The sequence below is a fragment of the Ambystoma mexicanum genome, chromosome 11 (assembly GCF_040938575.1).
Source record: "Ambystoma mexicanum isolate Mex_15411 chromosome 11, UKY_AmexF1_1, whole genome shotgun sequence".
NCBI classification, from domain to species: Eukaryota; Metazoa; Chordata; class Amphibia; order Caudata; family Ambystomatidae; genus Ambystoma; species Ambystoma mexicanum.
In genome coordinates, this window is record NC_090934.1 from 1055144225 (window position 1) to 1055720940 (window position 576716).

At 46.1% G+C, this 576716-nt stretch overlaps 1 protein-coding gene across 2 annotated transcripts; it reads right to left on the minus strand.

Moving 5' to 3' along the window:
• Positions 1–33930: 33930 nt before the first annotated feature.
• Positions 33931–420260, minus strand: MFGE8 (milk fat globule EGF and factor V/VIII domain containing). 2 transcript variants are annotated; one of them, XM_069624298.1, is made up of 10 exons: positions 419911–420260; positions 315318–315443; positions 290047–290178; positions 189872–189985; positions 168161–168342; positions 145525–145680; positions 112446–112590; positions 76706–76908; positions 39469–39624; positions 33931–35987 (listed from the first exon to the last, which is right to left on the minus strand). In XM_069624298.1, exons 1-10 carry the CDS (start codon positions 419987–419989, stop codon positions 35844–35846), a joined length of 1437 nt encoding a protein of 478 aa, XP_069480399.1. In that variant the 5' UTR covers positions 419990–420260; the 3' UTR covers positions 33931–35843. The 2 variants fall into 2 exon arrangements, with proteins under 2 accessions (XP_069480399.1, XP_069480400.1); XM_069624299.1 differs by having other exon boundaries at positions 76706–76890; positions 419911–420112.
• Positions 420261–576716: the final 156456 nt, after the last annotated feature.

Genomic DNA, 576716 nt, shown 5'->3' on the forward strand with positions numbered 1-576716 from the left:
AGAGCTCCCAGAGACAGACGTGAAGCTCACCTAAGGTATGCCGAAACAGGAGAGTGGGCAGGTTGCCGGAGTTCCACCGCAACAGCTGACCGTGACAAGGAGCTTCCGAAGAAAGCCAGTCAGTTGGCTACAGGCACACATTGACTCCAAGGAGCTCTGCATACAAAAATTGTTACAACTCTATAATTTTGAATACTGAACAATTAATGAAAAAGAGCAGAAAAGTCTTACATTTGAATACCAAACAATTAAAGAAACAGAGCAGAAGTGGCAAGAGTGTAAGTTCCCTTATAGGAGACTACAATTGGGGAAAGCTTATAACCAGCATTGCCAAGAGCCAAAGAGGCTGGGAGAAAGCCACAAGAAAACAACAAAGGCATACATTCCCATTTAGGATACGAACATTGGGGCGGGAGCTTATATCCCACATTGCAAACAGCCAAGAGACTGTGAAACCATACAGATGGGACAAGGGTGCAACTCTCCCTTTTTGGGATATCCACTGGGGGACACTTGTGCCCCAAACTGTCAATGGTCAAGAAACAGTCAAGAAAATGTGACGAGATACTTTGAGACTAATTCTTCTATATCAAGTGTTCACCTCAGGGTACCGGGAGCTACATCAGACTACATCAGGTATAGAAGGCAGAGTCCTCGTACCTCCAATATAGTCAAAAACCTTGGCTGCACTATGGACTTGGGACTATGGATTTGGGCTTAACGCTCTCCCATCAGATCAATAATGTATCAAAATCCTGTCACTATCACCTCAAACTCCTAAGACACATTTTCCCTTACCTCACCTACCCCAACAGACTTGCCACTATTATGTCCATTGTTGTGTTGAGACAGGACTATGCCAACTCCTTATACCTGGGTGCATCGGCATATGAACTTAAACTCCAATGAGACCAAAATGCTGCTGCCAGACTCCTTCTTGCTCTGGGATACAGGGGTCACATCTCCCCTGATCTCCGCACCCTTCACTGGCTCCCCGGTGGATGAAAGGCCTCTTTCAAAATCCTATGCATTACCCACTGAGCATTCCACATGACCGAACCAGCATACCTACAAGAGAAGATTACAACCTACCACCCATTATGCACCCTAAGGTCACGCACTGCCCTCCTACTAGTGATTCCAGCCTCCAACTCAGCCAGGATTGGAAGGTCTGCCTTCTCAGCCTTGGCTGCAAGGCTGTGGAAATCACCCCTCCGCATATTCAACACAACAAAGACTACATGGCCTTCCTCAAAGCTCTAAAACCTGGCTCTTCCCATAAACCATGATTAGGACCATCTAGGGCCACTGAAACCCACCAACATCAGGAATCATGACTTCAACGACATTACTTTGGAAAGTAATTACAGACAGAACAGTAGGCTCCTAAGAGTAAATCATCCACTCCAGACACTCAGCTCTCCTACCGCTATATTCACTCTCTACTTTACACCAAAACACAATAGAGCACAGCTATACACCACGATCAATTTCAGCCTAGCTGCACACATACGAACAATACCCCATGAACAGCTCAGCATCCTGCTAGAACGCAGCTATACCCCACGAAATAATCGGCCTAGCTGCACACATAAACGTCCTATACAGGCCGAATGCTGCCAGAATGCAGTGTCTGAGACCAACCACCAGACTGCACATATTCAACTGATCTCACACTACCACTGCACCTAATGTTACGATGCAGCTACCATCAGGTCAATCACACTAGCTGCACACATATTGAGTGCACCCAAGCACCTTATACTACCCTACTCTCTCGATTGACCTGGGCTACAGTCCCCAAGGGTGTTCAGCCCACAAGCGCTTTGAGATCATATCAATAATATATAGGGTGCATATAAATGGCAAATAACAATGTTGACATGCAATGGACAAGATAGGTGTGTGTCTGCAGACTGGCACAGCCTTACCTCATGGTGCGGGGGCTACATCTGGCATGCAAACAGGCAAGGGACAAGATAGGTGTGTGTCTACAGACTGGCAAAGCCTCACCCCATTGTACAGGGCTACATCAGGCATGCACACAGGCACATGAAAACAGGCATTTTCAGTCGAGAGAGGTTTCATGTATAGCTTCGGGTTGCCATGGTCAATAGCAGCAACTTTCGTGTGTGCACACCCCATAGGGCACCCTTGCCTCATGGTACAGGAGGGTTACTTCTGGTGCACGGTTGAGTTTTCAGGCAACATTAGGAGTAAACTCTTCATTTGCAGATAACATGATACAATGATCTGAAACTGTAGCAGATAGAAGGCAGTTCACCAGTAAATGGAGCCTTAAAGGCTTGGATTAAGTTAATGGTTTACATATATTGTGGCATGGCCATCTTGCAGAAGTTCAAGTTAATCCAGGCGGGGGAGAGAAGTGCAGTGGTAGTTGGCAACGCGCAATTGGGTAAGCCTGATCCCATGGGGCGAGGGGTCACGTTGAATGCGAAAGTAGTCATGAGGTGGAAATGGTTGAAAAATAAAGGCCCCGGGTACATTAAGGCTAAGCAGAAGGGAACAGTAGATGCGTGTGAAGAGGCCTGCCGCTGGAGACAAGGAGAGGATCAGGTGGGGGATTGGCTGCCCCCATAGGAGGTGGAAGGAGTGCTGTGCTTGCAGGCTGTCTGCGAGGCATCGTGCACAAGTGGGAAATACAATATGCAGCGTAGAGTATGTGGGATCGACTCTGTGGGTGAAGTGGGGAGCCAGTAGGTCTAGGAATTCCGAAGGAGTTGTGGCGAGGTGGAACGCATAAGGTAACATGTGCAAGTTGGAGGCAAAGAACTCCTTACTATGCTGTGCATAGAGTGACTCAGCGGGAGGGGCGCGTGTTATATGACAGCAACATCGTGGCAAGGAAGAGAATAACATGGGCAGGTGATGGTAAAGCTCCAGCACGCCCTCTGTGCCAGGGCCAGAGAGGGGAGGACATCCTTCAACAGTGTCCTTGGATGGGGGTGGGTTTGCCTGCCGGCTCCCTTCATAGTATATTGAAGTACAGCTAATGGCCAATCAGCTTCAGGCAGAGGCTGGTGCAGGGCTAAACAAAGCCCTAGGGTGGACTATGACGTCGATACTGCCATATTTGCATTTTGGTATGCACTCATGTAGGAAGGGGCCGATTCAAGGCACTTCTTGTAGCTGTTGTTGGTGAGCTAGCATGGAGGCTGGGGCCAAGATAGTCTGCCCCCTCGACGTGTGGAATCTTCTGGTCCAGTATCCTTATCAGTTGTTTTGCTATCCTGGAAAAGTAGTTCATTTGAAGGTGTGATATGCTAATAATTGTAGAACATTTTGAAAAGAACAATTGCTTTGGTTTTGAACTTGTGTTATGAAAGAAAGACATTTACCTTTCCAAGAAGCATACTGTGGAAAACACCAGTTGTTTTGCGGTGATATTACCCCATGGAATCTGCCCGGGACACCCTCACAACCCCCATATTTTTTTAAGGTATCGGGGGACACCCATGCAACTCCCGCTCCCATGTACCCCATAAATTATCCCCATGAATAATGTCACCTATGCCTTTTCCCGGCGACCATATATATGGCGACATTATTTATGGGGATAATATTACCTGATACCAGTTGAAGTGCTTCTTACAACCTATTCTAAAGCAGTGCATGCTGTACTGGTGTGCCGTCTGCACGCAGGAAACCCCTCCTTTTCAATCATAACAGTCCAGCGTGCACTGTTGACGACATAGGCGGAGTTGGAGTACACCGTTACCACAATTCTGTCACTTGTGCTCAGAAATACATGGGCAATCTCGCACTTGTTGCTGTCTCAAAGCAATCATTCTCTTTTGCCTTCATTACTGCTGTGCCACTGTGCCTTTCCCCAGTGCTCTGGTCTATTGAGAATTATCCCCCCTACTAAAGCATTTTCCTTGAGATGTTGTATTTCATCATGGCATTCAGTGTACTTAGCGCAATAATGCACGTTATCTCCTTCCTTTACTGGTTCTGCTATAAATCTGGCTGGATTTACCACTCAACACATGCCAATTGTAATCAATGGGTTTGATATAATTACTTCATAACCAGAGGCTCTTTGTGTAGTTAATGTTATTTTGGGCTTTTCAAGCAGGGCAAATAGAGCACCCTCAACATATAATGTAACTGTGCAGCCCATAGTCATACTGGCCCATTTCTTAATTGCAAAGGCCGCTGCCGTCAACGCTTGTTTGCAGGCATAATGACCTCTCATGATTAGATCTAAAATCCCACTATGGAATGCTAATGGTTTGTGTCCCATGGTAGATTTCTGTGCACGAACAGCCACTCCATTTGTATGGGAGAATAAAAATAATTCTTGATTGTATACGGGAATCCCTAACATGGGAGCTGTGCTAATTGCTAGCTTCAATTCATCAAAGGCATCTATCATCTTGCCTGTCCAGGCTACATTTTCTCTTTGTCAACTTTGTACCCTTTCTTGGTCAATACGGTCATCCACTTTTCCGAGTCTCTCCTGCACTCTTCCTCCATGTTGCTGCACACTAAAATGTTATATACATATTGTATTACTGTGCTGTCAAGTTGTAGATTTCCCAGGTCCATCTGCAGCACTCGGTTAGAGACTGAGGGGGATTCAGAGTACCCCTGGGGTAGCCAAGTATGTTTTAGTTTAAAACTGCAGTAAGTGAGCAAGGTCAAATATTGCTATTCGCCATGCAAGGGGATGGAAAAGAAAGCATTCTTTAAATCAATCACTGTAAAATATTTACCTTTGGATGGGATGTTACACAATATTGTGGCTGGGTTTGGAACCAATAGGAATGCTGCCTCAACAATATTATTCAGGGGGTGCAAGTCCTGGATAAATCGCCACTAAATCCCTGTCATTTTTTTCACCAGCTATACAGCAGTGTTAAATGGGGGCTCCGAAGGCCAAATTCCCATGTTGCACGAAGGCAACAATAGCCTCATAGATGCCTTTGTCATCTTATGACATGAGATATTGTCTTAATCGTGGCAAAATAGCACTGTGCTTCAATTTAATTTGGACTGCCCGCACTCCTTTCAATAGACCAAAATCCTATTGATTGCTCATCCACAATATGCTTGGTACGTATGCCAAATCTTCCTGGAGAAACGATGGTACCTTTTTTACTAGTGACATTCTCTGAGGTATCTCCCCATTTTGAATTTTCAACTGATATGTAAGACTTATATTAAACATCACTTTGTCATCTGAGTCGTCATCTGTAAACAAGCTTTCATCTGTTAAGTCAGTTAATCTATGCCCTTCGTGAAGAGCTATCACTGTTCTCCAGTTTGCCCATTCCTCATCGAACTCTGTGTAAAATGATTCTGTCTTCCCTCACAATTGCTGCTTCTAACTCAACTATAATAATTTGCCCTTCCTCCACATCCGTGGGTACTTCTGGTCAAAAAAGAAATTCTGTTGATAACCGCAATAGTCTATCCTGTATTCCTGAAAGCCATGCTAACAATATGTGTACCACGTAAAAGGAATACTTTGGGGTTTAATGGCACTCCTCTTCGTGCTTCCTGACCAGAAAATGCTGTTTCTTGTGCATTCACATAATTAATATCATGTTTTATTTGCTAATCAAGTCTCTCCCCAATATGTTCACTGGTGTCTTGCTGGGATATAATAATGGCATACACATGTTGTGTTCTCCTGTGGTGATGGGTAAAACATCTGTAAAACGAACCGTAGTTGTCCCAGAAAATCCTTGTACATTCAAGGTCATCCAGATGTGTGTGTATTTCGTGTATTGTATTAATGTATTTTCACAATTTGTTTGTATGTATGTCATTCTAGTAGATCTCTTTTGTGTGGACACAATCAGTAATGTTAGGATAGAGCTAATAACTATATACTTTTATTCATCATCATTAAAATATGTAATTAATCTTTTTTGTCCTCCAACTTATCAGACATGCTGACTAGGCTGGCCAGCATTAGGCAACTGTAAATTGTTTATACCTATTCAGGGTAACAGTACAAGTCATATTTATACTCAAGATCATTTTCGATTAGGTTTATCCATACATCTCTGTGTGGTTTATTATTCATGGCAATGCCTATCATTGCAAGCCTTCCCTCTAACACAAGATTGCATCGCCCCCCATATCTACTAAGAAAGAAAATGTGTTGTCACCTATGGTTAGTCCGACCTTTGGTTCCTCTTGTGGGTCTGGTGTAAAATGATAGGATGGGGCACATCAAGTCTGTCTGTCTGTCTGTAGGTTGTCCTATTGTGGATAAATATCCAGTCCTCTGCCAGTGAAAGGGTTCCCTCCCACTACTGTCACAACCCCTTTTCTAGGTGTAGGTGCCTGTGGCAATATGTTTGTGTTCCATGGTGTCACTGCATTCTGTGGTGCTAGTGGTTGTGTTTGCTGTTTTTACATCAGTGGTTGCTGTATTTGGGGTGGTATCCATTATTGCATCTGTTGTATTGATGGTGTTTGTTCCTGATACTGCGTGTGATCTTGGGCATAATATTCAGGTGGCTCTGCACTATATGGTGGGGGTATACTGGGGGCCTTTTGGATCTGCTGCTTGCCTGTTTTTTTTGCATCCCTATTATGCTTCTGCATACACGTGAAATGTGGCACATCTTCCCACATGTCCAACATTGCTAAGGCTGTCCTCCAAATCTAGGTTGCCCCCCATTAAACCCCATGACTTGTGGAGCTTGAAATCTAAACCCTCGGCCTATGGGTGCAAATCCTCACCCTCATGGAAAATATTTATACTCCCCCAGTCTCCCCTTCCTGAAAAATGTCTGTTTGATGCTGGCTGTACCTGCTGGGTACCTTATGGATTAGAATGTTCCACTCCACTTGTCAATACTGCTCCTTCCCCAGTCCTTCTCCAAAGGCCCCTAGTGACATTTTACGACCCATTGATCCCTTTGTGCTGAAACCAACTATCCATTAACTATTCTGATTAATTACTATACCGACTACCCTCCTGTCAGTATTCAGTGTGCATCCCTTTTCCTTCTTTGAAACGGTCTGTCCTCTGCATTGCTTTACAGGGTGGGTTGTAGTTTGTAGTGTGCTAGAATTGTCTGTTGATAATGAAGCAGATAGTTTTATACAACTTTGACTGGACAGTCCATTTTATCATTAGGTAATAATTGAATTTTCGATGTGTTGCAACTAACCAACAATCCACGACCTTTCGGAGATAAGCCTGCGGTTCTGTTCACATTACCATAATTGAACAAGGCGGTTTATAATTTGCTTGTGTTTCCAATCTGTTTGTATCCCTTCTGGTGTACTGGAGGTGAGGGTCTGGTTGAGGGTTTAGAAACCGATATTCAACCCTGGACCACTGGTTCCCCGGAAGTTGATAAGTCACACTTCCAAAAGGTGGTTGTTCTCTAATAAATCCTTAATCTGGTATCCTCCTTGCGTCCTCGGAATTGCTATCATTGCAAGTTTCGGACCCTCCCTTAATTCGCAGTAACATGGCTGTGGTTGCGACCTCCTGCCTGAGCTCTGCACGGATCTTTATTTTTATGATTCCAGAGTTTTGAGTTCTTGTGACGGCTTAAGTCCTTTTCTTTACTTAGAAGCAGATTGTGGCTTCCGTTTTGAAAAAGATGGCAGACAATTACTGTTGCATTTCTATGTTGATGAGCTATTTGTGTGCGTCTTTCATGTTGCATTCAGCTTATATATTGCTTATGTTAGTATTCTTCATGTCTTATGGATGCTGTTAGTATTTATAAATTCATGTTTTACCCAGGGTTTCCGTTATTCATTTTGCGTGCACATTTGCTTGTGTCTAATGCATGTACATGTATTGTCACAGTGTTAATTTTATTGCTTACGCCATCTTCGGGTTAGATTGTGTCCATCTCCTGCTGTACCTGCCTGGGTGTGAGGAATTCGACCATCCGCACAGGGAGATTGCACTCGCCTGGGCCATTTTGATTTTTTAATATATGACTATGAATGATGGGAGACCAACCTTTGAGAAATTAGTGCGCCGATTCCTCACCTATTTCATCTGCTTCCTGCACCAAACACATAGTCATGTGTACTCTGGGACGACACAGCTTACAGGCGCCGTCGTCATATTCACATGGAATGTGACAGCCCTGGGTACATCAAAGCATCCCAAGAAGGGGGAAGGCACACCTTCCTGCAGTCATGATCAACCTAATTAAAATATCAAAAGCTCCATGATCTGCATTCCTTTGTTTGCCGGCTGGTGGCAGTGCATACTAACGAGAGATAATTGAGGCAGGTCTGCAGAGTGGGCTTGATTGCCGGAGAGACAACAGGAAGGCAGGCCTTACCAAAAATGCAAAATGCTATTGTGGGCCAGTCAAAATGGGACACCTTTTTGGTCAATGATGATTGATGAGTTACTTCACTATGCAGTTAGTTATTTTGATCATTGTTGCTGAATAAATATTCTATAAATATTACAATTTCCTTACATTTTAACACATAGCACCCCCATGGGTACTATTCAAAGAGTCTGTGAATAAAGGAATGCATATCCATTTACAACTGCGAGCCACTTTTCCATTGGTGCCTGAGACAGTTTCATGCTTCAGCCCGACCATGCGAGCCACCGCTGCCCATCTCTTTCAATCTAAAAAAAGACTTTTTAAAAAAAAAATTACATTTCATGCTGGGCTCTCACAGAGCCCCAGTGATGCGGGGGCACGTCCCACAGTTTGAATGCCGCTGCTTTACAGGATGGGTTTTATTTTGTAGTGTGCTAGAACTGTCTGTTGTAGTAATAAAAGTAGATGTGTATACAACCTCGACTGGACAGTACCTTTTATCAATGGGTATTAATTGTATTTTTGCTGTGTTGCAACTAACCAACGATCCACGACCTTGCAGAGATAAGCCTGTCGTTCCGTCCACATTACCAACATTGGACAAGGAGATTTTATAATTCCCTTGTATTCCAATCTCTTCAGATCCCTTCTGTTGTACTAGAGGTGTGGGGTTGATTGAAGTGTTAGAAACTGATATTCATCCCTGGTCCACTGGTGCCCCGGAAGTTGATTTGTCACACTGGGATAAGGGTGGTATTGTTGTCTTAGTGAGTAACGCTTCTCACCTGTGCAGTATTGAGCTGGGTGAGGGGCAAACGCTATGGATGACGTATTCACCTGCCTCTCAACTGACTTGCCAATTCTATGGGGCTTTTTATCAGCTCAACTTCCGCGATATTTAATTACTCCCTAATTAATTGAATATTGCGGGAACTTGAGCCGATAAAAAGTCTGTCTGTCCTACTTGTTCTAACAGCGGCCATTTAACATCAGAGAAAGAGGTCGTCCCTTGGGAATTCATATTTTGATAGGAGACCTGTATTTCTCCCTATAATAGTGGGGCCAGACAGCAGACCATTAGATTTTCGTCCCAATAAAACTGGGCTGCTATCTTTTCAAAATGTATAAAGTACGCTCCCAGATCTTCTCCCTAATTATATGTTTGGAGTATGCCATGAGGTAGTACCCAGTGTTTTGGGCCTGCTGTTAATTGGTCGAGACTCTCTTGGAGATATTGTCATGATCTCTGCTTCCAAAAGGTCAGGGTTTTCCCAACTCCCTTGGAAGCAGATCCATAACCCAGGTTCCGAGTGCCAACCAGTCCCAATTGGGACCTTTTGGACCCAGTCCTGGCGCCAGTGGCACCAGGCTCATAAATATGCCCAGTCCCAGCGCTGGAAGCGCCGGGCTCATAATGCTTGGGTGGACTTACCTGCAGCAGACCATGCTGCTTACTTGCCTGCCAGTTGAGCCTCTGATCCTCTTCTGTTTGGAACTACTTTTCCTGTTGGGTTGGGCAGGAACCACTCCCTAGATTCAGAACACTGGAACTCTTCTGGAAAGCAGGAACTCTTTTCTTACCTAGGCGTGGCTGTGGAAGGAGACACCTAAGCACTACAGGAGGCTATTTAAACCACACCCGATGGATGAATCTTGCTTTGCGTTATTCTGCATCCTCTGCAGTAGAACGCTCATTGTGTCTTCTGCATCTGATCCTGGGCCTAAGGAAAAAGGCTTACCATCCTGAATCCAGTCTTCAGCAACACCTATAAAGACAAGAAAGAACAGGTTAGCATTACGGTCTTCAGTGACAGCTCTTCACTTACCTGGTCCATCGGCTGTCACCAACGCCTCGCGCTGCATTCCGGCATCTGAAAGACAAAAGCTTACCAACTCTTTGCACGCTCCGGAGGCCTTCGGCGCTGCATCCCGCATCTGAAAGACAAAACAAGGTGCGTTTAAAGACATTGGGGAACTTTAATACTCACGTGCCATTACTCCTTTCCACATCTAACCCAGTGGGTATTCCGGCACCCTGCAGCCGCTCCGAACTTGTACCTGCAAAATAAAAAGACAGTTAGAGCGCATCGTGAAGCAGGCAACAAGCGCTTACTTACGTGCTTCCAGGCGCTTCTATTCATCACACGGGCTCCATCTTCAACTCACTTCAGCCCGTCATCGCCGGAACCCTGCAAAACAAGAAACATCATTACTAAAGACTTTAAAGACATTAGAATTACTCGAAACTTACCGTTCGTGCAGTAAACGACGGACAGCAGTCCTCTGAAGTCAAGAGGCCTGCTCCCCTTATCCAGTGAAGAAACTGGTTACAGCACCCTGCCCCGAGGCAGATGGAGAGCACGGCGTTCACTTACCTAAGGTGAGAGCGTTAACCTTTGGGGTTCTACAGGAGAAGAGAAAGGGAAGAAGAGAGAGACATTCAATAACCCAGTTCCTTAATCCCATATTTTCTATCTACAGACATTTTACCCTTCAAGTCAGACATACAGTGCACAGAGGTCCAGCCCAAAGAGCCAGCCGTGTGTTACACATCACCTTTGCAGATACGGTATACGCCCAGTCAAGACCGGCGCCTCTACGGGAATCAGGTGAGCGTTACAGAACGCAAAGCCTACCACAAAACTCCCGTCCAGGCGCTATGGAAACCTCGGATACCGACCAGCTAGCCCAGTTACTTGGGGAACTAAGGGCAGAAGTGCATGCAGCCCGTCAGGAAACGAATGCTCTAAGAAGGGAACTGATTATTTCCAAGGAGCGAACAGATGATCTCGCTAGACAATTGCTACAGTCACAAGCCGGACAGACCCCGTTACCCGCATCTGGGGGAAATCTTCCTTCTACATCCTCTATGAATCCAGTGCAGATCAACCTACCTGGGAATGTACCTCTGGCTCCGCCCGAACGATTTTCTGGTGACCCAAAGAGGTTTGCAGTATTTATCAATCAGTGCCGGTTGCATTTCTTATGCCGGCCAGCAGCCTTTCCAACTGATCAAGCTAAAGTAGCTTTCGTGCTTTCGTACCTTAGTGGCAATGCGGCAGACTGGTCGATCCCTCTAGTAAATCAAGATGATCCGGTCCTCCATGATTTTCAAGCTTTTCAGCTCAGTATGGAAAAACTGTTCGCAAGACATTCACAGGGGCAGGCCTTGGACAATGAGCTTCTTTCGTTGCGACAAGGTAATCAAGACCTTTTGGCTTATATTGCGTCTTTCAACAGACTGATAGTGGAAACTCAATGGCCTGAGGACAAAAGGATTACGCTGTTTTATAGAGGTCTACGTGGAGAGCTCAAAGATGTGTTAGCCCAAGTAGTGAATCCCCCACAAGATTGTTCGGACTATATAGACTTAGTCGTTCAAATAGATCACAGACTGCAGAACAGGAAGGCCGATCGTTCCAAGTTTGATGCTCGAGTATTTTCCAAACCGCCAACTCCTTCCAAAGGAGTAGACTCCGGGGAACCCATGCAAATAGGGGGTCTGAAAGGTCCTCTAACACAAAAGGAGCGGGAAAGGAGAAAACAGTTGCAATTATGCCTCTATTGCGGAAACTCAGGGCACTTTCTTCGAGACTGTCCGGTGAAACCTGCCAAGAAGGCAGTAGGAGCTGCAGTTACCAAAGTTACAAACTCTGAGCAGGGAAACGACCTCGCCCGACAAGAATAGAGGTCCTCTTGCCGAGCGTGAAAACCAGTTCCGTGACCTCGCATTTCGTGATACCTATGGTCCTCATTAGCCCTGATAATCCGGATCGATTACATGCAATTGAAGCTTACGTCGACAGCGGTGCCATCGGCAATTATGTGGATCATGAAATGGTTTTGAGGATGAATCTAACTCTTTGTCCCAAGGCTGTAAAGGACGTCATTACTACGGTGGATGGTACGGAGATAGCCTCCGGGCCAGTAACGCATACCACTCAAGAGGTGACGCTAGTAAGTCAAGATGGACACCATGAGAAGATCGTGTTCGATGTGATCAAGGCCCCTCAGTTTCAGATTATTCTAGGAATACCTTGGTTAGAGAAACACAATCCTCTGATCGATTGGCGAGCAAGAACGGTCCAGTTTCCAGAATGTGTCTCTACTTGTCACCCTCCACCTGGTGTTGCACTGGCAGCAATTTCTTCAGAGACTCCCCAGTTACCTCCCGAATACCTAGAATACCAAGATGTTTTCCGGAAGGATCAGGCTAACTCTCTACCTCCTCATAGGTCTTATGACTGCCAGATAGACCTGATACCTGGATCTACTCCTCCTTGTAGTAGAATTTATGCCCTCACCGAGCCTGAGAACCTTCACCTTCGACAATACCTGGATCAATACCTGGCAAATGGGTTTATTCGTCCTTCCAAGTCCCCTGCTTCTTCAGCTTTGTTCTTCGTTCCAAAAAAGGAAGGAGACCTTAGAACTTGTATAGATTATCGCTCCCTGAACCAGATCACCGTTAAGAATAGATATCCGTTACCTTTGATCCCTGAACTCCTGGACCAAGTCAGAAAAGCATGCATATATACAAAGCTGGATCTTAGAGGAGCTTACCACTTGGTACGAGTAAAAGAGGGCGATGAATGGAAGACGGCCTTCCGCACCAAGTATGGGCTATTTGAATATCAGGTCATGCCCTTCGGACTTTGCAATGCCCCGGCCGCCTTTCAATATTTTATGAACGATGTCCTCAGAGAGCTCATAGATGTGTGTGTGGTTGTTTACATTGACGACATCCTCGTTTATTCTTCATCGGAATCTGAACATCGGAAACACGTGAAAATGGTCCTCGAAAGATTGCGTCAACACAAACTTTTCGCTAAGTTGGAAAAATGTGTTTTCAACGTGACTGAAGTTGAATTCTTGGGATTCATATTATCACCTGGCGGAGTGCGTATGGATTCAAAGAAGGTCGATGCAGTTCTCAAATGGCCATCACCATCCTCCGTAAAAGGTGTGCAAAGCATGTTAGGCTTCGCTAACTTTTACCGCAGGTTTATCCCCGAATTCTATCGAATAGTCCAGCCCATCACTGCCTTGTTAAAGAAAAACAAACGTTTTGAATGGTCTACCGAGGCGGAACAAGCTTTCCAGGATTTGAAGACTAAATTTATCTCTGCACCAATCTTAAAACACCCTCGCCCCGAACTCCCCTACATCGTGGAAACTGATGCTTCAAGCCTTGCCATGGGGGCAGTTCTATCACAAAAGGACCCGGTAACCAATCAGTTGCATCCCGTGGCATTTTGGTCCCGCAAATTCTCGCCTCCTGAAATCAATTACACGATTACTGACAAGGAACTTCTGGCTATCAAGTCTGCCTTTAAGGCTTGGCGGCATTATCTGCTGGGGGCCCGACACACCGTTACTGTGATTACGGATCACCGAAACCTGCAATATTTGAAAACCGCAAAAGCCCAATCCTCTAGACAACTCCGTTGGGCATTATTCTTTGCCGAGTTTGACTTCATAATTACCTATTGACCTGGTACAAAGAACGGTAAAGCTGATGCCCTTTCTCGGATGGGAGTGGAAGAACACTTGATCAACCCTAAACCTGTACCAATCATTCCCGAACAAAGAATTCTGGGTGTAATCGCCACAGAATCCATAGAGGAAGTTAAGGATAAAGCCAGGCAACTTGTAACTCCAGCAGACATACAGAATTGGCATCTGCAGGGAAAGGACTTTGCAGTAAAGGACAACTTATTGTATTTCCAAGAACGATTATTCCTACCCAGCACAGATTTACAGAAAAAAGTAATCTCTTGTTATCACGATTCTTTAATGGAAGGACATCCCGGTATGGCCAAGACCTCAGAAAAGATCAAGCGCTACTTCTGGTGGCCATCTTGGAAAAAAGATATCAGAGACTTTATAATGTCCTGTGGAGTATGCGCCCAAAACAAGAGTCAAAAGGAAAGACCAGCAGGCCTCTTACGCCCTATTGACATCCCACCTCGCCCTTGGCATACGCTTTCTATGGACTTCATCACCAATCTACCTCCATGCTCCGGATTCAATACGATTCTAGTAATCGTGGACTTATTCTCCAAGATGGCGCATTTCATTCCACTCAAAGGCTTGCCAACAGCAGCAACTCTGGCCCGAGAATTTCTCGAAAACATCGTCCGACTGCACGGTTTTCCTTCGGTTCTAATTTCAGATCGAGGTAGTCAATTTATTTCTCATTTTTGGCGAAGTTGCTGTCGGTCGGCTCAAATTGATGTGAGACTATCGACCAGTCACCACCCTCAGACCGACGGACAAACCGAGAGGACCAATCAAACTCTGGAACAGTATTTACGCTGCATGCTGCAACAAACTGAAAAAACTTGGAAAGACATCCTTTGGATAGCCGAATATGCCTACAATAACTCTGTCCATTCGGGAACTGGGAAAACCCCGTTTTTTCTTTTGTACGGCAGTCACCCTCGAACCTCGGAGTTGGATCCCCTCCAAGATCTTGAAACACCAGCAGTAGACTACCTGCATTCTACAATCACCCAAGCCTTTAAGGAAGCTGTTTCTCACCTTCAGAGGGCTAAAGAACAATACAAGAAAGGAGCAGATCAACATCGGAAGGAAGCCCCTCAATATCAAGTAGGGGATCAAGTCTGGTTATCCACCAAATATCTACCTCTAAAAGGACCACGCACATTCAACCCAAGATATCTTGGTCCCTATTCCATCACTACCATAGTAAACCCAGTAGCGGTCAAGCTGCACTTGCCCCCGCACATGAAGATACATCCGGTCTTCCACGTCCCTCTATTAAAACCCGTGCAACCTCAAACCCGACTAACTAAATCTCCAAAACCTATCCTAGTTGATGGAGAACTCGAGTTTGAAGTCAAAAGCATTCTGGACTCCAAGATCTCCAAATCTAAACTATTTTACCTAATTGACTGGAAAGGCTACGGCCCCCAAGAGAGATCCTGGGAACCTGCTGAATATGTCCACGCTCCTCGCCTAATCAAAAGATTTCACCGAACATTTCCTGACAAGCCAAAACCCCCGGAGAAGCCCGGTTTGGGAGGGGCCTTGAGGGGGGGTACTGTCATGATCTCTGCTTCCAAAAGGTCAGGGTTTTCCCAACTCCCTTGGAAGCAGATCCATAACCCAGGTTCCGAGTGCCAACCAGTCCCAATTGGGACCTTTTGGACCCAGTCCTGGCGCCAGTGGCACCAGGCTCATAAATATGCCCAGTCCCAGCGCTGGAAGCGCCGGGCTCATAATGCTTGGGTGGACTTACCTGCAGCAGACCATGCTGCTTACTTGCCTGCCAGTTGAGCCTCTGATCCTCTTCTGTTTGGAACTACTTTTCCTGTTGGGTGGGGCAGGAACCACTCCCTAGATTCAGAACACTGGAACTCTTCTGGAAAGCAGGAACTCTTTTCTTACCTAGGCGTGGCTGTGGAAGGAGAGACCTAAGCACTACAGGAGGCTATTTAAACCACACCCGATGGATGAATCTTGCTTTGCGTTATTCTGCATCCTCTGCAGCAGAACGCTCATCGTGTCTTCTGCATCTTATCCTGGGCCTAAGGAAAAAGGCTTACCATCCTGAATCCAGTCTTCAGCAACACCTATAAAGACAAGAAAGAACAGGTTAGCATTACGGTCTTCAGTGACAGCTCTTCACTTACCTGGTCCATCGGCTGTCACCAACACCTCGCGCTGCATTCCGGCATCTGAAAGACAAAAGCTTACCAACTCTTTGCACGCTCCGGAGGCCTTCGGCGCTGCATCCCGCATCTGAAAGACAAAACAAGGTGCGTTTAAAGACATTGGGGAACTTTAATACTCACGTGCCATTACTCCTTTCCACATCTAACCCAGTGGGTATTCCGGCACCCTGCAGCCGCTCCGAACTTGTACCTGCAAAATAAAAAGACAGTTAGAGCGCATCGTGAAGCAGGCAACAAGCGCTTACTTACGTGCTTCCAGGCGCTTCTATTCATCACACGGGCTCCATCTTCAACTCACTTCAGCCCGTCATCCGCCATCGCCGGAACCCTGCAAAACAAGAAACATCATTACTAAAGACTTTAAAGACATTAGAATTACTCGAAACTTACCGTTCGTACAGTAAACGACGGACAGCAGTCCTCTGAAGTCAAGAGGCCTGCTCCCCTTATCCAGTGAAGAAACTGGTTACAGCACCCTGCCCCGAGGCAGATGGAGAGCACGGCGTTCACTTACCTAAGGTGAGAGCGTTAACCTTTGGGGTTCTACAGGAGAAGAGAAAGGGAAGAAGAGAGAGACATTCAATAACCCAGTTCCTTAATCCCATATTTTCTATCTGCAGACATCTTACCCTTCAAGTCAGACATACAGTGCACAGAGGTCCAGCCCAAAGAGCCAGCCGTGTGTTACACATCACCTTTGAAGATACGGTATACGCCCAGTCAAGACCGGCGCCTCTACGGGAATCAGGTGAGCGTTACAGATATTGACGCACCTGCATCTGGTGGTCTATAATCCATTCCAGGAGGGCCTCGAGTGTATTCATTTTGACTTCTGGGATCTCAGATCTAAAGAATTTCAGAGGATGTGCTTCCAACTTCTTCCTCTTTGTCAGAATCTCTAGGGGGTTTCGAAGAGAAATCTGTAGGTGCCAAGTCCTCCAGACTGTGGCATTTGGGTTTCACGCCTAGTGATAGCTTTATACCCCTGCGGCCTACAGGTGGGAGTTTATCAAATGGGGCTTGCCATATGACTAACACATGGGTCTGACACTTGAGGGTCAGACATCTCACCTCTAAAACCATTTGTGGCGGACCAGAAAAAAAGGAGTCGGACTCACGTTGCACATTTCTTGGGCTTTTTATTGAAATAATAGCAAAATATATCTTGTCCTATCACTAAGGGAATTATCCTTACCTAGCCAAACTAACTAGGGGCGCTTGTCTGGTGTCAAAAGTCCAAATCAAATGCCCACAGTCCAAAGTCTTCTACCCGACCATACCACAACTAAAAATATGCCAGAATCTATAACTTCTGGCACCTTCCCTTTAGCCAGGCTTCTTTGGCTTTACTTCACAGTTTTCCAAATGTATACATTTCTGATCATTCCAACTGCTGGAAACAAGTCAATAGCGGATATTTATCTGGGTTTGCAGAATGTCTTTCAGGAGCTTCTGTAGCTCGTTTTGCAGATTTGTAGGTTGAGCCTCCTGGAGTTTGTGAGACCCATCAGTGTCCTCAATGCCGCTCTTACAGTTTTTCTAGAGGGAGACTTTAACACGTCTTCCTTTTCATTTTAACGGTTCAGACTCTTTATGTTGAACTCTTGTTGGGGGTTTTATTACCCTTTTCAATGGTGTGGATCACCACTCCTGATGCCTCTTCACTGGTTTCCTCTTTCATTCTCTTATATTTCTGGAATTGGTACTTGCACTTAATTCAAGTCTCTTGTAAATTATTTCTAGTGTACGTCAACAATTATATTTGGCAACTTTCTTTGATAGCTCAATTGATAAATATGTTTCTCAATATCTCACAGTAAATATTGCTGACAACCCTCTTTAGTATCTCCTAACCAGTAGGTTTGAGCTTTCTTAATGTCTCAGCCAATATTGTTGACATCTCTCCTTGGCATCTACCAATATGTATGCTCGGGTTTTCTCAATGTCCCACAATCAAGATTACGGTTTCGATCACCCGTTTTACTTAGGTCCTGTGGCCTCCCTTTTGCCTGATCCAACCTGGCACCTTCACTCGACATAGTTGGATTCCCAGGCTTTGGCTTCGGGACGGGTCTGCTTCTTCTGTCCACTATATCCGCTCTATTGACTCCACAGCGGAGTCGCTCTCGGCGTCTCGTTAGGTCCAAGCACTCTACGTAGGTCTGCCGACAGGAGATTTAATTTCTCCAATTCTTTCTGGTTTTTGCATTGTTCATTGGACCCCAGGCCCACCGCAGTTTCCCTGTGTTCACGCCATCACATGGGACGGTCTCCTGGACTCTGTCCTGAAAGCGGTTTCCACATTCCGTCATGGGCTGCATCAGGCTCAGTCTATTGCGGTTTTGCGAAAGTGGCATGAGGCCAGTGGTCAAAGTGAGCGGGAGCGGTGCTCCTCTACTTTTTTTAATTACCTTTTAAAGCTCCTATGCTTTTATTTTAAAAAGAAACCGTTCCGGAATGGTTTCTTTTTAAAATGAAAGTGTAGGAAGAAGTTGAAACATTCACTTTCAGTGGACTGCACTGAACGTCCCTTAAACAGCAGGTGCACGTGTTTGGGGGGTGTATTGTGTGTGGGAGGGGTCGTGGCAATCAGGGGTGGACTGTCCTATAGAGAACTCTGGAGATTTCCCGGTAGGCCTCTGTACCCTGGGCCTCTTTTGGGTGGTATTTCCAAATTCTCTCACAGGAAAATTATTGGGCTTGCTGAAAATGTGTCATATGGGGCCACTTTGAACATTATTTCCAGGGCCTCTTTTGGTCCCCAGTAATTATTTCCAGGGCCTCTTTTAGTTCCCAGTCCACCCCTGGTGGCAATGGGGTTTGTGGGGAGTGGGTGCAGGCCAGCAGGGAACATGGTTCCACTACTTCTTTTCATACACTTCAACCACTGCATGAAGCAACGCTGAGGCAAATGAGAAGCTGAGTTATCTTACTGTCTGGGCCAGAAAAAGGAGAGGTGAGAGAATGAGTCAAGGCCGTGGGACAGGCAAAGTACAGCTTGACTGGTCTGACTGCTGAGCATCTTCCCTGGAGAGGGTAAAGCTCACAACAGTGGCATCGGTGGCCATGCTAAAACCCCACACATCACACAGTAAAAAGCACACACACAAAACGTGGAGAAATAGCTACTGGTGCCCTGGGCCTGTAGGAAAGGTCGAGGTGGCATTCAATCCTGTCTCCGGATAATTTTTGCATTCCTAGAGATTTATGGGAAGCTGGCGCATGCAAAAGTTCGTGCTCCCCCTCCTCCCCCCTCTAAAATCTGAAGGCTGAAGATCGTGCTTTCTCATTACGACGTGAACATGACATTTCTCAACCGTAAGGCACACTGAGGGGCCTTTCAGCAATACTGGCTGCACCTCCTTTTAACATGTAAATATTGAAACTATGGTGCGCGAAGGTACAGACCCTTTCTAAAGGTTGTCAAAGACTGTAGAAGCCAGGTTCGCTAGAATACTAAATTAATAATAATAATGTATTTCTTATATAGCGCTACACACCCAAAGGTCTCAGAGCGCTCAAATTACATAACACATTATTATCCCACTGAGTGGTACTCATTTTATCACCCATGGAAGGATGAAAGGCTGAGTTGTCCCTGCGGGGATTCCACAGCAGGCTGCACACAGATATCAGGGGTGATCACTTAGCTCACTGTGCAATCTGACCAGCTAAATTGTCAGAAGTAGATTAGGTTTGTGTTCAGAAGAAGCCCCCCCCCACGCCCCCACATCACTGGCAGGCTGACAAAGAACCGTTTCCCCTGCTGCTATAAACTTCTTTGCGGAATGCCCATTTCACCCTCCCGCCGATCCTCCAAAGAGGAACTCGCTAACAGATGCGTTTTATTTTGGACTTTCCATCGTGGATGCTGACTGATAAGCTGTGGCATCGTTGCCTGGATGGTCACCTTGCCCAGAAGACAATGGACACCAGGATGAGCATCCTGGAAGGGGGGGGGGTAGTAGAGGAAACCGTCTGCTGTCCATCCGTGCACCCCCCGCACCGAGGACATCTGTGGACTCATCCTGCCAGTGGATCCTGGCAACACGTTGGGAAGAGAATACACTGAACCCAGACCCCACAGCGGCCCCAGCGACACACGGGAGTGCTGACAGGCGGGTGCCTGTTTGTTGTCAGGAATCTCCTGTGCTTGGCATGTGCATTTCCTGCGGAAAAAGCCAGAACATTTGAGCTGAAATGACACCTTTGTCTAGCCTTGGACAGTCCATCCCCGCTCACAGCACACATGAAATCTGGGAAGGAAGCAGATAGTGACAGTGGTAACCCCTTTTTACCTGTGCATTCACCTGGTTATAATGGTATGTCCGGGCGCAGTGGCACGGCATGCCGCATAGTGCAGTTGTGGTTACTCATCTTCTCAGACAGGCCAGAATCCACTCATGTAAATTGCCTTTTACTACACATTGTCACAATCTTCTCAATGATTTTGGGAAATACCTTTGAAAACACTATTAGCTGCTAATTAGCTGCCATAAACCACTTGCATGTGATGGGTTCAGTTTTGGCCTGAATCCTTTCATGGATTTCTTGAAACCATTCACCAGTTTCTGCAATTTCAATTAAACATAAATCCCCTATGGTTGGTGGATTGACTCAACTACCAGACATCAGTCTGCACCAGAGACCAGGGGTCAGGTCTTTAAAAAAAAAAGTGTGGGGGGGGGGGCATTAAAATACCAGTTGAATGTGGTGTCACCAGAAATTAGCATATCAAGGTGCCTTCTGAAAAAAGTGGGGACTCCGTCCAGCCTCGATTTGAGCCCGACCAGAGACACTGCTCACAGACCAGCTTAGCATGGAAGCTGGAACGTGCATGGCTACCACAGAAGTCCATGACAGGAGAACTTTCTCAAATATGTCGAAGGTAGATCTTTAGGTTAATGCTTAATTAGGTCCCCAAGGGTCTGAATCCAGCAGAGGAGTCGACCTCATGACCATCTTGAGCCAAAGAGTTCTTACCACCTTACTCTGCTCACACAATCACACCTCTTGCATGGCAGCCGGCGGACTACAAGCACACCACACCAGCATAGCCACAATATTGCGCGGTTCTCTCTTCTTAACACACCGCCCTCATCAGCAGTTAACCCATTAGTGCTGAGTTCCATTTGTTTGATACTGGTGTAGATACCCTGCAGATGAAACAAAAAACCGAGTGTACCCGCCACAAACCACACCGCCACCCAGTGCTGGCAAACTGTATGCACTAACACCTCAGGATTCACACCCACCTTGCCCTCTATCCTACCAGCATACACTCCCTATCTTTTCTTGCAGGACCGGATGCAAGGAGGCCACCAAAATGGTAAAAGTGTGCTATGCAATGGCACTGTCCAGTACTTCCACATTTAAGGGTATCAGACAAATCCATGCCACCAGGGACACATTATGCCAATCCTGAGCTTTGCTTTTACTTTAGTTCATTTTATTCAATTGAAGTGACCCAAGACTGCATCTCCCAGCATGCAACTGACCGTGAAATGAAAGCCATGAAACTAACATTGTGCCCCTATTGACATCAATGTATCTTGTAAACTTGTCCACCTTAGACTGGTGTTTTTTTTTTTTACAGAATCTACACTTTCCATTCATAGAGTTCTTTCCACGCTCCACTTCATATGCTCCCAAAACCATCCAAGTGCAACTATTCAGACTATTCTATTGTGCCAATGTGCATGTGTGGCCAAACAGATCTTTAATCTTCTTGGCTAACGAAAATCTAACCCTGCTTGCAAGACCCGTGTATCCATTTTGCATCAAATTAGAATCGTCCTGTTGCCCCTGCACTATAATAGAACATCAATAGTGCTTCCAAGGAAAGGGTTGCAGGTGACCACCTTAAAAAGGGGAGCATGATCATTTTTTGACCAATCCATGCAATCCATAGGCCACTATCCCACTCAAACACCCATTCACATTTCGGTAAACGGCATCTTGGTCTGCCCATCCTGGATGACCAAGTTGGTCGTGGTTTGTAGTGTTCTACTGCCTCTGTGTCATGACCTCGAACCCTGCCACCTAGTTTCAGCTTTTCACTGATACAGCAGAGCAATTTGCAGTTAGGACAGGTTCTGTGCAAAAGGGACTGCCCATGCGGACGGCGGGTACAGACCAAATTCTTGGCATAAATCCTTGCAGGCGTCACAGACTTTTTTTAAGAGACGGTTTCGGTGTTTTTTGTACAATGGTGGGGTTTCTCATTTTCTACCTATGTCGGCAATAATGAACTTTCCTCCGTTATCAAAACGTATCCTCCTTGCGAGTGGAGTCAGCAGAACCATTAAGGGTGGGTAGGGGTGTGCCCACCTTCCTTGATCACAAACATTCCATCTGGAATGTCCCTTCCCTCATCCCGTCCAGTTTTCCCCCACTTTTCCAAGTGAGCTAGCAGCTCCACTCTTAGCAGTGGCCCTAGGATGACAAATGGGAGCGGGGCCACACCTCACGGTTGACTTTGGAACACTCCCCTAGCAGTGGCCGAAGCAGAGTTTGTGGCTAAATGATCAATTGCGCCCCATGACAATCTACTCACCCTGAAAGGGCATCACAAAGAGCGAGATCCGGAAGTGCTTCACAGCAATTCAGCATTGCCCCTCTTGTTCCCTGGAGAGGGCGGTGCTCACTCCTTCTGTAGACCTTTTCCCAGTGAGTGGGTTGCTCGGCCCTGTCTTTGGTCCTTGACGTAGATCAGTAGACCAAACAATGCTGTGGCGATTCAACATTGCCCTTCTTGTCCCCTGGAGACCACGGTTCCATTGTGGTCCTCTGGAGAGCGTGGTGCCGGTGTTGTCCCCTGGAGAGGGCGGTTGTTGGCTGCGGAGTACGGCCTGAAATAACGAAGGAGCCAGCATAGTTTCTAATGTCTTTCTTTATTCAATCTCTTACAGGAAATGAACTGCTCCTCCCAACTCCCTCCCCACCATGTCCTTCCCTTAAGGGGACAGTACACAGTAACAATACCCCCAGACAAATGTCCTTACAACTGTAACATTGGATTGTCCTTGTATCGAAAGCTTCATTTGTTCATTAACTTTCAACACTCCTCCACTAACCTTGGAGATTTCTTGATTGTTCTTTGGGGTCATCCTCGCGACCCTTGACTGTGGTCGCTGTCAACCTCTGATGCAAGATTTGGTTGACGAAGAGCTTGTGGCATGAGGGGGACCCACTCTTCACCCCGAGTGTCACCTTCTTCTGGGTCTGGATCGATGGGTGGCGGCACTTCTTCCGCTCCTTTCACAACATGCTTCAATAGCGAGCTGTTCCTCATCACTTCCTTTCCGTCGTTCACTGCGGTTATCATTGTCCCCTTCACAGCTGTGACTTGCAGCGGCTCTGGCAAGAACAGAGGGTCTGTCTTCTTGCGTACTATTTGTTGCACCCAAACCTCATCTCCTACATGGAAGTCTTTTGGTTGAGCTCTTCTTCTTTGGCCAGTCTGTTCACGTGCCTTTTGTTTCCTTGCTTCATCCCGTCGAGCAACTTCTGGGTCTGGTTTTGGCCTCAGCGCGGAGTTGTTTACGACCCTGGGTCTGACTCTGTACTTCACCATGAGCTCCGCTGGGGTTTTGTTGGTGGCTTTATGGGGCGTGTTCTGATAATCCCTTAGCATTCTGCACAACACATGATGGGTTCAGACCCTTCGAGGCATGCTCTTTGCATGGTCTTTTTGATGGAGGCCATGAACCCTTCAGCCATGCCGTTTGCCTGGGGCCATCTCAGGGTTACCTTCTGGTGTCGAAACCCCATATGTCTAGCGAACACGCCAAACTCATGGCCACTGAACGGCGGCCTTTTGTCCGACTATCATGTCAGGGATCCCCCACTCACTGAGGACTTCATCAAACGTTGCTGCCACATGTGCGAACACTGTGGATTTCACTCGCTTCACTATGGGGAAGCAGGAGTGTTCATCGATCAGGAGCAGTAGGTAGTCTCCAGCTTCTGTCGGACCATAGAAATCTGTTGCGACTCTTTCCCACGGGTGGACCAGAATCGTTGTTATTCTGAGAGGGAGTGGTGGCTCTGGTCTGGTGGTGCATTGGTATGCTATGCAATTACATACCCACCGGTCAACCATATCGTCCATGAACGGGAACCAAACATGGCATCACAGCAGCCTCTTAGTGTTTTCTGCTCCTCTGTGGCCTTCGTGAGCTGTTTTGATGACTTCAGCTCGCAGTGTGTTGGGAATGACTATTTTGCCCCCTCTTAGTAGAATGATGTCATCCTGAAGCGCTAGTCCCGTGTGTACTCTTGCTAGTCTCTTGAGCTCGTCTCGACTAGCTCCAGGATGTGTCTGGACTGCTCTTCTGAAATCTTTCCACTTATCGTTACGTGTCAGACTGATGGCCAGGGCCATTGATGGGTCTGCTGCTGAGGCTGCGGCTACAGTTTCGATGGAGATGGCTGGAGGCAGGACATTTGCGGTGACGTAGCTGATGTATTCTGAGTCTCCATTTCTCTGGGCCGGGATGCCAACAGGGTGTCGCGAAAGATAATCTGCCGGGTTGTTCTCACCCCCCGGTCTGTGGATGATTTCGAAGTTGTATTCTTGTAGGTGTATTCCCCACCACTCAATCCTGGGGGGCATCTTGGTACGCGGGTTGCCAAACAGGGATAGGAGAGCCTGGTGGTCCGTGATGAGTGTAAACTTCTTGCCGATGACAAAGTGATGGAAATGTTTGCAGGCCCAGACCGCTGCCAGGCTCTTTTTCTCCACTTGGGAGTAGGCCGATTCAGGTGGAGCCAAAGCTTTGCTGGCATAGGCAACCACGTGCCGAGGGTGCGTGTCCTGGCCACGGTCTGGGCGAGGATCCCGCCCAATCCCACTGGGCTGGCATCAACCACGATTTCCGTGTGCCATTCTGGGTCGAAGTATGCTAGTTTCCTGGCTTCCACCAGTGAGTGTTTGATGTTGTCGAATGCTCCTTGGCACTCCTCCAGTGGAATGGGACATCCTTTTGCAACAAGCGTCTCAAGGGTTCTGTGATGGTTGCGAATTGTGGTATGTAGCGATCACAGTACCCCGCCATGCCCAGGAACGATGCGATGCCCACTGCTTGGTTGGGTTTTTCCAGATGGAGGATGGTCGCAACTTTCTCGGGGTCAGGGGCCATTCCCGTTGGCCGAGAAAATGTGTCAGAAAAACTTAAGTTTAGCTTTACCGAACCGGCATTTCTCTACATTGAGGGTCAGACCCGCTTTTTATAATGCGCCACAGGTAGCCCTTAGTGCCTCGTCATGTTCGCACCGAGTCTTCCCAAAAACGAGGATATTGTCGCTGTAATTTAATGTCCCTTTGATGGGTCGAATGATTTGGCGAACCATCTCGTGGAAAATTTCGGTGGCGGAGGTTATTCCAAAGTTGAGTCTTTTGTATCGAAATAGACCTTTGTGGGATGCAAATGTGGTGATTGGTCACAAGTCCAGGTGGAGAACCAACTCGTGGTACCCTTGATTGAGGTCCAACTTCGAGAATAGGACTGTCTTGTTTAGTTGGACTATCATGTACTCAATTTTTGGTCCACGGTGCTGTTCCCGTTGTATGGCAGTGCTGGCCACCCTCATGTCCACACACAACCTGAGCTGGCCGCCCTCCTTCGGTACGATTACAAGGGGAGACACCCATGGAGTGGGTCCAGTTGCCGGTTCAATAATGTCATCAATCAGGAGTTGATGTAGTTCTTTCCAGACGGCTTCTTGTAGTGAAATCCCACTCTCCGTGGGTGTTGTGGCTCCGGGCGAATTTCTGGATCTATGTGTAGCTTGATGGGCGGGCCGTTCAGTTTGCCTAGGCTATGGCAAATGTCTGGAAATTCTTTTATAATGTCATCTTTTGTGAGGATGGCGGACTTGGGAACCCCTTGATCTATGTGGCATATTTGAGCTTGTTGTGGGGTTTGCGGTTCGGCCGAGTTAATGATATCACCTTCAACATATTGGTCCACGATCAGGCCCAACTGTGATGCTGTTTTGTAGCTCAATAGGCACCACCCTTTTGTCGGGCTCCTGATAACATGGATTATGGTAGTAGTGGCCTTGCCACCGAATGTGAGGCGTCTTTTGAATGATCCAATGCAGCATAGAGGTGTGTCAGCACCCCATTGGTATATTTTGGAAGTGGTCCGAGTTAGTGAGGGCCTGTTAAATAACTAATGGAATTCCTTCTCACACATGTTAACCGTTGCTCCGGAGTCGGTTAGGAAGCAGAATTGTTGGTTGCAAATCTCGACTTGTATCCTGGGTGCTTCCTGCTCCGCTTCATCTAATATGAGGTTAACAAATTCATCGTGGTTGTGGGGGTCATATTGGCTGCCATCATAATCTGCATAGCCTTGAGGTGCTGTGTATGACACTTGTCTGGACGGGGGTGGTCCGTCATACTCGTCTTGTATGTGCGGTTCTGGTTCCAGTGTGTCGTATTGCTGATACTCCTCGCCAGTTGTTGGCCGCGGAGTACAGCCTGAAATAACGAAGGAGCCAGCGTAGTTTCTAACATCTTTCTTTATTCAATCTCTTACAGGAAGTGAGCTGCTCCTCCCAACTCCCTCCTCTAAACGTCACTTCCTGTGTGACGTTTTCCCCACCATGTCCTTCCCTTAAGGGGACAGTACACGGTAACAACGGTGCTCACTCCTGTAGACCTTTAGCTGGTGAGTGGGTTGATCGGGTCTGTCTTTGGGCCTTGACGTAGGTCAGCAGGCCAAACACTGCCGTGCAGCAAATGCATTGGAATCAGAGAAGTGCATGTACTCGCATGCACACAACATACACCACCCCTGCTGCAGGTAAGGCAACCACCAGAAACCATCCTACAGAAACCTTGCACTGGTGCAAGTGTGCAGTTCGCCCCGGTAATAGCACGCAGGCAAACAGTATCTAGTGGGGGGAAAAAGTGCAAAGCATTTCTGCATCAGAGCTATGTTTGTCATTGTTCGAATACCATTCTCAATTAATAATGCATCAAACTTTACCCTGGGGTGGAAATGTATTGAAAGAATGTAATTTGTACTAGGGCTTAAGTTTCTGTAACAGGGAGACACATAAGCACAAAAGACAACGCAGGTTTTTAATTTCACTGGTTTTTAATACTGTCAGAAAGTCGAGAAATGGCAGGGGGCGCCGCCCTTTGCTTATATTATCTAATGACATTTACAAGGTTTTTATTAAGTACATTAAAACACACCAAAACAGTTGATTCAGTCCAGAAGGTGGTCGTGCTATTAAGCCGGGGAAGAACGGGAGTAGACAGCCATGCGGGCACCAAGCGACAATTTATTGCAGCGGATCACGTTCAAGACAAAAAAAACTGAGGACTCCTCGGACAACCGGCCGTTCCAGTAGCGCCCGCCCCTGCCCCCATTAACCTGTCACGTTCACCTTCAGTAAGTGACTTGACGGAATTGGCGACCAACTTCAGGGCGGTGATAGTGAAACTGTACACCCGATCCAGACGCACTGCACTCAGCGAGGCTGTGCGTGACATTTGCCAGAGACTGAACCCATCACCCTATCTCCTTTCACTCCATTTCCTGTCTCCGTGTTTGCCAATGAGCCCTCGCTGAGATAGCCCCTCAACCCTCTGATGCTGAAGGAGGCGCAGGCAGAGATTAGGGGAAGTATCTCGTGCCCAACAAGTGTCCCCTTGATATCCGCACTTTGCTAAAATGCACATGGACAAAGTATGCTCGACATAGGTGCATGTGTGTGTATGCTTGGCGTGTGCAGTGTGTCTGGACGGGCACACGTGTGTGGTAAATGAGCCTAACGTGTGGCTTGTTCAAAACGCACAAGTGTTTGGTTGATGGATGCACTGTGTATAGAATTAGAGTCACTACTGTGTACTTGATGTGTGCTACGCGGGTGCACCATATTATTTCCAAGAAGGAGTTTCTGTAGATCAGTTTAATCAATAGCATTAAAGCTGAATGGCAAAATAATTATTATGACAGGGGCGGTCTTCCCAAATCATTTGGGGCAATTACTAATATTTCATGACAGAAACGAGGTCAGTTCATCCACACGGCCACCTCATTCCATGCTTTAGAATTGGGTGGCATGAGTCGCCACCACGCTGGTGCCAAAGTACAGTAGAGGAGATCTCCCAAAGTTATTAGAGAACCATTTACCCGAAGGGCTGTGGATGCAGGTCGCAGCCCATTCCAAGTCAACTTAGTGGAGGAAGTGATGAAACTGACCAGCGGGTGAAGGGCCGGGCAGCAGGGCATGGTGATCATGGAGAGGCATGGAAGAGGGCTGCGTGATGGGCAAGTCATCAATACGTCCCATTAAGCTGCTTTTTTGCTGAAAAGGATCTTATTACGGTGGCGATTGAGGAACATGACATGATGTGACTCGAGGGGAAATGTGGCTGCTCTTCTAACAGAAGGTTGACATTGGCCCTTTCATTTAAGACCCTTATCCAGCTAGACTAGCGCCCACACAGGATGAGAACTCCCGGCAGAGGAGTAACTTTGCTAAAATTGTTGGGAGGGGGGGACATGACATCTGAGGATAAAGGTGCCCCAGCCAAATGAATGGGGACAAATGGTGTGCCATGAAAGTTGGGGGGACAAACACCCCTGTCCCCCCCTAAAATTACACCCATGACTCCCGGCCCCATTGATGCGGCCCCTCCGATGGCTAAAGCTGGCCTGCTCGCTGGTCAAAATATATATTTGAACACTGTCAGTGCACAATCGAAATAAATCCAACAGATCAGAAACGAACCTGTGACTCCCATTACCTCATAAAAAGGACATCTTGTTTACTGCATGCGCAATACGAGTTTTGCATGTTATATTATAAGCATATGTATGACCCCGCAACGCGCGGGAAGTGGATTTCCCAGGGGAGCGGGAGTCTCCATGACACATAACAAAAACAAAGAATGTGTTTCTTGGGGTGTTTAGTAGATGCTGCAAGGCTAGAACAAGACACCCCAATTACATTGAGACTCACAACAGCAAAATCCCACAAAGAAGAGGAAACAACACATATAATGGCGAAAATATGCCGATATTTTTGCAGGGATATTAACACATGCAACCCTTTTCTGTATGTGCACTTCCTTGAGATTCCTTCAAATGGAAGCAGCCTTTAGACATCTAATACACACGTTTCTAAAAGCAGGCAAGACTCAGAGGGCCCCATGTTTCCATAGTTTACAAAGATTGTTTATAAAGTCATGGATATGGGGTGGAAATTCGTCTAATCGCAATAAATCTAGGGGTCTTGTGGAGCTCGGGGATGCCTCATCGGGATGGATTAAGCTTGCTGCACTTGGAGCGGAACCAGATCGGATTTACATCTCAGCGCTATCAGCCGGGTGCAGGAACGGCCCTACGTATCGCCTTTCCGTTCTCCAAGTCCAAATTCCAATGCGTGGCTCGTGGCCAGCAATCCCAGCTGATGTCTTGACCCCTGGGTCTCATGAGCCTGAACTTCAGGTGTGCTGGTCTTCTGGGAACCCTCCCGTGAAAGTGAAACAGCTGTTGTTTCGTCAATTACACCTCCCGCCACAAATTCTTCAAGATGTATTGAGTAAAACCGAGGGAACGCCCTAACGAGCCCTTGGACTACGTAAATAGCTTGTTTTTTTTCTGCTGACTTCGTCCATCTCTCGCCTCCTCGCCAAGTGTGGCCTGCACCGCCTAATCTGTGTAAGCCTTTAATGACCTCCCTGCGCCCCCACGGGAGTCTTAAACCTCGCTGTTTGTCACGCCGTCTTCCACTGGAGACCGTGCTCATTAAATAAAGGGTTACACCCAGACACATCCCAGATCTGTAAAAAGCTTAGTCTTCAGTAAATAGAGTTTCCCAGGTGCTTCCTTACACCATGGTACTTTCCTAGCTCGTGCACTGCCCTTAACTGAAAACCATTAGCTGTATTTGCGAGATCAAGTCGCACGCGCATTCTTGTGGAACAATTTCAGATTAAATGCTGCAGTGTTTGGACCCGTTCCCACACAGGGCATTTGGCACAGTGCATTAGCTAGAGGGTATAAACAGAATGATGCAGAGGTGTATTCATCACCATTGACAGAGAAGTATTGTTCACATTTCGCTTTCTTCCTGTTCCGGTGCCATGCATGCGCCACCGGACGCGCCACCAGAGTGTGCAGCCGCCCAAGCTTACAGGAGAAGGCCTGCAAGAGATCCTCCAAGGAGATGAATTGGAGAAGCGTGCATGATTAACCTCACAGCAAAGGAGAGATATCCAGGCTCAAAGCAATGCACTCCAGTGGGTTCCCACAATCTAGCAGAGTGGTCAAACTGGGTGGCGATCACTTACCACAAGTAGGATATGTTTCTTGAGCCTACATCGCTCTAATTGGGATTGTTGTCCATGCGATCATGCATAACGATTCAGATATAGCAGTGCTACAGCCGCAGAACCGCTAAAAAAAATCCAAGGCATATTGCCATGCCACAAAGAAAGCTGCAGTCTGTCTTCCCTTTCACTGCAACAGGAGAAAGCATGGCCGCACGCATGAAGCAGATCCACACTGCCTCCCAGAGTAGCACAGCGCTCAATCTAAGATTGCCTGCCATGTGAATGGCCTGCATTCAAAATTTCTCACAAAGTCAGCGGTTCGCTACTTTTGGCTCTCCAGGTGTTTTGAACTACAACTCCCACCTGCCCTACCCAGTTTAATAAATGGTGAAGGAGTCGTAGTCCAAACATATGGAGAGCCACAAGTCACAGACCCCTACACTAGGTGAACTAGGTTTTCAAAACGCTGCAGTGTGCAAACACCCTCAGACTCAGACCGCACACTGATGCTAAATTGGAGGGACCAATGCACGTGAAAAGTGGGTCTCAGTTTGGCTCTGCCGACTGGCAGCCCATTGACCAATCAGAGGATTTGCCTTCCCTTACCATGGCCCGGAAGAAGATCAGTCCGGCTCTGGCACAATGAAAAAAATCAGACCCGCTGCCAGAAAAATAGAGCAGAGACTGAGTGAAAGGGTAGTTGAATATTAGCTTTATCAATAGTCTTAACGTGTGTACTAAATGATTGATCTATGAATGGTTTGATTTTTTTTTTAGAAAACTTGTTTTAAAAGATGAAGTGTATTTTTTTTCTGTGTTTTCTATGTTTGTATATTTGGAAATCAATTGTATCATATGAATTTTTGGGTGACATGTTAATCTTAAAATTTAATATCAATTGTATGTGTATTGTGATATAATATTGTAAAGGTTGCATTTTTATTAAAAAAATTAAATCATACACAATACATATTAAAAAAACAAATAAAATTAGCTTTAAGCATGGATGTTGCCTTCATATCTTCCAATATGGCCCAAAACCATATACCGAAGTGTGGCCCAAAGTTTTGTATCCGGGATGGGATGATCTGGTTTGATCCCCTCTAAGAGACCCCGATTATATGGTGTGAGCGGAGGCATTCATTTTGCTCAATACTAAAATTACTGGTACTAAAATAAAGTGTTTCTATGAACAGGTAGTGAGGATGTAATATACTGTATGCCAAGTACAGCACATAATCCTGCAGACGCAGTCAGGTGATCGAGACCGGTCTGATCGATCGAGACCAGTCTGATATTGATAGATTGTAGGCTTACTAACGCAGAACTAGAGAAACCAACTCCTAAAACGAGATGAAAAGGCACATTTCCCCTGAGCCAGAACTGAAGAAAACTTGCAGCAAAACTAGGTCTTCAGTGTCCGAGGTCTAAATAGGCTCCTTTCCACGAGTAGGTTATTGGGTATTTTAACTCCCAACCTGCAACACCTTGCCATTGGCATGGAGAATGCCACCGACAGTGACCACACATCCTTCAGTTTCTGTCTGGCAAGCCTCCAAAAATGGGACTAGTCGAGTCTCAAAAAAAGGCTTCAAACTTATACATCTAAATGAATTCAATATGCAATGAGAATTTAAAGGGTCCTAATATCTAAAGGGACTATGGAACGTCCCGATAAACATGCCCGGTTCTTATCTCGCCTTGCCACGAATGCTAAACGCTTGCTCCATGTGTCTGCAATGCTATCAGATATAGTATCTGGGGTATTGAGTACTGCAATGCTATAGAATATAGTATCTGGGATATAGGATATAGTATCTGGGGTATTGAGTATTGCAATGCTATCAGATATAGTATCTGGTGTATTGAGTACTGCAATGCTATAGGATATAGTATCTGGGGGTATGGAGTATTGCAATGCTATAAGTTATAGTATCTGGGGTATTGAGTACTGCAATGCTATAGGATATAGTATATAGGATATAGTATCTGGGGTATGGAGTATTGCAATGCTATAAGTTATAGTATCTGGGGTTTTGAGTACTGCAATGCTATAGGATATAGTATCTGGGATATAGGATATAGTATCTGGGGTATGGAGTATTGCAATGCTATAAGTTATAGTATCTGGGGTATTGAGTACTGCAATGCTATAGGATATAGTATCTGGGATATAGGATATAGTATCTGGTGTATTGAGTACTGCAATGCTATAGGATACCGTATCTGGGGTATGGAGTATTACAATGTTATAGGATATAGTATCTAGGGTATTAAGTATTACAATGCTATAGGATTTACTGAAGTTGTCCCATTTGCTGCATGAGGGCAAGTCCTACAGGCATTAGAATGAGATTGCTACAATCAGCCTGAATGGGGTTCAACAAGGGATTCCAATTGTTGGGTTTCAGAAAACAAGCGTATTGAGCATCCGATATCCCCAAAGGAGTTAAATTGTGGTCAGTTTCTTGTCAAGTCACAACTCTTGTAGTCCCTCACTCACTGTATAGCTCTGCCTCACACACACACATACACAGACACACTTGCATACGGTCGAACGCGCTGCCACTATCTGCCCAATACACGAGGACTTGATAAATGGCAGACTAAGAAATGCCTACCACATCTAGCAGGAAATTGGCTATGCACGCCTTCGTACCAATCACCCGGACTAATAGCTCTCCCCGCGCAGAAGAATCCCACGAAATAAGATTTGCCTTTTTATTGTCTGTCTAGTATAGAAATGTAAGCAGCAAAAAGGGTTAATCTCTGCAGACTCTGTCATGCCAATAACATGTGAAAAATTGTTCTAGGTTTGTCCAGTGTGATTAGCTCCATTTACACATTTTGGGTGCCACTGCCTGTCTGGGAGTCGCGACTCCTGGAAAACCGAACAATTAAAGGATCTTACCACTGGAAGAGGAGGCAGTGTGATGGGCACACTGTCCCTCATCGTTCTTACTTCTCGTGATTTGCCCCAGTCAATGCCCAACGACTTAACTTCCCGTTGGCCTACTTGCTTTCTCCTTCCCCCCGCTCACTCGCAGACAAATAAATGGGAGACCATTTAAAACCAGGAATCCGATTGTTGCTCTGCTCCCTCTATCATCCATTCTCTTTCTGCCACAGCCGATTCCCCCTCACCCTTCATGGTATACCCATATTCCTCTATGCCAGGGGTCTGCAACCTTTGGCTCTCCACATGTTTTGGACTACAACTCCCATTCGCTATAGCCATTATAGTCAATGGTGAGGGATCCTGGGAATTGTAGTCCTGAATATCTGGAGGGTCGCAGACCTCTGCTCTCTGCCATGCCAGATGTTGTCACTCTACAGACTGCCCTCCCCTTCGCCTCTCTTTAGCCTACTTGAGGGCTACCTGCTTGTAGCCTTGTGCACTGTGGACCGGCTGCTCACCCTATTCAGTAGAACTATAATAACCAGAGAAACGTATAGCAAAGTGCACTGTACAAAACATGGTCTGTAGTAAAAAAAATATATATTCTGAAGCGATGGACAAAAGGCAACTATCCCCAATTAAAACAAACCCTTCCACCTGCTATCAGGTGAATTACATGTTTAGGGCATGCATCCAGACAAACTATTAAATGTGGAAGCGGAATCCTGCATATATTGTGGAAAGTGATTTATTTCAACATAAAAGAGCTGTGATAAATAGATTATACAGCGATAAATTAAACAGACTATTTCTATAAGGGCCTGTGAAGTGGATCTGCAGACGGGGACTACCTGAGAACCTCAACGTTCCGGGATCAAGCTCCATAAAGGATAGCACATATAGAATAGGCAGCATCTCAAATGTGTACGGTACCATGAATGTAGGATATTGTATGAAAACACTCGGCATAAAACCAGATTGCTATTCTGATAAAAAGCCCATCTATCACCGCAAAACAAAGCGAGCACTCTCTGCACTCTGCACTCTCTGTCAGAGGGAGGGCACTTATTGCAGTCGGCATTCTCATCAAGTGTCCACTGGATCAGTTCTCCGCCAACCATTTTTAAATGCTGCGGTAGGGTCACTGTTAAGGGTCTGCTCACAATGGTGGCCAGAATGCCAGCACAGTGTCCTGCCGGGATGCAACGGTGGGCAGAGGCAACCCCGAACACACCGTGTTGCCTCTTCGTGCACCTGGCCTGTATCTGCTTGAGTGCATGAGCAGCGGGAAAGTGTGGAATGCCATCTAGAGTGAGAATCTGGGGCTCCGGGTTCCATGAATGATTGCCGGGAACTTCAGGATGGGAGATGGAATGGGAAGGATGCCTTCACCCAACTCTCCTACCTATCCTTCATAAACTGTAACCTGCAGCCAATAAAGCGACTTCTTTCTGGGTCGGAGTGGTTCCTGCATGCTGGCTGATGATTCCTGCGACCCAGGTACTTCACATAACCTTTAACCGATGCTTGGCCAAATTTGGGCATCTTCTAAAAGTTCTTCAACCTTGACCTGGTCAAGCTGTATCCTGCAGTCCAGAAAGCTTACGCCTCACAAGCCCTCTTTCATCATTCAACTAAAGACTGTTCCCTACACTTGGGGACATGTACATTTCCAACAAGACAAGGACTATATGGAAAGGACACATGCAAAGAAATCTGTCTCCTTCCATGTCTCGCCAAGGCGGCAGCGCAGTAGAAGTGAAGACTCTCAATGTGGGCAGTAGGCAGTATGCAGCTTTCGTCGCTCACAGTGGAGACATCAACGCCATCTCTACCCATGTGGCAATCTCGCACTACGAAAGGATACTACATTCCAACATATCCACAGCAATCACCCAACCACAGAAAGTAAAATGTAATCCACCAGCCAATCAACAACGAGTTGCAATGACAGCAGATACTGGAACGTGTCGGAAGTTCATCAGTGGGACCGGGTCAGTATTCATATATAGGTAACCGCACGGGCCGGATGTAAAAAAAAAAAAAGGGAAATCACAGGGGCGTCCCCATGCAATAAGGCGAACCAGTGGCCCATGAACTAGCCCACAATGTATGCGAGGGGGGAGTAGAGCGATAGCCACGGAACGTGACGGGGAAACACATGACCTATGGACAATTGATCGCGAACCTCGTGAATAGCTCTTGTTGCCAAGGGACATAACAATAATGCAATCTAAATAGTCTAAGACTACACACAACAATTACAGTTCATATCCAGGGCATCCTCTCCCTGCTGCAATGGGCACAGTTTAATTCAAGGTAGTGCAACACACGCTAGTAAATATTATGTGGAACATGCCAAGCCCTGTCTGAATTCATATTACCAAAAGGGATAGTAGAGGCCAACCAAACCCAGCAATATCTCTACACGCTTCCAGCGAGAAAGCGCCACCCCTCCCACGCGCAGCAGTATGGTAGAATGGCAAGCTTCCCCACTATGTCAATGGCAAAGGAATTGCATGGCTTTGGAGTTACAGTAGCTTCAAAGACAGCTGTGGGCCCGGTGGAGGATGTGTTAGAAGTAGGATGGTCTCGTCAGTGCAGTCCTTCATCCCTTCCCCGGTCCCTTTTCTTCTGGTGGGAAGCTACTCGTCACAGCCCAGGAGCTCCACTCGCAGCGTGATGCGTCCGTGCCAAGAGTGCGGTAGAACGCGGACAAAGCGGGCATAGAATGGCGGGTCAAATATGTTCTTCTTGTGAGAGTCGTTGTCATTGTTCCCTGGAAAGATCTGCAGATGCAGTAGAAGGAAGAGAGAAGCAGAAGAACCTACGTTATAAAGTCAGCCAATATTCACAATACATTACACCGAGAAGGCAAAACTGTACCGGTACCGATTTACGAAGAAAACAGGCCCAAGTAATGCAATGTGATTTAACAACTATCATACATGCACTGAACAGCAGCAGCATTGCCAGAGGACCAACTTGGCAAAGGTGTACCCATGGAGCAAGCTTGCAGGTTTAAGGGCACAAAATAAGATCAGTGTCCTAACATCACATGCATTCAGCCTGGGAGCAACTTCAATTTGCACATAGCCATAGACGAGCAGGCAAGAACCTGTCTGCTCAGCCATCGCCTGCTATCACTGGGGACATGAGTGTCTTCATGAGGCCATGGACAGGGTGGATGGCGGGAAAGTCTTGCCATGTTCAGGCTTTTCTCCAGATCCTGGTCCCAGGAGGGAGCAGTCCAGGAGCGGGTTTAGAGGTTCGGAATCTTATTCCCCTATTCTATGAACAGATTCCAATTTATCAGCACCTTTTTCAAAAATAGCAGTTCAAATATTAGGTTTAATGTGATTGCTATCAAGTTACTGTTGCAAATACAGTTTTCTGCACGTTACATTTCCAACTTGCACCAACGTATGTTGGGATTTGACCTCTCTTTTACAAGTTCTACAGATAAAAATAAAACGTTTAAGTAATTAACAGTGCATTATATATGATCGACTCGGGGCCCGATTCTTGGAATGTTTAGTGTGGTGCAAAGTGACTTTGCACTGCCAACAAACCACCCGTTTCACTAGCGGTGCAAACAGAGCGGTGCAAAGTGTATTTTTGCAGTACAAAGTGACTTTGCACTGGTGCACAGAGACTTTGCACTGCCCTGCCAACAAACACCCAGTTCACAGAGCAGTGCAAACAGAGCGGTGCAAAGTGTATTTTTGCAGTGCAAACTGACTTTGCACTGCCAACAAATACCCCGTTTCACAGAGCGGGGCAAAGTGTATTTTTACAGTGCAAAGTTACTTTGCAATGCCCTGCCAACAAAGTGTATTTTTGCAGTGCAAAGTGACTTTACACTGGTGCACAGAAACTTTGCACTGCCCCGACAAAAAACACCCTGATTCACAGAGCGGTGCAAAGTGTATTTTTCCAGTGCAAAGTCACGCTGCGCTGCAAAAATACCCTTGGCACCATTCTGTGAATCAGAGTGTTTGTTGGCAGTGCAAATTCACCTTGGACCACACTAAAAATTCCATGAATCAGGCCCTCGATATCTTGTGGGAGGATGAACGCGCCATCCTCGTGGGTGTAGTGGTTCTCTGGAACAGAATGGCTTCCAGCAGCAGTCGGAGTCAGCTTCCGGGTTAGCTAAAGGTTAGCCTGGTAGCACTGCAACAAAATGACAAGGTAGAAATACTCTACGAACACATTCCTTCCCAATTGGAAAGGTCTTAATATTATAAGCATGGAATACATTTATTGACTTGGAATTCTTTTTTACACTATTACAACAGCACATTCTAAGGCTGCGTTACATTTATTGACTAATCACATTTTGATCCAGAGCTTTCCAATTAAGAATTCCTGAATGTCCTAAGAGCATAACCGCCCTGTGTCACAATGTTACATTGTACATTGTTCCATTGAATACTCAAAGGGCACAGTAGGTTCATCTTTCACTGTATTCATTGCTTTCAATCCAAGTTCCCTCCCTGTTGCCCTGTGGGCACTTTGAAACAGAATTGACTTACGGTATAAGCGCCCAATACAGAAATAAATGTTCTCTACCTATCACAGAACCTAAACTTTGACGGCTACCACTTGCATCCATCGTAGAAAAGCATAGCATGTAGGTGTCCATCGTCCCATTGGACGTTTACTTCGGTCAAACATGATGGATTGCTAGTTAATGAAATGTCATTTTCTTTTTTATATCAGTAGCACTTGAGAAAGGGATACAGAACCTCAAAAAGTGTCTAATGGGAAACTTTCACACGCACCACCATTTTCCCCCACAACTGGGATAAAAAGGCAAAAACAGCGACCGGGGTCCTATTGCGCTAAGTGCCCCGCCAGGCAGCCCTTTCCTATCCACTTAAATATATGTATACGTTCTTTTCTGGTTTCTTTCAATTGCATCACATGTCTGGGCCAATTCGGCGCCTCTTAGTTCAACCCACCACCTATTTCGCAAATCAAACATTTTAGGATTGAAGGGACAGGGATGTCATTTGGGGGTCGCCAGCGGTCGCCAGTACGACATCTGAGGTTTCCCTTGCTACCCCTGTGGTCTTCCTTGCTACCCCTAAAACAATTTTTTAGTTTTTTACATTAAAGATCCTGGGCTTTGGCCAGTGCTATGTGGATCTTTGTTTCTGGAGTGGCTGGAATTTATGTTGAGGCCTCTTAAAAAAAGACAGGGGGTTCCACAAGTCTAACACCCTGAACAGTGACCCTAAATAAGAAAGAATAGGAATAACAAACTGTCTCTTTCTGGATTTCTATACAATAATGGCTAGACTCATTAAACGGGTGAACGGTCATGTTCTATCGTTTCCCATGATGTCACTTCGGGGTGGGGTCAAATGACATTACTTCCTGTGATGTCATCAGAGGTCATGGGTCGTGTGATGCCACTTACGCTACTCCTGGCATTTTTGGTGAAATGACGTCCCTGTGAAGGGAGCAGGATGGGTTCTGATGGAAGCAGGGTTTGCGGGCAAGGGGGGGGGGGGGGCGCAGTGGCGCACTGAGGCTTAAACCGCATTGAACAGTGACAGCTGTGTGTTAAAAGGGCTCCTGGGCTCCACGGATAGACCCTCAGGAGATCATGGACTGGCACGTAGGCCAGTAAACCTACAATGCTTTACACCTCGAGGGGCACCTTTCTCTTGCAGGCTTCCAGCGCAGACAATGAAAGGCACCCACCCCTTACATAGGCAAATATTTGGAACTATTCACACACTCCGCTTTATCTACCTGGGCCCAGTGTAAACCAACTGCAACAGCTTTGTCCTTGGAAGGTCGCTCTGCATGGCGGCCCATGCACGAAGTACTAGTCACTAAAAAGACAAACGCCCAAATCTGCTGTGAACTAATGACTCAAACACAAGTCAAATGCTTGAATGCTCTGCAAGTCCCGGCTCCGTTAATCATTCACAAGTGATTATTAGTGCCTGGCTTTTTGTTTTGACCTTTTCTTTTACACTAATCAGTGTGACTGTAGCCATTTAACAAGCGAATGCATTATGGGAAATGTAGTTTTAGTAAATGGTTATTGAACTTAAGCATCTGATATCAACGCTGTGTTAAAGGAAAGCCCAGATTTGTAGACGTGGTGTCCAGATGGCTTCGGGGTATATGGTCAACCACGCTACACTCATCAGCATTTAACATGGCTGAGAGTGTGTCCCCAGTGATGGGCTCTCTGGAGTGATAGTGGCATCAGTTAAGCTTTCCCATCTTAGCCCATGCAGTACCCACCTTGTCTGCTTTGGTTCTGCTGTCTTGGTATATGGTCCACTCTGTGCCATTGTCGCTGTAGGCCACTTTAAACGCTGCCACATACTGAATATTGCCAAAATCCTTTGCTCCTTGTGTGACGATTCCGACGATTTTCCTGTGAGTTAAGAGGTCAATCTACAAAGCGTGGGAATAGGGCGGGAAAAGCAAAGAAAAGCGGGTGTTAGGAGGTCACCAGCGTTGGCAAAATACAGACCCTACATATACACAATAGCTGTCTAGAGCCAGGGACGAAGCCTCTTTCTGAATGCAAAACCAACCTCTGGCTGTGGTGTTCCTTTAAGAGAGACACGCGGCAGAGTGACGTAACGAGAGAAGGAGGGATGGAGGCCCCAGTCTCTCCTTTTGTTTCCGGGTAAAGAGTCATCACGCATCATGAAACCTCGTTTATAAGGCTTTGTGCTGCATAATGACTCTTTACTCAGAAACAAAATGCAATACTGGGCCCTTCAGCCCTTCACTCCGAAACAGGAGAAGCGTCATCTGGCAGTCGTGTAGCCATAGCCAAGGTTGAACTGGCTGTCTGCAGATGTCAGTACTTCCGAAGTGCAGGCAGTCTGTGTAACTGTGCAGCGCTTCAGCGACATGGCTGACTCAGGTGTTTGAATGGCTGGGGCTAGTCGGTGTAGGCCCCAGCAGAGCCCGGGCTCAGGAGCCCTTTCTGGAAACTGCTGAGACTTGGCACCAGCTAGCCCCGGCCCACTTAAAGCCCCGCCCTCGGTAGACATCATGAAGGATGTTAGGACTATCAAAGAAAATCAATCTAAAAAACTCTGTTCCAGTCACATGCTGTTGCAGGGTCATACAATTTTGCAACATGGAAATTATTTAATCCTAGTTCTAAAAGTTCTGTCTGACAAATGAAATATTTATGCAAAAGAAGCCCAATTATGCATTGGACCATTGCAAAAAAAAAATATATTTAATGCATCAGACTGGCACACACAATATTCTTTATTGCTCGATTAAATAAAGCCATTAGTTGTTTTGATTTTGTAAACATTATAATCTTGATTTAAATCTACACAGTACTTCATGGTAGATGTTTTTTAAGAATGGGCTACCTTTACCCCAAGCTCATTATCTATGCCCAAGGTAGATAAGGAACCACCCAGTTTCCGTCTTTCTGTTTCCAAGGCTTTCATTATAAACCTTTTCATTGGGTACACAGGCCCTTTTACTAACTCCAGGCCTCAAGGGCTGGATTCACTGGCTTTCCATCCCACACCGAATCTCCCTAAAAACCCTGGCTCTTACCCACAAATGCCTTCACAACCAATCTCCTTGTTACCTGCCCAACCGATTTGCCCTCCACAACTCCATCAGACCCCGCAGAACGGCTCAATCTAACTGCCTTGTCGTTCCGCGTTTCAATCTCCAAAGATCAGGTGGAATCAGCTTCCCTATTATGGCAGCTAAACTATGGAACACACTTCCCAATGAGCTTAGAGCAGAACCCTCCTTCTTGAGATTCAAACGCCTTACCAAAACTTGGTTGGCCGCCCAAGACATCTAGCTCTGGGTTCATTGCTTAACTTGTAAATCCTGTATTATACCTGCAATCTTTTGTAATTATTGCTCTGTCTGTTTTTCTTATGTTGTAACCAAGTTATGCGCCCGGTTGCCCCTGGGCCTGGTGCGCTATACAAATAAATAAAATACAAAATACAAATACAAATCCAGGTCAGGTTTTCAGGATGCCCCTCATTGATATTCATGAGATAAATCTGCATAGAATGATTCTAAATGTATGCAAATTTGTCCTCATGACTATTAATGAGAGATATCCTGAAAACCCATAAGGATCCAGGCCCTCGAGTTTAGCAACCCCGCAAGGTATATCAGGTAACATTCGAGCAGAAAGAAAATAGACATTTAAAGACCCAGCAGCATGGATTCATTATTTTTGGTGCAATGAACCACATGAGATTGTTAGGCTTGACCTGCATCTGGTGATATAGAAGCAATACACAGACCATGCGCCATACATCCATTTATGACCAGTTTTTAGCAGCGTAGTAATGACCTTCCAATCGGGTAGTATAGAAATGACCTTGAACAACCCCTGAACGGGTGTGGGAAAAACCCCCATGAGCAACTGTAGGAAGCACCCCACAATGCAGTACAAGAATTACTAAAACATGCTCAAGTGCATGTGCCCTAGCCAAACATATAGAAATGACCTACGTCCAGCTGGGTAAATGGGACAAGAGCTTCATTCAGACAGTATAGGCATGACACCTGCCCACAACAGGCAGTGTAGGTTTCACACCCCCACATCAAGTAGTATAGGTAGAACCCCAAAGAGACATTCTACATCAGACCCCTATCAATAACAGCTATCAGGCAGCATAGGAATGCCCCTCCATCAGGTAGCATGACCCATTACAAATATATCAATTGTCTCGGGAGGATAGCTCAGGGAAAACATGCTCGCCTTGGAAGCAAGACAACACGGAGCACCACGGGTTCGATCCCCGGGTCCGCGCTTAGAAACCTCTGGGTATTAAGCGCGTTATAAATAACCTATCACATACCGAAATAAAGTATAAGATTGACCCTCATTAGGCAGTTCAGCTGACAGTTACCAAATTAGACAGTACTGATAAGGTCGCATTAGGCAGTGTGGGTAATAGTTACCTATATTAGGCAGGCTAGGTAAGGCCCCATTCAGCAGCACAAGCAGTATTTACCATTTTCAGGTGGTACAGCGTGATGAGGCAGCACTACTGAGGGCGGGCGCATGTCATGCTAGCTCCGGGAGCTCCCATTGGCCTACTGCAAAGTGGTAAGCAGCAGGACATGGCATGCAAAGCCAACTCTCTAGAACTGAAAGGGAAGTTCCCTCGAGCCAGATCCAGTGGTGCAGCAGAAGTTGTACCCATCCGTGTGAAGCAAACAAGCTGGGAACAAAGTGTATACCCAAGCAATGTGTTTGTAACTTTGTTCTCTCTAATAACACGGCTGAGGAAAACAAAATGAAAAGTTTGCATGAGCTGCGAGTTTCACAGAATTAACATGGACCTCATTACAAGTATGGCGGTGTGAGAATTCTAAGAACATTCTCCCATTTACCTTCCATACGACCCGCTCTAACATGACTGAGAAAAGGTCATATCCCGTTGTTTTCCCTGAGGTCCCTGAGTACTGTGAAGAAAAAGAGGGTGCCAAGAGTATTGCATACTGCCTTTGGAAACCAGTACTATAGTACTATAGTACTGCGATGAAGAGGGAGGAATAGAGACTTCTTATGTGAAACGCTACTATGGTACTGGGACGAAGAAGATGCAGAGGCCCACCAACATACTCAATACTAACAAGGTCAGGCAATTCAAACTAAGTCACGGGTGTATGAAAAGTAGGGAAAAAGCCGCAAGAGCAGTAGCAGTAGCAGTCCTGGGAGTGACAGAAGCAGATGTGGTCGTGAAGCCAGAAGAGAAGCTAAAAGGAGGCGAGACTCTGAGGGGAGAAGTTGTGTGCATTGCTGTAGCCTGGATAGCACCCACATCCTGGGGACTAGGAAGGCTGTTGGTCCTGCCAGGTGTAGCTTATGAGCTGAAGCTCCTTGGGACAGAGACGAGGCAGATGAAGGAGGCCAGCTGAGGAGCCATTCTTCCAGCCACCAACAGAAGTGTTTATCCTCCTGGGGCACTGACAGAGTTGGAGTGCCTGAAGGGTAGAGGAAGAACCCCTACAGGCATTTCACAAATTAGAAATAAAAGGGGAGCCAGTGGGTGGGAGAGGCTGGAAAAATCCAGTGTGATTTCAAGTGCTAGAGGAAGAACTTGTATTCTAGCCAGTTTTAAAGTATAAATTGTATCTGAGTGGACGCATCCCTTGCTTTAAAGTAAACAGCCTCGAAGTCAAGAAGGAAGACCTTTAGAAAAGGGGAGCTGTGTGAAGCCGTGAAGTGTGAGCGAAAAGGCATTGACAGAAATGGGGAGCTACGCGAAGAGATGAAGTGTGGGCAAAATCCCCAAGAAAAACTATAAAGAATAACGAAGCATTGAGTGGCCACCAGGTGGAAGAGTGATCCAGGGGGGGCCACAGAAACCCCACCATAAAGAAATCTAAACTGAGAAGGTTTCCAGGCAGGGGAGGGACTCAGGAAAATCACAGAGGTCCTGCAAAAGATTAATTAAGCATCGCGGTGGCCCCCAGGCGGGAGAGTGATCCAAGAGGGCCGCAGGGACCCCACCATAAAAAAATAGTACCAAAATCATTCAAATCAGCATACATCAGACCCTTCCTAAAAGATGAGACAGGAAATACAGAAGACCCTACTAACTACAGACCTATAACAAATCTACCATACCAAATGGAAGTTCTGGGAAGCACGTCAACAAAGAACTACTCCATTATGTAGAAAGCAACAGAATACTTGACCATACTCAAGTTGGCTCAGGATCATGAGAGGAACTGAATCAGCACTCCTCTCCATATGGGACAACGTAAAAATAAAACGCGAACAAAACACAATCGGCCCTCATACTACTGAACATATCAGCCACCTTTCACACAATCAGACACACAATGCTAACAAAGAGACTGAAGTACTGTGGCATTAAAAGCTCTGCACTACAATGGCTGAAATCTTTCCTCACCAACCAAACCAAAATAACACACATACCACCATTTTCATCAAACACATAATCTGCAGTGTACCACAAGGATCAAGCCTCTCCCCGCTTCTTTTAAACATCTAAATAAACCCACAAATGAAACTCATTCAAACCAATGGATTGACAACCTACAACTATGCAGACAGCACCCAACTCATCTTCAAGATAACTTCCTACCAAGACCCTAACAACACCCTCAACAAATGCCTCACTGACAAAACACCTGGATGACAAAATAATCTCAAGCTAAATCCAACCAAAACGGAAATCATTATCTGGCTACCGAAAGACAACATAGGCATACCTAACTCGGCTACCGGGCATGAGGTCCCAAACAGAGATGTCGACACTGATCAAATATCGGCGAATGCTCCTGGACGACGGCGTGCCATTGGAACCGCAAGTTAACGCAATAGCAAAACAAAGTTCTACCTCCTGCCATTAATAAGAGGGATCCTTTTTACCTCACTTTCACACACACAACGCTTGCGATCATCTCCTGGGTATTATAAAGAATAGACTATGCACAATAGTATCTACCTCAGAATGTCAGAACATCTCACAAACAAATGCATCCAAAATACTGCGGCAAGACTACTCACAAGACTAAATAGAAGAGACCACATCACACCAGCCCTGAGAAGTCTGCCCTGGCTACCAGTAAAGAAACACTTTAGCGTCAAAACCCTCTGCATTGCCCAAGCGGTTTATGTAAATAAATTGGAGACGTTGGACATTTTCCACCTTATAGCTCCGTCTCTCTGTTCAGCGCCTGGATGCCCGAGTGCTTTGGCGTTTTATAAACAAAATAACATAACAAAATAAATCACTACACCGACAAGGAGCCAAAATACCCCAAGCCTAAATCACCCGTTATCAACCAGGAAGGGACTTGAGATGGAGCAACGACCTCCAAATAGAACAAGACACTATGAGAGAAGGAAATTCGGAGGAACTGGCTTCTCCTTTCTGATGGCCAAAATATGGAACTCAATACCAAAGCAATTAAGAATGACAGAAGACCACCTAACATTCAAACGACTAAAAACTGGCTCTTCAACTCACGGAGAAAGCAGACGCCCACCTCTACTAACCATACACCTAGACCAAAGGAAACATGGAACGATCCAGAATGAAGGATGACAATAAAACGACTCAACACCCAGAGATCCCCAGAAACCAACTAACCTAACCTCCCCCTTCTCTTTTCCACATACCCACAACTCTCACATACTACACACACCCAGAGGGCTAGTGAAATAACCCTCCAACACATGAAAACCACACACCTTTCTCCAATCATGCAACAGACCAAATATCTGCAGACACCAAGCAACTCAAACACTGGACGCCACCCTTACAGACACAACAAGCCCAGTGGCATAAAGCACACCACAGATGCCAGTTTCTCCTAGCTCGGCATGCACCAACAGATAAGCACAACCTCTCTCTGATCCCTCTCTCCCTCACTAACCAACCCTACCCAATTTTCTACATGGTCACGTGAGCACATGGAGACCATAGAAATGGCAGCGGAGTGCGATATTAGTCAACGTAACATAACAGGACATGATTGGTTTGGAAAGTTTGGCAGAGGAAGGAAAACAAGGAGGGTGGGAAGGGAAGGCAGGGGTGTGTTCACAATAGGTTATTGATGTAGGAACCCTTATTAGGGGGGTAAAAAAGGTGTGAGAAAAAAAATACCAAAAAAACAAAACAAAAAATAACAAAAAAAAAAAAAAAAAAAAAATCACATTTTGTTCTTTTTTCAAGGAGTCACAAAAAAAAGCAGGTCATGAAAGTAAAGTACAACTGGCAAGAATAGAAGCCAGGCAGCTTTTCCAACCATCATAGAGTAAAAGTGGCAAAAGCGACGGGGAAGCCTTTGGTGGGTTGAAAGGACTAACCAGGTGTGTTCACATATGAAACAAGACAAATCAGTAGCGCCCCAAAACATTAGTGGGGCACCAAGAACTACCATAGGTCTCCTCTTCCTAGCTGGATCTAATATTGTAACGCCTCCCCTTTAAGAGCAGTGGGGCACATTACAAGCAGGAAAGGGTGGAGCCCACTCATAGGAAGGACTTTAGGATTCCTCCCTGAACTGAAAATGCAGATCTTAGCCCCTTTGACACCCATCCTGGCTTTACAGGGGCCCTCTATGGAACTGTACCCCAAGCTATGTCCAGGATCCCCAGATTCCCTGGCCACCAAAAGCTATCTGCAAACGCTCTATCGCTTATGGGAGTCAGTGATAGGGGAACCTTTTTATGTGAGACCCTGAGGTGGCCAAACCATGCAATCAAGTAGCCACGCAAGCATACGCGTAAGACCATAGTCAAGGAAGGGTAAACACGGAGACTATGCTCGCACTCAACCGCAGGGGGAAGAGCATGTAGGGGTTCTTCTGACGTTTGCATGCCTCCTCTAGTTTGTACTTGCTGTCGCATCTCCCTGATGACTAGGGATAATGGGTAAGTCGTTTAAAGTAGTCCCTATGAACGCAAGCCAACCGCTGGCCACACCAGGATACAGTATGCAGCCTACACAGAATTCAGCAACGCTTTGGACACAGGAAACGAACCTGGGCATGCAGATCGTTCACTACCCCGATATCTCCTCCCCCCCAAACACCCCGCCGCCCCATTGGAATTGGAAAAATGCAACAGCTGCCTCGGGGGACACGCAGTGCACGCGTGGCCCCTGAATGCTCCCAGGGGCGCAGCTCCACTTGACAACAATGCCGTGGGAAAGACCCCGTGACCCTTTCCATCTTAATCAGTGCAGTTATATTTCAGTTTACGCATGCCTGCGTCATGACGTGCCTTCCAGTCCAAACTTGCCCGTTTACTCTCATGCAACCCCAACCCTCCCTTGTAGGGGGTAGGAGAGGGTTAATGAAAACCAACAGGTCAGAAAGCACGTTTTCTGCTTGGTCACTCGAATAAAAGTGTTACGTGCAAGTGCTTCGAGCGTAGATTCAGAACAAGGTATAAAACGTGCATTCTCGCCTTCACCCACTGAACGAGCTTCTTTCGATTTTGTACTGACTTCCGGGCACGCTTTGCCACATTACATTTTTGTTAGGCATGTCATTTTATAGGAGTTTTCGCAGTTACTGTTCAATGAATGCTTATGTTTTACTATTTTGTTTTCTTGTACAATTTCACACGTGCCTTATTTGGGCAAGATTCCTGCTTGAATGAGGCCAACAGCAGCAGACAGTGCTTTGAAGCCCTAATAATGGCAGTAGGCGCTACACAAATATCAAATAACATAACTTATGCAGCTCATGAGTGAACAATCGACCTCAAATTCATAGCTTATGTCAGAAATGTCACTGGCTCTGTTGTGGCACTTTCAGGGTGCCCAAGTAAAGACAACATGTGCACTCTCCTGACTCGACCACCGCAAGGCTCTGAACATGGCAGTCTGGGAGGCACCCCCATTGGTCAACAAGTTGTAGACGGCCCAACAGAAAGACTGCGGGGCGCCACCCTTCATAGAGTACGCACCTCTTGCATGGCCAGAAAGTACTGCACGTGAAATCCCAGTTTACCGAGCTAATATTACTGTATTGCTCTGATTAAGAGTTTGGAGGTGTAGTAACCAAATAGTGGTAACAGGTTTACCGCCACTTTTACCACCAAAGTCACCGTTTCAAGAAACCGCATGGTTTTTGGGTGGAGGAAATTTCCTCCACACAAAGCCATTACTGCATGCAGTCACTAGCGCATGCAGTCACTAGTGCATGCAGTCACTAGCGCATGCAGCAACGAATGCACCCCATGGAGTCCTAAATGGGGAAAAGCTGAAGGGCTTGCATGACTCTGCATCACGTGGCGCCTTCCCGTTACTGCATGCTTAACACAAGCGGTAACACTATTTCTATTTGGCAGTACTACCAATTTCAATGGGGCCTTATGTATTGAGGCTGTGTAGGAATCTTTCTGCTGTGCTTTCTACAACTTCTGAAACAAATGGAGGAAAGGACCAGCCCTGCTACTAAGAACTTGTTAACACACTCGCTCTGGTGACATTGATGCTTTTCTGTGAAACCTACTCCCATCAACCACTTCCCTCACTCCTCTGAGCAACTGTCAGACCTTAGGGGAATGCTGCAAAGATAGCCTATTAGTAACCTTCACTCTAAAAGCGCAGCCCAATGACGAGCTACAAATCCGGGGTGGAAAACCACCTGCAACAAGGCACCAAAGCTGAGCATTTTTTGGTTAGGACAGTAGTTTTCAGCAAATTTGGCACAAGGGAAGGACTATCAGATACTTCTGGAATTTTCAATACGCACGAGAGCCTGCCCGAGGTTTCTCAAATAGAAGCCCTGTCAGTAAGATAAATCACATCCCGGATTTACCTAGAATACCTCCCTAGAGACACCCTTTTCTAAAAAAGAAACTAAAAAAAAACATCCTAATTTCATCTCCCAAACCCTGAAACACAATTCAAGAAATGCATCCGAGAGGCAGGAATTTTATTGCTGTATTATTGTCCTATTAATGTGCCAAATCTTCAAGAAGTATGTGCCTCTTCCTAGCAACACCAGAGACAAAATTCACAGACCAACCACTGATGGACTAGGTGATCAGGTGTTGAGAGCGTGTGTCATCACTTCTGCTTTGTGGCTTAACTTACGGCCCGTTACATCACTTCCTGCGGTCATCTTGGATTAGTGACCGCTTCCTGTGGCCATCTGAGATCGGGCACATCACTTCCTGCGGCGTTCTTGACCTGACCAAAACACCACCTGAGGGCCATTAGAGACTCCTCTGCGAATAATAATGAAGAAATCGCCTAATCCCAGCAACACAGGTACAAAATCAGAGACCAGCCACTGAATGACAAGGCGATCAGGTGACCACAGCATGTGTCATCACTTCAGGACTCCATAGCCACGTCCCAGGTAAAGGTGGAATAGTGAAGGGTGAAGACCAGATGTTGACCAGCCTTGGCCTCTTCGCCCTATGAGCCTTTGCCTTTCTCCCCATTTCACCTGTGAGTATTCATAGCTTGCTAATTACGGTCCTCTTTCCACACTGCAGTACTCTCCTCCAATGCATTCGCTCCTGCTGCTCACCTCTCACTATGCTTTCTCTAAGCCTGCTGCAACTTGCTCCTTTCCTAGCTCTAGCATAAAACTCACATCGCGAAACCCCCACTGCTCCATCTCGCTTGCAGCTCATATTCCCCAACAAACAAAGCCAATGACGTAAACATACACCCCTATCACCTATCCACCTCGACTCTCTTTCTCCGAGACTCAACCTCTCTACTATTCATTACTGGATCAACTGAACATTGGACTCTGTAATGCTCAGTCTGTGTACAACAAAACTTCCTTTATCACAGACTACTTTCACACCAGATCTCCTCCCCTAGACCTCCTGGCTATCACTGAAACTTGGATTTCTCCATTTGACACTGCCGCCCTGGAAGACCCACACAACTCCAAACTATCCTTCATTCACTCTCCTCGTCTGACTGGCAGAGGTGGAAGTGTCGGACACCGAAATAGTCCAAAAGGCCAGTATAAAAAGCCTGAATGGGAGATTTGGGCGAATTTCGGCCGTTCGAAAAGTGTGAGCAGCCGAAAAGTTTGACCAAATTCCCCATTCGGTGGCAAAAGCTGCATGGGCTGCGGGGGTGTCCCGCACATCCTTGTTCACTATGTTGTGAGAGGGGTTGTCCCCCGCAGCCGATCCTAAAAAGTAAAAAAAAACAAAATAAAATGTAAAAAAAGGAAATAACCCTGCAGTGTCGGTTCCCAATCACTGAAGTGAAAGGGAACAGGCGTTACAGGGACACAGAGAGTCAGCGGCACACAGCAAAGTGTGCCGCCGCTAGGTAAGTAGGGCGTTGGGGGTCAGGGTGCTGGTGTGATTGGAAGCCCGTGGCTGCAATGTTCAGGGGAGAAAAGACTGAATGTTTTCAGAAAAATAACTTTCAGTCTTTTCTCCCTCGAACATTCCAGCCGCAGGCTTCCAACCCCAATCCTAAAACACCTACTCTCTTCATGCCTCATTGCCTCACAAGTCTCCAATGCCGCATCCTCTCCTACCTCTCTTGAATTTAGCATCTCTATTATTGTTCCACCTCACTTGGGTCACAATCTTCATCTATCGCCCTCCTGGTCCCACTGGACCATTCTTCGATGAACTTGGACAACTCCTTGATTCTCTTTTCACTCAACACCTAATTCTCTTAGGTGACTTTAACTTTCCCTCTCCAGCCACTTCTCAGAAATCTGAACTTCAGTCTGGTCTTAATGGCCACTCTAGACTCTATCCACAACCTACCTACCCACTGTGAGAAACCTGAGGGTATGCTCACACCTCCTCTTCTCAGATGGCCAGGGAAAGGCCATCACTCTTGGATCCGGACCATGGGGGTGGAGATGCGAGGGAGGATCACCTGGGTGGAGGGTCCTTGGAGATTGAGGAGAGGATATCCACAGGCAAGACATGGTATCCACCTTTTCTATTTGAGAACCAACATCACCCTCCGCCTGCCTTTATAGGCTATTGTATACCCACTCCCCTCAATTCCGTGAATTAATTTCACTATAGTACCGGGACAAATAAGAGGCAACCAGGAGTAATGCACACTAAAAGGTCCCTTCTCTATTCTAGGACTGAGATTAGGAAGAGGCCTAAAGACTGGTGTAAGGGTCAGGCATATCCAGAATGCTGCATTAATTGTGGTCAGGCAATTGAGCCTAAACTAAAATCTCACACCTGTAACCTGAAACAGTTGCAGGTGTATAAAAGGTGGATCCAGAGAAAATACAGGGAGACCAGCAGGGAGGCCTGCACACAGAGAAATCCTGCGGAATACAAGGCAGTCAAGGGAGGTCCTGTCGGGGAACCAGGACCCGGGAGAGAACCAAAAGTAACTGTGGCGCCGGGCCCAGGAGAGCCAGTGCGAAGGCCATAGTATTGGGAGCCTCGCAGGTCAGCGCCTGCGTCAGAAGCTGTGTTCCGGAGAAGAGATCCAGTCGTAAGGCACCAGCAGCATGCATGGGATACCAGCAGAGCTGGCAGCTACCCACAGAGCGAGCAAGAGGGAGAGAAAAGAAAACTGAGCGGGGCTCGCCAAAGACCGAAGACATGTATGCAGAGCCAAGCAGGAGATGACAGCTGCCCAGAGGAGGCACAGGAGACCAGGGAGTGAGGAAATGGGATCACTCGAACCAGGGCGCTCCTGGGTGTTGCGTGGCAAAAAGGAATGCTGAATGAACAAGAATTAGGGTGTAAAGCACAGTGAACCAAAGTAAATGGTTAAAGTTGATTCCTGCAAAGTATGAGCGAACAAGTACTGGAAACAATTGAATACCGAACTGAACAAAAGCTTCTGGTGAGCCTTTGAATAAACAAATGTGCAAACGGCAAGTTGGTGTGAAAAAACGAATGTGATGTATTGCAAGTTAAGAGAGAATCTGATGAAATGCAATATAAAGCAAGAATGGAACATTGCAAAGGAGTGTGGAAGCAATGTGGTGAAGGAAAAAGGAGCACTGCAAAGGGAACTGCATAATTGAACTCATGGTGGCAAAGTCCAGCGTGCAGTAGCACCTGGAGCATATCAAATGCTGGACGGGATTACCACAATAACCAATTTCAGGCCCAAAAAAACAGACAGACTCATAGAATATGGCAAAATACTACTTTATTATAGGTTCAATAAAGTAAGGAAATCTGGCAAGCATACCAAAACGCAGCTCATATACTCTCAAAAACATTTCAGTTACGCAAATGCTTTATACCTCAATATACGTCAGTTATGATGTCATCCTACATGGCAAATAGTTAAAGCCTATTGGGCAGAGGGAACATGTATACCTATAGCCTATTTAGGTGTTAGTAACACCATTGGCTGCCCCTTATCAAGTAGGCACGCCTGGAACAACCTCTAACTACGTATAATACAGATAATAGGAGAATAACAGCAGAGAATTGGCTTCTGCAACAATGTGCAGTCCATCATCACGTAGGCCATCCTGATTGGTTGGCACTTTCTTCCAACTGTTGACATTCAGCTCATTAGCAGCACATAAGTAAAACGAAAGCCAGGTGCAGGGAACATCATCAACTGGCCACTTTACCAATTAGCCTAACATCTCTCATCAGTTGGGACCTAAGCCAAGGCGTCTTTTTCTAGTTGACCTGGTTGACTGTTCTCTTCCTCAGAACTTTAAAGGGAGTGAAGGTACAGTGATTCCTTCCTCTGGAGCGCTGTGATTAGGTCTTGTTTTCCTGTCTTGCCCTACATGTGAGGAGACCATGATTTGTCCATTCTTATCCTTTTATTTAGTGTTATGTGATGATATGATGATAGGTTATTTATGATAGGTTATTTATAACACGCTTAATACCCAGAGGTTTCTAAACGCAGACCCAGGGATCGAACCTGTGTTGCTCCATGTCATCTTGTTTCCAAGTCGAGCACGCTGCCGCTGAGCTATCCCCGCTGATACAATTATAAAGGGTGCGATTACTCTCTCTGGCCTCTGAAGACTTGGTTACTCCGTCTTGCATATGCTTTCTGCATCTTTGATTGTCCAATGCTTGGCACTGGCAAATGTTCACTCCTTTACTTAATCTAAGAGAAATATGTTCTACGTCATGGCTTTTCCTCTTTGACTTCTTTCATGCCTTGCTTCTTGCTGCGGCATCCTTGATCCTGAGCCAAACAAATATTCTTTGTTCTTAAACAAATTTGTATTTCAGTGCCTGTCAGCTCTGCAGCCTTGATCTCTCTCCTTGGGGCTCTTAGTTTACTTTTATACAAAACCAACGTCCACCTTCGCAACATGGCTGCGTTACTCAATTCTTTAGGTAGGACACTCCCACCTTAGTATAGGGCAAGCTAGACCTTACACCATCCCGAGATTTAAGTAAATAAACCATTTTATTTAAACTTTGAATCTCTTGTCTGTGTCTTGCTTCATGATGCCTTCACACCACCCACACCAGGGGCGACTCTTTGGATCCCGTATTCATCTCCATCTCGCTCTAAGCCACTAATACTACTGTCACACCATCTCCTTCCCACCTTCTGTAATTCCTCCCTTTCTCAGATCTACAGTTCTCTCTCTCCTCCTTTTTACCAGAGGTCTCTTCCACGAACACTGCCTTCTCCAGCTTCCAATCACTACAATATGGCTCATTCGCCTCTCACTTCCCACTGCTTACTTTCACACTTAAGTCTCAGCATCCTCAACCATGGGTCACTCCATTTAAACACTCTCTGCACAGACAGGTGTCAGCTCCTGCGCAAATGTAGGCATACCCAATCGCACGAGGACCTGAAACTTCTCCTCTCTGCCCTGAACTCTCTGAAGTCCTCTCTTGGGAGGAAACATGGATATCTACTGCACCCTCATTGACTCGCACTCCAACCATCCTTGCTGTTACGCTCACCTGGTATCCACAGGGCCACCACCCAGCTGGGTTACTCGCTGGTATGCTTCTCAGCTTTGCCCTGATGTGGTCTGCGGGGAAGGTTCTGCCTGAAAATACAGGAGGACTCTGTTCAAGACTGACCGACTGGGGTAAGTATCCTCCCTCCACCCCCGTATGATTGTGTCCCTCTGGTGCCCTCTCCTCGCCTTGTGGTAGAATTAGGCGTGCTCTCCGTCCTGCCTTCTTTGCAGGGGCGCATTGTCTTTCATGGACGAGTGCGGTCCAGTTAATTCACAGACGCCGGCCCATTTTATATTGTTCAGGTAGGTCTTATTGCTGTTCTTTAGTTTTGTTGCTATTCTGCATGCCTTTCTTTGTTTAAAATGTCTTTTTCCTCCCTTAGGTATGCAGAGCTTCAGCGCGGCGAACTGGCTTGGTTGAGCCCCACTGGTAAATGATGGGGCATTAAGAGCGCTATGATACGGTAAGTAAGCGCGATGTGCAGCGCTGCGAAGTCCCTAGGCTACCACACCCAAAACACTAGACCACATAGCTTGGTTCTCAGGAACCAAGCTATGTGGATGACTCCATGTTGGCTGACAATACAATAAAGTAGTTCCCAAGCACATTGTTTTTCACTGTGTATGAGCCTGGTGCCATAGGCGCCAGGACTTGCCCCATGAGGGCTTTTGAAGAGGATGCCAGGCTCTAGAGGCTGAGTCCTGACTCCACCTGGCCAACGGGTTTGCAAGAGGGGGTTTTGGGTGAGGGTCGTGACAGCACTCCACCCTAAGGCCCCTCCCATGGTGTTCCTTCTGTCTGGCCCAGGTTTGGTTGGGAAGTTCCGATGGAATTTCCTGATTAGACGTGGTGCGTGGATATTCTCACTGGGCTCCCAGGATCTATCTTGAGGTCCAAATCCTTTCCAATAGACGAGATAATATACCTTGGTCCTAGAGTATTTAGAGTCCAAGATATCTTTGACTTCGAATTCTGGTTCTCCGTCAACAAGTATGGGCTTAGGTGGTGTCCCAATCCGTGTGCCGGGTTGCATTGGTTTCAGGAGGGACACATGGAATACCGGGTGGATGTGTAGATTAGGTGGTAAATCCAGTTTCACGCTGCTGGGTTGATAATTGCCTTAATGGTATAGGGTGCTAAGAATCTGGGATGAAAGGTCCAAGTTCCCTTGATGGGTACGAATTTAGCCGCTAACCAAACTTTGTCTCCTACTTGATAATCAGGGGCCTTTTTCCGGTATTGGTCAGCAAATTTCTTGTTTTTCTTTGGCATGAATAAGGTGTTCCTTTGCCCTTTTGAAAGCCTGAGTAATGGTTGTGTGTAGAGTCTTTACCGCTGGCATTTCCAAGCTGGCTGGAAGGTCTAATTCATAGGTACGTGGATGTCTGCCATAAAGGGTATAGAAGGGCGTTTGTCCCGTGCTTGAATGCAAAGAATTGTTATAATATATGCATATTCGGCTATCCATAGTAGGTCTTTCCAATTCCTTTGTTCGTGGTGCAGCATGCACTGTAAATATTGCTCGAGTGTCTGATTGGTTCTCTCGGTTTGGCCGTCCGTTTGGGGATGGTGACTGGTAGATAGCCGAAAGTCGATCTGCGCCATTGCACAACATTTTTTCCAGAAGTTTGAAACAAACTGGCTGCCTCGATCAGAGACCGGAACTGAAGGGAAGCCATGTAGCTTAACCACGCCCTCCAGGAAGACTTTTGCTAAAGTGGTTGCGTCTGGGAGGAATAAAATGGGCCATCTTCGAGAATAAGTCCACAACTACAAGGATGGTGTTGAACTCTTGGCTTGGAGGTAGATCAGTGATGAAGTCAAGGGAAAGAGTGTGCCATGGAACTGGACGAATGTCCAATGGTTGTAGGAGACCAGATGGTTTTTGTTTCTGTGATTTATTTTGTGCGCAGACACCGCAGGACTGAATATACTGAATGATGTCCTTACGCCAGGTAGGCCACCAAAAGTTCTCTTTCACCTTAGCTAGGGTTTTGTCGATCCCAGGATGCCCTTTGATCAGTGAATCGTGATAGTTTGAAATAATATGCTGTTGTAATTCCTTCTTGGGTACATATAGGCGATCCCTAAAAAAAGAGTAGATGGTCCTTGATGGTATATTGTTCTCCTTGAGTTTGCCATGCGAGTTATGCATCAGGATTGTCTGTTGGATTTCTTTTCATAGTTCTGCTTGTGTTAAGGCTGTCGTGATAACCAAGAGTTTGTCTTCAGGTATAATAGGGACTGGCTCTGGAGTTGTATATACTATTTCATCTATGCCCATGCGAGTTAAGGCTCCTCGAAGGTCCAATTTGGTATAAATCTGGGCATCTTTAACTTGGTCTAGCATCTCAGGGATAAGTGGCAAGGGGTAGCAGTTCTTCACGATCTGGTTCAATGCGCGGTAGTCAATATAGGTTCTCAAGTCTCCTCCTTTTTCGGTACAAAGAACAAAGGTCTGGCTGCGGGGGACTTCAAAGGACGGATAAATCTGTTTGCAAGGTACTGGTCTAAATAGGATTTCAAATGAAGGTTTTCTGGTTCTGTGAGAGCGTAGATCCTGCCGCAAAGGATTTGTGCACCAGGAACAAGGTTGATCTGACAGTCATAGGGCCTGTGCGGCGGCAATGTATTGGCTTGGTCCTTTCGGAAAACATTCTGGGAATCATGGTATTCACTTGGCAAGGTATTAGTTGCTCCCAGGGTTGATACTGTCGCTCCGGGAGTCATGGGGATACAGGCGTCGGGTTTCTCCTCTTGGTAATAGCAGGCAGGGGAGCAGTCACCGGGGAAGGTTCATTTTCACGCCCGTCAGTCTATCAAAGGGTTGTGGGCAACCAAGCATGGCATCCCTAGTATTAGCCTGAACTGAGGTGCCTTGAGATCAAATGAAATAGACTCCCAATGTCAGTCCTGGCACAGCAAGGTTACCCTGGCTGTGCACTGGGTTACTGGTCCGGAAGCGATTTCTGTCCCATCCACGGTGGTTACCTTGTCCATAGTTGGCTTAGAACAAAGGAAGCCCCATCTCTGCTGCCAGTTCTTGATCAATATAATTTCCAACTGCTCCGCTATCGATGTATGCTTCAACGGCATGCATTCTTGACGACTGTTGGGGGTTAATTAAGATCACTGGTATTGCAAAGTGCGAGGTCAGCAACTCTTTCTTCTCACTCGACAAACTGACCTCTACGTTTGTCGAGCTTGGTAGTTTTTCGATTCCTTAGCTTCATCCTTCTCTGTGGCCCCGACTGTTCTTCTTGGGGGTTTTACTGTACAGTCCTTCAGGAAATGTCCTGGTTTCCCACAATACAAACAGAGCTGCTGTTGTCTTCTTTTGTCCCACTCTGGTTTTGTTAATGGAGGCCGTATCCCTCCAATCTGCATGGGTTCTACAGCATTTTCAGGTACACGGGGTGTTTTTTCCCTTGGTCGAACATACACAGTCCGAGGGTCCGTCTTAGACCGGTCTGCCTTTCAGTCCTGCAACCGGTGGTCTAGCTGCATGACCAGATGAATTCTGTACAGTCTCTGGGTGGATCAACCACCTGGGCAAAGACGTCCTTTAATTCGCCTCGTAAGCCTCGATGGAATAATGTGGTTCTTTTGTTTTCTGGCCACCTAGCTTCGGAAACCAGTCTGTTGAAGCAAGCAATGTACATTAACAAGTCCCGATTCCCCTGTCGGAGGGACAAGAGTTGATAGTCTACTGCTTGTTCCTGGGTATGGCGAGCAAAACGTTTTTCCGTTTCTCTCTGGAACCCCCCAAAGTCATGTAATAGAGGATTGTCATGGGTTACCAACAGCACCGACCAATCTGCTGCACTACCACTCAGGTAGGATCAGACAAAAGCTACCCAAGCTTGGTCGTTTGGATATGCTCCAGGCCTACAAAGAAAATGAAGGCGGCACTGATTGATGAATGCCGTATACTTCCGTGGGTCACCTGAGAACCTTTCTGGTGGTGCCAGGTGCACTGTTCCAGGTAACGTGATCAGTACCGGAGTGAGTGGTATGGCCGGGTTTTGCATCGTTGGACTGCTTCCAGGCAGAGGCGTCTGTCCTGCCTGTGATTGCAAGTTTTGCCTGCTAATCACTTCAGTGCATTCTTTGGTCACTATTAGGTCTTTCCGGAGGGCATTAGTCTCTTGTCGGGCAGAATGAACCCCAGCACGAAGTTCTCCTAGTAACTGGGCCAATTGGTCCTTTTCTGATGTCTCCATGGTGCCCAGGTAGATTTGTTATGGTAGGCTTTGCGTTCTGTTACGCTCACCTGGTATCCACAGGGTCACCACCCAGCCGTGTTACTCACTGGTATGCTTCTCAGCTTTGCCCTGATGTGGTCTGCGGGGAAGGTTCTGCTTGAAAATACAGGAGGACTGTGTTCAAGACTGACCGACTGGGGTAAGTATCTTCCCTTCACCCCCGTATGATTTCAGTCCCTCTGGCACCCTCTCCTCACCTTGTGGTAGAATTAGGCATGCGCTCCATCCTGCCTTCTTTGCAGGGGTGCGTTGTCCTTCATGGGCGAGTGCGGTCCAGTTACTTCACTGACACCGGCCCGTTTGGTATTGTTCAGGTAGGTCTTATTGCTGTTCTTTAGTTTTGTTGCTATCCTGTATGCCTTTCCTTGTTTAAAATGTCTCTTTTTTAACCTTAGGTATGCGGAGCTACAGCGCGGCGAACTGGCTTGGTTGAGCCCCACTGGTAAATGATGGGGCATTAAGAGCGCTATGATGGGTTAAGTAAGCGCTGTGCGCAGCGCTGTGAAGTCTTGCCTTTGCTAACCTGCGTTTTCCTTCCTTGTAGGTTGCAGTGTTCTTCAGCGCGAGTGGAATTTTCGGAGTGGTGCCAGCTGAGAGGCGACCAGCCAGGTAAGCCTTTTGAGCAGTTCGTAATTTGTAAATGTCTCTACTGCTTTCTTTAATGTTGCCTCTATCTTCCTCTTTCAGGTCGTTCTGTCCGGGAGGCGTGCAGATTCGAGGAAGATGTTCTCAGTAGCTGCGAGTGTTTAAAGATCAAGACTACAGTTAAGATGCTGCTGCTAATGATGTTCCTTTTGACTCCTTGCAGGTTCTGCTTCTCCGAGGTTCGAGGGAATAGCTGGACACGGTGAGCATCACGTTGCAAGCTGCAAAGTAACGCAAAGCGTGTTGCCTTGCTCGGGTGTGGTTTAAATAGCCCCACAAAATAGTCCAGGTAAAGTAGTCCCTAGGCTACCACACTCAAAACACTAGACCACATAGCTTGGTTCTTAGGAACCAAGCTATGTGGATGCCTCCATGTTGGCTGACAATACAATAAAGTAGTTCCCAAGCACATTGTTTTTCATGGTGTATGAGCCTGGCGCCATAGGCGCCAGGACTGACCCCATGAGGGCTTTTGAAGAGGAGGCCAGGCTCTAGAGGCCCGAGTCCTGACTCCAGAGGGGGTTTTGGGCAAGGGTCGTGACACTTGCTGGCTACTGGGCACCCTAAACGCACTCTTCACTCTCCCAAACCTATGAATATCAACTCCACTCACAGCTAATGACCAAGCTGAATAATTTGCAGCAAAAATGCATAAAATTACAGACTCTCTCCCGACCTTGTCTCACTCCCTCCTTCCACATTCTACACTCTTGTCTACTCTACCATCATCCCCTCCTCCATCTTCTGCTTTAGTCACACTAATACTGAAGATAGCATTATCTCTACTGATGAAGGTCAACTGTGAGGAATTAAACCATCCGCATGGTGGATGAGCGCTCGTCAGGTTTTTATATTTTTTTAATTAAATTGAATGATGGTTGATCAACCTCTGGACAATGAGTAGGGATAATCTGCACACATTTGCCTATGCTCACCGCAAGACATATGCATAGACGTGTGTACTCAGGGTGGACACGGCCTACAGGCACAGTCCTCCTTGTCATATTAAGTTGGGATCTGAAAGGTGGATACTTGGTTTCAACACAAAGGTAGCAATGGGTCATAAAATGTTACTAGTGGCCTTCGGAGAAGGACCAGGGGGGCAGAACCACAATGTACCTTGTGCTGTAGGAGTCCTTGGTGCTCGATAGGGTCGAGTCGGTTTCAGGGTGCTTTGCAGCTTCTGCGACAGAGTTCAAGATGGGGGACAGCTGCGGGTATCAGGCAGCAGGCAGCTCAGTGACCAAACCTGGACGGACGACTGCAGGCTGGCCTACATGGCGGCTCGGTGTCAGGAATCATCTCAGTGCTTGTCAATGGTTCTGAAGCACTGGCCGAGGCGTCTGGGACGGCTTTAGCGACTGCGGCATAACAGTCAGCGGTGCAATCGGTGGTAGCTTGAGGGGCTTGACTGGCTCGAAAATGTCCTTCAAGGCAGACTTCGGTAGATGCCCGTCGATGCCCTCCTCCTAGTTTCTTTACTGGGCTTGTGTCATCCTTTCAGGCGGACGGCCTAAAGCTGCAGAGTGTGTTTCAGGGGCAGGTGCATTGTCTTTGGTTCAGAGACTCTGGCACTACCCACCTTGGAAGCTTGCTGCAGAGCCCAGCAGGGCATGCTGTGTGCTGGCTGGTACTGGTTCTGGAGCTGCTGGAAGGTCCTCTGGATTCGGTATCTTGCTCTGTTCCCTGGGAGATGTTTAGTGGAGGGATCTTGCTTCCCTCTTAGAGGCCCTGGCCCACCTTCACTATCGGAAGATGTAAGACAGACTACACCTTCAGCCAGGGTCCAATGAAGAGTTCTTCCTTCTGCTTCTGTTGAAGCTTTCAGATGACATGCCAAAAGAGGGGCTCAGCCCTCTTTTAAAGCCAAATGGACCACAGGGATTGGTGTAGGCTATGCATACCTTAATGAGCCAATCCTGCATCCCCCACCAACAATCTCCTGTATGCGCGAGATCATAACCAGAATGTTTTGCAACAGAAAAGGTAGTGGGGTGAAAACATGTAATAGTAGGTCCAACCCATCTTCTTGTCTGTTGTGGACCAAACGGTCCCCTCTGGTTAATGGAGCGCTCTGTGGCTCCTAATTAAAGTGCCAGATCTCCCTTGAAGCTGCAGCGAGACCAGACTTTCTGTCTCCATCGATCCACATACTTGTACCTTCTGAATGGGGTCACCCTTCAGGGAGGACTACTGTAAACACGCAGTCCAAGACATGACATTTCACTGTCAATTGATACTGGGGTCAGGAGCTGGCAGCAGGTTGACACAGTGCTTTAAAAGGGTGTTGGGGTTTCCTGTGTCCTTTGTTAGACACTGCAGCCAGGCTCCATGTGGGCCTGTTTGAATTAAACTCCGATTAGCATGTGAATACTGCCACCAGCTACATGGCTCAACAAAGGACAGGGTAGATCCATAGAGCCTTTGTTAGTTAACTAGGCTGGGTATGGCAGGGGGAGGATTGGGCCCTACCCCTTCTGAGATGACATGGTGTACTCCTGGCTTTCATATCCCAACTGTAGGCTCTATCCACCCAGAGTACACAGGTCTATGCATATGTCATGCAGTGAGCATAGGAAAATGTGTGCGAATTAGCCCCACACATTTTCCGGAGGTTGATCTACCATCATTCAATTTCATTTAAAATTTCAAAAAAGCCCAAATGAGTGTACACCCAGTGTGTGGATGGTAGATGTTCTCACAGCGGCCCGCCTCAACCTCCTAAGTATTAGGAAAATCGGGTACCTCCTTCCTTTCAACACTGCTAAGAATCTCTTAATCACTCTTGTATTCTCTAAACTGGACTACTGTGCCAGCATCCTCTTTGGTCTCCCAAACTATGCTTTCTGGGCTCGCGATAAGACCATTAACACTGCTAGCAGGACTCTTTGAACTACCTCACTTCACACCTACTTCCTCACCAGGGTGGATGGCTGACGATGCAAAATGGGGTCAGATTTAAATGTTTGCATTTGGTTCACAAGTCTATCCACGGAAAGACGCCACTGTATCTATCCTTATTTATCCAACTCTACAAGCCCTCTCGTAATCTCTGCACTGCTTCCTTGACTACACTTCTGGCACCTAGCACTCCCCAAGCGTCTTCTCGTTTCCGCTCATGCTCTCTTCTTGCTCCACTTGCATGGAATTTTCATCCCCCGTAACTTCAGAGAAACAGTCCACACCGATTTGTTCAAAACCAAACTAAAAGTCTACCTCCTTGCTGTGAGTTACCCTCTTACCCTACCTCTCATCTGCCTTCTAGCTAACATTTTTCCTTCACTTCTACCCTGTACCTCACTTTCTACTGCCTCCACTTTAGCACTTCATCCATCATCGTCACACCTACCTGAACTTGAAAATGTGTAATGGTGGTTGTCCTTAATCTATGTATGTCCACCACTGTATTGTTCCCTGGTGACAGTTCTGTTTATTCCCCTCCACAACCTGGTCAGAATGTCACCCGAACTCACTGCATTGTAAGAAGCTCACTCTTTCCTGTCAAATCGGATTTCTTATCTATTGTACGTTCTTTTGTAATCAAAAGAGCATTGTTCCTCCCTGTATGTATAAATAAATAAAGGCATATGGGATGCAGGACTTTTACTGCTGGGATGTCAGTGCTTTCTTATAGAAATTAGGACGTTTATTTAAACGCCCCAAGGACAGTGAAAGAGTTAATAGTGTCCTATATTTTTTATTTATCTGTGGCACAAAGCTTTATAAGAAACTTGAGAAGAGATAATGTACCTAGAAAGGAGCCAGGGAGAGGGCAAGTTTGCAGTGTTAGTGGACTGTTCACTCTATCCCCCCCTGCCCGTGCCCATCTTTCTTTAACTGTCAGCATGCTTCCCATCACCTTCCCGCAGTCACTGCACCCTTGTTAGGCCAAGGTAGTGCACTCCGAGGAATCTGCACGCTACGTCTATCTTTCTTGCTCTGTATTTAATGGTAAATATCCTCATGCAGGCTTGCAACATCACTCAGTAACAGAAGTCTGGGTGGGCCTCAAAATCCGATGCGTTGTGGCATTAGGGAGAGGGGGGCAATTTTCTTGTGTCCTGTGGTTGTCTGAATTTCATAAGACGATTTTAGGGCTTGTAGAAGACAGCAGGGAAGATCTCTGCAAGAAACGGACAGGGATTATGACCCCTCTACCTGGACCAACTTAAAAACACCTTGCACTGCCCCTGATGGGCAGAGGTGTTAGGAGGCCCCTGTGCACAGCACCGGAGCGTGAAAGAGTAACATTAGAGGCGTGTTTCAGCCTGCTAACCACCACCAAGAAAGGTGAAATGGATGTCTGAGGTCCTCCTATTGCAAACGGCCCTATCTGGCTAAAATGTTCTTGCCTCCCCTGACCCATAGCGTGTAGCTTATGGTCTCCAGACTGTCCTTTTCCCTCATCTACCAACACTCAGAGGCTGGTTTTGTTGTACATGGGGTGCAAGGTTTCTATTTGAGACAGAGACAGACAGAGACAGACAGAGGCAGAGAGGGAGAGAGACAGAGAGACAGAGAGACAGAGAGACAGAGAGACAGAGAGAACGTGATTGACAGCAGAAAGGTGAGCTGGTGAAATGGGGCCTGTCTGCAAGAGGCCAGTTGCAAGAGTGCAGGGTGGCAGGTTGCTTTTCCTTGTATGGCCAACTCCCCTCTTCTCTGATGAACTGATTTCTATAAGAGCTCCTACCCCCTAACATTACACACAGAAATCCTCCACATTAACACTAATCAAACCATGACTAAGCTCTACTACCTAGCCCTATCAACGCACCCCCTCATCAGTGGCTAGCTAGACACAAAGAGCTGTTGTCCATCAGATTGTGGGTTCTTTCTTTCCATGGATAACATGCTCTTATGTTTCTCATCCAAACACATAGAATGCAGATTGGCACACAGGAACCTGGTACTTCCTACCTGCACCCATCAACACCACAGGTTTTGCATCTACCACTACCCACTAACAAACCTCTTTACTTACAGAGCCATGCTGGATTCAGGATGCCAAAAGTGGTATAATGGTCCTATACAAGACTACTTACATTACATATCTGTATTTGAGAGTCAGAACTTAAACTGCTGTATTGTACCATTCTATTAATGACATCATATCTTTAGGTTCATATGAGATTCAGGATGTTTACTCGGGTATTTTATCATTAATGATGAATATAAGTATTGGCATGCAAGATGAAGGACTTGGTACAACAGTACTGTAGAGTTCCTTAATGCACATCTGTCCCTTGTACACTCAATTTTGAAGCTCAGACATTACATATTTTTGAGTAAGGTTGGTGTACGTTATGGGTTTATAAGTGTATAGTAGCACGCATTACTTTTTTCCTGTAACAAACGAGATTATATATTAGTGTGAAAGCCTGTATACACGGTCAAAGTGCGTGAGGAGAGACATTTTCAGAGAGTTCAAAGTTTATTCCTAAGGCAACGGCTCCCTGGTGATGACAGGTAACGAGGGCAGTCTCTACTGCGCATGACTGCATCAGACAAACATACATCTGGCCTTTTATAATATGTTATTAGTTACTGCACATAAAGGGAGAAAGGGACGGGACCCCTTGAAGAAGGGTCACACTATAATACCCGAAATGCATCAAGAACTTCATGCAACAGACCTTTTCATGAATTTAAATGCATAGACTTTTTGGAACATTTGTTGTTTTAGAAGAAGCCTTGTATGGATTATTTTACATTGCATGTCAATAGACCAGAAATACAAACAGCGCATTAATCAGCTAGAACGGTGTTGATTGTTTTGTTGGTTTTTGGATATAACTTTATTACTTGATTGTAAAATCTTTAAGAATTGACTCTTTGAAATGCCCACATAAATAATGAGTTGTCATTATAAACAATGGTTTGAAATTTGCTTTTTGGTGTTTAAATTGTACATTTGTTTGGAGAGAGTGCAGGTTTTTCCTTTTCATGGGATGTGTAGTGACAAGATTTGCTCTTGATTTAGGGACTGTGGACTGGAATCCCTTATAAACCCCAGATGTAAAGCATTAGTAATAATCCTTTAATATATTGAGTATGAGAGCGTGCAACCCGACTCCAGTGTGTAGACTGTTCCTTAATGGAGCCATATATGTTATGTCACAGCAGAATGCTTTTACTGACGTATTGGCCATTTCTATTAATGCGGTGCGATATCTGTAATGTCTCATACGATGCAGGACTTGTACTGCTGTACTGTTCTAGTAATGGTGACATACCTTCTATGCCATATTGGATTCTGGACTGCTACTGCCTTACGGTGCTATTCTGTTGATGCCATACTTGTAATATTTTAAAGAAACAATTAGGTCACACAGTTTACTGCATGACACTCCACTCAGGGTTGGAACCCCCATCTTTTATGCAACTGTGGCAATTTCAGGACATGCCCAAATCAAGACACTGAATGTACTTTCAAGGCAGATGTTTCACAAAGAAACTGCAATGATGAAATGTGCCAAACATTTACTTTAATCTGAGAAATGCACAGGTCACCTTATTCACAAAGCTGAGAAATTAATTTATCAGGGATCATTAAGTACATTAGGATCGGGCACACGTGCAAGACACTAATGTAGAAAAGGCTCGAAGCAACTGCGTGAGTGGAAACATGCTGGGAGCACATTCCCATGTGACAGACATGAGGGTCTGCAATGGTAATAAAAAGAAGGAAAAAAAGACGATGCATGAATGCAATCAGGACCGTTTCTGTCTACACCATTGCAGTCCAGTCCAAACAAATGCACAGAGGGGGCCAAAGCCGCATGCACCTGACCTAAATGTGCATGGGAAGATGAATAGCTTTTTCAAAAGAGCGCAACTAGTCTGTGATGCTGACTACATTTGAAACCTTTGCTACTCTGTTACAGATAGATCTGTCAATCCCAGATTTCTTTCTCTGGAGTCTTTCAGGTCATGGTAACACTTTACGGGAAAACAAAAAGCATCTGCACTTCAAGGGTAAGCTTGAGCGCATCTCAAAACCATCATGCATACTTCCAGGTAAGGACTGGAAATAGCCCACACGTGTATAAGCTCATTCGTAAGAGGACGTGCACTTTTCTGATCAGCATTCATGATTTTATAGTTCTACACCGACGCTACATGCGTGCACACTATCACAAATGCCAACCCTACCACCGTACCGGCCTCATCTCTGGGTTCATCCTGGAGTCTGCATTTTTACACTCTTGTCCGTCCGGGGTTACATCGAATGAAAAAACAAAGAATCAATTTTTAACGAACAAAAAACATCTATAAAAAAAAACGAATTTTGTTTTTTTGTTGTTTTTGTGGGGCGTTCCCTTAAAGTGCCCTTTTTTCTATTAATACTTTGTCTCGGGAGGATAGCTCAGGGGCAACGTCTTGGAAGCAAGATGATACGGAGCACCACATGTTCGAACCCCCGGGTCCGCACTTAGAAACCACTGGGTATGAAGCGCGTTATAAATAAACTGACATATCACCCCTTAAGCCACTATACCCAAACACATTTAATTAGTCCTCTTAAATTCGTAAGTTTTTTTCTCAATGTTTTGGGTTTGTCTTAAATTGCATTCTTTGTTATCTATTCAGTAACATCACTGCATACCCGTCTCCCGAGAACCGAGAAGACCATGAAGTCTCTGGGATTTCCGGCTATCCCAGCATCTCCACCCACACACCTCCATGTGCTTGGCTACAAGAAGACTATGGGCCTCATTACACGGTAGGCGGTGGACCAAGGTGCTATTAGCACCTTGGTCCATACCGGTAAAATACTGGCACCGCCTTGGTGGAAAGGGGAATTACCGCCCTATTCCAAGGTTGGCGGGGCGGTAATTCCCCCTTCCACCATTGCCCTTCCCCATTTTTGCCCCATAGGGCATAATGGGAATGGGGAAGGTGCTAATTACGGTGCCGCAAATTTGCGGTGCCGTAATTAGCACCAAGGTCCCTTAGCAGGTTGGTTTTTAACGCCTGCTAGAAGCAGGCGTTAAAGTACCAACCCGCTAAGGGACCTCGTAGTAAGGCGTCAAGGGTTAACGGTCACCGGTACCATTACCGGTGACCGTTAACCCTTACCGCCTACCGTGTAATGAGGCCCTATCAGTGGCAAATTCCATGGAGATGGTGGCGGAGACACTAAGGTGAGCAAATTCCACTCATGGTTTGCTTAAGTCATCAAGCAGTGTAACATTTCACAGTTTTTTTTTTTTAACTATGTGCGAGTGGCCTTGCACCAGTGCAGTGGCGTCGCCAGGAGGAGGGCTGGGGGACCGGGGCCCCCCCTGTGAAACCCTGTGCCCTCCTTTATCCCCCCCTACCTAAGACGAGCAGTGACCATGTTCTCCCCTACTTTTGTCTTTGGTCCCCTCTGTGCCCCTCCTAAATTTGATTCCTGGCGATGCCACTGCCTTGCACACATGTGGGTGTGGCATTCAGGTGAATTAGATCGCTGGGTTTTGCGTTTTGAATTGTAGGTAGGTATGCCTACCACCGATTTCCTTTCTTACCTCTAACGTTGAACCTTTCTTCCCTCTTCCCAGCTGTCCTTTTCGCTTTTTTTTCGCAGACAATGGTCTCCATACCCTCGGGAGGGGCACCAAAGGCCGCTCTCCGAGAAAGCCCCAGCGCGGTTAGATCATTATGGTCGGTACTGGCATAGTATAAAAACTCTTAACCTAACATATCGCTGTCAATGTAGTCTAATACAGATTTCCTATTCAGCATTTTAGAAACTAGAAATCATAGCTCTCAACTCACAAGCTTTTGGCAGGTAAAAGGCTGACTCACCCGTCGAGCCCCCTGCACGCCCATTCATTCCAATGGGCGTCTCACCCGCCAAAAACAAAATCGGGTGATTTCACCTGCCTTTGCAACACAAATGGTTTTGAGCTATGAGAAATTCCTTCCCCAAAACTCCGAGAAGCAGAAGGAAATGGGAGGGAGTATGTTCACGTGCCAAAAATCAAACAGGGGGCAGGGAACGAGTGCTGTTTGGAACAGAGTCCTATATCTCTGGCGCACATTGAACACGGAGGCAGCTTTCCAAGATGGCGGGACTTTCATGAGAGACTGACAGAACCGAGAGATAAATGCATGGCAACCGAGATTCTGGCAACTGGACTGGCAGCCGAGAGGCAGTGGCAGGCGTCAAGTTACAGACAGCAGAGTGGGATCAAAGGATCAGAGAGTGCAGCAGTAATGGAAAAGGCAGAGAGCTTTGCTAAGCCGCCGCAAGTGGAGAGAACCATTGAACGCAGAAAAGACAACAGCGTGTAGGTGGCAAAAGGGGAGACAGCCCGACAAAACAGGAAGTTGAACAAGAGTTCAGCGTGAATAGCACCCAGCCCACTCGAAAGAAAGAGCCCCTGTGTAATGGCACAATGGCCTGCAGGGGAAGCGCGAGAATTCCTGGCAGGTCAGTGCATGGGGATGCTGTAAGCGCTGGGGTAGAGTCAGTCACAAACTCACCATCTAGCCATGCAAACTCAGGTGATTTGCCGACAGAAAAGTAGCTATGAAGAGACGGCGGGAATGGAGAATCCCAGGCAAGCAAATGCATCCGATATGCTGGTAGGGCAGGGGCAGAGTCTAGCTGCCCCATGCAAAATTGATATAGAGACAGTGGGAGAATACCCGACAATCTTGTGTATTAGAAAGGCCACAGGATTGTCTGCTCTCCCCAAAAATGGCCAGAGGATTGTTGCTGGCCACCAAACATTTGGCCGTGTAAACCACTAAAATGTGCGGGGCACTGTCCAGTCCTACAGTGAAAGTTAAGAAGGGTTCAGTCACAGTCCGTCTTAGACGGGGCACAATACGCCACGGACAAGGTCAGTGCTCGGAAACTACTACAGTGGCGATTCGCAGCAGTACAAAAGCATAGTAACACAACATAGCATTCCTGTATGATATGGAGAGAAAGGAAAGGTCCCTTGCACCCGGTACCCCTGTAAATTACAGATAACTGGGGTAGAGTTTGCTCTTGCCAGGCCCTTCTGTTAATCATGAGAATTCCTGGCAGACCAGTACCCCCAAATATGGGTTGTGACTGTTGTGTGACCCTCCCAAGTGTGTTGCCCAGTGGTCAAACTGAACAGGAGCGGTGCTCCTCTACTTCTTTTAATTACGTTTTACTGTTCCTATACTTTTATTTTAAAAAGAAACCATTCCGGAATGGTTTAATTTGAAAATAAAAGTGTAGGAAGTAGTTGAAACGTGCACTTTCAGTGCAATGCACTGAGCGTTCCCTGAAACAGCAGGCACATCTGTTTTGGGGTTTGTATTGCGCGTGGGAGGGTGCCTGGTGATGGGGTTTGTGGGGAGCTGTGCAGGCCAGTAGGGAACATAGTTCTACTACTTCTTTCCGTACACTTCGACCACTGGTGTTGCCCTTTTAAGATGTTGTGTCCCTCCCTAGTGTATTGCCCTTTTAAGAGGCGCCATCCCGATCTAATTAAAGGAGCAACTGCAGGCACCATCACCGCAAAGACCCTGTGAAACCAGCCCTACTGTGACAAGTCCACACAGACCAAGAAGAATCCTAACACACGACTACACACTCAACCCGAGAAGATGGAGTAATGAGGCTCAAGCCTCGGTATCCAAAAAAATCACTGCTGATGGATAACAATCTATCAGTAAGAAGAAGGCGATGAGAGATGTGCAGCAGAACGGCTGCAGACTCCAAGCATGGGTCTGTTGTCTCTGTCTCTCACTTTTGGCCGGCAGGCCTTCACTGTGTGACCATGGTCCTGCAGGTCCTTGCTAGTCTGGGTCCCCGAGACCAGCCTAGTGCCCTGGGTCTAGCTCAGGCACCCTCCATCTAGGATGCTCCTGGCATCCATGGTGCCCCCCAGCACCCAGGCCGTATACCTATGGCCTCACAGGGTACCGCCCTGCCGTAACAGTAAGCCCGGGTGACCCCAGCAATCCCAACAGGGTGCTGGGCTCCCCAGCATCTGTCATTTCAGCCGTGTGCTCACAGCCGGCCCCAGAATAGTGACTGGCATGTGGGTGACAGTTCCATAGACCTGCCAGCCTTTCAGAGGCACTGCCCCTCAATCTTCAGATTTGATCACCGGTCTATTTTCCATGCAATGGTACATGAGTACCAATATGCAGGTGGCAACCTGGGCATTTGATCTCGCCTTTTGTAGTGGTGGGGATCCCTGATAAAGACATGTTGGGCATAAAAGCGATGTCAAAAGCAAAAGGAGACAGGGCTGGCCTGTAATCAAAGCACAACACAAGTCACACGGTTCCTACATGCTCCAGAGAAGTGTCAGTGGTGGGGGGGGTGGATGGGGGACTGGTGTGGTAGCCCGGCCACTCACACCCCTCAACTGCCCCCTTTAGGTTTCCAAACGCAATGCATTTTGGCATCCAGACAGCCCAGGCCAGCCAATGGAAAGAACTGAAAGAAAGCAAGCGAATTTGCCATGAAAGTGAATCCTGCTCCCACCACCCTCATTTTCCTTAGTTCACAATGAGATACCACCAAGGTAAAAGCAGGAAACGTCCGCCGTGCCCACCCCCCAGCAAACGATCTCATGAATGCCCATTGAGTACTTTCCGAAAGGGGGGCGCTGAGGGCTGGTCTGGTGATCTGGGGCGGATGGGACAACTCCCTACTCATGCAATAAAGAGAACAAGCAATTACACGGACTGCAGCTTCTATGCACTTCTATCTCCTAATCTAAGCTCTTATTAATGAGCTGCAGGAGGGATCCAGGAGAAATCCCCCGCCAGCATCTGCTGCTTCATTTCCAAACTGTTGATGGAAGCCTTCACTCTAAGGGGGCTGTTCCACCCCGCCATCAGCAGCCGGCGAATGCACGGTGTTCAGGCAGCTTGAATGGCAAAGAGCATCCACCTCATCAATGTAGGTCAAGAGGTCATCACTCTGCACCCCCCACAGGTAGAATTGGTGCTCCGAGAGACGGGGAGGAGTTGGAGCCCATCCCTGGGCTGCGGATTAGGGATCAGGGCTCTCTTGGTGGTCTCGCATTTGACCCACCAGCACCTTCCTCAGTGTTCTCTAGATGCCAGCAGGGCTGGGATGCGGCCAATGATCCTCAGGGCACAGGAGCAGTTTTGGTTTTGCTTTAATTTCCGTAATGGGTTAGATTGGATTTCGTTGGCGATTGCACATCTTTTCTCCCCTTATTGCTGACTCATATATAATACTAGTTGCCTGCCAGTCGCCCGTGGTACCCTATTGCTACTCTTGCCACCCTTGTGCTTCTGATCTTCAAGTCTCATAGCTTCGTGATCAGAGGAGATTGCGTCCATTCAGTAAACCACAAAGTAGTGGAGTGGAACGATGCTCTTGAAAGCTAATGCACACAAGGGTTTTGAGAATGGAAATAGGCAGGAAAATGTATTAGCAATTGATTGATGACTACACAATGGATGTTTTAAATAGTTTTTTAGATCTATAGTGTTGAATATAGTGATGAGTTAAATAGTACAGCGTTTGACAATTTCATTCAGGGTTATATATGAATGAGGAATAAGGAGAGGTTTAGTATAGGTCACCTGGACGTCGCGGACATCCCCCCTTTCCTCAGAAGTCGTTTCTGGGGGAAGGTGAATTGCTTGCAGACCAGAGTCTGGGAACAGATGATGCTGTAATTGTTACTTTCTGGACCAGAGAATCTCATGAGAATGATCTAGAGTCTCCCCATTAGTTGGGGCATGCAGTCATGATGACTCCTTTAGTTTTTATAGATCAAATATTGCATCAAATGAAACATCTAGCATATTTGAGCACAAAAAAATGACGAGCAGGGGCATTATCTGGTCAGGTAATGCCCCGGGGTCTAGTTACAGGCCCAAGAGAAGTGATGGTCATTACGTTGGCACCGGGGCTTATCAGATGCTAATTGTTTTTTTCTCCAAGTTGAGAAACAGCGTCTTTGCCATTTCTCAACTTAAAAAAAATTATAATCCAAAATGGCCACCACAGACAAGGGAACTACATGTAGTCCCTTCTCCCTTTCCGTGGCAGCCATTGCCGCAACACTATATTCCTGGCGTAGGGGAGGGACAAGGCTGCACTAGGTAAGTGGGGAGGGGGTAGGTTAGGGATGTGAAATTTAGGAGTGGGGCTGGGAGGAAAGGATCCTGTGGGAGAGCAGCGGCGCACTTTCCTTCGTCCCGGCGGGGAACATGGCGGCACCCGCTTCCCACGAGGCTCAGTGCAGGGTTTTTGATTGGCTGGGAGGCCGCCACAACCCACACCCACCCCCCCCTACCTGCCCCCAACCCTGATACGACCAGCTGGGTTAGTAATGTTTCAGAAAACAGCATTGCCAAAAAAGCTGTATAAAATCATTTTCGTATCAAAGGGTTTTCTTTTCAGTGATGGTGGGTCTGTTCCATTACGTGGGATTTCTACGGTGCACCAGTGCTGTTAACGTGACTGTGATAATAAGGCACGTGGTGAGGCTAGACCGTGCATAACGTTCTCTAGACCAGTCTCAGGTGTTTGCAGGTGGTGTCTGCGTGGAAACAGATTCTCTTTGGGAGACTAGAGCTCTGCTAGACTAGTTGAGATGTGTTCTCTGGATTTCCGCCGTGGCCATGGGTGGAAGGTTGGCTGACCTTCGACGTAGGCTGATGATGAAGATGGGAATGAAGGATACGCTCTTTTTATGCATCTGCTTCATAACCAGCAAGAAGAACCCTAGGGAATCCAAGTGCTGTGCAATTTAAAGCTGGTCGGAGATATAAATGGGCAGCAGGGTTTGGCACGGGCAGCAGAGTACACCGCAAGGAAGGTTCACACACCCATGAAAATGAAGGGTTACATGGCTATGCACGGTGTAACCACTATGCAAAGAGTGATGAAACGAAGTCGGACTCAGGGGTCCCTCACCACTTGCAGCAATGGATTTTTCCTCTGAAATAAGTCAGGCATCCCAACCTTCCTCTGTGGCGAGGGATGCAATCACACAGTGGTAAATAAGTGTCTTCCATAAGCTACGAGTCATAGACCAATAGCGATGAAAGGGGAAACTTACAAGGCAAGCTGTACAGGAGGAACACCGCTAACAAGTATTACCCAAATTGACCTTTTGCAATTGACCTTTTGCACAATTGACCTGATCATAGTGGTCCTAATTGACCTTTATATTATTTTAGTTATTTTATATATGTACTGGGTTGGTTTTGGATTATAAATAATATAAGGGGATTGGGTTGGGGGTTACATGGGGTTTTGGATTGGGTGGGGTTTGTGGGGGGTTTCCCCCCATATATATGTCCTAATAGACCTTCTAAATTAGGTCAATTCTCCCGAGGTCAATTGTGAAAAGGAAAATTAGTATACAACCCGCTAACACACACAGCAGCACTGAAAATTTTCCCTGGATTGCACCTCCCAATGCCATCCCTTCCCACCTATCTCCTTCCCGCCTGATCTTCTTGCTTACCCTCTCAAAGAGCACAACCTTGGGGTCGTCTTTGATAGCAATCTCCAACTGCAACAATTCATCTCTGCCTGTGTCACTACTGCCTGTAATACCCTACCCCAACAGTCAGAAAATGCATACATTCCTTACCAACCACTCTACGAAGAATCTAATCCCTCCGCAAACTTGGCGAATGCTCAAGCCTATGTATTGGCCTTCCTTTCTACTCTTTGCTGCCTCGAGACTCAGTCCGCACCATTGCTACCCGCACTCTCTACAATCTACCCAGATCTTCCGCCTACTTCTTCCGACTACGCAGCAACGGTCTTGCTCCTCAGTACCCGTCTGACTGTAGCCCAGGTTGCTCACCAGCTCGTTCCCTTCGATCCTCCTCCGCACTCAACCCTCACGTTCATTATTCTCCATGTGCCGCCTCCCACTTCTGCTCTTTCTCCCCATTTGCCCCACTCCAATGTGATGCGCTGCCAATCAAAGCCAGCCAAACTGTGGGTGATCTCTTCAATGCTAGGCTTACATTTCACTTACTTTCTACAGAGGGAGTTACCCTGCCCTCTCCCCATCCTCCCCTACCTGGCCCCACCACTGCTGCTAGGGAGGTTTATAAAGTAATTTTGTATATTTATACAGTACTCTTTTAAAAGTTTGAAGCACTTTTCCTTCCTGAGGTTAATGCTCCCATAGTAGATCATCTGCTTCTCAAATAATTTTATATCAATCAGTGAGTCCATTCAGTGGAGAGCGATCAAGGTTCACAATATATAATACAACCGTGCTAATTCATAAAATGTACATTTTAAGAAAATAGCACCCACATAAAAACAAATATCATATAAAAACTATACAGTGCCAAATGCAAAAAATAAAAAAATACTAATACATAAGAAGAAGAGGCAAAAAATACCTGATCAACATAAATAGCTCAGCTCTAATATTCGGCACAATGGTTCATTCTGGTGTATAATACGAGAGAGCATTCCCCCGATCAAGCAAAACATAAAACATTTAGTTACAGAACTCTCTTCAAAAGGGAAATTCAAACCAGAAATAAAATTTTATTGGGTTTATTTCACAAATGCCTTTCTTGCTTTGGTCGCCACTCGTAAGAAAGATGGTAACGGCCGTATAGCTTGTGTTGGCCATCAATAAATAGTAGAGGGCCGGGCAACATTGAGTAACAGAATGGTGCCTTAGCACCAGAATAATAGTCTGTTTCGGCATGCGTGAATGTGGGGCAGAAGAAGATGAAACATAATGGGGGTTCCCCCGCGGCATTCCATAAAGGGCAACTTGTCTCCACAGAAGAACCTTGACACTTCGCTATATCCGCCTTTAGGCACAGACTATCAAACCGTGCCCTGGTAATCAACCGGCGATCTTATTTTCTGTGGCTAAAAGTGAGATAAGATTGCAGCAAATCCATGCTACTAACATGCATGGGTTTTGCTAGGTCTGGGAAAAATCCGGGGCTATGCTAATTATGGGGCTGTCAGAACTGGGGGCCAGGTAGCCTTTTTGGTTGTAAACCCTGAGCTTCTATCTGGGGCTACAACTAAAAGAGCCGGGGCTGTAGCCCCCTCAGACCCCCCCCAGCAACACCTCTGCTAACATGGCATGTCTCCTGTTTGCAGCAATCATCATTTCGCTGGATTCTCTATTCCTTAATATAAACATTTAAAACGTTCCTTGTGAGAATTTTTGTCAATATTGGATAATAAAGTGCTAGCTGCTAAAAGTGCTTGAGCATTCAATTTGTGTATATAGATTGTTGTTCTTGTGTTGTTTTGTCCCACTTTCATTTTACACACTCAAGCTGGCTCACCAATTGTTCTCACCTTTGTACAGGCCCCCTTCAAGGGAATGCCTCGGTCATCTGTAAATGTGTTATTGTATGTCCTTTCTGATCAAAGCTGACATCCCTGTCCTTCAAATGAATCAATACACCGAAGAGTACCTCAAGGTTGCATTGTGCCAACAGTAATGCAGAGATATCGGTACGACGTCCTTTCATCGCCAGACATTTCAAAGCCTGCAATTTAAACGTGTACAAAATAACGTGAAAGTTCATCGAACTTTTTGGGGGGGGTGGAAAAGGGCAGATAAGTGGTTGGGGAGGTCGGGTATAGTCAAAAATAGGTGCAGGAGTGGGTGGGGCTCGCTCCCCCCCCCCTCCCCCCCACAAAAAACGTTTTCGATATTTCATACACGGTTAAATTGCGGGCTTTGAAATGCCCGTCTATGAAATGACATAGAACCGAGACATCTAGTCATGGTGGACACTGCGAGAGTGTCCAAGGAACCGCTTGGGCTTTATTTCGGGATAGGCCACTTCCTTGGGTGGTTACTTAGCTCATGGGAGGGAGTTAGACTAAAATACAGACTCAAACCTCTGCAATGTAGTGAGGCTGGGAGACATCTCACTTTACATGATCGGAAATGTCCAGTGAGGGGCGATGGCCTCTGGCTCGTTTGTTTGTATTGGTCATGTCAATACTTCGGACAAGTTTGAAACATGGTCCTTTACAGGAGCAGGGCCCAGTGCAAGAGTTATTCTGTTAATTGCGGCTGGGAGCCAGATCTTAGATGGAGTAACTTGTTAGGTTTTTGAGCATGTCGCGTCATCAAAGTCTCCAATTAGGAGAACACTTGCAGGGCCTTTCATATGTGAGAGAAAATTAAGCAGGGGCCAAAGTAATTACCTTGCATGGCCTGGATCCTGCTAGGAGGATAAAGAAGCAGCACATGTTTACCCCAGGAGAATCCCTTCAGGTAGATCCCAAGAAGCAGATGCTGAAAGGATTCTTCTCGTCAACAGAGGAAGGGAGGGATCAAAAGGCGTCCTGCGCTTGATCTAGAGCAGGAGAATCTGAACTGAAGTGATCCTTTCCAGAGAGCCACCACTTGTGCAGAAGGTGCTTCTCCCCAAGAGACCAAATGCATAGGATGAGGGATCACTTTCCAAGGCAAGGGAAGAATCTGGTCTGAAGTGAGCCCACCCTCCCCCAAAAACCGACCCATCAAAGGGAATAAAAACAAAGAAAGGTGGTCCATGGTGGATTCACCCGCAGTGTACCGGGTGCCGCCCCCAATTAAGGATCAGGCTGAGCTGAGTGTACGCTTACATTCGAAGAATTATCCAACAAATGCAGACATAAGTGCAAAAAACAAGGGGGGTCCTGGGAGTCCCTCTGCCGGACATTACTCCCCGTTACGAGAGACTTACCCAGAGTCTTTAGCTCACTATCTTTCACAGAGAAGAAATATCCCAAACATATCAGTCTGTGTCCTGCCCTAGGGCAGTCCAGCACCAAAATGCTAAGCAATTCTCTTCTAACAAGAGTACCAACAGCAACCTCAGACACGTGTTTCGCTCTGGTTGGACCTCATCAGTAGGGTGGAGCTGTGCCTCTTTAAGAATAGTGAACAATGGGTCCACGTCTGGATTCCTCTAGTATCTTAGGGTGGTAGCCAAAGTTACTTAAATATGCAAAAAACAAGGGGGGGAGTCCAGTTCTAAAAGGCATTTCCCTCACTTGAAGCAGAATTTATCACAATACAAATGGATTACATATTTGCCTATATGCAATGTCACTTGTACATCATTAATACAATGTGAGGTTTCAAAACCCCTTTAGTAAATGTTGTCCTATTATACCCATACTTTCCATGTTTTTGAAACAAAACACACCATGATTGCTTCTTAATGGGGTTCTGGATCATAAACTCCAGATATAATGTATCTCCACATCTTCTAGATTAGGGTGAGAAGAGATCATGGTAAGGAGACCCACCTGAAGCCACTCCGATGGGCGATTGCTTGCCGCCGTCCAGGCGTTGGTCTTCCCCAGCTTGTCCAGTCGGGCGTAGTGCGGGTACCAGGTGAAGGCGTCAATCCCCCAGGTCTTGAAGACACTGGACGCTGTGATCTGACTATCCGAAATCAGGTGGGATTTCATGCCCAGCGACTCCGAGCAACCTGCCGTGTTGAAATACACTGTAACACAACGGTTCACAGAGAATAGAGGTGGTGAAAGGGCAGAGTACAGAGTCTGGCTCCATTGCTACAGAGCAATGGAGAGGCAGCAGCATTGGTAACAATCGGTAGCGTAAGCTTGCATGCTAGGCAGCGCTCCCTCAAGCCAACCAGCAGCCTTAGGGAAGAACCAGAATAGGGAAGAAAAAGACCACATGGCGAGCGACAAAACAAGACTCTACTGCACTTTTTATACATTTTGCATTTCTAAGTCTGACTTCTCTGTCAATTAATTGAGTTGTACCATCCTCAATGTGCATGGGGAAAACCGTATTCTATATAGAGTTGATTCAAGTGGCATTTGGGGCAACCAGGCTGCATTTATTTATGCATTTACTTTTTGTCGTGTGGCACATGCATTTTTGCTTCGGGCACCATTATAAGGGTTGAGATGATGCAGAGAAGGGGAGGCAAAGAGGCGAGGGTGGGAGCAGCAAGGCAGACACACAGCGAGCCCCGAAGGCCACAATCCTGAACCAGAGTAGAGAGAAGGAAGGAGAAAGATGGGTCAGCAAAAAGGCCAGGAAAGAAAAGGAAGGAGAACGATGGGTGGGAGGAAAGGCCAGGGAAGAAAATGGAGGAGAAATATGGGTAGGAGGAAAGGCCAGGGAAGAAAATGAAGGAGAAAGATGGGTGGGAGTAAAGGCCAGGAAAAAGAAGGAAGGAGAAATATAGGTGGGAGAAAAGGACAGGATAGAAAAGGGAGGAAAAAGATGGGTGGGAGAAAAGGCCAGGGAAGGAAGGAGAAAGATGGGTGGGAGAAAAGGCCAGGGAAGGAAGGAGAAAGATGGGTGGGAGAAAAGGCCAGGCAAGGAAGGAGAAAGATGGGTGGGAGAAAATGCCTGGAAAGAAAAGGAAGCAGAAAGATGGGTGGGAGGAAAGGCAAGGAAAGAAAAGGAAGGAGAATGATGGGTGGGAGAAAAGGACAGGATAGAAAAGGGAGGAAAAAGATGGGTGGGAGAAAAGGCCAGGGAAGGAAGGAGAAAGATGGGTGGGAGAAAAGGCCAGGGAAGGAAGGAGAAAGATGAGTGGGAGAAAAGGCCAGGCAAAGAAGGAGAAATCTGGGTGGGAGAAAATGCCTGGAAAGAAAAGGAAGCAGAAAGATGGGTAGGAGAAAAGGCAAGGAAAGAAGGAAGGAGGTGATGGGTGGGAGGAAAGGCAAGGAAAGAAAAGGAAGGAGAAAGATGGGTGGGAGAAAAGGCCAGGGAAGGAAGGAGAAAGATGGGTGGGAGAAAAGGCCAGGGAAGGAAGGAGAAATCTGGGTGGGAGAAAAGGCCAGGGAAGAAAAGGAAGGAGAAAAATGAGTGGGAGCAAAGGCCAGGAAAGAGAAGGGAGGGGAAAGATGGGTGGGAGAAAAGGCCAGGGAAGGAAGGAGAAAGATGGGTGGGAGGAAAGGCCAGGGAAGAAAATGAAGGAGAAAGATGGGTGGGAGTAAAGGCCAGGAAAGAGAAGGAAGGAGAAATGTAGGTGGGAGAAAAGGACAGGATAGAACAGGGAGGAAAAAGATGGGTGGGAGAAAAGGCCAGGGAAGGAAGGAGAAAGATGGGTGGGAGAAAAGGCCAGGCAAGGAAGGAGAAAGATGGGTGGGATAAAATGCCTGGAAAGAAAAGGAAGCAGAAAGATGGGTGGGAGAAAAGGCAAGGAAAGAAGGAAGGAGGTGGTGGGTGGGAGGAAAGGCAAGGAAAGAAAAGGAAGGAGAATGATGGGTGGGAGAAAAGGACAGGATAGAAAAGGGAGGAAAAAGATGGGTGGGAGAAAAGGCCAGGGAAGGAAGGAGAAAGATGGGTGGGAGAAAAGGCCAGGGAAGGAAGGAGAAAGATGAGTGGGAGAAAAGGCCAGGCAAAGAAGGAGAAATCTAGGTGGGAGAAAATGCCTGGAAAGAAAAGGAAGCAGAAAGATGGGTAGGAGAAAAGGCAAGGAAAGAAGGAAGGAGGTGATGGGAGGGAGGAAAGGCAAGGAAAGAAAAGGAAGGAGAAAGATGGGTGGGAGAAAAGGCCAGGGAAGGAAGGAGAAAGATGGGTGGGAGAAAAGGCCAGGGAAGGAAGGAGAAATCTGGGTGGGAGAAAAGGCCAGGGAAGAAAAGGAAGGAGAAAAATGAGTGGGAGCAAAGGCCAGGAAAGAGAAGGGAGGGGAAAGATGGGTGGGAGAAAAGGCCAGGGAAGGAAGGAGAAAGATGGGTGGGAGAAAAGGCCAGGGAAGAAAAGGAAGGAGAAAGATGGATGGGAGCAAAGGCCAGGAAAGAGCAGGAAGGAGAAAGATGGGTGGAGAAAAGGCCAGAAATGAGAGGAAGGAGAACGGTGGGTGGGAGGAAAGGCCAGGAAAGAAAAGGAAGGAGAAATATTGCTCGGAGAAAAGGCCAGGGAAGAGAAGGAATGAGAAAGATGGGTGGAAGAAAAGGCCAGGAAAGAAAAGGAAGGAGACGATGGGTGAGAGGAAAGGCTAGGAAAGAAAAGGAAGGAGAAGCATGGGTGGGAGAAAGGCCAGGAAGGAGAAAGATGGGTGGGAGAAAAATGCCAGGAAAGAGAAGGAAGGAGAAAGATGGGTGGGAGAAAAGGCCAGGAAAGAAAAGGAAGGAGAAAGATGGGTGGGAGAAAAGGCCAGAAAAGAGAAAATGGGTGGGAGAAAAGGGCAGAAAAGAGAAGGAAGGAGAACGGTGGGTGGGAGGAAAGGCCAGGAAAGAGAAGGAAGGAGAAGGATGGGTTCGAGGAAAAGGCCAGAAAATAGAAGTAAGGAGAAAGATGGGTGGGAGGAAAACCCAGGAAAGGGGCTTTGGGTGTCGGGGTACATGCACAGGTAGACTCCTAGGGCGCATTCCCAATCCTGAGCTGCCGATGAAAAACTTCAGCATGAAGGGTTCGGGGAACATAGACATATAAATAAGGTAAGAAGGGCCCCAGCCCTCGGGTAACCGAGTCATCGCGTTTTTTCCAGCCCTCCATGTGTTGTATTCATTCTATTCTGTTGTGTGTGTTGTGCGACCATATTAGTTATGTGGGGTGATAGTGAGAAGGGCAAACTGACAGACCAGTGGTCCTAAGTCCTCTGGGGATCGGTTGAGTGATGCCTGGTCAAGTGGGTGGTCTTCATCCCCGATCCTGCCACGTCCTCCAGGTGCGGATTGGGGATGAGAGAGGCAGAATGCTCCAACATCAGCTAACTGATGCACCAGGATGGCTGAAGCAGCTGCCAGGTCTAGGCGAGCATGGCCTGAACAGCTGAATATGACAGGATGGCTGAAGCAGCTGCCAGGTCTAGGCGAGCATGGCCTGAACAGCTGAATATGACAGGATGGCTGAAGCAGGTGCCAGGTCTAGGCGAGCATGGCCTGAACAGCTCACTATGATAAGATGGCTGAAGCAGCTGCCAGGTCTAGGCGAGCATGGCCTGAACAGCTGAATGGCTGAATGGCTGAAGCAGGTGCCAGGTCTAGGCGAGCATGGCCTGAACAGCTGAATGGCTGAATGGCTGAAGCAGGTGCCAGGTCTAGGCGAGCATGGCCTGAACAGCTGAATGGCTGAAGCAGGTGCCAGGTCTAGGCGAGCATGGCCTGAACAGCTGAATGGCTGAATGGCTGAAGCAGGTGCCAGGTCTAGGCGAGCATGGCCTGAACAGCTCACTATGATAAGATGGCTGAAGCAGCTGCCAGGTCTAGGCGAGCATGGCCTGAACAGCTGAATATGACAGGATGGCTGAACCGGGTGCCAGGTCTAGGCGAGCATGGCCTGAACAGCTGAATATGACAGGATGGCTGAACCGGGTGCCAGGTCTAGGTGAGCATGGCTTGAACAGCTGAATATGACAGGATGGCTGAAGCAGGTGCCAGGTCTAGGCGAGCATGGCCTGAACAGCTGAATGGCTGAAGCAGGTGCCAGGTCTAGGCGAGCATGGCCTGAACCGCTGAATATGACAGGATGGCTGAAGCAGGTGCCAGGTCTAGGCGAGCATGGCCTGAACCGCTGAATATGACAGGATGGCTGAAGCAGGTGCCAGGTCTAGGCGAGCATGGCCTGAACAGCTGAATGGCTGAAGCAGGTGCCAGGTCTAGGCGAGCATGGCCTGAACAGCTCACTATGATAAGATGGCTGAAGCAACTGCCAGGTCTAGGCGAGCATGGCCTGAACCGCTGAATATGACAGGATGGCGGAAGCAGCTGCCAGGTCTAGGCGAGCATGGCCTGAACAGCTGAATATGACAGGATGGCTGAAGCAGCTGCCAGGTCTAGGCGAGCATGGCCTGAACAGCTGAATATGACAGGATGGCTGAAGCAGCTGCCAGGTCTAGGCGAGCATGGCCTGAACAGCTGAATATGACAGGATGGCTGAAGCAGCTGCCAGGTCTAGGCGAGCATGGCCTGAACAGCTGAATATGACAGGATGGCTGAAGCAGCTGCCAGGTCTAGGCGAGCATGGCCTGAACAGCTGAATATGACAGGATGGCTGAAGCAGCTGCCAGGTCTAGGCGAGCATGGCCTGAACAGCTGAATATGAGAGGATGGCTGAAGCAGCTGCCAGGTCTAGGCAAGCATGGCCTGAACCGCTGAATAGGACAGGATGGCTGAACCGGGTGCCAGGTCTAGGTGAGCATGGCCTGAACAGCTGAATATGAAAGGATGGCTGAAGCAGGTGCCAGGTCTAGGCGAGCATGGCCTGAACAGCTCACTATGATAAGATGGCTGAAGCAGCTGCCAGGTCTAGGTGAGCATGGCTTGAACAGCTGAATATGACAGGATGGCTGAAGCAGCTGCCAGGTCTAGGCAAGCATGGCCTGAACAGCTGAATAGCTGAATGGCTGAAGCAGGTGCCAGGTCTAGGCGAGCATGGCCTGAACAGCTGAATGGCTGAATGGCTGAATGGCTGAATGGCTGAAGCAGGTGCCAGGTCTAGGCGAGCATGGCCTGAACAGCTCACTATGATAAGATGGCTGAAGCAGCTGCCAGGTCTAGGCAAGCATGGCCTGAACAGCTGAATATGACAGGATGGCTGAAGCAGCTGCCAGGTCTAGGCAAGCATGGCCTGAACCGCTGAATATGAAAGGATGGCTGAACCGGGTGCCAGGTCTAGGCGAGCATGGCCTGAACAGCTGAATATGAAAGGATGGCTGAAGCAGGTGCCAGGTCTAGGCGAGCATGGCCTGAACAGCTCACTATGATAAGATGGCTAAAGCAGCTGCCAGGTCTAGGCGAGCATGGCCTGAACAGCTGAATGGCTGAATGGCTGAAGCAGGTGCCAGGTCTAGGCGAGCATGGCCTGAACAGCTCACTATGATAAGATGGCTGAAGCAGCTGCCAGGTCTAGGCGAGCATGGCCTGAACAGCTGAATGGCTGAATGGCTGAAGCAGGTGCCAGGTCTAGGCGAGCATGGCCTGAACAGCTCACTATGATAAGATGGCTGAAGCAGCTGCCAGGTCTAGGCGAGCATGGCCTGAACAGCTGAATGGCTGAATGGCTGAAGCAGGTGCCAGGTCTAGGCGAGCATGGCCTGAACAGCTGAATGGCTGAAGCAGGTGCCAGGTCTAGGCGAGCATGGCCTGAACAGCTCACTATGATAAGATGGCTGAAGCAGCTGCCAGGTATAGGCAAGCATGGCCTGAACCGCTGAATATGACAGGATGGCTGAACCGGGTGCCAGGTCTAGGTGAGCATGGCCTGAACAGCTGAATATGAAAGGATGGCTGAAGCAGCTGCCAGGTCTAGGTGAGCATGGACTGAACCGCTGAATATGACAGGATGGCTGAACCGGGTGCCAGGTCTAGGTGAGCATGGCCTGAACAGCTGAATATGACAGGATGGCTGAAGCAGGTGCCAGGTCTAGGTGAGCATGGACTGAACAGCTGAATGGCTGAATGGCTGAAGCAGGTGCCAGGTCTAGGCGAGCATGGCCTGAACAGCTCACTATGATAAGATGGCTGAAGCAGCTGCCAGGTCTAGGTGAGCATGGCTTGAACAGCTGAATATGAAAGAATGGCTGAAGCAGCTGCCAGGTCTAGGTGAGCATGGCCTGAACAGCTGAATATGACAGGATGGCTGAAGCAGCTGCCAGGTCTAGGCAAGCATGGTCTGAACCGCTGAATATGACAGGATGGCTGAACCGGGTGCCAGGTCTAGGTGAGCATGGCCTGAACAGCTGAATATGACAGGATGGCTGAACCGGGTGCCAGGTCTAGGCGAGCATGGCCTGAATAGCTCACTATGACATGATGGCTGAACGAGGTGCCAGGTCTAGGCGAGCATGGCCTGAACCACTGAATATGACAGGATGGCTGAACCGGGTGCCAGGTCTAGGTGAGCATGGCCTAACAGCTGAATATGACAGGATGGCTGAAGCAGGTGCCAGGTGTAGGCGAGCATGGCCTGAATAGCTGAATATGACAGGATGGCTGAAGCAGGTGCCAGGTCTAGGCGAGCATGGCCTGAACAGCTGAATGGCTGAAGCAGGTGCCAGGTATAGGCGAGCATGGCCTGCACCGCTGAATATGACAGGATGGCTGAACCGGGTGCCAGGTCTAGGCAAGCATGGCCTGAACCGCTGAATATGACAGGATGGCTGAACCGAGTGCCAGGTCTAGGCGAGCATGGCCTGAATAGCTCACTATGACATGATGGCTGAACCATGTGCCAGGTCTAGGTGAGCATGGCCTGAACAGCTGAATATGACAGGATGGCTGAAGCAGGTGCCAGGTCTGGGTGAGCATGGCCTGAACAGCTGAATATGACAGGATGGCTGAAGCAGGTGCCGGGTCTAGGAGAGCATGGCCTGCACCGCTGAATATGACAGGATGGCTGAACCGGGTGCCAGGTCTAGGCGAGCATGGCCTGAATACCTCACTATGACATGATGGCTGAACGAGGTGCCAGTTCTAGGTGAGCATGGCCTGAATAGCTGAATATGACAGGATGGCTGAAGCAGGTGCCAGGTCTAGGTGAGCATGGCCTGAACAGCTAAATATGACAGGATGGCTGAAGCAGGTGCCAGGTCTAGGCGAGCATGGCCTGCACCGCTGAATATGACAGGATGGCTGAACCGGGTGTAAGGTCTAAGCAAGCATGGCCTGAACCGCTGAATATGACAGGATGGCTGAACCGGCGCCAGGTCTAGGCGAGCATGGCCTGAATAGCTGAATATGACATGATGGCTGAACCGGGTGCCAGGTCTAGGCGAGCATGGCCTGAACAGCTGAATATGACAGGATGGCTGAAGCAGGTGCCAGGTCTAGGCGAGCATGGCCTGCACCGCTGAATATGACAGGATGGCTGAACCGGGTGCCAGGTCTAGGCGAGCATGGCCTTAACAGATGAATGGGTGAAGCAGGTGCCAGGTCTAGGCGAGCATGGCCTGAACATCTCACTATGATAGGATGGCTGAAGCTGGTGCCAGGATGGCTGAACCATGTGCCAGCTCTAGGTGAGCATGGCCTGAACAGCTGAATATGACAGGATGGCTGAACCTGTGCCAGGTCTAGGCGAGCGTGGCCTGAACCGCTGAATATGACAGGATGGCTGAACCGGCGCCAGGTCTAGGCGAGCATGGCCTGAACCGCTGAATATTGACAGGATGGCTGAACCAGATGCCAGCGCCTCGAAGCACGTTGGGTACTTGCTGAAAGCAACCCTGTGCGCTTAATGGTCAATGATATAGTGCAGGGACGTAATTTAGGGGGTTTCCAGGGGTAGCAGCTGCTATCCTTGGCTCCCGCTGCGCTATCCCTAGACCTGTCCTTGCCGCCACTGGACAGAGGCAGCGCCAAGAGAAGATGTCTGTGTTGCACCTGAAAAAGGGGGCTGTAAATGCAGCTACACTTGCCACAGCTTTTATCACCTGGAATCTCGATGTTAGCTGGAGAAATAACAGGGATGGAGGTAAAACAAAGAAGCCGCCATCACTAACAGGTTGGCAGTCCATTAGTGAAGAATGCCTGAATGGTTGGGTTCAGAGGAGGGGCTGTCTGTGCAGCTCATACCCAGTACTGTAGCAACAGGAAGGCTATGAGGGCTAGGTCTAGCTAGCTGGGAATGGGTAAGAGCAGCCTGCAGTACTCTGTGTCAACACGGCATGAACTCAAATCTCATCAGTGTTTGTTTTCTGCTTTGCACATTCAGTAAAACACTGGGTCTGTGATTAAAGGGGTGCGCCCCAGTGGCTTCTGCCACCAATCCTGCCTGGGCACTGTATGACCTGACCCAGATCTGTCAGCCCTGCATCACAGGCACACTGTAGATAGATGCAAGGTGAGATCAACTTGCCTCTGCCTTTGGAGTAAACCATCTGTTGCTTCCTCAAGCAAACACATATATTTGAAAGGATAGCTCAGGGGCAACACACTTGCTTAGGGAACAAGAGGATGCAGTGCAACAGGGATCCAGTGCTTAGAAGCTGGAATTAAGCAAGATATAAAGGACCTAAGAAAATACTCAACTGGGCCTTTTCTAGGGGTGATGTCATGGAGCTGCTGCTGCTGTGTACACTTACAAATAACAAAACATCTGCAATTACTGTGACCTGGCAACACATCCTTCCCCTCTATTTCCCATCTAACAAAAAAAACGGTGGGTTACTTACCAAATAAGCAAAACAGTAAGGTGGTGGCTGGAAGGTTTCAAGTTATTCATAACCACTGGCAAATTATTCATAACCACTGGCACAGTTCTGGGCAACCCTCGAGACCATTGTTTTTCTGGTTGGACTCGTGTTGGTCAGTTGCTGTTTCCAGTCTGTGGCCAGACACTTTGGCAGGCACTGGATGACTGCGCTTTGGGGGTTTAGGCCTCTTCAAGATGCCCTGTCTTTTTACAGTTTAGCCCGAGTGATGTACATGTTGTGTTGGACGTCTGCTTACACTCCCAGTAATTTGGTAATATGGGCCTATGCACACTGATATTCACACTACAAACCTCCAGACTGAACACATCCAACTGATTTCCTCAGCAACACACCCATCGCTATGAAGCAGCTATCATGCAACAGCCACACCAGCTCTCTACTGACTTGAACTGCGGTTCAACTACCAGCGCTTTGAGGTCATACCAATGATACATAAGGCGCTATATAAATGCCAAGTAACATAACATAACATATGGTGATCCATTCTTGTATTAAATGGTTATCATATTACAGGGATATCGTAACCATATTTTTCTTAGTGTACTGTGTAACAATGCTATGTGATGCCACTTACTGTTCTGTCAAGGGGTGAAAGATTGTGTGCCATCACTCCCCATGGGGATGGGATCAAATGACATCACTTCCTGTGATGTCATCAGAGGTAAAGCGTTGTGTGATGTCACTTCCGCTATTTCTGCCATTGTGCTGAAATGGCATCCCTGAAATAGTGTTCGATATTTGACTCTTTGCCCGTATGGAGAAAAAAAAGAAAGAAAGGTATTCATTTACCAGCAGCGGCTGCAGAGTAATTACTATAACGGAACTGCATACAGATGGCGTCAGGCAGTCAGTACACAGTGCTAGGCCAAGCAAAGCTACAGCCCCGGAAATGAATTCACGACTTGCGGGTGAATTCCTTCCTTTTTCAGTCTTAAGTGTAAGAGCGCTTTGTATTTGGCAATATATAAAAAAAATGACGCATTCGTAATTAAACGACGAAGGCAGAAATATTTCAGGATATTTGAAAGAGAAATATTTGGATTTTTTCATGAAGCCAACGAGGCCACACCCGTTCAGGGGGGTGAAGAGAAATGCAAGCACGTTATAACGTTTCTAGGCGCGTTAAAGGAACGGCTGCGTTGTACTCAAAAAGAAGAAGGGGCCATTGGCAGAGAAATAGGGCTAGCATCTCTGGAGACATTTGCACAATAGGTTGACTGTTTGTGCAACTTTATTTTGAAAAAACGTAAAACTTAAGCAGAATTTGCAGATCCTTTCTCCACATAGTGTGTAAAGGGCTTGTGTTCGTGTTCGGGATCGCCTACGGGTGGTTATTGCCTCGTTGAGGGATGTGCCCTTTGCTTCCTGCCACCGGTTGCATTTTCTGAATTCCACTGTGATTTACTATTTTTCCATCATTGTCTCGTGGTGTTCCCTAGGTTACCAACATCCTTGCCGAAATCGCAGGGGTGTTGCTAGGTCTGGAAAAGAACCAGGGATACGCCAATGTCTGTTCCCTAGGTTACCAACAGCCTTGCCGAAATCGCAGGGGTGTTGCTAGGTCTGGAAAAGAACCGGGGATACGCCAATGTCGGGACGAGTGGTACTTCTGGCCAGCTAGCCTTTTGGTTGTAGCCCGTAGCTTCTATCAGGGCTACAACCAAAAGACCCCTCAGCCACGCCTACGCCGAAATGCTTCCTTGGGCACTGCCCACCCTCCCCCACATGCCCGGTGGCCACCTCTCATTCACCTCCCCATCTAAGTTCCAACTGGACCATCCACCTCAGGGCTCCATACTTCTGACCTTCGCCGGCTCTGCCACAGAATTTCCCTCTCAGCTCGCTGAGACCCAGCCCCTGCTACACCTCGCCAGCTTACTAGGAGGCCCCTTGCCACCTGAGCATCATCTAAAAAATTCAGCACAGGGCCTGCTAACGCGGCTTGCCCCATTGCTCCCTACCGTTCCACCTCCCACTGCCTGCCAACCTCTCTTCCAGCGGATTGCCAACCAGATGCCGCTCGCAACCAACTAGCAAGCCAGAGCCCCAATGAAGAATGCCCAGGGGAATCAACTTGGCCGATTTGCTGCCTGCCTGCAAGGTCCCCTAAAGCAGTTTTGCATGCCACCTTACCATGTAGGGTCCCAACAAGTTGTCTCCCATTATATCAGATGGCGTGGCTTGTTAGATCTGCCAGCTGAACAGCGCTGCACCTTTGTGTTCTGGAAGGTACACCTAGACAGACATATGCCTCCACACCACTACCTTGGCCATAAATTACAAAGAAAACAGTAGGCCTTTTAAACACAGTTCATTAACGCAAGCAGTACAGACATACAAGACAACCAACCGAAGGCGCTACACCGAGGTTGAGCAGTGGTTCTATGCAGGGTTGCTATTTTCTCAAGAATGAGGGGAGGTTATCAGTGTCAGGGCCTCACACATCACGCCCCACTCATGCTAGAGGTAGATAAATGTATCTGTTGCCTTGATTTGAAGGCTCTGCTTGAGAAAATGGTGCAGTATTGTGGTCCGGTGGTGAGTGGAAGTGCGCTGGGGCTCTCTGCCCGATTTACCCTGAATGCAGGCTCTGACAAATAGACCTCTCTATCATCGCCACATGGACCCAGAGAGGACCTCCCCAAGCTGCGGAGACCAGCCATATCCGCTGACCAAGTCCCCCGGCCCCTTCAGGTGAGGCTAACAGACTAGCACTACAACTCCCAGAGGTCACCACTTGATCAGAATGAAAACCTGCACGGGATCAAGAATAGTAAAAATATATATATATATGGATCCGAAAGGAGAAGACGATTGGGAGACCCTAGCCGAGGCTCTGAAGCCTTGAAGGATGCCCAAGAAGATTTGCTTAACCCACGCTACCCCTGCTCTACCACCAGGGAAGAACTTCATCTCTGAAAACCTCGCTTTCCTACTGAAGGAAAACTTCTAACTTTCCCCACAGTTCCATAAATGGAGGCAGGAAGACTGTGGGGGAAAACCGACGCATCCCACCCCCCCCAAAATAAGACTGTCAAATAGAACTCACCCCTCTGATTTGTAGGACAAGAGTGGCAGATGGAAGCAACGCGCCTCCCTGCATTGAAACTGATGGGAGAACCATCTCCACCAAGCCACAGACCCGGGACGACTTTTTCAGCCTGCGTACCCCTTCACGGGGAATACTCTGCACACTCCCTGACCTGTGGCCTTTAGGAGCGAGTCAAAACCAACTCCAAGTGGGGGTGCACGGACTTACAGCAGCAGTGAGAGAGAAGGAGCAGCAGCTGCCACCCATCAAGTAGAGACTACTTTTCAGCATTAATTCAAGATGGCGGTCAGCCTATTTGAAGCATTTCTCTCCAGAATTCAAAATACAGGATATAAAAAGGGATTGGGCACACTCAGGCGCATCAGTTGACCCCCTGCGGGGCTAGAGGTATTTGTCTGAGTGTGACAGTATTAATCTCAGACCCATATAAAGGCCTGCTCCCAGCATAGCAGTAAGAGTGAGTTCCAGGGAGGCAGATAGTGTGTTTGGAGGTGGGGAAGGAGTGATGGAAGAAAAATGAAGCAAGAGAAGGCGGAATTGGAGTAGAAGGACTGAGGCTGGGGAGAGGTATTCGGCGAACAGAGTAAGAGGTTGGAGGTGGGGAAGAATTAGAAGGTAGTAAGGAGGGATATCAGGGAGTGGAGACGAGGTAAAGGGCATCAGGAGGCAGCAAGGAGGAAGATCAGAAAATGAGAGAAGAGGAAGACAGGAGTTTTGAGGATGGATGAAGGATTATCAGGTGAAGAGAGGAAGAAGGTAGTAGGAGGCAAGAGAATGTGTGTGGTCATTTTAAATTGAGAAGAGGAAAGGCAGATTCAGGGTGTGGTTGGAGGCAAAGTCATGCCAGGCCCTTTGAGGACCAAGGTGGTAGAGCTACTGGAGGCAAGCCCTAAGCAGAAAAAGGGTGACCATGGCAAGGGTCAAGGAAGTGGTTACAGAGCGGTGAGGAGGTGCAGGTGAAGCATAAATTGAATGAGGAGGGAGAGGAGGTGGGCGGCAATGAGCAGAGTTAATTGGTTGAGACAAATACACACCCTATGTCTGAGAGAAGTGTGTTGCTGGGAAGCGGTGGAGGTATGATCACATGGCCGAGCATTGAGGAGGTGGAAGAAGGAAGTTAAGGGAGAAAACAAGAGGTGCAAGAATGGTCCCTCGTTGAAGAGTTAGACCAGGAGGGTGTGTTTGGGAACTAGTTTTGGGGCTTCAATACTGGGAGCTTAGAATTACCCTCCAATTGCAACGTTAGGGAAGCTCAGGTGGCCAGCCTTTAACTTACTTGCATCTTACCCAACCCAGGCTCTTACCACTGCCCTGGACAAACATGCAGGTGCATGTAGGTCCCAGAAACCCAGGAAAAGGGGTCTCCGGGGAGACTAGGAAGAGAAGTAGAGGGCCTGAATTTATAGAAGGAGAACACTGGAGACTTGCAATGGAATAAACACACACTTGCCTTGGAATCAAGGGAGCTCTGCATTGGGATCCTGGAACTTTTGGGGGAATCCAGAGGGAATCTAGGAACTTTGCTTGAATCAAAAGATGATACTGTTGAACGCAAAGAGAAGCCATCCTTTACAGTGTTGGGAAGGACACCTAAATCCCCTTCACCATTCTGGGACTGTCCTTACAGTGTTGTGCAATATTTAGTGTTCATTACAAGGACCAAACAGGACCAGGCCAAAGGTTTGGGGGACACAGGGGCTGTCACCTACACCCTCCCTCCTCTGCAGCATCCCTTTTCCTTGGGGTCTTACAGGAACACCAAGGGGGGAGGCGGGGTTTCAAAGAAAGGAGAGCTCCCTTTCACATGTGACAGGAGGAAGAAGAACTTTTGAAGCTTGAAAAGGCAGGAATAAACTCGGAGCACCCCCAAGACCACACTTGCTTTCACAGTAATCCAAAAGTGAGAAATCACCAGCAAAGGACCAGAGCAGAAGCAAAGCAACTTTGTAGGGACGGGTTCATCCCTTGTACGGTCCACCATGGGAACTCCACTGCACTGTCAGAGGCAATACTGGAAGGTGGATGTAGATGGTGAAAGATGTGTTCAGGATGCTGCACATGCGGATTGCCCTTGGAAGGTTGCCATCACCTCCTGCTCCACGCCATGTTGATCGTTGTCTGGCAGAAGGGCGATCTCACCTCCACAAAGATAGTTATGATATGTTATTTATATAGCGCTTAATACCCAGAGGTTTCTAAGCGCGGACCCGGGATCAAACCTGTGTTGCTCCGGGTCCTCTTGCTTGCAAGGCGAGCATGTTGCCCCTGAGCTATCCTCCCAAGATGTCTAAGTGTGCCATGCCCTGGGGCTCTGGAGAGGACCTGCTGCTGGATCTTACCAGGTGAGGATTGCGGTTATCGAGGTAATGAATTACAGAGATTGCAGGAAACCACACACCCTTCTTGCAGTGCGCATCTGGTAAACATGTACCAAAGCAAGCCATCAATGATTTGACTAGCGCACATTTGCTTCAAACCTAGACCCAAAGGCAGGTTATCAACAAATAAGTTTGTACAGGGAACCCAGGCCAATAGCAACATTTCCCACTAATAATGTGCTCAGAAGTTATAAAACCTGAGGTCTCACAATAATGCCTTGTATGGAAGGTTTCCAGAATGCCACCGAGGGTGGACAAGCTGGTCTCAAGAGTGCCACGAATGTTAAGCGGGTTGAGGGCAGTGCTGAGGGGGCCAGTGGACTGTGGACTGGGAGAAACACTGGAATTATGCATGCACATCGTTCATAAATGGTGCACCAAGCCAGTCCCAAAGAAGGATAGCAATAACACCACACGCCATCCCAAAGTTAAGAATGTTTTTCTTTCAGAATGGTGGTTTATTGCGGGCAGTTCATCTCATGTTTAATCACAATCACCAAACCACTGAGAAATCAGACAGGAAAATCTACAAGACAGCAATAGACCAAGACACACCAGCAGGCATTCCAGTCAACGAAGGATGAACTTCCGCCACCATGATCATGCCATGGAGGAAACTGAAAGGAAACCCTGCGAAACTGGAACAGACCAAGTGAGAAAAGCATCCATTCCTCAAAATGAGGACACCACTGTCCACCACCACCACGGCCTAGTTTCACATGGGTAAAGACAAAAATGGTAGATGTAGCTCCACTTGGAGGGGTGGGTGTTCCCCCAAACATACAAAGAGGGCGGGAGCAGAATGGTGGTATATTATAGCTGGGTGTTGACTACCAGTCTCAGATCTAAAGAAGGCTATTTCAGTACTATGAGGGGTTGAAGTATTTTTACCCAGATTCTAAATTCATGGGGTAACTTAATTTGCTTTTCTTAAGTAACATAACAATCGTTTAGTTATGCACAAGAGATAGGGAAAAACATCTTCGGTTCCCTAGTCGGTCGACATATCGGCCCTTTCGACATGTACTACACCCTCTCACAGGCTGCCAATTGATATAGTTATTGGACCATCTCCAGGACAAAAGCAATATATTCATGAAGGTCAATTTCATTCCCCAGTGGTAGATTTTCTAATCTGTTGTCCATACATTATTTTGCGGGACGTCTGAGCGCACACTCTGATTTTATTTGTGTCTTCCAGTGTTTTTTTGACATTTTCACACTTTGTATAGCTATTTATTTAACTTCACCTCTCATTGGTTGTGGCACGTGTCTTTGTTCCGTGTTTTTTTCTCCCCACCTGGGAATACTGGTGTGGAAAAAGGGGGGTGCGTCGTGGAGAAGGCCACTTTCTTTCACCGCCGCTCGGTGTCTCCACAGTTTCTTGTGGCTTGTTCTATCGCTGCCAGTCCCGTTGTGTATGGTTCAACCCCTCTTTTCCCCATGTGGAACTAGGCCGAGGTAGGAAGCTCTTTTCTTAGGGGGCCAAAGTATGGAATTCTATGTCTCCCTCGACAGGCCACCTCTAGTCTTCAATTTCCAGATGATGCTGGAAACATGACTATCCATTTAACCTCCCAGCATCTCAGTTTCTGGGGGTGGAGGGAAGGGGGGGAGAGTTGAATTCATGGCAAAATCCAATTCAAGTACTATCTATCTTTAGGGTGGCCAACTCTTTGATAGTCTTACACGGAACACTTGCCCACAAGGCGGTGATGATGTCACGTCATTCACATTTGGCCAGCCCCTTTTTTAATGTACTTTTTTTTTAATCTCTCTTAATTCCTGGCTTAATTGAAATGCAAATGGTTTGTCCTTGGGAGGTGATGGTCACGTTTTTTAACTGCAAACAGGACCATCAGGACCCCAGGAACAAAGCATTAGCATTTCACTTAAGCCAGGTGTCTGAGCGTTAGCAGCTGGACCTGTAGGGTCAAAAGGAGCCAAGGCTGCAGATCCGCCTGGGGAAAGAAAGCAGTAGGCGGCAGTGCCGTGCTGTGTACATGCCCACTTCAGTTTGCAGAGTGGCTGTGCTGGAGGCAGGTTGTCCTGAAGAAAGTCGGGACAACCTGCGTCCCGCACAACCACTCTGCAAACTGCAGGACAGAGTCCCTAATTGCGGGACCATCCTGCCTGTCTTGTCGGCTACTAGGTTTCCTCACTTCTAAAGGTGTGCCGTGTCAAGATGACGAAAGATGAACGATGGAGCTTTCTAAACCGATGATAAATAAAATAAAGAACTGTACATTGAAAGACCCGATGAAAAATTGAAAACCGCCGCTCTGCACTACCATAAAAACTGAAGGCCGACTATTTGAATCACTAAAGTTGAAGCAGGGGCCAGGCCAACCATGTCATGTCCCCCCCACAACATTTTCAGCAAAGTTACTTCACCAACCCCACCCGCGGATCACAGATTCATAGCGGTATACCACTGTGTCAGTTGGTCCCCTTCCATCTGTGCAGTGCACGCCGCGCAACCCTCTTTTCACTACACAGTAAGCTATATGTAGCCAAGCCGAAGGCCGCTGCACACTATACAAACACCTGTAAGAGAAGGTATAAAAAACACGAATAAAACCACAAAAAACATCTGCACTGCCACGGAGTTACAAACTGGAGTGTTCCTAAAAGTGGACTTTCGTTTTGCCTTTGGTGTAAAAAAACAACTAATTTTGTTACGTAGTAGTCAAATTATTTTTTATTTTATGGATATATAGTTTGAACAATCGAAGCTTTACCACACATTTTACATTTATAAAAAAAAACCTTGGCCGGCATCTCCAAAATGGGACACAAGGCAAGTCAGAAATCTGCAGCAGCAACGCGGGCGGCGGAGCGATAAACAGCGGCCCTTTCAGTCGCCTGGAAAGCACCACTGGGACCCCCACTTCCGGGTGCCGAGAGCAGCGCCGCCATTAGGTCACGTATCTGCTGTTGCTTTAAGTCGGGTATGTTAAGTGCCGCGGGCGGCGCTTCAAGGCGACGCCTCTGCCCCCCCCCCCCCTCTACTCCCCCTCAGCCACTTCTATCAAACCCTTGACGTGTAGCATGGTGAGTCAGTTCCTTTGAAATTTAAAAACGACGGAATCAATGCTACAGCGTTAATTGACGACGATTGCACCAGACTTTACACTGCGGGGTCTACTTTTAAAAGCTGGCCGCCAGCGTTACTTTGAAATGTGTGTTTAGTGATCGCGAAGGAATTGGACAGCATGCGTGATGGTTACAGAGTAAACGTAATCTCGCGACATAATGTCATAAAAGAGATTGCTCAAAACTAGGCCCGCGATGAAATTCCAGTTGACAATGGACAGCTCTACTGGGCTAGTTGGTAGAATGTGGTTTTATGACGTCGACTAACAAAGTTACGTTTATTGGTTTTGTCACAGCACCTGTGTGCCACTTGTGTGACCTTGCAGCGCTCGCGGTGGCTAGCTCATTTGCCTCCAAGCACTGCTGCCGAATGCAACACTTGTATTTCCATTTGACCAGTACAAATGAGCTCATTTGTGCCCGCAAACCTTTCTATAAAATCCAAGGTCCAAAACCGCAAATACCCCAAAGAACATTTGCGACTCGTGAAATGAAAGCACTGCATACACAAATGGTATTTTAATACTGATAAAATCAACATACTTGTTGACAAATAATATCAGTTTACAGTTTAGAGTCTCGCTTCGGACAATGAAAAACAAATTGAAGGCACTTTAAAAGTTATCCATTTTAAAGTTTTTTTTTTTTTTAAACGTGTGCATATTTTACTCAGATTTTCCAAAGCTGGGTGCCTAAAATATTTCATCGTCACTGCAGTTCTTCGAGAAGCCAGCTAGTGTCGCTCGAGAGTCAGGATACGGATACCGAAGACATAGCGTCTGGACGAGACAATGGGGAGAGATAATGAGCGGCTCAACTCTTGCAACGTGAAAGTGTGTCGCTTTCAAACATTGTGAAATTCTGGACACATTTCTAATTTCTGCACCAACGAACCTATCGCCAAGATGCTATCAATTGTGCCTTTGCTTTGGGCGCCCTGGCCTCGGTCACCCTCGGCAAACAGTAGCTGTCCCTCTGATCCCAATTTAAGAAAAATTGAGTGGGAAAAACCGCTGCCCAGCGGTCAGTAATTTGTCATCTGTGCTTGGAATCACCTTCTAGAGGTGATACTAAGGGACTAAAGATCCAGCCTTGTAAGCAAACCTGATTCAGTGTCTCAGCACCAATTGGATGCATGCGACGTGCAGGTTAGATCACTGCAGTAGGTGCATGAACCCACTGCGCAGTCTCATCAGGTGTCAAACCTGGGACTTTCATGGTGCACACATGCAGGCATGCCAGCATGCATGCGAGAGGCCAGGAGGCTGAACATTGTTTTCGTTCGTCTCTTCGCACTGAAGGGGTGCTCAGCCAATCTGGTGGCTGGAACAGCAGGAGGAAACTGCCGGTATCCACCCATGTTCCACCAGCAATGCAAGCCCGTGCCCGGGTGGAGTCATCTGTGTTTTGGTGCTTCAGCGCTGTGCCACTTAGTCCCTCCACCACCATCCTCCTTGCTCCCACAACATCGCCAAAGCCCCTTCGACCCACAGTTACTTGCAGGCTTTTGAAGTTGCTGCTCTGCTTCCTGTCTGTGCTGGGCCACCACAATAAAATAAGACCGCGACCATACTATTTTCTTTTTTCCTATGGGAGACTGGGTATGCTTAAGTGCGCGCAGCCCATCTCCCCATCCAAAAAAACAACATTTTAAATATTCATAGCCCTGACGAAGAGCCACGGTGTGAATGGCTGTTACGAATCAACTTCTGTGCACCAATGCTCCAGGGATGAATATAGGTTTTTAAACCATCAGACAGGTTTAAAGAAGGAAAAGGGATGCACTCTGGATACTGACAGGAGGGTAGTCGATATAGTAAATAATCGCAACAGTTCAATGATACTTGGTTTCAGCTCAAAGGGAACAATGGGTGGTAAAAAGTCACTAGGGGCCTTCTGAGATTGACCAGGGTGACATAACCACAATGTACTTTGTGCTGTAGGAGTTCTTGGCGCTCGACATGGTCGAGTCGGTTTCAAGGCGCATTGCAGCTTCTGCGACAGAGTTCAAGATAGGAGACAGCTGCAGGTATCAGGCGGCAGGCACTTCGGTGAGAGAAACTGTACGGATGGCTGCAGGCTGGCCTACACGGTGGCTCCGGGTCAGGAATCAATGTCTCAGTGCTGGTTGGCGGTTCTGAAGCACTGGTTGAAGGGTGTCAGATGGCTTTAGCGACTGCTGCGAAACAACAGTCTTGCTCAAAAATGCCCTTTAAGGTGAATGGCAGTAGATGCTTGTCGATGCACTCTTTCTAGCTTCTTCACAGGGCTTGTGTTGTCCTGTAAGACAAATGGCCCAAAGCTTAGGAGAGTGTTGCAGGCAGCTGCCTTGTGCTTGGTTTAGTTTAGAGACTCAATTCCCACCTAGGAAGCTTGCTTGCAGAGCCTAGCAGGGCACGCTGTGTGTCAGAATTGAGGCTGGTGGGGGCTCTAGCAGTGTGGCAGGTGCCCTAATGGGGCGTAGGATTCATCCTACATTATTCCCCAGGCGTGTCCTTCATCCCTTTTTCAGGAAGCAGCTTCCGGGACGAAGGATAGCCCAGGAACTACGTTTCCCAGCAGGCCGAGCGTGGCACAGGCCTGCTGGGATGGAGTCAGCCACGCCCGCGCGAATGCGCATGCGCGAGCCGTGCCCGAAGCCCCACGCTTGCGATTCCGGCCAGCAGAGAGGAAGGACGTGTAGAGCCAGAGCTCCTGACGGCAAGCCTACGCGGGGCACCACGCCACCTGTTAGCCACCCCAGGCCCCGCGTGACTGATAAGATAAGTGCAGAGCAAAGCGCACACGTTCCAGCAGCATTCTTGAGACAGTTTATTTAGAGGAAGTCGCTCTTGGATTTCCGAACTGGAACCGCTCCCGAAGCGGTTTAGGAATGCATGGCGCTTCGTCTCATAGCTCAGCATGAGACACCATTAACACGCGATTGTGTTCCTAGACGAAGCATGCTTCCTATATGTGTTTAGACCGGAAAGACTGCAGAGCAGAATTGCTAATTCAGAACTATTAATCCCTAAACAGCGACTCCGCTTATATATACGCTTTCATTCTGACTTTATTCTTGCCTCTTGCAGTGCATGTGAGGTAGAGAACGTCATAGGGGTCTAGCAGCACGAAGAGACCAGAAGACTACACAGCAGTGCCGAAGCTAAGTGCAATTTCCATTGTTAAAGTAGGGTACGTTTAGAAACTGGGTATTGAATGTTTCATTCTGTATGATGTAAATGCAGACGGTGTTTTCATTCTGTATGGTGATAATGCAGACACAGCTTTCCTCCATGAAGTAATGGGTGGATAGAGATAGAACATTAAGTCCAGTAACTGGTTGAGGGCTCCAGTACAAAGGCCTAACTTCATCTGGCATACGTGAGCATTGTTGAATGTGAATAGAACATAGTAACTGGTCTGGGGCTCCAATACAAAGGCCCATTTCATCTGGCATTAGCAAGATGGCTAGTGAATGCAAAAGCGCCAGGGCGGAGAACTCCAGATACAGGAGCCGGAGCTGAGGAGCATGTTACCCTGTTCTTCCCCATCCCCATCCATAACCTCTCCCTTTCCCTCCTTCCGGTGTTCCCAATCAACCTTTACCGATCCAACCATCGGACCCTAACCCTCTTTCCCCCAAGGGTCAAGGCGGCCTGTGTTACTTGCTCCCAGGTACCAAGACCCGACGGGGAGGGAGGTGTTCTAGCCGCGTTTGTGCTGCCTCTGCGTTGAGAAGAAGGAAGTCTGACACTGTGTGCTGGCTGGGTACTAGTTCTGGAGCTGCTGGAGGGTCCTCTGGATTCAGAATCTGTTTCTGTTCCGTAAGAGATATTTAGGGGAGGGATCTTGCTCTCCTCTTGGAGATCCTGGCCTTCCTTCACTGGCGGAAGCGTAAGGCAGACTGTACCTTCAGCCAGAGTCCAGATGAGTTCTTCTTTTTGCTTCTGGTGAAGTCTTCAGATGATCTTCCAAAAGAGGAGCTCAGCCCTCTTTTAAAGCCAAGTGGGCCACAGGGATTGGTGTAGGCTGAGTCTACCTTAATGAATCAATCCTGGGCCCCCATCACCAATCTCATGTATGTGTAAGGTCATAACTAGAGTCCTTTGCAACAAAAAAGGTAAAGGGGTGAACACATGTAATACTAAGATTCACCAATCTTCCCGTCTGTTGTGGATCAAAGGATCCCTCTAGTTAATAGAGCGCTCTGTGGTTCCTGATTAAAGCGGAAGGTCTCCCTTAAAGCTTCTGCAAGACCAGACTTTCTGGCTCCGTCAATTCATACACTTGTGTCATCTGAATGGTGTCTCCTTGCTAGAAAGACTACTGTAAACATGCAGTCCCAGACATGCCATTTCACTGTCAATCGATACTGAGGGCAGGAGCTGGCATCAGGTTGACAGCGCATATGAAAAGGGTGTTGGGGTTTCCTGTCTCCTTTGTTAGCCTCTGCAGCCAGGCCCCACGTGGGTCTTTTTGACTTAAACTGTGAGTAGTATGAAAATGCTGCCACCAGCTACATGGTTCAACAAAAAGACAGGACAGATCCATGGGGCCTTTGTTACTTAATTAGGTTGGCCATGGCAGGGGGAAGGTTTGGCCCTCCCCCTTCTGAGATGACATGGTGTACTCCTGGCTGTTATATCCAAACTAGATATGACGGGGCACTGCACCTGTAGGTTGTGTCAAGCCAGAGTAGACAGGTTTATGGGATTGTCATGCAGTGAGCATAGGAAAATGTGTGCGGATTAGCCCCGCACATTTTCCGGAGGTTGATCTACCATAATTCAATTTCATTTAAAATGTAAAAAAATTCCAGGCAAGCACACACCCACCGTGCAGATGGTTGAATTCCTCACAATAGTTCTCACTCTTCATCTGTGGGCATACAGGATGTAAGAGAGGCTCGGGGGGCTGGCCATTACTGGCCCTGTACACACCCCTAACACAGGGGTGATTGCTTAATTATGCCTTCCATTAGCCTATTGGGATCCATCTTCCACCCCAACTTTCAGGGTATTTAGCTTCACAAATAGATGCTAATCATTGCGCAGAGTGAGTCATCTGAAAGCTGACCAGAGGAGTTAAGTATATGGCTTCATTGTTGAATGTATACTGACATGGACGGTGCATGACGTTAATTAATGTTTATACACCATCTCATCTGATAGGAGAGAGATGTGATGACCACTGCCGCAACTTCCTCAATATGGGGAGGATTCCGCCCTCTCACCACCACACATTACCTCCACGTCCACTCTTCCTCGTCACAGTACTTACTTCATGAGGCCCCTGCCTCCGACACAGGACCTTCTTCTATTTCTTTAAATTCCTATAACTCCTCCCCCACATCCACGTCACTCAGTTTAATTTTTCCTGCCTCCGGCAGGTTGGACTTTTTCTTCCCGGTGCGGGGCACTGGGGAGCACCGATTGCTGGCCCCCTGGGGGGGGCTGTGTGGCTGGGACCTTGGCTCCCTCAGGTGCGGCGCTGCTCCTGGGCCACCTGCGGGGCTTGGGGTCACAGTTGAGCGGGATTGCCTCGCTCGGTTCTTTGCTGGGCTCCGGAGCATTGTGTCCCGGGTCCTGCATGGCCCAGGGGAAGGTAAGGAGAGGGGAGGACTGGGCTTGATGTTTTTCCCCTCTCCTCCTGTTTTGGCCATCTTGATTCGACAGGCCTTTTCCTCGTGCTCTGTGTACACATCTTTATTGGAAATGATGGCAAGCACTTGGCAGTATGGGCTAGTCTTCCCTTTTGTTGTGTGGCCTCTCTGCTTCTTGTCGTGGGGCGACAGTGGCAGAGAGTCTTTGAAAGTGCGGGGGCTCTGTTCTGTCGCAGGCATGTCACATACAACCCGCTCCTCAGACACACACAGCACAGGATGCACCGGATGTTAGCTGCATTCTCTGGGGGAAGGTAAGGAGAGGGGAGGACTGTGCTTGATATTTTTCCCCTCTCCTGCTGGTATGGGCATCTTGACTCCTTCAACATGCCGTTTCCTCGTGCTCTGTATACACATCTTTATTGGAAATAATGGCAAGCACTTGGCAGTATGGCCTAGCCTTCCCTTTTTGTTGTGAGGCCTCTCTGTCGTGGGGTGACAGTGGCAGAGAGTTTTTGAAAGTGCTGGGGCTCTGTTCTGTCACAGGCATGTCACATACTACCCGCTCCTCAGACACACGCAGCCCAGGATGCACCGGATGTTGGCTGCATTCTTTGCGTGCAGCCTGTGAAAACGGCGCAGATTTGGACGTGTCTGCAACCGGCCTGAAGGGTACCGGCCTGGCATAGTCTACACTTTGGGTTCGAGTCTCTGCAGTGCTGACTCAGCATTTCATCCTTCCTAGACGGATGCATTGGAACCATTTAGAGCTTGGGGCTACCAGCTACTGGATACAGGGCTCAAGCCACCTCTCAGTAATGTGGCGAGTTAGTGGTGTGTTTGGGTCTGTGCTAGCTATGGACGCAGACTCCTTGTCCTGTCCTCTTCCTCTGAACTGCACGAGGGAAGGTCAAAGGAGATGATTTTCTTTTCCCTTGTCCGGCATGGAATTATAGAAAATGCATCATGGAAGTAATGGCCATTCAGACGGTTCCCAGTGTCTCTTCTTTTAGGGCCTAGGTCCTCCGGTGCTGACGTGTTGCTTTCACGCCTCCTCTCAGACTTGTGGGAAGTGATATGGCACATGGTGGCACATGTCTGTGCTTAGAGGGGTTCTCAGAGCCCCTGGTGCCGGTGGAGGGGGATGTCACTTCAGTGGGTTTTTCCAGTGTAGGAATACCACAGGTGGGGGGTTGCCTTTGATGTCTGCTATCCGGGATGGATTGCTTTGCCCTGCTTTGTGACAGTACTCTGCCCTTTTGACACCAGCCTGGTGGCTCCTCTGTCGGCTGGGGGGGCCCTGGTCTGCTGGACTTCTGGGCTGTCCTGTATCTTCCTTTTGATAAGTCGGATCTTTTTGTGGGCTGACAAGCATGCTGTTATATTGTTGCGCAGGCATGCTTCAACGTCCTGTGATTTTCCTCTGGTGCAAGTGCAGTGACTGGCGGTTTTCCCTGGCTCCTCGTCTCCATCTTCTCTGAGGTGTATGGGACCGGTGGGGTTCGGCTTCCTGGGTAATGGGCTCCTTCCGGAGGGGGGTATCGGTTGCAGTTCTTGTCTCCTCCTGTCCAGGTTTGCATGGTTAGGACTTTGGTACCCAGCTCACGGTCCAAGTAGTTACCGTCTTGCCCGTTCCTCTCCTTGTTCAGGGTCAAGTTTTCTACTTGCGGGTGTTCCTGGTCCCTATGCCTTCTAGGATGTGTCAACTGCTTATGGGTCTCAAGACCCTGCACTGCTTGTCCGGACGTCTGGGGAGAGTGTACTCTGGATGTTGTGCAGGGGGGGCGCTTGCTGGCTGGTCTGCGCTGGGTTCTCAGAAGGCAGTGTGTCTCGGCTCGCCTGTTGCTGAAGTTACGGGGCACGTGCCGTCTTGCGTTTTTCGGTTCCTTGAGCCTGTCTTCAGTTATGTCCCCTGGTGTCTTATACTCTCTCCCACTGGTTTCCGACGTCTCGGCTTTCGTAGTTGTGTTTTCGAAGTCCCCAGCGCTGCGAGTCTCCCCGCTGTGGTAGCAGGGGGTTTCAGGTCTACAGGCTGAGGTGTGCATGGTCCATCCTCCTGTGGCCTCTCTTACTACCAACGCCAGCAGAAAGGGTCTACATTGGGGGTCCTCTCAGCTCAAGGGTTGTGTGATCTGGGGAGAGCCGGCGATCATCCAATTGGCAAGAGTTGTGCCATTGTCCAAGCTCTGGTGTACTACAAGGAGTTGCTGGACGGTCGGCGGTTTTGATCTGATCTGACAATATGACGGCCTTGGCATATGTCAACTGCAAAAGGGGTTCCAGCTGTTCCTTGCATGCTCTGGCAGCGCTGATAGGCACCTGGGAGAAATCTCATCTGGTGTCTCTGGTGGCCTCACGTATCAGAAGGGTGGACAATGTTCAAGCGGATCTTCTCAGATGCTGGTTTTCACTCCTCAGCGGAACTGGTCCTGTTGGCCCAGGTCTTTGCAGTGACTTGTGTCAGATTAGGGTCCCCGGTTCTAGACCTGTTTGCATCCCCGGCCTCAGCAGAAGTTCGCCTCTTCTGCTCTCGGTTTCAGGCCGGGGGGATTGGGGAATGGACGCCCTCTCTGTACAGTGGCCTTGGGGTTTTCCTTTATGCCTTTCCACCTATTCCCCTTCTGCCCCGCATGGTTTGGCGCATCAGAGTGTCCAGGGTGACTGTGTTGTCGTTAGCTCAGTTCTGGTCCCGCCGGAGTTGGCTCCCCTCTCTGTTGGAGCTTCGGTCCTAGGAACCTTGGCTGATTCTGAGGTGGCCGTGTCCCCTTCAAGGGGATCTGCGGTTGGAATTCCACTGGATGCAATGGGCAGTGTGGCTATTGCTCAGTCTAGGTTGATATCTCGGGGGTTCTCAGATCCTGTAGTTGAGTACATAATGGATGCTCTTAGACCCTCCACTCTGAAGGTGTTCTGATAAAGGGCTTCCCCCTTGGGATCTCCCTCTTGTATTACGGTTCATTCAAGGGCCTCCTTTTGAGCCCTTTTCCGAGATTGATATCAAACATCTTACACTGAAATCTGCTTTTCTTATTGCCTTCGCTTCTGCCCGTAGGCTTGGGGAGATTGGGGCTCTCTTATGTCACCCTCCTTTCCTGAGGGTGCTGCCAGACTCGGTGCTGCTGAGGTGTGGCCCGAAGTTCCTCCCTTAAATTGTATCTCGGTTTTCATACCTCTCAGGATCTGGTTCTCCCTGACTTCTTTCATGATCCGAGAATGCATGAGGAGGTGGCTTGGCTTAACATTATGTCCGGCGGGACGTGTTGGAGTATTTGGCTAGGTTTGCTTTTTCCCACCAATCTGATAGTCTTCTGATTGCTTGTGGTCCGGCTGGGGCTGGGCAAAACGCATCTGTGGTTTTCCATTTTCCGATGGTTCCGGGTTGTGATGCCAGTGCCTATATGGCTTTTGGCCTGCCTGTGCCTGCGCACGATCAGGGGCGGACCGCCAGGGGTTTGGCGGCTTCCTGGGCCGATGCAAGGAGGGTTTTTCTCTGCAAGAGATTTGTATGGCTGCCGCCTTGGCTGGTCTAGGGATTTCCATCAACCGCTATGGGTTGAGTTTCTCCCACTCGAGGGGGGGTTAGTTCCTTCGTGGTTGGAGTTTTATCTGTGGGGATGTGAATTAAGAGTTATTGTGGGTGTGTTTGCTGCACTGTTTTTAGCTCTGTTTCTCATTGGGACCTTTTCCACGTTGCTGCTTTGGTATACCTCATGAAGTAAGTACTGGGACGAGGAAGAGTGGACGTGGAGGTAATGCTCTGATTACTTACCGGTAATCTTCATTACTCCTAGTCCTACTCTTCCTCGTCACAGTACTGACGACCCTCCTCACCCTCCCTGCGGGGAAGGTCCCATGCTCTGGCTTGGTAATATGAAACTGAGTGACGTGGATGTGGGGGAGGAGTTATAGGAATTTAAAGAAATAGAAGAAGGTCCTGTGTCGGAGGCAGGGGCCTCATGAAGTAAGTACTGTGACGAGGAAGAGTAGAACTAGGAGTAATGAAGATTACCGGTAAGTAATCAGAGCAGCGCCTGGCTTGCTCCGCCACTGCTCGCGTGTGGGCTCTGGCCTAGGCTTCGCATGACTTTTGCCTCCACTGCAAGGGGTGGTTTGTTTAAGTGCACCGAGACACACTCTCGGCAGTGGAGGAGAAGGAGTGGGAAATGGACGGGAAAGTGAATGCAGCTGGTCCTTGAGTGCACCTGGGCTAGAAATTCACTGTTCGATAAGGCTCAAGCCTACACCTTTTTCATTCAAGACACAAGCACGTTGCCGCCATCTTGACAAGAATGGCGCCCACCTGGACGAGGCTCATTAGTGAACGGTAGGTTGTGTTCTCATTCTCCAAGATTCTATTGACTCACCTGGAAAGGGGGTATGTTTGATAATTCTCTCTATTTTCATCACATTTTGGTTTCAGAGTGCTGGGACTATGTTAGCGAGGCAATACGTAGGTCAGCAAGACACGTGACCCCATTGTAACCCCATCCAGGTGCTCCTTATGGAAGTTTAATAGCCACTGTAAGCTCAACTAACTGCAAAACAGCGGCTATCACTGTGCTCGCATGCTGTTCAATATGTCTGTGGGCTGGCACCTGCTGCAGAGTTCTGTGTGTGTACCCTGCAAGTTCATAGGTTGCAATGCTGCTAGTTATCCGCCCGAGGTTCATAAAATGAGCGCCAGCAAAGGGGTTTCTATAAACGCCTATTTAAGCACTAACTGCAGGCGTGAGTTGTGCCTCCTAGCCTCTCGCCTTACGCCTCACCATCACGTATAGGGTTTGTTCAAATGAAAATCTGTAGACTGTGTGTAGGGACGCATCTCACAGCCGAACGAGCATAAAAGGCCAAAATGCCCCAAGATTTTCCGTGTCGAGATTAGTAACTCTGCCAGCCCTGGTCTTTCTTTGGCATTCTGGGAACTGTAGGCCTGTATTCATAAGGGTTAAGGAAAAAACTACAAGAACCAGAACTCAAAGAGCAGGATGAAATGATCTGCGCATGCCTCACATGGAACAACTTGGGAGTTTATTATCAACATGGCAAAAGACTGGAAGGTAAGAGTCCCTTACATTAACTTCGGGACACGTTTTGCTACAGGATACATGGAAAGTGCATCCAGCTCCATAAAAACTGGAAGTATTGTCCAGGTTTTCCCTCTCCCTAAAGTACATGTTTCCCAAAATGGAAAAATGAGCTTCTCGTCTAATAAACATGTATCCATTGTAATTGGCCATTTTAACTTATGTATTTACAGGATGTGAAAGGGATGTGTTTGGACAAAGCAGAAGGACAATCTTCCTTCCCTTGGGGGGTGCGATACATCTACCTTTACCCGGAGATTGGACAGCAGCAGAGCACCTGGCGGGGGCAAAGGGGGGAGCGCTTTTTTCCTTTACCATTCCAAGAGCAGAGACTCCAGATCGGGCACCTGGGGGCGCTCCAGCGGGAGCGTACGTCACTCAAATGTCCCAGCCTTCCCTTCGCGGCGCTGGGATTAGAACCTCTGACATGGTCATTGGCAGTCAATCAAGCTTAGGCCACAGGGGATGATGGACTGCGTCGCACCTGTGACGCCTTGAATACACACCTGGCCACTACTTTAGCAGTGAAACCAATAATGGGCAAAGTTCTGTGTCCCAGGTGAACCCCACTGATTACAGAATTGCTAGTAAGGCACACGCTTCCATTGCCAGCGCGGGCCTCTCTTACTAGGCTTCTAGAGATGAACTTGCCTGCAGGGAAACTGGAACTTTCTCATCTGCCCTGGGCTTCCGAAAGGCCTGTGGAAGACCCTCTTCCACATTAGGCAATCTCTGGCATATCAGACACCACTACCATTAAGAATCCACTACAATGAACCCCCCCCAAAAAATGATCTCGCAGGTGAAGACAACCTCCAAAAGGTTAGCGAAAATAGGCCTCAAATTCGAATTCCAATCAAAAACCTGCACTGGTTCAGAAAACTGCACTCGGGTGGACCAGTCGCCATCCTGCGTGTGGCACCCAATCTTTCTCGCTTTCTGGTCACTGGCGACCGGACCGCAGGAGGCCGCGCCCCTGGGTCACCCCTCCATGATGATTACCTTGCTTTTCAGGAGGTATGGGTCCCCTCTGCGTTGCAAGGCCATTCTCCCACTCTTAAGTAACAACAGTACATCAGAGGACCCCCAACAACGTAGCTAACGTGAACCAGTCATGTTCACCAAAGTGCGTGCAGAATTCTGGGATTAAACACTACAAAAATAAGCGACGAGAAATCTCTCAACTACAAAGAGGTGTTTTTTTGCTCATCCGAAAGGGTATGGCACTTTAGGACTCCATCACCATGCAGACTCTTAGGACTCACTGTGGTCCACTCCAATCTGCCGAGCTGCAGCCCATGCAGATCCTGTCACATCATCCTGGTGGGCTCATCCCTTTTACACGACAGAGTCAGTCGAAGGACATGCAGAGGGGGTGGGACATTTACTTTCTCTCTCCGGGGTAGGGTGGTCCACTGAATACTTTTGTACTGGCTTGGCTTACTTTATCGAGTAAATTAATATTTGGTGGCAAGTGCATGTACATGGACCTTCTCCAGACCCCGGGGCGCTGTGATGCCGCATCCTGCTGTTACCACTAAACTCCCCATCTCGGACCCCGCTAGCAGAGCTGTTGAAATTCAAGCGGAAGGGCCCGGGCAAACCAGAGCACCAAAACAGCATTTATTTGGCAACAACAGCCATAGCGGCCAACTGGCCCACCATTCACGGGTCTGACCTGAAACCGAGCTGCAAAACCCACGAGACAGGGTGAATGAATGCGTGTTTGACGGACAACATACTGAGTATTTGCAAAGTTTTTATTGTCCCTTTGGAAGCTCTTGTTGAGGGTTGGTGTCTTTATACGTTTCTAGTTCCTTGTCCCGGGAAGATAGCTCAGGGGCAATGCGCTTGGAAGCTCGATCCCCGGGTCCGCTCTCGGAAACCTCCGGGTATTAATCGCGTTATAAATAACCAATCATATCATATCATATCTAGCAGCCGAGGCTCTGCCGAGGAAACGGTTCAGGAAGGACAGATCATTGCAGGTGAAGACCTTTCAACGAAATGACAATTGCTGGAGGCTGCTTCCATTTCTCTTCACGTGTTCTTTCTCCAGACACACACTTTTCTCACTAGAGTCCTGCTAGAGCACTGGGGTAGACCTCTGGGAGAAACGACCAGGGAGTTTGGCCCCTGCCCAAATTGCCTGAGAAATCGGCATTGGCCCAACAGGCAAAAGTCCCAGCAGGCCCACTGGCCACAGCAGTGAGCAAGTTAGAGTGAGGTTTGAGACATCTCTGGTCCAGCCCGTCAAAATGCAACACAGGTGAAAGCTCACCTCAGCCAGTCCTTCGTTTGATCTAAAGCTTTATGTCTCACATAATCCCTAGCACTGTGCTTATGTAATGGGTGGAGACTCCAGACGGCCAGTCCCAAGATCCTTGTCCACCCAAAGCACAATGAGAGAGAGAGAGAGAGATTGGCAATGGCTCAAGTGAGAAAGCGAAATGGAAGCCACCTGTACAGGCCAGTGGCAGGAGCACAGAGAGGAGATGATGTTTTGCCTGGCTTGGCCTTTTTCATCCTTTACTAGGACTTATAATGCTTTGTCATGACCATCACGCCTTGCCCTGCCTGCTGTCCCGTTTTATGATTTGCTATTGCAAGACTGCTTGCGCCCCTCACCAACCGGCCCATCGAGCTAGCTACTGACTGTACCTGCACTAGCTTGCTCAAGTTCTATGTTCCAATACACAATTTACATGCCAACTAAGCCACGAACACATGGCAAGTGAACACCCCTCTCTACAGACATCAAACAGAATCATATACCATCATATACCGTCGTTTGCCGAAATACAATACTGTGTGGTATTTTACTTCAACAAAATCACTTCGTTGGTGAAGTATTCATTTATTTGGTTTAAGGGTTAGGGGTATAGCAGGTTTGGGGTGCTAGAGGGTTGGCATGGTACTGAGGGGGAGGGTGGTATGGGGAAGGGACCCCCCCATTGAAAAAATAATTGAACACTGATTTTGTCATAGTAAATTACCACAGAGTAATGTACTTCAGCAAAACGACATAGAACCAACAGACTACTACACCCCTCTAAACACCTTACAACCATAGCCCCGCTGAATGCATCCTGGTAGAACGGGCGCATGAGGTGGCCCCATCGATGCCTCTTTGCAATCAACACAGATCGATGCCTCTTTGCAATCAACACAGAACACCCAGAAACAGACCCACAGGCAGATTTCAGGGTCCTCCCGAAATGCATGCATCAACGTAACAGCCAATCTATTTTGGGTATCCCCCCCAACCCCCCCATCTCTTCAGAACCTACCAGCCCCTTTGCTTGCAGTCCCACCAGATGGGCCTGGTGAACATTCAAATGGCAGCAAAGCATCGTATAAATCCCAGGAACCAAGCGTAACTCAAACCAATAATCGTTCTGTGTGCCGTCTGATGAAAATCACCGATAGCTGGAACCACCATTCCGAGGAAAGCAGGAAACAACGGATCGGAACTTTAAAAACTTTTTTTAATGCGGGGTGAGATCCCCCATTGCGCCCCCCCTTGCCCCTCCCTACCCTCACCTTTACCCTTACCCCACAACCCAACTATTATGCACTATACATATACCACATTACCTACCATTTTCCGTCAAATAGATTCGGTCACTTCTCCTTAGGTAAAATTGCGTTCGGTTAAATCTACGGTATCGGTAAACAACGCATCCCTTACTCACCAACTGTTTTTTTCCCATAATGCTTCAACGTAGAAGCATTTCACTGGACTGGGAACACTCACATTTTCAACTGAATATTCCCAATTTTTATGAGAAAATGCTGGGCTTAGCTAAATAAAGGTGACACCAAGTACAACACATGGTGTGAAGATCTGTAAACTCACCCCTTTGGCATGTTAGTAACATGTCCTCAACGCTCTCAACCTTTCCACGCCGGTATGGCAGTCCTCAAAGGTGGAGGCGCTTGTGGGTTTTAACGTTTTCATTAGAATTCATTGGAGTGGGTGAACATTTTGCAGAGTGATCATGTGATCATGTTCGACTAAAATTGAAGTTCAAATTGTCCCTTTACAGATGTGCATGTGTTCAGTGCATTTTATTTGATCTAAATTAAACTCCTTGCATGCTCAGTGTGCACTGGCAGCGGAGACTGGCACCAGGTAATAATGAGTAGACGTTGCACGGGTATCGGTAGCAAAGACACCACTCACCTGGCTGGAAGGTGTGCAATGACATGCAATGAATTGTAAAGCTCCCTAGGGGGCATGGCATGTTGTGAGGCAGAGGAAGCGGTCTTTCAAGAATACTCAGGAGAAGGCCCTTGTGCCTCCAGAAGTTGCCATCTATGCGCCACAGCTCAGCATTTCATCATTCTAGAGGCAGAATAATGAGCAGCAGTTGTCTATGGAAGGCCAGAATTACTTTTTTATACACACCCATGGGTCACTGTGAATAAAAGTGCGGCAGAAGTATTGCCTCGTGGATTTGGCATCCCTGCTTGCAGACACTGTTCCGCTTGCTACCTGTCACTAAATTGAAGGAGATGTACACATCAAGGAGGGGATATGAAGTATGTGAGCGATATTCAAGAGGGAAACTCCGCCGTCTCTGATTGCATTAGGGTTAGACTTCGCCATTAGTAAACTGCATAAGCGCCGTGTTTCATTGCGTTTTCAGGCTTTATGGTCATCAAACACAATTAAGGCCTAGTTGCGGCCTAGTGCACACCACTGTCATGCCCGTCACTGAATTTGTTTTTTATTACTGCAGCAATCCAAGAGCCGTGGCTGGATGCGAGCAGAGCAAATGCGGGTTATTGTCCAAAGAATGTCATGGTTGTATTTTCCATGTAAAACCTCTCCACAGAAACTCACCCATATATTGGAATAGCAGGGCACAATGAGCTGATGGTTTTGTATGACAGCAGCAAGGCGTAGCTCCCACGGGCCAGAGAACGGGTGCAGAATACAAAGTGAAAGAAAGATAGCAAGATGCCTGGTCACACAGGACAGAGCTTTCACGGTTTCTGATTTGTTGGCATGGGGTAGGTTTCACTCTCACCACTATTTATTTAATTGGACATCTGGTGGGTTGCACATCTGACGACATGGGATAACGCACCAACTAATCTGCATGGGGAGATGTTCTCACCCAATCAGAGTAGGGAAAATGTACTAACCAATGATCGTAAAGTAATTTCTGCTGACTTGGAGTTTTTATATGCAGGAGCCAATAGGATGCTCAAAATAACAAATAATGTTTAGATCGTGCATATCAAATTATTCTAATTTTGTGTTTTTCATCTTTACATATTACTGTATGATATCGGCGTGAGGGGTTCTCAGCTTTTGGATGGTAGGCGACTGACTGGCCTCTCCCGGCCGTTAATTGTCTGTAATAAACCTGTGTTTTCTCGCAACTCATGCATCTCAACATTGTTTCCTGGAAAATACGAAGGGTCTTCCTTTTCAGAGGGAAGCAGCAAGACCAATAATAGGAGATATTTATGTTTGTATTTATTTGAAGAACAGGGCTGTGAATTTCGGACAGAAATGACTTACAATAACACATTTACCGATGCATATGGAGCAGGAACTACTAAATCACCACGGATCGTTGATGACACAAAGGTCCTGTAATAAGGTTGCGACAGCCAGGGAGACCGGCTCACCTAGGCTGTTTGTTTTCCCGGCCAGGACACAGTGAGCCCACATGGGAAAGGGCATGGAGGTTTCCTTGCCTTATCGCATTCCGTTGTTGGAAAAGTTAGAGTGGATTGGCTAGGGAAGACCAATCACAGGGATGAGAGGGAATTTTAAAGAAGGAAAGGGAATTAGAAGTGTGGGATGGAAGTGTGAGGCCAGAGGTGGTGAAGGAGGAGGACAGAGTGAAGGGATGTAGAGGCAGTTGCTCGAGAAATGGGTACTGAGTGAATGTGCATGCGTGGTAGTGAGAGGAGAAAGTGGGATATGGAGGGGATAATGGTATCGAGTAGTCGTGGAAGGAGAAGTGTGATAGTAGTAGAGAGATAGTAGTAAGGAGTTGTAAAGGGAGGAGAGGTGTAGAAGTGGACAGTGGAGAGGTAGTAGGAGCAGAGAGGTAGTAATGGTAAGTTGTAGTAATGGAAGGGCAGTAGGAGGGGTAAGAGGAGCGGTAGTAGTAGGTGGGAGAGAAAGTAACATACAAAGGTGAATTTGTGAAGGCGGAGTGAGACATAGGGGGGCAGAAGCATTGTAGGGAGGAGAATCAAGCAGGAAAATAGGAGAAAAGGGCAAGGAGCAATTGAGCATAATTGCCCTGGATGATTCTAACAGGGATTGTAAGGCACTGTCCCCAAAGCCTATAGAACACTAAGCGGGTCTAGAGCAGGGACTGTTAGAAAACCCCTAGGGACTCAGTGAGCCAACGTCTCAGGGAAACCATTGCAAAGAGAAAGATAGTAGGGTTCACTGAGCCTCAATACTAACCAGGATTATGGATGCCTGGGTAAGGGTGGGTAACCCAAGTGAAACAAGAGAGAGGGACGGTCCCAGTAGCAACTTCCAATGCCTTTCGTAACCAAATGAGCCCTCGATTTCCACCAAGCCTGGAAGATCTACAACAATGCACACCCTTAAACCATCTTAATGTGTCAGAGGCCGCTACCACCCACCCACCCACCCACCCACACACACACACACTCCCCTCCCCCCCAAGGATGTTTGTGAATGCTCCACCCTCACTACACCGCACACCTCTTACAAAGCATAGGGTATGAGGACGACGAGGGAAAGACCCTGCCCACCCGAGAAGGTAGGGAGAGTAGGAGGTCAAATCCAGAACAGAGAGGAAGAGGTCCATATCTGAAAGCATAGTGAGGGGAGCAGAAACAGAGGGCTCTGCGAGAAAAGGAGGAAATCTGCAGCGAGAGCCCTGAGAAGGACAGGGGGAAGGATGTGGGAGCAGTGCACAGCATTGGACACAGAGACAACCTCTATAGGTCAGGAGTGAGGATTCAACTGTGCACTGCAGGAAAACAGGCCACCCCCGGCTACAGTAGCGTATGTTCCACTGGGGCCGGCACAAAAGGTAAGAGTATGTGTGACCGGCAGCCTCACTGTGCACAATGCTTTCAAGGGGGGGGGATCTTAGCAAGAAAATTACCACTTGTTCACTCATTTGAAGCAATTTTAGCCAATTCAGTGATGTTTTTGAAAAAACTCTTCATGGATATTGTGTGCACTTATATCAATCAATTGTAAAGCTTTGCTGCCTCGTCGTGGTTTCGAGAGATCGCCATATCTCCTTTCCATCCCTCTATCAACTCATTCTACCCATTTGCCTATACCGCGTGCGTGTACATGCGCGTTCCATTGATGTCACCCCCTGAACATTCACCAGGATGAAAATACTGATAGATAAAACACACTGAAAAAACAATTATTCCCCTTCTATCACTGCATCCCTAGTTAGCAGGCTGGTAGTTTTAGCATCACTAAATCATAACAAGGCACTGAGACCACTCCAGTCTTCCTAAAACTACAGGAGTCAGTCTGACAGTTTCACTGTACGTTATGTTATGTTAAAGGTTCTTATACCACGCACTGTCACCACCTGCGTGGTCCCGTGGCGCTCCGTACGGCCCTTTCATGGTACAGTTGGATATCCGCGGGGAAGCCAGGCTTCTCATGCGCATGCAAGCAGGCAGATTAAGAATGGGCATGAAAGCCAAGAGCATGCAGCAGTGTTTACCATTCATTTCACAGCCCACAAGCTCGAACCGCAGAGTGCAGGCATGGCGGCACACCACCGGGTAGATGCGTATGAACTGGGCGGTTAACGGAGGGTCGAACATGTTGGCCTTCATGCTGTTGTTGTCCATATTTCCAGAGAAGACCTGCAAAGGGAAGCGCCATCTTGTTAATATGTGCAGAGTTCACAATGAAAGCTCGAGGTGCACCTAATGCCCTGTGGTGGTGATGCAGCTAGAGGCCACATCAATCCATGCCATTGTGTTTTCTTCAGAGTTCTAGTACATCCAAGGGTTTGTGCCATTTGTGGAGTTGTCCCAGGATTTCTGCCTGCATTGGTTTTCTAGACTACAGTTGAGGCAGACAAAGTAATGTGGCATGTGGTTTATTGCAGCAAGTGGTGTTTTTTTGTCTGGCCAAAATTACTTCTGAAATATATTTCCACATAGTTTCTTAATTTTGTGGAAAGAGTCTAGGTGTGCTGTATGTGTTTTCAGGGGAGGCCAATGGCCATGTAGAACATATTGCGAGCGTGAACATTTTTCAATAATAGTTTTATTTTTGCAACATTTTACAAATAAATATTGTTTCTGGGCAGATCTTTGAAATTGCATGCTTTTTCTAAATAAACAGTAACACAGACAACAAGTGAAAATATTTAGTGCAGTTCATTGTACTCAGTTTTTTATTTTAAGCATCACATAGAAGCAAACCCATGGAGGTTTTACTGGTGTTTGCGCACATTTGCTGTTTTTACATGTGAATCAATGTTTTTTTCTGCAGAACTTTGTTTAAAACCTTCTTTAGATGTTCCCAAAATGTATCAGAAAGTTGGTCCCCTTCTAGTGATAGCCACAGAACATGTGAGCGATGGAATGCTTATTGGGAATTCATGGTCGTTTGGCGGAGGATAGGTCAGGGGCAACGCGTTTGTCTTGGAAGCAAAATAACTCCTAGCAACATTGGTTCGAATCGGTTTATAGACAAAAAGTCGAAAACATAATGTCGAATAGCAAAAATGTCGAAAAAAAAATGTCGAATGTAAAAAAGTCGAAAACACATACATATAATAGGAAAAGTCATAATTTCGAAAAAAAATTGTCGAAAAAAAATCGAAAACCCAAAACACTTTTTTTTTTTTTACCCAGATAGTAACATTTATTATGGGGGGGGTCCCCCCCCCAACCCCCCATCCCAAACCCCTACCCCAACCCCCCCTCCTCCCCATCCCCCCCACCCCCCATAGATATACCTTTAATTATTTTAAAAAAATCTTTAATATAATATTAAATAATTAATTAATTATTAAAAAAAACATCCCAAACCCCTATCCCCATCCTCCCCATCACCCCCACCCCCCATGGAAATACCTTTAATAATTTTTAAAAAAAAGTTTAATAAAATATTTATTATTAACACATAAAATCGAAAAAAATCGAAAAAAAGTCGACATTTTTGTTTTTCGACATTTTTGTTTTTCGACTAAATATTTTCGACATTTTTACTTTCGAAAATATTGTATTCGACATTATGACTGGATACCGTTCGAATCCCAGACTCGCACTTAGAAACTGTTCTCTGGTATTAAGTGCATTATAAAAGAACAATTATAATTATAATAATGAGTGTAGTAGGGACTATAGGAGTGTAAAACCACATTCAGTTGGATCACACCATTTCACTGCCACTGAGTGTCACAGTCAGTGCAAACAGAGCCGGCTTTAGGGCCGGGCGGCCACCCAGGGTGCCCTGCCATTAGACCCCCGCCACGTCACCTTGGGGGAGTCTTTCAAAGTCTCCCTCGAGCTGGCGTGGTGGGAGAAGGCGCGGCAGGCGGCCTACTGAAATTAAATACGCTCCGTTGTCGGGAGCAGAGCGCATTTAACAACAATAGGGTGCATGCCGTGCCTAATTAAAAATGTGTCGCTCTTCCCCCCCCGTCGCATAAGTAGGGGCGCGCGGAGTGCCACATTTTTGATTTGCTGCCCGGGGCGCTGCGGCTTGTAAGGCCGGCCCTGAGTGCACAGCTATGTCACTGTTCCACCACTTCACTGCCAGCAGTTGAATCTGTGTGTAATGTATGGAAGTGCCACATTACTTCCCCAAGGGCACTTGTGTCAATGTTTGAATATACAGGAGGGCCCTGTCACTTGGTCAGCAGTACTCGAGTCTGCGTTTAAATCCACAGGAGTGGTTCATTCTGTAACCATCAGCAGGTAAGCCTGTGTGGGCTGCATTGCTCTGGAAACTTGTCTGCATGTCAAACTGCAATGCAAAGGCATGTCTTTTCACACTGAGCTTCTTACTCTATGTGTGTGGTGTGCACCAACCCTGCACTGTCCGAACCATCTTTTCACCATCGCGTTCACGCTTTCATCCTCTCTTTCACAGTAGTGAGCCCACAGAATGTCACTATTAGCATTCCCAGCCATGCTACACTGCACGTACCCACATTTCTTTCACAACTAGCACCACTCGTACTTTTCCTGCACATCATTAATTTTCATCAGCTCACATGAGAAGAAGCATTATTTCAATGGATTCTCGATTTAGCGTCTCACTTCTCACCAAGAGCAAAGTGTGTGCAATGCTGTTAACTGCCCCACTATACCGCAGGGCCAGGTGCCATAACAGACATTTACTATGCATGGCCAATCCTCCTCATTTGTTTAGTTTTCCATCCATATAGATGAACACTGGGTCAGGCTTTTCTTAGACCCAGTCCCTGTACCACTGTGCACCAACATTCATACTATATAGTGCATTGTATGGCAAACTCCTTATGTGTAAAACGTTTAGATAAACAGAGGGCAGGAGGTCGATCTCTTTTCTCAGCTGGCGCCCTTCTTTGAAACAGCCCCCCCTCCCTCTTTTTCTTGACTTTCCTCTTTACATCTGCACCCCCCCCACCCCGCTCTCCTCTGCTAATCTCACAGTTGCTTGTTTGGTGTTCAGGTCCCTTATGCATCCATGGGGCCCTGATCTCCCACATCAAATCCCCCCAGCTTCCGTCTATCCTCAGCACTTGCCTAGGCTCACCCTCCAACCTGGAGGCTTGCACTTACCTTACATTGCACTTCACCTGTTGCTCACCCATGAACACCCCAGCATCCATCCCATTCCCCCTCTTATCTGCACCTCTGAACATTCACAAGGCATAGTAGGTTTGTCTCCCCTCCCACTGTAGTAATATTTGTATGTATTTCAATCGTTTTTACATCCCCTTGTCCCCTCCCTGTTGATCTGTGGGCGCCTTGAAACAGTATTTACTTCCTGTATAAGCGCCTAACAAGCAAATAATAAATAGATAAATAAAATGCATACTACCCGTTCTAGCAGACCACTCTTCACCTTTGAATGCAGTTTTTAATTAAAATATGAAGTTAACCATTTACTCTCATTCGGCATTCCTCGAATAAACTTAAAAAAATTATTTCGATTGGCCATTTTTGCAACATCGCAGCTAGTTTTCATGGAGAAGCAACAAGGTCTGACTCCCACAAGCATTAACCCTAGACCGATTGGCTACTCACTATTTGTGCATTAGATCATTTCAATCTCTCACTAGGAAAAGCCTGCATCTCCCTCCACCTTTGATGACCAATGCATTTACGCATTTATACACTTTCCATTTTGGCTGAGTTGGCGCTGTACTGATCTTAAATTGCACAGACGCATAAGGTGCCAATCTCAACAAACACATCTCCATTTTATTTACTAGAGGGGGGGAAACCGTGAAATATGCTTTAATACATTTTATTACCCCTATGCTGTAATAGCAACACAAAGTCTCGCTAGTTTCTTCCCATAGTCTACTGTGTTGCTGTGCCTTGAATAGACCCAACCAAATGTGTGCGCATGCCCAAACCAAGGTATGTCCATGGGTAAGCGGCATGATGCAGCCCGCGTCTTTTGCCACTCGCTTCTTACGCATTTCCGTTCTGGCTCGGACAAGCAAGATTTTGTGAGAACTGTAGTCTGAACTAGGTACTGCCGACATGCTGAAACAGTATCAATATCATCATCATCATAATAACTTTATTTCGGCATTAAGCCATAAAAGTATGTCACAACAAATATAAAACATCACACATGAGTTTAACAAAAACATTTCATTCAAATTGTAGGGTTCATTAGACACAGTGTCCCTAGGGCCCAGTTATATCGCATGGGTGGCTGAGTTCATGACGAAAGCTACTCAGTGCGGGTCAAAATAAAGTCACAGTGGTATTAATGCACCATATACCGTAAAGGTCTATGCCAGAGGATGTCCCCTGGGGGCCTAATCCCCAGAAGAATAGCATTTGCTCCCGAGAGCACAGGCCACTGTTGCATGTTTTCCAGAGATGGAAAGCACTGTGCTCTATTGCACTGTTTGCCGGTGGATGACATCTCTTGTTGAAACTCAGTATGTCCTCAGCCATGCGGAGTCCCCCGGGGTCTAACCTCTCTCCCTGGCTGTTCAACGTACACCTGGCACTTCTTGCCCACCGCATTGCAACACTCTGTCCCAACCTCCAGTGCTATGCGGATGACACTCGGCTCATTTTCAGGCTGCCCAGGAATGGTGTGCTGCCAATGATCTCTACCTTAATGCCAGTAAGACAGAGATTCTCCTCATCGGCACACCCACCCCCTCCTTTTCTCTCGCTCTCGGACTGGCCTCTCTTGGCCCTCTTCCTGCTCCCACCTGTGAGGCAAAAAACCTCTGGGTCATCTTCGACTCCACACTCTCCTTTTCTCCCCACATCTCTGACGTCTCTAAGAAGTTACACTACCAGCTGCACCTTCTCAGAAGTATTCTTCCTTTCCTCTCCTTCTCCCAGAAGCTCACTGTCTCTATAGCTCTGGTTCTCTCTAGGCTTGACTATTGCAACAGCCTCTTTCTAAATCTGCCTGCTTCTACCCTCCGCCCTCTGCAACTAATCCAGAACAGGACTGCAAGACTTGTCCTTGGCCTCAAGACCAGGGATCGCATCTCTTCAGGACTGAAATCTCTGCACTGGCTCCCAGTGGCTGCGAGGATGAATTCAAAACCCTCTGCATTGTCCACCAGGCCTTCTGGGGCCTGGGGCCTCCATACTTTCAACTCTCTCTTCCTAAATGCCTTCCTTCTCGAGCTCTTCGCTCATCCACCTCCAACTCCCTTAGGGTCAGTTGCTTCTCCAAGCAACGAGTTGGTGGTAGATCTCCTTCTTCGGGTGGGGCCTCACCCTGGAACAGCCTCCCTGCCTCCCTGAAACTTGAGGAGAATCATCTCCAGTTCGGGAAGCACCTCAAAACCTTTCTCTCCTCCTCTCTCCTGCTGACTACCTGGCTGATATTGATACTGCACTGGTCACCTGGCCACCCTCTGATCTTGGGCCCAGGTCCCCTGCCCCGCCAGGCGCATACCTGCACTGCCTTCCCGGCAACCCTCGAATTTGGGGACTGTTTCTGTACCCCTTCAGTCCCACTACCAGCACTTGACACCTGATGTCTGCTCTTACCCTTGCACTTGCCACCTGCTGGCCGTACTTTACCTACTGTTATTTATTCTATTAACCCATGTACCGCACTGTAGCCCTTCCGATGCACTTGCACGATATGAATGACACTTGGCCTAGTAGAACAAGTTACTTTCTTACCTGGTAACGTTCTTTCGATGGGATGGTCCGACGACGTATTCCATATCTATGACATGTAATCACCACAGCTGTGCTGCTTCGGAAACTTTTTTCGGCGTCTGCGTCCTGCATCGATGACGTCGATGCGCCGTCGTCGAAGACCTTCTCCGACGTCCGACGTCATCCGATGTGATAAGTAGGACGCACGACGACGCCCATAGCCTCAGTTGTAGTTTTTTACCCCAGAACGTGTGACATTAGTCAACTGCCAGTCAGACACAAAGCCTTGCGGAACGTAAGCTGCAATCGCAAAAGAAATTCTGCAGCGGGGAAGGCAGGGCGGGAGCGATATGGAATACGTCGTTGGACCATCCCATCGAAAGAACGTTACCAGGTAAGAAAGTAACCTGTTCTTCGAGGGGATTGGGTCCTCCGACGTATTGCATATCTATGACAGACTCCCAAAGCAGTACCAGAGCAAGGAGGAGGGTAAGAATTTAGAAACAAAATTTAGAATAGCCAATCAAATAGCAGAGCAAAGGACCGCCTTGCCAAAGGCCAGATCCTGTCCTCGGATGGAATTGAGGGAATAGTGACGTACAAATGTATGTACTGAAGCCCAGGTGGCTGCATCACAGATGTTGCAAATACGAACACCCCTCTGCAGGGCAGTGGATGCAGCCATACCCCTGGTAGAATGGGCCCGCAAGCCAGCCGGTGGGTCCTTACCCGCCAAGCGGTAACACTCCGAGATGGCTAAAACAATCCAGCGAGACAAAGTCTGTTTCGTCACAGCTTGCCCCAAACGCTTACCAGCGTAACCAATAAAGAGATGATCATCCACTCTAACCCGGGACATGGGTGAAACATAAAAGCTTAAAGCTCTCCTAGGATCAAGCCTATGGAGACTCTCCTCTTCCTTACCAGGATGCGGAGGAGGATAGAATGCCGGAAGAACAACCTTCTGGGCCAAATTAAATTCCATCACTACCTTCGGAAGAAAAGAAGGACGAACTCTAAGGACAACCCTGTCCTTGTGAAATACAGTGAAGGGTGGCTTATCTGAAAGTGCCTGTAACTCACTCACTCAGCGAGCGGAAGTAACCGCAACTAAAAACATAGTTTTCAGAGTTAACAGCCTCAAAGGGCAAGAATGTAAAGGCTCAAACGGAGCACCCATAAGAAATTTAAGAACAAGGTTTAAATCCCAACCGGGCACCAGGAAAGGTGACGGAGGGAACACATTAGTGAGCCCTTTCAGAAACTGTGAAATTAAAGGGATTTTAAAGTAAGAACACTCTTCAGACGAGCGCTTAAAGATGGACAGCGCCGCCAGGTAACCTTTAATGGTACCCACTTGCAAGCCTCTGTGGGCCAAAGAAAGTAAAAAGGATAGAACCATGGGGATGTCACATGCAAAAGGATCCACATTCTGAACTCTGCACCAGTCGCAGAACTTACGTCTCCCGTGAGAGCAGATCGTCTCGGTAGGGAAGACGACATGGAGGGCAGATGGACAAGTCGAGAAGGTCCGGGTACCACGTCCTCCGAGCCCACGCCGGAGCAATGAGGATCATCCGGGAACCGAACTTCCGTAACCTCCGCAGCACTTGCGGGATGACGGGGACTGGAGGAAACGCGTACAGCAGCGGGAATGACCACTCCACCACAAACGCGTCTCCCAAGGATCCTTTTGTAGGAAATTCCCGCGAGCAAAACCTTTCGCACTTCCGGTTGACACTGGAGGCGAAGAGATCCACTTGAGGGGTCCCCCAAAGGGCGAAGATCTCCAGGAGAATCTCCTGAGCCAACTCCCACTCGTGAGAGATCGGGCTCTGCCTGCTCAGAGCGTCCGCCGTCACGTTTTCGTCTCCGGCCAGATGAACTGCCGAGATCGAAACTTCCTGCTGGATGGCCCAGAACTCGAGCTGCATCGCCTCCCTGCACAGAGGAAGTGACCCTGCCCCCCCTTTTTGTTGAGGTAGTGCATGGCCACTGTGTTGTCCGTCAGGATCAGGACACTCTTTCCTCGCACAGTCGGCAGAAAAGCCTTCAGGGCTAGCCTGACGGCCCTCAGCTCCAACAGATTGATATGGAGTCTGGACTCCGACGGAGACCAATGACCGCTGACTGTCAGCCCGTTGGCATGAGCTCCCCATCCCGTGAGGGATGCATCCGTCACGATCGTCACCTCCGGCCAGGGAAGCCAAAATGAAGCCCCCTTCATCAAGTTGCCTTCGACGGCCCACCACAGAAGGTCCCGGGCTCCCGAGGGCGGCACCTGAACCGGGTCAGACATCCTGCCAGAGGACTGCGACCATTGCGTCTTGAGTGCCCACTGCAAAGATCTCATCCGCAGGCGAGCCTCTGGCACCAGAAGAATGCAGGATGCCATGAGGCCGAGCAACCTCAAGAACTCGAACGCTGGGAGCGTCTGGGCATGCTGAAACTTGTGCACCATCTGCTGAATGTGAAGAGCCCTCACCTGGGGAGGAAAACACTGCCCAGGGAAGTGTCGAGCACTGCTCCGATGTACTGGAGCCGCTGTGTTGGCGTCAAATGGGACTTCTTTAAATTGAGGCAGAAGCCCAGCCTGTGAAGGGAGTGGCAGGTGACGGACAGATGATCCAGGACTTGCTCGGGAGAGCTCCCCCTGATCAACCAATTGTCTAGGTAGGGGTAGACGTGAATCCCCCCTTGCCTGAGATGCGCTGCCACCACCACCATGAGCTTGGTGAAAACCCTTGGGGCGGAGGTCAATCCGAACGGCAGGACCCGAAACTGAAAGTGCGAGTCGCCAACCGCGAACCTCAGATACTTCTTGTGCTTGGGATGGATCGGGACATGGAAGTAAGCATCCTTGAGGTCGAGTGACACCAACCAGTCCTGAAGCTGAAGGGCCTGGAGGACTTGAGAGAGAGTAACCATCTTGAACTTGTCCTTCCTGAGGAGTTTGTTCAAACCGCGCAAGTCCATGATGGGTCTCAATCCCCCGTCTTTCTTCGAAATCAAAAAATAAGGGGAATACTATCCCTTGTTCCTCTCCGCTACAGGCACCAGTGCTATGGCGCCTTTCTCCAGCAGGGCTTGAATTTCCTGCGCAAGGAGCGGATCCGGACTCTGCAAAGAGAGGTTCCCGGTGGATTGTCGCGAGGCCTGTGCCGAAAAGAAAGACAGTAGCCGTGGGTTATGATCTCCAGAACCCACACATCTGAAGTAATGGCTTGCTACTCTACAAGACGCTGCGCCAGCCTTCCCCCAACCGGCGAACCATGGGACATGGCCTCATGACTGAGTGGAAGCGGCTGCGGCGTTACCTGAGGGCAAAGAGGCAACTGCCCGAGCGGCCTTGGCACCACGGGTACCCTGTCGTCCACCTCTGGTACCCCTGCGTTGGCCTCTTTGACTGCCAGCTCCTCTCGCTTTACTGAAGGACGAGTAATAGCGAAAGGAACCACCCCTCCACTGCTGTCCCCTAGGACGAAAAGGCGGAGGTTGGCGAACTGCAGCGCCCAACGACTTCGCTGCAGCTTTTGAGGTCTGCAACCTCTCAAGGCTGTCTTCAGCCTTGCTGCCAAAAAGGTGTTCACCGTCAAAGGGCATGTTGAGGAGCCGGGACTGCACATCAGGAGCAAACCCTGACTTCCGCTACCACGCAAACCTGCGTATCACGGTGCTCGCTGCCATGGACCTACTGACGCATTCAGCTAAGTCCAAACCCGACTGAACGGACTCACATGGCATCCTTACCATCCTGGACCATAGCAAGGAAACCATCCCGTTCGTCCCCTTCGGGAATATGTTCAGCCGCTAACGCAACACAGTTCCACAGAGTGTGTGTGAAACGAGACAAGGCACAAATGGAGTTGGCCGCCTGAAGCGCCATACCACCGGAAGAAAACACTTTCTTCGCCCAGCCATCAAAACGTTTGTCGTCCCTATCAGGAGGGATGGTAGGGTACGACGCCTGCTTTGCCGGGGCCGTGGCCGCCTGCACCACCAAACTCTCCGGAGTGGGGTGCCTGGTCAAGTAGCAGGGGTCGCTACTGGCTGGACGGTATTTTTGCGACAAGGATCTGCCCACCGCTGGGAGACTCTCCGGAGCAGTCCAAGCCACCGCCACCCTTCTCTGTAAAGCCATATGGAACGGCAGTACCGGGTCAGTTGGGGGACCAACATCAAGGATGTCCGTTAGATCATCCTGCACAAACTCCCCTGGGGGAGCAGACCATCCCAAGTACTCAGAAACCCTTGCCATAAGGTGCCGGTATGAGGAATCGGCATCAGAGCCAGGCTCAGGCCTACAAAACTCCACCTCTGGAGAGGTGTCCAGTCCACTGTCATCATGCAGTGACTGCCTCAAATCGTCAAACTGACTATGGCCCGAGACAATTTCATCTGGAACCTGACTAGGAACCAGGCCATCAGAATCCTCATCCGCCTCTGAAATGTATTCCAGGTGGCGAAAAGAAGGCACCCGAGAGTGCTTGCTCTTAACCAGAGCCTTCCTAGGGGGTTCCCCCGTGCCACGGGGTACCTCCGACACGAAAGGCGTCGATGGCATAGAGCGAATCGGCGCCGGCGTCGAGAGAACAGGCATCGGCACCGAGAGGATCGGCGTCGACGTGGAGGAAATCAGCGTCGACGTCAGATGCAGCGCTGCCAGCATCGGCGGCGTCGACACAGCCCTCGAAGCCGGAGCCCCGAGCGTGTCATTCGACGACCTGAGCGTCGACGACTTCCTCGGAGCCGGAGCCTCGAGAAAGCCTGTCGACGCCTCAGACGTCGATGTCTTCCTCGAAGACCTCACAGGTGCACACGGTCTCGAACGCGTCGAGGACCGGGACCTGGAATGGGTACATCGAGAACGAGTCTCCTTGTCTGAACGGGACTCCTCCCGTGACTCGTGCCGACCACTCTTGCGAGCGGTGTCTCTCGACCTCTCACGACCGACCCCACTCGGGGGCGTGGACGGCTTAGTACCCTGCGACTCAAGAATCGCCAGCATTTTCTTCCCGAAGGAAGCCCATTCCTCTGGCATCGCACGGCTGGTGGGGTAAGCGACGTGCCGGGCAGAGTCCTCCGAAGAGGACCTGGGAGACGACCGGTGTCAGCGCTTCCGAGAATGCCACAAAGAGGCTGAGGAGTGGCGAGACCGACTCCTAGAAGGAGACCCACGAGACTTCCGAGGATGACGCGAAGAGTCACCCCTCGAATCATCCGTCGAAAGCCCCACAGACTTCGACTTCCGGGGCTTGGACACCCGACCTACCGACAACTTCTTCTTACGTTCGCGTAAGGCTTTGGACGTGAGCGACTGGCAGTCGATACAGTCATCCATGTCGTGGGCCTCCCTGAGGCACCAGAGGCAGGCGTTTTGCGAGTCCATCACCGACATCTTGGACCCACACTCCCCGCACTTCTTGAAACCCGGACGCGGGGTCGAAGACGAAGTAGAAGACATCTTCACATGAAGGATTTTCACAAAAACGAACAGGTTCGAAGAACCGAGAAGAACAGAACTCCAAAGAGTCGAGGCGTTAACCGAGATTCACGAAGCAACACGTTCGCGGAAAAAACGGAACTGAGGCTACGGGCGTCGTGCGTCCTACTTATCACATCGGATGACGTCGGACGTCGCAGGAGGTCCTCGACGACGGTGCATCGACGTCATCGACGCAGGACGCAGACGCCGAAAAAAGTTTCCGAAGCAGCACAGCTGTGGTGATTACATGTCATAGATATGGAATACGTCGGAGGACCCAATCCCCTCGAATGATCGTTGTCGGTCTTCCCTCTGTCGCCCCTCCCTTGCCTCATCACGCCTTGAACCACTTGTGTATAGGAGCGTTAAAAAATGCCATATCATGCCTGAATTTCTGAGGTCAATTCTGATAGAGTGAGGTGCATTTCCCCCATCCTGGTGGATCCTAGTGCAGCTTACAATTTGCTCCCGGGTTGTATCTCCTCACTAAATGGATCCAGTAAATACATTCATTTAAGAATGCTTCCCTGGGTTTGTTGATGACTTGGGGCCAGTTTGGGAACCCCATGTAAGTATATTGACCCTTCCCTGTCCGGGATACTATTGGCCGGCTAGTTTTAGCAATGGAGGTAAAAGGGACACGACCCAAACTACATATTGCATTGTCAGATGTGGTATTTGCCCTTCGTGCCCTGTCCACTATAAGGAAGACATGGTATCAAACAGTGAAGACAGACACACGTGATCACCGTTCAAGGGTGTTTATTGAACTGCAATTGGGTTTGAAAAACACCCATCTAATCCTAAATCTAGAGATCGGAGCAAGCTTCGACCAACAAATAATAACAGTCCTAATGGTGTCTTGTCAAAATAAAAAGGGCATATGCTAGTAAACCTATTGCCAATCCGTACTTCTAAATACAAATGGTGTGGGAAACAATGTTATACAAAAGAAAAGTGTTCAAGAAATGATATATCAGGATAGGTGAGCTGTGAGCTTCCCTTCCCCATTTGTTCAGCAACAAAGTGGCACACTTGAGCTTAACAGATACTCTGGATTTTCTAGCACAAGGATGCAGTTCAAAATCTTAGTATCAGGACGCTCTGTGCCATTCAAAGTCTTTTATCTCAGTGGGCCTGATGCAACAAGCAAGCATTCAAAGTTCCTTTCTCCTCAGCATGCTCATATACATAACTTCTCTGGTGATTCACTGTTCACTCTGGGCCCCCCTCTGCCGGGTTCACACCCACTTTACCACAAAACCTTCTATTGGTCTCCCTCTGTCGGTCTCAGAGCAAATTTATCTTATTTTACAAACTTTCTTTACTATATCAAAACCTAAGACATTCGACTGTGTGCAGGATTTTGTCTTGACCGGTCACAGGACCACTTTGATTCCCAATTCCTTGTTCTCTTTCTATCACAATCCGTTACCTTGTGTATTTGTCAGTTGAATTCCTTACAGAGACCTTTGAGTACCCACGTGGTGCTGGACCACTCGTGTCAAGGTGATCATATCTAAGTCTCTTCAAAGGTCAAACACTCATCAGCAGTTCAACTTTACTTGTGTCTTTTATCATACATGTTTTAACAATGTTCGTTCCAGCGCTCACCATAAAATGTTGCTGCTTACAACCTTGGCTGCAACACAGACTGGTCTTGTATCTGTCTCCCTAATTCATCGGCTGTGTGGATTTCACTGATGCTGCTTGGTTTTTGGAGCCAAGGACGGTACCACAACAGCTGATGCTTCTCCCCACCTTAATTATTGACGCGGGAGGGCCCTGCGTATCTTCGACACAATACAGGATTCTTTAGCCTGGTTTTTCTGATCTTATACTTTCTAATCTCGAGGAGTCGTGAAAGTGACGGTTTCCAGTCGAAAAGGTCAAAGGAACTTCCCTCCTTACGATCTCCTCCTGGTTTTCAGTCTTTCTTCTCTCGGTCAGTTACCCTCTTGAAACTGTTGTTTACTCGTGTGCTTTGCCTTGCTCAGAGTGTATTTGTGTGCTCTGCCTTTTATCCGTGTGGGGAAGTTTAATGGAAGTGAGGTGTGAGTAATTGTCAGTAATTGCCCGACATCGCCTGACCAATGCATTGGGACATGTCAGGTACACTGCTCGGGTGTTTCTGTTTTCTCCCATAGCGCGCTGTCCGTGTGAAAGTGTTTGTGTTGGATATAGTTCCTATGTATTCTATCTGATAGGATGTGTGAAAGGTATTACAGGGAAGGGGATACTGTGTCTGACCATCCGGCGTCCCACTCCCGAAGAACCCTCACCCAGGTGATCCTTCCGCACTGGTCCACCCCCAGGAACTGGATCCAAAAGTGATGGCCGTGTCCTGGTTACCTGGATGACAGATCCCCGGGGACAAGTGGGTGAGGCACCTTCTGGTTTCTCACACCACCTTCGGGCTGGGAGCCTGCATTAGTGGAAGGGGGCGAATCATTGAGTACTCCAACTGGGGTCACATCTATTTAATTCTACTTTAGATGGTGCCCAGTCACCCACTAGAAGATTTGGGGCTTAATGCTTGCTTGAATCCCATTGGAAGGCACTAATATTATTGTGGTAAATTTCAGGCAAGGATAATCTAGCTTCCACCGATGTGTCTAGGTCTGTTTTTCCTCCCTCTTTGCTATGCAGTAGTCCTCCTTTACTAGCTCCCTTTCCAAACGCTTCAACCAGAGATAAAACTCGTTTTTTTAACATCAAAATGTCTGCTACCACAGTGCTACATTGCCACTCTTTAGTCGCTGTAGCCCCCTCATTGGTCTGATTTAGAGTGAGCTTTGCCACTTGCTCACAGCAGGGGGGGGGCTGATGGGCTAGGTGTTCCGCTATCCGGCAGAATGTTACTGGTTACCACTGTTGGGATGACCTGCATCCACTCTGCACATTTCCCCCGTTTTCAGTTTGGGAATTTACCCCACCCAGCGAGGATCCTTTGTGTAACCCCCTGTGGGCAAGAAGTTACCTGGTCGGCCATGGGGGCTCATCGGGTATGACCATCTTGAGTTGCATTATATTCCCCGCGCCCCCCTGGCTGTGTGCAGCATTTTCAGTGGTGGCTGAGTGGCGATGAGACTCCAGCTGGGACTGGCTGGTGGATAAAGCAACTAGGGCTGTGGTGGTCACAATGGTGGTGGTCTGGGTGGAGATCACAATATCGTGACCAGTCATTCCCCTGTGGCCACAATCATATGGGCTCCAGCAGAGGTTGGGTGCAGCGCAGAACCCATGCCTTTGTAAGGTGAACATGTGGCCTTTTCAGTTTTGGTGGGGGCTTGATGGTATGTGCCTCATTCTCCCCTCCCCCCAAGGGGTCCAGACTGACTGGAGCACTAAATGATCCCAAGAACTGGTGGATATCACTAATGAGGGAGTGGGCTTCATCCAGGGGCCTTGCCGAGTTCACTGATCTGGTCTCTGTGGCATTTGCTGAGGATGGTAGGTCTGCTGCTAAGATTTTCCTTTTCACAATCAGCCTTTTCTGTTGGAATATGGGTGTAGGCACAGATGCAGATGTGGCTGGCATGTCAGGGGTGTCGAGGGTTGATATGACCGGTGAGCTGGTCAAAAACTAGCAGGGGATTAGCGAAGTGCTCTTGTTAGTGTTCTTTTTCGAGTTTAATATGAGTTTATGGGCCACAGGATCATATCCACCAAGTCACACAGAATCCCTCCAGCATGTCAGCCGATTCAGCAGCATGTTTATCTTTGTTAGTGGCCAGTCACCACACCCCTTGACTCTCACCTGGTCTGCTGCTTTACTTGGCCTACGCAATCACAGATCCCCCTGCCTTTTGTTTCCCTTGTGCAGATCCTCCAAGCCTTCAAAGCCCACTCGTGAGCCTCTTCTCGAGCCTTCGTCAGGTGTCGGCAGATGGCATTTGAGTGGGAGTTGCTCCTGGAGGACTGAGGAGACTTCAGGTGTTGCATCTACCTGCCGGACAGGAAACCCCAGGCCCTTACCCCCTTAGGCTTCGTCCTCGCAGAGATTTGCAGCAATTTTAAATATTCTGGAGGGTGCAGGGCTCCACAAGACAGCAGCAGTCGGCGATCAGAGCAGGGGCCCAGCTCCCCTGCAGGTGCTAACACCTGCACCCTTACCCCGTGGTATCAATATGTGTCTGCTTCATGTTCAAGGTGTTCACACCATGGTACAAGAAGGTAGTTAAAGCTTATGTGCATCCCTATGAGAAAAGCAGAGAGCTATGCTAGCAGCGAAGAGGCCAATTTGTCCCTTCTCAGGTGAACAAAAGCATGTTCAGATCTTTCTTAAAAGCCTGTAGAGAATTTTGGCCATGTATATAATCTGGCAGTTGATTCCAGAGTTTGGGCACTTTCAAGAAGCAAGCTCCATTCTCGGCTTTTGACGTTTTACATCTTGGTTGAACTAGGTCATTTTGAATGCCGGACCTCAATGCTCTTGTGTTGACTTTATCCTTAATATAGATCTGAAGATATGGTGGCATCAGTTGCATTTGAAGGTGATGACAAGTACCCTAAATTTAATCCTCGATTCAATGGGTAACCAATGGAGAGAGCGCCTGGCCTCTGATACATGGTCTTGCCTAGAGAGTCCAAGGACGACTCTAAGTGCCCAATTCTGTACCACCTGAAGCCTATGCATATCATGCATACTGACGCCCAACAATAGGCTGAAAAAATAATCCATTGTAGCTCCTATTGTTGCCTGAGCAATGGTTTCAGCACTTTCACAGGAAATAAGGGGTCTCAGATGGGATAGTAATTTAACATGATAGACTGCTGCTGAGACGACCGTAGTGACATGTGCCCTCATGTTTAGTGTCTGGTCGAATGTCACTCCCAAAATGTTTGTTTTGTGCAGAGGAGATATAATGTCATCTCCTAATTTGAACAAACTATACAATTGATTGAGTTTGCGCAGAGCATGTGGACTGCCCACGATCATAAATTCAGTATTACTCCCGTTAAGGGCTGGATAGTTCTCCAGTTATGTCTCGTTTGGTTGTCTCTCAATTCACCCATGGTTATATTCTGCAGAACGTGATTCTCTTGAATAATGTCTCTCTCCTCATATCTGTATTTAGTGCCTTCTCTTCGGTTCTTATACTCTTGGCTTTTGGGACCATATCCCTTCCTCTCAGGGTAGTTGTCTCGAGTTTCTCTCCATTGCCCTTTTAGGGGTTATTTGACACTCTCTCTAATAGCTCTTCACATTGCAAGTTGAATAGCTTTAGTCCTTGTGTCTCCTCTTTGGGACTAGGACGAGTTACTCTTCAAGCATGCTAGTCCCCTCAAAGGGCTGCTGGTTATTGGCTGTAAACACTGTTTGCACTGGTAGTTTATCAATTGCGTTTCTCTTGACTCATCTTAATGAATGGGATGAGTTGTACACTTCATATGTTCCATCCGCGGCCGCTTCTCACTTTTCATGTGTTTGACAGTACCTTCAGGTGAGCATGGGAACCTTGCAGGGGTTGGCCCTCACTCTGGTATTCTTCTCAATAGACGGTTTCTTCGCTCTTGGTTTTCCTCAGCACCCTGTCTTTGGCTTCGCCTCCGGCTGCTGCCAGCTACAGAAGCAGACGTCAGGGAGCTCTGCTCGCTCCCAGCAGTGATGGTCTCGACGTAGTTGCGTGGGCACTCTGCCCACCAAGATTAGCTCATGGCCATGCCTCCATCAGGTCCTGGACACCTCTTTTCTCGGGCAGCGGGTTCTCCATTGCCTTGTTCGCTAGCCTCCCAGCGTCTCACTTTGGTAAGCCTCTCTGCTTCGGAAGTTGTGGGCTTTGCAGCTTGTCTCGACTCTGACCCTTCTTGGTGCAATCACGTCAGAGGGCTTCCCCTGCACCCAATACGCCCTCGCCTCCTCTCCTTGTCTCAAGTGCAAGACTCTTAAAGAGAAATCCCCTTTAACGTTCTCTTTTAGTTTTGCTTCAGCATTGCCTGCAGCCACATATACAGATGTTGCATTCTTCTTCCCAGTGGGGAGTCCCATAGTGTGGCCGATACAGGAAGCTCCTCACAGGAACAGGAGTTCTTGTCCCCTAAGGGGGGGGGGGAGTGAGTCCCTCTTAGTGTGGTCCCACTTGTCCAGAACCCTAGGGAGGATCTTGCGAAGCAGGCCCACCTCCCTAGCCTCAAAGGGGGGTGGCTAGGGAGAAGAGACAAATGCCCTCAATTTGTCACACACCCAAAGATTGTACTCCAAAAATAGATCAGATGATATCAAAGTTTTACTGTTCCGCGAGTTACCATTGTGAACCTCCATCCGCCCATGTTTAGGTTTATTCAGCTGCCTAATGCCACCTCTCACCAGGCAAGAGGACCCTTAAATTCTAGCACTTGCTAAACGAACTGTCCCTACCCCCTCGGAGAGTCTTGCGGGCTGGTTAAAGGTCTTGTGTCCTGAAGTTGGGAAAAGTCGTTCAGCCCTATCCACTAACAGGGACACTGAATTCTGATGGTGCACTATCCTAGCAATGATATTCAATATTCTGCCCAAAGTTGAACCTCTGGTGGCGGGTGCAGCATTTACCCTTTGTATTTTGCAAAGCTTCCGTACGTTATCACCGTATCTGCACTTTATCGCCCCTTTACTGTAGGTTTTGCCCTCCCATCCATCCACCCACCCGTATTTCAGCTTCATTTCAGGGTTGGACTGGGGCATACAATTACCTCGGGCGCTAATGAAAGTGTCCCACAGTTGCAAATGGCAATTCACTCCTTTTGTGAATGACTCTTGAGTAGTACCCAAGGGGAAGCTTTTATTTAAAACGTGATTGCAAATTGTACATTTTAAAGAATATTCATTCAGTAACACTGGTCAGAACTAATAGCCGCATGGTGAAGTAACTTATCAAACTGGCCCACATGGGCAAACAAAGTGTTCTACTTTGACCATATAACTGGCCCACACTAGCATTTTGCGTTTCTGGTTTGGGCACTGCCCTATTGCCCTATAGGCCAGTCTGAGCCTGCTTATGTAATTGCGTTATCTGTGGTTACCCATCGCATGGTTTTGGAAGAGCAAGTATACGATAGAATGCCATCTCCGGGGATGAACTAGCTGAGTTTTTTTAATTAAAAATGATGCAGGTAATTCGGTTTCCGAGAGCGAGATCTACTAATCAGAACCCACTTTCATAATGCTAATTTCAAAAATCATATGAAACCCTTACATACTGAGCTCTACACAGGTTTATCCAAATAGGTTGAGCATCCTCGTTCTTAGCACTTTAACTTATGTACCTTTGCTGTGTCTATCTCCGGACATCCCCAAAAGCTGTCCTGCGGTGGCAAGAGGACTGTTTCAACAGCCACATGGCCATTCCTGTAAACAGCGGCTGGAACCCCAAGTTTCAACAGAAAAAGCTGCATTCTGAACTGTATGCATCTCTGGTTAAAATTATTATAATTGTGTATATAGCCCCCCTTTTGGTACCCCCTGTTGTCGCTGTGTACTCCCTGCCCTCTGGTTCACCGTGTTGTCGCTGTGTACCTCTCTCGTCCCCCGTACTGTCGCTGTATGCCCTGCCCCCTCTAGTCCTCGTGATGTTGATGTGTGCCCCTCTGGTCCCCTGTGATGTCGCTGCTTACACCCTGCCCTCTGGTCCCCTGTGATGTCGCTGCTTACACCCTGCCCTCTGGTTCCATGTGATGTCGCTGTGTAACCCTATGCCCCTGCCCCCTGCCCTGTATGCCCTGCCCCTCTAGACCCTGTGATGTCGCTATGTGCCCCTTGGTCCCCTGTGTTCGCTGTGTACCCCGTGCCCTCTGGTTCCCGTGATGTTGCTGTATTCCCAGCCCCCTCTAGACCCTACAATGTCCCTGTGTGGCCCGACCCCTCCGGTACCCCATGTTGTCACTGCGTACCCCCAGCCCCCTGCAGTCCCCCGTGATGTTTCTGTTTGCCCCCAGCCCCTCGTTTCCCCTTGATGTTGCTGTGTACCCACAACCCCTCAGGTCTCCATTTTTCACTGTGTGCCCAGACCCTCTGGTCCCCGTCTCATCACTACGCCCGACCCCCTGATGGCACTGTGCGTTATGTACCTCCAGCTCCCCCATGGTACTCTAAGATATCGCTGTGCCCTGCGAGCCTCTCGTATACAGTTTTGTCGCTGTGCACCCCCAGCCCCTGTGGTCCCCGGGATGTCTCTGTGTGCACCCAGCCCCCTCTGGCCCCTCCATGCTGTTGCTGCATAACCCAACCCCCTGGTCCCCCACGATGTACCCTGTGCCCCACCCCCACAGTCCTTGTGTACCGTTCCCTCCTGTCTGTGTCTTGGCACTCGCACTGTCTGGGTGTCGCTAGACAAGTGCTGTGGCTTGTCTTCACATTCTTGCTGTTAATGGCCTCTGGAAGTGTCCTTGCGTTTTCCCTTGTTCCCTCCCATTGTGTTTAGTCGCTGTGTGGATGAACTACCATATCATATCACTATGCTTTCTCGCTACTCTACACCCTCACGCAATTAGAGTGCAGCTGCACCCCTCGATCAATTCGGCCTAGCTGCTCACATACCAACACTATTCCATGAACACCTCATCATTCCAATAAAACGCAGCTATACCCCATGAGAAACCGGCCTAGCTGCACACATTAGCGTCCCACAGGCCTAACGCAGCCAGAACCCAGTCTTGGTGTCCACCCGCCAGACTGCACACATTGAACCGATACCAATTGCAACAAACCTAATGCTAGACTGCAGCTGCCATCAAGCAATTACATCAGCTGCACACTTAACTGATGCACCCAAGCACCCATCAACACCGTACTCTTTCAACTGACCTGCACTACGGTCCCCGAGGGCATTCAACCCACCAGCACTTTGAGATCATACCAATGATATATAGAGCGCTATATAACACAACATAACATAGTATGGTGGCAGTTCAAAAACGGAATATTCTTCATGTTGGGTCTTGACATGGTGGCTACTGACATTACACAGTGTACAACCAGAAGCATTTGAGGTCATTTCATTGTCAGCTTGGTGATCATGGACTCATTCACGATGGGGGATGGTGTGCATTAAAATGCACGTCCCACCCAGGAAGCCTTCAATTTAATCCTCCAGAGAAGGCTTGTTACATCTGCCAGAGAAAAGGTACACTTCCCGAGGACTCAGCTGGAAAATGGCACTTCAAAGGCAGACCCGTCATTACAATGGCTACCTTTCACTATGGTGCTAATTATTGGAGTCCCTTTGATGTCTGCAGATAGAGGAAAAAATGTGGAGTTAAAGTAGCCCAGGGGAGAACTTAATTTCATAGAGGGGTTTCAGCATCTTCTCTTTTGCCATTCCTCCTAAACTCCCTGTCCCACTTCCTGGAGACAAGGCACTCTGGGTATGCTAGATATAAATAGGCTTCCTGAGGTCCAACCTGCTTTCATGTTTTGTCAGACATTGCTTGAAGAAGGTATCAATGAAACCTGATTGGGAATACAGTCTACTCCAAGGTCCTCTGCAAGAGAGGTGAAGATCGTGACCTCCAAGTGAGAGGAAAACTCTCTCCCCAACCAAAACTCTCTCCCCAACCTTCCTAAGGCCCTATTTGGGATGACAATCTGGCAGGACAATGCCTACTGCATCTGAGACTCTGGTACCCTCACTGAAGGTGACAGAACCCTGAAAGTGCCCTATAGAGACATTCCTAGTTGGGGAAGGGCAAAAGAAAGGACTCAACTTGCCCCAGACATCCTGGACTGCAGTTCTCAGCACCCAGAAAACCAAGGAAGCAGCCGCTGGCTCTCCCTGTGTCTCCAGACCACCCTGAAGCAGATTGGAGCACGTTCAAATCTGTACAAGCTGCTGCAAGGTTACTGCCGGAGTCATCTATGAGTGTGACGCTCGATCACAAGCGTATCGCTGCGTTTTGCTCAATGTTGAAGCTCCGTTGTCTCCACATCGGACACTTGCTGAATCTCGTAGCGTCCTCAGCTGGACACCACCTGCCTGTTATCAGCTTCTCCGTGCTTCAAGCCATCACCTCCGCAGTACCATGACAGAATTTAACGCCAGTCTAGCCCACTCTCCACCAAAGGCAAGTCTCTGCTTCTACACACCCAAGACCAGCAAATCTTTCCATGCTGCCGGCCTGACAATGGCTGCCATTACCAGCGCCTTTGAGCCACAAGCCATCGCTGCTGCTGACCAGCACTGCATTATTGCAACCCGTTGTCATCCCTGACTCAACACAAGCTATGCGGCGAAAGTGCCCACAATTTCTGTTCAACACAAAAAAAACAGAAAGACAAGAACTAAAGTGGCTTGACGTGGCCCTGTCCCCACGTTCCACCTTAAAGGACCGTAATGGCATTAAAGCCTACTTCTCTACCTATGAGAAAGGCAATCAATAACTTACATTTTGCTGCTGACATCTTTCTCTGAGCATCCGCGACTACAAACCCAGAGGGCATTATTTTAAAGTACGCTTTCTCTGCATTTCCCCCTACAGGGGTGAGGCAACATTGTTAATAGTTGTGTGCATTTTTGATAGTTTACTAAAAGATCCTATTTTTATAGAACCTCGGTTAGACATTGTTTATTTTTGTAGCTCAGCACTACCGCCATATGGCTTGCTGCTGTCACAGTTCACACCCATCCAAAAGAATATAGCTTGACCGCAGCCTGCGATAGCCAAACCAATGAAGGGGTATTTCTGCCGGGCCGTTCCTGTGTCATCTTTATGATTGGGAACACTGCTTGTTTAGTAGTAGTGTGAGGCTGTCTAGGCGCTTTAGCCTGTACTCAATTCTGTTAAACTGCACAACAGTAGTCATTTCATCACAGGGTAGCACTAATGATCCAATAGAAATTGACGCTTGTTAAATGGGTTACACATTGCCATCCCCAAGATGGCAGACATGTTTTGGTCACATTTTCACTGCACTCAGGGCAAGTAGAGCGTTTATATTGTGATGGTGGTGGAATTGCCATGAGCTCTATTTCTGGTTGTAATTGTCCGTTACAGTGTACAGACTTGCAGACAACGGTAGCAAAAGTGCATTTTATTAAAATTATTTGATCAAGCTAAATTATAGCAGACTGGCACTTAATATCACGATGGAGCTTTTCACTGCTACCTCTCAAGTAAAGGATACAAGTCTTGATTTATTCATGCTGAGTAGTGGAATAACTTGGTTCTGCCAACAACGAGATCAATACTGAACCATAAAAAAGCACTGCCAAGCAAATTGTGTATGCATTTATCAAACTGTATATGGCAGGGGCCTACCTCGGAAGCTGTACAGCAAGAGGATACAGCAGAAGCATGCATTAATGCAGATCAATATTAACATACAGCATTAAGGTTACATTTGTTTGGATATGGGTGAGGGAGGTAAAGTGGGTCACAGGTTGCAGGTTATGGTAGGGAAATGACCGACCCACTCTGGCTCGGGACAGACCCAGATTTTGAAGACCATGACCTGGATTCTCACCTTAACAAATGAATCTAGGTATCACATCTCACTGTTACTGACAGTAAATACATTTGTGAATCTTAAAGCGAGAATGCAAATAAGTTTTTCTGTGAAAAGCTGCAAAGTGGGACTTTTACTTAAGCAATAGGCCCCGAGCAGTGGTAATGCCCCCCCTGTGAGGGGCCTATTGCTATTAGTACCCGGCCCGTAAGACTGGGGTACTAAGAACATTTTTTTTTCTCGAAATGCTACAGCGCTTCGGAACTGAAAATTATGATTGTTATTCAAAAAAATTGTCACCAGGGAACGGAAAACAGAGTCCGTTTTCTCTTTCCATGCCGGCCATTCAAAATAAATGGAAAAAGGTAAATAAATAAAATGGCCGCAGTGGAAAGGGAGAAGGGACTACACAAAGTCCCGTTTCCCTTTCCATTTTGGCCATTCAAGAATTAGGAAAATGTAAACAAAGAAAATGGCCGCCATGGAAAGGAGAGAAGGGACTACGTGCAACAAGATCATTGCCCCTCGCCAGGTACTAATAGGATTTACAAGTTCACCTTGGGAAAAATAATGTACAGCGTAGTGGCCGATCTTCTCCACAGGTGCAGACAAAGGCACTGGGCTAGCATATCTTCTCCCAGTAAAGCAGTAGGGCCTCCTTTCTCATAATCTGGATTGTTTGTTCAAGGAGCGTTGTGACAATGTCACATGCAAGCCGTTCAAGGAAAAGCCCCTAACCTGTCCCATAGAGAAATGTGCCGAATAAACAACAGGGGAGGGGAACCAAAGTTAAAATGTATTTGTATTTATTTATGTTTTATATAGCGCCTTAAGGTGCTGTACAGAGAACAGGGAACGGTACAATAAAATTAAATGAGCAAAACATTATAGGAAATCAAGCATGTTGCGAGAGGTGAGACTTCAATGACTTACGAAATAAAGAATAGACGGAGATAGAGAGAAGAGAGTAAGGGAGGGTGTTTCAGTGAAGTGGAGCTAAAATGAAAACAAGATTGAGCACAAAGGGGGCAAGGTGCCACCAAGAGAAATTAAGAGGAGGAGCAGATAGAACGAGAAGGGGTATAGAAAGATACCAGAACAGGGAGATAGTCTGGAGCAAGACCATAGAGGCATTTGAAGACAAGGCATAGGAAATTAAATTTACGTGTGAAAACCTAACCAGCCAAGATTAGCAAGAGTGGAAGAAATAGAGTCTCGGAATGGAAGGCGGCAAATAAGACCAACAGAACATTTAAAAACAGATTTGAGAGGCGCAAGATTAGAAATTAGGAGCCCAAAAAGAGCAGAGGAACAATAAAAAGCTCGAAAAATATCAAAGAGGAAATCAACAATTTAGAGGCTTGAAAAGTAAGAAATGGATGAGCTTTACGGATATTGTATAGGTGAAAGCGGCAAGTGTGTGAAGTTAGAGAAATGTGATGTGAGAAGAGTCAAGGTAGAGCCCAAGATTTCGGGCCGTAGACGAGATTGAAAGCTGGGAAGGGGGTGGGGGGAGGGGAAGGGTGCAAGCAGGGAAAAAGAGAACCTCAGTTTTCCCAGCATGAAGTGTAAGTTAGTGAGAAGACCTCCAAGATTTAATGGCCAAAAGACAAGCAGAACAAGTGTGGTGAATCTCAGAAGAAAAAGAAAAGGCGAGAAAAAGGTGAGTGTCATCAGCATTCTGGTGGTGTGACAAACCAAAGGGAGAAATAACGTCAGTAAAAGGGGAAGTGTAAAGAGGGAACAAAAAAGGCCCAAGACGGACCCTTGCATAACACCACGGGCAAGCAAACATGATTTAGATGATTTGCCAGCCCATGACACAGAAAGTTATTTGCGATACATCAGATTGAAACCAGAATAGGACGGAGCCCGCGAAACCAAAGGAAGAAGGATGCTAGTAGAAGAGAGTGATCGACAGTGTCTAACGCGGCATATAGACACAAAAAAATACGATGAGATGAGTGTTTCGAATATCGTGCAGTAAGGAGTGAGTCAAAACAGAAAGAAGAGCAGTTTCCGTGGAGTGAAGAGGGCAAAAGGCAGACTGGAATTGTGGGAGAATAGAAGAGTTAGAAATAAAAGGTAGAGGCCAACCATTCTAGCAGTTTAGAGAGATATAGGATAGTGGAGAAATAGGACAACAAATTTGAAACAATGAGTGGGTCGGCGGTAGGTTTCTTTAAAATTAGGATAATGGAAGCATGTATAAAAGACGTGGGTAAAGTGGAAGTTGAGAAACAGATCTTGAAGGAGGAGGTAAGGTAAGACAGTAATGAAGGGTAGACTTTAAGAATGAGTGCAGATGGGATTGAACCAGTAGGAGTGTCAGTGGGGTGAGATTTGGCCAATAGAAGAGAAGTGTCCGCATTGGAGATTGGTAGAAAACAGGAGATGGAGGTAGAAGAAGCAGGGGTAATATAAGTTGTGACTTCAGGTGAAATGGAAGCTTCAATATCACAGCGAAGAGAAGCTACCTTGGAGGGCAAGAATTGGGCAAAGTCAGAGGCTGACCGAGTAGAATTAGAAGAGTAGTCAAGAGTGGGAGAAGACAGAAGTTGAGAAAATTTTGAAAAAGACAGCTAGGCTGGGTAGACAGTGTGTGTGAGAACAGAAAAGTAGAGACGTTTATCAGAGAATAAAGAGTCGTCAGAGAGTATGATAAGAAAAGTATGAAGAATGATCCGCCATAGGTTTTGTCTTGAGCCAACGTCTTTCAAGACGACGGAGGAAACAGCACATGGAACAGAGATGGAGGGAAAGCCACGGTTCACAATGTTTGCCAGTGGGATGGAAAGGCGATAAGGGGTATAGTGAGTTAAGAGAGCAAGGCAGAGACAAAGAAATAGTGGAGGCAACCTCATCAGGTGTTAGGGATAGAAAAGAGGAATGGGGTGGAAGGACAGTGGTACAAGTGGAGATAAAGAGTGCAGAGTCAAAGTTATGTAAATCATGCCGGTAGATTGATGACATGGGAGAAAAGACAGAGGCACACAAAGAATCTTGAGGAAACAGTGTGACAGCAAGAAGATTGTGGTCGGAGAGATAGACTGGGAGAGACAAAACAGGGTAAGCAGAAAAGGAAAAAGCAAAAATAAGATTGAGACAGGAACCAGAAATAGGAGATGGCGGAGTAGAAAGAGGGTGGAGAAAATGAGAGTCAAGAATTGAGAGAAGAGGGAGAGTAGAGTGTGTCGACAAAAGGTGGCGATTGAAATCACCCAACAGTATTGAAGGGATGGAGGTAGGAAGAATATAGGAAAGAAGATTATCAATATCATCACAAAAAGAACCAATGGGGGCAGGAGGTCAGTAGATAAGCAGAAAGGAAATAGGATAGGGTTTGGGAAAGATATTGTAAGAAAATTCAAACAGAGTAAGTAGGGAGAACCAAAGATGAAGAAATGAGTGAGAAAAAGAATTGATGGAGAATGTCAATACCTCGTCCCCGAGCAATTGGACGAGGGACATGGCAAAAAGAGGTCTGCGAGGTGGTCAGAGCGACAGTGACCATGGTGCTGTATGGGCGAATCCATGTCTCTGGCAGGGTGGGCTTTGAGTCCCCAGGCACCAGAGGCATAGCCAGGGTAGGGACTGAGCGGACAAGGCCCACCTAAAATCTGTAAATGCCCACTCAGCAGCGCTCTATGGGCCTTTACAGATGTTAACACCACTGAGGTGGGCCCAACTACAATAGCTTCAGGCCCCACTTCGTAGACAATTCTGGCTACGCCGCTGCAAGTCACCATCATATGAATGAGCCACTTCCACATGAGCATAGCACGCCGAGTACTAGACTAGGAAGGAGCTATGACCCCGCCTGCCTGACCACAACATGGTGGGCCTGGACTGGTGCTGATCCAAAGGATTAGAGAACACACCAAAGTAAATGTAGGAGAGAGGCACATGGGCAGCAAGAGAAACATGAGGGCAAAGGCCAATCAAAACTCAAGAAGCTAGGAAGGAAAAACCCACGAATCAGAACACATGTTACTGTAATTAACTAATCAGCTCCTGGATGAAAGAAGGCAGATAGAGGTGGACAATCCATGATTAGGCCTCAAAATGTTCACACCCCACTAGCCACTGGAAAGTGATAAGAGGCACTCGGGTAGTAGGAAATGCTGTGTTGTGCACATGTGAAGAACTAAGGAAGCGAGGGATGCTTTAATCCTGGTTAGTAGCTTGAAACTGGAAAATGTTACCTCGGTCATGAGGTCCACAAAGACCTGACATCAAGCAAGTGCTATATCCCAAAGAGAGGAGAAGCAAGCAGGGCACAATAAAAGAAAGAGGAAAGAAGCAAGCGGGGCATTCTAGCAACAAGAGAGGAGAAGCAAGCAGGGCTCAATAAAAGAAAGAGGAAAGAAGTACGCAGGGCATTCTAGCAACAAGAGAGGGAAGCAAGCAGGGCACTAGTTTCTCAAAACTAAGACAGTCTGCGATTACAGCCACCTGGATACTTTAGCCCAGATCTTAATGGCAGCTGCAAGGTTTTCAACCCAAAATAAAAAATCTTGTATAGTCTCAAGAAAGCAGATGTTGAGGGTATCCTACCCATATGTACCCTGATGGGCAGAAAACCTATCCCCAACAAACCAAGAAAAGACACCACAGGCAAGCGGGGAAGTTCCAGGGCTTGCTCAGTAAAGCAGCAGAGAGCCCCTGAGGACACAAGGAGGACGGCAACTAGTACGAGACCAACCTGCCATTCAAAGGGTGCAGAAGATTACGACAAAGTCCCTGGAGGGCTGTACTAAGACGGACTGAAAACAAGCATACTTGGGCACTACACATACTCAGACAGAGTGACTTGGAGAGCACTGTCCTGGCTGTAGTTGTCCAGAGATTTGGGGATTTATATGCAGCAATGGGCTTCGTACTCAGACACTATGTCCTTTGGAATAGGTTTTATGTCATCCCATCTAGACATGTTTGCTTAGAACCTTCCCCTTTCCTTTGCATGTGGATCCATTAGGTATAGTAGGAGTTCACTTCATCCTGTCCTTGCCTAAGTTTGTGGAGGGGAACTACGAGTCTCCGGATCTTCAAGCCAGGGCAGCATAAGTACAAGGAGGAGACTTGTCCTACAGATAAGTGGTAACAAGGTGTAGTTCACTAGCCGCATTTAGTAAGACAGCCCCAAGGATATATCCTTGAGGTTTAAGAGAAGCTCTGTTGCCGATGTGGGGCATATCCTTGCCAGGAAAGCCCTCTTGTTTGCTCTTCACTAAACATGTATGGAATGTATCTTACAGAGCGGGGTGTTCTGTTCTTGCCTCCTGCTGACAGTGTCTATTCACTGGTGTGGAATTCCTTGATGAAGTCTCCAGCAAGATATGAAAAGTATGACAGAAAGGGAACCTGATTTTCAAAGCCATCTTCTGCTAAGTAAGAATAGGGACATTCTAGGGCCCACGAACATGTGCCGAGGAAGATGAAAGGTGGGAGGCCTTCTTCTGGTAGAATAAACACGTTCACTAAAAATCCCTGTCAGAGGGAGAGTATAGTTATGGGAAATGTGCCATCAGATGCCATCCCAATGGATTCTCCAAATCCCCCTGCCTGTTCCCATCCTTGTGTTTGTTTGTTTTATTATTTGTAATGCGCAAACATACCCGAGGGTATCAGGGCGCAGCCTTTACAAGAAAATACGAAGCTTGGTTACAGTTGTCATAGAATATACAGAAAGACAAGAAGGTACACCGATATTATATACATATCAACAATGAATTACACAGATATTATATACATATAGACAAGTGAGCGCACAAGGTTACAGTGTGTGCGGGTAGCACAAGAAGGGGATAGCCTGGCGCTTGAGTATCTTTGGCGTCCTAGGTTTTCAGGCATGCAACTACATTAGATCGGAAGTTCTGGTAGGGCAGGTCCGCTCTGAGATTTGGCAGTAAGGAGTTCCACAGTTTGGCTGCTTTCACTGGGCAGCTGTTGCCCCCTATGGTGGCACGTTTAAAGTTGGGGACAGAAAGGCAGTCTTTGTACGCAGTTCTGGTAGGTCTCACGGAGGGTTGTCTGTGGAATCTATTTATCAGGTAGGTAGGGGCAGCGTTATTAAGGGATTTGTGAGTGAGTGATGTGGTTTTTAAGAGAATTTTGTCATTGATAGATAGCCAGTTGTTCTGTTCACTAAATCCTGAGATATGCTCTCTTCTGGAGATGCCCAGAGCTGCTCTGAGGGCATTATTCTGGAGAATTTGTAGTTTGCTAGTGGTAGCCTTGGATGATCCCAGATAGAGGGCGTTACAGTAGTCTAGGCGGGATAGTATGAGGGCTCTAGCGAGGGTAAGGCAGCTAGTGTCAGACAGAAGTGGTTTAGCTGTGCAGATTAATTTACACGTATATGCCGTAGAGGAAGCCAATGAGCTCACCTGTCTTCTGAAGGAGAAATTAGAGTCCAGGTAAAAGCCCAGTGTTTTGACCTCTTGTCAGACCTTGAAGTTATTCCCATTGATCGTGAAGGAGTTGTAGGCAGGGCCAAGTTTCTTTAAGATGAATGTAGTGCCTAGGATGAGGAGTTCAGTTTTATCATCATTCAGGCATAGTCCATGTATGGCCATCCATGCCTGGATGATGATGTACACCCTATTTAGCAAGGCCAAATCCTTTCCATAATCTCCAGAAAGTGGAAGGAGGATCTGGGCATCATCTGCATAGTTGGTGTAGGCGATACCGAGATGATCCAAATCAGCAAAAAGGGGCTTAGTAAATATGTTGTATAATGTAGGGGAGACACAAAAACCTTGCGGGACGCCACAGGTGATGGGTATGGGATCAGCTGCCGCAGTAGGTGAGAAGACCCTCATGGTTCTACCATTGAGAAAAGAGGTAATCCAGGTGATGGCCTTGGCCGAGAAGTGAGCTGATGTGTGGAGGTGTGTGCATAGGACAGTGTGATCGACCAGGTCGAAAGCTGCAGACAGATCGAGGAGGAGGAGTAGGGCAACTTGGCCGTTGTCTCTGAGCGTATCGATCTGAGCTTTCAAATCGATGAGGGCTGTTTCAGTACTATGTTGAGGGCGGAACCCTGATTGTCTTGAGCTTAATAGATGGTGTTCTTATTTGTACATAGGCGACCTTGTCCAGAATTTTTAGTAAGAAGGGAACGGTCGTTATAGGTCTGTAGTTGGTGGGCATAGATGGGTCAAGTGTGTTTTTTTTTTAATAGTGGAAGTACCCAGGATTGTTTTAGATTGGTGGGGATGGAGCCAGTGGTGAAGGAGGCGTTAATCAGTTTTGTGATGAAGGGGGAAGACGTCGCGGGCGGCATCTTTAATTAGCTGTGCCGGGCACAGGTCTCCCTGACAGTTGGACGGTTTCAGAGACCAGATGATTTTTTTCTACTTCGAGAACCATAACTTTAGAGAAGTTAAAGTGAGGGAGATCTGTGAGCGTAACTGGTGTTTTGGAGGGAGGAGTGCCGTTGAGGGACACTTTTTTACGGGCGATTTTACTTTGAAGGATCGCGATTCTCTTGGCTAGGGCGCTTTGGATTTCTGAACACCAGTTTTTGTCTTTAGTACGGGTGTCCGGAGGTACTATGGGGGTTTCAACTTCTTTAAGGATGCAAAATAGTTCCTTCATGTTTGATTTCGCTTGGGATATGTGAGAGCCAAAAGAGGTTTGTTTAACCAGGTAGATTTCTTTTTTGTAGAGTGTGGCTAGTTTGGAGCGTTTCAGTTTATTAGCGGCTGAAGGGGATTTTTTCCAAGTGGCCTCACAGATCCTTTTTTGCTGCCTTACATTTTTAAGGAATAGAGTGTACCATTTGTTAAGGTGCGTATTCGGTTTAGTTGGTCTCAATTTGAGGGGGGCAATTAGGTCCAGCGAAGTGACCATGATCTTGTTATATTCTTCAACCAGGGTCTCTGGGTCCAGGTTGTCTGGGAGTGTGTTGAGTGTAGGGAGTAGGTTCGGGATGAGTCTTTCAGCTGTCACATTCTTCTTATTTCTTGTGAGGGTGGGCGGGGCCCTGATAATGGGTGGGGGTGGGGGTCTGTCAGTAGAGAGCAGGAACGAGACCAGGTGGTGGTCGGTCCAGGCTAGTGGTGAGATATTTGTAATGTTCGCTAGACAGTTGTAATCGGCCACCCAGTTGAGTGTTCTGCCTTTGGAGTGTGTAGGTGCCATACATCTTTGTGCAAAGTCTAGTTCCGAGAGATTGTTGACTATAGTGATGGCGGAATGGTCTTCAGGATCATTGTAGCCCATGTTGAAATCACCCAGGGTGAGGACTTGGGTAGAACTGGTAAGGTTGCTGGAGAGGATAGTATTAATGTCTTCATCAAAGGTGCCAATGGGGCCAGGCGGGCGGTAGAGAGTTTGGGTGTTGGTAAGTGGGATTTTGGCTGATAGTGTTTCGCATGATGGGACGTTGGTAGGTGTTGCTAGTCTCATGGCAAGACTGCATTTGTGGATAATGGCAACACCTCCTCCTCCTCTGGAATTGGGACGATCTTGTCTCAAGATAGAGTAATTGTCTGGGACTGCCAACATAAGCATGGGGCCTGCTGCTGGGTGCAGCCAGGTCTCAGCAATGGCAAGGAGGTCAAGGTCTTCGAGGATCAAGTCGGCTATTTCTGTAGTGTGAGCTACTAACGATCTAGCATTGATCAGGGCTCCCTTTATTTTGGGGCTGGTTATGTTTTTAGTGGTAGTAGTGTGGCGCTTGTCCTGTGTTGACTCAGGGGTAGCCTGAATAGTGGAGCTGGGTGAGGGTTTAGGATTAGAGTTTTGGGACAAGTTAGATTTTTTAGTGGAAGACCTAGGTGGTATTATGGAGTTCTGTAGGGTACGCAGTGAGCGGGCTAGGGGCTCGAAAATGTTGGCTAATCTGGCTCAGAGTCCTAGGTTCCTATCGATAGTGGAACGAGGGAGACTAGTAAATTGCAGTGGTTGGGGTCGGTTATATCTGGGTATGAGAGCTTGGTGTTGGGCATGGTTGAGTATCGCATGTTAGGTAGCTGAGGAGCCATACTGGGTCGTGATGCAATGTTAATGAGGATCGAAGTGCAGGCAAGCAAGTTGGTAATTAATGTACACATGCTCAGTTGTAAAGGCAAGAGTGTTAGGTGATCGGGGAGTTGATTAGGTTAACACTGGTTAGGCCGACGTGCGTTAATGTGACACCTGGTAAGGATAGTAAGGATAGCACAATTGGGCTGAGTTCCATTAAGATAACACCTAGGTAGGGCTGATCGAATTAGCTATGAAGCATTACGAAGCACTTCAATTTGGGATAAGACAATGTTACTAAGATGCACTATAGTAGCACCTAGATTTAAGCTAAAACATGGCTAGAGGCAATGAGTAACACCTAGATTTGACATCAGGCAGTGACAGTGAACATCAATTGCAAGCATAGCTCACAGGGCTTCCAATTGACAGCGACTACAGAAACAGGCAGTACTTGAAGCAAAGGGCAAGGGAAGTGGGGAGATGGGAGATCTAGACCTACAGAAAAAGTGGTCACATACAGTATTTCACCGCTCATGAAACCGCCAGAAATTCATTAAGCGTGAATACAAAGTGGATAAATCTTCTGACTGGAGCTTATTCAGCAACCTCCGAATTTGTCCTGCAGAAGAATATCTTAACCGAAGAGAAGGGCCACATTGCCCAGGTACAAGCGTCGCAGCCAGCAGAGACATTAACGAAAGCAAGAGGCGATACGTTGTACCACACCTATTTTCCATGTCTGGGTAACAAGAATGTGGCAATCAGAAATTGGGGTAGAAGGAATATGACAAGAATTCAGTTATCTGGATATCCAATAAAGGCAGCAGGAATTATATGTGCATGCTCTGAAAAGAAATAGGGCGTGGCAGAGACCTGCGTATGAATCATTAAAGTAGAAGAGAGTAATGTTAAATATAGACAAAAAGGCACATACAGTATTAAAGTGTGCAACAGATTGAATCAAATTTAGCTTCTGGGATCCATAAAGCTAATGTATAGACGCTAGTGCATAGTTTCACTGGAGGTGTGGCCTCTCGACTCTAGTGAACAAACGACTACTCAATCGGACAAGGTTGTGGTGCGTGTCAAGTGGCGTGATGGTGTCTCGTTGAATACTGGTGGCACCCATTGAGGTCGGGCGCAATATGACTTTCATGCAGGTATTGTGGGGCGGATCAAGCTACCAAAGCACTTGTCATTTCCCCAAAAACCCAGCCTCAACATGCACACAATGCAATGTGGACAGCAGCTAATGCCCCACAGAACCGAGCTTCCATGACTGGTTGCTGGGTCACACTCTGGATAGGCCGAATATAGCACAAGACAAGTCGGTATTCGCTCCTCTTAAGTGCTGAGGACGAGTATGCTCGTCCTATTTGCATAGAGATGCATAATAACCCAGCAGTTAAGGGGTTAGCATACCAAGCGTGAGATGGAAGGTCTTATTTAAGGAAGCATATGTACAGAGCAGACCTGTGAGCCTTCGCTCATAAAAGCTGTGCAGATGTGTAAATTCAGCCATCAACATTGAGGCAAATGCCGCCCTTGCTTAGTGGTGAGGACATGCACCTTGGAATATAAGGGTTGGGCTTACCTTGTCTTTGTCTTTTCCCTCCTCTTTGCAGAAGGTGAACAAATGCCCGTCGAGGCTGTATGCCACCTTGAAGCCTCTGATGTACTCTGCCGTGCCCACTCGGCTGGCACCCTGGGTGAGGATGCCCGAGACCCTCATCTTCCGCAGCAGGTTGACCTGTGTCATGAGCAATAAGAGGATGGTTAGTTTGGGCCAACTATCTTCCAAAGTAATCTACAAAGATAAGGCAATTCGGCATTTTGCTATTGATGCACAATATATTGTCAGCTATGTTCTGTATGAGGCAACTGGAATGCACACTTTAAGGCAAATCGGTTCCATGTGTTAAAATCACTGCAAAAATGGCAGTTTACACAAAACATCGCGGCAAAAAGGCTGTGCGTTTACCGCCACATTCCATGTAAGGTTGCGAGCGACACCCCCAGACCCATTATACCATTTAAGGGGAGCGGGGACACCCCCGCAACCACCGCTCCCCTTAAATAGTATAATGGGGTACACTTTTACCGGGTCAAACCATGGCATTATAGCCGCAATTTTTTGTAAAGGCGACATTTTTGCAGCGATTTTATTACTGCATACCGGCAAATCAATATAACACTGATCCTTTTTTGAAGTCCTACATAGGTTTCATGGGAATCAACACCTGTCAGGGTTCGAAACGCCTCTTGTTGAGCAGCGGCATATACATTTTTAAGGCCTGATGGAACCCAAGCCCATGCTGTTCTCCTTACTTCACGCGGAGCTTGCCTGCGAAACTGCCCTTGCATATGGCGGAGACCCTCTTGCTCCATCTAGAGCCCGAAACCGCTTCCAACTTCACCTTAGTTCTTTACTCACCCCTCATGTCCAATCACCCACCATTTTCAACATGTAACCACGGTCTTGCTTACTGTGATCCATTTGCCACAGTGCAAGGAATTTTCGGAACTATGTGAATACTGCGAAAACAAAAGGTGAATCCCAAAAATGCAATTTTTTCTGTTACCCTTTTTTTATCACATATATATGCAGGGGGAGACCCCCCATAAGCCCCCAATACCCCCTCACCTTTACTCCTTACTTACCCACCCCTCCCACATATATATGTGGCAAAATGGGTATCTCGAATTTTGGCATTTTGGGCTACAAAATGGCTGCCTTCTCTATTTTGGTATGATCACGAATGTTCCAATTGTTAAGGATCGTGACAGGGTCTTGAGGCAAATATCAGGCTCAGCAATTTAGTGTCGGGAGAGTCAGAGTTGCACTAGGTATTTCTAAGAAGAGTTACCTCAACAGTCCAGAATAGCATCATATGTACCTCTGGCATCCTTGATTCACCAGTTACACCCCCCCCCCGTGTGCTTTCATCTAAAAATCTTCTACGGCAGGTGCCTGCCCCCTTTGGCTCTCCAGAGGTCTTTCACTACAGTTTCCATTGACTGGATCCAGCATAATCAACGGTGAGGGATCAAGGGAATATCAGCCTAAAGCGAGATAGGACGAAAATGCTGAATACCATCACGTCAAACCCTAAAATGTAGGGTTTTTTTATCACATTTTTGCACTTTTCCTAGTACATATTGATAAGTGGGGTAGGGGTAAAAATTGGGCATGGGGGCTGTTGGGGGCTCCTCTGCATTTGTTTGCAAGAAAAAGCACAAAAACAAAATTAAAATAAAAAATAAAAGAATTGAACACTACATTTTAGGGATTTGCAGTGTAAAATGTGCAGTAATCACATAGATCTGTCTAAAAGATCTTGAAAGCCACAAACCCTTGCCCTAAATCATGTTTAAACACCGACTTCAGCACCTTACTAGTAGTATTACAACTTGGACTTCACTTCTAATGCAGCCGTCTAAAGGTAGAAAGCTTTCTTGGCTATTCGCACCTACGGAAGGGCACTCAGCCAATAAGGTGGCTGGAACAGCAGACGAGAATGCACAATCCCCACCCACTGTTCAAGCCACCCAATGCCCTTCCCTGGGTAGTGCCTTTTTTATTTTAATGTGGAGTGGCAAACATCCCCACTCCCCCAATCCCCCCCAAACCATCAAAAACCTCTCTCCACCCCTCCTCACTCCTGCAGGACCGCCCACCGCACCTCACGCTTCAGCCGCCGCCATAGACATGGAAGAGGGACTTAGTCCCTTTTCACTATGACAGCGGCCATCTTGGTTTCTTTTTTCCCCTTCAGAGATTGGCATGGCTTAATCTCCAGAGGAAAAAAAATGAAAGCCATTCGCACCCCGGATGTATCCCAGGGTGCGAATGGCTTCCATGCCTAGCCAGGAGGGCGGACATTGGCGCTACCATCCCACAGCCCATTTGCCAGGCATGAAAGCCATAGGATACAATGAGGAAAAACGCCACACAATGGCAGAATTTGTCTCTGCCACACCTGGCTTTCTTTGGCATGCCTCTGCCACGGCGAAACACTGCATGGTTGCGTTGAACACTGGATCTTTTTTTGGTTCAAAGCAGCTGGAAAGTAGTTGGGAAATTCGAGCACTTAGGGAAATGCTCATCTGTCAACCAAGTTTTTCAGAATCACATCACCACAGTAGTGACAGTGCCTGAAGCGAGTCATGCCAAAGGAATAGGATTAACGAAGTACATAGAAACTGGCAAATATGGAACACGTGTGGCACCTCTGCTGGTAATTAATTACAAAAGCCACAGAGAATAAATACCTGAGCTCCTTTACACCAAAGGGAATCTTTCCAGGTTAACATTTGCATTACCCAAGCTCCTGTTCTTCATTATATAGAACTGCTCCCGATTCACATTCCTTCCACTTGTATTTAAGTCCATCTATGGGGATGTCTGGTGGGAGAAAAGGGAATCTCTTGGAAGGAAAGGTAAAGAAATAAAGGGCATGAACGGAGAATATTGTTGCAGAAAGTTGTATAGGACTGGTCTGTTGGGTGAGAATTGAAAAGCAGGTACAGGTGGGGCATTATTATACTGCAGAGGGGGTGGCGGAGAGAATGGTAGCATGCACCAAAGAGGTGGCCAAACAATTGTCGTTTGACCCCTCCCTCCCAATCAGGGGTGAACCGGAAGCAATCAGTGCTGCATCGGGCATCAACTCCCCCCTTTCATCTATCTCCCTGTGGTGTTCCCCAGGGGTCTAACCTCTCACCCTGGCTTTTTAACCAATACCTGGCAACTCTTGCTCATCGCATTGCCATTTTCTGCTCCCACTTTCAGTGCTATGCTGACAACACAACTCATTTTCAGGCTTCCCTCGGCCACCTCCTCTCCTTCTCTCATCTCTGCCTATCTGTCATTCAGGATTGGTGTGCTGCCAACGATCTCTGCTCGAATGCCAGCAAGAAGGAGATCCTCCTCATCGGGACAACCTCACCCTCCTTTCCTCTCACTCTCTGGCCGGCCTCCCTTGCCCCTCCTCCTACCCCTACCTGCGAGGCTAAGAACCTCAGGGTCATCTTTGACTCCAGGCTTTCCTTCTCTGCCCACATCTCTGACTTCTCTAGAAAGTAAAAGTTCCTACTACACCTACTCAGAGGTATTCTGCCTTTCCTTTCCTTCCCCCAGAAGCTCACTGCCTCTCCAGACCTGGTTCGCTCTGGGTTGGACTATTGTAACAGCCTCTTTCTAAATCTACCTGCTTCTACTCTACGCCCTCTGCAACTTATCCAGAACAGGACTCCAAGACTTGTACTCGATCTCAAGCACTGGGCTCGTATCTCTCCAGCCCTGAAATCTCTCCACTGGCTCCCAGTGGCTGCAAGGATTAAATTCAAAATCCTTTGCATTGTCCACAAGGCTTTCTGCGGCCTGGGTCCACTTTACCTTCAGCTGTCCCTTCGTAAATACCTTCCCTCTCGAGCTCTACGCTCCTCTAACTCCCTCAGGGTCAGTCATTTCTCAAAGAAGCGAGATGGGGGTAGATCTTTGTCCTCGGCTGGGTCCTCCCTCTTGAACAGTCTCCCTGCCACTTTTAAACTTGAGGAAAACCATCTCTCGGTCCGGAAGCACCTCAAGACCTTCCTCTTTGCTTCTGCCTTCGCCCGTCCTCTCCCCTCCTGATCTGCTCTCTCTTGGCACCGTGCACCTGGCCTACCTTCTGACTTCTGGGCCCAGGTACCCACTCACCTTGCCACTCACCCGCACTGCCTCCTGGCAAACCCTTGCACTTGGGCCTGTATCTGTACCCGTAAAGTCCCCCTCACCCTTTATTCTCTCTGCACTTACCAGACTCACCCTCTCTGTTGCCTCAAACCTAGCACTTGCCACCAGCTGGCTGCACTACTATTGATTGTTGCTTGTTAAAATGTATTTATTATCTGTATTCCTTTGCTCTGCACTTTCCACTTCTCCCCCCTTCCATGCACTTTTCCCCTTTTTCCCTCTCCCATGCACTTGCGCGTTCTCAATGTCACTGGGCCTAGTAAGATGGTTGTTTTTGTTCTCCCTTGCCTTGTCGCGCTCTGAAACACCTGTGCGTGATATGAATAAACTATCAATCAAGCTGGCAATCAAAACAACAAAAAAGCCTTTACTCTCATTACCACGTTCAATATCCCATGGCAATTGATTATATTATGGAAAATAACAAAATGTGCTATTAATACGAGATGAATTATGGGATACCGTGCAGTGCAACAGTGCATAGCTCAAGATAAGTGGCTCATTTGGGGGGCGGGGTGTGTCACAGCACCTGACCCTTAAAAAAGTAATATGATGGGAGATCCAAAAAAGTTACAATCGCATCAGCTGAAGAGCAAAAATGTTAGTGCTGTACAACACTTCCGACGGGTCTGGCATTCCTCAAAGTCTCAGATGCTAGATGATAGCTAGAGGATCCTGGGAGGATAGCTCAGCAGCAACATGTTCGCCTTGGAAGCACGACGACACGAAGCAACACAGGTTCGATCCCCGGGGCTTAGAAACCTCAGGGTATTTAAGCGCATAATAAACACGCAACTAAGACCAAACAAAACACACAAAAAACTATTACGCAACTCAAAAAAACAATTCCTGTAACAGCGCCTCGATGCCCGCGTGCTCTGTGAGCGCTTTAAAAATGCAAAATAAATAAATAAATAGGAGCAGTGTCCACCATAGGCTCAGAACTAGAACTCTCATGCGCCCGAGCCCACACTGCAGTAATGAGGGGCCTGTGCATCACAGTGCAAAACATCCGGGGAGCTGCAAGTAGCAGACCCCTGTGGCAGAGCACTACACAAACAAGGGGTTTGGACAGAGAAACCGCTCCCTCTTCAAGAGCAGCACCAAATCTTCGAAACGGCTAACAGGGCCCGATGGGCTGAGCAGAGGGTCGGGAAGTAATATAAGGAGTCATCCGATATTTTGAGGGCATTCTGTAAAGCAGATTTCTCCACTTCCGTTTGGGTGAGGGATGCCCACAACCTAAAGACAGACAAGGGTTGCAACAAAAAGTGGTAGCTATGGCAGAGCAGTCAGGCGTAACTCAAAGGGGGGAGATAGGCTGGCAGTGAAGTACCCCCAGAGAATATACCACACTGGTATACAAAAAAAATACACCTCATTGCAAAATGACACATAGAATATATATATAGTAGTTGGAGTTAAACACAAAGTACTCCTTCTCAGCCCTGCGTAAAAGAGCCGCGAGCCACTGCAGGAATCAAGGCTTTTATGCTATCATGGGTGGATAGTCTCAGGAGGATATCTCAGCGGCAATGCCTTGGAAGCAAGACGACACGGAGCAACACAGGTTCGATCCCCGGGTCCGCGCTTAGAAACCTCTGGGTATTAAGCGCATTATAAATAACATATCAATTCCCGTCATGGCCCATTTTCGTTAACTTGTGTTGCCGCTCCCTTCCTTTCCGCCATGCAAATCCTTCAGCGTTTGCGCCTGCATGCTTTTTCATGCTAGTGCACAGGCTAGGCATCCCCATAGGGTCTGCCTGCTTTATGTGTCAGCAAAAGCAGGCAGACCCCATAGGGATCCATTGTAAAAGCTGCCTGCCATGTGTACATGGCAGTCAGCGTTTACCGCATTTGCGCGGCAGAGTGGAGAAGGCGAGAGCAAGAGGCAGTGTACACACTTGTACGCCACCTTTTTGGCCTGCACATGTATGCCTACACGTAACATGTCAGCCAAAGGAAGGGTGTTCCAAAGTTCTGGAGCAAAACATTGAAAGGAACGAAAGTGAGGAGGGGCACAAGGGGGGCGAGGGGAAGTAAGAAGGTAAGACAAAAAAGAAACCAAGTAATAAAGTAATCTGGAGAAAGGAGTATGAATAGCTTTAAAAATAGTACAAAGTGACAAAGAGCAGCAATAAGAAGTCAATCGAGTGGCTCAAGATATGAAGACATTCTGCAGAGAAATTAAGTTTAAAAAGAATTTGGGCAGCAGAGTGCAAATCCGAACGAAATGGGAACAAAGCATACTTAGGCTGGCCAACAGAAAGTGAACAGCAATAGTTCAAGTGAGAAATAACCAGTGTCTGCGGAAGTAGCTTAGTGAAAGAGAAAGGGTACAGGTGATGGATTTTTACAAATATTGAATAGCTGAAAAGTGCGCACAATAGAAAGTATGGGTTCTTGGCTGGAAAGATTATAATAACAAAATGAAGCCAAGATTATGAGTTTTTTTAGAAATTGGAAGCTCTAATGGAGGAAAGATAATTTAAAATGGAGGTTGAATTGTCACAGTAGCTGGAAATAAAAACATGTCCGGTTGGTTTATGGTTCAATCGAATAAAGTGCGAAAGCGCCCAGGAATTAATAGGCAGTAAACGAGAAGTTAGCTGTCGATACAAAAGAAATCAGAGAGAAGCAAAGGAAAGGGAAATCTGGGTATCATCAGCATCAAAACGAGCTTGAATCGCAAAGATAGTAATTAGAGAAGAAAGAGGAATAGTATAGAAGAAGTAAAAGATGGGCTCCCCTTCTCACCCATAGAAACACCACATAGAACGTCAGGCCCGCCCGCCTTGCTCTGCTTACGCAGGGATTGCAGGAGGAGGGTTCCTCGTTCCTGGTGTCTCCTGTGGAATGTCGCGGATGGAAGGTGACAAACGGGGTTCCGGACTCAGTACGCGATGTGTGTGCCAGTGGTCACATGACACGCCAAAGCACGTACATTGAACACAAAGGTTTTTCAATGCTGGGGCATTTATACGTGGCCGTTTCCCTGTTGCAGTGATCCTCAGCTGTTCTACGAGTGGTGCTCTCACCCGTTTGGATTTCGGGACCTTCTTGAAGACTCCTGAATTGTTTATATAGTCTTGCCTTTGGATTACTCCTTGGATTTGGTGATTTTGGACCCTTGGATTTATGGACTTTGATTTGGTTACCTGGAAATGCTTTTGGATTTGTTGTTGGTACTTGGTTTTGTTTGGATTTGGATTGGGGAGCAGTAGAAGCCGGATCAAATTCAAGGCCTTGTGTATTGTACACCGTTCCGACCAATCTGTAGGTCTCGTTTATCTTTGGCTAAAGCTCACTGCTTATGTACCAACACGCAGGTTGTGATCAGCTTGTAAAAATCTAGTGGTGTTGCGTTTTCGTAAAACAAGGTCCGGGGGACGCTCCCTTTCCGTCCTGACACCAATGCTGTGGAACCCTCCCACAGACCTTGCCTGATGTTCCGGATCGCATTTGCTTCCAAAAAGCTCTGAAGACATTTCCGTTTAGAGCTTCATTCTACTGTCCTCCCAATCCACTGCTAGCGCCCAGATCCCCCGGGCCTTGGTTTTGTTGCGCTTTACAAATTTAAATACATACATGAATACATACAAACTGATTGGATAGCTGCTTGCTTTTAGTTTCTCCAAATTACCTTCCCTAGCTGCACCCTCATGCCACCTGAGATTAGGACCCTTCTCCTGCTTGCCTTCACTAGCTGCGCCCCCGTGCCACCTGGGATTAGGACCCTTCTCCTGCATGCCTTCGCTAGCTGGGGCCCGTGCCACCTGGGATTAGGACCCTTTCACCGCCTCCTCCACACAACACAGGCAACTACTATTTGGGGAAAGGGGTGTGAGGTCTATTGTCTTATGTAGGTATTGATTGGTTGGCTTTTCTTCTCAGCTACGAAAGGAGCCTGGCGGTGCTTCCTCCCTTCTTGCTTGGTTTGCCAGGGAGCAACACTCGCTCTTCCTCTCTGGCTGATCCATAGCGAGGAAGGCCTTTTAGTCCACCTAGGACCCCAGTCAAGACAAAGAAGTGGTGATGGTGCAGGCATAGAACCTAGGTACATTCAGAAAGATAGGATGAAAACCAATGAAGGGCAGAATTAGCAATTCCCAGAGATGCCAAAGACTGAAACAAAATAGGATACTTGACAGTATTAAAAGAAGCACTGAGAACTAATAAGACAGAAAGTGGAGAAACTGTCTGGAGAGGAGTGTCAGTAGAAAACCAGATTGAAAAGGAGGAAGAAGTGAGCGAGTATTCAAGTATGAAGACATTCTAAATGTGCAATCCTTTCTAACACTTTAGATGAATAAGCAACCTGTGGGCCACCAAAAGTTAGGATTGAGTCAGTTTGCAGTCAGTACCAGAGCCATAACTCGCTCAGAAATTCAGCGATACAAAATAGCCAACGGAAACAGTAGCATCCCCTCTCCATAGGCAGTGTAATTCATCAATAAAGAAATGCACAACAAACCAGGGTTATAGGCTACAATTCCAGTCCTCTTTTGGAAACACTAGAGGCCTAAGGGGGACATAGAGGATATGCCAGCATACAGGTAAGTACCACCCAAAGTCGCTTAAAGGAGTTTGTAAATGTTACACATAGGAATGAACGGAATGCATCCGATAAGCGGATCCATGGTTATGGAGAAATAGGAGGCAGGTCTCACAGATAGAAGGCAGCTACCAGCCCTGGGTGATGCTATGAGACACCATCAAAGAGTTCCAGTTCTGAGGTTGAACCACAGGAGCCCTGGAAGAAAAGAAGCTGAGAAGGACTCGGACCAATGTAAGCAAATGGTGAACTGCGGTAGAAAGGGACCTGCAGAAACCCAGTGCCATGTGCCTACGTGACTCCTGAGGGCAAATCTGAAGAATAACCAAGCAGCCGATGCCAGTGATGGTGATCTTGGCTCAGGAACAGCAAAACAGCAAAAAAATCCAGTAAATACAAATCTTCTCCCGCAGGTCGAGTTACAGAATCCGGTCCTTCAGGGACTTGAATCTGAGAATGACAATTACCCAGAAAAGAACCACCATCCACCATCCACCTTCCCAGTAAGGAGACCCACCAGCCACGAGTGGAGACAACAGGAATATGAAAGTACCAGACCAAGTGGATTCAGGTGGCTCGGAGGGCAAAATGCAGTAGCCAGCCAGGAGAAAAAACAGTCCCACAATTAGAGCAACAGTTGAGGTGACCCAAAATGGCCCAAACAACAAGAAGAGGTATGTAGTTGTGTCCTACCCCCTCTAGATGACGGAGGCTTCCGACCATAATGTGCTACAACCAGGAGGGTAACACAGGAAGAACATGGATATAAAGACCCAGAAGCAGTCACAGCACAGGACATTCAGCCAGCCATGCAGTGAAGAGCAGCAGCAGGGGACAATGGCGGAAAGCCCACGAAGCACACATAGCAACCAAAAGAATAAACCGGAGCTAAGGTTGCCAGTCACAAACCCAGCAAGTTTGCCAGACATAGTTGTAGAGTTTCAGCAAAACAGCTTTGTTTAACATCCTCCAGAATGCAGGTAAGTAAACCTACAAAATCACAACATTTTGGATGGGTAAGGGTCTCCCCTAAATATACACACTCACACAGGGGCAAGCTTAAACCAGCACTCCAATCACAAAAAAGGCAGACACACAAAGGTTTTGGTAGCCAGACAATCAGGCTGGCCTTAAAAACCACCAAACACTGGTGTCCACCGACACTCTGTTTTAGCCTATGGGCCCATAGGCTAGCTCAGGGACAACATACTGGCCTTGGAAGCAATACACCACTGGGCAGCATGGGTCCGATATACCAATTCCAACCGTAGAGGCTGGACACCGGCATGAAGCGAAATATAAAAGTACACTTTTTTTTTTTAATCTAAGGCAAAGCACCTGTCTAATCTAGTCCAAATAACTGAAGAGGGTGCAGTGATAGGCTAAGCGCGAGTCCAGATTTGCACAACGGCCCTTTTAGGCTTGCATTGTGTTTTCCTTAAATAATGGAATGGCTGAAAACAAAACGGCCAAGAGTAGGACTTAAAAAAATTATATTATCCCCGTGGCTACCATAAAGGTAAATTGGGCTGCTGATGTGCTATAAACCGCTGCACCACTGGTGATGCCAAAACTAAATGACAGCTGCCACCAACCTTCTCTATAAAACCAATGGAGGCATGATATAGTGACCCTGTGGCCAAAACATAAAGCCAGGAGCCATATGGGTAGCCATAGAGCATGGTGAAAAGGGTTGCTGTGGCAAGTGGACTTGTTTTATTGTTCAACTTCACTTCTAATCAAGTCAAAGATCCTAGAAAACCAAAGCAGTAACCATAAAATGTTCAGGGGTCACCTACAATGGGATAGCAGAAGCCTCTAAAATTAAATTCTGCCTTAAAAACTGTTTTCATTTTGTTGGCCTTGTTTTTGCAGCCGCAAGGGTCCTTACTACAAGTGGATTTGAAATTGAACCTCCTTACATAGATTATTTCACTGTCCCAAGGAAGCTCCACTCCAATGGTCATATTCTGAATGAGGTTGTAGGGTGCACTCCAACTTTTTGTTTTGCCAACCATTACTCCTCGGAGGCTCAGAAAAGCCTGAACCCCCCTCACTTCAACCATGTGATGCGGCTATTCAGGCACCAGTATGGCTTGCATTAAGGCCTGTAGCGCCCCCACCCCCATCACATTAGACGTCTTGGTCTGGGGCAAACACGTTTGGGTATAAAGACATTTGGGTATAAAGACTGAAACCAAAAAGGTATCCAAATCGACGGTCAACCCCATATAAAGGGGATTTACAACCTTCCCGACACAAGCAAAAACATGAAGAGATTGCAAAGAAAGGTGGGGACAAGGCCTTAAACATTATTAGAATCCTTTTTTCAAATGGATTCATCAAGTTTGATGAAAGGGGGATGTTGGGTTAAATGTTTCCTTTTAGCGGTATCCTTTATATTAATTTACATTACCTGTGGGAGTGAAAGCCCATAACTGTTAATAATGAACACAAACACGGATGAGCCCCGAAAATGGCTGCATTCATCGATTTCTGATGCCAAGAAATGTAAGAGTGATTAAGGATCAGTGGCGGCTGGGGAATTTTTTAATTGGCAGGGTGTCAATATTTTTGCAAATGTGCAAGAGCGACCGAGCGCAGTCAGGGAGCCTAAACCATTCAAAAGTGGTTCAGAGGGAGGAGACATCCTTGAACTAAATGTTTTCCCTACCAAACACAAACTAACTAGGATGCTCGTCAGTCGTCGATTCCAAAAGGAAGATCTGCCCTCTGTCCAAAGCTAATCTATTCTGTCCCCAACACTATCCAAATAAACTAAGGGACAAGAGAATAACTCACTTCTCCTGTGCTCTGCTCTTCAGCACAGTCACTTTAGTAACTTATTCGTAGGTAGTTCTTGGCAACTACTTGATCAGTTCATACAGTTCAGAAAGAGTGCTCTTCAATTTCTCCATCGTGTCCTTAACACCGGGCTTTCCCCTTCTGAAGTTATCCTTCACTCTCTCTTTGTATATCACAATTGATGCTTTTTTTCTTTACAGAATGTCCACTCTTTTCCCTGGCTGGGCCAGCTAGAAAGACTCTGAAAAGAATTCTCACTTTCCTCCTTCACTTGACTGTTACTGGGACCAGTATGAAGGTTCCAGTAATGATTCACACTCGTTTCCACCGCTTTGGCTCTACTGGGACTAGTATGGAGTTACCAGTAATGGTTACCTTGGTTCTTTGCTGTTCTCTCCTTATTGGTATGAGTATCAGGATTTAAATAATAACTCTTAGTATTCTCTGTTATTGTGTCTTTACTGACACAAGTATAAGTGTTCCAGTGATGATCACTCTTATTTAATTCTTGACTATTACTGGGATGAGTATGATTCTTATGCTATTTATATCTGGAATCCCTCCCGGGTCTCACGCCTTCCCCGTTACCTATTTCTCTTGGGTTAGCATCACCTGGCCTGGGATCAGGATGGGACCCTTTATTCGGTTTGCCTGGTTGGCTTTTTCACTTGGTCTTTTCTTCAGTCTGCCTGCCCCGTGTGGCTCCCAGGTAAGTGGTGTGAGCAGTGGTAATGGACATCCTTGTCCACCGGTCTTCAGTCACGCCACCAACTTTCTCATGCTCGCTTTTCATCTGGTCTTCCCTATGCCTGTCCGTGGTCCTTCCAGGTAAGTGATCTTGATGTTAATTGATTCCATAGTCCACCTGTCTCTAGTCAGGCAATAACCTTTTTCTCGTGGCACGCTCCGTTGTCCTTCTGTCACTCTCTCAACTTCCCCTCTTGCTCTTATTCGCGAGGGTATATTAGCCGGTCCCACATGCCAGCTTCCTCTTCCTATCTGAAGTTGTGTGTCCATTTCATTCAGCTATGTCCTCGCAGCAAATTAAACTCTCCTGGGCTTCTCTCTCTCTACCTCTATGCCCACTCCATGCTGTGAAAGGGTCTGTGGTCTTGGCGTCATTGCTGGACTCAGCAGTCCACTAACTCTCAGTCACGCCACCACCTAGGACTCGGTAGCTTGTCTGAAGTTCCCTTCCCTCAGCTCTTCTCACGTGTCGCCTTTAACCGCCATGTTTCTTCCTCTCTTAGAACTGTGTGTGCCGGTCTTGCTCAGCTCTCCTTGCACAGCCGAGTCGAAACGCCTGGGCTTCTCTCACTGACAGGATTCCTTCTCCTCCATTTATTACATGTGGCTGGGTCTTCCCCGGCATAGTGTCACTGTCCTTTTTCCCTATTGTCCGAATACTCTTCATTACTCAGACAATCTTCTTCTCAGTATCGCATTCATATTCTTTATCTTGTTGATTTACGGTTTCTACACCACAATAACAAACATTAACTTGTTCTTTATGTCCTCTTTGGATACAGTTGTTGGTGGTGGGTTGTGGGCGAGTAACTTGGGAGTTACTCAAATATTCCCCCCTCGGGAGAAGCGATGAAACCCTGTGATTTGTCGCACCACATAATATTACTCATCATCCTTGCTTTACCATAGATGCCGAGTGAAATAAAATGCTGTACACCCTTCAGCCCATCCCGTCTCACTCAGTCAAAATGATGGCCCCAGCACAGCAAAAACAAGTGCACAAACACATTCACACAACATTCACTCGCTCATTCACACACAGCATTCAGTTGTGCATTTACATGCCCATTGATCACACAAGCAGACATGCACCCATACAGCCCTAGCATGCACGCTTTCAAAGATTCACTCTGATTAAAGAAAAAGAACATTAATCTGCATACATTCATATACTCATGCAATCAGCAGCATCAATTCAATCGCATACATTCCCCTAGTATACACTCAGTCAATTAGCAACATTCATGTATACACTCAGTCAATTAGCAACATTCATGCACTCCCACATTCCCCATTCATACACTCATGCAATCACAAGCATTCATTCACTCGCATCTTCAGCAATCACCTGCATTCATTTGCATATATATTCAGGCATTAAGGCACTGAAAACATAACTCTTCCACTAGATCCCGCCAACATCTTGGTATGCTCCACCCAGCTTAGTATCAGCTTGATCCATTATCTCCTACCGCCTAAATGCACCGGTTACCATGCTAATGTTTACATACTGTTGCCATTACTACTTTAATACACCATTGCAAGAGTGCCGTACCACTGTGTCACACTATGTAAACTGTTGCTCGCCTAAACAAGTATCCCGTAACAGCGCCAAGATGCCCCAGGGCCGCTGCACGCTTTATAAACTCAAATAAATAAAATAAATACATAAATGAACACTGTCACACACACATATACACAATCACTCACAAGCATGCACCAATGCATACTGTGAGGAGCCAGGAATGTGATGCGTACTGTGAGAAACCTGAAGGTGTCTCACCCAATAGTCCCTGGGGATCTGTTATCACAGGTGGCCAGGACACGGCTATCGCTTTTGAATCCAGTTCCTGGGGGTGGACAAGTACGGGAGGATCAACTGGATCAAGGGTTTTCAGGGAGTGGAAGTGGGACACCGGATGGTGAGATGTGGCATTTCCTTCCCTGTAACACCTTTACCACATCCTACCCAGCAGGATACTTAGGAATTCAACCCACCCCCTTTTCCAATGCGAACACTTTTCCACAGACAGCTCACTGTAAAAGAAAATGGACTAACACCTAAGCCGTATACCTGACATATCCAACTACAATGGTTAGGCAGGGTCAGGCAATTGCTGATCATTACACACACCCGACTTCCATCACACTTCCCCACACGGATAAAAGGCAGAGCACGAAAGCACACTCTGAGCAAGGCAAAACACACAAGGAAACAGCAGTTCCAAGATGGCAGTTTAATAAAAGATGGAAGACAGCAAGACCTAAGACGGTTGCAAGGAGGGAAGTGTCCTTGACCTTTTCACCAAAAGCCTTCATCTTTCCTGAGCCTTCGAGAATAAGAAACGCAAGACCTGGAATCAAAGCTGAAGAATCCTGCATTGTGTGTCAGAGGTACCCGGAGCTCTTCTGCATCGACAGTCAAGGCAGGGAGAATCGATTGCTGCTGTGGTACTCATTGATATTTTATTTCTATTGCGCTCGTACACAAGTGTTTCAGAGCGTGACAAGGCAAGGGAGGGGAGGGGAACAGGGGGGGGGGTCAAAACAACGATCTTACTAGGCCCAGTGACATTGAGAACACGTGAGTGCATGGGAGAGGGGGAGGGGAAAAGTGCATGGAAGGGGGGGAGAAGTGTAAAGTGCGAACCAGAGGGGAAACAGATAAATAACCATAAATAAATAAATAATAAAGGCAACAAACAGTGGTAGTGCAGCCAGCAATTTGCAAGTGCTAGGTTTAAGGCAGCAGACAGGGTAGGTCTGATAAGTGGAGGAAGAAAAAGGGGGGGCTGTATGGGTACAGATACAGACTGGGGTCTGTATCTGTACCCATACAGCCCCCCCCCCCCCTTGCAAGGGGTGGCCCGGAGGCAGTGCTGGAGGGTGGCAGGGTGAGCAGGTACCTGGGCCGGAGGACAGAGGGTAGCCAGGTGCACGGTGCCAAGAGAGAACGGATCAGCAGGGGAGAGGGGGAGCAAAGGCAGAAGAAAAGAGGAAGGTCTTGAGGTGCTTCCCGAACCGGAGAGGGTACTCCTCAAGATTTAGAGTGGCAGGGAGGCTGTTCCAGAGGGAGGCCCCAGCCAAAGACAGATCTACCCCCAGCTCGTTTCTTTGAAAAACGACTGACCCTGAGGGAGTTGGAGGTAGAGGAGCGAAGAGCTCGAGAGGGGAGGTATTCGCGTTGGGATAGTTGAATGTATTTTGGACCCAGAAAAGAACTCATTGTTTTTTTACTGCACCCTCAAGGTAGAGCCACCAGAGACTCTGGTATGCTCAAGTGAACCACCTTGTCCCGTGCTGAAAACATGGGGAAGTGAGGCCAGCGGCCTGAGCAACCTGCCATAGGCCCTTTTATTTTGACAAGACACCACAAGGACTGTGTTATTATTTGATGGTCATAGTTTGCTCCAATCGATAGATTTAGGCTTAGATAGGCGTTTATCAAACCTTTCTTTGAAGTTCAATAAACACCCTTAAACTGTGATAATTTGTGTCTGTCTTACTGTTGATGCCATGCCTTCCTTACAGTACACAGAGAACTCATAGTTTTGGTTATACACTTTTATTCAAAATAAAAGGGGTTGGAAAATGCCTCACTGCCTCAATTCTAGGAGCGGTTTCCCCATCTCATACAAAACTGAGGGTCTGTCCATTGTCAAGATGTCCAAAGCAAAAATGTCCTCCGTCTGCAATACTATTCTGGCCCTCACATTCTAAAATAAAACTCCAAGGTGAAAAAGATGTCTGTGGCCTTGAAAGTGCACAAATGTTCAAAAATGAAAGGGGTAACTTCAACACAAAGTTTCCAATGGATACAGTTCACAGTTCCAGGGGATTGCTCCCTTACCCAGGTTTTCTCTTCATGATACTTTAAACGCCTAATGGTATGAGTCTTCCTTGGAATTGTCAGATTAACAAAAAAACGACTTGTATATTGAACAACTTGGTGGTTAGTCCCAATTTTATAGAATACCTGGTGTACTCCCCTGCCGGGTTTCTTCTGCTCTTTAATGTAACATTTTCTCGTAGTCTTGGCTATGCCTGGTGTCTTCTCCTCCCAGGATGTCATGTAAGCCACTTTACACTCTTACCAACTTGACTTTGCCCAGTATACTCTCCTGCCAAGGCTTTCTTATGACTACCTTTGCACACTTGTAAATTTGTCTGTGCCTGGTATACTCTCCTGCCAGAACTTTACACATTTGCAAACTGGTATATTTCTCACATTCATTTTATTAGTCTTTTTCTGATAATATCGGGTTTCATATTCCATCTTCTTTGTTCAAGTTTCCTTTATCCTTCTTTGGTAGGGTTGCTGAAGCACCCTGGTACCCAGGAACTGCAGGACTCACCCGCTTCTCGTGGCATCTTCAGGTCTTCTGTGGTAAGAGGGAAGTGCTCTTGATGTCCCATCTCGACCTCGCTTTGTCCGGTGGCTTCCACGACCTTTGCAGCACCCGCTTGCCTCCTGAGCCTTTTCCAGTCTTTGGGCAGCATTGAGGCTGCTCCCAGGTTCCCATGTAAATGAGGAAGTCTGTTCTCTCCTTCCTCCATTGCGGTCTCCACACAGCAATTTGGCTTTCGCAGTCCTCTGCCTTCTCCTTGAGCGGGCTGGCTCCACAAACAGTTTGGCTCTGCAGTCCCTCAGTCAACACTGAGAGGGCAAAACTTCCCTAAGGAGCGTCTCTCCCCTGTCAGCTAGTTAGAATTGTTAATGTCCCAGCACCTATTATGCACTGCCCACCACTAGAGCGCATCTTGTTCTTCTCGCCTTTGCTTATCCTCATCACTCCATTCAGCTTTCCAGTTGCAGTATATTCACATGCATGTAAATGGTAGTCAATTCTTGGCAACTTATGTATAGACCACAGGAAGATATTCTCAGAAGCTTTCATGGGTGGTTGAAGGGATCCATGACAATAGGACATTAAGGCACGGGAATGGAAGGGGTATCCCTAAAAGGAAAAGGGGCCAACACGTCTCATCCAAGGTCATATCACCCCTCATAGGGTCACCTCGCTCCATGTGGTCTTCCCTCATAAAGCTGCCTCCAGATTCAGGATCAGGCAGAGGGTGCCGTGCCCTGACCACATGGGGAGAGGTTACCGCTGGGAAACGAGTGATGACATCATCAGATTACAATACATATAGACTTAAAATAAAAGAACACGCCCCAGACTTGCATGATTCATTGCCCATACACAGCTGGGTTACTGCACCCAAGGGGAGACCTTGTTTCCCCCGCAACATAGGCCATTCGAGGGGCTGTAGCAGAGGGAGCGCTCAGATTTTCACTGGGGCCTAGCTTCAGCTCCTCCAAAATGCAGGCGAGTTGGCACCTCCTCACCCATTATGAAGGAGCCATCTCTGAAGGATAGACAATTTTAGACATTCAGAGTAACGAGATCCACAGTGTTGCGTGGTAAAAGATTCCCTAGCATGAACGTCCCCTAGTCGTGGGTGTGCGTTTACAAGGTATACAAAATAGGCCAAATCTCACTGAAACTTCTTCCATTAGGGAATTTTTGTTGAGTGCACAACTGATTGCCGCAACATTTTTACTGTTAGATACTGGTGCAACTTAAAAAAGTGTGCCTGGTGCAAAAAAAGCATGCACATTTCTTCCATTTGGTCCACAATGGATTTGCGGGCTCAAATTTGAATTTAAATGCAGAAATGTGATTAGTGGATAGCAGGCTCAAAATCTTCAATTGGCAAACATCGTGGCTCTGCAAAGCCAAATTCGAGTCTGCAGAGCCCATGCTGGAAAAAACCCTGGTAAATTGACATATTTCAGCCCCATCAAGCATGCTGTAACCCGGTGTTAGGGAGAACTCTCTGTATAGGCTAATTTCCCAAGCCTAGTGAGTCCCCCAGCAGCTTTGCTGGATTTTTGGGGTTTATTTTTTTTTCCTGCTAAGAGTGAGACTCTTTTTCTCCCACTCTTAGGCATGATTTGAGAATGTCCTTTGACTTTGTAATGTGTTTTATGGGCTATGGGGTCTTTTACTCCATAGGGCTTCATGTGTTTTTTGGTAAGTGTGTTACACAGCACCCTCAGTGCAGTAACACAGGGGTGTCATAGTGACCCCCAAACATAGGCTCCATACCCTGGGACTGACTACTGTCTCCCAGGGCATGGAAAGTCACCATTGACTTTACTAGTCTTAAATTATGACCAGAACCAGTACAAACCCATCATATTGTGGAAGTACTGGTAGGGGTAATTAGATTGCCCCTGGGTCTGTTTTTCGAGGGGGCACTGTGCAGTCCCCCCTCGTCGAGTTTCTGGCTGGTGGCAGTGGTTACCACGCAAAATATTCCACCGGAATATTTCCTATGGGATTTTCCCATTCATTTTAAACGCACCACTTTTTTGGTGCAATGTTAAAGATACTGCTGGGTTATTTATTTAATATTTATTCCCCGGTTGGGTCTTTTTGCCAGGACTCTGTTTTGAAATGGCATTTGTGTTCGCCTCTGCAACTCCAACCCAAGTCAAGCCCTTTGTTCCACTTTTGGCGGGCTTCTACACAGAAGCCTCCAAAAGTGGTGCCACTCTGTCTGGGTCTACAGGATGTGTGGGAGGGGGAATAGGCACCCTGGACTGAGTTGCCTCTGCAACTCAAGTCGCACTCTTGTGTGATTGGCCCAGTGGTGAGACGCCCGGCTCACCACTTAGCATGTTTGAGTGACAGCTAGGACTGGTGAATGGGGGTTTTCTGCATAAAAGCAGGGCTTTGGGGACTGGAACTTCAGAAGTCGCCACAGGACCTAAAGAATCCGAAGAGGGAGAAGCTGAGCCGACCTGCAACGACGACACCACCGGTGGAGCCCTGCTGAACCGACTCACCACTTCCCAACGACAGAGAAGATCTTCTTCCTGGAGAGTCTTCTTCCTTTGAACTGGTGGGGTCAACCAGTTCGCCCTCTTTTCGCCTTCCTGGATCGTCTCATGGTCGAATCCAAGCACCCCGGCGGCCGGATAGCCACGCTTCACCACTACCGCGAATAAAAGGGTAGTACCTTTTAACCGGGAAACTCTGCGGCTGGTTTCTTCCCTGGCAGTGCAACGACCTCCAGCTTTCCTCGGTATACACGCATTTCACCGCAGTATTTTTCATCGTGTGTTTTTTCATCGCCGTTTTTATTTTGAAAAAAAAGTCACTTTTTTTTGGGGATTAAAAAATTAAATATATGGTTGTGGGTGTAAGGGAATAAAAAAAAAAACGGGGAGTTTGGGGGGTAACCCCCCCCAAATAAAAAAAAAAAAAAAACGAGTTTTTCGGAAAAAAAAAACGGCGATGAAAAAACCTGCGATGAAAAATACTGTGGCGAAATAACGTAGAACCCTTTCCTCCACGTCGAGATCTTCTCTTCCCCTGGACAAAGCACTGACTTGCACCCGCTGCCAGGAACAACTGTCCCCGTTGGAGCCTTCTCACCATTTCAGGTACTGTGTCCCGCCTGGTCTCCCTTGCAACAGACTGTTCAAGGTGTCCCGTAAATCCTTGACTCTCTATCCGGGGGTGACCTGGGACCTGTTAACTAACTTTTCTGAACTGATCCAACTCCTTTTGAACTATCTGCAAAGACTTTTAAAGTGTACTTCAACTGTTTGATCTTGGGCACATTCTGCCTTGCTCTCTCCAAGAGTGGGCCTGGCCTATAAAATGTTTGCTCTACAGTAGACTCTGCCTTTCTTGACTTGCTGTTGGTATTGTGTGCTTTACTATTTCTGCCTTTTCTCTCCCTTTTTAAATAATTATTGTAGTGCCATCTTGGTTAAGCGCTCACCTCTGTTGATAATAAGTGGTGTTCTTTTCCTAAGACTTGTCGAATAATTAATCAGGGAGGTGTATATATTTCTAGTGACTGTGTTTGAACTTGCTTGACATATTAGTGCCAGTGTATTTTTTACAAGTGTGTTTTTAAATAAATAATTATATACTTTGATACCAAAGCTCTGGTCAGTGTTTGCTTGTGCTACTGTATTTTTGTACCTAAAGTGTATACTCTATATACTGCCTAACTCTTCTTGAGAGAAGTCTGACTGCTCAGCCACAGCTACCAGGTAAATCTGGGTGGTGCAGACTGCTACCAATTGGATTTACTGCCAACACCTGTAGTCTTAAACTTTTTGCAGTGGTCCCTAAGGGAACTGCACAGGTTTCTGCCCAACACCCGGGAGAAGGCAAAGGCATGCCGCAAAATGGTGAAGTATGATGCTTTTAGGAAAACATGACCACATTTGGTCAAAGAGTCAGTGTGGGCAGGTGTGCAGACCCAGGGGGTGGCCGATGCACATGTATGCATGTCCTTCCATTGTTAGCATGAGAAAATTAACTCTCCTAGTCCACAGAGTTCACTGAACGCCCACAGGCCTGGGGAGCAGTGTCTGGCAACCCATGTTTAGTGACTGGCAGAACAGGCTGGGTCATGGGCCCATGCCACGCCTTTTGGCCACTTTAGAACTTCATTGTGCCTTCATGTGGCAGGCCATGTCCGGAAAAGAAGGACTACAGGATGCAGGCCTTCACATCATGAAAGCCCACTTTACTTCTGGACATGCCCTGGCACAGTGAACCAACCTACTTAAACACAGGCAATGCCCATCAAGACTGTGCTCTGGGTACACAGACTCTGCACCATTCATGCTATGGGCTGAGAAATCCTACCTTCAGTGTTCACTAGCCACGGTTTCTCGAGTATAGCCTTCTGCCATGGTCCACGCGCAGTGGTCCTACCTGAAAATCCACTGGGCATGGCCTGCGGCCAAACCCAGTAGACATCATACTTACGGCATGGCCCAGCACAGCGTCCCCATTTACTATGTCTGCTGGCCATGTCGTTTTAGAATACCCAGTGTCATGGTGCAGGCACAGTGCTCATCCAACAGTACCGACACACCTTGGCACCAGCGACACCAAATGCAGTGCCAGCTGGGCATGTCTTTCGCCCATGCCCATGGGACAGTGAACACAACTGTTGTGCTTACAGTGACCCTAACTACAATGCACAGAGGGCACTGTGATTGAAGCCTAGTGAAACATATCACAGGGCCCGGACATGGGATTCATGCCAGCCCCATTCACACTGACCTTACTTTCAGTGTCTGCTGGGCACTGCCTAGGACTATGCCCAGTGAACACGATTTCACTTACCATTCTCGCAATAGCACCCTTCTTTTGCTTGCTCGGACCTTCAAGGTACTTTTGGCAAGCAATGTGTGCCACTGGGGTAACCATGGTTGGCCTTTGGTGCCCACAGGTTTTGCCAAGTTTTGGATCCTTAGGCCACCTAATTTCACTTTTATTTTGGGTGAGGTAAGACTGCCCAACCGCATTTGTAGCTTTACTAACATTGTTGCTGTGCCAAGTTAACTTAACTGCACTTTCTGTAACCAGCGCCGCCTCTGGGTTTGGTGCACTCTTCAAATGACTGACAAATAAATAAATAAATTCGATCCCCTGGGCGTGCAGGAGCTTGAGTGGGAATGGATTTAGGTTTTAATATCCCCCTAGATCAACACTCTATAATGATAATAGCAGCAAAAGAACAATAGCAATACATATTAATAAGAATAAGAATGAGCAGTCTAATATTTGGGGGTCTTATCCAGACTGGTCATTAGGGGCCGTGCGTCTTAGAACTCTCTAACAATCTTAGAGTAACTTTGACCAACTGAAATCCAAGAATGATAAGGCCCGCTTCCAGTAGAGACCCCCCCACCGAACACTCCAATTGCCCCATTGTGTTGCACTTTCCGGCGAGGTACTTGCAACCATTACAGTGGCACGCATTGCATTACAAAATTAAACATGCGGAGTACCCACCGATTGCAAATTACTCGATATGATGTGCAATTTACACAACCACCAAATTATTTTTGAATATTACAATTAACATGTTTTTGTGTGTGCAGCGATCTACACGAGAATGCTGCATTTTTTTCTTGCAGCTGATCTATAACCAATGGGTATCCAGGCATTGCTTCGAATATATAGTTTTGAATGCCAAAATGGGTGTTAAGGGGTAACAAACCAGGGATTGGAGGGGGACCCCCCATTAAAAAAAAATAAAAATAAAAAATACATTTTTTCGATGCATGTTTTTTCTCAAAACTTTGACATTCGAAACTTTGACATTCGAAACAATCACTAGGAATGTCTCTCTTCATTCTCACTGTGTTCTCAAAACACTCGGCTTTCCTTTCCTTGTGTTTCCGGACTTTGAAATCCCAAACCCTATTTCATGGAGAACAACCCTGGTTACCAGCCCCAGTGCCCCACACTCGCAACAGGACTACTGCTAACAGCAGCAGCAGCAGGTGGTAAGGAGCAATGATACCAAGGGGCATGCGTTTCCGCCACTCCGCACCTGAATCCATGGGCTCTTGTCGTAGTTGCTGGATGTCCAGGCATTCACAATTCCTTGCTTGTTGAGTCTGGCCAGATCGGGCCCCCAGCGCTGCAGACCAAGGAACCCATAGTGTACGGACGAGGCCGAGATCTGGGAGTCTGAAATGGCCCCTCCTTCCATGCCCAGTGCAACAGCGCAACCTGGCAAAAAGAAATGGCACAGTAAACACACAACACGTGATGGTAGAGCAGAAGCCACGTGCATAATGTGCAGTATCGCTTGCAAGATCATCCTCCAGCGGCATTGCATCAACATGGTGGCGGTGGAACCACTACCAGCACGAGGACATTGACAACCCATCAAGAGGCTAGCTACCAAAACATCTGTACAACAACCAGTCGCTTGCTATCTGATGATCAACCACAGGGACCCGCAACCTGCTGCTCTCCAGATGTTCTGAACTATGACCCGGCTGAACTATGACCCCCATGGTCCGGCAGCATCGATTGTGCTTGCTGGAGCCAAGGACAGTTATAATCCAAAACATTTTATGTTATGTTATCGCTTATAACGCGAACCGAGCTCAAGCGCACTGGGGTGCTTCACAGCAGGTGCCAGAATTGGGGTTGGCATTTTATGCAATAAGACAGTACTGTTGCTGGTGGGAGGGATTTGTTTCCCTCCAGCAGGTATTGTTTTTGTGTTTTACGAAACTGGAGAATGGTAGGGGCCTTTTTAAAAATGTTATAATTATTTCTCATATACACCTGTGGCGATTATATGACATTTGTTCAAGTCCTTGTTGGGTTAAATCAACATTTTACAACATTCTATAACTTTGCTGGTCTCATGTTCCATTTAAATGTCTCATGTAATCTTGAAATTAGTTTTATATAGTTCAAATAACATTAACAACCGTCTCCCCCGCTCTACCCTCCCCCCGAACCGGTAGCAGCATTTTGAGCCTCTACTGGGACATCTGGAGAGCCAAAGTTTGCAGACCCCTGATCTACCCAGTAACATGACAACATATCAGGCTTCCACCTGGGCATATTTGGGTATATTGTTTTAAATATTTTTTTAAAATCTTTTATCATAAAAGAAGTTCAATCATTTTGTTAAAAGGAGGATGCAAACACAAACTAGAATATATTTGGAAAGGACAGCAGACCAAAAAAGGTTCTCTAGGACTACAATGCCAAAGTAAAGGAAGGATATCAAAGAAGGGTGACTGTTTCTCGCAGCCCCGCCCCAGCCCAATTGGTGTTTCCATTTCCCCTAGGATGCACAAACATTGCTGAACAAAGTTGATCACACATACTGACTTCCATATTTCAACATTAAAGAACTTATTCAAAAAGAGGTTAGGGCGTGGTTCTGCAAGAAAGAACACAGCATGATAACTTGCTCTGTGGGAATGTGTCCACTCTCAGTCTGCAGCCACATGTTTTAGCTCACTGAAACTTTCACAAAGGCGGAATGGCTATTTGCATATCAGTCTTTGTCCCGCCCACTTGAGCAGTCCAGCACCGAAATACTAGGCAATCCTCCTCTGAACAAGAGTACCAACAGCACTCCCAGCAGTGGCGTCGCTAGGGGGAGAACGGGGGGGGGGGCAGGCCCCCTGTGAAACCCTGTGCCCCCCTACCTAAAATGAGCAGGGACCATGTTCTTCCCCTACATTTGTCTGTGCCACCCCTGCTTTTGTCTTTGGCCCCCTCTGTGCCCCTCCTAAATTTGATTCCTGGCGATGCCACTGCCTCAGACACGTGTTTCGGTCTAGTCGGGCCTCATCAGTGAGGTGGAGCTGTGCCTCTCTGAGCACAGTGAGCAAGGGATCCACGTCTGGATCACCATAAGAAACTTAGGGTGACCAACCCCAAGTTTCTTTTACATTCAAAAAGAGGTCAGGGCGCCCCTCTGCAAGAAAGAACTTATGGCTGAAACACTTCGTTGTTAAACTTGTCTGGTCCTTTATTTTACTCCGTCATATGAACTTGTTAATCAGTTCCAGCTTTTACCATAAGGACATTTATGGGACATTAAGGAATTTATAGGTGGTGCTAATGTATTGCACTTTGAAGAATTAATGGGGGTAAACAATGTATTACACTATGACGAATTTTGATCCAATTTATTGTATTAGGCTATTGTGTGATAGTAGCCAATGTATTTGCACTCAGATGTGAGGGCAGTCAGTGGGGTACATCGGGGTGATCTTTTGCGGTGGCCATTTGGAGTGCATTCGAATGAATTTGAGGGGTGACTCATTTATTGCATGTCGTTGAATCGTGACACAGTACACAACACCCCGTCATTAGAATGCAGCTATCCCCCACGATAAAATGCGGTCTAGCTGTACACCCATCTCACCTGCTTCACATACTTTGCCAGCACTACTGCCATTAGAATGCAGCTCTCCCCACACAATAAAATGTGGTCTAGCTGCACACATACAATCTCTCTTATATACTCTCCATACTACCTCTCTGCACCCACCCACATGCCTACTCAGCAAGAGCTACTAGCAGGGACTTGGACAACACTACCTACTTTCACTCCAGCTAAAATGCACACACGCATTCTATAACCCTCTAATGAATTTCCCATACTTGGACTTCGGCCCCCCAAATGCGTTCAACCTATAGATCGTTGAAACCATACCAACAGGGAAAGGCACCATACAAATGCCCATTACATCACATCCTCTGCAAATGTCTTCACTTTCAGTCCCTAGCCAATCAATCCTTCCTTTATGACAGCCATCATTTCCTCCACGCTGGACTAGGTCAATGCCATCTATCTGGGTACTGGATCAAATGTCTGATAATGCAGAATGCAGCACCCATACTTCCGAACAGGATATGTCTGGGATCATGCTCCCGCGACACCTCTGACTGCTGGTCCAGCAGAAGAGCATCTTTAAGGACCTCTGAACCATGCACAGCGTCTTTTAGGTCATCTGCCCTCCATTAATCATGGAGAAATTGCACACTACACAGCTCCTCAAGTTGGTCTTCTCCAGATCTCCCTTTTCTGTAGGAGGTTTTTTGGGGTAGTGCCCTTTCCTGGATGCTTTGAGTCTTGTTACATAGACACCGTAAATAACCATTTCTCATCCAGTAGCGCGTTGGGGGTGTGGCTATTCCCTGAAAGAGATCCTTACTATGGCTGTGAATGCAACACCTAGATATCTCCAGGTACTGAGATGGTCTACAAATCAGATACACAATTTAATAAAATGACAATACATAGAGGGTTCTAAAGTCTGTCCCCATAGTTGGGTACAAATGGCTGACTCTTCATAGAGCCAATATTTCATAATCCTCCCTGGTATTGCACTTCTCTCTATTACTCTGGATCCTTTGACCAGAACAAGGGCCCTTCACTCACTCCAGTGTATCTGCGTTTTGTATTAATACTTTAATTCACCACTGGGGACAGCTTTACTGCTACTTGTGCATTTATGTCTCCAGAGAGTTGTTTCCTACTGTTGGCAGAGTGTTCTTGTGATTTGCTACAGTATTGTGCTAGCATCATTGATGAGTCGTTCTTTTGTCTTATTGGGGCGCTTTGCAACTAATTACTCTTCAGCATTTGTAATCATATTCTTATTGGATTGTACCTGTGTGTTGCTTCAGGTAAGGTGTGCTACGACAGTGCTGCTGAGTCCAGGTAAGAGATCTGCTGAATAGCTATTGTATGTGACTGCATCACTATTCACCTATGCTGAATGCAGTACTGTGCCCCATAGCATACAGCAGAGCCCGACGAACAATTTGGTACATCTGTCACAGTCTCTTCCATATGCATGGACACTGCATGTAAAGTATGGCAGATCCCTCCACTGTAGACAGTTGCCCTCGGGGCGTTGGCAAATCACTAGATGTCGTCACTTCTCCAAAGGGGTGGACCCCTCCCCATGAGGCCAGGGAGGTGAGGCTGCTACCCGATGGCCAACATGGGGGTAGTATAATGAGGGAGGGTCTCATGTGGAGGGACTCCCTCCCAGGACCCCAGGGAGAAGGATGACCATCTAAGGTGTAGCCCTTGCAGGAACATAACACCCACACCCATCCTGGCCTCTTCTTCCTCTGATAATCTCTTTGCAGAGACTAGGTCTATGTGTTGTTGTAAAGTAGATTATCTTAAAGTCCTGGAAACTGCTGAAACGAAAAATAACATCATAAACATAGCTAACTCAAACACTGAGCCGTGGTTGGACAAAGGAGCAATGAAGAACCATGCTAGGAAGGAACTGCAGCCGTATAGAATTCTGGGGAGGAGATGTCCTGCTTACATGGTAAAGACCAAAGATGGACTGGCTGAAGGGGAGACACAGCCAACCAGGACGGCAGACTGTGAAGCCCAGGAAGCACGAAGGAAACATGGAGAAGGACAAGAAGAAGCTGAGAGCAGTCTGCTCCCAGAGTCAAGAAGACAACGGGGCTCCTTTACCTGATGGCGTCCAGAGAGTACCAGGAGGCTGGCATGCAGTGAGACGAATGCAGGAAGCAGTATCCAAACCGTCAATCCAAGGGCAAGGCAATAGATTCACAAGGCATAGGAACCGAGTCATGGAGAAGCCAGCGCAACAGTGCTAGCAGAAGGACCCCAAGAAGAACCAGCCACGCATCCCGGGTGCAGACAAGGTTATGGGAGAGGCGCAGGACTGGTAGGAGCCAAAAGGTGTGGGAGGCACAAACCCTGTACCGGGATTACAAACAGGATCGTCTTCTCATGTCAGTACTTAGCACACGAGGCAGCCAAGGGGGGTGCAAAGAGAGGGGAAGAGAAACTAGGGTGGAATACCCAACACAATATAGTAATAAAAGTAATATTCCTCGTGGCAGTACTTGGCAGGGAAGTGAACTAAGTGGGCCAAGCCAAAGAAGAATAGAAACAAGGGTCGAGGAGCCAATCCAAGAGAGCAATACCAGTCATCTTCCTTGTGGCAGTATTTGGCAAGGGAGTGGACCGAGTGGGCCAAACCAAAGAAGAAGAGAGAAAGCAGGGTCGCGGACCCTCAACACTCGTGGGAGTTTTAATTGTTAAACCTAATGAAGAGAAGACCAGGGCAAGGGAGTAATTCCCCCTGATTGTAGGAGACTGTCTCATAACTACCAGGAGAAGGGAGTCATTCTCCTGGTAACATGTACCGGGAGGAAGGTCCAACCGGCCTGGGGAAGGCAGTCATTCCCCTGGGATAATTCGAGACTGAGACCCAATGCCAGGGTAAGGGAGGCATTCTCCTGGCTTATGAAGTTGCTGTTATTTTGGAACTTTGTGACCTGGGGAAGGGGATTGTCCCGCCAGGCCTATTATTTGGAAGTTTAATTTAAACCATGTTTAATTTGTGAGCTGGGAAGGGAGTCATTCCACCAGGTTTTTTAAGACTGAATGTCAGGAGAAGGGAGACATTCTCCTGGGATCAGCACTGTGCTTCGTTATTAAGGGCCAGAAGTAGGATTTTCTTGACACAGGACTCTGGAGACGTTCCCTTTAACAGACATCCTGACAGACACCTTAGATCTTTAGTTGAAGCAGGGAAACCACTCTTAGAAACAGGGAAAGATAGGTTTTTCTCTTGCTTTACCTTTAGTTTCTTCCTACAGTGCTTCAATGTCATTACATATGGCAGAAGGCACTATACAAATAATAGAAAACATAACTCTTACCAAAGGCACACTCTCGGCAAAATTGTACTTGCGGTAGGTAGAAGTAAATGGGTGGCCCAATGAAGATTTACTACTTAAATGATACTTTTATATGCCCGATATTCGATATGCTATTTCTTGGATAGATTCCGTCAGGTTCTTGATGCTCTAGCTTTCCCGGTTCCATGCATCTCATAAGAAAGTGATGGCCCTTTCCACCCTTGTTGGCATACAGAAGTGGACTGGATACTGTGAGAAACCAGAGGGTATCCTCCCATTGTGGTATCCTCCCATTGAGTGGAGGGGGAAATGCCTACAGAAGAGACCCAATACTTCCCCAAAAGTTGTTACCCAGCAGACTTCCCTCGCTCATGTGTAATGGGCTATTGCTGATTGCAACCATACATCTACCTTCCCCGCCCTGACAACATTTCACCTAATTTTTCTGCAATCACCATTTTAGCACCTTTTACATTCTGAAGGCGAAATAGTCATTTGCATATCCTTCTGGTCCATGCCACATTATAGCATTATCTTTTAATGGGAACAGGTTTTAAGATGAGATGACTTTATCCTTGCAGAGCCCCTGTACTGGGAATTAACAATGCCAAATAACCTGCTCTATGAGAGGGTGTACACTCTCAATGCCCCACATTTATGTTTCAGCTCTCTGTGTCATACCAGAGAGTGCATCAATCTGGTACCATCCATACAGACAGTCCAGCACTCCCCTCCTGAACAGGAGTACCAACAGTAACCCAGACACATGGATATTTATCTTCTGGGGAGATGCCTAAACTCTTGTACTGTCACTCTAAGTTGATAATCGAGAGGTGAACCATAAACTCACGGTGTCTACAGAGATCCTAAACCACAACCGCACCTCACTGAGGACACCAAAAAGATAGAACCACATGAGTAGGGTTGCTGGTTGAACTCCTATTTAGAAAATAATTGCCTGGCATTTCTGTGCGTGCCAGTCACTGTGGTATGGACCAGAAGGATATGTAAATGGCCATTTCTCCTACAGTTTGTAAAGAGTGCTAAAATGTGAGGTAGACCCTTGCAAGTGGGGTCCATCCCATAGAACTGTTTATTTGCCCTTGTTCATTCTCAGCAGAGGTGATCTAACATGTTTGTTAAATTCAGGAGCAAACAAAGCATGACTCCAAAAACCAAACCGTGCTCCTTTACTAAATGTTTCTTAATGGAACAGAGGATAGCACTCCATGATCTGCTAGCAATGGTTTCTTAACCGTAGCAAGAGAAGAAGCAGCTAGCCCTATCACCTGCTCTGGACCATGTCTAGTTAGAGCAAGGAGTCTTAGGCAATCTGCCTTCCAGCTAAACAAGGTACACATCTTAACACTGACAGAGCCCCTTAGCTATGACAAAGGCACATTGAGCAATATGTACACTGCGATAGGGTCAGGCCTTGACCATTTCGGAGGGGAACAAGCACCCCTCCTGTGTAGGTGGCCCGCCAGGGCCTATGCCACATCTGATCCTGCCTCAGAAGCATGTTGAGGGATTTGGGTGGGCCATAGTCCTTGAACCCCCTATGTGTACCTTGACTGTTTATTCTGGTATCACAAATCACCAAATGCCTTGAATCCTTAAATCTAGCCAGAGATATCTTTACTTTGTTATTGAACAATAAGACCCACCCTGCAATCCAATAATGGGAGAGCTGTGAGAAACCTGAAGGTGTCTCCCCAGCTAATCCCCAGGGATTTGTCATCTTGGTGGCCAGGACACGGCCATCGCTTTTGGATCCAGTTTCTGGGGTGGACCAGTGAGGGAGGATCACCTTGATGAGGGGTCCTTGGGGAGTGGAAGTGCGACATCGGAGGGTGAGACGCAGTATCCCCTTCGCAATAACACCTTTTCCCCATCCTACCAGGTAGGATATCTAGGAACTCAACCCCCCCCCCTCCCGTTTTCGAACACAAACACTTTCTCATGTACAGTTCTCCATGAGCAACAATGGACTAACACCAAAGCCATATACCTGACATGTCCCAACACAAGGGTCAGGCAATTACTGATAATTACACACCTGACTTCCATTACACTACCCAACACGGATAAAAGGCGGAGCATGAAAACACACTCTGAACGAGGCAAAACATCTAAGGAAGCAGCAGTTCCGAGATGGCAGTTTAATACGAGGAGAAAGACGGCGAGACAAGAAAGGGTTGCAAGGAGGGAATTGCCCTTGGCCTTTTCAGAGGAAGAAAACTGTTACTTTGACGAGCCCTCAAGGATAAGAAACACAAGAATGGGAATTGAAGCTGAAGAAAGGTGCATTGTGTGTTGAAGATGCCTGTGGCTTTCCCACATCGACGGCTGAGATGGGGTGGAGTGATTGCTGCCATGGTACTGTCCTTGACTCTGACAACAAAGTCACTCCAATAAAGTCATACAGCCGGTGAGTCGGGCAGACTGATAGCAGACTGGTCTGTGCTAGAGCCAAGGTTGCAAGCAGAAACATTGTATGAAGAAATCTGCAGAGAACAGAGTTAAAGGCATATGTGATGAGAGACGTGAATGTAATTGAATATCCAAGGAGTGACTGAACTTTTGGAACTATAGTGGATACCATATACAGATTGGTCCGGTGCCGCGTGGGTGCTCATTCGAAAGGTCTCTGTTGGTATCAACTGAGAGTGTAAAATTGTGAACTGGGAAATCGAAGTGGTCCTGCTACGGGTCAAGTCAAACCCTGTGCACATTCAAAAGTCTTCGATAACTAATACGAACTGTAATTGTGGAAATGGTGTCTGAGCCCAGAAGAGGGGGATACGGGATGAACCGTGAGTCACCCGCGAAAAGAAATTTCGGTGGCAAATGTGAATCCGACTGAGGGATGCCAATGAATTTAGCTGAGAATGGTCCGAGCCCGGCTGAGGGAGACAAGTTGTATAAAGAGGATCTGAGTCCGGAAGAGGGGGATCCAGGGTGAAGAGGGACTCACCTGACTTGTGTATTTGGGAAAGAACCTTTCTTTTGTTTTTGGTACATCAGGCCCTCTGAATCAAGAGACTTTGATAACATAAGAGACTTGGGCACAGAAGGACCCGATGTTGGTAATGGACCTGTGTCCTTGTGCCGAAGAAGCACAAGAGTGTGCTATGCTCCAGTAAACCGCCTTGTCCAGTGCTAAAAACGTGGGGAAAGGAGGCCAATGGACTGAACATCCTGACTTTCATTTTGTGAACACTTCTTCCTTTTTCATGAACATTTCCCGACACTATTTGTAAATGAACGGTAAGGATTGGCAAGTTTTTTTTAGTATAGGACTTTTTATTTTGATAATACTCCACTAGGACTGCATTATTATTATTATTCGATTTTCCTACCTTGCTCCATCTAAGATTTAGATTTGCGTTTATCACACCCTTGATAAGGTTCAATAAACACCCTTGAACTGTGATCACTTGTGTGTGTGTTACTTTGATACCATGCCTTCATTACAGACCTCAGTGGAGCATTCGAGAGAGGCAATGCCACCAATGCAGATTCTAACACCAAGGCACCTGTCAAACAAAAACAAAGGGAGCAATAAATACTCACCACAGCTGATACTGAGTGCGGGCGGGGGGTGTGAGAGAGAGAGAGAGAGAAAAGATGGGAGGGAGTAGGGGGTGAGCAGAGAGAGAGGGAGGGAAACCGGAATGAGAGAGGAAGTGGGAGAAAGGCGAAGGGTTGAGAAAATACAGGCACCATTTTTTACCAACATTGATACCATCCTTGTGGAGTACTAGAGTAGGGCACCCTTAGAAAACCCCAGAGGGAGTAAGCTAGATAAGGCCTTGGCCCCAAGGCCCTTTTTTGGTAGATAGGCTAGCATAGGCAGTAGGGGCCAGTTAGCTCCAGGAGGCACGCTAACCTGTGGTGCTAGGTAAGCCTGCGTCTGAGTGGAAGGTGCCCAGTGGAGGTTGAGGGACCAGTTAGAAGAACCTATTAGTCAAACTGATCTGCACATCGTCCATTCTAAAGAACTGTTAAATAAAAACCCTTAGACCATCTATCAGACTCCTGGCATGATTAAGGTCATCTGTGACAATGCCCTATGTTTTTTTTTATTTTATTGTGCATTTAATTTAGTTACAAAACATTAAGCACATATCTTTATATCAAAAACAAGAACAATTTAAAATTGATATGCTTTGTCATAAACAGTGCAAAATATAAAAAAATAATTGAACATATATAAACATACATTGCTTTGCAATAGGTAGTTCTTCAGGATTGCTGTGTAAATGCCCTATGTGCTTTAAGACTATGGAAATACTAACCTGCCAAAGCAACAGCAACTATAAGTGCCAAGTTTGGTAACAAAATGCCTCCATTCTGAGCAGGCATGCTTTATGGACAACAATTTGTGTACCAGCTGTGTAAGGGTGCAGAAGGAGGACTCTGACACAAAGATGACATGTTTGGGGCTAATAACATTAGGTAGAAAGGCAAAAGAAAACCATCTTTTCCTATTCCTAAGAGGGGGTACCCTGCCTCAATTAAAGATCTAAGGTGACGGTCAGGATGTCTGTCAGAGTAAAAATGTCCACCATCCAGTGTCAAAAAATCCCCAATTCTGCCCCTTAAACAGTAACCTAAAGAATAACGTAGTAGTCTTTTGTGCGAGAAACCTGAAGGTGTCTCCCTAGCTAGTCCCCAGGCATCTGTCAACCAGGTGGCCAGGTCACGGCCATCACTATTGCATCCAGTTCCTGGGGTGGACCAGTGAGGGAGTATCACCTGGATGGGGGGTCTCGGGGAGTGCGGTGTGGGGAGTGGAAACACCTTTTCCGCATCCTCTCACGTAGGACATTCCAAACCACTGCCCCCCCCTTTTCTAACTCTAACACTTGCGCACAACACAAAGGACAACAGACTAACACCAGAGCCGTTTACCTGACATGTCCCAATACAAGGGTCAGGCAAAGTCAGGCAATTGATCAGAATCACATACACCTGTCTGCCCTTTTCCTTCCCCACAGGGATAAAAGGTGGAGCCAGAGAGCTCAATACGAGCAAGGGGAGCATGGCAGACAGCATGACGAGACGGCTAAGCAGGCGCGACAGTTCAAGCGAAGGAGAAAGATGGCAGAATCAAGAGCATGACGAGGAGAAGTGACATTGCCCTTTTCGTCCCAGACCTGCCGAACCTTCGTGGAAGATAGCCTAAGACCACGAACAATAGCACCAGTGTCTTGTAGCAGATGTCAATGGTACACGGGGCAAGCCTATGCCTATAGGCAGGAGCGAGGGAAGCTCCCACGACTGTGGTACCGGCCTTGACTCAGATGAAGCAGAAAAGCCAAGAGGTTCATCACAGCCGGTGAGTCGAGGGGAGAAATCGGTAAGAACCGGGCTGTGTTGAATGAGAAGCGTAACGTGGAACATTTGAAAAAGTTCAATGAACTGTGTAAAGAACTATAACAAGTGTTAAGGGGAGGCCAGCAACAGAGGGAAATCGGCACCACATGGGTGCTATCTCAAGAGACTCTTCTCGATCCCCATCTGAGAAAAACTACATATACCAGAAGGCCGTAGGAGGACCAGCAAAATAGGTCAAAGTGGTCATACAGAGGATCAAGCAAAATCCCTGTACAATCTAAAGCCTTTGATATGCAAACTAAGTGAAAGAAAGGGAAGTGAATACCACAGTAAGAAGAAACAAGGGAAGCAAATCCCAAGAGGGGCAAAGTCTAAAGTCCCAAGAAACAGTATGTCTGAAACGGTTTAAAAATGTTAGACATTAAGATTTGTCGCATACGATACAAGAAGGTTCAGCGCTCAGAAGAGGGGGACCAAGGGTGAATTATTATCACCCTAACCAACTTTTCCATTTGTTAAAGGAACTTTTATTTTGTTATTTGAACACGTCGGGTCCTCGAAGGCAAGAGACTTTCAAGTGAAACGAGACTTGGACATCAACGGCATGACAGCTGAAAGCTCGAGAGTGTCCCAAGTGCTGCCAATAGAACTGTCGTCTCATGCTGGAGAAGCCCAAGACTGTACTGTGATCCAAGCTTCCATTTTACCCAGTGTCCAAAGCGTGGGGAAGGGAGACCCAGGCCGCCGCATGCTGACATATTATTTAAGAACACTTCTTTCTTTTTTTGAAAACCATCCCACACCATTTTTTTGAATTAGTTGTGAGGTTTGGCAATAGGTTTCTTAGTTTAGGCCCTTCTTAGTTTGACATGACGCCACTAGGACTGTCTTATTTTTCATTTGAAAGTCGACACTTGCTCCCATCTTAGATATAGGTGCAGATTAGGCATTTTTCCAACCTGCATACAGCATTCAGTGTACAATAAACACCCTTAAACACTGAACACTTATGTCTGTCTTACTTGCTGCGACCATGAGTTCCTCACATATGACACAAGGAGAATGTCTCCCGTCTCCTGGCAGTCAGTCTCAAACTGTGACTCCCATCCCAAGGTCAAAGTTTCAAAACCATATCAACCAATGTTCCCTTTTCGGTGGGCCAGGAGAATTTCTCCCTTCTCCTGGCGTTTGGTCTCAGTCTCATAAAGACCGAGTGGAATCACTACCTTGCCCAGACTGATTGAACCTTCCTCCTGGTCTGCATTACCAGGAGAATGCCTCCCTTCTGCTGGTATTTGCAAACACAAGCTCTTACAACCAGGGGGGGGGATGACTCCTTTCCACTACCCTTCTTCTCATGAAGTTACCACACTTACACCCAGTGTTAAGAGGGTCCACGACCCAGACTCCTTTCTTCTTCTTTGGTCTGGCCCACCTGGTCCACTTCACTGCCAAGCGGAAGATAACTCGTATTGCTCTCTTGGTTTGGGTCCTCGACCCTTGTTTCTCTTCTTTGGGCTGGCCCACTTCCCTGCCTGAGCACAAGGAAGGCGACTTGTATGGCTCTCTTGATTTGGGTCCTCAACCATTCTCTGGTAGCCAGTGGGCTTGAATCAGCCACTCTAATGATGGGCGTCGCCTCTAGGGTTTCTCCTATGCCGGGTGGAGTTTGACACATCCATGCTGGTCCGTGGGGTTAATCCTGCCACTGGAATGAGGTTTGTGGCACTCACAACTCTGGTAAGTCTTCCCTGCCCGGTGTCGGCAGAGAGACTCTGGTGAAATTGCTCTTGCCTGCATGCAGTTCTCTCCCGTGTCCCATCTGCATCTCCCGTCCTTCCCCTTACCACTCTCAGGGCCGTAGCACGTCGTCTGGACTTCCATGGACTGCAGAGGCACGGGGCATCTGGCTCTCACTGGCTCTGTGGGGGCGGTCTTCCCACCGATTGCCTTGGCTTGTTTCTCCTTCGGTTGCTTCAGTGTGTGGGACTGCTCCCGGGTGCCCACCAAAACGTGTTTTGGCCATCCACCAGCGTCTTCCTGATTCTTGCAGACCCTTTTGAAAATCCTGCCTCCTGCACGTTCGACAGCTGCAGCCCATCGAGGCTGGATTCGACCCGGGAGACAATGCCTTATCTATTTTTATACTTAGATTGCCGTTTGTAACAATATGCGTCCTTTTTGTTGGTTCCCCTTGGTAATCCTTGGATCTTCACGTGGCCTCCTCGTCTCAATACTGACATGGTTATTACTCCCATTCTTCTTCATCTCAGTCCGGACCATTGCTTTTAGAGATTCTGCTTTACAGCAATAGACAATCTTAGAGTCCAAGTAAAGACTGGAATCGGACAAAGGGGCTAAAGGAGGTAGGGGTGTGATGTGACATGGTATGCTACTGCGTAGGTAGTCGTCCTTCCTAGGGAGCGGGTAAATCCCTCCCCATAAAATCCTCCCTCATTATACTACCCCTAGCAGGACTATCAGATACCAGCCTCACCAAACTGGCATTATGAAAATGAACTCTCCGCTGGAAATAAGTGACGAGTGTAAGTAAATTGTCACACGGCACATCATAAATATGCGCACAAGAAGCAACAACAGTAGCCAAATAAATAAAAAAATGGATGCTCATCTTAATCATAGTCTAGAACCTGGAACGCAACCACTCCAACAGAGTGTTTCAAATATCTATCCAGGGCCACTGAGCTGAACATTGTAGAAAGGTGACAGGGTAGGAACAGAGAGCCTTCTGAAAAACTACTGAGAGTTGACAGGGATGACCATTTTAGAGAAGATGTCTGATTGATGGATGACATAACGGCCAGAGTTGGAAAATGATATGTTTTCTGTAGGAAGCTATAGGAGAAGTGGGATTGCAGAGGGAAGGCTTGAAAAGGAATAGAGAAAAAAAAGGAGGGGCTGTTGGAGAAAAGAAAAAAAGTCAGAGTTTGGGGTTGCTGGACTGTGCTGAGCCAAGCTGCCTGTGTGCTGTGCTCAGAGGGTGGAAGCAAGAGGAGACTGTTGAGTGGCTTCACTGGGCTGCAGTCAGCAGTGGCAGATTGAGAGAGAGAGTCTCTGTGCTTCAAAAGGGTGTTGCCGTCAGCGGCCCACAAACATCTTAAACCTTTGATAAGCATAAATGTGAAAATGAAGACAGATTTGTACACGTTTTAGATAAACTTTCACTGATTAGCGAAAAGTCAAATTAGACACCAGGAGAACCCTTTTGTTCTTCATCCACTGGAGAGCAAATGTGTTTTCTATATAAAGATAGCCGCTTGTAAAAGAGGGAGTTGCTGCGCCCAAAGCTGTAACAGCTCAAGGTTGATACAAACAAAATATGCGTCTCTTGTGCCAAGCTTGCAGAAGGAGCTCCATGTTGTGGTGTGCAGAGGAGAGCTCTTTGATTGGTGTGATAGAAGTCAGGAAATGGTTCTGAAATGGCTATTCATATAACCACATTGCATCATATTGTCAGATTGTCAAAACAGTATGTGCAGATAAGTCGGAATACATATTTTTCTTCTCAGTTTGTTTCCAATGTTGCATGTGTCCAATGGTCGCACATCGTGTTCCTATCTGTGTGTTTTTATTATGAACTGCAGACAATCTATAAAGTGAATTACAGAATAATTAAAGCTGCGCATGGCTGGTTATTATGTGGCATGTTTATTTTTGTAATGTGTAGAGGGTAGATTTTAGTAGAAACTAGAACTGCAAAAGCAGGATAACATTTGGAGTGCCCTGCACAATACGAAGCCTGGTAATGACCTTAGTCAGTACCCCAAATAAAAGGATACATTTTGCAAATGATTTGCAAAGAGTTTATCTCCACGCCAGAAATCAGAGAAACACATAAAACAGCGCATGAGATTGTAAGAGGCCTAGAGGTAAAAATATCTAACAAGGACATTTGTATAGAATGATGGCAATATTAGCAATATATCAGTGGACTTGCCAAATTAAACCGTAAAAACCTCAACTTCTATTTCTGAAATCCAATATTCAATAATTGCCAAGAAATTGGCAGAAAAAAAAAGATGAGCCGACTGAGAAGTCTAGATCGCACACAGGCGATGCCTCCCTATGCCACAAATGATGACACATTTGGTACTTGCTATTAGGCACTAGAAAGACCTTATGATTTAAAAGATTTACAAACCTCCCTGTATGCAGCAAGTCTTGACCTCACAAACGCCTTTGACCGGGCCAGCAGAAGTAAGCTTTGATTAACTTTGGACATGTGGGGGAATTTACTGAATATGAAAATTATGCTGTGTAAAGATACCCATTTGCAGGTCAGACTAAGTAATAAGGGAGATGTGTCGAAAAATATCTAAGTGCATTTTGCACTTGGGCAGGGATGTATTGTGTCCCTTACACTGCTGAACTGGCACATCTTTGACCTGGATAGGGCATTTGAGCAGGTTATTTTATTTCCACTCAGCTTGAGTAATAGTAAGATTCAATGTTTAGCATATGCTGACAACATCGTATTATTGGACAAAACGCCAATAGGGTTACAAAGACTTCTAAATGCATCAGCACAGTGTATAACACATAGCACCTTGATTATAAATACTCCACAATCTAAGATCACTAATTTTACACAATCCAACAAATATTTGGAAAGTTAGACAATGCTGTTCATTGGGAAATTAGATAAAATAGTAGTATTAAAACGATGCCATCTTGGGTTTTATATTTTTTTAATACAAATAGAGAGACTATTGTCACTTAAGGTGAATATTTTTACACTTTTAGAAGACATTTTATAAATATTATAAAATGGAGTATTGAGGCATTATTTAAATAAATAATGAGATTTTATGGTGATGATATTTTGTTCTATATTTTTCCTTGAAATTGTGTTAGGTTGGACTCATTTTGTGTAAGGCTAGTTTAAAACCGTATCACAATAACAAATAATTAAAAAAAGGATTTACAAGGCCATTGGCCTCAGAGTCCTGTATCTGAGCCCCCCAGCCCATGGCAAGTTTTCAGGGTAATCACCGACGATATAAAATGACTACCATTTAGAGTCACTGTCTTCAAATATTGTATCTAGAGCTAGAGATCATTAAAAGAGTAAGTGGATTTGGCTTTTCAGAACTGGGTTTGCAGGCATGTGCCGCAGATGGATAAACCCCCCCCCCCCACAACCCCCCCACAACCCCCCCCCGTCTTGCCCGATTACTTGCAGGTACAGATACCTCCTTTTTCCAAATCACAATGTGAATTGTATCCACCAGTCACACTGCTTTGCCCATGTTGCATTCCTGTGCACCCCTCAAGGTCCAGAATCAAGCCATGTGGAAGCATTTTCCAGTTCTCCACAAAGAAATTAACTTTAACATTGTCGTAAGTCCTATTCCTACAAAAATTCTACCGTAAGTGCGGGAGCTGTGCCATGGACAAGGGTTCAACAGTCCTCTGGACCAACTCATGCCTTCATCTTTCTGATGTGCACAATCTATGTATTAATGATGGTAATTAATAAACGCCTGTTGACAAGGGCTCTGAAAACGGAACCCCGAAGATATCAGTGCTATATTAAACCTTGCAATCGTTAAGCCTGCCTTGTTAACCGAGGGAAATATACATCACTTCCCAAGCACTCGTTAGTTAGAAGCTGCAATTCAACTTTGTTTCTAGGCTAAACATCCCATAGTACCACAATACGTGCATAATTTAAGTTGCTTCTCACATCCACTCGCCTTCTCGTACAGGGGACCTTGTAAAGGTAGACTCTGGACCGGTTACCTATCTCCTGGCAAATTTGGCAACCCCTGAGAGACCGACTTCCCTGCTGTTGCAGGTAGGGATACAGGTCTTCCTCAATTCATCCTCTCCCACCTTTCCCTTCTTCACACTTCCACGCGGTCATCAATCGAAACTTCTAGTTCAAGGAAGAGTCCCTCTAGCCAGTTCAACCTTGATCTGTCCCTCACAAGAACACTTCAAAATAAGGGATGCTGAGGCGTATCTACCTACCTGGTCTCTGAAAGCAAACTATTAAACTAAACATACAGTGTTCTGCTAGGAGTCACAAAGCGCTTCTTCGGCAGAAGACCACAAAAAGGCTCTATAGTTGTCCAATACAGAGTTAGAGCTGGCCAAACTTCTCATCATTTATTTTTGTTTTCAATAGCATTGTTTGAGTGCATTACGGGAATATTTGAATTGGTTTAGTTCATTGAATCACTTACAGGTTTAGTGCCAGACATACCCAGTGCAGCCCATCACACATAACATATCCATCTATTACGGACATGAATAGCCATTGATGAGAAGTAGGCGCAAGAAGGATCTGATAGGTACCGTTAGCGAGTGAGTGGGAGGAATGACAAACATATTTGTATCCTCCTTCAGCATTTGCCACCCAAAGGTGAGCCTGTTCATTCTGCCCATAGGGAGTCATGCTTGGCAATATAACCCAAGCATTTAAAAGCCAAAATCCAGCCTTCATTGTGTGGTATTCTGAAAATAGTCTTACCCATGTGACCGCACAGTTATTGGTGACCTGGCAGCTGTTTCCGTGTTTAAAATATGTACTTTTCAACAGCATCATCATCACAGCATTCTTTGGGATGCAACAGACTGCTTCAGAATCAAAGGGGGAAGAACAAGGTTAGGGAGCAGAGAAACAAGGGAGTGGGGATCCAATTGTATGTTATTCCAGGCCCACTGTTTATTTCTTTGCACCTAGATTAAGACGGTGGTTCCCTCGCAAAAGGGTGCTGATATTTTCTAATGTGTTAGCGGGCCAAGTCCAGGCTTGCAGGCCCAGCTTAGCCAGCCCCACTCGTTTGACATTTGCAGTGACATTTGGGGGGGATTATACATGGCCTGATTGTGTGCTGCAGGAATGCAACGCAAGCTCGCCCGCTGGCGAAACTTGCGGCACCTCCCGTTTCTTTTTTGTGTTTCTCAAACTAAATATTAAACCCCATAGGCAAAATCTAGAGGTCAACCGGGTTTGTATGTGGTAATGATCGACTACAAAGCCGCCTTTGGGAAATGAGACGGCATGGCTGCCCAAGGGATTTACTCCAAACTATCAGGGGCCTGCATGAGAACACCTCCGTCCAAATCAGGCTGGACAATGTGGGTACTATATCACCCCCCATCAGCACCAACCGAGGCGTAAAACAAGGATGTTCCCTTGAGCCGATTCTTTCCAATATCCAACTCAACAAGGAACTCAAAAGGGCAAATACTTGCCCTCCAAAGTTTATGGGGGTCGGTCTACCATGCCTATTTTACGCTCACAACCAAATAATTTTTTAATCACACTTTTGCCAGCTTAAAAAGAGCGCTTTGCCAGCTTAAAAAGAGCACTGGGCATTGTTTTGAAATTTTCCCGGGAACATGATTTGAAGTTGAACTAGAACAAGACTAAGATTAGGCACTTCTCATACAAACGGGTGAATATCCCCACATTGGTATGGGATGGTGAATTCATAGAACAAGTGCATAGTTACAAGTATCTGGGGTGGAATTATCCACAAAGACCGACTATGAAGAATTGAGAGACGCAAGGACTTCTAAGGCCATATCAAAAATGAATATGATCTTTCGGAGAGCGCGGGTGGCATCAGGTTATTCCTTCAAAGGCATCCTGACTTTATATCTGCAATGTTTCTATACCTCTCTGTATTATGGGCTGAAGGCACTCGGCATGAAAGACCTCTCATGGCTGAAAGCCTTGGAGGGTAGCTTTTGGTGGAAAATGCTGGGGTTGGGCCCAAGTGTTCCAATTGAAAAAATTTGCCTTGAGCTGGGCCCCACAACTCTCTCCACTATGGTCACCAAACAAACATGTGCTCTGTACCTGAAAGCACAGAAGTCCCCTAGTGGCCCACTGCTGAAACTATTGGGCAGGCAGCACCCATCTAATACTAACCCAAAAATTCGAGCTTCTCTGGTGTGTGAAGATTTTACAACGGTTGGCCAGAAGCCGGTTTTAGAGGGGAGTCTACCTGAGCTAACCAAGATCTCTGCACGTAAAATAGAACAATAGACTGGTGTAAGAACTATGCCCACTTAGCTACTCTTGCTAGTTATAGCACTACTCTGGATCAATTAGCACAAAACTATAAGGACCCCCAGGGCTATCTAATACTGTGCCAATCTCCAGAATTGCGTAGATTCTTTCTGTTCCCGAGGATTGGCAAACTCCTGGTGTTTTCGGTCCTTGGTAGAGAGCAAGGCATCCCTAGAGAGGTGAGGTATTGCCGTTGCTGTGGGCTGGTGAGCAAGTTGGAAATGGCCCAAAATGTTCTAACTGAGCGTAGGGAACATGGCCCTTTATATATGAGCAGGCTTGGGGCCTATGTGTTTAATCCCGACAGTATCAAGACAGAGTCTTTCTGGTGCTATTGCCTGAATTCAGGCCACAGATCGGTGCACATTGCCCTCTTTAATATTTGAAGGGAACTCTTGAAGAGGGGAAAGATAGCTGCAATTTCCTCCCAAGTGTCTGAACGTTTATCTGATCTGCCGCCAATGAACCATACATTAATGGGTGGACGTATCTGCTCTGCACAGTCTTTCGCCTTTGTGGAAGCACATTAGGTCTATTTTATTTGGTCAAATTGTGACCGTTCTAAGCACTATGTATATAGTACTGTTAATAATTGAAATTAAGGGACCTTATCTTATAGGTATTGTAATTTTTTAAATCATTTTAATGACTCTGTTGCATTAGGAAACCTTTGTCAGCCCATGGACTATTGACTATGGATAATCGACTACTGATTGTATGGGATCTGTACATTCATCATGACCGATGTAAATTATGAAGACTGTATATATCGATGACGATTGTGAATTTGTGTGCTTTTATGTGTTGTGTGTCACACGTTTTAAGTCGTTTGCGTCATTCTTTTATGAAATAGTTTTGTGTGATATTATGATAAAGCTCTTTGCACTATAACCATAATTAACAACAAATAAATACAATTAAACCCCATATGACTCAAACTAAGTCATTCATTGAGACGGGGTAAGGTTATTCACCCAGGGCTTTTTGTTGTTGCAAACATGATACCTAAAAGTATTTCAATGGGGTGAACAAATGTGCTTCGCTGTATGATTTCCAAATGTACCTCCACTACAATAGGACTCAGCTGCTGCAAAACCGCAATGGTGAATCAGGTTTTAAATGTCTGACACCAGCTCACTGTAGCCCAAAATGCAGGTTTGCTGGGCCTTTACTTAATGTATGCTTTTATAAGCAATTTATATTTTAAATTCGCAGTTACATTTCTTCTTAAATGTTTTCAACCCTAAGCTGTTCTATGATATTTTTCTATGTAAGATCTTCTGAGATATTCGTATTTGAATTTCAATTTTCCAAAAGTTAAGACAGATTTCAAAAGTCTCACAGGAAGAATAGAGGCTTTTCTCAAAAGGTCACCCCCCTCCTCATTGAGACAGAACTGGGAGGTTCTAAAGATATGTATATATTTTTATATAAAAAAGTACTAGCACTGTCAGCAGGAGCACCACACTTTCAACAGGGCAGTCCTGGCATTCTTACTTTGAAAGGAATATTATTGACACATGAGAGTAGTACTGGCAGACCACAGTAGAATAAAGAGAAAGGGTGTCCACGGTCTGTGCACACGCAGGATTATCGTCTATAAATCTCGTTTGAGGAAAGCACAGATTTAAGATACAATGGAATATCCACATTTGTTCTATGTTATTCTTAAGCATATGTGTAACAAATGTGGATATTCCATTGTGTCTTAAATCTGTGCTTTCCTCATACGAGATTTATAGATTTCTATGAATTTTCGTTTGTCTTTGGACAAAACCCTGCATGTGCATGGAACACGCGTGTTCCACAGACCGTGGACACCGTTTCTCTTTGTCCCATTTAACCACGATCTAGTGTTAGGGTCGATATACACTCCTGTGCCCCTCTATATCTATAAGATTAATTACAAACACTGAACATTTAGGCGTGCAGCGGTATAAACCATTTCTGCAGACCAGAGTAGAATTGCCATATCATAAACGAGAGACTAAAAGTACTTGGTGTGCTCTCTGTCCAATCTTTCCTATATTAGCAGGTTTATTTTACTAGTTGCAGAATTTATTCAGACATACATGTTCCCCAATAGTCAAAAATCTATTACATAGATAATGCCAAATATAAAGAGTATATGGATATATATTGCGGGCCCGCTTAATTTATGCGATGTCTAACATTTTAAACAGTACAATGACAGTATAAAACCAATATAAAGAAAGAAGCAAACACTCTGAGGCACCGAGCAAACCCGCTTCTACCTTTTAAATAAAGACGCTTTCCTTGACGGCATCCATTGTAAGGAGGACAAAATGGAGACCAGCATAAAACCTCAAGAGGAGTTGCCAGTTATTCCGGCAGTAAATCTGCCAGAATACTGCCCCACTGAATTACTGTTACCTCCACTCGGTCCGGAGGAATTGCCACCGAATTACAAGTGGTGGTGCCGGACTAAACCCCAATTTTTTCAGTCCATTGGTCTCTATGAGGCTTTTTCGGTGGAATTACCCCCACAGAAATTCTGCCGATTTTGCCAATTATTCAGTGGACAATGTGAGAATTTACCTCCTGGAGGTAAATCCTCCACTCCAGGGACACACTCGCAGTGCGGGAAAAGTGGCAGTAATGAGCCCCGATGTCTTTATGAAGGCAGTTTTATGCATAACCTTTTCTTCCTCATGTACTTACGGAGGTGGCAGGCTTTCCCGATGTACGGAGAGGGGCATTTGCAGGTGTAATCGGCATCGAGATCCATGCAGGTACCACCATTCCGACATGGTTGCGAGGTGCACTCATTCAAATCTGGTTAGAAGACAGGAACAAGAGGGTGAGACTGTGCTTGGTGCAGTATGCTAGTCTCAAAGAAGCATGCAGACACTGCATAGAAAGTGGACTAGTTCTCTTTCACACCCAACTGCTGTGGTTTAAGTTGCTTTAAATGTGCCTTCTACACTGTAAATACTTCCATAAGTGTAGCAGTCAGATGGCGGCTACTAATAGAAAAAAATCGATCCACTGGGGCTCGTGATGAATGAAGCGTAACATAAGAAAAAAACATAAAAGCCTGGCATAAGGATTTTACTCATGTTTATTATGTCACGCCTCATTTGCAAGTGTTTATGGAGCAGAGAGGAGAGGCGGAACGTAAATTATGATTCCATTGCTCACTTCTTCTCCACCATATAAATACTCCAGCATTTGCTTCAGGATGGATTTTCATGCTGCCGCAAAGACTGCAGATTCCTATGCAGTCCATCGGCTTCCTGCACTAGCAAAAAGCAGGAAGCAGACTCCAGAGGAGTCAACTGTTACAGCTGCCTGCCATGCGTACATGGCAGGCAGCGTATAAGCCATTAGTACGGCGAGTTCAAAAAGGTAGGTGTACAAGTTGAACACATTAGGGACATTTGGCACCAGGGACCAGTGGACAGGACAGTGTACACGTAAGGGGTCACTGTTGTCAAATTACAGTGAATTCCAAAATGAACCCCACCGTGACAGTCCGTGAGATCTTGACAAAATATGCACAGGTCAGAACACATAGGTTTACATCACTCACATCAGCCATACTTGCCAACATTCTGTGACCAAAAATCTGTAGGATTCTTGAAGGTTCAAAAATAGTAATTACTTAATAATGACATCAAAGGAAATTACATCACATGACCCCTAACCTCATGACATCACAGGAAATAACATAACCCGACATACGGTGCAGAAACAATGACAGTAAATGAGTGTCATGCGTGGTCTCTCCTAGACTTCTAAGCATCATTAGAAGTCAGATTGCTAAGTGAACAGCAGAGGCTGTGATATTTTATTTAGCGCAAGTAAATGTTTCCCACAAATACATAGGGTTTGCGTCTAGCGAGGGAGGCTGTACCAAGGAATTGGGAGTTTAGGGAAGTGGTGGGAGGGCATATTCTATCATTCCTGAAAGGTTTTAAAATAATGGGTGAAAATGTTGGCATTTTACAGCACACTGGGCCTCATTAGGACCCAGGCGGTAAGGGGTTTACGGCGGCGTAAACAGCGCCGACCCTTACCGCCTGATTCCGAGGTCCCTTAGCGCCATGGAGGATTTAACACCTGCTTTTAGCAGGTGTTAAAATCCATGGCGCTAAGGGACCTTGTTGTTAATTACGCCACCGTAATTTACGGTGGCGTAATTAACGCCTTCCCCACTCCCATTATGCCCTATGGGGCATAAATGGGAATGGGGAAGGGTAAATGGGGATTGGGGACTTACCGCCCCGCCAACCTCGGAATGGGGCGGTAAGTCCGCCAACCACCATGGCGTAAACGTAGTTTACGCCATGGTGGTAAAGGTACGACCCAGGTGGTAACTTACCGCCTGGGTCGTAATGAGGCCCACTGTCTTCAAAGAATGAGAAAAAGCCACACAGTGTTAGGTCAGTTGTATAGGTTAACACATGAAAAAATCAAATAGATATAAGTCACCACCAGGGCACAGAAGCATTTTCGCGATTCTTTTCCCACAATATATCTAGCACAAGAACCATGTTCATGTGGTTGTGCTCATACACGCCCATTATGGCTGCATCACTATATGCCATCACCACCTCTGACACTAAGACTGCCTGCTGTGCACAGGGCAGAGAGTGTCTGTTTCACCCTCTCTGTCATCAATCAAAATAATGACATGGTGGGCCATTAACACGCTCCTTGGAGATCCTGCGGTGCTCTGCAGCTCTCTGGGCCTCAGAGAGGCAGCCAGGCCTGTAAATACGTAGTTATTAGATGAAAATCGGGAGGCGGTCGGACAGCATAAAAAGCGGTATCCTACCGCCTAAATCCATAGAGTTGGCAAGTATGTCATCAGCCCCATAAAGACGTCTTGAAACAGTGGTAGATGACAAACAGTTGGTGTCCTGGCTAGAATGAGAGTTGGCAAATAGCCACATGTCTGTTACACATTTAGAAATTATTTTCATTTTGCTTTGTTTTAACTCCTGACCTTACTTCTTGGAGGTAAAGAAGGCCTTCTGCTTCAATTCCCTCGTCATTTTAGCTCTTTCATATTGGAAACAGATCAGTCCATAAGACTATCAGAACTGAGAGACAGTCCCTCTTAGTGAATTTGTTGTATTGTTACAATTGCACACATCACCCTAATTTGAAGTGCAGTAGGATACCTTGTATTCTTATAACTTGTTTCTGTAGTGGCTTTTTGGTTACATTTACAATGTGCCTCGCATGGGCTGGTGGCAGCAGATCGCTCAGCAGCAACGTGCTCGCCTTGGAAGCAAGACGACACGGAGCAACACAGGTTCGATCCCCGGGTCCGAACTTAGAAACCTCTGGGTATTAAGCATGTTATAAAAAAAACCTATCATATCATACTTTTTATTCATGTACCTTTGTATTCCCAGAAATGACTACAAAAGGTAGCGAGCACCCTAAGAGGGCCGTGCCACAAGGTTTTTGCCTGTCCTTTGGCCTTCTTCCCACCCTCTCAGGTCTGGAATTTCCATATATGGGAAGCCCTTTCCCACGAAAAGTGATGCTTTCCCAGGCAAGGAGGTGGTTTGTGTGATCCCAGATGTTGGGGCTGGGATGGTCAGGTCCTAATAAATATCCTGGTTCCTGAAGTCTTGACCCCTTCTTGAGGATCAGTGCCTCCTGAGGCTTCAAAGGTGACCATGGACCAACCAGTGGATGGACCAGCACGCTCATGGACTTCCTTGCTGCAGAGGTTGCCGTTCCAAGTGCATCCTTGGAACTTGGAAGATCTTCAACCTTTACTAAAACACCCGCTGCTACATTTTCAGCCTTCTTACATGAACAGAAACCATGCAGGACTGTCTCCTTTGTTCGTCCCTGGAAGATCGCCATTTGCTGCATGACCATGGTGATTCTCATTGCAATCCGTCTTCTTTGCATCCAAGCGGTATCCTGAGGTTGCCTGCTTTGCAGGAGTCCCCATCTTATCTTTTGTTTGGGTGTTCAGCTGGAAGGTGTCTGGAACTGAGATTCAAGCACTGCAACACACCAAAACTAAATACAGCGTCTACAATTGATCTCTGTATCAGTGACCCCCTGGGCCTTCCTTGACAGGACCAAACACAGAAGACTGTGTCCCTAACGCATTCTGGAACCTCACCACTGGTCTCTGGAGAAATCTGGGGGTTAACTAAAAATGCCTGTTCCATTACCCCCCCATTTTCACATAGGATTAAATGGGTGTAAAGATCTCTCCCTAAATCATTGGTTGGTGAGGTCTGGTCAAAGATCCCTTCCGAGGCCTATCCTGGTGTCAGGCATCGAGGGAGTTTACATACCTAAACTTTAACTACCTTTCTGAACTTTGTATTATAACCACTGGCATCATCCAATCTCTTAGTAAGATACCTGAGAAGTATACATTTGCAACGGATGACTTTAGAGCAGAAGGCCCCAAACTTTTTTAGGGCTGGACTCACTAAGTGTTAGGGAAACTGTTCAGTAATAACACTTTCGAATAACCACAGAATTCCGAATAACCACAGAATTTCATGCATCTGACTAGTTACCTATGTTATACATGTTATTGACCATATGCTTTTCTTTGCTCTCCTAAGCGTGAATGTATCTCTCTGTTTTATAGAATGTTTTACGTGCTTAATGTGCATTTTAACGGCCTAATAAATCATTGTATATTTTTGTACTTACCTGTCAAATAGGAATTATTGATGATGTTTTTGGACTTGTTGTAGCCCTAGGCCACTCTCACAGCCCTCCTGAGTCTAAGCATTGCCACTTTGCTACCTTGCCTTCATTGGTTTAGCTAAATCTCAATGTCCATCTCGCTAGAATAGCCTCCAAAAATCCACCCCATTGGTCGATTAGGAAATCCATCTCAACACAAATTATTAATCATCTGGTGTTTCTCATATCCTCCACAAGTCCAGCTGTGGTTGAAGCACAACTCAAGAACTTAACCTGAGCCCTCCGCTTCAGCATTGAGTCTGTACCACAGTGCCCATCAAACTCCTGGCTTACACATTTGTCTGAACCTTGCCCATAGGAGATGACTCGACATCCTCAGGTTTTACTCCACAGTCTGAAGCACTGAAGTCAACATATAACCCCAAATCCCCACCATTCACACATCTGAAGCACATCTGTAAGATGTAAGCACAAAATCCCAGCTTCACTCCAGGGCTACACTACACCAGCGGTCAATTACGTAATGGACAGTAGCAGTTCCTGCTGATGGCAATGAGCACAAGCAGGCTTCGGCCGGCATTTTCTCACTGGTGGGAGCCTGTGTACAGTACAATTGGCTTTACCAGCTGGGCTACTACTAGTTAAGTCCATACCACCCGTCACACAAAGCAGATAAGTAGAAAAGGAGGTCAATGTGCTACTCTGCGAGAAAGAATATGGCATGATAATCTGTTCTGTGGGAAAGTGCCCACTGAGTGTCTGCACATAAACTAAAGATGTTCCTGTTGGCCTATATTTAAATTTGAGTCATAACACATTCCGGATAAAAAACATGCATGGGACTTAATCCCATTATTCATGGTGTACATGATATATCTAACCATTGTAATGCAGACAATAGACCCCAGACTACGTGGTAGCTTTTTTAAAATTAATTCTTGAAAACAATATCTTCAATTGGTACTCACTAACAAAGTTGGAGTGTACATAACAAATTCATGCGTATATAATATCAGACTAAATTGATACAAACAAGTATATGTACATTAGAAAAGGGAAGCGATTGAAACCATATCTATACAAAGACTGGAAGACACAAAGCCAGTCTGGCAGGGGGAAAAAGATTTTTTTGTCAGTACACAAATGCAAGTGAGTGCATTTGGTCACGCACTGAATCTGACTGGCCCGGACTCAAAATAGTACAGTTCACAATAATTAGACTGTAACATATATTTATCAACACTAAATTATTCTGTGAAAAACCATTGTTTAAATTTTTGAAGGTGAAATATAATGAAACTTAGGTCTATGCCATCCACCTTTGCAGTAACTTGGATTGACAAGTGGTTCAGGCTAGGCGCGGACAGCAGACATTGTGTTTCGGCGGAATATTCAGTTGATAGCTGCCTTCCTCAGGACGGATTATTGCTTATCAGCCCCTAAGGAAATGCCCAAAATGCTTGCTAAGTGTCAAGGGGATAGGATCACCCTCCTGCGGGCAGGAAGAATTTCCATTTAAATTATCATGCACAGTACCTACATGAGGGGTGCACAATTCACCTCATGATAGCGAGCATACCAAAAGTGTGAGACACCCTCATGTGGCAACACTTGTGCTACTCCAAGTCCACCAAAGTATCTGAACCAGAAAAGAGTGATGGAAAATCAATGCATGTAGAATTCAAGACTGCATGGGGTAGCCCCAGAGAAAAAGAAAATTAATGTCTATAGACTACAAGATCGAGTAAAGTAATTCCAGAGGACAAGCAGAAAGGTATAGAAAAAAGTACAGAACTCGCACAATAAAGCTAATGGGCTAGGGTCCATGTCTATGAATAAACAGGGCGAATAGGGATCTTACCTATGGTGTCACTTATGATAATCACTTGATGGCGTAAACTGCCATCACAGCTGCGCCGTGTGATAGGCGGGTGTGGCTACATGCCGAAAGTTGGGCTGGTAAAGAAATGTGAAGGAGCAGTCAATGCACATATACAACGTGCCTGGTGTTAATAGTGAAGAGAGAACAAGACCAAAACTGCTAATATACAGCAGAATGCTCCAGGCAAATTGCAATAACAGATTTCTAGTGGCGAGGAACCGGATTTGGCACCCCGTGAAGCTAGTTGCTGTAGGAACGGAGGACGGACATGCAGCAAGTGCTAGTGGGGCAGCGGAATCATCGATACCATTGCAAAATTCGTGCTGTGACAAAAAACAGATGCAGCGCCTTGAAACACTTGTGTATAAGCGCGTTATTAATGCCATATCATATCAAAGCAAAAGCATAGAAGCCCCGTTAGATGGTGGCTCAGAGTCCGCAGCCACATGTTTTAGCTCACTGTACCTTTCACAAAGGAGGAATATCCATTTGCATATCAGTCTTTATTCCTCCTTTGTGAAAAGTACAGTGAGCAAAAAGTGATGGCTGTGGACTCTCAAAGTGGGAAAAAAAATAAATCACAGAACAGGTTACCATGCCATGTTCTTTCTATAGAGGGCACCCACTACCTTTTTTGTAATAAAGCAGAAAAGTACCAGGCAGATGGAGAGGTAGATTGCATCAGCGCTTCCCCCGTTTCGACTTTGGAGACGAGAACGGTGCACATCGCTCCTAGCGTCTATCGCTCCACCCCCACCATTGTACTGCTGGAGTGAGAAACACTACTAACTGAGGCAGCCCTACAGACCCTACACAGATGGCATCCCCCAGGCAATAAACTTGCAGATAATGGAGCAACTAAATGAACTGTGATCACAAAGAAGGTAAATGGCGTCACGCAGGAGGCCAGCACACATAAGTGCATTAGAACACGAAGCAGATAAACATCCAAACACGAAGATACACGAACACTACGTCAAATTGCACTTAGACACCAAGAACATGCTTGCATCCACTAGGTTAGAAAACATATACTCTCTTTTCTATGCTGAAACACAAAGTTTGCTCAATGCAAAACTCAACCAGAATGATTGGCCATGTAAACCAAGATCAAGGACGCAGCCACATTAGGTGAATGGGAGACATTGAGAAGCATCGAGACTGCAGAGAGACCCAGTCTTGATGAGCCAGCAAAAGAGCCAAGCTTGAATATCTCAGATAGCGAGTGCACAGTTTGCCAAGGATATCAGGGAAAGGTAGGTTTGAACCAGCATTGGAAATGTACAAACGACGAACAGGTCCCAGACGGTGGACATCATTCTATCAGGAGAAGCAAAGAAAGAACTGTTGCAGGAAGGTCAAGTTCCCACCAGCTCAGACCTGACACAGAGGAAAGTAGCTCGAACAAATGTCTAGAGGCCAATGGGTTCATGATACCCATAGCAAAAAGGGCTAAATTCCTCAAGTTACTAAGTAGAATAATTCAAAATGCGGCCCAGACACAAGTGACTTGCACCTGGCTGGGAATGCCTATTGATTAGACCCAGACAGTACAGTATGAAGTTGTAAGCTAAAATGTCCTGGCTTGCGGCCTGGGGAATTAGAGAGTGGCAACCTTGTTAAGACGGGCAGCACTCTGTGGACCTTCTCACCCTCCCCCGCCCCCATTGTGCTCATGTACTGGTAACCGTTCTAAGGAATGCATGGTATCAAAGTAAGACACAGAAGTGATCACAGTTCAAGGGTGTTTATTGAACTTTATCAGGGGTGTGAAAAACGCATACCTAATTCTAAGATGGGAGCAAGCTACGACCATCAAATAATTATACAGTCCTAGTAGAGTCTAGTCAAATAAAAAGGGCCTATACTAAAAAGAAAAAAACAATTGCCAATCCTTACCGCTATGCTACAAAATAGTGTGGGATAATGTTCACAAAAAGAAAGAAGTGTTCACCAAATGATAAGTCACGATGTTAGGCTGTTGGCCTCCCTTTTCCACGTTTTTAGCACGGGACAAGGTGGGTCACTCCAACACAGTACACTCCTGGGCTTCTGTGGCACGAGGTCACAGTTTCCTTTCACCAACATCAGGGCCTTCTGTTCCCAAGTTTCTTTTATGCAAAGTCTCTTGCCACAGAGGACCTGATGCACCATAAACAACAAGGAAAGTTCCTTTCTTAATATTCACGTCAGACTATTTACTCTTCACCCTGGATCTCCTCAGCCTGGCTCCGATCCTTCTTTCACCTTTAGTCTTCACAGTCGGGCTCAGCCCAACTTCAATGTTTAGACATGCCTCAGTCGGGTTCCCATTTGCCACAATAATCTTCTCGGTGTGTTACTTTTCAGCCAGGATCCCCCTCTTACAGGCTAAGACCCCTTTTCTACAATTAGTCCCCCTCTGCCAGGCTCAGACCAATTTCAGTTTACAGACAATCTAAAACTCTCAAACGTGCACAGGATTTAACGTAACCCGCTGCAGGACCACTTCGATTTCACACTTCAATAAGCATTTCCTGTTTAGGAGGGGCACCAAACAGACCTTCGAGTGAGCATTCACGTCACGCCAGACCACTCTGTATTTGGTACCCATCTTGCTTTCACAAAGTTCAATTGTAGTCAAGTTCTCTTTCTTCATACAATGTGGTTGCAATCTTACAATGTTGTCGCTTGCAACCCTGAGCGTAACAGTGCGGTCGGCTACCAGTTTCTCCAACTCACTAGCTGTGCTGAACTTGTTGGCGTTGCTTTGCTCTCGGAGTCAAGGACAGTACCACAGTGGCAATCGCTTCTCCCCGCCTTGGCTATCAATGCGGGAGGGCCCAGAGTACCTTTGACACACTCTGCACTGGTCATCAGCTGCAATCCTTGGTCTTCTTGAAAGTCGCAGTTCTGTGTTGGAAAGGGCAAGGGCATTTCCTTCCTTGTCGTCCTCTCCGAGCTCGCCGCCTTTCTCCTCGGTTTAAACTGCCATTCCTGAATTGCTGCTTCCTCATGCGTTTTGCCTTGCTCAGAGTGTGCTTTCGTGCTCCGCCTTTTATCTGTGTGGGGGAGTGTGATGGATGTCAGGTGTGTGTAATTATCAGTAATAGCCTGACTCTGCCTGACCCTTGTGTCCATTCCAGCTATACGGCTCTAGTGTTAGTCTGTTGTCGCACACGATGACCTGTCCGTGAGAAAGTGTTTGTGTCAAGAAAAGGGGGGTGGGGGCCTGAGTTTGTAAGTCCGGCCACTATTCCTGACTGCTTGGGCAGAGCAGGATTACTTTAGGTTGGTAATTTAAAACCTAGTGGGAAGAATTATCATCTACCTCGGGTGCATTGGGCCCTATAGTATCTAATTTCGAGAGCATTTAACCCAGAGTGGAAACACCCATTTCAGCTCTAACCTCACATCCTAGTTTTTCGCCCCACAGCTAAAGCACAGTTAGCACACCTGTAAAATGTAACCTTGCATAACAACATTTCACTTTAGGGATAAAGCACACCTATAGGATGTACACTTTCACTCCTGGATATCGGTTCTGGGGCTAGATCTTCCCCTTTCCAGAAACCTCTAGTAGCCCCTGAATTCTCAATAGAGGTTGGAGAACGCTTGTAGGCTGTAACCTCTGTCATGATGGCGGATCACCAGAGAACATGTAAAGTTCTATAAGAACAGGTTTTGTTTTAAAACACAAATATGCCAAGGGCTCGGTGTGAGCTGGATAAGGGAATATGGGACCACCAAAGAAAACCTATTCCAGCTGAAGGACTGAGTGTATGTCAAACCAGCCCTCCTAGTGTTTCTGTTCCTGCCCACCTGCCTCTGATAATGCCCTCTCAATTAATGCCTTCTCAACGCTATAAATGATTGTGTACCTCCTCTACCGTTGCACGGTCTTCTTTCTCCTTCCTCTGTGCCTCCCAATACCCCTTCGGAATGTTCTGCACAGGAGGTAGTGCACTATTTTCCTCTCCACCTGCTTTCCCTTCTTCCAAGGTCCTCCTCTTCTAGGAATTCTTGACATTAAGCATCTTTATCTTCACCAGTGTGTCTTTGCACCCTTTTTCCTTTAGCTGTGCACATCCCCACCCAACCTCCTCTATCTCCGTCTTTCTAACTGCTCCACTCTTTTCTTTGGACTCTCTCCTCTTCTCCTGGCCTGCAGTTTCTTCTCCAACCGCTGCCTCTTTATGTGTTGTGTTCCTACTTTTCCCAATCTCCTCTTCTTCGGTGGTTCACTTTCTTTTACCCCCCTTGACCCACTCCTGGTCTTTCCTTCATTCCTCTACTCTTACTTCTCCTTTCAATCCATCCTCAGATCTGGCTTTCCATTCTCCACCTCCTCCACCAACTTTACATCTCTTCAGATTTTTCTTTTCTTCTCCCCCTCCTTTCACTTTCTATTCTTTTCTCCTCTGCCATCGCCTTCTCTCTTGCTTGCTTTCTTCATTTTTTACTTTTATTTGGCATAAAACCATCAAAAGCATACAGCAGAAATACATTCATCAAAATATTGTTATTTGCAATTACATCTATTAAACAAGAATATAATACAATTAAAAAAACCAAAAAACCTTTCTGTTGTAAACACTTACAAAACACATTACCAATTCATGCTATAAGCTAAAAAGGAACAATTAGTGAAGGAACATATTTCTGTGGGGGAGAATACGCTCACAGCCCCATTACAATAATGATTTTGCATAAGCAACAAGGTGAATTTATAAAACAAATGGTCCAAAATGGAGTAATAAAAGAATCTTAGCCTAAAGGTATCTTAACTGTGTTTGATTCTGAGCAGCCATGCACAATGTATACATTTAGCCACTCTGTAGCCTGATCAAATCATCTGTATGCTTGCAGAACTCCAGCGCTACAGCAGTACATAGGATGATCCGATACTCTCAAGATTGGCTTAAGATAAGTATTTCTCAACATTTTAAGCCGCGGGCAGAAGGAAGGGAAATTAATTTTGGTTCTTACACTACTGCCACACAAAAGGCACATACCAGAGCCGTCTAGGCCCAGCGATCTTGTAAAAGATACCAACATAAGGTTGTCCACTGTAGAATTAATAAACAAGGCTTGCGCAAGGGGGTTAGTGACTTGGTCGAGATGAACTTCAAAACCAAATTCCAGCTTATTTCTAAGATGGTGCTCAACTTCAACCGGTCACAAGTGGCAACCACAGCTTTCCTTATACATCCTTGCTTTCTTCTCTCCTCTTTCTCTACTCCTTGCTGCTACTTAACACCACGCCTTCCTCCTGTACGCACTCACACACCAAGCAGAATGCGGTCTCGTTTTATAGCAGAACAGGCTCACCACTGGGGCCTGTGAATGCCAAACCATGCTTCGTAACATTGGTTCATAAGCTGAGCTTGGCTCCTGCGACAAGGCCAGTACCCTGGTGTTGTCTAGGAGGGGCAATAGACCCTCTCTGCAGGAGGCTGGAGAAGCTGGGTGGGTTCCAGAGCCAGTCCCCACCCTGAGGTGGACGGGGGCAGCTGAGAGGGCCCCAATTCCACCCCACTACTTGTGCTGAAAGGTTTTTGTGCAGACCGCTCTAAACTCTGGGTAGACCGCAGCCAGTCTTCTCGTTCTTTACAGGAATATCATACCTGACCGAGAGTACCGGAAAACCCAATTGTACGAATGAGAGCAAGAGAATAGCACCCAGAGGCGAACCTCTTACGCAGCAGCCATGCTGCAAGCAGCCACTACGTAGAGAAAGAGTGCAAGAGACTGCTTTCCCAAAAGCAGCAATGCCCCCAACCTCGCTGAGCTCATGAACAGGCTCACACAACACCCAAAAGGCCCCCCTACATCACTAAGGACGAGGGGTGTACCGAATAGTACATTTAAGTATTCGGCCAAATACCCAATAGTTCGACAAGTATACAATAGTTGCCTTTTTAATAAATAAGTTATGTAGAAAAGAAAAACACTTTGTAAATTAAAAACATACTTAAAAAATATACACATCCATTTATTATTGCATTTCTCTTTGTTGTCTACTGAGATGCTTGTGTAAACCATGAAAGGATTCAATCATCATAGCACAGTTCAATAACAGCACACTTTGTATTGTTTTTGCATCCATGGGTGTGTCTTGTTGGCCAGGACCCAAGTAACTAAGACTACCCCAAAATTATAGTATGCATGTCGGCAATCATTGAGCGGGGAGACTAGAATGTGTCAACTTGTACTTTCAAATGTTCCTTTTGGTTTTGACCATCTTTAGACATCTGGCTCAAGCAAGGCACTGAAACACAAAAGGAGTGATAACATCAACTAACATCCTGCTAACATCTGAAGTGCTACTGAATACAAACCTTTGGAATGCTAAAGCCATGGTTTCTACCTCTGGTAGTGAGAGCAGATGAGGCATTTGAAAAATGTATTGATTTATACATAGTATGTTTCTTTGTTTTTCGGGTGGGGTATGTGTGTGGCGTTTTGGGGGATGGTAAAAGATGGCAGGCAAAAATATATAGGGAATGCTGATGGTTCTCGTCTGACCCTACAGGGAAAGGACAATGCTGATTTTCAGATCTTTAATTGGCATGTGCATGCTTATTTTACTTATTTGCTTCACCTGTACATCCATTTGGTCCAATGTTTCTGAATTGTAAACTTGTATCTCCTTGTCATTATTACACAAATATCTCTAATGTTGGGAGGAATAGTTCTGCTGCCACAGACTGGGGCATTTTGGTTACACATTCTTTTTGTAGAACTCCCATTCATTTGGATAGCCACATACTTTAGGAACATCTGTCACTTTAACAGTTCAAGGGCAGGAATTGTAACCTATGTTCCGATATTACAAGCACATCTAAGCTGCAGGCGCATTTTCTACCGAGCCATCTTACTTGCTTCATAACCTTAACATGCAGGCTGAATAAAATTATTTGCTGCAGGCACACTACACCCAGAGCTATTTTACTCAAGGTATGACATTTTCTGGGATTTCTGCAGCCGTTATATTAATCTACTTAATTATGTTACTTGGATGGAAATTGGTGGATTGGAACCTGTAACTTTCAGATTACACAGAGGCTATCAGCAAATCAATAAGCCCCTAAAGAAAATACCATTTTCCAATAGCGACTTTGTAAACTATTGTTCCAGCTCAATGGTTTTCAACTGTAAAATACAAGGAGACCACAGATATTGCACGTTAAAAATATTGAAAGTTTTGCTTAAAGTCACCCCTCCCCAGCAGACCACCAGATTAAAGTCTGTTCAGCACATCGATGGCTGAGACATTGTTTGCACTTTCACACCCCTGCTCTGTCTGCAGTCAATCAAATAAATTGACAGCAGAATTTTTAAATGATCATTTTAAAGGATTAACATGACATGCTTGAATATTTCCAGGCACAGCTAAAGCATTACTTAATGTATTTCTTAGGGGAAACTATTCGGCTTCGAGTGAAAATTTATAAAGTATTCCGCCGAAACCGAATAGCTGATTTTCAGCCGGAATTTAGCCAAATACTTACTAAAAGCTGAATTTCGGTACATGCCTTACTAAGGGAGAAGGACCCACCCTCCTTCCAAAAACGTACTGGGAGATGCCACGGAACGGTGCTCCAAAACCAAAGCGTTGACACGTACATTGGCCTTCCCCGTCTACCATCCTCAGTATGTGGCAAGCACACGCAAAGAAAGTGGGCAGGGCTTAGCCACCTTCCTATGACTTTCCACTGAACATACACTTCCTGGTTATGAGAAACAGGGCCAGATTGGCCAGGAAGAGTCATCCAATCCCAGCACAGAGATTTAATTAGAGGACAGGAAGAAATAAGTGTTGTTTTTTTTGGGTGGAGTCAGAGGTGGGGGAATGACCAAGAGACCAGCAGGAGGAAGGACGGGAAAGCGTAGTGTGGAGGAGATTTGTTGAACAGATAAGGTATTGGCTAAGGAGTGAGTGGTTCTGCAGTTTGAGTGTGCATCTTTATGTGGCGTATATATCTACGTTAGGAAGTGTTAGGACTGGTTGGAAAGCAAATGGTACTGAGTGAAAGTAATGCGTTTGTGTAGTGATTTGAAGAGTGAGCAATAGGAGGGAAAGAGGTAGTAATAGTGTGAACGAAGTAGTGTGGAGAAAGGAGTAGAGGTAGAGTGGAGAAAGGAGTAGTGTTATTGGAGGAGTACTAGTAGAGTTGAGAAGTGAGTAGTGTGAGGAACTCATGGTGAGACAACAAGTAAGACAGACACACGTGATCAAAGTTCAAGGGTGTTTATTGAACAATGAAATGCTGTATGCAGGTTGGAAAAACACCTAATCTAAATCTAAGATGGGAGCAAGCGTCAACAATCAAATGAAAATAAGGCAGTCCTAGTAGTAGTGTTGTGTCAAAACAAAAAGGGCCTATACTAAGAAACCTTTTGCCAAACCTCACAACTAATACAAAAAGGGGTGTGTGATAGTTCTCAAGAAAAGAAAGAAGTGTTCTCAAATAACACGTCAGGATGTAGTAGCCTGGGTCTTCCGTCCCCATTTTTTGGACATAGGGTAAGATGGGAGCTTGAAGCACAGTACAGTCTTGGGTTTCCCCAGCACAAGTTCAGCTTTTAACCCTCAAGCTTTCAGTTATCAGGGCCGTCGATTGCCAAGTTTCGTTTCACTTGGAAGTCTCTTGCCTTCGAGGACCTGACGTGTTCAAAGAACAAAACAAAGGTTCCTTTAACAAATTAAAGTAATTTGCCAATGTTCGCTGGGTGATGGGTTCACCCCTGGGTCCCCCTCTTCTGGGTGGTGACCCTTCTCAATAATATTCCTAAATATATCACAGTTCCTGTATCAATCAACCTTGGGTGACAGCTTCACCCCCATGGATCTCCCTCAGTCAGGTTCGGACCCCTCTGTCTTTTGCGGGATTTCTTTTCCCTTGGTTTCTCAATGTGGGATTAACTTCCCTTTCTCTCACACTATTGGTAGATCAAAGTCTTTCGATTGTACAGGGATTTTGCTTGACCCTCTGTATGACAACTTTGACCTATTTCGCCGGCCCTCCCACGGCCTTCTGGTATCTGTAGTTTCTCTCATATGGGGCTTGATCAGTCTCTCTTGAGTTAGCACCCACGTGGTGCTGGATTCCCTCTGCAGTTGGTCTCCCCTTCACACTTTTTATAGTCGATTCACAGTTCATCAGCTTTGGGTCAAAAACTTGCTACTCTGCGATTCTCACTAAACACAGCCCGGCTCTTATTGGTCCCCCCCCTAGACTCACCGGCTGTGATGAACCACTGGGCTTTTGGCTTCTCTGGAGTCAAGGCCGGTATCACGGGCGCGGGAGCTTCCCTCGCACCTGCTTATCGGCATAGGCTTGCACCGTGTACCACTGACATCTGCTGCAGGACACTTGTACTATTATTCGCGGTCTTAGGCTCTCTTCTATGAAGGTTCAGTGTGTCTGGGACAAAAAGGGCAAGGTCCCTTCTCTCCTCGCCACCCTCTCGATTCCTGCAGCCTTCTCCTTCTATTGCACTGCCGCGTGATAGCTGTCCCGTTAAGCTGTCTGCTGTGCTCGCCTTGCTCGTAATTTTCTCTCTGGCTCCACCTTTTATCCCTGTGGGGAATGGAAAGGGCTGTCAGGTGTGTGTGACTCTGATCAATTGCCTGACTTTGCCTGACCCTTGTATTGGGACATGTCTGGTAAACGGCTCTGGTGTTAGTCCGTTGTCCTTTCGTTTGTGCGAAACCGTTAGAGTTAGAAAGGGGGGGCTGTGGTTTGGAATGTCCTAGGTGATAGGATGTGGAACAGTTGTTAAAGGAGGGGGGGAATACTGCGTCTCACCAGTCTGAGTCCCACTCCCACTCCCTGAGCACCACCCATCCAGGTGATCCTCCCTCACTGGTCCAACCCTAGGAACTGGATCCAATAGCAATGGCCGTGTCCTGGCCACCTGGATGACAGACCCTCGAGGTTTGGACAGGGAGACACCTTCAGGTTTCTCAAAGTAGTTGTAGTGTGTTAGTAGTAGTAGTAGTAGCAGCAGCAGAGATTGTGCCCTGATGCCTTCCAGTTGTTGCTGCATTATACATAAATAAATAAAATAAATAGTAGTAAGAACCGGAGGGGTGAAGTGGCCAATGGACGGAAGGGGGTTGGGAGGAGTGAGACAGACTGGGCAAGAGGAAAGAGTAGAGACGGGAGAGGCGTGCTAGAAGAAGCCTGAATCACAAAGAGTGGTTGTAAGGCACCATCCCATGCCCCCTATAAATCACTAACAAACAGATAAAGTAGGCACAATAATGAAGTATTTGAGATAGTTTAGACCGCCAGCATTTTAGCATAGCATCTTTAGCACAATACAGCACTTTAGGCAGTAGGGTTTAACATTCAGTAGCACTAACCTGAGGATTTAGGACACATGGGCTAGGGAGGAGGAAGGGTCATTATAAGATGAGAGAAAGAGGGACAGCCCATCAAAATGTCAATAAAAACCCTTCAACCACCTCAGGGTTGGAGTGTTTATTGTGCCATCTGTGAGAACGGTCAAATTTTAATGATGTTCTGCAACTGGTCCAGGTTGGTCCACCCGACCCTGGACAGATCCGGGACCAAATCCTTATGAGGGTTTTTCTGTTTTGGTGGCTAGCTGTCTTTTTCCCAGTGGCTGTTTATTAACTGACAACAAAAAACACAGTGATGGGTCAACTACCCTTCCTTTAGTCCCTGGCACACTAACAGGCTAAGTCCAAAGTAATCTAGTTAACTCAAAGATTAATCATCCCACAATTTCATCACTTAGAAAAAACGTATTCATTTATTTTTGTGCATCTTATGCAAAACTTAAAACGGACTATCACAAAGTCCTATACATGACAGAGTAAAACAACCAAATCTATGCTATCCACTTACAATCTAAATGGTGTGGTAGCACCAAACCTTTCATAATGAATAGGAACAAAACAGAGTAAACAGGAAATGATTTATAAAAAGGGAAAGGAGGTATAAGATACTGATGACACAATTATTTACCAATTCTGGGATCAATAGTCTTGATCCCTCCTGCATGCATGTATATCACAGAGGTCTAATAATCCCCTCCTTCACAATTCCCTTGCACACTGCAAGTGGCGAAGCACACAAATCAATCTCCAAAATCACCCACTTCCTTACCAGGGAAAAAGCGCATGTGTAGGACCTTATCAAAGGCGGCAAGACATATTGAAATGAGCATTGATCCAAATGATGGCCTTGCTCCCAAATAAATCACCACCAATACACAAATGCCCTTCCTTTTCCTTGATTAATACTGCATTTGACCGATTGGTTTTGGAGCAAATATTCATCACATTTGAACTTTAGAAGATCTGCAGCCTTTAACACCAAGATTGCGAACTGTGGCAGGTCGGAAGATGGAGGCGGAAACTTGAAGGACATTATCACTGGTGTTTATTACAATAAAGATACACCCTCTATTTCACTATTGCTAGAGCTGCATCCCTGCCTATACAAATACCCAAAGGTGCTCGTCTGGAATTCCCAAATGAATATGTCCATGGTCCAAAACTAGTTCTAACTGACCCTACCACTATTTTAACTAACAAATTATACTAGGAGATTATCTCCCCTCTCCTGATTATCTCTTATGCCAATGTCCCTTCTTTACTCCAAAGATCTTTTCAGTAAGAGGTCTTTAAATAGTCTCTTGCCAACTTCAGGAAAAGATCTTGTAACGCCTTCACAATGTACTTGGCTTTTGTCTTGCCTTTAGGTACAGTTTTTCAGACTCCTTTCTATCACTCTTTCTTCTACTTTGATCCAGGCTTATATGCCTTTCTGAGTCTCGTAACCCAGGCCTTCCTTAGGTTGGTTATCCTTTGCAGTGACTTCACCCTCCCCGGTCTCCTGGGGTAGCACAGTATGATTAGGTCTCCTCTCATCTGGTTCACTTGATTTTACTCATTCACCTTTATAGACTTCTCTCTCCGATTTCTTAAATCATGAGGTGTGTCCCCTATTCACACAGTGTTTGTGCCCAGGTCTTAATACCTTCTCTTTCAATCTCATTCGTTATTCTCCTTATTACAGTAACACAGTTCCACTTAAATGGCTCATCAATTTCACTGGGACGAGTTTCTCCTGCTCCATAACGATGCCCCGGCTACCTCCCGGTTCTCCCGTTCTTCCTGTTACATCTGTATCTGCAGGGGAACGGCTATTGGGCTTGGAACTCGATCAGGTTCTCTTCCTCTGCTCCCGGTCTCGTGCTTTTCCTTGTTGTCGGAGTCCCTTCCTCAGTCCCCTCTCCTGTTGCGACCGTGTATGGATGTGGGTTAAAAAGGTGTCTCATTGAAACCCTAGCTGGGTGGTTTTGACGTTGTCCCACAGGTCATTGTGATCACGCCACAACTGGGATAAGGACTACCTTCTCCTTGGCTTCTCTCTGTTCGGAAACAAACTCTGTTGCCGGGTCTCCAGAATTTCTCTGATGCTCAGGACTCCTCTGAAAATCAGGGCCTCCACAGCTCTGCTCTAGGCGTCACGGTGTTGTGGGCTTCCCCTGCTTACACTCTACTCTCCGGCTCTGTGCTTCACCTATCCTCAATGTGCTCTCCCTCTTCAGCCTACTCTTCTCAGCTAAATGTATGTCTCTTCTTAAAGAGACAGATCCTCCTCCTTGGGCATAATGGGGTATGTTAGTTTTGTCTTCAGCCAAGTCTCTGGATCGTATAATGTTCTTTATATCTGATAGTCCCCTATATGCTACCATGGGGGATAGTCTGGAGCGTTCCGAACAGGAACAAGAGTCCTTGTACCCAAGGGGGAGTCTCTCCCAGTGAGGTCCCACTTTTCCCAGACCCCTAAGGAAGGTCTTGCGGTGCAGGCTCGCCACCCTAGCCTCAAAGAGGGAGGCTCTCCCTTGGGGAGAATGCACATATACCCTTGATTCGTTACAGCACCTTGAACATTTTATTTAGTTACATGTTTTTGGACCAATTTCCTATAAAAACAAAAAGGTGGGCTTAAAGAGCCCCTGTTATCCAGGCCGTTTAAATTCCTCAACCAGTAGTAAACTTAAGTATACAGTGATGATGGAGATGACAAAGATATATACACTGTACAAAGGCCAAAGCAAAACGACTGACAATGCAAAACAGCATGAAGCAGGCACAGTTCAGCAACAAAATGCACTTTGACAATTTGGGTGCTAAAATGCTTCTGTAACTCTGCTACTTTAGTGAGGGGTAGCAAAGGGCATGTAAATAATCATGTGTGCTCGATGCACTATTGAAGGACAGAAGGGAACGGGTGGGTAGGATTAAAAAATAAAAACGACAGACGGCTGAAAGTGACGGATGAAGGTTGAAGGGGTAGGGTGAGGTGCTACAGGTTGAAGAGGGATGGTGTGTTCCAAAAGAACAGGCTACATAAAAAGGTTGAACTAAAGGATGTCACCAATAATACATTGGAATCGGTGTACTCAAACAATGGGAACGTCGACAGTGTCGCAGATAGACTTAGTAGTACCCTGGTTGTATTACCTAGTTCGATATAATTGGTTCATCTCATAATTTAGAGTATAATAAGCCAAGAGTGGCCCACCAGCCCTAAAGAATGGCTCGAGCAAAGCGAGAGCTGTTGGTGAGGGTGGTGGCTCGTTACCAGCTGCAGGGCCACACCCTCTGTTCACCAGCACCCTGACAAACTATCCATGCTAAGGTTCTTTTTGTGGGCTGTTAAAGAGGTTTACATGGAGTGTGTAAAACAGTTTGTCAAACAAGGAAAACGACAAGGAAATATGGATGCCGCGGAACAACCAGGGGAGGCCTGTTGTAGGTCTCAGGTTCTACCCGGAGTGCCTGTGAGCCACCTCCTGCCTACAGAGCCACACGAACACAGATGTGATCAGTATGGGCAGCTGGGAACGCCCCTTTTATTTATAGGGCACACAGTGGAGTGCAACGTCACTCTGCCGCGTGCGTGTGCCCTTAAAGGGGCAGCACCACAAGGCCTGTGAAGAACCCCTTTTCTCTGTCCATGGCACCATGGAAAAAGAGAAGTGTCACGACTGGGACCATGAGGCAGAAGAACAGTGATGGCAGGTCATTTGTATTTTGTTTGTCGCTTTCTTGAGTGAAGTGTGGATCAGGGGATGGGCGGTGAAGGGGAGAATGAACAAGGCCTGTACAGGTAGATGGATATATTACAGCCCCAAATCGACTGTTCATTAGCACCCAGGATGTGTGCAGGGATAAATTAACCAAGTGCACCAGACTGTCCTGGGGCAAACATTCAGTGTCGTGACGCTCACAGCACAGTTGTGGAGGATGTTGCGCGAACAGCCCAAGACAGGATTCAACACACATTTTCCTTGTAAACTTAAATTATTACCCCATAAAATGTCAACGATATTTCAGCTGCTTTAAATGGTCTGCCTGATGGTTTTTTCTGTTCATCAACTTGATACGCCAAGCTGCATTCCTTGCCTGGACCAGACCACATCGCCCTGTGACGCTTTGGCAGTGGTAGGCAAGGTAACATCGACAAAGTGATCAAACTAACAAAAAGCAGCAAGAAATCCCCCAAATCAAGGAGTAGCATCCATGAAGCGGCCAGAGATGGACATAGAAATACTACCTTGCAGTAAACAAGGGCCACATGACCCGTGCAGAGGTCTAAGCTGCTCTAATCTGCCCTGGAATGCCTCCTGGCGATTTCACAGGGTCTCCGGCTCCGTCAGCACATTCTCAGCATTTCATAAAACCAAATTCTATTCCCTAAGCCATTAAGAAACCTCAGAAGAGGTTCATTCATTTAAAGATTTCAATCCAAGTCAAATAATTGGATTTCAGCCTGGAACCCCGTGTAAAATGGATTTTGGAAAAAAGAGTACATACAAATGTCTTATTCTTTCGTTTTGTTCGGATAGGAACATTTACACATTTCAAAAAGTTCCAAACACGGGCCCACTCCGGCAAAAGGTCTTAATCAGTCTCAGGCAAAAAGGTATACAATTGTCTTGGGCATCGATGAAAAAGTGTCCCAGAGTTGCAAATGGCAATTCATTCTTTTTGTGACAGCCATTTGCGACAGCCTGTTGAGTAGTACCCAACGGGAGGTTTTTGATCAAATGTGATGCAAACAATGGCCCTCATTACGACCCTGGCGGAAAGTGACTGACCGGACCGCCACAGCGTAAATAGCGTTTCCGCCATTGCACGATGGAGCAAAGTGCGGCCCATTCCGACCCATCGGGCACGAGCACCACGGCATGGCGGAAGTGCAAAGTCCGCGATGGCGGAAATGACCCCAAAACGGCCCACACCGCCGCCGTACGGCGCCCTAGGTGCAATACCGCCACCCATCTTAGCGGACACCGCAGTGAGCGCCAACCGGAAAGTACGGTGACCGTAAATATACGGAAACGGAAGTAAAAACATGGGCCCGGAACGGGAAACAACACGCCGTACACCTATAAAACCACAAAATCCACACAACCACTAAAAACACTACCCTGAGACACATCCCAACCTGTCATCCACCCTAGTGAAACCAAGAAAAATGGGAAAAGTAGCGAAGAAAGCGTGCGACCGCAAGCGGCAGGTCCACTTCTCCCGTGAGGAACTCACCGTGCTTACAGAGACCCTCCAGGAGAATGCCGCCGCCGTCTTCTCCACGCAAATGACCAGGACGGCACTTGCGAACAAGAAGGCCATATGGGCCCTGGTGGCACAGCGGGTAAGTGCGGTGGGGACCGCACCCCGCAACCCACAGCAATGCAGAAAGCGATGGGACGACCTGCGGATACGCGTCCGTAGCATACTTTCTGCCAACCGCAACATTGCCACAGCCACCGGGGGAGGATCGGAATCACCCATCAAGTTGACCCCCTGGGAAGAAATCTGTGCCTCCACCATAGGAATGGAGAGCATAGAGGGAGTCGGAGGGATGGAGAAAGGAGTGCAGACATCCGGAGAATCCGGTAGGTGGGCCAAATAAAACCATGCCAAATCCACAATGTCCAATCATGTGAATCACATGTGTCCACATAGCGCAACAGTAACACATGGCCAGGAGAACGTCCACACACATTGGCCTGATAGCGCACTTTAAAACTCACAATAAATACATAAATAATTAAAAACCCCAAAAACACCCACTACACGTGCAGCAGGCACACCCTAACTGCAGGCTGCCAAACAACTGCACCCTCACTCCACACACAAATGAAAGCACCTCCAAGGCCCCGACCCAAATCACCCTCAGGTACCACCCCAATGCATGTGATACATTGCCATTCCAATTCCCACAGACCCATTAATAACGCTCGCCCTCCTTTACTCCACCACAGGGTCCGATCCAAACGACGAGCTTCAGGACACCCCTACCAGCACACCTGCAAAGAGGGCCAAGACCAACGGCCAAAGATCCTCCACCTCAGCTGCACGCATCAAGACACGGCAGCAGCACAAATCAAGTGGCAGCACAGAGGAGGGAACATCAACATGCACCCCAGCAGCCAGCATGCCCACAACAGCAGCACCACAGGTCCCCCCAATGGATGCCACAGAAGGCACTGCCTCTGGTGGCAGCAGCACCATAGGTGACACCCCATTAATGGCAGCATGCTCCGACACAGAAGACGGGGATGTCGAAGTCAGATCCATCCATGACCTGTCCCAATCCCCCTGTCTGTTCCATCCCGTACACCATGAGGATACCACGCAGGGGCACCCACAAGACGACGACTGGCCATCCCCCACAAGCCCTGTGGCAGGGCAACATGAGGTGAACAGCCACTCTGTGACACCACCGCAAATGGCCATGGCCCAGCAGAGGCAACAGTCCCTCGACCAGTTAATCGTGCAACAGCAGCAACTGGCCACGCTCCTCAAGGACCATGCCGATGAATGTGGGGGCACTAAGGCAGACATAGAAACATCAACTGAGACACTCAGGGCAGAAATGGAGAGAAGTACAGAGACACTAAGGGCACAAATGGAGAGTAGCACCGAGAGCCTGAGAGTCCAAATGGAGAGTAGCACCGAGAGCCTGAGAGTCCAAATGGAGAGAAGCACCGAGAGCCTGAGGGGGGAACTGCATGCGACGTCCAAAGACGTATGTGCCGAACTTGCCGCAGTGCGCCGTGTGCTCACTGAGCTCTCACAAACCCTTAGGGACATGCATGGACGTGAGCAGGCAGAGACATCATCCGTTGCAAGTTCCGTCCAGGGCAGCCCCCAACGTAGATCTGGGAGGAACCTGCGCTCCACAGGCAGGGGTGCCCCTGATACCCGCAGAGGGGGCTTGCAATAGCGACTGCCCACTGACAATGTGCATCTTTGGACACTGGTGTTCGGGGGGGAGGTAGGAGGGTGGAGGGGGTGTGTTGGGCTCACTTGGGTGGCGGGTCGATAGGGTGTTCAACATGATATCACATATGCCATAAACAATGCACGATCAACCAATGAGATGTGTGGACAATGATCTTTGTGTACTAGGCCATCATAGGCGTACAGTCCATATTGTGCATGTACCAGACACACACAGTGCCACGAGTCCCGTGTCCATGTATCAGCCACCAGGCGTGAGTGCTAGAAGCATGCATCAATGAGATGCTGACGAATGTCACGGCCCTCCTGTGCCTCGCGGAGTCCTTGAGGTGCTGCCACATCCCCACCCTCATCATGACCATCTTCAGGTGCTTGCAGTTCTGCGTCAGGGGGCATGGGCACATTTCTACGTACGCACATGTTGTGTAGCATGACACATGCCATCACCATCTTTGCAACCTTCTCATGGCGGTACAGGAGTGCCCCGCCAGACCTGCTGAGGCACCGGAAACGAGTCTTCAGTAGGCCGAATGCCTGTTCAATGACTACACGGGTACGTGAGTGGGCATGGTTGTAGTCCTCCTCATGCTGGTCCCGGACTGGTGTGAGGAGCCATCTCTTCAGTGGATATCCGGCATCACCTGTATGTGGACGATAAACGAATTATGTGGAATGCCATTGCTACGTACGCACCCCCCCCCTTCCTGCCAGGTCATTGCCGCATCACATACCCCACATCATCATGCATGAAATGAGACTCACCGAGTAGCCAGGATCTGTACCCTGCGTGTCGCTCCATGTAGCGTGGTATTGTTGAGTTCCTCAAGACCATAGAATCATGGGTTGATCCAGGGAATCGGGCACAACAATGTGTAATGATCCTGTTGGAGTCACACACCATTTGTACATTCAGAGAATGAAATTGTTTTCGGTTGCGGTACTGGGCCTCCATGGCATGTGGGACGACCAATACCACATGGGTGCAGTCGATGGCACCAAGGCAACCCGGTATGCCGCCAAGTGCATGCAATCCCACTTTTGTGTTGGTAATTTCCTGCTCCGAGCGTGGTAGAGAGAGATGTAGTCGTCTGCGTGCTGCAGGAGGGCATCGAGCACTTGCAAAAGTGTCCGTGAGAACAGTGGCTGAGAAATGCCATGCAACTGTCCGACTGTGTGCTGGTAGGTGCCTGTGGCCAGGAAGTGGAGTACAGACACCACCTTCAGTAGGGGTGGGATGGCGGTTGGGCTATCTATCATGCTGACAAGGTCAGCCTGTGTCATGTCCACAATGGCGGCTATGGTGTCCCGGTCCAAACGGTAGAGGGTGTGGATCTGCTCATCAGTGAGGTTGAACGGATGTGCTCGGAGGCGTGGGATTGCGGGCTGCCTGCGTGGTGGTAGTGGCTGTGCTGGCGGCCCTTGCTGGCCCTGCCTTGCCCTCCTCCTCCTCCTGCGTCTCCTCCGTGCGGCCGGTTGTAGTTGGTGTTCGTCTTCTTCTTGAAGTTGGAGTACTTGCAGTGCTATCAGGTCCCCCAGGGGCCAACATAGCTAGTCCTGCCGGTAGCATTTCGGAGTGGGTGTGGTTGTGGGAGGAGACTGGGTGTGCAATTTATGTGTTTTCAGGCTGTATGGCCTCCACCTGTGGTGATTCATTCCACCTGTGCAAGCTGCTCTCCCCTTTGGCCGAGCACGTCCCGCACACAACGCTGCAATTCGAGGAATGGCATCTTGCTATTACAATCATGTATTTGTACCCGATGGCCGTGTAACATTGGTTGATATGTTCATTCGGCTATGGTCCCATTGTTTCACATACTATCTTAGCAGTCGCGAACAGACTTGTGAAGGGTCAGTGGAACGTAGTACTCGAGTAACGGTGGACCCTCATGCATCACTGTACCGAGTTGCAACGACGGGCGGGGCGTCCCATTTGTGAGTGAAGGCAGTTGCCATTTTCACACACAGCCGCACTCGATGGATTAATTTGTGATTTCAAGCGGCCACAGATGCCTTTTCGACGTGAAGTTGCAAATGAGGAATTCGAAGGGCGGCGCTTTCGGTTATCAGCTAGCGGCGAGGAGATGCCCACAGGTCTGACTGCAAATATAATGTTCTATTGTTCAATGTCCTTGGGACAGGGGCCATGGCGAGGATGCAATTATTGATATGAATAGTTTGGGATGCGCAATAGCGAAGTGGACGATGAGGCCGGACGTTCCCAAATACATGTTACTTCACAACACTGGAATTACGGGCTGGGGCACAGTGGATTTTGCAGGCTGCATAACGCACAGACTCAATGGAATTCTCACATGTTATGTGAGTATGGAAACAGGCGTTATCATTACGGGATGAGGGAATGATGAATGGATGCATGGACAGATGATTTGATACAGTGTTTGCCATGTACAGGGCTTCTTGGAATCTGTCCGCCTCCCCTGCGCTATGTGATGCAGGGCTGCCATAGTGGGACCATCGTCTATCTGGCCTTGTTGAGCCCACCCTGTCTCGACGCGCCTTCAGACACTTGTGTCCATGCACGTTACCAATCCCATCTGATGGATTCTGTTTTCACAGACGCATGCACAGGTACACTCGTTTGTGATGGTGTTTTCACCTCGATATAGATAGTTATGAGTCGCAAGTGGTTTTTGGGTGGTGATGATCCTTTGGAGTGGGCTAGCATGCATATGGCTGTGGATTTAGTGTGATCATTGAAGTGAGTTGTTCGAATGTAGTTCTGATGGCCATTCTATTCTTTTTCTTTTCTTTTGGTTGACAGGTATCTCCTCCCCTTTTGCCACTGCCATCTGTATGCCACTCCTGCAGATGGCTTTTACTCCCGACACCTGCTGCTTCGTGTTAATCAGTGGAGCAGCATTACGATCTTATGGGACGATCGCCAATGGGCCACATGCCCTTACGCAGTACTAGTGGCTCGGAGCAACATTTCGGCCTTTCAGCTGGACTAGTGCCTCCCCATTGGGACGGCCCTGCGGTTCTGTGCGCTTCCATGTTGCCTTTTCGTACGAGAATGTGGCCCTGTGTACCATGAAGGAACAGGGCGTCACACAAGAAGTAGCTGGTCATTTCTTGCGGATGCAGCCCACAATGGTGAAATGTGTTTTGGAGTTCATGGCCTAATGGCTGTATGGGCTTGGTGAATTTGTTGTGCATTAAATTTCTATTCTGATATGGGCCGTGTAGCGTTCTTCTCTGCAAGTGATGTGGCATATTCCTATTTGGGGAGCGATGTATTGTGAGGAGATCTGCATTGGGTTCCAGCTTCGGAGTATAGTTGCGTGGTACTGTGCTGGGCGCGTTTGCCTACGAAGCCCAGTGAGGTCAGGGATGAGGGCTGCCAATATGACTGTTTGAATGATGTCATGCTCAGGGGCGGGGGATTAGGTTTTGTGTAACAGATGCCGGTCAGCCAGGTGGACTGGTGGAATGATGTGATTTTCGGAATATTGCTGGTCACAGGTGCCTGTGTTTGCGTGCGTTTCTTGGTGGGAGACTGAGGTCATGTCCATTGGAATGGCTTCTGTATTCGTGCCATCTGTGCCCTGCAGCTCCCATTGGCCCCTCTTGAGATTCTTTTGTTCGTTGGCATGCATGGGTGACTTGTACATTTCACTGGTTGCATTGTGACTTCATTGCACCTACGGGGAGTTGTACAATGTGGCCAGGGAGCGGTGTACAGGCACTCAGTGGGGCCGTTTACGGTTGATTCGCGATGCCATACTTCTCACCATGGCGGAATGGTACTTTCCGCCGTGCTTGATGGCGTTAGGTACATGTCCGCTAGGGTCGGAATTCGCGTACCGTTGCGCCATGGTGGTATTTACGGTTTGGCATGGCGCGCGCGCGCGTACTTGGTGCAGTTAGCGTTGGCGTTCACTACGGTGTCGCTAATGGCATCGTACTTTGCGGTGACGGGTCATAGTCGCACCGAGCGCTATTCGATGGCGGTATTGCATTTCCGCCATCGTTTTTCGATTTCCGCCAGGGTCGTAATGAGGGCCAATGTATTTTAAAGAATATGTATTCAGTAACACTGGTCAAAACTACTAGCCACATGGTGAAGTAACGGATCAAACTGGCCCACACTAGCATTTTGCGTTTTATTGGTTTGGGCATTGCCCTATTGCCCTATAGGCCAGTCCGAGCCTGGTCTTATTGGTTATAAGCATGAAGCTATTTTTCGAGTCTAGTACAATAGTCTCTTGCACAACTGCTCAACTGTTAACAGGATAGGATGCAACAGAAGCCAATGTCTATCGGGAGATTGGGATATGATGCAACAGAAGCCAATATCTTTCGGGATATCGTTTGGGGGATTGGGATGTGATGCAACAGAAGTCAATATCTATCGGGATATCTTTGGGAGATTTTTCTGGGAGGCCAGTGACTCTCAGTCCAGTAGGGCTAGTAGGGCTAGGACAAACTTTTTATTGTGGTTAGTTAGTTAATTATTTAGGTGTTTAATGACTTTTTGACTTCAAGATGGCTCCTTCCACCTGCTTAATTGCACTTGGCCACTAAAACGTTCGAGAGCTGGGTGTCGATTCTCTAGTTGGTAGCCATGGTAGTTTTCTTATAGGCTATCAGACCCATATGACTAAACTGCCTTCTGGCCTTACAGACATACATGGCCTGTCAGGGAAACCGCATGGTTATCTGTATGACATCCCCCGTCACACCAAAGGCATGTGCTGATGGAAGAAAGAAGAGGCAAATGGCTTGTTAGGGCCAGAGGTTGAATTCATTAATTTCTTCTTGACGTCAAACCGACAGTGCTATCCTCTTCTGAGTTCTGTAGTGCAGTCATGAACTGGGAAACAAAAGTAGCCCAGGGAAAGTTTTTCAAAGTGGCCCCATATTGCAAGTGCAATGGAATGTAGGGAGCAAGCCCAGCCACTCAGTAGGGTCAGGGAGAGGAGAGGGGGGCATCTCCATCAATAACATTTGGAAAACATTGATCCAAATAGTCACTTTTAAAGCACATTTGTAGTTTACCATAACCAAAAGAAAGGTAATTTCGAGACTTTTGTGGAACTTTCTTGAACTTGGGGAAGGGGAGCTGAAAAGGAAACTACAAGCTGGAAGAAGCTCAGAACTTTGTGTTAATCACCTTTTCTTTGATTAATTGACACCCCTACACACGTTTTAGTTTTAGTTGCGAGGGCAAGCATAGGTTTTGGACACAGACAGACTTAAGTTGAACTATTTGACTCAGGCTTTCCTTAGTTTTCTTCAGGTAGGGAACTCCCACCTTAGCATATGGCAAGTTAGACCTTCTACCATCCTGATATTTAAGTGAATAAATATCTTTTGTTTGAACTTTAAGTCTGTTCTCTTTGTCTAGCTTCATGATGCCTTCACATAACAGTCCAGGTTGAATGTATGCATCTGTCGTAATGGAAAATCCTCTTTTCTGAAACTGCTGAGCATTTCATGACATGGTGGTATAATGTCTCAAGTTCAGGCAATTTGCAGAGGCTGCACATTCCCTCACTTTTCAGAATCCCCAATCAAGGCCCTATTACCCCAAATGTGTGTAGACAATGAAAACCTTACATGTGCTAGCATCACCTTGATTAATTGCCAGTGCATGCAGGGGAGATTCTGTAACCTTTGGTACGTGTACATCGAGCTATATACTCCCTGTATCACAATTGGCTGCAGAACGGATTCTCCATTGGGCATGGTAGGTAGCACACCACTCCTCATGCACATCACGCCAGTCAAGCACTCCCAGAAGAAACCCATCAGACAAACCTTTAGGTCCTTCGAGAACTTCCCCTGTGGAAGCCCTTATGGAAGACTTTGCCAATTTCCACCCTACATGGACCGAACACCCCCAACCAAACTGCGACTCTCTACTGGAAGCACTCAATATCACCCTCTCAGCCTCCATCGACCAACACGCACCACTGAAACAACACACCTGCAAACCGAAACCGTCAGCACCCTGGAACACGAAAGAACACAACCTCTGCAAAAGAGTCATTAGGAAACAAGAGAAAACCTGGCACCGCTCCAGGACTGCATCCAACCTGGCGCTCCTCAAGGAACTCTGAGCAACCCGTACACAACTAATCAACACAGCCAAGGCCTCCTACTATCAGAATACCATAGTAGAAGCTGACAACAAAAGCAGAGCCCTCTTTAAAGTAGTCAAGCACTGCGTCAACCTGCTACCCGACCCTGCCATACCACACTCTGTCAAAAGAATCCACTGCCATTAACACCTTCATCAACAAAATCGGCAAGATTCGCCAGCACATAGACACCACCTCTGCATACAGAATGTCATCCAATACTTGGATCATCGCTGATTTAATTTTGTGATTGGCTCTAAAGCAAGGCTGGACCATGTAGTAGTCAAGCTGTGCAATGTTAATGGACATGATGCCATAAAAGCACATAGAATGTCAGAAGTATAGTATAAGACTAGAATAGAAAACAATACATATCAAATGACTCATATCAATTAACATATCAATTAGCCGGTCAAGTGGCACAGCGGGCGTCTACTCGCTTCGACATCCGTGCAGAGCTTGCTAATGCAGGTTCGAATCCCGGCAGGGCCAAACTCAGCCTTTCATCCTTCCGAGTTCGATAAATGAGCACTACACACCTTGGGTAATAATAAGCAGTGCTCAGATACCTGAGGATTTGTAGCGCTATATAAATGCGAAATTTTTATTATTATTATTTAAGCATGTCACCTTTGGATACAAGTCTTACCAGCAACAGCGCAGCATCTGACAGTCTTTCAGAGGGTCCATTAAAGGGACTTTAATCAAAATGAATTCCTGCCTCCACTAAGGGTCCATGCCTCATTAATCACGGCGGAGCCCTTGGCTTCATCCACGAAAGGAGTTCGCTAGAGGAACACGTGGTGCAAGATGAGCTTCCTGCGCTATATCGGAGCAGGGATCCATGAAAGGGAGGCAAGGCTGCCTGTGTGTTCCATGTGGCCACAGGAAGGAGTTCTATACTCTCAAATCCAAGCAGAAGAAAGACTGGCATGTTCATAAGGGTGCCCGGACAACCAAGTCTGAGATTCCGGCGCAGCACCTTCATCGCAGGTCCAATTTAGGCACTGCCTGTGGGCCGCGGTGACCTATCCATTCCGGATATTACTGCAAACAGTAACAACTCAGCATAAGACATATCCACTTCTGGATGTTACTGTTTGCTTAAATATAGTGTTATTTTAAGCACCAATAACTGCAGTGCTTTAGAAGAAAGTATATTTAAGCCAAAGACTACATGCTACCAACAGCAATGCAATGTATTAGTTCTTAGGCTGACACTATATATAAGAGAACTGCAACATTCCGGCACAGTTAGTTCCCTACGCCGGGACATTACTATTTGCAGTAATATACCGGCACGGATATGTTCAGGTGCCCTGTTGGCTGCAGCCAATAAGGGGTGCCCAAATGGGACCTGCGCCAAAATGGCCCATGCCAAACTGTCTGCACCGAAAGCCTGTGTTCTGCCTGGGCAGAGCCGAGCAGCAACGAGAGTAACCACAGGACCACCTTAGACAAAATAGCAGTATAGCTTTCCGCCCGGTCATGAGACCAATCTTCACACCAGGTGGCTCAGTCAAGGAAATCCGGCTCCCAAGGCCCTCAATGCATGGACATACCCACCCACTACCTCTCCACGGTCATGGAAAAGTGGTGGGCAGGATGACTTTGTGTTTACTACTTCACTATGATATAGTGAAGTATGGGCCTATGAAGGCACTATGGGCCTATGAAGATGTTATTGGTGTGCATGAGGGACATGGTAGTGACCAGGTCGGTGAAGTCTCAGATGATGGCAGTGTTGGGTTTGGGTGGTCTGTAGATGAGATGGATGGTGACTGTGTCCATCGGGGAGAGTGGGAAGTGTCAGGAGAGGACTTCGAAGGAGTCAAGTCTGGTGGCCATGAGGTCTTGTAGAGGACTGCAGTGCTTCTGCTGGTCTTGTTCAGCCGGTCTCTGTGTTGGATGCTATAGCTGTCGAGGAAAAGGACATCTAGCATGTTGGTGGAGATGGGTGTCAGCCAGGTCTCAGTGATGAAGATGGCATCAAGGTTGTGTGTAGTGAGGAGGTTGGCGGTGTCTGCTGCATGGGCGATAGCTAAGCAGATGTCGACGAGAATCAACTTCTGTTTGGGGACAGGGAGAGTGTGCTGATGGACTTGGGGCTGATGTGGATGAGGTTTCTGCATTATGAAGTCCATGCCTTAGAGGAGGGGTTACGTCATTGGCGTTGCCCGTTGATGGTGGGGATGGCCTGTGGGGACAGAGAGAGAAAACACATGTCAGTGCATGCTTACTTGTGGTCTGAGCAGGGGTTCAGGCCCTGCGTTCTCCCGGTCCAAAAAGGTCCAAAAAGGAATTGCCCTCTTCTTTGTCTGCCGTTCACTTCGGATGATGCCCTTGATCTAAGAGTTAAAAGCAGAAAGGAAGAGGCAGGGCTAAGAAGGTGGGTGGGGCTTAGGCCACGTGACCTAGATCCACTTACACCTGCTCACCAACTGCAAAGGAAAAGAGGCTGGAGGGCTGCTTAAGAAGGTACTTTTTATCCCAAAGACAAAGAAAGCTCCAACTAAAAAACAGGCACTTTCTATCGGTGCTCCAGCTTTTTGGAATTCCCTTCCAACTCACATCAGTAGAGCAGAGTCCTTACTTCATTTTATAAAATTGCTGAAAACGTATCTCTTTTCTAAAAACTGAATCCGCATTTAACGATGTGATCAGGGTTTACCTTTGTTATCCATTGAAATGGTCTTTTATTTTAATAGTAGTATTTTGTATTTCATCAGTTAAGGTTTTTATTCCTGTTATGTGAATCTTTCTGTATTTTTGTTATTGAGGCTGTACCTTTTTAATTGTGCACAGCGCTGAGTATACAATTTCTTGATACAGTTCACGCTACATAAATAGATCAAATAAAATTGTTATGAAATCCATGTCCCATCCTATACAATCTGCCTCTTCGCATCCCTCTTTGTCCATGCTCACAGACCCCTTCCAGTCTCATTGCCACTGCGTACTGGTAGAGATTTGGCATGCGGGCAACCCAAGTCCAACCAAAAGTACCTTAAATGTTCATGCTGGAAGTCATTCAGATATAGTCCTATTAAGGCTGAGCCCATAACTTTAACGAGATGTACTGAGAGAAACTTAGAGGTGATAGCGTAGCACTCTACACGTGTCATCTTTCCTTGCGCAGAGTCCTAGAGTCAATGGCCAGGATGTGCCTCATTGCAACACCTCACATTGGCAACTGCTCAGAATTCACCTAGTTAACAACGCACAGCATACCTCAGCCCCAGTCGGAAGTGCGCTGTTTTTCAAGCTAAAGCTAACAATGTCGTCATCTTGGCCAAAGTTACTGTATTCCATCATGATATGATAAGTTATTTATAGCGCGCTTAATACCCAGAGGTTTCTAAGCACAACCCGGGGATCGAACCTGTGTTGCTCCGAGTAGTATTTTTTCCAAGTTGAGCACTTGCCGCTGAGCTATCCTCCCAAGACAATGCAATACTGACCTATTGTTTGCCTACTAGTAACCCTGAAATGATACAGTAATACGCCTGTAGACAGCCTACTGTGTTTCAAAACCATACTTATGGCAGTTTGGCACTTTATAAAGGGTGTATAACAAACTAGAACCTAAAGCATTGTGGCTCGTTCTCATATAAGCCACCTTGTCCCCTCTTGTGAATAGTGGAATGCAGCCGAAGTAATTATTTTTTATTTAAGCGCTGCCGAGCAATGTATTGTGAGCATTTGAATGAAATGCTTGTACTTTTGCTGCACAAGAGAGAAGTGTCTTTTTCTTATAGGACAGCACTATTTAATGCACACCTTTATCAGCCCAAGGCCGACAGCGTTCAAGGATGAAGAAACAACATACTTGTTTCATCCTCATTGGAATCATTAGTGTGTTGTAGACCGCATTCTGCACATTCATGTGATTGAAGCATTGGGGCATTTTGACCAAACACAATCAATGTTATGGTGGAATTAAAAACAATTCAAGGAATACAAAAAGAGAATACCCACAATGCAATTCTCAGAGGCTCTGAACGGCAGGTTAACTTCCAGCTTTGGCTGCTAGGTGGCACTGTGACCGGCTGCTTGTTGTAATTGGTTATTCATAACATGCTTAATACCCAGAAGCGCAGACCCGGGGATCAAACCTGTGTTGCACAGCGTCCTCTTGCTTCCAAGGCGAGCGCCTTGCCCCTGAGCTATCCTCCCGACAGGTAATTGAAGTGAAATTACCTTTTCACTTTACAATCCACCATAATACTGATGGTATTTGATTACGAGTGATAGATGCAGCGTCCAGAGCAGGGAACATGCATAAATAGCCTGCTGAGAGCACGAGGGTAGAGTATGTACAGACTTCCCATTTGCTTTGAAGGTGTTAGGTCCCCCGACTTGAGCGTCTCACTTTTTCTGGATGGTTCCCACAAATACTTTGAAGTTCGTCCCTCTTTTTACATGTTCACATTGCTGTGAGCCAGGCAGATAGCTCAGCGGGTTAAGCGCTTGCCTTGGATATCTGTGTGACACTTGCAATCAAACCTTTGAATGCCTGCTGGGTTAACTCCGCCCTTCATCCTTCCGAAGTTCATAAATTGAGTACCATCACATTGTGTATTTAAACACCATTTATTAGTGATCGTGGAAGTGGGGGATATTGGTCGAGAAGTGCCTTTCAAGATATGATGTGGGTATAGTTCTCATCCGGTTTGCCCCTCTTCAGGCACCTACTTTAAAATCACTAATCTTTGTTCACTCATGAATGTCTTCAGACATGTCAGATCTAGGACATTAGCTTTCTTGCTGTAGATGTGCATGCCGGCACGTCAGTGCATCATCTAGTAGGGCTATATACAAGTTGCTCCCAATGCCTACCAAACCTTCATATTAGTTTCTTTTGTCTGAAGCTTTTCTTCAAAATCTTTTTCCATTAAGGCTATTGGATGTTTTGTTGGCTATACTGTTCCTGCCGATTCAAAAACCTTCCAGGCCTCACCTCTTGTTTTGCCGTAGTCACTCTGAATGGACGGGTATGACCAGAAGTGGGCCCCATGCCTGCTGGGGCTAGAGACCCAAGCTACACCTCACTGATGAAGCCCAATGAGGCCGAAACATGTCTGGGAGTTCGTGTGGTCCCATGCAGAAGGGATGTGACCTAGAAGTCCGCCTGGACTGCCCACTCTAGTCGTAGGACCAAGCCTAATTTGCATATGGTCTTTCCCGCTCAGTAATGGCTTGGCTGCATGAAAAACGATGGACTGGAGGGTTGTCCAGAGCTGTGGCCGTGGCTGGGATGGATTTAAAACCTTACAGCCATCACCTTTTGGTTTTGCATGCTGTTACTGCTCCATTGATCCAAAGCTTCATAGCCCCTTAATGGCCAGGCTATTATGCAAGTGTATGCAAAAAGGACAAGCATACTCGTTCCATCTTTCAGATAGCTCACAAGGTTTCCGATGCTGCAGGACCTCCAATTGTTGACACAGCTATTTCTTTAATAGCTTTTTCCACTAAACCAATTGCACTGAAATTGTGACATGGCCGCCCTGTCCTCCTCAGGAGAGCACAGCCCCACTGTGAATACAGTCCTCTGCTTTGTGCCTGATGCAACTCAATCGTTCTTCTCTCTCCTCTCCTGAGGTCTAACACTGCTGAGAGAGCACCAGAAAACTCAGAACCCGGATAGTCAAGTTCAAAATGGGTTTTATTTTTACAAAGCAATTTGACAAATGATTGGGGTGGACTAGGAACAGCGTCATGGGAAATTCAAAATACATCATTTTTTTATGAATGAACAATTATTATAAAAAAATAATAATGATGAACAAAACCAACTTGCTAAAGGACTGTAGTCCTTTCCTCCCTTTCCTTGGGTCACCCAGCCCGGGTTTGGAGCAGAGGAGTGGGTAAGCGCTGGATAAGGGCCCGGGAGGGAAGTGCTAATGGGAGCCAAGGAGGAAATCCTCTGGCTAAGTGCTAGGGCAGGTGACTCCCATGGGTGGGGTGTAGAGCCGCCGGGCAGCGGACCGCAAGAGCAGTATAGTGGGGAGGGGGTGCTGGTATCGACTGGGAAGAAGGGCCTGGAATCCTGTGAGATTCATGGGGATCAGGCCACCGGTTACAGCAGCAGTAGGTTGATTAGCAGGGAAAGGGAAAGGGGGAAAGAGGTATAGAAAGCAGAGTTTTGAGCAGTTTCTGGGAACTTGAGGTTGTCCCGCTAAAGACAGAGGAGGCAAGGAGGCTGTTCCAAAGGGAGGCACCACCCAAGGAGAGAGAGCTGCCCCCCACTCTCTGCTTGCAGAAGCGTCCGACAGTGAAGGTGTTCAAGTTAAAGGAGCATAGAGCTCTAGCAGGGGAGTATTTAGTGAGGGAAAGTTTGAGATAGCGTGGTTCCAGGCCTTGTGGATGATGCAGAGGGTCTTCAATGTGATCCTTGCAGCCACCGGGAGTCAGCCGAGAGACTTTAGGGCTGGAGAAATGCAGTCCTTGGTCTCGAGGCCAAGGATACGTCTTGCAGCCATATTCTGGATCCCCATGTCACAACATACTACAGGTGCTTTGCCCTTAAAATCCCACGCCACAACATGAAAACATGTCCAAACTGGCTGCATCAAAATACCAGTCTAGCCACCTAATAACACATCATGTTTGTTTTATCATAGATGTCCAGTCAGAAAAGCCATGCCTAGCCATGTAAATACACTTATCATGCTGGTTTTATCATATACCCAATACATGAATCCCGTGATGCAGTAGTACTTCATATTGCGGGGTGGTGGTCCTCAGTCCTAATGGGTCCTCCAGTCATGTATGCCAACCTAAAACACTGGACCTCATCATGAGTCTTGCAGCATCAAATACTAAACTAGTGCCATTTCAATGTATATATTTCTGGTGATTCCTTTGTACTACTCCGCAGGCCCATACATTGGCTGAATTATTTTTGGATTCTCCCACTTCAGCCCCCTTTGGTGCCCCGCTCCTGGACTACCGCCCTTAGGCAGGTTAATTAGCGTACACTGGCTTCCAGCACAGCCTTTTCTGTTTCTAATAAGCATCAATTGGACTTGGCCCTATGGCAAGTCCCAGGCACCCGGATCCATCCACATATTTTTTTACTTCCTGCTTTCGGGGTGCATGATGTTGGTTCTCTGCTACCATCAAATGTTAATATGTGCCCTGAGGCCTTTCGGTTAGTTGTGCAATAGAAGAATCCAGATAGATAGAAGACAAACTTGTTTGATGAAAAGTTGAAAATGGGAACTTCTTCTTTCGATCTTTCGTGCTTTAGACATAAAATGCATGGATATGCTGAATACCCACTTCAGACACCTCGGACCCAATAGATGTCCACCTTTTCGCACACAGATTGCGGATACTTTTTGGGTAGGTGAAATAATGAGAAATGGGTCACCCTCATCCTTCCTTTGTGCCCTGCAGATGGCTACTGTCTCAGTTTTCTGGAAATTCAGAGTATACATGGAATTCGCATGGCCAGATTCAGAGCAGCCAATGGTCATCTTCCTTCAATTGAATGGTTATTTTGTGTGCTATCTTGCACACTTAAACCTTGATATTTGCTTCAATCTACCTACCATAATTGAGGTTATTAGCCCTTGTTCACTGATTCCACTGAAAGTGTCTGATCACCATTTTCACTTAAGGTTACTCTTTGGTTGGTCATGAGGAATTTCAATCGGGGCGTGGGGTGGGGGCGGGGGGAAATCAGCCAGCTACTGCATCAAGCATCTTTTGCAAACTTACCGACTCTTGTCTGTAAACAATGTACTGCTTGCCCGACCAATAGAATGACGCAATCCCCGGGCCTTTTAGTCCAGATAATGTCCCTCCCCTCAGTCTCCCTTCGCACTCATATAGTCACATCAGAAGGCTGTAGTTTCTTTGACACATGTTCAAATTAACTGCCCTTCTGCATCTTGTGATCTATTCCAGGCGCTCTCTTGCTCATGTCCTCTTTAAAACACTCTCCTTAATACATAAATGTATGTCACAATCTGCCAGAAATACCCCGCAAACAGATTCGCACTGAACAAACCCACCAGACCGACACGTAGTGCTTACACACACCTTCTCACCATTCCCAAATACAAACTCAAGAAGGCAGGTGGCAACAGCTTCCCAGTGCTAGCTGTCCAACATTGGAATGCTCTCCCACCAGTGCTAAAATCAGAAACCTCATTCTGGACCTTCAGAAATAAATATCTGAAAACCCGTCTATTCACATTAGCACACGACATCTAACCTATCTGACTCTACTCCCACCCTCCCTGTATGTTCAGCTCCTCCATTCCCCACTCTACACCTAGCCAAATGTATACGACTGCCTAATACTTCTTTGAAATCAAATTATACCACTGAACGCACATATCAGGCATTCCACTGCCTGAATGTAATGAACCAAGATGTACGACACATAATGTCAATATTATGTATGTAACTGTCAAGATTTTTTTCAGTGCCCAGATGCCTTAGGTGCGCTTTACAAATGCCAAAATAAATAAATAAATAAATAAAATATATGTAGTAAGGAGTTCTCCTCCCATTGCACCATGGTGCATGAAATCCACCTGGCAGAAGACCTTCACACATGTGAACAACCATCTCTAGACCTCCATTGGCACCCCAATGTTAGAATCAAGCACCAGATGTGGCGACCTCGAGAAAGCGCTGCTTCCTCCAGGGCTTTGTTGAGTTGATGTCTAGCTCGTCTTCACTTCCTGTGTTCTTATAGCATCTGCAGCACAATATTGTGTACCGTTATCAGGGTTCGAGAGGTCCCCTTCCGGCATGTTGACTGACCAGGTACTTTTGTGTTTCTTTTCCTGTATACACTACCTCTGGGAAGTTTTGCTCCCTCTTTTAGGTATCTGGGCCAACAGGCCTTATTGCAACACAGTGGTCCCTTTTCACATCAGGGAAAATTCAGTAGGTTTTTGATGCCTTTCTGAGTTATGGTCTACATCTATATGCATGTTTTGTCTTAAATGCAATGGAACAACAGTAAAAGTTAGCCTGAGAGGGGTCAATTTCTGAAGGAAAGCCAGTTGGATGAAAGAATTCTGGAGAGCAGAAGTTCTGGTAGTGGGGTCAGCAGAAAAGACCGACGATATTTCTGGCACCAGCCATGATCACTCTACCTAATGCTCAGTTCACAGAACATTTTAGTTTCATAGCGGCATCTGTCTATGCAGAGGAAATAAAGGTCGCAAGAAAATCTGCTTCATCACAAGCCCTTTCGCGTTTCCCATTTATGGCCCCTTTTCTCACTTTGATTGCTGCCTGCTGCAGGGCTGCAGATGTATTCCAGTGCAAGAGGAAGGATTTTCAAGTCCTTATTTCTATTGCAAGTGCACTCTAGCAAGCACACTCATAGCATCAGGGGGAACATAGTTTGGCGGCGTCAGCAACAGTACATTTATTTATTAAAAAGCGGACCTGGCTCTAGAGCAGTGGACCACTGTACAGTGTGTAGGTTGCCAGCATTTGTGTTGGACTAGTTTAACAGGAGCGCAGTACTGCGAGTTGAGGTCTGTGCATCGGTTTGTCCGCCCATTGGAATTGGTCCATGGTCAGGTGTTATGGAAAAAAAACATGTGTTGAGAGATTGGCGAAATTGGGGAATTGTGGGGGCATTCTGTGCCGACACTGGGATTGAGTTCTAAAGGGTGGGTGTGAGACAAGAGAAGGATTGTCTCTACTTGCGGACGACCAACCCGGTTGGTTAATTTGCTGCGCGAGGACCATGTGCTACCCAATATGTGGAGCTTAGCTGGCGGGTACGCTGGTGTATTACTCGCAGCTGCTTTGTAGATGATACATGCAGTCTTGACCAGTATCCTAACCCGGCGAGGAAGCCAATGTAGTTTGCCTAGGATAAGGGTGATTCGGTCAATTTCCATGCTCTTGTAATAAGACATGATGCAGCAATGGCGGACTGCTTTAAGGGGAGCCAAGTGAGCAGCTGGGAGCCTCATCACGAGGGAATTTCCTCCATCGATGTGCGAGACCACAATGGCCTGCACTATGGCCTAGGCGTCCTGCGGCAGGATGAATGGTTTGATTTTGCGAAGGGTGAAGAGTCGGTGCCAGGCCGCTCGGGCCTTCTGGCTATGTGTTTCTGGAAGTTATTGATGGTGAAGCCGAAGGATTCTGCTGAATTCAATAGTTGTGGAACAAATCCTTCTAGGTGCATATCATTGAGCCATTGTTAGACACATAGTTTTTAAGTGGCCGGACCGATGAGGACAAATTCAGTCTTGGATGGGTTTAGTTAGAGGTAGGCATTCGACATTCAGGACTGGATGATTGCTTGATAATCGCAGAGACAAATTATGTCCTGTTCACTATTTACTCTCATGTGCAACCGAGTACAGGCACGCAACATCATTGAGCTGACCGGGCTTCTGTGCCCTTTAACAGTTCAATGGATCAGGAACATGCTTCTGGACACATTTTGTTTATGGAGCCAAATCTACTATCTGCTCAGCGCGGATGATCAAGCACTGCCCGTTTCCCAGAGTCACAGCCCCCCTGAGACACACAGGCTGCATCCCTGGCTCTGCAGCCAGTGCCGTAATGAACTGACAACACGTTTCTTTTGTCATCAGCAGCATAGCCTTTCTTATGCATGATGGTGAATTTCCAACTGAAAGACCACCAGTCAGTAACCTTGCAAATCTGTGACAGTTAAAGCGCGCAACACACTAAAGCACCCTTTGAAAATGTCTTCATACCCATAACGTCTAATAGCTTGATATGTTTGCTTTGATGTCCTTAGTTGAATGTTCTTAAAACCATTCATAACATGCTGGAGGTTTGTGACGAATCACCAAACTGTGTGCCTTAAAGCGCTGAAAATAAAGTGGGTAAATAGATATTTTGCTTTTTGCATCCTATAGTTTGCCATTCAGGGTGTGGAAAATAAAAAGGTACTGATATTATTTTGACCAAGATGCTGCTTTAAGGATGTACATGTTGTCATGATGCTTTACTATGCAATGTGTTTATTTTGCAAGTAAACTCCATAGTTGTAGGTCTTGACACCCAACACTTCAATAATTTTTCCAAGTAAAGCGTGGAATAAGGTGACCTTGCCCAAACTGCAGAGTGGCTTAAAATCCCTGCTTCGCTGTTTAGTGTAGGTGTTTGATCCTGGGCAAATAATGTAATCTCACCCAGACTTCAACTGCTATAATTGGAGTGCTTATAATTGATTATGTTTACACCCTTATAATAGGACAGTTTTAGTGTAGGGACAAAGTGGTGTACCCAGGTGCTCCTCTGCTAGTGGCTCCAATATCATCTCATAGAATTGCATTATTGCTGCACTGCTCCTGCCCCCAGTCTCGTAACACTTGATTTGACAGGCAGACAATCTCACCAGCCAGTCAGTGCACCAGAGATTCTAGTATAGTGGACCAACTGTGGTAGAACCAACATTACATTTTCTCCCCTGTTGCTCCCACCCACTGAAGTTGCTTGGGCCGTCCAGAGTACTGCCCCACACTCTGCCATGTCTTGTTATGCTATGATATTGAGTCTTTCATTGCACACCGTCTGCCATTTTCACCCTTTCTAGGACCTTCAGTATCTGCAAGAAGTGAGTGTTTTCAGACTTAAAGGAGAGAGTTAACTGATTGTAACATTGAAGCTGCACTAGAACAGTCTCATGAAGTTAGATGCCCCTACACAACTAAGTTGGCCACTCCTCTACAGTCTCTGAAGTTAGCGCCTCTCCCAACATTTGAAGGCTTAGCCCCCACCTACATTTTAGCCTAGGTGTACCCCTGGATGAGAGCGCTTGCATTTTTTAAGCAGAGAGGTGAGAGAAGCCTTTCCCGAAACTGGCAGTGTTAAAGTTTGACTGTGTTTGTTCAGAAAAAAATTACTTGAACAAACAGAGGAAAAATGTAAAGCTGCTCCTTTCAAGATGGACTTCCATCGCCTCTCTGCATATTGCTCTTTAAAATATACTATTTGATCTTTGGTCCCCAAACCAGACCATTTGGGGGGAGGCGGGGGTAGAACAGTGAAGGCAGAGCCACCAAGTTTGCCCTGCCTATTTTCTGAAAGGGCCCCTCCCATTGCCAATTAGCCTCCCCACCCCAAAATGTAGGTTTTGTTGCGCTCCTGGCCGAGCATCGTTAGCATATTGGTGGATGGCTATACTGGGATTTTGAGGAGAGTGCCCAGAGGTTAAAAAGGGTTGGTGAGAGGACAAAGCTATGGGGGACTCTGTAGGAGACCTGCAGTTGGTTAGAACACCGAGAACCGCACTGGCGGCTCAGCATGCCAGCTTCACCACTCCGCCAGATCCATTCTCTCACTTCGCTTCCTCTCATTTTATTTTATTCTTTAAAGTGCTGACCTAGCCCGAAGGCATCTAAGCACTGTACAGGGTGTGGATAGCCAGTGAATGAGATGGCATCTTATCAGCAGTGCAGCACCGCGAGTTATGGTATGCACATCTCTTGGCACTAGTCCCATCCCTTGGCACTAGTCCTTGGGGATGTGTTGGTACTGTCAAAACCCACAGCCGGCCCAACTCCCAGCATCATTTGAGGGCCACTGCAAGCACCATTGAACAAGAGGCACCACACTAAGGGAGTCATTTTGTAGTGAATGGAGCAGAAAATAAAAGCGTTCAAGTGTCTTTACGCTTTCATGTTGCGGTCCACCTACTTTTTGCGCCTTTCCAAGGTGTAGGCGGGCAGCAAAGCAGAGTTGCCATCTCCCCATTACTTTCCGTCTTGGAGAGGCGCTCAGTTTTACACCTGCGTGGGATTTTCATGCAGGCTTAAAACCAAAGGCTTCCTATAGAATGCACCTTGGCGAGCGCCTGCTGAAGACCAGGCGTCTTGCGGGGGAATCCATTATGAAACGGCACCTGTAAAGGGTTTGCATTTAGTGTTTTATTTCTCACAAAGCAGGCAGAAAAAGTGAAGAGGAAAGTCGACTTTACCGTCATTCATTCTTCACAATTACACTCCCCTTTGCAGGTGTTGATAATTGCACGCATGGGCCCAGTAGCACCTACATGAAAGTGCCCCCCTGAATGCAATGAGCATTCTCCCATTCTCGAGAATGCACGGTCTGAAAAGAGGGTGGGGGAGAGAGAGGGAGAAAGAAATAATTTGTTAACGTACTCAGTTGCCATCAAAGCAAAAAAGGAACATTTGGGATGTAAACAGGGCTTGATAAGATTGCAGGGACGGCATCAGGGCCTTTCAACCTTTTCAAATGAAATGGGGCCTCAGGGCCCCAAAGCCCCCACACCCCCCCAGTACATGCCCTCATCTTGTCAGTCAACAGTCTTGTAAAACGGTAATATGTTCGTTTCTCCATTTTCGTTCTGGAGCTTAAAATGTGCACTTTGCGGGGCACGCTTTACAGGCTGCGTTTCCTGGTGTCCTGCCATCACTTCCCACAGGATATACAGCACTGTCATCACCTCATTGCCTTCTAACACTGGTTCCTCCACATCAGCCAATGGCTGACAAAGAATGGTTTATAGCTATTTATTGCGCTGTCTATCTCGTGCTAATCGCCGGCTATTAAGCTCATCTTTGTCCACATTGTAATGTATGCATGTCAGGGGTGCCCCAGGCTGTTTACATTCTAAGTAGTTGGCCCCCACCATCATGTTGAAATGGTCCCCCACCATCATGTTGAAATGGTCCCCCACACATCTTCAGCCAGGCCTGTACGATTGGCAGTGCAATTGCCTGGGTGCGAGTGTACCAGGAAGTACTAAGCGGATGCCTTCCGAAATGCCTCTCTGGGTCTGCTCGCAACGGAATGTACAGAATGTGCTGGAATGATCTCAAACTTCCAGGGCCCGGCGCTGTTACGCACCGCCTGCCGTTGCCACGGAAACAGCGTCTGTGTTTTGCCTGACCTGGCTTCAGACGCGCCAACATTTCAAAGACAGTCACAGTACAGACCAGTGCCAGACTCCCAGACGGAGGAGGGGACGGGAACACGGAGAATGCGGGATTCTTACGAGGAAAAAGCCGAAGACGTCACATACTGGCCATCATCTCTGGCGCTGGTTAGAGGAGGTTAAACCTCGAGCAGCAAGGGAGTCTATGGCAAGTGCCTTGAGAAATGGCCAACACCTGCTAAACACTTCAGACGCTTTGCCAATCTTTATTTATCATGCATTCGGCTATCCAACAGCCTTTCATACATTTAACCAGCAATTTCATGGATTATTGATTTATAATTTATCATTAACAGTCCTCATTCTTGCACAAGCACATAACACATTAAAACAGCCATCAGCCAGAAATCTGCCCCCTGTAGTTTCAACATCTCCTTTTGAGCTTTCTGAAATGCCATGGAATTTTTCCCGCCAAATCTGCGTCTTCTCACTGCACCCCGTATTCCCCGCCAGGCTCCGGGGACTTCAAATGGAGGTTGGACGAGGAATCTCGCTCTGGCGTAGTCACGTCTTTCCTGTGCACAGGGGAAGCTATCAGTATATAGCAGAATCATGGGCTTTTCCAGATAGTGTTTTCTATACTTCTCAAGAGTTCACAGTGCAAGCTGGATTTTCACGATCCAGCAAAAAATCCTATAACCTTAACTTGGATTTGATCTCTACCTTGGTCATCCCCAAAAACCTCCCTCTCTGGTCCAGTATCCAACTTAGTCAGTACATTAGCGCAGTCCAGGGCAAAGCCTCAGTTTGGCAGTGCCTCCTTTAATACTAAGCTTAGTGGACCAGCTACCAAGCTATTCACTTTAGATAGCAAGTCGGAGCAAGTATTCCAACTAGTATCGAAATCGCTATAGGTGAATTCCATGGGTATACCTTTAGGTAATCCTAATAGAGATCTCCATCATATCCCCTCAATTTGGTCTATTTTAAATGTGGCTTGAAAGCTCACACTTGACCCATGGAGAACAGCTGCTTTTGATTTATAATCTTGAATCTGAGATCATTATGAAAACTGGGTGACCTTTTACCTGACTTAGTTATAATTATCAGTGCAGCTTAGTACACCTCAATAGTTACAGTTCTTTACAAAATCTACTGTTTGGGCTTCTATGCGCCATTTATCAGGATTTATTTTCAGGCCCTTGACTATGGTATCTAACTCTATATGTTAACCAATGTTCTCTGTATGCACTAAGGTGTGTGCTCTAATGTAACTGTCATCTGCAAAGCCAATCTAGGATATTTGAGTTCCACCCACGAAAGGAGGATGGTGGTTGGGTTTCTTCATACCTTGTTAAAATCAGTCAAGGAAAGATTAAAACTGGAGGTAACACACAGCGCCATTAAGGCTCTTAGTAGTTACTATATTATCACTGAGCAATCCTTCTGTATTCATTCTCCCTCGTTCTGTGATGTCATTCTAAAGGGGTGCTAGTAGATCTGACAGAATGACGCAGTTAATTAACTTGACCCAAAATGTCCCTCCACTCACGGAATCGAGGGCCACTGGGTAATTCGTGAACGCAGCATCAACTGCGTCATTGTGATTTCGTTCAGCTTTATAAATATTTAATGACAATGCTAATAAATTGGATGATACAGAGTGACCAGAGCAAAATCCTGTCCGGTTAAATGGGAAGACCTGCCAAACTATTGCTCTTGATAGTTGGATTTAGGTTCTTGATGGAATAGTTATTACGTACTGTGCTACGTCAGCATTGGGAGATGGACAAGATGACATTGTGTGCAGTCGAAAGTGCTTATTGCAACACAAAACCTATGCTATACCTATATCTTTTACCTCTAAAAGAGTCCAAAAAGTGTGTGTTGTAAGAGTGCGGCGTTACGTTCCATGTTTGACAGTTGAGGCAAACTGTTTTGCCGAGTGGGATGTTGCCGGTGTCGCTCCTACCATCTTATAGTAGTACCGCACTGTAACTAACAATAAAAGTTACTACTATTTGACTTACCTGTCTGGCGGACTTTGTTGCACACAAGGTCACATCAGTGTGCTTGTCAAAATTTCTTTGCAAAAATAATCCAGTCTGCTGTCCAGGAAAACCTGTCCTAACCAGATTCCTGTCCCCGAACCTACCACTAAATAGCAGAACCTAAATTAATCAAAAAGAGCCATGAGGGCTTCCTCCCCAAAAAATGGAAAGAGTGCTGGCTTCGGACCCCGCCACAATGTCTCTAGATCAGGAAAAAGTGGCTCAGGCACCAGTAAATATCTCGTCCAACGTGGGGTTATTTTTCCATGTCGAGCTTGGGTTAGTCTCTTTTTCCCCCTGGATGGCCATGGATTGTGGCATAATGTTGGTGCTGGGAGCTTCCTGGCTTGTACGCCCAGATTAGTCCTTCATGGCAAGGCACCTCGTGGCGTTCTCTGTATCTTACAGTGTCCTGGTTCTTACCCTTTGCTGGGATCTAGGTTTCACAGTTGTCCGAGTGATTCATTTTCTCTCAACCCCCTCTGGGGTCGGAACTCCTATCCCCCTAGCTTGAGGTCAGTTTGTTTTCACCCCGCTTGGGGCCTTCTTGTTCGCACTCTGGGTTGGGGTCCGTCTGCTTGCACCCACCCCCGGGGTTGGTTTGCCTCTTCCACCACTTGGGGTCTGGTTGTGCTCACCCAGACTTGGGGTCGGTTTATTCTCACCCTGCCTTGGAATCAGGTTGCCTTCGCCCCCCTTTGTGGTTTGTTTTAGCTTTTCCACCCTCCTCCTGCTTCCCAGGAACAACTGCATACCTTCTGTTCCCTCACCTTCGGTGCAATGTTTTGGTCGCTCAAAGAGGCTGCTCTGTTTTGGTTTCCTCCGGCAGTTCCGCATGTCTCGGAGCTGTCACGCTTTTCCCGTTGCCTCCCGGCGGTATGTCGGTGCCGATTCCTAATGTTGCTGCTCTGATGAGGCATTCCCTGCTGCTGGTGACCCTCCAGGACTGGGCTCCTCTGGTCTTCATCTCCACAAGGGAGCAAAGCATTCTGCAGGTTTGCCTCTGCGTTTGCCCGCGACTTTGGCCATGTGCTCGTCTCCTGCTGTGGCTCCTACTTGGATAACGTCTCTCTTCCTGCATCGCTCCGCCAGCTTTGCTCTCCCCCTGGTTTAAAGTTGATTGGTCGCTTATCTTGGACACAAAGGGGTGGACTTTCTGCACATTTTCGATCTCAGATTGAAAACTGTGCTTTAAAAGAGCGATTAACCATACCAGCCATTGGTATCTGAAAAGTTTAGTCGTCATGCAAGTTATCCCCCATGTAACCCATAAAGCTAGCGGGTAATTGGTGTGAGGGATGGGTTATGTCCCCATTTATCCCCAAGGAAGTGCCACTCCCACACCTAAAACAGATCATGGCCTGAAGACTCCGCCCTCTGTCACTTAGACACTCATATGGCACACCAGTTGGCATATTCAAAAACTATAAAACAATCGACACATGTCATTGGTACCAACACGAGGAGGCCACCTGAGGAGGCATGGAAGCATCATTACCGTTCTAGTTGGTCTGAAACAGGAAATGCTTGACAGATAAAAGGGCAAGTTAAAGCTGGACAAGAGTGCTGCAGTGGTTGTAGAGGAAGTAGTAGCAGTAGTGGCTGTGGATGAAGACAAGAAAGTAGCAGTGGCTGGAGGAAGGAAAACTGACCAGAAAGAAAGGGAAGATCAGTGTTGGCTGGGGTATGAGAAGAAGTAGTGCACTAGGCAGGGTCCCTAACTGTACTACTACCAAGTCCGGTGGGAGAACCCTGTAGAAGCCAGAGAGATGGCGGAAACAAGGGCTTGTCAAGGAGGGCTACCTGTGTTTTCAGAAAGTACTTTGCCCCATACTACAGACACCACAGGACTGAGGCACAACAAGGTCCTGGAAAAGGCTACTCGGCGTGCGGCCAGCGCAGCACACAGGGGACAGACGATTCACATGGAGATTGGAAACTTCGACCGACACCACCGGCGCAGCATGCAACCCGGACTGGGTTGCCGGAGCATGAAAGAACACATCAGTGGGAAGCAGGACCCGCTTACATACAATGCACCGGCAAGTGGAGGCATTGAGGAAAGGTCGAGCAGGGAGCCCCATAAACCTCAACCGCTGATGTTCGCAGCGTCGGGTGGTGGAGGTTACATGGTATCCCTGGAGAACCACAGTGGGACGTGCAGGAGAGATAGGAGAAGTGAAAGTGGCAGTGGCCGCTGCATTCATAAAGACGTGGGTGCCTGACCGCAAGGTCTGCTCACACCCAACCAACACCATGACATCCATAACTGCCGCAGGCAGCACCTGCCCACAGAAGCGAAGTGACATTCTCTGGAGAGCAGTAGGGAACGGAGAACCAAGGAGGGGTGAACCGGGCAGCAGCAGAAAAGTGGTGGGCGTCCCACGAAGCAGTCCAACTTCAGCAAGCCCAGCTGAGAGGCAAACCAGGCTGCATCGCTGAAGATACAGGCGCCGGTAGGGAGGAGGGAAACGGAAGGAGTTTGTTTGCAAGTATCTAAATGGGCAATACTGAGAGAGAGTGTGAGGTGACCGAAATGATAAAAAGAAGCAGACAGTGCGAATTTGAACACCAACCGTGTACTTAAGCAATACCCCCGAGCCACAGACGAATTACTGAGTCAGGTAATTCCCCGGGGCCCATAGTTAAGGCCAGAGCGAAGGCAATGCTAGAGCCAATCGAAAGACCATACATCTTTTTGATGAGAAAAACCCTGCAAGCAATTTATCCCAGAATACCCTCAAAGTTTTAAAATATATTTTTAAGGAAATTCAAGTGCTTGAGTCAGCTGCTGCGCTCAACCAAGTCCGGTGTGAGCATGAGTTCAACCAAGCCATCCAAGCACCAAATGCTAGCAATTTGCATAGCAAGGCTTGCATAGCCTGCCTTTTTCAATGAAATACAGACAGTGGGCCTCATTATAAGTTTGCCGGTCCGGTAACAATGGTACCAGTAAGTGTAAGTTTGCCGGTACCGTTGTTACTGGACCAGCAAACTACGAGTTCTGCTTGTGGGTGCCTTCCCGCCCGCCAGGTCTGACCTGGCGGTCGTACCAGCACCCGCGAGCAGAGCATATCGGATGAAACGCATTCAAGAATGGTGCAGGTGCATCAGACCTCACCATTCCCTTTGAGCCCTATGGGGCTCAATGGGAACGGGGAGCATTTCATTCCGGCGCCCGCAAATGGGCAACTACCTGGTCCGGCGGGGCCATAATGACCCAGTAATTGCCCATTCGCGGCTGCCGGAAATTACCGGCAGGCTGCCGCCAAACTTGTAATAAGGCCCAGTCTCTTAAAGACGTTTGCAAAAATAATCAATAACGTGCTAATTTGTTTATCAATGCCTAAAATCAACCCTAAAATCAACACCTAAACACCTTGCCTAAGTAAAATGCTTCAGCTCTCAAACACCAACAGAATTCACAGTCATCCTTTTCTGAAATATTCCAAAGGTCTACTGAAGAGCTGCAGAAGCAAGTTCCTTATATAAGCAGGCGAATGTGGATACACAAACTATTATCTGAATCTCTTATAAAAACCTGTAAAGTTTGTTGGATCCCAAATATAGCAAGAGAATTCGGGTGATTCGGGGTTGATCAAATGCATTCACCCAAGATAGCTTACTTTCATTGCTTTGCAATGTGGAATTCTCTTAATCTTTGCCATTTGGCCTGCATCTTCTGGGTACCATTAAATAAACATGGCCTTTAAGTCATTGTTCCAATCACAGTACTGTTTTGCTGTTCTCATCTATTCCATGAGGCTCTCTTGAAATCTCTGGTATCTTAGGGACAATATGGGGGCCTATTGAGGCTGCAGCTTGGCATTTCATTTGTTTGGACCATTACATGACTGAAGACAAACTATTGGCCCACAGACGCTTACACAATCCTACCAGGTGCACTTGTATCTTAGACCCTGAACATTAAGCAGAACACACAAGAGATAACTAATATTTTGTTGAGCACTGTTGCAGAAAAACCTCAAAATAATATATCGGGCCCCAAAAGTCATTTTGGGGAAGGCCATCCGCATACTGAAATGTATTACGGTATAAATACTTTACTCTGTTCAATAGGATTCAATGATGCCCTGTTTTTTTATATTTAGAAATAATTTTATATTGATGAAATTATAATTGACAAAATCATCCATTTCAATGTACAGGCTAGATTGCCTTCAAGAATACCAGACTTACAATGCACAGAGGAAGCAAAGATGAAAATTCAGATTCATATGAGGCTATGATCAAATTCAATATATTGGAATTGGAAATGCAAACCTTATGCTGGAAGAAAACAGAATCAATGTAAACGATTGATCCACCATGCGGAATGAAACAATTCTCTTTGCATAAGCGGATAATAGGAATCATATCTATGCTGCAACAATCTAATGGGCTGGAGCCGATATGGGAGTCATGCGAACTTAAGTACGATTACATTATTCACGAGGGGACCATTTCCAAAGCATTTAACTCGGGTACCTGTTTCGAGTGGCAAAATATAGATACTAGATAAGGTGCAAATTGGAGGTCAATTGATATGAATTAATGATGGATTTCTTATGAACCTTTCACTCAGCTCATTCATATATCTGCAAAAGATTAGAAGCATATTTTCAAAAAGCTATGTCTTTTTGATGTACTATCCCTGATTTGTGAGGGAACCAATTTCGAAATAGGTGGATTAAAAAACTCCTTTATAGACTGAAAGTGATCAATTTGAGCACATTTGGTACTATAACATGCTAATGGAATTATTGTGTGCGTCTAGATCAGGGCTGCACAACTGATTTTGACAGAGGGCCGAAAGTACCTTACATGATGGCTATAGTGGGCCGAAAAGTAAATGTGGGTGGAGTGGTAGGCGCGGTAGGGCGTGGCATGGCAGGAGGCTTTTTCAACCCCCAATTTTTTTTAAACACATGGAAAAAGAATGCGTTTTTGAGGTGTAAAGATTTTTATTTGTATTTCAAACTTACATTTTGTACTACACATTTTCCATTGTTATCATTCCTTTCTATTTAGTTATTGCATATCGTCTGTTTAATTAAATTATAGATATTTTATTGACCCTTGATTGGACATTCCGTTATTTTGGACTGCTATACTTTGCAGTTTGGGTTGCCCAAGAGGAGTATGGCCTTCATTGAGTCAAGTTTCCACAAAAAGCAAATGATGTACATCTCCTAACTGTGCCTGTTTTAGCTTTATTATTGGGTTCACACTTGGAGTGCGACACTATGCCCCATGGCCCCCACTCCCCAACCCCCACTCACCAACCAAACACTAGGCCCCATGGCCCCCCACTCCCCAACCAAACACTGCCTCATGGCCCCCATTCCCAACCAAACACCATGCCCCATGACATCCACCCCTCAAGCAAACACTATGCCCCATGACACCCACCCCTCAATCAAACACTATGCCCACATGGCCCCCACTGCCCAACCAAACACTATGCCCCATGGCCCCCACTGCCCAACCAAACACTATGCCACATGGCCCCCACTGCCCAACCAAACACTATGCCCCATGGCCCCACTGCCCAACCAAACACTATGCCACATGGCTCCCACCCCTCAAGCAAACACTATGCCACATGGCTCCCACCCCCAACCTACCACCATGCCCCATGGCACCAACCCCTCAAGCAAACACTATGACCCATGACTCCAACCCCTCAAGCAAACACTATGCCCCCATGGTTCCCACCCCTAACCAAATACTATGCCCCATGGCCCCCACCCCTCAATCATACTGTCACCATCCATCTTTGTCACCGACTCCCTCCCCTCTTTAATCTCCTCACCTGAGCTTCCTGAGTCTGAGTTGCCGGGAGCAGGCGCCGTCTTAGAAGGTAGTCGTTTTCTTTCTTTGGTGGTATATGTCTGTCTCGAGGAGAAGTCACAGTGACTGCCCGTAATCTGCAGACCTGTGGCACCTTTCCCGAGGGCACACCAAAAGACCGGGGAAAAAAGCCCTAAGGCTAGAAAAAAAACCTGTAGTTGTAGAACGATGAATGATGATCTCCAGCGATACTGGAGTGAGTTGAAATACGCCAGGGAGGTAGTTGAAGATTGTAAACTTCAGAAGCTATGTGGAAACGGATGGTCCAGTTCCGTAAAGTAAACAGAAAACAGGGGAAATCAATCCGAAGAGGATCCGCAAAAGCTAGGTAGGCAAATAGCTGCATCCCCAACTAGAGAGGAGTAGCGAGTGAAGAGTAGCACACTAGAAGGCAAAGTAAGCAGACAAAGGAGGCTGTATAAGGGAAGAAACAAGAGAATAAAAGTACAAACAAAGTAGAAGGAGGAGAGAAAGACAAGAGAAGAGAACGTACCGAGGCAAGGTACACAGAAGACCGGTGCCGAGGCCGGCTGAGTAAACAAGCTGAGAAAGGAAGGGAAAAGAGGCTTCGTGTGAAGCGGAAGGCAGAGAAAACGTAGCGTTTTAACCAGAAGGAGAAAGTAACGCCAATGCAGTTGCAACGCACCGGCTGCTTGGAGCACTGAGTGCTAAGTACTTCCAGCGCAGGCCATGTTGCGCAACACTAGACCGTCGCCTCACGTCGGGAGGAAGACGTGATGGAACTTTCTATGGCGGAACAATCGTCGGGATAATCTCCACTGCGGTAACCACCGGCAGCAGCCCCGATGTATGACACATACACTATGCCCCATGACACCCACCCCTCAAGCAAACACTATGCCCCATGACACCAACTCCTCAAGCAAACACTATGCCCCAACTCAAATGCATACACCATGTACCCAAACAGACCCCCCAACCCCCAACTCACCATACAAACTCACATGCATACACTATGCGCCCATACAGACCCAAACCCCCATCCCCAACTCAGCATACACAATCACAAGCATACACCAATACACCATGCACCCATACAAACCCGAACCCCCAGCCCACAAACTCACAAGCATACACCATGTACCCATATACAGACCCCCAACTCACCATACAAACTCACAAGCATATACTATGCACTCAAGCAGACCTGAACCCCCCAGACCCCAACTCAGCCCACAAACTCACAAGCATACACCATGTACCCATACAGACCCCACCCCCCAACTCACCATACAAACTCACAAGCATACACCATGTACCCATACAGACCTGAACCCCCCGACCCCAACTCAGCCCACAAACTCACAAGAATACACCATGTACCCATACAGACCCCACCCCCCAACTCACCATACAAACTCACAAGCATACACTATGCACCCATACAGACCCAAACCCCCATCCCCAACTCAGCATACAAAATCACAAGCATACACCAATACACCATGCACCCATACAAACCCGAAGCCCCCACCCCCCAACTCAGCACACAAATTCACAGGCATACACCAATACACCATGCACCCATACAGACCCGACACACCCCTCACCCCTGCATCTCAACATACACTGCAGACATCCAAACACCCATACAGACCCAATACACCCCCCACACCCGCATCTCAACAAAAAACAAACAAAACAAAAACCAAAAACACAGTCAGGACAGACCCGAGACACACACAAATATACACCCCCCCCCATGTACTTACCAGACGTGCTGGAAGGCAGGCTAGCTGGAACACTGGTGAGGCTTCTGGCACTACAGCTGGTGTGGGCGTGGCAAGGCTGAAGTGCCTTACAGCATCAAGCCTTACCGGCCACGCCAGCCGTAGTGCTGGCCCTCCGTTGGTGCAGCACACACCCACTACGTGGCTCGTAGGAGCCACGTGGTGCGTGTGCACTGAACCAATGAGGGTCAGTGTTTTAACCAGCCCGGAAGACAACAAAGACTTTCCTAATGGAGGGCGGCCGGATTAGGAAATTCTTTGTTCCTCGCGGGCCGGACAAAATAGCACGGCGGGCCGCAACTGGCCCGCGGGCTGTAAGTTGTGCACCCGTGGTCTAGATGAATTGAATGAACGTTTATGCCTTGATGAAGCCTATGAGTGGCGAAACATTTGCATGTGCAGTAGTAGGTTAATGTTGGCACAAAATAGTAAAAAGGTACAAGATGGTACAAGTGTACACTATTTACAATTTGTGATGGTATAAAAACCAACTGATGAAGCTCATATGGTGACTATTTTGTTTACATTATTTATACTGAGCGCAGCCCGACCGGAGGGATTTCTTACCATTTTTGTTAGGCTGCTTTTTTTGTATTACAGCCACCACGTAACAGGTGCTGGCAGTTTTTCTACCAAAAGGTGCATCAAAAGAAAGTTTAATATTTTTTATAATTTATGTTATAATTGTAACAGGTTGGTACTGCGTTTCCAAAACAAACAAATTGGCAAACATGCATGTAAATGGTCCAAAGGTAGATGCAGTTTTATACCTGGGCATGAATACAATTTTTAAAGTCTCTGCTCGCAAGATTAGTGGCCTAACAGCCGGGGGGATCAACAAACTACATGAAACCATGCACATGGTCACTTTCCTTTTCTTTGGCACCAACAAAACAGTGATTAGGTGTTTATATGAGTCGATGTGATAGATTTAAGGTTTTACAAATCATTTGCGCTTACTGGAGGACTATGGTCCTCAGTCTTTCCATGTATCCGCTAGTTCAGATCCACCTTCTTGATGGCAAATAGTCCATCACATTGTCTGGGAATTATAGAGTTTTGTTCTTCAACTTCATTGCGTCTTTCTTGGTCCTTGTTGAGATCATCAGGCTCACACATCTGCCCACCTTCTCTCTCTACTGCTAGGTACATTTAGTTTACTGGAACGGGCTGGATAAGTGCACAGATTCAAGACCCCAGTGGTTCTCAGTCTTCCCCTCTTGATATCAATTAGTAAACTCACCCATTTCCAAGGTCTGCAATTACAACCTCAGGCCCCTTTGCCACTTAATGGTCTTTCTCAGGACTGATTTTCCAGGGATTGTTACTCACCGTCTCACTTTTCCTCCAGTCCCTTCCTTCTCTCCCATCTCTTCTATTGACCTGTCTGATTTCTCATCTGATCTTCTCTGTTTTCGCTTCCTTCATCTCCTATCCCCCTCTCCTCCATTTTCTTCATCTTTACCCTTTTGCAGAGAAAGGTTGGCCATGCCTGCTCTCTCCTGCACTCCTTTTTTCCCCCACTTTCCTCCAGCTTCTCCATTCCTCACCACTTTAATGCGTACTACTCATAAATGTCTTCCACATCAACCACTCCTAGAACACACTGTTGCCCTAGTGCACATTTGCGTCATCTGTATATTGTGACCAGGTCTGGCGACTGGCTAAGCGATAAAGTGCCAATTGCCCAGACGGACATCATTGCACAAAGGACAACCCTTCGGCTCTGTGAGGTAGTAAAGCGGTGGTCTGCGGTTTTGTTTCCAACTATGCCACTCCGAATGGGCCAAGCAGCACTCCCAGATTAAAATCGGTCTTGATTATAAACTTTTCCTGATACCCAAAAGCCCAGTGTTTGTAGGTTGACGAGACCTCTGCAATACCCATATGCAGCAGGGTTCCATGTAATTTCGCCAACACTTGTTTCTGCGACGGGTGTTTTGCCGTGGGAGCTTTTACGAAAAAAACTAAACATTGTGTACATTATTTTTGGGTCGGTCCCCCCACCCTCCCGCATCCCCCAAGCACCTCCTTCATTTTACTATATTTTTTTCATTTCCCTTCCCCCAACCCTTTATTTGCTTCCCCCCCCTGACCCCCAAAGAAATTTGGCAGAGTTTTTGCATAAAAACTCCTGCGGCAAAACACCTGTCATAAAATCAGGTGTCAGCGAAAGGAGACCATACCATGCAGCATGCACAACATGATACTGGTGACATCATCATGCTCGTAATCTAAGACCCACTGATTCCTGGGGATACTGGCCCATCAGCGCAGGTCCCACAGGTGTCTCCCAATAGTCCCTTGAAATCTTTTTGGATGAAAGCAGAGGTAGGGATGGGAACATTTGGGAACCCCCATATACATCTTTCAAGTCCTGCATAACAGACCGGGTGGTAGCCGCAGCCCTCGGGTCACCACACTCCCCATTTTCAACCTTCTGACCCACAATGTTATTATTAGGGTTTTTAGTGAGCGTGGACCTAGCTTTGGGAAGCAACAGAGCACTTTACAATCATAGGGGGAAGATCACAGTGAATGAATGTTGTCACAATGGAGACATCAACATGAAATTAGATAATTACCTAAAACTATAAAAGATAAAAAATAGCTATCAATGCAAACTAAATCAATCTATTAAGGAAATGACCCTTAATAGACCTGCCATATGAAGAAATAAATACACTATAGTGCAATTAATAACTAGATCCCCGATGATACTAAGAAAAGAGAGCATTCTAATAAACTTCAAATAATAGGCATTCGAAATCCTACTGATAAACTGGAACTACTTCGAACAATGCGGCTAGTTGTGAGAAACCTGAAGGCATCCTCACACCTCCTTCCCAAAGTCCTCTTCTCAGGTGGCCAGCGAAAGGCCATCACTCTTAGATCCTGATCCTCAGGGTGGAGACACGAGGGAGGATCACCTGGGTGGAGGGTCCTTGGGGATTGGGGAGTGTCTGTAGGTGAGACATGGTATCCCCATTTGCCCTGTGAAAACAAACCTTACCCTCCCCCTACCTTTATATCTTGTTGTCAATCACTTCATTTTGTTTTCCTAGTACTGGGACGAGCAGAAGGCGACTCGGAGTTGTACACACTAACATAAAGTTACAACACTGTGGTATTGAGATGAAGAGGCCTGGGACCCATTGTGAGGGTTCAGCATGTCCGGAGAATGTCAGTAATTGTAGTCAGGCAATTGCACACAGGGGCTCGCACCTGCAACCTGTTAATGAGCTACAGGTGCATAAAAGATGGAGCCGACAGCAGGGAAAGAGACCAGCAGGATAGACGTTGGGCCGGTAGAAGCAAACCTGAGAGGGTTGGAGTCCTGTATAGAAGAAGGCTTCCAAGGAGGGTCCTGTCTGGAGGCCAGGACACTGGCATGTGATGTCATGATGTTGTGACAGCGGGGCCCGAGCGGCCATGAAAGGATCCAGGCTGACAGATTCCTTTCTGTCGGATGCCCACAGTCAGAGCTGTGGAGCACAGAGGACTCACAGGTGCGGCAGGGCACCGGCAGCATCCGCAAGAGAGGCAGAGCTGCCGGCAACCCAGAGCGGGATTCGTAGTGGGCGAGCGCTGCTCACAGAGCCACAGCAAAGTGTGCACGGAGGCGCCGCTAGAGAGAGAGACCACCCGTAGGAGCCACCGAGGAATGGTGAGTTTAATAGAGGGATCACTCATACCAGAGCGCTCCTGGGCAAATGCAAGGCACATGGGGATGTCGATTGAAAGGCAAGGTATGCACAAGTGACTGTGAGCCCAAATTAAAGGGTTTTTTGAATACTACAAACAAAATGCTTAACTTTAAAGTGAAAGAGCTTAGATAAGAAGCATGCGTTATTGATCAACAAAGTAAAGAAACGCTTTTCAAATATAATTGACTTCTTAACTGAAGGAAAGCTTTTAGAAACCCATGAATGAACTGGAAACCGGTGTGAGCCACTCATAATGAATATTTTGAAAAGGCAAAGTATGAAACGTTATGTATAAGGTGAAAAGCCAGTGATTAACATTTATGAAGTTTGTCAAACCAAGGTGGTGGAAGAGAGTGAGCACCGCAAAGTGTATTGTGTGGAAGATCACACTGTGGCAAGGCCAAGAGACTGGCAAGGATAATTCAGATTGCATGCAAACCAAAGCACAGGTGTGATGGGAGAGAAACCTATATCAGCAAGAAGCCTAGGGCTATCCGTTGCATGACCTGTAATGGGTGGACTGTGTGGTTCGACAACTATGCCTAGACTGAGAGCACTTTGTCTGGAAAAGTCCAGGAAAGTCCAGATAAAGAATCTTCACTGCTAACTAAGATTGCTGAAGTGAATGGGAAAGATAGCAATCTGTATCTACTGAAGCCAGAGGATTATAAAAGTGACCTAGAACTGGTCATGAGAATTAAGAAATTTGAACCGATTGTACACTGGCAAGCTGGAAGAATTGTTGCCATGAGGAAGGGAACCCCGAGGCCATTTTGGAACTGGGTTATACCGTTGGAGAAAAGGAACCATGAGGCCATTTTGGAACAGGGTTGTAGCCTTGGGGAAAAGGAACCAGCCTTGGGGAAAAAGAACCCTGAGGCCATTGTGGAACTGTGTTATAACATTGGGAGAAGGAATCCCGAGGGCCTTTTGAATTGTGATATAGCCTTGGGGAAGGGAGTCCTGAGACCATCTTGGAACTGAATTGTCTACTTGGGGAAAGCAACCCCCAGGCTTTATGCAACTGCTTTGAACTTGGGGAAGGGGAGTTTAAGAGTAATCCTAGAGCTGGAAGAAGAGAAGAACTCTATTTGGAACACCATTTCATTTGTTGCGGACATCCCTACACATTGCATGGTTTAGTTGTGAGGGCAAGTATCGGTTTTGGACACAGAGACTTTTGTTGAAATTACTGACTCAGACTTCCTTAGTTTCTTTAGGTAGGGAAATCCCACTTTAGCATAGGGGAAGGTAGACCTTACACATCCCCACATTTAAGTTAATACATATATTTAGTTTGAACATTGAATCTGTGTCTTGCTTCATGATGCCTTCACATAATGTACAAAAATAAATCCCCTTTAGGTGCTAGACGCGAAAGACTACAATAGAGGAGGGGAATGGCTTAATGGTATGTCCCGCTTAAAAAGCTACTAAAGAATATCCCTTGCCCGTCTGAGAAAGATTGGTAAATTATTCTGGATAAAAGTGATTCATATATATATATATATATATATATATATGACTGGTTTTGAATCACCCAAATGATAGTGTTGTTTTGGAACCCCTTAAAAATAGAACACATGCTTTGTGAACGAGCTATTAAACATTGGGACCCAGGCAACGGGAGCCAGCCAATCGGATGGTTAGGAACGTGGGTTTGAACCGCTGCTCAAGCCCACGTTTCATGCCGCCTGACGGCTTGCTCCACCCGCCGCCATCTGCCCCCAACCTCCATCCCAATTTTCTTTTCTTCCCTCCCCCCACTTACCTTATTTTTGCAGCGGAGAGTGCCAAAGCCGCATCTGCTCTTTCCCCTTTCCTCCGGCAGGCTGCCATGGAAAGGGAAGAGGGTCCCCCTACGGAGCCCCGTCCTTCCCTTTCCATGGTGGCAATCTCGGTAAAGAATTGTCATTCATTGAACGGGACGTGCGAGGCAACCCGTTCAATGAATAAAAAAACCTTTTTTATTAGCACCCCATGTTAGCAAAGCAGTACCCCGAGGTTCTAATGGCATTAAGCGCCCGTTCCAAGGGCTGGAACGGGGTTAACGACGCAGAGACCTCGTTATCCGCCCTTGCTTCTCTCAGGCCGATAACTTGGGCTGCTGCGCCGTTAACCCCGTTCCAGCCCTTGGAATGGGGACTTAACGCCACAACAAAACCCAATTCAATATACTAATACAAGATTTTAGTAATCTCAAAATGTTGACCTTGATTTTTAATAAAAAACCATAGCCTTGACTCTAAAACAAGTCTAACAAATACATATTTAAGGCACGGTAAAGCAATCCATCAGCATTGCAGTTGTGGAGAATATATTAGGCACAAGACAAAGTTACACTTTATTTGTAAAGCCGAAGATAAAAGAAGACTAGCCTTTGAGATGGTCACACTTAGATGAAATACATAATAATGCCAAGAGAGATGCTGGTTAAAAGTGTTTAGAGAGAAATTCATCTGTTCTCAAACATTTCCACCAGGTAATGAAATAATCCAAAAATAAAGAGAGCATTCACAGTGTTGGAAACCTTTTCTATGCCTCAATTTGATTGCATTGAATTTGACATTATGTACCCTACATCTAGGGAGTGCCGCGTATCAAATCCAAAATCTGTCAGATCTCGCCTATCGGGGCGAGTGCAAACTCTCAGTTCATAAAGCTCAGTAAGTACTCCCTGCTCCTTCCGACAATCCACTGGAGGAGCTCAGAAGAACCTATACTAGTTTACTGCAACTGTGCTATATTAGTTTAAAATGAGGAAACCTAGATGTTCAATTCAGACCACATCATATGAACATAAAGGAGCTTTACTGGCTTCAAGCTGAAGAATCAAATTAAGAACACTGCGTAATATGTGCAAAGCCGCCCTTGTGGTTCGGAAGAGGTTGGGAGCAGCATGCCAGCAGAAACGGGCTTCTCAAGATTTCCCTCCAAGGACCCTCAGAATAGGTACTGAACATTGGCTACTGAGTGGAATGATATTCAAATGCAAGCGCCAATGAGGTGAAACAATCAGAGTAAGGTATGGTGCCAACCTTTACACCCCCCTGAACCTAAGGCCATGAACCAGTCTGCCCTGCTGCATGAGAGCCCTGACACGAGCGAGCACCCCGCCCCCCGAACTCCTTCACCGCTCTCTAGATCAAGAAGGGGGTAGGACCACGCCTGCCATTTAAAGAACCAAGCCCAGCCACAAGTTAACCATGCAGACCTTAAAAATATTGAAAATGTATATACGCTCCCCGGCCCCCCACATTAATTCAAACTTAGATTAAAGAAATGCAATGAACTGGACAGGCTTAGGAAAAATCATTTGAGACGTTACTGTGGTTTCAGCTTAATTCCATTAATCAAATTTTATAAAGACAAGGTGATTCCGATTCTCACCTACGGTGCTGAAACCTCTTTTAACTTCAAAGTCAAAAACTGGGCAGTTCTAGAAGGCCACTTTTGGAAAAACACACTTCGCCTTCCTAAAGGCACGCCAATACAATTAATTCGTAGAGAGTTGGGACTAACCATGCTAGCTATTGTAGAGTGGAAGTGCCTCCAAAAAGCGCTTAAGGAGGCATACAATCCAATATTGACCTCATGGCAAACAGAATGTCGAAGCTTACTTGATATTACAGGAGAGCAAGTGGACACTTTGATCAACAATCCAGACAAAGTAAAGAAAAAGCTATACTCCTGTGATTGGTTCAGGACTGAAAAAGAATGGTCAACATGCAAAACCTATGGGAAACCATGGGAGTACAGTAAAAAACCAAACTCCTTACCCAGTTATCTAAAATTGTTCCCTCATTGGTACTTCAGAGACCAATTTTTTAGATTTCGGCTTAATTTAATCAAAACAAGATAAACTACTTGGCCACGAAACCATGCTGCTTCTTTGAATTGCAGATTATGTCAGATTTCTGATTCAACAGAGAATCTGCATCACTTAATGGACTGCCCAGCTCTATCACCACAAAGGACTACCTTCATCATTCCCATCATTACAAAGTATGGACACAAATCAAAGGAGCTATGGTGGAAAATGTTACAATCAGGGGAAAAAAACGTCAGTATCCCTAGCTGTGGTCAAATTCTCAATCGCCATACAGAAGCAGCTATCAACGTCTGAAGAATCGTGTCCTTGAGCTTAAGAACCAATCAAAAAAAAATGTAGGTCAATTGATTTTAATCTGTCTAACTTGATAAAAGGTTGTCAACTGTATAACCATATATCATTTTCAAATTAAAAAAAAGAAATGCAATTCAACACAATGAAGCAAGGATTTTTGCACTTTTTGTTTCCACGGTTTTTAAGCTTATGATACATTTCTCTCCATCCCCGATATGTGGATGAGATGCATGCACTGGAGCAGAAAATGTGGATGTCATCTCCCACCCCAAAGGCCACCATGTTCATTTTCAAATGGATTTCCGCAGACTTTAAGAAGAAAAATGCTTTTTCACAAAAATAAAATATGCTTACCATTGCTGTTTTATCTTTTGCCAGCCAAAACCTCTTCTGAACTATTTTTAACTTTCAAGTATGCATTTGTGTTCCTTGTGCTGCCCACCAGTTTGTGAACTGCCTTCAACTACTGAGTCAAGAAGAGGCAACAGAGACAGATATTTAATTATTGAAAAAGTGTATGTCTCCTTCAAAATCCAATGAGACATACTAGGCTGCTCCAATGCTTAACCATGGAAGTCTCCCCCAAAACCTGCAACACTCTACTCTGTTTCCACTTGGAGTATTGGCTTTGTCTTGCCTGGCAGGTTGGAGTGTGCACCTCAACTTCATAACGATTGACTGCTGAAGGCTGAACTGGGTTAACTGGGATTTTAAAAGAATTGATCGTCTCAGTGAAGAGCTTGTTGTATAACTTTACATATGCCACCAGTCAACAAGTTTTCTTTCTTTCTGTGGTGTTGGTAAAATGAACACTTCTTTGCTAACTCTTCTAATAGAATTAGCTTTGATGTGAAAGAAGTTCCTTTTATCTAAACCTGACAAATTCTCTTATGCTTACCAATAATAAATTGCAGTTACGAAAATACACATCTCTACCACTGTGAACATATCTGAGGGGTGAGAAAACAGCTATCTTCACTATCCTAACGAATGAAAGTATGCTTACATACAAAATAAAACTAAAGAAATATGACCTAATGTCCAATAGTTTGACCCTCACACTAATACATAAAACCCAAATATACAAGGAATAGTTGGCTATCTTCAGTTCATCAAAACAATGCAAAAAGTTCCAACTTGGATGGTTTTGAAAATACTCCTTGTGACCAGGGTTGGTCTTCCTTCCCCTGGATCAATTCAGGAGTAACCTTAAACAAGTTCTGATTCAACAAAAACCTGTTTAGCTCAACACAAAATGGCTTCCCCATCCATTACGTCTTTCCACTTGATAAAGCAAATGTCTTCTCTACAAACACTTGTTCAAAAATCGTTCTCTTCCACAATATCCTTCTTGATAAGGCAAATGTTTCTTTGTCAATCTTCCTTTCTCAGTCTTCAAAGTAAATTTTAGCACATCACGATTCTTCCAATGAAATGTTTTTTTCAGCATAGCACATCCGCCACCTTTGGTGATGCCACAGTTTGTCAAAAGAACATTGTTCTTAAGGTCTCTTCTTCACCACATTTCTTTCAATCAACTTTTTCTCTCCTGGTCTACTCGCCTGCCAGGACCAACTCTAAAAGGTCCTTTCCTTGTTCACTTTCTTGCCAGGAAGAAAACTCGTACCACTACAGTTTTCTTTAGTGGCAATAGGGGTTACAGTTTTTCCGATGTTGACGTCTCATAAATGGAGAATTGTACTTTTTTTGCATTCTTGCTTTTTCAAGACAGCCTTTTGGCTTTTGGCAATAGGGGTTACAGGTTTCCCCAATTTAACTTCTCAATAAATGGGAAATTGAGACGTAACTGCTGAACCCATATGCATGCATTGGTATTGGCCGACCCCCAAACCCTCACCCGTAATAATTGGCTCACAACTTGCGTCAAGTGTTGGCAATAAAAGGCTGTAGTATTTTATTGTACATACATGGTTATGGCAATACACAATATCACATATCATAATTGTATCATACTTTTGGGCACGGGGTCCTGAGGTTACCCCCTCTGGCCCGTGCCGCCACACGCGGGCAGGTTGAGCGGCTGACCGTGTTACCCAGAGGTATGCCCTAAAGACAAAGCCTGGAGGGGAGTGTGGCAGTGATTTCTCGAAAGAAATGTTCCATGCCCTGGTTGGATAAATGGGTGCCATCGTGGAGAAAAAGGTCTGGGTTGTCTAATGTAATGGCTGGATGTTTTATGAAGCCCAGTCCTCTTGTCGTACAAAATCTCTCTATTCCCCTGTTCAATTTTCTTCTAAAGATGTATACAGATTTGTAGCAATTGGCCCCTAGCCATTTCTTTCTGGTTAGGATGGCTGAGAAGTATATTTCTGTACCCCTCCAGTTGTGTGAAATGCCTGCAAGGGAGGAGCAGATTTCCTCGCATAGGATACTTCTACCCGTGTTGACTAGGTTGTTGCCCCCTAGATGGATGATCAGGAATTCTGGGGGGTCCCTGTAAGCCACTAGTTCTGCTAGTGTTTCATGGATGTCGGCCCACCGTAGGCCTCTGTATACCCACCATGAAGCAATGGTGTTTCTGAATGGTGGCCCTTCTTTGGTCTCTTCTGCCCATCTCCCTGTCCTGAAAATGAATGAGTGGCCGACTATCCATGCTGATCGGAGTACGGTCCTCCCTTCGCCTGGTGTTTCTGTAAGGGGGGGGCGGAGAAAGAAGACAAAAATTGAGGGGGGAGGGCTTTAACAGCTGTGGTCTGATATATCTTTTGTAACAGTCGGACTTCCATCCCCCTATGGTTTTTAGTTGTTGCGGTGCTAGGCCTCCCTGCCATGCTGCAGTGGCGGCACCTATCCTGAAGAAGTGGGCGCCGAAACCCTTGGGGTCCCACCCTGCTTTGCCGATTGCTTTCATCAGCACCCCTTTAAACTGGTAGTGGCTTAGCGCCGATGAGTCCTTGTGGATGAAGAACCTCCCCCCCACCTTGGGTCGTTGCGTGTAATAGAGATTGGTGATGCAAACCGGACAGTTTGTTGCTTCATCAATGCAACAAATGTTGATGTTCTTTTAGCACCCGTTTTTGACGGTTGCATTTCTATGCTAACACTCTCTTGTCTCACCCTGACCTCCATGACCCCCAGGCTGTTTGTGGCCTTGGTGCTGGAAGCGATGAGTTCTCCTACCCGGAAAGCCTCAAAGAAGGCTAGGAAAAACTCTGTTTTGAATAAACTTATCTCGTATGGGAGCCAACATATGGCTTCCAGCTAGCTTGTTATCTGCACAAGTTTGTTGAAATCAAGGGGTCGGCGGGTGTCCACTTGGGGACCCTCTATTCTGCCCCATCCTTTCATTGCATAGAAGATAAGGGCGTTCTGGGTGGGATCTGAATCGCCCCGTATTTTTGTACAGTATGAGATTGCCACCAGGTGTCTTTTTTGCCCAATCTCTTTTGAAACCCTGTTCCCGGGCCCATTTTAAAAATACTTCTACGTCTTTAATTGTGATCAGCTCTACATGGTTTAAACACGTGACTTTAAATACTGTTTGTAAGCACTTACTGTACTGTGCTGCGGTAGTGCTTGCCACTGCTCTCTCTGCCATTACCGTTAGGAAACCTGTGAGGTTGTTGGCACCCGTGCTTGATGTGCCCGATTCTTGTTGGGCATCCCGGCCTGGGCTCTCTGGCGCTGGCATTGATGCCAATCTGTAGTTGGCACCGGTTTAAAAGGTGCCTGGTTTCTGTTGGGCATCCCGGCCTGTGCTCTCTGGCGCTGGCGTTGATGCCAATATGTTGTTGGCACCCGTTTTAGTGGTGCTTGGTGTCTGTTGGGCATCCCGGCCTGAACTCGCTGGCGTTGATGCCATTATTCTTGTCTTCCCATTATTGCCCAGCATTCTGCTGGTATTGGCTTCATCTGTTCTTGGGCGTGTGGCACTAGCTCTCAGAATCTTGTCCACTGGAAGCAAGATAAAGCATCAGCAACGTTTATTATCTGCCCCTGAAATGTGCTTCGCGTTTACCACAATGTTTTCATGTAGTGTGACTGCTGTAATGGCTCTTAGGACTTTCAGCACTAAAGGGCATTTTGTAGAACTTCTGTTTATGGAGCCCACTACAGCCATGTTATCGCACAAGATCAAAAGTTCTGTGTTCGCTAGCTGCCTGCCCCAGATGTGTAATGTTAGCCAGATGGGAAATATTTCTAGGAGGGTGATGTTTTTTGTCCACCCTGCAAGTTACCATGAGTTGGGCCAGTGTCCTGCCACCCATTTAGAGTCTAAAATGGCTCCAAAGCCCTTGCTCCAGGCAGCATCGGTGAATAAAACCCTGTTTGTCCAGGTGTTCAATGGTGTTCGCCAAAGTAAAATCCCGTTGAACTCTAAGGAAATTTGCCAATGTTTCCAGATCCTGTTTCACCTCTTTCCCTAGCCGGATGTGCAAGTGGGGTTTGATGAATGATTTGATTTTAAACTCTAGGCTTCTGGAAAATACCCTCCCTTGGGGTGTTATTCTGGATGAGAAATTGAGACTACCTGCTAAGGATTGTATTTCTTTCACTGTCCCCTTATCTTTAGTTATCAGGTTTTGTATTTTTACCAAAAGTTCTGTTATTTCTGTTTTGGGGATTCTGCAAAACCCCTTTGCTGAGTCTATTTCGATACCCAGGAAAATTATGCTGGTGCCTGGTTTGGTGCTTTTCTCCTTAGTCAGGGGAATTCCCCATTGCGCGGCCATATGTTCCAGCTTTGCTAAAGCCACGCCCCATTCACCAGAGTCTGGTGGTCCCATTACCATGAAGTCATCAAGGTAATGTACTATTTTTGTCCCTGGTCTCCGCTTTTGGAAAGCCCATTGGAAAAAGGAGCTAAATTGCTCAAATAGTGCACAGAATACTGCGCACCCCATGGGGAGGCATCTGTCTACATAGAATTTATAATTAAAAGTGAAACCTAGCCACTGCTGTGAATCTGGGTGGACTGGCAAAAGTCTAAAAGCGGATTTGATGTCCAGCTTGGCCATCAGGGCGTTCCTGCCACATTCCTGTATGAGTCTTACCGCCTCCTGGAAATGTGTGTAAGATACGGTGGATTCCGTGTGTGGGATGCCGTCGTTTAATGATTGGCCTTTGGGGTAGGAAAGATGATGGATTAGCCTCATTTTTCCAGGTTCTTTTTTGGGGACCAAGTCTAGTGGGGATATTAAGTAGTTATTTAATGGAATGCGGTCCCAGGGACCTGCTATCCTGCCTAGTTGCAGTTCTTTCTTGATTTTGGTTTCCACTATCAGGGGGTTGTCCCTGGCTGACTTCAGGTTCATTGGGACGGGTGGTGACCCTGTGCCTTTAAAAGGGATGGGAAATCCATTGGTGAAACCCTGCCATATTACCATGCTGGTTTCTTTGTCTGGGTAGTTAAGGGCTTCTCTAAAATTGCCCAGATTGATGGGTGTTCTTCCTGGTTCTAAAATTGGGATGTCATTCTTTCTTGGCCTGTAGTCTGGTGCAGTTGCTTGCTGCATGGTCACCGTTGCAGTTTGTGCAGGTGTGTTTGTACCAGCATTCTTTGCCCCACGTAAATTGGTTTTTCCCTAAATTCCTGCATGGGTTGTTGGATTTGGCGGATTGTTTTTTGTTCTGTCTGTGGGCATTATTCTTAGCCCCCCATGGCTGGTTCTTCCGAAAAGGCTGCTCCCCTTTCTTGGTTTTATCATTATCATTGGACCTGTTACCTTGAGTATTTTTGTTATTTTTGGAGGAAGTTTGCGGGTTATCTTCCTCCGATGGGGGTTCGGAGTTCAGGGTGTATAAGTCATTCTGAACCTCACCCCACTCAATGGCTGGCCTTTCTGACATGCTCCTCCTGAATCTGATATCTTATGCTAGCCATGTCTTCCCCCTCTGGGTTACTTTTACTTCCCTTATTTTATCCACATATGCCCAGAGCTTCCTACAATCCATGGGGAATTTTTCTTCGTATATTGTTGCTAGGTTGGCAAAAGCTTGTAACCAGTTGTCACAATTTTGTTCCACCTGAGCATTTCTGGCAATAGCTTTTTCTTCTATCTTTTTGGGATCTCTGAAAGCATCTTTCCCTTTGCGCAGGGCTTCTATTAAAAGATTTCTATGAATTCCTTGGCCCATATGGCTTCTTTGATTGTGGTTTAGTATCTCAGTTTGGAAAGATTTCATTTTTTGCTCTAAATGCTCTAAATGTGTGTTACAGATCGTTACAAATGTCTGTTGTGCTGTTGCCGGGTGTCCCTGTCACGACTGTGTTGTCTGCGATGGGGGTTGCCCATGCTTTTAATGAACCTGCTGGGTCTGCTGATGGAGCTGTTGGGCTGTTGCATTTCTTGCTGTGGGTACTACTGGCACCTGCTGCACTTGTTGTGGCAGGGTTGCTGCAGGTGGCGTTGCCGGGGTGTTGACTATCGTTATTGCAGGTTCTGATGCAATGGTGGCGTTTGGAGCCCCAGGTTCCCCTATGGGCGATATTTGTTTCCCCCTTACTTCTAGCATTAATTGCTGCAATTCTGCTACATTCTCGCATAGTTTTGACAATTTTTTGTTACCTTTTTTGGCGCCCTCTGATAGCTTTCTATTTTTTGATGGTGCTGTGCCCTCCTCTTGGCTGGGTGGCCTGGCAATTCCTTCCCTGGTTAGGCCATACATGTTTTCTCTAACCCATGCCCATCCGTAGTGCTGTGCTGCTTCAATGGCTGCTGACAGCTGTGCTGATTTGGGCTTTTGTGCCGGTGTTGAGGGCGCCCGCGTTTTCCGTTTGGGCCCCATGCTCCTCTTTGGCCTGTTACAGGGAAATGAAAAAAAGTTTTACCAAAGTTTAGGGCTGTTGATATTGGCACGCTTCTATGAGCTTGTTTTATTTGTTGCCCGTGATGGGTAACTGGTAGCTGTTGCCCTCCGTGTTACTAGCCTATGTTTTTTGGCAGTTCCTTTTATCAAAGAAAATGTATCTCCATTTGTTAACTCTACGGAGGGTTCAAGGAAATGTCTCCTAATTGCCCACCGTGTGTGGTGCTTATTTGATTAAATGGGCAGCCCCCAGAGATGTTATCCCAAAAACAAATTAATAATTTTTTGTTCGGCAGGATTTGGCCCCCGCCGGGATTGAACTTGCGTCAGCAGGCTCTGCGTGGATGTCAAGGCGAGCTCACAGTTCGCTGCGCTACTTGGCTGGCTGTGATTCTTTCTGAATTTATATCAGGGTTGTGTTTATTTTGCACGGCATACTTTGCGGCCCGGGGGCTCTTTTATAAGCAAAATGTAACTCTTCCCTTTGTAGACCCATTGTTTATCTTTTTCCACCCCAGTGATCCCAGCGCGGCGGCTCACCTTAAAGGATGTTGAAACTGACACCGTCTGTGCTGGGCTGCTCGGATGCCTCGCTTTCCTTCGTTCGAGCTGGGTTGAAGCTTTCACACGGCACGCATCTTTCTTTGTTTTGATTTAGTTTCCGTAGCGCTCGCCGCTCGCTTCCCCGTCTTGCAAAGATGTTGAAACTGACACCGTCCTCGCTGGGTTGCTCGGATGCCTCTTCTTCCTTCGTTAGGACTGGGCGAAATTGTTTTTGAACAGTAACGATGTTCAGGAAGGAAAAAGACGCTGCAGGGTACAGCAAACTTTCATAGGATTTGCTAAAGAAGCAAAAAGTTTGGAAGACACTGAGTCAACAGTGAACCTCCGGTTTGTTTGGGTCCCCGTTCAAAGTTTGGGTCTTTGTTATTTATGTAGTGGGGGCTGCTGTTGTCACAGCCCCCGGCCGGATAGCCGACCGTCTGGGCCCCTGATGGGGGCAGTTCTTTGAACTTGGGCCCTGCCTGACTGTTGGTTTCCTTATGGTGCTTAGCACCTTGCTGTTTGGAGGAAGGGTGAGGTGACTGTTCACACCTCACCCTTCCTTGGCTTTGTGCTGCAGAGACTGCTTGTCTCTGGAGCTGGGGGGGGGAATCAGGCTGAGATAAGATTGGGGCTGCCACTCTCCCTGGCTGCTGATGGTAACAGCAGTTACCCTGCCTCGCTTTTGGGATGCCCTGCAGCATTGCCCATTCTTGCAAGTTCACTTCTTTCAGATAGCCTCTTGGCTGTTGGCAGTTGGCAATGTGGGTTACAAGTCCTAATTTGAATTCTCATGAATGGCAAATGGTGCCCTTTTTGCCTTCTTATATTTCACCAATAAGGGGTATTAGTTAGGCATTCACTTATCTGTCCTTGCCTCCCCCTCCTTCTGTTATTCCGCTCTCCGACTACCCATGGCTTATTGGCCGGAGCTGAAAACGTTATGAAGCAGCCGGGTGCCCTATGGTCCTTCTGAGAGTGACTGGTTACTGTTTGTGGCTTCACTGTCCTTCTTGCATACTGCACGGTGCAGCTCATAATTTGTAGCAGTTCTGTGCAAGCAATGATGACAGAGGCCTACCAGAACCACAGTAAACTACCTAAACAGAGCACCGTTACTATGCTCATATAATCTAATCAATGCAAACTGTCAGATAAAGTTCATAAAAACGATATCTGGAAGAAATAAAAACATTTGACAAAGCCAATAGTTTCGACTGTTCGATAGTGAAAAGCTTATTTATGTTAGGGGTGAAGTGGCATCGGGAGAAGGGACACAGATGGAGCATAGGGAAGGAGCCCTAGGGAAGCACAGGAAAGGATTACTACAGAGAAGGCTAAGATGGAAATGGCAGGAGACCAATAGGAAAATAGACAAGTCTTTAGGAAGCCAGAAAATACTTTGTTTCCAGTTAGTGATGAAGTACCTGGTAGTCTGGGAACGACGCCCATCTCACAAATATCCTCCTGCATTGCTCCTTTGCTGCCATTTTTTCTCTTAGCGCCAGGAAACTCCCTGGGTATTGTAAACGCTGCCAAGAATGTGGGCCAAACAGCAGAATAAAGCCAGAGTACTGGGACAGTGAAAACTATTGTAAAGTAGGTAATGGCCCCAAATCTCGCTGTTTACAAGTGTTTGCCCAGCTCAGTGGTGACTGGGCACCTCTTTCTCCCTTCACTCAACCCCTTCCTTCTCTGATGGTACTACTAGGGGCAGGGTGCAAGAGCTCCAGAGCAGAAACCATACACAACAGGGAAAGGCAGCAGGCCAAAGGGAAGGAGCTCACATTTTCAAGAAAAATCGAGCTAAAACAAATCTGCGTCCCTCGTCGATGCACAGCAAAACTGAAGATGGATAATGCACCGTGCTTCAGGAGACAGAGGCCCTGCCAGGGACGAGGTACACAATAGTCTGCATACTCTCACCAAGCAACCATCAGTAATTGAAAGAGATGATGGACAAAAACTAGAGCTTAGCAGGAGTTAGGTGGACTGCTCACTGGTTAAGCATTTGAGAAGGACATGGGGCAAGTCTGAACTTCAAGTGGGCGATTCAGCTCTTCCACTTTGTAAGGAACGATAGCATCGTGTATCATTGCATTGCATAATAACACCTATTAGCACCCTGCAAGGAGGCACTGGCCAATCCGGATGCTCGGAACGAGGATGTATTATATGATACAAGCCGGAGTTCCGAGCGGCCTGAATGCTGCGGGCCAGTTCCCCCTTCCTTTCCCCGCCCTCCCCCTCAGCTCTTAGCACCCATTGCAGTTCCCTACACGGGTGCAAAGCATAAAAAAAATTAAGAAAAATACATTTTAAAAAGTACCTTTTCTTCACAGCCCGGCGCCATGTCAAGCTTCCTCGATTCCGTTTTCAATCTTGAAGATACCACAGTCAACATTGAAAAAGGACTCTGAACAACAACGTAGCGCCGATTGCGCAGAAATGGTATGTTTCTTTTTTAAACCATACACACCATTAGCACTTGTTTAGGTAATTACACGGGTGCGAATGGCGATATTACCCTAAGCCAGAGGTCTTCAAACTGTGGGGCGCGCCCCCCCAGGGGAGCGCGGCCGCATCCCAGGGGTGGCACCAGAGCCCAGCATGAAATGTAAAAAAAAAAAAAAAAGTTTTTTTTTTTTTTAGATTGGAGGAAATGGGAAGGGCCAGCTCACATGGTCAGACTGGGCCATAAAACGGTCTTATGCACCAATGAAAAAATGGCCATCAGTTGCAAATGGATATTCAGTGTTTAGTCACAGACTGTTTGAACAGTACCCAAGGGGTTGTTTTTTGTTCAAATGTAAACAAATGGTGATATTTAAATACTATTTATTCAGCAACAATGGTCGAAACTACTAGCTGCATAGTGAAGTAACTCCTCAAACTGGCTCACATTGGCCAAAAAAGTGGCCCTTTTTTACTGGCCTACACTAGCATTTTGCATTTTCGGTACTCATCTCCCTATTGCCCTATAGGCCAGTCCAAGCCTTCCGGCTCATCCATAATGGGTGAGGGGGCGTCCAACCACTGGCCACCTCACCCATTATGGAGGATTCGAAGAGCCAGCCCAGTGAAACACTGAACACTCCCTCAGCTGCTTTTTCCAGCTGAGGGAGTGCTCCTGGGCTGGCTGAATTGTCAAAGGGAAACTCTGTTTGCCTTTGACAGTTCATTTCCCAAGCCGCACATGATCACTGAGCCATGCAACGCTGGGGGTGTTTTGCTTCGCCAGCCTTGCATAGCTCATTGGAAATGCTGGCTGGGGCACTTCATGTATGTATGTATGCATGTATGTGCGAGGGGGTGCTCCTGAACCTCCTCGCACATACGGGCAGAGCAACCTGGAGCGGGGCATTTTAGCAACCAAGCGAGGTACGTTTATGGCGATTTATTTTTTATTTAAATGTGTATGGATGTGTGTATGCTTGTGTTATGGGACTGTGGTGGGAGCAGGATGGGTGGCAGCACTGGGATAGTGGTGGGAGTAGGGTGGGGAGAGCCAAGGGTCTGTACTGGCAGTAGGTTACGGTAACGGCGCGCAAAAGTTCATAGCGATTTCTACATACTGTCCATCTGGCACTTTTGGGGGGGCCCAGCCTGCCCATACTTTGCTCAGGGGGGGCCCAGGCCAAAAAAAACTTTGGAGACCACTGCCCTAAGCGGTGGGCCAACCCTGCCGGTAACGGCACTGCTGCCTGCGTTAAGGGTCCCACGCTTCCCTCTGGCCGTTAACTTGGGCGGCAGACCTTTAACAACAAGGTCGGCACGCCGCCGAGGGTAATATCACCTCATTATTACAGCTCTTAGAAGCAGAAGCAATCCGGCATGAAGCGCTATATAAAAACACAAATTACTATCAATGTTATTGTAGCAGGCAAGAGAAGGGCACTGGCCGACTACAGTCTGCTTTCTGTGCTGGGCCGAGCACATTTCAGCAAGACATACCACAATGATGCAGTCACGTGCTTCCAAGGAGCCACTGAACTCCATTTAGTGGCATCTTGAACTGTGCAGACCTCAGAATTCCTTCTGTAATAACCTATTCTCACAGTTTTGCTCTGTCCTTTGTCTTTTTCTTATACATTGTGATGACTGTAAAATGGTTTTAATATTGTAACTATTGTCCTATGGAACACTACCGCAGACACTCGTCGATGAGCTCAGATGTACACACTGCTGCTGTACCTTCAGAAGAGAACAGACCAGTTGTGCAAGCCTCGGCACGCCTCGCCTCCCTTGTGGCTGAGCAGTGCTGTCATCTTTATTCCCAGGGTACGATGTTATTCTGTCCTGGAAGTCTTCTGAAGTGTTGCAACACAAACCATGTTGTTGTTTTGACTGGAAAACGCACGGCAGATTGTCTTCGTGGTTAGCCATCAGGAACGATTTGGCGCTCGCTTCACGGTCTGAACCACTGACGGGCAGGTTCACATCACAGAGCAGCACAGTCCCTGCCTTTGGAAACAGAATTAAGCCAATTACTGGAATCTATGTTGCACCTTTCTGCCAGCAGAACAGAGTATGGTAACAAGGGCACACCTGGCTTCGTGAAAATGTAATAAGTGTAATAAGTGGTGTGTGTTTTTAACCGCTTACGTGCTCGACCTGCGTGCTCCGTGCTGAAATAACTCGAGCGCGTAGAGTGCGCGCAACGCAGAAACTATAACCAGCACCGCGGATCAGAGAGTGGCGTGAGTGCAATCCCACCAGTGAGATCAGAGCTGCACCTGGGACAAAAACAAGAACAGGAGACCTTGGAGGGTTGATGCGCAGCCATAGCGGGAGTGAGGCACTAGGGAACTAGGGAACCAAGCCCCCCTTACTCCCCCACCCGCACCCCTAGGGATCCTAACTCACCTCTGGCTCACACAATTGATGGGTCGCGCACAATCTATGAAAGACAAGGTTAGTCCACACACACAAAAGACAGTCTTATGATCATCCAAAATAGCAATTTACTGGCCCCAGACTGATGATAAAAACGCATATTGCAAAATGTACTGATTAAAACTAAAGCTATAAATAAGTGACAGCAGCCTAGATGAGACTGCCCGGAGGGAGCGTTGTGATTGTGGGTTGATGGTGAAAGAGCACAATTGAGCAGTCACACGATCAGAACGTAAAGGAACTCATTTTATGACACCACCTGATGAGTTCTCTCCTAACAATCACTAAATGAACATGACGTGAATGCTGCCTCGCTAACAAAGGCCTGACGTGGCGAAGAGCAAAAGAGACCACCAATCCACCAATAATATATGCCAGCGTACAACACAGGCATTGCAGAGTTTGCAAACTTGCTCACAACTCCTGGCCCACTAACTGTCCAAGAGACACCAATGCAAGCATTCCCATTGGCAAAAAGTAAGGGTGTACCAAACTTCGGCTTCGAGTGACTATTCGGCCGAATTTCAGCTGAAAAAAATACATAATTTCCTGCTATTCTTCTCCAGATGAATACTTTGTCTAATCATTTTAATGCAATGTAAAAGCACAGAGTCAAATATGGAATGCAGATTGCAAAAAAGAATGCCATTAAATGTTTTCTGAAAGCATTCCTGATTAAATATAATAAAGAGGAGCTTATTTTTGCGCATAGGAGAAGAGGAGAAGTCAACGTGAAGCATGGTTTGTTGCTATGGAAATGCCTATTGGGAAACCTGAATGCACATCAGGTAGTGGAGACCAATAGAGTGAGATAGTGAGTTATATGTCAGGCAGGGTGACATGCCCCCACGTAAGAAGCTTGCGAGGAAGCTCATGTTGGAAAATCTCTCCAGATCCCGTGTGGGTCAGTCTGCCAGAGGGAGATTAGACAGATGGATTTATGGAAATGAATATAGTCATATTGGTGAAATTGGTAAGGGGCGGGGGGTGTTTGCAAATACAAAGATTTCCCTAAAGTCAGTGTGACTCTTATAGATCAATACAGGTAGGGGTGCGACAGTTGCATGCCAGGCAGTCATGGTGGACTTTCCCCAACCCATGTTGGCTTCTTAGGAGAAATTGTTTATCAGGAAATCCCTAGAAGAATATTATAGGCCAGTCTACCCCTCAGGAAATGAAAGAGCACAGAGTAAAAGCGAGCACCACAACGGCTGGTATTGTAGGGTGGAATGTTGAAGAGTGAGAGACATAGAAAAAGCAAGCTAGCATTGCATCATCTAGCGTGTTGGGAAGGAGGTGGGGTTGCAATTTGGTATAATTGGCAGATTGCCCAATAGGCAAGTCCTTTCTTAGAGTGTGTAAGGTTTGGGCAGATTCTGTCCGACCTTCCTAGTCCAACCCAATCTGCCTTTCTGGGAGCGTCCTCTCCCATGTTTGGTATTCGGAGAGAGTCCCTTCTTAATGAATAGTAGGGGTCAGTGGTCGCTTGGGGTGTCCAATGACAGAATAGTCCTGTGGACATGCTCACCCGCTACCCTGCTGTGTTACCACCTCCTAAATGAGGGGAATGAGACACTAAGGGAGCAGGCGAGCTGGAGCAGACAGTGTAGGCCTAGACAGGATGAAACAAAGTCAAAATAATAATAGTAATAATATTAATAATACTAACAACAACAATAATAAACAGAATGGCTCCAATTAAGGAGTTCCCACTTCCCAACCTAAGTTCCCCAAGTACCTGAGATGGATAATGAAGGTATCCAGGAAAATGACAAAGTTGATGCAGTTAACAGTCAAAGGGGGGGTTCAGGTACCACACCAATCGCAAAGGAAGAAAAAAAAAGAAAAGCAGCGCAAGGACCACCCACACAGCAGGAGGGCGCATACTAAATTGACACCAGAAGACAGTTCCAAAGGCAGTCAAAAATCGACTGGTGCACAGTAGAGGCAGTCTGCAAAATGCGAGGCAAAGGTAGTCCAACGGCAGCCAAAAGTGTGTGGTGCACTGGAGAGGGAGTAATTTAAGGGCAAGACAAAGGCAATCCAAAGGTAGGCAAAAAGGGTCTGGTGCATGGTAGAGGATAACAGGACAATGCTGTGCAAACGGAACAAACTCAATGGTTGCTTGTTGAGCGCTGGCTTGTAACGCGAGCTGCCTTTACAGCAAGCGGTTCTGGGAATTCAATTATTTTACGTCATTGTGGGGTCACATGCGGGAACGCTGGTCATAGCAGCAGGTTTTTTGGGACCTGTTGTTTGTGTCATCTGGCGCAATGGCAGCCGCCAATGCGCCCAGACGGACGTCTACCTTTTTCTGTAATCGTGAAACGGCCTAACAGTAAGGAGACGGAGTCCACTTACCTTGCATGTACCCTTGACTCGTCTTCCCGCACGGGCAGATACAAACCATTTATACATTTCTGTGTACGTTGGAACCATCAAAATTCACTTTCGATGTAAACTACCTTGCAACACGCAAGAGATTGCACTTTGTGCAATTTGCTAGGGCAGTTGAAAATTGCAGTATCCATTTTGTTCATTGCACCAAAGTACTTTGCATTTGTGAAAACTCTCACTTTGAATAGAACTTGCTGTGCATATGCAACATCCTTCCGTACACATGGTCCCTGCTTTGTTGTTAATCTGTTCATTTGTGGAGTGTGTGGATCAAATAGGGATGAAATGTTGATTAAAATGAAGAGAAGAAATTGAACATTGGAACAAACTTAAAATGGCGTTATTTTTTTAAAGTGGATTTTTCATGTTTCAAACATTAGTAATGAAATAAAACAGCTATTCGGCATCTTATTCGGCTTCGGACGACTATTGAATATGATACTCGGTACACCTCTAGCGATAAGGGATTCACAGGAAGCATTGAAAGGGAAGATGGGAGAGGCAAGAGTCGATGGTGCAGGAATGGGTGGAATCTCAAAATGTGCAGGCTCTGACTACTATCAGACCCTACCGGGAAGGCGGGTGCTTTGCTTGCAGCCAACGGCTAGATGCGAGCAACTCCAGAAGATTGCTGAGCCATGGCCCGTCCCTGCAGCAATTTCCCGACCCCAGCGAAGTTGTCCTAGAAGGGAGTTGGAAGAATTGGAAAGGTAGGTATCTGTACCAACCTCAGACATCATGCTGGGCTCTCTGGTGAGCACCACTATTGCACTTGAACCAAAGTCAAAGATAAATACAGCTAAATTGCCACCTGTGGCAGGAGTATAATGGAAAAGTTGCCACCAGAGGATCTCCCTAGTGGCAAAATTCAATAGAGCGCTCAACCAGGAGCTTTCAACTAATGCTCAACTAAACTGAAATTGAGCACTGGTTGAAGTTTTCACATGCAAATGGTTGCTGAACTCCAAGCAATCCTTGTAAAGGATCAATCAAAGCTCAAATACACTTCAACAAGTCCTCAACTTAACAAATCAAGTTTATAGCTCAGTGAAAGCGCTCAACTCAGAGCACTCAACATATTTGACAATTTCAATGGGACTAATGGTGATGTTTAACTTGCCTTGAATGAATGCTTGGTGAACGCTCACTTACAATGTTTGTCCCTCAAGGGGTTTGCGCTTGGTCTCTAAGCAGCATCTGTGTCGGAGGACAAGGGGTCTGCCATAAGTCGCAAGTAAGCATTTTGTATTTGGGTACTAATGGAGTTTTTTGGCTCGCTGCTACGCCTTGGGTCTTGTTTCTATAAGGTTTAAGGAACACGGTTGAGTCTTTTTCTGAGGCGCATTATGAAGGAGAAGAGGTTTGCAGGAAAGGAAACGCAAGATGTTAAAACGAAATCTTGACATTTAGAAATTATTTCCGACTCAGGAAAGCTATTTATTTGCATATGAAAAGCAAAATCCCTTGCAGAAGATTGTTGAGCGGAAACCCGATGGACATTTCTTTCAGCAGTGAAGGTGCCGGTTCAGCTTTTCCCCACAGGCGGTTTCATTCTGTCGGAAGGGTGTATTGAAGAGTAGGCAACATGACAGCCTTGGTGCTTGTTTGTGGCTCAAAGAAATACAGATAATGCCCACAATGCTTTTATTTTTAAAAATACATACTTTGGTGTATATTTTTATTACACTGTAAATGTCAGATTTCTGCTGGTCTTGCCCATTAACTCTCACTTTAATGATCAGGGGACAGCCAGTTTCTTCTTCTTCTTGCTGATAGATTGTTATCCATCAGCAGTGATTTTTGGATACTGAGGCTTGAGCCTCATTACTCCATCTTCTCGGGTTGACTGTGTAGTCGTGGGTTAGGATTCTTCTTGGTCTGGGTGGACTTGTCACAGTAGGGCTTGTTTCACAGGGTCTTCGACGTGATGGGCCGCAGGTAGCGGTCGAAGGGGTTTGCCGATCAGGGGAAGTCTTTGTGAAGCGCCTTTTATTCTCAGAGGTCTCTAGATGCTTCTCACATGCCAGGGGTTGCGCTCTAACTGGACCTTTATTTATTTATTTTGCATTTTTAATGCGCTCACACAGCCTTCGGGCATCGAGGCGCTGTTACAGGAACGGTTTGTTTTTTAGTTGCGTAATTGTTTTTTTAAATCTTAGTTGCGTATTTATAACGCACTTAAATACCCAGAGGTTTTTAAGCAAGGACCCGGGGATCGAACCTGTATTGCTTTGTGTCGTCCTGCTTCCAAGGTGAGCACGTTGCGTCTCAGCTATCCTCCTGGGACCGCTCTGAGGAGTGAGGTGTGTAGCCATCTCCTGATTCTCTTTTATTACAGACTGCTCACCCTATCTTAGAGGTGTTGCAGGCTTAACTCCATCCTATGTCCCCTGGATAGTGTAAGGCCTTTAAAGCAGAGTGCCTTGACATCTTGACAAAAAGGACTACATCAGTAAAGTTTAGGGAAAAGACACCGGGCCTCATTACAGGTCCGCCGGTAACCGTATCGGTAAACCGGCAGGTAGCTGTCAGACCCGTAAACAGTTTCCGGTGCCTGGCTTGTTGGTAACACCATGGTATTACAACCCCAGTGGCCGGAAAGTCAGGCACTGGTAATATGTTGTTCCCAATTCCTACAGAGTACCATAGGAGTCTATGGGAATGGGGACCAGGGGAAACACTGGCACCAGTAATAACAGCGACAGTGCTTCTGTGAAAGTCTGGACAGGTTCCGGTCCGCCCGGCAAGTCGTCCTGCCGGGTGAGGGGGAACCCACCCATTAGACTTTTACTTTGCTGGTAAGCTTCCCGGCACCGTTTTTTCCGGACCGGCAAGGTTATGATGAGGCCCATCATCTCAAAACATTTCAAGCTCGCTTTTCTCTTGACTGCTGGCATGGAGATATTCAACAGTCCCCATAGGACCTGGGAGCAGTATAACCTATTTTGCTACAGAACATGTTTTTATGAATTACACTACAACACTAAAATGATGGTATAAAAACCAATATTGAGGAACTGTGATTGGGTTTTCCGTCAGCACCATGGGTAGAAGACCTTTTTTGTGCAAATGTCTGTTGATTAGCTCATGTAATTATTGGTGACCCATACCAAATTACAAGCACAGATTTCCCACTTATGAATATTTAAGGGAAAGAAAGTTGCTGGGGGAGGAAATATGGTATTATAACAACTGAGGGCTACAAGGAGGTCAAGCATCATTCTTTTATACAATTTGAGTTGCCTTCCTGAAGCCCAGCTACAGATATCTTGAGAGCGCAGTCTGTGAATCCGGACTTGTGAGTAAAACCAATGGCTGGCCAGATATCAAGGGAGTTCATCTCATTTCTACATGGGAAGGATTGTTGGGGGCGGCCACCTGAAATGTCCAGTACTCTTAGCTCAAGTGGCAAACTGTTCCACCTTTAGGGGCCTAGCCAGAATCACATTTATTCTCATCAATCTAATGTAAGCCTGTAAGCACCAATATAAAATAAGGCCAGGCTTTGGTCCAAGGGGAGCCAGGAAAAGTTCCAAGTAAAGGGGCGATTTGATCTGGTCTCTTTGGAGCGAGCTGCAGGATTCTTTTTGGTTGTCTTTCGGGCACACTTGCATATATCTTGTTACCATAATCAGAACGTGCCAGGGCGAACGTTCTGAGAAACTTGCAGAATTCCAGAATATGAATTATTTTCCTAATCATGTCAGTTGGTGGCGAGTGCTTTGCGTAGCTGAATTCTGTGTAAAAGTGTGAAAATCAATTCTGAAATCGAAGATACATCCCAGTTTCTGAATTTGTGCTCTCAATAACGAGGTGATTGCAAGTAAACGGGTGGCTCGTTCAATTGATGGCTAGAAAGAAAAGAATTGAATTTTTTAAACCATTGAGGCATAGATTATTATGGACTATTTAATCTTGGATTTTTTCCAAGCAACATATTGAGGGTCATTCGGAATTTGCCGGTATCCTGCCGGTAATTCCGGTACTGGCAAATGGACCTACCGTTACCAGCGCCTGATATCCCAGAATTTCCAGGATATTTCAGGTTCCGGAAATGGCCGTCATTCCCCATTTCATGGAGTTCTATAGACCTCAACAGGGGGAATTGCCAGCATTACCGACAACATTATTACCGGTGCCGGTAATACCGGCTGTTTTTTCTTTGCCAGTGCAGCCCAATTTACCTTCAGCTCTTGACTGTAGGTAAATCATTTAACCTTGTAGTTTGGTGGTGTGGTAAAAGTGGCGGTAACGGAATTACTGCCACTTTTCCCGCTACATTTCCTGCACCGCCAAATTTATAATGAGGCCCAATCTTGGTCTGTGTTCAGTGCCTTTCCTTAGTGAAATGATGACTTTTTGAATCATACACATTTAACTGGATCAGCATTTTAAAGTCTCAGAGAGTGAAGCTGAAGACCCGCGGTAACAGCGCTGATCCATGGCGAACCCCAGAAGTTGCCTTACTCTGCACAAATAGATATTGGTCAAACTTCATTTTGAATGAGCAATCCGCTAGAAATCAAAGTTACCCCGTAAATGAGGTATTGTCTATTCCCAAACTGTGGGTAGAGGTATGAATTATGTCATATGCAGCAGACTGCTCCAATCCAGGCATTTCATTTTAGTCTAGCACCTTTAAAGTTTCATCTCTCATCAAGGTGGAATCAGTGGCCATGGCTGATTGGAACCCTGATTCGAGATCACGTTGCAGTGACGTTTTCACGGTCTATCTGAAGGTGAAGGGCGCGATACTGGCAATTATCATAGCAACAGTGGGATGGTTAGTTACCAGCTGGTAGTTATCAAAATCTGCAAACAACAAGGGGGGTCCTGGGAGACTCTCTGCCAGACATTAGTCCTGGTTACAGGAGCCTTACCCAGAGTCTTCAGCTCACTATCTTTCATAGAGGAGAAATATCCCAAATATATCAGTCTTTGTCCTACCCAGGGGCAGTCCAGCACCAAAATGCTAGGCAATTCTCCTCTTAACAAGAGTACCAAGAGCAACCCCAGACACGTGTTTCGGTCTGGTTGAGCCTCATCAGTAGGGTGTAGCTGTGAAAACATGCCTGCTTTGGTTTTCTTCAATGGTCTAGTTCATAATGATATACGTTTTCCAATTATTTGGGCATTACAGCAAATTTCAGGGAGAACGGACAGCGGTTCAGCTGTGGTCATTTGCTCTTTTACCAAGGTTGCTTGCTAGACAATTCTGTAAGAGACTCCTTGGGCCAAATGTCAGGCTTCTCAAATGTATTTACAAATATGGTGCTTGTATCATCCTTGTCTAGCTTAGAGTTTTTGAAGCTAGAATGCAAGATTCAGATCAGCAATAGGTTTGGAGAGTCGTTTGCCGTTGCAGAAAATATCCTGCATCATATCATCACCACCATCATTAATGTTTTCATAAAGAGCTCAAACATTATGTGTAGAACCAAGATTTCAGAAAGTGCTGAATTGAGGCAAAGGGGCTACTAATATTAGACTGTTATTAACATTTTGCTGGCGGGCTGGGACTGTTGCCCCACCGATTACTAACAGGTTTTCAGAATCACAGAAGTATGCAAAGTATCCCTCCCAAAATATATCATATATTTATGTCGCATACATATTTATTGCACATATCTTAAAAACCAGACTGCAGTTTCCCCTTTAGAAGGCAAAGAGTCCTGTTTTGGATAACCTTGGTAAATTCTGTCCCGCTTGTAAATTAAAGGTCAGTGATACAATAGCTGGCAGCCAAGAGCCACCGGCTTCTTCCCTTCCATTCCATTCTAGATCCTTCACAATCTTGTGTTTGTAGAGCATGCTTAGCTGGAAATCTCAATGGCCTCATTGCGGAAAACATATACACTTGGAATTCCAATGGGGAAGGACATTGAACCAGGCAATTTAATGCTGCAAAACAGCAACCTTAAACCTTTATTCTTTCTGCCATGAGAGGACAGCCCCATCTTTTCACTGTAGACAAAATAAATGCATATGACATGATTATTTGTATCGCGCTCATACACAAGTGTATGTTGTGATGAGACTAACTGTACTGAACTTGCATTTTTCAATCTTCATTTCTTACTAGAGGGCCATTTCTTAGTTCAGCCTTGAGCCAAATATGACCAGGGCTATTTCAATACCAACGTTCTCTTTCATGTAAGGTTGTGATCTATTACGATTGGTGGTGTTTTTTGTAATGTGGTTTCGATGCTACCACATTGAGGACTTCCGATTGCCGGGCACACTTTGCCCCCCTGCCCCTCCAAATCCCCACCGCCGAAACAGTATTTATTTTCTATGAATATTAATGTGTGTTCCAGAAAACTCAATGGTGTTATAGGCTGTACTGATTTTCCTTAGTGTTGACTCAAACCTGTTCCATCAATAGCATCAGTAGAAGTCAATTTCTGTCGCCACAGACCAAAAGTCAATTGGCTAACCTGCATCAATTGCAAAAGGGTGATCGGTATCTCTACATATTAACCAAGACCAACAATAACGCTGATGTATGACCGGATGCCTACGGAATAAGTAGGCATTAAGAAATCACGGTCTGCTGCAAGAATACAATGAGAAAGCAATGAACCTTGTGTGATTGTGGAGAAGTTTGCTCTTCGGGTCACTAAATGCCCAAAAGAACAGTCCAAATAATTAGGAGGGAAACTAGACGTTTATGGCGGATGCTGTGCCAACTTTTATCCTTTGCCAAAGACAGCGGAGCTCAAACAAATCAAATGCAGAAGAAATGGTAAGAAAACACCTGCGCAAGAATTTGTCCCTGATTGGTCGTTGATGAGTTGTTCCCCATACATGCGCCCAGTCTTCATCCCCCTTCCCGGGTTTGCTCCACAATGGCCAATAGACCAATCTGCACCGGTAAGTAACACTGTGCCTGTGCAGTGGGCCGCTTTGCTGTGTTCTTTCCTAACCATTGTATCCTGGCGATTAGGCAGCGGGCGAGTGCTGGAAGAATTCTTCAGCATGTAGTGTTTGAGGGTGTAGGAGACCGGCCAAGAAAGTTTCACACGGTCGGTTATTAGAGAGGAGAACCAGATGCCAATATTTGCTCTTAAATCAGCGTTCACATTCTTTTGGGACTATTTTTGAAGGCGAGGACTCTCCTAGGCACTCACCTTTGCTAGTCTCGATACAGGTTGTGAGGTGCTTTCTCCTAAAGTTTAAGTGATTTGTCTACCCTCTCCAAACGAGGTGCAACCATCGCCTGTTTTCGAGTGCCCACACTTTGAGGCTTGGAACCGTGTCGTACTGAATTTGATCAGCTTGAAGTTTAAAAGGACTGGCATTTCTAAACATCTATATGGAGAGACCTCGTGCATAGCGGGCCGCCAGCCAATGCCTTCATCTTTTGTGCAATGCAGAATGTCAGCTCTCTAGAAATCCTGCTGCCTCTTTGATTTTTACAGTACAATAGATCAGAGTATTGAGCAGAGCATGACTGTAGATATTCATGACGTTGTCTCGCTCTCTCCACATCCTTCATTCCACTTTATTGTTGCTTTACAGAAGGAGATTTCCAACAGCTTCACGTCTGCTCCATGACGTCCTCGAGGGCCAATGGCTCTGTACAAGGCTGCTGAAGTTGTGTCCATGTCCGATATGTTGTACGCATCAAATCGGTCGATGTCTTTCACGGCTTTCAAGAGTCTCCTTCTGATGTGATGATCATCGTCAGCAATTACTAAAATATCTGGCACCGGTGGAAAGTGCTCGGGTAAAATGAAATGAAAATTAAATGCAGTTACAGGCAGTGGCGTCGCTAGGGGAAGGGTGTGGGGGGGGGCTGTGCCCCCCCTTTGAAGCCCTGTGGCCTCCCTTGTGCCCCCCTACCTAAGGCGAGCAGTGACCATGTTCTCTGTTCGTGCTATTATTTGTGACACTCACTGAGGCAAATGTCTGCATATCACACGGCAATACTCCTTTTGTCGCAAAGCAAGCAGTGATGGAGCAGCTTGCAGCCCCTCCCATCAGAATGTAGCCACGAAACTGCTAATGATGGGCCATTAGTCACTGAATTGTTTCGTGCCTGCATTCTGATAGGTGGGGGGGAGGTGCAGTGGGGTGTGGGTAGTTGGTGTGCACAAAAGTCTCTGCAGGAGTGCTCGTGACGTCACACATTACCTTTCATTTTGTCTGTGCCCCCCCTACGTTTGTCTTTGGCCCCCTCTGTGCCAGACCTAAATTTGATTCCTGTGGACCCCACTAGTTACAGGAGGACCAGACCAGGAGACCAGTAAGATGTACATAACTTTAACTGTAAGCTCCTGCAAGGATTACAAGTCGTATAAGGGAATTTGCAGGTTGTGTCACACCTTGTTTTAAGAGCACCCTGCAAAGAATACCATGCCTTCCATTTGCCCTGGCATTGAGAAAGTGTAAAGAAGAGTTGACCAAAATATAAGCAGGAAAAGCGACTATGAGCCTGATGTAATGGTTCGATACAGAACCTTGTAACAGTGGAGTATATAATGCACTCCAACCCTAGGTTCCCTTTGGCCCGGTGACAGTATTCTAGTGCCTTGGAATAAATGTGCTTTAAGCTTCACTGCAAAACGTTGCAGGGAGGGGAGACGTCAAAGGTTGAATGGAAATTAATATTAAACTTGGGGCAAATAGCAGCTTCTCCTTGGAGGCCAAACTGAAATTTGGGGTGTTTGAGCAGGAATCTCTTCATGTTCAGTAGCTGGCGTGCGGGCACATATTGTTTTCACTTTCCTGGCGAAGTACCCAGGGACCGGGCACAATGTGCACCGGATTTAACCCGCTAAATACTGGAACTCTCTCCCTCTAACCATTAGAGCTGAACCCTCCTTCTGGTCCTTTAGTGCCAAAGTTAAAGACTGGCTCTTTGCCAAGCAAGTCTAAATAAACAGTTGGACTTGTGCAATCTTGCCCGCTATGAACCTCCACATTCTAACACGTGATATAATGTAACCTTTGTCGACTAGCGCGCTTCTCCCATGTTCTCATTTGCATATTTATTTTTTGTATTTGTATTTATTGGTTTATAAAGCGCTTTACACCAAAGTGCTGTACAATTGAACAACTTCATGCATAAACAGTAGAACGGTAGAAGCAAATAATCTGAATCATTCAACAAAACAGCAAGAAGAGCAATTAACTGAAGGGAATAGGGAGACTAGTGGGATAGGGCTGGGTGGGGGGAGGGGGGAAGGGGAGTAGGAGGAGGGAAGGCGACAGCGGGGAGGTAAAGGAGGGGAGGGAGATGGTCAAGGGGGAAGGTAAAGGAGGGAGGGGAGGCAGGAAAGGGAAGGGGTTTCAAGGAAGAGAGTGGAGAAGGAGAGATTTAAGGGAGGTGCGGAATGAGGAAAAGGTGGTGGTAGAGCAGATTGCAAGAGGAAGGGGGTTCCAGTGCAGGGGGGCTAGGAGTTGGAAAGAGCGGAAATGGGAGGGGGCACAGGGGGACGGAGGAACAGTGAGAAGGAAATGGTCCGCAGACCGAAGGGAACGAGAGGGAGAGTAGAAAGAGAGTAGGGAGGAGAGAAGGGGGAGCAAGACCATGGAGAGATTCGAAGACGAGGCAGAGAAAGTGAAATTTAAATTGGGAGTGAAATGGAAGCCAGCCAAGGGAAGAGAGGGAGGCAGAGATGGAGTCACGGGGGGGGGTAAGGAGACAGATGGTACGTACAGCAGAATGGTAGATAGATTTGAGGAAGTCGAGATGAGAAGTAGGTAGTCCAAAGAATAAGGAAGAGCAGTAGAAGAGGCGGGAGAAGATGAGGGAGGAGATTAAGAGTTTGGTAGCGTGGAAGGTGAGAGAGGGACGGATTTTACGAATATTGAAAAGGTGATAGCGACAGGTGCGAGAAGTGAGAGATATGGTGGGAGAAGGAGAGCGAGGAGTCAAGTGAATGCCTAAATTACGAGCATGGAGCGAGATAGGGAGATTAGAGGGAGGAAAGTGAATGAAAGGCGGAGGAGAGGGACGGGGAAGAGAGTTGGAGTGGAAGAGCCAAGGGAAGAGAGGGAGGCAGAGATGGAGTCGCAGGGGGTAAGGAGACAGTGGGTACGTACAGCAGAATGGTAGATAGATTTGAGGGGGGGCGAGATGAGAAGTAGGTAGTGTACCTATGTATGTCAACCAACCTGTAACCTGTGTTGGCAAGCCCAATTTTCTTTGTTCCAATTTGTATGCATCTGCAACCTTCTTGCAAGTTCCAGCGCCCAGTTACCTCAGGGTTAGGTGTGCTCTACAAATAATAAACTAAACTAAACAGCAAGCAGGCAAGTTTAAAATAGATCTCCAGTGCATGCCTTGCTGTCATTAAGTGGTCACATTTGTTCAAGTCATAGACCAGGGCAGCAGTCTTGTTTTAAGCTTTTTGGCATTAGGTGGTAAGACACTTGGAAAGACCTACATACACAGCTTTGCATTAGCTGAATAGCACGTTAGCATGGCACCTTCAATCACCATGGGCATGTAGACTAAAGACAGAAGAGGCATGGCCTTCCAAAGTTGCTTAAATTGAAAAAAACTAAAAACCACTTTGCTTATTTGGGGGGCATTGTCATTTCCTGGCCAAAGTAGACTCACAAGTATTTAACTTTAGGTAAAAGGTGATACATTTGGCCTAAAAAAAATGGGAAGGGAAATTTACATTTCAGCTGATTTATTTTGTAGCGGAAGGATAGCTCAGGAGTAACGTGCTCGCCTTACGACTCGCAGCACCACAGGTTCGATTTCAGTCTAGACTGTTAGTGGGGCTCACTCTCCATGAGGAACAAGGGGATCTCGCCCCAGCAGACCGCTTAATTGTGTGGGGTTCTTGTGATGCGCGTCTTCTCATGCTTTGTGGGAGGTGGTGGGTAGATCATGCCATCGTTAGGAGAGTGGTAGAGGTGACCAGCTGGTGGTACTTAGGCCAAAGGTCTTGGGCAGCCTATGATGGGGAGATTCATTCATGTGCTGTGACAGCACCAAGCAGGGTGGATGCTAGGGGTAGGAGGAATAGAAGGGTCTCCTTAGTAGAACAAGCTAAAGTAGCTCTTCGGGTAGGTCTAAATAGGATCAGGGAGAGACATTGGGCCTCGTTACGAGGTGGGTGGTAACCCTGTAACTCCAAATCGGGCCCTGCCTTCCCGGTGCCACCAGGACATTACAAGTCCCGGTGGCGTGGGAAATTAGGCACCAGATTTTGTAAGTCCCCATTCCCATGGAGTCCCATAGGGAGATGGAAGCACTGGCACCATTGCTAACTGTGTTATGTTATGTTAACATATTTATATCGCGCCAAAGCCTGAGGGCATCCAGGCGCTCGACAGAACCATGAGCAGCAACTTCTCATTACTCAAACAAGGCAGTCTTCAGCTGTTTTCTGAAGGCCAGATGGTTTTCTTCTTTCTGCAGGAGTTCTGGTAACGCATTCCATGCCCCAGCTGCTTGCACATGGAAGGCACGACCATTTCCACATACTCAGTGCCAGTGCTTCTGTGACGAATCTGCCTACCGGAGGTCGCTGCGCCCAGCAGGGTCAGACCTGTTGGGCACAGTAGCCCTGGCAGGCATACTCGTAGAGTGGCGGTCCTGAAACAAGTGTGCCAGTGAGCTTACCGGCACCCTTGTTTCTGGACCACCACACTTGTAATGAGGCCCATTGTTAGGCAAAATGATTTCAACTCTTTCTTTGAAGCACAGAAAGGTTTTCCTCTAATCTCAAGCTTGTAGGCAACTCTTTCTACATCTTAAGCCTGAGAATATGAAGACAAATGCCTCCTTTGTCAAGTCATTAGTGTCTTTGCGCCCCAAGGAGCCTTGTGTTGGGCAAACAGACTACTTGGAGGGCCGTGCCAACTCGACTCGTTAGAGGGGCCGCTGTTCCAGATTGCCCTTTGCACCAAGCACAGTGTTGTGAGAGTAGCTCTGTATTTTAGCAGCAGCCAATGGATGCCCTTCAGACCAGTGAAGATGTCGTCTCTGTTGTTCAACCCTATGGTCATTTGTTATTCGCTGTTCTGGACTAGCTGTATGCAGCCTGTGGCCCCACAGGGCCCGGCTAGTAGGGGCAATGTGCTTGTCCCCTAATGGAACACCTAGACATAAAGGTGCAGACACCCGGGTAAAAAATGTACTTCATTAAATGTGTATGGTATGTTTTATTTATGTTTGTGTGTTCAATGTGTTGGGCTTTGGATCAAACCATTCAGCCGACCATGGGGCTGGATGGAATGTTAAGAAATGAAAGGAAAACAAAGTACCATAACAGGGTGCACATCATCCTTTAGGATGGGGACGCACCTGCGTGGGTCCCCCCACGCATCCGATAATTAAGAAGAAGAAGAAGAAGAAAGTACCATAACTCTACAGACTAAGAATGGGCTGCGCAAGAATCCTGAGAGGATTAAAGTAAAGTGGGAGTTAGAAAAAGACAGTTAGAAAAGGACATGAAGGAAGAGAGAAGAAAAAGACAGCAGAGAATGAGAAACATACTTACTTGGGGGGCCTCTGCCTCAAGTGGGTCCCAGGCTTTTGGGTGTGGTGGGCTTGTGTGGATCCCCCTGTAGAGTGAGCCAATGGGCCTAAAGTCTCATGCTATGGGCAAGTCGACTGCCACAGGCCCCTGATGGATGTCAGCCAACGGGGCCCTCCGTGAAGATTTAAAAAGGGCTGCAGGCACGTCAGCGATCATTGGTGGCCTCCACTGCAACCCGGCCAACCAGAAGAATGAAAGAGGCGGTAGAGAGTCGCGGTGATAGCGGGAGGACACCTACTTGCGCAGATGGTCGCTCAGAAGGCCAGCAGAGCACATGTGGTGAACGGGGCTACCCTGAAGAAAGAAGAGGGGCCAGGCCCCCACTAGGATACCGGCACACAGCGACCCCTTCAGCCAGAAAGCCAGCCCTCAAGATGCCAGGGTCACAAGAGACTGTCCTTGAAGGTACTGTTAAGGGGGTGGCTGACTGCAGCAGTCATCCAATGTGAGGAAAGAGGGGGAGGCACTGACAAATTCAATCTGAACTGTTTAACACTTTGGATAACCAAGTTAAATTCGTCAATGGTAAAACCTCAATTAGTCTTCAGGTGCACCGGGGCGGATGTCACGAGGCCACTCGGGACTGATCGGTAAACTAGGCAAAAGACGTGTATTGCTGCGCGCCTACCACCAGTGCACGCCAAGGGGAGATAGATCCCAATACTGTCAGTGTAGCAGGTTAACAGAGTCTGACATGTACTCTACTGCCTGTAATTTTTCCTGTGTGTCCTATTTATTATTGATCTCTTTTCAAAGGATAGGTGTACTTAGTTCGGGGAGGTCAATGCTTTCTCCCAGACATGGTAGTTAATTAAGATGTTTTTAAATATAAACATTTCTCATTTTGCAGATTCACAATTTCAAGTGTTTCCATTCAACACAATTTTACCCAGTGTTTTCAATGAAACAATTTTATGACACAAACTGGGTTTTTACTTCAAACACCAAGTATTTTTGTATTTTCAGAAAAGAAAAAGAAGGTAACACCACAAAGTTTACATTAAAAATCTTGAAAGGACAATTACTCCTCAAAACGTATTTCACATTTCTATGTGTATAACATATGAGTCGCCTTCACCTGGCAAACCAACAGTGTAGAGCACTGTTTTTAACAAAGCCTTATCATCAAAAAACATTTTATAGGCACAATTGTAAAAGTTTCCTTGGCCTATGTTCGCACTGTCCGCTTTTAATCACAAAGAAAAGGAATCCTTAGATTGAAAGTCACCGATCCCAAATGACACCAATCATTCACTGTGCTGCCAAAGCGTTTCGGACTATACAAAAAATTACCATCTTCAGGGCAAAGAATGCTACTGGTTGCAAAACATAGGTATATCCACACCTTCAATCCCTATAGGGAAATGTAGAAAAGGGCCAGCTATTATTGCTGTTTTCAAACTAGATTCAACCGATTCAAACAAGATAATAAATCATGACCCACCTCGGAGTTATACTGATGGGATCTATGACTCCAGTCTTTAACCACACTCTCGTGTTGGGATGCGACTGCGCACATTCACATTTGTGTGTGGCACTTTCCACCTCAAACGGGCCAACTCAAAAACAAGACTCTAAAATAGAGGCAAAAAGAAGTGTAGAGTGATTACAACTTCAGGAGATTCAAGACACTAAAGTTTGCACACGCGTGGTTTGTATGCTATATTTGTTGTGTGTCTAAAGTATCCGAAGCAATCCACCTAACCGTCTTAGGTAGATGACCCGTGTTCAGTGTATAAAGAGAGATTAGCCGAGCTCTATGCTCTCCCAAACGGAGAAGTGTCCTGTGAGTTAGTAACAGGAGCTAAACAAACAGCTACGTCAGTTGAGTGGCTTCGAGGCAGTCATGCATTAACTTCATATTTCATGCGAGTATAACTACTTACGATTACGGACTACGCGGGCTACAAGAACTCGTAAGGCCCGTGTTAGGCGATAAACTTTTGTCGCTTACCTCTTATCGGGAGACAAGTGAGGCTTCTGGCGTCCGGCATGAGTGTAACGAACTCTAGCCCGGATGTTGTTGTTTCATACTGTTTAGTCAAAAACGCATGCGCAAAGAGAACAACGCGGTCTGTGGAATGGGACCGGTGTTCCTCTGCGCATGGTTATACTATCTGTAGCATCTACAGCATAATCCTATTCATGGGATGGAGACGTGTCTCCTTCGCGCATGGGTATATACTCTATTCTGCCCATCTGCAGGCTGATTGTGGAATGGCTGCAGTGCTTCAAATCTCGGCAGGTCGACCCTGCAGGAGTCCATATAAAATAGATCAAATATTTTTCTCAAAGTGTGTATGGTGTACGTGTATAGGGACACTGTGCAGACTAGGGTTGCATGTGTCGAGGGATGTAACGTATTACCTGAGTTGTGCATTTCACAAGTGTAATCTCCAACTATAGAGGAGGATTAAATTGATTTTCTTGCTCTTACGAAGAAACAATCATAGTAAATTGTGTCTCATCCCTACGCACCCTATATATTGCCTACCGAGAAAAGGCAGCTTGTCTCCTTTCGGGTTAAACATAATAGATCACTATTCATGAAGGGGATTATGTTCCATGGAGAATTGTCCGGGTGAGTGGGGATAAGGCAGACATCATCTGCTCGGGTCCCGAGGTCCCCCAGTTCACATTCTCCAAGAAGCAAAACAATAAGTCACACTGTATATTTGACAAGTTGAGGATTGTGTTGCATGGAGCATTGTCCGGGTGAGTGGGGATGACGCAGTCAATGTCTGCTCGAGTCCCCAGGTCCCCCAGATCAGATTCTCCATGTAGCAAAATAATAAGCCACACTGTATATGTAATAGGATGTAAATCCACACCTTTATCCTCCTTAGACTCAGAAGGCCATGATCCTACATCGACCTCTGTCCTATTACTCTTTTCACTTTATCAGTACCAGGTGTTAATGCTAATTAATTCACTTTCATCATTCTATACATAGTCCTGCCGTCGTTAGATTCCAATTACCTAAGGATATCAAACAACGTTCACAGTCTAAGCCTCGATTGACTGAATGTTCCATTGGACTCAGACATAACACATCAAATCAAAGTCTACATTCATGCCTCTTGGGCTAAGACAGTCAAGTAAATCGATCCACATAATTTCCCTCCGATGTTATTTTCTCACTATATCACCGCCTCTAGGGCTCAGTTTAACCGGTTCCAGTATAACACATTTCAGTTGCGCTACTGAGAAGTGCAAACTGGCAACTTTTGACTCTTCACTCTAATATTTGATTTATACTCTCCCCAGCGTGTGTTTGCCTTTCTACTGGTCATGCCTACATAGAACAGGCCACAAAGGCACTTTAGCCATAGATGGCGTTGGATGAGTCGCATGTGCAGGAATGCTTAAGGGAGATGGCTTTCCCCGTGTGTGGATGTCTGATAGTGTTCCCTTTAATTATGTTGCCGCAATGCTGATAATTCAAGCATGGTATGGTTCCTTTATGAGTAGATGTTCCTATTCTTGTGGTTGTTATGTCTACTCTGATCAAACTGTTACGTAGTGACTTGTTATTCCTGTAAGCAAATGTTGGAATTTCCGGAAAGAGTTGTTGTAGTTTTGGATCCATTTGCAACATGGGCCAATGTTTCTGAATGATTCTTTTTATCCTTTTACTCTGGGTTGAATGTGTAGTAACGTATACCAGGTTTTGATGATCTTTGGTTGGCTTTGGTGTCAAAAGGGTTTCCCTTTGGATAAGGTTCACTTTTTCTTTTACCTCTGAACTCAGACTTCTGTTATATCCCCTTTCAATGAACTTAGTCTGTAAAGAGGATGATTGCCTTGAATATTCTGTGGGTTCCGAGATATTCCTTCTATACCGTAGGAATTGACTTAGTGGTACACTGTCCAGAGTTCTTTGTGCATGGAAACTCGTTGCTAGGAGCAAGCTGTTCCTGTCTGTTTCCTTTGTAAAGATGCGTGTTTCAACTTTCCCCATCTTTTGCATAAGCTTCAACGTCCAAAAAATGGATTTTGGTTTCACTGGTGGATGTTGTGAATTTTATTCTTGGGTTCATATGATCCATCATGCAAAAGAACTGCTGAAGTTCTTCCTTCGGACCCGTCCAGATTCCGAAGAGGTCATCGATATAACATGTATATAGTGACAAATGGCGAGACCATCTTGGAGATGTTAATACGTATTCATGTTCTAAAAAGAACAAAGATGTTGGCATAGCATGGGGTCATTGCTGCCCCCATGCTGGTTCCCGAGATCTGTAGAAAGAAACATTCGCCAAACTTGAAAAAGTTGTTCATTAAAACTAACTTCAATAAGGTAAGGACAAACACTATCTGCTTTACAGTCTGCTGATCTTAGCAACAACCATTCAACCGCCTCTAATCCTGTTTCATGAGTTATGTTTGTGTAGAGGGACGTGACGTCCATTGTAAAGAGCATGTCACGTTCCTCCACAAATTGTACATTTTGTAGTTTTTTTCAGAAAGTCCATTGTATCCTTCAAGTAAGTTTCTGTACCCTGAATCAATGGTTGCAGAATCCGGTCCAGGTATTGGGCTAGAGGTGCCAAAATACTATTGGTTGCTGCGATGATCGGGCGCCCTGGAGGTTTCACTAGTCTCTTATCGATCTTGGGCAGTATGCAAAGGACGGGCGTAATAGGATGTTTATTATTTAAGAATTTGTGCGCTTTCTCAGAAATCGTCCCCATCTGTTCTGCTTCATTGAAGGTTTCCTCAATTAATGTCATAATCTGATTAGTGGGGTTGAAGTATGTTTCGTTGTATGTTTCTGTGTCCGCCAGTTGTCTCAATTTCCTCCAAGTAGTCACTCCTGTCGATTAATATAAGAGCGCCACCCTTGTCTGCTGGTTTAAAAATTATTGTTTGGTTGTCCAATAGATTTTTTAAGGTTTGTCTCTCACACATAGTAAAGTTACCATATCCACTACTTTTGAATTGGAGTTTCTTGAAGTCTTGAAGGATAATTTTCTCAAATGTGGATAGAACATGGTTCTGTACTTGTGGATTAAAATGACTTTTAGGGTTGAATTCAAGAAACTCGCCCGGTTCATCCTGGTCTCGGTCCTCATCGAGAGCATCAAAAAACAACTTCAGCTTCATTTTTCTTAATAATCTGAAAAAATCTATCTTTTCTTTCAAAAGTGTACTACTGCTCTGAGGAACAAAGGACAGTCCCTTCCGGAGAACCTGTAGTTCAAGGCGGGTGAGAGTATAAGAAGATATGTTAATCACTAGGTCTTTTTCTGGGTCTTCTTTCTCTGTGCGTTTCTTCTCTTGACCACGTCTTGTTGGTCCTTTTCTAAAAAAGGCGGTTCTTCAGTTAATATCGTCTCGTCTCGAGAGCCAGTAGGTTGGGGAACTTCCGGTGTTGTTACTGGATCCAATTCCTCACTTGAGGCGTCCAAGGTTGTAGTTTCGGTTTGTGGTGTGGATGGCTTTGGTGTCTGTCTCTGATATGGTTTATTAGGACGATGCCCATAGTACTCCTGCCATGTGTATACTATGTCCAAATTATAATCGATTGTGTCTCATCTAAACTTGCGTATCTTTTTGGTCTCTAATTCCTGTTTGTATTTTTGTAATTTTTGATTGGTGTCGCCCAGTACATCTTTAAGTTGATCCTCTCAGTAGCTCAATGATGCCTTGAGAATTCCAACATCTTCGATCAAAGATTTAAGGTTATGAGCTAACTCCTCTATGGTAATGAGTATTAGATCCAACTAGCATTTATTTAGTATCTGGCGCCACCTCTTCACGAATGCTGGGTTTTCTTTACATAAGGTTGGTTCAAGATTAACTCTCAGTCCACGGGGGATTCTTTGTGCTTTGTAATAGCGCACTAAAGTCAAAGCGTGTAGTTTAAGGTTAATTTCACAACGTATTTTCCACTCTAGTTGTCTGATGAGTGCCTCTGGCTTTTCTGATGTAGTTAGGTCTTCACTCGTTAGCTTGATCAATGACAGAATGCGGTTTGCTTCTTCACTGAACCCTAATGTTTCTGCCCTATTATCAGTAATTTGATCTATTTTGTTAAAGGACATTCTTATTAGACACAACCATTTGAATGTGTGCTCTCCCAAAATGCGTGGCCGATAGAACAACAAATGTGAGGAAAGAGAGGGAGGCACTGACAAATTCAATTTGAACTGTTTAACACGTTGGATAACCAAGTTAAATGTGTCAATGGTAAAACCTCAATTAGTCTTCAGGTGCACCGGGGCGAATGTCACGAGGCAGTCATCCCCCATTGTGACATACTGTTTATATAGTGTTATATGTTGTATATGTGGTGTAGGTCCGTGTATATATGTCTGTATAGTTATATGCCGTGCTCCAGATAAGATTTTGAGGTGGGAGTATGTTACTCTCTATTTTTAAACTTTGAGAGTAAATGTGATTTTAAAAGAGTAAAAATGACTTTTCTCCTTCGCAAGAGAGTAAAATGTATGCGACATCCAGCCAACGTGTGAAAAAAACTGTATGGAAATCATTACTATACGGCAGCTTTCTGCATTGTGACAGAATACACCTTTCATTATTTCTGGCCATTTGAGCTCTCCTGTATATTAATTAAATGTTGAAATCACTAAAACCTAGCCAATTATATAGTAAAGCAAACATGAATGTGTATTGTGTGTTTTGAGACTCGATAGCAGAATTGCCTTTTGACATTTAATGAAAGTCCTAATTTCCTGGAGCTATTACTACCTAATGGTATGCCAATGTTATGATTCAACAGTGCAGAGAGGCAAGGACTCCATGCTAAATTCTATATCTACTCTAGTGGTCAAATGATTATTTATATAGCTCTTTTGGCAGAGTGCTGTACATAGAACATATTTATCACAATTACAACCAAACCAAAGTCAGTACTCCTTTTTCGACCTCGAAAGGATGAAAGGCTGAGTTGGACTTGCCGGGATTCGTACCCGCAACCCACAGATCACACAGAGATTGCAGCAAAGAGTGCTCAACCGGCTGAGCTATCTTATTGGCTAACATCCTTCAGAGGTTGGTTAACTGAGTATCGACTGAGGTATAATGATCACAGTACCTAGATGTATGACAAACTATTTATGAAACGCTACATAAAGTTAAATACCTATCTGGATTATCACAGGGACAGGTTTTGCTGAGTTTCTATTTCAATTACCAATGTAACTTTCATTTGTTTGTTTTTAAACAGCGCTTGCACTTTCTTGAGAGACAGGTTTTGGGTGGTTTATTTGTAGTCTTGAAGATTTGAGAGGCTAGAACACCTGTAAAATACCCTGTGATCAGGGTAATGACAATTACCCTTGAGCAAAGACTCTGCTGCCACAGACCATTTATAGTAATGTACCCCATTGACGGCAAGGTTGAATTGATGTAAACTAGACTGTACCTAGTCCTCATTTTACACACTGCTTTTATAATTAAGAGTATAAATTAATTTAGAAGTGTAAAAATGATCTGCCTCTGCATGCTTATGCACACAGCACTGGAACTCTGAAAAATACAATGGTGCAATACTGGTTTGCTTTCACTGGAAAAAAAAAGAATAACTTGTTAAAAAAAATCTCAATTGCAACTTAGTTTTCCATCTTATTAATTATACAATCCTAAAATTCTAGTAAAACATGCAGAGTGCTTCTTTAGCTGAATGGAAATAAACCATTCCTTTTATCAGTGTGCAGTTTATTTTTTTGAAAGGCTTCAGAGAAATACATTCTGTTTCAGAGGTGGCTTGCAATTACATCCATGTAGATAAAAATCACAAGAAGCCTTCTGGTTTCTGTCAAGTAACCTGACCTTTGCACTGCCCTCTGTTCTAAACCTGTGTCTAAATGTACCCAGGAAAATAATAAAGCTTGCGTATTTACAAGATTTTCATGCGTAAAAAGGCCTGGTACCCACCTTATCTGGAGCTCTGGTTATATGTATATATTTAAGTATTGTTAAGAAGGATGTTGAGTAGGGAAAAGTAGAATGGGGTATACAGAAAGGGAATGTTGTGTAGAGTGTGACGAAGCGCAAGGCGTTGTCACTCCGAAAGGGGGAGTAACACCTTTCTACGATGATATCCCACGAAGGAAGCAGTATCCCACTCTTGACCTGACCCTAGACACCCTTCCTAACAAGTTAAGAAAAACCCCCTCCCTAATAAGCTCATTAGTTGTGGTCACCTTGCCATTATCCTAGAAAGTGTTGGGACGAGGAAGAATAGGGGGTTACCCAAGTGAAGATCCCTTTCCCATTACTGTAATGAGGAAGATCCCCAATGACTCACAAGCAAGTTCAAAGATCATTACTGTGACGAGGGAGATGCACGGAAGCATGAGGACTACACTTGAGAACCGCAAGGTACATTCTAGTGGTTACTGGCTTCTGATTGGTTAATCGGGAGTAGAACTAGAGGAGGGAATCAAGGAATAGAGGAGGGAATCAAGGAATAGAGGAGGGAAACAAGGAAGTGTTGTCAAGCCTTGCCTGGAGGAGCAGGGAGCATGAATCCAATGCTGAAACAGAAGGAGCTGTAGACAACAGAGAGTGGGAACCCTTGATCCCCAGTAGCCTGTGGGGAAATGAGGGTAGCTGGAGTCCCTCTCACTGGGGAAACCCTGAAGCATCAGTAGTCTCCAAGAGACTAAGGGAAACAGGAGACTACCTCACTAGAACAGATCAACTGTTGAGCCGTCGAAGGATGTCCCAAGAGACCAGGCAAAGCTGCAATCCTGGTGTTACTGAGGATTGCAACCCTCATGGACCAAGTGAAAAGGTATGCAGGGGGGCGGGAAGGCACAGGGAGACCCCAAAGAGCGCAGAAGGGTCAATGACCCATTGAAGTCTAAGGAATCACCCAAACAAGGTGCTGAGCTATAAGAAATCTGAGAGCGTTTTCTGCAAGCCATATGAAACTGGGAAAGCCCCTCAAAACTACATAAGTGTCAAGGACCCATTGAAGTCTAAGGAAGTAGTGCTGAAGAAGTAGAAGCAACAGAAGCAGTAAAAGACAGTTATAAAGTCTGGCCTCGCACCCATATGAAGAGTGCAGCATGCCAAATCTTCATAGCCACAGTACCTGGCAGGGTAGTGTACCAGGTTGGCTGTGGTATCATTGGCAGTGGATTGACGAGGGGAGGAGAGTCCCTTTGCCTGGGGTTGAAACCTTCGGGAAACGAGCCAAGGGGAGGGAGGCACCCTCATCACAAGTGTTTTTATTTGTGAGAATTAAAAAGCTCCTCATTTAACATTCATAGGGCCGGAATGTCTGGGAGTAAGACTGTCTGTGTGAACCTCTGTGTGGCAATAAACCAGGGGAAGGATATCTGCAGCCTAGGAACAAAGCAATGTTTAAGTTGGGGGAATATGGTCAGAGTAAGGAGAGTCCCCCCAATGCCTAAACTAGTGCAATGTATCCCTTAATTTGCACTATTACCCCGACCATCCATTTCCACAGGTTGAACAGTATGTTCGAGGTTCATCACTGAGGTGGAATAGCAGAGGACCAGGAGGGATCGCCCAATAACAGAATGGTGTACACCATCACAAGGGTAGCAGGTCCTTTGCAGCTGTCCTCCACTTCACAGCCCAGAGCTACATGACTAAACACCAGAAACAAAGTAGCGCAAGGTGGTGTTACTCCACGTCCTTGTGCTGGTGAGGAACATCAACTCAAGCACCTGCATCAGGACTTCGCCAAGAGTTGTGTTTTCAGAAGCAAATATATAGGCGAAACCCCACAGGCACACCAACCATTGCAGCCCTTAAGCACTAGTTTGGGGTCCCTAAGAAGGAGGGAGGCACCATGTGCCAGGCTTGTACTTCAAGTCTGCATCGTGGGCCCTTTTGAATTTACCAATGAATGGAGGAAGACAATAAAGGCGGCTTTGGGGAAGTGCTATATATGATGGCAGGAGTTTTTTATCGGAGAAGGGATAGTCTATGCACAGCTGCGACAAAGCCAAGTAGGATCAACAGGAGACAGACTCAGAAAGGGACCGTACAATTGGGGTTTATTACAGGTGTGTGCCAACTAAGACAAAAATTTCATTATTTCAAGCCCAGAAGGCCGGCTCCTCCTCCTTGGCTTTACAAGATCCTGTCTCCGTGGATAAACCATGAAATGGTTACAACAGTGGTGATCAGCAAGAGGACGTCACTCTGGGTTGAACAGTTTTAAGATCTCGATTGGTTCATCTCAGCCCGACTCCTGGGGATTTTTAGTGCCACCTGCACTTTTCTTCAGACTCCTCACCTGGTAGACTCTGGCCGTCTGCTTCTAGTTCTCCATTCCGAGGAGGGAGGCCCTCTTTCCTGGTCCTCTGGTCCCCACCTGCAGTCACACATTAGTGCCCGCCAAGACCTTGGTAACCATAACTTCTCCAAAGTCTTGCCCCTTCTGCCCTACCACCACCCCCCCTGTCTTATAGTCCAGGTCTTGCCCCCAATTTGTTCCCTTGTTCTCTCCCCTTTGCCCTGTGGGTGCTTTGAAACACAATTTGCTGATGTATAAGCGCCTTATAAATGCACAATAAAATAAATAAACCTTCATCCTCACCTTCCTCACCAATGGGCTGCAATTATCTCAGACCTAGAGCAACTTGTGCACATCCTACCCTCTCCTCACCTGCCTTCCTCTCCTTACGTGCACTGCTCGGCCATGTGCTCGTGTCCACCGGCCCTCCGAGGCTCACCCCTGTCCACCCCTGCAGTCCTGAAAACCTTCCGATTGTGCCGCCTCCTCCCGTCTTCACCTCTTCTACTGGATCCAGTCTCCTTTGCAACTCAATATCTCAAGCTCCCTCGTTCAATTGTCTGCCAAGCTCCTCTCAGTTCTTTACCGCCTCTTTCTCCCCATAACGACCTGTCTCCTAGCCAGCCTCCCTTTCCCATACACTCCACTCCCCCCCTCACTGCCACCTCCTTGACTTGCTTCTGCGTCTCTTTCCTTGGCCTCCCACCTTTACACTAGATGGTCTCTTCTCTCTGCCGCGCTCCATGTTACTCTTCAAACTGCCCTTTGGTATACTCGATTCCTTCTTCCTGAGGGTCTACTCCAACCTCTGCTTCCCCTTTCTCCCCCGCCTCCTTCATTGTTTTCACCTACTATTCCTTTCAACACCTTCTTCCTGCCCTGCTATGATGTTCTCTCCGTCTTTTACAGCTGACCGTCTGCTCCCTCAATCTTAAAGGGCTCATGCCAAATGCCAGGTTTTGCCATTTTATGCCCAAGTATTCAAACCATTTGCAAGGTTTTGTCATCATACAAACAATGATTCTAAGTATGTGCTAGTCATGTCCATTGCATGGTCAAGCACTCAAAGAGCTGGGTTATTGGCATCACATGCACAGGGGAACTTCCATTGTTTTGTACAGTTCATGCTCTACAACCACCAGCAGATCTAGGCCTTTGCCGTGCCCCTCGTCTGATCCCGGATCCAACAGGCCCCCTTGCCACAGAGAAAGAGTGAAAGAGTATCTACATACACACACACACACAACTTTGTGAGAAGTCTGCAATTGTGGTGCCGGCTGGTATCCATTCTAGCTTACGCGGTTGCTTGGTATAATTGCCTTGGCTGCACCCTAGCTCCAAATTCTATCACATTCAGAAGGCTAGCTTTGCTTGTCGAACCGCCTTTTTGGTGTAGGCGAGCAGCAACAGCATTTCTCCAGCCCAAAGCCTACATTCTCAAACACACACAATTTTCAAATGCATTCAGTCGCTCTCTCATTTGACGGCACATTCCCACACACCCATATTCAGACTCTCCAACACAAGCTTGCACATTCACTCACTACTGAATGTGTGCTAAAGTGAGTCGGCGAATGAATGGAGTGAGCATAATGAGAGTGGCATGACTGTGGTGTCAAGTGGGGTTGACCCCATGCTCCACCCGCTATACAAAAATGTGTACAGGCTCACCTGGCAGTGTTTGTTCAGCATGCAAGAACATTTTGCATTTTGTGGGGTGAGGGGGGGTGGGGTCATCATTCATTCATTCATTCATTCAGAAATATAAATCAGAATCACCCATATTTGGGACACTAAAATTACAAATGATCTGAATTCTTAATATTTGTTCCAGTCTTAGTCAAGGGAAGTCCTGACTAAAATTGCCCCAATTCCTTCTACAGGCACTGCAGGGCACCATAAGACCTGCACTAAGGGGTGTTGGATAGGGCCCATCGAAGAACCAATCGCAAGCTTCTTCTTGCATCTGTTTAGGGAGCCGCGATGCCCTCAATGCAGCTTTGCCAATTGCTCCATTGACCCAGTTACAAAGATGCTACAGGGCTGAAGGAAGTACTTTACACTGTGTAATCGTAGCACAGACTGCATGGCCAGCAGTGGGCTGGAAGACGCTTCTCCTCGGTGCATGAAAGTGCAATGACTTTAAATTCAATCATAAAACAGAGTAACGAGGAACGCACAGTCGCAGAAACGCGAACATCGAACATACTCACTCTTTTGACAGTGGATCCCCGCATATCCAGGGGGGCACTTGCAGACATATTCGGTGAATGAATCCCCTCGGCGGGTGCTGGAGATCAGCTGGCACTCTGCATTGTGATGGCAAGGATTTGGGTGGCAAGGCCCTGAAAGGAAAGCCAGGGAATGTCAAAATGCATGTAAAGCAGTACCTCGATGCCCCTCAATTGGCCTGCTATCGGATTATTTTTCGGCGGCAGTCAAAGCAATTATACAAAACACATGACACGCAATAACTAACGAGGAAATGACCGCTTCCACCACCAAAGCAGTGGCAATATTCTGCCCGACTGTGGCATATGTTTGGGCGGATGGATGCAAGTAGTTGCCTCCCCCATCCTATGCTACTAGGCTAATGATTGAATTTCAGGTTAGTACCAGGAATGTCTTTAGCATCATAGAGAGCCAGGTGAGATGCGTCCTCTTTGGTGCATTGGAACGTGATCTGCTGACACTAGGGAGGAAGAAGCCCGTGGTGTACAAGTGTGGGTTATTTATTTATTTATCACGCCCTGGAGCCCGCAGGCACCGGGGCGCACATAAACACTATAGACACCTCATAACAGGACGTGTTGGAACACATTCTTGTGATTCTCCTGCAACTTCTGGAGTCTCAACAAAAGGTGTATGTGAACTGGATGCGTGTGTTTAACGTTGGTACCCTATGGGAGCAACAGGAGAGTGGGTGGATACCTGTGGTCCAGCGCATGGGCCCAGACGTCCCGTGCACATACAAAGTCGTGTCGTGAGAGCTCTGCCTGTACCTCCCATGTCCTTTTGCTTGACAAGCTCTTGCACGGACTGCAGGGAGCAGAGTGGTTCTGTGCACGACTCACGCTGGAAATAGGGGTTCATCAGATTCAGATAGCATGCGGTGTGTGTGCACGAAGACACATTCAGCACCCTGGAGTCACATTCATGCACAGAAACACATTGGGGCTCATTACGAGTTTGGTGGTATCTCGGGGCTAAATCCGCTGAGATACCACTGAACTGTAATACTGTTACCGCCGCTTGGTCTGGCAGTATTATCACCGGATTCAAAGTGGTGGTGGCAGCGGTATTAGCCCCATTCAATTAGAGTCCATTGGACTGCATGCAGTGGTAATTCTGCTGGTGGTCCTGAATTTGGCAAAAAGGTGGCAGATTTACCTCCCGCTCATAGCTGGAGCTGAATCCTCAAATGTACCACCAAACTCATAGTTGGGTGGTACGGTAATGCGACGGTATACAGTATTACTGCTGCATTTTACCGCACAACTTATGAGTCCCAATTATGCTGAGAATTTTGCTGGCAACCACCATGTGGTGGAGAAGCAGTATTCTTCTGCATATGAACTGAATTTCACAGAACGACTGTGCGACTCAAATCACCCTGTGGCTACAAGCATTGTTCTGACATGGCCTGCAAGCACATTGCTAGCACCATTCTGTGAAAATAATAAAAAGATCAAGGGTGCTCTGGTTTTCTTCCTCTGCAAGACCGGCAACTGCCTGCATTGGAAGCACGCGAGGATGAAGACACTATCGATCCCGACCTTTATTGGAAAAGTGTGACAGCCGCAGGAAGCTATGCACACCTCTTTGTTATCTGAATCGGCACGGAAGAAAGGATAGCTCAGGGGCAAGACAGCGCAGAGCAACACAGGTCTGAATCCCTTTCCCACACTTAGAGACGGATCTCCAGTATTAAGCGTGTTACCATAGATAAATGAATTGCACCAAAGAGGAGAACTTCTTGAAGGAACTTCTTGAAAGAGTCACAGCCGTGGCAAGCCATGGGATTAGAAGAGATACGGTCCTCTTACCGAATACAACAAGCGTATAAAATGCCAAGCAATACATCTGGGCAAAAAAGCGAATCAGCACTGGAGCTCAGGAATGCTCAGCTTTGATAGTGGCTGGTCGAGGCCTTGGAGTTGGGCGAACTGCACAGAGTGACCATGGCCAGTCGCCACCAAGTGGACAGTTTCAAGCCTATTTGAAGGAACTGCATCAAATATGACTAAGTGATCAACCTATTTGAACTAACCGTGGCACGGTTGGTGTGTATTCATCTAGAATTGAGGTGATGCAGAGAGGGGCAACGCTGGAAAGGGTCCTGAATATATCCTTTTCTGTGTTTCGGAAAGCTTTATTCTTTATGTACAATAAAAGCATTACATGAAGAAACAAGGAAGATAGATTGCATACATCCCGAATAAAAAACGCTAGATGGCGATTCCATCATTTGAAACCACGAGAGGAGAGAAGGTATTCATCGGCCAATTCCATCTTTTGCCATTCATTACAAGTACAATTTGGATTTGGATTTATTTATATAGTGCACCTAACCCTCAGGTATCTGGGCGCATTTCTTGGAGTTACATATTTACATACAGTTTACATAAGCTACAAATGTATATACAGTTTAAATCGCAGCTATATGTTCAGCATGGGAGAAAGAAGAGGCGAGTGACAGAAGTTGACCGTAGATACTGCGTATCCTGTGAGATGATCAGTTTTTGGCGTTTTCTCTAAAGTTGCTATAAGATGGTTCTGTTCTGAAGGGTGCTGGTAGTGTGTTCCAAGTTTCAGCTGCAAGGACAGGGAAACTGCTGCCCCCTTCTGGCTCTAGTGTATATCTAGGGATTTTAAGGCATTGATGTTGAGATGCCCTGGATGGTCGGATTGAGGTATGTAAGGGAAATGTGTCGCTCGGGTATTTGGGTGCTAGGTTGGCCAGGCATTTATGGGTGAGCAATAAGGATTTAAATGCGATTCTCTGGCTGGTTGAGAGCCAGTGCACATTGCATCGCATCTCAGAGATATGGTGCGATCTGGGGATGTTCATTGCATCTCTGAGCGCTTTGTTTTGAAGGATTTTGAGCTGTTCTGTATTGCGTTGTTACAATTGAAAATGTAAAATTGTAAGGTAAGCAAGGGAGAGAGCACATTGGGAAAGGATTCCTTTTAGGATTAAGCTGTTGCGAGTCTGCTACTAAAACCAAGGTGGCTTCACAGCTGATGCCCTTCTGTGTTGATGGCACAGTGATGCCCGCGCTTGACTCTGTTGAAAATCAATAGAATTGCCATATCCATTCAATATAATTGTATTTTATTCCAACATAGAGTTGAACAACTATTTGGCAATTGACCAGTTTTTCCACATTAGATTAGCCCGCCAGGTTTCACCTCATTGTGTGCTTCCTCAAGGCTGTTTGTATTTGGTCAGCAGTACTGTATCACTTATGTAGAGTCCCTCTGGGCCTGGTTTGGTAGTTACCCGATATGCTGTAAATATCTTGTATAAATAGTTTTTAAAAAAAAGTGTTATTAACACTAGAGTACATATTATGCGCTGTCTGTACCGCTACGCTAACCAAAATTGCACACATTTTGAAACAACCCTGGCTTCCCAGAGTGCGGTGATATACTTGGTGAAAAACACGAGGCGGTAAAAAGACAAATTTATTTCTAACAGATATAAGAACGGGAGACAAACAGCTAAACACATATAATTTGCACGTGGACAACACATTAAATGCTGGCAAGACTATGTCATATTTAATAAAGGCATTCTTCAGAGTGTACAATATCATTACCTGGATGATAGAGTAATAAGGCCCTGAATCCAGTTATCAAAGGAAGGCTTAGTGGATGACTTCCCAGACTTCAGTGCCTCTTTTATTGGCATGTTAAGTGCTCAGTAAAATCAAAGTTTGTAGTATTTAGGCAAATGTTAATTCTTGTTGTAAGATCCCAAAAAGGAGCTCTCTTGGGAGGATAGCTCAGCGGCAGCGTGCTCGCCTTGGAAGCAAGACGACACGGACCAACACAGGTTCACGGACCAACACAGGTTCGATCCCCAGGTCCGCGCTTAGAAACCTCTGGGTATTAAGTGCGTTATAAATAACCAATCATGTAATATATCATATCATGAGAGCGATGGAAAATGGTTGGCACGTCAATGTGCATGAAGACCTGTCAAGATATTGCAAAGTCAGTTGCAAGAGCAGACTATGTGTATTTAGGAACCCATTCACTCGTCTGAGGTTAACGACTTGCACCCATGCATTCTTGCAAGTGAAGGGCGATCCTTTGATGATTGAACAAAGAACAAGACTTCCTTTTAGCATAAGTCCTGGTTCAGTTTTGATCAGGAATAACCTCTCCCAGGTGCTGTGACTATCATTTACAGGATGTGTCATCCTCCTTCCTTGGCAGCCTCTAGAAAGTAGACACAGAAAGGGGGCACATGCGTGGCAGGACAAGGCGGCGTAGCAGGGTTCCCCAATGCAGAGCTCTGAACAGAGAGCCAGGTTTCAGTGTGGTAACCAGTGTTCTAAAGCTGCAATTCCCGAACTGATATCTTGGATTTGTGAAACCAAAGGATAGCATCCCACCATACCGCAGACATCCTTCAGACACCAGATACCCAGCAGGACAAGGGGTTTCAATGGGTGTTTTTATTGTCACGGTAAGAGTTTCATGAACCCATAATCATACCCTTGGATGTTGTAGACAGTTTTTGCCAAATCTGGGTCCGCTTGCCTACACACCTTCAGATGATTAGCAATTGTAGGAGGTCAAGTTCCAGGCGATGGGGTTTTATCGGAGTAGATGGGGGCATAGCCCCAGTCTCGGCGTCAACCCAGTAGGGAACACCAGTGTTAGCGTTTGTAATAAACTGATACAGTAAATAAAAAAAATAATAAAAGTAGGGAACACCATTGCTGGAGGATCAAACATTATTAGGACGAACACAGCGGCCCTCATTACAACACCGGTGGTAACCAATGGCGCTATTAGCACCATGGTTGCTGCCGGTATTGTAACGAGTCCACCAATGGTAAATGGGGAAATACCGCCCCATTCCAAGGTTGGCGGGGCGGTAATTCCCCATTTACCATTCGCCCTTCCACATTCCCATTTTTGCCCCATAGGGCTCAATGGGACTGGGGAAGGCGGTAATTACGGTACCACAAATTGCGGTACCGTAATTACCTCGAAAGTCCCTTTGCGGGTCCCTACTTTAACGGCTGGTCCAAACCAGCCGTTAAGGTCGGGAGCCACAAAGGGACCTCGTAATCAGGCGTTAAGGGTTTAACGGCGCCAACACCTTTTACCGCGCTGTTAAACCCTTAACGCCAGGGTCGTAATGACTCCCAGCGCGTTTGACGCACTCTTCATAAGAGAACTCCCAACGTTGTGGTGACATCGCATCCAAAACAGAACACTTGTTTAAATAAAATATCAGCTCCATATAAAAACGTTGGCTGGCATAACCCACCTTTTTGGATCCTGCCAATCCGTTTCACCCCACATGCAATCGGGTCCAGGAAGGCGTTTTTGGTTATTGCAATACATAGATTGTTTAATTAATTATTGTTAACAGAATGACAAAGGATGCATTAACTGGAAGGCTTCACCAATCTGCTCTGTGGCTTTAGTAATTCGTTTGTTAACATGGTTATGGCTCAATGCCAACTACTAAAGGGAACGGGTGTCAAACATACCCTCATTGCATGATCAGCTCACATGCACGTACCTTACATTTATAATCTGAAGTGCACACAATGACGAACAAAAGGGGGCCTTGACACCATATCCACGTCCTACGTTGGGAGGAAGGATAGCTCAGGGGCAACGCTTTTGGCTTGCAAGCATCAGGTTCGAATCCCATTCCCGCGCTTAGACACCACGCTGGTATTAAGCGCATTATAAATGAATAATAAAATAAATCAATTGCACACGGAAAATCCTTCTGGCAAACACAACATTTCAGTGTCAACTAAAGACTTGATGGATCCCACATTTTAAACGTTAATTCATATCTTTCTCATATTACATTTGAAAGTCTAAAGCAAAAATCTATTTCAAAAAGTTGTTTTAGTTCTAAGAGGACGCAAGGGTGGGAGGGGAGCTCCAGAGGGTTAGGGATGAATGGAGCCAGATGTTCTTTGAAGAGTAGGTCTTCAGCCCCTTCCTGAAGCGTAGGATTGGTTGGGCAAGTATTATGTGCATTGATAACTTGATCCAAAGACCAGGTGTGTAGCAGAAGAAGCCTGGTTTCCTGTTGGTATCCCTCTTGCAGTTCTGTGTTTCCAGCCTGGCTATGATGTGCTGGCCTCCGTTGGGACGAATCGACTTCCGGGGCACCAGTGGTCCAGGGATGAATATCGGTTTCTAAAACATCAATCAGCCCCACACCTCAAGTACACCAGAAGGGATGCGAGCAGAGTGGAAACACAAGCAAATGACAAACCTCCTGGTCCAATTTTGGTGACGTGGACGAACGGCAGGCTTATCTCTGCAAGGTCGTGGATCGCTGGTTAGTTGCAACACAGCGAAAATACAATGATAAAAGGGACTGTCCAGTCAAGGTTGTATAAAAATATCTACTTTATTATTCAACAGACAGTTCCCGCACACTACAAAATACAACCCACCCTGCAAAGGAATGCAGAGGACAGTCCATTTCAAAGAAGGGAGAGGGGTGCACTCTGGATACTGACAGAAGATTAGTTGGTAAAGGAATTAATTGCAATAGTTCAAGGATCCTTGGTTTTAACACAAAAAGGAGCAACGGGTTATAAAATGTCACTAGGGGCCTTCGGAGAGTGACAAAAGCACAATGTACCTTGTGCTTGTATAAGTTCTTGGTGCTCGATAGGGTCCAATTCAGGGCGCTTCAAGATGGGAGACAGCAGTGGGTCTCAGCCGGCAGGCAGTTCAGTGAGCGAAACTGGACAGAAAGGCTGCAGGCTGGCCTACACTGCGACTCAGGGTCAGGAATCATCTCAGTGCTGGTTGGCGGGTCTCAAGCACTGGTCGAGGCATCTCGGATGACGTCAGCGACTGCGGCACAACAACAGTCAGCAGAGCATTCGGTTGCAGCTCAAGAGGCTCGACTGGCTCGAAAACGTCCTTTCAAGTGGACGCTGGTTGATGCTTGTCAATGCAATCCTCCTAGCTTCTTCACTGGGCTTGTGTTGTTCTTTAAGGCAGACGACCCAAAGCTGAGGAGAGTGGTGCAGGCAACGGCCCTGTCCTTGGTTTGGTTCAGAAAATCTCTGGCCCTTCCCACCTAGGAAGCTTGCTGCAGAGCCTAGCAGGGCACGCTGTGTGCTGGTGGGTACCGGTTTTGGAGCTGCTGGAGGGCCCTCTAGATTTAGTATTTCCCTCTGTGCCCTGGGAAATGTTTAGGGGAGGGATCTTGCTTCCCTCTTTTGAGATCCTGGCCTTCCTTCACTGGTGGAAGCTGTACGGCAGACTGAACCTTCAGCCAGGGTCCAAATGAGTTCTTCTTGTTACTCCTTGCAAAGTATTTAGATGATCTGCACAAAAGGGGGGCTCAACCCTCTTTTAAAGCCAAATGAGTCCCAGTCATTGATGTAGGTGAAGCCTACCTTAATTAACCAATCCTGTGTCGCCACCAACAATCTTCTGTATGCGTGAGGTCATAACAAGCGTGCTTTGCAACAGAAAAGATAAAGGGGTGAAAACATGAAATTCTAAGTCACACCCATCTTCCTGTCTGTTGTGGATCAAAGGGTCTCCCTGGTTAATTGAGCTCTCTGTGTTTCCCGATTAATGTGGCAGGTCTCCCCTGAAGCTGCAGCGAGTACAGTCTTTCTGTCTCTATCAATCCACATAGTCCTACCTTCTGAATGGGGTCCCACTGCAGGCAAGACTACTTTAAGTACATAGTTCCAGACATGACAGGTCACTGTCCTTGATACTGAGAGGCGGGAGCTGGCTTCAGGTTGACAAAGTGCATATCAAAAGGTTGTTGTGGGTATTCTGTCCTTTGTTAGTCCTGCTACCAGGCCTCCTGTGGGCTCTGATTAGTATGCAAGGCTTGCACCATCAGCTAACAAAGGAAAGGGTGGATCCACAGTTTGTTAGTTAATTAGGCTGGCCGTGGCAGGAGAAAGGTTTTGCCTTCCCGCTTCCGAGATGCGTTGATGTACTCTTGGTTGTCATATTCCAACTAAATATGACAGGGGACAGCACCTGTAGGCTGTGTCCACACAGATTACACAGGTCTATGTGTATGTCGTGAGGTAAGCATAGGATGATTAGCCATTGAGAGGTGGGTTTACTCCTGGTTATCTTGTCTGATTCGGTATCAATAATCCTTCTAACACGGTAGTTAGTGCGATACAGGTTCGCTTTTATTGATGGTTTATGAAAGATTCCACTTGATACAATGATTAGTGTGTAGAACACTGTTATGGCATTTTGTGCCTTGGTGCGGTCAGCCGACACGTGTTTCAACCCATACGGGTCTTTCTCAAGGCTTCACTGAAGCCGCAGGGAGCAACGCATCACAGACACTACTCAGACGAAGAGCCCAATAGGAGCTAGACTGCCATAAGGACAGCCACCCACAATAAAACAAGAACCCCACCTAGGGACCGCAGCATTACATACTTGCCTTGAGAAAGACCCGTATGGGTTGAAACACGTGTCGGCTGACCGCACCAAGGCACAAAATGCCATAACAGTGTTCTACACACTAATCATTGTATCAAGTGGAATCTTTCATAAACCATCAATAAAAGCGAACCTGTATCGCACTAACTACCGTGTTAGAAGGATTATTGATACCGAATCAGACAAGATAACCAGGAGTAAACCCACCTCTCATACGCACCAAATTGGGGTCCTGGCTAAACCCCTAACCACTCCTGTGATCTTGCGACACCAGAACAAACCTTCCAACCTATAAATGGTGCTTAGCATGGGCAGGTTCCAATCCTAGAGCCAACCAGACCCTTTAGGATGATTAGCCACACACATTTTCTGGAAGTTAATCTACCATCATTCAATTTCTTTTAAAACTTTAAAAAAAAGGCCAGGTGAGCGCACACCCTATGTGCAGATGGTCGATTTTCTTCACTCCGTAGACAGTGAATTTCTAGACCAGGTAAAGTAGCGTTTTGTTTGTGACCGCTTTGAGCAGTCATCAGAGGTCGAAGTGGGCGAGAGCGGTGCTCCCATACTTTTTATTTTTAAGTTTCAAAGTTCCTATACTTTTATTTTAAAAAGAAACTGTTCTGGAATGATTTGGTTTTAAAAAGTGTAGGAATAAGTTTCCCATAAATAGCAGGTTTGTTTGGGTGTTTGGATTGTGTGTGGAAGAGGGCAAAGGGATGGGGTTTGTGGGGAGTGGGGCAGACAGCAGAGAACATAGTTCCACTACTTCTTTTCGTACACTTCGACCAATGGCAGTCATCCAATTTAAACACGTTTTTCCACGTTGACTTCATTTGAACCAATTATCTAAAGTAATTCAAGGGGAAACATGCAACTACTTCAGAGCAAATCATTTTACATTCATGAGACGAAGATCATAAATTGTCATCAATTTGTCTTGGCAAAGAGTGGGTTTTGTGAAGAAAATAAATTTGAAGCACCTGAAGGGCGGTACGGAACACTGCCACCTGTTACTCATATATATGGCTGGATGAATTTCAATCAGCTGCAATATGAAAATAGGTTTTTCAGACCAGACAACCTGTATCAACTCTCCATTCTATGAGTGGGTAAAAAATGAGCATCTGGAGAAGGATTACAGCCCGCAGTTTTCCAGATGTTTGTACTATGACTCCATGATCCCTTACTGTTGACTTTGCTGGCTAGGGCCGATGTGAGTTGCAGTCCAAAACATCTGGAGAGGCAAACGTTGCAGACTCTTGTACTACAGGGTGTATTGAAGAATAAAATGGTGCTACAGTACCTTCGTCAACAAGAGCAGTGCCTTTACATGCTAACTCGGTACAGTGTGCTATGTCAAGGAAAACACTACATCATTAAGGTATTCAACAGCAAGGAAGAAAGCTTAGAAATCTATACAGTCGTATTAGATATGTCTGCAGCCTGCAGGCACAGGTTCAAAACCCAGCAGCACTGGTTAAACCACTCATTCTTACCAATTTGATAATTTGAGTGCCATTAAATTGGTTTTAATGGGATTGTAGGACTTCAATGAGGGAGCACTCCATGTTTAAATGGTGAAAATTTAATGATTAAAAGAGAATTAGCGATGGCAACAAATTCCACCAACTGAGTAAAGTGTCACTCTTATATAAATACTATACAAACAGGGGGTGCCACAAAAATAGAGCTAACGGCACCTGCCCTATGCTCAAACATCAATAAACACAAAGGTGAACAGGTAACCCACAACCATACGGTACCATTCGAAGGTCTGTGTACAGGAAGTATGTTGCAGAGTAGTATTTAACGTACTGTGCCAATCTGGTCCTGACGAATGTGACTCATAATAAGTATATGTCGCTGAAACTGGTCGACCCAATCAGGGGATATTACAAGTTAGTTTGATAATCCATCTTTTCTATTTTTGTAGGAACATTAATAATTCCCTTGTTTTAAAATATGTGGTCTAGATTCTCCAAAGGGAGCTGCTAATGAGGGTAAATAAAAGTGAGATGTGTCTATGCAAATTCCTTTTTAGATCCATTATGTCACTAAACACTTTTCAAATCACCTGAGTCACTTATCTTCTGTTCACAATATGCATGGCATGGTCTCTTAACTGTCTCTAATCACATTTCTCTCCTTTGAGTAGTTAGAAAACCTCACAGCTTGCTCTAGACAACATTTGTAAAAGTGGATGCATATATGGAGTATGCTGTGCAGTGAGAGAATAAAAAAAGAATTTGGCATACAAATCATTTTTCCCAAAACATTTTTCAAAGAGGTTTTTCAAAATGTTTAAAAACAAGCAAACAAATAGAAGGCTTCCCTTTTTTATTTTTCTATCCATTGATATAATTAGGCAGCCCATCACTGCAACCCAGGGAAAAGCATGGACACTCCTAGGGATAGTTAGATCTCCCAGTCTCCTTTTGGTAGGAACCACTAGTGCGCTAGACATTTGGATCGTACCGTATTATTGTCGGTTACACTTATTTAACTACAACACACTGCCCAACAGTTAAGGCGAGAACCGTTTACGTAGACATTTTACACATTTCTAATACCGTGGATGGATTTGGATGAACCTTTTCAAAACATAGGTTTTGTTCCCCCGTCCCCTCCAAACTTACATTATGGGGATAACTCATTAAAAGGTAGTTATAAAAAAAAAAAATAATAATAACCCAGTTTTTGACCGAGTTCCATTCCTTTTCCCACAGTATTGAACACCTATAGTGTGAAAACCGCTGGACAGATGTGCACCAAATAAGAAACAAATTGGGCGCAAAGCTTTGCAGCTGTGTCTTTTGGTGGTTTGGGGTAAATCCATCCAGTACTTCAGCAGATATTCGACAGGGAAGGCGGTGCCGCCTACTCCAGAAAGAGTTATATTCTCCCATGATGCTTTGTGGCACAGTGGCTGAAAAGAAAAGCCGTTTTTTTTTTTTTTTGCTCAATGCAATCGAATCTGCCGGTAATACAGAGGGAAACCGAAATGAAAAGAGCTCAACATTACACTTGGAGGAGGAATACAGCTGGGGAGGAGAAAGAACCACGTGAGCAGTGGGGGAGTTAGAGGAGAGATGGGAGCCCATTTGTGGAAGAAAATATTTCGGCTTATCAGGGGAATTCCACAGCAATCTCGCAACATTCATGCAATACTCTCACAAGATGCGCTTAGAAAAGAAAATGCGTCACATGAACCAAAGAATATCGAGGGGTAATGAGGGAGGGTCAGGGAGGTAAAATAGCAATGAAGGAAGTGGGGCGACTAAGAAAATAGGAGGGGATAACATGGCTATTACCAGGGAGGATGGGACAGACTTTCAGGCTGATTCATGGAATCAACGTGCGCCGAAAAAACGGCGCACGCGTGCGAAAACGTGCGATTCGCAGAGAAACAGCAAAAATCGCAGTGCAAGTGTGATTATCGCACAGAAAACATCGCACATCAATTCATGGAAGTCCGTGCACGCACGAAATGTGGGATGTGCGCTGAGAAAGTGCGCAACGCACGCTGGCGCAGGCTGGCGCACAGGTCATCGAACGCCGTGCGATAAGGCCACAGCGAATTCGCACATAGCGCGGCACACATAACAAAAGTAGGCGTAACATGGGGCGTCACACGCAGAATGGGGAACAACTCGTGAAAATGTGGGCGTCACAGGGAAGTACAATAGGCAAGTGCGCATAACGCCCACACGCTCGCCTACAACACTTATTCATGGAATGGAATAGGGGAAAACAGCGCACGGCCAAAGACGCGCACAGGCCCATACTTGTCCGCCACACGAAAGCAGGCGGTAGCGACCCTGCGCAGGAAAAAAATGTGCGCCAAAGTCCTACACGCGCGAGAAGGCCCACAAGCGATCGGGCCTGGGGGAGCGTGTGCGTGTATTCCAGAGGTGCGCGAGAAGTTTCACACGCGATTGGCCTGTGCGTGTGTATTTCAGGGGTGCGCGAGAAGTTCCACACGCGATTGGCCTGGGGGAGCGTGTGCGTGTATTTCAGAGGTGCGCGAGAAGTTCCACACGCGATTGGCCTGGGCGTTTGTATTTCAGAGGTGCGCGAGAAGTTCCACACGCGATTGGCCTGGGCGCGTGTATTTCAGAGGTGCACAGGAAGTTTCACACGCGATTGGGCCTGGGGGAGCGGGGTACATGTATTTCAGGGGCTCGCGGGTGTTTCCACACGCGATCGGGCCTGGGGGAGCGTGTGCGTGTTTATCAGAGGTGCGTGGGAAGTTTCACACGCGATTGGGCTGCGTGCGGGTATTTCAGGGGTGCGCGGGAAGTTTCACACGCGATTGGGCTGCGTTCGGGTATTTCAGGGGTGCACAGGAAGTTTCACACGCGATTGGGCCTGGGGTACGTGTATTTCAGTGGCTCGCGGATGTTTCCACACGCGATCGGGCCTGGGGGAGCGGGGTACATGTATTTCAGGGGCTCGCGGGTGTTTCCACACGCGATCGTGCCTGGGGGAGCGGGGTACCACTCACCGTCTGCCTTGCGTGTAGAAGAACGCGTAGCCAACACCCACCCGCTGTGAAGTAATAGCGCGTGAACCCCAACGCCTGCAAGACACACGCACCGCACCCCACGAAAAGCAACGCCCGTGCGCGATACGTCACAGACACACATACGCGCTAAGGGCCTTTGGTCCAATGGAATCGCGTATGCGTGCTGACGCGCTAAGGGCCTATATTCAAATCACTCTGTATCAAGCTGGCCACGCGTAAGCACACGGAAGACCACGCTCCTGCCCAAAAGGCCGAATTACTGCCCCCCAGAGCCCCGAGCAGCCTCCCACGAGCCATCTGCTGCTGCCTGCCTGCTGCCACCGTGCCCTGCCATTTGGTGCCTGCACATCAGCCATCTGCAGGGGTCCAGTTGCTGTGTCCGCCCCTGCTGGAAAACACTCCCGACTGGGATACCATCGCTCCACAGCCCAGCCCCAGGACCCAGTTGCCCACCCACGCCTGCCTCGGGGGTCGCCATGTCGGGGCAAACACCATCCGAGACCACTGGCGACCCCCAGCCAGAAGGGCAGAGGGCCACCAGCTTCAGTCAGAAGGAAGTTGGTGTCCTGGTGGAGCTTGTCCTGGGGCATTATGATGCCCTCTTCGGATCACCACGCGCCGGCAAGGAAGGACGGGACAGGATCTGGGACGACTTTGTGGTTGCCATCAACGCGGAGGGGGTGGCAACCCGCAACATCAAGCAAGTCAAGAAGCGCTGAGAGGACTTCAGGTCCAGGACCCTCATAAAGGCCCGGCGCCTCGTGGAGGGGGGCCGGGGCAGCATGAGTACCATCCAGCTGAGGGTCCTGGAACGCGTATGCCCAGCGCTCCATGCCCAGATCCTTGAGAGACAGACCCGTCTGGAGTCGAGCGGTAAGTGGCCAAGCATTGCTGTGTGAGACAGGGCATGTTGCAGCGTGCTGGTTGTCTGATACTTGCCTGTATGTGTGACATAGGCCATGTACGCGTGTGTGTGTGCAGGGACATCATGGTCATGCATGTGAGACCAGTAATGTGTGAAGCACACGGTTGGTGTATGTGTTTAAATGCAACATGGGGAGCCCTATGCGGAATGGACACATGAGAGCATGCCAGTCTCTGTTCCTGGACATGGGTGTGGGTGAGGGATGGGTGCTGATGCCATGTACATGTATGCTGTCCATGTCTGTGTTTCTGACCTGCGTGTCTGCGACTTGTGGATGCCATGGATGCATGACACATGTCTGTGACAATGTTCAGATTCACTGATGCAGCCTAGTTATCCTTACATCCACTGTGTCTGGGGTGTACGAGTCCAGATGGATGAAAGTACGTTGAAGTGTGTGCATGTGATAGGCATGACCCATGATGCATGTGAGTCCAAAAACAACATTGTATGCTTCAAGAGTCCCTTGGACATGTTTGCTTATGTCCATAGCATGCGTCAGGCCTGTTACTGCATGTGTTTTGCCTGCACTGACCCATGTGTTGTGGAGGGACATGATGGAAGTGATCTTTGACAGTGCCACTCATCTGCTGTTACTTCCTGTCTAGGGGACCATTGTACAGTACCCTGATGCTTGTGTTCTATGTCTCCCTCTACACAGCGCAAAGTGAAGAAGAGGGCGGGGATGGCGCTGTGGAGCTAAGCGGCGGGGATGCCCCCACGGCTGCAGCGGAAGGGGTGGGTGAGCCCCCACAGGTCCTTGCAACGGCGGAAGACGGTGTGGAGCCATCCAGGTTGGTGGTTTCCACAGAGGAGGAGGAGGCCGCTACTGACCCGCACATGGGGCCTGGTGGGGGCATCCCTGCTGGTGCAAGTGGTGCAGTCCAGGGGCAGGGGCAGGAGGCATCACAGGTCGCCGTGGAGGTGCCTGTGCATGTCACTGTCCCTGACACTGTGACTGCACCACCATGCACCAGCAGGGATGCCCCATCCCAAGCCCGTCCGCAGGTAGGGGGGGATGTCCATGTCATCTGACTCCCCTCCACCTGCGGACGAGGGGACCCCTGGCCGTATGGAGAAGGTCCTGATTGGTGTCGCGTTGCGCACGGCTGTCATTCGTGATGAGGTGCGTGCTTCCCGGGGGGAGCACGCACGTCATCACTAAGAGCACCGTGCCAACGTGGCCCAGTTGGGAGCGGTCATGGTCGGGGGTCTCGTACATGTGTCGGGCACTCTGGCGACCCTCTCCTCCTCTGTGGAGGCTATGCACCAGTCATACTCCATGCCGTCTTCCGGCCCAGATGCCACCAGGGCCCCCTGTGGACCTGCCCCGACCAATGCAGCCACCTCGGTGGGGATCCCATCCCTGCCACAGTCGGGAGTCCGAGGCCCAGCAGGGGTGGACACACCAGCAACTGGACCCCAGCAGATGGAGGATGTGACAGCATCATCGGGCAGGGCACGTGCACGACGGCGTCGGTGGTTTCCATCAGCCTGGATGCCATCGTGCTGGCACAGGCAGTTGCGTCGGAGGCAGCGGCAGGCTCGACGTGGGAGGCATCATGGCTCGGGGCCATCAACATCAGGGGTGCAGGCATCGGCCGGAGGGCAGAAGAACCCTGGAATAGGAGTGGCTTCCGTGTGGGAGCGGTTGGGCCAGCAGATAGGTGCGGAGCGGCAGCGGGCAGAGGAGGAACGGCTCACAATGGTCAGGGCGGAGAACTCCATGCGGAGGGCGCTGAGGCGGGCTGAGTGCCTCGAGGGTCTTCGCAGGAAGTTGGAGCTGGACACTGCATTATCCCTGCAGGACCTCGGGGCCAGGGAACATGCCCGCCTCCAAGCCATTGAACAGGAGTTCGATGATGCCCTGGCCCATGACAACAACCAGTGAGTCGTCGGACTAGCCCGCTGCCCTTGTAAATAGTTATGTAGTTAGTGTAGGTTTCCTTTGCTTTTTTATTTATTTTGGACCTTTTGGACAATGGGCCACATTTATGTATATAGTTTTATTTTATTAGGTAGTATTTTTATGTAGGTTTCATTTCTACAGTTGGGATCATGGACCCTGGTTTGTTTATCTGTATATAGTTGACTGTTGGATTTTTTTTTTTTGGATTTACCCATGGGGCAATGGTTTTCGGTTTTGTTTTTACCTTGGATTTACTTTCTTGAACTGTGACTTTGGACACCTTTCCTTTGGATTATGATTTGTCGTTTTTCATTATTTTACGGACATGCTGCTTTTGGTTTTTGATTCCCATTGTCATTTGTTTATTTTTAATTCCATTTATGCTGTTTTTAATATATTTTTTTCATCAAACTTCAATGTGTAGTATCATCTCATTGGTATCATGCATATCATGATATGGGTTTTGAGATTCACTGACACCCATTGGGTGTATGTGAGGGCCATGTGTTCATTTCCAGACTTGCTATTGGGGTTCTATCATGTCATTGCCATTTCTAAGTTGGTGGATGCAATACTCGAGTGGGTGTTTTGCATTTGGAGGCTGACCATAAGGGCCAGGGATCTAGATTGTGAGGACATGTTGGCTGGGGGACATGTGTGGGGGCCTGCTGGCATGTGCCCCGCAATGCTGGGGGGGTGGGGGTGGTGGGAGACATGGGTGGGGGCCTGGTGGAGGGTGCCCCTGCACTGCTGGGGGTGGGGGTGCAAGGGGACATGAGTGGGGGCCTGCTGGCAGGTGCCCCGCAATGCTGGGGGGTGGGGGTGGTGGGGGACATGAGTTGGACATGGGTGGGGGCCTGCTGGCAGGTGCCCCGCAATGCTGGGGGTGGGGGTGCAAGGGGACATGAGTGGGACATGAGTGGGGGCCTGCTGGCAGGTGCCCTGCAATGCTGGGGTTGGGGGTGCAAGGGGACATGAGTGGGGGCCTGCTGGCAGGTGCCCCGCCATGGTGGGGGTGCAAGGGGACATGAGTGGGAGATGAGTGGGGGCCTGCTGGCAGATGCCCCGCAATTCTGGGGGTGGGGGTGCAAGGGGACATGAGTTGGTGATCATTAGTGCAAGGAGACATGTGCCTTTGCTGGGGGGCATGCCCATGTTGGGTGGGCTGCCTGCAGGACATGACCAGGGATGCAGGGTAGTCCCCTGTGGTGTGGGCTGCCTGCAGGGGCCGTGGAGGGTGTACAGGGAACACCTGGGAGGACCCACACTGGCAAATCACATGTAGGACTCCCTGGCACCCCTGAAATACACGTACCCTGCTGAAATCGCGTGTGAAACTTTCCGCGCACCCCTGGTATACACGCACACGCTCCCCCAGGCCAATCACGTGTGGAACTTCTCGCGCACCCCTGAAATACACGCGCCCAGGGCAATTGCATGTGGAACTTCTCGCGCACCTCTGAAATACACGCGCCCAGGCCAATCGCGTGTGGAACTTCTCGCGCACCCCTGAAATACACGCGCCCAGGCCAATCGCGTGTGGAACTTCTCGCGCACCCCTGAAATACACGCGCCCAGGCCAATCGCGTGTGGAACTTCTCGCGCACCCCTGAAATATATGCGCCCAGGCTAATCGCATGTGGAACTTCTCGCGCACCTCTGGAATACACGCACCCAGGCCATTCGCGTGTAATACTTCTCGCGCATCCCTGAAATACATGCACACGCTCCCCCAGGCCAGGTCGCATGTGAAACCACCCGCGAGCCCCTGAAATACACGCGCCCAGGCCAATCGCATGTGGAACTTCTCGCGCACCTCTGGAATACACGCACCCAGGCCATTCGCATGTAATACTTCTCGCGCATCCCTGAAATACATGCACACGCTCCCCCAGGCCAGGTCACGTGTGAGACTTCTCGCGCACGCGTGTTCCCGACACCCGTAATACGCGTTCCCCGCTTTGCGTTTGCTGTTTGCCAGTCCGGTAAACTGGTACAGGGTTGGCGCAGCCCTTTGCGATGGTTTTGCGATCTTGGTGGCTTTTCCTTGCGCAAGGGTGTTCTTGGGGGGCGTAACTGGCGCTGCTGCAGGGTCGCTGCACCACGTCTGCTTTTGGAGGTGGGAATCCATGAATACGCTGTGCGCGGAAATTGATTTTATCGCACGCGGCTGGCGCAGACATTCGCACGGGCACGCTGTGCGCCAGCCGCGTGCTACACTTTTGAGAGGAATTACATGAATCGGCCTGTTTATTTTCAAGTATTTTCTCGCTAACGTGGGAATCGACAAACATTACGTTATTTGATTTATATTTATTTGTAGTGCGCATACTGGAGCAGAATATATCACATCTGGGTGCAGATTTTATTACAAAATGGTACAAAAAAACGAATCAAAGCGGACAGAATAAAAAGATTAGATGAACAGGTAAGTCTTAAATGCTTTGTGGAAGGGGGGGAGGGGAGTCCATAAGGTGCAGGCCAATAGGAGGAGAGCCCCATGGGCGAGGACCTAGAACAGGGAAACACCCGTCTCCACATTGCACAAGTATGGCATGTGCTAGTGAGCGAAGAATGCGTGTTGGCTGATGCACATGCATTCTCTGAGAGAGATACAGTGGTGCAAGACCATGCAGGCATTTAAAGACCAAGCACACTATCTTAAACTCCATCCTCTGCTTAGCTGGCAGCCAATGCACAGCTCTACGCTGTTTGGAACCCAAAGAGAACTTTGGTAAATGGAAAACCAGTCAAGTGTGGCAGTGTGTGCAACCTGTAGCCGTTGCTGCGGGTATACCTGCCAGGGTGGCATTTGCATAGTTAATCGAAGAATAAACTAACTAGTGCACAGACTACAAATGACTGCTCCGCTGCAGCAATAGAAGGCATGCTGATCATAACAGGCAAGTCCGATAGAAAAGGGACATAGTTACCTCTCCCTACCTGAGACTCACAGCCTACATTGGATTGCCAATAACAATCAAGATTATTGACTCTATTGGCAAAGCGAGTTGGGAGACTAAACATGGGAGGGGCGGATGGTGTGAGGAACCAGGGACGAGACACGGACACAGGGGGCTCATGTTGATTGGTATAAACTTTTATTAAATAATAAAGAGGTTGGAAAATGCCTTGCTACCCCCCCATCTAGGAGGCATTTCCCCATCTCAACCAAAACTTGCCCTGTGTCAATATGTCCAAAGCAAACACGTCCTGTGTCTGAAATCCTATGATAACCGTCTCATTCTAAAAGTAACTCTAAGGTATAACGGTATTGAAAAGTGCACAAATGTTCAAGTTCAACAAAAAGGTATACATCCAACAAATGTTCCAAATGGATAATGTTCAGAGTTCCAGGGAATGGCTCCCTTCCCCAGGTTTCTCTCCCACAAAGCAAAATTTCCAAAGAATAACTAAGTTCTTTTTAGCCCAAGAGGATAACCCCTCCCTCTCGGTGTAGCCATTCACACCAGGGGAAATGACCCCCTTCCCCAGGTCTTTTCCACATCCAATGCAATTAAAAATCCTAATGATATGAAGCTTCTTTGGGATTCTCTTTTTAAAATGCCACAAATGTAATTCAAAATCTTAAGAGCACGAGTCTTTCTTAGGATTCCCTGGCTTGCAAAACACCTGGTATACTATCCTGCCAGGTTCTGGTATACTACCCGGTATACTATCCTGCCAGGTTCTCTCAGAGTTCCTTGATACAGTTTGGGTGTGGGTCCCAGACCCGCAAAACACCTGGTACTCTGCCAGATGCTCTCATATGATCATTCACTTTCAAGATCTGAAGGCATATGCTTCACCCCATACCTCCCCAAGATCCTCATCACTGGTGTATTTTCTATCTCCCCAAATACAGGACTATGAAACTCGGTTTGTGATGTAAACCGTAGGGAATTTTCCTCACGTTCCAGTTAGGAACCAGGAATGCCTTCTCCAGCTCCCTTCTGGGGCTTCGACTTCTGACTGTGGGCTCACCGGTTTTAGGAGGGCTCCCTTGGCTTTTCCAACCCCACTTGGGTCCTTTGCAGCTTCCGCTCTCGCTCTCCACTTTGGGCTGCATGTCTCTGCGGCTGATGGTGGTCTGCATGTCATTCCAGCTTCTCTTGCCGGCGCTCAGCTCATTTGCCCAACATCACGCTCCAGCATTTATCCTGCCCGCGAGAATGCATCTCCTCTGGAGACGCTGCCTCCCTCTTTCTTTGTGTCACTTCTTTGCCTCGCTCGCCACCTCCTGGATTCAAAGCCTGAGCTAGAAAGTCTTCACGGTTCTCCCACATCTCTGTGCTTGCCTGTCCACCCGACAGCTTGGCTCGACTTCCCCAGCAGTGTTAAGGCAGTGGGATCTCCCTGCATTTCTCCACGGCTCCATCTTTGAACTCCTGCAAACATGCTGTTTTGAAACAATCGGAATTCTCGAGAAGCTAAACTGCCCACCGCAGTCTAGCTGAGCAATCTTCATTCCGGTTGCTCTCTTCCTCCGATCAGTCTTAGTTACTGATGTAACTATGTGATAGTTAAAGGTTCTATTAGTAACTGTGGGAGAATACTGAGGGTTACTGTCACAATATGCAATGGGGGCCTGAGGTACTGAAGGGGTGACCCTAAAAAGGGAATGGATGATACCATGTCTCATCGGAGGATGCCCGTCCATCCCCGAGGGTTGCATCCCCTCATGTGGTCCTACCTCCCATAGCCACCCCCAGGGTCAGGATCAGGTAGCCGCTGTCATCCCCTGGCCACATGAGGAGAGGCGGAATATAAATAATAAAGAGTAGAGGGGACAGTGATGATCCCTGGGATATGCATCTGAGAGACAAGACGCCAATTTTAACTTGCTGGGCGAGGTCCTTTAAGAGCTGACAAAATCAGCCCACTGCCTGGTGGGATATACCTGCAATTTCAGCCGTTCTGGTACCAAACCTTTTAAATCCCAGCTAAATATGCAGAATGTCTACGAGCCACACAAGCTGGTATGGAATCATACGTATAATTTGTTACCGTGGGAAATGGCATATTCTTTATTACATATAGTGTCCCTTGTTGTACAACCTAATATGGACCACTATGTTGCAAGCAAGAATGTGCTTGGTCTTCAGGGCGGGTTGCTGTAAAATGTCCTGGATCTCTACTTTAATTGTTTTGGCTTAATAAAAGTTTAAAAAAAAATGTTTAAAAAGGAAGCTGAATTAACACTAGATTACATATTCTGTGCCGTACCGCTACACAAACCAAAAATGCAGACTTTTGAGACAACCCTGGCTTTCCAGTGTGCGTTGATCTAGTTGGTGGAAAGCATGAGGTGGTTAATAATTAAAAAAAAAAGACAATGACAAATGGAAGACAAACAGAACAACACATATGATCTGCATGTGGACAACGTATTAAAGGGCCTGCAGACTATGTCATATTTATCAAGGAGATTCTTCAGCATGTACAACATCATTACCTGGCTGATCCAATAATAAGGCCCTGAATCCAGTTAATAAAGGAAGGTTTAGTGGGTGACGTACAAGACTTCAGTTTCTCTTTTATTGGCATGTTGAGTGCTCAGTAAAATCAAAGTTCGCCACATTCAGGCAAATGTTAAATCTTGTTGGAAGATCCCGACAAGGTGGCGTATGGGATCATGGGAGCGATGGAGAATGGTTGACAGGTCAATGAGCATGAAGACCTATCCAGATATTGCAAAGTCAGTTGCAAGAGCAGACTATATGGATGTAGGAACCCATGCAATTCTTCCAGTGGCAACACTCGTCCGACATTAACAACTTGTAGTACTGCCAAAAGGAGATCCTTTGCTGGATTTAACAAACAAGACTTACTTTTGGCATAGCTCCTTTGATCATCAAAAACCCCTTCCAATTTTTCTGAATATTTTGCAGGATTTGTCCTCCTCCATACATAGTAGCCTATAGAAAGTTGACACAGAAAGGGGACACATGCGTGACAGGACAAGAAGAGTAGCAGGGTCCCCAAATGTAAAGTTGTGGACTAAGAGCCAGGTTTTCAGTCTGGCAACCAGAGTGTTATAACGCAGCAATTCCCCGTCTGGGAACTTCGACCTGAACTTCGTGAAATCGAAGGATAACATCCCACAATCTGGCAGACATCCTTCATCACCAGATACCCACGCGGGACCCTGGCTTCCAATGGGTGTTTGTATTGTCACCTTACGATTTGCATTATACCATAGCGATGCCCTTCAATGTTGTAGACCGCTTTTGCCCAACTCTGGATCGCTTCCCAACCCAACTTCAGATGATTAGCAATCTGGGAATGATTATTGGAAAGGACCTCAATGGGAATAGAAGACGACATCAAGAATGAATAATTCCTATGAGAAATTATCGCGGGAATGAAAAGAGGGGACAGAAGGGAACAGCGGATGTGTGAAGTGATGAGCATCTTAACTCGGCACGCCTCCACCCCAGCACTGCTGCAAAGCCCATGAAAACATCCATCATATGACAAAGGATTCAACATCAGATACAAAAGGACCTTGTGGCTGGCATCAATTGGGGGCTATACACACACACACACCCGATCCCCCCCCCAGGGGCATCCTTACTGTACATTTTGCTCTAACGTACTAGGATGATGCCTCACAACTCCAATACTTGTATTTGCGCTGGACTGATTAACAAGACAACATTTTCTGCCAATTGCACAGATTCCAGGGGATACATTATTTAAACCCAGTCTCCAGAAATTGTGAAATTAGAATCTGCTCAACTGCCACAAGCTTTTGAATACAAACTATGTCAACGGTAACCAGATTGTCGTTGCATAATGCTTTTTGGCAGCATAGGGAAATCCAAACACTGACATGATGGATAGTATTTTATTTTGCCTGGGTGCAAGGGCCCATATAATGAGAACAAGCAGGGGTCAAATACCCTGTTCTCTGGAATGTGTCTTCCACTCAGGAGAGTCTACAACCATGTTTTAGATCACTGCACCCTTCGCAGAGGAGAAATATCCATTTGCATATCTGTCTGGCCCCACCCTCATGGCAGTCCAGCACCGAAATGCTAGGCACTTCTCTGAACAAGAGTGCCATCAGCAACCCCAGACACGTGTTTCAGACTAGTCAGCCTCATCAGTGAAGTGAAGCTGAGCCTCTCTAAGACACAGGGCCTCATTACAACTGTGCTGTTCTGGAGTTTGCGGACCGGCACAGTACGACGCTGCGAGCGGGTGCCGTCCCACCCGCTAGGGTCAGACGGGAGGAACAGCACCTGCCCGTAGAGTTTCACAGGAGCACTGGCACCATTACGGTGCTTCTGTGTTCCCCATTCCCATTGAGTCTTATGGGAATCAATGGAAATGGGGAATAACAAAATTACCGGTGGCTGACTTTCCGGCTTCCGGACTCGGAATAGCCCGGTGGCACCGGGAAGTCAGTCGCCAGCAATTCATTATGGGTCTGGCGGCAAGCTTCCGGTTTTACCGGCACATTTACCGCCAGACCCGTAATGAGGCCCACAGTGAGCAAGAGGTCCATGTGTGGATTACCCTGGGTTACTTGGGGTGAAACCCCAAGTTTTGCAAAGTTACAACGGACTGTGGGAGCCTCTCTACTGAAAACAATCACGGGTCAAATACCCTGCTGTTCTATGGAATTTCTTCCACTCAGGAGGGTCCACAACCACGTTTTAGCTCACTGACCCTTCCCAGAGTAGAAATATCCATTTGTACATCAGTCTGGTCCCACCCACACAGGCAGACTGACGTCGAAATGTTAGGCAATTCCCCTCTGAACAAGAGTACCATCAGCAACCACAGACATGCGTTTCGACCCGGGTTGATCAAGCCCAGGCCGAGCATGGTCACTTCTTCCCTAATGTGCTCGGGCTGGAGATAGAATTTCACTACCCTCTTGATTCCATTTGAGCCCTTAACATGTACCTCAGAAACATCTCCATTTAATATTCATCTCCTTTGCAACCTCTAAAGTGTAAACCCATTCTGCGCGGAGGCATAGGAACTCGACTAGACTATTTCGGTAGTAAAATCGAGGCCTTTAGCTACCCCTTTGCAGTAGCCTTTCTTTCACCTTTGCAGCACACATAATCCTAGCCACGCCTCTGGACCTAACAAGTGGTGCCTGAAGCTAATCTAGTTGGGCCCATCACAGTGATATTAGCATCTATAAATGCCCACACAGCTCTGCTGAGCCGGCATTTATAGATTTTGGGTGAGTCTAGCACGCTCAGGTCCAACCCTGTCTAAGCCTCTGCACAGGTCATGTATTTTCTGCTCTTAGGTGGTCTACATAGAGGATGTTCTCCTATGTGGTGGTTGTATCTTCATCTTACAAGCACCCTGCTGCGCATCGAAGCATAACGTGCTTGTATTGCCCCACTGCATCCCGAGTTTCCTCTCCGATTGGTCGGCTGTAGCTTGGCATTCTGATTGGGGCCTTTGGAGGAGAGGAAAGGTCCAGGGAAGCCGGCAGTGAGTGTGTCTATATGTTTGTCTGAGGGAGACACTCTTACAAAACGCACACCCAATATATACTTAATATTCCAAAGATTTGCACTGTATACAGAATTAAGGTAAAGTCAGACCCGTGTGGTTGGACATTTCTTTACTATTTCGTTTTGATTTCATACAGGGATCTAAAGTTCTTCAGTTCCATGCATGAGAAAGCCACCCAGCCCTATTTTCCATTTTATTCGGGGACTTGTAGTTTTGAATTTTCCATTTTGAACTACGAATCCCAGAATTCCAAGAAAAAAAATGGACTGCGTTGCTCTCTCTCCCCCCATGCATGGGAATGGGAAACGTGTGAAGGCGGCATAGAATTGTTCTCATGCTCATGCGACTATCATGAGAGAAGACAAGGACATCCCAAGAAGTCCCCTAAGAAGTCGAACATCACTGCAGTTCCTGGTACTTCAGCAATCAATGCTGACCTTATCAGTTCTAATGGACAAAGGAGGCCTGTGCTGTGCAGGACAAGGAACCTGCCTCTTCATAACATATATAAACAATGACTACACACCTAAACACAACAATAAAAGAATGCACACACAGGCCTTCAATCAACACATTTGTTGGCGACTTCTTTTAAACACTTCCCTATAAACAATCCCAGAAAATGTCAAAGTGACACGAAAGTACCTTTTTTGGACCATGCTACGGTAAAAAGTAATTGATTGCATTGTGTTCATTCCCTCCTTATCGTCTAATATCAGGCTCGAAATGTTATGCACATTAGTATTTTTTCAACATAATTTATGTATTTATTCATTTATTCATACAGCGCCCCTAACCCTGGGGTATCTGGGCGCATTCATGACTGTAAATAAGCAACATCACTACTCTAATCGTAGGCGTTTCTATTAATCATTCATATGGAGCACAAGAGAAAATGAATTTTGTTTTGACGAAGGCCGGTTCACTGGGATTAAGAAATGGCGCAGTGTAATACAATATGAACATAACATACCTTTCTCTGTTTCATTGCAGTCTATGCCGGTGAAGCCATCAGGACAGATGCAGGTAAAGGGAGAGTTGGACAAGCCACTCAGGCAGGTGCCTCCATTCTGACATAGGTTCACTTCACAGAATTCACCTGAAATACAACAGTCAGATATTGAGAACAAGGTATGCATCCGGTTGGGCAGAGTGTTGTGCCCGTTTCTTGTTGTCACAACATCTTTGACGTCGTCGTAGTTAAAAAAGAAATAAAAAAGAAACCTGAACTGGGTTGAAGCCTAAAGGATGTCTCTGACAAGAGAACCATTCCTGACAACAAAACGTAGAGAACCATTCCTGACAACAAAACATATCTGTTTCGGCTTGGCACATCCGAGGGTTTTTCAGGATCAGAACAATGGCGCTGTAACAGCGTTACTGTGGGACAGCGTGTTTATCTGGGAAAGAAAGGCCCTTTCTGTTCAGGGAAAGCAAGCTTGCCAAGCAAAACTTTCATACTCAAAGCAAGTCTGTCCCATTTGCCCCAAAAACTCCAGTCCAATTGTCATCAATTTGCAGTATTTCACAAAACTCTAGAACAGTGCCTCAGTATTTGGCTCTGCAGATGCTTTGGACTACAACTCCCATTAGCCCATTCAGCACAGTACATGATGACTGATTTTAGGAGCGGTAGAGCCGCAGGTTCGAAACCCCCTACTTTACCAAATGTTACCCTTTGGGAAGCCTAAGGCTGGGACAAAGACATGCCATGGAGTAGGAAGGTCATTGGCGACCTCTGATGAGCCTTGAGAGGTTTTAACCATTCCTGGGTGGTTTATGCAGGCATATGTGAATTCTAGATACTGAACCTGTCCGGTGATATGGCTCCCTGATAACAGCCAAAAATGAGACACATTTTTGCTGTCTCGTTTGTCGGCTGTTATCACGAAGAAACACAAGAGTTCTACAGCGAGGCATTACGTCTCACTCGTGCACCGGGGTCAAAATGACAAGACTATATCAAGATCTTCTGAATATCGAACTTCCAAACGATGATATAACTATCATTGCATATTCTACTTTGGGGCCTTTGTTGGCAGGTTTTTGACAACAAGATAAAGAGGGAGAAATATACAGCATCCTGGTTGCTACCAAGTACCCAATTTAAATTGATCGTAGCGAATTCGGCCAGTACCATTCGCTCGATTAAAAACTATCAAATGGGGTAATAAGTACCAAACATGGGGAGCAGGGGTAGCTGGGGTGTCCCCCACTTCCGAGGTTTTGGAGGCAGGAGAGGGGGGGGAGAAGAAAAGGGGACCCTGCAGCGGCAGATCCAACCCGCATAAGAGGGACGGAACGGACGCTGTAGGGTCAGAAGAAAACTGGATGGGAAAAGGTGAGTAGTGGGTGGGTGGGCGATGTATTGGAGGCTGTGGGGGGGTACAAGCTTGGCCGTATTTAGCTGCAGAAAAATTGTCTTAGCGGCCGAATTGACCACGGTCAATTCAGCTGCGAAGAATTCTGCCACAGCCAAATCGAATACATCCTCTGGCTTTGAAGTGTATCTTCCATATTGGCTCAGCACCAATATAAGACTGAGTGGAGCAATGTCTTCAAACTGAGCCCTTTGGTGGGTAGCCTCGATTCACTTTCCAGCCTGCAATTAATAATTGCAGAAGCCAGCACAGCCGTGGCCCTCCCCGCCCAGATCTACATATAAAATGTAAGTGGTGAAACAGTTTCCTACAGCTCTCTTCAGTGAATTAGTTTAGACAATTTAAGTTTGGGCAGGGCGTTCCTTTTTTCAAAATTGACCAATTGCAATTATTGGGTAAGTTTACAGATCTACACCAACCTGCTCTGCTCAGTAGTTCAAGGCACTCTATTGACTGATGAACTACCAATCAAAGCAGAGAACGTTTAGGGAATTAAAGTCTCATAAGGAATACCTCTAGATCAGTGGTCTTCAAACTTTTTTTGCCTGGGCTCCCCCCCCAAAAGTGCCAGATGGACAGTATGTAGAAATCACTATGAACTTTTGCGTGCTGTCACCGCACCCTTCTCCCAGTACAGACCCTGGGCTCTCCCCACCCTACTCCCACCACTATCCCAGTGCTGCTGCCCATCCTGCTTCCACCACAGTCCCACAACACAAGCATACACACATCAATACACATTTAAATAAAAAATTAAATTGCCATAAACGTACCTCGCGTGGTTGCTAAAATGCCCTGCACATACATACATGCAGTGCCCCAGCCAGCACTTCCAATGAGCTATGCAAGGCTGGCGAAGCAAAACACCCCCAGTGTTGCATGGCTCAGTGATCATGTGCGGCTGGGGAAATGAACTGTCAAAGGCAAACTGAGTTTCCCCTTTGACAGTTCAGCCAGCCCAGGACCACTCCCTCAGCTGGAAAAAGCAGCTGAGAGAGTGTTCAGTGTTTCACTGGGCTGGCTCTTCTGCTCCTCCATAATGGGTGAGGTGGCCAGTGGGTGAACGCCCCCTCACCCATTATGGATGAGCCGGCAGGCTTGGACTGGCCTATAGGGCAATAGGGCGATGACCGTACCAAGTAAAAATGGGCCTCTTTTTTGGCCAATGTGGGCCAGTTTGAGGAGTTACTTCACTATGCAGCTAGTAGTTTTGACCATTGTTGCTGAATAAATATTCTGTAAATATCACCATTTGTTTACATTTGAACAGAAAACAACCCCTTGGGTACTATTCAAACAGTCTGTGACTAAACACTGAATATCCATGTGCAACTGCTGGCCATTTTTTCATTTGTGCCTAAGACCGTTTTATGGCCCAGTCTGACCATGTGAGCTGCCCCGTCCCATTTTCTCCAATCTAAAAATGTTTTTTTTTACATTTCATGCTGGGCTCTGGCGCTCCCTCCTGGGATGCGGCTGCGCCCCCCTGGGGGGGGGCACGCCCCACAGTTTGAAGACCACTGCTCTAGATAAAGGCAAGCCTTATTTCAACACTAGCTGTTTTCAAATATAGAAGACAAACGCACAAGACCATGATGTTAATTACTGTTTGAGATAAAGGCCTTTAATGTACTTTACAATGGAATTGGGTTCGGCCACCAGGGGGCGCAGAGATGCAGTAGCTCTCATGCGTAGCACTTGATCTCTTCCTTCACTTCCAACTTTCAGTGTTATGCAGATGACACTCGGCTCTCCTACAAGCTACCCTCAGCTTCTTCCTCCTCGTTCATTCATGACTGTCTGTCTGCAATTCAGTCCTGGTGTACAGCTAACAACCTCTTTCTTAATGCCAGTAAGACAGATTGTCCTCATTGGGACCCCTGCTCCCGTTTTCCCAATCTCACTCTGGCCAGCCTCCCTTGGCCCAGCACTCTCACCCACTAGTGAGGCAAAACACTTGGGCGTCATCCTCATTTCCACTCTCCTCACACATCTCAGATATATCCAAAGAAATTCACTACCAGCTGCACCTCCTCCGTGGTATCCTACCTTTTCTCACTTTCCCCCAGAGACTCATTGTCTCCAGAGCTCTGGTTCTCTCTAGACGTGACGACTACTGCAACAGTCTCTCTCTCAATCTTCCCTCTTCTACACTCAGACCATACAACTCATCTAGAACAGAACCGCAAGACTTATCCTTTGCCTCAAGCCCACGGACCGCATCTCTCCAGCACTGAAATCCCTCCACTGGCTCCCCATGGCTGCAAGGATCAAGTACAAGACCCTCTGCGTAGTTCACAAGGCTTTCTGGAGCTGAGGCCCATACTACTTACAACATACTCTTTCCAAATACACTCCCTCTAGAGCACTCTGCTCATCCTTTGAACGCTTTTCCAAACAGAGACTTGGGGGTAGATCCTATCCTCTGCAGGGGCCACCCTCTGGAATAGTCCCCCTGCCTCTCTGTGTCCCGAGCCGGATCTCCTTAAATTCCGGAAACTCCTCAAGACCTTCCTCTTCTCCTCTGCCTTCTCTCTACCTCTCCCCTGCTAAACTTTGCTTTCTACCCGCTACCACCTCCTTCTGCTCAGCTTGCTGACTGGTCACACTCAGAACCTTACAGGTCCCAGGCACCCACACCAGTCCCTGCACTTGCCTCCGGGGCCCCACACTACTTGGAGCACTACGCACTTCCCTTAGAGGCAACCCTCTGTACTAACCCCGGCCCTCCTGGACCAGGCGCAATGCCTCCTATCCCAACTGCTGGTCACGCACTTGCATTATTATCAGCTTGTTATGCTTGTACCTCCCTTTCCTCCCTCCCGCCCTGGCCCCCACTCCCCAACTACCTGATAGCGCACTTGAATTAGCAGAAACGTCGTCAGGCCAAGTATGCTCATTATTATTGTATATCATTCTGAAATTTCAAAGGCCTTATGAATGATTGTATCCCATGTTGCCCTCCCATCGTGGAGGGCTTTGAAGCACTCGTTTTGTGTATAAGCACTTTATAAATACAATACAATGCCAAGTGTTTAAGGGTCTAAGCCTCCCCCAAACGGTCCAAAACCTCCTGGTCTGTGCCCACCCGGTAGCTGAGCCCCTGAGGTGACGATGGGCAATCATTGGGCGTTCTAGGCCCAGGGATGGCAGAGCTGTGTTGGTCTAGCTCCAGAGTGGAGTGAAGGTGATCGCCGACCTGCCCGGCAGCTCCACGCGGAGTTCAGGTGAACTCTGGGATCCGTTGCCTGGTGGCGTGAGAGTGGGCTCACTGGCAAGAAGCATGCCGTTAAGGTGATGTGGCAGTGGGAGGACGATCCAGATGCTCCAAATGGGAGAACAATCACTCTTGCCCGGATTGAGGCTCCTGCGGCCTGGGTCAAGGTGGTGGGGACCAGGTGGCCGCGAAGTGTGCCAACATCAGTGAGGTGTCCGCCGCACCCTCACCCCCCTGCAACCGTTTTATCTGAGGGAGTTGTAGGCTCTGGAATCATGGAGCTGGGATTGACCAGAGGCCCACTGGTGTACTCCCCAGGAGAAGACATTGGTGGGGGTCGCAGCCCTGAAGTCTGCAGCTCCAGATCCCGGGGACTCTACAAGTCAAAAGAATAGAGATATTCCAATTAAGCAACCTTGTCTTTGCCGGGTATACACTGCTTCAATGGTACTGGAGGTGCTCATTCCGCTAACGAGGCAGCTGCACTGTATCAGAACTCATCAGGTCTGCTCCACAGCACAATGACAACAGTTCTTAATTGACTGTCTTCTTTTTTACCAGCAGAGAGGTTGACAAATTTCCAGGATCGGTGATACTACTGCTATTGACCCTCTGGCTTGCAGGGACCCAATCACTGTCAGTCAAAGGAGAAAATAGCCCAGGTTCCCAGGCCACAGGTTTTCCAACATTCTGTCTGCATCTGGCCTGGCAGAGGGCCCGATAGCTGCAGGGAGGAGGATGAGGCCATGCCGCGGTGAGGAGAGCCCCTGTGGAGTTTTGAACTGGCTTGGGACGAAGGTGGGTTGCCCCCCCACATCAGAGGGTCCTTTGTGGTGGAAAAGTGACTGTCATCCCACCCGCACCTCGATGGGAGCCCTGGGTCGGAAGGGCCGGAGGCTCTTGCTGCCTGTACCACCCAGTGGACTGCATTGGCCATGCTGAGCGGATGCATATGGGGGTGATTGCAAGGGGCACTCTTGGTGGTCAAGAGCTGTGCGGAGGGTGTTCCCCCCTCCCCAAGCTCCTTACAGGAGGCAGCTTCCCATATAGGAAAGACTGGTCAGTGCGGATGATCTATTAGGCCAAGTAAGCACCGGCCTATGGGCCCCACTCCTTTTAGGGGTGCCGCGACAACGGATCAAAATAAAGTGGTACAACAAATTAAAAACGTATTAGGAGATAATTTGCGAGGGATGGCATGACATTTTGACTGCCTAGGGGCCTCCACAGTATTTAATCCGTCAAGGACTGTGGTGTCCCGTTGGCAGGTCTGCATGGCTTGATTGCAGGAGGGGGCGAGTGGCCTGACCGTCTCAAGCTTGTTGGCTCCTTGTGCCCCCACCCCTCTTCTTTCCAATGGCTGTTCTTTTACAACATGGTGTGCCTTGGCTCCAGTGAGCAGGGGGCTGTTCCGTCTGGTGCCGCAGGCGGATGAGCTGGAAACAGGCTCTTCAGTAGTTGCGATATGGAGGGCCATTAACGGAGTGCCATAGTGCAAATCCCTCAACTATTGTGGAGTCTGCCCCAGACACAATGTCTACAAAAAGGGACATTGCGGCGCTACTGGAGGAGATTTGAGGCATAAGAACAGACATCATGCACAGGCTGGACAAACTGGATCAGAGGGTGGATGGTGTCGAAGATAGATTGCAGGGTCTGGAGAGTAACCAGTCATTCATGGACATCTTAGAAGCTCAGTTCGACAAGAGGCTCTCATAGGTGAAGAGACAGGAGGAGGAGACAGCCCTCAAGTTGGATGGCATTGAAAACAGGGAGCAGAGGTACAATCAGATTCTGTGGGTTTCCCGTGAACGAGGGGGAGGCGGAGAGGGACATAGTCCGTGCTGTGCAAAATGTTTAGAGATGATGCCACTGATGAGCCTACCATTGACAGGGCCCATAGAGCCGGATGGGATAGTGAGGGGCCTCGCTATATCTTAGTTTGCTTTCACTACTATGCTGAAAAAGCAAGAATTCTGGAGAAGGCTAGGAAAGCAGACGTTATCTCATAATAGGGCCTCCATCATGATCTACCAGGACCTCTCAGCATTCACCCTTGCGAGATGCCGACTGTGTTTACCCCTGACGTGGTGGCTTAGAGAGACAGAAGTGTGATACCACTGGGGTTCCCTTTTCTCATTGGCCTTTGAACACAGTGGTCAGAGTTTTAAACTGGTGACGGAGGAGGATGTTCAGAGGGCAAAGAGGAACTATTGGCCACGAGCGGTCTGGGTCCTGACTATGACGAAAGCATGAAGGAGGAGCCGAAAAGAGCAGACTGGAAGGTCTGAAGTCGCATACTGGGCTCAAGGAAGTTTAAAAGACTCAATAAGCCTGTGGCGGGGGGAAGTGAACTGGCCCCAATGAGGGGGGCCTTTTGCTCCGGTGTGAAGCGGTCTAGATAAATTTGGTTAGGGAGGAGGGTGGTTTTTTGAGGGGGGCCGTTCAGGGTGTGGGGGCTCCTCCTCAGCATCTGTTGGGGAGACCAAGGATGGCTATGAGAAATGATGAGCTGTTGGGAGTGGTGGGGGGAGTTTTATGGATGAAGGTTTGGTATGGGGAGATGGTGAAGGGGACTCGGGAGGTGGAATACGGTGGAGGAGAGGCCTAGGCATGGCAGGTTCTACTGGTGGTTCAGTTGGGGATTGACCCTGTGAGGAGTCCCTGGCTGGACACTCGGGGAGGGGAGTTGGGTTTGTTGGGGTAAGGGCAGAGCTGGAGATGTTTGAAATGTTGGTGGTTTGTTCAGTGATGTTGTGCTATGTGCAGGTTGTCTGCATAGGTCTTCGGGGTGGCAGTTTGTGGGATGGGGCAGGTGGTGTGTGCTACCCAAGACTGATGGAGGGGCCGTGCTGTTACGCTCCAAAGGATAGTTTACTTAAGGAAGTGGTGGTAGGATTGGCCTTCCTTCTTGCTTGTATGAGGTGTGCTTGGACTGATGTCATCTGTGGAATGTATGCTGTGAGTTTCGAATGGTGTGTCTGGAATGTTTGTGGATGAGTGTGTTCCAGCCCAGGCAGTTGAGAGGTTAGCCTGTGTGGTGGGAGCCAGTGGGCTTTTGGCCCGATTCCTCTTAATCTCCTGATGATCTCGTTTACAACTGATGATCTATGTAACTGGAAAAAATCCACTGAAGACTCTAGCTATGTGACAGTGTATCCTTTTATCAACTCTATGACTGAGAGGCAGTCATAACAGTGGGCTCCTTGAACACCAAAGGTGTTAACTCTCCTACAAAGTGCTCCCTGGTTGTGCGTGAATTTAGTGAGCCCGTTTAGACATGCTTCTTCTGCAGGAAACAATGGGTGCGTGGTAAAGAACCGGGTCTTCGATCTAGGGGTTATTTGAGTGGTTTACCATGCTTCATTCACTACAAAAAAAGAGATGGGTGGCCATTGTGGTTTCAAGGGGCTTGGGCTTGGAGCTGGAAATGGTTCTCAGAGACCCGGAAGGATGATATTTGTTTGTCAAAGGGTGAATTCAGGGTAATCCGCTAACACTATGGGTGGTGTACTGTCCTTAGGATGTTCAGATCCCCTTCTGAGAGAGGCTCAAGGAGCAGCTTCAGCGGTTTGTGGTGTGTGCCCTGATAGTAGTCAGCAACTTCAATATGGTCCTGGACCCCTCTAGATACAGGAGACAGATGGGGGTGCACAAAAGGGAGGCAGCAGGATGTGGGTTGTTAATCTGGATTAGCTCCCAAAAGAAGAAAGAGCAGACGAGGGAAGAGAGGACTCTCAGGGTCAAGATTGCTGAGGTCCGTCCGGGGATGGCTGCCAGCAGCCGCATGTCTCAAGACCAGGCGAGCAAACTTAGGCTCTATGAAGCTCAGTTAAATGAGCTTAGGTTGAATGATGCAGAGAAAAAGCTGTTGTTCCTCAAACAAAAGTATTACGAAAAAGGGGACAGGGCTGGCAAGATACTGCCATGGAAACTAAGCGAGTACCAGCAGAGCCGGATGGTAAGGGCCATTTAACCTGAAGAAGGGCCAACCCATTATGAACGACACAAGGCCTAGCACGATTGTTTGTTTTGTCCCACCTTTGTCTTCCTTGACTTGTCGTGCCTAGAAACACTTGTTAACAGGCACGTTATAAATGACTCATCATATCATATAAACTCATGACCTAAGTGCAGAGTCTGCCTGCCTGCCTGCTGAGCAACAGCTTGCTCTTGGGGCTGGACCAGTGCAGGAGGATCACATGGAAGGGGGGCCCTCGAGTAGTGGAAGTAGGAAACAGAGGGTGAGACACGGTATCCCCTTCCCAATAACACCTTTTCCCCATCCTACCAAGTAGGATACCTAGGAATTCAACCCCCCCACCCTTTTCCGACACAAACTCTTTCTTACGGACAGTTCGCCGTGAGTGCCAACAGACTAACACCAGAGCTGTATACCTGACTTGTCCCAACACCATGGACAGGCAAGGTCAGGAAATTACAGATTATTATACACTCCTCACTTCCATCACACTTCCCCACACGGATAAAAGGCGGAGCACGAAAGCACATTCTGAGCAAGGCAAACCGCATGAGGAAACAGCAGTTCCAAGATGGCACTTTAATACAAGGTTAAGGACGCAGAGATCAGAGAGAGTCACAAGGAAGGAAGTACCTGTGACCTCTAAAGAATGTTACTTTCGTGAGCCTTGGAAAGTAAGAAACCGAAGACCAGGAACAAAGGCGGATCAAACTGTACAGGATGGCGGTGGTGCACAGGGTTCTCCCACATCGAGAACCAAGGCGGGGAGAAGCAATTGCACCGGCGTACTGTCCTTGGGTCCTACAACAAAAAGGCATCAGAAAAGGCAGCACAGCCGATGAGTCAAAGAGACTGATACCAAACCAGCTTGTGTTTTGAACCAAGGTTGCAAGTGGCAACATTGTACAAAGAGAACAGTGTGTGAGGCGTTTGCAAAGAGCAACATTATAATTTAACTTTGGAGACCAGGAAAAGATACCATACACAGAGTGATCTGATGCCACATGGGTGCTGAATCGAAAGTCTCCATTAGGTATCCAACTGATGCAGGGTTTGAGTAAAGGAATATTGACATCAAAGTAGTCATGCAACGGCTAAGCTAAACCCTGTGCACATTTGAAAGTCTTTAATGGTTTAAAATACATCACAATTGGTTGGAGCCCGGCTAAGGGAGACTAATCAAGTGAAAGAAAGTGATCTGAGCCCGACTGAGGGGGATCCAACGTTGAACTTTTGTTTCGGAAGGTATCTGAGCCCTGCTGAGGGGGATCCAGGGTAAAAACCCATATTGAATACTGGAAAAGGAAAAGAAAGTTTTCATTGATGTTTTTACGTACTAGATCCTTGGAGTCAAAAGACTTTCAAGTAAAGAGACTTGAACAATGAAGGTCTTGAACTGTGAAAATGGAACTGTATCCTCGGGCCACATTAGCCAGAGTGTGCTTTGCTCGAGTGAACCGCCTTGTCCCGTGCTGAAAACATGTCGAAGGGAGGCCAACGACCCAAACATCCTGATTTATCATTTTGAGAACACTCCTTTCTTTTTCAGGAACAACACCCCACATTATTTGTAACTTAGTACTAAGGATTGGCAATATTTTTTTTTAGTATATTCCCTTTTATGTTGACAAGGATGTCCTCCAAATAAGGTTGGCACACCAACAAATCCACTTTCCAGCCCTTATGACATCAAAGCAACAAAGCATGTGAAAAGGGCCTTGCTTAGGCCCGGGCTGCGGCCCAGCTTTCTTAGCTGCTGGTGAGCATCACATTTCTTCAGCACCCTTTAGTCTCTTTCAGAGGGAAGCCTGACACCACTGGGAGGAGCCGCCAATGAAAGCAGGTTGCAGACCACAATGAAGCCTTGGGAGTGAAGACAGAGCAGCAGAGGCTGTGGGGTGAAATTGGCAGAGGCTCCATCTACCTCCACAAGGAATGTTTCCTATACCTTTGCAGAGTGTCAGACAGGAGTAAGTAGTTGGAGAGAGGAGTGGGAGCTGCAAGAGATCCCTGGCGGAGTCCTTGCCCCACTAAAAAAGGTGATGTCATCTTTTCATCACAGTTGAGTAGCGATTTCACAACTAGAGCACAACAAGAAAATAACTAGCTGAAGTACCCATTCTGCAAACGGTTCTGTAGACAGACATGATAACACGGATCCTGTAGTTCGCTGTTCCAAATCGCTTATCACTTGATGTGCTTTGCACCCTGAAGTAAACTGCACTGAGAATGGGCACGGGTGGCTGGCTGACATACCCCGGAGAAGACGTTGGGAGAGGCGAGAATTGGTGTGCTGCTGCATACTGGGACCTTCTGTTTTCTCTCCACACATGTCGGCTCACCCTGGCATGGTGTAGTTCGTTGCAGTACATTGCGGTGAAAATATCTTGGAAACTGAATCCTTGGGCCTGGGCCTCGAGTTTTGTTAGTGTCGGGACCAGTCCTACGACCACATTTATGTTTTGCCGATTTCAGGCAACCGTCTAATGTGTGAAGGTGCTGAAATCCGGGGAACGGGTCGGGGTGTCCAAATGTCATGTAGCTAGTAATGTCCGCAGGGTCCTAACAGGCAACTATACAAAATCTGGGGCAGATTGGTGAAATGGTGTGGAATTGTATAAGGAACAACGCTTCTCGCCACAAATCCAAACACATATCAGGCTTCCACACATTGTAATATAATGGTAATGTTTATTTGTAAAGCGCCTATACACAAGGCAAGTGTTTCAAAGCACTCGAGGAGGGTGGGAAAATGGGGGGAAAAAAACAATTGTTTAGAGCCCTTGGAATTCTGAGCGATAATAATCTGCACAGGCCGAGTAAGTGCAAATAATACGGTTAACAGTTGAGACACAGCAAATAGGTCAGACAACGATTCTGCAGTTTTCAAGTGCAATTAGAAGTGAAGAGAGGGGGGAACAGACCGAACGATCTTAAGATTCTGATTGCGCAAGTGCACATATGGCTGCAGGGGAGAGGGCGGTGGAGTGGGGGGGGCAAGACCTGGGGTTGGGGGGGTCCAAGTGCATGAGATCATCTTTTTTGCTGAATGATTTATGCCCCATTCACTATGTTTTTAAACAGTGTAATTAGGTTTCATTACTGAGCAATTTAATTGTCCTCAATTTTTAAAGATCTATAAGGATGAAAGGCCCGTTCAGATTCAGGTCACACAGCGATCTTCGCAGCAACAGCTCATGTCACCCCGCTAATTTACTTGCGTAAATGATGAGCAACAAGTAGAACGTGTGAGGAAGATATAGAGCAATAAAGTGTGCCAGTGTTACTTAGGTGCCGGTTATGGGCACTATGAAATCAGCACTTCCTTAAAGTAAAGTTTCATATTGAGACCCTCTGACCAGAGACAATATGCCACACTTCACAAATTCCTCAATAAGGGTGTGGCATGACTTTGTGCCAAAAAGGGTGTGACATGACTATGTACCGAACCAAATTAGGTGATAAATGTCACCCAGCTTTGCTGAAGGGAAGAACAACTCACCGCCCGGGACTAATCTTCACTTGCACTTGAACCACACCCATATTGGAAGATCCCTTTAATGAGGGAACTAAGGGGGAAATCCACAGCTTTACTAAGAATTCAATTATCATATTTCTGTCTCAAGCCTGAGAAGCTCTTCCAAGAGAAATGAAAACAAATCCTTTGATGGAATGTGGCTCATGGATCCAAAAGCAACTGTCCAGCTGTACACGCAGCTGCGCGTGGTGGATGGCACGCTTCCATGATTGTCTTTTGAGTCCAAGAGAACCTGCCAATATCAATATGATTTTATACACTGCATCTCGAGTAAGGATGAATGGCATTTGGAATGTACACAGTGAAAAAGGAATGCAATGCGATAGATACATTTTAAAAGATCCTTAGTTCTCTGGCTACTCAGTCAAAACTGGCATTTCAACGCATTTGGTGAACGGATGTGCCGACGCGTTATTTGCTCCGTTTCTTTAGGGAGGGGACAGGTAAGGGAACAGTGATATTTAGGGTAGCGGGGATGGAAGAAGGGTGAGGAGCGTGGGAGGGGGGCTTATTGGGCTTGCCTCCCATTAAACAAATGCAGCCAAAAATACATTGAAACAGCCACGATGAAGCGTCCCAGATCTGTCAAAACTAGCCCATGTACTAAGTTACTGAGATGTGGAGTATATAACCCCAAGTAGTCAAAATGACCAAGAAGTATTGAAAGAGATAAGTGTTATCTCTAGAGACAATCTCAAATGGGCTTTGTAGATGGCAGATGCAGCTCTACAAGATCCAATACCGCCACATAACATCACCTAGTACTCTCAAGAGGTGACGATCATTTGCATTAAAAACAAATAAAGAAGTATGATGGGTGGCCAATTCCTTCAGGTATCAGCCTTTGCTCGGGGGTAGAGAATCATTGCACTATGGTGAACTGCTCTCAATCGATCTGCAGAGGCCCAAGTGGCGCGAGGGATAATGATCCTGCATGTTCCTTTCACTTCAGCCCCTCCATACGTTTTCTTTCCCCTTTCTTCTACATTCAACACAAAGTATTGACTTAAGGACCCGGTTTATAAAACATTAATTAGGACCACATTTTTGGCATTGCAGTATATCACTTACTCAAGAAAACAATACTATGAGAAGCCTGAAGGTGTCTCACCTGATAGTCCCCTGGGATCTGTTGTCCAGGTGGCCAGGACACGGCTATCGCTTTTTGATCCAGTACCCAGAGGTTTCTAAGCACGGACCTGGGGATCGAACCTGTGTTGCTGCATGTCGTCTTGCTTCCAAGGCGAGCACGTTGCCCCCGAGCTATCCTCCCAAGACTCCCTACTGAGCGAGAGACTCCCTAACCTAATGGGATCGCTGCTTGATATTTTTGGCAGAATCCTTAGCAGCAATCCCCCCCCCCTCTTGGCACTCATTGATTGTTGATGATACGATATGTTATTTATAACGCACTTAGTACCCAGAGGTTTCTAAGCGGACCGGGTGATCGAACCTGCATTGCTCTGTGTCGTCTTGCTTCCAAGGCGAGCATGTTGCCCCTGGGCTATCCTCCCAAGACTATGCAACGCTTGCAGGTTTGCATGTTGCTTAGGTGTGGTATTTCTATACTTACAGTTTGTGCGTTGCATGCTGATTTCTCGGGGAATAACCATCTAAACTAGAGGATTAGGTTAACCGGACCTCCTGTAATAGAAAGGTATGAAAATCATTGAGGATAAACGAGTCACCCCCAGGAATCAGAAAACTATTGTACCCCATGGAATTCCAAGATACTATTTTTAGATCTTCGCTGTGGATACTTGATTATCAGGCAACTAGGCCATTTATTTTCTTGGGTGTCTAACTGCACATGCCCGATACCTATATACATCACATTGCAGCAATTTGAAGACTTAGCATAACCCTCAATAGTTGACCAATTTGTTTGCCCCTGTGAACCTTGACCAAGCCTCAGACAGCATATGGACTGAAATATATGGTTTGTTGAACGGAAGTATATCAATAACAAACATTAGAAAGGCGTAGCTCTCGGTCATGGTTAATTATAAATAAGTTTTGAATTCAAATATACAGCCACCAAGGAAAACCAACTCTGCCTACAAATACTACATGCACTACATCATGGCAACCTAGCAATCAGAGCCGCAATCAAGGCGAAAAGCGATAGAACAGTATTCCCGGAGTCGCCGTCAATGATTTCACATGCGGTGGGGGGGGGCAATTAGAGGGACCCAGGCTACAGCAGGAATTGGCAGCGCAGTTTCAGGGGAGGGGGGAAAAGATCTCATACCTGTTCAGGGCAGATCTAGAGACCAAAGTGGTGGCAGGCCTTAATGTAACCGTGGGCCTGCCTCTTTTCACCCAACCGGAAACCAAGTGCACAACCCAATCATAAGACAGCCCAGCCCCCGTTAAATGATGGACCATCAAACCAGAACGGGTCTTAAAAGCCAACCATTCAAGTCAGAGTTATTCCGTGGGAGACCAGACAAGGAGAGCATGCCCCTACCTAGGAGAGCAGCAGACCCCGAGAGACGTCGGTTCAGGAAACCTCAAGCATGGAGAACTGGGGGGCGGACAGCTGGCACAAGCAACGGCTGGTGAGTAGTAAAGATGGCGACGCATGTGATAGAGAGAAGGTAGATAGTTTTGTGAGGTCAGAGGGAGACTCTGGGTTAGTAAAGAAGGCTAGAGTTCCTGGTAGCAATGAGCGTAGAGATATTCTTGCAGAGAGAGGGAGATCTTCAGGCAGAGAGGGAGATCTTCAGGCAGAGGGAGATCTTGAAGCAGAGGGCTAGAGACGGAGAGGCGATGAGTAGAGGGAGATACTGGGGTAGAGGTAGACATCCTGTTGTGGACATATCGAGTCAAGGTGAGCTTACACCAAAGATAGAGGGAAAGTCATTCTGCGAGAGGAAGAAGTCGAGAAGAGAGCGGGTGTGAAGAAAAAGGGGGGCAAGAAAAGTTAGTAAAGAACAATACTTCTGTATTTTTTTAAACAGTCAAAAGGGCATATGCCTAGTAAGCCCAAAGGAAGGTTCATTGAGGAGTGTAAACAAGTGAAGATGACCCTATCAGCACTGTTAAACAAATCCTTCCTCTGCAAGGTCACACAAAGGGACCTTATTGAAGCCGTACAAGGTGTTCTGTCAACTGATTAATCACGGTACTAAAAATGTGGCCAAAAACAATAATATGGCTACCTGTGTTGATGACATGGCACGCAGAAGTCCTTTATCAACGTTGTATGAGGCAACAGAGATAAATGAATCAACAACAGACATGGTGGTCGTAGAACAATCTGAATGGAGCATATTCGGTGCGGGACCAAGAAAATTAATTTAAAAACAAAAAGAAATTTCGACCTTTCTGAACTCCCCCCCCCCCCCCCTACATATTCAGTTCATGCTAAATTGAGGATCTCCGATTTGGAGGATAATCTGAACCTAGAAGCACCCTTCCTATGGCTAAGAATTTTGGATAACAACAAGGCTGCACTGACACATTTTTATTAAAACATATTCTGCCTCATCACGTGTTTGGCGGTAACCTTTAAATATGGCAGTAACGCCATTACGGCTGCATTTAAGGGTCGGCCAAATCACAGGCTTGGCAGATTTACCCCCAGCTCTGAGCTGGGGGCAAATCCGCTGATGTTCGGCGCTATTACCGCTGGCGGTAATAGCGCAAGCGGTAATAGCACCAAACATTCACCATTGGGCCCAATGGGGAATGGGAAAATCCTGAATGGGCCCAATGGGGAATGGGGACTTACCGTTCTGCCAAACCTGTGATCTGGCACTAATAGCGTCGGGGGTTTGGCGGTAGGGCTAATAGCCCCGGTGGTAATAACTCCAGACTTAGCGCCCAACTCGGGATGGAGCCCATTGTGTCTTCCTCTGTACATATAAGAATCCCATAGTTAAATTCTGTGAAAAAATCTCTAGCGACAACAAATGAAGCAAGATTATGTATAGTTTATCCAGAAATTGACTTGCAAACCTACAAACATATATAAAAAAAACTCCATTTAACTGTTGTACAGAGCACAAATATATAGAGAATTACAGAAACCGGCAAATAAGAGAACCAGGGCTATGAAAGCCGACAAATGTACGAGAGCCTGTGAGAGCTAAAGCAGGCACACGTCAGATGTAAAACAGAGTGAAAGAGACACAAACACTTTAATACCAAGACTGGGAAAGCTACCAAAGGTACAAGAGCGTGAGAAAACTGAACGTGCAAGGAACTGATAAAGTCGGACGGGCATACGTTCTATGTGAAACAGATGGAGTATGAACACTTTGCAACAAGGCTGGCAAAGCCAATTAGGTTACAGGAACCTGCAATACCCGAGCGGGCTGATGCCATAGGTCTAAGTTGATTGAGAGCCTGTAGGCCTATCGAAGAGTCACAATGCTCTGGGAAGTCCATGGGCCATGTAGGGTGGGCCTAAAAGGACTTTGTTAAAAGTGATCCTGGAGGGATTTTAAAATCTTTGGAATTTGAGAAAAGTAATCGGAGAAGAATTCTTTTTTTCCAAGGAGGAAGAGAAAACAGTGCAGAGGATATTTGTATCAACAGAGCCTACAATAGGTGTGTGAACTGTGTCATTATATTCTAAAGGATCTTTGAGACTAAAAATAAGTCATGTATGAGTAGGGCCAGGCAGAGGCTGAGACACAGGCTATTGCTCAGGCCTCATTTTCTTTTTAGTTAGATTTTCTAAAGTGGTATGGCCAGTTAGTTACCTAGGATTTGGACTGAGCACCATTTCTTTTAGACTTCGACGAATACCCTTAGAAGGTAGGGAACTTCCTTCATAGCGATAGAGACGGATGGGAATTTTTATTTCATTTGAATACACACCCTTGAATTATGACCCACAGTAATATGAGTCCTTTTGGTTTACCACAGATCTCATTCACCTTTTATTTTTTTGTCCCCTCTTTCATACCATGAGGTGAAGGATGTTTTTTACTAATATTACAGAATTTAGGTTTCAATCAATGCCGCCCTGCAATTTTTCATTTCTTGAAAGTTGAAGCACAACCAATAGGCTGGGCGCCTTCATTCCATCTTAACCTTGCACTGAAGCACAAAAGCACCGTATTATCAGCCATTTAAAAAGAATTGTGAGATGCAGTATATTTTATGACTTTCTGTAATTTTATACTGTTGTATTATGTATGTGTAACTTGTATTTCTCTTGAATGTTTTCTGAAAACTTTGCTATCCAAAATAAACGTGTTGTCTGAAAGTCAGTAACAGAGGAACTCTGTTAGTGAGGTTGGGTTAGAGGACATTGAGGGTTGGGGGAAGGTTTGGACTAATGAGGAGGAACACCATAGGAGATAGTAGAAAAGATTGATTGGCTAGACAGGGGGATGGAGATGTACCAATCTAAACAGAAGGTCAAAGGGACTATAAAGGTTTTGAAAAGCCAAGTAACTCCCAGAGAGAGTGCCGGGTAAGCTGGAGATTGAAGAGGGCAACACGATGTAGGGAGGACAGCACAACAGCATAGTGGTAGTGAGTGGTTGAACGCTTTGAAGAGAGCATCAAGCTAAAAAGCTTTGGGGATAAGAGTAGGGCCACGCTGCTTTGCCCACCCAGAGACCCTTGCAAGCAGCAAACTGGTACTCAGCCTGGCAGGGCATTCCCAACATTTCACCAGAAGGAGATATCTCTTTCCCAGAAACCCCTGAAGGGGAAAAGGCACCCACCTTGAAGAGTCAATACTTTGGTTTTGGGACAATGAAAGAGCATTGAACTGATTTGCACTAGACACCTTAATCTGGGATTTATTGAACTGTGGAAACTGGGCACCTGCTTGGTGAACCCCTTTGGGGAAAGAGAGAGTGTCCTTGTGCATTTGAACACATTTTCTAGAGCCCCACTGACTCCTTCCTGTACATTATACCCAACATGTGAAGCTACCATCCTGACAGCTGATCCCTGCGGCACTTTCCAAGCATCCTGATAGTTTACATCATTTGTTTGGTGCATTTATTCAATAAAACCTTTCAAACATCTCGTGTCTTATCTCCATCCTGGGAACACTGACAGTAAGCTTAGCACCTTGCTACTTGTGGTATCCCCAAGCAGTGAGACTTCTCACAAACACTTATGTTAAATCTTGATCAAACACATGTAGAATTGCTTGTTTCTTCACACTCTGATGCTTAAAGAAGTGTTTTATCCCCCTTACCACAAAGGTTATTTTCAATTACCACCAGTGTTTTTAGACCCTAAGCTAATAGTCTCCATGATGACAACAGTAGCCACCACCCCCTATGCCAGTTCCTTGTCTGACCTGCCTCCCACTGGAGTCAGATCTCATGCTCTAACTCGACTAGGAGGAGCTGCTGACTTTGAGGTGGCGTTGCTGCGTTTATAAAAGCACGGGATCATGCCATAGTTTGCTGGGATATTATTGTCATTCAATTTGATGAGGTCAGCTGCTCAACATGAAATAAAGAAAAGCTTTCCCTTTTGTCACAGACAATTGCTCCAACAGAACAGAAAAACATGTTCAGATTGCATACTAGCTGTGGGTCAGCTTAGGATATTGTTGGCAAAAGAGAGAAGTGCTTCTCACCACAGAGACTACAAGAAGAACCAATACTGCAAAGGGTCATCATCCCATTGACGTGTGTCACTCAGATATGTGTACACCATGTGACAAATCTGGACAATTTGTCACTTCTCCCTAGAGGGGAAGACACCTTTTTGAAGGAGGTGAGCCCACTATGCAAGACCCTCACTTGGGGTCTGCGCAAGTGGAACCTCACTGGTAGTGACTGCCCTCTTAGGGGACAAGGACTCCCATTCCAGAGCGGAAATCCCAGTCCAAACCCCCTTTTCTACCCATTATGGATGTGGAAAAGACTTTAATTTCTCTTGCAACAACTACATTTCACAAAGATCCTTTTTTTCCATGTATTAGCTACAGGCAATCCTGAATAGAGCCTGAATGCCATGGTTAGTGAGAAAGGACATCATTCCATGTATCCCTGTGATGTGTTTCCTGGACAGGCCGAGCCATGCTGGCCCGTGCAGCCAGGGGCAGTGTGGAGGGCGAGCAAGCTGCAAGCCGAACACCAGTGGGTTGGCGTTCTACCCGACCAAGGAGCTGAGGTCATAGTCCCTGCCTCATCTAGTGGCGCAAACACAAACAAGCAGTGATGGGTGATAAGGTTGGTTATGGATGCCAAGACGATAATGTTTGAGGAAGCCAGAGTACCCGAGCTACGCACATGTTGGACCATAGCTACGGAGGCAAGTAGCTATGGGGGAAAGCCGACAAGGTTACGGGAGCCTGAGAACTCGGAGTGCAGACCGTTACAAGGTACGAACATTGTGATTAACAGCTGAGAAAGGTACCAAGATTATGGGAGTCTAAGAAACCCAAATGTGCAAATACCATGTGAAAGGGGCATTGATAAGAATACAAAAATTGTGAATAACCACTGGGAAAACTAACAGTTATGGGAGCCTGACAAACCAGAGTTTCCAAATACCTGATAAAAAGTGAGATTGATAAAAATACGAACATTGTGACTAATAGCTGGGAAAGCGATCAAGGTTACATGGATCTGAGAAACCAGTGTGTGCAAATATCACATGAAACGAATGATTAAGAAAATAAGAATATTGCGAGTAACGGCTGGGAAAACGTTCACGTTACAAGAGCCAGAGAAACCAGAATGTGCAAATATCTCGGGGGGATTGAGGAAGAGATATGAACACTTGCATTAAGGCTGAGAATGCAACAGAAGGTACACACCTCTGACAGAACAGGGTGGAGAGCAACCCCATGTACCTTGGGTGAAAGCAAATAAACTATATGAGGATAATAGGACTTTGGGGGAAGCCCAGCACCTCAAGAGGAGGATGTGTTTTTTTTGTTGTTTGTGACAAGAGAGCCTGGAGGAATTGAAATATCCACAGCATTGTTAATAGGAGAAAGTGTAAACCCCCTAACTTGATACAAAGACTAGGAAGAATATCCTTTCTGAAATTAAACTTTGAAACCTAAGAACAAGCCATCTATAAAATTGGGCCAGGCAAATGCCCCGCTGAGGCTATGGTACAAAGCAGGGGTGTTGCTAGGTCTGGAAAAGACCCGGGGCTACGCTAATGTCGGAACTGTCAAGAATCGGGGCTAGCTAGACTTTTGGTTGAAGCTCCTGAGATTCTATCCGGGGCTACAACCAAAAGACCAGGGGCTATAGCCCCCTTAGCCCCCCCATAGTAACGCCTCTAGTACAAAGCCTCCCCCCCCCCCCCATTTGCCTTTTTAGTTAATGTCTTTCTATGGTTGTAGGGCCAGTTATTCTGATAGGATTCGGACCGAAGAACTTTTTTTGGACTTTAAAGCACACCCATAATTTTTGTTTTGTTAAATAGGGAACTTCCCTCATAGATAGAAGGACTAGTTAGGCATTTTTTCCTTTTATTTTTAATAAAACTACTGAAAATGGCATCCAATTGTCTGTCCTTTTTCTGGTTCACCACAACAATCTGTGCAGCAGTGTGCCGGCTACCACTAGATGTTCTACATGATGGGCGAGACGTATGGAAGACACCAGAAGTCCCATAGGGGAGGGTGCGATAGTTGAACTCCCTACATGGGATTCCTCTCTACCAGATGCCATATTTCTTCTGTCTGGCGGCTGGGGATGCTAAGATATCCCTGTTCAGGGTCGGATTGGCCCCTCATGCCTGAGGAGCGGGGGCTGGTTTCTGGACATTCAAGGGCCGGTTTGGAAGAAAAAAAAAATTTGAAAAAAAGGGTTTTTTAAAAATGTTTTTTTTTTTTTTTAAAAAAGCCTTTCATCCTTCTTAGGTCGCTAAATGAGTACCAACACAGGTTGGATGATATTGTATGCATATTTGTTCTATAAAAAAGAGCTTGAGCGTAAGTGCTTTACAGTATCATTTTCATTTGGCCACTTTGGGGTGGAGTCAAATGACATCACTTCCGACAATGTCATCAGAGGTCAAGGGTCACGAGGGTGGGCCATTCTTTTGAGGACAGGGCTGGGCCACTTATTTTTGGGTGACCGGGTCCATTTCTTGTCCCAGTCCGACCCCGTCCCTGTTCTGCAAGCATATGCTCTTGCAAACCCTCTCAAGTGCAATTTTCCATGTTTCAGATGTGTCTCGTCACTGTGTAATTCTACTCTCCACAGTCTGGAATGCAGCCATTTTCAACTTAAAGTGGGTTTGAGAAAAGATGGCAAAAGGTAACAAATGTTTTCTTTCATGCATTTAATGTGTAATCTCAAAAGATTGACAGAACTTATTTTGCCAGCCGTGCAATGTCGCACTCGCTTGTGTCATCGTTTTCCAGTACCATTTTAGAGAGGTTAATTTCCAACAAGTACATATCAGTAGAAGTCCCTCACGAAGAGAGAGAGTCTTATGGCTTACACAAAGTGAGACTTCCTGAAAGAGCTGAAACACAGAGCACAGATAGCATAGCGCACGGTGTGGACTTGACGAATGCAGCAAGGCATTGTGGACAGTTAACCGGAACCATCCAATGTCGAAACACGAGCAAGAGCAGAGAACCTCAGAGGGCCGAGGAAAGGCCACGAGGGGCAGCCACACTCCAGTCCCTGCTCAGAAAAAAGGCTATAAAGCTATAAGTGAATAGCAAAAAAGGTCCTTTTTTGGTTAATCAAGCATATTTAGAGGGGGATGGAACAAAGAAGAGCCAACTGGGTATTCCTGAAGAGTCACCAAAAAAAAAAAAAATAATAAAATTAAAAAAAATAAAAGGTGATGGCCCTAGTCCATTCCCATTTAACAGTCGGATATTAAGGGACAAGGAAGATTCAGGACCAAGTCTTTGGCAAATTTTCTTGGCCCAATGTCTACGCTGATCTAAAAGCCTATGTTGCCACATGAGCAATGTGTCAAAAGACCCCAACTATCCAAGTTCCCTGAGCCCCCTTGCAGCGTTATTGAAGACGCTTTCTCCAGAATTGCCATGGAGATTGTGGGTCTGCTTGAGCCTTCCAAATTAGGGGAAAAAATACATTCTAGTGATCCTTGATTACGCTATCCGATACCCGAAGCGTTTTCCATTAGACACAACACCACCCAGCATATTTTGAAACACTGAGTTCCCTTTCAGTCTAGGGTGGGCTATATCCAAAGGAATCTTTACAGACCGATTCCTAACTTGCATGTCCTGTCTTATGCAGGAAGTGAAGGAAATGTTCAACATCAAGACACCAAGGACCCCTGTGCATCATCCACAAATGGATGGCCTAGTGGAATGTTTTAATCATGACTTAAAACATATCCTTAAGAAACTAGTAGAGACTGATGGAAAGAACTGGGAACTAATCATACGGACACAAGCCAGTGCGCACAACCTTAAACACCTGCCAATCTACACATAAAACACACATACACACCCCAACATAACAGTCACATAGAAACATCCTAAGGCATTGAACCTTACCTGCATGGATACAACAAGCCAGTGCACGCAATCTACCATCTGCAAGCCAACGCACACAGATGCCAGTTTCTACTGCTTCTGGACCTATCCCATAATTCTTCACTCACTAACCATTCCCGTCATCTGACTTTCAGAGCCACGTGAGCGCCTGTATACTGCTGTGGGGTGGTATCGGTGCACAGTAGAAATCAACTTAACACAACATCTCCCCAAGGGGAGCCACCTTCTTTCGGACAAGGGAGGTGAGCCTGCTAGCCTCAACACCCCCTAGGAGAGAGGATAAGAGGGATCCCTCTGGAGGTGGCTGCCCACTTAGAGGATATGAACACATCAGAGAGGGGTACAAGTCACAAACCCTCCAGCCCCGACACTACCACTTTTATGGGCTATTTAGGAGCTAAAGTATATGATAACCCTATGACCCCTTTAATGGATGGCGATGCTTCAGACCCAAATCTTACTCAGTCCTCATGGGAAACAGCAGAATGGTGAAAGGAACAGCCTTCTGGATGTAGGTCATCTGAGGAACCAATCAGGAAAATGTATCGACACTGCCCGTAGAGTTAAAGTGCATCGCAACGCACACAGATTGTGTGGCCGGCAGACGAGCAAGAACATCAGACAAGGTTCCCAGCCCGTGATGTGCACTTGGGGAGCGCAGCAAAGCCTCGCAGAAGGGTAACCAGAACCGTCCAACATGAGCAAGAGCAGATAAACTCAGAGGGTGGGGGGGAAAAGGGCCTTGAGAAGAAGTTGCATGCCAGTCCCTGCTCTGAGAAGCCAAAAATAAGTAGTAGCCGCTGGCCAACACAGAGTCCAGATGACGACTCGCATAAGTGGCTCAGTGGAGAAAGGAGATCCAGACAGATTGCACAACCCTACTGAGGAGCACCACCCATATCAAGATGGTACACAGTGGCTCCAACGGAGAAGAGGGAGAGAGGGAGAGAGAGAGAGAGAGAAGCCCTTGAGTGGGGAAATACAGCTAAGCCCCAGAGAGTGGGAAAGTGAGAGACAATCCCTGGTGTGAGTAAACAACTGGGAAAAGGAACAGAGAGGAACCCCGGAGTGAGCAGAGTAAAGACAACAAATCACAGAGTAGAGTGTGAGAAAAAGTAGAGCCTATAAGTGGGGAAAGGAGGAAGAAAACCCAGGGCTGCAAGTGAGAAAGAATGGAACGCCAGTGTGGGGATGTCGAGACTGCAAGAACTGAGATTGGGGGAACAACTACAGTAAACACAGTTTGAAAGAGAAACCAAACAGTTTGAAAGAGAAACCAAGAGACCAGAGTCCTGGGATCGCACTCCAGCAGTACAGGAACTATATGCTTGGGACTGTGAACATAGACAAAGGCCTGTAATAAAGAGACCCGAATTTCAGAATCCAGCAGTTACCGACTTCATTGAGGGATGCTCCAAAACATGGTCTTCGTTGTTTTCGAGTAATAGGGAAAGAAACTAATCTAGAATAGGATTTGGACATAGAACTGTATTTATGTCTAGCCATCCTGACAATGATGAGCAGCCCTTTGACTTTTTATTGTATAGAGAAGGGCTTGGTATCACAGGTTTAGGGAAAGTTTTGGTCGCATTTCTTTGAAGAGAAAATAAAACTGATGAAAGTCATGCCTCCTTGTCCGTAAATCTAGGGCAAAATTGGTACTTCATCCGGATGAAATTCTCTATGGGTCAACATGGAACCACTACGTGCTCCCACAGAGAACCTTATCCAGATAAAGTTCCAATTCTGCTCCAGATGTGCGTTATATATTGCACAAAACTAGTACTATGAGGAATAAAGTTTACAAAGGAAAATCCAGCTTAGTATTGAGTGTTGATCTTTGACTAGGCTTGTCATGACAGAGACTACATATCTCGCATCTGAACTTCATTGTGCTTAGAGGATTTGTAAATTAAATACACATACCGACTGTAAATCTAAAAATGTAATATTTATAGCATTTTGTGTCCTTGCCAGAGGTGTTATGTGGGTAAGACCCAAAAGATCTGTATGCATAATTGAACACAGGTCTAGGATTCACGATAATGTGGCTTCTGCACATCTGGTTGAACATTCCATACAGTCAAAGGATAAGGATGAATAAATATAAACATTCCCTCGCCTGACTGCGTTTAACATGGTGTAATGAATGTGCCAAGAGAGTGGCATCAAGTGGGGTTCCCATATTTTTTCTAAAGCCTACTTGAAAACGTAACAGAATAGAAAACTGACTCAATGTATTATTCATATCTCTAAGGAGGAGTGGAAAGACCTTGCTTACTGCATCAATCAAAGTTATGTGCCTATCATTAATAGGGTCGGCCGGATGCCCGCTTTGTATATAGGAATGATAGTCGAACAAGACCAAGAAGGCGATATTTTGAGGGTCTCATTTCATCAAAGTGAAACTTCTTATTATCACGAAATCTGACGATCTTTTTTTAACAAAAAGGGTGGGAGTAGGTCAAGCATAGGGGCTCTAGAAGATTTTAATTTAGTAATGGCCCATATAAGGTTGTCCAAATCCCATCGACAAGAACCAACCATAGTAGGGCCCTCTGCCAGGTCTTTAAACTCCAAAATGATCATTGGGTAAGTTACATTTCTTTGTAAAGAAACTCTCCCAAATTTGTTCAGATATACTGTCACCCATCAAAAGACTCAAGGGACCTGACAATTTGTGTATTCAAGCTCAAAACTGCCTAGTATCAGAGGTTATCAGGAGACTCTGCATTTTCTGGTTGTCCCTCATGTGCAGATCATGCTGTTAAGATTTCAAAATGTTTTTGTGACACTGAAGAAAGGTTAATTGCATCAAACAGAACCAGAGAAATGTTCATGTGTGTAATACACTCAACCTGGTCTGACGGTGTACTGGTTGTGTGTCCAAATACTGGCCGATCAGAGTCCCATCTACCGCTCTTGTGGGTTATCATATTGTTATCATTGCATATCACCTCTGGATCTGACATAGGAGAAACCAATTGGAAAAGAGCCCCCGTTTAATCCCCAGTCATAAGGCTCTTTAGATATTTGTCCAGAACCCGAAGCTTATCCGCGTTGGCGACAACAATTTCTTTTATGTTATCATACTGTCTTCATACTGTCTTCAAAAGAGATTCCAAGACCAAATGAAATGTGGAAAAAGAAGCTGCCCCAAGCAAGTCATTATTTGGTGGTGGGACATTTAGTTGTAGAAATTACTGTTTCTGCAAGATGAAGTCGACATAGATCTGGCCATCTGTGAAAATTCCATATTTTTGCAAAAGTTTCAAACATGATTAATTGAGAAAAACAGAGTCCTCCAAACACGGAGACTCCACCAGTTGCTTTGATTTAGCAACTAACGTGGTATGAAGTTTGGCTGTCGCCCCAGTCATGTTTTGTGTAGCTGAACTCTGATTTTATTTAGGCAGTCAGCCAGAAAATCCTCAGAGCGGAGCACTTGAGCATATGTAGTTGTGTTCAGGATAGTTAGCACGAGGTCAAAAGTCCCATCTCTTTCCTATGCCATTAGTGGTTCAGAAGGATTTTGTACAGGCGTTACTACAGGTGACACAGCCCAAGACGGTTTAGGAAGATTTAAAAGCCGTGTGTCAGTTACAGCACCCATCTGAAGTTCATCAGGAAGTGATGAGGGATTCACACTGTTCCCGTTAGCACAATCAGATAGCACAATCAGCCGAGACTTGCTTCGGAGAGCCGTAGTCCTACGGATGTTTGAGAAAGAAAAAAACAGAAAAAGAAACCTGCGTAGGACCTATCCTTTTGTTTCCTCTCTCTTTTCCCATCCTCCAGACACTCGACTCAAAGAGACAAGAAAGACCCTTCACCCCATAGTCACTGTGTGCTTTTAGGAAGGGGAACCAATTTCTTGTTAGGAGCGTTCGGTTCAAAGGATGCTAAACAAGCAAGCCTGCAGTCACCGATAACAGCAGCAATGGAGCCCATCTGAATAAAGACAGATTTCAGTCATTTGAAACAAGCTTACCATTACTGTCTCAGTATAGTTTGAAGGCGGTTTTGCTCCACGACTTATGTTGCCACTTGTAGGTCTTAGGCGTGTATTCCAACTACCAGGAATCAAACATGTGCAGCAGTATTACGAGGCTAGGACCTCGGTAGCCAAAACCACCTTCCAATATCCAGTTTGCTCCTCCCTGACACGCCGAAACACACAGCGTGCTCCACGCCGGTGTATGTATTTGAGGAAGGCCTCCATCAAAAATCTGCCTCCAGACAAAACGGAAGAGAGACTCTGAAAAGGTACAGGAGACCAGCACAAGCCTCCTGCTGCCCCAAACACCAAAACAGACTACCATTACCATGAGTCCAAGAATACTGGGACGAAAAAGATGGAACGAGTAATGAGGATCACAAAGTCAAGACCACGTGCTGCGCTCTTTTGGTTGGAAGAACAAACCTGAGGCCGGAAAATGTAAACCGGTGAAGGCTGAGGAACGCCGATTTTCTCTGTGCGGTTCGAGTCACAGTGGGGCGAGAAGTGAGTTTGTGTAGCCGATCGGCTCACTGACAAAGAAGCACCGAGCAGATTGCTGAGGAGAGTTTGAGGCGAGGATGTCAGAAGCAGATGTAAGGCTTCTGTGCTTTCAAAAGGTACTAGGAACCAACCACCACTTCACGTAAGCAGCAGATATAGCGAGAGGGAGAAAAGTGTCGCAGGCTCGCAGCAGAAGAAACAAGAACCGGTGAGTGCACCCAAGAGAAGCGTGGACACCTGGGCGTATAGGCAACGCTGTCATAATCAAATAATCTTAAATGAAAAAACATGAAGAACGAGTAAATGAATATCTTATAAAAACACCATATGGAATAAGCATAATAGACCATCACGTTTGCGAGTGTATACAGCCGAGGTGTTGCTAGGGGGGGGCTCTGGGGGCTATAGCCCCGGGTATTTTGGTTGTAGCCCTGGATAGATACTCAGTAGCTACAACCAAAAGGCTAGCTAGCCCAGAGTCTCGACAGCCCTGACATTATCGTAGCCCCGGATCTTTTCCATACCTAGCAACACCCCTGGTATACAGTACACTTGTGAGAGAAGCCCTGGCAGAATAGTATACCAGTCGGATTCAAGGGAAGAACAAGTATAAGAGACTATTGAGTTTGTGAGTGTGCACATGGCGCACATGAGAAAAGCCCTGGCAGTAGAGCATACCAAGCAAGAGCAAGCTACATGTATGTGCATATAATAAAGTCCTGGCGGGAAAGTATACCAGGCAGTTGCAGATGTGTGCATATATGAAAGACCTGCAGAAGAGTGTACCAGGTAGTTGCAAGTGTGTTCATATAAAGAAGTCCTGGCAGGAAAGCATATCAGGCATCATCAAGATGAACAGTGTGTAATATACATTACCTAAGGAAATCCTAATAAGGATATTTCAGGACTTGCTAAAGGCTGTGGAAGCATATTGAAGAGTAGAAAAAACCTGGCAGGAGAGTACACCAGGTATCCTAACAAGATAAAGAGAAACAGCCAAGTTGTTTTGTGTACAAGTTGTGTTGTTGATCAAGAGAAACTTAAGGAACTGCTATTCTTGAATATAAAACAGAGTGAAGAGAAATCCAGAGGAAGGGAATCACCCTCTGGAATAAGGAACTCCTCCTTCTGGTACTTTTGTGTTGGAGTTACGCCTTTTCCTTTTTAAACATTTGTACGCTATTGAAGGCCAAAGACATTTTCTCTTTCACCTTAGAGTTGATTTTTAGAGTGTGATGGCCAGAATAGTACTTTGGACATGGAACGGTTTTGCTTTGTACATTCTGACATTGATAGACCCTTAGTTTTGGTTTTAGGTAGGGAAACATCTCTTCGAGCAGGGACAGAGAGTTATTTTCCAACCCCAAATTATTTTAATAAAAGTCTTCCATCAAAATGACTTGTTATTATTCTAGGGAAAAGCCGATACATTGTGTTACTGTGTGTTGCATGAAACTGACTTTACGATTCCTTTTTTTTTTTTTTTTAATTACTTATAGGCGACAGAAAAAATTGTACGTTACTTAAACGCCCATATCATTTTACATATTAGGACGTGTATTGGCACTGCATTAGCATCATAGGGACAATGCGCTGATGTGACAGCAGGGGCTAAGAGGGCTTGTTAGAAACTTAGTGCATTCACTGCTTCGTGAGTTACGGGAACTTCATTTCCCAGACTCACTTTTGGTTGACACACTGGTAACGCATCACCTGGGGGCACCGCAGGCCTTTACTGACTTGCGTCAGCGCGTGGTGCTGATGCGAATCCTGTTTAGGCCCATTTGCAGCCAGTGCGGCAGTCGGCAGGGCACGTTGCCAGTTGGTTTGCTCCTGGGAAAAGAGATCTTTTTCCATCACACTACTTAGTAGGTGCATTTGCAGTATTAGAATAGTGGTAAAGATGATGTAAGCAAGAAGTGTTAATGGATATGATGGTGCTTTCTTGAACAAACTCAATGAGCATGGGCATATTAAAATTCAGGCATTAAATAAAATATGAGAATTAGGGATAGCTAGACCTAAATTGATGCTTCAAAGGGGTGGACGAGCAGTGGGTAATTCAGGGATTACAGCAGCATTAAATAATGCCCGCTCCGCTATGGCTCACGCAATAAAAGTGGCAGAGCTTATTGGGCTATATATGCTTGACCTGCTTCTGTTGACTGAAACATGGTGCTCAGATGGATGCCAGGCGATATTCCATCTGCTGGCCCCCAAGAATTATCCTATTCAGTTTATTAATCGGATTGGGGAAAAGGGAGTTGGGTATAGCACTAACTTATAGATCCTCCTTGGAAGTTTCCCATTTCAAAGAGCTTGAATGGGCAGATGGGTGCCAGGTGGGACAGGTCTGTATTCAGCTTTCTCCTAATGCTACATTGAACGTCATCCTGGGCTATAGACCCCAGATCCCGCAGCTAGATTTCTAGAACAACTGGATATTTTTCTTACCTTATCAGGGAGCAAATACAAGGAAATTGCATGCATAGGAAACTTGAAAATCTGGACGGACAATTAAGTGAAATAATTGAGAAGCATGGGTTAATATCTTGGACCATGGATCCCTCCCATGTCAAAGGTCATCGTTAAGACATATTGTTAGCCAGAGGCATTTGCACAGTAATGAGGAGAACAGTCCCTATTCTCTGGTTCGATCACTTCACTCACTTTTTTCACCTTGTTACTCTGCTAACAAGAAAAGAGAAGGGGAAGGGAGGTCCATTGGTGCTCAGTCGTACAATTAAGGGCCTAGCCAATATGCCAGGAGATGAGGTATGTCAAAATTTAGCTAATATTGACTGTTCCCTACCGAGTGATAAATTCTTGCTCACGGTGTTGCAATTTTGGATATTGTCTGTTCCAAAAATGCACCTATAAAACTCAAAAGTAACAGATCTTCTAAATCCTAGTTTACACCTGACTTTATTCGTCTTAGGAAGAAGGCTCTCCAACAGATAGAAAGTGAAGAGAATCCAAATCACTGAAAAAAATGAGGATGCAAAATCTGCCCTGAAAAATGACAAAGAAGCTCTCTTTAGGACTAAAAATGATTTCTTCCACTCTGAAATTTGCAATGCTGGTAACCAATCAAGATAATTGTTTGCAGTGGTCGCCGGATTTTGCAAACCAGGTTGTATTGCATCATCAGTCGAGCCTTCGCTAGCACAGGCAAATAGGTTCAATGTAATTTTTAAAGAACAAATTGAAATTATACAGGAAAGTATCAGGGCAAAGACTGAGGAAAGTCAGATACCCCACAGTCAGACAATCGAGTTAAGTCTGAATGCTCAAGTAGATGCAACGGCAGTTGGAAGTAATACAGAATGTGTGAAGTTTGGCTTTCAACCAGTGACAGAGGAGTATGTTCAATCTTTGATATTAAAGCTAAAACCTACTAATGACTCTCGGTTTATGCTGCCTGCACGTTCAGCAAGAAATATGGTGAAAAACATTGCTCCTTTTATTACTACATTTGTTAACAAATCTTTGGCTGCCGAAATGGGACCCAGGGAAGTAAAAATAAAAAATAATCTATTACTCGCTTGTTGAAAAAATGAATATAGAGCCAGCTGGGCTAAAAAATGATCACCAGGTTGCTATCATGGCCAGGCAAAGTTTTAGAGAATGTAATGACCTCACAAGTGCAAATCTTTGTTGAGAAGGAGGCACTACTTCATGGGTTGCAATCGGGTTTTCGACCCAAGCATGGGACAGAAACAGCCCTGCTGACAGTATATGAGGAGTTGCTAGAGGTTGCGGACAGAGGTGGACTTACTCTTTTTGCAATGTTAGATTGGTCCGCAGCCTTTGACAAAGTCAAGCAAAATATGATATTAGAGTGCCTATCGATACCTGGTAATGCTTCCGACAAGGATTTGCAATGGTTTGCATCTTTTCTTGATGACAGATAGCAACAGGTCAAATCTGGGAGTTTTATGTAATATCCTATTGCAATGAGTTGTGGAGTGCCACAGGGGTCTTCACTTTCCCTTTGCTGTTCAATCTATACATGCAGCCGGTGTCGAATATCTTGAAAAATCACAGCAGAAGCAATTATTCTTACACTGATACTCAGATATACATTAAGATTGGCAAAATCGAGGAGGCTTCAAAGTGAATCAGTGTCTGGAAGATATAAATGGATGGATGGCCAGAAACAGAGTTGATTCCGTTTGCCCCGGAGAAGCAGGTAGTAGCTGCAAGATAATCTTTTACCCCATGCATTCTTGGGGAGAACTTCAATTCTCTACTAAGATTAAGAATTTAGGCTTGTCAAGGGTTTTGACCCATGTTGAATCAATAGACTGGGTAGATGTGGGGGTAAGCTGTCGCCGCCCACATTCACTGCAGAATCCAGGAGAACCGCGCAGTTTGCGCACACCAAAATGGTCACCTAATCTGCCACCCACCAGTGCAAAGAAAGATGGTTCTGTTCGAAATCGGTTTTTATTGATGTCAAAAAGTTGCTATAATCATGGGCACAAGACCACTACTGAAATGCATTAATTCAAGACAGATCCCAAAAATGGGTGCAGTACCAGCTTTGTCCACAAACCGGCGCTAGCGGTCTAAACCCTGACAGGAGAACTGCTACTTCAGAAGCTAATCAGCCTCCTGAGACAGCTGGAAACTTCAAAGGCCCGCTGGTTAATTAAAACTCTTAACCACCTGCTGTTCCCAGAGACAATCTGATTGCATTAACAGGCCAAGAGGCTGGGAAACCTTCTCACCTCAGAGACCCACACAACAACCCAGGAAATCACAGGTTCAGGCTAACCAAATGAAGAGTGGCCCCCTGGCCTGCTGACCTCAGCCGACACAGTAGACTGTTGCAATTGAATGGGGTATGTTGATTTTCAGTGTGGACTGTAAACGGAGCCCTGCCTGGGAGAGGAGAGACATGTGGTACTCCCATGTTTCTGGGGGTGGACTCAGACACTTTTGTGGAATCATATTGCAGCAAATATATGTTTAAGTTAAATGCTTCTAAAATATTGTATTAAGCTCACAAAAATGTGCAATTTGGAGAACTTTAATCTAAGAAATGTACCCACAATTCAAGACTTAATTCAACGTTGTACCATGTTCGGAGGCACAACCCCGCTATTTATTGATATTACAGACACTGGGTTTATGCTAGAGACCTAGTAAATTACTGGAATGTGTGTAGAAGGAGAGTGTACATTTGTGTAATTTTTGATACAGATTTAACATTGGTAAACCAACTAAAAACGAAAATAAGTTGTCATTTTTGAATACAAGCCCCCAGGAAGATCAGAGTTGAACAAGCATGGACCATAAGTAATATGTAATATGTACATGTAATGTCAAACAACTGTATATCTGGGAAGTATGTGTAGTTATGAAAAATGATTTTCCAAGCAAAAGTAAAGGGGCGTTCTTCAATAGATCATAATGGCTGACATCACTCTGACACTCCATTTCCTTCCCCCAATCAAGGAGGAGAGGGGAACTTGGCCAATGATAAGTCGTGAAGGGCAGGCTTAGCTATGCCCAGGCACACACCCATTTGCAAAACACATAAAAAGAGCCACTGGAAGCCAGACAGGGACTTTCTTTTTCACTTTCTGCAGAGCATTTTGACAGACAACTCCACATCCTGATTTTAGACTTCACATCCAGGAACTCCAAGAACTCTAGAACCCAACAGCTGAACTCCTATCAGCAGGCCTTCAAAACCTAGCAACCAAACCAAACTATTCAGACAGCCGGGCTGAGCTGTCTGATTCTGGCTAAAACCCTGTGCCAGAAACACCCAGAAAGCAGAGCTGTACCCGGAACCAGAGACCAGACCACCGTGCAGTGCCAAGAACTTTTGTCAGGACAAGAGATCCAGACCGCTGTGCAGTGCCGCTAGCAGAGCTGACCCAGATCTCTGTGAGCAGAACCAGGCAGAGATTGTCCGTGGCGAGAGGACCGCCAGGAGTCCAGTCCAACCGGTTGACCCGATCCATGGCGAAGTCGCATTCCTGTACAAAATCTAGTGCGAGTACCCAGCTAGCACTTTGCCAAAACCAATCTCTTAGTTTAAAATAATCTAATCCAAACTATTTTAACCTATTAGAACTTCCTCCTAGAATCGTGTCATTCTGTCATCTTTAAAACTGAAAACTGTCATCTGTCATTCTGAAACTGTGATTTCATTTCTGAAAAACTACCTTCACAAAATCATCCGTATCTCCGGACCCGTTTCTGCTAGGAGCGAGTTTTAACTGTCATCTTAAAGCTAAGATACTAAACTTTCCAACGAACCTAAAACCGACTTGCTACCCCTTATAGTGCCTCCGTAATCACGCCCAACGCACTCTGAAAATTTGCCACGATTTGACATTTTGCTTCATTTTAGCCACGGGTAAAAATATTTGTCTTTGCTTCCATCCCTGAAATCTGTTTTCAACCTAATAACCATCCCTGAATCATTGATAGGGCTGGCCTGAACTGATTCAAAGTATCTGTCACCTACCCTGAAACCCCTAAAGGGAATTAAAAGCATTTTTCGCATATTTTTCACTTAATTGCAACCACATCAAAGTATATTGCCCGTGTTTAAAACTCCTACCTGTTTTCCTCTAAGCTTGCTAGGGGGGAACTGAATTATATTTGATTGCATTCCTGAGAACTGTGTGCTTTCCTCCGATCTCTTTACCTTGCACAGAGGGGGGGGGGGGGGGGGTGAATTGTCAAAGAAAAGTGATTACATTGTCTTTTGTTGAAGTCATATCAAGTTTATTTTCTGTACTGCATTTACATTCATCATTGCATTGTCCTTGAAGCCATAAAAGCATTCTCAGCTACTTTATCCTCTCTATATCACTTCTAAGCCATCAAAAAGAGTGTACCACTGTAACATTATCCATTGTTGATCACTATCATCTTCACAAGTGTGCTATCAAATATTAATTTATTATAAAAGTGTGATATCTATATATTGTTTAATTTTCAAATAAACCTTTTAATTTGCAAAACAAACCTACTTCTTGGCTCAGTGGGGTCAGGGGGATTCTAAGAGAGGGGTGTTATATAAGGGTTGTCATCCAGAGTAAATGAACTGTACATAAAAATATATCAATAAGGGTTTCCCTCAGCATCCCAGACTACGCATTGACTTAGCTGTAGTGTTGAATTGAATCCGCTTACAGGATGCATGTGGCAGGAGAATTTGGGTAGTGGGGCACAGGTACATGGGCATAATTTTAGGGGGGGCGGGGTGTTTGTCCCCCCCAACTTTCATGGCACACCCTTTTGTCCCCATTCATTTGGCTGGTGCACCTTTTCTTCAGATGTCATGCTCCCCTCACCCCCAACATTTTCAGCAAAGTTACTCCACTGCACAGGTAGGGGCAAAGGTTCAATCCGTTTATTATTCATTACAGATGCTAAGATGAGTTATCACAAACATTACCAAAAAAGACCACGCAGTAGTGGTCTGTGCTATGACAAATACCCATCTAGACTACTGTAATATTCTTTTGATGGTTATTCCAGCCAAACAACAGCATAGACTTCAGAAGGCCCAAAATGCAGCAGTTAGTTTGATTGGCAGTCTAAACGGATCATGTTTCTCCCTTACTGAGGTCACTTCACTGGATAATGGTCAAGGACCGTATTCACATTTAAGGTCACTTGTATGATTTTTAAGTGCCTAAAAGAATTGGCCCTGGATTATCTAAGCAACAAAAAGTTATACTATAATCCCAAGAGGACCCTCAGATCAAGCCAGTCAACATTTGTTACCAGAGAGGACAGGAGATTTGCATTCTTTGACCTAGATTATGGCACAGCATACCACAAATGATCAGGGAATCCCAGACACTTGCTCAGTTTAGGATAGATCTGAAAACTTTTTTGTTTCTGTAATCATCTAAATGTTTGACAAAGCAAAGGGACATAGTAAAACGAGTGATTTTCTGTATCTCTACTTCAATATTGACAATTCCAACTGGGCCCCTATACTGTTAAGTCTGTCGTGAGCGTGTTACAAATACAACAACAAAAGAAAACCATCAACCCTGTGTGTGCAAGTCTCATGTCTGCCTTTTCACAGCTCAGTGATGGGAGTCTAGAAGGATTTCATCTGATTCACCAAAATCCTTAGGCTTTGCCATCGACAATAGTCTCTCATTCCAGAAAAACAAGAAAAACATGGCGACCATAATGGACTGGCTCCAAATAGCCAAACCATGCATCATACCCCAGGACGTCTGAACCGTAGTGCAGGCTCTTGTGGTCTTGCACATCGATGGGGGTGAAATGCCCCCCCACCCCTGATGGGGTTCCCAGTCACTCCGCTGGCTCCACTAAAAGTAGTCCACCATGTGCAAGCATACAGTTGCTGGAAAGTGTGACTGAATCACCCCTCTCCCACGCAATATACACTAGCTTCCTCGCCAGGCAAGGATACTGTTTTCAAGACTGCATTTATAATCTACAAAGCAGTCATGAGAAGCACTTCAATGTAACTGGATGCTAAACTCCAGATGTCTGGTGGCACATGCTCCTTGCGCAGGAAATCGTCCAACCAGCTTGAATCATAACTCCTCCATAAAGAGAGGATCCACAAACAATCTTTCTCGGGTCATGCACTCACCCTCGAACTCGATCTCTGTATTGGCTCGGAATGCCCCTCCTCCAATCCTCCAATTCCGCAAAGCTCACAAAATGTGGCTTTTTTAACAATACCTGAACAACGCTCAATCCTGATGGATGCACACACCGTGACTCACACTACTACATTAAGACAACATCCTAAATGCTGGCTATCAACAGCATGTACAACACTCTACTGCTCTCGAACTAGGTCTATGCTTTACACAATAAAATAAAATAAAAATAAATGTCGTCCTAAGCAGATGGTCTTGTTATTATTTCACTTTCTGTGGGTAGATTGGCCTAGTTGTGGAACAGAGCTGGGCATTTTGGCTGACAACTGGGACATGGTAAGGCGCAAAATATGTTACAATGCCCGACTAATTCCATACTCCGTGGATATTAGTCAAAATGTATAGATTCAAATTCCACATAAGTGCCAATTGGCACTCCTCCTCTACAAACATTTTCCAATTGCATGTTCTTAGGGCTATGGTGGTGCCCACGAATATCCCTATGCTGTCAGTGACTTAGGCATTCACTTTGAATTGCTTGCTCCAATTGTATGACACCTTGCAGGCCTATGCATATGACACCCCCTTATGTCTTCACTGATATGAACAATCACAGATTCAATGGCACTTTCAGATTCACTGGCCCAAGGCAAAGAGTTTTAAAGCACCTGTGAAAAAGGGCCTGTCTGAAAAAAGAAACTCCCTGACTACATAGTAAGATTCTAGTGATAGCAAGTTAGCTCCTGTCGGTTGAAGGACTGTTGCCAAGGAAACCATTCCCTTACAGTAGAGTAAGGGGATCAGTTGCCCAATGACCTTCACAAGATTATTGCCATTGAAGTTGCTTTACAGTCGAGCATGGCTGCATGCAGCATCCATGAAAGCAGGATACCCCTGCACGATGCAGGGAGTCGTAAAGTACAGGCAGGACCGGGTGGGGCAATCGTTGCCCAATGGCAAAGGCATGCAGGCTGCGAGCAAGTTAACTGCTTTTGCAACAGGATGCTGATAATGAAAACCCACAATTGGAGAAATAGAAGGTGTCCGTTTTCCGAGATGATCCTAGCTAGGGGTTGCTGGTATGTCCAGCTAATCTGAGATTAGTCCTAGCAAAAGCCAGCTGTGCTTCTTGCAGCTCCTTGACCGACATTTGGTTCTCTCAAGGCTACACAGATGTAAAGAGGGCTGCTTTACTGTGAAGCAAAAGCACTCTGTACAGAATTACGTGGTTCACTAGCGTTCTGTGCCTCGCTGCGGTCACGCGAGCCTCTGTTGCTGTTCAAGCAAGGCTCCCGCGTGACCGGAGAGACGCAGTTTGAAACGGAGTGAGACAGGCAGGTGTTGGCTCCGTGGGGGCTCTATATAATAAACTAAAGTAAACTTACCTGGCTCGGTGCGACTTCCTTTCACTGGCGACGAGGTGAACCAGGAGCCCGCCACGGAGTATTAGCAGCAAAAGCACGCTGCCCTTGGAACAGACCTGCCGGCGAAGCAGAGCGGGAGCGGAGCCACGGCAGAGCAGACGTCCCTACATTGCGGCCTGACTGGACCACAACCGAACCGATGGAGGCAGCGCTGCTTGGAGTGTAAAGTGGCGCTGCAGGCGGACGGTCTCCCCAGCCCCGCTCCGAGCTTCCGGCGCTGGCGAAGCAAGATTGATCCCGTTTTGGACCCACCCACCACAGCTCTCATTGGATGTCGAGGTGAGAAGCTGGAAGGGGATAGAGTTGGGCACACCCAGAGGGGGAGGTCCACTCGATACTTTGGAAAACTGTCTCCCATTGGATAAGAGACATTATACCATAAGGACAAGCCCAATTGCCAGGGAAAACTGGTTGTGCTCAAACAGGCCAAGGAAAGGGCCTCTGCATATTAGCTGTGTGGAGGAAAAGACTCAAAGGAGAACAGATAGCTGCAGAGTCACATGGGCTGTTAATAGACAAAGATTTTATGCAGAAATATATATACAGGATAAGGGGCATTTAATACAGGAAGACACACAAAGGTGCTGGTGTGTTTGTTCTTATCCACAGTACACAAGCATATCCAATAACAATGGCTGCAGCAAGCATGTCCCCACCACCGCCTTTTCTATCAGAACCGGGCACTCCGCCAGTACGGTGCGACAGGTGGAAAAATCGGTTCGACACTTACTTGATTGCTATGGGGGGGGGGGGGGAGTTTGCTCCAGCATGAAAGGAGGTGATTTTGCTCCACAATCTGGGAACTGAAGGTAGAAGCATTTATGATGGACTACCTGAACCTCCACAGGAGGGCCAAGGGGACTTGGATCAATATTCTGTGGCAGAGAGGAAGTTAGAAATTCATTTTGAGGCTAAGAAAAACATTACATTCGAGAGACACAAGTTTTTTCAGAGGGTGCAGGATCCACAGGAGCCAGTGGAGAATTTCATTGCAGCTTTAAGGTCCCTCAGCCACACGTGTGAGTTTGGACCACTAACAGACTCACTTATACGGGACCAATTGGTCCGATGTACCAATAACATGAAAATACCGGAGAGACTTTTGTCAAAAGATGTGTCACTGGAGACAGCTGTGGAAAAGGCAAGAAGTATGGAACAAACCCACAAGTACATGTCATCTATGAAAGGAGACAAGCAGGAAGGTGAAGTGGCTGCTATGAGATGTTTTCGCAAGGGAAACCCGAACAAGGAAGTTAAATGCTACAAGTGCGGGAGCAACCACCACATATCTACAAATCTATTCTGTCCTGCGAGAAATATTTCATGCTTGAAGTGCAAGAAGAAGGGACACTTCGCGAGAGTCTGTCGGGAATCTGGGTTGGTGCAAAACATTGAGTCTGGCGGAAGGGTACCTGAACAGGAGAATTCGGTGACATTGCATAGCAGCCAGGCCAAACACGTGCTGGAAGTATCAGAGGTTTCACACAAGGGAGGTGCACCAATGGATGTGTTTATGGTCAATTGTAGAGTGGTAACAATGAAGGTGGACAGTTGTTCACCTTGGACCCTCATGTCGAAGGCATGCACGGTGATGTGAAACTATTAAAAGGAGCACAGAATAGAACCTTATGCGCATGGCAATGTGAGAATTGGAGTTTTGGGAAGTTCCAAGCTTCCATCAAATACAAAGGGAGAAGCTGTGATTCAGAAGTGTATGTTACTCAAGAAGGTTAATCTCTCCTGGGGTGAAAAGCGTAAATTGGGAATTTAGAATACAAGCAAGTACCGAAGAACCTATTGCTGTGGCTGAGCTGAGAGACAAATGGGAGAAGGAATATCCGATGGCGTTTCAAGAGGAGTTAGGGATGCTGAAAGGGTTTGAGCATGAGATACGGTTAAAGGCTGGTGCCAGTCCTAAGGTGCACAAGGTCAGGCCAGTACCTCACGATCTGAGCGAGAAACTTAAATTGGAAGTTAAGTCATTATTGCAGAAAGGAATCATAGAGAAGAGCGAAAGTTCAGAGTGGTTGTCACCGGTGGTGGTTGCTGCTAAGTCAAATGGAGGCATTAAGCTCTGTGTAGATCTGCGGGACTTCAATAGGAACATTTTAATAGATAGACATCCCTTGCCGATAATTGGTGACAAGTTGTCAGTGCTTAATGATGCCAAAGTATTTTCAGTGATTGATCTTTCTCAGGCATATCATCAGATTCCCCTGAAGGAAGACTGTCAACACTGAACAGCATTCATAACAGTCTTTGGAACATATAGATTTTGCAAAATGCTGTTCGGGCTTGCCTCAGCGGCAGCCGTATTACAAAGGGTGATGGAGACTAATGAATGGAGTAAACAACATTATTGTGTTTCAAGATGATATGTTAATATATGCAAGGTCCATCAGAGAACATGATGTGATTTTGAGACAAGTGTTAAGCAGATTGAGCGAGGCTGGGTTGACTGTGAAAAGAAGCAAATGTAAGATTGCTGTTGACAGGGTGGATTATCTGGGACACGAGATCGATAAGAAGGGGGTGAAACCTAAGAGGGATTTGGTGGAGGCTGTGAAATGTGCTCCATTGCCAGTAGATAAAGATCAAGTGAGATCATTTTTGGGGGTTAGCCGAATATTATCATAGATTTGTGAAGGATTTTGCCAAGGTGTCCATGTCTCTCAGAATGATGCTCAAGAAGGGTGCAAAGTTTGAATGGACTTCAGAGCGTGATGCAGCTTTTGATTGTATTAAGCAGGCGGTGAGCAAAGCACCATCAATTGGAAGGTGTGACCCCAAAGATAGGATTGTCTTGGTGGTTGATACAAGCAAGTTGGGCTAGGGTGCGACTTTGGTGCAATATGACAGGCACAACACAGAAAGAGTTATTGCATTTGCCTCTAAGGCGCTCAGGGGTGCGTAGTATAAGTACTCTGTTATCAAAAGAGAAACGTTGGCAATGTTTTGGGCCGTGAGTCACTTTAAATATATTTTGTTGGGGAGAAGATTCATTGTCAGGTCGGACCACAAACCCATGGTGCAGCTTTTTGAAAGTGGAAGGTGGGCTAAGGGTTCCCCTAGGATAAGTAGGTGGAGCTTAGACTTCAAAATTATAATTTTGATGCGAGTTATCTGCCTTGGAAGAAGAATGTAGTGGCAGATTGCCTGTCCAGGCTGCCGGTTGGGAATATACTCGTAGACAAGGCCGAGAAGGAGGTAGAGGAGGAGTCGGTAGTAGCAGAGATACAAAGTGCCGTTAGTCAGGAAAGGTGGGCACAGGAAGAGGATTTGGATGAGGACCTCAAATTGATCAAAATGTGAACGATAATGGGATGGCCGGACAGGAAAGAGCTAGATAGTAAATTCAATGTGTGGTGGGAGATTAAGGAGGAGTTGAATTTGTATGAAGACAGGTTAAGGAGGGGACGTTGTATAGTTCCCCTAGAATCTCTCAGGTCTGTGTTGGTAGAACTTGCGCATCAGGGACACCCAGGGGAAGGAGCCATGAAAAGGAAATTAAGGCAGAGCTATTGGTGGCCAGGGATTGACAGGAGGGTAGAGAGGTATGTCAAGGATTGTATGGCTTGCCAGAATAGTGACAAGTGCAGAGTTGAAAGAGAAACCCCATTAGTCCCCAACGTCTTACCTGACCAGCCTTGGACCAAGTTCGCAGAGGACATTATGGGTCCGATAGCGGGATTAGGTGAAGGCCTGAGATTTTTGTTTGTTGTGGTAGACTTTCACTCTAAATGGATTGAGTGGGAAGCTGTCAAAGAAGTAACGGCCAGGGAATTGATTGTGTGTTCCTCGAGAGAGTCTTCCTTAAAGAAGGAGTACACGCTGAAAGTGTATCAGATAATGGAGTACAGTTTGTGTCTGAGGCCATAAGGAGGTTCCTAACTAGTTATGGAATAAAACACACTAGGACAGCGCTGTATAACCCCAAGGCTAATGGTCTCATAGAGAGTGTCAACAGATATTTGAAGGGGGGTTTGCAAATGGCCATGAAATTGGGGCAGCCTTGGAGGGAAGTGTTGAACATGCTAACTTGGAACTATGCAACTACACCACATTTAGTGACAGGAGTTTCTCCATTTGTGTCCATGAAAGGTAGAGAGCCTGAGACAAGGCTCTGTCCAGGATGGCTAGGAATGGCCAGAGTTGTCAAAGTAGAACGGGATCGCATTATGAGGCTTATCAGTTTGAGTCAGGAAAGAAAGAAGGAGTTGTTCAATGCCAAGATGAGTGTGAAAGATCAGGAGTGGAAAGTTGGGGAAATGGTCTATGTTAAAAAAAACAGGTTGGTGAATAAATGTGTGGAAAGTAAGTTCCTTGGTCCTAAGAAGGTATGTGCAGTAAAAAGGAGTGTAGTCATCCTAGAAGGGGGAGAAGTGTGGTCAAAAGGAAGCTTGGCAAGGGCGGTAGATTCGAAAGAGGAGTCGGGGGGAGCAGCATTGCGACTTGCTAATAGTAATGCCGGTGTGGTGGTAGAAGAGGACTTAAATAGGGAAGGTTCTCATAGGACAAGATCAAAGCCTGTGTGGATGACAGATTATGAGTGTTAGATATTTTCAATTGTGTCAACTTCATTTATCATTTTGAAATATGTATGGAAATGGAAAGACTATTTCTGGGAAGGCAAATGTTAATTCATCATTATTCTCATGTTGTATTTTCTTCATCTTTTATTGTCATAGTAATGTATTATTTATACTGTTAGTGGTTTGGGTTACTTTTTTACTTAATTTTCTTGGAGGGGAAGATGTGTAGAGAATTACGTGGTTCACTGGCGTTCTGTGTCTCGCTGCGGTCACGCAAGCCTGTGTTGATGTTCAAGCAAGGTTGCCACGTGACCGGAGAGAGGCAGTTTGAAACGGAGTGAGACAGGCAGGTGTTGGCTCCGTGGGGGCTCCATATAATAAACTAAAGTAAACTTACCTGGCTCAGTGCGACTTCCTTCCACACTCCTAGCCCAAAATGACTTTGCGACCACCTGCTAAAGTAAACAATGCCTATCAGTGTGTGCTGGATCAACCTTGCCATCCCGGATCCACCAATCTTGGCAATAAGAAGGCTCTTGTCACTGGTAATTATGTGATAAGGCCCACGGAGCTGCACTAATTTTAAAATACCACAATACGTGGTTTCCAACCCAGCTGCATTTTGAACCACCAGCATATAAGACCTACTAGCCATGAGGTTAATGGCAACCCTCTCTGCGATTCAAGCCTCTGCACCATTCAGCCCGCTACCCGATGCAGGTCTCGATTGCACCTCCAGTAGGTCCAATCTAATGATGGTGCCAATGAGGGAGAGGAGTACAACCCTCTGTCCTGCTGCATAATTTATTGCAGAACAACATGAATTGCCTGGCCTGTGTAGATGTGGAGGCAGCGTCTATGGTCAAAATTGACAGAAAGCGGCTGTCCGAAAGAGCTTGTGGATGCCATCAAAGACCTCTATTTGGGAACATCTCTACAGATCAGGCTGAATAAAGAGTGATGTCTCACCAAAGAAACCCTAACACCAAGGGACTGAAGCAGGGATGCCACTTGGCGCCAATTCTTTACAACTTCTTTATCAGTGACATGCTGAACATTTTAGATCTTATCCGCCAAGGATCTACGCCAGATCAGCCAGCTGGATTTTGTACGCGGTCGACCTGGTCCTGTTGGCTAGGACCCCTATTGAACTTCAGAAAAAGCTTAAGGCTTTGATGGCTTATATTGCCTTCAACAACCAAAAAATAAAAGAAAAATCTCAGATCCTCCTAATACAAAATCCGGGAGGAAGGAAGAGAGGAAGTTAGGTTACAGCATAATTTTTCCAACAAGATCCACTAAATATCTAGGAATTGTGATAAGTGACAGCAGAACGGAGACGGCCTGGATCGCAAACTGTGTCTTGAAAACAGACCAGATGACAGCACAGGCTCTTGGGATTGCCAGAAAATACGGCAAAAGTTCTCCATCTCCAATAATCCAGTTCTACATCCAGGTGGTCCTTGTGCTGACCTAAGGGGCTGAAGCAGGCCTGGGCCTAACATGGGAAATTTTGGAATCGATGGAGCAAATTCTGGAAACGCATACTAAGGTTGTGTAAATCGATCCCTGTGGCAATCATAAGGTACAAATTGAGACTTCTACTATGCATGTAAGAATCATCTGGAAATCTCACAGTATTTGGAAAAGTGAACGCCTGGGACTGCCCTCCTCAATATGACATCATTAAGAAGAATCCAGAGGGCTCTTATGACTGACTGGGTGCTTAAAGAACGGAGCACAAAATGCCAATAAATCTTGGATAACTTGGGCCCATCTCTAAAAACTGTGCGAAAATCCCTTGCAGGTCAAGAGAGCTTTGTGGGCTGTAGATTGGACCGAAACAGAAGCAAAAGAGATCGGCCTCAAAACACCATACCTTATCAAAATTCCTGACTAATCTCCCTAATGTCCTGCCAGCATATCTACAGAAATCACTAAACCCAAGCTACTGAGATACACGTCTAGGATTTTGCCTTAACGTGCTACACACAAGATCAATATTGTGCCGTTATGGAGGAAGGGCGAAGGACAAAAGCTGCAGGCTATGCAACTACAGGGAGGAAACCCTACAACACTGGTTCCTCTACTGTCCAGAGCTGCGTACGGAGAGAACCTTGATACTGTATGAAAGACTGAAGAATATATCAGGTACCGATGCTGATCTCTGGTGGTAGTCCCTATACGGGGCCAATAACCCGGTTACAACTAGATGTCTGGTATCATTCCTTGAGGGAATTAAACAAACTTAGCGAGATCACAGGGCCTTGAAGGTTATAAAATCAAGAGTCTGTAACACCCTAGTACTTTGTGATAAGGAAAAAACTATAGCCGTTGATGATTTAGCGGGCAGATTAGCCTGAAGAAAGTGGGGGTGTTCCACCTGATGTGGGGATAGTTTGCCCCCTCTTTTCCATTTCTTTGCTTGGGAACTTAAGTTTACTCCTACCTTTGAATATTGTCGGGTCTTAATATTAGTTTGCCATTTCATTTACTAGGCTTGTTCCTGGGACATAGGTAAAGAAACGTTTTTGTGTTAAAACTGTACGTTTAAATAAAATTTCATTTTTTTAAAAAAACATGAATTACCGCTCCAGCTCACCCATTTCCTCTCTCCAAAACAAACTGTTCTGTCCAATCAGTGGACCGGAAGGATGCATTTCCTGGAGTCAAGGCCAAAGCCAAGGCCAATGACCCTGAGGGTTAAGGAAGATGGCCTTCAATTCACTAATCTGTATAACAGGCCCATTTTGCACCCCGACAAGCAAATAGCAAAATCAATTCTCACAGCTGAACTGTCATAAATGTACAGCCTTACTTGGATGATCCCGTACCATTCCATACAAACCAAATGTGGACTCACAAATGATTTTCTCGGGCAGAAGACGGCTTGGGGATATGACCACTACAGAGGAGTAAGCCTTTATAATGTGGGTCCTGCAAGAGTGCCTCTTGAAATAAACACACCTGAACGGAAACCTAAACTTCTTAAAATTAAATGATTTCAAGATGGATACTGCTAGTATCAAGTCACCAGTGTGAAGAACCCCCTCCTTTCTGCTCTGCCATATATCCCAAGTGATACCAATATACCAAGCAAAAGCACTATAACCCTATGCATCGTATTCCATAGAATCACCACCATGGACAAGTTCGACAGTTCAGCAGAGATTTGCAGTTGCTTAAATGTTAAGCCCCCACAGAAATGTATACCATGCCAATGAAAAGTTCAAAAACTCTACTTCAGGGCTTAGGTGCTGTCTGGAAACCATGGGACCCCGACACCAGAGCTTGTTAAAAGCTTGCACACAAAGAAAATCCATTCACAAAGAAAGGTGTTTATGACCACCTTACTTAATGAATAAAATAAAAGTCGACAATCATCGAGTACAAAGGGCCCATGATCTTAAAAGGAGGCTGCAGATTCTCCATGTGCGGTGCATACCACAGTCCTCCCTCTTCTAAAGAAACCAAAGTACAGACCAAACAAGCCCTCATTCTACAGACATGTTTCTCTACCTGCCTATCAGCCTAAAATTATTGTGAGGGTTGTCTTGAACCACATAGTCAACTATCTTGAGGTACATGTACTTGGGGACTACCTCCAATATGGAGTCTGGTCCAAGCAGCCCACTGAGACTGCTCCCATCTATGTTGTCAATTCTCTTATCAGGGTCCACCACTCCTCTCTCCTCCTTCTAGACGTTTCCACTACATTTGACACTGTGGATCATCCCTGCCCCCTACAAACTCTTTCCCTCTTTAGCTTCAAGGTCACCGTATTCAACTGGGTGTCCTCCCATCTTTCAAACCACTCCATCATTGTGAGACTCAAGCACCACTTCCCCAACATCCCTCCCAGTAGGCCTTCCTTACGAATCAGTCCCAAGTCCACTTCTCTTCACCCCATACACCTCCTCCTTCAGCAGACTAATTTCCTCTTTTTGTCTTTTTCCATCACCTCTTTGCAGGCAATGCTCAGAAATTCTCCTTCCCCTCATTCACCCCTGCAATCTCCGAATGAAAAACCAATGACCTAATCGCCATCAGCCACAAGATGGTTCTACGGTGCCTCCTACTAATCTCTTCAAAGACAGAATTCCTCTCCCTACCTAACTCCAGCAACAACTCACCTCTCCCTCCAACCCATCACTCCCCCTCACAATGACCTCCATGTCCTCTCAACCACGGTTCACAACCTTGGGGTTCTCTTTAACAACCTGAAACTCTTCCAGTTCACCACAGTCACTCACTGGCACCACTGCCAGTCTTAACCTCCTAAACATTAGATTAGAAAAATCTGCCCAGACTTCATGCATCAGTCTAAAACACTGAATGTTCACTCAGAAAACTGAACTACTGGGTTTACCTTCTTTCTGGTCTCCCCTTTATTCTTTTGTTCCCCTCAGCAACATGCACACTTTTCAACCAATCCAGATGGTTCCTCCGGTTCTAAAAACAGCACTGCAATGGATATCTCGCCATGCAAACTTGCTTGCTCTTCATTTCCTGCTAATGGTCTTGCCCCCCACTACCTCTAACCTTCTACCCCCTTGTGTCTACTCCCGCTAGTTCCTTTTCCCTTCTTGTTCTACTCCACTAAAATTCTCTCCCCCAGTCATGAAAGCCATCTGATCAGTAGAACACTCTTTAAAATGCAACTCTAACTCTGTGTTTTATCGCTGTAATAAGTCCGCCAAATTCTTCCAACCCGTCCCATCCAAACCAACAGCCCATTACACCCCTCCTTTATTCTGGCATCAGGACACGTCTTCGTAATTTGTAAATGTGGAAATATTGGCATTGGATATCATTGTTAAAAAATATTGTTAGGTCTTCCAGTCACTGGCCCCAGTACACGCTCCGTCTCTTAACCCTTCACCACACGCAAGAGGAATGGCTCACGGCAACTCGTTTGGCTTGGAAGCAAGACAACGCGGCGCAACACGGGATTGAATCCCAATCCCGTGATTAGAAACCACTCAGTGGTATGAAGCACGTTATAGATGAACAATAAAATAAATACATTTATGTCACTCAAACAATGATTTTAAATAAAGACACCTTAACCTGGGAATTCCTCTGCTCCCTTTTATTGCCAGCGGTGCAAGTCATTTCTGTTCTATATGGCACACCTTTCCTTCAGAAGGACAAACTGTTGCAGCACGCCACGCTTTCAAAGCTCAACAACAGCAACCAATCATATACACGCCAGTGCTCCCGATTTAGGAAGATTTCTTTTTTTTTTTAATGATACTACTATTTATATTTTCCCTCCTAAAATCATTCTGACCCCCAATGCAATGGGAACATTCAGATCTCCCGCTCTGTATAACAATCTCCCACATGTTGCCATGAATGTGATCACTTCAGAAAAAGTTAAACACTAAAAGGTAGGGTGGCCAACTTTGTGAGATCATTTTGCGGGACACAAGGCAGTGATGACGTCACAGCGTCATTCTCCGGGCAGAATCAATGCATTGCACCCGCAGGCCTGTCACGTCCGCAGCTGCGGGTGCAATGCAATGCATCTTGTTCACAGGGTATCCAGTTTTTCGAATGCACATTTTCGAATGCCTTTATGTCGAAAAAACAATGTAAAAAAAAAATCCAATTTTTTTTTTATTTTATATATTTTTTTGGTTTAGTTTAGTAAAAAAAAAAAAAGGTCAAAGAAAAAAATCAAAAAAAATATACATACATTTTTTTCGCCATTTTTCATTCGAGAAAAGGGCATTCGAAAATGTGACATTAGAAAAAATGTCACCATAAACCTGTCACAGATTACCTGCCACTGTTATTCCCATTCCCCCTTCCCCGCTCTTATTATAGGTAGCGGAGAGGGGGTCATATACATTCATTTCCCACGAATCAGAATAACAGTGGCTGGCAAGTGGCAGCTAGTCTGTGAGACAGCGCCATGCCCAGCATGCCGATTTATGACTCCTGACTTGCTCTGTTTGAGCACAAATTGTGCTCGAACAGAGCAAGTCGGGCCAACCCACGTCCCGCAGAGCCACCCGGCAAACTGAGAGACACAGTCGGCTACCCTAGGGTCTGATTCACAGAAGTGTTTTATAATGGCGCACTCCCATAGAGGAAAGCTATGTGAATCAGGCCTCAAGTATTCTTATCAAAGCAACCCTTCAGCCTGGGCCACACTCTTATTGATAATAGGTTGTTCACAAACCAGCGAGCTTTGAAATAAAATAAAGCTTAAATACAGCGTATAAACATTTACAATGTTAAATAAATATCGGTCACCGCTGAATGCCTGTCACGTGAACGGAGTACGGAGCGCGCCGCTATAAACCGCGTGAATAGCGCGCCGCATGCCAGGGGTGGGTGGGGGGTAAATCATCTGTTCTGTCCCAGGAAATGGCTATGGTGTCCGTGTCTGCAGAGCTACCTCCCCTGGCAGGAGAAAAGGAACGAACACCTGTGGTGCCATCACATTAATTGAAACCAGTAGTAAGCCGAGGAGCCCACGCCACCCGTGCGAGAAGCGCGGCCTGGAACTACGTGCCACAGAAGGCCTGCGCGCTCTGTGCCAGCATCAGATTAGGTTGGGAACGCGTTCCCTGCGCAATTTCACAGGAAATCTCCAGTCGCGTTATCTAATGACGGGACTGGGAACACAACGTTTCTCCTCCGTCAGTGCCAGCCCCAGGGGAGCCAGCGGTTCCAGTTTTCTGAACCATTTTCATAACTCTTTGTCTGTGACTGCCCAAACAACGCAGATATGAACTGACTGCCACTCCGTTCCATCTGTGGCCTCTGGCCCCCAATACTGCGGCCGTCACGGCTACGGTGGGAGGCACTGCTCTGCAGAAAACAGAATAGAAGAAAAGATATATCGATCTGTACTTTCTATGAAGTGCGCCAGTCATATTGTGTGTGTGCACGCGTGCGTGCGTGCGTGCCCGCGCAAGTTACGCAGTCACATCCCACTGACCATGATGAGTCATTTCTATTGTGTAGGGATTTTACCCAATTGGAAAGGCGTGTTTTTACACGAATTAGCTCTTCAAAGCAAGTTCAAAGGCGTATCTTGCCAAGCTTCTGCAGGACGAGCGTGCATGTTTCTCGTCTCCTTTAGTGCATTTTGAAAACAATTCTAAGAATTTGAATTTACACGTTATGTATGTAATGATATTTGTATGTCATGATATGGTATATCATGACATACATATGTAATGCCAATTAAAAAAACAAAAAGGGGTTTGGTTTCTTGGTATGGGCCCTTCACATTTTGGAAAAGGGACTAACTTCCGAGACTGTGGGAGAGGGACACACTTACTTGTGTGGGGGCATCTAACTTCTTTACGTATTCCAATGAGACTATCCTGGTGCAACTTCAATGTTACAAGCCGTTTTCTCCCTCCTTCGCGTCTGAAGCCACAGTGCTGTGAGAATGAGATGGACTCCTGTCCCCCATACCCTTCCAATGGTTTTATATTCTGAGCAGTCTCGATGGACAAGTTCATGGTGTAAGATAAGCCTTAGAAACATGGCTTGGGAGGTGGTTGCGCATGCACACGGAAAGGAGGAAGGGTTGTGTCCAGTAATGTACTAAGGTGTTTTATAGAGCACCAACTTGATGCCTTTCAATCATTTCATTGCTCTGTGACCACTCGATGGTGGGGCGCTGGTCGGGAGAGGTTAGGGTGGATGGTGCAGATACACAAGTCACTTATTGTCCCAAGTTGGAGATCATCATACTGTATGTGGTGGTGTATGGTGATCCAGTCCTTGGAATGGGGGGGGTGTCGGGTGGTGTCAAGATCTATTGTCTGGATAAGCAATCAGGCTTTCTGTGTAGAGTGATTTTGCCCAATTTGATATTCTCTGCTGCGGAAAGGCCTCCTTTCTACATTGTACCAACTCCCATAATTTTAATGTTTAGCCCACACATACCCTTTGTGGGATTGCAACACTCTAGGAATGTCTGTTGATGACAATGATCAGAGGCTAGGTTTTAGTCTGCAACCGCAAGTCGGAAGAAGTTCCCCAAGTGACTGTCTTCCATCTTGATGTGATCGGAGGGATCGCCAAGGTTATAGGGAGGAGACTAGCTGTCGCATCGATTCTTAGCCATTGTCCTCCATCACATCTTTTTGCACCTGTAAGGTAACCACAGGGTGTTATAGATATGCGGGTAGCCTGGCATTGCAACTGGAAGAAAGTACAAGCAGGTTAACAAATGTAAACTTGGAACATTCTTGCTTACAATGTTAACCCGGCCCAGGATCCTCAAAAATATATGGTGGTTACATGCAGCTTTCCTTGATATCACCCTTATTAGAATGCTTTGGTTAGCTTTTGTAGAACGTGGAAAATATGTTGCAAGACGAATAAGGTAACCAGCCTATTGCCCTCAGAGAATCCCACTAGCCTAGTGTTTATGGTAGCCTGTGTTCTACTTCTGTGTTTTAGATGTTCTAGGACAACCAGTCTATTGCACTTGGTAGACAGACCTTAGTGCCTACAAACGTCTACGAAGGTAGCTGGCTTTTTCCTTCCACACAGAAGATCGAATGACACAGCGACGTCAATGATGATCTCCATCTGAGCTTAAGGTATGTCTAAACGCACCACTTCAGTGGAAATCTGCCACAGGCCCAATCTATCCATTCACGCACTCTAGAATGCAGCTATGACTGACAAATTTGGTCGAGCTGGAACACCTTCGCACTGAAACACCAAACTTGCCTCAACACCTCTGCCATTAGAATACAGCGACAACCTACGACAAATTTGGTTTAGATGGGTATATATCGAGTCTCCAGCACCAGGGCTCTGGTGTGACCTTCCTCAGCACCCGCCCACATGCCTGACCTCTTGGGTTGCTTACTGGAGGGTAGCCAGCCCTCCTAAGTCCTAATCTTGGCCAAATACACACATGGATCTTAAGCCTCCTCTTCGTGCTTTGCCATACCTGGACTTCGGTCCCCAAGAGCGCTCTTACCACAAAGCGCATTAATCCCTACAAATGGGAAAAGGCAAGCCCCTTTTACACCTCCACCCCTTCACCAATCCCCAAATGCCCTTATATATTTAAGGAAAACAAATATACCATAACCCCACACGCCCCCATAACAGTGCTGCAAACAAAATACAGAAAAACAGCCATGAACAAAAGAAGGGAAACAGCCGTGGTGAGTTGGGCTGGTACCCTATTTGCTAACTAGTACAGGGTGTGGGCAAAATACCAAATGCGGAAGGCATAGATTGTAAAAGGACCTGGCAGGGTGAAAAGTTAAATGATGAAAACACAAGTGCAGGGCAACTTAAAAGTTCGAATGGCCATTTCTTCAGCCTCTCGTGGTTTCAGGGTTCCCTTCTCAGGCCAATAATCATCGAAGTGCAGCATAGACTTTTAATCAAAAGAAAAGTCTGGTTTTCCAGTGCCTTAGGATTGCTTTCTCCCGAGCTCATTTTGACCGTCATTTTAGAGCACTGGTTTTATAGAGAGTTGTCCCCTTTCTATCTTCTCTTTGTCCTGCCTGCTTCGGCTATAGTATTATTTTGTCTATTTGGCCCCTCACCAGAGTTCGCCAGTCCCAATCAGTCCAGGTGTACCGGAGGTAACTTGATTTCTCTGACATGGTAGGTTTAGGCATATGTAAAGGTCATGGTATTCATTTATTTTTTTGCCTTTTTTAAAGCGCTCACATAGCCCGGGGGCATTGAGGCGCCGTTACAGAATTTGTTTTTGTTGTGGTCTTAGTTGCATATTTATAATGCGCTTAAATACCCAGAGGTTTCTAAGCGCAGACCCGGGGATCGAACCTGTGTTGCTTCGTGTCGTCTTGCTTCCAAGGTGAGCACGTTGCCACTGAGCTATCCTCCCGGAACATACATGTCCCAGAGGACTCGGTTGGAGAGAGGCAAGGCCAGGAGGAGCCGAGGGTGGCCAACTCCGCTGCCGTTTTCTTCTTGGCTAGCTCTTCCAACCCATATTCCCAGTAAACCGGCCACTCATTTGGTCTCCTACATTTATTTAAGCACCCTTTATTTCCTAGGCATTTCCTTCTCTCCTCTTGGTCTCTATCAGATCTTTCCTCTGCTGGCTCCACCTCTACTCCGTCTCGCCACTTCTCGCACCGTCTTTCCCCTCTGTTCAATGGTGTGCACTTCTATTAATAGGTCTGATCTTCCTGCCCCCCTCTACATCTTTCATCACCCCTGGGCACTACTAGCACGGTCTGCACCTTCTTCAGCCCTCAGGTACTGTTATCACGGTCCTCTCTTTCTTCACATCTTAAAGCACTGATGTCATGACCCCCTAGCTCTTTCACCCATTTGGGCAGAGTTGTCACAGTCTTCTTCCCTTTAGGAACTCGCTTTGCTTCTTTGGGTGTCACCTTCCCCCTCTTACTAGTGTTGCCATCTTTGGCCACCACTCTCCCACTCATTATCAGCAGTCCCAAGTCTCTTAGATCCCGCCTTCCTCAAAACTGGCCATCCTCAAAACAGCTCCCATCTCCACGTCCCAGGCACTAGCTCCTCTAAAAACCCACCGGGACAGACTGGAATTGTATGATCTTATGGCATGGGTTCCTGCTACCCAACGTCTCTGGCGAAACGGGATTCATGAGTTTTATCTGGTGTGGGGTCTGGCAGTCTGGCTCTGCGTTTGGGCAGGGCCTACAGGCCTGTTGTGGAACTTTTGATTGGCTCATCCCTCGGCTTATTTTATTTTTAGCCCTACCAATTAGGACTCTCTCTGGTTATCTCACCCCTATTGTTGGCCATCACTATTGGCCTGGCACCGTTACTGGTTCTAGCTCTGCACCATGGATCAAACCCTTAGCTTCACGGAAGAACAGATCCTTGAGATCATCCAAGGCCCGACTCTTTTTAACATTGAGGGTGCCCAACAATTCCTAGCATCCTCAGCATCAGGTGAGGACTTACTCAACCTTAAAAAACGCTGCTTTAGAACTGAAATGCATGGGCACTTCCTAAGGGAATACCTCAGAGCAAATTTAGTACCCATGGGATTGCAAATACGCAACGAGCCAGCACTATTCTTAGAGGATAAAGACTATATACTTGGCTTTAGCAAAATTGCAACTAAATGCAGCAGGGATCTGATGGTTCTAACGATTACCACTGCCAGGAGGATACACCAAGACATCTCCAAAGAACTAAAAGTACAAGAGGAGAAATTCCTCAATGATGAAAGCCTGGACAACGCTAGAGACAAACTGAAAGAACAATGGATACCTTTATGAGTAGCACGCTGGAAAAAAAGCACAAAAAACTAGCCAAAGATATTAAAAATTTCCAACTAGAACTCATATATCCTTATTTATCAGTGGACTACAAGGACAAAAAGGAAAAAGAAAGACTTCTGAAACAAGGGGGCCGAGCTAGAAATAGACGCAAAACGGTCTCTTTCTGGAACACATGAAGCTCGGGTTCATCCGATGAAGACTTAGCTAATACCAGCGGTAGAGCAAGCAACCCGGGTAACCATCAGCAGCCACAGATGTTGCCTTTTTTAGGCCTAGGGGGTCCCAGGGGAGGCTACTAGGGCCCTCCCCAATTCCAACCCATGCCTCCATACAACTACCCACGATGGAGGACATTGAACCCCAACAGGAGACGGAGGAGATATTAGAAACCATACCGATCTTCAACCTCTCAGGAAGTACACTTACCAAAGAGGAGAAATCTGTATTATCCAAAGGACTATCATTTGTCCCCACTAACCACACTGATTGGTTCAGACTCGACCAGGAACTTTCCTACTTTTACAGAACCATCAGAAGAAAAGTCTTCTTTCAGGACAAAGAAAGTCCCCTAGAACCTGAAGATTCAGGATTGAGGAAAAAAAAAAAAATCGGACTTCCTTCCCAATGACAATGAAATGCCAGCATCTGTCCTTGCATTTGAAAAATGCATCAAGCAAGAAATGAAAAAAGCTCAGCATACCACCTCGCATAAAAGAAATAATCTCATGCAGGGGGAACAACAAGCCCTTAAGGTACTGTCAGAAAATCCTTCTATCGTTATTAAAGCGGCGGACAAAGGAGGAGGAGTTGTCGTCCAGAGCAAAAACCAATACAAAGCAATCGTAATGGCATTACTAAATGAAGAGGGCAATTATAAAAAACTGCGCAAAGATCCCACATCAGAAATTAAAAAGAAGATTAAAGATACAACCGACTTTGCCATGGATAACAACTGGATATCGGAGAAAGAGGAAATCTTTCTCAATAACTCCGAGGGACGCATTCCAGCATTCTATGCTTTACCCAAAATCCACAAGAACCAGTTTACACCCCCAGGAAGACCTATCGTATCACTGTGCGGTTCAGTGCTTGAACCCGTCTGCACATTTATTGATTTTTTCTTAAAACCTTTAAGTCAGAAAACTCCGACATGCCTGCGAGATACCATGGCGACTATAAACAGATTTGAACACCAACCTTTCAACCCTTCTGAAGATACTATGTCACCATGGATATCAACAGTCTACACGAGCATCCCCCAAGAAGCAGCGGTCGAATGCATCAGACACCATCTTACCCACCATATGTCACAAACCAGAGTTCCGATCAACCTTATAGTTGAACTACTGGAACTAGCTCTTACTAACAACTTTTTTCAATTCGAAGAAACTTTTTACCTACAAATTCGTGGCACTGCCATGGGGGCAGCTTTTGCCCCGAGCATGGCAGTCATATTCATGGCAGAATATGAATACAATCATGTCCTCAACTTATGTAATCCATTCCTTGACAACATTGTACTCTGGCAAAGATATATCGATGACATTATCTTCATCTGGAAAGGAGAAAACAGTACCCTGTCAGACTTCTTTGGATGGATCAATAATCGCACGGATGAGATTAAATTTACTATCAACAGCAGCAACATCAGCATTAATTTCCTGGATCTTACCATCAGACCTAAGAATAACATCTTGGAATGCACCATGTTTAAAAAAGAGACAGAACGCAACACAGTGCTCCATTATAAAAGCAATCACCCGTGGAACTTAAGAAATAACCTTCCTTACGGTCAGTTTCTCAGAGTATGGAGAAATTGTACAGACACAGAAGAGTACAAAGTGAATGTGGCAGCTCTTGAAACCAAATTGAAAGCTCGTGGTTACCCGAGAAAGCTCCTTAGAGACACACAGAAGAGAGCGAGATTTACACCTAGAGAAGCACTCCTCACACCCAAAATTCAGGACACCCAACAAGAAACCATCATGGCATGTGTAACCACTTTCGGCCCTAACACTACTAAACTCAGAGGGGCCATAAGAAAATTCTGGCCACTGATACAGCTTAGCCTACCCCAGGAACCGTTACCAAGGATGGCACTTAAAAGATCTAAGAATCTTAGAGACATGCTCACACATGCAAGAATGACCAAAACCAGCTCAAGATCTGCCTTGTGGAACCTGAGAGAGATCAACGGCCACCATCCGTGCGGTAATTGCACTGCATGTAAACAAACTAAAAAAATGAACTTGTTCATGATTGGTGACAAGGAATGGAAACTAAAGCACTTTACTAACTGTAAGACCTGCAACGTAATTTACATTATAGAATGCCCCTGCAAATTACGCTATGTGGGACAAACATCCAGGCCAGTTCACAAAAGAATTGGGGAACATCGTTCCAGAATCCGTTGTAAAACTCGACAGCCCCACTTGTGGCACATTTCCTTGAACTGCAGCATGGCCCTGACAGCTTTACTTGGTGGGTGGCTGACAAGGTTTTTAATACCTATAACATCACCAATTCCCTAAATTATTTCAAAGAGAGTTGGTGGGTGTACAAACTTCAATCTACCTCTTTGGGGCTTAATGAAATAGAACCACATCACTATTTTTAGACTTGCTCCTTTTGACATTCTATTACATTCTAAGCTCGGGTCATGTGCCCACTTTACCCCGAGCCCCTTAGTGCAGCCCATTATTCAACGGGGTACTCCGAAGGCTCCAGTACCCTCCAGAGCCTAAGCGCTGCAGCTTTCTCTAAGTGCTTGTCCCTCCACATTCTTGCTGCGTGTATACAAACATTCCCATCATTTGCTTAAACCCGCCGACTTAGCGGGTTTATGATTATTTCGCCCTCCTTACAATCAGCACCTGGTTACTATGACACCGCTTTTCCATTTCCTCCCCCGCGCATGCGCCGGGAAGTGGCGTCTCTCATTTCTGCACATGCGCATTTCACCACTGTGCATACAGCTTCATTCTGTACTGATCTTCACTCACGAACGCACACGTTTGCAGCAGCTCGCATGTACAAGGTAATAGCAGTTCTTGCTCTACATTTTTAGGCCCCTGCCAATGCCCGCAGCCTTCTCAAACCCTTACCATATTTCGGGGTGTCTGTTTTTGTTTCCCCAGACTCGAGTTATTCCGGTCTTACACTGGCCATTTCAGCCCGCTTTTCATTTCCATTCGTAACCTCAAGTCACCTACCTGTTGGGAAGTCAGCTCACATACCAAGGTAATCAGCTCCTGCACTCCCGGATGTGTTACCACAATTGGCTTTCACCGATTTCCCATATTACATTTATCCACTTGTGCCTTACTGCACTTTCCCGTTTCTTCCAGCTACATGGTGTGAGAAGCTTTCAACTTACTTCCATGAAAGTTTTCCGTTGCAATCCTTTAAAGTCAGCCGCCTGGCTAGCACCCAGGTTCCAGTCCTGTGTAAGGTCAGTCCTTGACCAACAATATGAGTTTACCAGAGCCTTTCTAAGTTGTTTGTCCTTTAGTATCTTATCATTTGTATATTTGATTGTATTATACACTGCACCCTGACATCACATATGGTGTATTAACCATAGTTCCCCTTCATCTTTCACAGGGGTTCTCATATCTTGGCTCCATGAAGAAGGCTGTGGCCCACTGTTTAGCCGAAACCTCCAGGGACCCTTCCACCTTCTGCTGTTAGGTCCCCCCTCCCCCTTTACAATCTTGGGTTCGATTTATGTCAGGGACGTCGATCCACCTTGGTCACCCTCTAGCCTGGCTTTTGTCAGACCTATCCAAGGTCTTGTGTTTAGAGCAATAATTGTTTATGTTGTTCCTATCTGTTTGGGGTAAATGTGTAACTTACCTGGTGTTGACATTAGGTGAAATATGAGAAGAACAAGTAATGTACTAAATACAAGAAAAATCTGCCTGTACATGGGTCCTTCTCAAAGAATGTCAGCATACGGCATATTCATGTATCCATTCATTCAGGTTCTGTTTTATGCATGCCGAAAAAGTCTCCATGCTTCATGTTTTTGAATATGCGGAACAATTGTATCAATGTATAAATGCAATTTTTGTCTTTCATATTGGAATTGACAATCCAATGTTTCTGTTTCCTTTTAAAAAAAAGTGATTTAATGACTGAGGAGAGAAAATAAAAACCACTCTCAGGTTTAATTTAATTTACACGAGTGCATGTGTATTATTACTCCTTTGTTTGTACACCTATCCTCTGGATATGCATAAATAAGGCTACAATAGAGGATCAGATACACCTCAAATTACTTTTGCATATAATCAAATTGCAATTAGCTTTGTCTCCATAGACAGGACTCTCCCTCGTGTTTTCTTTCATCCCTCGGCTTGGCTGGTCCTCTTTCTGCTTGTCACACCAAGGCCTTGCCTTGTCGCCTCTCCCTGGGGAAAGGGAACTCCGGTGCGTCTTTTGAAGCAGCTGTTGTAGCCCCACCATGGCGGGTGGGCTGGGCCTCACCCTCCAATATGGCTATGACTCCAAATGTCAAATTCGGGGATGACTAGTCCCTCCTCTTGGATAGTCATTCCTCTGGTTGTCAGAACCTTACTCTGCCCTCGGAGTGGACGCCTTTAGTCGATTTGTTCTTAACTGCATGGGAATGTAGGTCTTGGGTGGTGGCCATCTGCCGAAGTGTTACGTTTGCTAAGGGATTCCTACACCTGGGCATGGGAAGCCAGGTGTGCAGGTGCTGCCAGTTCTGTGGGACCCCATAGTTACAGATTCCCCAGCTTCTGTAGAAGCGAACGCACTGGGCTTTGGGCTTGCGGGGCTATCCCATATGGTCTTCTCTTTCCAGGTATAGGGTGTTGTGCCCATTAAAATGACCCTGTTCCTGGTTGGCACCACATGACAGTCCCATACCTTAGGATGAGGGCTAAGTGAGGGCACCAGGGGATCCTAAACATTTTATCCTTAGGCCCATCATCTTCTAGCTTGGGGGGTCATACTCAGCGAAATTGGTCACCCCACTGCAGGTCCTCAGGAACAGGCAGTAAACTTCCGTCGCACCTCAAAATGCATCACGGGAACTATGTGGCCAGAACGTCTCAAATCTCAGTCTGGCTTTTTTGTTCTGAGTCCGCAGCAGTCTGGGAATTGTCTGCATTAGGCCCCCCAAATAGATACTATTACTTTAGATTAACCAGGATTTTACCAAAGCTCCAATGATTTCCATGCACTGTTAAGCCAGGAGGGGCGGGATAAACATCGGCATGCTAGTTTTTTATATGACAGCATTGATCTGTAGGGTGAAGAGAGGTAACAGACAAATAAGACTCACAACAAAAATAATTAATACTTATTACAGAGCCATGCAAAGGAAAAGACATTCCGATGAAAGGATACTCCCGATTGGGCTTCCCAGCTGGCATCAGGATTTCAGTTGTAGGACCAATAAAGCATAGAAGATGCCTTCCTCCGTAATGTGTTCCAGGCAACTTGTGATTGGCTGGGGAGGTATCTGGAACTTTTCAATGGAGAGATACTGCTGCATGCCATCTACACACATGTGGATCTAAAGTGGACGGTGAAGATTAATCTCCATCAGGAGGAGCCACACATTATGGGCCCGATTCATGGAAGTGTTTCATAATGGCGCAATCCCATAGGAAAACGTTCCATGAATAAGGCCCTATGTATGTTAAATAGGAGCAACCAAAATATAGACTCTTAAGATACTCCATATGTGACCTTCTTTGACGAGATAGTTAATTCCATGTGTTCTGCAGGGCATTTAACATGGTCGTTTATTTCCATAGTTCTAAAATTGCTTTGCATATCAGATACCAGAATCTTGCTTGTGCAAATGGGACATTGATCGGCGAGATCCTTCGTGTCAGTTGCTAGTTCCCGATGAGGGAACAGGCAACGACATTGATTAAAGACCTTCAGTTCGGAATTATTCTACAACTCAGTAGGGCGTTATTTAAAGTGGCCCTCCCATGCATGTATTGATTTTAAGTGTCGATGAAATCACCCATGAGTCTTACACAACAGCAACAAACTTGCACACACATCTTTCTTTATTAATTAATTTATTCTTTAGAGTGCCTATTTTCAATGACTATTTCTAGATGTATTCCTGTTATTACAATGTATCAACATAAGGTGTTATTACAGGGAATCCATTCTTTACCTATGAAGTGCAGTAACAGAGTCATCTGCTAATCTCGAAGGTTCAACAGGTGATTCTTTTGATGTTTGAAACAAACACATCCATGGGAATGCCCCTTTACAGATGTCAAGTCACTGACCAATGTGATCATCTGATCCTTGATGACAGTCGCCAGTCAGGGATCTCTTAAGTGGCAAGGTACACTGATGTTTTGGTTTGGCTCATGAAAGTGAAAGGTGACACATGTGCAAGGGTATTTCATTTAAAGGAGGGGCTAGGGTCATGCTTATGGGTGTGCTAGGGTTGTACAATGTACGTTAAGGATTAACGACATGGTGCCTTCATAGTGATGAGGAGTGTCCTTATGCCAAATGGATCTGGAATATCATTTTATGGTTTGACAAATATGCCCATTTAGTTTAAAGCCTCCTCAATATGAAATTGCCTTTCAGCCTTTTTTTGCCAACTCCATTATTAAACTATGATCTGGATTGTGCAATGCTTTTGTCTAGCACTTTGTCCTTTGTCCAGCGGTTCTTGAGTGCCTCCATTGCTGCCAGATTTAGGTTCTACGAATATTGGGCAGCTTTGAGCTATGTGTTCATTTTCTTCAGTGTTCCTTTCCTGACCATCACACATTTGGTTTAGTGCTCATTCAGGCCAAACCAGTCCTGGGACAGCCACCTTGCGTGCCTTACCATAAATCCTGTTCATAATTGACCTGCTCTCAGCCAGTCTGTCTAGTGCACAGCCAATAACTACTAGTACTGACTGCATTCTGAAAATTATCAGTTCAAAAGCGGCCCGGGAATCGCAATTTCCAGGAATGATATCTTTCAACAAGACACTGCAACTGTCAATGTATTGCACTAAAGAGAAGGCTAAATACGTGGGAAAGGGCTTCCCTCTCAGAGAAACAGTCTACTTTGAAGTTGCACCCAATCATGGTCACCCTGTTCAAATTTAACCAAGTTTGCAATTCAAATGCTTTAACTCACCAGCAAAGCGGATATATGCCAAGAGGGCAATTTCCAAGAGACAGCAGGGCCTTCGCCCATAGCCTTGTGAATCTCAAGGCTTACTCAAAGGTGCGCCCGTTTGAGGGTCACTGTACCAGCAACCATGGTATCGGTTTTCAGTGCTAAAATGTCCAAGAGGTCAGATGGAAACCCGGACAGCGACACTGTTTTGCAGTAAGCGCAATGAATAAATCCCATTGCCTACACCTATGACCAATGTTTACCCAGCGAGGAGGTCTTATGACCCAGATTTGCACAAAAGGTCTCTAAAATGAACTAGGATACTAGCCTGAACCTTGGCACGAAATCATTGAATACAAAAATGAACTTAAGGGCTCGAAGGGTTTTCGGGGGGAGTGCTGAGTGGAGGGAGGTGTGCCCTGCATGCCAACATGGGAATTTATCTTTTCTACTGCAAAACAAAATAATGCATTCCAAAACCTTCAAGCTTGGTTGCTTGGTGAATCTATTTTTTCTGTCACTTGCTGCACTCCAAATTCTGAGCTTCTAACCAATCAGAGCGTGAAATGTATGTGTCATTGTCCATGGTAAAACCCCCTGAGGTGTAGAACGTGTTTTTCTTTGCAACAAAAAGCAGAACAGAGGATTCTGAAGATTGAATGCAATCGACTATTTAATAGCAGATGTGTTGGCTTGCTGGGCCATATGAACAATAAATCTTGTTGGAATTACTGATTGAATTGTGTTCTACAATATATTTTGAAATACTACCACTCTGTTTGTTGATAAGAGTATAGATCATAATACCACTAAATACTACAAATCACCAATCATAGGCAATGTGTGTCCTATATCGAAGGGATCATTTGTCTCCTTAACAGTTTGGCTTATTCTTGAGCCCTACAAGTGTGTAGGGGACGCGAGTTCCCCAATAGGAGACCTTCCCATTTCATTGGCTTCCTATTTTATGCCAGTTGACTCTTTGAAATATCTTGGAACAGAAATAAATCACCCAGTTGGCTTAGATCAACAAAGCTAAAATGGATCTCACAAGATTTCACTGCAACAGTTTTCCAATTTATCTTGCAGCTGACTGGCCAATCAGACGCACTGCGATTCTATTGGACTGACAGATCACCAGCAAATGGGCAAAATTCAGCGAGGTGCACTTGATGCCCGGAGAATGGAGGACGACGCTAGGTTTTCATTTTTAGAAAAAAAATTAAATAAATAATTAAATAAATAAATAAATAAAGGTGCATGGATTTAAATGTCACCCATGATTTGGGAGGGAGCAGATCCAGGACCTCAATGTTCGGGTAGACTGATGTCCAACGTTCTTTAAAAGTGAAAAAAGTGAAAAGCCTACCAGAAGAAACTATGCAGCGACATCCATAAATCAGAGCTCCTGTAATGAGGAATTCCCCTAGTGACTAAGAACTGCATACAGGTGCTGGCCAGCAGAGTTAGGAAAACATTGGAAGGTTTTGCAGTGCTGGTAGCCAGCATTTTGAAATGCCACCTGGAACCCTGTCTAACCAGTGGAAATTCTGGGTGACCTTACTTGTAATCCAAATGATTTGCAATTAAGGTAAAGTGACTTCAGAAAAAAAAAATGAAAAAAAAAAAAAAAAGTGGACTACAAAATAGGGGTTCCTAGCGATAGCCTCGACATCCAAAGCATCGAATGCAAAAGCATCGAATGCAAAAGCATCGAGAAAAAAAAAGCATTGGAAAAAAAAGCATTGGAAAAAAAAGCATCGAAATAAAATGCATTTTTTCTCATTTTTTTTTTTAATGGGGTTCCCCCCGGTCCCCTGTTTTTTTTACCCCTTAAAACCCATTTTATACAAAAAAACCTTTACCTGAAAAAAAAAAGCATTTTTTGATGCATTTTTTCTGAGGCTTTTGCATTCGATGCTTTGTATTCGAGGGAATCACTGGATACCAAAATAGGTCTATTGCTTATGATTCCATCTGTAGCTCATGTATATTTCAGGAGCGTTCAATGTAGAATAGGATTGAGTCTATAAAGTTCAGCTATTTATTGGAACCAAAATAACGTTTTTCTGCTGATTGCCTACAAAAAGAAAATCACTCTATCCCAGACTGTAATGTTTGGCGGCATTTCAGATCTACAGTCACTAGTTCATATATACCCTATTGTCAAGGGGTCGTTGGAGCTATTTCAACACACGTGGAGGCACAGCCCGAGTTGGACTGGGTGAAAAATATGTCAAGCATGACATAAGTAGTCCACATGTGGATAACATATTTCACGACAAACTTCTGAATGAGTATTTCTTACTAAAATGTGGCCAAATGCTGCACTTTAAATTAAAGCAAATTGCCAATAACATGGTATTTGTAGCAGTTCTCTTGTGTCTTGCAGTGGCGTTTCTTGAACCCTTGGCTAGAGCAGAGCGAAAAAGAGCAAAAAATGCAAGTAAACCGAGTGGTATTTAGAAAAGTTCACAAATGTTGCTTTTTGGCCTAAGAGTGGGAAGGGAGCAGAGAGGGAAAGAGGGGACATTCCATAAAGCTGGGGGGCCCATTGCGGTGAACAGGGACATGTCAAAAATAATGCCTGCGGCACAGAAGATTTTAGGCGGACAATATATGGAGAGATCCAGGAGAGGAAAAAAGGTGTAAATGCAATGCAAGTAATCTCACAATGAATTGGACATTTAACAGGGAGCCAAATCAGAATAAAACAAGCATTGGCAATGCCAGCCATTTTGGGTTTTGTGTAGGCATGGGAAAGGCATTGGCCACACACAGCCATAGTGGTATTAGCAGGACATTAACGGCAGCAGCTGCAAAATGGGAGGAGTACCTGGGCATATAATAGCAGTGCCAGGCAAATACCCAATACTTATACACAAAACTGCTGGGTTAGACAATGCAGGTTTGTAATTGGACTTCAGTGAAGGACACACATGGTGTTTATAAAAATTGAGTGGCTGAATGCAGCCCCAGCTTTTAGTAATAGTGTATAGGGTGCCAATTTTTTAGAAGCTATTGATTCGACCGGCTCGCATATGGGCTATTATTTGCGCGTATCACTTGAGGCTTTCGCTGCCACTTTCTCACTCCCCCCATCCCCTTTGGCGGACTCTCACCCTGACACAGCCGTCTCCACGCTCCACTCTGCTATCTCTGATACTCTTGATATCCTTGCCCCTGTCATGAGGATCCGTCTGAAGCCCAAGGCCAAATGCAACTCCTGGTATGACTCAGACCTCGTCGCCCTTAAACGCAAGTGCAGGGTGGCTGGGAGGACATGGCATGCTTCTTGATCATCCTCTGACAAACTGGCCTGTCGCCTGCGCCAAAAACAATATCGGCTCTCTGTCCTCACCAAGAAGAGAGCTCATGTCCAAGCCCGCATCTCCGCGGCATCTAACAACTTGGCTGAACTCTTCAAAATCTGCAAGGAACTGGCCAATCCTGCCGCATCTCTACCTCTCCTGTCCCTTCCCAGGCCATCTGCACAGCACTGGCGTCTCACTTCATCTCTAAATCTCAGGACATCCTGTCCTCACTCACCTCCTCTCCCCCCTCCCTATACTCCCAGTTCTTCCTCTGGCCCTTCTGCAGCCACCTCTCCTCCCTCCTTCCTCCTTCCTTCTCTGCCTTTCCCCTGTTCTCCACTGACAAGGTTTCTAGACAAGTCTGATCTATGAAAGTCTCGTCAAAACAGGTTCACCCCTGTTCCTCCAAAACCATCAAGGACCATATTGACACCCTTGCGCCTGCCCTGGCTGAATTCCGCAACCACTCCTTCACCACTGGAGTCTTCCCTTCCCCCCTGAAGCAGTCTCTGGTGCACCCTCTTCTTAAGAAACCCTCTACCGATCCCTCTTGCCCGGCCAACTATCGCCCAATCTCCATCACTCCCTTCCTGGGCAAGCTCCTGGAGAAACTGGCCAACTCCCAGCTAAATCTCCACACTGAATCTGTTGGTTGTATTCATTACCATCAGTCTGGCTTCAGAGCTGCCAGAAGCACGGAAACTGCTCTCCTGAACATATGTGAAGACCTGCTCTCCAACCTTGACTCTAACACCCCCTGTGTCCTCATCTTGCTTGATCTCTCTTCTGCCTTTGACACCGTCAACCATGCCACCCTGTTTAACTATCTCCGTATTAACCTAGGGATCACCGGTCAGGCCCTGGAGTGGCTGACTTTCTCCCTCTCTGATCGACCCTCCCACATCCCACTTGGATCCTTCCTCTCCGCCATCTTCTTCTCTACCTGTGCTGTCCCCCAGGGGTCTAACCTCTCTCCCTGGCTGTTCAACCAATACCTGGCACTCCTTGCCCACTGGATTGCCGCTCTCTGCCCCAACTTTCAGTGCTATGCGGATGACACTCAGCTAATTTTCAGGCTACCTTCGGCCACCTCTTCTCCATCTATCATCTCTGACTGTCTGTCTTCTATCCAGGAGCGGTGCGCCGCCAATTACCTCTGCCTTAATGCCAGTAAGACTGAGATTCTCCTCATCGGCACACCCACTCCTTCCTTCCCTGTAGCTCTCGAGCCGGCCTCTCTAAGCCTAGTCCCTGCTCCCACCTGCAAGGCCAAAAACCTTGGGGTCATCATCTCTGACGTCTCTAAGAAGTCACACTACCAGCTGGACTATTGCAACAGCCTCTTTCTAAATCTGCCTGCTTCCACTCTACGCCCTCTGCAACTCACCCAGAACAGGACTGTGAGACTTGTCCTTGGCCTCAAGCCCAGGAATCGTATCTCTCCAGGACTGAAATCTCTGCACTGGCTCCCAGTGGCTGCAAGGATTAAGTTCAAAACCCTCTGCATCATCCACAAGGCCTTCTGGGGCCTGGGACCTCAATACCTTCAACTCGCTCTTCCTAGATATCTTCCCTCTCGAGCTCTTCGCTCATCCGCCTCCAACTCCTTCAGGGTCAGTCGCTTCTCCAAGCAACGAGTTGGTGGCAGATCTCTCTTCAGCTGGGGCCTCCCTCTGGAACAGCCTCCCTGCCTCCCTGAAATTTGAGGAGAACCACCTGAAAACCCTCTTTGCTTCTGCTTTCTTTCCCCCTCTCCCCTGCTAAAGTCATAGCTTTTACTGAAACTGCACTGGTTACCTGGCCACCCATCTTATCTTGGGCCCTAGCCCAGCCAGATGCATACCTGCACTGCCTCCCTGGCAACCCCTGCACCTGTGGACTGTTTTCTGTATCCCTACAGTCCCCCCACTAGCACTTATGTTCTGCACTCACCCTGCACTTGCCACTAGCTGGCCGTTTATTTATCTTGTTATTCTATTATCCCATGCACTGCACTCCCCCCCCCCCCTGCACTTGTCTTCCTCCCCCTTCCTTTGCACTTGCGCAATCTGAATGACACTTGGCCTAGTAAGATTGTTGTCTGTCTTCCCTCTGTTCCCCCTCCCTTGCCTCGTCGCGCTTTGAAACACTTGTGTATAGGCACGTTATAAATGCTACATCATATCATATCATTTGAGTCACTCAGCTATGCAAGCACATGCAATTGTGAACTGGACTGGGTACTGGATCCACAGTTTGTGGCAGGATGATACATGCAACTATGTTTTTTGTCCAAAGATGGATATATCAGACAATAAGGCGCGTAATTAACTGATATGAGACAATGTAAGGAAATTATATTGATATATATTTCTTTATTTTGTTCCAGCATAGAGATCCAACTTTCTCTCGTTGTTTCTTTTCCTTGGGGGGCAGATGAGAGCAGTGACCGGGGACAATACTGGGGCAACCCTTGCCTTGACTATTTGGATAACAGTTTACCATCGGTGAGTGTAGAGCTCCCACATCAAGTTAGGAGCTCTTGTTATACTATGAAATACACATTTGGCCAGACACAGGCAGAGATTAGAGTAGTATACAATTATTTTGGAGTCAATATCCGGCCACTGAAATGTTATCTTCCTCATTATAGCCTTACCATTTGATGCAGCTGCAAAGGCTAGGAAATCTGGCGTTGTCTAAAGTCACCAGTTCTTCATAACGGGTGCTCCTACTCCAAGGACATTCATCCTTGCGTGCAACATCGAGGAAGTTCATTTGTCTGTGGCCCCATATATCTGGGTTTGGGCAGCGAGATTCATGGGTTACAGCATGTGCTTTTGGGGAGGTGGAGTCCCTCCGAAACACAAAACAAATATATGCAATCTTGGGTATTATTCTTTCTTTTTTTGAAAAATTCTTTTTCTTCCTTTGTCACGGGTCATGGTATATTCTTGGACAAACTTCCCCTTTCTTTTCTATTGGAGTTGACATAGTATTAGGTGAAGTTACACTTGGCATGACATTGAATTTTGGGAGTGGTCTGTTGTAGTTTCCTTTTCTTCTTTTTCACACTTTCCACTTCTTTATATAGGTTTTAGCCTGGTTTTACATGTTTTAGTAATTGTATCTATATCACATCCACAGAGCTCCAACTTACCCTGAGGTCCTGAAGAAGGCAGCGCTATCAACTTTTCTGCTGAAACGTCCGGTCCACATCAGCAGGGAATTTTACACACATATTTAGCCCTGTGTATATGTATAGGATGTAGTCCTGTGATGTGTCAATTTTGAATGTTTATCTGTAAGAATTATGGGTAACTGGCACGTGTAGAACCTGTTTAGTTTAGCTAGATGGGGCCAGCAATACAGGAGATGGATTGGGTTCCCCAGCAAATTTGCCATGAGAATACCTGTATCTCCCCGCCAGTGTGCATTTGTTCACTCCTAAATGAACGTGTTTTACAAGATTGGATCTTGTGCCGTTAAAATCATGAAATAAAATAATTGTGTGTTCTCCATGCTTTACAAATATTATGCTGATACCCGATTGTCAGGTTTGGTGTGTCCAATGAACAATGCATGTTTTTATTGTATATCTTACAGCATGTGCTGGATGTGTATCAACAAGCAAATGAAATGAGAATATTAATACAGTGTTCTTAAAAACCTGACTGTAGGATCAATTGGCCTACATAATAAATAAACTAATGTTCGATATTTTATATTGTGTCGGGTACCTTCACAGTGATCAGTTCACTACGATAAATAACTGTTGACCCTCATTGTAGGTGCATCTGTACGAGAATCAGTTTGTTAAGTGGTTCATTTGGGGGACTTCCCCTTTGTGTGCCGGTGAAGACATTTTATTACACCAGTAATGCATTTATAGCTCCAAGTCAGTCCTTAATTCCCACACTTCGAGCACAAAGGTTGATGGCAAACTTAGTAAAAAGGTAGCTCAAACAATCCCAGGAGGATGCGTTTTCGGTGGGGAGGAGCAGGAAGAGGGTGGGAATGGCCATAGGGATTAACATTGCCATGGGCAGTCAATGGGTGATAAATAACCGAACATCTACAAGCTTTGTGTCCCTCCTTGTATGCGATTGGTCTCTAGCTGCACTCCAGTGGAATAGTTTTAGTTTATAGGTGGCGCAGGCACCACCTAATAGCAAACACTAAAAAGGAGGGGAAATGTGAGCACAACAGTCGGGAGAGAAATATATGTTTTCCAGTTTGACACAGGAGTTCTTTACAGTACAGAATGAATCAGGGCAATGCCTGAAAGTGGGAGGGGGAATGGGGAGGGGGCAAAAGCGAGAAACGCAGATAAAGGTTTTTTCCACAGTGATATCACCTTGGTCTTGTCAATGTTAGCTTTGAGAAGGATTCCAGTCATTGATCAACTTCATGCAGCATTAGAAGTTGGACACAATTCCCCCCCCCGCAGCTAAATGGTGTAGAATTTGGATGGTCAGCAACTTGTAAATAGTAAGGTCAAATGAAGGAATAAGATGGAGCAAAGATTACAGAGGAGAAGAGAAAATTAACCTTAGGGGACACCACAGAGAATTGTGAGGTGAAAAAAGGTAGCCTGCTTCTGATGGAAACGAGTAATCGAATACAACCCTTCCAGCAGCAAGGTGAGGTAAGTCATCAAACTGTATGCAAATGTGTGGGTGCTTATGCGCAATAATGCCCCTATAGAACATGTCATTTGTCTAGTCTGTCTTGTCGCTGCCTCAAGACTCAAAATATCCCTGATCTTTTGTAGATCAGTCACCTTTAGGTTTCCACCTATTACTTCATTATCCAAAGATACACAATATTCAATTCTGAACCTTACTTTAAATGTGTGTTTTCAATGCTCCTCAAATAATTCTTTCTTCATAGTTATATTTTCTCTATTGCAGTTGTTTTTGGCAAAGTGTTCATTAAAAAATCCTCAAATAATACTTTTAGTTCTCAAATGACAACACTTTTCACTACCTATGTAGATTGTCAGCCGTTAATATATGCCTATTGGGAAACGATTATGTCATAAAAACTACATACATTATGTGCATATTATTTTGTCAAAAACCATATGTGATAAGGTAAGGACCAACCTTTTGTCTGGTCACTTTTTCTTGTGTTCTTAAATGTGTACCTTTTTCTTTTTTCAACGGTTTAATCTTGTCTGTGGATAGAGCTCCTATAGGGATAATATTCATAATGTAGCTATGAGGACTCTTTTTAGTATCTCTAATTACCTTAATTGAATATTGGTTGTGTGTACCTCTGCTTAGTGAAGCAAAGTAATGAATAAGTGACAAGGCTCGCTGCAGAGTGCCGTGGCTGTACCACACTCGCTACAGTATGTAGAATATATGCAGGAAGGCTGGCCCATTCCAAGATGGCTGCCATGCCAGGAGATGTTGCACCACATTCCAAGATGGCCACCACTTCAGGAGACGTTGCAGCCCATTCCGAGATGGCGGCTGCCAGCCACACCGCAATGTCTAAGGTATCCGAGAATGAGAACAAAGGATAAAAGACGACCTCAGAGACGGTCCAGTGAATGTGCTCTTTACATTAGTGTTAGGAACGCACTCCAGATGCCAGTGTACTGAAAGGGGCTGGACTGTGCATCTTTGCGCCGCTGTTTAGTTGTGAGGAATTGCCATCTGAGACGGGTGCAATAAATTACATAAATTGATGCAGGTTGGTCCGTTGGTCCATCTCCGAAAGAGTAATCTGTCAACCAGATTCTCCTGTTAGTCAACTCCATGTCAAAATCATAGTCTACCTGTGCCTGCTGCATCAGGAGCCTGATCTGCAGCATCTGCTCTACTCGTGGTGTAGTGCAGGTTCAAAGGTCACAAGATGCCCATGCAACATGTGAAGTGAAAGAGCAGCATAGAAGATATGCCCCCCCCCCTCACCAAAACTATGATCATCATAAGTAATGCATGCTGGTGAAAGGGAAACTCTAAATAAAGCTATGCCCGAGTTTAGTCCAGGTGCATGGCTGCCACACCGCAATTGATATTGCCCATGTGTCATCTCTGCTGTGGAAGGTGATGTGTATTCTGGCAAGCCAGGTGGAGGCTGCCAAAAGGCATGACAGGAACCTGGAGGATTGGGCCTCTTCTTTGATCCCCTTTGTGAGGGCAGGTAACACCCTCTGCCAGAGCAGACAGCTGTCCTGGGCCCGGGCTTCAAAGGAGCAAACCCATTCAAAAGTAGTAGCCTCACACCAGGATGCTGCATCCCTGAAGGCCTTTGTTCTTTATCAGAAGGGAAGGGGGTGTGATTAGAGTGGGCAAGAGTACTCTGGTCAATGGAAGGATACTTTCACCAACTCTTTCTTTCCTGTCCCCTCCACTTCCTCTGGAGCAAAGCACTTTGGATGTGACATCACAAGGGCAAAGTCCACTCAGTTCAAGAGCCAGGATTGGACCACTAAGGCATGCTAGCTTTAGTCCAATCACCTGTGGGATTTTTCCTTTTAAAGAAGGGGTCGCCCCCCCTTCTTAATATCCTCTCAAGACCCGAATATTCACTCAGAACCACCTGAGAAGAACTCACTAGACTTTCTTTGGAAAGTTGCACTTTCCAAAGCCTTCAGCCTGAGTTGAAGAAGGAACTGTCCAAGGCAGAAGAGAGCTCTGCCGCCCCATCTACTCCCAATGCATATCGAGTGACCTTTGCTGTGGACCAGGACCTGCCACTATGCTCCTGAATCTGGTAAAGCTGGGAGAGAAGACACTGACAGGAACCATCCTGTCCTCAAGTCCCTCTCAGTGGTGCTCCCACAGCCGGAGGACCAGACCAACTGAAGCTCCCTGTTCTGCTGCATCGAACCGGCTGCACTGTATTCACTGCATCTTGTACGAGAGTGAAGGTGTTGTCGCTAGCTCTTGTGCTCCTCCACCAATCCAAATTATTGCTTGCACTTCACACCACATACAATAACTGCCTAAAAACTGTAGTAGGAATACAGAATATGCAAAGATATAATCGATGCACCACTCGGGGTAATGCAGCAGGGGGAGAAAAGGCAATTTAAACATCACAATCTTCAATAAGGATTTTTCTTAAGGTTTCAAAAAGGTATTAAATGACCTAGCCAGTCTCTACAGCCCAATAATGGACACTCAAGGGGGCAGTTAGCAGTCAATAGTACCTTCCTGCAGTTCTTGGTGGTTCAGCAGTGCTAAACCAAGCTTCTTGGTGCGTGTACGATGGTCGGGAGGTTGTAAAAGGGAGCAACAGAGGGTCCTGGTGGTTCGAATGTGTCAAATAGTTCTGAAAATATCGCTCCAGGCAGTTCAAGAGCAAAAAGAAAAATAGGATTCTGGCCGTCTTAGTTCTCTGGGTGCTGCAAGTCCCAATTCAGGGGTTTAGGAGCAAGGAGTCCTTTTCTCATGCTCCCAAACACTGGGGGGCGGGAGGGGCTGGCACACAAGGACCAGGAGGGGGGTCCCCTTCAACACAGTGTGGTCCAAGGTGCCGCTGTGGCCGGCATAGAGGCACGCCTTGCACCAGCAGCAGGTCACTTCTCAGGCTGCTCCAAGTACCACTCCAGGGGCAAGATGGGTCCTTGTTCTCTGGCTCCCAAACACAGGGGAGACTGGCCCACAACCACAGGGGTCCTTCAACATGGTGCATTCCTGGGTACCGATGTGGGTGGCAAAGAGGCAGGTCTTGTTCCAGCAGCAGGTTCACTCCCAGTGGTCCTTGGGGTGATAGGGAAGAGAGTTTGCCCCTGGCTTGGAACACCTTCCTTCGCCTCACAACCAGACGACTTTGGAAAGGACTACTCTCCCAGCAGAGTCCAGACAAAATCTTCAAGCATTTGTGTCCAAAAGACGATTCAGAGAAATGGTGGGGTACTCTTTTTAAAAGGTAAAAGTCTGGAGGTGTTTGGACTAAAGCTAGTCTGCCTTGGTGGTCCAATCCCTGTAGTTGAAAAAAAAGTGGACTTTCTAACATCACACTCAGAGCTGCTTGGCTCCAGAGAATGTGGAAGGGACAGGGAGGAGAGAGAAAAATCAAGGTGGACGAAGACTTCCTCCACTGTACATATCAATCCTCTACTCTCACCTGGCATCTTCCCTTCTCACTAGGAACAAAAGCCTTTAGAAATTCAGCAGCCTGGTGTGAATCTACTCCCTTTGCATGGGTGTGCTCCTTCAATGCCTGTGCCCATGGCGGTTGCCTGTTGTGCAGCTGTCCTTGGAGGAGGGTGTTACCTGCCCTCACAAAGAGATCAAAGAACAGGCATGGCCATTCAGATTCCTGTCATTTGGCAGGCTCTGCCAGTCTGGCTAGAATACACATCACCTTCCACAGCTAAGGAGCTTGGCTGAGAGGAGCTGACACATGTGATATCAAATTGGACGTGGCTGTTATGATCATAAGTAGTGCCTGCACAGTTTTCAAAACCGAGAGGCACTGGAAGCTATTTAGCTCCTGCTTCTGTCATGGTAGAGCCTGGTTAGCTTGAAACCAACAGCTACCAGAAGACACTTTTGGCTCCTAGGGCCAACTGGTGCCTTCCAAACATGTAAATCTGGCATTGGGCATTTGAGAATGTTAAGAAAGAATTAGAGCACATCTAATATACATTTGAACACAATGGCTCATACAAAATTGACAAAACGTTAAAAGGAGCATCTCTGGTAGCTCCTTCCTACAGGTTGATGCCCTACACCCAGGAGCTGGTTTTAGCTCCTGCTCATCGAATCTCAATTTCGGACCCTGATGCACCATGCCTTAACTCAGGCATCGCTTGTATTTAGAGTTTACCCTACCCTGGTACAGGGGTGCATAACTTAAATACAGCCTGTGGGCGAAAGAGACTTGGCTGTCACTGCAACTGTCAAATGGGTAGCTGTGATCTCGGACCTCAGTGCCACTGGTAGAGTAGGTGCTGTAAATCAGGATACTGATGCAGCAGGACGCAGTTGCACGCTATGCTTTAGGCACAGAGCTTATAAAAGGGGATCTGATCAGCAGTTCACCCTGTCGGAGGTGGAATTTCCTGCATCATTTTATTATTTAATTAACAAAAACCACAGCTTTGACACCCTTGCCAGATGGCAGGTCATCACATCCACCCAAACACACATATAACCCTTTAAATTGCCTCTAAAATCACGTAATTTGGCGACCTGTAAAAGCTTTGTGTGAGGTTCACACAGGTCCTTCCAAGGCGCTCACGCGCAATCTTGTAGGCGCACCCCCACCTTGCAATTCTTAGAGGCATTCTTGCCTTGGGGTCCCTGTAGATCGTGAGTAGGGCTTGGTGGTCAGTTATGATGGTACATTCTTTTCCGTACACGAATAGATGGAAATAGTTTCATGCCCATATCACCGCCAGACTCTCCTTCTCTGCTTGGGAGTATGCTTGTTTGGTGGCGGTGAGGCTCCTGCTGTCATACGTCACTACGAATACCTCAGATGTATTTGATGGGTCTTTTTGTGTGAGGATGGCTCTCAGACCTACGGGGCTGGCGTCGACAATCAGTTGCGCATTGCGTTGGGCATCAAAATATGCCATGTCTTCTGCTCTGGTGATGGCGTTGTGGATGGCTTCAAATGCGTGTTGGCAGTCTCTGGACCACTCAAAGGGTTGGTCCTTGCGAGTGAGTAAGCACAGGGGGTTGCTTACTGTGGCGTAATCTTTTAAGTACCCGGCGCAGTAATTGGCAAGTCCAAGGAAAGAGCGTAGCTCTGTTGTGCTCGTGGGGGGGTGAGGCCATGTTAAGAGCGGCCACCTGGTCTGGATCTGGGCACATCCCTTTCTCCGAGAAAATGTGCCCAAAGAACCGCAAGGACCTCTTGTTGAATTCACATTTTTCCTTGTTGAGTGTGAGGCCTGCTGCTTCCAGTGCAGCACAGACTCGGTGCAAGGCCACGTCGTGCTCTTCCTTGATCTTCCCGAACACTAGCACGTCGTCTGAGTAGCTTAGGCAGTTCGGCACATGGCGTCTGACCCGGTGAATCTCCTCCTGGAAAATCTCTGCGGCCGATGAGATGCCGAAGCTGAGCCTCTTGTATTGGAAGAGTCCCATGTGGGTCACGAAAGCTGTGATGTAGCGGGATTCGGGGCTTATCTCTATTTGGGGATACCCCTTTGTTAGGTCCAGTTTTGAGAATGTTGTAGCTCCATGGAGGAGGTGGATCATATCCGTGATCCTTGGCGCCGGATGTCCCTCTCTTTCAATTGCCACATTCGCCCTTCTCATGTCAACACACAGGCAAATCGATCCGTCTGGGGACTTTTTGGGGACAGGTACTATGGGCGATACCCATGGGGTTGGTCCAGTAACGGGCTCATTGACTTGTGCCTTGATGAGCTTTTCTAACTCATCTTCCACCTGCTTCTGTAGGTTTACTAGTATTCCCCTGTGGTGCTGCGCTACTGGTGGGATGTCAGGGTTGATGTGTAGGTGGACTTTCCCGTTTCTGAGCTTTCCGAGCCCTTTGAATAGTTTTGGGAAGGTGTTTGATGGTTTCCGGTTTTGCAAAGTATTTGTGTGCTATTAGTTGGTACAGGATGTGCACTAGACCCATGTCGACAGCAGTCTTGAAGCTCAGGATGCATCCACGGTTGGCCTCAGCCTTGAGAATGTGTAGTGGTATCTTGCAGCGTGGGACTTGTGCGCGCACCACGCAGTGATGGTGCCTTTGCACGGCAGAGGCGTGGTTGCACTGTATGGGTATAGGTCCACTGTGGCTTTGCGTATTTTTGGTGGGTTTGTTAAGGTGTTGTACGCCTGTTCACTAATGATATTGACGGTGGCCCCTGTGTCTATGAGAAACTCCAAGGGAGTGTTTACTTGCAGTGTGAGAATGGGACAGTGTTGGGTGGCCGTTTTGTCGTCGTGGAGGGCCCAGACATACCCTTTCTTTCTCTGGTCATCTTCGGATGATGGGGTGTCACTGGTCGAGGGTGACCGCATCTCTATGTATCTCACAAATCTTCTTCTCTGGGTCTGTCTCGATGTTTCCGCTGATCGCCTGTCCTCTCTGTTGTGAGTGCTTCAGGGGTGCTCTACCTTCTCTGCGTTGTGTTCTGGGGTCATCTTCACGTCTCGTGTCTGTCGGGCTGTGGCGGGTGCTCCTCCTTTTTTCTGAGGGTCTCCGTCTACTCGACATGGAGGTGGGCACATTTTTGCACACTGCCCTGAAATGGTCCATCCCGCCACAGGCAGCGCATTGTTGGCCTACTGCTGGGCATTCTCCTGTGTGTGGGTACTCGTATCCGCACCTGTAGCAGATGGCCTCTGATCGCTTGTTCCCTTGGTTCGCGAATGTGGCCAGTTTATTGATTTGATCGTGGTGTGGTGTCCGTTGCTGTAATTCTATTTTGCTGAGGCGGTCTAGCTGGGACTCTACCGCTGCTTCCATCCTGGCTAGGGCTAGTATTTCTTCGAGGGTTCTCTGTTTTTGTAGTAATTGCTTCCTGAATGGTTGCAAAATACATCCCACTATGACTTGTGAACGCAATGCTTCTTCATTGGATTACTGGTGAAATTCACAGTACTTACGTTTGATGTGGAGATGCATCACAAAGTTATCGAGGGACTCGCCCTTTTCCTGCCTGGTGGTGTGAAATATGTGTCGCTCATAATCGATATTGGTGTGCGGGGCGAAATAATCTGTTAGTTTGCCATGTAGCTCTCCGTAGGTGGCATTGTCCAGGTTTAGTAGCTCTCCCGCTATGTCTCTGACTGTTGGCCCTACCGCCATGGACAGGTTGTTTTTTTAGCCTGTCATCATCCGTGAGGCCTCTGGCCCCGACGTGGAATTTAAAATCCCTTAGCCATGGGGCCCAGCAGAGTCCTAGGTTGGTGGTGTCACTCAGGTCGAATGGCGGTGGCATGTTCAGTGCTTGGGTTGTCCCTCCTGCTGCTATGGCCTGATTTGCATTTGCATCTCCATCTTGTCGTGACGAGGATGTTGTGGGGGCTGTCGAGGCCGAGGATGTCACCGGACTTGACATGGTGTTGCTGTTCTTGGTGTGGCATGAAGGGTCTTTTCAGGTAATTGGTCTGTGTTGCACCCTTTAGTGGGTTGGCTGCGAAGCTCAGTCTGTGGGTCCTTCCTTCGTGGACCAGGTTATGCCTAGTTTTCAGTAATATTATTCCTTCCCCCCTCCAGCTGCTTATTTGGTCAGCTCGTACTGGTTTGGCGTGGGGTGTGTTGAGGCCTTTGGTGCCGTGGCTTGTTAATCAGTCTCCCGACTGCCGTGGCCCTTTAGTGGGAGCCCCCCCACCGCGTGGGCTGATGCTGCCTCTCACCTTCCACTTGGGCCGCTGCGTGACCCTCCTTGTGGGCTCCCGGCACCGTCTGCAGGTTGCAGCACATTCTGCTCTGTCCCGGATGATGTCCACTACCGGCGGCGAGCGTGGAACGCTGCCGTGTCATACTGACAGTGTGTGGCGGGCTGCAGGATGTCGGGCCGTGGCAGGTCCGTGCCGTCTGTCGCGTTACTCAAGGGGGGTGCGCCAACGCGCGCTAGCTGTCCGGCAACAGCCCTTCTAGCACGCTGGGTCAGCGTTCTGCGACTTTGTCGCTATTGTGAGGTTCACAAAGGCCCTTCCAAGGCGCTCACGCGCGTATAATAAGGCGCGGGACACAATTCTTCAAAGGCACGTCTTCTTATACAAGTCTAGAACTAACTGTTTCCCCTGTCCCCCTCCCTAACCCAACGTCACTTCCAAATAATGTGGAGGGGCTGCTGATCGGGATGTTACGGTAAAATACTGACACTTTGTATCATACTGTAGACATGGCACCTGGAGCATGGGAACAATTAAATTAGGTGGAAATGTACATTAATCTGGTCCCTTATCGATTGAAGGGGCGAAGGAAGGGGGGGGCTGTTGCTGTCTCGGGGAGCATGCATTATGCCATTGTGGTCCGTGTTGTGCTCGCATTGTCCGCTGAAGTCAGCCGTTCCCCGCTCGGAACACGCACAGGGCTCTTTATGTGGTGAACACAATAGAGAACGGGTGTTTTGTGTCAAGATGAGAAGGCCACACTGATGGCTCTCTCCAGACACGAGACCAGCCTCTCTGCATCATAGGATGGCTTTGTGTTAGAGCGGTGGCAATTCATATAATCTCGTAGCATCACTCATTTCAAACGTTACGATGAATCAATTTCTGTGAAAAGTTTCCGAGAGGCTTAGAAACCAAGAGCTTTTGCTCAGGCATAGCATGCGAGGAGGCCCCAACAGTTGGTCTCCTTCAGCAGCCCAGGCGTGATGAGGACCGAAAGGTTATTCAATTAGTAGAGGAAGGTGCCCAGGGAATGTTATCAAACGGCTTCATCGAGAGGCCGCAAATGTAAAGTCAAAAGGGAACAGGATAGTCACCTGGCGGGTCGGGCTCGGCGTCTGCTGTGCTTAAAATACAATTCTTCAAACTGCTGCCCTGGAGGCTGACGTGCACAGAGTGCCCTACAGGCGGCAAGCCGGCAGCAGAGGGTACCGTGAGAGGATGCTCTGCTCCCAACCGGGAAAAACGCGGTGCAGTTATACAACGTCGGGAAGAAGAATAAAAACGGCCCTGCACGCCAGGAACGAAACATGGCCACGTTCTTCACGTCACACGCAATGTGGGACTTTTGACTCTGTAGTACCCTATGTTACGTTCTGTCAGTAGGCTTCTATGCTGTGCTTAGTCAAGAGTTCAGCAGTTCAGACGTTTAAAGCACATTGAGACAAAAGCATAGGTTAAACTGACCTGCATAGCGCACAGCCATTCGTTTCTTTAAATGTGTTTTAGTTTATTTGTGATATGGATATAAAAAAAAAAGAAGTCAAAAACCTACACCCTACAATACACTACTCCAATCACGTTACTAATTAATTTCATAATATATATAAAAAATGATACTTTAACATAAACGTATCTAATCAGCTTAATAAAGACATAACCAATACAATAATACGTGAAATGATCCATAAAACGTACAAGCCTATTTTAAGAAAGCATAACACCCTAGGACACATATTAAGTTAAAACATCTGGAAAGATTTCAGTCACCAGCCTTAGGGTCACTAAGGCTAAGGACACAGAGCAGGACGATTTGGCGCGGCCGGTTCGGCGTCGGAGCCGGTTCGGGGCAGCAGCCCGCGCCGAACTTGCCGCACAGAAATGACCAAAGATCCGGGAAAGTAAAACGGGGGAATGTAGCTTAAAAGCTCTTCCAGGCTACTGCAATTAACAACTCATGCAAATTGTGTTTTGCCTTAGCTCTCACAACGCGGTTCTCTAAATGAAGGTAGCTTAATATTCAGCATTATTTCAACGAGTTCATAGGTGGCATATGGCTTTGTCTGTTTTTCATGATTGTTTCTATTTAACCATATACATGAAACTTTGTTTAAATAATGAAGGTTACTACTTTCAAAAGGTAGAGTCTACAAACGTTGCAAATGGCAACTTTCAACACTCCGAATTAACTGAAAAATCCAATCTATACACATTGGAAATTCAATTTAAAGTGCTAAAATACCATACATTATTATCCCTAATGTATTCTATTTAATGCACATTTAACGAGCACAGACATTCACCTTTCTGTGTGTTGGCATTAAATGGGTAACTCCGATAGAGAGGACAATGATACTAGACAAATAGATTAAGGGGAAGGAAAGCCACGTTTTCAGGAGGCTACACAATGTGCACAATGTCCCCCGACTAAGCCACCAGTACTGGCGTGCCAAAACATCCCAGCGCCAAAACATCCCAGCGCCAAACTGGCCGCGGCGAATCGGCCCGCGCCAAACCAACGGCACCGAAACGGGGTGTACCTGAACGACAATTGTTGCAGACAAGAGAGGGTTGGACCAGCCATAAAAATCCAAATCAATAAAGGCTTTAAAATATATTGCGCTACTGATCCTAAATTAGGGCACGGAATGATCAGATGTTCTAAGTATTCAACAATATTGGGATTAACAATCTACATCATCTTTGAAACACAATTCTGTTGTATAAGATGCTTAAGGAATGCTCAATAAAATAAATAAATAAATCTCTCTTCGCGCAGAACTAGATTTCTTGGACCGATGACTTCAAAAAGGTAGGCATAAGGTTCAACCTTAAGGGTTAGACGATATTCCTCCGTTTTGGGCACGGAAATGTCTTCAACTAAGCATCAACTGTGTTCTAGGGTTTTTCTTCTAATGCCCCATAATAGGGTAATTTATAGTTCCCCAACGCACGCCTTGTGACACACCACGCCGACTTAAACAGGGATTTTTTTAATCAATGTTGGTTTGAAAGTTAGAGTATTTTTAGTACAGTTAATAGCTTTGAGGATCTGCTGACACTTAGATGCCCAAAGGTTTAGATCCAAAGAACAACCCGTCCCACATCTCATTAAGAACCATGTAAAAAGAGTTGGGACAATAACTTTACTGTATCCGAATAGCAATTTCCGACTTACCAATACCTTTAGGGAGCGAAAGACCCAATTCATATCTGAAGACCAGGGTTGGGGTACTGTTTGGCAGCGTCAACACTTTATGTTAAATAAGACCTATTTTTGGCCAAATTAAGTCCTTCTTTATACGTAAAATCTCCTCCCCTATAAAGCAAACAAGAAACCACCTTACATTTATTATAGCTCAATGCCGGCAGGAGAGAATAGCGCCCACATTTCGGTATAAGTTTAACTGGGCAGCAAACATTAGGGTCTTTGCACGTAACCTTTAAAAACGTAAACCTTTCTGTGGTTGGGCATTCATTGAACAGCCCAAATATATCAATTGATCAACAAGCTCAAAGTGATTATTGTTCAAACTCCATCACAAGGAGATTTGCTTTCTAGAGTTGGAAATAGCCATAATTTTGATTATAGAACAATTAATCTCGAGATCGTTAGACCACGAACAAGCCTGGTGCCGACCTATAGGCATTTGATCGAGGATCACCAGGTAGTCAGTGTAAACCAACCAATGAACAGATGCCCAACCTAATCTTGGGGGAAAGAGGGGAACACCATTTTCATAAATGTAAAGATTAAAAAGGGATAGTTGAAGGCCTCACAGTTATTAAAAGATCGTGAAAAGTGTACCTTGTCCATCCAGTCAAAACCCTAGTGCTACTTGCAGTGTGAAGCTGGACCAAAGGCCCCAGCAAGTCCGGTGGTAATCCTCATCCGTCAAGCTTACCCCAAAGTCTGTTTTCATGGACGTTATCAAAAACCGAGAGGTCAATCCACACAACATCAATAGGTCTTTTCCTACGGCAACATTTTTGTAACAAAGAGAATAACGAGGTGCCCATTTAATGAGGTGCTCACTCTCTTTCGAAAATCTGAGCAGCCAGTTGACTGAGCCCAAGCCACAAGATTCCAAAGCAAGATAGAGACAAAACTGTAGCTTCCCATGCCTAAAAGGTCGATCGGTCGGTAGTTCAATAGTTCCAGCCGATTCCCCTTTTTGAAGATTTAATCCGGTAGGACTGGTTCCAGAAAGCAGTTACGCCATCCCTCCCCCACTACCCCAACTAGTATGCTTTTAATGAGCATGGCTACCCAGAGTCTACTGTTGGCTATTATTGGTAAATTAGATATCCCATCCAGACCTGCTGCCCATGAAGATATGGGGTTCTCAATCAAGATTGGATCATCCAAATCTAAATGTTACTGCCACCTACCCAATTTAGATAAAAGCATAATGTTTTTCATTAGGATTGATAGAAGACTGTCTTCTAGTAGCCCTATTTTGCTATGGGCCTGTCCAAGCCGACTTTAAAAAGGCCAGCACGTGTGGCTCTATTATTTTCTATGCAACCCTCCAAGACTCTCAGGACTCAGACCTGTCCTCATGTATCTCCAACAGTCATCGGAGCCCAGATACGGGTGCCTTTTGTGCCTCCTCCTATAGCAAGGAACTGGTGCTCAAGCATTCTGTAGCACAATAAATGGTAAAGGGGGCATCATTTAGGAGTCAACACCATTTGCAACCAACCCACCTTTGATCTCATTGGAGACTCCTAGGCCTGCATTTTATCTCGCTATGTTTTATAGAGTTTAAAGCCTCTGTAATGTTACATATTGCGCTATATCGCCAGGTCAGGTGAGGTGATGTAATTTCTTTTGAGGTCACCAGTGTGGATCAAACGTAGGACATGATATAATATGATAGGTTATTTATAACACTTAATACCCTGAGGTTCCTTAGCGCGGACCCGGGAATCGAACCTATGATGCTCCGTGTAGTCTTGCTACCAAGGTGAGCATGTTGCCCCCAAGCTATCCTCCCCTGCCATGTATCAGCTTTGCAGGAAGCTTCCTACTTTCCACAGCTATTAAACTTCCTGAATATGGAAGTGCTTCTGTATAAAAAAAAGTGTGAGCAAGTATGTAAGCAAGCACGTTTATGTAGCACACTAAACAGAGCAAATCCCAGCACTGTGAAAGAGTTTCCCTGAACTTGCAAACGCCTTCTATTTGTGCAGCACTCTGCCTAACACAGACCTGTAGTCTCCCAAAATGGATACTGAAAATGGAAATGAATTGATGGACATATTGAAAGTGAGAAAAGCACAGTACTGATGGAGTTAGGTGGTAAACCCCCCCCCCCCCCCCGGCGATGGGACCGTTGTCTCATTCCTCATGTACTCTACCTTTAGAATCTTCCCAGAAACCCATTTTGCATATACAGTATCTACCAGGCAGAGACATCATTATTTCTGGCTGGCAAAGCCGACTGAAACATTTTACCTACAGACACAGAAAATAACTCTGCACCTCTACAATCAACCTACTGCCATGAAGAGCTTTGGATTCGGGCACTGGTAGTTGTGTTGGACTACCAAGATGGAAGACCAGTTGAGCCGCACTCGTATCTCCACTCCAACATGGCATTGATCTGGATCAGACTCGGGACACAAACCTCCTCCAGAAAAACAGGAACTGGATATGGCTTCTGCTTGCCAGGAAGACTCGTGTCTCAATGCTCCTGTGAATCTACAACACTTTCCTGAGATCCTTTCTTCCTCTGGTCCCACTCCTGAACCCCTACCTTGTTTTGTTCTGTGCTGTCCCTACCTGTGTGTCACCCTGTTCCTCGCGTCTCACCAGCCTCCCTGGGATCCTTGTCCTGTATTTGAGTCGGCCTCCGTTTGAGGGCCCTCTGACACTTTTGTCGACCAGCTCTTGCCACGATGGGTACATCTACTGTAGAGGTTTATCCTCTATCCTGGCTTTTTCCCCCAGACCCTCCAGTTTTCCAGGTGTTGGTATGATCTGCCGTCAGGGTGGCTTCAGTAGAAGGAAGACCTAGGTTTCCTAACTAACAGCAGTATGGGGTCATTGTAAGATAGTCTCTAGACAAATTTGAAATGCCAATGGTTAAATTCTCTTCAAATCCCCCCACTATGTATCAAGTACAATAAAAATCGGCTTTTTTGTGTGTGCCCTTCAATATTTGGGTTTATCACATAGAACCTCAAATTGTGCTTTCTATCCAAACACAGCAGTTAAAGTAAAGAGTGACTCTGCCTGAATTGGGCCATTTTTTCTTATTCATAATTTATAGAACGCAGATCTAATAACAGCGACTAACATGCGATTTAGAATAACGTGGGTGGAAAATTATATATATATATATATACACACACACACACACACACTATAAAAGTATATGGTGGCCATAGGCAACTAGACTGCTTCCCAAATTCATTGGCCGGATCAAGTGGTGGGGGAAGGAGTGAGTTCTTTTTAATGACTCTTTAGCATTCTCAATTGTTGGCCCATGTTATAACTTTTTGACCAAATACTAACCCTCTTCTTCATGATCAATCACACTGCACGGATCAAATATGCCACCAACTGTCCAACTATGCCACCCACACACAGCAATTTATAGACATGCAACAACAGAACTCTGCACCTGGACAACGAAATTACATACAGATGTCCTGGCCAGTGCACACTAACACCCTGGCAAATGCACCCTAGCATGATGGCTACCTGAGGCTCTCATCACAAAACTAATGCCTCCATGCCCTCTTCCAAGACCACCTAGAAACAAACCCGCACACAGTTTCCGGATACTTCCAATCTGTACACATCAACACAGCAGTAAAGCTATCTTGCATTTTCCCTCTTCTCGCTAATCTAAGCCCAACCCGCTCTCTGAGAAGGGGGCCTTGGTGCAATGCAAATGGTAGCTGGAGGCGATGCTTCTCTGAAACATTACGTATCCACAAGCACACAGATTTTAAGACTGAGGGGATTTTAGTCTTTCAACTCAGGGGTCTTTTCTGGATCTGCTTGTAAAATCTACTTGTCTCTGCTCTGACAACATCTTAGTTGGTATTCCCTGTGACAATGAGACCGTCAGGCGGTGTTTTGAAGAAAGAAAATGAAAATCTGGTCTTTATTCAGACTTACAACTGTTGGTCAGAAAAACTAAAAAACTAAAAATAAAATATAGTTCTTCACAGAAAGTATTCCTTTTTTTCTCCTTCGGTATTTATGCAGTGTTCTTTTCTGGTTCTTTGCAGGGCCTGCAGTAAGGACCTCTGGCAAGACTTCTCCTAGTCTTCATAGGCCTACAAGCTTCCTTCAGCTCCTGCTTCCACGTCTGGTCGGTTCTGCAACAAAACCAAGAGTGAACAACCCTTCTCTTCATAGCTGTGGGTTTAAATAGAGCTTAATTGGCCAATCAGGACCCACTTCCTTCCCCACATTATAAAAGCTCTCCCAAGCCCCGCACCTTTTCCCTGTATCTATCTCCAGTTCCTACCGTTTCCACTGCCCCGTTTGGGTCCTCGTTGAACAGGTAAGGGAATCGGGGTAAATGTGATTCTGTTTGCCTCTGGTTGGGGTTTTCGGAGTTTGTTAGGTCCCGCTGAACACAGCAACCTCCGAAAGTTAGTGGGACAGCTGCCTTGCAGCCACACAGCGTTTCGTTGGTCGCAGCTCCACGGCCCGGGTCCTCAGTATTGCAGTGATAGCCGAACATCTGCGTGGCTGCTGCCTTGCAGAAACACGGCGTTCCGGCCCTCGCATACCTGACTCGCAGGTCCGTATACCCGTTAGCTTCCCTGGTCGGCGGCAGACCTTCCCCTCTGGTCTCGGCCAACAGCCGTATGTTCCTCCCTGCAACCACGCATAGACCTTTCCTTGCAGGGCCACACTTTGGGTGGGTTTTCCCCTACGGCGGCGTCTCTCCCTTCAGTTTGTTCCACGCAGGCCGAGGTACACTGTATTTTCTTTTCCCGTATCCTGCCCCATCACTCCCCAAGCAGCTGTACTTTGGTTTGCTCTTGATCGCTGGGAACCGCATTCTCCTCTGCCACTCTGAGGGATGGTTGGTGTTCAAGGTCATGCTCGTGACCGTTACATACACCCCCTGAAGCATCCAGCTGATTGGGCGGATCTAGGTTCCTGGATAGGTAATCCAGGATTAATTGAAATGCTGCTGGTTTGTGAATGGTTTGAAAACAGAATTCCTGTAATGTGAGGAGCCACCTCAACACTCGCTGGTTGGAATCCTTGTGGGGGGCTAACCACTGCAGAGGGGCATGATCCATGAACACGATAAACTTCCGTCCGGCCAAGTAATACCTGAGGGTTTTAATCACCTATTTGATTGCCAGACACTCTTTTTCAATGGTAGAATATCCAACCTCATGAGGCAACAGTTTACGGCTGATAAATGCGACAGGATGTAACTCTGTCTCACTACCTTAAGTGATTACGGCTCCCAATCCGAGCCCTGATGCATCCGTTTGTAAATAAAACCATTCTTGGAAGTTTGGACATCGTAGAACAGGGTGCGCTGATATGATGTTTTTAAGTTCAAGAAAGGCTTTACATGCCTTTTCATCCTTTAGTAAGTTGCCGGTATATGAGGACTGGAGAGCTTCCATCAAAGGACTGGCAATGGAAGTAAAGAGAGGGATAAACCTGCGGTAATATCCTATGAAGCCCAAAAATGCTCCGACTTGTTTCTTGTTGCTGGGCATAGGTAGTTTCCCCAATTGCTTCGATTTTGTCCAATTGGGGTCTAATAACCCCATTCCCGACCAGATAGCCTAGGTATCTGGTCTGATTGGCTGCCAGCAGAGTTTTCTTTGGGTTTATATTAAGTCCTGCCGATTGTAGAGAAGTTATAACTGCTGGGAGATGTTCTAGGTGTTCTTTCCAGGTTTTGCTAAACACAACTATGTCATCCAGGTAGGCAGAACTGTATTGATGGTGGGGTGCTAGTATCTGATTCATCAGTGATTGAGATGTTGGAGGAGCCCCATGCAACCCAAATGGCAGGACGGTAAATTGATACAGCCCTGAAGGGGTAGAAAAAGCAGTTTTTATTTTATCTTCTGGTCTTAGGGGAATCTGCCAGTATCCCTTTGTCAGGTCAATGGTACTAATGAACCTTGCTGTACATAACTGTTCGATAAGTTCATCGATCCGGGGCATGGGGTAGGCTTGGTATGTTGAAATGGAATTTAACTTCCTGTAGTCCATGCAAAAGCGGATACTGCCGTCTGGTTTTGGGACCAGAACCATAGGAGAAGACCAATGGCTGCAGGATGGTTCTATCACTCCCAGCCTCAGCATCTCCTCGATTTCTGTCTGCATGGCTGTCCTTTTTGACTCGGGAAGATGGTAGGGATGAATTCTTACTGTTTTTGTCCTGGTTTTGTTTCTATTTTATGTTCTGCCAGGTTGGTTGTTCCTGGGTAGAAGGAGAACACATTCCTTAGAGGTCTAACATGTTCTTCCAATTCCTTCCTCTCTTCTGAGGAGAGTTGTACGCCCCACTGAACAGTATTGAAAGCTGGTTCCGGGTTCTCTCGTGTAGCCACCTGTCAGGTGTCTTCCATTCCTTTAGTAGGTTTATGTGGTAGTTCTGGCGTTTCCCTTTCCGGTCGGACTGTTCCACCATGTAATTTACTGATCCTAAAACAGCCGTTATTTTGTATGGCCCCTCCACTGTGCCAACATCTTGTTCTGGCTAGTGGGTAGCAACACCAGTACCAAGTGGCGTACTCTGGTTTTCCTATTGTAGTATTTTTCTTGGGCCAACTGAGATCTTCCTAGATTTATACTGGCCAACTCTCTTAATTTAGTCAGATCATCTCTTAGTTCCATCACATAATCTGTTAGGGTTGTGGTTTCCTCTTGCTCTTCCCATTCATTCTTAGCGATGTCCAGTACTGTTTTCGGTTGATGACCAAATAACAACTCAAATGGTGAGAACCCCATTGAGGATTGCAGGGTATCCCTTAGTACCATGAGTACCCATAGTACCGCTCTGTCCCAGTTTTTCCCTGTAGGCACCGTTACCTTTTTGAGCATTAGTTTGATGGTTTTGTTGTATCGCTCTACCAACCTCTCTGTTTGGGGATGATAAATGGACGTGCGCATTTGTTTGATTTGTAACTGTTGACATACTCTCCGCATTACTCCCGATACAGAATTCCGGCCTTGATCCGTCACTATTTCCGACGGTATTCCCACTCTTGCAAAAAATGGGACCAACTGATTAAATACTTGTACTGTACTAATTCCTGGCATGGGGAAGGCCTCCGGATACCTCGTAGCATAGTCTACCACTACTAATAGATACTGGTATCCGTGACTACTGGGCTCCAGTGGTCCCACCACATCCATACCAATCCGGGAAAACAGTTCCTTTATCAGCGGCATGCGTATTAAAGGGGCGTGCCAGGGTTTAGTTGGATTTGACTTCTGGCATGTAGAGCATTCATCAAAATACTTGCCCACTTATCGACATACCCCTGGCCAATAAAACCTCTTTAGGATTTTCTCTAGGGTTTTCTCTTGAGCCATATGTCCTCCTGTCTGATTATCATGGGCCAATTCCACTATGGACGGTCTGAAACTGGTAGGTACTAATAGTTGTTCTACCTCCTGTTCATTCTGATTCTTGGTAACCCTGTATAGAAGTCTTCTCAGGACTTTGAATTTGGGATAAGTAGTTTGACTTTCAGGGTCTTTCATTGCTTGTTCAAGGACATTCCTTAACGGCGGGTCTGTTAGGGTTTTGCTTCTAAAGGAGATCCTTTTTGCTTACGGAATCCAGTCTACCAGTCCGCTGAACTTTTCCACCCATTTTCTTTTCTCTTCCCGAACTTCTCTCCTAGATTTCCTTGATAATCTCCCACTACTCTCTATAATATCAGTATGGGAAAAAGGAGCATTTTTAAACCACTCAGTATATCTGACACAATCTTCAAGGTTGGGTAGGTCAGTCCCTATTAGTACCGGAGTTGGTAGATGAGGCATGATGGCTACCTCCATTGGTGTGCTAACACCGTTAACTTCTATGGTGACCTGTTCAGAAGGGTATGTTTTGATGTCCCCATTTTACAGGTATTTCTTGTTCCCCCTTTCTCCCAGAGACACTTACGTCTGCTATGATGGCTGTTTGTTCGCTTCCACTGTTGATCAAGCCTTGTCGGGGTATGCCGTCGACTCGGACCTCCACCATGTAAGGCTTCTTCGGAACTCACGATTCTGGATACAGCCGATTGGTTCCGTTTTATTCTTTCTTGGGCAAAATCGTGCAACATGGCTCCATTCCCCACAATCAAAACACTGGTGTTGTCTGTTGGTGGTGTGCCATGTTACTCCCTTGGGTTCCACTTGGGTTGGCTTGGTTTCACCAGAATTTGTAGGTCTGTGAGGTACGATTTTGTTTACTTCCAAAGGATTTATCCTGGCTCCACCCGCCTTTTGAAATGCTGTATCGATGTCTATGGCTTCGTTGAGAGTAGGTCTATGGTGTTGGCGGACCCATCTTTGCAAAGCACTGGGAAGTGCTTCTACAAACTGTTCTTACTTCACCTTCTCCAGGATTTCCTGAACAGTGCAGATGGCTGGTTTTAACCATTTTGCCGTTAAATCATGTACTTGGTAGTACAGCTGCCTTGGGGTCTCCCCATTGCGAAGTCTGGTTTCTCTGAGCTTCTGATGATATGCCTCCTCATCTACGCCCATACTTTCCAGAATAGTTCTTTTGATGTCGGCGTAGGTTGTTTCCCCATTGGGGTTTGCCGCCTGATAGGCCCCTTGCATAGAGCCGGTTAGTAAAGGTGCTATAAAGTGACCCCATTTTTCCACAGAGAGTTCCTAGCAACCCTTTTGAAGTTCGTAAAGAAATATCCTGGATCATCTCCCTGTTGGAACTTTTGCAATATGTTTGAAGGGGCAGGTGCTGTTCCTTTATAAGCTACCACGGCTTCCGTTACTTTCTTTAGAGCGTCCTGTGTGGCAGCTTGCAATTGAAGAGCTTGCTGTAGCGCTTGCCGATCTGCTTGGGCTTGGTGACTATGAACTTGCACCAATTGTTGGAGCTGCTGCTGTCCATCTGCCAATGCCTTAATGATTGTCTCCATGATGTGTTTTGAATCCCACTGCTGCCACCAAGATTTGTGACAATGAGACAGTCAGGCGGTGTTTTGAAGAAAGAAAAGCTGGTCTTTATTCAGACTTACAACTGTTTGTCAGAAAAACTAAAAAATATAATTATTATATATTAGTTCTTCACAGAAAGTATTCCTTTTTTCTCCTTCTGTATTTATGCAGTGTTCTTTTCTGGTTCTTTGCAGGGCCTGGAGTAAGGACCTCTGGCAAGACTTCTCCTTCTAGTCTTCATAGGCCCACAAGCTTCCTTCAGCTCCTGCTTCCACGTCTGGTCGGTTCTGCAACAAAACCAAGAGTGAACACCCCTTTTCTTCATAGCTGTGGATTTAAATAAACAGAGCTTAATTGACCAATCAGGACCCACTTCCTTCCCCACGTTATAAAAGCTCTCCCAAGCCCCGCCCCCTTTTCCCTTGGAGCATGGCGTCCTGTATCTATCTCCAGTTCCTACTGTTTCCACCGCCCCGTTTGGGTCCTCGTTGAACAGGTAAGGGAATTGGGGTAAATGTGATTCTGTTTGTCTCTGGTTGGGGTTTTTGGGAGTTGAACACAGGGACCTCCAAACGTTAGTGGGACGGCTGCCTTGCAGCCACGCAGCGTTTCGTTGGTCGCGGCTCCGTGGCCCGGGTCCTCAGTACTGCAGTGATAGCCAAACATCTGCGTGGCTGCTGCCTTGCAGCAACGCGGCGTTCTGGACCTCGCATACCTGTCTCACGGGTCCATATACCTGTTAGCTTCCCTGGTCGGCGGCAGACTTTCCCCCCTGGTCTCGGCCGACAGGCAGCTAACAGCCATATGTTCCTCCCTTCAACCACACATAGACCTTTATTTGCAGGGCCGCACTTTGGGTGGGTTTTCCCCTATGGCGGCGTCTCTCCCTTCAGTTCGTTCCACGCAGGCCGGGGTACACTGTGTATTTTCTTTTCCCGTATCCTGGCTCCACCACTCCCCAAGCAGCTGTACTTCGGTTTGCTCTTGATCGCTGGGAACCGCATTCTCCTCTGCCACTCTAAGGGATAGTTGGCGTTCAAAGTCATGTTCCTGACCGTTACATTCCCATACCCATGAGGATAATGTTTTGTGTGATCTCACACCCACCCCTCCTTTAGTTGTACAGATCCAACCCAGTTGAATGGGGGGAGACAATTTCTTGGTCTGATGTGCAATTAATGGTGAAATAACCTACTCTCAAGAACAGCAGAATTAATTTTAAATCCCTTATCGAAATATTTCATCTCATTCCACTACAGAGTTAAGGGAAGCTCATATGGCCTCATTATATACAATATAATAAACCAGAAGTATGTTTGTCTGATGCAGTCATGCGCAATAGAGGCTGCCCGCTTTGCCTGTTTTCGCTGCTAGAGGGAGCTGTTGCTTATGATATAAAGTGGTCCTATTGTGTTAATGAAAATCTACTGCATCTTCTGTATCACACTGATAACGTTCTATGGCAATAAAAATATAAACCGTAGTGTAATATTTTCAATTCTTTAAAATAATTACATTAAAATATACCACATAAAAACTCAGAAAATGTCTTTCTTTATGCACTTTGGCCTGTGTACACTGCCTTTTACACTTGTCTAATAATATAAGCAGTGATAGCGACATCAGTTTATTCATTTAAAGGTGGAGTGCTCGAGTGCATACGTGTCTGCACGCGCCCGAAAGAACATGGTCTCCCATCGAAGGGCCTCTCACTTTTAAACAGAAAGTTGGAAGTGAGATGAGCTCTCCCCCAAAACAATACTTCAATGTTCAAGCGTGCCAACGTAGAAACCATGAGAACCATGGCATCCTGGTCCAGTGAGCTAGCACAAGCTGGCCACCCTTCGTTCAGCAGATTGTGTGAACAAGCTAAATCCATGGGGCAGGGTGGCCCATGGGGGCATGCAGAGAGGAGGCTAATAGGGCTACAATTTGAACTGCAAAACAAAGACAAATCTGGAGGATAGGAATGAAGAGTGGAGAGAGATGGGCACAATTCTGTCCGGCCAGCCGGCTATTTTCTGGATTGCCAGAATGGGTACCTCTACCCGATTAGCCCGATACTTCTCTGCCAAAGTGCTTAGAGCAAAAACCTAGGAGATTAATAAAAGATCTTGTATCCCCTCTTCTGTGCACACAGGACAGGACTGTCCTGCGAACTGTCCGAATCTTGATAATTTTGCCCTCTAGTCTTGATTCAAAGAACAAGAGGACTGCAGCCGGTTCTTTCGGATTGGTGAAGACACGCTGTTCCCCCTACACATGGAAGGATAGCAAAGCAGCTCCCCATCCTAGTCTTCTGGCATCTGCTGGAAATACCAATTGGAGATGTAAAGAAAGAGGACCAATCCTTAGAAGATAGTGCCAGCCACTACACCACTGCAGAGTACCCTTGAGACAAGATGGAGTTGGACTGGGACCTCTAGGGTTAGAACCCAACACTGCAAGATATGGGATGCCATGAAACAGCGTAACCAAAGTATGACCATGCCCCATCCCCCCATAAAAGTTAGGCAATTAATGGTTGGGCCTTCACCGGAAAACCCTGCAGGTTCAACTGGAGCTTTAACATCCTCACTTCCGGAAATGAAATAGAGTAATGCTGGAAAAGAAATCCCCCCCAATGCTATATATGTGTACATAAAAAGGAGTGGAACTGTGACCTCAGCAGAGACCAGAGAGTAGGCAGGATAAATAAGGTGCAGCACATGTTTCGGGGGTTGCGACCAGGCACGCCGAGAGCCAAATAGATGGAAAGGGAAAAATGTATGGTTTTTCATTTTTTTTTTTTCTCTCAGTTGGTCAGAACATTCCTGTATTGACTTTGTGAAATCAATTACATCTACCTGCTTACTTTAACTCTGCTGGGACCCATAATTAAAAACTACCTGTAATGATGCTGCTTCGACAGGGGCCAGAAACTAGAAAAACATCTGCTGCCACAAACAGGTATGCTTTAACTTTAAAAAAAAGAATTGTCCATTCATGGTGAAAAGGTTTGGAAAAAGTAGTGGAACTGTTAACAGTAAAAAAAAAAATCGAAGCAGTGGAAAGCCAATCCTGATAGTTCCCGCACTCTTCGACCTCTGGTCCCCCAACCATGGGAAGATCACTGCAGATCAGGTTTAGTTTTGGTGATCAGCACAGCTTTACATACAGCCCAACTCCTGGCTGGATCACCTCTGCATTATCAATAATCTTGCTTTGCCCCTTAAGATTGACACTGGTTTCTATTAACTTTCTGAACCCCCGAGGTGTACTTCCTGATGACGAAGGCAATGACTTTGAACGTGCAATGTTGACCTTGTGTGAAATGGGCAGATCATGAATGTTGAGACCAGATCGGAATGTGAAGATCAGCAGCCGCCATGTCTGGTGAACACAGGTAGCTTCTCTTGTCAAGGTCATGTAAAGTAGTTTTGTATAGTGCATGTCTGCCACTTTGGCAGCCCTTTGGGCACATGGTTCTGGAATAAGGTGGGGGCCGGAGGGGGGTGATGTTATGATGGGTAGGGGAGAGGCAGGTGCGAAACCAGAGGTGACAATGGGTGCATGCCGTATGTACCAGAGTCCTATGTGCTGGAAGGTTCCTATGTGGTCTTGGCACTAAGATATATATATACATATATACATTTTTTTTGTTTTTTTTGGAGAGAAGAACCTAAGATGCATTAGCTGCTAGTGCTGGGATGCCATCAAAGGCTACTGGCTTGGGAGTTAGGAGGTATGTGATAGGGCTAAACATTTTGTGGATCGTTCATCGAGTCCTCAGTGGCCCAGTCGCAGATAACGTGTTGATGGCGGCACAAGCAAGAGTAGGGCTGCAGTGTGTGTGGGGTTCTGTGTATGTAGGGCACAGCGGATATTCGACTGAAAGGCGAGTAGGTTGGTTGCAGGGGGCGGGTAGTTATGAAGGATCTTGGTAAATCCAGCTATTTGGAGTTTGTTGGTTAGACCGATCCGTTAGCCTCCCAGGTTGCCATGTGTGAAACATAGGTACTGTACTGTTTTGGTATTCGTTGGGACTGCTATTGTTTTGATGATTATTGGGCGACTATAGCTCAGGTGGTCTAGAGTAGTCTAGTCTCTGTGGTGGGCGGGCTGACCCCGAAGGGTTTAGGTTAGTGGGCGTGCAGTGGGAGAGTTGTCTTCAGTTCCTTTGTCTAGGTGTTGACGACATGTGGTGGAGACAGAGCCGATTGTGGCACTATCTTTGTTATGGTCCTTTTTCTCCCCAGGTTGGTCTTGGCATACATGTGGGGGGTGGGTGGGCAGTTGAGTAGATGGGGAGACTGGCCTGATTAAATCTAGTCTCAAGATCGCCCATGATGTAAATGTCCTACCAAAGTATAATTACACGTGTGGGTGAAACGGACCCAGTGTGTACTGTCTCGGGGGCAATCTTGTTTGTTGTGACGTTATGTGGAGATCGGGAATGTAAAGGTAAGAATGTCCCATGCACGGAGAACATCTCCCATGCTTCTCAATAGAATGATCTGCCATAATGAATTGCTCTGGAATCTTATGGATTAAGAAAAATTATTTGAACTTTAAGTCTGGCACCAGTAAACATTATGCTATAGAGGCTGATGGTGGCAGGCCAAATTCAGCAGAGGTAAACCACTTCTGATAAGGCAAACAAATGCATCCGGATCTTCGCAGCCAGGATCGCCGGATGCAAGACAACAGACAGAAGAGTGAACGCTTTGAGATCCTTCTAAGAATAACAGAAAGGTACATTTTACTTTCAATCAAAGGAGAATAACTGTCACATGGGTTGACTGTCGAAGGATGCCGTCAACTGGTAATGAGGATGAGATCAGTTATTTGCTCCTTTTAATGACCTTCTTATAGTGTTGGAGTGATTTTTATGAGTAATGGTATAACTCAAATATGTAGCCCTCGCTGGGGAGAACACACCTAGATTCATAGGTGCAATGCTACTCAGTCACGGCGCGCTGCAAACGACCTCTACCTCAACACCAGTAAGGCTGAGATCGTTTGCATTGGGACCCCTGCTCCCGCTTTCCCACTCTCACGCTGGACGTCCCCACATGGAGGCAAAAAACCTTGGGTCATCTTCGACTCCACTCTCTCCTTCTCCACTCACATTTCGGACATCTCTAAAAGTCCAACTACCAGCTGCACCGCCTCAGAGGTACTGTTCTCGTACTCACCTTCCGCCAGACGCTCACTGTCTTCAGAGCCCTGGTACTCTCAAGGCTGGACTACTGCAACAGCCTCTTTCTCAACCTCCCTGCCTCTGCTCTGCGCCCTCTGCAACTCACAGAACCGCAAGACTTATCCTTGGCATCAAGCCCAGGGACTGCATCTCTCAGGCACTGTCTCCCCGTGGCTGCAAGGATCAAGTTCAAGACCCTCTGCATTGTCCACAAGGCTTTGTGGGGCCTGGGGCCCACCTATCTTCACTGATGCCTTCCTAAATACTGTCCCTCCCGAGCCTTTCGCTTATCTACATTCAACCTTCTGCGAGTGAGCCGGTTCTCTAGAGATTTGGAGGGAGATCTTTATGCTCAGCAGGGGCCTCTCTCTGGAATAGCCTCCCTGCTGCCCTCCATCTTGAACCTGATCTCCATAAGTTTTGGAAAATCCTTAAGACATTGCTCTCCTTTTTTTTAATTTTATTTATTTATTTTTTCCTCTTTCTCCCTCTCCCTCCCTCCCTTTCCACACAACATGCTGACTGGCCACTGGGAATACATCAGAGCCTCACCGGTCTCCGGCCCACTTGCCAGTCCTCCAGCACTTGCCTCAGGGCCTGCACTTGCCTCATTGTTACTGCACTCGGTCAATTACCCATTGAGAATGGCATCTCTCAGCACTTACCCAGCTTCTGACCAACTGGGAGCATCTGGTGCCCCTCCCTGCACTTGTCCTCCCCCAATCTCCCTCTGTGCACTTGCACGATCTGAACGTGCCATACCTTGGAGATCGTCTATCTTTTCATTCTTGTCTTCCCCTCCTCCATGGTGGCGCCTCAATGCTCTTGGAATAACTGCAGAATCGTCGCCAGACCTATTTGCAGTTATCTACAATGTAATTTGTATTATATGCACTTACTCTGCCTCTGCAGACTTGAATCGTTCACAAATTCAAGTGTTCTGAATGACTGTGTTTCTGCCGTGTTCCCTCCCTCCTTGTGCGCTTTGAAATACTTGCCTTGTGTATAGGCGCTTTACAAATAAACATTACCAGATTTATTCAACAGTTAAGATGTTTAAACAAAACTGTTTCTACATTGAGTGACTCTTCCATCAGTGGATGGGAGACTTATGGGTGGGGAAATGTTGAGTTTCAGCCGTGTAGATAAGTGGAAGGAAGGATAGGGCAGTGGAATTTTGAGCTTCAGTGAGTGAGTGAAGGAGCGAGTGAGTGAATGAATGAATATATCAGTGGACGGGGAGGGTGAATGTGGAAATAAGGTTAAGTGAGTGGATGAACGAGAAATTAATTTATTTCATTTATAAAGCGCACACACAACCTAAGGGCATCGAGGTGCTGTTACAGATGCAGGTTGAATGGGTGGGTGAACGAATGCTAGTCTGTCAAGAAACAGTAGTGATGGGGGAAACACCGATTTCATACTCTACGGAAAGTGGTGGCGACTTCTTGAGCCTGATGAGATAGGACAGAGAACCTAGTGAACAGAAGGAGGCTAGCATTTGGTGCCAACCCAAAAGTGGGAGGACACCTTGGAGCACAATCTCTGCCCCCAGACCAGTTAGCTGGGACGCACGCAGCATGGGTCCCACCCAGACAGCTGCCTCTGAGCTCACAACTGACAAAAAGCTCTGCAGGCACAGGGTGTGCGTCTCCAGAGTAGTACAGAATATGCATTCCTTTGTAACGAAGGAATCCATTTTCTGTACTTCTCTGTAGACACACACCCAGCGCCCTCACCCTCTGTGTTCACAGCCTTTAAAGTGGGGGACATTTTTAAGAGATGGCTCATTCAACAAGCCATTGTTTTTACACAGTATGTGCTTAATATTTCAGTGTTAAGCACTGAATGTGGGGCATTTTTATTCTGAAGGCCAGCACAAAGCATTAGTTAGTTGACCAAATCGATGCATTCTTCCAAGAGAAATAACATGACACACAGAAAAGGTTTCATGTTCTTTATTTTCATGTCTTTTTATATGACACCAAAATGACTTATGTATATTACTTTTTAGTTACATATGGCGCATGCGTGGGACGGTTAACTGTCCTTTTCTTTCTTAAGTATTCTAGTGGCTGCTTTGGGACATGAGCCTCATTACACGGATGATAGTAAGGGATGGGTACCGGTAATCCCTTACGGCCGTACTACGAGGTCCCTTCGCGGGTCCCTACCTTAACAGCTGGTTTTACTGCAATTTGCAGTACCGTAATTACCGCCTTACCCATTCCCATTGAGCCCTATGGGGGCAAAAATGGGAATGGGGAAGTGCCATGGTGAATGGGGAATTACTGTCCACGCACACCTTGGAATGGGGCGGTAATTCCACCATTCACCATGGCGGACTCGGTAAAATACCGGCGGCAACCATGGCGCTAATAGCGCCATGGTTACCGCCTTCCGTGTAATGAGGCCCATGGACTAAATGCATCCTCTCAGCATCAAAGGTCTTTTCATTTTACCGCTGGCTAGTTCACACCAGATGGCACCTCAATGTGACATGGCACCTTGATTAGGAAAGTAGGGTTCATTGTGTGTCCCCATGCAGACAGTAGTCCATGGCAATTCAATGCAGTGATGTGTGCACAGCAAGGATTTGTGCGCTGCACAATCCACCAGCCTGTTGGATAATGGTGTCTATGTGGTGCTCCCCTATGTAACAGCACATGCCTGTTGTCCGATGTGCCCCATTGTCCATGCAATCGAACACTGCTGGTGTTTCGCGATGGACACCAAGTTGGCTAGAAACTGCCTTGATTGTCACAAAGTAACATTCACTACTTAACCCTGGCAGACAGCACATTCGGTCACAGGCGTTACCCCAAAAGTGACATGCAACTGCTGAGTAAGATCTGCAGTACATGACACCACGGCCCTCGCCCCTGCTTGGGGATTACCCTGTGCTTTAAGTGGGCCAGAGCCAGCCAGAGCCAGCCAGGGCCATGGCAGGTTCCAAAACATGGGGCTGAGTCGGGGCCCTGCCAGAACCCCCGGTCCCACCACAACATTGGGGGGGGACACAGTATCCCGTCTTGGACACAGCCACGACAGGAGATGCGCCTGCCATTAAGTCAGGCAAGCTGCCAGAAGTGCCAGCCAGCTGCAGCGGCGCAACTTCTTCCGGTGAACCCCCTGCGCAAGGGGTCAACAGAGGAAGTTACTGTCCTTTTGTTTCCCTACCCCTTCCCCAGGCAGGTCACTGAGGTGTCTTAAACCCTTGGCGAACCTGGGGACTACGTGACATATTTCAAAGTTTATAAAAGATGGCTTTTTAAGTCATCTTTTATAAAGCTTTGCCGACGGATAAAGACACCTCGGGCTTTGTCCGTCGTCAAAGCTTTATAAAAGATGGATTGAATGGTGTACTTTTCAGGCCATCTTTTATACACATAGAAATGTTTAAAAATGATGGTTTGAAAAGTATGCAAACCGTAAGGTATGCACACAAATATATGAATGCTATATATTTGTGTACTTTTCAAGCCATCTAGAAGAACACAAATATATACATGTAAGCATTTATAAAGTTGTATACTTTCCAAGCCATTGTAAACATTGAAATGTTACATATTTCTATGTTTATAAAAGATGGCTTGCATAGTACACAAACCATGGTAAAGTACGCATACAAATATATAAACACTTCCATGCATTTATATATTTGTTTGCATACCTTACTATGGTTTGTGTACTTGTTTGGGCCACGCCCATCCCGCAGGAGGAGGCCCCCCCCTCGATTTCCTACCCCACTTAAAACCCTGGGATTACCCTCTAACGCCCGTCTTGGCCGCAGGCTGATACCGGTGTAATAACAGCCAGCCAGCGCGCTGCCCGGGTGCCATTAACCTTCTAATAAGTTACAGCCATTCAAGGCTAAATCACTCTGGAATAACGCGTTGAGCTGCTCCAGTGCGCGCTCTTGTCATTCTAGAATGACGTGCCCGTTACCTTGCGGGGGTTGCGCCGGTGACAGAGTCAACACACAATAACACCACCCGCCCCACGTGAAACCCACGTCGGAGGTCTGAGAAGCTATTGGTGCCGGATTAGAGCCTGCCAGCCTGCACGGCAGCGAAGCACTGGGCACCAGTTCAAGTGCCGGCTTGTTAGCAGCTCCCATCGCCCTGCCTGGTTCCGGCATGACCTCATCCGTGCACACAACACAAGGACAAGCGATTCACAGACTGCGGGAGGGGTGGTGTTGGGGGGGGGGGTGCTAGATGGGCCCTGCATTGACGCAGACCGAGCAAACGGAGTCGTGGACCGTTCACCCGGACTGCCCACATAAACGCAAACATTTCGCACAACCCCTGCGCTGTATGTACAAGGAAACAAGGCATTCTGTGGGTTTAGGAGGTGTTGCACAACACGCTGTAACCTCAGTTCAGAAAGAAGCATGCACGGTGGCGACACAACGGCAGCTTGTTGCGTGCCAGGGCACGCTGTGGTGCGTGGTCAACAGTCATGTGCGTGAGATTTCAAGAGCATTTCATCTGTCAACAGCGAGTGAAATCAGACCACAGCGCCATGTTATGGAACAGTGCCAGGCCTGAAAAAGATGGCTTAAAACGAATAAACAAGCATCGCCCATCTCAAGAGTAGTCACTTCTTTGTGTAAAATTGACCACGCATCAATAGGCACTGCCATCCAGGGCATCTATGCTGCAATGGGGCCAAGCAGTCTGTATGCTTTCCCTTGGCAATTTGGCCTGATTTTCTATCTGGAGTTCCAATCGGGGGCCCTTGCCTTCTGGTAAACCTATGCCTGCCTTTAAGCGGGCCTTAACATCTCTCAGTGGATGCAAGACTAGAATTGCTATAAAACTCTTGCTCAATAAAAGATATTGAGATGCTAGAAGAGAAGAGAGACCGGAAGAAAAAATGAGCGAGGAAGAGAAAGGCCTTCATGATATGTCAAAAAGACAAAAAGTTGGCCAAAAGGAACGCAGAGGTAAAGGAACGCTATTCCACAAGCTTGGAGCAAAACCAGAAAAAGAGCAGACACCAAGCCGCTTTGGACAAAATCTGTAACTAGTCAACAACTGTAGAATGGAGGAGTAAAGCAGACATGTAGGATTATAGCGGGTCAAATTAGAGGAGTGCGGTAGACGTGTAGGATTATAGCGGGTCAAATTGGAGGAGTGCGGTAGACGTGTAGGATTATAGCGGGTCAAATTGGAGGAGTGCGGTAGACGTGTAGCATTATAGCGGGTCAAATTGGAGGAGTGCGGTAGACGTGTAGCATTATAGAGGCTCAAATTGGAGGAGTGCGGTAGACGTGTAGGATTATAGCGGGTCAAATTGGAGGAGTGCGGTAGACGTGTAGGATTATAGCGGGTCAAATTGGAGGAGTGCGGTAGACGTGTAGGATTATAGCGGGTCAAATTGGAGGAGTGCGGTAGACGTGTAGGATTATAGCGGGTCAAATTGGAGGAGTGCGGTAGACGTGTAGCATTATAGCGGGTCAAATTGGAGGAGTGCGGTAGACGTGTAGCATTATAGAGGCTCAAATTGGAGGAGTGCGGTAGACGTGTAGGATTATAGCGGGTCAAATTGGAGGAGTGCGGTAGACGTGTAGGATTATAGCGGGTCAAATTGGAGGAGTGCGGTAGACGTGTAGCATTATAGCGGGTCAAATTGGAGGAGTGCGGTAGACATGTAGGATTATAATGGGTCACATTGGAGGAGTGCAGTAGACATGTAGGATTATAATGGGTCACATTGGAGGAGTGCAGTAGACATGTAGGATTATAGCAGGTCAATTTCGTAGAAAGAAAGGGACAAGTCTATGGAGAACTCTATGGACTAAGCCGTAAACGTACAATTGTCTCCCAAGGGGGAAGCAAGCGACACTTCGTGAAGGCTTGGAAGAGGAGTGGAAGCTCCTAATGACAGGCGAGCCAACTCATTTTGTATAATCACCAGAAGGCATATCAGATAATCGGGTAACCATAAATAGATTTTCCATTGCCCAAATGCGAGAGTAGAAACCACAGTAGTCTGCATCTCAACTGGCAGGAGAGTACTCGGTTTATCAGGACTTCTATATCAAAGAAGGAGCTGCTAAATAAAGACAATCTACGAGGGTAGGGTGCGGAAGGGGGATTTGGGTCAAATTGAAAATCCAGATTACAAACTACTGCGTCAGGCTGCAGCCCATTTCAAAAGCCCAAAAAGGCAGTCCCAGATCCCACGATGTTTTCCCCACCATCATCATCATCATCATCTCAGACTTATTAATATCAAGTATTAATCAATGTCTGCCCATCCACTCGTCCATTCGCAAGATCAGATTGCGTTCAAACCAAACCCCGTTTCAAATGGACCTTGATCATGAATCGGCCGAGCCGGAAGATCTATATCCACATTGAACATAGTGGTGGAAAAAAAAAAAGTCAATCCCTGTGGATCCCCTCATTGAATAGGAGCAAGCAAGGAAGAGAAAGGCCCCAAGACAACTCCTGGGTCCTTCCCTCCGAAAGAGAGCTGAACCATTTTAAGACTGTGCCCCCAATACCAATTCCCTTCAGCTGTGACAAAAGCAGACAGTGATCAGCAGTGTCAAACCTCACCTGATAGAATTAAGAAAATTAGTGGGGCTGCGGCAACCGCCATGTAACATCAAACAAAGGTTCTCCATTTCGGAGACTAGAAGTGTCTACGTTCCTCTGGCCTGTCGAAAGCCAACCTAGAAAGATTATGAAGAGACAGTTGATTCTAGAAATTTCAGAAAACCTCAGGGGCCACAACAAATTCCAGTATTTCAGCTTGCACGGGTAGTATGGAAAGAAGCGTTATAAAGTTAAGATAAAATAGCTGCAGCTTTCAAAGCTGGAGCAATGATACCAGGTGGTAAAGAGGTGTTATCCAATCTTGACAAAGTAGAGCTAAACGGTCAGTGAAGAGCTACAAATGTTAGCTGTGATTGGGTAGGAACCGGATTGGAGACGAGTCAACAGAAGAAGCATCTCTTTCTGTATAATATTCGGAAAAGTTGTCCAAGTAGAGGATACATAAGACCCGTCAGAGCGAGCCAGAGTAAGGGATTGATGTACCTTATGAGAGGCATAAAGGAATGCAAAAAAAAGAAAATCAGGTAGAAAGAAGTGTTGAGGGCAATTCATATTGCTAGTATTACATGGGTATGAGAAGTAAAAGCGATCTAAAACAACAGTATAAAAGAGTTTTAAAGTCAGAGAAATAGTGTGATTGGAGCCTCCAAAAATACCTATTAAAGTGTAACCATGCAGGTGAACTACTCAGTGATGCTATCCAGTCATTTTACCGAAAACAAATTAGAGAGCTCCGATTCAACGAGAACCATAAAAATACAGAAAATATATAATATATATATGGTAGTGGGGTAAGGGTTTAAATGGGTGTGGATGAGTTTACAAGGATAGGAAAAACCGGCAGTTTGAGGGGGGACTCCCCCAAATTAAAAACATTAATTTGGTATGTGTGCGGCATTTTGGTTTTGTTGAAATTTACCACATCACATATAACCCTCAGTGAGACAGTAACATTGCAATCACCTTTACTACTTCCGAAAAGACCCTGGTCAGGGACGCCAAGTATGCGGGTGCTCTCGGGCCACCCCCACCCCTGTGAAGTCCCTATACTTTTTCTCCTCCCTAACCGCCCCCCCACCCCCAAGCACCACTGTACACCATGGGAATACCAAAAATCGTCGCTCCTGATCCTAGAGATGAGGGGTAATAAGCCATGCCCTCGAAATCGAAATCCTCACCATGTTTTCAGAACATCCACACAAAATATATTTAAATACATTGAATAATGGGACTTGTACTCACACATTTACTTTTATGAGTTTATCCTTCTAGTTCTCAAAATACAGAGGGAGGTCCACTAAAAAAGCACGATCGGTTGAAGATGGCGCCCACGACACGGGTGCCATGAGAAATACATGCAATGGGCTGTAGCCACCTCTTCATGGCCGCCAACCACCTTTTCATAGACCCTATTCACTAGTTAATTTGCCCTAGCCCACTTCTTAATGAACCAAAACCAGTTGCCAGGTGGCACTAGCCCAGGGCTCTCAAGTTGCCCCATGCCATTCATTAGTAGCTCACCCAATCTTGCACCGTGGATCTTGTAATTCTCTCTCTCCTCCCCGCAGGTCAAGCCAACTCCAGCACTGCCACCTTCCTTCTCGGTCATCTGACACATGAAGCGTGTGTCAGTGGAGGCTTTCGCAGCTACTTTCTCTCCTCCTCCTGCACCTTTGGCTGACCAAAACCCTGACACAGCCCTCTCCAACCTTCATCTCTCTATCGCTAACTAAGAAGTCAAACTATAGCTGCACCTCCTCAGAGGTATTCTTCGTTTTCTCACTTTCCCCCAGAAGCTCACTGTCTTCAGAGCTCTGGTCCTCTCTAAGCTGAACTATTTTAACAGCCACTTTCTAAATCGTCCTGCCTCTACTCTTCGACCTTTACAACTTATTCAGAACAGGAGTATGAGACTTGTCCTTTGCCTCAAGCCCAGGGATTGTATATTTCCATCTCTGAAATCTCTTCACTGGCTCCCCGCAAGGATTCAATTCAAGACCCTCTCCATCATCCACAAGAATTTCTGGGTCCTCGGACCGCTCTCTCTCCAACTTTCTCTTCCAAGACATCATCTTCCTCGAGCTCTCTGCTCATCCACCTCCAAATCTCTGAGGGTCAGACACTTCTCCAGGCAGAGAGTTGGGGACAGGTCAATTTCCTTGGCTGTGGACTCCCTCCGGTACAGCCTCCCTGCCTCTCTCAAATTTGAGCAGAACCACCTCCGGAAGCAACTCACGACCTTCCTTTTCACTTCCGCTTTCTCTCCCCTGCTTATGCAGCTGACTGCCCTGCGCACTGGTCACCTGGTCACCCTCTAAATTTGGGCCCAGGCTCTTGCATGTCCAGTTGCCCTCGCACTGCCTCTGGGCTCCCCAGCACTTGGTCTTTATCTGCAACCCTACAGTCCCTTCTCTCTGCACTTATGAGCCACCCGCTGGCTTCACTTGCGAGTTAACTGTACTTCCCCTCCCCCTTCCCTCTTCCCCGCACTTGTGCCATCTGAATGACAAGGCCTAGTAAGATCGTTGTTTTGTCCTCCGTTTGTTTCTCCCTCCTTGACTTGTCGCGCCTAGAAACACTTCTGGTACAGGCGCGTTATAAATGCCAGATCATATATTCTACCTGCTATTTTTTTATATAAATACAGGGCTGCAAGACAGTAAAAACAGAGGATGCTATATGGAACACCTTGCAATGGTCCCTAATCACCTCTATGGTGACCAAGCAGAGCTGCCTCTCAGTGTTCTCTGCCAATCTCTTGCCTAAAGTCTAACTAGGGAACACTAGCCAGACCATCCTTCTTCACACTCGCCTCCTGCCCATGCCACCCTTCTTGTTGTGTGAATCTTTTATACTGTGCCAAATCACCACTTGAGTAGCTTCACTGCACCCGTGCTGGATGTCTAAGGAGTATTTCAATTTAGAACACCCTAATGAAAATAAACGGCCTCATTGACATATTTGTGGAGCTTGAACAATGAAATTGACTTGTGGAACCAAACTTTATTTAAAAACCATGGCAAACTTGGCCAGAATTACTGAAGCGCTGGACCAGAGCTAAAAGTGATGAGGTTGCAAGGCCTGACACGGGAGAAAATATCACAGGCAAGGCTGTACTGGTAAACACCCACATAGACCATGGCATGACATCTACCGAGCCCAAGACCAAGCCTTGTTTTGCAAATCACCTTATTGGCAGCGCCCCAAACCACACCTTGATGATGGCACACAGCTGACATTAAACAAATGCAAGTGGCAGAGGAACTGGGTCAGGCTGACCTTGAGTGACCCGTTTCTGCTCTCTTCCCTGTAGTAACCACTGTATTGGGATGTGCGAGGCAGGAGAACATTCCACATACACCAGGACTGCCTGGAAGGTCCTGGTTTCCCCACACACGTTTTGAACGTCACTGCTGCCAGAACAAATGGGGGCCAGAGAGATGCCATGGCTGCCAACAGGCCGCAATACATGCACAGAGATCTCACGCATCCCATGGTCATGTTTGTGAAGAACACCCAGTCCAAGTTTTTCCCTTTTAGATTCTGGGACTGGTAGTCCTTAGCCATTTGAAATGTAGGAAAAAAGTACAAGTCCCACAATCGAAAGCAAGCACAGGACTGGATGGCCCATGGAAAGCTGAGAATCAGTGGGCCACACCTTCAGCCATGCTCGAGTTGTCTCTCAATGCATTCTGGGCCTAGTTGATTATTCCAGTTATTAATATTGGCATGCCGGTCCCTGCATGCAATGTGGCTGAAAGGGCGCAGCCGGCTGCAGGTGCCGGGCGTGACATGTGGTCACTTAGCAGTTAGGAAGTTCACAAATTGGCTATTGTTGGTGCGAGCACCCCACCCCATAGCTTCAGTTTGTCTTTTACAATTATACATATGAGACAGGGTAGGTGGGGCACTACTACCCGACTTAGAGGCCTGGAGGCAGGTGGTCTACTACATGGCACTGGGGAGCGGGGGACAGCACGCATCACACTTGGGTTCACGCGGGATGCGTGACATACGCGGATCCCGCCGCGGAAATAATTCATCATGAAATTCCAGCGGACTGCGATTGGTATTAGAATACCGTGGCAGAGCAAAGACGTACTTCCTATGCCATATAAGATGCCTACCTGCGGGAAGGGGCAAAGGGACTGGGGGGGGGGGGGAGAGAGTAATATGGAACGGGAGTGGTTGTGCCAACTACATGGTTTGCTTTGTATTATTTGAAAATGCAAACATCGCTGGGCAGCAACTTCAAGGCGCTAATAGTGAGCTGGGATAGAATAATATCGTGGGCTCATTGGGGAGGGCAGCACAGGCCTCAAGCTGCCCCAAGCCACGGCTGAGTCGGCTACCCAGTTAGTCATGGCATGGGACGGAGAAGGATTAGTTCAAAGGGTAGTACCATTGAAAGGGATTGGATCAATGGACTGATTATTGGGGCTTCAACAAAAGGAGAGGTGCATGCAGTAAGGTGGGGGGTGGGCGAGGTGAATGCATTTAAAAGAGCATGGGTGGGAAGATTAATTGGGGTCGGGAAAGTCGAGCTAATCTGGTGAACTAAATCGCAGCAGCCATAGACACAGCTGAGAGATTGGGGGCAGGACGAAGAGAGAGAGACGCCCAATCAACGTTCCAGGAAACCCTGTTTTACTCCTGGTGACTGAGAACAGCTGAGATTGAAGTAGCAATTAAGTATCACGTGAATATGAGCACATCATTGTCAGCTCCGCCCCCAAAAAGTTGAATCCCAAATTGGTCCAAGAAAGGTGCGAGCTGTTTATATAGTCATTGTTGTGCCTTTGCATTCTGGTACTTGGAGTCCTACTCTTATTGAAGAACTATAAATCCCAGAATATACACAAAGCAGAAAAAAAAACAGGACGGGACCGCCACGCACACCTGTCACCGAAACAGTCTTCCACTGAACTGCTCCCTGTGACCCGCCTCTGTCTTTTAAATGAGAAGGGACGTCGAAAAAGCAGTGCATACATTGGACACAGACATATAGACGAGGAACGGAAAATACAGGAGAGTCAGCCGCCCGCCCTCTGCACGGGACCGCCTGGAAATAGGCTTTAAAACATGAACATGGAAACTTACCCTCCGCTGCCAGAATGGCACAGAAGCTGAGAAAAGTGGCCAAAAGTGCCGAGCAGGCGCCGCAGCCCTGCCGTCTCATGGCCCCTGTGTGCTTCCTCCGCCGGCGGGGCGACTCCAGTCGGGTGCTGTCGGGATCTCTCTGGAGGGATATCGCGGACCACTATCTCCCGTCTCTCTCTCTCTCCCTCTTTCTGTCTCTCGCTCTGAGGGCTGAGTGTGCAGATTACAGCCCACGTGCCCCTCTCCCTGCCCAATGACAGGCAGCGCTCAGAGGCTGGGCCGGTGGGAGGGCTGCGGGACCGGCAGCGCCGGAGCCATCACCTCCAGATTTCCCGCATTAGGCGTACAATGGATTGTAAATTGCGCGCATGTTGTAAATCCGGTTTAGGATGGCTCACCCGAAGCAGTCTCCCTTAATCCCGCCTTTCCGTTTGAAGACTTTAAACTCAGCCTTTAGAATGCCCCATTTGAAAACTCGTGGTCGCCTCAGAGGCACCCCCTCTTTTTAGTGTTCTGCTTTCAATACACCAACTGAGGCGTTTTGTGAGTTGTGCTACAGCTAAACAAGTAGGGCTTGATTACCCTATACACAGGGTTTTAAAAACAAGGAATCAAAACACTAATTTTGTATGTTGTAAATATTTTCTGTATTGGCCGGTATAGAGATCATATGCTCAGGTCCAGGCATTGCCATCGGATGCCCAGGTGCTACAACAATGTGCAGCTTTTGCCACCCATGGCATGCTGGAGTACTCGCATTGTTGCTCCACTCACGACCACCGCAGGGGCACCGACTTCAGGTTTTCCAGGTTGTCCCATTTAAAGTATAGGGACTTTTACGCAGATGGTCTTTCCCGGGGGGTGCCCGAGGCCGAGCCCCAGAGCACCCGCGTACTCGGCGCCCCTGGACCACCCTGACCGATGCCTTTGGTCACACTTCTCTGAAGCCTCCCTTCAGCATCACGCTAAACCTAGCCAAGCCTACCACGGGGCCTGTTTCTCGGTCCATCGGCCGTTGCGCCACCCCAACCGCACAACGCTGACACACCAATGGCCTCCTCTGCCTACCCAATGAAAGGCACCCACTTGCTCTCCTCACATGGAAGTCAAAGCTCACCTATGCCTCCACTGCTGACCACCCTACCCGTCCCACCACGTAATGCCAGACCCTCTTCTCTAGCGCAAACAAACCTTAGCGGTACTGCTCCAATTCCCACTAGTACAGACCTTAAACAGGGCTCACATTCCATAAAGGGAGCATTAATCAATGCCAGGTCTATGACGGCCCATTCACTGGACATTACTGACCTTATCACTGCTAACAATTTAGACCTGCTAGCCATATCGGAAACCTGGTTCCATGCAGTCTTAGGCCCTGCTCTCTCCCTCTCTCTTCCCCCAAAACTACGCCATCTTCTGCAAAGACAGATCAGATGGAAGAGGTGGTGGGGTAGCCATCATAGCCAAAGACTCCCCAACCATTAGAGACACCAACTCCCACAACCTCCAATCTGGAGACATATTGTCAAACAAACTCACCCTCTCACACACGCACAGTAACCATTCATCTCATATGCCGTCCTCCCGGCCCAATATTTCTTGTGATGATGACATCTCCGCCATCATCACAGCCAACTCCAAACCAACCTCCAAAGCTTAATCCTCGGAGATCTAAACCTAGGCGTCCACGACACCACTGACCCGAACGCCCGCTTCCTGGCTAACACCTTGGACACAGCTGGGTTCATACAATGTATCACGCTTCCTATACCTAACAAAGGCTGCATCCTAGACTGGCTTGCGGACCTAAACTGCAACCTCTCTATCTTATCCAATGTACCTTGCCCTTGGTCTGATCACAACATCATTACCTTCCAAATACCAACGCAGACACAGTACTCTAAACTATCCCCACTGCCCGCTGTACAGGAATTTTATATAGGAATATTAGGAACATCACATATGCAAGCATTCTACCCTTCCTCAATCCTCTCTGAGAGCAAATCACACATATCAGAGACCACACAATCCTAGTCAATCACTACAACCAAACCTTAACCACTGCCATCGATGCAATCGCACCAGTAACTCATCGGAAAGCCAAACCCTTGCCCAAGTCAACACATGGTTTACCCCAGACCTAAACATTTGCTGTAAAGCGAAGAGCAAAAAATAGAAACCTCATGGAGAAACAACCCTAACCATCTAAACAAAACCCAATTCACATCCACTACTAAAGCCTATAAGACTGCCATCCTCGAAGGTGAAAGCTCCACCTAGAATGCCAGAATTGCTAGAGCTAATTCAAGTACTAGAGAACTCTTCAGTATACTCTGCAAGCTTGAATCCCCAGCCCCACCCAATACCAACTGCAACAAAGACATCGCCTGGTGCCTAAACATCCAATCTACCCTAATGTAAAATGCTTCAACGCTTCAACGCAAAATCCAACAAAAGAAAAACACATTGTCTACCCGCAATCATCTTCCCCACCGGGAACCGTCAGCCTCCAAACACAACACTGCTCTATTTCAGTTCAAACCTGTCTCAGTCAATGATGTCCACACAATAATGAAGGGACTCAAGCCTTCCAAATGTCAAGGAGACATCTGCCCTGCCCCAGTCATCAAAGACTGCACAGAAGCGCGAGCACCATTTATTTCCTCCCTCGCGCTCTGAAACACTTGTGTATGAGCGTGATAAAAATAAAATATCTATATCCATACCATCAATGCCTCCTTCGCCACAGGTATCATGCCAGCCAATCTAAAAGATGCCTAGGCACCACCGCTCCTGAAAAAAATTACACTATACCCTGACATCCCAAGCAGCTACCATCCCATTACCACGGTACAGTTCCTATTGAAAACACTGGAGAGAGCAGCATATCTGTAGATACAACATCACTTGCAATACAACCTACTAGACTTGCGACAATCTGGCATCAGACCAGGCCACGGGACTGAAACAGCCCTACTAGACCTAAAAAAAACAGCTAGACAAAGCCAAAGACGGAGGCAAACTTGCCATCCTTCTATTGCTAGATCTCTCGACTGCCTTCGATTTAGTGGACCGCCAAATATTGTCCAAGCACCTTCTCACCTCAGCCCAATTCTTTTCCGAAGCCACCACATGGATCACCTCATTCTTATCAAACAGAACAATGAGAGTCTTCTCTACCACTGCCTCAGCCCCGCGACCCCTGTCACCTGTGTTGGTCCTCAAGGATCCTGTGCGTCACTGACCCTGTACAATATCTTTATGAAGCCACTGTTCGACCTACTTGACGCCCAAGGAATCTCCTACACTAACTATGCGGACGACACTCAGCTACTCCTACCCTTGACAAGCGACTGCGCCACAGATGCAGCCTCTTTGAAACAAGTGTACCAAACCATTCAAACCTGAATGGCAGCACACATGTTCTGCCTCTATGACGATAAAACAGGGCTGCTTATGGTCTGATCTCATACGCTACTAAACAAACTTGATCCAGCATACAAATCCTTTGAAATCGACAGCATTACTACCCAAGTAGCCAATTGTGTCAAAAGCCTCTACACAGACAAGTCCAGACAAGTCAAAGCTATCGCCTCATCTGCAGCATACATCGCTAAACTTATCTGTCTGTGTCGCCCATTCCTTTCGTCAGAAAGCTGCCTCACCATCGCAAGGACTCTGATTGGTTAGAGAATGGACTACTGCAAATACCCTCTTCGCAGGCACCTCATCTGGAAACCTAAATAAACTACAGATCATACAAAACAACGTCTTAAAAGCTGCCCTAAACATCACAAGAAAAGATCAGATCTCGCTGGCAGAAGAAATACTCAATGGCTCCCCAGAAAAGAGCGCATCTGCTTCAAAACTCTAGCCATAACCCACAAATATTTGTCTAACCCTGCTCCAAGATACCACACCTCTAAATTCTCAAAAGCCTCAAACAGCAGGCTTACTCGTTCTACCCACATAAATCCTCTCAACACCCCGAGAATCTGCCTCCAAATAGCTGGAGGAACGAGCTTCCCGGTTATCGCCGCCAAGAACTGGAATGCTCTCCTGTCAGCACTAAGACTTAAACATTCCTACTGGTCATTCCTAAAGCACCTTATAACCCTGCTTTTCTCTGAAAACACTCAATTTTACATGCCATACTATGTGTAACTTAATGCTGTAATTTATTTCTTGTTTCTTGCACTGGTCAATCCTGACCTGCCTTCTGTACCTCTGTGCCTTGATGCCCCCAGGCCTAGTGCGCCTTACAAATGCCAAAATAAATAGATAAATAAAACGAATGCCCTCATATGGTAAGGAACACACATCATTTCAGGGAATTATGTGCACAATTCGCTAGGCCATGCAATAATTTGCCCAAGTACTCACACAAATACCAGCTATTATCACCATATGCCCAGAGTCATCATTTGCTGGGTAGTTCTATAATGCCCAGGCACTCACACCATTTGCAAGGTAGTTCATTATCGTGCTGTTCACACAAAGTGGCCGTTTCTGCCACATGTGCCCAGATACTCTCACCATTTGCCATTCTTTACCATCATTTGCTTAGGCAGGGGCAGGGGCAACGCGTTTGGCTTGGAAGCAAGACACCGCTGTGCCATTGGTGTGTCAGGTTCGAATCCCATTCCCATTTCTGTAATCATATGGTCAGGTATTCACACCTTATGCAAGATATTGGAATAATTTATTCATTCATTTTGTCATTTGTTATAGCGCCTTTCACCATAATTATGGTCCCCATGGGTTTTTGGTTAAAAACCCTTGGAGGGACCAAAGTCTAAACATTTGTGAGAATTTGAGAGGTGCTATTGTGCGTGTGTGCATTGCAGCCATTAAAATTATGCAAGGATGGCCAACACCCATGTCTAAACGGAAGGTGTAGGGGTGCAGCACCGGTATAGTGTGGTCTTTAGGGGAAGGGATTGTGTTTAAGGAGATATAGAGTTATGTGGGAAGCTACAGTTCCAGTTTTTGTTGTTAAAAGTAGCTTTATTCTTATGGCATAGGTGATGTGCAATAGTGTTTGTGTTGTATGAACGTGCAGGGTGAGTGGATTGTGACTAGCGAAGGTGTGTTGTGTGCGAGAGGAGAAATGAGCTAGCTATACAAACAACTATCTCTATTTCCTGGGTTCCATCTATGTACAAGGAGCAGTGCTCCATATCACAGGCAATCTAAGTGCTCGATGAATGCATAATACTCACCCTCTGGGTGCCATCTACTCAACATTTGCCAGGTATTGCATTCATTTTCCAAGGTACTTGCATCATATGATGAGTGTTTCTGCCAAATGTTGACATCATATTCCTAGATACTCGCAACATTTACAGCTATGAACATCATGTGCCCAATGTTACCATTCCCCAGGTATTTCCTTCTCATGCCCATGTACATGCATCATTTGTAAGGTATTTGCATCATATGTCAAGGTTCTGAAACCCTTTTAGAGCTTTTTCCCATCACATGCTCAGGTACTCGCAGTATTTCACAAATATTTTGTTCTTCCGGGGCTGGTACTCGCACCATTTGCTAAATACTGGCCTCTTATCCCCACATGATCACCATTAGCCAGGTATTGCCATTGATTGCTGTGACGAATCAACTTCTGGGCACCAGTGTTCCAGGGATGAATATTGGTTTCTAAACCATCAATCAACCCCATACCTCTAGTACACCAGAAGGGATCCGAACAGATTGGAATGCAAGTAAATTATAAGACCTCCTTGTCTAATTTTGGTAACGAGGACGGAACAGCAGGCTTATCTCCGCCAAGGTCGTGGATGGTTGGTTAGTTGCAACACAGCGAAAATACAATTATTACCCAATGATAAAAGGGACTGTCCAGCCAAGGTTGCATACACATATCTACTTTACTATCACTACAACAGACAGTTCTAGCACATTCCAAATACAACCCACACTGTAAAGGAACACAGAGGACACACAGTTTCACGAAGGAAAGGCATGCACTCTGGATACTGACAGGAGGATATTTGGTAAAGCTATCAGTCTTACAGTTCAAGGTTATTTGGTTTCAACACTAAAGGGGCAAAGGGTCGTATCTGTCTTTAGGGGCCTTCAGAGAAGGACAAGGGGGGCAGAACCACAATGTACCTGGTGCTGAAGAAGTTCTTGGAGCTTGACAGCATTGAGGCGTTCCAGGGCACTTTGCAGCCTGTGAGACAGAGTTGTGGGCAGGAGACAGCTGCGGGTACCTGAGAGGAGGCAGTTCGGCAAGCGAGGCTGTACGGAGATCTGCAGGCTGTTCAGTGCAGCTTCTCGGGGCCAAGAATCATTGTCTCTGTGCTGGTTGGCGGATCTGGAATGCTGGTCGAGGCGCCTCGGACAGCTTTCGTGACTGCAGCGTGACAACAGTCAGACTCTGGATCATGCTTGTGTGGCACTCCTTGGAGTTTTTATTGCGAGGGTTCTTGTCCTTTCAAGGCAGACAGCCTAAAGCTCAGGAAGGTGTTAGCAGGCAACAATCTTGTCCTTTGTCCAGAGACTCTCTGGCACTTCTTACCTAGGAAGCTAACTGTCAGAACCTAGCAGGGCACGTTTTGTGCTGGCTGGGTACTGGTTATGGAGCTGCAGGATGGGTCCTCTGATTCCGCTATCTCCCTCTGTTCCCTGGAGGTGTTTAGGGGAGGGATTTTGCTTGCCTCTTGGAACTCCTGGCCTTCCTTCACTCGCGGAAGATGTAAGGTGGACTGTACCTTCAGCTCGGGTCCAAATTAGTCCTTCTTCTTACTCCTTGCAAAGTCTTCAGATGTTCTGATCTGTGAGTGGTTCAGCCCACCTTTAAAGACAAATGGGCCCCAGCGATTGGTGTAGGCTAAATCCACCCTAATGGACCAATCCTGGGTTCCCACCAACAATCTTCAGTGATGCTTCAGGTCAGAACCAGGGCGCTTGGCAACAGACACGGGAAGGATGACAACATATACTTCCAAGTCCCACCCATCTTCCTGTCTGCTGTACATCAAAGTGTCTCTCTAATTAACTGAGCCCTATGTGGCGCTTGGTCACAACACAGGTCTCCTTTGAAGTAGGGGGTTGCAGGCAGACATTTGTCTTCTACAATTCACATACTTCCCTGCTCTGAAAGGAGTGGTTCCAGACAGGACATTCACTGCCCTTTCATACCAAGGAGGGGTGTTAGTACCAAGTTGACAAATTGCATTACAAAGCGGTGTTGGTCTCTGGTCTCCATTGTTACTTCCTCAACCTAGGCCTTCCCTGAGGCCAGTTAATTAACACTCTTCAGTATTCGCTGCCACCAGCATGGTGTAACAATGGAAATGCAAATCCTTGGGGCCTTGAAATGCTAATCAGGCTGCCCACGGCCTGAGGCTTTTGATGTACCCACAGCTGTCAGGTATCAGCTACACATGACCGGGGAGGGTGGTGCTGGTAAGCTGCTTCCTCCAAGAGTACATGACTATTTCTCTGCTGTGCAGTGAGCGTGGAAAATATGTGCAGGATTGGCCCCACATATTTTCTGTAGGTTGATCTCCCATCATTCATTCTTTTAAATAAACAAAAAAATCAAATAGCCCAGGCGAGGGCACTTTCCCTGTGAGGATGGTCGAATTCCTCACAATTTCCCAATTACAACATATGTTAGGTTATGTTATATAAGTAAGCCTGTGCCGATACACCATTGTAGAAGTATCAGAGCAGATAGGCTCGCCCGTGGAGTGGCAAACTGTGTCCCCAACAGCGGCATTTAGGCCTTAGTCTGCAGGAAGAAAGAAAATGAGCGAGGGGAAGATAAGAGGACGGGAAAGCAGGAAATAGATTCTACAAAGACAGGGGATGGGGGGATGCCGCAGGGGAACATTATTTTGTGGTAGCATGGTTGCAGGGAAGCCCATGGTTCTGCAAGAGGGTGGAGGGGAATATATCCTAAAGTGTTGTGATAATTGGGTTGTGTTTCGAAGCCAGATTTTGGAAATATAAAGTTAGAACACAATGTAATGTTGTGTGTATTAGGTGTTTGAGTGTGCTCGGCAAATATGGACGTTTAGTGGTTTATTTGCATGGCAGCCTCTATACTTTGTATGCAATTCAAACCCCAAAATGTTAATACTATGACTGCCAAGTCAATGCCAAGTGTTTCCATCAAATGCTCAAGTATTTCAAAGCTGGTTAAGAGCGGGGGACAGCAAAGACTCTGTGTCTTTCTCTCACTCCAGATGAGAACAGCAGGAGAAATGTGTATCGTCTTTGCTCTCTCTTTGTCTTGCTCAGCTCCCCTAACAAAGGCAGTGGATCCAAGGTGCCTGGCAGAACAAGCACACACAAAGGTAAAGGACCCGCCATTGCCGGGATGCTGGATTGGGTGGGCCAGGGGATGGCCTGGAGAGGAGAGGACTGATGGATGCCAGCAGGATCCAGAATCCCAGTTGGGGGCTGGCAGGTTTTGCGGGCTTGGTCCTGATAGGATTAATAATGTGTCATTACTTACCAGAACTGGGAGCTTGTACACATGGCCTACATGCCAGTATATAAATATTGCTAACAAATATATAAAAGACAATAGAAATACGGCTGCTTCATGTCTAAATCAGGGCACCTTAATGGAGTACATTTAGGGATTGAATGGGATTCTGATATGAATATATCCCACGTGTTGTGTTGCAAATGGCTTAAACATTATCCCAACACTCTGAGATGGTTCAACGGTTTTTATTAAGAATGCAATGGGTCCTATGGCCATTCACTCTCTCTCGTCTACAAAGTACCAATTCTCCCTTACCCGAGCATCCTTAAGTCACAGGTTGGATAATACAGTACCCCATTGTCTGAGTTCTAAATAATGATATGTGTGAAGACCTAAAGGCCAAACACATTCACACACTGAACTCCCTCAGGGACTTCCCAACTGTCCCTACTCTATCCAGAGGTTGCTGGTCTAATAGGGAATTGGATTGTGTCTTACATACACATGGTCCAACTCAATCTTCTTTTTACCATGCTCTTACACCACTCTCTCTCACTCTGGTTTTCTCTTCTCACTACTCTCCTACTGATGACTTACCTGCCTTCTCTCTTTTTATTCCCTGTGTCTTCCTCCTAAATTTTCTAAGCCTCCCATCTACCCTTTGATGTCACTACTACATTCATGATACTCCTAATACCTACCCTGCACATCATCTCCATACTATAACCACACTCCACTCCCTCCTCCATGCTACAACTCCCTCCTCCACATTAAATATACCACTCCACCCACCTTTCTACTCACACACCCTATTTTCACATACACTCCCTACACTTTCACTCCTAGCCACACTCATTACCCACATGCAGTACCACTTTCACTCACTAAAAACACCTCACATGCTCCAGAAATAGCCTCAACACTCCACTTCTCCTTCAATCTGCATGCTGGTCTCTTGGCCTGACACCTCATCTTCCTTCTATGACTTCCCCCAAACAACCTATAACTTCCAGATTCCTTTTACCCTGTTTAGGCCCCCTCCTGCCATTGGGCCACTTGGTCTACTGAAGGGAGTTAGAGGAGTGAGAAGACTCTTGTGACTAAACACAAGCACCAGGAGAAGGGATTTATTCTCCTGATCTTAGTTATAATAGAGGTACTGATTTGTTTTTGGACATTCATCCCGATGAGCACCTTAGCTAGAAAGATAGGCAGGGAACACTCCATAGTTATAGGGGGAGATCAACCTTTTGTTTAAAGGTAAAGGGTTTAGTTTTATTAAAATGAGTTTTAAAGGTTAAAAAAAGGGGGGGGAACGGCCACCAGGGGGCGCACGGATGAGTCGCCTCTCCGTGTGAGCTCCGTACACAGGGTCCGAAAAGTGGCAGTGAGCCCCCACTTTGAGACCCCCCCCAGAGCTGATTTTCGAACGAGAGGCGCAAGAAGGTGTCCTCCCCACCTGGGAGAAAATCCGGAGAAAATCGGAGGCGGCATCATGGCGAAATCAACTTCGGCGCGCTGAGGCCTCCGGCGCGGCATGCGAGCTGCAGATCCTCCAGTGCAGGCCTGAGCATACGCGGGGAGAGCCGCTTCCTGTGATTGCCCCGACGCGGTTCCTGGAGCCCTGCGTGGAACCTGCTGTGCACTGCTGCTCTGTCTGGCTGGGAGCCCCCTCTTGGAGCTCGCCGACACCCCCACCGCTGCACGGTGAGTGGATCCCTCCTCTCCCCCTGCACCACGAGACGGCTGTCCCCTCCACTGCTGGTCTCTGCTGGCCTGTCCTCGGCCCTCGGCCCGGTGGCGCGGCGGGGCCTAACCCTCCCCCTCACCTACCCCCCAAAGGAGCCCGGTGTCACGGGAACGGCACTCGCTGCATGACCAAGGAGGAGGGTTGGAGGAGGAGCCGCACATTTTGACCGTAGAAGAAGAGACGGTTTGCGGGGACGTGGAGCTCCGGAGTGCCCTATGTTATCCCCCCCCAGCGGACGTGGCTTTACTCAGACACCCTGCACTTAGAGCAACACCGTTGATGGTGGTCCCTCGGCTTGGATGGTATCTCCTGCCACCATTTCTTCTGCAATACGCGGTTTCGTGCCGCATCCACCTCTACTCCAGAGAATCACCGGAACTGAGGGTTGGGCCCCCAAAAGGTTGGGGCGTGTGCCTCCTCGAGTACCCCCGCATACTAAGCAACTAACGTTGCGAGGACGAAAATCTACGCCGCGCACTGGCAGCACACCCCTGAGTGTTCGCGGATCTCCTCTGGCTGACGTGGTATTGGGAGCTAGGCCCTCTGCAAGTCCTCTACACATACCTCACCGTACTTGCTGGACACGCCGACACATACCTGTTTCTCTCCCTGGAACGATCTGCCTGAAAGCGAATGGTCAGTGGCTCCCGTGTACTGCCACTGGACTGCTGTCCCTCCATCTGGAGAGTCCATACTCAACTTCCCCTGCTGCGCAATCTTATATGAATATCTCTACAGGCAAATATTGGTACAAGATTCGTGAGATTCTGGTGGCTCGTGTCCGCATCAGAAGTATTGTACGTCGAAGGTCCCACGACTGAACGGGCCCTAAAGTTATATCGATAGAAGATCGCTAGGACGTTTTTTACCCTGCTGGGTGCTTCGGGGTGCCACCCCCCATGGACCCTAGGACCAAGTTGGCGAAGTATACGTTCTCACCAATTGCTAGATCCCCAAGGCCCTTTTCGATTTCTATGATGTCAACAGCAGGGTCCGAGGCTGCTGCGACCAAGGCAGACGTAGCTGATTTGCTTGCTGAAATGAAGGGCATGCGAGCAGATATTGGCAGTAGGATAGATAAGATCACACAAAGGATAGACAAAATGGACGACAGGCTCGAGCAGGTTGAGCACAATCAAACATCTCTGAGTGTACTAGAAGCACAGATGGATCACCGCATTGCAGACATATCGAACAGAGAAGACGAATTGCGCCTTAAGGTCGACGACCTTGAAAACAGGGAGCGTCGTAACAACATTCGAGTCTTTGGTGTTCCTGAGAAAGATGGTGAAACCGAGCTGGACCTGAAACACTCATTACACGCTATCTTGAAGCTCCACTATATCGACGACTCGATTGATGCACCTAAAATTGACCGAATCCACAGGGCTGGAGGTAGACCGGGGGGCCCGAGATCGGTCCTGGCCCGATTTCATAACTATGCGGACAGAGCACGAGTCTTGGACAGGGCCAGAAACGCCCCACAATTGTCCTTGGAGGACTCCGTCATTTCTCTCTATCAGGACCTGTCATCCCTCACACTAGCAATGAGGAAAAAGTGCTCTCCAATCACGAAAATGTTGAAGGACAAGGGTGTCAGGTACCGATGGGGGTACCCATTCTCCCTCACCTTCGAGTGGGAAGGCTCGACATTAAGACTTGTCTCGGAGAAAGATATTGCCGACTGCATATCGGATTTGATAGGCTCGCCGGAAGGTGCCTCTTCTCATGAGGATCAAGGGAAATCTGGCGGCGAATGGAAAACCAAGGCTCCACGGCGGAGAAAGATTCCAGGTTCTAGGAAATATAGAAAAATGAACGCTTCCCAGGACAGGGAACACTGAAAATGTGAGAATTGATCAAATTATTCTGCCGAGGAGGCTATGGACTCATGCATAGGAGTCAACCTCCTGCTTCGCGACTTCCATAGATGGCCTGCAGGCCAAATTGTGAGTGTTCACTTTCTCCACGTGCAAGGTATCCATAGCTCTGTGTGCCTCAGACGCTCGGAATGTGATATGGAGTAATACTCACATTGCGTTGGCTCCTGGGGGAGGGTTGATGACTCAGTTATTGGATTATTGTTAGCGTTAGATGCGCACAAAAGTTGGGGGCTCACTGATATATGTGATTTTATTATGGTAGGACCGCCCGTTTTGCGGTCTTCACTGGTGGTCCGAGTTCGGCTGGGTGATGTCAACCTGGGCGAATCGGGCGCCGAATGCGTTGGGGATGGGGAGGGGGGTGGGGGAGGGAGTGATTGGAGAACACACAGTTTGCACTAATCTTGATCCAATAGATGCGCAGATGCACCTTGGACACACTGAGGTCTATTGCACGCGCCAAACGACCTGGTCGTTGGCCTCCATGGAATTTTCTGGGATCCACTCTTATAACACTGACCCATACATTGCAATGGCCGACGGGATATGTGCCACGGCACAGACGGAATGGCCGCCCACGACCTCTGAATATATCTATGATGGCACTTACGCCCCGTAGGGACACATTACGCATTTGCACACTTAACGTCAAAGGCTTGAACTCCCCCACGAAACGATCAATGGTGGCCAGGGAATTCAGGAGATCGAATGTAGACATCTTGTTCCTTCAAGAAACGAGATACCGGAGGGGTGAGGAGAGGGCCATACCGTCACGGGAGATTGGACTCGCTTACTGGAGCTCGGGCATACTGAAGAAGGCTGGGGTGGGGATTCTGGTTCGCAAATGCCTGCGGATGACAGTTCTTGACATATGGACGGATACTGAAGGTAGGGCGATCACGGTTGTGGGCAATATAGGGGGCACAACAATTACTCTGGCTACGCTTTACGCACCCAATCAGGGGCAAAATCGGTTCCTTCATAAAATCTCTGAAAAGGTCTTTAATATGGCTAAGGGGCACACTGTCCTGGGTGGGGACTTTAATACATGGACAGTTCTATTGACAGACAGACCAGGGCCGACGCATTAGACCCGCCCAATACCCGAATTGAGGCTGACATTAAGTCTACCCTTGATCTATATGGCCTTGTTGATAGCTGGCGATACCTGCATCCGTTGGACAGAGGTTTTACCTTTCACTCCCTCCCCCACGACACACTCACACGCATCGACTATATTTTTCTCTCCAACGATCTTCTGCGCGTGCTACAAGCTGCCACTATATATCCCTCCGCATGGTCAGACCACGACATGGTTGCAATTGATATATCTTGGACTGAGCTGGCACCCCGGAATACCAAATGGAGGTGTAATGAATCCCTCTGGGCTGACCCGGTCTTTAAGGGGACCTTTGAAACTGAAATCGAGCAATTCTTTTCCACTAATGATACAGGAGAAGTAGGGAAGGTGACTGTGTGGGAGGCAGCCAAGGCTACTTGGAGGGGAGTCCTTATAAGGGAAGGGGCCCGAAAGAAAAGGGAACGCGCTTTAATGGAGAGGGGCATCAGGGAGAGGCTTAACGTGGCTCAGAACCTGGCGCAGTCCTCCCCGTCTGACAGACCTAGGTACTTAACTGAAGCCAAACAACTCAGAGAAGAATTGAGGATACTTATCGCTGGCAAAACAGCCCAGACCCTACAGTGCCTTAAGCAAAAGTATTATGAGAAGGGGGATAAAGCAGATGCTCTGTTAGCAGCTCGCCTTCGTGCACAGAAAGCGGAAAGATGGGTCGATCGAATTGAGAGGACTGACGGCACTCTTATAGATACGACTGTCACGTCCCCGGAGGACATACAAGAGGCATTCGCCCACTTCTACGAAGACTTATATATGTGTGACCCCCCTCCCCCGATAGGAAGCATAGACGCATATCTTGAGGGAGCGCGTCTTCCTACACTCACAGGTACGGAGGCCGAATCCCTAGATGCACCGGTTACTGAGGATGAAGTTGCGAGTGCTATTAAGAGGCTGAAAATAGGGAAGGCCCCGGGGGATGACGGATTTACGCCGGGTTTCTATAAAGCATTCTCCACCCTTCTTGCCCCTTTCCTGGCGTCCTTGTTTAATCATATCTTCGATACGGGTCAAGCCCCCCCGTCCTTCTCTCAGGCCCTCCTGGCTGTAATTCCTAAGGAAGGTCGAGACCCCAAATACTGTAGCTCTTATCGACCCATCTCGCTTCTTAACATCGATGCTAAGGTGTATGCTAGAGTAATTGCGGCTCGGCTCGAAACATATCTTCCCAGACTGATACATTCCGATCAGGTTGGCTTTGTTCTTGGCAGGCAGGGCGCAGATACCATGCGGAAAACACTTCACCTACTTCATGAGGCACAGGGAATGAAGGGGGACCCATCTCTTTTGTCGTTAGACGCCGAGAAGGCTTTTGATAAGGTGTCATGGGATTTTTTAGAAAGAGTGTTGGTGTCAAACGGGCTGGGACCGAAACTCTGCCGCGCCATTAAAACATTGTACACCTCCCCCACGATGTCGGTGGCGGTGAATGGAGGATACTCACGCTGGTTTCCCCTTGAAAGAGGAACGAGACAGGGTTGCCCACTGTCAGCAATATTGTTTGTGATGTCCCTCGAACCATTGGCGCAGAAACTAAGGAGTGACGGTAGAGTTAAGGGCATCACGGTGGGAGACAGGGAGTACAAACTGGGACTAAATGCGGATGATATCTTGCTTCATCTGACGGACCCCTTAGACTCGATCCCAGCTGCGCTTAACATAATTGAGGAATACGGTGCACTGGCCGGCTTAAGAATCAACACAGGGAAGTCAGTCCTCCTCCCGATTGATAAAAGTAGGGATTCTGAGATCGTACGCTTTACCCCGCTAGGAGTTCAAGTCAGCCTTACTACCCTCCGTTACTTGGGCATCAATGTCACCCGCGATCTTGACTCCTTATATGGAGCTAACTTTCCACCATTGTCACTCGCCCTACAGAAAGATAGCCAACGGTGGTCTAAGCTCACAATCTCCTGGATGGGCCGTTTAAATGCCATAAAGATGGTCTTTCTCCCTAAAATATTATATTTGTTTCAGATGCTCCCCGTTAGGATCCCCCCGGAATACTTCATGGAAGTGAGAAAATTGTTTTTGACCTTCTTATGGCAGGGCCAGAGGCCAAGGATTCCGAGATCCTTACTCCAGCTCCGCAAAGATAACGCAGGAGTAGGCCTCCCGGATATGGAGACATACTACAGGGCGACGCAACTTAGGGTTCTTGTCCTGCACTTTAGGCAACGTTCAGAGCCCCAGTGGATAGCGCTGGATAATTATTACCTTCGTCCCTTTATTGTGTCCGAATGGTTATGGGTCCCCAGATCTCAATTGCGTGAGAGAGTCAGATCCCACCCTATCTTAGGCACATTGTGGGCAGTATGGAAACCCGGCAGGAAAATGATGGGCGTCACGACATGGCCATCTCCCTTGGGACACCTTTGGTCACCAGGAATCCGAGATGCAATCCCAGAACTGGGAAGCCTTGAAACATGGTATCAAGCGGGGCTGGAAAGGGCGGGCCAATTATGGCGCAATGGAACCTTTATAACCATTCAGGAGCTCCAGGAGGCGCTCGGCAAAGGCCCGCTCTCAGTCTTCCTGTATTTGAGACTCAAAGGGGTAATGACAAGGTCAATCTGGAAGGACCAATTGCAGAGGGATCTTACCCCATTTGAAACGATCCTTGATCGATGTACGGGCTCCAGTGGCCTGATAAGTGCTATGTACTCGGCTCTGATCGAGGCCGATATTTCCCCCTCCTTGGTGCTTAAGAGCAGATGGGAAGCGGATATGGGCAGACAAATCTCGCAAAAATTGTGGCTACAAATCTGCAGACGTACTGCGAAATCCTCTATATCCTGCCAGTATAAACTGCATGCTATAAAGTTATTGTACAGATGGCAGTATGACCCGATTAGGCTCGCCAAGATGTATCAGGGGGTTAGCCCATACTGTTGGAGGGGTTGTGAGACGCGGGCTGATTATTGGCACATGTGGTGGGGGTGTGCAATGGTTCAGACTTACTGGTCGGAGGTTCTTAGCTGGATCAGGGACCTGGACAATGAAGGAAGGGTGCAGCACCCAATGTTCATCCTGTTTGGTCTGATCGAAACAGGGGACAAAGTTGTAAAGGCACCTAGGATGGTACACGGTCTACTGATGGCTGCACGAGCCTGTCTCACTATGGTATGGAAGAGGCCCAAGCTCCCTAGTAAAACCGAGTGGCTTGGGGTTGCCCAAACTCTCTATAGAATGGAATGCTTGACTGCCGCCTTACGCGGAGATCTTACTGATGTCGAAAGTGCCTGGTCTGAGTTCAGAGCCAAACATGCCTTGTAAAGACAATGTGTGCAGAATACTGTTGCGATTTGTGCCAATATTGACAATGAACAATGATTCTCGTTGTGGCGGTTCCATGGGCCATGTTATGTGTCCTGGTCGGATATCATATTTGTACTCGAAGCTTTCTGGTGTGGTCTCACTGTTTAATGTTGTTTTTCAATCCCGTACTTGGAAATGTTAGAGAGGGGAGGGGTGGGGGGAGGGGAGGGGCGAGATTGGGTTTTACAGATCTTACTTGCTATACTGTTTGATTCTCAGGAATTATTGCGCATGCCATACGGAGACGGTATTCACCTTACATGCCTTTTCTAATATCTTACTGACAAATTCTGTATGTAGGTGATTGTTGAATTTGTATAAAATCAATAAATTTTGAATTTAAAAAAAAAAGGGGGGGGGGGTTGGTAGGGGGACCCATTAAAAAAACATGAAAGAAAATTCATTTGATGCTTTTTTTAAATGCTTTTATTTCTCTGGTATGGCCTTCAATGCTATTGCATTCGATGGAATGACTATAAACCTTTGATTTATATAGCACGTAAGAGGTTACAAAGATACTCTGTGAGAGACAACTAATCACAACAGGATTAACCCTAGCCCCCTCCTCCGGGAACATACCTTAGGTTTGCATTCAAGTTGGACCTCACATAGAAATATGGCTTAGAAGTTATGGCGGGGGTCATTGATTTGGATATTAATATTCTCCAACATAACAATGGGAATAAGCTGTATATTATAAAAGAGGGCGAACAGGTGGCATACGAGGTTCTTGAAAGGACCTTATTCCCAAGACCACAAGAAATAATAGGAAAAACAGAGACAGAGTGAGGAACCAAAGGGTTTGGGGATGCAGACATTCCCCAAATGGAGAAACTTCCTGACAAAGTAGAAGAGGTCGCCCGTTAACGGACCTGGTCTTTGCTCAAAGGAGTGACCCCATTCTCATTGAGGCCTTGAGTAAGGTCACTACTGAGGAAAAAGGGCAAAGTCAAGCTAGTCCTTTCTTTTTTGTAAAAAAAAGGTTTGCTATAGCGAGGGGATATAAGCATTGACTGGGTATGGCATACAGCTAGTTATACCACGAAGTCATAGATCGGTAGTTCTCGAACTCGCCCACCTTCATCTGACAGCTGGGCATCAGGGGATAGGAAAAAACAAAGCTAGATCATTCCTCGATTTTACTGGCCAGGAGATTTTGCTGATATTAAGAACTTAATTTTTAATTGCAAAATCTGTCAAAAAACAGCAGCCACCCCTGTTCCTCCTGCCCCATTACAACCACTACCTATTATTGAGATTTCATTTTCAAGAATAGCGATTGACATAGCTGGGCCCTTGCAGACGTCCACATTTCGGGAAATGATATGTCCTCGTCATTATGGATTACGGCCCTCATTATTCAGAAGCCTTTGCCCTCTGTAATAATACAACTCAGCAAATACTAAAACACCTGGTGCCATTCTTATCGGGGGTAGGATTTCCTAAAGAGATGCTTACATTCCAGGATACCTTATGCCAACACCAATTCAAGAGGTAAAAGAAATGCTCAATATTAAGACAGTAAAAGCCTTGGTATAGCATTCACAAACCAATGGTCTGTTGGAGCATTTCAACAAAACCCTTAAAAAATATTCAGAAAATTGGTTGAGGCCGATAGGAAGGAACTGGGATGAAATGATACCATGGGCTCTGTTTGCTGACTGGAAAACACCCCAAGCATCCCTGGGGAATACCCCATTTGAATTATTTCTATGGGAGGGAGACTCAGGATGTCCAAGTCATTGGGAGGAACGAGAAGAGGCTATTTTGCCCATTTCTCACACGACACAGAAACTGAAAGCCCATATAGCGGCAGTATGAGAAATTGTGAGCAAACATCTGGAAGAGGCACAAGAACAACAGGAGGTCACATATAATAAACGGGCCATACCCCGTACCTTTTCAGTAGGCCAATCAGTCTTGGTACTTCTGGTTACTTCAGAAAACACGATTTCTAAATGGCAATATAACATCCTGGAAAAGAAAGGCCCTTTAAATGATCTTGTTTCCCAGCCAGATAGACAACATAAAACCTAAATGTATCATATCAACCTTATAAAAGAGTGACGTGTAGACCCAAACCAAGAGGCTGCCATCAGTATGGCTGCTCTCCTAATGGTGTCTGATCTCTCCCTTTCCCAAAAGACTGGCGTTATTGACCTACTAGAGCAATTCCCATAGGTATTTTCCAATCAGCCAGGCACAGTGATCAATTTTTTCCATTTCATTAATACACATGAAGGGGATGACCATCAACTTAAAACCATATCGGATCCCTGAGACTTGAACAGAAAAAATAAAACAAGAGGTAGAGGAAATGCACAAGGCAGATATAGTGGAGCCCTTGGAGAATCCTTGCTGCTCACTCATTGTTCTGGTGGTGAAACTGGATCAATCCTGGTGGTTTTGCAAAGACTTTAGAAAGTTGAATTCCATATCAGTTTTGGACAATTATCCCATGCCCAGAATAGATGGCCTCATTGAAAAGCTATGCTCTCACAAATGTATCTCTACTTTAGATCGAACAAAGGGCTATTGTCGGGTGCCATGAAATCCATTGGATCCAGAAAAAACTGCCTTTTCCACCCCACAAGGTTTATTCCAGTTTAACGTTTTGCCCTTTGGGTTACATGGGACCCCTGACACTTCTCAGAGACTAATTATTACATTATAAAGGCCATATTCAAGTTTCTGTGGGGCATATTTGGATGCTATTCCCATTCATAGTAATAGTTGGCCAGACCAAATCCATAATTTATATGAAATTACCAGGGCCAGAAAAGCTGATCTTACAGCCAACCTGTGAAAGTGCCCTATTGCTCAATCTGCTGTGAAGTACGTAGGATTCTTCGTAGGGAATGGTCTGATACAACCCCAAAATGAGAAAGTAAAGGCAGTTCAGTCAACACCAGTTCCCAAGACCAAAAGAGGTCATCATGCCTTTTTGGGGTTAACTACATATTATCGGAGATTAATTCCCAATCACTCCACAATTGCAGCTAAATGAACGGACAAGTTAAAAAATGCCCAAACACAAAAACTACTCTTGGATAAATGAGATCAAGCCAGCTTTAATGGTTGAAGTAAATCTTGTGCAGTGAACCTGTTTGTAAAATGCCTGATTTCAATCGAGACATTATACTGCAAACTGATGCTTCTAAAGTGGGCTTAGGGGCTAAGCTCTCCCAGGAACATGATGGCATAGAGCACCCTATACACAAGTCGGAAGCTCTTCCCCAGAGAACAATCATATGCCACTGTAGAAATGGAGACTCTGGCCATGAAATGGGCGTTCACCCATTTAAGATACTGTTTTACAGGACAGAAAATCCAACTAATCATGGAACACTGCTGTTAATGATAATAATAATAATAAATAACATGTTAACATGTATGAGTTTGAGAAAGGATACCAATCCTCGAGTAATGAGGTGGTTCTTGGACCTCCAACCCTTCCGTTTTAAAGTTGAACGTCAGAAAGGTCAAAAACAATGCAATGTTGATTTCTTGAGTCGATTCCCCATCAGCAAAGAAGAGGAAGCCACAAAGATAAGGGGTGGGGTATGTGACAAATTGAGGACATTTGTCCCTTCTCCCCAAGTAGGAGCCCCCCATGTGAGGGTAGGGAGGTGAGCCCTCTCTGCAACACCCTCCCTAGGGGTCAGAGCATGTGGGACCTCAACGGGAGAGACTCGCCTTTTGGGGACAAGGATTCCCTTTTCCATGAGGAACTCCCCGATGGCTTCCAAGTGATGGCTTATACGGACTTACACAATATACCAAACTTGTATCAAACACATGAAGATCCCTTTAAATTTGAGAATCCAACAGGCTGCCACAAAGAGGCGGAAAAGGAATGCAAGACTAATCAGTGAGAGAGAGGAGACCGAGAGCCGCTGAGAGAGAGGGAAGACCCAAGAGATGCAGAGAAGGCTCCCTGTGCATAACAAATAGGAAGAAGGCAGGGTTGTGGGAGAAAACCGAGCCAACATGCAGCAGAGCCACTGCAATGAGGAACGAGAAACACTGAGCAAACAGCGTGCAAGAGCAGAAGAAAGCTAATGAAGGCATAGGATAAAGAGCAGTGGTGGCATGACCACCAAATCAAAGGGGTAGGTATCCTGCTCGTACAACAGTGCCGAGACCATCCAGGGGAGTAAGCAGCTCCCTGTCCGTGTCACAATCCCCATGCCATCCCAAAGAGGAGAACGGAATACCCGGGAAGTAGACGCCGTGCAGAGCAAGCTGCACAGTGGCAACGAGAAGGAAAGAGAATCCAGGGGCCTGCAGGTACTGTCAATGTTGCCCCAGAACTCAGACGGCAAAGCGGGGACTGGGAATACCGGCAAACCAAGGGGGACTCATTATAAGTTAAGCGAAACCCGTCCCAGTACTAGTGGGAAAACAATTAGAACTAATCCATTGAAACAGAACTGTTTGAATGAGATAGGAAGACATTCTAAAACCCTAGAGTGGGAAAGAAATAAAGTTGGAGGTTTGTCACTTTGGGATAAAGGGATGGCCAACCCATATCTCAAAGATAAGAGAGATTACAAGAAAGAAAGACATTTGGGGAGAACAAACCTGTGAAGCAGGGAAACCCAAACACATATATGAAACTGCACCACGGGAATGGGGGAATTATAATTGGAACTTGAACTAGCATAAAAGTAAGGAGAAGAATCTAACAGAGCTTTAGAAACCCTACAAAATTGCATAAAGGAGCCTAAATAGACTTAAGCTGACAAGGGAGAATAACAAGAGACTATTTGCATTTGGTCTACTGAAAGGAACAAGAGGAGTGAGAAGAAACTTGTGAGAGCACACAAGCACCAGGAGATGGGAGTCATTCTCCTAATCTTAGTGTGTTAAAATAGTGGTAGGGTCAGATAGCTTAGACTGGGATAGAGGACGGATTTGTTTTTGGACACTGATCCTGACTGAGCACCTTACCTAAAAAGATAGGCAGGGAACACCCCATAGTTATAGGGATGAGATAGGCCTCATTTTACTTTAAATAAACTTCACAATAAGAATACATGCCTGTACCACATCCATGTCCTTCTAATCTTCCACAGGGCTTTGCTATGGGCTCTACTAGTTTAAGTACACTCTGTGTGGGGGTCTGTGCCCCATTGGTTAGTCGCTGTAGTCAAGGGCGTTGACAGCCGACTGCCTGGGTTTGCCACTGGCAGTCGGTATCGTTGCGTGGCTTCTCCCGCAGCAATGTAGGTGTTGCAATGCCTGTCCCCTCTGTCCCTCTCTTGGAGGCATAACACAGGCAGGAAGGGTTGCTTTTACTCAGTTGGGTTCAGGTTTCAGATGTCATGATACGGACAGCATGTGGCGCTTGAGGGCTGCTCTTTCTCTGCCGCTGCTTGCCTTTGCTCAGATTATGTCTGTTGACTCGAGAAAATATAGAAAGATTCTGGTGAGCATCTTGTTTATGAGGCATGGTATAAGACAAACAGGTACTGCACGTAAACAAGCTGCCACAAAGGGGCAAGAGAAATTGGGGGCCTCTCAACTGCCTCTGTGTACCACAGGCACTGGAAACCGCCATGGTAGGCCTCCTACTCAAAGGTGAGAGGGGATTCTATCCCTTTTGAGAAGGCCAGCTGGCCTTGTCACAGTTGCATGATACATTTATGTGAAACAGCATGGTGCCACACGCTGGCACTAAAACCTAAGTGACATTGTCGCATATGAATCCAATGAACTAGAAACTCTTGTAAGTCTTCAACAGTCTTTATCAAGTAACTCAGTAAATGGGCCCCACTCCACAACAACGAAGGCAACAGACCCTGGCTCAGTGGGCAGAGCTCTTTATACCCTCCCTTGTAATCCAGAGTCTTGCAATATCACCCCAGCAACCGGGTAAACCTTCCTGTGCTCCTGGGAGAACAGACGAACACCATGAATGAACATAAACTGGGGTTTGATCCCAAACAAATGCCTAATACAAACATAAATAAATAAATAAATAAGCCTAACACAAACATCCCTATATAATGCTATGATAGTACTGGCAATGTATGTATAATATATACAATATGTATTGAAACATATTATGTACGCTAAGAACAACACCTAACATACCTCCCTTCCAATACACATTGCATTAAGAAGTGAGGGAAGGTTTAACTCATCCCCCTTCCAAACTCTCTAGCTCTTCCCACCGCCACCAGGCTCTTATTCCATGTCATTCCATCTTCACAGCGTCCCTGAACACTCTTCTCACTTGCAGGAAATCTGCAAATTTACTTTCACCATTTAATACTTCACAGGGTCTTTGAAGCCGCACTCTGTCACTTTCCTCAGCTCTTATGATATGAGGCATGCTTTCTTCTGGCCAGCACATCACTCTCTCTTTTTCTCATTATTGCTCTCTAAGAGCTTCCTCGTCCCATGATACAAATGCCATTCTTCCAAGCCATGGAGGACAAACCGAAGTGGCTACTTTCCTCCTTCTCAATACCGCAAAGGGTACTAACACTTTCGTGGCATGGGGCACCAACCTGTGCACATACACAGTCTTCTTTACGCACTCCTCCCAAACCATGCCCCCTTGCACAGCCATTCTGATGCTTTGCGTCAGCGTCCTGTTAAATCTCTCCACCACTCCATTGGTGGAGGATGAAATAGAGATGTCTTGTGTTGTTCTACACCAATGTTCCTCAAAAAACCTGTCATAATTCTTGACATGAATTGTACTTCATTGTACACCAGCAGCTTTCTTGGAAACCCTTCTTGTTGAAAAATATAATCCAAAAAATTACCCCCGTCTTCGAATCCGCCACTTGCACAATCTTGACTTCAACCCATTTAGAATACATGTCTACTAACACAAAAATAAATGTCTTCATCCCCTGCTTCGACACCGGACCCAAAGTGTCTAATGCTACAAACCCCCATCGTAATCTATGAAATTCAATGGTCCTAAGAGGCTGAACCTGTGCCTTGAGTACCTTGCCTGACGCCTGACACTTACTGCAGTTCTTTACCAGCTGCCGAAGCTCACAATCTTCACTAGGCCACCAGTAGTCTGACCTGAGCCTCCCTTAGGTCTTTACAATTCCCAATTGTCCACCATGCGCCTCTTCTAGAAGTCTTTAAGTTACTCATGATGGAGGAACCACATGTCCTGCACGTAACACAACCCCTCCTTCTACACTCAAATCATCTTTAACACAATGAAACACCTCCAAGCCGGCGTCAATATTCCAGCCATTCCAGCCAGACACAACCAAATCCTTCACCTTTTGCAAATCCATATCAATCCTGCTAGCTGCTTCCCATTCCTCTTTGTTCACGGCACCAGCACAAACCTCATGGGTAGATTCAACTTCTTCGGTTTCCACCCCAGTGATGTCACCAGCACTGTTTCATGAAAGAACACCTGCAATGATATTGTCCTTACCTAGTACATACTGTACACTGAACTCACGCCCCAGTAGAGAGGTACCCATCCTGCAATCCTCCTTGATATGGCATCCAAACCCTTAGAGGTAAACACAGCAACCAGTGGTTTGTAATCACTTAAAACCACTAACCTCCTGCCCAATATGAAAGCTTTACACTTTTTTATTGCCCACAAGACGCCCAGCGCCTCCTTTTCAATAACCTCTCAGAACACTTCATGCAAATGCAATTATACGTTCCACTCCCTTGCTGGCATCAAAACACGCCAGCATGGGTGCCTTCGAAATCATTTCCTTGATGTGGCTTAACTCCTCCTCATAAACCTCTGTCCTCTCAAACACAGCATCCTTCTTACTCAATGCCCTGATGTTGATAAAATAATCTGAAAAATTGTGTATGACCTTCGCATTATGTTCCACCACTCCCAGGAATGACAAAACACCTTGTTTATCCTTGGGAGCTTCCATCTTTTGAATGGCTTTTGCTAGACTTTCCTTCGGTTATTAGCCTTCCCCGTTTAATGTATGCCCTAGATAATCTGTCTCCCTCATTCTGAATTTGCACGTGGTCTTTTAAAGCGTAAAGCCCACCTCTCGCGCCTCTCCAACACACACACATTTTTTTTATCATGATCCTTTTAATCAATTCCCATGGCCCAATATGTCATCCTGATAAAAAAACAATTCCTTTAATTTCTCCTAAAATGGCATTCATAACACACTGAAAAAAGACAGCCTCTGAAATTAGGGCAAAGGGCCTTCTCTTGAACCTGAATGTCCCGTTATACGTGATGAATGGCGTGAGATCTCTGGATTCTGGGTATAGTACCACCTGATAATATGCCACAGCAAGGTCCAGAGTGGTGATAACTTTAGCTCCCGCTATGATACTCAGCAGCTCCTCAATATTAGACTGATGGAATATATCTACACAGACACATTTATTAAGGGAACTGCGCCACTCACTTTTCTTTCCACCACCATGGGAGAGCACTATTCAAAGGCCACAACAGGTACTATGATGTATTCAACATCAATCTCTTTAGTTCACTTGACACTTTCTCACACAACGCCATCGAAACACACTTGCATTTGGACAACACAGGGTTCATTTCTTCCTTCAATTTTAGCATATGAACATATTCTCTAAGACAACCTAGAGCCACACTGAACACTTCACTATAACAATCTTCAGGTCTGTTGTCACTTTCCCTTGACACTGCTGATATACTTCCTGGGACCTTTAGGGTCAATAACTATATCCATTTCTGATTGTTGGTACCACCCTAATAAACATCCCCCTTGTTCTGATACATATACCTTCGCCTTGTTTTTTTCTGTTCCGCCACTCCAATGTAGCCCCAAAACATCCAACAATATCAATATGCACACCATCATGCTTGTGTGGCACTCCTTGGAGTTTTTTTTGCGAGGGTTCTTGTCCTTTCAAGGCAGACAGCCTAAAGCTCAGGAAGGTGTTAGCAGGCAACAATCTTGTCCTTTGTCCAGAGACTCTCTGGCACTTCTTACCTAGGAAGCTACCTGTCAGAACCTAGCAGGGCACGTTTTGTGCTGGCTGGGTACTGGTTATGGAGCTGCAGGATGGGTCCTCTGAGTCCGCTATCTCCCTCTGTTCCCTGGAGGTGTTTAGGGGAGGGATTTTGCTTGCCTCTTGGAACTCCTGGCCTTCCTTCACTCGCGGAAGATGTAAGGTGGACTGTACCTTCAGCTCGGGTCCAAATTAGTCCTTCTTCTTACTCCTTGCAAAGTCTTCAGATGTTCTGATCTGTGAGTGGTTCAGCCCACCTTTAAAGACAAATGGGCCCCAGCAATTGGTGTAGGCTAAATCCACCCTAATGGACCAATCCTGGGTTCCCACCAACAATCTTCAGTGATGCTTCAGGTCAGAACCAGGGCGCTTGGCAACAGACACGGGAAGGATGACAACATATACTTCCAAGTCCCACCCATCTTCCTGTCTGCTGTACATCAAAGTGTCTCTCTAATTAACTGAGCCCTATGCGGCGCTTGGTCATAACACAGGTCTCCTTTGAAGTAGGGGGTTGCAGGCAGACATTTGTCTTCTACAATTCACATACTTCCCTGCTCTGAAAGGAGTGGTTCCAGACAGGACATTCACTGCCCTTTCATACCAAGGAGGGGTGTTACAACCAAGTTGACAAATTGCATTACAAAGCGGTGTTGGTCTCTGGTCTCCATTGTTACTTCCTCAACCTAGGCCTTCCCTGAGGCCAGTTAATTAACACTCTTCAGTATTCGCTGCCACCAGCATGGTGTAACAATGGAAATGCAAATCCTTGGGGCCTTGAAATGCTAATCAGGCTGCCAACGGCCTGAGGCTTTTGATGTACCCACAGCTGTCAGGTATCAGCTACACATGACCGGGGAGGGTGGTGCTGGTAAGCTGCTTCCTCCAAGAGTACATGACTATTTCTCTGCTGTGCAGTGAGCGTGGAAAATATGTGCAGGATTGGCCCCACATATTTTCTGTAGGTTGATCTCCCATCATTCATTCTTTTAAATAAACAAAAAAATCAAATATCCCAGGCGAGGGCACTTTCCCTGTGAGGATGGTCGAATTCCTCACAATTTCCCAATTACAACATATGTTAGGTTATGTTATATAAGTAAGCCTGTGCCGATACACCATTGTAGAAGTATTAGAGCAGATAGGCTTGCCCGTGGAGTGGCAAACTGCGTCCCCAACAGCGGCATTTAGGCCTTAGTCTGCAGGAAGAAAGAAAATGAGCGAGGGGAAGATAAGAGGAAGGGAAAGCAGGAAATAGATTCTACAAAGACAGGGGATGGGGGGATGCCACAGGGGAACATTATTTTGTGGTAGCATGGTTGCAGGGAAGCCCATGGTTCTGCAAGAGGGTGGAGGGGAATATATCCTAAAGTGTTGTGATAATTGGGTTGTGTTTCGAAGCCAGATTTTGGAAATATAAAGTTAGAACACAATGTAATGTTGTGTGTATTAGGTGTTTGAGTGTGCTCGGCAAATATGGACGTTTAGTGGTTTATTTGCATGGCAGCCTCTATACTTTGTATGCAATTCAAACCCCAAAATGTTAATACTATGACTGCCAAGTCAATGCCAAGTGTTTCCATCAAATGCTCAAGTATTTCGAAGCTGGTTAAGGGCGGGGGACAGCAAAGACTCTGTGTCTTTCTCTCACTCCAGATGAGAACAGCAGGAGAAATGTGTAGCGTCTTTGCTCTCTCTTTGTCTTGCTCAGCTCCCCTAACAAAGGCAGTGGATCCAAGGTGCCTGGCAGAACAAGCACACACAAAGGTAAAGGACCCGCCATTGCCGGGATGCTGGATTGGGTGGGCCAGGGGATGGCCTGGAGAGGAGAGGACTGATGGATGCCAGCAGGATCCAGAATCCCAGTTGGGGGCTGGCAGGTTTTGCGGGCTTGGTCCTGATAGGATTAATAATGTGTCATTACTTACCAGAACTGGGAGCTTGTACACATGGCCTACATGCCAGTATATAAATATTGCTAACAAATATATAAAAGACAATAGAAATACGGCTGCTTCATGTCTAAATCAGGGCACCTTAATGGAGTACATTTAAGGATTGAATGGGATTCTGATATGAATATATCCCACATGTTGTGTTGCAAATGGCTTAAACATTATCCCAACACTCTGAGATGGTTCAACGGTTTTTATTAAGAATGCAATGGGTCCTATGGCCATTCACCCTCTCTCGTCTACAACGTACCAATTCTCCCTTACCCGAGCATCCTTAAGTCACAGGTTGGATAATACAGTACCCCATTGTCTGAGTTCAAAATAATGATATGTGTGAAGACCTAAAGGCCAAACAGATTCACACACTGAACTCCCTCAGGGACTTCCCAACTGTCCCTACTCTATCCAGAGGTTGCTGGTCTAATAGGGAATTGGATTGTGTCTTACATGCACATGGTCCAACTCAATCTTCTTTTTACCATGCTCTTACACCACTCTCTCTCACTCTGGTTTTCTCTTCTCACTACTCTCCTACTGATGACTTACCTGCCTTCTCTCTTTTTATTCCCTGTGTCTTCCTCCTAAATTTTCTAAGCCTCCCATCTACCCTTTGATGTCACTACTACATTCATGATACTCCTAATACCTACCCTGCACATCATCTCCATACTATAACCACACTCCACTCCCTCCTCCATGCTACAACTCCCTCCTCCACATTAAAGATACCACTCCACCCACCTTTCTACTCACACACCCTATTTTCACATACACTCCCTACACTTTCACTCCTAGCCACACTCATTACCCACATGCAGTACCACTTTCACTCACTAAAAACACCTCACATGCTCCAGAAATAGCCTCAACACTCCACTTCTCCTTCAATCTGCATGCTGGTCTCTTGGCCTGACACCTCATCTTCCTTCTATGACTTCCCCCAAACAACCTATAACTTCCAGATTCCTTTTACCCTGTTTAGGCCCCCTCCTGCCATTGGGCCACTTGGTCTACTGAAAGGAGTTAGAGGAGTGAGAAGACTCTTGTGACTAAACACAAGCACCAGGAGAAGGGATTTATTCTCCTGATCTTAGTTATAATAGAGGTACTGATTTGTTTTTGGACATTCATCCCGATGAGCACCTTAGCTAGAAAGATAGGCAGGGAACACTCCATAGTTATAGGGGGAGATCAACCTCATTTTACTTTAAATAAACTTCACAGTAATAACATGCCTTTACCTCATCCATGTTCTACTTCAGATTATCCATATATGGTGTTAGTGGTGGGATCTATCCTAACCGATAAAAGTTGGGGACCCGTGGCTATTCACTAGATTAAACACCAAAGCAAAAGCACCTATGGTAGCCACATAAGAAAACATAAGCTTTGATTTGGTATCTGGTCATTGCATCGAATGAAATAGCATTGAATGCCATACCGGAGAAAAAAAGCATTGAAAAAAAAGCATCAAATGTTTTTTTTGTTTAAAGGTAAAGGGTTTAGTTTTATTAAAATGAGTTTTAAAGGTTAAAAAAAGGGGGGGGGAACGGCCACCAGGGGGCGCACGGATGAGTCGCCTCTCCGTGTGAGCTCCGTACGCAGGGTCCGAAAAGTGGCAGTGAGCCCCCACTTTGAGACCCCCCCCAGAGCTGATTTTCGAACAAGAGGCGCGAGAAGGTGTCCTCCCCACCTGGGAGAAAACCCGGAGAAAATCGGAGGCGGCATCATGGCGAAATCAACTTCGGCGCGCTGAGGCCTCCGGCGCGGCGTGCGAGCTGCAGATCCTCCAGTGCAGGCCTGAGCATACGCGGGGAGAGCCGCTTCCTGTGATTGCCCCGACGCGGTTCCTGGAGCCCTGCGTGGAACCTGCTGTGCACTGCTGCTCTGTCTGGCTGGGAGCCCCCTCTTGGAGCTCGCCGACACCCCCACCGCTGCACGGTGAGTGGATCCCTCCTCTCCCCCTGCACCACGAGACGGCTGTCCCCTCCACTGCCGGTCTCTGCTGGCCTGTCCTCGGCCCTCGGCCCGGTGGCGCGGCGGGGCCTAACCCTCCCCCTCACCTACCCCCCAAAGGAGCCCGGTGTCGCGGGAACGGCACTCGCTGCATGACCAAGGAGGAGGGTTGGAGGAGGAGCCGCACATTTTGACCGTAGAAGAAGAGACGGTTTGCGGGGACGTGGAGCTCCGGAGTGCCCTATGTTATCCCCCCCCAGCGGACGTGGCTTTACTCAGACACCCTGCACTTAGAGCAACACCGTGGATGGTGGTCCCTCGGCTTGGATGGTATCTCCTGCCACCATTTCTTCTGCAATACGCGGTTTCGTGCCGCATCCACCTCTACTCCAGAGAATCACCGGAACTGAGAGTTGGGCCCCAAAAGGTTGGGGCGTGTGCCTCCTCGAGTACCCCCGCATACTAAACAACTAACGTTGCGAGGACGAAAATCTACGCCGCGCACTGGCAGCACACCCCTGGGTGTTCGCGGATCTCCTCTGGCTGACGTGGGATTGGGAGCTAGGCCCTCTGCAAGTCCTCTACACATACCTCACCGTACTTGCTGGACACGCCGACACATACCTGTTTCTCTCCCTGGAACGATCTGCCTGAAAGCGAATGGTCAGTGGCTCCCGTGTACTGCCACTGGACTGCTGTCCCTCCATCTGGAGAGTCCATACTCAACTTCCCCTGCTGCGCAATCTTATATGAATATCTCTACAGACAAATATTGGTACAAGATTCGTGAGATTCTGGTGGCTCGTGTCCGCATCAGAAGTATTGTACGTTGAAGGTCCCACGACTGAACGGGCCCTAAAGTTATATCGATAGAAGATCGCTAGGACGTTTTTTACCCTGCTGGGTGCTTCGGGGTGCCACCCCCCATGGACCCTAGGACCAAGTTGGCGAAGTATACGTTCTCACCGATTGCTAGATCCCCAAGGCCCTTTTTGATTTCTATGATGTCAACAGCAGGGTCCGAGGCTGCTGCGACCAAGGCAGACGTAGCTGATTTGCTTGCTGAAATGAAGGGCATGCAAGCAGATATTGGCAGTAGGATAGATAAGATCACACAAAGGATAGACAAAATGGACGACAGGCTCGAGCAGGTTGAGCACAATCAAACATCTCTGAGTGTACTAGAAGCACAGATGGATCACCGCATTGCAGACATATCGAACAGAGAAGACGAATTGCGCCTTAAGGTCGACGACCTTGAAAACAGGGAGCGTCGTAACAACATTCGAGTCTTTGGTGTTCCTGAGAAAGAGGGTGAAACCGAGCTGGACCTGAAACACTCATTACACGCTATCTTGAAGCTCCTCTATAACGACGACTCGATTGATGCACCTAAAATTGACCGAATCCACAGGGCTGGAGGTAGACCGGGGGGCCCAAGATCGGTCCTGGCCCGATTTCATAACTATGCGGACAGAGCACGAGTCTTGGACAGGGCCAGAAACGCCCCACAATTGTCCTTGGAGGACTCCGTCATTTCTCTCTATCAGGACCTGTCATCCCTCACACTAGCAATGAGGAAAAAGTGCTCTCCGATCACGAAAATGTTGAAGGACAAGGGTGTCAGGTACCGATGGGGGTACCCATTCTCCCTCACCTTCGAGTGGGAAGGCTCGACATTAAGACTTGTCTCGGAGAAAGATATTGCTGACTGCATATCGGATTCGATAGGCTCGCCGGAAGGTGCCTCTTTTCATGAGGATCAAGGGAAATCTGGCGGCGAATGGAAAACCAAGGCTCCACGGCGGAGAAAGATTCCAGGTTCTAGGAAATATAGAAAAATGAACGCTTCCCAGGACATGGAACACTGAAAATGTGAGAATTGATCAAATTATTCTGCCGAGGAGGCTATGGACTCATGCATAGGAGTCAACCTCCTGCTTCGTGACTTCCATAGATGGCCTGCAGGCCAAATTGTGAGTGGTCACTTTCTCCACGTGCAAGGTATCCATAGCTCTGTGTGCCTCAGACGCTCGGAATGTGATATGGAGTAATACTCACATTGCGTTGGCTCCTGGGGGAGGGTTGATGACTCTGTTATTGGATTATTGTTAGCGTTAGATGCGCACAAAAGTTGGGGGCTCACTGATATATGTGATTTTATTATGGTAGGACCGCCTGTTTTGCGGTCTTCACTGGTGGTCCGAGTTCGGCTGGGTGATGTCAACCTGGGCGAATCGGGCGCCGAATGCGTTGGGGATGGGGAGGGGGGTGGGGGAGGGGGTGATTGGAGAACACACATTTTGCACTAATCTTGATCCAATAGATGCGCAGATGCACCTTGGACACACTGAGGTCTATTGCACGCGCCAAACGACCTGGTCGTTGGCCTCCATGGAATTTTCTGGGATCCACTCTTATAACACTGACCCATACATTGCAATGGCCGACGGGATATGTGCCACGGCACAGACGGAATGGCCGCCCACGACCTCTGAATATATCTATGATGGCACTTACGCCCCGTAGGGACACATTACGCATTTGCACACTTAACGTCAAAGGCTTGAACTCCCCCACGAAACGATCAATGGTGGCCAGGGAATTCAGGAGATCGAATGTAGACATCTTGTTCCTTCAAGAAACGAGATACCGGAGGGGTGAGGAGAGGGCCATACCGTCACGGGAGATTGGACTCGCTTACTGGAGCTCGGGCATACTGAAGAAGGCTGGGGTGGGGATTCTGGTTCGCAAATGCCTGCGGATGACAGTTCTTGACATATGGACGGATACTGAAGGTAGGGCGATCACGGTTGTGGGCAATATAGGGGGCACAACAATTACTCTGGCTACGCTTTACGCACCCAATCAGGGGCAAAATCGGTTCCTTCATAAAATCTCTGAAAAGGTCTTTAATATGGCTAAGGGGCACACTGTCCTGGGTGGGGACTTTAATACATGGATGGACAGTTCTATTGACAGACAGACCAGGGCCGACGCATTAGACCCGCCCAATACCCGAATTGAGGCTGACATTAAGTCTACCCTTGATCTATATGGCCTTGTTGATAGCTGGCGATACCTGCATCCGTTGGACAGAGGTTTTACCTTTCACTCCCTCCCCCACGACACACTCACACGCATCGACTATATTTTTCTCTCCAACGATCTTCTGCGCGTGCTACAAGCTGCCACTATATATCCCTCCGCATGGTCAGACCACAACATGGTTGCAATTGATATATCTTGGACTGAGCTGGCACCCCGGAATACCAAATGGAGGTGTAATGAATCCCTCTGGGCTGACCCGGTCTTTAAGGGGACCTTTGAAACTGAAATCGAGCAATTCTTTTCCACTAATGATACAGGAGAAGTAGGGAAGGTGACTGTGTGGGAGGCAGCCAAGGCTACTTGGAGGGGAGTCCTTATAAGGGAAGGGGCCCGAAAGAAAAGGGAACGCGCTTTAATGGAGAGGGGCATCAGGGAGAGGCTTAACGTGGCTCAGAACCTGGCGCAGTCCTCCCCGTCTGACAGACCTAGGTACTTAACTGAAGCCAAACAACTCAGAGAAGAATTGAGGATACTTATCGCTGGCAAAACAGCCCAGACCCTACAGTGCCTTAAGCAAAAGTATTATGAGAAGGGGGATAAAGCAGATGCTCTGTTAGCAGCTCGCCTTCGTGCACAGAAAGCGGAAAGATGGGTCGATCGAATTGAGAGGACTGACGGCACTCTTATAGATACGACTGTCACGTCCCCGGAGGACATACAAGAGGCATTCGCCTACTTCTACGAAGACTTATATATGTGTGACCCCCCTCCCCCGATAGGAAGCATAGATGCATATCTTGAGGGAGCGCGTCTTCCTACACTCACAGGTACGGAGGCCGAATCCCTAGATGCACCGGTCACTGAGGATGAAGTTGCGAGTGCCATTAAGAGGCTGAAAATAGGGAAGGCCCCGGGGGATGACGGATTTACGCCGGGTTTCTATAAAGCATTCTCCACCCTTCTTGCCCCTTTCCTGGCGTCCTTGTTTAATCATATCTTCGATACGGGTCAAGCCCCCCCGTCCTTCTCTCAGGCCCTCCTGGCTGTAATTCCTAAGGAAGGTCGAGACCCCAAATACTGTAGCTCTTATCGACCCATCTCGCTTCTTAACATCGATGCTAAGGTGTATGCTAGAGTCATTGCGGCTCGGCTCGAAACATATCTTCCCAGACTGATACATTCCGATCAGGTTGGCTTTGTTCTTGGCAGGCAGGGCGCGGATACCATGCGGAAAACACTTCACCTACTTCATGAGGCACAGGGAATGAAGGGGGACCCATCTCTTTTGTCGTTAGACGCCGAGAAGGCTTTTGATAAGGTGTCATGGGATTTTTTAGAAAGAGTGTTGGTGTCAAACGGGCTGGGACCGAAACTCTGCCGCGCCATTAAAACATTGTACACCTCCCCCACGACGTCGGTGGCGGTGAATGGAGGATACTCACGCTGGTTTCCCCTTGAAAGAGGAACGAGACAGGGTTGCCCACTGTCAGCAATATTGTTTGTGATGTCCCTCGAACCATTGGCGCAGAAACTAAGGAGTGACGGTAGAGTTAAGGGCATCACGGTGGGAGACAGGGAGTACAAACTGGGACTATATGCGGATGATATCTTGCTTCATCTGACGGACCCCTTAGACTCGATCCCAGCTGCGCTTAACATAATTGAGGAATACGGTGCACTGGCCGGCTTAAGAATCAATACAGGGAAGTCAGTCCTCCTCCCGATTGATAAAAGTAGGGATTCTGAGATCGTACGCTTTACCCCGCTAGGAGTTCAAGTCAGCCTTACTACCCTCCGTTACTTGGGCATCAATGTCACCCGCGATCTTGACTCCTTATATGGAGCTAACTTTCCACCATTGTCACTCGCCCTACAGAAAGATAGCCAACGGTGGTCTAAGCTCACAATCTCCTGGATGGGCCGTTTAAATGCCATAAAGATGGTCTTTCTCCCTAAAATATTATATTTGTTTCAGATGCTCCCCGTTAGGATCCCCCCGGAATACTTCATGGAAGTGAGAAAATTGTTTTTGACCTTCTTATGGCAGGGCCAGAGGCCAAGGATTCCGAGATCCTTACTCCAGCTCCGCAAAGATAACGCAGGAGTAGGCCTCCCGGATATGGAGACATACTACAGGGCGACGCAACTTAGGGTTCTTGTCCCGCACTTTAGGCAACGTTCAGAGCCCCAGTGGATAGCGCTGGATAATTATCACCTTCGTCCCTTTATTGTGTCCGAATGGTTATGGGTCCCCAGATCTCAATTGCGTGAGAGAGTCAGATCCCACCCTATCTTAGGCACATTGTGGGCAGTATGGAAACCCGGCAGGAAAATGATGGGCGTCACGACATGGCCATCTCCCTTGGGACACCTTTGGTCACCAGGAATCCGAGATGCAATCCCAGAACTGGGAAGCTATGAAACATGGTATCAAGCGGGGCTGGAAAGGGCGGGCCAATTATGGCGCAATGGAACCTTTATAACCATTCAGGAGCTCCAGGAGGCGCTCGGCATAGGCCCGCTCTCAGTCTTCCTGTATTTGAGACTCAAAGGGGTAATGACAAGGTCAATCTGGAAGGACCAATTGCAGAGGGATCTTACCCCATTTGAAACGATCCTTGATCGATGTACGGGCTCCAGTGGCCTGATAAGTGCTATGTACTCGGCTCTGATCGAGGCCGATATTTCCCCCTCCTTGGTGCTTAAGAGCAGATGGGAAGCGGATATGGGCAGACAAATCTCGCAAAAATTGTGGCTACAAATCTGCAGACGTACTGCGAAATCCTCTATATCCTGCCAGTATAAACTGCATGCTATAAAGTTATTGTACAGATGGCAGTATGTCCCGATTAGGCTCGCCAAGATGTATCAGGGGGTTAGCCCATACTGTTGGAGGGGTTGTGGGACGCGGGCTGATTATTGGCACATGTGGTGGGGGTGTGCAATGGTTCAGACTTACTGGTCGGAGGTTCTTAGCTGGATCAGGGACCTGGACAATGAAGGAAGGGTGCAGCACCCAATGTTCATCCTGTTTGGTCTGATCGAAACAGGGGACAAAGTTGTAAAGGCACCTAGGATGGTACACGGTCTACTGATGGCTGCACGAGCCTGTCTCACTATGGTATGGAAGAGGCCCAAGCTCCCTAGTAAAACCGAGTGGCTTGGGGTTGCCCAAACTCTCTATAGAATGGAATGCTTGACTGCCGCCTTACGCGGAGATCTTACTGATGTCGAAAGTGCCTGGTCTGAGTTCAGAGCCAAACATGCCTTGTAAAGACAATGTGTGCAGAATACTGTTGCGATTTGTGCCAATATTGACAATGAACGATGATTCTCGTTGTGGCGGTTCCATGGGCCATGTTATGTGTCCTGGTCGGATATCATATTTGTACTCGAAGCTTTCTGGTGTGGTCTCACTGTTTAATGTTGTTTTTCAATCCCGTACTTGGAAATGTTAGAGAGGGGAGGGGAGGGGGGAGGGGAGGGGCGAGATTGGGTTTTACAGATCTTACTTGCTATACTGTTTGATTCTCAGGAATTATTGCGCATGCCATACGGAGACGGTATTCACCTTACATGCCTTTTCTAATATCTTACTGAAAAATTCTGTATGTAGGTGATTGTTGAATTTGTATAAAATCAATAAATTTTGAATTTAAAAAAAAAAAAAGGGGGGGGGTTCGTAGGGGGACCCATTAAAAAAACATGAAAGAAAATTCATTTGATGCTTTTTTTAAATGCTTTTATTTCTCTGGTATGGCCTTCAATGCTATTGCCCTTCGATGGAATGACTATAAACCTTTGATTTATATAGCACGTAAGAGGTTACAAAGATACTCTGTGAGAGACAACTAATCACAACAGGATTAACCCTAGCCCCCTCCTCCGGGAACATACCTTAGGTTTGCATTCAAGTTGGACCTCACATAGAAATATGGCTTAGAAGTTATGGCGGGGGTCATTGATTTGGATATTAATATTCTCCAACATAACAATGGGAATAAGCTGTATATTATAAAAGAGGGCGAACAGGTGGCATACGAGGTTCTTGAAAGGACCTTATTCCCAAGACCACAAGAAATAATAGGAAAAACAGAGACAGAGTGAGGAACCAAAGGGTTTGGGGATGCAGACATTCCCCAAATAGAGAAACTTCCTGACAAAGTAGAAGAGGTCGCCCGTTAACGGACCTGGTCTTTGCTCAAAGGAGTGACCCCATTCTCATTGAGGCCTTGAGTAAGGTCACTACTGAGGAAAAAGGGCAAAGTCAAGCTAGTCCTTTCTTTTTTGTAAAAAAAAGGTTTGCTATAGCGAGGGGATATAAGCATTGACTGGGTATGGCATACAGCTAGTTATACCACGAAGTCATAGATCGGTAGTTCTCGAACTCGCCCACCTTCATCTGACAGCTGGGCATCAGGGGATAGGAAAAAACAAAGCTAGATCATTCCTCGATTTTACTGGCCAGGAGATTTTGCTGATATTAAGAACTTAATTTTTAATTGCAAAATCTGTCAAAAAACAGCAGCCACCCCTGTTCCTCCTGCCCCATTACAACCACTACCTATTATTGAGATTTCATTTTCAAGAATAGCGATTGACATAGCTGGGCCCTTGCAGACGTCCACATTTCGGGAAATGATATGTCCTCGTCATTATGGATTACGGCCCTCATTATTCAGAAGCCTTTGCCCTCTGTAATAATACAACTCAGCAAATACTAAAACACCTGGTGCCATTCTTATCGGGGGTAGGATTTCCTAAATAGATGCTTACATTCCAGGATACCTTATGCCAACACCAATTCAAGAGGTAAAAGAAATGCTCAATATTAAGACAGTAAAAGCCTTGATATAGCATTCACAAACCAATGGTCTGTTGGAGCATTTCAACAAAACCCTTAAAAAATATTCAGAAAATTGGTTGAGGCCGATAGGAAGGAACTGGGGTGAAATGATACCATGGGCTCTGTTTGCTGACTGGAAAACACCCCAAGCATCCCTGGGGAATACCCCATTTGAATTATTTCTATGGGAGGGAGACTCAGGATGTCCAAGTCATTGGGAGGAACGAGAAGAGGCTATTTTGCCCATTTCTCACACGACACAGAAACTAAAAGCCCATATAGCGGCAGTATGAGAAATTGTGAGCAAACATCTGGAAGAGGCACAAGAACAACAGGAGGTCACATATAATAAACGGGCCATACCCCGTACCTTTTCAGTAGGCCAATCAGTCTTGGTACTTCTGGTTACTTCAGAAAACACGATTTCTAAATGGCAATATAACATCCTGGAAAAGAAAGGCCCTTTAAATGATCTTGTTTCCCAGCCAGATAGACAACATAAAACCTAAATGTATCATATCAACCTTCTAAAAGAGTGACGTGTAGACCCAAACCAAGAGGCTGCCATCAGTATGGCTGCACTCCTAATGATGTCTGATCTCTCCCTTTCCCAAAAGACTGGCGTTAGTGACCTACTAGAGCAATTCCCATAGGTATTTTCCAATCAGCCAGGCACAGTGATCAATTTCTTCCATTTCATTAATACACATGAAGGGGATGACCATCAACTTAAAACCATATCGGATCCCTGAGACTTGAACAGAAAAAATAAAACAAGAGGTAGAGGAAATGCACAAGGCAGATATAGTGGAGCCCTTGGAGAATCCTTGCTGCTCACTCATTGTTCTGGTGGTGAAACTGGATCAATCCTGGTGGTTTTGCAAAGACTTTAGAAAGTTGAATTCCATATCAGTTTTGGACAATTATCCCATGCCCAGAATAGATGGCCTCATTGAAAAGCTATGCTCTCACAAATGTATCTCTACTTTAGATCGAACAAAGGGCTATTGTCGGGTGCCATGAAATCCATTGGATCCAGAAAAAACTGCCTTTTCCACCCCACAAGGTTTATTCCAGTTTAACGTTTTGCCCTTTGGGTTACATGGGACCCCTGACACTTCTCAGAGACTAATTATTACATTATAAAGGCCATATTCAAGTTTCTGTGGGGCATATTTGGATGCTATTCCCATTCATAGTAATAGTTGGCCAGACCAAATCCATCATTTATATGAAATTACCAGGGCCAGAAAAGCTGATCTTACAGCCAGCCTGTGAAAGTGCCCTATTGCTCAATCTGCTGTGAAGTACGTAGGATTCTTCGTAGGGAATGGTCTGATACAACCTCAAAATGAGAAAGTAAAGGCAGTTCAGTCAACACCAGTTCCCAAGACCAAAAGAGGTCATCATGCCTTTTTGGGGTTAACTGCATATTATCGGAGATTAATTCCCAATCACTCCACAATTGCAGCTAAATGAACGGACAAGTTAAAAAATGCCCAAACACAAAAACTACTCTTGGATAAATGAGATCAAGCCAGCTTTAATGGTCGAAGTAAATCTTGTGCAGTGAACCTGTTTGTAAAATGCCTGATTTCAATCGAGACATTATACTGCAAACTGATGCTTCTAAAGTGGGCTTAGGGGCTAAGCTCTCCCAGGAACATGATGGCATAGAACACCCTATACTATACACAAGTCGGAAGCTCTTCCCCAGAGAACAATCATATGCCACTGTAGAAATGGAGACTCTGGCCATGAAATGGGCGTTCACCCATTTAAGATACTGTTTTACAGGACAGAAAATCCAACTAATCATGGAACACTGCTGTTAATGATAATAATAATAATAAATAACATGTTAACATGTATGAGTTTGAGAAAGGATACAAATCCTCGAGTAACGAGGTGGTTCTTGGACCTCCAACCCTTCCGTTTTAAAGTTGAACGTCAGAAAGGTCAAAAACAATGCAATGTTGATTTCTTGAGTCGATTCCCCATCAGCAAAGAAGAGGAAGCCACAAAGATAAGGGGTGGGGTATGTGACAAATTGAGGACATTTGTCCCTTCTCCCCAAGTAGGAGCCCCCCATGTGAGGGTAGGGAGGTGAGCCCTCTCTGCAACACCCTCCCTAGGGGTCAGAGCATGTGGGACCTCAACGGGAGAGACTCGCCTTTTGGGGACAAGGATTCCCTTTTCCATGAGGAACTCCCCGATGGCTTCCAAGTGATGGCTTATACGGACTTACACAATATACCAAACTTGTATCAAACACATGAAGATCCCTTTAAATTTGAGAATCCAACGGGCTGCCACAAAGAGGCGGAAAAGGAATGCAAGACTAATCAGTGAGAGAGAGGAGACCGAGAGCCGCTGAGAGAGAGGGAAGACCCAAGAGATGCAGAGAAGGCTCCCTGTGCATAACAAATAGGAAGAAGGCAGGGCTGTGGGAGAAAACCGAGCCAACATGCAGCAGAGCCACTGCAATGAGGAACGAGAAACACTGAGCAAACAGCGTGCAAGAGCAGAAGAAAGCTAATGAAGGCATAGGATAAAGAGCAGTGGTGGCATGACCACCAAATCAAAGGGGTAGGTATCCTGCTCGTACAACAGTGCCGAGACCAACCAGGGGAGTAGGCAGCTCCCCGTCCGTGTCACAATCCCCATGCCATCCCAAAGAGGAGAACGGCATACCCGGGAAGTAGACGCCGTGCAGAGCAAGCTGCACAGTGGCAACGAGAAGGAAAGAGAATCCAGGGGCCTGCAGGTACTGCAATGTTTCCCCAGAACTCAGACGGCAAAGCGGGGACTGGGAATACCGGCAAACCAAGGGGGACTCATTATAAGTTAAGCGAAACCCGTCCCAGTACTAGTGGGAAAACAATTAGAACTAATCCATTGAAACAGAACCCTAGAGTAGGAAAGAAATAAAGTTGGAGGTTTGTCACTTTGGGATAAAGGGATGGCCAACCCATATCTCAAAGATAAGAGAGATTACAAGAAAGAAAGACATTTGGGGAGAACAAACCTGTGAAGCAGGGAAACCCAAACACATATATGAAACTGCACCCCGGGAATGGGGGAATTATAATTGGAACTTGAACTAGCATAAAAGTAAGGAGAAGAATCTAACAGAGCTTTAGAAACCCTACAAAAGTGCATAAAGGAGCCTAAATAGACTTAAGCTGACAAGGGAGAATAACAAGAGACTATTTGCATTTGGTCTACTGAAAGGAACAAGAGGAGTGAGAAGAAACTTGTGAGAGCACACAAGCACCAGGAGATGGGAGTCATTCTCCTAATCTTAGTGTGTTAAAATAGTGGTAGGGTCAGATAGCTTAGACTGGGATAGAGGACGGATTTGTTTTTGGACACTGATCCTGACTGAGCACCTTACCTAAAAAGATAGGCAGGGAACACCCCATAGTTATAGGGATGAGATAGGCCTCATTTTACTTTAAATAAACTTCACAATAAGAATACATGCCTGTACCACATCCATGTCCTTCTAATCTTCCACAGGGCTTTGCTATGGGCTCTACTAGTTTAAGTACACTCTGTGTGGGGGTCTGTGCCCCATTGGTTAGTCGCTGTAGTCAAGGGCGTTGACAGCCGACTGCCTGGGTTTGCCACTGGCAGTCGGTATCGTTGCGTGGCTTCTCCCGCAGCAATGTAGGTGTTGCAATGCCTGTCCCCTCTGTCCCTCTCTTGGAGGCATAACACAGGCAGGAAGGGTTGCTTTTACTCAGTTGGGTTCAGGTTTCAGATGTCATGATACGGACAGCATGTGGCGCTTGAGGGCTGCTCTTTCTCTGCCGCTGCTTGCCTTTGCTCAGATTATGTCTGTTGACTCGAGAAAATATAGAAAGATTCTGGTGATTCTGGTGAGCATCTTGTTTATGAGGCATGGTATAAGACAAACAGGTACTGCACGTGAACAAGCTGCCACAAAGGGGCAAGAGAAATTGGGGGCCTCTCAACTGCCTCTGTGTACCACAGGCACTGGAAACCGCCATGGTAGGCCTCCTACTCAAAGGTGAGAGGGGATTCTATCCCTTTTGAGAAGGCCAGCTGGCCTTGTCACAGTTGCATGACACATTTATGTGAAACAGCATGGTGCCACACGCTGGCACTAAAACCTAAGTGACATTGTCGCATATGAATCCAATGAACTAGAAACTCTTGTAAGTCTTCAACAGTCTCTATCAAGTAACTCAGTAAATGGGCCCCACTCCACAACAACGAAGGCAACAGACCCTGGCTCAGTGGGCAGAGCTCTTTATACCCTCCCTTGTAATCCAGAGTCTTGTAATATCACCCCAGCAACCTTCCTGTGCTCCTGGGAGAACAGACGAACACCATGAATGAACATAAACTGGGGTTTGATCCCAAACAAATGCCTAATACAAACATAAATAAATAAATAAGCCTAACACAAACATCCCTATATAATGCTTTGATAGTACTCGCAATGTATGTATAATATATACAATATGTATTGAAACATATTATGTACGCTAAGAACAACACCTAACATACCTCCCTTCCAATACACATTGCATTAAGAAGTGAGGGAAGGTTTAACTCATCCCCCTTCCAAACTCTCTAGCTCTTCCCACCGCCACCAGGCTCTTATTCCATGTCCTTCCATCTTCACAGCGTCCCTGAACACTCTTCTCACTTGCAGGAAATCTGCAAATTTACTTTCACCATTTAATACTTCACAGGGTCTTTGAAGCCACACTCTGTCACTTTCCTCAGCTCTTATGATATGAGGCATGCTTTCTTCTGGCCAGCACATCACTCTCTCTTTTTCTCATTATTGCTCTCTAAGAGCTTCCTCGTCCCGTGATACAAATGCCATTCTTCCAAGCCATGGAGGACAAACCGAAGTGGCTACTTTCCTCCTTCTCAATACCGCAAAGGGTACTAACCCTTTCGTGGCATGGGGCACCAACCTGTGCACATACACAGTCTTCTTTATGCACTCCTCCCAATCCATGCCCCCTTGCACAGCCATTCTGATGCTTTGCGTCAGCGTCCTGTTAAATCTCTCCACCACTCCATTGGTGGAGGATGAAATAGAGATGTCTTGTGTTGTTCTACACCAATGTTCCTCAAAAAACCTGTCATAATTCTTGACATGAATTGTACTTCATTGTACACCAGCAGCTTTCTTGGAAACCCTTCTTGTTGAAAAATATAATCCAAAAAATTACCCCCGTCTTCGAATCCGCCACTTGCACAATCTTGACTTCAACCCATTTAGAATACATGTCTACTAACACAAAAATAAATGTCTTCATCCCCTGCTTCGACACCGGACCCAAAGTGTCTAATGCTACAAACCCCCATCGTAATCTATGAAATTCAATGGTCCTAAGAGGCTGAACCTGTGCCTTGAGTACCTTGCCTGACGCCTGACACTTACTGCAGTTCTTTACCAGCTGCCGAAGCTCACAATCTTCACTAGGCCACCAGTAGTCTGACCTGAGCCTCCCTTAGGTCTTTACAATTCCCAATTGTCCACCATGCGCCTCTTCTAGAAGTCTTTAAGTTACTCATGATGGAGGAACCACATGTCCTGCACGTAACACAACCCCCCCTTCTACACTCAAATCATCTTTAACACAATGAAACACCTCCAAGCCGGCGTCAATATTCCAGCCATTCCAGCCAGACACAACCAAATCCTTCACCTTTTGCAAATCCATATCAATCCTGCTAGCTGCTTCCCATTCCTCTTTGTTCACGGCACCAGCACAAACCTCATGGGTAGATTCAACTTCTTCGGTTTCCACCCCAGTGATGTCACCAGCACTGTTTCATGAAAGAACACCTGCAATGATATTGTCCTTACCTAGTACATACTGTACACTGAACTCACGCCCCAGTAGAGAGGTACCCATCCTGCAATCCTCCTTGATATGGCATCCAAACCCTTAGAGGTAAACACAGCAACCAGTGGTTTGTAATCACTTAAAACCACTAACCTCCTGCCCAATATGAAAGCTTTACACTTTTTTATTGCCCACAAGACGCCCAGCGCCTCCTTTTCAATAACCAAATAGCGAGATTCTGCTCCTCTCAGAACACTTCATGCAAATGCAATTATACGTTCCACTCCCTTGCTGGCATCAAAACACGCCAGCATGGGTGCCTTCGAAATCATTTCCTTGATGTGGCTTAACTCCTCCTCATAAACCTCTGTCCTCTCAAACACAGCATCCTTCTTACTCAATGCCCTGATGTTGATAAAATAATCTGAAAAATTGTGTATGAACTTCGCATTATATTCCACCACTCCCAGGAATGACAAAACACCTTGTTTATCCTTGGGAGCTTCCATCTTTTGAATGGCTTTTGCTAGACTTTCCTTCGGTCATTAGCCTTCCCCGTTTAATGTATGCCCTAGATAATCTGTCTCCCTCATTCTGAATTTGCACGTGGCCTTTTAAAGCGTAAAGCCCACCTCTCGCGCCTCTCCAATACACACACATTTTTTTTATCATGATCCTTTTAATCAATTCTCATGGCCCAATATGTCATCCTGATAAAGAACAATTCCTTTAATTTCTCCTAAAATGGCATTCATAACACACTGAAAAAAGACAGCCTCTGAAATTAGGGCAAAGGGCCTTCTCTTGAACCTGAATGTCCCGTTCTGCGTGAAGAATGGCGTGAGATCTCTGGATTCTGGGTATAGTACCACCTGATAATATGCCACAGCAAGGTCCAGAGTGGTGAAAACTTTAGCTCCCGCTATGATACTCAGCAGCTCCTCAATATTAGACTGATGGAATATATCTACACCGACACATTTATTAAGGGAACTGCGCCACTCACTTTTCTTTCCACCACCATGGGAGAGCACTATTCAAAGGTCACAACAGGTTCTATGATGTATTCAACATCAATCTCTTTAGTTCACTTGACACTTTCTCACACAACGCCATCGAAACACACTTGCATTTGGACAACACCGGGTTCATTTCTTCCTTCAATTTTAGCATATGAACATATTCTCTAAGACAACCTAGAGCCACACTGAACACTTCACTATAACAATCTTCAGGTCTGTTGTCACTTTCCCTTGACACTGCTGATATACTTCCTGGGACCTTTAGGGTCAATAACTATATCCATTTCTGATTGTTGGTACCACCCTAATAAACATCCCCCTTGTTCTGATACATACACCTTCGCCTTGGTTTTTTCTGTTCCGCCACTCCAATGTAGCCCCAAAACATCCAACAATATCAATATGCACACCACTGTGAGAAACCTGGGGTGTTCTCACTCCTATACCCCTTGGATCCTCGTGTAGGTGGCCAGGCAAAGGCCATCGCTTTTGGATCCTCACCTTCGGGGCAGAGAAGCGAGGGGGGATCACCTGGGTGGAGGGCCCTTGGGGACTGGGAGCGGCATGCCCTGAGGCGAGACTTGGTATCCCACTTTTCCCACTTTTCCTAATGATGACCCCCACCCACCTTTATGGGTTATTGAAAGTCCGCTCCCTTCAATTTAACATGTGGGACACTTGGTAGTACTGTGACGAGGAAGAGGCAACTGAGAGTGATGAACACCATAAACTCTCACCACTCTGGTACTGAGACAAGGAAGAGGCAACTGAAAGTACTGTGATGAGGAAGAGGCAACTGAAAGTGATGAACACCATAAACTCTCACCACTTTGGTATGGGGACGAAGAAGAGGTATGCAAAGTGGTGTGAAGGTCAGGCATATCCTCCTGGTTCCATGTCATTTCATCGCAGGATGTTTTTTCGCAGGGATTTTGACTGCGATTTATTTAATGAAAAAAACATCAAATTTTGTTAAAATTATTTTTGGGGGTTTCCCCCCAAACGCCCGATTTTCTTTAATTTGTATTTATTCCCAAACACCCACACCCCATATATAATTTACTAACCTCCCCTAAAAAATGTGAAGCGTTTTTTCGAAAAAGAATTTGCGGTAAAAAAACAGCGAAAAAACATCCCGTCATGAAAGGACGTCATACCATCCTCCTAATCAGGATCAGGCAAGACTGATTGAGAGAACACACTGGCAACCTGTTAGAGAGTTACCAGTGTATAAAAGAAGGAGGAAAAAGCAACACAGAGAGCAGCAGCAGGAAAACCGATGTGACAAACACAGAACCTTGTTGGAAGAGAGGCAAGCCGCTGAAGGGAACTGCCATGACAATGTCTGAGGTGCACAGCCCACTGAGACACTGATGACTGCAGGGAAAGGTGACCTGAGACTGCCCAGCATGGGAGCAAGAGCTCTGTGGAGCAGACTGGCAGTAGAAAAGGGAGCCGGGTGGAAAGGCTACCTTTTTCCCTTTCAACTAAAGTGCTTGCTCCCTGTTGCTGAGAAGCCAGCCCAGGGGTGTCAAAGGGGCAGAGGTTGGACCCCAAGCAGCAGAGGCTTCAGATGGTGTGCTCCGTGCTGTGAGGACAGCTTCTAAAGAGACCAGTGAGTTTCTGTACCATAAGAAACTCGGTGCACGAAGCGCGAGTGATTAAATATTCTATTTGACTGAAATACTTTGTAGCTCGCAGCAGAGTAGTCACGTGCATTATGAAGGCACATGTTCAAAGGTTTCCGCTCCTAGCCTTTTTCCATTGTTGAACTTTGAAGAACTGGAAATACTTAGTATCGGAGTGGTCACATTTTCTAAAGCGGAACGGTTTCGAAAGTCTCTGAGTATTGAGAAGTTCTTTTAAAGCAAAAGGCATACATATTCCATAACAAGCAGAATGAAAACAAGAACGTGTGCCTAATGTGAGAAACCAAAGGGTGTCTCACATGCAAGTCCTCGGGGACTTGTCATCCAGGTAGCCAGGACAAGGCTATTGCTTTTGGATCCAGTTTCTGGGGTGGCCCAGTGTGGGAGGCTCACCTGGGTGCGGGGTCTTTGAGAGTGGTGGTGAGATAGCCAAAGGTGAGATGCAGTATTCCCCCCTTTTTTGTTCATCTATCCCATCCTATTTTGTAGGATTTTCTGAAGTCCCAACTCCCCCCCTTTCACACAAACATTTGGCCGAGGAAGAGGGTGATTGAGAGTAACCAGACTGACTTTCTCACATCATACTGGACATGTCCCGTTAATCGGGTCAGGCAAAGTCAGGCACTTCACACTAAGTGCATACACATGATACCAGTTTGCCCTCCTCACACAAATTAAAGGCAACACCTCAAGACACACACTGAGCAAGGTGGAACACGAGTATGAGCAGAACTTCTGGGATAAAGGGACACCTACTGAAGCAGAGGAACAGGCAAAAGGACGAGAGCAGAAGACCAAAAACCCCAAGGGTTCCATACTGGAGATTATTGCTTCCAGACCGCGAAAGGCACGTGGACAAGGCCAGATCCCACAAGTGAAGATTGCATTGTGTTTCAAGGATGCCAGCGACTCTCCTCGGTGAACGGCAGAGTTGGGGAGGCGAGGCCAAGCCTGTGCTACTAACCTTGACTTGTGAATTAGAGATAGCAAAACAAGAAAGAAGCGCACACAGCCGGTGAATTGGCAAGCAACCTGAGAGACTGGTATATGTTAAAGCAAATGAAGTAGCAACATTATATCATAAATGAAGACTGCATGCATGTGGATGAGACACGTAGAAAGGCAGAAAAGTGAATGAACTTTTAAACAAAAGGAAGCTGTGATACTAAGTAACAGAGTAGTCTGGCTGAAGAAAGTAGCCCATTCGAAAGTCCCAGCGAAAGGTACATTGTTTGAAGCTATAAAGCGAAAGTGAATTAAACAAGAGTAAAACGTGAACATTGAGTTGAAGTGGTCCTATGGTGGTCTGTAAGAGGCATGCACATTCAAAAGTCTTCGACATCCGAATGGGGTCACAGCCCGATTGAGGGAGAACCGAAGTATAATAAATTTGGGGAAGGCATCCCCCCTGGCAAGTTTGTGTTGAACTGTAGGATGAGAGCTCTGAGCCCGACAGAGGGGGACCTACATGAATTGTGTGCTGTAATGTTTGAGCCTGGCAGATGGGTGGATCTTTGAGAAGCTTAAATTGGATACAGATTATGAAAGTCAAGAAAGAGACTTTAATGTGGAAGGCCAGGTGGGCCTCAATCCACAGTCTGTAACTGCTTAAAGTGTTAGAAACCGAGCCAGAGTGTGTCATCCTGCCTACAAGGACAGCCTTACTCTGTGAGGTTTAACGTGAGGAGGATACCTTGTTCAACTACCTTTTATTCTTTTGAACACTGATTTTTTCTTTGCATACATTTCTCCTTTTTACACTTTTTGTATAATAGATAGGGCAGGCACCAGGTGTTTGGTATCATAGGCCATTTTGATTTGACGGAATCCACTAAGACTGTTTTGTTTATCGTTTCATGGTCAAGACTACTGCCATCTTAGTTATAGGGCAGATTAGGAGTTTCTACGACCCCAACATTTTCAATAAAGGTTTTACAAATTGTATCCGTTGTGTCAGTGTCATACCTGTGCTACCATGCCGTCCCTGCACGAATTAATATCCAGAGAATATCGAATTGAACACAAACCTAATAACTAAGCAGAGAATACCGCATGTTGCCCTTAGCAATCATTAAAACAAACTGCATCCTGCATTTTGGGAACAACTGAACTAAATCACATAATGCTAGGAAATCAATCCCATTAATGATATGCAATTCTGAGAATAACTTTATTATCTGAAGAAAGGAAGTAAACACCAGATTAGATACCATTACAGTAATGTAATGAGCCCATAATAGAAGATGTAACAACTGTAGATGCGGCATGAGGGTGGAAGGAATGGTAGAACTTTCCTACGTATTTTCAATCTGAGAAAGCCTGCACTACAAACCAAGGCAATCTGGGCATCTCGAGAACCAGAGGGGAGCAATTTAATTCCTAAGCCTTTCACCACTGCGCAAGGGATCGGTACCAAGCTAATAATTCAAGTTCCAGTGAGAAGGGACGAAGGTGCCGGATACCAAGACCTCCGTTTTTTCACCGGATAAAGAAGAAAGCTAACGTCCTTTTTTTTGTGTGTTTTGAAAAGTTATGGAACACAAGTCTTGGGGAAGGGAACCCTGAGAGATCCTTAATCATTGTGAACTATGGGGAAATACAAGTCCTGGAAAAGGGAAGCATGAAACTACATAATTCTTTCTTGTAGGCTGGTGTAGTTTGAACTGTGATGGAATACAAGTCTTGGGGAAGGGAACTCTGAGACTTCCTTAACTCTTTATTCTGAGCGGTGAACATTGATGAAATACAAGTCCTGGAAAAGGAAATCTTGAAACTTCATTCCCCTTTCTTTTGTGCTTTGAACTTAGGGGAGGTACCCCGAGGATTGTTTCCAAACTAGATACTCTTGAACTTTAAACAAATTAAAACTCTAAGGCTTTTTGTAGAACTGTTTTTATACTTGGGGAAAGGAGCTGAAAGAAAGCTAAGAGCTGGAAGAAACTCAGAAAACTTTGTTAAACACTGTTTCTCTCGGTTGTTACATCCCTACACATTGGTTATTGTAGTTGTGAGGGCAAGGGTAGGTTTTGGACACAGACAGATTTTTAAGTTGAACTCTTTGACTCAGACTCTCCTTAGTTTTAGTTAAGTAGGGAAATCCGACCTTAGCATAAGGAAAGTTAGGCCTTCAACCGTCCTGACATTTAAGTTAATAAATATTCCTTTGTTCAACTTGATATCTCGTGTCTGTGTCGTACTTCATGATGCCTTCACAGCACCCACTCTTATGTTGGGAGTGTGATGAATCTGGAGGAGGATAACATGGCGGGAGGCGACCCTCATGGGGGGAACTTGACATCATTGGACGAGACATGGGATCCTCCTTTCCCTTATAGGGAGGTTTCCTCCATTCCTCATGCCTTAATGGCATACTGTAGTAAACCCCTTTTACAGACCACATGACCTACTGATGGCACTCTACAATATCCTGTAAATCGAATGGCAAGAACTGTTTTTCAATCCCATGTATGTGAAGATTTTGAAGGTACTGGGACAAGGAGGAGGAAAAGAGTTGTTAAGATTATTAGAGCGCAGAAGCCCACACCGGGCTCTAGTTGTTAGAACGAGTGGCACCGTGCAGGAGCTTTAAATCCCCAACAGCTGAGGAATCAGGGAGAGAAGCTGACAGGAGAAAGCGGCTCCCATGGCAGAAGGAAACGGCTTGGCAAGAGCCCAGTAACCAACATAATCTGCAGAGGAGAGAGGAGCATGCCAAGTACTGCGCAACACAGAAGGTCTTTATGTCCCACCAAGGAGCTGAAGCGGGCGAACCGAAGCCCTTGCGTTACATGAGCAGTATCGCAGGGATGCTGCCTCTAGAGCGTAGAAGGGCGGTGGAGAGCAAAGGAAGGACGAGGCGCATTTCCAACCTTCCAAATGAATACAGCAACCACAGAAGAACATTAGGGACACTGAAGCGGCCGCATGTGACCGGTGAGCCCTGTTGGGGAAGGTGGGTGCACTGTGGCACTTCACAGCAACGTGGGAGAGGGCGGCAAGCCCACTGGGAGTGAATCTGAGTCGCTGATCCATAAAAGGCAGAAAAGCAGGACAAAGCTTAAGCCTGCAATTTAGCGAATTTGAGACATGCACCTGAAATTAAGACTCTTGAGAAAGAGATGTGTGGACCTTTCAACCATAGAATCCTAAGGAAGACCAATGCCCTTAAGGATTTTAAACAAAGTGACCTATAGCATAAAGTCCTGGCAAGGGAGTATACCAGGCAATGCCAAGTGAGCGAAAGAATCCCAAGGAAGACACATGCCCTTGGGATTGTGAATTGTGTAAGCTGTCAAATCCTGACAAGAGAGTATACCAGTTGAAGGCAAGTGTGACTGCAAACATCAAAAGGAGGGAGTGTTCTTCTTGAGTTGTATGACATTCATTTATTCTGTTGAACTTTGTTTTTGCTGGAAAGAAACCTGCTGAAGGGCGACATTCCCAGGAATCAAGAACACTGTCAAAGTGAAAGCCCTTTTGTTGGAGTCATCCCTTTTGTTGAACTTGAACATTTATGCACTTTTAAAGCCAGAGACATTACCCTGAGCACCTTAGAGTTACTTTTAGAATGTGAGGGCCAGGATAGGATTTCGGACACAGGACATTTTGTTTTGGACATCTTGACACAGGACAACCCTTAGTTTTGGTTGAGGTAGGTAAATACCTCTTACAGCAGGGACAGTGAGGTATCTTCCCAACCTTTTATGATTAAAATAAGTGTATAATAATTACCATGAGGTCTCTGTGTTTGCATCTCATTCCTGGTTCATCACAGGAGGCATGAGGCTATTATTGAAACATTTGTTTTACCACACCTCTCTGTTTATGATCGTGTAATAGGAACCTGAGTCAATCAACATGCATATACCAATTTCATGTACCACAATCACTCCATGAGGATTCTTATCCACACCTCTCACACGACCGACCTCACTTACTGACCAACAATTTCCCAAATCCTCATCTCTGATACAAATTCTTCCACAACATCACACCCTGCCATATCAATCATTTCTCTGACACCCTGTTCCAAATTCTGACAACATCTTGAAACATGCCACCTCGTCCACATTTGTTGCATATGACCCTGTGCACCCAACATTATTGGCAAAATGAGAAAAGCTCCCCCCAATAAAAAGAAATCTTAACCACTTGTGATGAATCAAAGAAGGATCAGATAGGAGGAAAGAGTCTCTGTGGCGATGACAGGACTCCATCCGGAGAGACATGGTATTCCCCATCTTTCCTTGAGAAAAACCTCCCCATGTCTGAAACCCTCATGGCTTATTGCCATGTTTCGACCCCTTTCCCACGGGGAGCAGGGAACCCGCTTTGATTAGATCTGTGGAACAACCTTGTCATTCTGGTGGAATTACCTTTTTCAATTCCATTTATCGACCCATCAAAAAGGACTTGCCATCAAAATATTTTTTTGCTCATCCGAAATCTCAAAATCAATCATTGACTTCTATTCCCAGAGTTCATCAAGTACTGAGACGAGGAAGAAAAGAGATCGAGCCATGTGGAATAGAAAATACTGAATCTAGTGAACATTCTTGTGTTCCCAGACACATACCTGTGCCCAGGAAATGTAAGCGGCACAAACTGAGAATGAGAGAGAGCCACTGTGGCGACTGCGAGAGAGCGTTGTATTTCCCTGTGTGCACCAGAGAGACACAAAGCCAGAACTGGTGTGGTGGAGTGCACCACCGGAAGAAGAAGACACCGCAAGCAGTGGAATGCTGCAAAAATGCCAGGACTGGGCGAACCTGAGAAGTCTTCCTCTGCCATGCTCAGTGGCTTTCCCCACCGTTTGTGTATTCCAAAAATCCTTTCCCATTGGGGAACTTGTAGGATTCCCTTTGTTATTATTTGTTGCTTGTTTTGTGATGTGCACATTGACACCTCAGACACAAATAGGCCCCTTATGTACCTTTGTGTTTGGCACATTAGCACTTTAGGCACTATGCTCCTTTACTTGGCAGGAGAGCTGCTGGCAGATGACAAGGAGCTGGAGTTCTCCTTAACCTCTGCTTCTGAGATTAAGGTATCCTTCCAGGAGGTGTCAGGGCATGAGGAATGGCAGAAGGTGGTTGAGGTGGGGGCTGGTGGGTGATGAATGAAAAGGGTGAGGGATTGTGGATGAGACGTTGCAGGTAGAGTGCAAGAAAATCCACAGAGGTTGTGATAGCTGAAGATTCACTCAAAGAGTATCTGCACAAGATGGGCGAGTATCTTCCACTTGGAAATGGCAGGGAGGAGGTACTCCAGGAACAGCAGCATGGGGCAGTCACCGGGGGGCAGGAGGGGACAAAAGGTTAAGGCAGAACAGGAGGATGTGGTGGTGCTGCATGAGACTGACCAGCACCAGCCATAGGAGACGGAGATGGTTCCCCAGCATGTGGCTCAAGGGGATGATACTGGGTCCACTGCACCTTTACCTGCCCATGCAGAGGGGGCAAGGCAGGCTCAGCCATTCCTTGAGAAGGTGAAGGAAAGACAGAAGCCATCCCCATCATCACCATCCTTCAGCTCACGGGAGGAGGATTACTTCTAAATGTAGAGGGCGACATGCTGTGTGATGAAAACTCTGCCAAAAAACAGTTCCTCTTGGTGACCATGGTAAGAGAGCTTAGGGCACCAGATCAATGCACAATCACTGTAGTCTGTGTCACAATGATGTGTTCAAGGAGCACACATCACATGCACTAAACCCTGCTCCTGCAGCATCCTTGTACAGCCATGAGGATAGCCACAAGAAAATGTCGGATGACACTCCAGAGTACCCCCAGTCACAGCCTAGCAAGCAACACCCACATGCAACTCTGACTGTTGGCCACCCCAACTGTCTTTCCTGTCCCCCATGTCTGGCTCAGCACAGCCTGACCCATGGCAACATCAACTAGTGCGTCGCTTACCCATCACAACCACGCAGCCTCGTGTTGGTGGTGATACAGTTCAGCACTATGTCTCACTTGTCCAGCCCCTATCTGGACAGGACAAGCAAGATAGAGTGATGATGAAAGCAGGCCCAGTCCTCCTGCATTGCCTATCATCTGTCATTCTGGGGCACTGGATGACATGGCAGTGGTGGATGCCAAAGAGAAGCACATACTCCAACACCACCCTACCCTATTCGAGGTGACTAGGTAAGAGGGTAGTAAAGGAGAAGACATGGACCGCTGAGAGTGTGTGTAAAAAAGGCAGGAATGGCTAGGGCTATAGGGAGAGGCAAATACATTGAGGCAAAACCTCCAAATCGTGAGAGCCCTCCTAGTGCCCAGAGAATGGCTTCACTGGTTGATAGAGCAAATAGCTGAGGAAGAACATCCAGTTTGTGTGTGTTACTAGGACTCTGAGATTGGCTTTGGTGGTTGGTATAGCCAAATAAATTGAGGAAGAAGGAAGAACTAAGCATTTACTTTTGTAATGCACTCAAGCACTAATCTGTCGGAGGCAGTATTCACCATATTTCCCGAGGCCCCTCCAAGTGTGGCTGCAGCTGGCTTCCACGTACATGTTTATCATTTCAACAATCTCTTCCAAGTGATAGGCCCGTTGTTCTGGTGATAAGATCCTCATTATGAAAGTAATCTCCCTTACTTCTGTTATTGGGCAGTCTCCCGTGGTTGAAAACAAGGATCTGCGTGATATTTCCGAGGTGGAAAAATCCACGATGGAAATGTTCGCATGGGAAATGCACACACTACAAATGTTCATACATTTCCAATGCGAACATCCAATACAAAACCATACATACATACACCCCCAAGCTCCCCCACACCCACAACACACCCCCACTCACACCCCCAACATACCCCTACCACCCTACTTAACTTTCCTTCCTTCACGCCTTGTCCTTGCAGCACCGGATCCCTTTTCATTTCCGTGATCGGGAACCAGCGCCGGAGGGTCCTTTTCTTTTTTTTTCTTCTGACGGGTGTGCTGCACGTGTGTCCCCCACAACCCCCGCTCACTATACTGTACAGTGTAGTGAGCGGGGTGTTCCGGGGGACACCCCCACAGCCCCTGATCTTTTTTTTTTCTGTCGGGAGAGCTAGGAGAGTGTTCCCCGCAGCCCCTGCTCACTATACTGTACACACTAGTGAGTGGGGTGTTGCAGGGGACACCCCGGCAGCCCCTGCAGCCTTTTTTAAAACATTTTTTTAACCGACTTCACCAAAACACCTAAATACACACCACGAAAAGTTTAAACCTTTGGTAGTTACAACTTTTCGTGGTGTGTGTTTTAGGTCTTTTGGTGAGGTCGGTCATTTTTATTCAGACATTTCGTCCTATTCCTGGAAAAAATAGTTATAGTAAAGTTGAACACCCTTCAACAAGTCACGGTAACTGGGGGACAGCTTAGGATATCAAGTGCTTATTGAACAAGCACATATGGGCACACTGACTGCTTACCATGCTGGATTTACAGTAGATCATTGTCACTACCTAGCTGTCATGCATCGGGAACATAGGCAACTATCTGATCTGATGTGTGCACGCAGAATTCTCACGGAGACAGATGCATAGAGCAAGCCAGACTGGGGAAAAAGTCTGTCACACAGCCCATACGTCTTTCAACTCCTGGAAAGCTCATTGTGGTTCCCCTTGAACGAGCCTCAGAAGTGGAGGAGAATGAGTGTGCATTGATACATTTCGCAGTGGTGGAGCCTGGCAGTGGCTTGTTGACCTCTGACCTTTGTCTTTCTCTTCTTATTCCATCCAGGCTTTTATATTTATCTTTAGTGCATTCTTATGCAAGGCTAGTGCATCACCTTGCAAATGAACCCCTGGATTTCTCTTGTGCGCATGCGCCTGCTGTCTAACAGTTGCCACCTTGACCATATTCACCTTCATCACAACAATGCATGGGACCTGTCAGAAGGCTGAGGGCAGATTCAGGGCCAATGGCTCTGCTTCTGCTTTGCCAGACATGTCATGGTATTGTATTATGTAAGATAATTATAATTGCAGCAGACATACCAGTGACGCAGTGTACACACTGAGTGGCATCTTCAATACGCTGAAGTAAAGACACAAATTCTTTCAATGTTTGCCACTATGTGGGTCTAAAGTAGGTGTCCTCTAGTTGCCGGCTCTTGGTATTGCAGCAGTCAGTCAGTGTATTGCACTGTTCTAGCAGATGCTCCCGCATTTGGATGGTTGATTCCACTGAGCCGGCATTGCAGATTTCAGATGGTTGAAAGGGAGGTGGTGGCATGACTGCATATTTCATTTCCTAACATATTCTGGACACTTTAGGAGCAGCTAAAGTGGGCACAATTCAACTGGCAACATTTACCATCTCATACAGTGCTGGGCACTGGCTTATTAAGCAATTCACCACAAGTTGGAGGACAATAGCAAAGCAGGGCATGCGCATGGTTTTGCCTATCCTCAAAGAAGCTACACTATTACACTACTTGTAAAATATGAGGAGTGAGCCAATGTGGCACATCTCTTTTACTTTGTCCCAGAGATCCACTCCCCCTGTGGGACATGTTGCCAAACCTCTTCATACACAAGATGGCCTGCTAGTGAATAACATTATGCAGCTGCTATCTGGGAATTTGCTGATGTGAAGTACAGCTGAAGGTTGGCCCAGTGTCTGTCATGGGCAGGACATCTATGCCTTCATCGCCTATCCATATGTAAATATCGCAGCATGCATAGCGTTGACTGAAATTGCCCAACTGGGTCCTCCTCCTGGGGTTCCACTCAAGATTTTCATCTTCCAGTGATGCAGTGTCCAACATACTCAGCTAGGTTTTATCTCACTATGTAGGCTTCGGGCCTCTCCCCAAACCAAGTTTAGCCCCTCTCAGTCTCTATCTCCAGAACTAGGATCTTCTCACACACTAGCACATATGTGTTGTTCCCTATGTCAAGGAGAACCCGACGCGTGAAGCACCAGTACTGAAGTTTGCAGAGGCCACAATTTTCAAGAGTCTGAAGGGACTTGTTCTACCATTACGATATTATGCAGTTCAGAATACAACAGATAGCTATTGCCCTGATTTGATAAAGGCACACTAAGAATGCCGAAACACGTGTCATCCTAAAGGGCCACATTAAAGACTTAACATATCAAATTAACCAGCCTTCAGAAACCTGTTCATTACTGTGGTGCAGTAACTGATGTGTGCAGAATTATTCTTCCTATGTCAAAGAGGACAACCTTAATTTCCCCTCAGTAGCCTTCATCAGTGACTCCGGGTCCCACATTTAGGGAGTGCTTATGGGCCAACCCATACTTGTGAATATGAACAGTTCTCCCATACATGCCTTCAGAAACCTTCACACAGAGACCTGTTGTGACCACTGCCTTCCTACTCGACTTGACGACAACCTCCTTAGTGTAGCCCTTGTGTGTAATCAGGCAGGCTTAGTGATTTAAACATCTTTCAGCATCTTCCTCTGTATTGCACAGTCTCTGTATTGGGGCCTGAATAAATCCACAATGACACAACGTGCCATGAATGGCTTCAATCAGAGTGCAAAATGTGCACTCGCTTCCAGCCTTTGGCTAGTGACATTTGACACTTGGCGTTAAACAATGGTGTGCTGCTTGTATGTACAGCATTGGGCTGGCAAGTGACTTTTTCATAGCTAGCTAGGAGTTTGCAACTTGAATAATGCCCCCTGGCTTCAATAACTACCAGACTCCAAAACTTGGTTCAGGGGGTTTTATTTTGAAAATGGTAACAATAGCTCTATGAGCTTCCCTATTTAGTCTTTCCGTGGGCTCCCACCTTCCGAACCCTGGCTTCTGTGTCAAATCTAGCAATATCGTCACTGATTCCCCTCTGGAGGGAAGCTTCCATTACGTGGCCAAGGAAAGGCATAAGCTACCTGAATCTGACCCAGGGGGGTGGGGGGTGGATATCTGTGGGCGGACCACATAGGGGGAGGACAAACTCCAGGGAGGCAAACTAAAATCCCTAGATCAGAACAATACCTCGGCTGCATTCCTAAGTGACACCCATTCACCTTTTGCCCACTCTAATATGGCATATTGTGATGTAGACAAGGAATACTCATGATTTTCCAATCATCAGCCTTATATACCCCCCTATTTTCGAACTCAGACAAGGAAGAGAGATGGAGTAATGAGGATGACTGGAAGCGGTAAACCCACAGTGTGCTCTAGTTGTTGGAGAAGGCTAACCTGTGCCGGGATGTTCAAATATGGCACAGGTGAGCAGAATGGGAGGCTGACTGCTCCCAGCGTTGGTTGGGACACAGTAGGAAAGGTGGCGGCATGCCGAAGCAGAGACACGGATGAGCCCGGCCTGCAGCAAAGTCGACGAGAGGGAGGTTCACCGCAGCAGTGCAAAGTGGGAACCAAGGAATCAGTTATATGCATTCCCAGTCAGCTAGCGGAGAGAAAAAGAAAACAGTAACACCTGAGGGACCCCAAAGCCGCCTGTGAAGACCGGTAAGCCCAGGGAAGGCAAATGGAATACTAGGGTGCTTCAGGGTGAATGCTGCTTACCATTGACAATGTGAGAAAGCCCAGATAAGGGAGCTGAAGTGTTTGACAAGAAAACTGAGACTGTTGAGAAAGGGTCAGTGACTCAATATTTGAAAACCTAATTTGTTGGCTACAGAAGAAGGTAATAGGTGAGCTTGAGCTGTAAAGTCCTCGCAAGAGAGAAAACCAGGTAAGCTGTGAGTCTGGGACTAGCAGCAAAATACAAGGATAAAAAGTCATGGCAGGAGAGTATACCATGCGCAAGTTATTTGAACATGATACTCTGGCAGGAGTGTATACCAGGGGTAGGTAAAGACTGAGGAGGCTCAGGTGCTGAAACTCCTTGATGAATTGTGGAAAATATAATAAATGAGGAACCATACCCCTTTCAGAAGACAAGAGAAGTAACTGGATGGTGTAACAAACTATATGAAAGAATTGAAGAAAACTCAGGAGAAGAATCGTCCACCTTGAGACTGTGGAACATTGTGTGAGTGGAAAAAAAACAAGGTGGGGGGAGTCGTCCCCCTTCAGCTTGTGGAGCATTGGAACCCTCAGAAGGAATCTAGGGGGAGGGAATGCCTCTTTTCTGGTGGAACTTTATTGATCTTTCTTTTCTGCACATCAGAACATTATGTTTGAAACTCTTGAAAGAAGCTGCAGGTGTACAGAATGCAGACATCCCTATTTGTCATATTTTATTAAGTTTAGTGTGTGAGGGTCAGTTAACATTTTGTACTCAGGACAGAGGACTTTCTTGGTATAAAAACATTCTGGCACAGACAGTCCTTAGTTTTGCTGCAGCAGGAAACCCCTTCTTACAGTTAGGGATAGGTAGGATTCCTCCAACTCCTTTTTCCTATATGATAATAAAAGTCTATATCCATACCACAGTGTGTCTGAGTCTTACTCTTGATCCCTTACACTTCCCTAACCCTAGGTTTGGCAACTAGCGATCGGTAACCTCTACTATCTAAAAGCTAGCTGCAGATGAGAGCCTAAAAGTCAATTGTCTTATCTACCTGGCTTCCTCTGTGTTCTTCTAAGGGATCCACAACCGAACAGTAGCCAGGTCTTCTCAATCGGAATGGCAATTTTGTTGTGCCTGTAACAGACAGCCATGTCCATTCTCTGACTCCCACACTCCCGCTCTCCCCTTTGGATTAATCTGTAGCTATTCTTTTCACAGGGGTTGGTTTATACAGGTAGAAAGGTCTAAAAACCCTCTTATACCCACCCCATTTTCAGTCTCCATCTGCAGTGTAAGGGTGCAGAAGGAGATAGACGAGGCAAAGGGGGCATATTTATTTGGGCCAAAGACTTTTCTTTATACGATAAGAAAAGAAAAGCCTATCTTGACCTATTTACTATGAGGGGTTGCCCTGCTTCAACAGAAGAACAGTAAGGACCCAGTCAGGATGTTTATCAAACAAAAATGTCACCCGCCCTGTGTCTAGACCTATTTCCGTACCTTACTCTTTCAACCTAACTAAAGAAAAAGTGGATGTCTTCTTAATTCCAGAAGGAGGTCTCTCCGGTTCTGGATGCTGACATCAAAGCACAGTTCTTATGCAAAAGAATATATATTGTTCACTGTTCACAAGCTCAGCCACACTTAAAGATAACCCAGTTCCCCTCTCTCCTGGGGGGGAACCTCTTCCTGGGTCCTGGTTCTATTTATCCGTGAAACAAGGTTCCTCAAAATCCTCTTTTTTTTCTCTTCCCCAGTCTGTAGCACAAAATAATCCTTTCCAGCCTCTTGTCAGTTCTGATTCACCGACCTGCCAGACCTCACCATAGACATTTTCAATGGTACAACAAGTCTGTTCTACTCGCCTGCCAGACTTGATTTTCACACCTTTCACTTCCAGGGATATTTATGTTTTTGGGCTCCAGCCCACTATTTATAATTCTTCCTGTATTGAGGTGGGTCTTCAACCCTTATACATTCGACTGGTGGGCTTTGTCTGTTTTCATCTGGGTCCCAGAGCCTGTTGTCTTGGCGGGATTTTTGGCCCTTGGTTACCTAGTGTCCACTTGGACAGACCAGTATACTCCCCTGCCAGGTCCTGTCCTACCTAGGTGCACCTAGGTGCACTGTCAATGTTTGTATCTGACCGTATGCCTTTTCTGTTATTCCCTTGTGCCCATCTGGGCATGGTTAACTGCTTCACACAGTTCGTATTATATTGTAATTCCTCACCCCCTTGTGATCTTTGGGATGTTCTTATCTGCTTTATAAAGTTTTTATCTATTGGTATGCTTCCTTTTTCAGCCCCTTTTTTTTCTTCAGGGTGTTTTCATCAGGTTTGCAAAGTTTGTATTAAATTGTATAGGATGCCTTTCACCCCGTTGGGCTCTTAGGGATATTTTCATGAGCTTTATCAGCTCCCTTAATGCCCCCCTGTCTGATCCAGACCTTTCCCTGCCTTTGGGAAGTCTCCTCACGGCTCTCTAGCTCCAGTGTCTCCCTCTCGTCTTCGGCTGCCTGTGTCTTTGTTCCTGGTCGGTTTTCACCTGTCTGGCTTCCTGTGTCTCTGTCAATGGTCAGGTCCGCCTTGTTAGGACCTCTCGGTTACCTGTGACTGTCCGTGTCCCGGCCTCCAGCCTTTGGGTTCCTCGGTACAGGACCAGTGTATCTTTTCCTGTTCCTCCAGGGCTGGCTTCTCGACATGGGAATGAGTCCTTCTTCCCTTTCCTAGTTTGGCCTTTGGGCAGCTGGACCGTGTGTGTTGGTTCCGAAGTCGGATTTCGCCTCCTTGCTTCACCTTCCTCGTCACAGTGATATTTTTCATCAGGCTAGGGTGAGTCTCCCTCTTCCCAGTCTTATTAAGGTTGCCTTCTACTAAAGCACAACAAAATAGTGGTGTGGGGATCAGAGGGACTTCCGTGGGGGTTAAGAAAGATGGGTACAGCAAAGGGTTGAATGAATACTGTGTTCTCCCAGGAACATTGTCATCAATCCCATGAAGGGTTTCACTTCCCATGAGATCCACCCGCTAAGTACCACCCCGAGGGGGAGTATCGGGTAGTGGTCTCACCTCCCTAGCCTCATGTAAAGGGGTCTCCCCCATGGAAGAAGTGACAATACCCTGGGATTCGTCACAGCAGGATATCAGCTGAGGGCTGAGGCTGCCCGTTTTCATTGTGGCTTTCTTCATGTGCTGGTGAGTTTTGCTTCCAATTCTGTCTGTGGAGGATTTCTGGTCTCTCCTGCTCCCCTGCAGGCCCTTCTCACTCTCAGTTACTTTTCTGTTGCCTATCCATTCATCTGCGGCACGTCTGGGATTGTTGAGTTGGTTGTTGGGTGTCTTATCTCTGTCAGGCAAGAAAAATCAGTTATAGGTTAAAGTTTCGACTCAAAAGGGTTGAATGACAAAAAGGTCGAGTCAACTCGACCGAAAAAAAGGATCGAATATTTATTTATGTTTTTTTGGGGGGGTCCCCCCAAAACCCCTGTTTTTGATGTAAAAACATCTTTTTTTACCTATACTAAATTTAAAACAAAATATATACATTTTTTTTAAAAATGTGATCCTTTTGTTTTCGGTCGAATGCACTCTCACCTTTGGCATTCGATCCTTTTGATTTCGTAACTTTAACTGGACACCAGAAAAATCACCGTCCATTCTGTTCCTGTTCTCGATTCCATTCCGCTGGATCCGGTCTTGTTTTACTTGGTTTTGCCCAAGGACATTCTGAGAAATGCTGTCCTGAGGCATCGTGTGAGAGAGGGTGGCACCAGCATTAACATTGATGGAACTAGAGGTGATTTTAAGGACTGCCCCCGCCCCCCAACTCCCCATCCCCTCTGAGAGGGCCGGCTATGGTTCATACCCTCATACGCCCCCGCCCTAGGTCAAGAGGGGTCCTAGACAGGGTCCTGCCTCATTTTAAAAAAATGTATTCACAGTTTGTTGAGCATGAACTGACCCTCAAGCATTGAAACCTTCACAGCAACACACATGACATCCAAGAACATGACATAAGAAAATGAAACTCAGAAAAGTTCCGAAAGAAACATTTGGCTAAAACGAACTCAGTACATAGAGTACAAGAGGAAACGCGTGTGCAAGTTCAATATTGGGCCTTTTCTAAACATACTTTGTTTCTGAGAAAACTCATGGATAAAGCGAAGTCTATTTATAAACATGTATATCTTGCATGTCCGGTTGCTGGGCACCAGAAGGAGCAGATTTCTGTTACCATGCAGAATCTTAAATGCTGACGAGCATGTCTATCTAAATAAGGCCTTGCTGCCTGTTTGCTGAGACTTCTAGACTGCTGCAGAGAAGCTAATTATGATGTACAATATTCTAAGTGCCCATTGCCCCTTTTTTTTAAATGAAATGTGCTTGTAAACAAAGAAACACACGTGGCTGGTGCCCTGACCCAACATTTCTGGATAGCGACATATATATATAGTTCTAGAAAGTCTTCTTTTAAAAGGAAACAACCCAACTAGGGAAGACACAATGAACATAAATTAAAGGTAAGATAAAAGAAGTCAAGAATAATACACAGGTTTAGAGTGTTTATATTTACAAATAATACTGGATCAGGGCTGTCTGTGTGCGACAAAAATCACCCCAACATTCCTGTGGCGCACGTGGCCAAAATCCGAAATCCAGGGTTGCACTGTGCAGTAACCTCCTGAAACAGTTCAGTTAATTAGAGCAGCACGTGTCAGGTCTGTGTGAATCTGTGTGTTGCATGCTTTCATTTAGTCTAGCCGACTGTGGTCTGAAGCGTGCGCGCTGCACAGCATGCAACGCCTTGTGGGTATATTGCAGAAACCTGGCCGTGGTGCACGTGCAATTAGCACTACAGAATACATCGCTCTAATACAAAGAACATATTCTTTCAATACACCTTTGCACAAGGGCAATGTTTGTGGCAGAGTCCTAGTCCTTTCGTAAAAATGCATTGAAAGAATCAGTTTTTTTTCAGTACGGGCGTTTTTGCCCTAGCACTCCTTGCACTTGTGAAAGGGTTCAGTAATTTCTCTCTAATATTTTAATGTCTGCAGAGAAAAAGTGCAGGACATGCAAAGGAGGGCTTTGAAACACTTTGTGTATAGGCGCTATATAAATAAACTATCATATCATATCAAGAGCGACCCGGGAATGTGGAGTTACTGAAATTGTGCCCATCCCTACATGTTAGCGGTGTATCAGCAACTTTTACTCCCTAAAAATATGCAAGTTCTCCCAAAAAATAAAACTACTCCCAACAAAAAATAAGAAACAGGCACTTAGGACTTTGTGCTCCTGCTTTCAACTACACATCTCCATGGAAGTGTTTGGGCCAGTTGTGCACATAGTCCCGCAAGATGAAACTACTATTATTACTGTGTGATCAGAAGAAGTAAACATGTATCTTTTAATGTGTATGAATGAATTTAAGGTGCAAAGGAATATTTATTACAAAATCAATTCCGTTTTCCAGTGAAAACACATTTTTACTCGCTTATAAAATACTCCAGTTAAGAACTGGACTTTTATTTTTACTTCCAACTTTAGAAAATAGGGAGTCAAATACTCCCACTTCAAATTCTTATCTGGAGCACTGTGTGTGCCACTTTTAGGGCACACTGGCCGTTATCCTTAAATAGTGCATTTGCACTATTTTAGTTGGGGCATCAGGGTGGCACTCCCTCCCAACAGCACACCGGTACACCTGAAACACTCCCTTCACCAGCACACAGTTGCCCCCGAGGCTGCCTCCTCCACAATACAGACCATTGCTCCCCCTCTTCATCCTCCCTCCCCGCCCCCCAGCAGTTACAACAATTCGCATTTCATATTGTGCATCCAATTAGCGCCTTCAGGACTCAATTGATGGGTTACTTTCACTGGATAAGAGCATAATTTTTCAGCCACCGTTCAAAAAAATAATTTGCCAGAGATATCAGCGGGATACCCTGCTGGGGTTCGAATCTACGGCAGCTGGTGTTATTAGATGGGGTGAAGAGCTGCCTCTCACTATCAAATTTATTTTCGGTATTAGCATAGTTGACCTAAAAACATTTGATTGAATATTTTTGACCTTTTTTCGGTCAAATTTAATAGATATATATATATGGGGGTGGGTAAGAGTATAGATTAGGTTGAGGGGAAGAGGCAGGGATTGCAGGGGTCCCCCCCGCATTTTTGACTGACAAAAAGGGCAAATAAATTCGATCAAATTTGATTAGGTCAAATGTTTTAGTTCAAATAGACCCAACCTTATTTTCAGGCACAGGTCTGTGCATTCGGAGAGTCAACAAACACCCTCTCAAAAAACGTAGAGATTTGCGATGTTGCATTCTTGTATCGCTCCTTCCGAGGTGCCACAAACGCACCCCGGGTAGAATGGGCAACATCCCAGTGCTTTGGAAAAGACGTGCAGGGCAGCGGCAAGCACAGTAGTCATTGGTTTAAACTTTTACTACAATGTTATTCCACAATAAGTGTCAGAAAATGTATCTCTGTCGGCCAACTGAGCGATGCATCTCCATGAACACCAGGACTGAGGGCCCGCTGTAAATTTGATCATTTGTGGCAAGATAACTTGGTGATCTGTTAAAATCTGGGTGGATGATGGTGAATCCACATTCTTAAGAAAGTGGGGTAATATGGAGCCCTGCACCTCACAGTAGCTGTTATATCAAATATCACAGGATCCAGGCAAGTCCCGCGACACTGCCACAATAATGTGAGGGTTTTTCCCCCAAATTATTCTTTATTGCAATTTTCATATTTACAATTAAAAATAGAACATAAAAAGTACAAAAGATGAAATAGAATGAATAAAATATCACATCAATATAATTTCCCCAATCAAAGATACCATTTAGTCTCGTCTTGTACACCACCTTTATGTTCTAACAGCCTGTTTGCTCATTCCCAGGATAATCTTTCTTTGCCTCCATCACATACAACAAAGAGATTTAAAAAAACTTACCAAGGAATAACATCTGCGCCAATAACTTAAAAACATGAAAACAATGTCACTCGGCACACATATGCCTCAATTATCTATCTTGGTATGGTATGGTATGGTTTATTTATATAGCGCCTATGCACATACAAGTGTTTCAAAGCACTCAAGGAGGGTGGGAAACATGAGGAAAAAAACAACAGTCGCTCAGAGCCCTTGAAATTCGAAGAGGATTATGGTCTGCACAGGCAGAGTAAGTGCAAATAGTACAATTAACAGTTGAGACAACAGCAAATAGGCCTGACGACGACTCTGCAGTTTTACCAGTGCAATGAAGCGGTAAAGACAACAGAGAACAACCAGACGATCTTTAGGCGCGATGCAATCGGAACGTGCAAGTGCATAAAACTATCTTCTCACTGTCACCCATACGTTAGGCTCTTTTCAAGCATTCGTGAATTCTTTTCAACAGAAAAAAATGGCACGACTTAAGTCTAGCATCTCCATCTTTAGTAGAAAAAGAGTGCATTCCAACACGATATTCTTTGGGTTAATTCGCCAGATGGGCCAGCTTCTCCATCTCAAATCCCTCCCATGCTTTTCATAGATACTCCTTTTAAGTTGGGGGCTTCCTTGTTTCCAATTTAAGGTTAGATATGCTCTTGCCACAACAATACATTGTGAGGCACAGGGGGATAATGGTGAAACCCATCCCCATCCCATGACAAGCCAACAGACTCCAGAACCCTGATTATTCCTTCCACTTCTCGAATCCAAAACAAAATCTCCTCCGAATAGGTCTGTATTTCCCCAGTTTCACCATTTATGGCAGTATGTTCTAATGTTTCTACATGCCCTCCAACATAGCCTTAAGGTATATTTAAGATACTGCCATCTATGCAGCGACTTTTTCCCATGTAGCTTACATTGGCAGGTTCCAAATGTGTTATGGGCCGCTTCACAAACAAAATGTCAAATGTCATCAGAGAATTGTTCCCCAAAATCCTTCTCCCATTGCCCTCCCACCACCTGGTGTCCCTCCTCTTCCGCAATAAGCAAGGCTCTATATAGTTTTACTATTAGTCCCTCTGAGCCCGACTAAGAAGCTAAAATCAGCACAGAAGGTGTCAAGAGGCGTTCAGCCTCCGTTTTCCATTTATTAAACATCCTTTCAACTGTAAGTAGAGAAAAACAGAGGTTTGTTCCAAGCCCAGCGCCTCGTTCAGTTATTCCAGTGTTTGGAGCTCCCCACCATATCTGGCCCACCCTTTGTAGTCCTGCCTCGCACCACAGTTGGTAGCTTTCAACATTTTCTATAGAATCCCTAATCATGGCTACTTATGGTTATTATAGTTTAGGTACAAAGGCGCATATCTTAAATGCAACCCCTCCATTGGAGAGACCTGGCCGTCACTGTAGCTGTCAAATGGGCAGCTGTGACCTCTGAACCTGTGCCACTCGTAGAGCAGGCGCTGTAAATCAGGATACTGACTGTGAGAATGGCCTTTAAGACAAGAATGATACTCAGAGCCACTACGTAGGTTGGTTGGATTACAACGAGAACCCAATTCTTTTATTAAGTTAATATGTACTTTCTCTTTCTTTCTAGATACTGAAAAGGATACAATTTCTCTGGGTGGCTTCAAACTTCATGCAGGTGGATTTTTCATAGCAGATCAGGTAAGAGACTAAAGTTTCCTTCTTTTGGCATTTTCAAAATTTCGTTAAATACATCTCATTCTCATTTAAGTTGTTCTTCTCTACCTTCTTTTGTTTTCTTTCTTTCTCACTCGTTATATCAAAACTCAATATTTTGAGGTCAACAGTAATTAATATTTTCTTTGCTTTGTCGCTAATATGTTCTGCTTTGAGTCATTCCTTTACTCTTCCCCATCCGCCGGACTAGTCTCTCATTCGTTAATAACATTCATCTTCTCTTGTCTAACAGAGTGAGTTGTGCTGTATTTCAGTTTTTAAAAAAACACTTCCAACACTGAGCTGCTCATGGTTATGATGCAGTCCGTGTTTATTTTATCAGAAAAATATATATATAACAAAAGGGTGGCACAACGGTGCTTAACTGGTATCAATCGATAAAATATAAACAGTCTCTTTCGCCTCTCTGCCGACTCTTAAATTCGTAGCAAAACGCAACAGCGCTGTCTTTGTTCCACTTCCCAGCGTTTCTCCACTTCTATTAATCACACATCTCTTCTCTTCGTTTTCACTCGTTTTCGTACCTTTTATTTGATCCTTTCGGGTAATCGCGGAGAAACCTTCCCATCAAGGCTTTTTTTCTTTATCATACGGAGACAGCGGTCACCCGTACTGTTTTACTGCTCCCTTCTTGATTCTTTCCGGCCAACGACTCTACGTCGGAGTTTACAGATCATGCTCCGTCGTCGTCGCGGCAACTCCCTCTGCCTGTATTTCTTTCTTCTAACCGGTATTTTGATCGGGCCTCACTTTCTTTCACCGCCGGTCTTCTTCTCCTCTCTCAATACGCCCAGGACAAACCGTCGTCCTCCTTCTCTTCCTCGCGCGCGCTCGTCTCCTAGGCGACCAAGAGAAAAGATTTGCAGGCATTAGAGGAAGGGCCATACAGTAGGGACTTCCTGATCTTCAATATCTTTACCACTCGGTATGAGTTTCGGTAAAACTTACATCAGAACGTCACACCCCCTCTACTAAACCCTTACGTTCGGGAAGGGTATGTGCCCTGGATAAATAATCGGCTTGTGACAACAGCTTCCCAGGTTTGTGAACGGTTTTAAAAGAGAAGGGCTGGAGGGAAAGGAACCACCTTAGCACTCTTTGATTTGAGTCCTTGTTGCTTGCTAACCATACTAACGGTGCATGATCCGTCATTATGGTAAATTCCCGTCCCAGCAGATAGTATCTAAGAGCATCAATGGCCCACTTAACAGCTAAACACTCCTTTTCTATTGTTGGGTAGTTAAGTTCGTGAGGTAATAATTTACGACTGATGAACAGCACTGGTCTTTCGCCTTTCCCTTGATTCTGTAGAAGGACTGCCCCAAGTCCCGTTCCTGAAGCATCCGTCTGAAGAACAAATGGGGATTCAAAATCAGGGCATTGTAACATTGCCTTACCGGTGAGAGCTTCTTTTAAAGCATTAAAGGCTTCGATAGCTTCAGTATTCTGCCAGTCTTTCTTTGGTAAGTAGGGTTTCCTCAACAGATTTGTTAGTGGAGTAGCCAAAGTAGAAAAGTGTGGAATAAATCTTCTGTAATACCCCACAAACCCAAGGAAGGCTCGTATTTGTTTTGGATTTTCTGGGAACTTCAGCTCTTTGATGGCCTTTACTTTCTCCTCTTGGGGTCTAATTATCCCTTGTCCAACATAATACCCTAAATACTTCGTATGGAACTCAGCTATATGGGTTTTCTTAGGGTTTATATGTAAACCAGCCTCTTTCAGTGTTACGAGTAGCTTTCTTAGATGAATCATATGTTCTTGCCAGGTTTTACTATATACAATGATGTCATCTAGATAAGCACCAACATATCCTTCATGCCCTTTTATCAAATGATTCATCAACCTCTGAAAGGTTGCTGGAGCGCCATGGAGGCCAAAGGGTAATACCGTAAACTGGTAGAGTCCTGTCGGAGTAGCGAAGGCCGTTTTCTCTTTGTCGGCTGCTGATAACGGTACCTGCCAATAGCCCTTGGTCAGATCGATGGTAGTCAAGAACTTGGCCTTCCCTAGATTATTCAAGAGATCTTCGATGCGTGGCATCGGATAAGCGTCAAATTTAGAAATTTCATTCAATTTCCGAAAGTCCATGCAGAATCTTACACTACCATCTGGCTTCGGGACCAGGACCACTGGGGAACTCCAGTCGCTAAATGATGGTTCGATGATTCCCAAATCTAGCATTTCTTGAACTTCTTTGTTGATGGCTTTTACTTTTGACTCAGGTATCCGATAAGGTCTGAGTCGTACTATAGACCCTGGTTTAGTTTCTATACGATGGTAGGTTAGACTAGTTCTTCCTGGAAGAGAAGAGAATGCGTCATCAAAATCTTGTAAAAGATGAGACAGCTCAGATTTCTGTAGTACCGTTAACTCCATGTTGATATTTAACCCTTCGACACCTATTTTCTCTTTTATCTGGGGAAAGTTTCCTTCTACTGGTACATCATTAGTGATCATAGCGACGTTCTGTATTGGTGGAATCCACTTCTTAAGCAAATTTACATGATACGTCTGACACATAAGTCTACTACCGGGTTGCTTCACTTTATATGTTAAGGGTCCCAAAACTTCTTGGATCTCGAAAGGTCCCTTCCAACTGGCTAACATCTTGTTGTCTGACGTTGGCATTAAGATTAGAACCTGATCTCCTTTCTTAAAGGTACGAAGTTGGGCTTTCTGGTTGTAATATTTCTCTTGGTTCAACTGAGCTTGGAGAAGATTATCTCTTGCTACAACCCGTAGTCTTTCTATTCGTTCTTGCAGTTGTGAGGCATATTCAGTTTGGGACAACTCCCGTTCTGGTTGTTCCTCCCAATTTTCCTTCAATACGTCTAACAAACTCCTCACGGGTCTTCCAAACAACAATTCGAAGGGTGAGAAGCCTGTGGAAGATTGTGGAGTATTTCTGAGGGTCATTAGTATCCACAGTAGTATTCGGTCCCAGTCTTTGTCTTCTGTTGAGGTTGTTTTCCGTATCATCTGCTTGATAGTCTGGTTATAGCGTTCTACTAACCCATCAGTTTGTGGATGGTATACTGCTGTCTTCAGATGTTCTATCTTTAATGTATCGCAGACTTGTTTCATCACACTGGACATAAAGTTTGTTCCTCGGTCTGTAACAATTTCTCGGGGAATCCCCACTCGACCTATAAAAGGGATTAATACGTCACATATCTGTTGTATATTAGTGGCCTTTAAGGGGAAAGCTTCTGGGTAGCGAGTAGCATAGTCTACCACAACGAGGATGTATTTATGACCTCTTCTCGTGGGATCAATAGGTCCGACAATATCGATACCAATTCTGCTGAATGGTTCTTGTACTAGGGGCATTGGTTGTGGTGGAGCTTTCTTTACGTTGGCCCTATTCTTCTTTTGGCATTCCTCACAGGCTTGACAAAATCTAAATACTTGTTGATAAACCCCTGGCCAGTAAAATCTGTCTAAAATCTTCTTAGTCGTCTTCTCTGTTCCTAGGTGTCCCTCCCCAACTTGTACGTGCCCGACTTCTAATACTGTTGGATAATATTTCTGAGGAACTACCAGTTGCTTCAACTCATCCCCAGTTCGGGATTTACTCACTCGGTACAACAACCCTTTCTCTTTGATGAAATGGGGACCTTGACCCTTAGGATCTTCCAAAGCTCGTTCCCTGGCATACTGAAGTAAGGGGTCTAGATCTTGAGCGGTCCTGAAACTATCACCATCTTCCTCTATCTTCCAGTCCACTGCTATGGGAAGTACATTCTTACTCTTCCATTCTTTTTTCTGAAGTTTCTTTAATTTTTTACTCTTAAATGCTTTATTGGTTGGAGGGTCGATTTCTTCTTCAAAGAAAGGGGCAGTTTCCCACCAGCTCTTCTCAATTTTATGTATTAATTTAGGTAACTCAGGTATATCTGACCCAACTAATAATGGCTTTGGTAGATTGGGAAGAACCGCTGCTTTCACCCCCATGGTCTCCCCGCCTAGCTTAATCTGGATATTCTTTGATGGGTAAGATTTTACATCCCCATGTACACAACGTATTGGAATTTCCCCAGAAGATCGATAAGCTTCACCTACCAACTCTTGTGTTATAGCTGTCTGTAGACTCCCTGAGTCGATCAATGCAGTTGTGTGCTTTCCATCCACTTCCGCATCACAAGTATACAGGTATTGAGGTTGTTTTCCAGGTGGGTATTCCAAATATTCATTTTCTTTCAAGGAGTCGAAGACCCCCACATCCATTGGTTCCGTCTTTGTTTTCTTTGGACAGAACCTAGCAAGATGGCCCCATTCACCGCAATCAAAACATTGAGGACCTCGAACTGTGGAGGTAAAAGGACGATAATTGCTAGGACCCTCACTGTTTGGTCGGGAACGTAAAACTTCTCCTTCAGGTTTCTTCAACATAGAATGTGGCCATCTCGATGGAGGCACCGGTTTATTCATAGGATGATGTAACTTATTAGCTGTCGGATACGTCATTATCCGGCCCTGTCCAGCCTTTTGATATGCCGACGCCACATCTACTGCTTCCCTTAAAGACAGTCTATGGTGTTGTTTAACCCATCTCTGAACAGGACCAGGAAGAGCCTCAATAAATTGTTCTAATATCACTTTCTCCGTTATTTCATTTGGAGAGGACACAGTGGGTTGTAACCATTTTTCTGCCATTTCTTTAACTCGGTAGTACAACTGTCTAGGAGTTTCCTCTCCACCCAACTTGATGTCTCTGAATTTGATGCGATACGTTTCTTCATCGTGTCCCATCCTCTCTAACACTACTTTCTTCATATCTCCATACGTAGTGTCTCCTGTAGGGTTGGCTGTTTGATAAGCTGCCTGCATTTCCCCGGTCATCAATGGTGCAATGTAATGGCACCATCTCTCGGCTGGCCACTGCGCATTTCGAGCAACTCTTTCAAAATTCACAAAAAAGTGTGCAGGGTCTTCTCCTGTTGCGTATTTTTGTAACACCGAGGTGGGTACTGGAGTGTTGTTCCTGGTAGTGGTAACCTCAAGTAGTTGGGCTTGCTGCATTTGTAAGGCTTGCTGAAATGCTAGTCTGTCTGCTTGGGCCTGCTGAGTCTGTAATTGTAATGCCTGTTGTAATAATTGTTGTCCCTCACTTAGGGTTTTAATAAGGTCCTCCATAGCGTTCTCCTATCCCACTTCTGACACCAATTGTGAGAATGGCCTTTAAGACAAGAATGATACTCAGAGCCACTACGTAGGTTGGTTGGATTACAACGAGAACCCAATTCTTTTATTAAGTTAATATGTACTTTCTCTTTCTTTCTAGATACTGAAAAGGATACAATTTCTCTGGGTGGCTTCAAACTTCATGCAGGTGGATTTTTCATAGCAGATCAGGTAAGAGACTAAAGTTTCCTTCTTTTGGCATTTTCAAAATTTCGTTAAATACATCTCATTCTCATTTAAGTTGTTCTTCTCTACCTTCTTTTGTTTTCTTTCTTTCTCACTCGTTATATCAAAACTCAATATTTTGAGGTCAACAGTAATTAATATTTTCTTTGCTTTGTCGCTAATATGTTCTGCTATGAGTCATTCCTTTACTCTTCCCCATCCGCCGGACTAGTCTCTCATTCGTTAATAACATTCATCTTCTCTTGTCTAACAGAGTGAGTTGTGCTGTATTTCAGTTTTTAAAAAAACACTTCCAACACTGAGCTGCTCATGGTTATGATGCAGTCCGTGTTTATTTTATCAGAAAAATATATATATAACAAAAGGGTGGCACAACGGTGCTTAACTGGTATCAATCGATAAAATATAAACAGTCTCTTTCGCCTCTCTGCCGACTCTTAAATTCGTAGCAAAACGCAACAGCGCTGTCTTTGTTCCACTTCCCAGCGTTTCTCCACTTCTATTAATCACACATCTCTTCTCTTCGTTTTCACTCGTTTTCGTACCTTTTATTTGATCCTTTCGGGTAATCGCGGAGAAACCTTCCCATCAAGGCTTTTTTTCTTTATCATACGGAGACAGCGGTCACCCGTACTGTTTTACTGCTCCCTTCTTGATTCTTTCCGGCCAACGACTCTACGTCGGAGTTTACAGATCATGCTCCGTCGTCGTCGCGGCAACTCCCTCTGCCTGTATTTCTTTCTTCTAACCGGTATTTTGATCGGGCCTCACTTTCTTTCACCGCCGGTCTTCTTCTCCTCTCTCAATACGCCCAGGACAAACCGTCGTCCTCCTTCTCTTCCTCGCGCGCGCTCGTCTCCTAGGCGACCAAGAGAAAAGATTTGCAGGCATTAGAGGAAGGGCCATACAGTAGGGACTTCCTGATCTTCAATATCTTTACCACTCGGTATGAGTTTCGGTAAAACTTACATCAGAACGTCACACTGACGCAGCAGGACGCAGGTGCACGCTATGCTTTAGGCACGGAGTTTATGAAGGGGAATCTGATCAGCAGATTATCCACTCAGAGATGGAGGTTCCCACATCATTTTGTTATTTAATAAAAATCAAAAAAGCTACGGCTTCCACAGCCTTGTCCAATGGCAATTCACTACACCATCCCATCAGTTCAGTTTTCAGTTTGTCCCATAAAGGAAGAAATTTAACTACAAGACGGTTTTCCAAATTAGACAATATAACATTTCCTTCAATTTCTCCGGTACTATTGGAAATACGATTTTACAGAGCTCTGTGTGTATGTGTATAGATTGCTAATGAAAATACAACCGATTTTCCAGAATTAACTTTAAAACCAGGATATTTGCCGTACTGCTGCAGCCCATTCATGAGGCTCGAGATCCATGATGAAGGCTTAGAGGTATGCAACAAAATAACTTCAGAAAACAGACTTAATTTAAATTGCCGTTCTGTAGCTTTAAATCCATGGATAATCAATTTCAACCATATAGATGTTGCTAGGGGTTAGATAATTATGTCAAAATGGTTGACAGGGGACAGCCCTGTCTGGTTCCCCTCTCCAAGCCGATACATCCTGACTTAATGCCGTTTACTGAAACTAGCCGAGTGGGCCTATTCAAGATCTTTATACACCCCAACCACCCTTTCCCAAATCTCATGACTGCCAGCAGGGTTCACATAAAGCTCCAGCTGACCCAGTCCAATGCCTTCATTGCATCAAACAGAAAGCAAAGTTCGGGCCTTCTGAACTTGAAGAGAAGCCATAAAGTAGAAAACTTTCTTATGTTGTCCGCCTTTGCCTTTCTTGAATAAACCCTACCTGGTCTGGGTGAACAAGAGCAGGGAGGATTCCTTCAAGCATGGAAGCTAAGGTTCGCGTAAAAATGTACAGATCAACGTTTAATGGAGAGATGGGCCTGTAGAAGCTGCAGTCTTTGGGGTCCTTAGCTTCTTTTCTGATATGAATGTTTCGGCAAATGTTGGTGGAGCTTCTTTGCCTTCTAATATTTTATTAGAAAGCACTGGCAGGCATTGAGCCAGCTCTTCAAAGAGTTTCTCGTAAAATGTTGATGTAAAAACTGTCTCTGCCAGGTGCCTTCCCCGCTTTCATTTTCCCTATTGCAGCGGTCTGCAATTTTGGCTCTCCAAATTTTCTGAGCGACAATGCCAATCAGCCCTAACCAGCATAGTCAATGGTGGGGCATCATGGGAGTCATAGACCCAAACATCTGTAGAGCAACAGGTTGCAGACCCCTGCACTATCCCCTTTATCACTTCTACCAAGGCTCTCCAATGCTTCAACCATCTCTTTGGACAATCTAGGAAGAAGTAGTCTTTCTAGGGGCACTTTCATGGAGGGGGCCTCTTCCTCTTTCACAGGTATTAAGAAGCATAATATTCAGCAAATTACTGTGCGATATCTTCCAGGTTAGTGGAGATCTGAACCTTCCTCCTAAGTATCTCATAAACCCTCCTTGTCAATCTCTACTCATGAAGTTTATTCTCCAAGAGAGAACCCAGTTTGTCTGCATGTTTCATAAAAGCTTTGTTTCAGAAATCTTAGCTGCTGTCCACTAAGAAGGCCCTTAGATCTTCTTTCTGTACTTGGATGTCCGTAAGAAGCTCCCTCTCACCCCCTTGAACACGCTGTAAAGAGTCTTTTAAAACCGAAATTTGCGTTCTCAACCTTTCCTCCATGAGTCCACTCTCCCTCTCCTTTCAAGTGCCTTTTTTAATCAGTGGAACTCGAAATGTAGCTTTATCCACGTCCAATAAGATTTCCCATGAGGTATCTCATGCATTATTGAGCTCAACAAAGTTCAAATTTTTTCTCCCATAGTCTTTGAACACTGGGTCATTAAAAAGGGTGTCATTACATTGACAATGTTTGGTAGCCCTAATGGAATTCTCAATTTCCACTGTCATTATTGCTAATTAGTACCGGCGAGGGACAGATTGTTACAAACGATCTGATTGTCCCTCGCCGGGTGCTTACCTGCGTGACAGGCCTCCGCTCGCCGCCATGTCTCTCTCTGTTCCTTCCAAAACTGGCCGCCATGGAAAAGGAAAAGGGGACTACATGTAGTCCCTTCTCCCTTTTCTTGGCAGCCATTCTCTATGTTTACTTTTTTGGTCATATTTTTTTCAATGGCTGCCATGGAAAGGGAAAAGGACGCGTAGTCCCTTCTCCCGTTCCATGGTGGCCATCTTCTTTGTTTACTTTAAAAAAATCTTTTAAATGACTGCCATGGAAAGGGAGAACAGACTTTGTTTCCCGTTCCATGGCGGGCCTCTTTTATTGTTATTTGTTTTTCGGTTGAGAAACACCATACCGTCTCGCAGCTGAGAAAGATGCCATTAGTACCCCAGTCTCGCGGGCCGGAGTACACTAATGGCAGTAAGCCCCTCGCTGGGGGGGGCATTAGTGATTCAGGTAATGCCATGGCCATGCATTGAAACCCTTGCTTTGCTCGGGCCTGTAACTATGGTTTCCGGGGAATTACCTGAAGAGGTAATGCCCCCCCCCCAGCCAGGACCTTATTACTTAAATCATGATCATAACTCTTTGATCTCACATCCAGTGGCTAGGTATTTCTTACCCAAGTCCATAAACAGGCAATCTATGCGGATATATGTAAAGTGTAGAGAGGGTAAAATGCATAGCCCTTCTTATCAGGATTATGTGCTCTCCAAACATCAATGAGTAAATGATAGTCAACCAATCTTTTAAAATGTATTGTGTCCCTCTTAGCAGGAAATACATGGTCCAGGCCCTGTTGTCCACCAATTCATAGTATAACTAGATACCACATTAAATTTCCTGCCCAGAATTGCTATAGCGACTGCCCAATCCATTAAAGACTTTAAGGCTTTTTCACAGAACCCACATGTCCCTGATTCGGGCAATAATATCCTTTTACAATATTATATTTCCCTCAAACACCTTCTTTACTATTGTCAGCTGAAGACGGATAGACTGACTCAACAGAATGCCCACTTCCCCTTTCCTCGTACGATCCGAAGCCCAGTGTGCAGCACCAACATGTTTACCTATATGTAACTGTTACTGCCCGATTTTACATTTTATTTCCTGCACAAATAACATAGAAATATAATTTTTCTGCATTTCAGCAGTTAATAGGGATGGCATTGCCGCTCTCTGCCCCAATTTACAGTGCTATGCGGATGACACTCCTTTTCAGGCTCCCCTCAGCTACCTCTTTTCCTACTCTCATCTCTGACTGTCTGTCTGCTATCCAGGAGTGGTGTGCCGCCAATGATCTCTGCCTTAATGCCAGTAAGAATGAGATTCTCCTCATCAGCACACCCGTTCCCTCCTTTCCTGCCACTCTCTGGCCGACCTCCCTTGGCCCTATTTCTGCTCCCACCTGTGAGGCTAAAAACCTCGGCATCATCTTCGACTCCACACTCTCCTTCTCTCCTCACATCTCTGACATCTCTAAGAAGTCACACTACCAGCTGCCCCTCCTCAAAGGTATTCTTCCTTCCCTCTCCTTCCCCCAGAAGCTCACTGTCTCCAGAGCCCTAGTTCTCTCTAGGCTGGATTACTGCAACAACCTCTTTCTAAATCTGCCTGCTTCTACTCTCCCCCCTCTGCAACTCATGCAAAACAGAAATACAAGACTTGTCCTTGGCCTCAAGCCCAGGGATCGTATCTCTCCAGGACTGAAATTGCTGCACTGTCTTCCTAAATATCTTCCTTCTCGAGCTCTTTTCTCATCCACTTCCAACTCTCCCAGGGCCAGTCGCTTCTCCAAGCAACGAGTTAGTGGTAGATCTCTTTCTTCAGCTGGGGCCTCCCTCTGGAACAGCCTCCATGCCTCTCTGAAACTTGAGGAGAACCATCTCTGGTTCCGGAAGCACCTCAAGACCTTCCTCTTTGCTTCTGCTTTCTCTCCCCCTCTCCCCTGATGAACTCCTGGCTGAAACTGAAATTGCACTGGTCACCTGGCTACCCTCTGTTCTTGGGCCCAGGTCCTCTCCCCCTCATTTGCACACTTGCACTGCACCCTGGCAACCCTTGCACTCTGGGGCTGTGTCATTCCCCATAACACTTTTCCCCTTCCCTCCTCCCTTGCATTAGTAAGATCGTTTTCTCTGTCTTCCCTCTGTTCCCCTCCCTTGCCTCGTCGCACCTTGAAACACTTGTGTATAGGCGTGCTATAAATGCCATATCATATCATATCATATGTGGAGAATTGAGCACCTTTATATTTAAACGCAGATACTATTAATACTCCTCCTCTTCTCTTAGCAACTTTATCTCAGCCTCACATATATACGTTGGGTCTGCCTACTATACAGTACACCCAGAGCCGCAGTGTATACTAATGAAATGTCCTAAGAATATATTTACCCAACATGAGGGACAAACAAGGGCTGCCATCTGTTACCGATCCTGTTTGCCCTGGCAGTTGAACCATTGGCCTGCTATATTCGTGAATATCACTCCCACTGGGGTATAAGGATCCACTCGCACCTCTCCATTATCTCCCTATACGCGGATGATATACTCTTGTATGTGAAACATCCCGGGCAGAATCTGCGACCATTGGTACAAGAAATAAGCAAGTTCAGAGATCTTTCGGGGTTGAGAATAAACTGGTCTAAATCAGAAGTATTCCTCTAACCGCAACTGTCCAACACGCAGACATAGGTAAAGACTTTAGATGGTGTCCACAGGGCATTCGATACCTGGGTATCTTGGTGTCCCCATCAGTGGGAGATCTAAATATGGAAAATTATGTCAAAACACTAGAAGTTCTGGAGCACAAAGAGGGATCCTGGATCATCCTACCAATCTCTCAAGCTGCCCGTATTTCCCTGGCAATAATGGTAAACCCCCCGAAACTCATATATATGTATTTAACAATGTACCAACCTGGCCCCTGCAAACTTCTGGACCCGGCTCAAAAGCCTGATGGAGCAGCTAGCCTGGGCAGGCAAACAGGCAAGAGTGTCTTACAATACCCTTGTCGTTCGATACAAACGCAGAGGGCTAAAATACCCAGATCTATACACATACTTCCTGGCCCCTCAGATTCAGTACTGTGTGTGGTGATGGTCCCCCACGACCGAACTCCTGCACACACATCTAGCGAAAGAGATCACACACCCAAACTATTTGAAGGGATTGCTACGGGGAAATTTGGGGAAATCGGTACGATCCGAGATCCAGACAGCAAAAACTACATGCAAAGCCTGGGCCCAGACATGTCAGGTGATGGGAGGGCAGTCCTGCTACTCTCCGGACCTTCCCATTTTCAAAATATGCGGGGTTCCTATTACACGCGAACAAATATTTCAAACACATTTCGAGAGGCTGGGGATCATGATCTTGAGGGATCTTGTACACAAAGAGAAGTTTATAACACGGGACACCCGGAAAAATAGAGGCGAATGGACAGCAGTGACATGCTGCTCTATTTCCACCTCAGGGAGGTAATCAAATCCAGATGGCCAGGTTTCCCGCAACCCCCTAAACCCTCCACAATACTTCAATATGTTATTACCCCATTGTCCACTATGAAATTGGTATGCACCATCTACAAGATGATTAGAGCACAGATGGACGTCAAGGGTCAGAACTTTAGAATCAGATGGGAGCTAGCACTGGAGACAGTGATAACAGAGGAACAGTGGAAAATTGCTTCCATGCAGGCTCATAATCTGTCTCTGAATGCCAGCACCGACTGATCCTCTTTAATTTCTACATCAGGTCTATTATTCACCCACACGCCTGCATCGGTTTTTCCCAGAGGGATCCCCCCACTGTAAAAGATGAGGCTGGGTGTCATGTGGCATGGTCCTGCCCACATATTAGGCCCTTCTGGGAAAAACCGAGAACGCCACATCCCAGATGTTAATGCCTCAGAGACATTACGCCTTAGAGTTGTGATTGTTAGCAATGATTGGAGGGGGAAACTGAGCTGAAAGGAAACTGTTGGGGATGGCATCCATAACTGCTAGATTTCTAATTGCCAAGACCTGGGGGAAGCATAGAGGACCAGGTTTTCAGAACTGGCTAAACGTTATAAATGTATGTGAAAAAAGAGAAACACGATACGCAACGCTACCAAGCAGAAGCAAAGCACTCGACTACTTGGACCCTTTCAAACACTATATGGCTGAACAAATGCTAAACTCACTGACTGTGGGGGATACCTACCGTGTCAGGTTTACACTATTGACGAGGGCGCATAGCCCTATTTATGTGGGTAACAAACTTTGGACAATATTAAAACTAATCGAACTGGGGAATTACATTTGTGGAGGAATGTGTGGGGATGAGTAGTACACTTGAACCAATCTTACCAAGATTATACTCCTGTAACATCGTGATGGACCCCGATATGCAGTATGATGCGTAATTTCCACAACTGTAAATTGAATTTGATGCGTTGTATTTGGTCACTCATGGAGGCAATGGTGGGTATTACAGTTTGACAAGGTGTGTTGTTACTGTTCACTGATATGCGAAACCAATAAAGAAAGTTTTTTTTTTTTTAAACAGAGGGCAAGCTAATTCAGTTCTTCTTGAATCCTTGCTCTTCAAATTTGACAACATTATGCTGCATGTTGCCGCCAAATAGTTTTTCTTTAATCAAAGTAAGGGCTCTCCGGTGAACCAGATGTGGCTGCACTCGGATAATATTGGAGGTTCAAATCAGGATATTGAAACTAACACTGATGTGGGAACTTATCTTCCAATAATTGAATTAGTATCACAGGGTGATGATGCTTGTGCTCCACCTCTTTCGGGCGTCAATGCTCGGGATGGATATGTTATATCTGCAGTTTCTACCTCTGCAGGGGGCCCCATATTGATTGAGGAGGCTGCAGACATGGCAGTATTAAATAACACCTCTGATGCTGATGTGGTGGAAGTAACCCCCTTAGCTCTGATTCCTATTCATCCTCAAGTGCCTAACCCTGTTGCTTCACCACCTAGAATGGCACCAAGGAAAAGTGGGAGAAAAATTGGGCCTCAGGTGAAGAAAACTAAAAATCTATTAAGAGGGATAATGAAACTGCCAAAAACATTTTGTGGAGTCTATTTGCCCAATCTACTGTGAAAGCCTTAATGAATAAATCATCTTCAGGTGACGTAAGAACTGTTGCTCAGACAAATTAATCTGTTTTGCCTGTTGGGGTTACTCAATGTACTAATGCTTGTGAGGATGTAATCTTGATTGAGGAGGACAGCCGACCTCAGTGTGTTTCCGTTGGTGCTTCACAAGGGCAGAGTAGTACTGATGCTAATGTACCCCTTATTATGAAGTTTCCTATGCAGAAACAGGGACCTCCAATTGGTGTTTCCCATGTCTTGAACCCTGTTAAAGGGGACATTGTTTGTACTTTGGATGAACGGCCGCATAACTTTCTGCAGGTGGGGAGTAGGGTCCTTTCAATCCCTCTGGATTACAGGGACTATCGTTTACACAAAAGGGTCAGGGTGGGTCCACATCTCATGCTCCTCAAAATGGAGGGTCTGATTGTCATGAGGGAAGATGGGGAGAACGTGCACCACTCGGACCGTTGGCCTTTCCGATCTGATTGTGAGAAGACTCTGGCGCCTGGACCCCAACGCCAGAGTCGATCGGTTGAGTTGGATGCAAATAATTCTGAACATGCTTATGCCATTTTATTTGAGAATGTACTAATGGGTAATAGATCCATGGTGCTGAGAGACTCGACTATTCTGAGTCTCCTTTCAGAGATTCCTAGTCTAAATGGCATTTCTACAGGTGACCTGCAGAGGTTGGCCTTCCCTGATCACTATAGAACGGATTGCTCTATTGTATATTTTAGTTCATGTTTGGTATTTAATGCTGTTATGAGTGAGAGAGATAATATGAATATGAGGGTTTTTGGCTTTGATCTCTCACACTTTAAAGGAATATTACCAATGGGTAATCCCGTTAGCGGACCTGTAAAGGAATGTTCTCACCCTATTGACGTGCAACCGGTTAAAGAAAAAATGAAGTTCTCCAAGGCAGCTAAAGATTGGTATTGGCTGCTCAAAGCGATGCGACCCTAATCTTGGATGTCCAGGACATAACACCCCTCCTCAGGAGGTTCAATTTACCACCTTGTCCTGGAACTCCTGTGGACATGTACAATTGTTTACTAATCCTGCATTGGGGGCCAAACTTCAGTCCCTTTTGATAGTTTCCTTACAGGAGACGTGGCTGTCTCAACTCCTGATGTTTGATGGTTTTGAAGTTTCCTTTCAACCGGCTAAGAGAGGTTCCATGGGTCACCATTATGGTGGCCTCTTAACTTTGGTCAAATCTTATTATGCCTTGCCCATTGTGAGGAGTGGTATTTCTCGCTTTGGTGTTCTAGTGACCCATATTAGATTTATGGGTAAACTGTGCTTGGCTCTGTTACTACCCAATGTCTATTGGCATGAAGGGGCGGGGGATCTAAATGAGATACTGGGTTGGCTTACCAATTTTGTGAATATTTGGTTTGACTCTAATCAGAATGGACATCTCTTGGTTATGGGTGATTTGAACTCATATTGCATCACGACAGACCGTAAGGGTGATGTTTTAATTGATTGATCAAGGTGTCATAAATGCAGAAATGGTTCAAAATGGCTGGGTGGTTTTTGCAACTTACTGTCAGAGTTGAGTAGCAGCCAATGTTTTAATATTGAGCATTTCATTTTAGTAGATTGAATGATATATTAACTCACAAACACTATTGGTACTTTGATATTTTTATTTATTGTCTTGGGTGTCAGAGGAGTTTGTCGATCCTGATTATTAACTTTAATTTTGACTTCTGTCAATTCCATTTCTTGATATCCGCTTCCTTGAAACTTGTTGATCATTTTCGTAGATTCAACTTCCCATTCCATTTCTGTGTTTACAATTCTTTTCATATTATATTATAAAAGAAGGATAAGATGGTAAACTTTCTCTACTTCCACCCCTCCTTCTCCCCCAACGATTAGACACCTCTGACAGATTCTCCGGCACTACAGGTCTTGACAACATAGACTGCGTTCAACATTCCAAATTTAAAAAAACATTTTTGTTTAATACAGAATATTTAAATTAAAACATAAGATACTACCCACACCTAACACAGTGTACAAAACTACCACTAAAACCTACAAAATCTAAAAAGCTAAATTTCAAATAAACCACTTCACAAATGGACACAGACGAAATCACATATCACAGAACATAGAAAAAACCTAAATGTGTCACTAAAACAACATATAATCCCAACATGTTTCTGTTCTTTAAAGCCCCTTTCGGGCGAACATTCTTCAGGGGAACCTTTAAAACATCCACTATTCTTCTCAACACCGTGTTGAATGGGTAGTTTCAGGCAACCAGCCTGCAAAGAAGAGAAACAGAGGAAACTAATCAGATCCCCAGGGGAGGGGGTATTACCAAATGTAAAAGTGGAGTTGACTCAGTCAAGAGAACAATTCCACAAAAAGGTTTAGAAATTAAACCAATTAGATTTACCTTAATGTGGTGAATCTTCAACGCACGTCTGTAAATGACAGATAGGCTAATTTTTCTTCATTGAAAAACCAAGATACTTCAAAAGGCGTCTCAATCCGCCGAAAATGTCGTCACACCTAGAAAGGACACATCACACTACCAATGAGCCACAGATCACTACAGGACAACAGTCATGAATTGTTCAGGATATATTAAATAAAAATTACCTTCACGCAAGTGAAGCCACCCACAACGTGGGGAAAGGGGAGGAAATCCCTTGTAATGACAACCAAGTCTGCAGATGATTACAAAAGAGGACGCAGAACCAATCTGTAATATAAGAAGGGCGGTCACCAACCATCTCAAAGAGCATTAAAATGCACCGATACACCACGGCTCCCAAATGTGTAAAAAAAGGGAAGAAAAGAAACCATTTCAAGCCCAGCCTAGGTCGTGCATTAGAGCTCATGCTTCCAAACAGTAGTGTCATACACCAGCGGTCTTCACAGCCATTAAATGTGTAAAAACATGCTGAACTTGACCAAGTAGTGAGAGATAGTACACAACACCTCAACGTTCAGTAAGTAAAAAACTGCGGAAAAGGGATAATAGCCACCAACATCACTAAAAGTAATGTAGCTACTAAAGTTCAAGAAAAACATGCTCACCTCTAGATTAGGAGAAACAAACTCCTCGCTAATGACTCGCGGGGTTTGAAAGAAGACCGTGCAGCACCAGCATGTGTTTTCACCAAGTGCAGCAAAACGCTCACCACTTCCTAGTAAACACTAAGAAAGGACTATGCTTTTCGATTAAATACACGCCGGCAAGAAAATACAGCGGTCATCTTTAACATGCAATCTTCCTAGTGAACACTAAGGAAGGACTACACTCTTCAGTTAGGTACTAGCCGGTAAGAAAAAACTAGCGGCCATCTTTGCATCAAACCACCCAACAACAAGGGGAAGCAGTGTTGAGAAGAAAGTGCACTGGGGGGCACAAAACCATTCAAAAGAAATCGACAAAGCATTGCAAAAATCAAGCAACAGACATAGTCACATTTTTGCAAATATAGATGGCACAAAATAAGGAAAATTCAAAAAAATTCAAAACACAGCCAAAATTGCAAACAATAGTCAGATAGCAGAAAACATTTATGTTTGGCTGACCAGATGCCAATCAATACTCTCATTGAGCCTCATAACATTACTTTGCAATTTAAAAATAATTTTTTGTTCCAGGTTCAATCATTTCTGGTCTGTCTCGGCTTTCCTATGGCCATGCACCTTTTTCAAAATAAACCACGTAAAGTCATTGCAGCCATGTTTCATATCAAGAAAATGTTTCACTAAAGGAGCTGCAATCACTTGATTTCTGATGCAGCTCCGATGTTTCCACCATACGGACTTTACATTGTCTGTTAGTCTTGCCTACATAATATAGGCCACAGGGGCATGTGATTAAATACACAACATTGGATGTGTTACAGTTGGTCATTTCATTACACACCCATTTCAGATTAGGTAAAATTTGTATATATCTAATCTCTTTAGTTTGGGCACACATACTACATTTACCGCAAGGAAAATGCCCTTTTATTTCCGGTAAACCCCATAACCTGGTTTGTCTACCAGTGGTGTACTTTTCTCAGTTACATCATTCCTGATCAAAATGTTCCTTAGGTTTTGACTTTTTCTAAAGGCCACCAAAGGGGGCAAGGCTTCCTTTCCTCTGTATACCTTTTTCCAAGTTTTCATCACAATAGATTTAATTTTGTACGATAAATTTGAAAAAGTATTAACAAAAACAGTACCAATCTTTCTCTTTATTTTCACATTTTTCTCCAAAAGAGCCTCCCGATTATTATTGTATGCTCTTTTTGAAGCAGTCTTAATCACTCTAGGTGTGGGTAGTATCTTATGTTTTAATTTAAATATTCTGTATTAAACAAAAATGTTTTTTGAAATTTGGAATGTTGCACGCAGACCTGGATTCCCAATTTTTGAGGTAAACTGTATCCTGTTGTCAGTCATGGTTAAATAGGTAAGAAAGGTATTGAGTGTTTCTCTGGTATCATTCCATATCAGGAATTAATGTCATCAATATATCTTCCCCAATGTTTTATATATATGTGCCAAACCATGTGGTGTAATATGTGATCTTCCTTAAATGTCTGCATGACGGGGTTAGCATAGAAAGGTGCCATTATAGCTCCCATTGCCATCCCACTAGTGTACAAATCAAAGTTTCCTTCAAATTCAAAATAAGCATTTTGGGAAATGGTTTCCAGCATGAGCATGATCCATTCTTTTGAAGATCCAACCTCGTCTTCTTTCAGAAGTATCCATTCAACTGCTTGCTGACCCAGGTCATGCAGGATTGAAGTGTATAGGCTGCACACATCTATATTAACAAGGTTATCACTGTGGTCAATCTCAATTTTCTGAAGTCTGTTAAAAAAAATCAGTAGTATCCTTAATGTAAGTTGGACATTTATGGATAAGCGGTTGCAGAATTTTGTCAGTGTACATGCCTAGAGGTTGTAAGATGCCATTGGTCGCTGCAACGATCGGTCACACTGGTGGTTTGTGCATTGACTTATGAACTTTGGGTAGTAGGTAGAAATGTGGTACCTTACGGTAGTTAGTTGTCATAAACATCTTTGTCTTTTCATCGATCCACCCATTGTCTTCTGCCATGTATAATAAAGATTGAATAGTTTCCTTAATAGATCTTGTTGGATTCTCAGATAGTATGTTGTATATGTTGGTGTATTGAAGAATTCCCATAGTTCTTGCGCAGCGATATGATAGGAAACTCAAAGAGCCTCCTGGATGATATTCATCCAGCCTATGAGCGTTCATTGTATGTACAAATGAGGCTAGGTATATTGCACACCGCATGGTATACATGTTCGTGGTCAATTTCAAGAGCCGGTTTATGCCCATTGTGTGGATTTGGCAATGAAACATTAATGCATTATATGTACATTTTCCCAGTTACTTGGAAACTAAGGTGTCTGTATTTGAAACCATTATTTTGTGACCAAAGGGCACTAAGTACTAACGAAGCTATGCAATTTTTAATATGCTCAATTGATAGGAAAGTTGTTTTTGCATCTGCAAGGTATGTGAATCAGGTATGGCTATTAAGGCAAAGATGTATGGGAATTGATTCACTCTACTAGCCAAAAATGGAAAAGAAATTATAAAGAGGCTGCGAGCGGGCTCTCCTCAAAAGATGTGATCGTAGATGTAATATTTGTAACAGTGTTTTTATTGGTTTTTAGTGGAGTGTATTGGTTTATTTCTTAGTGTATATCTACTTTATTGTGTTTATGTATATAACTGTTAAAATGTTTTTTTTCCTAAAGGCTTTCACACTGAATAAAGCTTTGTAAATGAATATACCTACGACTGTGTATTTTACCACTTCGTGAGTGCATAGGTGCTTGGAAGGGTGTACAGCGGGGGGGGCGCCTCTGCCGCCATTTGCAAACTTCAATTGGAATCGTTGCGCCATATACTTTCATAAGGTATGGTCCTTAGATCTAATTATGAGAAAGGTTATTCAAAATGTATTTGGATGCGGGCAAACGAAATGTTGGATGAAATTCCTTTTTAAATTTGTAAATGAAATTTTAGGTTTTTCTTATTGCCAATATTAAATTGTATTAAATTTTCTCTTGTTATACTTGAAAAAGATTGTTGATATTATGTTACCTTTACGTTGTATGAACTTTAATGTGTAGTGTAAAAGGTTCGTTTTCAACCTTAAGCACTTATTAAATACAAATATGTATATATATATACAAAATGTATATGTTTTATGCTGCTGTCTTATTTTCAATTCATACTATTAATTGTTATGTTTGTATGTGCCTTCTTTTTGTTATTGAGTTGGTATACATGATTTGATCTGTTATAGAACAAATCTTAGACAGGATCAATAAAGCTATGTGTTATGTATTAAGATAGATTGCCTGTTATTACACATTTACTGTGGTTGTTCATTTGTAATTAATAGGTTAAAATATGTCTTCCAACGATAACAGCTCCATATGTATTATTTGTCAAATTCCTGGTTATGTATGGGCTCTTTTTCCCTTCTGTAATTGTTTGCTGCTTTTAGCCTTGCCAACCCTAATCCAGATTATATCGAGCCTTACACAACCCCATGGACTGGTGGCAGCTTAATAAATAAATATAAGCCATATCTGGTTTGATATGGTGACCTATCTGAATATGCAGTTATACTTTACAAAACCCTTTGATTTAAATGTAATGTCAGCCAGGCTCCTAGTAACTCATTCAACTGCATTGATTTATGTACCACTGTCTGGGCGGAGTTTCATGAAAAACACCCCTGCAAGCTCCCTTTGTTCTCTCCTTGGAATGCTTGACTCTGTTCCAGAAGAATAGGCTCTGCCCAAAGGCAGGGGAGGAACCATTGCTTCCAAGACAGCTCTGCCAAAACAAGAGGGATATCACACCAGTGAGCTAATGACTGGAGCATCTCTGATGTAGGGAAGACAGGGGAGGGGGAAGTTTAGGCCGGCTAGGAGAAATGTTACAGCCAGGAAAGGGATACTAACTTCTTAGAATGTCTTGGCCACTCACACTTCCTTTGCCCACTCATAGCTTCCTGCAGGTACATCACTCTAGGACTGACAACACATGGTAAGGACTCTCATCACAGCAGGTATTATTGGACCCTTACAGAAGGAGGTGAAATGGGCCAACCTGTTGTGCAAAATGACTACCTAAGGGGGTGAGAATCCCCTGCTTGATTAAATCATCTTCGGATCACAAGAAGAAGGTTTCATCTGGAGCCTTATCAGGTTGCAGTCTGCCCAATGTCCTTTGCCACAGAGGTGAATAAAAGACTTTGAAGTAGAGAGGAAGACCCTCCCCTCACTCACTTCAGAGGGCCATTTGAAGTGACCTGCTGCTGGAACATGACCAGTCAGGTGGACAACGTATGCCCACCCCCTAGTGCAAGTCATGTTCAACAGTTATTAGATACACAGTATTTCAGTGGCTCTGAAACTTTGCTGCTACCGACACTACTGGTAAGCAGGACACTGCCAACTGAAGGGGTAGACTTGCAAGTGCTTCCTGGCAGCCTTCCTGTCTGACAGGAGCAGAGGAAGGGCTCGCTTTGTCCTCCAAGACCCTGCAGAGGGACTCATTGCACTGCCATAATAAGGGAAGCTACTGTGGCTCTCTCTACAATTTCGACCTGCTACGATCACATGTGAGCTACGCAAACCAGAACACTGCCTGCTTGCCTCAAGCTTCGTCGAGATGAGTGCTGTTGTTGTTTGTTGAACCTCACTACATGTTGGCCCCAGTCGACCAGCTCACTGACTGAAAGCCGAATCAAAGCTACAGAGCACCTACAAGCCCCGATCGAAGGTGTCATGTCTCCAGACAAGGCTCAAAGGTATGTCTAGTGGTTTTGCCCCATGGCCGTGTCTAAAGGGCTCTTTTTAAGACTGCACTCCTTATCTTTTTAAGACATATACTTTGAACTTGAACATTGCTGCAAAGACAATTGCCTTACTACCCCTTTCTTCACAACCAGAGTGCCCCTTTCATCCAAACGTCTGCATATTCTCCGTAATCCTTTATAGGGGTGGGTTGTTAGTGTTTATTATTTGTTTATTTGTATTTTTAGTTTAATAAAAGTCTCCTATTTTTAATAGAACCTTGCTTGGGCATTCTTTTATTTTGGTATCACAGTACTGTTGATGTCTGGATTCTTCTTTGTTAGTTCACAACCCTCTTGAAGAGTATAGCCTACCCTCAGCTCACATTACCATAGGAGGAATGCCATTCATGTTGTGACTGCATCGCCTTTATGACTGAGAGCATGGATGGTGAAATAGTAGTAGAGTGGAGCTAAGTGTTTAGAAACCAATCCTCATACTGTAGTCCTGCAGAGCAGAAGTCATTTCTCCAAAATAAGGGATACAAAAAATTGTATAGATCTGCACATTGTTTTTAGAATGTCTTTGAGCTCCCTAACTTCATCCCATACTACAAAGGTGTGTTGTTGATCCATAAATGCAGTACATTTAGAGATACAAGGCCTCACTCCGAGTTTGGAGGTAGCCATGGCGCTATTTGCGCCATGGCTGCCTCCAAAACCGGGTCCGGCACCAGCCTGGTTGAATGGGGATTTACCAGATCATTCCGACCCTGGATAACCCGGTAAGTCCCCATTCAACCAACCATTCTCCATTCCCATTTGAGGCCCCATAGGGCTCAATGGGAATGGGGAAGGCGCTAATAACGGGCCCGCAAATAGCAGGCCGTTATTAGCACCCTGGTCCCTTAGCGGGACCCGTAAAAGATGTGTGGTCAGACCACACCTCCTTTACGGTTCCCGCTAAGGGACCTCAGAATTGGGCGGTAAGGGATTACCGCCACCGGTCTCCTTAACAGTGCCCGGTATCCCTTACTGCCCAACTCAGAATGACCCCCACAGTCTGGCTCAGCTCAGGATTTTGGCAAAGGCATCGTATTAGACTATGCTATTCAGATGTTTCTTTAAAATCGATCAACAGCATTTACATATGAGAGCAAGGTCCTGTTCAAATGCAATGCAAACAAATTAAATGTCATTATGTGTCGCTATGTTGGTGGCAGATATGTACTTGACCCAGGCACTAGCTTAAGTGTAAGATTACGATAAAACATGGTGGCTAAACTTAGTGCTAAAATCATAGGGCTGTTTGGTAATGGTCCGAAGAATGAGGGTTTTTGGCCATGCTGTTCTATGGGTATGAATAGGTAGATTAGGGGTACCATATTGTCGGGCATACAGTAACTGCACTACATAAAAGTAGTATCTGATATTCATTGTAGTACTGGAAAATGTTATCCTGTCTTTCCTTTTACCGACAGGCTCATGGACAGACTTTGCACCATAGAGAATGCTAACATTTGAGCGATCGACAGCATGAAAGCACTGGAGAAGTCCTTCCAAACCTCTCGCCTCTCGCAGATCACAATCAAGGAAGCCATGAGGAATGGTTTGATCGCCACAGAGGTGCTGATGTGGTTTTACATCGGGGAGATCATTGGCAAAGGAAGTCTAATTGGATACAACGTTTGATAACCATTCTCACGCCCTCAAATCTCATCTTTGTTTGTTATTCATAGAAGCTGTAGTATGAAGCGATCTCTAACGTAACATGCCAGTACCTGTAACACAATAAAAACGTTCTTCAAACGCTTGAAAAAAAAATGAAAATGCTCAAATTAATTAAAATAAATCCCCTTTCTATAGCTATACCTCACCGTGTAGCCAAGTATTGAACAGAATCTGAATCAGCACCAACACCTGATGTCATTAGCGCCAAGCATTGATGTAAGAGGAAATTTATCAAGCACACATGGACCCTCATTACAGTTTTGCCAGTATCCCGCCACTAATTCTGGCGGGATACTGGCAAAACTGTCTATTACCGGGATATTATGGGTGGCAGACCGGGACGTAATTTCACCAAAATGCCAGGGGTAGCGGAAGTGGCATCACGCGTCCCTTGACCCCGATCACTAGAAGTGATGTAATTTGGCCCTGCCCCCAAGTGACATCACAGGAAGCGATGGCAAACGACTTTCAGATTTGTCAGACGCGCCTAGCACCTGTGTTTCCAGGCGCTCTCATTTCAGCCAGGTATAAGAATCGAGGTGTGATTTGTCCACGATCACACATTTGGGGAATGTCATTTTCCAGATTCAACGTGGGGTCTGTATGTAAAACATGCATAATGCAGTACTTATAACAGGGTAACCAAAATCTCTAACGCAGACTACAGCTAGTGGGTCCTTTGATCGCTCCGACCCAGGATTGCCCACAAATTTTATCTTGATCGAAAAAATGAACAATTAATTATTTGTGATTTTATTGACCAAGGAATGGTCATCAAATTCTCTCGATAATCAAAATGAACAATTCATATTCATTTGTTTTTGTGATTCGGATTTGCTCACATTGTTGTCTACTAAGATGCACTGATGGCATCTTATATTATGTTCATGGACAAATGTTGACCTATTCACTACACTCTAAGTCATAAAAGGACATCACCCTTAGCAAATACCTAAGGAGATGCTATACATGTCCACCTAGAAAGCAATACAATAAGGCCAGTTAGAAACGGCCTAAAAAAGGAACAGAATTGTTATGTATTCCTTGTTCAAATAACCAGATTGTCAATCTATGAAGGTGAACATGACCTCAGAATCACTAGACTTACAACCGTGCAGGATTTATGCATGTTGCCTGAACTACCGTGATTTTTACTTGCATTTTTTCCAGACTGGGGAACACCTAATGAGTCCCAGGGTCTCAGGTGGGAATACCACACAGCTACATGCGTATTAAAGAGGACAGAGCTGCAGGGTCTACCCAGCCTTCTTTAATAACACCATTCGAATCAAACACACTGTTTACTGCTTAAAAGGAAGAATGGCCCCTAGAGAAACCAAAGACAGGCTCAACGATTCAGTAGAGGGAAAGTTGGAGACTCAGAGTAATTGTGCCATTTATGATGGGTAGAAACCAATGCTGTACTTGTGCATCGAGTCTGCTTAAATAGGACACGAAGTCGAAAATGGCATCAAAATATGCAAGGAGCCTAAAAGTTACAGTGCTTCCTTTCACACTTCAGACCTACTGCACCGATTCTAAAGTAGAAACATTGTGACTGATTTGTGTCCATTCAAACATTTATAGCAAGCTTTAGTTTCTTTTTTTTGTCATTTCAAATTCTCATCTATGGCATACGGCATAGAAACACTTGTGCACAGGCGTGTTATAAATTACTAATTATATCATATCATATCATACGTAGCAAAGTAAATGGTGTTCTACATGCAAATGAGCAGGTTCCAACCTGGAGAGGTTTTGAAAATACAACTTTGATGGATGAAACTTTGATATCGTCCCTCAAGAGCATGACATTTAGGAAAAGGGAATGCAGTTAAAAAAAAAAAAGTAAAAATGAACAGCTGGGGAAGCCTCTTGAACCGAGGCCCTGGACCAAAGACAGTTTTTCATGGGGTTGTGAAGTCACGGGAACACTTCATTCTGTGATGAGATTATGGTAAGGCGGGCGCTAGTGCAGGGGTGTTGCTAGGTCTGCAAAAGATCAGGGGCTACGCTAATGTTGGTACTGTTGGGACTAGGGGCTAGCTACAGCTTCTTGGTTGTAGACCCTCAGCTTCTATCCAGGGCTACAAACTAAAGACCAGGGGCTAAAGCCCATTCAGCCCCCCCCTCCAGCAACGCTTTTGCACTAGTGCCCCTACTACAGGAAGAGGGACCCCAAAGACCCGTGCACATATCATGTCATAATGCATAACGTTCCAAAGTAAGCTCATGTGTCAGCATATGTAGAGGTTCAGGGTCTGCAACCTGTGGCTCTCCAGATGCCTTGGACTACAACTCCCACGATCCCTCACCATTAACCATGATGGCTAGGGCCAATGGAAGTTGTGGACAAAAACATCGGGAGAGCCAAAGGTTGCTACACCAGGGTCATCAGTTTGCTGAACTCACGAAAGCTGAACTCACAAATATATGAGTGCAGCTGGATGTGCACCTCAAGCGGGTTATACCTGACAATAAAAACTTGCTGAACATATCAAAAAAAGCTGTACCTTTGAAATGAAGCAAATGCAAACATATATATTCTGGTCCACTTTGTACATAAACACAACGTTTGATGGTTTGTTACAGCAAATAAGATCCAGCAAGACTAAGAGGAATGCCAAATGAGATTAATCCGCCAGGAAAATGAGGTCTGGTCAGTTTGAGAAGGAATGAAATGAGGTCACAGGGGAAAACAAATGAGTTTCAGTCAGATTGCAAAATGAGGTCCTCGACTGTCACAAAGGAGGTTCAGCCAGATGGTTAACCTTTCGGTGGAAAGACTACACAGTACAGTGAATGTGGTCCATGAAGCCACAGAGAAGTTCAAAAAGAGAACACGATTCCCCATAAATGCAGGGTAGACGAGGGAAGAGGGCTGGAAATGAGTCCATGCAGGGCTGGCGATGGAACCTGGTAAAATGAGATCAGTCAGGACAGCAAATGAGGTCCAGGCAGCCAGGAGGTGGTGGTAGGAAGGAGGACAAACAGGACCACAAATGAGGTCCATAAAGGATGGGGCAGTATGTGGTAAGATCTTGCAATCCTAGAAAGGAGGCAAAGCCACGTAGTGGTTTAGAGAGAGAAGGCGAGCCACACAGGACCACAAATGTCTAAGGTGAGTCCAACATTTGATTGTAGGGCACAGCAAAGTTTTGAGACAGAATGCCAGCACAAACAAATAGTGTGTGCAAAGGACTAGTTGATGACAGCAATGCCAACACACAAAACACGAGTGCAAAGAACTAGTGGATGACAGCGATGTCTGGCAGTATCTCCAGGGGCAACTGGCACAGCCATGCCACATCTCAAGGACGTTCACTTTATGAGAGCTGCAGCCTGTCCTCTTGAAGATTGCACTCAAGGGCTACTGGCCAAAGGGGGGTGGGTTGACATGTGACATGTCCGGTGTGATTTTAGTCTGAAGCTACTGCATGGCAGCCTAGATATAAGCATTTCTTCTGCACAGCGGCTGATCGATAAGGAAATGATTGCATGATAAATGCGATGCCAGCTCCTGTAGCCGGTGCTGAACGCGCTTTGATGTTCTGCCTTGTTCCAGAGCCTTGATGTATGTTTTGCTTGTTCCGAAGCTAGCTTTTGTTGAGGGATTCCTACTTAGGCTTTGGTCTTTATTCCTGCCTGTCCCTCTGAGCTCACCCCCTGGGAACCTTCATGAAATTGCCTCTGATTCTAAATTCTATGATCTGAACCTTACACCAGAGTCAGAAAGACTGCATTAAGTAGGTTACATCAAGTTTCGCCATTTCCTTTGAGCGAGATCTAATCCACAGCCTTTTATGCGGTTCTATCGAGCGCAGCCCTGTTATGATCTTATGCGGTGTCCGGTCAAAGGTTCAAATCCAAAATGATCGAATGCCATACGGTCAAGTCAATAGGACCTAAAACAAAAGAGTCGAACAAAAAAGAGGGTTTGAGGGGGAACCCCCCGCAAAATTAAAAAAAAAAAAACACACTTTTGTTTTTGGTCCTTTTGATTCGACCTTTTTGTCATTCAATCCTTTTCATTCGAACCTTTGACCTATAACCCTCTTATGCTATTCGTCTTATTTGGGTTTCTCTCTTTTTATGACCCTGGCTGTATATCTAGGATTTGTATTACTATTAATGTGATCCAGAATTAACATAAGATTCCTTGCTGCCTCCCTCACTGTTTAGTGCAGCGGTGTTGCCCGTGCCCCCTTCCTAACATTGACCTGCTGTTGCAGATTGGGCTGAAGGAATCCAGTTAGGGGAAATCTTTGGTGTAATACCCCCATCCTCTGCCAATGCACTGTTGAGCAGTTAGTGCCTAGTTTGACTGCTATTTCTTTGGTTTTTTGTATTAGCACTTCTGCCTGCAAACCCGGTCGTTTCCTACGGACCTTCCTTGCTGCTCTGTCCCATTCCTGCATTGCTCCGGTAACCCGTGGCATATCCTTAGTACGGTACAATTCCAGACCCATGCAGGTCACATTTGTTTCGTCCTTCTTCGTGCTTTAGCTAGTGTTATACACCTGGCCTACTTCTGATGCTATTTCTTTGCATGTTTATTGTGTTTCGTACCAGGAGGAGCAGTGTTCTTGTGCCAGCCTGACATATATATATAAGCACTTTATAAAGCCTACGACATGTCGGGTCCATATTATTATGGGCATAGAGGTTAATTATGGCAGCTAAGTAACAGATGCACTAAGCACTTTATTAAGTTTATCAGCAACCTACATGTTGAGGGTGCATTGTCTTTTGATAGTTGAGCCAATTGTGTATTGTGCACTTTGAATGTTACAAAATATGGGGATATCAACAATGTGACTGGTTCTAAATATGAGAGTAAACAAGTGCAAGTTTGGAATAATGAATTTCGATTTGTGCCTTTTGCATCAATTATATAAACACACGTGCGCAAATGTAGCAGTTGGGCAATCAAGAAATAGATGCACGGAGCATTTAATAAATTGCATAAATTAATGGAATTATGCCATGCTGAAAATGATCTTGATTGCCTGCTGCGCCTGTACTTGGCGGTGCAAGAAACAATTAATAAATGGCGCATTCAGGAAAGATGCATTGCAGGCCAGGCATTGGCTAGAGATGTATTTAGAAATACTAATGACCTGTTAAAAAATGGCTGTTATGGTTCCGTTGCTGTTTCCATAGGAAGAGCACTTTTTGGGTGGCTTATAACTTCGCTCTCCCTGGACGAATCCTCACCAAACTTTGCAAAAAAAAGTATATGGGCCACTCTGATTTGTTTTGCAAAGTTTGGTGAGGTTTGTCCAGGGGGGGCAAAGTTATAGGGAGGGTCCCAAAACTTCTTTTTTTCCTATAGACTGAATGGGGAAAAAACTTTGCTCACGCCTACAGGCCAAACCGCTGGACGGATTTTCACCAAATTTGGACCAGGAGCAGCGGCTTGGTCCCGAAAGTGTGCTTTTGCAAATTTGGTGAAAGTCCGTCCAGTAGTTTTTTTGAAAATGACCAAAAAGTAGGTCCTGATTGGCCAACCGGCTTGCGTCATGTCCGCGGACATGCAACGTGTTCGCTGATTGAACTGTGAAGAGCGGGAAGCGCGGCAGATTTTCAGGAACGCCCGCCATCTTGGATTCATAGATGTCTGCGGACAGCGCGGTGAAACTTGGTGGAAAAATGCTATTTAGTAGAGTGTGTTGGTGTGTAAAACTGTTTGGGGAGGGTGGGGGAGTAAGAGATGGGTTAAATGTTGTATTTATTTAGGTGGTAGACCACCCTGTTGTGTTCGCTTTGTCCGTGGACAACGCGGATGTTCTGAAATGTTCTAAATAAACGAAATGGGTGTATTCTGAGGACACTACGCCTGTACGTATTGTTCGCAAGCAAGCTGAAAGTGTTCTAAGAACACTCACGGTGTCCTGACATGTTCGAAAATAAACGAAATGGGTGTGTTCTGAGGACTGTAAGCCTGTCCGTTTTGTTCGCAGGCAAGTTGAATCTGTTCTAAGAACACATCATGTGTCCTGGGATGTTCGTAAATAAACAAAATGGGGGTGTCCTGAGGACGGTATGCCTGTCCGTACTGTTCGCAAGCAAGTTCAGATTGTTCTAAGAACACATGAAGTACCCTGGGATGTTTGTAAATAAACAAAATGGGGGTGTTCTGAGGACACTAGGGCCCTCAATACAAGTCAGGCGTTAAGGGTTTAACGGCGCTGTCTGCGCCGTTAACCCTTAACGCCTGATTCACACTTTAACGCCTGCTTTTTGCAGGCGTTAAAGTCCAAGGCGCTAAGCGACGTTGGTGCTAATCACGGCACCATAATTTACGGTGCCGTAATTAGTGCCTTCCCCATCCCCATTATGCCCTATGGGGCAAAAATGGGAATGGGGAAGGGCAAATGATGAATGGGGAATTACCGCCCCACTCACCTTGGAATGGGGCGGTAATTCTGCCATCCACCATGGCAGAAACGGCATGGACCATGGTGCTAATAGCACCATGGTCCACCGCCTGACTTGTAATGAGGGCCTACGCCTGTACACATTGGGCCTCATTACGACTCAGGTGGTAAGGGTTTTACGGCGGCGTTAACAGCGCCGACCCTTACCGCCTGAGTACGAGGTCCCTTAGCGCCATGGCGGACTTAACACCTGCTTTTAGCAGGTGTTAAAATCCATGGCACTAAGGGACCATGGAGTTAATTACGCCACCGTAATTTACGGTGGCGTAATTAACGCCTTCCCCACTCCCATTATGCCCTATGGGGCAAAAATGGGAATGGGGAAGGGTAAATGGGGATTGGGGACTTACCGCCCCACCAAGGTCGGAATGGGGCGGTAAGTCCGCCAACCACCATGGCGTAAACGTAGTTTACGCCATGGTGGTAAAGTCACGGTCCAGGCAGTAACTTACCGCCTGGGTCGTAATGAGGCCCATTGTTCACAAGCAAGCTGAAAGTGTTCTAAGAAACTCACGGTGTCCTGAAATGTTCGAAAATAAACAAAATGGGTGTGTTATGAGGACGGTAAGCCTGTCCGTTTTGTTCGCAGGAAAGTTGAATATGTGTCCTGGGATGTTCGTCAATAAACGAAATGGGGGTGTTCTGAAGACACTACACCTGTACGTATTGTTCGCAAGCAAGTTGAAACTGTTCTAAGAACACTCGCGGTGTCCAGAAATGTTCGAAAATTAATGAAATGGGTGTGTCCTGAGGACGGTATGCCTGTCCGTTTTGTTCAAGGCAAGTTGAAACTGTTTAATAACACATGCAGTGTCCTGAAATGTTTGTCAATGGACGAAATGGGGGTGCCCTAAGGACGCTGTCCGTATTGATTCGCTGGAAAGATGAAAGTGTTATTAGAACACATCATGTGTCCTGGGATGTACGTAAATAAACAAAATGGGGGTGTCCTGAGGACACTATGCCTGTCCGTACTGTTCGTAGGCAAGTTGAAACTGTTCTAAGAACACTCATCATGTCCGCGGACATTAAAAGTGCCAATATGGCATAGTTAAAATGTTTGACTCTATGGGTGTGATATGCTGTTGTGGTTGTGGCCAGAGCATATAGTCTTGGGAGCATGGCCAAGAGCATGGCATACCTATAATATAATTCTATATTATAGGTATGTTTTTGTTTTCCAGTACTTGTAGTAAGTACATTAGAAATTCTTGTGGATCTTCCTGTGAGTGTATAGTGAATTTCACCATTCCAGCACAGTAGTCCAATTGTTGTCTTATTCAAAAACACTATACGTGTTGTCAGGATTGTTTGTTGCGTTTCTATGAAGTACTAACATTTGCAAACACAATTGGTCTGTACTTTGTAAGTAAATGTTGTCAACAATTGGTGGTAATTGAAATAGAATATTAATTGCTACATTTGCGTAGCAACTTACACCAATTACATTTGAAAGTTTAAATGGACCAGGCAGTTCTGTATCTGAGTGCTTTTTTTGGAGTTTGTCTTCCTTCTTTGAAGAAGTACCGGGTTTACTTTCCCTAATAGGTTCTTTTTTGATTGTGGTACTTGATGAAGTATTTGTTTCTTTTAATCTCTTTGGAGGATTTGCAGTGACATCCTGTTGCATTTCTGTTTGATTTAGTTTTCTTTTATAACGTTTTACTTTTTGTGGAACAGAATATGTGTTTAGGTGGAGGGTGTATAGTGAACGAAGTCTATTGTATTCTCAAATGCAAGGAATATCAGCATTTACTTTACTTGCATCAAAATTGATTAGAAATAGACCGTCAAGTGTACGTAAGCGTGATAGTGCTACGTAGCTCATGCCTTCTTTAAAGACTGTGTTACCAGTGTCTATCAATACTTTGTCTAGGGTAAGACCTTGTGATTTATGAATGGTGACTGCATATGCAAGAGTTAGAGAAAATTGTTCTCTGTCTACATACATGTCTTTGAAGAGAAGGAATCGAGCTGTTGTGCGTCCTATCCTTTTCACCTCTGAAAGTTTGTCAAGAGAATATTGACAAACTGAATGTTGTTGTCACGTGGGTATGTTTGAAAGCCAACAACTGTACCCAGTGCTCCATTAACTAGTCCTTGATCCACATCAAGGTTACGTTTAAGCATTACTCTGCAATTTAAGGATAATTTTAATATTTTTTCCAATCCAGCTGTGTTGGAGATTGAATTTTCAAAACTATTTAGTCTCGTTGTGGCTTGTTCACACACGGGTAGTGTCATACCATGTATGTCTAGTTTGTCTGTGGCGCTAATTTCAATTATTGGTTGCATTTCTTTTTTTAACATTGTTTCATTGAATTTGAAACAGCTTGCAAGAGTTGGCATTAAGGCCATACAATTGACATTTTTGTGGGCTAATTCCGTAGCACATGCATTATCGCCATAAAGTGCATGAATGTTCCGGGTTTTCAATATTGCTTCTTGAGATAATATACCAACTCTAATACTTTTTAAGATGTTGACATAAGTGAGATCTGCAGATTGCTGCATGTTTTCTGTTAATTCTCTGTATTGGAAATGTTGCCAACAGTTTTACGGCAGAGTTTGTGTCCTAAGGTTTTAAAAATAGGCTCAACTTTCACTGGTGTCAATTGAAGAAGATCTCCGAAAACAATAATTTGTTTTCCTCCAAAGAGCTCTTCATAGTTTGTTTTGAGTACTTCTTGTAATCTGAGGTGAATCAAAGCCAACATTAGGTTGGAGACCATGCTCACTTCATCTATTAGTAGCATTTTCATTTGTTTTAATACTCTGCATAGTTCCATTGCAGCTTCTGTAGAAAGTTTGTAATAGTCTAATTTGTTTTGGTGTTCTACTGGCAGGAGTAGTAATCGGTGTAAAGTGACACTGCCTATGTTGTAGGCAGCTAAACCTGTGGGGGCAGTGACAACAGCTGACAGTTTGTTATTTGTCAATTGTTGAAGGAATTTAGTGATGATTTTGATTAAGAATGTTTTGCCAGAACCAGCTTCACTACTGACGTACAGTAGTATAGGTTTGTAATTTTGGCAGGTGCATTCTTTGTTTTCATGTTGTACACCATGTGCAATTTCTTTTGTTACTTCTTCAAAAATGCTCCATTGCTCATTGTTTAGTTTTGATTGTAGTATAGTTAAGTCTTCTTTATCTTCATACTGACACATTGTGTTTTCTACTTCTGTCATAGCTAATTCTACCTCATTTGTTATTAGTGGCTCTCCCAGTGGTTCTTGGCTTCCTGTTACAGAAGGTTGACTACTGTCAGGAGTGTCCTTATCTAGTTAGGCCTGGAGTTCTTCTTCGTGTTGCTGTTCATTGTGCAACATTGTTTTGTACTGTGTAAAGTTTACATCAGTTATAGTGCTTTCATTTGCTTTGAAAGCGTCTTCATATGAGTCATAGTTATCTAGTATTTCTTCTTCTTTTCTCCATGGTTTAAAGAGTTGTAGCAGGGACATGTAATATAGTTCTTTATGTTGAGGAGTCTTTAATGACAATTTGATATGATTAATTAAATTTGGTTTGGTGAGTTTTACTAAGCTGCCTTCACAATTTGTCACTCTGTATTTACCTTTTTTTTCATTGGGTTTTATATTATTTCTGTATGTGAAGTTTTGGGCTATGTGATATAGACACATAGACACATGGTTTCCAAAGTGGTACTTCTGTTTGGGTAGTATGTGTCCAGTAAATTGTTTTTAATGCACTAATTAGCTCGTGATATTCATTCCAATGATCCTTGACAGTTTTTTCTCAACATTATAATAAGAATCCTTTGTACAGACATTTCATGAAAAGTAAATGCACATGTGATGTCATCAGTGATGTCATCAATGGCATTTGTGATGTCATCTTTGATGTCGTGGGTGTTAGTCTTAGCAGTGCACAGTGGTGGCGCGAGTTATGGTTGCTTAGCTTACCATAACTGGCGAATTTCAGGTTTTTTTTCAGTTTTACTTGGAACCATAACGTCCCTTTAACAAAGTTTTTTCACTGAATTTCATAGGTTTTTAGTAGCGCAACTTAACCATAACGTCCCTTTAACAAAGTTTTTTCACTGAATATATATATATATATATATATATATTTATTACACGGCCAAGGTAGTGGCAATGTAGTTATGGTAAAGTTGCTGTTTCCATAGGAAGAGCAGTTTTTGGACGGATTATAACTCCACTCCCCCTCGACAAATCCTCACCAAACTTTGCAAAAAAAGTATATTGCCCACTCTGAATTGTTTTGCAAAGTTCGGTGATGTTTGGTCAAGGGGGGGAAAAGTTATAGGGGGGGTTCCAAAACGTCTTTTTTTCCCATAGACTGAATGTGGGAAAAATTTTGCACATGGCTACAGGTCAAACAGCTAGACGGATTTTTACGAAATTTGCGGCAGGTATAGGGGCTTGGTCCAGAAAGCGTGCTTTTGTAAATTTGGTGACAATCCATCCAGTATTTTTCTTTAAAACAACCAAAAAGTATGTCTCAAAAAATTAGTGATATCTATGTCCACTTCGTGGTCACACTTCCCTGTTCGCTCTGCGGACAAGATAAGGATTGGCTAATGGGCTCACGTCAGGACCGCAGACACGCGACGTCTCTGCCGATTGGCTGCTTCGAGACATGTTCTGGGTCAGATTGTTTGGCTGCGCCTGACATTTTGGATACACCGATAGTGGAGCAACAACCAATGTACACATGCTATATTTATAAAACTCTTTTGCTGTGTCACAGAGCGTTGGGACAGGTTCAGACAGTAAGACATGGGTGATCAATGCATTTGTTCTGGGGGTCGGTCTTCACGATGTATTTTCTATGGCCACCTTGTATGCACAGAAAATGAGGGGTGTAATAACGGTAGCATTTCAGTCCATGCAGTGCACAGGAACCTTGTTACTGTTGTAAGGACACGCCTAATGGTAGCGAACATTGAAATTGAGTACATGCTGTAATTAAATTATTTTTTCCCTATGAGTGTGCTATTCATTTGTACGCTGCCATGGGTGTGACATGCTGCAGTGGTTGTGGCCAGGGCGTAGAGTCTTAGATGCATGGCCGTAGGGCGTAGGCCGAAGGCCATACTTCCAAGACTCTACGCCCTGGCCACTACCACCGCTGCATGTCACAGCAATGGATACACCTGTCGTATTGCTTATCGATCAGATGGTTGTGGGGAGTGTGTAGAGTCTCGGCCACTGGAGGTATACGCCACTGCACACGCATACATTGTAATATCTGGGGATATACAGCTAGGAGTGTAGCCTCTGGCCACAACCACTGAAGCATACCACACTTATAGATACAACCGTACTACCGCACATCACTCAGGTGGTTGTGAGGAGGGCCTGCAGTCTTGGGTGCATGTTGGTTGTGCGCAGGTTTCCTGCCACCAAATTCATATGGTAAAGTGGAAGGTGGTGCTCAATGTACGACGAGCAATGCCTGTATCTGTGTTGTAGTGTTTTCAGATTAATATTGAAGTCGGACTGGCGTCCTATGTTTTGAAATCTGAGGCGGCCACCTGGAGTCTTTGATGGGGATTTTCATATGTTGTTGCAAAGTGAGAATGTATGTGCCTTCTGAGTGAAGGTCAGTTCATTTGCTTTTTTGGTTGCAAGCTCAGTAGGCCCACGCATTTAAGTGAATTCGAATTCATAAGAGGCTATTGTTTTTGACCTTGAGCGAAAGTGAAACTTTAAAAGCTATGCATGGAATCAAAGTTTGAAAAAAAATACTATTTGATAAGGTTATAGTTTAAAAACTCTTGTAAGGAACATGAAATATCAATTCACGAATATTCTTAGATGCGAACAGTTTGCTGTGTGACTTTGCCAAAAATAATGGCGGCTGTGAAGATGATGTAAGTTTAATGTTGACGACTGTACACTAATTGTGACAATGTAACTGAAGTATTATATTTTTGTGGAGTTGTAATTTTCCTCCAATACCAGAGAGTGTACATTGTTCGCGTTTGCAAGCTAAGACTAGAGTCACCGTTGGTGAACGTTATTTCTTTTTCTTTGAAATGTTCTTTTGGTCTTGTTACAGTTTGCATGTTCTTTTGGTCTTGTGTAACATTACGACATGTAATTTTTTCTTGCTTGTCCATTCATGCTGCATCCATAACCGAATTACCATGTCACTGTGTAGTTGTCCTTTTTTTAACCCTTACGGCGAGTGCTGTTTATCTGCATTTGTAGGGTGTCATTATATGTCCCCATGGTGAACTCTAATACTTCTTTAAAATGTCATGTTTGGCAACTTACATTTGTGTAGTATTTTCCACAATCTTTGTGTCTGTTTTGGAAATGTTTCCTAAAGGTTGGGTATTGACACACATTTTGTCTTACGTTTTCCGTATAGCCATATTTTGCCGTACTGTGAGTGCCACGGTTTCCAGATGCCGAGTGACGGCTTCTTTCCACGCCAGATGCAATTGCTGGTGACCGGGTGCCTGTCAATTATAGTGTTGTGGGATGACAGGCCAGGGCCGCTCTGTCCCTACGCTGAACTAGCGACAAGGAGCGACTTATTATCATTTATGGTGGTGTAAAGCAACGGTGATGCCGCCGTGTTGGAAATACCTGTGCAAACAAATGGAGTGCTTCAACAGAAATGCATAATTTGCGTATACAAAATTAACTGCATGTGTCTCTCCATGAACATTTTCTCTGTTGGCCCTTGGAGTCATTGCTACAAATTATTTGCAAATGCAATTAGTCCGTTTATCTCTGACAGTTGTTTGTTAAATAAAAGTACTTTCCAAATTCTAAAATGTAACTGTTTCTTTTAAAATCATGTGTATAATTTTGAAATGTAAAGTACCACATTATACGTTGCTGTACGTTAATTTACAGGTTCTGCGTCACGGTACATACTGTTGCTTTTTCTTTGCTGTCATGGAAAGTGAATACGGGCTATGTACAGAAAAAACGCCTTTCGTTTCGATGGTGGCCATCTTGAAAAAGGATTTTGTTTATCCAGAAATCCTATTTTTCCGTAGCAAACATTAATACTTTGCACATCTACACTCTTCCACATTTTAAAATGTTACCGTTTTCTTTTAAAATCACGTGTATCATTTTGAAATGTAATGTACCACGTTATACGTCGCTGTATGTTTATTTACAGGTTCTGTGTCACTGTACATTCTGTTGCTTTTTCCTTGCTGTCAAGGAAAGCGAAGATGGGCTATCTATGGAACAACCACCTTTCCTTTCGATGGTGGCCATCTTGAAAAAGGATTTTGTTTAATCAGAAATCCCATTTTTCCGTAGCACACGCTAATGGTTTGCACATCTATACTATTATTGTCAAATCTTATTGCGTCTATGTCCTGTACTGTGAAAGATGGTTCTTAACGCAACATTTACTTTGTTAACGGATGGCTTTCTTTTTTGGCAGGACAGCTAATAAGGCCATTTGCGAACGGAAATTAGGAAAGACGTATCAAACAATGATATGGGGGAGTGGGTAGCCGGTGCAAAAATATTGTGCGTTTGTTATTTCTAAGGTTGGGTCAGCGTTTGTCACGCTCCTTCATTACAGTAGTGCTGTTGTTTCTTGGGGAGGATGGATGGCCTTAGCTGATGTCATTTTCAGATAACTAAAACCTTTGCTGAAAGTATGCAATGTGCACTACATTTTTAATGGATAACAACCAATACGTGTTGGCACTGTGCAAGGCACATGTTGCAGGTGGACATTCCTATATCAATATGAAATCTGTTTCCACATTGTCCACGACACAAACATCTTACTGTTAAGTGTTTACAGATTCTGGGACACGTTACCGTGCTGTACACCAGCACATTGTCAAGTGGTATTCTCACAAAGTGTTTAAATAAGTCAGATATTGCTTTACATTATGGTTACGTTGCACTACTGTAAACCGATCATCTTGAGAAAAAAAACTTTGCAAGAGGGACGGTATGGTTAAGTTGCTCTGCTGAAAACCTGTGAAACTCAGTAAAAAAACAGTTTTGTTAAAGGGAAGTTACGGTTAAGTTGCCCCACTAAAAACCCATAAAATTCAATTAAAAGAAACGTTGTTATGGGGACGTTATGGTTAAGTTGCCCTACCAAAAACCTGTGCACTTCACTAAAAAAACCTTTCAAACGTGCCATTATGGTTCAAAGTAAAACCGAAAAACTGAAATTCGCCAGTTATGGTAGGCTAAGCGACCATAACTGCCCGCACCACTGTCCTCTGCTAACACTAACACCCAGGACATGAAAGGTGGCATCACAAATATCATTAATAACATCACTGATGACATCACATGTTATGGTAAGTTAAGCAACCATAACTCTAGCCACTACCGTGCACTGCTAAGACTAACACCCAGGAAATCAAAGATGACATCACAAATGTCATTGATGACATCAGTGATGGTAAAATGTGTAGAGTGATGACTTTTTGTTACAAAAATAGTTAATTTGGACTGATTGTTTGTAGTTTGCCATTTGCATTCCCAATGTTTGCAGAATTAAAATTTGTTTACCTTTGGACTGAGTGGATGCACCTTAATTTTGGCATTCCAATGTTTGCACAATTCACAGTTTTATTGTTAGTAACTATTTGAAATATATTTTTCCTACTCATTTCCCTGTCAGCTTAAAATGTTGTGTATTTGAATGTGTATGTGTTTCTGAGAGTGTGTGTGTATGTACATTTTAAATAAATGTTCAATGCTTCTATTCATTTCATGCGTATTATATGTGCATAATGCAGATTGTGAGTCTATATGCACATTTGGAGCATTTTGGCTGTACAGATTTACATTTCTTGCATAGTTTATTTATTTGGTGTTACAATGCACCACTAGTTCTGTGCACTTTAGAGTGCACACATTAAAGTGGGTGGAAGAAGGCAGGTGGGTAAGAATGTCTTCCCAATATGTAACTATTGTGCCCATGGATAGTCCGACCATATAGCATGTGGGTAGGACTAGTGTGTGGGTATGATAGTGGTTTATGTGTATGTCTTGCTAGCGTATACGTCTGTGTGGGCCATCCTTGAATACGTGTTTACATCTTACCCTCCAAGATTGGAGCAAGTCATTCCCCAAACAGTTAGTTGACCGCTCAAAATCCCCTCCCCAAAAGCAAAGGTCAAGTGCTACATCAATTCTTCTAATGCAAAAACAGTTTAAATAGTTGTATTAGGAATCTTTTCCTAATGTGCGAATCCTTTGCACAAAACAAAATTAAATGCACTATGCTTTCAATCTCATGTGGACAGAAGGGGCAAGCTGCAGATATACTCTTATTCTAATGGTGCCTGTCTTCAGCTAGGGGAAGAGTGCCAATGCTGAGTTTCATATACAATGCTTTCATTGATTTTAATGTCATTCTGTCCAGATAATCTCCGAGACCAGGATATTCTTTCCTGGACTGATAAAGAGCCAGACCGGCAGACCTTGCAAGTTCTGCTCGGGTTTCTCTCAACCCTTTGCTTTCGTGGGCTTTTTTTACTCATGGTTTGGAGTTCTCAAGGATTGAGGCTGGGTGAGACCAATAATTCTCCATCCCCAAGGCGGTCAACTCTTTTTTGATGGCAAAGAACCAGGGTAAATTAACTCTGCCTGGCTGAGACAAAACATCTTTGATGGCATCTCTATACTGGCTCAGATTGTCGCTAGTCCAGAGTCTCACCCAATAAAACGCCGGCCTCATGCAACATAAGAAGCCAATGCTTTGCAAACCTACCTCCCAGAAGATTTGGGCATTCGGGGTGTTTTCTGGCAAGCCCAGGGATGCTTTAAGAAATGTGTGCTCAATGACCCGGAGCATGTCTGAATTGTGGGACCCCACAGCTCAGCTCCGTAAAGGGCAACCTGTTTGGCCTGACACTTGTAAATCTGTAAAACAACGCTTAACGTGCCTGTCCCATGGGCCTGCATAAATCTACACATAGCTCCGGAGTGCCTGGTCAGCTTCAAACCTGCCCTGTGTAACTGGTCCTTCCAGGCGCAGTTTGCAGTCAACTGGATCCCCAGATAATCGTAGCTTGTGACCTGTTTGATCACCCCACTGTCAGTGCTGATTTTTAGCTTTGGAGTATTCCTGACCCTTTTTCTGCAGAACACCATTGTCTTGTTTTTTTTTTAACATTTATTGAAAGTCCATTACTTTCACAGAAGCTCTCAAATGTTTTTAGTTGCTTCTGCAGGCCTTTGGGCGTCAGGGAGAAAAAAACCGCATAGTTGGCAGATTCATGATTTCTGAGCATATTTCACAGTGTTTCTGGTGTGCATGGATATTGCCTGTTTATTGTATGTGCTTATTGTGTTTGGTTGTTATATGCCTATGTATCTTCGAAGCATGCATTTCATTCTTGTGTGAATCAACAGCATAATGTGTGTGTGGTGTGACAAAATCTCCTTAAGAATGGGAACACAGGGGGCTAGGGCAAACCACAAGCTTCATGATGCATCCCCTGTAGGTGGTATGTATGGAGGATCACCCCATCTCCCCATACTTCCCTTTGGGGAATCATTAATTGTTCCAAAATCATCTCTGCAAATAAAGAGCTGGAGGGCGTCACAGGCTTTCCCAATGTTACATTCTATGGGGGAAGTGAGGTCAGTGGGCAGAAACCCAGAGAAAATGAGAAAGTTAACCCGAGGAAGAGTTTTTTAAATGAGAACATCAAATACACCTTGATACTCTTTGGGTATGCAAGACCTGGCGTGGATCGCGGAGCAGAGAGAGTTGAAAAAGCAGAGCAGTAGGGAAAAGCAAATAGCTGACCATGCAGATGCCACACACAAGTGAGCGTCGGCTGCAGAATTTCCAGCAACAATGCTGGAGCGCTCGTTCTCTATGACAATGTTGCCTCATCCCAAGATGGTGGGCAGGGTATTGAGACCTTGAATGTCGGGACCAGGGTGAAGGCATAGAAGTAGATTATCAGTAGGGTATGAAAGCAAGGTCATGAGGGGGGCAGCTACAGGTCTTGCACTGGTGTGAGTTTATCAAGGCTACAGAATCCCCAAGATGAACTTGACATTCGGATTGTCTGCCAAGACAAGAATTGTTCTGGGGCATATTAAACTTTGCTAAGGCATTTTTCTGTGTGTGGCCACCATGGATCCGTTTGAAACAGAATATGGACTGGACTTTGGTCTGATGACAGTAGGTCCTTTTACAATAAGCGCTTCACTGGATTTGCTTGGTCCAGCTATTCGGTTGCTCTTATATTAGAATATCTTCTTTTGAGTTAGTTCCCATCCAATAGATGATAATTCAACTGTTTTACACACAGAATCAATAAAGTTGTTGAAATACTGTTACATTTGTATTTGTATTTATTTATTTATATTGCGCAGCCTGCCCACGGGCATCAGGGCGCATGTTTGGAAAGGTTACAATGAGAAGTTACAGAAAGGCAGTTACAGGAAGGCAGTTACATATTACAAAGTATAAATATACATAGGGCAAAGAAATATACATATATTTACAAGGTAGTTAGTCATCCCAATATATACAGAGGTGATAGGATTGGTACAGCATGCAGTGAGTGTTTACAAAAAGGAGGCTGAAGCTTCGTCTTGCTCATAAAGCCATTGGCCCTCATTACAACCTTGGCGGAGGACCATGGTGCTATTAGCACCATGGTCCATGCCGCTAAGGTTACGATTCCGCCATGGTGGATGGCGGAATTACCACCCCATTCCAAGGTGAGTGGGGCGGTAATTCCCCATTCACCATTTGCCCTTCCCCATTCCCATTTTTGCTCCCATAGGGCATAATGGGAATGGGGAAGGCGCTAATTACGGCACCGGGGCCATTGTTTTGCTCTATTTTTGAAGGATTGAAGGGAGGGGACATTCCTGAGATCATTGGGTAGTGAGTTCCAGAGCTTAGCTGCCAGGACTGGGAAGCTCGAGCCTCTGGCAGTCTGGAGCTTGAAGCTAGGAATGATGAGTGTATTAGCATGTGCAGATCTTAGAGGTCTGTGAGCTGTGTGTTGTGTGAAGCGCTCTGACAGGTAGGCCGGTGCAGCGTTGTTCTGTGCTTTGTAACTAAGAACCAGTGTTTTGAGGGCAATGCGCCGTGAAATGGGGAGCCATCGTAAGTTGCGTCTAGTGGAGGAGATGTGGGTGCGCCTAGGTATGTTAAGAGCAGCCCTGATGGCGTTATTCTGGGTTACCTGAAGTTTGTCAATGTTTTTTTGACTAGTTCCCAAGTAAAGGGCATTGCAGTAATCAATTTTGGATAAGATGAGAGTTCTGGCAAGGGTGAAGCAATTGTCCATAGATAAGAAGGGGCGGCAAGCAGTGATTAGTTTGCACGTGTGCGCAGATGCTGAAACTACTGAGTTGGTTTATCTAGTGAGAGAGAGGGTCGAGTCTAGATAAATACCAAGTGTTTTAGTGACCTTGGTGACCTAGATAATGTTACCATCAATGATGAAGGCATCATATTTGCTGTCAAGTTTTGCAAGTTTGGATTGAGAACCTAGGATGAGTAGCTCAGTTTTCTCATCGTTTAGGCAGAGACCGTGGTGGGCCATGCACGCCTGGATGACAGAGTAGACTGCATTGAGAGCTTTGACGTCAGTTACATAGTCACCAGTGATAGGGATGAGTATCTGGGTGTCATCCACATAATTTGGGTAGGTGACACCCAGATGGTCAAGAATATCAAAGAGTGGTTTAGTAAAGACATTGTAGAGCGTAGGTGATACGCATGAGCCTTGTGGGACTCCGCAAGGGACATGCGCTGGGTCAGCAGCGGCAAGAGGTGAGAAGACTCTCATGGATCTGTTGGCAAGGAATGAGCTTATCCAAGAGGTGGCTGCATCGGAGAAGTGGGCGGCCATTTTGAGATGCTGGCAAAGGATTTGGTGGTCCACCAGATCGAAGGCGGCGGATAGATCTAAGAGGAGTAAGAGCGCTCTTTGTCTTTTAGATCCTCAATTTGTGTTTTTAGATCTAATAGAGCTGTCTCAGTGCCGTGTCTCGGTCGGAAACCAGATTGCCTGAGTCCTAATAAGTTATTCTTGTCAAGATAATCTTGAATTTGGAGATATGCAGCACGGTCCAGGATTTTTAGGAGGTAAGGTACCGTAGTGATGGGCCTATAGTTGGTGGGATTACTAGGGTCTAAGTTAGGTTTTTTGATTAAGGGGATTACCCAAGCATCCTTGAGGCAATTTGGTACTATGCCAGATTTAAAAGAGGAGTTCATGAAGGAGGTTATAAAGGGAGCGAGCTCAGGCGCTGCTTCCTTTATGATTGGTGCTTGGCAGGCGTTGCCTTGACAATTAGAAGGTTTTAGCTTCTTGATGATATTTTCCACTTTCCTAGTGGTAAGCGGTTAGAAGCTAAAAGGTTTGAATGGATGAATGGGGGATGAGATGTTGGAGGGTTGGGGTTCCCTGCTGAGTCACGGAGATGTTTTTTTTTAGTGTTAATTTTAGCTTGGAGTGTCGTGATTTTGTTGAGTAATGCTTTTTGTATGTTGGTGCACCATTCAGTGTCAGGGGTTCAGGTGTCAATGGGGGCGGCTGGGGACTCTAATTCCTTCAGAATTCTAAAGAGTTCCTTAGTTGGATTGAGCTTGTGTGATCCTGTTGTTATAAACTTCTTTTTTTCCGTTAGTATGGCTTCTTTGTAAGAGAGGGTGATGGATGGAAGGTTAATTTTATTTACTGGCGTAGGTGAGTTTCTCCAGAGAGACTCAGCTTTAGGTTTATCATTGCGAAGTTCTCGTAGAAGTGGGGTGAACCAGGGGTTGAGATGGTTGCATGATTTTTCTTTGCGCTGTTTAAGTGGGGCAATGGAATCCAAGGCTTTTAACATAGCTCGATTGTAGGTGTCCACCAGAGCAGTTAAGTCAGCACAGGTTGTGGAGACCGAATTTAATAGTGGTAGGATGAGTGGGAGTAGTTTCTCAGTTGTGATATCCTTCTTGTTACGAGTAAGTGTGGGTGGCGCCGTACAAGGTTTATCCATAGATGGGCAAGAATTGATGGAAAATGTTATTTTGTGATGGTCGGACCATGCACATGGTAGCACCAAGATTAAGTTTAGTAAACAATTCATGTCAGAAACCAAATCTGGTGTACGTCCTTTGATATGGGTAGGTACGTTGACATGCTGGGTGAAGCCAAAGTCAGATAGAACATTGGCTAGGTCACCGGCTTTAGTGTCATTCGTGTCCAAATAGCCTAGATTAAGGTCACCAAGTATGATAATTTGGGATTTAGGCTTGGTACTGGGTGCTAGGATAGAAGAGATATCTTCTACGAATGTGGACGTAGGACCAGGTGGCCGATAGATGAGGTGCACTGAGGCAGTATGATTAGGAGAGATTGGGAGTTTGATCGAGAGTAGTTCAGCAGAGGGTAGCTGATGACTGTTAGCGACCCTTAAGTTAAGAGAGCTCTTGAATATAAACGCTAATCCACCCCCCTTAGTTTGATTGGTGTCCCTATCACATCTAATGATGGAGTAGTTATCGGGAATGGCGAGGGTCAGGGCAGGGCCAGATGCCGCATGTAACCAGGTTTCTGTAATAGCCAGAAAGTCAAGGTTTTCAGTCACAATGAAGTCAGCGATGTCTAGCGCTTGAGCGGAAACAGAGCGGGCGTTAATGAATGGCCCTTTGATTTTAGCTTGGGTCTTGGGTGTGTTGGCTGGGGAGGCTTCAACCGATAGTGGGGTATCTGGGGTGTGGGTTAAGTTGGCCGAATTGTCCCTGATGTCTGTGTTCAGGTGGTAGGACCAGTGGTGACATCTGGTTGCTAATCTTTGGTTCCGGACTGGAGTGGCACAAGATTTGCTCCGTCAGCTTGGGGATGGGCAGCTGAGTAAGCGTAGTGGTGAGGGTTCATCTGTGGTGAATTTGGACCTGGCAGTGTTAGGCAAGGATGAAGTATAATCGTGAGGAGAGATGCCGTTCCGTGATGTGAGATGTGTGTTTGAGGAGTAGTGGAAGCGAGAGCAAAGCCTGGCATTCCTGATGCGCGTATGGCATGGTTGGTTCGGGGTGGGTTTGGTGGTGAAGTGTTGTAGCCACAAGGCTGGCTCATTTAGGTATGGATTGTGCGATATTGTGTTGCAGGATAGAGGTGAGCACGATAGTGTTGAAGTAGTTGTGGTAGCTGGACTAAGGTGCGAGGCCATGTGTTGATGTTCGTTGTATCCACCCTGGGATTGTGTGTATTATGCACTATTTCTGGTTATGCCTTTTATGAATGTATTAGATGTTTAGAAAGAGCAAAGTTACATTTGAATCATGTGTATGCATAGGCAGGTTTATCATGTTGTGTATGCATAGTCTGAGGTTTATTACGTTGTGTATGCATAGTCTGAGGTTTGTTTGTGTTGCAGTGTTTTTTTATGAGGGGGTAGGTCTCTGTTTATGGCGGGTTCGGTTCATGGTGGGTTTGGAGTGTGCAGGTTGTGTGGTGTATTAGTGGGAAATGTGTAAGTGTGTTTAGGCCTGGTCATTCCGCATCTATTATCTGCACATCATCATACATCTTGTCAGTACAATTTATTGTAATAAGAAAAGAAAACAGTCACAACCAAAATGTGCAAAGTGTAGAGAAGTAAAACCAAATTGTCTTTTGTTCAAAAACAGTAAATACAATTATCTTTTGTAAAACCAATTTAATAATACAATAAAAATAAAAAAGCATGATCATTTCCGAGCCAAATTGCTCCTTGTTATTTAAGAATGTGCATTTTTAAAAGTACAACAAAATGATCATTGGTCCCAAAAACACAATTGTGTTTCTTTAACAAAAATGTAAAATTCAAATAAAAGTTTAAAAAAATGTCATTTTCTAAACAAAATTGTATTTTTTAATTTAATTTCAGCTGGAAAATACAAGCATCAAAACATTTTGTAAAAGAAAATAATCATAAGTAAAAACACAATTAGCAAAAAGCAAATTGAAGAAAACAATTTTTTCGCAATACACAAATATTATTGCAACTGAACCAGCTATTGGTAATGTTACCAGAGAAATGGTAAACAATAGATTTAATGAACATCAAGTCAACACCAATGTTCAATAAACCCATTAAACTTGTCAAAGACAATGGGCCTCATTACGACCCTGGTGGAAGACCATGGTGCTATTAGCACCATGGTCCATGCCGGTAAGTTACCGACTCTGCCATGGAGAAAGGGGGAATTACCACCCCATTACAAGGTTGGCAGGGCGGTAATTCCCCCTTCCTCCATGGCCCTTCCCCATTCCCATTTTTGCCCCATAGGGCTCAGTGGGAATGGGGAAGGCGCTAAGTACGGTGCTGCAAATTGCGGCACCGTAATTAGCACCAAGGTCCCTTTGCGGGTCCCTACTTTAACGGCTGGTCTACACCAGCCATTAAGGTCGGGTCCGGCAAAGGGACCTCGTAATTAGGCGCTAATAGGTTAACGGCGCTGCAGCCTTTTACGGCGCTGTTAACCCATTAGCGCCTGGGTCGTAATGAGGCCCAATGTTACAGACCAACGTGATTATAGCAGTTCCCCTTGAAAAATCACTACAGAATGGTAAGTGTATGTTAACAAACAATAATAAATAAAGGTAACATGGCTGAGTACTTACAATTTGAAATGTGTTATTTAAGAAAAATAAAACCAAATATGAAGAGCATGCAGACAAATAGTTAGCTATTCTATCTTTGAAATTGACTTAGTAAAAAATAAAACCAGCTATTAAATATTTAACATAACAAACAACTATTTATACATTCTTTCTATGTTTTCATTTTTTGAAGTCTTGTATTCAAGCCTTAAATTCAGTCTTTACAAGTCCTTTAAAAGACATAAAAGATTTAAAAGAAGCAATTGAAAATAGTAATGTACTTCTTTAATACCCCAAATGTTAATATTGAGGCTGCCTGTACCAGACCTCATCAATTCACTGTGCCAAGCACCTAATATTAACAAATTATAATGAATAAAAATCAGTCAGTCAAAATGACACTTTTCTTCAACAGTACAAACCTCTCCTCTTGAAAGAGAAAAACAAGGTATATTGCCTATTAGCAGTTCTAGTGCTGTTTCAATAATCGAATGTGCGGTTACACAACAACACAAAAAAGACCAAGCACATAATACTCCACCTATTACTAGCCCAACGGCCCAAAGCCCAGAAATTATAAAAAAAAAAGAACACAAATACATTCCATAGTACTCTTGCTAGAACTTGTTAAAAAGCGCAAAATTCTATTATAGAGTTGCCAAAAAAAGATTTCTTACCTATTATTACTAGTACATTTCAGCGGTCCTTTTATTGTACAAAAAAATAACACCCTAGCACTGCTACTACTTTTATTTCATTAATCTGCCTATTAAACCTATTTGTAATGCAACAGTTCCAACTCCTGTTACCTTAAGAAAAAAACAATTTTAAAAATCCTACTATTTCAAGTCATATTTTGAGTATTAAAAGGGTTGTGGTCCACAAAAGCAAGCAATTATGATACACATATTACTGGTACATATTCTATTTCTACCTTGTAAAGATTGCCTATAGAGAAAACACCAAAACAAAATGTCCCCAGTACTTTACACGCACTGTAACTGGTGTTATTAGCAAGACCAAAAAACACAATAAACAAATTATAATAACCTATGGAACACCTCCATTTGGAAACTTAAGATCTTGGGTTTGTGACTACTTTGAAATTCCTCAGCCAGATGATGTGGGAAACGTTAGTCAAGTACCATCTGCAAAGCAATTTAAAAAAGGGAAAACCTAAAAAATATAATTCAGGAAATCTTTTAAATGTTTACATAAATAAAACAAAGAAACTTCAATAAAATAAGTTCTACTGTAGTAAGTACAAGTAAAAAATACAATACAACAAGAAAACCTATGGTAAGTTTAACGTTTGAAAATTACATGAAACTATACCCTCCAAAGTTTCCCAAAAATATCAGATTGGTGATACTGTGGCACTTCTAACTTTACAAAACATTGATTCAGAGTATGCGTATTCTTTTTTAGGCTCCTTACAATGTTGAATAATTGCAGTAGGAGAAACAATGGAGACCTAAGGATTTAGAAATAAACCCTATATAATTCTGTGAATCTTAAAGATTTGAATAGGGGAGTAGGGCATGGATTCAAGTACACCCAATGAGCCATAAGAGCATTCCCGATGGTGTCCTATACAATGGCTACACAAGTTGCATATGTCTTTAAATATAACTTAAATATGTTAATTTACAATGTTATTTAATCGTTTTTTTTATTTCCAACTCACATATATGCATGAGATTGTTTCATGTTTTCCGTTGATAGTTGCTGATTTAAACAGACTTTGTGATATATTTATAACTTAGTTAACTTTGATCAAGTTGAAACAGAAAGCAGACACAAGCCTGCCAATAGCACAATCAATAAAAAAATCCATGATTATAACAGCAACCATAACAGACGCGAATAATAAAATTCTAGAAATTGAGAATTTGCTTGAGGATTTAGGTGCTGATCATATACATATACAAACAATAGATAAGAGCATGGCACTACTCAAAATTGACAAAACACTTGTAAGAAATATACCAAATGCAAAGCAGAGGCCACCGTGTGACCCCATTAAACCAGGAAGCTTAAAGCACAACAAATTGGTCTTTGGTGTCACCAAAAATACTGCTGAAGTCCAAACATTGGGTGCATCCACAATCACTGACTTCCCAAATGTAGTATCAAAAATTGATGATGTGGCTGAGAATTTTTTACATTCCAAAAAATTACTCCCAAATTGGGGAGAAAATGTATGCAATTCCAGCCGACATCATCCAACAGGGGAATGGCTGTCCTAAGACAAAGGGAGGGGTGCATGAGAATAAATCTCCTCACGGGAAAACAACGGATGAACCGAATAGCGATTAAGAATCAATTATTGCCAAAGGGATAGTGGCAGTTAATTGCAGTTAATTGCGCAATCAAGCAAAGGGACTCTAGTGCAGAAGAGGGACAGAGTACAAAGACCCCGAATACCAGGCCCAGCACTTAGAAATGAAAACCATATTTGAAAGCATATGGTTAAAGGGTGGATAGAAAACAAACTCGCCATGGGTTTGATTATGAAAGTAGTAGAGCAACCACCATCTAGCGGCTGTAAGCAAGTGAGTGACGATTTGGGGATTTTATCTAGCAAAATAGACACAGTCATCAAGTACCTCCAACTCCTCAAGAAACTTGTTGAGACACACAAGAAATAATTAAACATTTTCAACCTAACACGAACAACGCACAAAGAAATTGAATAAATCGAATTGCAAAGAATGGGCACAACCAAAAACATAGACCCAAACCAAGCAGTAGAACTAAACAGGAGGTACATCAGGCCAAGAAACCCTCTTGCTGTCATGACCCAGAGAACTTGCCCCTTCTGGACTTCCTGGTCCTTATCGCGCCGGGGCTTGTATTCTTTGTTGCTCCAAACATGGCCGCAACAAGCGACTTGCCTCGCACCAGCTTTCACGTCGCACACAGCAGGTTCTATAAATTGGCCACGCCCCCACGGCCCCACGCACCTCAACGCTATCATTAGGTAGTGACTTGACGTGTGTGTGCTGTTCGGCGAATCTACTAATCCTAGATCCTGGTTCCTTCTTCCTTCCTTCACCCCTTCCCTCTAATCTGCTCCTGGAATTCCCATTCTTGCGACCGCTACCTATTTTCTGGACATCCTGGAACAGCGGTCTTCCCGGAACTCTGAACACGCTCTGCAGCCGGACGAGACTCGAGCGAGCCTATACAAGACCCGATCCGTCCACAAGAGGAATCCTCCCGCGGAACAGAGCAAGAAGCGATCCCAGGTGAGACGGGGGGAGATTTACGACAGTTTGAGACGCCAAACGACCGACACTGATACTGCTATGGAGAAAGCAGTCCAGGACCTTATGCGTGGCATGCAAGAGCTCACAACTGAAGTACAGAACTTAAAGGCTGAGAATGCTGCGTTAAGGCAGCTTGTTTTGTCTCGCGACCCTGCTAACAAGGACAGTGTGTTACTGGGTGGAGTGCTAGAGAAATATGATGGATCGGCAAAATCCTTACGTGGATTCCTGGGTTCCTGCTTGGTGCATTTTACTTTTAAGCCCTATTATTTTTCAACGTCTAGGGCGAAGGTGGGCTTCATAATCTCGCACCTCACAGGGAACGCGTTGACCTGGGCCACTCCCTTAGTCAACTCAGGGGATGCCCTCCTGGATGATTATGATGGATTCATTCAGGCACTCAAGACTATGTTCGACCACCCAGAACAGGTTGTTAGTGCTCAGGAACGCTTACTTGAATTCCGACAAGGTACTCAGGATATGTGAACATACGTTACTAGATTCAAACAACTGGCCAAGGAAGCGGATTGGTCCTCAGAAGCAAGTTTCACTCTATTTCGCAGGGGTCTAAACGAGGACATTAAGGATGAATTCGCCTACGTGGCTCGTCCTAGTTCATTCCAGGCTCTTAAGGATCTAGCCATGCAAATAGACTTCCGAATCCAGGAAAGAAAGGCTGAAAGAAGAAAGACCAAGACCCCCTTTCAAAATAATTCCCTGGAGAACTCTGTTAAAACCGATTCTGCCCCAACTCCTGACATAGATCCGGAACCCATGCAAATCGGAGCCTTCCATGGGCCTATTTCCCCTCAAGAAAGGATGAGATGGATCCACACAGGCCTTTGCATGTATTGTGCATCGGATAAACACCTAGTTAGAGAATGCCCTCTAGCCCCTCCACGGCGTTCGGGAAACGCCAGCTCCCGATCCTAGATGGAGCGAGGTGTCGGGAGAGAGATGTTTGCTCCACATCAATTCCACCCTTGAACTCTCCTGGACAAAACCGTTTGGTGATACTACAGGCCTTCCTGTCGCCCTCCAAAGACAAGACCTATCCCATTCTGGCCTTGGTGGACTGCGGAGCTTTGGGAATTTTCATTGATCAAGACTGGGTTGTTAGTCATCATATTCCTTACGAGACACGAAACACCATGCAGCCGGTGGAAGCAATTGAGGGAAGACCCCTCTCTTCAGGACCCATAAGCCTGCAGACTAAAGAGATCCAACTTTCCATAAACCATCATCAAGAGTGGAGTACATTCGACATCATTAAGTCAGCCCATTACCCCATGGTTTTGGGTATGCCCTGGTTACAAAAGCACAATCCGTATATCAATTGGACAGCAGGATCATTATTCCTGGGCTCAGAGTTCTGTATGTCCCACTGTCTATCCCTGGACCCCTCCTCGATAACTCCTAAAGAACCACCAAAAGACCAAGAAACACCCTCATGGTTTCCAATATCAGACAAGTTCCAGAGGCCTATCAGGGATATGCTGATGTATTTTCTACTGCCATAGTCCAAGCCTTACCCCCTCACAGGCCCGAAGACTGTGCCATAGATACAGACCCCTCAGCTGTAATTCCCTTCGGCCGAATGTTCATTCTTTCCGAACCTGTAAAAAAGGCCCTTCGGGAATACCTAGACACCAATCTTGAAAACGGCACCATCAGACCCTCGAAATCTCCAGCGGGTGCTTCGTTGTTCTTCGTTCCCAAGAAGGATACCAAGGAACTCAGACCTTGCCTCGACTATCGAGGCTTAAACCAATGCACCCTCAAAGATCGGTACCCACTGCCCCTGATCTCGGATATCCTGGAAGCTGTGAGAGGAGCCATAACATTCACGAAGTTGGGTCTCCCGGGTGCCTACCACTTAATTCGTGTCCGGGAAGGGGACGATTGGAAAACAGCCTTTAGAACACCCTTTGGTCACTATGAATACCTAGTCATGCCTTTTGGACTAGCCAATGCTCCCGCAGTCTTTCAGCGTTTTATGGACAGGGTGTTCTCTGATATGTTGTTCCTCTTCGTCATTGTCTATCTGGATGACATATTGATTTTTTCCAAGGATCCTCTAAAACATGAAGAACATGTAAAGGCAATACTACAACGACTTTGTGAACACAAACTGTTAGCCAAACCCGAAAAATGCTTGTTTCACGTTACTTCTGTTCACTACCTAGGATTCATCCTTAGTCCAGAAGGAATTGGTATGGACCCTTCAAAGTTAAAGGCCATACTGGCTTGGCCCGCTCCCACATCTGTGAAACAAGTGCAATCCTTCCTGGGGCTCACTTCTACCGGAAGTTTATTTCTAACTTTTCCGAGATCGTTCAGCCGATCGTTGCTCTATTGAAGAAAGACACCCCCTTTATCTGGTCTACACCGCAAGATAAAGCATTTCAACGATTGAAGACAGAGTTCACGCAAGCCCCCATCCTGACCCAGCCCGACGTAAATCACCCGTTCCTAGTGAAAACGGATGCCTCTTACTACGCCATAACAGAAACAGAAACTTGAGGATGGACTGGTACACCCCATTGCTTACCTTTCACGAACCCTGACCCAGAGCGAGACACACTATTCCATCCTGGAGAAGGAACTCTTGGCCATTCGCCAAGCCTTCACTGAATGGTCACACCTACTTCTGGGTGCTAGATATCCAGTTCAGGTCTGCACAGACCATCCGAATCTCCAAATCCTACAGTCGTTGGAGTGCAGGAACAGTTGTCAGGCCCATTGGGCCTACTTCTTTGCCCGGTAACAGTTTCAAATCACTCATGTTCCCGGATCACAAAACATGATTGCTGATGCCTTATCTCGACGTCCTGACTACGCAGCCACTGAGGACAAGGCCTATCATAAGATGTTTCCCCAAACTATCTTTGTAGCTCAAGCAATCAACCTCTTGGACGAAATCCGAGTGCAAACCCAGTCCTCTGACCTCTGGAAGGATATCTCAAGGAAGAATCCATGGAATCTAAGAGTCAAGGAAGAATATCTATTCAAGGACAATGTACTGGTCATTCCTACGCAGAAATTACAACACAGGGTAATAAACCTCTGTCATGATACCCTTCACTCCGGTCATCGTGGTATAACTAACACCCTCCGTTTTATACAAAGACAGTTTTGGTGGCCTTGAATGAAGACCGACGTACAACAGTACGTCAAGGCTTGTACTGTCTTCAGTCAAAACAAACATGATAAAAAGAGACCGGCGGGTCTTCTACTGCAACCGTCGCTGCCAACAAGACCATGGGAGTTTATTGCTACAGACTTCATTGTAGAATTACCACCTTCCCCAGGGTACACGACCATCATGGTAACCATAGACTTGTTCACCCATATGGCTCATTTTACACCTTTGCATAAACTACCATCCTCCTCAGAACTTTCTGGAATCTTCCTGGAACATATTTTCCGTCTTCATGGACTTCCTTCCAAGATCATATCGGACCGAGGACCTCAGTACGTCTCACAATTCTGGAAACATATGTGTCGTATTCTAGAGATCCAACGCGCTCTCTCATCAGGTTATCGCCCACAAACCAACGGTGCCACGGAACGTGTAAATCAAATTCTGGAGCAGAATCTTCATTGTTTTGCCACCAAGGTTCAGGATGACTGGTCTCTCCTCATACCCCTGGCCGAGTTTGCCTACAACAATTCCGATCACTCAGCACTCAAGGTCAGCCCTTTCTATTGCAGTCAAGGTTGTCACCCGTCCGTTTTACCTTCCGTTCTTCCACATCCCACTCCAGTACCTACTCTCGACTCATGGATACAGACTCTCATCAACATACACAAGGAAGCCAAGGAACAATTGAAAGAGGCTCAAACACGCACTAAGCTCTATGCGGATTCCAAGAGAAGATCAGCACCCTCTTATTCTGTTGGTGATCAAGTCTGGTTGTCCTCGAAACTATTACCGCGACATCTACGGCCAAACAAATTGCCCCCTCATTACTATGGACCATTTTCCATAAAGGAAGTCATCAATCCTGTCTCATTCCGACTCAAGCTACCCGATTCCTGGAAGAAAATTCACCCAGTCTTTCACACTTCCCTATTGAAACCTTACATCCAATCCTCCCGAAAATCCTGCAGACCCAGTCCTGTTGTGGTGGACGATCAGCTGGAATATGAAGTGTCCAGAATATGCGATTCCAGGTATAAACGGGGTCGACTTCAATACCTGGTTGAATGGAAAGGATACCCTCCTAGCGAGAGAACCTGGGAACCAGTTTCTAACTTAAATACCCCTCGACTGCTTAGAAGATTCCATCGCATACACCTGGGCAAACCTTGTGGAACAGGTCTTCGGAGGAGGCATGCTTTCATGACCCATAGAACTTGCCCCTTCTGGACTTCCTGGTCCTTATCGCGCCGGGGCTTGTATTCTTTGTTGCTCCCAACATGGCCGCAACAAGCGACTTGCCTCGCACCAGCTTTCACGTCGCACAAGGCACGTTCTATAAATTGGCCACGTCCCCGCGCGTCTCAACGCTATCATTAGGTAGTGACTTGACGTGTGTGTGCTGTTCAGCGAATCTACTAATCCTAGATCCTGGTTCCTTCTTCCTTCCTTCATCCCTTCCCTCTAATCTGCTCCTGGAATTCCCATTCTTGCGACCGCTACCTATTTTCCTGGACATCCTGGAACAAAGGTCTTCCCGGAACTCTGAACGCGCTCTGCAGCCGGACGAGACTCGAGCAAGCCTATACAAGACCCAATCCGTCCACAAGAGGAATCCTCCCGCGGAACAGAGCAAGAAGCGATCCCAGGTGAGACGGGGGGAGATTTACGACACTCTCGTAGAATGTCCTGTAATTAGAACCGACAGCCCAAATACTAAAATAAAATCAGTGGTCAATTCATATATAGCATTAAATTCTCCCTGCACTCAAAAGATGCCTCCCACCACAAGTATACTACATGTTTTAAAACCGTTTTAGCTCTAATTCATATGGTAGAGCAACTAAGAGCAACATGGCTTACTTTGTGAATGTTCCAGCACTAAAGGCAGGAGCATGGGAGAGGGAAGACTCTGTTAAATAAAACCATACAATCCGTCCAGTAGTTTTTTTTAAAACATCCAAAAAGTAGGTCCAAAATATAAGTGATATCTCGCTCCGCTCTGCGGACACTTTCCTGTTCGTTCTGAGGACAGGTCACAAATTGGCCAATCGACCTATGTCGTGTCTGCGGACAGACAATGTGTTCGCAGATTGGTTGGAGTGAAGCGTGAGGTGCGTCACATTTTCTCGATGCCCCCGCCAAGTTGGATCTGCAGACATCCGCAGACAGCGCGGCATGGAACTGAGCATAAATCTAATTTTGGGGAGTGTGTTGGTGTGTAGGAGTTGTTGGAGAGGGTGGGGGAATGAGAGATGGGTCAAATGCTGTATTTGTTTAGGTGGGAGAAGGCTGTGATGTGATTGCGTTGTCCACGGTCACTGCGGTTTTCTGCAGACATACTAAACACTGGGTGCACTACTGGGTATTTTACTATACTATGATGTTGGTTTTGGGTAGTTAGTAGAGCATTGGGTGAAGAGGGTATGTATTGAAGAGTTGTGCATTGGCTGTAATTATTGTTTCAGAATGTTAATTGAAGTAGATAGGTTTTGAGGTGCTTGTGTTATGTTTTTGGGTTGAGGTCATTTGGCAGGTGTTTGCTTGCATGGTTGTGTTATGCTGCGGTGGTTGTGACCAGGGCCTAGAGTCTTGGATGCATGGCTGAAGTGATGTAATCAATAATATTTGTGATGTCATCTTTGATGTCCTGAGTGTTAGTCTTAGCAGTGCACGGTGGTGGCAGGAGTTATGGTTGCTTAGCTTAACATAAATGGAGAATTTCAGGGGTTTTTCGATTTTACTTGTAACCATAACGTCCTTTTAACAACTTTTTTTACTGAATGTCATAGGTTTTTAGTAGCGCAACTTAACCATAACGTCCCTTTAACAACGTTTTTTCACGGAATATATATATATATAAAAAAAAAAATATATATATATATATATATATATATTTATTTATTTAGCTTTATTTTGGAATAACAACCATAAAAGCTGCAATGCATAAAACCACTCAATACAATTTACAATTAATACATACGAAATTACAGCATATTACATTAAAAAAATGGAGCCGGGGTAAACAATTCAAATAATCTAATGGATCTTGTGTCTGAAATTTCGAACAAACCCTATATTTGATAACCAATACGTCTACTAAAATCATATAAAAACAGCAAATAACTATTTGATACATACAAAGTTTCAAATATGTCCATCATGACTATTATAAAATGTGATCACTCTAATCCTAAACTTTATGATAATAATAGCAACTGCAAAAAGTTATTTTGGAAGGTTATCAGGTAGATTGCCCACTGCTTTACAACTCAGTCCTCAGTCTAAGCCACGCTCTGTGAACATACTTGGCAATGTTGTGCAACATAATAGGGTCATCACATCTTCTACAAAATTCCAGAAACTCTGTCGCTCTCCTTACGCCTTCTGATCTACATAGTGGCAGTACGTACATTGTTAAGGTGTCTGTACCTAGGACAAAATAACATAAAATGAAGAACAGATTAACTCTGGACACAGGGGCTTAGGAGACACATAAAATATGGGGGGTTAGGGGACACCTTGGGGACTTTGTTTTTGTGTATGAAGGAAGTCCCCAAGGTGGACTTGAGGGAAGTGATGTCCGGAAGGTCTCCAGCAAAGCGCACATTGTAAGCCCCAGAACGAATGTAATATAGAAAGGAATTTATTGCCATGTTGTAGGTGCTGACTGGCAAAACGGTTGGTCAATATCATCTGGAAGTTCGAGGCCCCTTTTCATGAAATGTTTAAAAGGCCCTTATGGTGCCCCTGGGGGAACACCTTGTTTTTCTGGTTTTACCCACCTGGCGTTAACTTGTACCAGCCTCAAGCCCTTGACATAAGTTGCACCATGTTCCCACTTACCCTGTGCCCTTCTTCCCCCAGCCGCTCAAGCAGAACCCTTGGGGCTATTTCCATGAGTTTTGTCAATCATGGGGAGAGAAGCTCCCTGCTATTTTGTTTCATTATGTTGCCATGTACATTTTGCTGCCTCAACTCCCATTAAGGGGGTGTTACAGGTCCAATGCTTTGTTTCTAATGTTCAGGTACAAGGGGGTCAGAGGAATGAATGTTTGTAGTGATTTAGGAAGGCAGTAGGCTCTTTTTTCAGGCAGGTTTGGTTACTATTAGGTGAGGTCAGGTCGCTAGGTGAGTAGGCAGAGTATAAAGGTGTGCTTTTCCCCTAAAATCCATCTACCTATCCAATTTTGTTACCCTAACCCTCTTCGCGGTTTCCCTACTTCCCCCTACCCATCCACAACCTCTCCCTAATCCCTCCTTCGCCCACTGGCTGCCACGTCGTTACCTGTAAATTCGATCATCAGGAACCCATGCCAACCATGGTGGGAGGGTCACACATCCGCCCACCGAGCTAAACAAGTTGTGCACCCCTGCATTAAGGTTGGGGCCACTAATATGGAACTCCTTTTGGGGGATGACTGGGATGTTGGCCATAGGGTTTCCTCTTTACTCGTCAGAAGATGCTTCAGTATTACATTCATAACACAGCTCCCAAAACCCGTGCAATTAATTTACATTAGTGCTAAACAATGCACAGTGCAGCCCCTTATTACGTAGACATCTGGCCATTACCATATATGTGAGACATGGCTGTCTCTTCAGTGTTTGCGCTTTGCTCGTTTGCTGGCACAGTTCGCCAACCACAGGGTATATTTGCTCTGCTTCCCTGACTATGCTTCCATTCATTTAGAAAAAGTGGCTTTCTTCCAACTAAGCTAGAGCTGTGCATTTATAATGGAATGGTAGGACAATCAAATTGCCCACCAACAAAACGCTGCCAATTATATAGTTCTGCGTTATAACATGACATGTCTCTTTCTGCAGGTCAGCCGACCAGGCCCTAATGTGGAATCTTGAGCCCCCCACATGCACCCCTCTGCCTGGCCGGGCCCTAACAGGGAAGATTGAACCCCCCACATGCACCCTCCGCCGACCAGGCCCTAACATGGAAGTTTGAGCCCGCCACATGCACCCTCCGCCAACCAGGCCCTAACATGGAAGCTTGAGCCCCTCCCACATGCACCCCCACCTACCAAGCCCTAAAATGGAAGCGTGAGCCCCCACATGCACCCCCCGCTAACCAGGCCCTAACATGGAAGCTTCAGCCCCCGACATGCACCCCCTGCCGACCAGGCCCTAACATGGAAGCTTCATCCCCCCATATATACCTCCCGCCGACCAGGCCCTAACTTGGAAGCTTCAGCCCCCCAGATGCACACCGCACCAAGCAGACCCTAACATTCAAACATGGAAGCTTCAGCCCGCACATGCACCCCTGTGCTCAGCATTGTCTTCCTTATGTGACTCTAGGAATGTACATGATAGGTTGTTGGGTGCAGGTGTTAAAGGGGGCTGGTGGCCATAGACGTGTATACTTAGATCTGAGTAGCCAATACACCTAGAGTTGTAGTGAATAATTGTTCCTCCTACACTAGGCCACATTTAAAGTATAAGCCTGCAAATATGTTTCAGGTTACTTTTGACACACGTGCAGGCATTTACATTTGATTAACTTCTGCGGCCTCCAAAAGCATTTTTAATCGCGAAACAGAAGTGCTGGGCATCCTTTCACTGGAAAAGTCCTGTTGGTTTGCATTGCTTTTCTGCACAGAGTGCTGAGGTCAGTGATGGGGTAACATTTTTAGGGAAGGAGGGAAATCAAGGGGTGGGGCAAGGGGCTAAACACTCCAGAACATTCCGGAGATGTTCATGGGATTCTGAGGGCATATCTCTTTGCAATATGGGGATTGCAGTCTCTTATTTAAAACGGGAAAAACAAAACCACAAGTCCCAGAATACAGATGAAAACCGGGACTGAATTGGCAACTCACAGAGGATCTGGTGGCTTCTGACATGTGATGCAGATGCATCGAGTCGCCTTGTATGACAGTAGTAGGAAAGGCCCATCATTTGATGGGGACAGGTTATGCAATACCGGAGTAAGGCAGAACTGGACTAAGGCAAAGTGTGCCATGCAGTAGCGCCCCAAGACCCAAAACCGAGGCAATGCTCACTTTTTTATTTTCAGCACCTTGTATGGGTCGTGAATGAGGACCCCAGTAATGATGTTAAAAGGCTGTGAGGGCCCCTTTGCGTGACTTTCACGTGGCCTGGTAATCTTCAGGGATATATCCAGCATGTGAGGACCCCTTCGGGTGACATGGAGTGCTATGTGGGCCCGGCCCTGCAGAATTATCTAGCATGATGCCAGGTGCACAGCAGGAAGGTCCTCTTTATTGGAAAGATGGGAGTGACTTAAGAAGAGGCAGGGTTGGGTTGCTAGGTGCAGGGGGTCCAGGGAGCTGGGGGGTCCTTGAGGGCGAGGAGCCCCTGAGCCCTGTCGGAAGAGGACACCACCTTGTGCCGTGCGTGCTTGTCTGGGACCCTGGTGTGATATAGCCACATGCCCCCTGGGAGACCTCAGCGGTATGGGAGGGACATTAGGCGTGCCACACCAGGGAAGAGACTCAGAGCGCGAAGCTTGAGCAGCACGTTTTGCGGCGTGTTAATCTCTGATCCATTCCACTGCCAGGCCCGTTTCTTGACCTGGCCCGGGTGCACTGCCATTGCCTTTGCGGGCACTATTGGTCTGGAGGACTGGGGCCACCAAGGCCAAGGGAACCTGACCCCCCCCCACGTCATCACACGCTCAGTCACGCTGTCCCCCCCTTGTCCAGGCAGTCACACGACATCGCAAACACACAGACACTACTACTAAGTAACTTACCTCAGCTAGCTCCGGCTCGAGTCGAGTCTCTCTCTAGTCTCCCACTCCCTCGCCTCGATAATCAAATGCCATCGCAGAGTTCACTGCACGCGTCGCTGCCTGGCTACTGCCTGGCTACTCCATTTCACTCTGGCCTCTGGACAAAAGTAGGGTGGGGCTGCGCAGCAGTGCACGTGCAGTTTGTTCCCTGGCCTGGGCATGTACCAAATGCAAAGGCATGTGGCATGCAGCAAGCAGAAGTACTTTAAGCCTGCAGGCGGCAGAACTTGTACTTTTGCACGGGACAGCTGCAGCCTGCAGAACAGGGCGCAAGTCGAGGGTACACGCGGATGGACGGAATCCACCACTTTTTTCAGAGGGTGGCCTTAGTTCCTCCCAGCTAAAATGATAAACAGTAAATGTCCTCTTTGAATTTATACATTAAAGACAGCCACAGGGATCGAACCACAGTGGTCAGGTTTGTAGGCCGGACACTTCACCACTGCACTATATAACCTGATGAAAAATAACAAACGACTAAAGGTAAAATGTCTCATTTCGGTACTGCAAGTCTCAGGCAAAGCACTTGTATTGGTTCTTGGAGTTTAAAACATGCACATCCTTTAACGTTTTCAAAAACACTATTCGAAGAAAATATCCTCTCTGGGCTTTGCGTGTGTGTTGTTTTTATGAAAGGCAAATGTCATTCGTCCTGTGCAATTTGGGTGGTTACGCAAAGCAAATGTAATGAAATGTGCATGTTTCACCTTGAGATGCTAATTTCTGGTGATGTCACAACCCATTGCATTTGTTGACGTGTCCCCCCACTTTAATTTTTAGGACTTGACCCCTGCTGCAGAAGTATAATTACACGCTGTAAATGTTTACACACTGCACGCATAACACTTACATATTTTACATACATTTTCTGGGAGGGATAAAATAAATGCCATTATATCCCCCTCACTTAAAATGGTGGGGGCGATTTGTCCCCCCTGTCCCACCCATGTCCTACGCCCATTTCTGGACACCACAACACTGGCTGCCAGAGAGGCTTCCAACATTCTAGTTTTTCATGAAGGAGGCCACACGTAATGTGCCTGCTCTGAGGTCAAACACGCCAGGCATGGAGTGATGTATCCAGACATTGTTCCCACCCAAATATGTTCTTTACCTGTAAATAAAGCTAGCCACTAGAAAGTCTTGCACAAGATAACACCAAAACCTGACTATAATGTTCATTGCAGGCAGCCTTTATTACTTTCTTGCTCTCAGGATTAATGCTTGACGGTCTCTCCCAATATTGTTCAAGACTCAACATTATGCACATGCTTTTGACATGCCTAAGACTGGGGATTATACGGTTGCCATTCCTTGAACATATGCAACCCAGGTGACCACTAAATACGCAACCTTAAAAAAAGGGGTTTGAAGGCTATTATGTGCTCTCTATCTATGGGGTGTACATCACATTCCAGGTGAAGCGTGGCGTTCGGGGCACTTCTTGGTTGCAACATTATTGACTTTAGAAATGTATTTTCTGCGACCTCCAAACTTGTAGACTTTTCACCCCCCTCAAATCTCTGAAACATATGAAGCTGCAGATACAGCCTTACACTGGTACAATTCCAAAACTGGTGTGAGGGCCCCTTTGCCATGCATACAGTAAAACCTCTTAGTGCCGCTGACCTGCTGCTGTATTTAATCAAAGTCGTGGTGGCTTTGGATACTTGGTCTCGCAAGTAGCATTCTCTGTACAGCACAGGCTCAAATAATTGTACATTGCAACCTGCTCTAGACCAAACCCTTCCATGTCCATGCATACTTTCGTTTGTCTAGCCATTCTGCCTCTAAAGATTAATACCTTTGTCTTACTGTGTTTATTTCCAAACCAAGTTTACCACAAGTCTACACAAATAATGACGCAGTTTGCCTTATGCCCATAGGGGATGTTGATAATAAGACTGCGTCATCCGCAAAGAAAAGGCATGAAATACAGAGGGCTCCAACCCTTGGTGGGTCCATACCACTAGTTACCAGCAACTCTATTAGTCTGTTTATATAAATACAAAAGAGGAGAGGGGCAAGAACACATGCTTGCCTGACCCAAAGCCTGACATCAAATTTCGCTGTTTTCTCACCGCTCTTCCCCATTTTACAGAACAGAAGCACTATTTTTACTATACAAAGTTTGTATAGCTGAGAATAAAGCAAGTGTAACATTATAATCTTGTAGAGCTATCTATAGCTTGTCACAGGGACGGAGTGGAAGGCCTTCTTAAATTGGAAAAGACTGCATATAGCTTACAGTTGTTTATCTGAGTATTTTTTTTATAACTGCCAGTATAACAGAGATCATCCTCATTCTGACCCCTGCTCCCGCTTTCCCACTTTCACTCTGGTCGGCCTCCCTTGGTCCTGCGGCCTCACCCACCAGTGAGGCAACAAATCTGAGAGTCATCTTTGACTCCACTCTCTGGTTCTCTTCTCACATCTCGGACATCTCTAAAAAGTCTCACTACCAGCTGCACCTCCTCAGAGGTATTCTACCTTTTCTCACTTTCCCCAGAGGCTCACCATCTCCAGAGCCCTGGACCTCTCTAGAATGGACTACTGCAACAGTATCTTTCTAAATCATCCTACTTCTACTCTCCGACCTCTTTAACTTATCCAGAACAGAACTGCAAGACTTATCCTTGGCCTCAAGCCCAGTGTCCACATCTCTTCAGCGCTGAACTCCCTACACTGGCTCCACATGGCTTCAAGGATCAAGTTCAAGTCCCTCTGCAAAGTCCACAATGCTTTCTGGGCCGGGGCCCACACTATCTACAACGCTCTCTTCCTAAATACTCTCCTTGAGGAGCCCTCATCTCGGCTTCCTCCAACTCTCTGCGGGTGAGCTGTTTTTCCAAACAGAGATTTGAGGGTATATATTTATCCTCTGCAGGTGCCTACCTCTGGAACAGCCTCCCTGCCTCTCTCCATCTTGAGCCGGACCGCCTCAAGTTCTAGAAACTCCTCAAGACCTTCCTCTTCTCTTCTTCTTGCTCTCTCCCTCTCCCCTGCTAACCTCCTTCTCTTCTCTCCTGCTTCCCTTCTCCTTTATCCTCCCCAACTCTGCCCAGTTTCACTGACTGGTCACCAGGTGCACCTCAAGAGCCTCATAGGTCCCAGGCTCCCCTGCCAGTCCTACACTTTCCTCCAGGCCTATGCACTCTGCTTGGCCCTACTACACTCTGAATACGTTCCATGAGAGGGGACACCTCTCTGCACTTAACCCAGGCCCCTGCAGGACTGGGTGCACTTGTTCCCCTCATCCTCCCTCGCTCTTCCTGCCTGCGCACTTACACAACCTTGAATGCACTAGTCCTAGCAAGATTTGTCCTGTCCTCACTTTGTCTCCCCTCCCTAGCTTGGTTGCGCCTGAAACACTTGCGCATAGGCGCATTAGAGATGACCAATCATCAATCAATCTGAATGTCGCCAGATCTAGTACGATAGTTTATTGTTCTGTATTTCCTTTCCCCATTCCCTTCTCTGCCCACTCTTTGTCATGCACTTGCACTATCTGACAAGTCGGTAGGCCTAGTATGGCAGTTTATTGATTGTATGCTCTTTCCTTCGCCTCCCTTCCCTCCTGTCATGTACTTGCACTAGTAGAAATGTCTCAGGCCTAGTATGCTAGTAATTTTGTTAGATCATTCGGAAACTTCAAGGCCTAAGAATGACTACTGTATTGCTTTGTTCCCTTCCCAGCTTGAAGCGCTTTGAAGCACTTCACTTGTGTATACACGCTTTGAAAAAAAACGATTACAATTACAATAAGTAGGTGAAGCCTCAGACACAGTTCTATTGTGCCCATCCCTTTTTTAAAACCCACTTGTAATGGGTCAATCATTCCAGAAATATCTACCCATTCTTGGAGATGTCCCAAGATTACCCTCGCATATAATTACCCCGCCTCATCTAACATTGAAATTGGGTTGAAGATTTCCGGGTTGGTCCTTGCACCCCTTTTGAAAAATTGGAACTATGATAGTCTCCCACCAGGTAGTAAGCACTACACCTGTTGAAATAATTGCATTACAGACTCTAGTCATCACTGGGCCCCATATTTCAGCCTCGTTTTTGAACAAATCTACAGGTGCACAATCAGGCACAGATGCCTCCCCCCACCCCCTTCAAGGCTACAAAGGCATCAGCTACCTGTCCCATACTCACTAGGACAACTGAAGCTTGTGAAGATAATGCCCCTTCTTCGACACCCAGATTTTGTAAGTCACTATGAGACTGGTGTATTTTATACACATTCAAAAAATGAGCGCCCCCAGGCCTCCGGTGTTATAGTGCAATATGAGCCATGATGTAGTTCTTCTAGGGACTTGCTCCCCACCAGCTTCCAGAAACTATGTGTGTCATTGGCAGTACTTGCTTCTAACAATGCCTCCCATCTGGCTCTATAAAACAACTATTTCTTAGCCACCACCATTGCTTTATGTTTTGCCCTTGCTGGTCTTAACTTATATATAATGATAAGAAGTTGCTCAAATCAAAGAAAGTGAAATTCCCAATGAGGAAATGGGACTCTCTGCTGAAAGCAGTTGAAAATCGGAACACAAACTCCTTCTGGAAAATAATCGCGACAGGGGTAGATTCGAACGATGCCCCATTGGAGGCCTGTATCCCAGAGAATGAATGGTACAGGCGTTTTGTAGCATTATACAGGGAACAGAGATCCATCTTGACATTAACAGTCACCCAAAGCACTTGTGCAAACCCTAAGCGCAGGGCAGGTGGAACCATTGGTGTTCTCACAAAATGAAGTCAGGCTTGTGATACAATCTCAGAGAGCAGATAAGGCCCCGGGCCCTGATGGTATTCCTAGACGAATTAGAGATGTGGGTACCATTAGCCCTACAGATAATGGGTGTATCGGACACTTTTACTCCCTAAAAATGTGCAAATACTCCCAAAATATAACAGGTAGTAAAAATACTCTCAACAAAAAACTGGAAACTGACATGTAGAGGCTGTGTGCTCCTGAGTTCACCAACACAGCTCCATGGACATGTTTGGACCAGTAGTTCACATAGTACAAACTGCTATTATAACTGCCTGCTTGTAAGAAGTAAACCTGTTTCTTTCAATGTGCATGAATACAAAGCTGCAAAAATATTTATTATTGAAAAACATTTTCATTTCTAGATATTTTTAATTGCTTGTAAAATACTCCAACTCGGAATTGGACTTAGATTTTTACTCAATCAAAATAATGTTACTCCCAACTTTAAAAAATAGGAAGTACAATCTTATCTGCACCATTGGGTACCATATTTAACAACCACCTTCAATGCAATTTGTTCTGAGGGAAAGATGCCTGCTTTCTGGAACTCGGCCACAATATTTCCCACTTATAAGATGGGAGGTAGAGACAAACCCCAAAAATTACAGACCGAATTCCCTCCTAAGCATCAGTGGGACAATATTTAGGAAAGTGCTGCTGTTCCGGTTGGATAAACTCCTTAAACACAGTCAAACTATTTTGCACCTACCTTCAGGCTTTCAGAAGAGTATAAATACAATTGGCCAGGGCTTCAGGTTATTTTTCCTCAATCAGAAGTATGTAGTGCTGAAAAGACAGAAGTTATATATTGCATTTGTTGATCTTTAGACAGCTTTTGATGGGGTCACTAGATAGGAACTGATACACTCCCTCCTGAGGCAAAACATCCCTCCCTCACTAATCTCAGCCATCCTTCGCTTGTATTCTGAGAACACTGCAACAGTCAGATGGGATTTAGGGAGAGAAACTACAAAATGCTTTGGAGTAAAAAAGGGGTCAGACAGGGGTGTGCTAGAACTGCTACAGAAGCAATATTATTATGTTGTTGTCCCCCTGATCTATTTTTTGTCCACTGCACCTCCAAGCATCTTACTTGGGCATAACGCAGGAGGCAGGTTAAATTGACTATTTGATCAACAATTGCTTAGTGTGGGACTATGTCTTGTGGCAGGAAATATAACTTATGTATGTGCTGATGTAGGGGTATTTCTAATGTATTGGAGCAAATTAATGATGGCATTTGGTCGGCCGACAGCACAACATAGGACAGTGTGGATTGACGATGCAGGCCATCCATTGCAAGCTTACATTTACTCTATTTTCTTCCACATATATACTCTTGTAATTGCCATGCAGTGTGGATTTGAATGCACTGTATGATCCTGAAATGTCTTATGATTTATATTGTTTGATGTTGTCTTCTGATCAAAGATATGGTGATTGAGTTGTTTTATGCGGCCAGCTTTTATTGTTTGATTATTTATTTGTAAAATGCTATTTTGTGACTAATTGTTTGTATCCTTTGGTATTTGAATGGCACAGATTTATTGTACATAGTTCTGTTTTTATTATAGTAGGAGAGTGATTTTGATTCTACTGCTTTTATGATACATGTTATCGAAAAAAAGCTAAACTGACTTCGGAATTTGCTTATAATATAATGAATTTACACTCTGATGCCCAATGCTGAACGCGGAGAAGATCCCTAATTTGTTGTTTGCCGACAATGCCGCCCTGGTTTCTAAAACACTACATTTTTATTATTTTGCTCACAAAAGGAACTAGATCTTAATATTAAGAAAACAAAAGTAATGACATGCTCTCCCAAGAGAAGCAGTAATACAAAGATCAATATCAAGATAAATGGTGAACTTGTTGAAGAGGTATCTTCTTTTGATTATCTGGGCATATGCTTTGACTCCCACGGCTATTAGGGGACCACAAGTGGATAAGTCCACATGCCAACTCAAATGCTCTTCAGAAGCAAGTAGCTCAAGCAAGGCATGCCTCAAGCTATGTAGCTGAAGAATGAGGTTATTCCCACATTTGACTCTTTCAAAATATAGAGATCTGTTTTTTTAAACAAGTGGTGTGCCTTTCCCTTGTGCGGGTAAGACATGTGAATACTATGAACCATGTCCTTGCAGTATGCCAATGGTGGAAGTAGTCAAACCAGATGGACATACCTTGCAAGGCTTTGTTGAACACGTACTTTGGTGGGTGGATGGTACAAGAGACAATGAGTAATTGCAGACATAGCAGCCTCACTATAACCTACCTGTGCACCAAGCGCCTAGGCCAGCATGAAACATACTTGGATATGATCAGTAACCTAGGCACAAGCACATTGTTCCTTAGACTGAGAATTGTCATCTTACCATTGGAAACATTGACCAACACATGGAGACCTTGGTCATCCTAAATGTGTCCCTTCTGTCCAGATTTTAATGAAACTGTCTAACACATTTTATTTGCATGCCCAACATATGAAAAACTTAGGCAAAGAAACATGAAACCTTGATTGAAAATCATGATGTAAGAGACCTCCATACTGCTGAAAATCTATGTAAGAGTACCACACGTGTGGACATGGTACTTGCAGTAGACCAACATTTAGCCCAGGCTTGGAAATGAAGAGTATGAAATAATATGATAGGTTATTTATAATGTGCTAATACCCAGAGGTTTCTAAGTGTGGATCCGGGGATTGAACCTGTGTTGCTCTGTGTCCTCTTGCTTCCAAGGGAGCATGTTGCCCCTGAGCTATATTAATGAATTTCACGGAATTATCATGAGTTGAATGTCCAGTTTTAGTGGCAATCCTAACAACAATGAGTCAGTATTTTTAGCTTATGTTAAATTTACTTTGATTGTGTCTCCCACTGCTAGTGGCAGTCCTAATAATAATGATTCACTAGTTTTAACTTATGAAAATGTGTATATTGATTGTGTCCCCCTTCATGGATGTTTTCCATTTTTTTTCTTCATATTTTATCTTTAGGATTGATGAGTGTGTGTTTTGTTAAATTTGTAACTGTGCTTTCATAGCCATTTTTGTTGAAATAAAGCAATTGATCGAGAAAATGCTATTTGTCTTCAAAAATTAATTGAGAAATATTTTTTGAATGTAAATATTTATTAAAACTATGGGCCTCACTACGAGTCTGCCTGCCGGAGTTGCTGTGCCCTGCAGGACTGCCCTGATGGGCACAGCGACCACGGTAAGCAGACCGTAACGGAAGCACCGTTATTTACAGTACCAGTGCAACCGTGTTCCCCATTCCCATTTGAGTCCTATAGGACTCAAATGGGAATGGAGAATTACATTTACCGGTGCCTGACTTCCTTGAACGCCGGGGTCGTAATCTCCCAGTGATTCCGGCAAGCCAGGCGCCAGTAAATATTGCAAGTCTGGCAGAAATCCGCCGGCAGCACCGGCAGGGTTACTGCCTGACTTGCAGTGAGGCTCTATGGCCCTCATTACGACCCTGGCGGAAAGTGACTGACCGGACCGCCACAGCGTAAATAGCGTTTCCGCCATTGCACGATGGAGCAAAGTGCGGCCCATTCCGACCCATCGGGCACGAGCACCACGCCATGGCGGAAGTGCAAAGTCCGCGATGGCGGAAATGACCCCAAAACGGCCCACACCGCCGCCGTACGGCGCCCTAGGTGCAATACCGCCACCCATCATAGCGGACACCGCAGTGAGCGCCAACCGGAAAGTACGGTGACCGTAAATATACGGAAACGGAAGTAAAAACATGGGCCCGGAACGGGAAACAACACCCCGTACACCTATAAAACCACAAAATACACACAACCACTAAAAACACCACCCTGAGACACATCCCAACCCGTCATCCACCCTAGTGAAACCAAGAAAAATGGGAAAAGTAGCGAAGAAAGCGTGCGACCGCAAGCGGCAGGTCCACTTCTCCCGTGAGGAACTCACCGTGCTTACAGAGACCCTCCAGGAGAATGCCGCCGCCGTCTTCTCCACGCAAATGACCAGGACGGCACTTGCGAACAAGAAGGCCATATGGGCCCTGGTGGCACAGCGGGTAAGTGCGGTGGGGACCGCACCCCGCAACCCACAGCAATGCAGGAAGCGGTGGGACGACCTGCGTCACGCGTCCGTAGCATACTTTCTGCCAACCGCAACATTGCCACAGCCACCGGGGGAGGATCGGAATCACCCATCAAGTTGACCCCCTGGGAAGAAATCTGTGCCTCCACCATTGGAATGGAGAGCATAGAGGGAGTCGGAGGGATGGAGAAAGGAGTGCAGACATCCGGAGAATCAGGTAGGTGGCCCAAATAAAACCATGCCAAATCCACAATGTCCAATCATGTGACTCACATGTGTCCACATAGCGCAACAGCAACACATGGCCAGGAGAACGTCCACACACATTGGCCTGATAGCGCACTTTAAAACTCACAATAAATACATAAATAAGTAAAAACCCCAAAAACACCCACTACACGTGCAGCAGGCACACCCTAACTGCAGGCTGCCAAACAACTGCACCCTCACTCCACACACAAATGAAAGCACCTCCAAGGCCCCGACCCAAATCACCCTCAGGTACCACCCCAATGCATGTGATACATTGCCATTCCAATTCCCACAGACCCATTAATAACGCTCGCCCTCCTTTACTCCACCACAGGGTCCGATCCAAACGACGAGCTCCAGGACACCCCTACCAGCACACCTGCAAAGAGGGCCAAGACCGACGGCCAAAGACCCTCCACCTCAGCTGCACGCATCAAGACACGGCAGCAGCACATATCAAGTGGCAGCACACAGGAGGGAACATCAACAGGCACCCCAGCAGCCAGCATGCCCACAACAGCACCACCACAGGTCCTCCCAATGGATGCCACAGAAGGTACTGCCTCTGGTGGCAGCAGCACCATAGGTGACACCCCATTAATGGCAGCATGCTCCGACACAGAAGACGGGGATGTCGAAGTCAGATCCATCCATGACCTGTCCCAATCCCCCTGTCTGTTCCATCCCGTACACCATGAGGATACCACGCAGGGGCATCCACAAGACGACGACTGGCCATCCCCCACAAGCCCTGTGGCAGGGCAACATGAGGCGAACAGCCCCTCTGTGACACCACCGCAAATGGCCATGGCACAGCACAGGCAACAGTCCCTCGACCAGTTAATCGTGCAACAGCAGCAACTGGCCACGCTCCTCAAGGACCATGCCGATGGATGTGGGGGCACTAAGGCAGACATAGAAACATCAACTGAGACACTTAGGGCACAAATGGAGAGTAGCACCGAGAGCCTGAGAGTCCAAATGGAGAGTAGCACCAAGAGCCTGAGAGTCCAAATGGAGAGAAGCACCGAGAGCCTCAGGGGGGAACTGCATGCGACGTCCAAAGACGTATGTGCCGAACTTGCCGCAGTGCGCCGTGTGCTCACTGAGCTCTCACAAACCCTTAGGGACATGCATGGACGTGAGCAGGCAGAGACATCATCCGTTGCAAGTTCCTTCCAGGGCAGCCCCCAACGTAGATCTGGGAGGAACCTGCGCTCCACAGGCAGGGGTGCCCCTGATACCCGCAGAGGGGGCTTGCAATAGCGACTGCCCACTGACAATGAGCATCTTTGGACACTGGTGTTCGGGGGGGAGGTAGGAGGGTGGAGGGGGTGTGTTGGGCTCACTTGGGTGGCGGGTCGATAGGGTGTTCAACATGATATCACATATGCCATAAACAATGCACGATCAAACAATGAGATGTGTGGACAATGATCTTTGTGTACTAGGCCATCATAGGCGTACAGTCCATATTGTGCATGTACCAGACACACACAGTGCCACGAGTCCCGTGTCCAAGTATCAGCCACCAGGCGTGAGTGCTAGAAGCATGCATCTATGAGATGCTGACGAATTTCACGGCCCTCCTGTGCCTCGCAGACTCCTTGAGGTGCTGCCACATCCCCACCCTCATCATGACCATCTTCAGGTGCTTGCAGTTCTGCGTCAGGGGGCATGGGCACATTTCTACGTACGCACATGTTGTGGAGCATGACACATGCCATCACCATCTTTGCAACCTTCTCATGGCGGTACAGGAGTGCCCCGCCAGACCTGCTGAGGCACCGGAAACGGGTCTTCAGTAGGCCGAATGCCTGTTCAATGACTACACGGGTACGTGAGTGGGCATGGTTGTAGTCCTCCTCATGCTGGTCCCGTGGGTTCCGGACTGGTGTGAGGAGCCATCTCTTCAGTGGATATCCGGCATCACCTGTATGTGGACGATAAACGAATTATGTGGAATGCCATTGCTACGTACGCACCCCCCCCCTTCCTGCCAGGTCATTGCCGCATCACATACCCCACATCATCATGCATGAAATGAGACTCACCGAGTAGCCAGGATCTGTTCCCTGCGTGTCGCTCCATGTAGCGTGGTATTGTAGAGTTCCTCAAGACCATAGAATCATGGGTTGATCCAGGGAATCGGGCACAACAATGTGTAATGATCCTGTTGGAGTCACACACCATTTGTACATTCAGTGAATGAAATTGTTTTCGGTTGCGGTACTGGGCCTCCATGGCATGTGGGACGACCAATTCAACATGGGTGCAGTCGATGGCACCAATGCAACCCGGTATGCCGGCAAGTGCATGGAATCCCACTTTTGTGTTGGTTATTTCCTGCTCCGAGCGTGGTAGAGAGATGTAGTCGTCTGCGTGCTGCAGGAGGGCATCGAGCACTTGCAATAGTGTCCGTGAGAACAGTGGCTGAGAAATGCCATGCAACTGTCCGACTGTGTGCTGGTAGGTGCCTGTGGCCAGGAAGTGGAGTACAGACACCACCTTCAGTAGGGGTGGGATGGCGGTTGGGCTATCTATCATGCTGACAAGGTCAGCCTGTGTCATGTCCACAATGGCGGCTATGGTGTCCCGGTCCAAACGGTAGAGGGTGTGGATCTGCTCATCAGTGAGGTTGAACGGATGTGCTCGGAGGCGTGGGATTGCGGGCTGCCTGCGTGGTGGTAGTGGCTGTGCTGGCAGCCCTTGCTGGCCCTGCCTTGCCCTCCTCCTCCTCCTGCGTCTCCTCCGTGCGGCCGGTTGTAGTTGGTGTTCGTCTTCTTCTTGGAGTTGGAGTACTTGCAGTGCTATCAGGTCCCCCAGGGCCAACATCGCGAGTCCTGCCGGTAGCATTTCGGAGTGGGTGTGGTTGTGGGAGGAGACTGGGTGTGCAATTTATGTGTTTTCAGGCTGTATGGCCTCCACCTGTGGTGATTCATTCCACCTGTGCAAGCTGCTCTCCCCTTTGGGCGAGCACGTCCCGCACACAACGCTGCAATTCGAGGAATGGCATCTTGCTATTACAATCATGTATTAGTACCCGATGGCCGTGTAACATTGGTTGATATGTTCATTCGGCTATGGTCCCATTGTTTCACATGCATTCTTTGCAGTCGCGAACAGACTTGTGAAGGGTCAGTGGAACGTAGTACTCGAGTAACGGTGGACCCTCATGCATCACTGTACCGAGGTTCACCGACGGGCGGGGCCTCCCATTTGTGAGTGAAGGCAGTTGCCATTTTCACACACAGCCGCACTAGATGGATTAATTTGTGATTTCAAGCGGCCACAGATGCCTTTTCGACGTGATGTTGCAAATGAGGAATTCGAAGGGCGGCGCTTTCGGTCTTCAGCTAGCGGCGAGGAGATGCCCACAGGTCTGACTGCAAATATAACGTTCTATTGTTCAGTGTCCTTGGGACAGGGGCCATGGCGAGGATGCAATGATTGATATGAATAGTTTGGGATGCGCAATAGCGAAGTGGATGATGAGGCCGGACGTTCCCAAATACATGTTACTTCACAACACTGGAATTACGGGCTGGGGCACAGTGGATTTTGCAGGCTGCATAACGCACAGACTCAATGGAATTCTCACATGTTATGTGAGTATGGAAACAGGCGTTATCATTACGGGATGAGGGAATGATGAATGGATGCATGGACAGATGATTTGATACGGTGTTTGCCATGTACAGGGCTTCTTGGAATCTGTCCGCCTCCCCTGCGCTATGTGATGCAGGGCTGCCATAGTGGGACCATCGTCTATCTGGCCTTGTTGAGCCCTCCCTGTCTCGACGCGCCTTCAGACACTTGTGTCCATGCACGTTACCAATCCCATCTGATGGATTCTGTTTTCACAGACGCATGCACAGGTACACTCGTTTGTGATGGTGTTTTCACCTCGATATGGATAGTTATGAGTCGCAAGTGGTTTTGGGGTGGTGATGATCCTTTGGAGTGGGCTAGCATGCATATGGCTGTGGATCTAGTGTGATCATTGAAGTGAGTTGTTCGAATGTAGTTCTGATGGCCATTCTATTCTTTTTCTTTTCTTTTGGTTGACAGGTATCTCCTCCCCTTTTGCCACTGCCATCTGTATGCCACTCCTGCAGATGGGTTTTACTCCCGACACCTGCTGCTTCGTGTTAATCAGTGGAGCAGCATTACGATCTTATGGGACGATCGCCAATGGGCCACATGCCCTTACGCAGTACTAGTGGCTCGGAGCAACATTTCGGCCTTTCAGCTGGACTAGTGCCTCCCTATTGGGATGGCCCTGCGGTTCTAGGCGCTTCCATGTTGCCTTTTCGTACGAGAATGTAGCCCCTGTGTACCATGAAGGAACAGGGCGTCACACAAGAAGTAGCTGGTCATTTATTGCGGATGCAGCCCACAATGGTGAAATGTGTTTTGGAGTTCATGGCCTAATGGCTGTATGGGCTTGGTGAATTTGTTGTGCATTAAATTTCTATTCTGATATGGGCCGTGTAGCGTTCTTCTTTGCAAGTGATGTGGCATATTCCTATTTGGGGAGCGATGTATTGTGAGGAGATCTGCATTGGGTTCCAGCTTCGGAGTATAGTTGCGTGGTACTGTGCTGGGCTGCCTACGAAGCCCAGTGAGGTCAGGGGTGAGGGCTGCCAATATGACTGTTTGAATGATGTCATGCTCAGGGGCGGGGGATTAGGTTTTGTGTAACAGATGCCGGTCAGCCAGGTGGATTGGTGGAATGATGTGATTATCGGAATATTGCTGGTCACAGGTGCCTGTGTTTGCGTGCGTTTCTTGGTGGGAGACTGAGGTCATGTCCATTGGTATAGCTTCTGTATTCGTGCCATCTGTGCCCTGCAGCTCCCATTGGCCCCTCTTGTGATTCTTTTGTTCGTTGGCATGCATGGGTGAGTTGTACATTTCACTGGTTGCATTGTGACTTCGTTGCACCTACGGGGAGTTGTACTATGTGGCCAGGGAGCGGTGTACAGGCACTCAGTGGGGCCGTTTACGGTTGATTCGCGATGCCGTACTTCTCACCATGGCGGAATGGTACTTTCCGCCGTGCTTGATGGCGTTAAGTACATGTCCGCTAGGGTCGGAATTCGCGTACCGTTGCGCCATGGTGCTAATTACGGTTTGGCATGGCGCGCGCGCGCGTACTTGGTGCAGTTAGCGTTGGCGTTCACTACGGTGTCGCTAATGGCATCGTACTTTACGGTGACGGGTCATAATCGCACCGAGCGCTATTCGATGGTGGTATTGCATTTCCGCCATCGTTTTTCGATTTCCGCCAGGGTCGTAATGAGGGCCTATGTCTTTTCTTTGTATAATATACTATACGTATCTGAATATTTGCACTTCAACGTTTGCACTTCGTCCTCTTTTTTAAAGTTGGGCCTAATTTTTTAATAATAATTAGCGTATTACAAACACATATTTGGACATATTTGTACACTGTACATTGGACATATGTGTACATTTACAAAATAAAATATATTATACTGTTTTTAGATAAATATACATAGAATGAGTATTAAATACACTCAAGTATGTTTTATAAATACTTGCATTTATTATTTCTAAAACATTTAATTTTAGCAAAGCAATAAATAGGCCCAAAAAGTATACATATATTTCAAAACTGTACATTCAACATTTGTGCGTGTGTAATATGACATATAATGCATAAGTACAAGCAAGTATATTCTTTTAATAAACGTTAATAAAGTAATTCATATAATTTTACATATTGAAACATATTTGTAACGTTGTACAAAACATACTAACACAAAATTTGTACTAATGTAAAAAATGTAATCCTCTAATATGCAAAATGAGTACAATACATAGTATTATATAAACATTTCATTTATGCAGTACAAAACACACCAAAACTAACAAAGTTTTAACTAATTAAAACAATTAAAAACCAGCAATAACACAAATGCCTTCAATACATGCTATAATTGAAATGTATTGTTCTTGCTGAATAAAACATACAAACAGAAGCAACGTTCGTACTAACTAAAATAATGAAAAACTACCAATATTAAAATTGCATATATTAAAAAACTCCACTGTATAAAGACATAATTACTCAAAGTGAAACCTTCTACAATCTTATGCAGTATCCCTGTTGAGGCGCGATATTTCACGGTGATTGACTTAAAAAATGTGTTTTTCTCAATCCCATTGCATAAAGACTCACAGTATCTGACGTCATTTACGTTCAGAAAACAGAAGTTAAAAAGTATGAGATTTCCTCAAGGATACTGTGAGTCTCTGTCTATTTTAAATATAGTCTTACAGATGGACTTAAGCAATATTGATTTGGAAAGTGTTGTGTTGCAATACGTAGATGACATACTAATCTGTAGCACCTCCGAAGAAGAGTGCAGACGCGATTCAGTTCAACTGATGATTAGTCTTGCAGAGAAAGGATATAAAGTAGACAAAGAAAAATTGCAGTATTGTCAAGAAGAAGTGTTGTACATAGGTCAGTTAATATCACATGAAGGAAAAAAGGTTACTACAGAGAGGGCTGAGACTATTTTGAAAACAGTCAAGCCACACACGATAAAGCACATGCAAAGATTTTTGGGACTATGTAATTATGTGAGAGCAAGGGTATTTGATTATAGTTTATACACAAGGCCCATGTTGCAAGCTCTGAAGAAAGTACAGGCAACACGAGAAAACATTGTTTGGACTGAAGAAATGGAGGAAGGGTTCAATGAGTTGAAAAAAGCAATCTGCACAGCTCCAGTCTTAGGGATTCCCAATTATTCTGAGGAATTATTTTTGTTTTTGCACGTGAATGGCACTGTTATGACAGCAGTACCTACACAGAGGACCACGTTGGGGTACAAGTCCCTTGCATATTACATTGAGATTTTAGACCCAATATTGAGGGGTCACTTCCCCTGTGAACAATCTTTGGCAGCCGCTGTGTTCGCCATTGAGAAGGCTGCAAGCATAGTAATGGGGTGTTCCAAGACATTATTTGTCGAACATGCATTATTTGCCATTTTGGAGAAACCTAAAGGCACGTTAACTTCTCTACTGCTTACGAGGTGGCTATATCAAATCCAGTGATTAAAATAGTTTGTTGCAGAACAGTGAATCCTGCCATGTTTATAGCAGAACCACTGGCAGAAGGTGAGCAGGCGCACGATTGCTCAAACTATGAAGAGTTTTATGAGTAGATCCCAAGAGTTAAGGAAAATATGTTGGCAGCTGGGGAGATTCATTTAGAATCGATCAAGAGGATGAGCATAGGCATACCGGTACCGCTGTAGTGAAGCACAGGGCCAATGGGGAATTTGATGTATTAATAAGTGCACGACTACTGTCTCACTTTTAAGCACATGCTGCAGAATTAGTGGTGCTGATAGTCGCACTCGAGAATCATGCAGACCAGTAAGTAACCGTGTACAGTGACTCCACCTATGTGATGTCAACAGTGCACTCAGGGCTAGCATTTGGAAAAGGAGGGGCTACCTCTGAGCGGACGGCACTCCAGTACAACACGGAGCCTTACTGGACAGACTCATTAAAGCACTACAACTCCCAGTTGCCATTGCAGTCGTTAAATACGGAGCTCACACCAAAAGGCCACATTTTATCTCACGTGGAAATCAAGCAGCAGATGATGAAGCAAAACGAGTTGCATATTCAGATAATATTATGACATGTGACAAATCTGATGTGAATGAAAGCATGGTGGTAATGATGACTGTGTCTGATTGTTATAGTAATTTGTCTAGGACACTGCTAGTAGAGATTCAAAGGAAGCTCCTCAGGATGAGAAAGACCTGTGGATGCATGGGGGTTGTTCTTTCACCCCTTCCGAAGTACTGGGATGACAAGACAGCACTGGTAAACCGGTGATGCCTGTAGCCTTATTAAGGGTGGCATTAGAACAGCTACACTACCCTGCGCATGTCACTAGAGAGAGCCTTGCTGCAACAATTTCAGAGGACTGGTTTGTTTCAAATTTAGTAGAACACGTTGCATTTTATGTAGTAAATTGCATCATATGTCAAAAGTTTACTGCTGGGCACACACTGCGTACAGTTAGTTGAGTTATCCCGAGACCTAGTGGTCCTTTCAAGCATTTACATATCGACTATGTCGACATGCTACAAATCTGTAATGGATACAGATATATGATTGTAGTGGTATGTCCTTTTTCAAGATAGATTGAGGCTGGTCCATGTACACACCCGGATTCTATCTGTGCAGCGAAATTTCTAGTACAAGAAGTATATGTGAAGTATTAAGATCAGATAATGGTCCTCATTTTGTGAACAAAGTCGTTGAACAAATAAGCTTGTTGCTTAGTATAAAGCACATGTTTTCATCAGTTTATCACCCACAGGCAAACGGTCTCTGTGAGAGACTCAACATCCTGCTTAAAGAAAGAATAGCCAAATTGAAGCTTTCCCTGAAGAAAGGATGGTTGCATTGCCTACCACTGGCATTGTATGCATTGAGAAATCAACCAGGTTCCGACCACCATCTTACGCCCCATGAAATAGTGACAGGGAGGTGAATGAGGACACACCTCACACCTCCATGTAGAACTAGAAGTGATGCCCAGACGACAGAAGAATTGTTAGGAAAAGAGTTACGTGATTACTTAACTTGTATGACTTCAAGTATCTCTGTCATTTCAGATCAGCTCAAACGAAAGGGGTGTGGAACACAGAACACAGAAGGAGATGCTACCTACAGCAACTGGAATTGAAAAATTATGTCTTCCCAAACTTTTCCCTGTTGATCAAATCTTAATCAGGAACTTTAGATGTTGATGGCATGAGCAACGCTTTAACGGGCCATTTATCATTGTGGACGTAACGCCATCAGCAGTGAAAGTAATTGGAAGGCATGCCTGGATATTTATTGGAGATGTGAAAATTTATGCTGGAGAACCTTCTTCACCCGCACACCTATCGGAAGCAAGCATCGGGGAAGAACCTCTGCACGTGCAGACTAGATCTATGACAAGGAAGAAGATGCAGAAATGTTGAGTAAAACAGATAAAGAGTATTTTGGACTGTGGCTTGTTTCGAGACACTCTTTTAAGCTACTAAAGAAGGAGTTAAGGGAAGCTATTTGTTCTTGAGCCACAGGAGTTTGGTGATACTGGACTGAGACATGTTTAAGTCTTGATCGAGAAGGACAGCATGCCAGATTTGGAGTTCCTTTTCGACGACTGGAAGAGGGAACAATACCTTGATTCCTTTAACACTGAGTTTCTTTTTAGAGATGCCTATGGTAGTACCTAATGACAACATTCATCGATTCGTCCTTGCTGTTTTTATCTGCATTCTTCGTTCATGCCCTGCGTTGGTGGGGAGAATTACTGACATTCATCATTTCCTGCAAGATCCTAAGTCTGGCCCAATCGTGAGAAGATTGCTCACAGCTATCATAGAGCAAGTTCTTCAACATCCTGAGTACAGTGGGGAAAATACAAATTCCCCTATCTGATGATAATGCACATAGACTGGTTGGTCTTGTCTTCTACTACTTAATCGAAGAATGCCTGCATCTTGTTGGAAGACAAACAGATGTCCGCACCTTTTTGAGAGACACAAGAAATAATGTGGCACTTCATGAGATGCTGTGAGATATAATAACACAAGTAAACTTGTATTCTGAGAGAACACTGAGAACTGAATGAGACTTTTAAGGGAGGAGATCCAAGAATCTACTGATTAAAGTACTTTGTCTCTTGTTAAAGAAGAAGTCACATTTCATCTGGTGAAAGGACGATTCCTTTTGTTGATGCTGGGAACTTTGTTGATCGTCCACTAGCAGTCAGCTAATTGAAACATTTGTGGAGTATGTTTGGCAGTTTTCAGAGCATTCTATGATGTTGCCCCATTAATAAATTGGTTTTTCCTTCCTTATAAAATAGAATGGGCAGCGTCAATAGCAACAACGTGATGGCAGACAACGAGAGACGTCCACATTGTGCAAGAATTTATTGCTGTAAAAAAGGGGGTTACCTATATATCATTTACACATGCATTTTGATTATAGTAATACTTCTTTCACTCACAGTACGTACTGTTTACTATGTGAATTCAAACAGAGAAAGGATTCCTGTGTCTCTTCCTATGCAGAAGGAGAGTACAGATGTGGCAACTACAAGGCAACCAAGACCGTATGTAATTATTCCTACTCTAGAGGTACGGTCAAAAACGCCAAGTACTGAAATAGGTATAGCAAGGCTTCCTACTAAAAAGAGGTCACACATGGAGATAATACGCAACATCTTTATGCCTGCGCATTATATTGATTGGATGAGGCTCTTGGAACTTTCTCCTTCGCAGATAGCACATGTCAAAACACCAAATCCACTGACAAATGTGTTTATGATTGATCCAGTCAGGAGGAATTATACTGACATACTTCATGAGATGATTATAGGAGCTCAAAGGAAAAGGATGAGGACTAAATGAAGTGCTAAGGAGGATGCCATGAGTTAAATGATAACCTGGACAGTACAGCACATTTGGGGAATAATATATGGTATCAGCAAATTAAGGAGGTAAGAAGAAGGACCTCAAAGGAGTAATACTTGGTATGTGCACTCCTGCCTTATAGCATGGGGAAGTCTAAGATCTTCATAGCACAGACAGCACATTGTCTATCAAACATAGCGCACTCTTTGACAAGAGGCCAGTTCATGGGTCGAGATGCCTATCTCAAATGGGCAACTGAATGGAGAGATCCAGATGAAGATGATTATATCCAAGACACAAAGACAAGGAACAGGGCACATACCAAAAATCATGTGATCAGCTATGAAAAACCTGGAGTATAAGGAGCTGAGATCAGATGTGAGGTAAACCAAAGACTTGAGAGTCCAGGAAAATCTGTAGAAGAATTTTGGAGATAGAAAAACAGAGGCCAGATGCAGATTTGGGGATCAGTGTTATCACCAGATGGATGGGAAGAAGGAGTGGTCATATGCAGAGCCTGGGTGGTCATTGGTTGTTATAAGCCAGCCATCGACATAGTACAAAATGGATGCAAGCCTCTATGGCCAAAACTTGCTAAACTACTGACCTGGGTTGTAGATAAAGGATGACCTTTGCAGATAGTGCCTCTGGAAAGTGCAAATCTGTGCTTCAGAAACAATGGCAGAAGAAAAATTGGAGGGAATCAGAATTGTGGTTGATTCTTTGATGTACCAGGAATGAAACTTGGAACTGCAGTAGTTATGGCTCATTACTGGGCATGCAGATCCTCCAGAGCCTACATGAGACAACCCAAGGATTGGAGAGGAAAGTGTTAATTAGAGAATGTTCATGTTCTAGCATTGGTGATTCCGAAAAGTGAGTTAAGCCTTGACAGCTTTCTGACAGCAGATGCTCACTTGAGGAAGAAGAGATCTGTGGAGCAGATAAATCCAGAGAGAGAATTATTTCTCCGCCAAGTCAATAGAAGCTTTTGAAGCCATGCTTTATGAGCACAGACTGTTCAGTCAGACTTCATAAGTATTTACGTTGATCTTCATGCTGAGTGTCCAGGTTGGAACAAATGCCAAATGGCTGCAGATTACCAGATTGGAATTACTGCAGACCATCAACACTACCATAAAGGGATTCAACGCCATCGGATAAGAGCTGAGAGCCATATGATTAATGACGCTTCAGAATAGATACTTCCTGGACATGATTACAGATATGGATGGAGAATCCTGTTACATGTTCATACCTTCTCATGACAACGTGAATGGCACCTTAACCGAGGCCATAGAGATGTTGACAAAGTTACACGTCCAGATGATAGACAAAGTAGGAGATATTGCTGATGACAGCTGGTTTGGGACACTCTTTTCCTGGGTTTCACAATGGATGGCAGATATATTCAAGTTCCTTTGAGCCCTGATCGTGATGGTGTTGCTTGGATTTTGTTTGATTAGGATAATAATCGCCCAATGCAAGAAGACAGCAAAGATAGCCATAGGGGTGAAGATCATGATCGATGTTGAATCAGGATGGATGGCCAGAGACCTGACAGATGAAGAAATCAGAGACTTTGTGAAGGCCAGTATCCATGCACCTGAAGGAACAAAGTTCTTATATCCAAAGAACCATAAGAAGTATGTGGGGAAAATGATCTACTGCAGTCCAAGTGGACAATGTATGCTCATGACATGGAACAAAGATGAGCATGTGAAATCAGCTGGATGACTGAAAAGAGTCGTAAATATATGGGTCCTGAAAAAGCATTTCTTCACGCAAGGATGTTTGGATGTGAAGAATGATGAGAGTGGTTGATGGATCGTCCAGAGGGGGGAGTATAGAGGAGGAGCCAAACACCCCCACCCCAACCATCTCCCCCACATTACTTATATGTTGGGAGCCAGAGTTTGAGACACGTGCAGTACCAGTGAGAATACCAATACCGAGGAGAATCTTGGAGGCAAGGATCCCATTGAAGAAGCCATACCTGCCTACAAGACAGTATGATGGCCATTTGAATGAAATCCCAGAAGTAGGACCAATGAATGAAAGAACAGATTGGTAACGTCACACACAAAGCTGAACTGACGTACATGGAAGAGATGCAGAGACAAGAGAATGAAAATACTCTATAAGGCATCGAGAAAGTATTAAAGATAAGTCACATCTTGGGCTCAAGGTGAAGAAACTTATGCTACAGAAACAATGAAGATGTCAAATAATTTTACACTTATTAATACGCAAAGAAACGCAAGCAGACAAAGTATTCTTGAGGCGAGCTTTGCAGTGAATAGATTGCGGCAAGCGCCAACATATACATATAGGAATAAACAAAGAATGGATGTTTTCCTTGATGTGTTATAGCAGAGCTAGACCAAAAGAAGGAAGGCCTCTTTTCCAGTGTGTCGCAATTGAAAAAGAAATTGAATTACAGAAGCAGATCTCAGAAAGGCGAGGTTGGATGGATACCAAGAAGCTGAGGTCTTATCAGATTTGGTTGAGCGGAAAGTGGCTACAAATCGTTTGAAAGAACAACACTCCTGTTCAGAAGGCATGGATAAAACAAGGAAGACGTCAGAGGTCTATTAAAAAATTGTATTTTAAATGCACCAGAGCTCGAATTTGTGGTCTTCAGTCACATGGAAGGATGAAATTGGACAAACATAATGGACCACACCTACACATGACGGCAGAGCATGCCTTCACTCCCCTGAATTCTCCAGAGCAAGGAACATTTCCAAGGACAAGTTCAAAGCCTTAATTGACAGCAGACCACTGAGATGATGATAGATGATATGCTAATTGGTGGGAAGCTATGGTTACGACCAGCTCACCAGCACCTGGAAGTCTAGCTTGTGTGCTGCTAATGTGGGTGGAAAAGTACTGACGAATGCAAGAGTGCCAACCAATTGTAGGGGGCCACATGATTAAGAGTCCTATAGTTTGTATGACCAATGGGACATCATGTATTTAGTGACGTTCACAGTGACTTGTTTAACGGTAGGGTTTAGTTGCCCCATCTGATGTTAAGAAGCCTATCATTTTTTAGACTAGTATGGAAAGTATACCTAGATGTTCTCCTTAAGCCTATCACATTTGCCACTAGGTTTTAGTAGTTTGACGCAGTTATAGGTTAGTATCGACTCAAAAGGGTCGAATGACAAAAGGGTTGAGTCAATTCGACCAAAAAAAAAAAGGATCGCAACCCCATTTTTGGTGTAAAAACACCTTTTTTAAGCTAAACTAGAGCAAAAAAAATATATACATTTACATTTTTTTTCAATCCTTTTGTTTTTGCTCGAATGCACTCTCACCTTTGGCATTCGATCCTTTTGTTTTCGAAACTTTAACTGGACACCGTTTGCCGCGTAGGATGACATTAGTAAATACGTAGGTTCACATCATCCATGACAAGTTTTTGCTATATAATACTTGTTTTTTCTTAAGCATATTGAGAGACCATGCTATGATACATCCGTTGATGTCCGTTGTACTGCATATTTTATATAATTGATATAAAACCTTTTTGCCAACTACCTGAGTCGTTTCGATTATTGATGTTTGAAGTAACTTCTGCATCCCCATTCATCACACTGTATTGCTACCTTGTCTTAAAGGGCTGAAGTGGCTACTTTAGTTCACCTCCTTCTACCTGATCCCTTCTAGTCCCTTGGCATGCAGTGCACTAGACATTTGGATGCTCTGCTGTATGTCCTTGTGTGCACAAGCCCAACACTAGCGCGACCCTCGTGCCGCCCGTGTACTAGTTCCCAACTAACCTTCCCTTCCCTCATTGTTTCCCCTCATGGTTCCACACTTGGATACATCTTCTTCAAGACTTCTTACGGTAAGAGATATACTGGTTATGGGTAATTACCTAGATCAGGGTTGAAAGGAAGGGAGGAGGGTGAGTGATTGACATTCCCTAAAACTTGCTTTCAACTTCCCTTACTAGGAGGAGTCAGGAAGGAGGCCAACACCCAGGAAGTTTGGAATACCGGTTCTATCAGGTTAGTTATATACGATTAAGGTTCTTTTGGCTGTATCTAGTGGATCATTACTGATCTCTGCCCCTCTTTTATGGTATGATATGATAGGTTATTCATAACGCGCTTAATACCCAGAGTTTTCTAAGCACAGACCCGGGGATCGAACCTGTGTTGCTCTGTGTTGCCTTGCTTCCAAGGTGAGCACGTCACTGCTGAGCTAGCCTCCCGAGCTGTTTCAGCCTGTTGTGTTTCTGGTTAACGTGGATTCTCCGCCCTGCCAATTGATCTACTCCCCTGGCTTCTTGATTCTTATTATCCAGTGGGGTGCATCACTAGGAATGTCTTTTACCTTCTAAATCCAGGGCCTTCAATCAGGGCAAGCAAGTTTCAGTTCAGTGCCACGATCTGAAGACATCCTGGTGATTCTGTCACGCTTTCTCCCGCACACCCTCTCCCTGCTCCCTCCGCACGCCCGGTCTCTGCCAAAATCCATCAGGGGATCCCGTTTATGCACTCTGGCAGTCGGAGACTGCATCATCTTACCCGCCATACCAGGACACTGTTTGGACCAGGGGTTTACCGGCCATCCCAGCGCTGGAAAGCACAATGGAGACTCCCACTGGCAGCCCGTAACAATCCACATCGTTTGCAACGATCCTCGCGTCACGTGAGAGGGCCAACACGATCACGCATCACGTGAGGGGGCGAGCACTGCCAGGAGTCACGTGGCGACAACGCTTCCGCATCACGTGACACGCATCACGTGATTTTTCTCAAGGATTCAAAAGCGGCCAGGAACACGGAAGCGTTTTCACAGCTGAACTCTTTCAGTACTGTACGGCTCTTGTTCCTTGTTTTTGAACCTTGCTCCTACGATCTGTGTACGACCTCGGATTTTGTCTACTGGATTGCTTTTGTCTAACCCTTGGCATTTGTGAACTTTGGCTTGAACTCTGTCACGACCTCGGATTTGTCTACTGGATTGATTTGTCTACTCCTCTGGCACCTTTGAACCTTGGCTTTGCATTTTTTACGACCTCGGACTTGGATTTGGATTGCCTCACGGATTTCGTTGTGTTTTGGTATTCTTGGCCACCGGCCTCTGCAAGGCGTTCGCCTGGCTGCATAACCTGGATTGCCTCAAACCTCGGTGTGCGCCCATCCACAGAGCCTCGCACACCGAGCCCCGTCCAGGGCCCCACTATCCATCAGGGTGTCATTTTCTATACACTAGGTAAGCGGTGCTCTTTTCCTTGCTGGGTATTTATTGTACAACACGCACATTGTTTTGATAGTCACTTATTGCCTTGCAGTGCTCCAGGGGTCCTTCTGGCTGTTCCCGGTTCCAGACCTGACGGCTCACAAAAAACCTGTGGCCTCAAAGACTGCACAGACACTGAATATCTCGTTGTCTGTGTGGTACTTGGGGACGGAGGCTTACTAATCTATACGACCATCAAAACCAAGTCCGTAACAGACTGTGAAGCCTGCTTGGTCGTGCTGATTATGGACGCCTCCGCCGGGGACCCTGTGACCGCTCTAATGCAGGCTGTCGCGGCCCTTAGGACCGACATGGCCGCCGCAACCACTGCCATTCACCATCGTCTCGACGCCTTACAAAGCGCACGCCAACCTTTGCCTATTGACGCTGAGTTCGGGGATCCTGACCCTCCACTCCAGCCTGCCCCTACTCTGCCTCCTACTCCCATGCCTGTTCTACTCCCAACCCCTCTTCCCCTGGCGGCTCCAGAACGCTACCAAGGCGATCCCCGCAAATACCGCGAATTCATCAACCAATGCAAACTACATTTTTTGTGCAGACCCCAGGCATTCCCCGACTCTGTTACCAAGGCCGCCTTTCTTCTGTCCCACTTATCCGGTGTAGCCGCTACTTGGGCGAATCCGTTACTAGAGAACGACCATCCAGCTTTGTATGATTTCGAGCTACTAGTGTCCGAGATGGCGAAGGTGTTCGATACCCGATATAAGGCCCAATCACAAGACCTGGAACTCCTTGAACTATCACAGGGCAAGCTATCTCTGATTGAATACATCACTCGTTTCAACCAGCTTGCAGCCGAAACGTCCTGGCCAGAGCAGAAAAAGGCGATCGTCTATTATCGAGGGTTATGCAACCCCATGAAAGACGCCCTCGCGGTGGTTCCATCCCTTCCTTCTGTTTTCTCTGATCTTGTTGATCTCACTCTCCAGGTGGACGCTCGCAGAACCGAGCGTAAAGCAGAGACGTTTATTTCTGGCCAGCTCTCTCCCGCTTCAACTGCCACTGGTGGTGAACCTATGCAAATTGGTGGCATCCGTAGTCCTATAACCTCAGTTGAGCGGGAACGCAGGAGAACCAGTAATGCCTGTTTTTACTGTGGGACTAGTGGGCATTATGTGAGAGAATGTCCCCGTCGGCCAAAAAACAAAACTCTGGGTTTTCCGAAGGCTCGCCCTTGAGATCGGGGGTACCGGCGAGCCCTTCATTGACCCCCACTGGACCCGTATTTGGCCCTATTAGACCCATAGTAGTACAGGCACTGCTGAAACCCTCTAGGGAGGTCATGCATGCCGTATGCATCGTGATTGACTCAGGGGCCACTGGCTGTTTTCTTGACATCACTTTAGCCCAGCATCTCAATCTGCCCCTAGTTCAGAAAGAACATCCTGAGCCTGTACAAGCGGTTGACGGCACCTCCCTTTCGTCTGGTCCAATCAAACAGCAGACTGCCCCTCTAGAAGTGGTGATTCAGGACACCCATAAAGAAACCATGTCTTTCGACCTTATCACCACGCCCCAGTTTGGTATCATACTGGGCATACCCTGGTTAAGACAACACAACCCCTTGATCAATTGGGGCACTGGGCAGGTAACGTTTGAATCAGATGTATGTCAGCATTTCTGCTTAACAGAACCCGAGAGACTCACCTCTCCCGCCGCTATTCTTGGCGCCATGGCCTCTTCTCGAATTGAGGATGTTGATCCACCCACACCTACACATACCGTGGGGGCTGTTACAGCTGGTATTCCTGTTGACTACCACGATTATCTGCCGGTTTTTGATAAAGCCACGGCAGAGGGTCTCCCTCCGCATAGGCCTTATGACTGCCCCATTGACTTGATTCCCGATGCGCCAATACCAAAGGGTAGGATTTACTCATTATCCCATTCCGAAGAAACCGTTTTGAAGGACTATATACAACAAGCCCTACGGTTAGGCCACATTCGTCCCTCTTGTTCCCCAGCCGCCAGCCCTATCTTTTTTGTGCCCAAAAAGGAGGGTGACCTACGACCATGCATAGACTATAGACGGTTGAATGCCATCACTATAAAGAACAGGTACCCCATCCCGCTTATCTCCACCTTGCTTGATAGACTGACACGTGCGTCCATCTTCACTAAGCTGGATCTAAGGGGGGCATACAACTTGATCCGAATGCGCCATGGAGACGAATGGAAGACGGCGTTCTGCTCCCGACAAGGGTTATATGAGTATACAGTAATGCCTTTCGGGCTGTGTAACGCCCCTGCCACCTTCCAGCGTTTCGTCAACGAAGTCTTCTCTGACATTCTTGATGTCTATGTTGTTGTCTATCTGGATGACATACTGATATTTTCGTCCTCCTTAGAAGAACATGTCATGCATGTCAGAGAAGTCCTATCCCGTCTCAAGAACAATGCTTTATTTGCTAAACCTGAGAAGTGCTTGTTTCACTCGAAGGAGGTGGATTTCCTGGGTTTTCACATCACCCCCGGGGGTCTCTCCATGAATTCGTCGAAAGTTCGAGCCATCATGGAATGGCCTGCCCCGGTCAATGTTAAACAGCTCCAGTCTTTCCTTGGCTTCGCCAATTTTTACCGACGCTTTATCGCCGGTTTCTCGGCTATTGTTTCTCCCCTCACAGCCTTGACCAGCCCTCTTGTTTCGTTTCATTGGACTCCCGAACACCAAAAAGCATTTGAGGCACTGAAATCTAGGTTTGCCTCGGCTCCGGTCTTACAACACCCAGACCCAGAACTCCCGTTCATCCTAGAAGCAGACGCCTCCTCTTTCGCATTAGGGGCAGTTCTTTCCCAGTCTTGTCCAACTACAGGCCGTCTCCATCCGGTAGCCTATCATTCCCGGAAATTCACTCCCGCCGAATCCCACTATACAGTTACCGAAAAGGAACTGTTAGCCATCAAGGACGCCCTCCAGACATGGCGACACCACATCATCGGGGCAAAACACCAGACGGTGGTATATTCTGATCATAAGAATCTGCAAGATCTAGCAACGCTAAAGTGTACAAACAGCAGGCATGTCCGCTGGCATCTCTTTCTTGCAGCATTTGATTTTGTGGTGAAACATAGGCCGGGTCTCTCCCACGGCAAGGCGGATGCACTTTCCCGGTCTCCTGTGGGGGAATCGTTACCTCTATTTCCCGACACATTGTTAGAAAAGGGCCACGTCATCTGTGTGTGTACACCATCCCCTCCTATGCTTACCACCATCAGACACTGGGTTTCCCAACACCCACATACCTTAAATGAGTGGGATGTTCAACTACAGGAGGGGTTGCCTTTTATTCAAGGGAAACTATTTCTCCCAACCAGCGATGCACGCAATCAAGCACTCGCTTGGTCTCATGATGCTGCAGTCAACGGGCACCCGGGGCAAAAACGCACTCTAGAACTCCTACAGCGGTGGTGCTGGTGGCCTTCAATGAGGAGAGACATAGAGAACTACGTCAACACTTGTTCAATATGCGCTCAGTGCAAGTCGTTTAGGGGGCGGCCTCTGGGACTGCTCCAACCACTACCAGTCCCGCCCAGGCCCTGGCACACGGTCTCTATGGACCTTATCACTGACCTACCCCGCAGACGAGGCTACGACACGATCTGGGTTATCGTTGACTCCTACACAAAAATGGCCCGCTTCATACCTTGTACGGGAATACCCTCAGCACCCACATTGGCCCGTTTGTTCTTTCAGTCCGTTTTCTGTCTGTTTGGTCTCCCGCAGGTCATTGTTTCGGACCGAGGGTCCCAGTTCACGTCTTGTTTCTGGCGTGCTCTCACTGGCCTTTTGGGTATCAATTCCCGCTTCTCCTCTGCCTATCATCCAGAAAGTGATGGGCAGACCGAGAGAGTGAACCAGACCCTGGAACAGTATCTGCGCTGTCTTACCCTCCAGTACCAGGATTCCTGGTTTAACCTGCTCCACCTAGCTGAGTTTGCCTATAACAATTCTTGGCACTCGTCTACTGGTTTCTCTCCTTTCTATTCCTTGTACGGCCAGCATCCTCGTGCCCTTCCTCTTCCTGATTTCCCCTCCGCCACTCCTGCTGCTGACGCCTGCGCTCGTGACCTGGTCGCGATCCATGCCCAAACACTTACCCACCTGCGCGAGGCCCAGGCGGTGATGAAAACCAAGGCAGATAGGAGGCGGCTGGCGGCTCCTAAATATTGTGTGGGTGACCGGGTTTGGCTCTCGACCCGCCATTTGCATATACCTGGCTGTCGCAAGCTGCTGCCTCGCTTTGTTGGTCCCTACAAAATTGCTAAAGTCCTGAATCCTGTGGCCTTGCGCCTTTCAGTTCCGCCTACCTGGCGGATTCACCCTGTTTTCCACACCTCCCTCCTCAAACCCTGTCTTGCTCCTACCCGACTTAGTGCCCCTCCTGCTCCTGTTTCTGTGTCCTCTCCTGACGAGTACGAGGTCAGTGCCATTTTGGGTTCTCGTTTCCTCAGGGGTCGTCTTCAGTATCTTGTGGATTGGGTGGGTTATGGCCCTGAGGACCGCTCCTGGGTCCCTTCCCGAGATGTGCACGCCCCGACCCTGGTTGCCCGTTTTCATAGGGACTACCCATCTAGCCCACGGGGTCGTGGGCCTTTGAGGGGGGGCTCTGTCACGCTTTCTCCCGCACACCCTCTCCCTGCTCCCTCCGCACGCCCGGTCTCTGCCAAAATCCATCAGGGGATCCCGTTTATGCACTCTGGCAGTCGGAGACTGCATCATCTTACCCGCCATACCAGGACACTGTTTGGACCAGGGGTTTACCGGCCATCCCAGCGCTGGAAAGCACAATGGAGACTCCCACTGGCAGCCCGTAACAATCCACATCGTTTGCAACGATCCTCGCGTCACGTGAGAGGGCCAACACGATCACGCATCACGTGAGGGGGCGAGCACTGCCAGGAGTCACGTGGCGACAACGCTTCCGCATCACGTGACACGCATCACGTGATTTTTCTCAAGGATTCAAAAGCGGCCAGGAACACGGAAGCGTTGCTTCACAGCTGAACTCTTTCAGTACTGTACGGCTCTTGTTCCTTGTTTTTGAACCTTGCTCCTACGATCTGTGTACGACCTCGGATTTTGTCTACTGGATTGCTTTTGTCTAACCCTTGGCATTTGTGAACTTTGGCTTGAACTCTGTCACGACCTCGGATTTGTCTACTGGATTGATTTGTCTACTCCTCTGGCACCTTTGAACCTTGGCTTTGCATTTTTTACGACCTCGGACTTGGATTTGGATTGCCTCACAGATTTCGTTGTGTTTTGGTATTCTTGGCCACCGGCCTCTGCAAGGCGTTCGCCTGGCTGCATAACCTGGATTGCCTCAAACCTCGGTGTGCGCCCATCCACAGAGCCTCGCACACCGAGCCCCGTCCAGGGCCCCACTATCCATCAGGGTGTCATTTTCTATACACTAGGTAAGCGGTGCTCTTTTCCTTGCTGGGTATTTATTGTACAACACGCACATTGTTTTGATAGTCACTTATTGCCTTGCAGTGCTCCAGGGGTCCTTCTGGCTGTTCCCGGTTCCAGACCTGACGGCTCACAAAAAACCTGTGGCCTCAAAGACTGCACAGACACTGAATATCTCGTTGTCTGTGTGGTACTTGGGGACGGAGGCTTACTAATCTACACGACCATCAAAACCAAGTCCGTAACAGATTCTTCCTTGTTTAGTGACATTCCCTGATCAGATTTATGACAACTGGGTACCCCTGTCAGACACAATTGTTTCAGGTAATCCATGGCGCGAGAATATGTTTTGCACAAAAATTTGGGAATTCCTTGCTGCTGTTGGGACGCAGGCAGAGGTACAAAGTGTGCTAGTTTAGTTAAAAAAATCTATGGTAACCATTACTGCCGAGAATCCCTGCAAAGGTGGAAGGTCTACTATAAAATCTGTAGATATGATCTGCCAGGGACGATCTGGGATTGTCATTCTCACTAGATTTCCTAATAGGGTTTCCTAGGGGGTTTGGACTGAAGACAAACTACACATAAGGATACATAGGACCTCATTACATGGATGGCGGAGAACCATGGTGCTGTTAGCGCCATGGTTCATGCCGGTAAAATACCGGCACGCCTTGGCGGAAAGGGGAATTACCGCCCCTTTCCAAGGTTGGTGGGGCGGTAATTCCCCCTTCCACCATTGCCCTTCCCCATTCCCATTTTTGCCCCATAGGGCTCAATGGGAATGGGGAAGGTGCTAATTACGGTACCGCAAATTGCGGTACCGTAATTAGCTCCCTGAGTCTCTTTGCGGGTTGGTTTTTAACGCCTGCAAAAAGCAGGCGTTAAATCCCCCAACCCGCAAAGGGACCTCGTAGTAAGGCGGTAAGGATTTACCGGTACCGGTATTTTACCGGTACCGGTAAATCCTTACCGCCATCCGTGTAATGAGGTCCATAGTCTTGCACATCTGAGTGCAAGGAAGGCCACCAGAAGTGCCTTTGAATCAACTCAGTGGTATTGTTTACTCCCTGATGTCTGGCTGCCCCTGTATCGTGGCATATGTGGAGGACTTTGCACAAAGAGACTCCGTATGGAGGTATAATTGTAGGTCCCAAAATAGCACACATTCTCCTTCTGCAGATTGTGTCTAGAGATCATTTGTTGGCATTCTGTCTCATGGACCCTTGTGTCATCTTCAATTCGTTGTAACAGATTTGAAATAATGTTCACAAACAAAGCCGTAAGGAATAAATGCTCAGAACGAAATTGCGAAAGCCCTAAAGGTTCATTGCGGAATAATGCGTC

Coding starts and splice junctions, on each gene's coding strand:
- MFGE8 (XM_069624298.1), bottom strand. CDS start 419,989: ATGAGACGGCAGGGCTGCGGCGCCTGCTCGGCACTTTTGGCCACTTTT. Junction 315,444..419,910: donor TGCCATTCTGGCAGCGGAGG/GTAAGTTTCCAT, acceptor GTTGTATTTCAG/GTGAATTCTGTGAAGTGAAC. Junction 35,988..39,468: donor GCAGAACCAAAGCAGACAAG/GTGGGTACTGCA, acceptor CTGCATCTGCAG/ATCTTTCCAGGGAACAATGA.